At 42.5% G+C, this 576302-nt stretch overlaps 7 protein-coding genes across 12 annotated transcripts; 4 read left to right on the top strand and 3 right to left on the bottom strand.

Annotated features, from left to right (window-relative positions):
* The first annotated feature begins 12913 nt into the window (after positions 1–12913).
* RP9 (RP9 pre-mRNA splicing factor) lies at positions 12914–20899 on the top strand. Its single transcript, XM_074150777.1, has 6 exons — positions 12914–13210; positions 15756–15786; positions 16602–16731; positions 17038–17129; positions 18567–18628; positions 19748–20899. Exons 1-6 carry the CDS (start codon positions 13005–13007, stop codon positions 19965–19967), a joined length of 741 nt encoding a protein of 246 aa, XP_074006878.1. The 5' UTR covers positions 12914–13004; the 3' UTR covers positions 19968–20899.
* Positions 20900–24329: 3430 nt separating this feature from the next.
* LOC141466770 (uncharacterized) lies at positions 24330–31515 on the bottom strand. The gene is made up of 4 exons (XM_074150865.1): positions 31368–31515; positions 28744–30645; positions 25579–25704; positions 24330–24367 (listed from the first exon to the last, which is right to left on the bottom strand). Exons 1-4 carry the CDS (start codon positions 31513–31515, stop codon positions 24330–24332), a joined length of 2214 nt encoding a protein of 737 aa, XP_074006966.1.
* An 11505-nt stretch (positions 31516–43020) lies between these two features.
* Positions 43021–49397, top strand: KBTBD2 (kelch repeat and BTB domain containing 2). Its single transcript, XM_074150882.1, has 3 exons — positions 43021–43190; positions 46080–46245; positions 46676–49397. The coding sequence occupies exons 1-3, from the start codon at positions 43021–43023 to the stop codon at positions 48209–48211; spliced, it is 1872 nt and encodes a 623-aa protein (XP_074006983.1). The 3' UTR covers positions 48212–49397.
* Positions 49398–58929: 9532 nt separating this feature from the next.
* On the bottom strand, positions 58930–98013 carry AVL9 (AVL9 cell migration associated). Its single transcript, XM_074150674.1, has 16 exons — positions 97645–98013; positions 81969–82089; positions 79699–79784; positions 77875–77946; positions 77061–77150; positions 76631–76697; positions 75932–75972; positions 74784–74822; positions 70444–70513; positions 69272–69819; positions 66398–66532; positions 65382–65601; positions 63896–64013; positions 62833–62886; positions 60793–60881; positions 58930–59943 (listed from the first exon to the last, which is right to left on the bottom strand). Exons 1-16 carry the CDS (start codon positions 97708–97710, stop codon positions 59849–59851), a joined length of 1911 nt encoding a protein of 636 aa, XP_074006775.1. The 5' UTR covers positions 97711–98013; the 3' UTR covers positions 58930–59848.
* A 5501-nt stretch (positions 98014–103514) lies between these two features.
* On the top strand, positions 103515–107641 carry LSM5 (LSM5 homolog, U6 small nuclear RNA and mRNA degradation associated). Its single transcript, XM_074150649.1, has 5 exons — positions 103515–103569; positions 104063–104158; positions 104392–104419; positions 105073–105145; positions 106272–107641. The coding sequence occupies exons 1-5, from the start codon at positions 103524–103526 to the stop codon at positions 106302–106304; spliced, it is 276 nt and encodes a 91-aa protein (XP_074006750.1). The 5' UTR covers positions 103515–103523; the 3' UTR covers positions 106305–107641.
* A 91120-nt stretch (positions 107642–198761) lies between these two features.
* On the top strand, positions 198762–533401 carry PDE1C (phosphodiesterase 1C). Of its 6 annotated transcripts, XM_074150406.1 has the most exons (19): positions 198762–198846; positions 246977–247027; positions 252670–252841; positions 448982–449095; positions 449934–450116; positions 452180–452246; positions 457450–457566; positions 459499–459639; positions 469664–469764; positions 471233–471361; positions 477299–477400; positions 478407–478527; positions 481530–481611; positions 487097–487217; positions 488442–488617; positions 493461–493745; positions 497167–497241; positions 521784–521849; positions 533232–533401. In XM_074150406.1, the coding sequence occupies exons 1-19, from the start codon at positions 198762–198764 to the stop codon at positions 533399–533401; spliced, it is 2358 nt and encodes a 785-aa protein (XP_074006507.1). The 6 variants fall into 6 exon arrangements, with proteins under 6 accessions (XP_074006507.1, XP_074006508.1, XP_074006513.1 ...); XM_074150407.1 differs by lacking the exons at positions 521784–521849; positions 533232–533401 and adding an exon at positions 512898–516548; XM_074150412.1 differs by lacking the exons at positions 198762–198846; positions 246977–247027; positions 252670–252841; positions 521784–521849; positions 533232–533401 and adding exons at positions 317223–317360; positions 317950–318052; positions 342123–342149; positions 512898–516548 and having other exon boundaries at positions 493455–493607.
* Positions 533402–538269: 4868 nt separating this feature from the next.
* On the bottom strand, positions 538270–553163 carry PPP1R17 (protein phosphatase 1 regulatory subunit 17). Its single transcript, XM_074150954.1, has 4 exons — positions 553057–553163; positions 551231–551383; positions 549270–549431; positions 538270–541486 (listed from the first exon to the last, which is right to left on the bottom strand). Exons 1-4 carry the CDS (start codon positions 553133–553135, stop codon positions 541407–541409), a joined length of 474 nt encoding a protein of 157 aa, XP_074007055.1. The 5' UTR covers positions 553136–553163; the 3' UTR covers positions 538270–541406.
* Positions 553164–576302: the final 23139 nt, after the last annotated feature.

Here is a 576302-nt window from a genome sequence, read left to right as displayed (position 1 = left end):
CCTGTTTTGGTGGGCTGTTGCAGAACAGGTCACAGTCTTTGTTGCCTGCCTTCTACATCAGTTGTTGCAGCCAAGTTTTATCTGTCTATCCTGATGTCTAGGGTCCAGAACTAACATCCCATGCAAACTACGTGGGCTAAAGAAACACTCCACAAACATAAAGCCAATAATTAAAGCCTTAGCAAATGAAAGAAGAGTTAAGATTTGAGTTACAATAGTGCTAAGACATAGTCCAAATTAGCCAATTACTGCAGCTCCTTCAATAACGATATAATTAAAACTGCTGTACACAAACTTAATACTATCCATGCCTTTCTCTAGTATCATGCTCACCCTTCCACTGGGGTCAAAAGTCAATAACACCGGTCGTTAGAAAAAGCAAAGGTTGGTCACAGTAAGTTGTCAGCATCCCGAGTGCTTTGCGACGATTACAGTGCTAATATCTATGATTTCTTCTTCCTCTTTGCCAGGAGGAGAATGATGTTCTGCGTTTCTTCCTCCTCACTTCGGGTCTGCTGGGGGCATCTTTATATGTTTGCTGACAGCCTGTCAACATGTTCTTTTCTTGGCTCACAGTTCCGTGTTATATCTCAGTTTATTGCACGTTATAGGTTTTACCTATGTTGCAGACTTGTTCTTTGTTCTATTTGTTAACCCACAAAATCAATTGCCTCAACTTCTAAGTCTTCATTTTCTTTAGTGACCTGAGCTTGACAGCTTGTGGTTTGTATCTACAGTCCCAAGGACTCTGTTATTGCCCTGTGCTCGAATTTTCAAGGCCGCCACTCTTACCTTGTACTTGTATTTTGGGAGGCCCAAAACACTCTGGTTTTTTCCCCACATTCTTCAGGCTGTAGTTTCTAGATAATTTAACTAATGTTTTATTAACACAGCCTAACCACCTGTAGCCAACATCTACTTGTTTTGGCAATATCACTGGCACATTGTTAAAATTACTTTATAACTGGGAAGAACACCTCTCATTTCTTAGTTATTCAAGCATGACCAAAACGCACCGCACGCGGCTGGCAGGAAAATGCCCCATTAGAGAATGCTAAATTGTTTTTTTTTACACGCTTCACAAGTGACGTATAGGACCATAGGCCATGCACGAATCTGGCCAGATACAGACTGAACTGGGGAAAAATGTGTTTTCTATATCTATAATGATATATCGATCCTTCCATTTCTAAATCTATGTAACTATGGATGACATAGCAAAAGTAACTATGAGGGACTGTTTCTGGATGTCATTCATAACAAAACTAGCATCAGGGAACAAAAATATAGGGGCTCCTAGCCCACCGTTGGAAAACATGATCTTCGTGTGCTTGGCATGAGTTTCAACAGTCCAATACCAGAATTCTTTTCTCATTCCTCTTAGAGACACCCCCGGGTCAACTTGTGTAACTAACCCTTGTTTCATTGCTCTACCACTGTTATGCTGGTTCTTCTCTATCACCCTCTTGAGAGGGGCACGGAAAGAAGGTTTAGAAGGGTGAGTTTCCATTCATTTCTTTTCAGCTACCTAGAAAGAAGCTCTTGGTAACTTGACATATGGGAAGTACGTTAAGCTTAAAGACCTGCAAACTTTGGATAGTTTTGTGAAAAAAAAAAAACAAAAAACAAAACTACGGGTAAGTGGGAACAGCTGTTTTGCATGGAACTAACAGATCAGCTATTTTAACAAGAGAAAGTCATCTTCCTGTTTAATAGAGGTGGCAAGCACAACCAAGAATCTTTGCCTTAAACTTTTTAGATGGCATTTTTCATCACTTTATTTCCATAGTTTCTGTGACCCATTAATAAACACTGGAGCCTTTTTAGGCAACTGAACCAGTGTTCTGCTGGAAAGTTGGCAATTCAGAAAGGACATACCAAGGGCAGATGCTGGCACTGAAGCTGAATTTGTCTATTTTACTTGATACGTCGGGCATCGTTTAAATGGGAACTGTTTGATCAGTCACTATTTTATGGAGGCAAATTTCAGGAAAGGAATCTGCTTTTGCAAGGGAAAAGTTCTTGCAAATTGATCACTGATACAAGAATATAGCCAAAGCTCAGAAGGAGGAATTTCCTGCAGCTATGAAAAAAAAACCTGGCTACCAGGCAAAGAATCTAGGCTTGATCCCTACTAAGTCAGTAGCAAAACTCCTGCCAGCTTTGATGACGCTAAGACTATAACCCAAAGGGGTTAAGCAGCAGAATATATATAGATTTAATACACGAGGAACCTCCAATTTGGAATAATTATCATCCCTCTAATAAGGGGTTCAAATTGCAGCGATCATGACTCAACCTCTCATCTGTCAAAAACAGATAAATAGATAATTATGTATTTCATTGCATCTGGCTGTTTCTTATGAAACCAAAGTCCTGCCCACTCAGCTTAGGCACAAGCAATCCCATAAAGGATGGTATGTTTTGTAAGAAGCTGGGAGACCATCCAAGGCGTTCTCAACCAAAATCTCCCTTCCCTACTATTGTTATACCATGTGCTGTTAGCATCTGAGTGCTCCTACTGCTCACACGGTTTCCAAATGTGCTCAGTCCTTACTCGGGCAAAATCCCTTGAAGGCTACATGAAGCTTTGCCTCCGTAATGACGTATTTGGGGCCTTCTATTAACAGAAGAGAAACCGTGTCAGTGTATAACTGGAGATACAGTGCTATATCAATAGGGTGCTACAGAAATACATGCCCATCGGAGTCTCACTCTTGAAAAAACGCCAATGGCACTTAATGCAAAATGGCTGAGACTACATACAGTTTTTTGTATTTACAAAGAACAGAAAGCAAAGGGCAAAAACTTGTGAAAAATATAAGTTCTCAAGTGGTTTCATGTCTCTGAAGTCTTAAATGAGTTAAAATAATGAAGAAAGTTCAAAGACAGATTATTTTCCCTGAGTGGTGGCTTGAAGAGACAGTAAGCATTACACTTCTGATGGAATGGGTGACTTTACCACTATGAACTCCAAGTGATCAATACGGTACTATCTCCACAGAAGGATGGAAGGAGTTCATCCAGTTCATCAGCTACCAGAGGCTTGGAGGACAGAACTTACAACAAGGCAGACAATCTTTCCTGTTGTAAGTACCAGCTTATCCATCTTTGGGATTGTTCCAATAAAAAGACTAGAGCGCTTAAAATGGGATGTAGTCTTATGAATCATAGAATCATAGAATCATCCAGGTTGGAAGAGACCCTTGGGATCATCGAGTCCAACCATCTACCCTACACTACAAAGTTCTTCCCTATATCATATCCCCCAACACCACATCTAAACGGCTCTTAAACACATCCAGGGATGGTGACTCAACCCCCTCCCTGGGCAGCCTGTTCCAATGCCCGACCACTCTTTCTGTGAAAAATTCTTTCCTAATGTTCAGTCTAAACCTACCCTGCTGGAGCTTGAAGCCATTCCCTCTTGTTCTGTCATTAATTACCTGTGCGAAGAGACCAGCACCAACCTCTCTACAGTGTCCTTTCAAGTAGTTGTAGAGAGTGATGAGGTCTCCCCTCAGCCTCCTCTTCCTCAAACTGAACAGTCCCAGCTCCTTCAACCGCTCTTCATAGGATTTGTTTTCCAGGCCCTTCACCAGCTTCGTTGCCCTCCTCTGCACTCGCTCCAGCACCTCGATATCTCTCTTGGATTGAGGTGCCCAAAACTGGACACAATACTCCAGGTGTGGCCTCACCAGTGCTGAGTACAGGGGCACAATCACCTCCCGACTTGTGCTGGTCACGCTATTTCTAATACAAGCCAGGATGCCGTTGGCTTTCTTGGCCACCTGGGCACACTGCCGGCTCATATTCAGCTGCTTGTCAATTAGAACCCCCAGGTCTCTTTCTTCCAGGCAGCTTTCCAGCCACACTTCCCCAAGCCTGTAGCAATGCACGGGGTTGTTGTGGCCCAAGTGCAGAACCTGGCACTTGCCCTTGTTGAAACTCATGCCATTGATGTTGGCCCAATGATCCAATCTATCTAGGTCTCTCTGTAGAGCTTCCCTATCCTCCTGGGAATCAACACTCCTGCTTAGCTTGGTGTCATCTGCAAACTTGCTGATGATACACCCTATGTCCTTGTCAAGATCATCAATAAAGACATTAAACAGAAATGGTCCTAACATTGAGCCCTGAGGCACACCACTTGTGACCGGCCGCCAGCTGGATTTAAATCCATTGAGCACCAAAAGGGACTTCAAACTAAAGTTAGCGCTACAAAGATGATGAGGGGTCTGGAGCATCTCTCTTACAAGGAAAGGCTGAGGGACTTGGGTCTGTTTAGTCTGGAGAAGAGAAGGCTGAGGGGGGATCTGATCAACACCTATAAATACTTAAAGGGTGGGTGTCAGGAGGATGGGGCCAGTCTTTTTTCAGTGGTGCCCAGGGACAGGACAAGAGGAAACGGGCACAAACTTGAATATAAGAAGTTCCACCTAAACATGAGGAGGAACTTCTTCACTTTGAGGGTGGCAGAGCCATGGAAGAGGCTGCTCAGAGAGGTGGTGGAGTCTCCTTCTCTGGAGACATTCAAACCCGCCTGGACACGTTCCTGTGCAACCTGCTGTGGGTGGCCCTGCTTTGGCAGGGGGTTGGACTAGATGGTCTCCAGAGGTCCCTTCCAACCCCACATCATTCTGGGATTCTGGAATTCTGTAAAGCTGCAGTTCAAATAACTTTGCTCAACTGCTGTCCAACCCTAATTTGCAAAGACGCTTCCTTGCTCAGCTGTAAAGCTTTCCTGAAAGTGCACATTTTTGAATACCCTCAGCAGTAACCTAGTCTTTACAGAAACAATTAATTTAATGCTTAGTTCACACCTGTGCTTGGTTGGGATCCAAAACTTTGACGATGTTCCGCCCAGTTTTCCTAAAAGTCTTGCCCCTGTAGACATTTACAGTCTTGAACACTGACAGGATTGGGACTGTACAAGATGCAGCTGTGGCCATCATGTTCGTTCAGACATTTGCTCCCTCGCTCCCTTTATGTGATGATGTATGGCAGTAAACACCACATTAAAGAACACTTTAGGAACACTTCACTGCTGAGCTGTGCCATTGTAAACGTGAGATTAATCTGAGAAGCGGGAAGTAGGAGCACGATATTGTCATTAGCAATGGTGCTAATCGAGGGAAAACTGCCCCTGCTTAGAGCATTGATTTTGTATCTTATAGAAAGAAGTACAACTCCCAGTGTTGGGATGGGCACTGCTCTTAGTGTGCTCACAGCCAAGTTCAAGCACACTTGTCCTTCTGATCCCATGAATCTCAAATGCTTTTCTCTACTGCTTCCAAAGAGTGGAATACAAAGGGCAGGTGGCCCCTGTTTAACAGCCCCAACCATTAGGCTGATGGTTAGGGTATTTTTTCCCCATGACACCAGAATGACCATCACTGAATACCTAGACCAAGGAGGGAACCAAATCCAAGTTTCTAATTTTCTAATTGTTAAGCTAGTATACAAAAGAAATTGCCAGCACTTCCACTTTAAACAAAACTTGTCATTTCTCTACAGAAAAGGATGTCAGCACCTCTCTTCACAGCCGAGGCTCCCAAGAGGCTAGAAGCGCCACTGCTGGTCTGAGGTAGCCTTCCCTGAGGTCAGAAATGGTCCAGATATTATTCTGAGTGGTTCCTATGGGCTAGCTTCAGGCTGGCCGCACTGGATTTAGGCTGTGCTCTGTTCAGCCTGCTGCTTCTTCTGGATCCCATTAGGAGGTGCTTAACTTCCCATGGAGCCCAACGCGGGTACTGGATTCCTCTCCTGTGTGTAATATCTGACACATAATCAGAAACAGATCATGGCCCAAAGCTCTAGCCAGCCAAAAATGGAGAAAAACAGATTGGCTGACATTCCGCCAGGGTTACACTTTCCCAGGCATGCCGATGCTCATGGGATGACATAGATGTGAATTAATTTGGTCCCAGTGTTATCGCTCGTATTTGAAACATTCAGTTGTTTATAACAAAAATAAAGTTATAAAGGATATTATGGAACATACAGGTCTTTCAGATACTTCACATTGCCACAGCAATTCCAGTGTTTCTGCTTAGATGTTTTGGTGCAGCTGGAATTACAGTGCCATGACAGCTCCTACGGTAAGACCACACTTCCCCAAAAATTAACTTCTTGAATTGTCTGAAGCACTACATTCAAATAAAGGAAGAAAAAACACAAAGCAAACCAACCTCAAACAAATTCCTTGCTAAGTACAAGGAACCAGATCCTCAGCTAATCTAAAATCTTTGAATAAAACAGATTTAAGCAATTTACAGATACTGAGGATCTTTGCTCCAGAATAAATAGGATTGAAAGTAACCATTACACTTTTTCTACTCCCTCCTTCTTCACAATTAATTTTGTTTCCATCTTTCCTAAGAACTGACAGGAAAGTGATTGTCTCCTTGGGTAAGTGTGCAAGGAATCCAGGGGTTTTCTCAGCAAAGGAGTAAAAAGAAACTTTGGAGCTACCTACAGCTTTAAATAATCTTCTACTAAAAATGGGGGGGTAACAAAGTCTGACCTCACAGCTAGGTACTTCTGAGCTGTGTAATAAAGCGATATATTTCATTTCTAAGACAGATGGGGAAATGCACTAGAAAATTATTTGTATCGAGCCAAAGAAAGAACACATTTAAACCACTGGCTGAGCAGATTTAGGTACCTATTTAATTACGCCTTCTGTGTGCCCCATAAAATTACTGCTGTAAAGAATATTACTTACATGCCCTGATCTGTTCCGAAATTTGGGCCCGGATGTACAAGCCACTGGGATGCCAAGAACACAGCCAAGCTCTCATTGACTTATCAGTATGTGGGAAAGTAATGGAAGATCAGAGAGGGGGACTGTAAACACGCTCAAGTGACTCGTATGTGGGGTGCTGGAAAACACATCTATCACACTAATTGTTGTTTAGTCATAGGTGCTCAACAAGTAGAGCATCTGCACTTAGATAACATTGGCCTGGGATGGACTCAGGGGCACCTTATCCAACACGCCTGAGATTCCTGCCCGGCTGTTGAAGAGATCAAAGCACAGCGGAAAACTCTGCCTGCCGGAATCCTGGAAATACAGACCCAAACAGCAAATGGGAGCTCTCTCGCTCTCTCACTCCCTGGCTAACAAGGATTCTCTCGCTAATAAGGCCTCTCTTGCTCCGCGGTGCCTGTGTCCCCTGCTTGCCTGCCTCTGCCCAGGTGCTGCTTCAGAGATTCCCCAGGCTGCGAGGTATCAAGATTAAATTTGTTCTTTGCTTTTCATCGGTGGTTTTATAGTTGTTCCTGCATCCTGCCTGCATCAGCTAAGACAACGTTACCATAGTCTGTCCTTCTGCCTCCACTTGGAGCCCCACACTCCTGTTGAGACTATGTGCTTAGCTCTGGAATGTGTGCCAATTATTGTGTCAAGGCTGAAGTCATTGAATCTGAGGTCATCTAAACCAGGCCCTTACCTGCTCCAAACTGGCAGAACTCTTCTTACTTCAGCCAAGCTAGTCAAAGCTGTACGAAAGCAGGACTGGTAGGGTTTCTGGAGAATGCCTGTCTCTTTTGCTATTGCACACATCCCTCCCATAGAATACCATCCATGAACTGGAAACTCTCCATCTTAGAATTAATTAGGTTTTCTGTCAGCGTCCTAATGCACTGGAAAGCTGTTCCAGAGTCCGACTACTCTGCTGGTTTGAAAACGTGAGGAAAAAAGACACTTGCAAATAGCAAAATAACACTGTGATGAAAGGGGGGGCTAAAAAAGTCCATTATATCACTTGAGTTTAGTGCCAAAATAAAGTCTCTATTTAGCAGGCATCAGCCCAGCTGGTACTTAACTTTTAGTAACTATTGCCATTTCTCTAAACAGAGTGAAAAAAATGATACTGTGTCTCACTTGAGTTCCTTCAGACATTTTAAATGTAATTGCGACACCTCAAAATATTTCTCCTTCCTCACTTGTTGCGTGAAGAGGCATGACCATGTAAGGGACCGACTACCATTTGATGTGTTAGGACATGCTAGCAGCGTCCCAGCAGCAGATCTCTTAGCCTCCAGCAAACATCAAGTCATCTGCTTAACCTGCTCTACAGTGGGATTACCTTAAATCACATTACCTTCCCTTTGCCTCATGCTGCGTGTAGACAGACAGATATTTAACTCAGATTAGCAAATAAACTGAGTTTTGCACCTTGGCTGAACTGCCGCGATCTGCCGTTTCATGAGATGGCAGCAACTCCTCAGCCTCTTCGTCCCAGGTGAGGCCCAGAGAAAAGATAATAAAGCTCCCAAAAGGCCCATTACTAAGCAAAACTCACAAGGAAACTACAGACCCATGGGATGAATGAAAGAGGTTTTCTCACAATTTACGTGCCATCTCATGACATCTCAGCCAGATGGACATGTTGGAATTAGTTTATGAAGAGCAGAAGCTGGGTTTTTTTGAGAAGTATATCTGTGAGATTATGTGGCTTTGCTGCTGAGGGCTGTTTTGTGGTAGAAGGGTTGCTGCCTTCTTCCGAGTGCCAGCAAACCTACAAAATTTGATGTGTGAAATAAAAATCTTCATCAGTATTGCCTATTAGTGGCAGTACACAGAAAATCTAGATTATTTTGTTTAAGACTTAAAATAAGCACTGAATCCTTGCAAAAGACTGTGACAGAATTAACTGGACAAAACCAATTTCCTGGGATCTGAATTTCCAGTGGCAGCCACCTGGCTGAATGCAAGTGAGAAACGAGACACGTGATCTTTTGTCCCAAGTAAGTTACGTCTTACCAGGTAGAATCTAAAATAATATTAAAGTAGTGCTTGTTTAATAATATTATACTGGTAAATAAAGCCTAATATTGATATTTCCCTTCTAAAATAAGCTTTTTAATGACCGTTTTCATCTTACTGTACTTTATAAGCACAGGGTGCTGTAATCATAGAATCATAGAATCATAGAATCATCTGGGCTGGAAGGGACCTCCAAAGGTCATCTAGTCCGACCCCCCTCGCAGTCAGCAGGGACACCCCCAACTAGACCAGGTTGCCCAGGGCCTCGTCGAGCTTCACCTTGAATATCTCCAGGGAAGGGGCCTCAACCACCTCCCTTGGCAACCCGTTCCAGTGTTCCACCACCCTCATGGTAAAGAACTTTTTCCTAATATCCAATCTAAATCTCCCCTTCTCCAGCTTAAAACCATTACCCCTCGTTCTGTCACTGCAGGCCTTTGTAAACAGACCCTCCCCAGCCTTCCTGTAGGCCCCCCTCAGGTACTGGAAGGCCGCTATGAGGTCTCCCCGGAGCCTCCTCTTCTCCAGGCTGAACAACCCCAGCTCCCTCAGTCTGTCCTCACAGCAGAGGTGCTCCAGCCCCCTGATCATTTTGGTGGCCCTCCTCTGGACCCGCTCCATCAGGTCCATGTCCTTTCTATATTGAGGGCTCCAGACCTGCACACAGTACTCCAGGTGAGGTCTCACCAGCGCAGAGCAAAGTGGCAGAATCACCTCTCTGGATCTGCTGGCAACACTTCTCTTGATGCAGCCCAGGATGTGATTGGCCTTCTGGGCTGCGAGAGCACATTGCCTGCTCATGTCCAGCTTCTCGTCCATCAGCACCCCCAAGTCCCTTTCCTCAGGGCTGCTTTCTAACACCTCATCCCCCAGGCTGTATTTATACTGAGGACTGTTTCTTCCCAGGTGCATAACTCTGCACTTGCTCTTGTTGAACCTCATGAGGTTCATCTGGGCCCACCTCTCCAGCCTGTCCAGGTCCCTCTGGATGACATCCCAGATAATAGCAATGTAATAGTAATAGCAATGACCAGCCAACAGCATCCTTTGCCTTTGACGCGCGCTTTTGAAGCACTGAAGATGATCAGTTAAAATCACCTTCAATTACTGGACGTCTAAGATACATTTCTTTGCATTTCACTCAGCTCTTAAGCACTCCCATAAATCTCACATGCCCTTGAACTTCAGCGTGAGGCTGAAGTAGCGATTTATGCTTTGCCTTCCCAGCCCCAACCTGCCTCCATTCCTCATCCTGTAAAAGAGAGATCACAGCTGGGGTAGGAAACTGCAACACCCAGGGGCTGGTTCGGCTCCCTGGGGGTGTTCATACGCTGAAGAGGAGACAGTTGCCCTTTGCTGGGCCAGGCAGCTCTGGCCACAGAAGCACATCCCTAGCCCAGCCTTCCTGGGCCTCTGGCTAGACCCTGCCCCGTAACCAGTGTGTACCTCCTGTGGTCACCAACCCACCCACTAAAAAAAGAGAAAAAACCAACCCAAACTCAACTTGTGCCTTCTGGATGCTGCAAGACGTGGCTCTGACCTTCTCCTCCCTCCATCTGCATGCATTTCAGCCTCTGGCAAGCATGGCCAGATGGGGCCCCCCCTTGCACAAACTCTCCCCCATGCACCCTCTCCCATGGCCGCTCTCCCTGCTTCCAGATGTCCTTCAGCTGCATCCCCAACTGTCCCCAAGGCCTGGGTGAGGGGACAACCCCCTCAGCCTGCTGCTCCACCATGGGACACATGTTTCCCAAGGCCTCTTGGCTGGCCCACCGTCATATAGGTCCAGTCTTGATCAATGTATTCATCGACGACCTGGATGAGGGGACAGAGTGTACCCTCAGCAAGTTTGCTGATGACACAACACTGGGAGGGGTGGCTGACACACCAAAAGGCTGTGCCGCCATCCAGCGAGACCTGGACAGGCTGGAGAGCTGGGTGGAGAGAAACCTAATGAAGTTCAACAAGGGCAAATGTAGGGTCCTGCACCTGGGGAGGAATAATCCCATGCACTGGCACAGGTTAGGGCTTGACCTGCTTGAAAGCAGGTCAAGAAAGACAAGGAACTACTGGAGAGAGGCTAGCAGAGGGCTATGAAGGTAATCAAGGGACTGGATCATCTCTCTTATGAGGAAAGGCTGAAAGACCTGGGTCTGTTTAGCCTGGAGAAGAGAAGACTGAGGGGATCTCATCAATGCTTATAAATATCTAAAGGGCAGGTGTCAAGAGGCTGGGGCCAGACTCTTATCAGTGGTGTCCAGCAACAGGATGAGAGGCAACAGGCACAAAGTGGAACGCAGGAAATTCCATCTGAACATGAGAAAAAACTTCTTTCCTGTGAGGGTGGCAGAGCCCTGGAACAGGCTGTCCAGAGAAGTTGTAGAGTCTCCTTCTCTGGAGATACTCAAACTCCACCTGGATGCGTTCCTGTCCAGCCTGCTCTGGCAGGAGGGGTTGGACTAGATGATCTCCAGAGGTCCCTTCCAACACCTACCACTCTCTGATATTCCTTTGGACCCATCCATATTCCCCCTCAGCCCCCGTGTGTAAATGATTGTGGCACTCAGGTGTTTTTTCCCTAAAACATAGGTGTTGAGAGCACAATGCCCCACGGATGAGTTTTAAATCCCCAGGATGGGTGACAGGCACCCCTCCTAGTGTTACCAAGGGCAGGCCTCTGCTTTGTTTGTAATCGTATGCTAACCAAAATGAGTTAATTACTGAGCTTCTTACTGTGTGAGAAAATAGTTGGTCCCCAAGCTGATAGTGCTAAGGATGGGATAACATGGAGTTAATCACTTCAAGGTTCTCTCGTGTGTCAAAGTATGTACTCCTGTACCAAGTCAGAGCTGTAGCTACTTCAAAGGACATCCTCATAATTCTCAAGAAATTGGCAAATTTACAGTAAAATGTTACTGTCCTGAGAAGACTCAATACCTTAAAAGGGTAACGTGAGGAAGGGTATTCCCACCCAAACGGCCACCGAGGAGCTCACACGGCGCAGAAGTGTTGTGCAGACACTGCAAAATTGAATATGCATGTGCAAAAGGGCTGTTGGGTCACACTAACGACTATGTCAGCCCAGGTGGAGTTATGTATTAGGTAGGTGGAATAATGAGAATCTTTTGTGTATAAACAATGGGTGACTGTCCCCAGTAAGGCGTCCTAGATTTGTGGATTTCCACCCAGCGCCCAACGTCCACTGAAGCAGTATCACAGAATCAGCAAATGGTCAGTCGGAAGGGACCTCTAGAGACCATCCAGTCCAACTCCCCTGCTAAAGCAGGGCTGCCCAGAGCACATCACTCAGGGCTGCATCCAGGCGGGTCTTGAAGATCTCCAGAGAAGGGGACTCCACACCCTCCCTGGGCAGCCTCTTCCAGGGCTCTGCCACCCTCACCGGGAAGAAGTTCTTCCTCATATTTGAATGGAACTTCCCATGTTCCAGCTTGTGCCCGTTGCCCCTCGTCCTGTCACTGGGAACCACTGGAAAGAGTCCGGCTCCATCCTCCTTCAACCCACCGTTTAGATACTTGGAAGCATTAATAAGGTCTCCCCTCAGCCTTCTCTTCTCCAGGCTAAAGAGTCCCAGCTCTCTCAGCCTTTCCTCATCAGGGAGATGCTCCAATCCCTCCATCATCTTAGTTGCCCTACGCTGGACTCTCTCCAGTAGTTCCCTGTCTCTCTTGAACTGGGGAGCCCAGAACTGGACACAGTATTCCAGTGGTGGCCTCACCAGTGCAGAGCAGAGGGGGAGAATGACCTCCCTCCACCTACTGGCCACACTCTTCCCTACGCAGCCCAGGATCCCATTGGCCCTCTTGGCCACAAGGGCACATTGCTGGCTCATGGATAGTTTGCTATCCCACCAGGACCCCCAGATCCTTCTCCTCTGTGAGCCGCCTCTGGGTTCCAGAGCTTTAGTTTCAGGTAACACCAGGCCTCAGGCGGCGGTAGGCCTGAGGCCTGCTCCTCCCGCCCCTCGGGTCGCGGCCCAGGGCCGGAGGGGAGGCCCTGGCGGCGGGCGGAGGGGGCGCTACCCGCCCAGGCGGCGCCGCCGGCGGCGGAGGAAGTCGGCGCTGGGCCGGGAGGGGAAGTGAAGCCGAAATGCGGCGTGTGGAGGGCGGGGAGGGCAGAGGGGCGGAGGGGAGGGAAGGGAAAGACAAGAGGGGGCGTCGCCGCCGCCGCCGTCGCGGCCTGGCTGTCCGCCGGGGCTCGGCCCGCCGTGCCGATGTCCCACAGGGAGCGAAGGGGGCAGGAGGAGGAGAAAGGGGTGGAGGAGGAGGAGAAAGAAGGAGCGGCGAGGGGCAGCCGGGCGCGGCCCAAGAGCCACCCAGAGCCCGCGGCGAGCGGCAGCAGGACCCAGGACCGGCATGAGAGGAAACGGAAGAGGCAGGAGGCGCAGCAGCTGCGGAAGCTCCAGCACCTGGAGTCCTTGTAAGGAGGGGACGGGACGGGGACGGGGAGTCTGCCCGCCGGGGGCCGCCCCCGCTCTGCTCTGAGCCCACCCCGCCGGCATCGGGGCTCCTTTCCAGGGCAGGGTTGGAAAGGTGGCCCCTTGTTACGGATGAGCGGGTCTGTGCGGGCGGCCGGGAGGGGCGCTTCGCCCCCCGCCGAGGCCTCCGGGACAGAGCGGCCCCCGTCACCTTACGGCGGCTCCTTAGGGAAATACAGGCCTTTTCCAGGTTCCTGGAAGTCTGGGAGTTACAGCATAGTTGTTCGACTAGTTTTTGCTAGAGTGGATTTTAAAAAAAAAAATTGAGATAAAAAGGTTTGAGAGCTGCCTGACGGCTCCGTCGTAGCCTGCCGTGCTGTGAGAGGTTTATGCTGTTTCACAGAATCCCAGAATCACATGGGGTTGGAAGGGACCTCTGGAGATCATCTAGTCCAACCCCCTGCCAAAGCAGGTCCACCCAGAGCAGGCTGCACAGGAATGTGTCCAGGAGGGATTTGAATGTCTCCGGAGAAGGAGACTCCACCACCTCTCTGGGCAGCCTCTTCCAGGGCTCTGTCACCCTCACAGTGAAGAAGTTCCTCCTCATGTTTAGATGGAACTTCTTATATTCAAGTTTGTGCGCGTTCCCTCTTTTCCTGTCCCTGGGCACCACTGAAAAAAGACTGGCCCCATCCTCCTGACACCCACCCTTTAAGTATTTATAGGTGTTGATCAGATCCCCCCTCAGCCTTCTCTTCTCCAGACTAAACAGACCCAAGTCCCTCAGCCTTTCCTCATCAGAGAGATGTTCCAGGCCTCTCACCATCTTTATAGATTCATAGATTGGTCCAGGCCAGAAGGGACCTCCAAAGGTCATCTAGTCCGACCCCCCCCGCAGTCAGCAGGGACACCCCCAACTAGACCAGGTTGCCCAGGGCCTCGTCGAGCTTCACCTTGAATATCTCAAGGGAAGGGGCCTCAACCACCTCCCTTGGCAACCCGTTCCAGTGTTCCACCACCCTCATGGTAAAGAACTTTTTCCTAATATCCAATCTAAATCTCCCCTTCTCCAACTTAAAACCATTGCCCCTTGTTCTGTCACTGCAGGCCTTTGTAAACAGACCCTCCCCAGCCTTCCTGTAGGCCCCCCTCAGGTACTGGAAGGCCACTATGAGGTCTCCCCGGAGCCTCCTCTTCTCCAGGCTGAACAACCCCAGCTCCCTCAGCCTGTCCTCATAGCAGAGGTGCTCCAACCCCCTGATCATTTTGGTGGCCCTCCTCTGGACCCGCTCCATCAGGTCCATGTCCTTTCTATATTGAGGGCTCCAGACCTGCACACAGTACTCCAGGTGAGGTCTCACCAGAGCAAAGTGGCAGAATCACCTCTCTGGATCTGCTGGCAACACTTCTCTTGATGCAGCCCAGGATGTGATTGGCCTTCTGGGCTGCAAGTGCACATTGCCTGCTCATGTCCAGCTTCTCGTCCATCAGCACCCCCAAGTCCCTTTCCTCAGGGCTGCTTTCTAATACCTCATCTCCCAGGCTGTATTTATACTGAGGATTGTTTCTTCCCAGGTGCAGAACCCTGCACTTGCTCTTGTTGAACCTCATGAGGTTCATCTGGGCCCACCTCTCCAGCCTGTCCAGGTCCCTCTGAATGAGTATTTGTAGCCCTCTGCTGTACCCTCTCCAGCAGTTTCCTGTCCTTGAACTGGGGAGCCCAGAACTGGACGCAGTTTAATGGAATGGGGTTTAATGGGAAGGGTTTAACGGAATAAAAAGATTAGAAGGTTCACAAGAATGTGATTTTTTTTTTTTTTCCCTTTCCACGTGAAAGTACAAGTCTTTTTGTTATGAAATGCACTAAACAGCACTCATAAATTGATTGTCACAAAGACCATTTCATAATGTCTGGGCATTTACCCCCTGAGCACATGTGTGTTCTCAGCTGTTGGATTTCAATACATTTTATATCTCCTATTGATGCCAGAGAAATGCTGCAGGAAAGATGGTACTTTGGTCAGTGAGGTTCTGTCTTTAGGCTTAATACACAGAGAAGAAGATGAAGTTATTATTATGATGTACTAAATTTGGCTGGCAAAGCTGGGTGTAAGAAATGGTCTGAGTTGGTGTTTTCAGCAGAGTATGTCTATCATCCAGCAGTGCTGGAGTAAAGAAATCTGAATCGGTGAGATCCTGAGGAGGGGTGCTACAGAAATAGAGGATTGGGCATTTGTGGTAACTGAAGCTGAGCTGGAAGTACCACCCATCCCTGTAAAGCCGTAAGGTGAAAGTAATTGTTCCCCCCCCCAAGAATGTGAATCTGAAGGGTGGTTGCAAGAGACACATGTGGTGGTAAGACAAGCACTGTCTCTCAGCCTGCTTGCATCCAGGTATCTGTATTCTGCTATAGTTCTTGATAGAGTCAAATTTAAGGGAAAATGTGGTTTTAAATAGGTTTTAATTTTATGCCATTGAAATACCGTATTTTCTCAATTTATTTGTGTGTGCTAAGCTGCAGATAACAATATTTCTGTTGCTTTTCAGCTATGAGAAACCTCCCCCAGGGCTAATTAAGGTTGGTAATGTATCGCAGTAAATTTTTAGCACTATGAGGGATTTTCACACAACCTGTCTTTTAGGCATTTATCTTAAGTGTCTACGTTACCCTTATAAATTACAGAGAAGTGAGTGCTTCCAGAGGAAAACTCACAGCTCCTTAGTTTACAAGCCAGCCTCTTTGACTTGGCGAATCCAGAGTGAAATACCTGGAATGGGATAGGATGATACCAGTTCTTTCATCACCTCTGAGCACACAAACTTAATGCAGTATTTAATAGTGCAGATAACGGGGAGTCATTTATGGTGAAGCAGATTTTCAGTTTGCATGAATGAATTCAGGATTCTTTTCCATTGCTTACACTCAAATATTTGTGTAAAAATACTTTCCTTTCACAATGATCATTGCTTCTGCCATGATTTATATACCTAAACCATAATCTAGTGCTTTTAACCTAAAAAATGCTGCTCTGTGTTGTAAAAGTGGTTTGTAATTGTTGTGTCTTGTTAGCGGGAAAAGGAAGAAAGTCTCTGCTTGTCTGTTAAGTTTTCATTTATAATATTTAAGTACATTACTAAAATAAATGGAAAGGAATGGAATTAATATGGCAATAGAGTTCAGACTAGAAAATTCAAGGGCAAGGGAAAAAGAAAATTACTTAATGCCATTAAAAGGGTTAGGTGTTTTGGATCCTTTATATGTTACAAGAAAAAGAAATATTGCAGGAGAAACAGGCTCCATATCAAGTCAAGGCCTGCATGCTTGGAGTATTAATTTTTACAAAGTTAAAAAAAAAAAAAAAGTGATTCTATTGTCCTTATCTTTTTCCCTAGGAGAATGAAACAAAACCAGAAGACTGCATACCTGATGTACCAGGCAATGAAAGTGCACGAGAATTCCTGGCACATGCCCCGACAAAAGGGCTTTGGATGCCTTTGGGAAAAGAGGTCAAAGTCATGCAGTGTAAGGCTGAAAATTTTCCGGATATCGTTGGACTTTCACATAGCTATCCATTGACTCTGGGGGAGGGCAGAATGTCCGGTGGACAAGGTCCAGGTAGATTGGCATCGTATCGATATAAAAGCAACCAGTACCTTGAAGGCTGTAATAAAATGCAAAAAGATACATTTTATGGGCATTACATTTATCATCATAATACTTGTATCTATTGATTTGTTTCAACAAAATGAAAAGATTTTCCATAAATGGCTTTTTTTCTTCTGATCTGGCTCAGAGATGCAATTCACTGCTGCTTCTTTTTTTTTAAAGGTTGGAGGTGTAAACGTTACGGACACAGAACAGGAGATAAAGAATGCCCTTTCTTTATTAAAGGCAATCAGAAATTGGAACAATTTAGAGTAGTGAGTACAAACACTGTGGTATTATTGCTTGTATTTTCTAATGTTGATGATGCATAGTCTTGCACGTGAAGAGAAGCCTGTTAGATGATGCTTTATTAAGGACTTTTCCTCTGTCTCTAGTATAATATAGATGCCGAAAATCTCCTAATAAGGAAAAAGCTACAGATGTGGTTGGATGTTTGACTACTTTGCAGAAAATCTACTCTCCAAGAGGAATATTAGTAATTTTTACATTTAAATTGAAAATCTTCGAGAACCTGTTTCAACCATTACAGTCAGTTTTTGCCATTAAAATGTCAACATAACAGAAAGTGCTTAGTCAAGCTTGAGCTGCCCACGTTATAGCTGCTTTGAGCCTTCCGCTCTCACTGTGAGCAACCACATCATGAAGCCTGTTGTCTAGGTCTGTAATCCGGTCATTGTCTACAAGTCTGACCTCTTGCTACATGAGGCTATGTCTCAGTTCTGCGGATTCTGTCTGCATGACCTCTTTAATGTTTGCTGGTGCTCTGCATTGTTAAACTATATTTCAGGCTCTCATCGCTTTGTGTCTTACGTCCTCATTTCTAGCCTTGAAAAACGCAATCTGGACTTACTCTGTCCAATCAGAATGCTACTACAAAGAGTATTTTTAGCCCACTCCCATAACCAGATTGCCTCTGTCCTTCATTTTTCCTTCAGGCTTCTTCTCTGTTGCATCAAACTAACTCTTGCTGTTTGTCCGAGGCCCTTTGTGGTGCATTCCCAACATCTTTTATTCGCTACTGACACTTTTAATTCCTACCCCTGGTCAGCGTCTGATACCTCCTCTCTGTTGAACTTGTTTGCTGAATCTTCCAAAAGAAATGATCACCCCATCTTTTTGCTGCATTCTTGCACGGCATGAACTCACCTTAAATATCTTCAAAGTTTGTTTGCTGTCTTCCTTTACAACAGTCTTTTGCTGCAATGCCTGTTTAAATTAAAAATAACTGAGTTAAGAACCAATAATGGTACCGCCTAGCATGTTAGGCCAACTCCATTATCTGTCCTATATTCCTTACTCCTGTATTCCTGTTTATTTGCAGCTAAGTTTTCAAAATATGCTAGAAGGGCACAGCTCACTATTCTGAACAATATTCCTTCTACGTCTGGCTATTCCTGTAGTAAATGTGTGGGGTTGTCTTACAGAGAGGAGAGAGGTAGTATAGCTGAGGAGAACCCCCTACTTTGGTGATGTAACTAGATAAGCTTTTCCTAAAGTAAAATAAACAGTTCAGATTACCAGTGTTAAGTATGAGAGTATACTGGTGAATTAAGAGCTTGCTAAATGTATTTCATCTTTTGAAAAAAGCCTCTTGCATTGGCTTGCTTTGGTTTGTTTTTTAAAGAAATACAACAGTCAGTGATAAATACTTTTCTTTACCAAAACTGGATTTTCTGTTTTCCACTTTAAAGGCACATGAAGATCCAATGTATGATATCATAAGGGAAAATAAACGTCATGAAAAAGAAATGAGGTAAGTACGTTTCTGTAGTAAACTGTATTTTCAATTTGGTTTTCATTTTGATAGCATGATACTAATGTATAGGTGAGATTCAGATATAAACTACCCTTACCAACTCAAAACATGATTATAATGGCAATTTCTTCATGTTGGCAGATGCTAATGCATTTCTACTTTCTCCATAATCACTCAGTACTATGTTCTACCTCTTTAATTCTATTAGCTTCTATATTTTTTCCCAAAATTAAGTTTAAAGAGGAGTCATATTCATTTATGCTGTAATATTCAGGTACTTGAGTTTAGCTTTGGCCTAAAAAACAGCTTGATATGTTTTTTTTCCTTTCACTGACTTCACTGAGATGTTTTCTAAAATTTGGTACATCAAAGTGCCTTCAGCAGACACAAAGGAAAGCTAGTTCTAGGCACCTGCTGCTGTTCCTCATGTGAGGTAATTCAGTATATAAAGCAGCAGTTCTGTAATGCTTGCTTGAGCTGCAGGGCTGAGGTAACTGAGCAAAGCACAGGTAGCCCATGGAGTAGTACTGCTGCTGCAAGTGTCTTGGGTTTGTTTTGTTTTTTTTTAAAAAAAAAACAACACACAAATCCTTGGAGGAGATTCTGAAGACAACAATAAAATAAGCAAATAGTTTGTCCCCATTTGCTAGTAATCCATGAAAGTTCCAAGGAGAAGTGCCTGTCAGAAATACCTCTGCATCTAAAGCAGAGTCTCCTCTGTCAGCTCTACCAACACTGTCTCTGCATCAGCAGGGCGATGGATTTCAGAATATCGTAATCACAACATCCATCTGTGTGTGGATAAGCACAGAACTACTTACCGTGGTCTGGTGATAGCTGTTGCCTCATTATTTTGCACACGTAATTATTGGCCAATGTGACGTGGGATGAACAGTCCCTGGGAACAGACTGTCTGCTTGTCTCAAAGGAGGTTGCTTGTATCAGTCTGTGAAAACTGTAATGGGAGTGTACTTCAGCAAAAGAGGAAGTGTTCCTCTGCCCTTCGCGTGCAGCTCCCATTTCTCAAGCTAGGAAGGAAACAGGTTAAAGCTAGAATAAATTATTACAGGTAGAGGAGAGCTAGAAAGCATTCTCATTCACATTTTTTAAATTCAGGATACAGCATCTGAAGCAGCTCCTGGAGGACTCTACCTCAGATGATGATGATGACAGTGATGAGGATGATGAAAACAGCAGCAGCTCGACTTCCTCAGAATGTAGAGATAAACACAAGAAAAAAAAGAGAAAGAAGGAAAAGAAAAAAAAAGAAAAGAAGAAGAAAAAGAAGAGAAAGCATAAATCATCTAAATCTAATGAGAAGTCAGAATCTGACTGACAGCAGTCACCTGCTGCATGCTGATTGACCTCCTACTTGTGAACTGCAAGGAAAGATCCAAAGAATGAGGAAGAAACCGCCAGAAAGGGCTCCGTTGAACTCAGAACATAGAGATGGATACACACAGCATCCCGCACTGGCTGTCCTCGTCTGTCCCTCTGCGGTGCTGCAGCCAGAAGGAAGAGAGCTGCATTAAACAACACTCAGTTGGCCATATCTTTATTCTGTAAAACCTCTGCTAACGGTCATCCTCTTGGTCAACTCGGGCCTCTGTGTTGCCGCATGCGACTATGGGCAGAAAGCAGTGGCTACCAAGGTATCACCAACCCATCTGCAGAGTTCAGCAGCCCGTCTATTGAAGTGTCTTTTTCTCCATGAAGTTATTTTGTTTTATACAAAGCCTCACTGTACCGGGGCTGCAGTTTGCACCCAGCCAAGCACTGACAGCTCACTTACAGTGCTTATAATAAGCAGGTTGTACTGTTATATTTTTTTAATCTGCATCCTGCTTATGTGCTGAAGTTCATTGTACTTATCCGAGTACTGGCAGCTAGGGAAATAAAGAGCACTGCTGAAGGAGGGGGGAAAGTTAATCGAGGGGATTTCCTTTAAGACAAAATTGCAGTGTCGGCAAGACTTGGGGTTTTTGTGTAGCAAAATCTCAACATCATTGCTATTAATGTGCACAGTTCTGTAACACCTCAACTGTTCTCCAAACCATAGGGGTGAGAGCCAAGTGTAATGTTGTTGGATGTTCAACTGTACTGTAAAGAGGTAGTGGTTTTAGTTATTTAAAAAGGGTGTTTTCATGTTAGAAATGAAAAAGATTAATTTCTACATAAACCAGTATCAGTTGTTTTGATACGTTTGAGGTTTGTTTTGTTTTTTTTCCTTTTAAAAAGGCTTGGGGAAATAAATTCCAAACTTACTTTTTATGTTTACTAGAATTATTTTATATAGTAATATTTTATGAATCACCCTACAAGAATATAAATGTGTAAGGCTTTTAAAATGGTTCTCAATTATATGGATGTAAGCCACAGAACAGTAGTAAAGAACTTGTAAGCAGGAAGACGTGAAGGTTTTGTGTACTTAATTGACCTTACGGAGTGACCACATTTTTAAGTCTGCCATCTTGCAGACTTGACTAGAAAGATTGAGGTAGAGATGCTTACTCTAACACAGTTATAGCTTTCTAGAACCTCAAGGTCCAGTGGTACAACGCTGTGATTTGAGGGCCTAGATGATGTATATTGGTACTCTGCAAAAGGAGAAAGAAAAGTAGATTGGCTTTGAAAGGACTAGGAAGGACAAATATAGAACTTAGTCTCTGTGCTTAGAATGATACTGGAAGAAAACACCAAACAACATGATGAAGTTCTAACATTAGTAGAGTGAACATTAACGGTGAAATCAAGGAATGTAGAATGCATTTAAGATTATTTTGTTTTTCTCCTGAGACCTTTAGAAAAGAGGATAGGGGAAGTATACACTAAAATGTGTTTTCTCTGTCTTACATGTCTAAAAGTCATTTAGTAAAAATAAACCCTCGTGTCTTGCCAGTCATTCATAATATATTCTGGGGAAAAACCAGGTAGTCAAGGCCTCCTTGCAAAAAAGATTCTTTATTTTATTCCCAGAGCTTGACTGTGCAGTTGTGTTTTATCCTCCAGTATTATTTAGCAGATCTCCCTGTGATGGGATTTACTGGTGAGTCCTGACGATTCCCTGTATCAACATCATCAACAAATTCAAAGCTCCTGGCTCTTTCGCCAGAAAGAGATTTAACAGCTGAAATAGCATGAGGTTTATAATGGCCTGGTTCTCTGTACTGCCATGTTTGGTGCTGAGAACATCCTGGTGTTCATAGCGTTGCTGATTGTTGGACAGATGGTGGAAGCCACAGCTAGTACTCACCTGATGCGCTCCAAGGGCATTCTCACACAAGGCTGTCTAGAGCAGAGCTGACCTAAACATCTCCTCTCTTGCTGTAGCTTTGTTATTTAAGATACTTTTGAGGATTAGTTCAATAAAAACAAGCTCAGTTTTTGCTTATTCTGTCATCCCACTCCTTGTTAACGAGACCTTCCCATTTTACCTACCAGGGTTTACTATTTCAATAATCAAAAAATACTGTAAAAGACTGTTCTTTAACTTATATCAAACAATTTAAAAGTTTTGTATTGAGATACCAAATCACTGTTCTGTGCCAGATAAAGGTCTGTTTAACCCAGTATCTTTTCCTGCTCATGGTCGATAGTGGATGCCTACACACCAGAAAAGGGCAGATTCCAGTGGCATTATTTCTGCTATTTCACCAAAATGCTCTCTCAGCCTCCACTGCTTGTAGTGCAGGCGCTTGGAATTATCGGTTGTATGTTAGTATTCAGTAGCCTTGGATGTATTTTTTATTTTCCATCCAGTCACTTTTTGTAAACTTTGCAATTTTCTTCAGCAAGGAACTCTAGAGATTAATTAATAATTAGTGAAGAAACTTCATTTGCGTTCAGACTGCTCCCTCCTAGTTTCATTTCATACACCCTAGTTCCTCTAATGGAAGGCATGTGAACTCATTCCTATTCATTTTCCCCATATCATTACCAGTTTTATAGATTTCTATCATATCCCATACACAAAGATTTAGTAGTTCTCTACTGAAACTCATAGAAGTAAAGCCAATTTCAAAATTAAAGTTAGCAGTTTCAACAGAGTAAGATTTTGAGTAGTGCTGACTGGTAGCCAGTGCTGGAGTGCTAAGAAGCATGATTAATTTAATCATTTAGCATTTCAAACACTGCCAAAGCCGGCATTTAAGAGACTCTAGGTCTTTTAGAAATACGTACATTAGAGATAAATACCAACAGCCATTTATATTAATGGAAAATTATGCTGTGTAGAAGTAAATCCCAAAAGCAGGATAGAAAGCTACAGCACTGAAAGACTGATGAACCTTATTTTTTAAATCTTAACCATTGAACTATTTATGTTTTCATTCAAATCACTTTTTTTCCTAGCAGTCCTTGCCTTCTTTGTGGACATGTGTATTCCCACTCTTTAACAAGCAAGCGCTACTAAAAATAATAGAAAGATCAAGAATCAGTTGATTAGGGAAACCTCAGTATTCCTCACTGAGGGAAAACAGCACAACCTTAGTTACAGCTCAAGTGTTGTGCCTACCTAATACTAGTTTGAATGGAGTCACGGGAAATGCTGCTTTTATCCCTGTAGGTTACTCTAGGGCAGGCAGAATAAGAACATTGGGAGAGGAGGCAGGAGACAAGTCCTGTCTCTTCATTCCCCCCTGCCCTTTATTAAAGAAAAATTGGTTGGGATTTTTTTTTCCTGGTTTGTTCTTCCCTACCCCACCCCCCGCCAAGTTTCCCTACCTTTTTCACTCCCGCTATCACTTTATTTGGGAATCATCCAAGAATGGCAGTATCATGTTTATTTTCTCACATGGTGATACTGACTTTCATAGGCATGAAAAAGATCGTATATTTTTGATCTATCCACCTCATCTATTTCCATTATTCATAAGAGAGCTCAGCAGAGACCTGCTTTTATCATCATAGCTCTGTAGAGAGATTTCTCTGTAGTGGGTTGCCAAGGACACTATCAACTGTAATAGTAAAGTCATCGGTAAGAAGTCAGGGAACATGGCACACCACTGTTGTAAAAGACTTCTGTTTCATCTTTAAAGTCTATCTCCAGCTCAGGGCTTTCATAGAGGACCCAAAAAATCTCCACAGAAAAAGAAGGGGAGGAGGGGGAAGCATCCCATCAATCCAGTGCTTCGGTTTCAGTCCTCAGTCATGCATTCAGGATAATGACTGTGGAACTGCCTTGACATTTGGAGTCGGTACTTGACTCGATACAGCTTTAACTATGTTCCTTTACACTTTTGACAAAAACAAATCCAGCTGATGGAAGAAAGTCTTGTACCTACGTCCACGTCATAAAGACAAACTGACTACGAGATGAGATGGTGTTGACAGGCTTCACAACCCCGCAGAGCTTAAGAACAGGGCAGCAGTAAATGGTATGCCAGAGTGGTACTGAGGCACATACAGCCCCAGCCAGTTTCTTTTTTGCTTCCATGTATAGATGGAATACAAGAAGTCTCAAAGTGCAATTCTATTAAATTTATTATTTAAACAGTGGATATGCTAGTTGTAAAAAGGTGACTTTAGTGTTAAATACTTAATTCCATTTTAATAGTGTTCTCAGTCTTTACAGCACTACTTCTTACCCTTTAAGAGTGCACAGCAACTCACAAAATACACAAGAGAGTAACAGCTGTCTTTTGGAGTTATGCAAACCTCCGATACCGAGGCAGGAGGGGAAAAATAAATGTATTTGCAGTTATCGTCTCTTATAGAGGGACTTTCTCATTCCACACCCTAGAGGAAAAAAAAAAAGATTAAGATATGTATTGTCCTTCCAAATAATACATGCCAATATAATTCTGAAGAAGGACTAGACATCAATGATTGCCTTCTCCTATTGCAGGAGAGGACACCAGTGGTTGATATTAGAATTATGTACTCAGCTTCCCAGCAAGGATAAATTCTGCAGGAATGCTATTGGACTGCAGAATATCCCAGTACAAGAGATAGATAAGAGTTCCATATCAAACTCAGTCTATTTGCAGTGTGCTCTTGTAACCGCAGTGTTGAAAGTATCCAAGAAACACCGATTTCTGGGGCAAATATAAGTAGTAGTTTGGGATTGTGCAAATTTCCCGGATGCTTTTACTGAAAAGGATCAGCAATTAAAGGTTTAATACTGCTATTTAAATAATCTGACTTCTGGACTGATGCCAATTTTGACTAGTAAGATGTCTCAGTCTAAATTTGTTTCTGACCTTGCAAATACATGGAATTTTAATCCTCTGTTTTAGTATATGCAAACTAACTATATGAATATTGAAGGTAGCTTTACTATACCATATTGTTCTATTCCAGAAGGAACTCTGATCTTTGAGGTAGCTGCTTTTATGTACTGACCTTTTCAGTTTATAACCTTTTCAGACTCCCTCAGAAATGCACAAAAGCGTATTTGTTATTGCACCAACTCAATGAAATTTTCCCCTCCATTGTTTTTCCTATCTTCCTCCAAAGTAGCAAGAAGTTCCTACTCCATAAAGTTGAAGTTCCTAGGAATTATCTATATGCATTTGTGCTGTATCAAATTACAGGCTGAGACAGACCCATAGCTTAAAGAAAAGAATATAACGCGGAGTGACACAGGACCCAACATTTTAAAAAGTTAAAACAGTTTGAAGAACACCTAGACCAAAATAGTGGGGTTTGGTATTTGTGTTTGGTTTGCTTGGACGGGTTTTGTGGGTGGTTTTCACCTGCCCCCCTTTTCCCATAAATAAAGGGAAGGAACCTAACCTTGTCAAAGCTACAACAGTATTCATAGCAAGGTAAACGTTCAAAGTTTAGCTTGCGTTTTTCCTCATCTTGTCTGCATACATAGCCTGTGAAATAATAGCAAATGCTAGCCAATATCCTTGCAGTTCAAGCCGAGAACCATTAGTCCCTGAGACAGTAATGAAAAAATGCTTGTAAACAGTCATTTTTGTAGCTTGCCACTGCACACCAACCTTTGCGTACGCTGCTCTTGGGCACCTCCCACACCTCTACTTCTTCCACCTCACATCTCGTGTTCCTGCGTTTTGAAGGTGGCTTGCCTATTCTTTTCTTCTTCAGTTTAACCAAAGGTGGGCAGCCTAAATAGCAAGGTACAACTGGTGTTATTTCTCCAGGTCATAGCCGTAGCAAATTTAAGCTTGATTTCCCCCAACTGGCCTGTAGCGTTCTTTTTTCTCCCTTCCCTCTACATGTCCGTTTTAGTGGCAGATAAAACTGACACTACGTATGTCGAGCAGTCTTGTATGTCTACAGGATGGAATCACTGTCTAACCATAATGCTGGATGCACTGTATTTTGCTTGGAACTCAAAGATCTTTAAGCTTAGTCGCTTCCAACTCTAACCATTCTATGACTCTATAACTTGGATAGGTGTTAATGTGGCAAGAAGAAACCCAGTGAAAATCGGGTAATTGTGCTCCAGTTCACTTTACAAGTGTTCTAGACTGATTGACAGCTGTCCAAGTGACACAACTCACCCATTGTCCTAACAACTCTGAAGAAATGAGTTTAAAGTTATGTACCACAGGTACACAGTTCAAGAAGTCAAATTTAGCGTTATGGTATTACTGCTAAAGTAACATCCCTTGTTTAGCCAAAACCCCCTTACTTGCAGGGGACTTAAGATTAATTTGAAGAAACTAGTCCTAAAATAAGCAAAGTTTTAAAAAGGTTGTTGTTTTACTAACACTTCTGAGGCATCCATTGGCATGAACAGCATTCAGAAGCAGCCAGTTCCTGCTCCCTAATTCTGAATGTGATAGCTTCTTTAACTAGATAGGCAGGAAGAGACAGCAGGGAATAACAGAGGCTGAACACGCTCAGAATGCCGCACCATCTATGACTCAGAAGGGACGTGCTGAAAGCCAAAGATAACAAAATTATTTTAGAACTATCTTATTATTTTTATGAATTGTTGTAAGGAGCTAAGAACTGCACTGCTAAAGGAGAGTGTTTTCAGCTTTTATAGAGGAGGCTAGCATAAAAAAAAAACCCACAACATTTTGAAGAAGTCTTTGGATAGAGAGCCTCCAATGCAGGAGGCAAACCCCAAACCCCAACGTGCTCAAGCAGGAAAGCAATGCAGGGAGACCTCTAAAGAATAGTCTGCTAGGCTGTTGCTAGAGGAAACCTGATGTATATTATCACTGAACTAAAGCAAGTCACCAGTCTGTTTTGAAGGTAACTTCACATTCTGCTATTTGACAGACTGATCCTGTGATACTTGAAAGCGTGTGACCCAGGAGAGCAGTAATACTCAGACTACAGCAAGTTCTACAGTTGTTCCGACAGCACGTAGACTAAAACACACCCTTGAAGAGCATCTAGAAACAAGAATTGAACTTCAAGTGGACCTCAACTGTAAAGACAAACCATTCTGCTTCGGGAGGAAAGAAGATACAGAAACTATCTAACCTTTTACTCTGTTAGAATAACTTCGATTTGTTCATCTTCTCCTGAACCACATCAAGATGGTTTGCACCCAGACATCCTTTAGCAGCAGCGGGGCAACTATTGGTCCATGCTAGTTTCTCTCAACACTGGCCTATGCTGCTATCACACACAACTTCTTATACGTTCTACTCATCAAGACTAGGAGCTACCACTGCATGTGCACTCAGAAGAAACATTATCCAAGTTAATAGTACAGTTAAACTGTAGTATTAACCTAGTAGTATTATGGCAGTAGCAACTTTGTACAAATGGATTTGCTCGGCCACAAAGCATTTGATGCTTTGATTCCCATAGTACCTTTAATAAAAAAAGAGTAGCTATAATGCATCCTTATCACCTGTTTGAGTTCAAGAAGGATATAAATATACCCCAAGATGCACCAACTGACAGGCATTCCATCAATTCCAGAGCAGTGAGAATTAGTTGTATTATCTTCAAATCTTATTCAAATATTATAAGCTTGCTGTTTTGTATCATGGCCTTTTGAGTGTTCCTTAAGAACAAAAACCACATTGAGGAAATAAGTTGTACCTTGTTCTTTGCTCTTGGCTGAGGGTGAGAGGCTGGTAAATTTGGGTTTAGCACCACTTCTAATCCAATGCTCTTCAGGTGGTATCCCCATGTTCTCCCTTAACAGCCTTCCTAATAAATTTAAAAAAAGGCTTATTTAGGGTCCATATTCAGTTTTGCTAATGTTAATACACTGTTTGAACCACAAGTCAGAATGCAAAGCCAGCTACTGAATCTAATTGTAAGAGTCTATTAAAATAAAAATAGTTTTTTTGAGACCACACTTGACAAAGATTACAAACTGCTTTAAGTTTATGTATTTTATACAAAGAAAATAAAGTTTAAGAACACTAAGTTCCTGTTATTAGGAATAGATCACCCGGTTTTAGATGCCTTTCACATCTACAATATGAAAGGCATTTCACAATACAAAACTGTACTAAACAGCAACCACTTACTGAAGTGCCCACTGAACTAACCAGTTAGGAACCCTGACTGATAACTGCCCTTATCTCAGTTTAGATTATATCAATCTATCTTATGGGTAAATAAAAATGTTCCTTTTCAGATCAAATTTAATATAGTTTCACACTCATTTTAAGAAAATAAAACTTTTTTTGCTAACAGTAAGAGAGCAGCAGCTACGGTAAAATAAAAAGTTCGACTCCTCTTCTACAGAGAAGAGAAGGGTATGGCCACCAGATTGTAATAAACTTAATCCCATTTAATCCACCTAACATGGGTCTGTTATGTTGGAGTCAGAATGTTCGTATAAATTTAAGTGCCGAGTTTCCAAGATACTATTAAACAATGGTAAATGTGTAGTTCAAGTGACCTTAAGCTTTTCAAATGAAAAAATTGCCACTACTGTCAGAAAAGTGAGGTACATCAAACGTAACTCAAAGGAGAGTTTCTGCAAAACTCTGCTGGATGTGAAGATGCAGAATCCTCATGCAATAGGTAGAAAATTGCAGCAAACCCCCTCTGCCACAAAAAAAAAAAAAGTTAAAAATGTTCTGCAGTACTTCTGGCTCTAAACCAAGCCTGAAGCTACAACATTCTCCAATCTTCCCACTGGTTCAAACTACAATTGGCAATTAGGCCTTCTTTGTGTGTTCTATTAAGAATTACTTTGTCCTCAGCAATTAGCTTACCTCCCAAGAATTTCCACAACATCCGCTGGTGGTCAAGCCCTTCTCTTCTTGCCATAGGCCTCTTTCTTCCATAATACCCACAGTCACTGTGTACGACTTCATCTTGTTCTTTCTCCTTTGGCTTGTAAACTACACCAATGCTTTCGCCAAGTCCACTCCTAGCTATTTTTTCTTGAGCAGGCCAGCTAATTAATTGAGCCGGAATAGCATTTTTAGGTGGTTTCCAAAGCACCCTCTGGCCAACTGGGTAGAAATTTCCTCTACTAGATGTCAAGATTCCATATGGAGTGGCTTCTTGAAAGAAATATTCAATTTCATCCATACCATCATCCTCCTCTTCTCCATCTTCATCCTCTTCTTCCCGCACAGAGTATTCTTCGGAATCCTCAACTTCTGACAAACTCTTAGCTGCTTTTTTCTTGAGAGAAATGATTTTTTTCTGACTAGAAGATCTAGGAAGGGCTCCCAGCTTTCTACCTTTACTGGAAACCTCTTTAGTCTTCATCATTGAAGAGTTTTTGACATCTTGATCATTCAAACTGTTCATCTGCTCCCTTCCTACCACTTCATCTTCATTAAGGGACCCACCACTTTTGATTTTCTCTTTCTCTAAGGCCTCTGTACTTTTTTGGAAACTATACATGCTTTTCTGAAGCACATAGTCAGGGACAAAGTAAGACACTTGGGCATTGTCAATTGATGAGCCTTCCTCTCTAGAGGACATGTCATCAGAAGAAAGACTGAGTACACTCTGACATTTCCGTTGCGGCAAACAAACGTCGTAGTTGTAGTTTGCGTCCATACTAGCCAGCCAGCTGTTAGAGGGAATGTACTTCTCAATTGATTCGTCACACCAAATACTTTTATCTGTTTGACTTTCGTTGGTTGTGCTGTGGCTTAAATTCAGCTTTTTCTGCTGAAAACTCAAGTCACTCATTACCTCCATACTAGGTGGGAGTAACCCTCCTTGTTGAATAAAGCTGGGCTCTTCTTGAGAGGTTTTTGAGCCTGTAGATTTTCTAGAGCTGGATTTCTTAGCTACTATCACGTCCTGTCTTACGACTGGCTGATCTATGCCAACAGCTCTTGCCATCTCTGCAATTTGCACTGCCATGGTTTCCCCTGGGGGGGATTTTGCCTGTTGACTTGTATTTGCCTGCTTTTCTGCATCCATCTTCACTTCGTTATTTTGGCCCTCTTGTTCTTGCACAGTTTCAACACCCTGTTTTGAGGTGAGAACTGCTTTTCTCTCATCTAAGAAAGCTCCTGGCACCATTTTCTCCCCTTCAGGAGGGCCATATATCCTTCCTTCACATGAGCTAACAGAAAATAAGTCACGCTGTACTGTATTTTCTGGGACTGGTTTACCACTTGCTACATCATACAGAGGGATAGTTTCTTTAAAGGACTTCCACAGCTGAATAGCTGGAGAGCCATTTCCATATTCTATCCTCACTTCTTCCTTCTCAAAGGCATAGCTCCCAGTAGGAAGGTTTCTGTACTGTGTAGAGCTGGAAGGGCTCTTGTTATGAAACTCTCTGTCTACCACAATGGAAGATCCAGATGAATCCTGTTTCTTTGGAGCACTTTCAGTCTCTGTACCTACACCAGAAGAAACACAGGCCGCATTTCCTGCATCTGCACGGGTATCTTGATGCTTTTTTTGCTTGTTTTCAGGCTGCCTAGGATCAGTCTGTGTTTCTTTTGTCTCCATTTTTTTCCCAGAGGTACTGTAATGTCTAAATCTTGTCGCATGATAAAATATAGGGGAAGGTGTGGGAGCATTAAAATAAGGCCTTCTATTAATTCTTGCATGCACTGGATGCTGCGGAACAAAAAATCCAGGGTACTCATGGAGCGCAACAGAATAAAATGGAAAATATGGATTTCCACTTCGGAAGCCTAGACATCGGGGATTAAAAAAAGTTAATAACAAATATATCTTCTTTCTGAAATAAGTCATTCTGATTAACAATTGCTTGCATACCCAGGGACAGCTACAAGATCAGACACACAGGTAAGTACAACACTCCACCTGTCAATGTTTGGAAGCAAATCTGGTGCAGACACCCAGAGAGCGGTCCCTGTTACGGAACATCTGGACAGCTACACTTTAACCAGAGCTTGCCTTTATTCCTCGGAACACACACCAACTAGCTTCCTGTAATTTTTTTACTATTTTATTAACTACACTACAGTATTGTCTTTGAAAGACAGCTCCAGATAGAAATTAACATATGTATACCATTTACCAGACATATTTAACAATATTGTTTCTATGTGGATTATTAATTTTGTATTTATCCATACCTATGATGCATGCATGTATGGAACTCCTATGTACACACATACTAATCACTAGGCATGTTCTAGAGCTTTTTATCTGTAGGATAATCATTACTTAATATTTTGCTTAGTTTCCATTCTCCAGAAATGGATGCTTTCCAGCGCAAGGTACATATTTAACTGATACTTCATAAATCAGATCTTTGACAACCAGAACATTACATTAATTCTACCTTAAACTCCCAACAAGCTCATTAACACAGATATACATTTGCTTCCTCCACTCTAGCAGTAGTTTACTAAGCAAAGCTACCCCAGACAGCTCTCATTTCCCTTACCTGGAGCAGGTACACAGTACGGACTGTACGCATGACTGAGGTACCACGAATTTGGAAAAGGCTGTTGTGCTGTTGGCTGTGCATAAAAAAAGGGTCTTGTGTGGCTGGTGGAATACGATCCATTTTCTGAGTTTGAGGCAGTATTCATTTTTTATTTTTTTTTAAACACTGGAAGAGATAAGGTCAGGATTAACCACTTCAAAACCTGTATGACTTAATGATTTTTCTGTTCTGTCAGAATCCAGGAGACATTCCTCTCTCAGCCTAATGAAACCAGATTTTTCCAGAAGAAAACTACAGTCTTCCAACCAGAAAGCAGAAAACTGACGTTACTATCAAAGCCAAAGACTCTAGTTCTCCTTTGCTAAGGAAACTTTTATATGCAGCTCTCAGTCTCAGTATTACTCCAAGCCAATCTTATAACACATTTTAAAGCCACAGGACCAGTAACTTTAATGTAGTCTTCTATGCACACATTTATATAAGTAGTATTCCAGCCAATTATAAATTAGCCTTCAGTCAATTAGCCTTGAGCGAGAGACCTAAAAAAAAACTAATAGAAGGCTTCACACAATCAGAAGTTTGGTGCTCCATGAAGAAAACACTTCTTAATGCCAACACATATGTTGTATTTAAGATCACAATTAGAACTCTATTAATTCAAGATTTTTACTTTATAATATAGTTAAGAACAATAACAGCTAACGTAATACACCAAGTATTTCAGTGACACCATGCTTCCTATGCTTAAACTAAGTGACAAGTAACAAAAAAAAGCAAAATCCTTATGCATGCATTCAAATTCAAAGCCATATAAAATTCACAAGACAGACCTTCCTCCCACACTTCTGTATTTCCTCAGGTAACTAACACACTAAGTTCAGTTCATTCCAACCCGAGCAAGTAATACAGCCTTGCCACACGTAGCTTATAAGAATAAATGAAATCAGGGAACTCAGAAGATCTAGTGACAGAAAAAAGACAGCAAGCCAACTCTTTGGAGAGCTTAAACATTTCAAAGTTACAGGAAAAAAAAAAAAATTGAATTCAACACCTGTTACAAACTAACACACAGCTCAGCCTGGAGTTTCAGAAGCTTTGAGGAACACTGGAGCCCTCTTCAGTTTCCATCTAGAGCAGCCCAGCCAGCTCCTACAAGCACCAAAAAGCCTACCGACTCCCCTCCCTCTCCTTGGGCAAAGCTCCCAGGGTCACTTTGACCTTTGAGAGAGCGTAATGTAGGGAAGCGGAAAAAAAAAAAAATCCAACCACAAACAAAACAGAAGCCCTAACAAAAACTAAGCTATTCCTGCCCTATTAGAGCCCCTCAAAACTAAGGTCTATGCTGCTGCTCAAAGCCCAGCAAGAAACTAACAGAGACCTCAGCTCACCCTCTTTATGGCAGGCAGCTGCCACTTGTCCACTCCCCCTCCCACCTGAGGCTCATTTAACAGTGACACGGCTTTTCTCCGGCAATACGTGGGAGGCAGAATCAAAACAGGAGGCTAGGAACAGTAGGAAAAGCCTCCAGCTGGTGTGCAGGAAGCTAGCGCTCCCATTCTGCAGAGATTTAATCTGCCTCCCCAAGCGAGTCTAATATTTCCCTTTTGTAACATTGGAACTTAAATTAAAAAACGAACCAACCAAAAAAACCAAAGGGAAATACTACCAATCTTCTGCTTAAAACTACTGTTGAAGACACTTTTTGTAGGAAAAAAAAAAATCAGATAAGGCAATACCCAGTAAAGGGAGCAACGCTTTTACATCCTAACCCAGCCAAGGGGACTGACAAACAAATGCTCTCCCCACATGAGCAAGGGAAGCACTGGTTCCAGTGCAGGGTACTCCAGTGTGTGTAACAGCAATTTATAAAATGCGAGGTTCTAATTAGGCTCTGCCCCGGGTCCTTACAGGGGATGAGAATCTGGGTGGCCGCTTTGCGACTTCACATCTCTGAATGACAGCACTAGCTTTGATTGGGAGAGGTGGTGAGGTCATTCTCCCCCTCTGCTCTGCACTGGTGAGGCCACAACTGGAATACTGTGTCCAGTTCTGGGCTCCCCAGTTCAAGAGAGACAGGGAACTACTGGAGAGAGTCCAGCGTAGGGCAACTAAGATGATGGAGGGATTGGAGCATCTCCCTGATGAGGAAAGGCTGAGAGAGCTGGGACTCTTTAGCCTGGAGAAGAGAAGGCTGAGGGGAGACCTTATTAATGCTTCCAAGTATCTGAAGGATGGGTTGAAGGAGGATGGAGCCGGACTCTTTTCAGTGGTTCCCAGTGACAGGATGAGGGGCAATGGGCACAAGCTGGAACATGGGAAGCTCCATTCAAATCTGTGGAGAAACTTCTTTCCGGTGAGGGTGGCAGAGCCCTGGAAGAGGCTGCCCAGGGAGGGTGTGGAGTCCCCTTCTCTGGAGATCTTCAAGACCCGCCTGGATGCAGCCCTGAGTGACGTGCTCTGGGCAGCCCTGCTTTAGCAGGGGAGTTGGACTGGATGGTCCATTCCAACTCTGGCAATTCCCTGATTCCCTGATGTCCATGAGAGAAGGATGCACCATGAATGCACTATGCAAGTAGGTGAGCGACCAGAGAAAAACAAAGAAGTGTAGATGCTTACAGGTTGTTTATATTTCCAGGTTGGTGCCCTGGTTTGAGCAACACAGGACTGATTTCTCTTCTAACGCTTGGGAAAACTGCACTTTTAGAAGACTCTAGCATCTGAGTGTCTGAAAATATTTCCTTTATAGCCAGCAATGGCATGTGGGTTTCAAGGTCTCGATGTTTTCGAGCCTTGCCAGGTGTGGGGATGAGGAGGAGCGGGACCTGAGCACTTGACCCAGGCTGGCCAACAGGATTATTTCATACCATGAATGACACATTCAATATAAATTAAAAAGTTTGCTGAGGAGTTCTCTCTCTTCTGTGACGGCTGCGATCCCGAGAACTCCTTGCCCTGGTGCCGGAGCCCTAGGCCCTTCCTTTCCTCCCGAAGCCGCAGCGCTCGCAGTGTCCGACATTTGCTGTCCCTGTGGGGAGTGCACAGCTTCTGTTGGGGGAACGGGCTGAGTATAACCTTTGTCTATTTTATATTGGCATCGGGATCAATACGGGTTCTTTAGTATTATCTAGTCTTATTCTATTAAATGTGTTTACATTTCAACCCCTAGGTTTCTTTGTGTTCCCTGATTCCCCTTTCCGGGTGGGGAGGGGTCATTGGGTGAGAGAATAACTGTCTGAATGACAATAAATTGTTGTGGGTTCCTCAAACCATAACAGTCAAGAAACTCCTGATAATTTCTGGGTTTTTTCTTTCTATAATATTGAGATTAAACTTGTCCTTTGAACTAGGACACAAATTATAAAATGCCCAGGAGGGATTACTGATCTCGTTGCTCGCAGACATCCCACGCCAGAGCTTTTCCCTTGCGCCGACGGCAGCTCTTGCACTCCGTGCTCAGGTCGCCTGCTTGGTTTCTTTGGCATGTTTTAACTCCATTCATCTACATTAAGTTTTCACCTTTTTTTTTTTAAGTTAAATTCCCAGCCTTTCTCTTGGTGGATGGACCCAAAGGGAAATTAAAAAAAAAAAAAAAAAAAGAAACACTCCTTTGCTTTTAAAAAAAGTTGCCTTTTTATCAGGATTTTCCTTTCCTTCGGCCCAGGCTTCAGCCCTCGGGCTCCTCCCGCCTCCCCGTCCCGCTCCCCTGCAGACCGCAGGCCACGCAAGGCCTCAGGCGGCGTTTGCCGGCGCAGCAGCAAACCTCTCGCCCGCGGGGGTCCCTCGGTGGGCCGAAGGAGGCCTCGTGCCGCCGGGAGGGCCGCTGCCCGAGGCGGGGGCGCCGGTGGAAGGCCGGGCGGAGCCGCGCCCGCCCCGCGCCGTTGGCCCCACAGGCCGCCGTGCGCCGCTCCGCCCGGCAGGGGGCGCTGCCCGCGGCGCGCGGGCGTGGGCGGGTGGGGAAGAGGAGCGGGGGGCGGGGCCGAGGCGCGCGCGGGGCGGGGCCCTCCCGCCGTTCTGGGCATGCGCGGGGGCGGCGGCGCGTCCTAACGGCCGGGCGCGCGGCGGCGGCGCGGGAGAGGCGGAGGGAGAGAGGGAGGGGCCGGCGCGCCTGCGCGGGGAATGGTCGCCGCCCCCGCAGCTCGGGGGAGACCGGATCCTCCCGCCTCCCCGGCCCCCTCGCCGCTGGCTCGGGACGCTTAGGCAGGAGAGGAAGCGGCGGCCGGAGGTTTGTCTGGGGGCGCGGGGCGGGGGGGGGAACGGCGGCGGTGGTTCTCCTGCGCTCGCGTCTCCTTGGCCGTCCTCCGCTGGCGCGGCCGTTGGGCCGTTCCTCGTCTCCTCACGGCTGGCGGCCTGCGGGGCCGGAGCAGGGGTAGGCCGCCCCTCGCCGCGAGGGGCTCTGAGGCTCGGGCGGCGGCGAGGCCGGCGCGGGGCTGCGGGCAGCCCGCCGCTCCTCCTCCGGCCTGGGCGCGGCTCCCGCCCGTCCCCTCCGTGACCCGCCGCGGCTCCGGGCCCGCTGGGCACCGGCGGAGACCCGCGGCGGAGGCGCCCCGAGGAGGAAGGGCGAGGCGGCTGCCGGAGCCGGCTGCTGGCGCGGCGGAGCCCGGGAGAGCCGGGAGCGGAGGGAAGCGTGGCGGGCGCTCAGCCCTCCCCGGCCCCTCAGCGCGGCGGTACGCGCCGTGCCCCCTGCCCCAGGGCCGGCCAGGCGCCGCTTAGGGAAGCAGGAAAGGAATTAAAACAACCGAGGTAGGGGATGGCGCACCTGGGTGTCAGGAAGAGCAAAAATAACAACAACAACAAAAAAAAAAGCAGCTTATTTCCCTGTGTAGTACCGTGTCGCTGCGCCCTGCAAATCAGGAGGGGAGAGGAGAGGGGCCCTGCAGCGGGCTGGCAGGAGGGCTGGGCGGCTTGGGACTGGGATGTTTGCAACTTGGGTGGGTTTTCTTAGAGGTGCTTGAAGTAGCAGAGGCTGTGAAGTCGTCTGGGAGAACGGCGCCGTAGTGGCATTGCCGTTTCTTGTAGTTGCCCTCCTTTTCTTGCCGATGTGTCTAGTTGTGTGTGTGTGTATATATATATATTAGTAGTACCTACAGCGACCAAGGGTGGGCTTCAGTGTTTATATGTGAATTCGAAGAGCCAGTTCTTAGTGAGCTTTTATAGACGAAATCTATAGCTTTGAAGTTAGCTATCTACGTGCCTAAGATTTTTTTGAGTATTTACTATTATTTCTGCTACGAACAGGATAGATACCTGCTGCTTTTGAGATAACTTTAGGGATGATTTTAGAAATGGATTTGTGGTATAGTTAGCATCTGCAGTTTTAGAGGTTTTTTTGCAAAGCCGCAGCTTGGCTTTTTACGTTATTTCTCTGATCATAGTGGACCTGAAAGGCTGTGTGCTGTTGTGAGCTCACTTAGGGCCATGTCACGTGAATTTTGTTAAGATGATGTATTTATAGAAAATCATTAAAATACATAATCAACTTAGTTCAATTTTTCAAAAACATGCTAGGAGAAATAGGTATTTTTTTTAATATTTAATATACTCAGATGTGTAAATCGTGTAGTCTCACGATCTGGGTATAGGTGTCACACCTCTTTCCTAATTATTTTTGTGTGGAGTAAAAGGGTCCTGTTATACTCAGTGCTGTGTAAGTAGGGTCTTGCAGGAACAGACCAAAGCAGAAGAAAAGATGTTGCTCTTTATTTAGTATTTTTTGGACTGTTTTTTGGGCAGGTGGTTGTTGTGGTTTTCTTTGAGGCAGGCTTTTTGGTTTGGTCATGTGATTATGAAGCAGACTGAAACTGGTGCAAATCCTAGAAAGTCTCTTCCTTAATTTAGTGGCTGTTGCATTTTGAGAATAAGTTTTATATGCATGAATAAGCTATCCATTATAAGGCTGACTATTCAGGAACTAATGTATGGTTAATGAAGCTACAATAATTATTAATCTGATTTCTTAATGTAGAAATGCCTGAATTTATAGTTGAACATCATTATATCTCGTAGTGAATATTTAAGGGAGTGACGTATACTTGTGAACTGGAATTTAAGTTGTTAAATAAAATAGACCAGTTTCATTAACATACTAGAGTTCAGTGAAAAAAAAACACCCCACTTTTCTTTACATACATGATAAATGGCAGGATTTTACTGGAGACATGCATGGCCTGCTTTTTTTCAAAGGTTAATTTTCCAAAACAGGTCAAGTCTTTCCACAAAACAGGAATGCCCTTGGGGATGGAAACTACCCATGCTCAGCACAGAAGGCCAGTTGCCATGTGAAGTTGTTAGTTTATCTTGTGCTAATTTTTTTTTTTCTGAGCAGGTATTTCCTTTAGCGTATGACTTCCTTTAGGAGCAGAAAAACAGGATAGAAACTGGTAATGAGGAGTGTATTGTGACCAAACATGCTGTTAGCATGGAGTCTAGCACTTCTAGTCTATAACTTCTCTGTAGTTTCAAAAAGCTCACCTACCTTAAAGTTGTAACTCACCTCCCAAGCATGATATGTATGGAAAATAGTAGTAGTTTCCAAGTGAATAGTAATTTTCAAGATGATAATATTGTAGGAATGAATTGGTCCTTGTGTTTTTGTGAAATTTCATGTTGTTGCCTTATTAGAATCTCCCTGATGTCCTCGGGTTTCTGGACTGCAGTGCTATCAAAGACACCTTTGATGGCTTTAGAAGAGAGGAAAACTTCCAAGTCTGGAACTGCTTCATCAATTACCTATTTCTTTTTTGCTGCCAAGGATGCAAATTTGATACGTTACTTCAGAATCTAGAGCTTACTTAAGAATCTAGAGCTTCCAACTGCTTTTTCTTCTTTCTTTGCTGTCTTTGAAATCTGCTGGCAAAGTGTATTGATTTAAGTAATTGATTTTAATCGTTTGGGGGACTTATATTTCCCCCTGCCATTAGTTGGTAGAATCATTTTGAAACATGTTGATTTGTAACTCAGTGTATCCTTAATAGTAACTTAAGTATTAAAGGTACTTCCACTGCCAGCTGGGAGGGTTGTTGGCTCTGCACACGCAAATGCTTGTGCACTTTGGCTTCCGGTTGTTCAGTTCTTAATTTTGACGTTTTACTATGTTAAAAATAGGGAGTGATTCACTGCTTTTCATTTGTGATGTTTTCACTTGTGATGTGAATGAAGCTGCCCTTGGATGGAAATAGGAATTTGATTAAACAGTAGTACTTTGAGCTTTTTTTCAAAAAAAATTAGTTAAAACTAGATTAAATAAGTTGAATGTCCAGGGAAATAAGTTTTGTTGTTGTTGGTTTTTTTTTTTCTTGCAAACACTGGTTCATTGAAGTGTGAATTGTAGTTAATGAAGTTAGAATTCAAGAGAGATTTAGATAGCTGAAGATGCAGATCGGAACCTGTGACACTTTAAGTATTTCCCAGAATTTTATTGGAAGATAGGCATCTAATCTGGCAGACTTCTTAGTGGGATTTTCAGAATGAATTTATTTTTTTTCCTAGGATCAAAATATCTAAGTTAAAAAAAAAAAAAAAAAACAACAACCCACAAAACCAAACAAAAAAAGATTGCATGTCTATATATCTGTTTGCCCTTCTTATAATTTGGAAAAAATAAAGCAATTTTTTTTTTAATTAGTCTAGTTGAAGAATATTATAGCTATGTATCTTACTCCTTTCCCTACTAATTACATTGTAATTAGTCATTATTCCATGTTACACATTGAAGTACAGTGTTAACACTTCCGTGTGTGTAGCACAGTAGGTATCTGTTTATCAATCTTTGCCTGACCTCAGAAAATAAACAGATTCAAGGAAGGCAATTAATAGCCTATCCCATAACTTGTTAACATTTGATGACTAACTTTTGGAGTGGTCTCATTCAGATTTAAAAGTACATGAACAAGTCTTAAAAGCCACCTCATTAAAAATTACTTAAGTTAAAAGGAATAATTACTTAAAACCAAACCCTCTTATCAACCTGTTACTTAATGTTGCTCTCCAGCTTGATAAGGAGTCACTTTAAGTCACCTGGTAATTGGTGGAGTTGGCAATCCAGTGCTGCTGTGGCCTTCCAGCAGCTACCCACCAGTCCAGTTTCAGATAACTGGCTTCCAAGAAGTTACCCAGAATAAAACAATTGTTCCAGTGACATCGTTGAAAAGGAAAGTCTTCTTTATTCACGGAACTTGCATTGAAGGATTATTTTTATTCTATCAGTTTCCATTCAGGATATTAAGCCAACTTCAGCCATAGACTTTTTTAATCCATAAATCGGAAGTGCCCGCTGCTGGGTAGTTCCTAGAGCTACAGGAGAGTGTAGGCATCTCTGCAAGTTCATAGTTTTTCAGTTAGATCTCAGAGCTGTACGCCAACCAAGCACCGTGCAGCAAGAGAGGTGTTAGGTGGGACTGGGGATAACTGAGCCTCTTACAGTTCTCCTTTGGCAAGTATGTGGCTTTGGACAAGCCGATTCCTATTTCAGTGCCTCACTTTTTCAGCGTCTAAAGTGAGGAGAGTATCTCCTTTAAAATTGTCTGGAACTCCTCAGAGAGGTGTGAGAGAGGCAGGTAGTCTTGGATGACTTTCCAGGCATGAAATAATGTTCCTCCACCACTTGCCCTAATGTTTTGAACAGATTGACTTCTCGTGGACAAATGACAATAGAAATTATGGTAATTTTGGAGCAGAAATTGGCGGATCCTTGATGAATTGTTCTCCTAAAGAGTATTTAGTATGGTTCCACTAGAAGGAGATGGGATGTGACTTCGTGACAGACACAAAATGTTCAAATGCAAAGTTTTGTTCTTTAGAGAAAGGATCTCATTGGCTGCAAAACACAGTATGGATATGGAATCCTGTACGTAGCACGTTCCTACCACGTGCACCTCACTGGAGCGTATCCGGGAAATGAGATGGTTCCAGATCAGCTGTAAAACAAGGACTCCAGCTTTGTAAATTTACAGTTCGGAGGTGATTTGCATCACATAAATGTTCTGCGACAAGACCGCTGTCATCTCCTCAGTCTTTTCTGCTACTGAGGGTCATACTCAAATGTTTCAGCTATTTATAGGAATTAATTTCACGGTTTCAACTTGTCTTCTGTCGGACAGGTCTGCTTTTTCAGTTATTGACTGTCAGCTGCATGCTGGCAAAAATGTCTTTAATCTTACTAGCAGGTGTATCTCAATTTCTCCATAGCATCCATGACTGGTTCTGTTACCTAATGACTACAACAGTGCATATTAGTTTTCCTCTTTTTTTTCTACCGTTTCTGAAATTTTCCTGATTTATATTCTTTAAAATTACATCAGAATAGGAAGTTATTATATCAATGACTGCTTTTGCTAAAGCTCAGTACTACAGATGCTCTGCACAAACAGAGCTTAACCCACTGGCTTGTATTGTTCTTGAAACTTTACTCCTAAGCCAGGAAAAACCAATGCTGTAGAGACCGAGGATATCAGCAGAGCCAGGAGCTATTTATTTCTGTGGGCCTAACACACTTAGGAAGTCTCTGTGTCTCTGTAGCCATTTAAAGTTCAGTGCAAACCTTGTCAATGGATTGAGTTACATATTAAGCTATTATCAGATAACTGGGATACTGGTTGGTGATGAAGAGATAGGATGCACACTAATACGGTGAAAAGAAGCAGTGGCTTGAAGCAGGTCATTTCTTTAGGTGAGCAGTATCTTTGTATATCCTTGATATACTTGTGGTTTAGTGACTTCAGTGGTTAACTGCACCTGAAACTTGAAGGTCTGAAGTCAAGACTTATGCTAATATCTGATATTATAGCAGATAGTAGTCTCTCTGTTCCCCCCCCCCCGCCCCCAAATATTAACACCTTTTCTGTTTTTCCTTAATTAACTGCCTTCACCTGAACAAACAGTGGACATTGTTTGACTGTTTTGACTGTCTTCCAGTTAACCAGTGAAAACTAAGACTTTGAGATTCTTGTGTACATATATTTCTTCACTGAAAAAGATCAGTGACACTAAATTAGTAGTAATTAAAGTAGCATTAATTAAGCATATCTGTTTCAAGTGAGTGAATGTTAAAGGGCAGCTGTCTTTGAGTTGTATTACAGGCAGGGCTCTGCTGAAATAGCAGATCTTTGATGTGGCTGGCAGGTATTTCTACAGCCTTCAACTTACACTAAATCATGTACTTTTATATGGAATTTGAAGTACGTAATTTTGAGTGAGGTATTTCTGCATTCACCGTTCATCATGAACTATAATGATAGTGATGTCTTAGATATTAGATAAACATGTCCCTGGTTATTCCTTGCTTTTGGAATGCGAAAGAAGAGCGCAAGATTAAATAAGTCTGGAAGTATTTGATAGATGTGGTACGCTGGTGTCTGTGATGGTGATTTTACTGTCACAACGACCCCATTCTTAATTATGTTTCTGTGTTCACACGGAAGATAAGGTAGAACCTGACCCTGTTTTTAAGAGGAGTAGAAATGTCCCAATGAGAAAACAGACTTTGGTAGCCTGTGGTCACTGCTTTGTTACCACTCCGAGTGTTTTGACCCCTGTTATTCCAGCATCCCTTTGCTCCTATTATTTCCTTATTTTTGTTTTCTCCCCTCTGCAGCTTGTATGGAGATGACTCAGAAGGGAAAAAATGGGATGTGAAATGTTAATAGGTGTAGCCCTTCTGCACAGGGGCGATGAATCAAATCAGCATTGGGAATATAGGCTGTTAGGGTTTTATTTTTAATCCTTAGCTCTGGTTCTGCTTGTTCTCAAGTAGAATGTCAAAAAGGTGAAATAAAAGGGTTGATGGCGAAGCTGAAAGTTTAATTGGAAAATGATGGAATGTTGAAGAAATTGCATTTATATTTTTAGTGGCCTGGTATTGATAAGCTTTAAGTAGATGAAAATGGAGAAGCAGAAAAAGCAGCTGTTTTATATAGAAGTGAAAAAATGTGGCTATCATATCAATGGTTGAAGTAAATGCACAGGTGTACTCAGTGGGAAAACCGGGTAGTTCTTGAAAGAGGAACACGGTCTTCCTGAACATCATCTTAACTCTCCGGCCTCAGAAGCTGTGTTGACAAAATAAGTTATCATAATTCATGAGTCTTGATGAAAATTAAGGTACAGACTCTTCTGCTTTTCATTTCTCTTTTGATAATTCTGTTGTTCAAACTGTTCTTCAAAAAGACTTTTTTTGCAAGTAACAAGGTTCTAATTTAGAAATAAGCTTGTTACATGATTACTTTTAGGGGGTAACAATGAAAGGTTTTTGAAAAAGTGCTAATGTGTAATTAATTCTATTTTCCTGCTTTCAGTCACTCCAGTACAGCACCTGATCACGAGATGTTACCACGAAATCTACCTCAGACTTGGCTTCTGCTCATTCGTTTGCTGCATCACAGATCTCACCAGGAGCTCTGCAGACACTCCTGAAAGCCTCTGAACAGACTGTGGCATCAAGTCCAAGCATGATGACCTAACAGTAGGTCAAAGTCTGAAACATTGATTTAGCAGTCCAAGATAACGCTGCCTTTTTTTTTATCAGTATCGCTTCTGAAGACTGCAGACCTCGTGTGGTTTCTTCCCTGCTTACTTCAGAAACATTCAACTGACCTTTCTCTGGCAAAAAGATCTTGACTTTTCTCTCTGGTCCTGGAAATATTAATGGAATACAGTCATGTCTACCCAGGTAGAGAGGCAGATAAATACAGAGTATGCTGTATCTTTGCTGGAGCAGTTAAAATTCTTTTATGAACAGCAGTTGCTTACTGACATAGTGTTGATTGTTGAGGGCACGGAATTTCCCTGCCATAAGATGGTTCTTGCAACATGCAGTTCGTATTTCAGGTAAGTATCAGAGCAGGATCTGTTAATTCTGTTTTGAGCGTAATATTTCTTAATTGATTAACAATTAATGTGTTGCAGAGTGTCTTAAAGATCAGTGAAGTAAATAAAAAACCTAAATATCACTACTTGCCAACAGCAAAAGAGTAAAATAGGTTTCCCAGCACCTTGTGACTTACTCTGGATAGGTACTGTAGTTTTCACAGTAAGCGGGGAAAAAATAATAATCACACTTGTGATGATTCGTTTTCTTTAGGGTGTTAATCGAGTCTGACTAATTAGTAAATTTCTTATTCTTCACCCTTAATCTTTAACTATTTAATCTTTTTTTATTTCCCAAGGTAGGGTAACAAGGGATTATTGAGACTTGGCTATGGGAGTTCTGGGAGTTCCATTGTCATGTTTATCTGCCGTAGTTTCTTAGCAGAAGTCCCTGCTAAAAGCAGGGATTGCTGTGCAAGTTCCCAGCTTTTTCTGAATCATTTGGTTTTCTCTGCTCAGCAAAGAAGCCGAAACTCCTCTCACGCCTGAGAGTCCTGCTACAATGCAACAGCTTTTTTGTCTGGCTGGTTTTTAGTTTTGTTCCCTCCCCAAGATGCTGTTGCAATTTTTAATTCAGTAGCTCCTGCTTCCCAGGTGTCCTGTTTTCTGTCTTTTCAAAATTTTTTATTAATAAGATATGTTGACTGCTACTACTTTTTGCAAATACCTTCATAGTGAGTCCTAGAAGATGAGGCACCGTGAATTGTCGGCAGTGATTAATCACTTTTTTGTTGGCAACACAGTATAATTAATTTGCATGTCTGGAAGGAATTTTGAAGCTTGAAACCAGTCTTGGTGACATCCCTGCGTTTTGCACCTTGATGCATTGTGGAGGGATTATAACTTTTCTTTCCATTTAATCAAGGGAAGGTTTGCAAATTCTGTTTTCTTGTTGAGATAGGATCGCTATACAGAACACTCCTAAAATGTTTTCTGTATTTTGTCTGCTTTTTTGTATAGAATATAGAGAATAACTTCTATTGCAGGGAAGTATTCAAGGATTGATTTATTACTTTGACATAAGTTTTTGTAGCTGCTGTGTTTTGTGTTAATTTTTTCATCTCAGATGAGTCTGGTATAATTTTTAGCAACAAGTATTGTGGGGTCGCTAGATAATGATTATTGCCATTGGCCTTCTGCGGATGACATAGTTCCAACAGTCTATAAAATAACAGCCACTGGAAATGTGGCCAGATCTAATGTGGGTGGCTAATCATAAGGTTGGAAAGCTGTCACGAGTCCACGCGGTGTGCTGCATTGGGATACGCAGCCAGATCTCTTATTCCTATGTGTTTATTATTTATGGAATGAGGTTTTGGCACTGCTTAAAAGAAGTATCAAGCTTGTGGTTTTGTCATGTTCTGTTTTTCTTCTTTACTTGGTTTACAAAAAGATGCTCAGCTTCCTAAATTTAGCTTTATTATGAAAAATTGATAGCCCCAAAGGAAGCTGTGGGGAGAGAGGGAGGAACAGAAAAGCATCTGTCAGCGTGATCCAGCCATTGTGTCCGACTGCAGCCAGCTCACCTTCTGTCTCTGTGCTTGAACGCTGCTCTGCAGCAGCCCTGCTCCAGCACAGGCCGCTCGGCTGCGTGTCAGCGTGCGCTGGAGCCACATCCTCTGTCAGCTACCTCTTCCTTTGCGTGAAGAGGAGTCTCTGCTGGCACTCGTGCAGTCTTGCTTACCTGTAAAAAGCTGCACTGCAAGTTGATACGCACTTGGCGAGTCAGGGATCCTTCCTAAAACCCCAGTTGCCCTGAGTTAAGGAGCTTAGAAGAAGACAGAGGTAGGGATGGAGCAGGAGGAAAAGGTAGTGGGGTGCTGGTTTTGTAGCAGATCCTTCTTGGAGTGATTGACTTTGCTTAGAGTGTATATCCGCGTATCCCCTTCACCTCTCCAGCTGGAGGCGGGACTGCAGGGGGTACCCACTGTTCCTTCTGACTTCCCTCATATCTGGTTTCCTAAAAAGCCCCCCAAAAATATAAAGAGCCTTGAGCTGAATTTTCTGTGCAACCATAATGCCAAACCTGCATTGATATAAAGCTCTGAAAATCAGTGTCTCCCATTTTAAGAAAATTAGCAAGTACCTGAAGTGCTAGAACCTAGTTAGTTCTTAACTGTGTTGCAATTTAAAAATCAGAATGAGCAATAAATACATAAAGCATTATGGAAACAATAACCTTTTTTTAAATTGCCTTTCTACTGTTTCAGAAAGATGTAATGGAAATACTTATGTGGGTTTTTTTTATTTGTTTGTCTCCAGATCAAGTCTAATAGTTTTTTGTCATTGATTTTTTTCTTTTTGTCTACAAACTTGAGGTTCACTGCATCTTATTGTGAATAGTACGTAAGAAATACTTCATGAAGCACTAGTCCTTGCTCCGTTTTTTCTGAACTAACATTCTCCTCCTCCCAGAGGAGCGTGCTTTTTCATCTGACTTAGCTCAGTCCATTGTATAAATCTGCTGCTTTTGGTTTAGAATCTAAAATCTATCTGTAGGTGTTTCAACAGTATTTTCTAGAGGATGTTTCTTCCCTCTTATCACCTGATGTAGAAAGAGTTTTAAATTTTTGTCATTGAAACTCTAAAATTGCTAGAGTTCTCTGCCGATAAACACAAAAGAGTTTGCATAAATATAAAATATTTCTACCGAGGGCACTGACGGTACTTTTTGAATGTTCTGTACAAATGCTTTATCTTAAATACCGAATGGTAGCCTAAGGTAAATACTAAACACCTCTATTGTTCACCTTTTGGAGTGTAATCACTGAAGGCTTAGAGGCGATAAGTGACTTTAAGATTACCGTACTTACTGTTGGTCCTTGTCTTAATACGTGTATTTCTCTTCAGAGCCATGTTCATGAGTGGGCTCAGTGAAAGCAAACAGACACACGTGCACCTGAGGAACGTGGATGCAGCCACTTTACAAATCATCATAACTTACGCATACACGGGTAACCTGGCAATAAGTGACGGCACGGTAGAACAGCTTTATGAAACCGCCTGCTTCTTACAGGTAGGAATGGTTTATTTTGAGTATGAAATAACTGCTTCTAATCTCGGAACTGCTTTTTCTTGTTAAATAGTCTTCTCTGTTTAGTCATTTCAAAGTCCTCTTGCCCAGTTTGCTCGGTACAGACGGCAGTTTCTCGCCAGGTGTGTTTCACGTACCCATCCTTCCTTGCTTTATGGACCTTGCGGAGGGTGGAAGTAAAGCAGTGCGCTTGTAATATTTATACAGTTTGTTAGGCAGACATAATCATGTGATGTACTTGATCCGAATGAACCAGTTGAGTCAGTCACTGCTGTATTTTTGTGTATATATAGCCTTCCGGGCCTAAACTCTGGTGTTCAATGCTAAATGCAGGTAACTTTACCTGCTGCTGGTACACGAAGGAACAGATTGTATGCAGTAACACTTGGTGTGTTTCTTCTTTGCCTTTCAGGTAGATGATGTGTTACAACAGTGTAGAGAATACTTAATCAAAAAAATAAATGCAGAAAATTGTGTGCATCTATTAAGTTTTGCTGATCTCTTCAGCTGTGAAGAGTTAAAACAGAGTGCTAAAAGAATGGTAGAGCACAAGTTCACAGCTGTGTACCACCAGGAGGCTTTCATGCAACTGTCACATGATCTGCTGATAGATATTTTAAGCAGCGACAATTTAAACGTGGAGAAGGAAGAGACAGTCCGTGAAGCTGCTATGTTATGGCTGGAGTACAACACGGAGTCGCGATCGCAGTATTTGTCCTCTGTTCTTAGCCAAATCCGAATCGATGCACTTTCAGAAGTAACCCAGAGAGCCTGGTTTCAAGGCTTGCCACCTAATGACAAATCAGTGGTGGTGCAAGGATTGTACAAATCCATGCCCAAATTCTTCAAACCCAGGTTGGGTATGACAAAAGAGGAGATGATGATATTCATTGAAGCTGCTGCTGAAAACCCTGGTAGTCTTTATTCTTCTGTCTGTTATAGCCCACAGGCAGAAAAAGTTTACAAACTCTGCAACCCTCCTGCTGACTTGCATAAGGTTGGGACGCTCGTGACTCCCGATAATGACATCTATATAGCAGGGGGGCAAGTTCCTCTGAAAAACACAAAAACCAATCACAGTAAAAGCAGCAAACTCCAGGCTGCCTTCAGAACTGTGAATTGCTTTTACTGGTTTGATGCACAGCAAAACACCTGGTTTCCAAAGACGCCGATGCTCTTTGTTCGTATAAAGCCATCCCTGGTCTGCTGTGAAGGATACATCTATGCAATTGGAGGAGACAGCGTGGGTGGAGAGCTCAACAGGAGAACTGTGGAGAGATACGATACTGAGAAAGATGAGTGGACCATGGTAAGCCCCTTGCCATGTGCGTGGCAATGGAGCACAGCAGTAGCAGTTCACAACTGCATTTACGTAATGGCACACAACTTGATGTACTGCTATTTTCCCAGGTCAGATGCTTGGGTGGAAATGGCTATGCGACAGACAAGTAGATGTTTTGCTTCAGCTGCTGCTTTTGGTGATAAAATATTCTATATTGGAGGACTGCACATTGCCAGCAATTCCGGTATAAGACTCCCAAGCAGTACTGTAGATGGGTCTTCCGTAACTGTGGAAATCTATGATGTGAATAAAAATGAATGGAGAATGGCAGCCAACATCCCCGCCAAGCGGTATTCTGACCCCTGTGTTAGAGCTGTCGTCATCTCGAATTCTTTATGTGTCTTTATACGAGAAACCCACATGAACGAGAGAGCAAAGTATGCCACCTATCAATATGACCTGGAACTCGATCGCTGGTTTTTACGGCAGCACATATCGGAACGTGTGCTGTGGGACTTGGGGAAGGACTTCCGGTGCACTGTAGGAAAGCTGTATCCCTCTTGCCTTGAAGAGTCCCCGTGGAAACCTCCAACGTATCTCTTCTCACCAGATGGAGCTGATGAATTTGAGCTGGATGGGGAGATGGTTACTCTACCACCTGTATAGCTCCCGAATTAGACTGATTCTGTGCTCGGTTATCTTGAAATAAATAGTTGTGAAAGAACAGGTCTGGAAACAGAAATGTCAAATGAAACCTGTCTTTCATGAGTTGTGTTTTTATGCCCTACCTTAACACGTGCCGCCATTCAGTATGAATCAGTGAAACGAGCAGATAGGCTTCCATAATCTGAAATACTATTACCTGATAATTGAGAAACATATATGTATATCATGAGCTTACGCATCTGACTTGTCTAAAGAATTAACTTCTAGCTCTGTGAAGTCTCAGTTCAGGAAAATTAGCTGCAGAAAAAAGTAGTTACTGTTTCTAGGACGATGTCACAACTCTTTTGAAAGTATCTTCCAGTTATATTTGAACTACTTCTGGATATTCTACTTAAGCGCTAGTTATATAATTGTCAGTGTGGCCTAATTAAAGGACTTTGCTGCACTTAATACTAATATCTACGTTGGTATAGTAATGCCATTAAAAGAAAAAAGAAACAAATCCCATGGATCTACCTGCGGTAGGAAGGGTAGATCTTCCATTGTATGGTAACATGCAGGGCAAAACGACTGCAGGTTCAGTCAAGCTGTACTATTAGGTGCATGTATTCTATTTTCACTAACTTATACCTGTCTATTTAGGATACAGGTCTTCCAAGCAGCTGGTGTAGTTTACCAGGTGTGGACTTAAGTTGCTGGGCTTGCAATAGGAGTTGTCAGCCCTCATAGTGCGGGTCTGTGTGGAGCTTTGATCAGTAAATGTCTCCACATTCTGTATTACAGTAACATTGGCTCATGTATATTATCTTCCTGCTGCTGATGTATTTTTCCATTGTAAAACAAAGTTTTAGTGTGGATTAACCAGGTCTTTATTTTCTGTTAATTTAATAACAAGCATTACTGTAGTGTGATTGTGTATAGATACCCCTTAGCTATCAGGTTTTTTACTTTGGGGGGGCGGGGGGGGCGGGAGCAAACTTCAGGAATCTCCTGTGCTGCGTGTGCAGGAAAGCAGATGCCTAGTGCTGCTCTGGCATTAATCCCAGGAACCACTAGCAGTAGCGGGGTGCCGCCAATCTAACAGGAACACAGGTGCTTCATGACAAACCTTACTAGCATGTTCAGCTGCATCATGTTCTGGCACTGTATTTTGAATGACATTAATTTATTAAAAAAGTCTGAATCCAACTGAGCCCGAGTCTGCTTTCTGGTTGAAGCCGCTACAGTTACGGCACTCTTCCTTCCAGCAAGTAGAAGGCAACTTGAAATAGCGAAGCTGTGAAAATCCTGGAGACAGGTACATTGGTTGGCTGTGCTTACTGGTCAGTGAAAGCTGGAAACGAGATAGTCCAGGCAAATTTAGGGTTATATAGAACTTCAGCCACGGGACAAACCCTGTTCTAGTGGAAGTGAAGAACAGCGGGTGTTAAGGAGGTAATGCGGAATCTTTTCTGTAAGCTCAGAAGGTGGGGAACCTATTTTCAGTCTTTGACATCAAAAGCAAATTTACTTACTCCATCATCCAGACTCTTCCTTAATTCCATTTTATATTCCAGGATCATGGAATTAACAGAGTTGGAAGAGACCTCTAGAGATCATCTAGCCCAACTCCCCTGCTAAAGCAAGTACATACAATTACAGCCTTCAGCAGAGACATACCTCTGTGTTTCTGTGGCTCAGCCTCAAGTGGTTTTACAGAGTTTTCTCTTGTACAGTTATTAAAGATTTTGCCTGGAAAAGGGACCTGCCTGGTACATAACTGTTCCTAATGCTTTGGCAGTTTGTGCTGTGTAGGGATTTAAGGGATCTAGAATAAGGATGGCTCCAACGGAAAGAGGTAAGCTACTAATTTGTTTATGTCTGTGACATAACATGTTTGCATTTACCATTACATCAACTTTTTTTTTTTTTAAACACCTGCATTGTTTAGATAAGAGGGGAGCAGTTTAGATAAGAGGGGAGAATCCTACTGATAGGTCTGTTTATTGCTTTCCTGTAGCCTGGGACAGCAGGTGTGAGCCTGTTTGAGGGAGTCCACATTAAAAGAAAACCAGCGATACTATTTTATAATGCTATTTGGAAACTCGTCTACCTTCAACAGAGCTAAGAGTGACATCCTGGGAGCTCCAGCCATGGTGGGTGGTTCTCCTTCAGCCTGCTGGTACCAGGCTGCACGCGGCATTGGGAGAAGCCTCTGTTCTTCCAGCGCTGGTGAAGGAGCGCAGGGGGTTTGTCGTGTCACTGAGAACTTGCAACTCGAGTTTAAAGTCTTACCCGGTTTCTTAGCAAAGGAGGGAAAAAAAAAAAGTAAATTTGACTAGGAAATAGGTGAGTGAATTGCAGTGGGTGTAAGTCACTGTCACCTCTCAGAACCTGGAATAACTGCCCTTGGTTTTATCCAATTAGGAACATCTTTTAAAATACAGGAGGTGTACATCACTTCCTGCTAGTCTGCATTTTTTATGTATTATTTTTATATTGTTTCTAGATATCTGCATTTTTTTGTATTTTATATGGTCTAAGATGATGTAGTACCTTAAAATTAATTTACTATTAATAATACAGTACTCAAAGACAAAACCAGTCAAGTAGTGAAGAGCTTGAGCAGCTCTGTTCAAGACATCCTTAGTTGACACTCCTACAACTGTTTGCTACAGTTGGTATTCGACCCCATGGGAAACCACAGCTGGCAAGTGCTCGTCTCCAGTCTAAATTCTTTCCTTGCATCATTTGAGAAGGAATCTATGCAGGCAAAGCGTTGTCCTGGGCCTGGAGGTGGCCACTGGTGGTAGAACTGGGGACAGGCTTCTGGGGGAACAAAGACAACAACTGGAAAAAAATGCAGTTCTCGTTCCATAAACAGAGCAAATACGACAAAAGCCTTCCCGGGGTTCTACACCAGTACCTCCCTGCAGAGCGTCAGCCCGGAACCCGGCTGTTCAGCCCCTACTGGCCTTTAAAGTGCAGTTACGTACAAGTTTCAGTGAGTAATTTTGTGTGTCCTCAAGCTTTTTTTGCTTCTCTTTTTGGTAGAACTGCTTTAAGTTAGTCCTTCATAGTCCCAGTTCCCCCACCACGTAAAAACAAGTGATCTACCCTCTGCTAATTTTTAACGCCTCCGCTCACTTTTACAGTTGTTTAAATGCAATACCCGATTGCAAGGTTTTAATTTTTAATCATTGTTTATTTTTTAATTTTTAAATATTTATTCTAAGGGCAATAGTCAGCTCTAGGGCAGTGAACTGTGTCAGGCTTCACTGAGAACAGGATCAGGGGGATAGTTAATTTTGGGGGGAAATAATTTGATAAAATGCTAAAGATTTTTTTTTATTTTTTTTTTAAGATTTAAAGCACTGCCTGGCTCGAAGCACTGCTTTTCACAACATTCCTCCTTTCACTTCTCAGTGCTGCTGTTAAGATGTGCTATCACCTGCCCCACTGAGTCCAGCTGAGGAACACCTGTGGACAAACCTGTGGACCACAGACCTGCAGACTGTGGAGTTTATTGCCAGGCCACTGTTTCTCTTCCTCTGTTTCCCATTTGCAGCTGCCTTCAAATTGTTTTCTCTCCTGGGATCTGGAGTCCCACCTGAAAGGAGCTTTAATTTAGGCAGGCTCACCCTGAAAACCAGTTTCTTTCCGCTTCATGCTCAACCCGTTACCCAGAGAGAGTTCTGTGTAGTTCTACTCCACAACTGTTTAAAATATCTCCCTCCTACAAGGTTTATCCTCAGTAAATCCGGAAGGCAGAGCGCTTACTCACAGAGCTCACAGCCCGGAGGAGGAGTGCTGCCAGACCAAGTAAAAAGCAGGGCTCACTCCTGATGCCGGGAGGCAGGCTCGGAAATCTGCATCCTCACACGCGTTCCAGGATGGAAGAGGTTGGTAAAGAGCCTGGACCCGCGGGTGAGAGCAAGCCCTGGGTCAGTACTGAGGCACAGAAACTTTTGATAGGGAAGAAAGGCCTAAGGGAGAAGATGGAACACACAGGGAAGTGAAAGAAGAGCACTGAAAGTACCTCTCTGTGCTTTTCTCCCCGCTGGCTCTAAAAACACGTGGCTCTTCTGTGGCCTGGTTTGACTTGTGAAACTGGAAACTTTTGTTCCAGCAAAGAAAGGGTTTAAGCGTTGTACACCCCCCCCCTTACTGAAGTACTAACGTGTAACTGGTCACCTGGAGCACAGTGTGACTTCATCTCTTACAGCAGTAAGCTGTGTTGAGTACATACACACACTCTTAGGCACCTCTGTTACATTAACATGGTCACGGAGCGAGCAACAGGACAACGAAAGGTACTAAAAAGGTAGGGGTGTAATGTAGACCTTACTTATGTGCTACGCGTCAAGATAAGTCTTGATGCTGGGATTTAGACGGAGCAGGAGCTATGGCTTCACTAATGCAACTCTTCTCATCGTCGCTGCACTCAGAGATGGGAGACAGCCTGAGTTTGCCTCTTCAGTGTTTCCCATCCGTTTCATCCTGTAGGCAAGCGATGTTATTCCCCACGTTGGTTTTAAGGTAACAAAGTACGTCTACATCTGGCTTTAGATAAATGTTCCTCCTTCAGTCTAAACATCCTGCCTTGATCTCCTTCTGCTCACCTGATCTAGAAAGCGCTGCTACTTCTGTGGTGATCTAGATTAAGACAAGAAAAGAGGATTTTGTGGGATTTCTCTGCTACTATTGAGGCAAACAGTAACTATGCTTTCATCAGTAAATTCAGGAAGTTAATAAAAAAATCATCTTCTTTCCTATCAGTGGATTTTGGAGTGCGGTGTTACACAGGAGCTCTGTACGAGTGGGCAATGTTGAACCTATACTGAAGGACTCAACGGGACAGCGGGACTTCCACCTCTCATCACAACCAAGACAGAGCCAGCTGTGTACAGATGTTGTACACACACACAGTGTCAATTTATGGGGAATACAGTAATCCAAACAGGATTCACTGTTTAACGGACACGAAAAGAAGTGATCCGCTCCATCTTTTTTTATTTTTATGAACCCAAACACTTCTAATGTTTGATAAAGAACGGGGTCAAGACCAGACCCATCCCAGAACTCACGCTCTGTGCCTGCTTCAGTCAGTCTCTCCTCTACTGAAGCATTAAAGACTCAAACCACCTTGAAAAAACTTGTCACGCATCTTTAATGGGATTACAATAATGTAGTGATTCTGTCTTTAATGAATACTCTCCACATTGCCCTTTTCAACGGAAACTAAACACCTGCAAGTAAGTAGAATTACACTGCATGAACAACACGATGGAAATTTATCTTTAGGTGTGTTTGCACAACGACTCGCACACGGTAAGAAAAATTTTAACAAATTTTAGAGAATTGCAACTATTTTCTAGACATAAGCTTCATCTGATTCGCATCTGAATGTCATCCGAGGCAGTTGGTTTCCTCCTACTGCAAACAGCAATTTACCAGCTCATTCTCAGCTCGGTACAGTGACAGCTACAACAGAAGTTTTAAAGGTTTAAAATAGCTCACCCCAGTAGAGCGCTGGCCCTGCAGCAAATGGATTTATTCACCATCCTGATTTTGACTGGATGTCGCAATCCACAGGAACGATGGACTATTTTGAAGCCAAATCTAGATCAAAATGTTACAGTTGTACCTAAAGACCTAACTGATGTAAGAGAGGTCTAGGACCTGCCGGAGACTTCCATCAACTCACAATGATCAGTACCCAGCAGGGAATAAAGAGTCACTCTCGAGGAGCCTCTTGTCCTAAATTTGCAAAAGCAGCGTCCACAATCAGTTTAAATGGAAGACAAATTTCTGAAAGATTGTCAGTGTATTACAAGCAGCTACCGATATCAAAAGCAGAGGCCTGCAAGTGTGTTCTAGTGGGATAAATTCTTAAAATAATAGTTTTTTTGAGCAGACAGAGCTTTAAAAAGGCTGGATGTATTTATTTTTCAAGCAGCACAAGAAAAATCAAATACATTACTTTTGTGTTCAATTACCAAGCAACGGTTTCTATGTTGGAAAACTGCATTCACGTCTTCAGTTTTACAATTAAATATTGTCACATTAGTTTCCCTGCTCAGTAATAATTTCTATGGAACTCAGAATCTTGTTTAGGCAAAATACTGCAGTGAATTACAAAGGTGCTTAAAAGAGATGTACGAGGTCAAACAAGTGCAATGTACTAGAACACTCATCTAAAAATGATAATTACATGGTGATATTTGAGGAAACTGGTGTCAGATGGGCACAGGAATTCAGGTTATGGCATAAAAATGATGAAAACTGCTGAACATTTTAGTCATATGAAATATTAGGTCAACAATACCAAAGCGTTGTGGGGTTTGGAGGACTTGAATCTTCTCTCTGTGCTCAAGAGGCAGTTCCTCAAATGCCGGCACGTACAAGAAGCAGAGGTTGATGCCTTCGATGCCGGGAAGTTGAGGGGTGCGCTGTTGTGTTACCTGTAAGTCACTCCGTGCTGCACACTGACAGCCAGAAATACCTGTGCAACACCCGTCCCGCAACGACAGCTTCACAGCTGACTCCTGAGGGGCACTGCCACCCGTTCATTTAGGACTCAGTGCTTCTTGCAGCACAGAAACAGATGTCAAGGTCTTTCAAAATGGAAGTCGCCTGCCTAAATCTTTCTGAGCGTGTAATAACGCTTGCACTGGAAATTTTAAAACAGAGGAGAGGAAAATAACTTGTATTTGCAGTGATTTTCACAAAAGAGGTTACAACCATTAGAGTAAGAATAGGGTATGAGCTGAGATGGACCTCAGTGGCTGTGTGCCTGCCTACAGCCCAAAGGTAAGCTTAAGCAAATGGCAAAGAGCAAGCACACGTTGAGGACCACATCTCAGGAAGATCCCTTCATCTCCACCGGCTGCACAAGTCTTAATCACCATATGAGTTTAGATGACAGTCCAACTTGCTAGCAGGACGCCAGTTCTTAAAAAGATTGAAAATCAATGCAAGTTTCTTTTTCTATCATTTGTAAAGAAAGGAAAATAAATACTCTTAATGAGGGTGTATGTTTGGCTCCACAACAGAGACAGCTGGGACAGTGGGAGAAAGACTGCAGACGCGCATCCCTAGGAGCAAGACGTTGGGCAAAGGAGGCAGGAAACCTGCACGGGTGAGCAAGGAGCTTCTGGAAAAACTCGGATGGAAGAAGGAAGTTTGGGGAATGTGGAAAAAGGGACTGGCCACTGCCAGTGTTGTCAGAGTATGCAGGGGTGCAACGAGGAAGGCTAGGGCCCGCTTGGAATTAAACCTGGAGAGGGATGTCAAGGACAGTAAGAAGGGCTTCTTTAAGTACATCACCAGTAAAAGGAAAATTAGGGAAAATGTGGGCCTGCTGTTGAAAGACAGAAGATGGTGACGGAGGATGCAGAGAAGGCAGAGTTACTGAATGCCTTCTTTACTTCAGTCTTTACTGCTAAGGCCAGCCCTCAGGAACCCCAGACCTTGGAGGTAGGAGAGAGAGCCTGGAGCAAGGAAGACTCTTCCTCAAGCATGGAGGATTGACTTAGAGATCATTTAAGCAAACTTGACACCCACAGATCCATGGGCCCTGATGGGATGCGTCCGGTGCTGAGGGAACTGGCAGATGTCATCGTGAAGCTGCTCTCCATCATCTTTGAAAGGTCCTGGGGAACAGGTGAGGCGCCTGAGGACTGAAGGAAAGCCAATGTCACACCAGTCTTCAAAAAGGGCAAGAAAGAGGATCCAGGAATCTCCAGGCCAGTCTGCCTCACCTCCATCCCTGGAAAAGTGATGGAACCGCTCATCCTGAATGTCATCTCTAAGCATGTGGAAGAAAAGGTCATCGGGAGTGGTCAGCATGGATTCACCAAGGGGAAATCATGCTTGACCAATCTGGTAGCCTTCTACTACGGTGGAATGTCTGGGTGGTTGAAGGGAGAGCAGTGGACATATTGTCTACCTTGATTCAGCAAGGCTTTTGACACTGTCTCCCATAACATCGTCATAGGTAAGCTTAGGAAGTGTGGGTTTGATGAGTGGACAGTGAGGTGGATGGAGAACTGGCTGAGTGGCAGAGCTCAGAGGGCTGTGATCAGCAGCGCAGAGCCCAGTTGGAGGCCTGTAACTAGTGGTGTTCCCCAGGGGTCAGTACTGGGTCCAGTCTTGGTCAATATATTCATCAATGACCTGGATGAGGGGACAGAGTGTACCCTCAGCAAGTTTGCTGAAGACACAACACTGGGAGGGGTGGCTGACGCACCAGAAGGCTGTGCCACCATTCAGCGAGACCTGGACGGGCTGGAGAGTTGGGTGGAGAGAAACCTAATGAAGTTCAACAAGGGCAAGTGTAGGGTCCTGCACCTGGGGAGGAATAATACCATACACTGGTATAAGTTGGGGGCTGACCTGCTGGAGAACAGCTCTGCAAGAGAGAGACCTTGGAGTCCGGCCGGACTACAAGTTGACCATGAGGCAGCAATGTGCCCTTGTGGCCAAGAAGGCCAATGGTCTTCTGGGGTGCATTAAAAAGAGCATGGCCAGCAGGTCAAGGGAGGTCATCCTCCCCCTCTACTCTGCCCTGGTGAGGCCACATCTGGAACACTGTGTCCAGTTCTGGGCTCCCCAGTTCAAAGACAGAGAACTACTGGAAAGAGTCCAGATCAAGGGAATTGAGCACCTCTCTTATGAGGAAAGGCTGAGAGACCTGGCTCTGTTTAGCCTAGTGAAGAGAAGACTGAGAGGGGACCTCATCAATGTTTATAAATATCTAAAGAGCGAGTTTCAAAAGGATGGGGTCAGGCTCTTCTCAGTGGTGCCTGGTGACCTGCCAAGGGGCAACGGACACAAGCTGGAACATAGGAAGTTCCATCTGAATGTGTGGAAAAACTTCCTTACTTTGAGGGTGGCAGAGCCCTGGAAGAGGCTGCCCAGGGAGGTGGTGGAATCCCCTTCTCTGGAGACATTCCAAACCTGCCTGGACATGTTCCTGTGCAACCTGCCCTGGCAGGGGGGTTGATGATCTCCAGAGGTCCCTTCTGACCCCATAGCATTCTGTGGTTCTGTGAAAGATTTGTCTGATCTTCTTGCCCATAAGACAAATACTGTGAAGTATCATAACAGAGTCCCTGTCCTGAGGAGCAAGCAGCCATGCATCAGCTGAGCACAGCACCTCATTCTGCCTTTCCTCAGATCAATCTACCAAAAATAAAAATAAAATAATAAAAAAACCAGTCAGTTTTCTAATATCCCTGGGCCAGCAAGGGAGTCTGTGGGAGTAAAGGGGAATGCAGAGAGCTGACAAATTGGCTATACAAATTTGGGGCAGAAGAGAATTCTACAGGAGAAACTCAGGTGAGGAGGTGACAAAGAGAAGGATATTGGAAAGGGATCCTTGAAGGTCCTGCTTCTGTACCTTGTACATGTAAATACCAACAATCTGCCTGGCTCCTAGAACCCACCATCGTGAGCTTCTGAGCCTAAATTTACCTCGTGTGCCTTAAGTTAGTTTATAGGTGCTTAAATCCTTTAGGCACCTTTATTCAGTCTTCACTACAACATGAAGCCTGGTGACTTAAATCCCAGACAGCAGATAATATGTTCGCCATTTCACAAAAGCAAGTGATTATTTTCAATTATTTTCTTATCTGCATGCTGAATCAGAAAGGTCTAGACTCATCATGAATAAATACAGCCCTAGTCTTATTTCACCAGAGCTCTTCCTGCATATCGAGTATTACTTAGTCTTTGAAAAGATCTAAATGTCTATTACAGAGCGGTGACATGAAACAGGGAAGAGCATCAGGAATTTCAGGAGATACACAAATGCGCACAGAGACGGGGAGCAACAGTTCTGTAGGTATATTTTACTTGTATGTCAGAAGCAGTAGAGTAGTAGAGCTTTAGGGGCATTTTTTTCCCTTCTCCAACGAAACTACTCAAACCAGCTGGATACTCTCAGGTTTTCCCCACGGCTATTCTATCTAGTTTCTCCTGGAAAAAAAAAATAATGAAGGCTTTAAACCAGATCTTGTGTTTTCAAATTTCTGTTCAAAGCAAGAAAACTGAAAACTAAGTTGTTGGATGGTATGTGATACAGGTGTGGCTCTTCTATTAGCTTTTCAAATGCACCTAAAGAAATTAGAACATAATTTCTTAAAACAAATTACATTCAAACCTTCTTGTTCATCTCTTGTACAGTTTCTGTATTTTATTTGAGGAACAGAAGAAATAACCAGGACCTGAAATCTTGGCCCCAGAAAAGAACACGGCAAAATGCTGGCAGAGCGATGAGGTGATAAAGTAAGAGCCTTTTACTGCAGCAAGTTGGAACATTTGATAATGTTAACGTGGAAAATGTTAACAGCTCTTGTGTGGGGATGTTGGAAGGCACAGAGAGGCACACACCCCGCAAGAAATAGGAAATAATCTCTCTCAGAACCAGGAAAGGTAGAAGTGGAATATGCTGGCATACAAGAGACACTGCATGCACGTTACATACGGAATACAGCATTGTGCCACATCTTCTCATATAAACCAGTACATTTCTTCACACAAGGACACGAACCAAGCCGTTTCAGTTACTCTCTCAATTCTGTACGAAAGAAGTAGTTATCCAAACAGAACATTCCCTGAGTCGACACAGAAAATCAATATAGCTGATTTTCATTTGGAAGAGTCTTCATAACTTTACTGGAAAAATAAAAAATAATAAAAAAAAAAAATACGCAGAGTTTGCTACTGTGCCAGTTTTAAACATTTTTAGTACTTTGTATTTATAGGTATGTAAGTACACTGATGGTGTAATTACATCATAATAGAGCAAGACTTCACAAAAGTGATCCAATCCCAATTTGGGAGAATTGTTTTGCAATACTCTTCCTAAAGAGATGTCTCTCCAACCAGAATCCCATTCTCATCCCAGGGTCAAAACACAGCCAAAACATATGCAAAGTTATGAAGGCCTACTGCATAACATAACAAGAAAATACTGATTTCACAACTGTTGCACAGATTTGGAGACACGAAGAGAGCCAGAGACAGATTAACACAAACTGTACATGGCTAGCTAGGAGAAAGGAAAAAGAACCCTTAAGTCAGCCACAGTCTTACTCTGCACCCTCCCGATTGTAGTTTGCAGGTGAAAGTGAGAAAGTTCCACCTGGCCTGGAACCCTTTAAGGGTTTTCACCGTATACTTTTTGCAGAGATGCTCTCAGATCCAACCTGAAAGAGGAATCAGTATTTATACTCTGCTTACTTCTAACAAGAACCCACAAAAGTTTGGCTATTTGGATTGAAAAATATAGCTAGTTTACATAAATACTTTTAACATCCAAGAAAATGTACAAATCTAAAGTCAAACACGCTTGGCTTGCGACAAGCCCCGTTTGCTAATGTCTTTATAAAGGCTCAGTTTTAAGGAAAAGTAGTCATTTTAAATACAACCAATATACTGCAAATGCCGTCCCATTGCATGGAGACACTCACCATTCTTCTATACTTCTAGTGAAACTGAATGGTAACATTCCACACCTGCTTGCAAGCAACACAGAACTTGTTTTGGTCCTGGGTAGTTAAATCTCCACTCCTGTGTTGTGGAGTGCTCTTTTTACAGCTCACTGAAAGCATTGCACCTGAAATACTCAGCAGCATGGTACAAAACCGTCATTTAGTCCCCAAGGCTTTGGGTTGACTGCGTAAAAGTGGAAATCCATGACGACATAGCTGATTTTGCACTTGTGAGGGCTCCTCCAACTGATTGACCTGCATTACAAAACAAAAGCAAGCAGGGCAATAGTGTAATCATTACAAAGCTACTACAAAACATAATTTAACATAATAACAAAAACAAAAAAATCATCACACAATCAGTTGTCCAATTTGGGATTTAAAATCTGAGTCCAGAGTCTGTGTCGGACAATATTCAAAGAACACAGTAGCTCAGCATTGGCCTGCATTCTCCTTTGCTAGACTTGGGACCGCAAGGTGTTCCTTGCCAGAGCGTACAGTAGCAAAAAGAGTAGAAAGACTCCAGTGGAATAAAGGAGGGAGCTAAACAGTTTTTGGCAAAGCTACTGCAGAACAACCACAAGATTCTTCAATGGGTGAGCTCACATTATCTCACACTGCAAGGTGACAACATGATGTTGCCCCTGTCCAAGTGCAAGGAGTGCTTTTCCAGAAAATTACAGACTGTTACACGACCTGCAGAAACAGACACAAGGGCTTCCTCTGGTTTTAACCAGCGCTGGATAGTTTCAGCCAAAGTGATATCAAAATGAGAACAGCTCAGTGCAGGTGGTGGTGGTGGTGTGGTCTAAGCATGTCCAGATTACATGAAAGGTTTTACCTCCACATCTCTCCCCACGTTCATCTCCAGCCCACACTGGAAAAACAATTTACACTAATTTTTGTCTGGCTGCTTCTCTTTCCACTATCACACAACATACAGGGCCTCAATCAGGGGCTTTAACCCTCAAAATGTTGCTCTGTTTTGTAAGCATGTTATAAAGTACACTTGGATTAAACTGAAGTATAACTGAGATATAGGATGCTGCTTCAAAAAAAAAAGATATGGCTGAGATGCAAGCTGGTTTAAAATAAATTTCTTACCTACAGCTTTTCCTGTTTGTACAACACTGCGGCTAGTAGAGACCATCACATTTCCAATCTTTTTCCCACGTTCACTGTTTTGCACAGAGCTAAACAAGAGAGACGGTGAAGACTGTTAGTCGACAGACTTCTTACTACTTCTTGGTGTAAACAAAATACATAGTTAAAACACATATCAATACACACACAGATTTACATAGTATACATATATATAGTTTTTATACATATGCTCAAGCCCATAATTCCTGCATGCATCTTACCCACACAGATCAGTTAGTCGGGCTTCTCAGAGGAAGACAAGTCAGCAAGACGGGACTCAAAATGCCCAGTGGTTCATTCTTATACAACACACTTTACACCTTTCCTGAACGTTTACAAAAACGCATTTACATTCTAAAATACAAAGTCAGATTTGCAGTAGTTTTGAAAATTTTTAGCCCTAATATATAAGCTTTAAGCAAAATAGCAAGCCTTACTGATCAGTCGTTATTCTTTTTTCTAAGCAGAGTTTGCTTTGTATCTTGCTCCAAGATTAAATTTTTGATCAAATACAGTTTACACTCATGCTTTTGTTAAAGAAATGCAAAAAGATGAGAGGCACTACCATCATTTGGAAAGGAAAGCACAAAAGCAATCAGTTCTACTGCACAAATATAAACACCTGAAAATAATGTAATTTAGTTTTAAATTGTAACATTCAAGCCCACATTTCAGGCTTTGTCAACCCATTTATGTAAAACTCAACAACACACCATGCCACATTCTTTTCCCACTTTCATAATCTTCAGTGTAGATGCAAAAAGCAGAAAGAATAGGAATACACCAAGAACAAGTTTAGGCTCAGTTTGCAAAAGCAAGTCATTTTGATGAGCATCTGATAGTAAACTTTCATCTGGAGAACAAAGACACTGTTGTAAAAATATTTATTATTAGAGATGTGCTAAGAACAACTGGTCTTTTTACATTGATTTCAGGCTACTTAGAGGAGTTAATATCTTCCCATTCAAACACAAAAATAGGGCAAGAGTACAGACACCTCCACATCTTTCAAATTAAGTCTTTCTACAAAGACCATCCATTAATGATAAGAGCTGCTATCAGCATGCACCTTAATGAAGGCAATTACCTTGAGATAAATCTTGATTCATTTACAGTCTCAATCGCCACCACGGAAATTTAATCTGTCACTGATCAGCAAAAGCAACAAAAAGATTCAGCAGGCTGAAGTCCGAACCTTTTTATTCCTCAAGCTGTTCTTCTACGTTGGCGTGTGCTTTAGGTCTACTCAGCAGTGTACTGAAAATAACGGTCTACTCTCCTGACATTTTATGGTCAACATTGCCCAGTGAGAAAACAATCTATTTTGCTTGTTGCAGAAACAAGAGGAATCGGTTAACTGCAGCTCCAAGACTGAACTGTGGTTCCAGAGTTGACCAGCTACGGGAATAACGAGCACCACTGAGTTTTAGACTTGAACACTACAGGTAAGAGCTGAGATCAACTTAAAGTTCAGCTGAGTGTGGTGCAATAAGAGATTATGTAAAACTTACTTTAAACTTCTAAATTGAAGAAACCGAACCAGTACATGTATAGGTACTGTCTCAGTACATACACAGTGAACTTTGACAGTTTTAGAACAATGCTGTATTAAAAACCAGCTAATTTTCAAAAAAGCTGTTTTCGCCTATAATGAGACCTAAAGTCAACATACAGAAAAACACTGATGAAAATTTTAACAGCTTTAGGTTACAATTGTAAAAATAAACATTAAAAAGCCTTATAATTGCAATACAAAAAAATCAGGGCTCTTTTATGTCAAGTCCAACACAAAATAGTGTATTAGTACTGTTTTTCCCCCATTTCAGGCAAATGTTCCATCTTTAGATGTGGCGATGTTTTGCAAGAGAATGTTGAATATAGTTTCAAGTACATGGCCAATTTAAATCATTATTTTGTTTAGTTCATCATAGCAAGCTATATAGTTATTAATATTTGACCACTCAAAAAAAAAAAATACAAATCAAGGTACTATATACTTACTGTGACAATCTTAACTTCACATCTGATACAGAGTACTGTCCCTGGAACGGGTGGCTAGAAGAGAAGGGAAAACCCAAGAAAACATTAAGCATTTATTTTTTCACGATGAATCCATATCACACAATTATTATTTGTACTCCACGCTGTGGCTTACCAAAAAAAATAATCTTTTGTAGACATAATACTATATCACTTTACAGAAGTCTAGGTCCCAGTGACTATTCAATCTTAGATTTCTCACAAACTACTTGTAAGGTGCCTTCTGAGATATTAACAATCTTTTCACACTACGGCATAGGCACCTCTTTCAAGGAACACAGTACAAATGAACAAGAAAGAAGATCCCTTAGGCAGACCAAAAAAGCTTTGTAGGTCTAAAGAAAAACCTTCTTTGGACTACAGCAGCTGACAGAGCAAAAAAACCTCTGCCGTATATTAATAACCTGTACTAAACAGAACACATGCACAGCCAACAGTGTTACCAAGCCTGGAATCATCTAATTTTTGAGTGAAAACACGCATAAAAATCTAGTATAGAAGATGCAACACGAAACAGCAGGCTCCCCTCCACCCCTATCAATGGAATCATCTAATCTTTGAGTGAAAATACACACAAAACAATCTAAAGTGTAGAAGATGCAGCATAAAGCAGCAGGCTCCTCTCCATCCCTATCAATGACAATCCTGGACACAGCTATTCCCTGGATACCTGGAAGCAATTAATAAAAAGCAGAACCAGCTGTGGACAATTTCTGAGGAATGACAAACTTTCTACAGCTGGGGACAGCCAACAATCGACATGAACAAGCTTCACTTCTCCTGACTCTGGATATTTTCTTTATTAAACTATATCCCAGAATTCCAGTAAGGTATTGATGAACAGAAATACTCAGGTTCTGTACTTAGAGAACAGGGCCCCGAATTTTCACCCTCAGGGCTTTAGAGCAGGAACAAGGGGAATGCTGTAATTCTACAGAACGATGTGCCTGACTACACATACCAGGAGCTTTCCATGTTAAATGCTAAAAAAAAATACAATAGTTAAATAAAAATGGTTCCTTACCTAGAATTTACCTCTGCAAGAGCTGGATGCTTGTTACTATTCCATATTCTGTAGTTGTGGGTATTTTTCCAGGCTGCTACAAATGCTGTTCCAAAGTCTGACAAAGTCTTTTCATTGTCTGATAAATTAAGATAAAGATGAGAGTTTGCTGCAATTCACTAGAGATGTAATACAAGACAAACTACTTTTTTTTCTTGTAAAGAAAAATTAAATTTTTCCGGGCTCTTAGCAAATCAAAGACAATTAAAATTCTAGTACTAAGAACCAGGATAATAAAACATTTTTGAAGTGCTCCAAATATACAAAGCAAGGAGAAAAAAAACCCCAAAAGCTTAAAAAAATACTTTTCTTATTTTTAATCTGTTTATAAAGTTCTTAGTAAAAAGCTCAACAAAAAAAAAAAGTCATCCAAACACAGGCCTCAACTTATTCTCCAGGTGAAGACAGGGAAGAGGAGAGAACAGCCACAGAGCAATTAAGAACTAAAACATCATTCACATTGGTCTTGGTCAGTTACACCGGGCTCTGCTGTACTATGTTATTATTCAGTCACATTTAGTAAACCCCAAATCCACTCCAAAACTGCAGTATGAACTACTGTGGAATAAACTTATAAGAACAACATCCCCTTTAAAACACAGAAGAGTATAGGAAATTATTTTAGAGCCAGCCAGTGAAGTAGTATGAGTTTCCAGAAAACCCTGATGTTTCATATCAATTGAGTAATCACCTTAAAACATTAACGTTGTCAGATAAAGAACTTAACATCTTCCAGACTTTAAAGTTCTCAATCCCATGTTTTCTCACAAACACCACAGAACAAGATCTGAATTAGTTAATTGATGTGAGTAGACAATAATCAGTTAACAGGGTCAGTGCTGGGCAAACTAAACATTTTCCACAAATAATCCACTGACTTTTTTAGTTACATTCATGCACAAAAGGCTGGAACACAGAGAATTCCCTCTGAATTAAGACAAAAAATGTTGAGGTCCAGAAAACGCAAGCTTTAAAGCCTCTAGATGAGACTTTTCACCTATGCGAATCCCTACTTAAGGCCATGGCAAGAAGGGAAAAGAGGTGGAACAGCCTAGTAAAACTTCCTGAAGACAGCCACTTAACTTCATGTCTCCTTGAATCCAATCGGTTCCCCAAAATTAACTTCAGGTTGCAATAGAGTTTGCAAGACACCCAAGACTGTAAAAGTCTCAGCATATATGGGTTTTCAGGTACTTCTACTTATGAGGAAAGTTTAATTAAATCAGTGAGGAGGAGACAGTCAAAGGAGACAGTGTAAGGGTGTGAAGTAACAGTTAGTAATAAGCTTGTCGAGGAGTAACAAGAATGGACAAGGACAACCGAAAAAGCAGCCTAAAATGAAGCCTTAGGCAGAGGGAGATCCAATGACAGTCCACACAAACACAAAACACCAAACGCTTTTTACACCCACCCTCATCTCAGTCCCTAGACAAGGCATCTGTTCTACCTGGTTGCAGCACAGCAGCAAGCAGCGCATGAAGGTAAGCGCTGAACTGAGCCCTGATCCACTCATCTCCTCCTTCCCATCCAGTGCCATCAAGGAAAACATCATCTCTGTTCTCAGTTACATGCTTCACCAAGTAATCTGCAAATCTTAGGTCAGCAGTTGTTGGATTCAGGATCTTACGGAGTTCTGGATCGTGGATTTGTACTTGAGCATCTTCTATCTGTTTGAAACAATCCCAAGGGTAAATATCTAAATAAAACTGCTTATATATACTACTATATATTGCTACCTAAATCTAAACCCACAATCTCCTAAAATACCAAGAAGAAACAAATGGCCAAGGAAATAATGAATTAAATGTTCTCAAAGTCGGATATTACTTTAATATAACCAGAATCTGATCATCTTCCTGGCACACAGCAAAAGCTGCTTATTTGGCAGGATTTGGCAGGGGAAGTTGGGTGCTCACATGTATTTTCCTACAGGCTCTGATTATCAATTTATTAAGTTCGTTAACTACATGTAGGTTGTCAAACGTTGATTATACAGTTCTATCCATTTGCTAGAACTGACACAGTGCTTTCTTAGATGCTATTTTTTTAACCTCTTGACTAAATCAGAAGGAAGTCAATAGTAAAATGTGTTATTATCTAACTGTATCTGTTTCTCAGCTACAAGCACTTATTTTTGAAGACCTTATTACTAAGTAATGAAAAAAGCCCATGACACGAGAAGTAAAATTATACCAGCAACAAAATAAAAATGTAAGAAGTGCCCTGCAAATTCAAGTCTTGGATATAAGAATATACAGAAAAACTAATAAATGTTTTGCACGGCTTACCTAATCCTATCCTAACAAATAATACAAATTTAATAAGCTTCTGCATTATTTCATATGGAAGTAATTCAAAATTTAGGCATGAATGTGAAATTTTAAAGCTATATTTAGCATGCAACCTCTTCTTCCCCTCCATCCCTCTCTCTAGTTCAAGAAGCTCAAATGCAAAGACTCATACTTCCACAATCGCGTCGCTCAGATGTTTCTGCTGCCGGAACAGGATATTGGTGGCTCCTGCAACAAAGCCACGGACTGCTACATCTGACAGGAGATGGTGCTGCTGCAGTGCCATATATGGCAAACAAAGGTAGCCCTGAAGTAAGAGAGATATTTAGAAGATTAACGTTAGGCCAAAAAAAAAAACCCAAAATTGTCTATATTCAGAGTTTTTCCTAATAAAAGCCAGGACACTCAGCCCAGAACGAATCTTGGTTATTACAATTTCAGCCACGACTATCTATCGCTTTGCTACATTACATCTGCAAAGCAAAGCAACCAGATTCCACAGGAATTAAATTTTTCAAGAGGTTGTGTTGCCTTTCAGTCTCAGGACTGAAACTGAAATACAATGCAAAGGACAGGAATCAAACGTATTTATAAGGCAACAGAATAAGCAGTATAAAACAAGAGTGAGGTCTCAGGTCAGTTCAGAGGCAAGAAGTCAATGGAGATAAAGATTCATCTCTGCACTTGCATACCAGGATGTCTTCTGGTAGTCCTGAGGCAGGAAAACTAGACTGCTATTCATATTTTGTAGATGGAGATTTTCAGGGTCCAGAGATAACAATCAATTTTTGATAAGCATATGCATGCCTGCTTTAAGGGAGAGCAGGACAGAAAGCAATGCACTGTGCTTTTTACCCACTCCACGCTTATAAGTTAATCTAGTATACTACATTCCAATTTAAAAAAAACCCAAACTTTTTGGAAAAAAAGGCTTTGAGGTAAGTCCTTGAGAGATCAGTGAGAAGCAGCTGTAGGTATTGTAATTTTATTTCTAAAGATAGGATCAACATACCCCTGAAGTCTAATACTCAACTCTAATTCCAGCTGTTCAAAGCACAAAGCAATTTATTCACTAGCAGAAACCCAGAAGGGCTAATGGCCCACCGGGCAGAAACAAAGAGCACGTGCACTTCGTCACACAGTACATGGTAACTGGAAACACATGGAAGAAAGGAGCACCACCATTCCACTTTGTTATATTAGACACAGGGATGGCTTTCCAGATGACAAGCACTTATCAGCTGGAAACAAACAGCCTGTGTCAAAGGAACAACAGTGCTTTGAGAGGAATCACCAACCTAAAATGGAAAATTTTCAGAAAATAAGGCTTAAGAAGCTGGCAAAGGAAAGTTTAATTACTGTATACTCAGGTAGCGAAGTCTTGGAAATCTTTCACTATTTAAAGTACCAAGTGACAGTTCCCAAATTCACATTTGTCTTGTTAAGTGTAACAACTTTTACTTCCGTGAACATGTTCCATTCTTTTTGAAAGAGTGCAAAGGAAGTGAGTATTGGATCTTACAGAACTGGTACTAAAGAAAAAAGTATCACAACCTATTTTTTGTCATGCTCTGCTGTACCTGGATACAATATTATGCCATCTGGCAAAATCCCCTCCCATTCAAATTTGTCAGATTTATTAGTCTTTCCATGGCATGGCATAAACAACCCCGAGATGAGAGCTCCAAAAGAGACTTAAACTTTCCAGAAAGTGGTTAAACTATATCTTCAAATCGCATTTTTCTGATAACTTTGAGATGTAAAGCCTTTTCTGCTTTAATTACATTGGATGAACACAAATGAAAAGTGTCTTTGTGGAACAGAGGGTAAACATGTGGAAACTGTCAGCTTCCTTAAATTGTTTACTTTTCCATTTTATCAGGTTAATAGTAAACTAAGTTTGCACTGGTAGCCCCTTATCAATTATTCTTTTCTTGTTTTCAATCTAGTATTTTCAATAGAACTAGACTAAATACAATTTACAGGCTATTATTTTGATTAGACAGACCATAAGGACAAACACCAGACTGCAGATGTTTGTTGACACTTATTTTACTGACAAAAGGCTCTTTAAAAGGGATGCATTTTCCCTGTTTCTTTCATAGGAAACCAGCCCTAGTAAAAATACTGTTTGTTATCTGACAGTGCCCATCAAAGTCACTAGAGGAACTCTGGAATACCTGGAGTTCAGTCAGGCACCAGCACAAGCCTAAAACTCAGCAGCTCAGAACCAAGCACAGGGAAAGAGCCACAGACAACCAGGAAGAGTTATCATGTAAAGAAGAGTGAAATTATATAAAAATTATATATATATTTTTATATATAAAAATATATATATAAAAATATATATATAAAAATATATATATATAAAAATATATATATATAAAAATATATATATATAAAAATATATATATAAAAATATATATATAAAAATATATATATAAAAATATATATATAAAAATATATATATAAAAATATATATATAAAAATATATATGTATATATGTGTGTGTATATACATTATTTTGTGTGTGTATATATATGTACACAGACACATTTCGATACATATTTTGTGCATATATAAAAATACATATATATAAATTAAAAGAGGGAAACATAGGCTTAGGTGTCAGCTAAGATAGAGCTTTTGAAATCTTAGGTTAGATTAAACCCTTCTGAAGTACTCTGATCTTGCCCCATATAGGTTAGATCAACAATTCTTCAGAGTAAAAGAAAACAGTGGTTACTGATACGTACTATTTATTAACCACAGTGGGGTTACGGGTTACCATCGTGTAGAACTGCAAACAGTATGTAAGTACACATGTGCAAGAAGAGTGGAATGCACATGCGCGTGCGTACACCTCTCTCAGACGCACACTCACGCTTCCCACCTGCCCAGGGACACAGTCACTGGCCAGAGACCATACTTACACGTTCTGTAGTACCCTACTGTCCCTTTGGAGCTGGATAACCAAAGTTACTAGCCACTTCTGAAAAACAGATGTCTTTATGAGTTTAGCAGGTATCATGAACAACATGTTTACCTTTGTAAAAATAGCCAAGGGCATACCATACTGGTCCTCTTCCAACCCAGATACCAGTCCTGGAACAAGCACTGCGTGTCCCGTATTCGCCTGGGGCTGTACAGTGATTGGAAAGCTTTCTGAGCCCATGCCTTTGCTCGGAAGATTTTCACCTTGTTCTGATGCTGTATTTTCACGTTCTCCTCCTTTCAAATTAGACTCCTCCAAAATGCTAGGATCTAAGGTCTCCCAGTCACTTTCAGAGGACGCTGGAGAAGCGCGGGACGGAACCTTCAAGCGCTGCACAGTCCCGTTGGAGGACTGAGCTCCATTGCAAGTTGTCTCCAACTGGGAAAAAGGCACGTTTGCTTTTTGACCTTCCGCTGAACGGTTCCCTGCCATCTTCCTGCCTTCCTCTCCCATTCCCGAGTTTGTATGTGAAATAGCAGCAGCAGACACAGAAACACAGTCATCTAACCGTGGTGTATTTTCCTGCGAGCCAGCATCCTCTGATATGCTCTTTCTCGGTCTGTACTGGGAGCAGTCAGTAAGACCATGTTCAATCATACCTGGGAAGTGACAGCACGCGTGAATGTCAGCATCTCCGTAAATGGACTTTAAGTGACTTTTGTTAAAAAAAATGAACAAAGTGTGTGTACAGTGGAAATCACATATTTTAAAACACTTCTTGTGGGGGGGAGGTGGGTGGAAGGCGATGTTAAGCAAACAAAAAAACCCAAATAACCAATTCCACACTTTTCTAAAGAAACTTCCCGAACTTTTTTGCTTTGAGAAGACTGTTTAGAAGCTAAGAATTAGCAAGGTTAGGGGGTTTGGTTTTGTTTGTGCTCTTTTTTTTCTTTTTTTTGAAGAATGAACGTAGAAGGATGTTTTTTAAGGAACTTCACAGGAATGTGTGCCTTATTCATGGTCCCATCTACGTTACCCACAGGCAACACAGAAGATCCATTGGCTCTGATTAAGCATAAGAAATAACCCATAGAGTGCAAGTAGGAAGGATTAGGAGATGTGTACATAGTACATGGACACGCATACAAGTCACCCATTTTTCAGGCAACATACCAACATAACTCTGTTATAGTCACAGAAGTTGTTTTCCAAATGAAACCATGCAGCCGGTCTCAGTTATCACCAGAAAACATATAAAAAGAAGTCCAAACTTCTCTTCTTACCAGGAAAGAGTGACAGGACAGTCATCAGAGCTCCCACCAATCTATTTACTGGAGAAATATAAAACAGCACCTGGTGGCAGGAGGGAGGGGGGCAGGTGGAAGGCAGCGGGCAAGAGAGGAAAGGGGGAAATAGGGAGGAGAGAATGAGATAAATAAAATTACACTTAAGCATGACAAAGATAGACAAACACATGCAAACTATTCATGGCATTGCTTTTGATGTTATTTTAGAAAGTCTGCTTACCAACAAAAGCTCTTTCAACAGTTCAAAGTAAATATTTAAATATTTCTATTGTATCTTTATATTTTATAATACTTGTCATATATGTGTTTTATAAACACACACTTGTGTTTAATATATTAATATACACTTGCCAATCATTCAGATTTTTCTGTCAGTCATTCAGAATTTTTTCCCCAAACTAATCCAGTTACCGGATGACTGACAGAAAAAAGTTGTTCCTGGCATGCTGCATGCATTCTTGTTCATTTGTAGTACATTAAAATCTCTCTTATAAATCAAAGAGGCCAAATAATCTCCATTCCAGATTTCCGACAAAAACCTATGCAAAAAACATCTCTTCTAAGAAAATATATTAAGGATATGTAGATAAATTAAAAACAGGATAAATGCAACATGCATTTATTACAGGTATCTTCTTATGAATAAAAAAAAAAAAAGATTTTTTGGAAGCAGAAGACACGACTGATACAAACTTTGGTAAAGCACTTAAGGCATAACATGGAAAAACAGAATCTCCTTAATTAAATCAGAGATTTGGATTAGTAAATTAGTTTGGAATTCAAAAGAGGCGTGTCAAAGGCTAGCAATGAAAGAAGAAACACAAAGAAAACTGAATATTACTACTGGAGTTCCTCCGAGACAGGCCTTCAGGGGTGAGGAAAGGAAAAAAAAAACCACCAAAACCCACCACCCAACCCAAACCAAGAACAATCCCGTGAAAGTCAACTTGTTTAACAATGCTGTTTTTACGTCCTCAAGCAGCACAATACTAGTAAAAAGATACATGAGCATTACAAGGCATCAAGAATGCAAAGGAATACATAATGATCCGCCTTGACGGCTTTGCAGGCCAGTTTAATAGGTATATGATGAAATTAAAAGCGCAAGTTTGAGGACTGAGTCTTAATAAAAGACTTCTGCTGTAAGCTATGAAGACACTTCCGAAGTGAATGATGAATAACTACTAGTTATTTTTTACTACTAATTCCACTAGTATTTGCAAGTCTACAAGCTAGTGAATTGACGGAACCAAGAGAAAGACCTATGCAGCCCTTACACATACCAAACTATGTTTAATGGTACCCCAGCTAGAAACAAGACTATGTACATTATCTTGTACAATTTTCCTTTTTTCTGTATTGAAGATAGGTGAATTCAAATTGCAACAGCCACAGAAAAAGCATGGTGAGAAGAACAAGCAGCTCATCTGAGGAAAGTATTCCAGCTGACTGCAATGGGAATAAAAGTCTGCCTTCTTTTAAGGTGCTGTTCAACCATAATGTATGAAACACACATGATAAAATAGCAAGGAACTACAACGGAAACCCTAAAATACCCCTACAGATTTAGATTATCAGATACCATGTATTCCTAGCCAAACTTATTTCTAAGCCTACAGAAATAATAAAGTCTAAAGAAGTACCTTGTTTTCAAGAAATCTATTCCAGCCTAGGGTTTTGTCCGGGTATACTGCTTACTGTATTTGTTCCATCAAGTCCCTGTGCCATCTTTCCGACTATATGGATGCACACTTCTTTACCCCTCCCAACCCTGTTATATGGCCTACGACATTTACATCAGCAAACTGGGTGATCCTGGCAGCAGAAAGTCCAATGATCCCCATCTGGAAAGAGTCTTCCAGCCTAGTAACAGCTGAGAGGTGGAAAAAACCCCGTTTCTTTAGCCTCTGGAAAAGCATCAACCAAATTGCTGAGGATTAAAGGAAATCAGCCTGTGGCATTCAGGCAACTGGGACTACTAGTGGCTTCTTGCATATTATATTTAAGGTCTTTGAACATACAGATTCCCACAGTTATTCTGGAACCTCAACATCTGCCAGAAAACAGGCAGCATCAGAAAAGCAAACCTCTTCCTTTTGAAACTGCAAGTGTTGTCCTCCTTTTCGAGCTTAGCAAAAAACAAAACCAAAGCAACCTGCGGGTTTATTCAATAAGCATCCAGTTACTTCCAAAACAATTTCATATGTTTGAATCACACGAACATGCTTGGGAAACCCTCTTTCTCCCCTCTTCCTGTGCACGTACCTCTTGTGGTTTGAGCGGCCTCAGCAAAGAACTGTAACTCAGTATTTTGTTTATATACGCCTAAATGTTCAACTGACCTGAGGAAATGCTATTGGAAGTTTTAAACAGACCAGTAGAGATAATTTACAAAATCTTAATTTAAACAGACCAGTAGAGATAATTTACAAAATCTTAACTGGAAAATATTTTTTCCACTTATGGTTTAAAAAAAAATTAAAAATATCACTGTAGACTTTCAGAATATATTAAATTGTTTTGGGGAAAAAGCTTGCATATCTAGCCTTGATTACATACTTGATACACGTACTACAGGTACTCCTACAATGTCATAATCCTATTTCCTCAAATATACCTTTGGCATAGCCTTTACTATAGCAGTCTTTAGCATATGGCTCTTTAATGCAGAAACTACATTTAGTCTCATCAATAAATACTTAGAACTGTCAAGGTATATCTAACCTGCTGAATTTAGTGTCAAGCGCAAAAGCTTTGGTGAAGCTGCTACTTCTATTTTTAAAAGCCATATTTACTTCCTCACAAAAGAAACCTATGTCTTTAATATAGACTTTAAAAAACTAAAACCCCACAACTATTTTGATATCTTCTAGATTAAGTCCTACTGATTTGCCAGTTGCAGATAAGAGGAAATCCTAATATTCCTTCTCAGCACTCTGAAGAAGCTGAGTGTTAACACAGCAGGTTCGCTGAAGAAAAAGTGAGATTTGGGAAACTGAAACAAAACTTTAAATTAAAATTTTAAAATAGAAAGCAAACAAACAAAAAAAAAAAGATCCCTGCATAAACTTGTCTGGGTGCTGATACATAGTCATTGCACTGAAAGTGCTTGTTCCAGGATATTAATATATACAGAGAAGAAAACACATTTATTTACTATTTCATATCTGCTTGTACATTTTGCATATTCCACTGGAATTGCTAAGAGAGCACTGCTTCTGAGGTAGTGTCATGGTTTAACCCCAGATGGCAACTATGACCACACAGCCTTTCATTCACTCTCCTCCCCCCTGCAGCAGGATAGCAAGAAGACGGAGAGAAGGAAAAAAACCACCTCATGCGTTGAGATAGACAGTTTAACAGAACAGTAATGGAAGAAAAAATAATAACAACAGTAATACAATATATAAAATGAGTGATTCCTCACCACCCATTGATCGATTGCCCAGCCTGTTCCCAGCAGCAATCATAGATTCTAGCCAACCCCCGTCCCTATACTGAGCGTGACGTCTATGGATGGAATATTCCTTTGGCCGGCTTGTTCTGTCTACGCTCCCTCTCAGCTGAAGCTGAGGAAGTCCGTCACTTAATATAAGCATTAATTAGCAACAACTAAAACAGTATGTATTATCAACATTATTCTCATACTAAATTCAAAACAGAGCCGCTACTAGGAAAATTACCTCTGTCCCAGCTGAAACCAGGACAGGCAGTAAGATAGGCCAAAGAAAACACCGAGCCTAGAATTCCACAGTTTTTACCGATTTATAATCTGAGTTCAGCCTGACCTAACAGATACGGCTCTTTTCATTGACTTTTGCAGATGTCCGTGCAATTCAGGGCTGAAGGACACCTCCTAGCACTCGCTTCCTTCAGTATGCCTATTTAAAGCCCAAACCAGAAGTTCTACTTACTGAATCCCTTACTGCTCCTTTTTAGGCACCAGCATTTCCTACCGATTCCTTCACATGGGTACCTGTTTGCATTATGTATATCCTTTTCTGTCTTTTATAATATGTTACGTTTCTCCACTCACATTTAATCGTATTTCACTTGCACTGGCTGGGACAGCTACTAAGAAGGAAGAGTGTGGACAAAACAGAAGTGGAGGCAAATCCATACATCAACACGTACAGGTTACTTTTAGCATAATTTCCCAATTTGTATATGGATGCAAAGCTGTTGATATGACTCCAGATACTTTTATTTTACTTTAATTTCTTTTTCACTAGTATATGCTACGTAACTTTATGTGAAAAAAAATTTAACAATTGCATTTCTATTTCAATTACCTGCCTCAGCCTACAAAACTTTACCTTTTTCTCTAGAAGGATCAATTTAAAAAGGATCAAGACCTGAAAAAACACAAAAAACAAAAACATGGTGAGTTAACCAGTGCCATTTATCAAAAATATTGTGCAAGCATAATCTCTTATTCAAGATTTCATATTAATCACTGCATAACTGTCAAACGATCAAATCCAGTTGACCAGTGAAAACCAGTGTTCCAATACCCTTTCTCCACTTGAGCACTCATTTTAAAACAGCACTTGAAATGCACAAAGAAAAACCTTCACAAACAAGAATTGTGTAATTTGAATCATACAAAGCTTATCTGAAAGAACACGTTGTGTAATCCCAGAATTCTAAAAAACAGTAAACTGCATAAACATGAAAGAGCTCCTCCACAGAAATACAGAAAAGAATTCAGCAAAATACCAAGAATAGCATTCACCTCACTAATTTTAGGCATCTACAGATGAGGCATCTAGATCAGAAGGGGCTGTCCAGACTCAAAGAAAACCACAGATGCTTCTGGGGCATGAATGGCAGACATCTGAAGTTCAACAAAAAGGAATTCTGCCTCAAAAATCTACTGAGCAGTTGCAAATACACCAGGAAATCCAGATTCTCAGATTTGTTTCCTTGATGCCTCTCGGTTAATAAAAGATCCTAAATGCTGTTTGTACCTTAGGATGCATACTCAATTTCAATAGTCATTAGGAAAAAGGAGGAGAGGTGCAAGTCCCCTCAGGTTCCAAGAGGGCAGAAGCTGCCAAAATTACAAGATGCAGGGAAAAATGCTCCAAGTTGTGACTTTAGCCATATTCTTCTATCATATTCACCTGACAAGAAGCAGGAAATAGAAACAAGACCATAACTGAGATACCACTTGCACTTTCAGACTGGACTGATTGGGGTCAGGGATTGTCACACAAACCTAGAAATCTCCAGGGAATCCAGCAGACAGACAAAACTACTCAGTTTGGAACTTATTTTCACTGAAGTTATTTAGGCGGAAGGGGAAGGGAAATCAGGAGGCTGTAATCAGAAGTACTTAGGCAACAGTATTCTTACTTCTAGCTCAGGTATGCCTAGACATATTTATTTTTCAATTCCTCACGAAGTATTTTACTCCACAGAATAAGTGCTGTCCTTTATATACCCAGCAAAGAATGCTTACCTTGTGTCTAAAGTGAAGAACCAGATCCCGAGGAGACAGACCTGAGATACCAGAGAGCAATTATTACAGTGTAATAGCTGGTAAAGATACTAACTTACTTCTTGTCACTGTTTTTCAGGGAGAGGGGGACACCCGTCTGGGTGAACCTGGTTATTTCAATAGCAGAACTCGTATCAAATTCTTTCTTTTGAGCAGGAGCAAGAGTTAAATCTACAGTGGAGACAGCAATAACGTGAATAGTCACGCTCTGAGTTACTCCTGTTGGCTGCCACACTGCATTATGGAAACACTGAAGTAAATACGACACTGTGTATTCAGAAGACACAGTGAAGAGTCAAAACCAAATGGGAGATATCCCAAATAACAGGCAGATGAAAGCTTGAGCACCCCACACCATGAAATAGTTCCATCTGAAAATTAAGGTGGTACTGTTTCCCAAAAGCAGCCAAGCAGTTAACATGTCACGCTGTTAGGTCAAGTGGAAACACAGCTTTCAACCTACAACTAACTCCTATTATGAAAGGAACACTACATTTATTTGACATTTGTTTAAATCCATTAATAAAGAAATGCATAACAATACTGTGCGGGCACACAGACCTCTGGTGCTTAACCAATCACATGAACCAATTAGCTCAGGAAGAAAATGCATTGATTAGTGTAACTATCTCTGCTACTTGTACAAAAAAAGTCACTTACCAAGATAAACTTGTGACCCCTCTAGCAAAGTGCTGCCCAAGGAACTATTCATATGATCATAAAGTTCCTGTAAAAGTCAGAACAAAGGCAGAAAATGCCAGTGGCACATAGTCACATAAAACCCGGAATAAATAAAATTCACTTCTTCGAAGATCTCAATGTCTTATTCCAAAAAGAAAGTAAAATTTCACTAATGGAGTCAACAGAGATACAGGCTGGCAGTCACGCTCGTTCTTGTATTTCTCTACAAATCAGAAAGTTGACCCTCTGTCGGATCAGGGTAGTTCACTTAGTCTATGTTAAGTTTTTACAAGAGCTGAGTAACTGCATGACCTACACAAACTAAACAGTTGAGAACTAATTAAAAACACTAAAGTCTGTAGCCGTACACTGAAAGCTTTGTCCTGTGTGGCTATACCTTAAAAGTTACCTTTAGAATTGAAATTTGCGAGAAGTCTTTTTCTTCAAAATACGCATGTGTAATGAGCTGCAGCTTTGCCTGAAGTAACCCGTACAAAGGCTTGGAAGAAAAACAAACACAAAAGCAAGTGAAGTAAAGTTACTGAGTCACTCTCCCATTCCCATCTGGCAATACAGACACACTGTTACAGAGCTCATGGAGGGGCACTCCTTAGTTGCTAACTTCTGGGCTCATTTTAAATTAGAATTCTATTTTCTTTCTATACCGGCACTGAACATATTTCTGGAAAAGTACTTTTCTGCTTTAACACCGCTCGTGCAGCTCCAGTAATAGTTATTTCTTCAGCTTTAAGCACAGAAAGAATTTTTGTTCCCTGACTGGCAACCAGTAGCTTTTGCTAAATAAGTAGAAAGAAAAGATATTTTTTCAAAACAAGAGTAGGCTGTGTGTCTGACTATCTTAAAATCTCTTCATAGTTGTCAATAGCACTCTCTCCAGTTATTTTAACGGCCAAACCCCTCAATCCTACTATATAAAGTTAGTAGCACTTAAGAATAAAATAATCAAAAGTGCAAATAGATATCCCGGTCCCGGAGAACAGGCAGACACTTTTACAATCACTCCTGCACAGAGATACCAATTCAAGGCCGATCACTCAAATGCCACAGCCTTCCCATTCAATTTTACTTCAGTATTTTGTTGCCCTCTGCAATGATTTAAAGAGAGATGTTTGGAGCCAAAAGTTCCAAACAAGAATATGGGAAACAAATCATTTTTAATATGATATTTGAAAGTGTTTGGGGAGTTAAAGAAACATTCTTACCAGCTGACTGAGAACACAGACGCTTTTCTGTACCGTTTCTCGGGTGATGTCTGCTTGCCGTACTTTTAATGCCTAAGAAATAGAAGTATTACAGTATTTTTACCCACAGACAATTTCAAAAAGAATTTTCACGGGTCTAGCAGCCACATACCACTCCCCAGTTTAAACAAAATCCTAAAACTGCCTGCCTTCAATGATGGAATATCCAACCCATGTAACAGTATGCCCTTACCTAGTAAAAAAGGTCGTAACATTGATACGTCAGAGCTGTGTTCTCATCTCACTGCGCACAGCAAAGATTCAAACACAGCTGTGATGATAGGCAGAGGACTGTTTAAAAGACACTAGCATGAGAAAAAGGCAACTGCCCTGGAAAAGGCAATGGCATTTTAACTCATGCCAACGTAACAGGAGAGAAGCCACAACACATCACTTGTTCTTTTCAAACATTATCTGTGAAACTGGACCATGTTGAAAAGCCTTTGGCTAGAAATGGTTTGCTTTATACTTGAGGATTTTCTTTGAGCCACCCATAAAATAAAGGAGGTATCATCTGCAGAATCAACTACGTTGCAAGCCAGCTTGAATGGTCGCAGCACTTAAGAGCAGACCTAGAAGGGGTGGAGGCAGAATTACAGCCAAGTGATTCGCTGATGGTACAAAACAGCATGTGTGCAGACCGCAGCCCACACAGCGAAAAGGACACACGGAAAGAGTGCTAGAGCTGTCACATGAAACACATTGCTTTATATTCTACTTGCCCCAATGAGTTCATTTTAAACATCTATTTATCTTCTTAATTGGTTACTAAACAGCATAAACTGGAACGAAGAGCACAATAAAGCCAAATTATTGCATAGTTAAATAGAGCAAGATTCTAAATCACAGAAACCAGTGAAGGCTGGCTGCAAAGATAATGAGTGAACTAAACCAATATGGATTTAGTTCAAAAGAAATGGAATTAAAATCTGCATGTGTAAAATTTCTCCTATAGCATAAACAGGAACTTGAAATATAATCAAGGTATGATTAACACTAAAACAGAGTACATAACTTACATCTTCTGAATACAAGACTCATTTAAAACTCAAACCCACATTGCATTCCAGATTCTTGGCACCTCACTGAAAAAGGGAGTAATTTTTAAAGAAATTTGTAATAACTTCTCAATGGTAAGTGTCCAGATCATACTACTGTTACTACTTTTGAAAAGCAGTAACTACAACTAGCAGATTCTGGTGGATAAGTACATAATTTCCTCCGTGTGATCAGGTCCACCCCGTAGCTCTCATCAAATCTCCAGCTTTACCGCTGGAAGTTCAGTATCGCTAAGCAGCTACAATGGATGGGAAGATTCTGGTCCACTCTGCAAGCGTACTTTTGGCAAAGGAGGTAGGTCAAGAGAAACATCCCTACACTTGCATGGTCAGATCCCCCCAAATACTCTAAAATTCTTTGTGGTCACACACTGGAGAAATCTCAACTCTTTCCATCCAACACTTCCTGGAAACACAAGTTGGCCACCTGACATACTGTCAGCTTCACTTTGCTACTTGGTGCAGATACCTGCATCAGGTCTCAAGAACCAAAATAAATTTTTCAATTGCCTTGAACATTTCAGAAGATCACGATATGCCTGTGGACATAAAGGAAAGAAATAATTCTCAAGTTTTGTAGCTACCTACTGTGCACATTTTCACAGACTTCCAATGTAAGCTGATCACACAGTTTGACTGTTGGTGTAATGCAAGCCACTGAACTTTTGAGTCGTTAATGCATCATGCCTATTATTTCATTAATATAGTTCACAACTTGGAAAGTTACCTTGGCTTCAATCTGCCTATAGCAAGAGACGCCATATACTGTGGTTCGATCCCCACATCTTGGTGGCAAATGGAAAAATACAGTATCTACAAAAAAGAAAAGACTGTTTCGTAAGTCACTAACAAGAGTTCAGCATTTTTATTTTCAGCATCACTTACTTATAAAAGGTTTACTACTGAAACTACTGGCACACATTCCCTGAGAGTTTAAAAAAAAGAAAGAAAGAGCCATCTATAAAGCTATGCCTGCACGCAAATTAGTTTCCACATTGTGGAAGAAGCTCCAGCTGTGCTAATATGGATATTCTGACAACAACCTCATGTTTAGCCTGACCAGGCTCCTACAAGCCCACTGACAGGTGCTCAGAAGCAGCTGCTGACAGCAGAGAAGCACCACTGAAAGGTACAGGCATATGCTTTCCGAATCCAGCACAGAAGAGTGAAGATAAGGCACTGTGAGGCAAGGTGTACAGTTGGAGTGTGATGCCATTAAGAAGGTAAATGCGATGAAGATAGGGGAAGAAACCACCAAGGAGGACACACACAGTTGAAAGGTTACAGTAGCTGCTACCACTGCCAAGGCAGGTATCGATGCAGCAGCACTATGCTGAAAAAAAAAAAAGATTTGTGAATCCTAGTCTCACACAAAATAGTTACTGTGTCCGTGCAAGTGCCACATGAAAGAAAAAAATCTCTATAAAATATCACAAGAGAAAGGCTTTTATGGTTTGACATATATACACACATACACACTTGCCAATACTGCAAAAAAGTTGCTAAATCCTAAGTAAAGGAGAGGACATTACGACTGCCTTTCAAAACGTGAGTGAAACCTGTTTTGAAACCGACTATTAATTTTTTGTTTGCTTTATAGTAACAAAATGAACAGAAGAGACAACCTCATATGCATGGAAAGAGACACTGCTTATAACAAAGTTTATTCCCTTGAACAAGTTGAATTATATTATGGAGATCACCTAGGGTTTTAGAAAGCCTTTAAGATTGTTTCCTGTACCAAGTTATGCTCGTTGCAAAAATGCAATTATCAGTGGGAATTCATTTAAAACTCAAAGATATCTAATAAAGTTACAGTAAACATAACATAACTATTATCTTAAACATATTTGCCCATTTCAAGTTCATGTGTATTCTTGCCTACAAAACCCAAGGATACGCATCAGTTTTGTTACCAAGTCTTTCTTTTTTTTTTTCTTACAAAAAAAGACACATTGATAATCTTTTACTGCAGCAATGAATATGCTCAAAGTTAAGCATTAACTGGAACGGTACTGAGCCAAAAGGGAACAGGTAAGTGCAGCTGCCTAAGATTTTCCTGGCTACTGCTCATTATGTGTTTAACACCACAGAAATTGAACAAAGATCAAGATCCAGAGCTGCTGGTTAAGGGGATTATTTTTGTATGACTTCCTTTGCTTCCAAATGAGGTCTCTGGAACCTGGAGAATTAGGAAACTAAGTACATCAAGCTAAAAAAAAAAAAAAAAAAGTATTAAAAGCAGTATTAAAGAGTTTCTGTGATTTTGCTGTTTTAAGTGACTTCCTTGTTCACTGCTGTTCAGAAAACAGACCAAACAACTGCATATGCATATAAATATCATGGCAATGAACTGAACTGCTGTCAAATCAACAAAGAAATAAATGCAATATTACACACAAAAATAACTGCAGTGAACTTGCTGGTAACTATGTGGCAAAGGAATCATTCTGTCTTCATTCTTCTGACAAATACACTAAAGCTCCTGTTCCTGCCCTTTACATCTGCTGGTTTTCAAAATATGTCATTCCACAGACACTGAATGGCTTGTGGGTCATTCTAAGAATCTCTAAATTAGTGGAGGATAAAATAGAAAATCATAATGACTACATACATTACAAAAACTGAAATTTAGAACTTCATTTTTCCCTTACCTCAAAACTGGATGAGGTTTTACTCAAGAGTTTGTTCCCCCTTCAAAGAACTTCTGAGAAAGCCAGTAGCCTTGTTCTGCGCTAGCACTACACACAAACAACAGGTAACTCTTAAGCTTTTACTGACATTTGATTTCTTGATGTAGGAGGTACACCTATATGCTAGACTTTCACTTTGAACTCTGAAAGCAACGTACCATTTTGCCAATGTATTTTTCAACTTAAGCAAGAAGAACAGGAAATCTATTAGTGAAAAGAATTGTTGATCAACTGTTCAGGTATCAGGATTTTTCTTTTGGTTACAGTAGAAGCAGCACATACAACTTTCTCTCTCGTTTCTTACCTTCCTGATAGTTGTGAGCGCCATCTGGTAAGGCGAGAAATGGCAAGTATTTCCACTCCTCTGGTAAACTGTGGCTGTCATGTCCTTCTCCACGCTTTAGGGGAGGATAGGAAAATTCAACCTACATGAACAAACAAAAACAAAGAGGAGGCAAAGAGAGAATTCATTACTGTTACCAAACAAGCAAGCCTCTGTGACTCAGCCTAGCATCTTTTCTTTAGCAATGGTATGAAACAAAGCTTTTCTTCCTACTAGCATTCCTTGTCTTTTCCTCCAAAGCACCCACGGACTGACTTGCGTGTGGTCTAACCGACAGGCCCTGGGCAGACTTGGCTTCCACAGCGCTTCTATCCAGCCTAGTACCTTTTCCTCAAGAGAAATACAAAGCAGATGTTGATGCAGAACATATCACACAGCAGCTGGATACCTTCTCCTCTGTGTGCACATAGCCAGCAGCACATTGACCCCTGCTGACACTGCAGGTGCAGCATCGCTGGGGGACATACATCCTGAAATCAGATTTGGCTTCTCAGCCCCTCAAGTGCTCATGACTAGGCAACACTCTAACACACGCAAGCCTCTATTTTACCCTACTGGGTGTTGAATAATCCCAGAAACTACACTAACAGCAAAATACGGCTTTTAAACACTTTTATGCCCTTGACTGCAATAAGCGCTACACATTGGCCTAAGGTACCTCCTTCTCCTTTCCCCAAAAAATCCTGCCTTTCAATTTCACCTTTCGTTTACTGGGAAAAAGAGGTAAATGGTGAGTAACAGGGACTCGTACTGCACTACATAGCTACCACGGATCCTCATAATCAGCATCTTCACAGCACTATCTTTTCATATTCTTTTCCTATGGAGACCCCTCTGGGTTTCCAGCCACTTTCATCAACTCTTTTTTCCAGACGTGCATTTCTTAAATTCCTGAGCAAAACCTAAACACAAATTTATCAGTAAAAGAAACTCTTCAAAGATACTGCAACTTTTCTTGAAGGACATTTAGCTTTAAACTAGTGAGCTGTAAGATGTATACATGGAAAATAAAAAAGCATGACAAGGCAAGCACACAGAAAATCATACCGTTTGATGGATAATAAAATAAAATCACTGTGACAGAGCAGAATACTGAAGAAGAAATGGAAAATAAATCAAGAAAGGTGAAATTCTTCCCCTTAACACATGGTGTCATGCTTTTCTTGGAAAAAAAGCACAAAGGACAAGAAAACACAAGAAGTCAGCCTTGCTACTTGCTGCATTCATTTCAAATGTTCTTATTCCTTGCATTATAAAGGAGATCTTGAAAATATCGACGAAAAAAAATTGAGGTCTGGCAAATGACCAAAGTCCTGTGCTGAAGGTAAGTAACTCACAAAGAATAACTAAGTGAGGGGGTGGAAAGGGAGACACGTGATAGAAAGAGGATTAATTCTGGCAGTGGAAGCAGTTAGTTACCAAGAATCCATAGAGCCTTTTAAACAAAACATGCCGTTAAGCAAAACAGAAGAGCATCTGACTTCCAAAGGAGAGACAAATACTGGAATTGGCATCCATACAAGGAACTGAGAAACCGCCTGCCATTTAGCACACACATAAATCCCAAGAATTCCCTGCTATCCTTTTCAAATCACAGATTACAAAAAAATTAAAACGTTAGAACCTTCATGTAAATATCTGCAACACAGAAGAGGATCATACCATGCCATTTAATGCTGTCCAGATTCAAACTGGCTAGCTTAAAACTCTGTTTACAGAACTATTACTGGATTCTTGCAGGAGGTGTAACCTTAGCAATAAATAAAGCATGGTTCCCAAGTTTTAAAACACAGATTCTGTTAAGGAGCATCTACACTAACGTCCTGAATCAAGTATTTTATCACTGCTTGGCCAGTACAGAGGGTTCAATGCGCCCTCTGCAGCAGCTTCCTTCCATCGAATACAGAGAAAACCCTGCGTCCCTTAGATTTCAGTGAATACCTCCAAAGCACCATTCCTGACAGGGAAATATTATAAGTAAGGATCTAAGACATCATTACTTCCAAGCACATACAGAATTATATTTGCATTTTGCTTTTCAATCAAAGTAATGAACTAGACATATTTAAAGGAAAGAAGAGTAGAACAATTCAAGCTATAAGAAAAACACGTCTTCACTACGGAATCCTCCTTCTTCAAGTCCCGAATAAAGCTAAGAGACTTGAGTCCTGTGTTGTTTTTGACAGGGTGAAATTTGCTGAAGAACTACTTTGTTCTAGCTCACTATATGCTATCAACACCTCAGCTGCAATCAGATACACCCAGAAACAGGGATTTCTGCAGGTTCTGACTGTTCCAAATTCAACAAACTGAACAGGCATTAGTGACACTGATGATAATCTTGTTTTATATTAGGCTGCTTCTTTCAAAAATACGTGTTCTAATATGGCGATTTCTGTATACATGTGAGTATATACATGAGAGAAGGTCACAGTAACTCAGATAAAGCAGAATTAAGATTGCTTAAGTGGCCTTAAATCATCTACTTCGCATATATACTTTATGACAGACCTGATTTACATTACGACATACTATTCCCCCCCTCCCCAAGAGGATCCATGGAGGAATTACTCTGCTTTCTAGGGAGGAATAACATTTACGTAGTTTAATAGATCGCTGCTTGTAGAAGTACTGCCTCATATTGCAGAGGCTGACGGGGTGGGAGTAACAATGAAGCAGGAAAAAGAAAAAGGACAACCCAACAGCAAGGACAGCGTGCAATGCCCTGGAGAGCCTCCTCTCAGTCCTCCTTTGACTTAAGAGTTCCCAGGGATTTCATTTCAAAGAGTTAAGTCAAAAGTTTTTCACAAGTAGTCACTGCAGGTGGGATTCACATCAGCTGACTACATCTCAAAAAGCAAGATCTCCGAGCCAGTTTTCCTAAGCATTCTGCACTGTCAGAGAAAAGAGACACCTGCAGAGGATGATTCATCCAGCCTGGTTCTTTCCATCGCCTCCGAAGAGCGCTAGCTCAGACTTCTAAGTCCATCTTGCAGACGACTGAATTAATGCAGATGAAACTCACCCTAACCATTCTTCATTTTATAGACATCCTGCTCAATTTCTACAGCTCAATTTGCAGACTTGCATCAATTGCAGTTAGGAATCCTTTGCACAGAAAAAACATTATTTCGAAACCAAAGCAGTGTAAGAACAGTGAGTAGCCTTTAAAGAATAATAAAAAAAGCCAAAGTCCCACAGTTCTTGAAAAATCTTGAAAGCAAGCAGTGCACATGTACAAAAGTGATAAAAATGGGGTAGAGATAATCTCATTTCTATCACTTCCGATTATTTCAACAACTGGAGCCTCAGTAAAATTCTCCTCTCAGCCTGTGTGTTCAAACTGTACAGCACAGTGTTCCAGGTTAAGGCAACTTAAAAAAAAGTTATTTTTTTCTCATCTTCCACTTCAAACCCAAGACCAACCATGACAGGAGGATGGGACTACAGAGGAGACCTGTCTCACAGATCTTTTTCTCCCTCTTCACAGAATGAAGAAAGAGGAACTAATTTTTTATTTAAATACAATGGATTTTTATGTAAATCCACACTTACATGCATGTGCATGTACTTCAATTTCCTTGTTTGACATTAACCCACATATGCAGTACAAAAAATGCCTACAAATACGAGAAATAAAGTCTCTTAATAAACCTCAGTAGTCAACAGGAACAAAGACATACATGTAAGTTTTCAGAGCTGTCCGCTGGAACAGATTTTATAGTATTTTGTCTCCTCAAGTGAATCTTAAACTCCTCAACAAAATGAAATTCAAGTTCAAAGCTGAACTTCTCAGAGACTTCAGAATAAACTACATAAAACGTGAACTAGAATCTCCACTCACTTCTTATTCTTCCAAGTGTCAGGGATCTTCATTAGAGCTGGAAATACTGATTATGCCTGTCGAGGGGTTTTGACAGCAACGCTTCCTGCCTGCTCAGATTGTCTCGTTCTGTAAGTGCATAGCTCTTGAGGGATTTCAGAACTAAAAATCAATATAGAATATTTTTTGTGATTTATCGGAGAAACAAATAACCGTGCTCTTCGTTATACAAAGTATTTCAACTCTTGTGGATTACCAAGTTAAAATAAAATATAATTTAAAAAAACTGCCTAAAATGAAGTACAACTGAATTTCTGGAACTAACATTTTTATTTTTCTGCAATTCTGCTGTGTTAACTAACCTTTTATATGCAGTTTGTATTGAATCTCACAGTTTGGATGCAAAGCACTTACTGGTACACAGTCCCATCTTGTTTATGGAATGAAAAAAAAGTCCAAACAATGTTTTGGTTCCTTGTCTTTAAAGGGACTTCCTAGCCAGAATAAATTTACTAGACATTCATTAACTCACAGTAAGAAAAAATGAGTGAAGGCAAGGAAAAGCGTTTCAGTTCCTACATTCAGGAACTAAATTGTAGTTTTTCTTTAAAAAATGCATTGATATTATCTTCTACTAAATTAGAAGTTCACAGTCAGGAGAGACGTTAAAAAAAGGACACTAATAAAAGAGGAATTTCCAAAATATATGTGCATGTTCAGCTACACTATCACACTCCAATATTAAATGGGTAGTTGGCATTAATTTTTTGGTGAACTTGATACTCTGGTAAGGTTGTTTGCCTCATCTGTGAAAAGTGCTAAGTGTTAGCATTCACAGCAAGAGTAAGATCCTCAGTGAACACTAAAAAGTGATAATTTAAAATATGCTAGCAAGTCAGTATAAACTCCCCACCCTGCCCACTCTATCTACCCTCACACCTTTGAACTACTCCACTTACAAGGTAACCCCTCTTAGTCGGTACGCTCACAATATAAGCTCTGCTTTTTAACATGGGTATTTTGGAAAATTTCTCTTCAGACTAGACACAAAAACACTCTGAACCCAAGTAAGTTTTTCCATTGGTTCAATGCAGAGAGGACTTAATCTCTAAAAATAAAAAATAAATCTGAAATACTTGGAATTACTATTATGTTAAAGACAAGGATGCTTTCAGTAAGGATCTAATTTAAAGGAGCAAACCCATTCCGTTCTCTGAATAACTGCTTTGATGATTTCTCCCATTGTTTGCACTGCACCAATAGGTAGAATAATTGCTTCAAATGAAGAAAAGGAGATCAGCAAAAACCACACACTACATTCCTATTTAGAAATAACTTTCCCCTTCATAAATAATTTCAACACATTTCATTTCAAGAATACCAATTCTTCCTCTCGCATTTAAAAAAAGAGGAACAGAAAAGCAGAAGGATGTTGAGTATTGAGTATAAGGCCAAGCAGCTGTGACCAAAAAAACCCAACAGATTAGAATGACACCTAAAACCTGATCTCTCATTTCAAGTAAGTATTTGTTCTTTACGTGAAGTAGGGATTTTGAAAGACATTTTCTTGATGTATGAGTGCTAGCATAGCCAGATCCAGGGAAAACCAGCATCCCAATGATTTGATCTGAATCACCATAACAACTGCAGCACGCAGCCAGATGAAACTCTAAGAACACTGTTACTCTTTCAGCACTGAGAACAATTTACTATTTAAATCACAATTTAATCAGATTTAAATGTCAGACTTTCCCTGTTGTTCTATGACAGAACCAGCAGATCAGGATCTCCAAGTTGAAGAGCCCATCCATGTAACAATAATGCCTATGCAGTAATATGGTGACCTCTAACAACAGATTTTTAACTATGTTATATAGTTATATGTGTAATAACTATGCATAATACAGATGCACATTTATATAAATATCCATATGTAGAATAAATACGTATGAAACATATTTATATAAATCTACTTAAAAATACATTACATACACACGAAGTAAGAGCAAAGGAAATCCACGTTTTACAAAGAGGCAGGGCATAGTCTTTTCTATCCTTCCAGTTCCTGAAACTGGAACTTCCTCAAGTTCCCGTATCACTGAAGCTGTAGAGCACCCACCTACCCAAGTTCTAAGACAGCATTTGTGTTGCTACAGATGCACATTGTAACAAGTTTGCTTCAAAATAACTCAAGTTTGCTTCTAAAACTCTAACTACGTTAGTAAAGTTTTGACTCTTAAGCCCTTAAAAGATAAAATAACCTGAAACACTGAAAGCTTTTTATTTGTTTTCAAGGTCGTGCTAGACACTCTTTTCAATTACTTAACACTTTATTTTTATAGTCACATTGTTTAAGTCAGACATAAATCCTGTGCTTTGGAATTTTTGCTCCTATCAGTCTCCTCAAAGTAAACAGCAGCAAAACAAAACCCCACGCTCCTCCCAGAAAAGGAACGTAATATTACCACAATCCTCACCAGGGAACTCGGTGCCCTCAAGACAAGACTTTGTGGTCTTGCAGAAAGTAAGTTAGAATCCATACAGGATGAACTCTTAGGAAGACACAAGGTACCAGAGAGGGCAGCGTCCTTAATGAAACAAGAGAGGGTTCTACTCCTAACTGGTGTCTGCCCAACAAAGCAACTGGTATAGACTGGGGTCAGCAGCAGCCAGTTTTCTACCCACACGCCCTTTGGCTCTGAATGGGCACACACAGGGACCGGTGGCATTTCCTCTGCCCCAGGACAGCACCCAGACCTCATCTCATCACACACCAGACTCGGACACACATCCTCTCCCCAGCTCTGCTGCATGGTTCCCTGGTTCCCAACGGGAAGAAGCCCACACAGGCTGGCAGGAAGCTGTCAAACGGTACAGTGAATCCGCCTTTCCCTGGGAAAGTGGAGGACTGGGATTGTAGGCATGCTTTAAAGCACATCTACTCATCAATTTGGAAACAGCCATTGTGTGTAATTCATATAGCACATACTGCTGAACTGATGCAGTCCAAGCAAGCAACAACCTTGTCTAACGAGCCAACAAACACTCAGGTTCTTTACCACAGCACGACTGATGCTCCCAGCATAGCTCTTAGCAAACATGCTCCTTCCTTACAAATTTCAACGTTAGATTTACTCCTGGGCGGACAAATCCAGCTCACTAGGAAGCATGAGGCCGAGAAGCTACACAAAGGCAGTAGCACCATGAAGTGAAGAACATGCTCTGCTCCAGGTAACCCCCATGAAGCAGGCAGCCCCATGCCCTGTTCCCCCGGCGTGTCAGAGCGGGCGAGGAACTTGCTTTCACATCTTGTACCCACAACTTTCCAAGAGCACTTTTAGAAACAGCGTGCCTGCCTAGGTGTAGTAATTCAGCACCACATACAAGCTATGGGACGGATTACCAAAACTAGACGCACATCATAAAATAAGGCAATATTAGGACAGGGAACACAAAGTCGAGACTTGCAAGTTCCAATTTACTCCAACGTGAGTGACCTCTGTTCAGTGATTTTACAGCTTTGAGCCTCCCTCTATTATATATATATATATATGTAAATTATGTTGAGACCTTTACAAAAGTGTTGAGAACCCCAGTTACTATTTCAAAGCATTCTGAAATAGGTAGATGAAAGGTGTGACAAAGACACAGAAATACATATTTTACTAATTTAGCATTCATTCATTTATTTATTCAAGAGAAAGGTCAAGATTTCTGGTACAGAATGTTTAAATAACTGCTTGGATGTTATGACACATACAAAGAACAGACAGTTCATAACGCAAAGGTTAATGATGATGACTATGGGAAGTGTTACGTAACTGCAAATAGGTATTTAGGAACCTTCTCTCAATTCACACATCAGGGCAACTATGGAAAAAATATCCAGTATGGAATCCTTCAAAGAAATACTTTTGCTTCCTGTCCAGGACTTCAAGGAAGCATTATTCATCTGCAAGATTATCAAAAGCATAGCACTCTTTAAAGCTTGAAAGCTAAACAAAGAAACAAAACAAACAAAAATCCACCATACCTGCGAGTTTCTCTTGAACAATGAACACAAAATACTAAATAAGTGGATTTACACAGACATGCAAAGAGTGGAATCCATCGTGAATTCTACACACAAGATCAGAATCTGGAGTGTTTACAGAAGTGCAAGACAGCAATTACACTGTGTACTCAGCAACTCATTGTGTATTTAAAGCAATTAGCATTCTATGCTAATTTAGTAGCCTTGCTAATAAAAGCTAAAAGCTTCTTTCAAAATTTTAACCTGTTGAATATAAGCAAATCCATATATCTTAGACAAGAGGCTAATCTTTGATACTCAATGCATGCTATGATTAACTTCAAGAGATTTCACGCTCATAATGGTTCTGTAAAGTGCTTAAATAATATTACTATAAGCAGAAAACAAAACCAAAGGAATTGTGCTAATGTTTACAGGTTATCACCAACACAGCCAGGAGCAGGGCCCTTCGGCTTGATTCCAGCCTAGCTCCTCCTCAAGTTATTTTTTGTTTCTGTTTTTCCTTTAACAAGATCTTGTTTAATCACAAGGGAAGATTACCTACTGTGTAATACCTGCCTACAGCGCTCCCCCAAAACAAAGACCTAAGGACTTTAAAGACAACAAAGCATATGCTTCACTTAGATATGCTTGATACTCTTAACCATGTAAAAGAATCACAGCAACTACTGGGTTGGCAGAGATCAAGAAGAGGAAAAAGTAATTCTCCAGTAAGGCAGAGTCTTAGAAGAAAAACAGCAGAGACTGAGACAAGCTCAAACTGTTCCCCTGAATGGAAGAAAAGAAAGATGCCTCCCAAAAGCCTGCCCACGGAACCTACTGAAGAGAGCGACTTCACTATTTCCCTTTTGGAAACAAGCGCTACCACTGAGGGCACAGTAGACCTGGAAACGTAGGTAATTCTCAAAAGAGTTGATAAAAAGAGCAGACTGAACTCACTCCTTCCTCAGACCCCTCCTAATTCAGCAAAGTCAAGTCTAACTTGCCAAAAGTTCTGCTTGGAGACATTCCCCTTCAGCCCTCATATGCTCCCCAGGCATAAGTAAAAAAAGGCCACGAATTGCTCGGGCTACGTCATGTCCTGATTTCTGCAGATCACAACAAGCTTCACCTTCCTCAAGCAGTTGAAGCTCTCAAATGACAGGAGGAGCACATACACAGTTCTGGAAGGGAAGACGTCTTAAAGAGCATTCTTCCCTCTCAAAGGTCATCTTCAGGCTCTTCCAGAGAACTGAGGTCTCAGCTTAGCTCCTGATCTCAAACACAGTCCCCACAAATAAATACACATCCACACAGACAGGCAACTCAGACGCTACTTGGGAGAAAGGAAACATCACCTTTACATGAAAACGGTTAAATATTGTGAAGATCCTTAGGACAAACTTTGGGATTGCACAGGAATATGCCTTTATTTACAATAATCCACCCCGTGTCTGTGACACCGAGTCTGAAATGTCATTGTCCACTGGCGTAGAGAGAGGTGGGTCAAGATCAGCTGCCACTATTTTACAGAACAAGGACACCAAGCAAACAAAAGTGAGCAGTGATGTGAGCGGTCCAGGACACACACTGCACTTTCCCCACTACCCACCCTTTTTTTCTTCTCCACAACACAGTTGGAAACGCATACGCCTAAGTCAAAAGTGGTCTGGAAGACAGTCAAGCCCTCGAGAGGATACACGAGACAGTGGTCACCCACGGGACAAGGTCAGAGGTGACCTCCAGAACTGCTCAGGACAGCGAGTGCAGAAAAACTGGGCCTTGCCCCAGGTGAGGTGAGGTTATGTATGGGCTGGCACAGGGCCCGAGTTGACTCCCATGTAATAGTCTCAAAGCCTCGTAGCATCGCGAGGAGACGGGGACTCCTGTGCCGGGGCAGGCTGCACAGTAGTAAAGGGACCGTCCACTTCTTCCAACAACCAGCCAGGGGACTTACAGGGACTTGTGCGGAACTCTCTTACCTACAAGTTTCTCCAGCTTTCCTTCCTCTCCTTTTCAAATAAATCAGTTCTCATTTTAACTTTGTCTTCAAATGAATGATTTTTAGAGCACTGGGGATATTTTAAGCCTTCCTACACCCTCAGAGACTATCATCTCTCTGCCTCCCCATTTAAATAAAGCTTGCAGATAGAGAGCTCAAACGAGGATCGTGGCACACAAGAACTACACCTCATGACTCTCAGTGTTCCACCTTTACCATAAAGTGAAGGTGTCTGTGTATTTTTCAACACACAACTTGCATCTACTTTTCAAGCTCTGTTCAGGTTACATTTTTGCTAAAGGTCTCCGTAATAAAATAGATAAGGACTTTCCACACCATTTAATGCTTTCAAAAATTAAAATGTTGTAAGTCAAATTAAGTGCTTTATTACTCACTTGTAATGAGAGGAAGCATTTCATGATTATGAAAACAAACCCTTTCCCTTTATTTGCTCTAAAATCACTAGCCACTAACTACTACAGCTCCTAAAATCTACTGAGGAATTTGTTATCAGCCGCTCCAGAAGAAGGGCACGAACAGCCCCAAAATCTAAATCTTACCATCCTAGCAGGAGATCAACAGAACATAACAAGAGCCAGGAAGCTGGACTAGTAACCTGCTATGGTAACTAATGGGTCAACCAGCTACAGATACTCCAAAACAGATCACACCATTTCCACAGCAGGCTTCCCTTATTATCAATTTATGTCCCACTGCTTTCATGACTTGGGTCCTGTAGAACCCGAGCAGCATGTAGAAACTCCTACCACATCAAAACTGTGTGTTCTGCACTAATGAACAAGAGTATGAGCAACTGCATATGACAAAGGGCTATGTTTGTTGTTCCTTTCCCCTTAGGCCACTCCTCTTATCCATAGCAAACAGGTACAAAAAAGCAATTTCGGGGGGAATGCTAATTAAATGCTTGTCATGTCATTTTGGATGAGTGAAAATCATGATTGAATGGACATTAGCCATGAGCTCTGCCCATTTCAGGACACTTGCTATTTAATTACACACTGAGGATGGTTTCCATCACAAATCAGCAGAGAAACCCATCACGATGACTGCTTTGCACCAATTGCTGTTCCCTTCTTTAACAGACCTGTTGAGATGTCAAATACTAGCTGGACCTAGTTCCCAGCCAAGCTTCTCTTCCCGTTCTCTGAGCACTCTGCCGTAACTACCTCTTCTCCTTGGCAAAGAGATACAGCAACCAGCACTTTTTGAACATCTCATTGGTATCACAGTCCCAGTCAGTAACTAAGGGGCCCAAAGCAGCAGGCTGGCAATCTGCTCATGTAAGCAAACAGAAGCCTACAGCTTCTCCAAGAGCTTAATCCCTATTTGCTACAGAAAACTCCTTCCCAATGTGGTCAGGATTTTTAGTTGGAAAACGCAACGTGCTGCTTTCACACAGCACAAAGCCTTCCTAACAGCGATTCACCCAGCAAGAAGGCTCATGGTCCAACAGTGGGCCCCTGGAAGCAGCACATGGAACAACCATTGTGCTTATGCTGTCAGTCAAAAGGCACATGGAAATGGACCAATTCCCTGACTCTCCTTCTCTTTCATAAACAAACGCATATGGATTGGTTTTAAAGTCTATGCAAGAAAAAGAGGTTCCTATACATTTCCAAGCTGCACATAAAAGTCTTTGCTCTATACGTTAAACATTTCTTATACTGTAAGTTAATCAACAGGAGGAGCTGTACACTTCAGACCTGATGACCTAACCTGAGCAACACTTGTCCAAGAACACGTAAAAATCCAGCTGTGTCCCTTACCAACAGCAATCCCAGACAGAGAATCCAGTTTCAATCAGAGCTCAGTTTCAAGTTACACATCAGCTTCACCCCACATATATGTATTTCTGTCCCCTTCCATACAGCAGCTTCAGAGGGAAAGTCAGCCAATGAAAACACCTAGCATCAAGAAATTCATCAAAACGTCTAACTCTGTATGCACTTCTGAGCAAGACTATTTGAAAAAACAAGAGATGGAAACACAGAACCCCAAAGGAGTCTTCTCAGGTAAATTCCTGTTATGACAGGCAGGCTAGCTGTACGATGTCTAATCCATAAGCTCCCCAAATTCATTCTGAATTACTGCCATTTGAAAGCTGCTTTGGAACTTTTATTTTCTGCAATTAGTAGTTTCTCATACGCGACCTACTGTGTGTCTGCAGACGGCTCATATCCACTTGTTCTTGTGCCAACACTCTCTTTTAGATTAAATGGTTTTGTCCTCCTGACTTTTCATTTTCCAACAGCCTCCTTGAATACAATTGTCTGTAATGCAGTGGTTGTAATGCAGGGCTACAAAGATGAGGGGCCTGGAGCATCTCTCTTATGAGGAAAGGCTGAGGGACTTGGGTCTGTTTAGTCTGGAGAAGAGAAGACTGAGGGGGGATCTGATCAACACCTATAAATACTTAAAGGGTGGGTGTCAGGAGGACGGGGCCAGTCTTTTTTCAGTGGTGCCCAGCGACAGGACAAGAGGAAATGGGCATAAACTTGAATATAAGAAGTTCCACCTAAACATGAGGAGGAACTTCTTCACTTTGAGGGTGGCAGAGCCCTGGAAGAGGCTGCCCAGAGAGGTGGTGGAGTCTCCTTCTCTGGAGACGTTCAAAACCCGCCTGGACACGTTCCTGTGTGACCTGCTCTGGGTGGACCTGCTTTGGCAGGGGGGTTGGACTAGATGATCTCCAGAGGTCCCTTCCAACCCCATAGCATTCTGTGATTCTGTGGTTCAATGCATACTTCAAAGGCCATTACCAAACACGACAACCAAAAAGGTAAGTCCCAGATTGCCACTTTCAAGAGACAATTTTTTTCCACCCCCATACTAGTCTCCTTGTGCCCATCTTCTGCAGATGTCCAGTTGGCACACAGAACCTGTGAACCAACCACCTCAAAAACAACCCACCAAAACAAGGCTTACTTTCTGGTTGCCTCAGTTCCCCATTTCAGCTCACCACACAACAACCTCTGCTTTCCAGATGCAAAGAGGCATGAGAGGAAGAGAGGAGAATGCTCCCGTATTCCCAGAGATAGCTTACAATCTTCATATGAATACAGCCTCAAAATCCATTTTATTAGCCTTTGTTAACCTCTTCTACGTCCTCCTCAAATACAGACTGCCCAAGGACTATCTCATCCATTCCTGGAACTGACAGAGAGAATCCAAATCCATTTTTCTGAAAGGTGGATCAGAATTTTTATACATCATTAAACATATCCTTACACTATAGGACTACATTTGTTGCCACTCTCACCCCCAGTTCACACCACTTCTATGACTTATCTTTGATCATACATGGTTCCTTCTCTTTTCCAGAGGTCTCCTCTTGTTAATTCCTAAGCCTATACTGTTATTATTCATTCCTACTGCATGACTTCGTAATGCATCCCATTTCTATCATTGCTATATAATTCAGCTCTTGCATGACAGACATTCCAGTCTTCCTTTGTAACACTGCTCCCTCCAGTTTGTTCATCATAGTTAGATTTTCATGTGTAAACAGTGCCACTGCCACATACATGGGCCCAAATTTAGTCCTGGGAAACACCCCTTGCAAAAACCTTTCAGACCAGCAGTTCCATTTCTGACACAAATCGGTTGCTGCTTCTTCTCCTTCATACTGTTCCTCACTCAAGTACCAGCTCTTGTACTAATTCTCCAATATCTCCACCTTAAAAAGAAAGCCACTTGTTTTTTTTTTTTTCCTCTTTTTTTTTTTTTTTTGTAGTGTTGTGTGATTCGTTATCAAGTTCCAGGCAGATTCGAGCTACTCTGTTTCTTTTACAGAGAAAGTAAATCAATCACTTATTCTTACAAAAGATGCAGGCATGATCTATCTTTAGTGAATGCCCATAGGACTCAGTCTACTTAGCTTCATGTTCTTAATTAATTCTTTCCTTCACAAATTCTCTAGAGCCCCGCATACTACTCATGTCAAACTCATTAGGCTATAGCTGCGCGGCTCCCTGCCTCCAGTTCTTTTAGGAAACTATTTCTATAGTTCAGTAACAAATCTGCTAAGTCAGAGGTAAAACATACTTAAAATTAGATTTCTGGTTATATTTCCCTTAGGAAGGACACCTGCGTGTTTGTGGTTCTTCCAAACTGTCGTTCTGTTCCTGCAGTTCTCTCTGTGACACAGCTACCCCATCCCCTTCCCCAACCACCTTCTTCTCCAACTTCTCCAGTTCATTTCTTGACATACTTAAAGACGACTTTGGTTCAGAGGTATTCCAGCCCCATTTATAACACCACCTGAAAATGTACTTCTTCAAATATTTTACTGGCAGCAAGATAAAATTCACCACTACTAATTTATAGTTTTGTTGTGGATTTTTTTTTTTTGCTTTGCACCAATGCATAATGTTATAAGTAAAGAAATACAGGCCCCAAAAGAAGAGCAGAAACAACAAAAGCCACCTCTGCTTTTGTCTTTAATCTATGTCTTTTCCAAGAAGCCAACAAGGTGAGGGTAAAAACACACTCTTCTTCCTCTAGACACCAAACTAACGCTCATCTCCTAACCGTCTTTGACAAGAAAGTGACTGATAAATATTGCAAACCTTGCAGCCTAGATGATCTAATTACTTTATAGGAACTGATCCTGCAAACATCCCCACGTGAACAGCCCTTGGACACCGTGAGGAGAAAGGATGCATTACAAAACCATGCAGATCTTTCAGAAAAAGAGATGGAAAAGCACCCACAACGAGTTACTTTGCTTCAGCCTCTGTTGCTATGAGGAATTGTTTCACATGTTACCGTGCTGTGCTTGTTTTGTTTCCTGAAGCATAAACAAAGAGTAATTTAACTCTCCGGTACCCTGGATTAAACGCGTCCAGGTCAGACCAATTCCCGCGTAACAACGACCACCACATTCATCGCTGTTTCGGCAATTTTTGTAAAGACTAAGAACGCTCCGGCAGAAAAAGACTCATTGCAAGTCCAGCACTTTATCCGTCTGCCTTTGTCACAGAGAAGAGGTTGTGTATGCAGAGCCCCACTGAGCATCACCAGCTCCTGCTTCAAGGGTTAAAAAAAAAAACAAACCACCAAACCAAACCCAAACCAGCATATAAAACACCTATGAAATACACAACATAGAACTGTACCCCACGAAGCAGTCGAGCGTTTATGAAACAAGGGAAGAGATGGGCAGATGAAACTTCAATCAAGGGCGGACCTACACCCCGGGGCCACCAGGCCCGATGTGTACAACCCGTACCTGCGGGAGTCCGACGCTGGGCCGGCAGGAATAGAAGGCAGATTATAAAAACGATTGGTTTTTCTCTTAATCCTCTGCCTGCACGCACGAAGGACGCTCGACTGGCAGTAGGTGGGGGTGCCATACCAGCATTCGCCGTCTCCCCAGGAAAAGGGGGGGGGGGGGACGGCGCGGAGCTCTCCCCGCCGGCCCCGCTCCGCCTCGGCCCCCGGCGGGAGCGGCGGGGCCGGGCCGGGCACAGTCACGTAGGCAGCTCGGTAACCATTAACCGCCCGGCGAGGGCTGAGTCACGGCCCCGGCCGGGCAGCCTCCGCCCCGGCCCCAGGGAACGGCCGCCCCGGCCAATGGCTGCCCTAACGCGCTTCGCCCGCTTCGAACCGGCCCGTTGAGATAAAGCGACGCCCTCCCCCCTCCACCATCAGACGCGCCCCCTCCCGCAGGGGCTCCAGCCTTCCCCACGGGGCCGCGGGCCCCGGGCCGCCCCGCCGCAGGCTGAGGAGGGGAGAGGGGAGGCGGGAGGCGGGCGGGGACGCGCCCCCTCCCCCTCACCTGGCAGCCCTTCTTGTGGTGGAAGCCGACCACCACGATGTGCAGCACTGGGCCCCGCTTCTCCATGGAGCCCCAGGGATGGCCGCTCCGGAGGATACCACCGTGCGACCGGCCTCTCGCTCCGCCCTCCCGCCGCCGAGGGTCCGGCAGGGACGCGGCCGCCTGCGCTTCCGCAGCGCCTCCTTCCCTCCCTTCTCTCCCCAGCGCCGCCGGGGCGGGGTTTGGCTGCGGCCCGTCCCCTTCGGAGCTGCCCCCGGCCGCGGGCAGCCGAGTGCGGGAGGGCGGTGGCGATTCTGCCGTCCTGCGCCGCGGGGAAGCTCCCCGGGAAGGCTCGCTTCGTGGAAGGGACTCACAGAAAAATCGGCTTCGTTTTATCCTGTGGCCAGAAAAAAAAAAACAAAACACCCCACATCGCGGGCGGGCGAGTGGAGCGGCCCGGGCCGGGGCAGCCCCAGGCCTTCCCGCCCCGCCTCAGCACCCCTGCGGGCACCGCCGCCAGCCGTGACTCCTTCTTCGGGTCGCCGTCTTTTCTGAGGAAAATCTTCTCTCAAAGCCTCCCCCTGAAGCGCAGGTGACAGCACATCCTTGGGGCTGCCGCCTTCCAGCGCGAGGTGGTGCAGATTAATTAGTGGCAGCACGGAATGAAGCCTGGGACGGTTTCAGCCCTGCTGTGGCAGGTTGGCTGCTGAAGGTTAAAAATGAGAAAAATCGAGTTAAGGCTTTTTCCGTTAGCGCTGCTCTGCTGCTAAACTTAAATGACGATACCCTAGAAAGGCAGGTCAAAGACTTGTCCAAGAGCACAGGCCAATTTAGGGTGAGAGAAAAAATTTTTAAAAAATCCTGTATCTTACTGCACTCAGACTGGCTCCCTCTTAACCTTTGTTACGATTCAGTTCTGCTTATTTAAATCAACAGCATTTGCTGGAGACTGTACTCATTTAATAATTAAGATTCTCGGTGGAAATCGGGGGAAGAGATTCTTTTTGAAAGAAGTATAAAAGGATGGTGCTGAAAGAAAATCTCATCACTAATACAGTACCCAGAGGCTCAAATTATAAAAATACAGCATGTAATTATGTATTGTTTTTCAGCTCCAACAGAAGTGCCATTAGAGAAAAAATACACTGTAGGGAACACGGGCTAAGCTGCACGGAACGATCCAGCTCTGGCAAATTAATGATTTCTTATTAGTTTTAGTGTGTAACTTTAGTATCATTTCAAAAAAGAAAAAGGTATGAAATATTGGCTGTTATCTCTTGCGGCAATGAGATGTCCCCCAAAAGATGCATGGGAATGTTTATAGCTCACGCGCAGTTCATTGAGGAAGGCGCAGTCTGGCATCGCTCTTACTGCTATGGATTTTGCATTATAGAGGCATCTCAGCGATACTGGTGGATAATGGTGGCTTGTGGCTTCTCTGAATAGGTTATTAGATATTATTTTTTTTTCTGCTTGAAATTTTCTTTACTGCTAAGGCAATTAAAAGGTTGGACTGACAACATCAGCCTGTTCTAGGAAAACTAGCTGGTTGACATAATCTATGGTTTTTTTCATAGCTCACACTGCCTGTATTTATGAGAAATGAAGGTGAGAGCTGCTATGGAACAGAAGCTCTTGGGAAAGTCTCAGCTGGAATTTTCCTAAAGGAATTTTCTTTCTCAGTATGTAGCTAACAAATAGCAATGAAAACCCAGCTCTACAGTTCCTCCATCACTCAGAGGTAATATTTTACTTAAGAACCACCAGCTATTGTATCATTACTACAGTAGTGGTGATTTGGCAGTCATTCTGCATTTCGTAGCAATAACAAGGAGCTCTCAGCTTGGCTGATGTGCAGTGAGGCTTCCTGGGGTGGGTAAGCTTTACCCGGACAGAATGATAGTTTATGTCTGAAAGAATCATCAGAAGTGAGCAGCGCCTGCGGTAGCTCTGTTCCATTTGTTCCATATAGCCCAGCTTCCCAAAGAGCAAAGCTGTGAGTTTGCAGAGGCAAGCGTGTCACTAAAAAAATAATCACTCTGGGATTTCTCTTAAGAAAAGCATAAATTAAGTCCTGGCGTGGATCTGAGGTTCATAAATCATTTCTTCTGGATGGCAATCTCGTTATGTGCCTGGAGTAGATTTTTTTTTTTCGGAAGCTCTTGTCCTAAATTTTAGGAAAACCGAATTGTATGCATTAAGAATCGTAGCATTAAGGATCATAACACTGGGATTACGATCTCTCACTTGGAAGCTTCTGTAAAAGAAATAGGAAAGAGAAAAGACTACAAAAGTATTGATTGGACATAAATTTAGTGAAGGTCTCACAATATTAAAAACTGGAGAACATTTTAAAAAGATAAAAATCGCAGATGTGAATAAAAATTTAGTGAAGGTCTCACAATATTAAAAACTGGAGAACATTTTAAAAAGATAAAAATCGCAGATGTGAATATAAAAACATAGAAAAATACCCATTAGTTAAGTAAACAAACAACCCCAAAAGTAGCATGAAGAACAAAGTGATTATGTGAAATACAGAAAAAAGAGAACACTGCCGTGTGAAGGGCTGTCCGTGTTCAGTATGGTGAATGAAATTGCACAAGAATTTCATTAATGCAGTGATTAGAAGAAGTTTACCCTCCCTGACTACAGCCGTCTTCCACATAGGGCAAAAATTACTTGGTTGTAGTTATTTTGGGGTAAGAGCGGGCGGCCCTTCCCTTCAGCGGGTGGCGGGTAGCGAGCAGTGGGGCCTGGGTGCAAGATGGCAGCTGACACCACCCCCAGCCCACCTCAGCCCCTCTTGCTTAGCGTGGGTCCGGCCGCTGTGTCCAGCGATATTGGCTGACAAAGGAGAAATCCTGAGGGGCCACGGGTGCGGGTGGGACAGGGCGGCCTCCTGGCCCCCTCAGTCAGGCTCTGCCCCAGGTGGCAGGGCCTCCCGCGGCTGGGGAGCCATGGCCAGGTGGGTCATCAGTGCTGGCCCTGCCCATGGCAGCGGAGAGGTGCTGGGACGTCCTGGCCCAGGCAGTGACAGGGGAGGTGGCTCCTTGCTTCCTCCTCCCATCTTTACACTCATGCTTGATATCACCATTTTTTGTTGAAAAAGGAGACAAAGTATTTGTTTAAAGATAATGTGCATACAACTCAGAGCCGGAAACCTCCCTGCCTGCCTCCTGACCTCCCTCCTCCCCTTCTTTTTGTATTTATGTGGCTGAAGACTGCTCTAGTTGTGTTTCCCTTGGGAAGGATGCGTGGCTGTGGTTCTAATGATTGTCATTCCATTCCTGCAGCAGTTCTCCCTGTGACACAGCTATCCCCTCCCCTTCCCCAACCACCTTTCTCTCTAGTCTCTGCAGTTATTTAAAGAAGACTTTGTTTCATAGATCTTTCCCCACCCCCCAACCCTGAGGCAGGCGAGGGCAAAACTGTGCTCTTCTACAGACACCCAACTAGCACTCATCTCCTAATGGTCTTTGACAAGAAAGTGACTTGATAAATATTGCAAACCTTGCAACCTAGGTGATTAATTCCTTCACAGGAACTGATCCTGCGAACATCCCCTTGTGAACAGCCCTTGGATACCCTGAGGAGAAAGGATGCATCTCAAAACTGTGCAGATCTTTCAGAAAAAGAGATGAAAGAGCACCCACAATGAGTTACTGCACTTCACTTCAGCCTCTCTTGGTATGAGGAATTTTTTCTGTGCTACCGTGCTTGTTTCGTTTCCTGAAACATTAGTGAAGATTAATTTAACTCTCTGGTACCTTGTATGGAATGTGTTCACGTTAGACCAGTTCTTGGGTAGCAATGGCCATCACATACATGACGCTTCTGGCAATTTTGGTATAGACTAAGAATGCTCCACAGAAGGAGACTGGTCGGCCTTCTCCCGCTTTCAGAAGAGAGGCTTCCAGGAGTGTGCAAGGCCACTGCTGTTTCAGGGGTACCTCAACTACAGCATTCAGTTCTCCAGCAACTGAAACGTATTGGACCATTTCAAAAAAGCAGCTTTCCAGAAATGTAAAACAAACAAAAAAAAGGCTAGCGAGTAGCTCTCGCCATTGAGACACCGACCTGCAATCTCTGAGGCTCAGCTAATGAGAGAACAGAAAGGGGGAGGAAACTGAAGGGAGAAGAATGAAAACAAACACAATTTTGTGTTAAACATTCAATTTAACATTCACTAACGTATGGTAGAAGCTCCGGGTATAAAATTCACTTTTGGTCATTGTGGGATAAGAACAGAAGAGTAGTGAAGAAGATTATGAACATGCTCGCATGACTTGCAGCTGGGGTGTAGAAAACCACATATATCCTATTACCTTCTGTACTTGACAAGTAGAACATTTGTGTTTAGATAACACAGGCCTGAGATAGAGTATGGAACATACCTGAGATTCCTGCTTGGCTGTGGGACCGATCAGAGCACAGCCTGCATGAATCTCTGATGGAACAGGTGAAAAGAGCAGGGCTGGTGACCCTCTGGCATGGACCGAGCCCCGCAGTGTCTGCGTCCTCGCCTGTGTGCCTCTGCCCTCCTGGGTGCCGCTTCGGGGCGATCCCTCGGTTGGCAAGGTAACAGAAATAAATATACTTTTTTTGCATTTTGATAAGATAGGGATGAGTGTCCCCACAAACAGGTGATAAAATACGGCTATGAGTGTCTCCACAAACAGGGAAGTTAATTTAAATTGCAAGAGTAAGATAACTGAAGGAAACAGGAGAGTTAATTGAAACTGCAGGACTAAGATAACCAAAAAATAGGGAAATTAACTGAAAATGCAAAAATTACACAATTATAAAACCACAAAAGTTACACTTTTATGGAATAGGCAGATCGAGAAGTCTGTACCTTCCAAGTACCTCAGCCAACGGGGAAAGGAAGAGGGTTACATGTGGCCGGGGAATTAGGATAAAATGGAGGCTGCGTCCTCCGGCAAATGGAGAGACCCCACAGGGAATGCCCCAGTGGACTCCCCCTTTATGCGAATCAAGTCTTTGCAGGACTCCTCTGTCTCCTTTGTGAACATCCACCTCTGGCTACAGGATTTTTTGCAGCATTTCATCCGTGGTTTTGTGACTGTTCCTGTTGCTGTGCCAGCTCACACGGCCGCTGTAATGACCTGCCCAGCACTTCTACACCCTCTGCTTGAGGAGGACGCGCCAGCTCCACAGTCCCGTCCACTCCAGCGCTGCTTCTCCCCGCTCTGCTCACAGCGAAGCGTTCCCCTGGAGATCTCAGCCAGGGCAGGTTGTATTTTACTACAGGAATGAAAATTCCAAGCACTGGGAGTTACCTGGGAGCTCACCACATTCCAGAGCCAAGCTAGAAGCCCTGTGACGTTCCTCCTTCCAAAGGTACTTGCATTTCTGGAGGCGGCGCCGTCCCCCGAGGCAGGGGACAGTTTCTTCGGGCTTGATTCTTCTGGAGTCTCCCCCATCGCAAAACGGGCGCTGAGTCTATCAGTTGAAATACCACTTTTATTTAATGCTGTGGCGTTAGAGGCTGTAGCGATAGGACGCGGGGTAATGGCTTCAAACTGAAAGAGGAGAGATTTAGATTAGATACTAGGAATTTTTTCCTGTGAGGGTGGTGAGACACTGGAACAGGTTGCCCAGGGAAGCTGTGGCTGCCCCATCCCTGGAGTGGTTCAAGGCCAGGCTGGATGGGGCTTTGAGGAACCTGCTCTAGTGGAGGTGTCCCTGCCCAGGGCAGGGGGGGTGGAACTCGATGATCTTTAAGGCCCCTTCCAACCTGACCCCCCCATTAGCACATAAACCAGCTCCGGAGGCCGGAGGGGAGGGGCGGGGCGACGGCTCTGGCATCGGCTCGTCGGGGCTGCCGGGCCGGTTTCCGCGGGAGGCGGCAGCGATTGGTCAGGTCTGGGTCCAAGATGGCGGCTAACGTGACCACCAACCCCTCTCAGCTCCTGCCGCTCGGTAACCGCTGCCGCCGCCGCAGTGTTTCTGCGCTCCCCGGGGCCTGGGCCTGGGCAGCTGGTTCCTGTGACCGGCGGGCAGGGAGGGAGGAAGGGAAGGGAAGGAAAGAAAAGAAGGAGGGAGAGGCCGTTTGCGGGCAGTTGTGTGTGGCGGGAAGCTCGAATGGGGCGGGCGGGGTGTGAGGGCGGGCGTCCGCCTCACGCCAGGCGGATGTTTCCTCGGCCGGGCCGGGGGTCTGTGGGGGTGAGGCGGCGTGGGACGGGGCTTGTCTGCGCCCTCGCTTCTGCTGGGGGCGGAGTGCCGCTGAGTCCGGCGGTGTTGGCCCACAAGCGAGATATCCTGAGGGGCCGGGGGTGCGGGTGGGACCCAGCCCCCTCCCGGCCCCCTCAGTCATGGCGATGTGAGGCGTTTGGTTCGAAAAATGTATCTTCTGTAAAACAACCTCTTATACCTTTCGATTTTTTTTTATTTTTTTTTTAAATCTTATTTGCAGAACTTGTGGACAAATGCATAGGTTCGCGCATCCATATTGTGATGAAGAGCGATAAAGAAATTGTGGGAACGCTTCTAGGGTTTGATGACTTTGTCAGTATCCTTTGATGGAAACGTGCAAGACCGTCCACTTTACACCTCAGCTCCATCCATTTATTGCTTTTGAGAGGTTCGAGGTCATTGGGTAGAACCTTTTTGCATAGATCAGTTGTATTAATCTGACATTTTTATTTTACAGATAAGATCACAGTTCAGTATAAAGTGAGAATAACTTTAAATATTTTGACTTTAAAATTCTGAGCCTTATTTTCCTTGAAACTGGATTTTCAGATATGGTGTTAGAAGATGTTACAGAATTGTAAGTATTATTTCTGCCTCTTGTTGTTGTTTAATGTTTGGTTTCCTGAGGAAAAATACTGTGTAAGATCTGTAAGCAAAGTAGTCTTATCTTTTTGGAATATTTGCCAGATGAATAGTTTATATCTTGGATTTACACTATAGAGGGCAATCTGTTCAGGACAGCCATGCCATAGAGTAGCTGTTGTGTGACCTATACTTGTTATAAGATTCCTAATTTGTAGTCTGAATTTTGTATGGGTTGTGTGTTGAACTTTCCAGGAGTTTGTTTGCTTTTGCATTTCCTTCAGGTCTAGGCAAAGATTTAAAAAGTTATCAGGCTTAAGGATATATATTTACTACTTTGTCCTGCCATGTTGCTATTTAAAACCTGTTTTGAGTATTGGTGGTATTCAAGGAATTGCCAGGACTTAGAGGGTAAATCTGTATCGTTATGTACTGAGCAGAAAAGTACAATGGATCTTTTTAGTTGCCAGGTAGCTTTCTTTACCCAGCTGGTCAATTTATCAAGGTTATGCAGCAGTGTGGCTAATTTTTTTGTTAGTTGCAACAAATATCATCTTAACGCAGAGATTTATGTCAGTTCTGTAATCAAAACTGGAATCGTTGTCCCTGGTTATGTGTTCTTACTTATTTTTTCTAATGCTGCTTCAGTGAGATTACACCTGAGGGCAGAAGAATCACAAAGCTAGACCAGATTTTGCTAAATGGAAATAACATAACAATGGTAAGTCATCATTGTTAAAAGGCTGCATGCATTTATTTTCTGTACCTGTAAATCAATCAGTAATTGAGTTCAACTACTTCAAGCTGAGTTTTCCAGGCAGTTCCATTACATAAGGTACTTTGAAGTAGCTTCCAGGGCATTCCATTTTAGATGTGGTGTTGGGGGATATGGTGTAGGGGAGAACTTTGTAGAGTGGGATTCATAGTTGGACTTGATGATCCCGAGGGTCTTTTCCAACCTGAATGATTCTATGTGTATGTATGAATGATGCATTTCGAAGCCTTTTTCTGCGTTGGTTATCGCTCTGCATCCTTAGAGGACAGTGCGTGTTCTGACCAGTTAAACTGGTGGTACACTGGCCTTGAGGCAGAAGCCTGTGAGTCTTAGAGTGCAAATTTTCAGCAAGACATAAATATATTTCTGTATTAGATCTCTTGTCTCTTTTGGGGACACATCTTCCCATGTCACGAGGACTATGTGCAAAGCTTCTTGTCTTTAGAAGTGCTCAGCTAATTATTAAGAACATATCAGTGAAATGAATGGTTATCCTCCTCTTTTTTTCCCCTTTATTCATATTTGGTTTTTTGTATTTATTTCTTGGTTGTTCAATTCTTTACTTTCTTCACAGTAGAATGTTACACTGACTTATGACCTGCTGCCTGTAGAAAGGTTCAGGCTCTTTATTAGTTTTTGGGCTCTGCTTAGCAATAGAAGCTGGAAAGAGGAAACCAGCTTCCTAGTATAGTGACAGTCTGGGGAAGAATCAGCAGTTGGAGAAATTCTTCATGAAAGGAAGCATGTTCTTTGTCCTCTTGAAAATGATCTGTAGTGTTTCTAGACTGAATCATCTCCTTGAAGTGAATAACAGGGACAAAAAGCTAAAATATGTGTTACCTGGGAACTCCTTTGTATTTTGTTAAACATTCTTTGTATTTTGAAGATACTTTTTGGCATGCGATTCTCTGGCACTAACTGACTTCCTCTGTTGGGAGAATCTAAAAACTACTTTCGGGGTCTACTATGAAGCCTGCATCTACTAAAATGCTGTCAAACAAGAACTGTCACATATGGGTTTGCAAAATTCAAATCTATGGCACTAACACGAAATTGTCTTACTCTTTTATAGCTGGTTCCTGGAGGAGAAGGACCTGAAGTATAAAATGATACAGTTGTCATCTATGAAGACATTTTTTTTTTATATATATATATATGTGTGTGTATGTGTATATATATATAAAAAAAAAAATCTAAATAGAGCTTTTGGGGCTATGGGTGTGGGTGGGTTTTGGTGCCGATTGTTTTGTTTTCACACTCTTGCAGTTGACATTTGATAAAAGTCAAGGATTTCCTGTCCAGGAAAGGTGCACTGCTAATGATAATGCCGACTTTGTAAGTTGAAATAATGACTTTTTTTTGTAAAGATGCAGTAATCTGTTCTGAATAAAAGGCTTTCTTTTTGTTAGTGACTGTGTTCTGTTATGTAAGCACACAAGTTAGGTAGTTTTATAACTGGTTGATGGAATGGAAAAATAACAGTTATTTTTCAGTTGCTGTCAGTCTTCAGGTTTTTCTACATCAGTTACATTTGTTTATGGCCAAGTTTACGTAAAGCACAAGATGTGAGCCAAGAGATCGCTATTCTTTGGAGTACAGGCAGGTACTAAGCTGGATCGTTTGTTTAACCACTGCTTCAGGCTGTGTCACCAGAAACCATGTGGCAGAGTGCTGTAGAATTCTGAAAGCACTTCAAAGTGGATGCATGTTTGGTGCTCAGCAGCCTTTGATTATGCTGGCCTTGAGGATCATCTCTCTTGGACTTCTTTTGCGTGATAGATATACTTTCTTATAGTAAAGGCACTGTAGTGGTATTTGGCAAGCACGGACAGACAGACCAGACCTATTTCTTTTTCAGGGGGTAAAAAAAAGAAAACAAAAACCACCAAAAAGAAGGCTGGCATTAAAACTTCTCGTTCATGTCAGTAGTGAGTCTGCTTTCACCACTAAGTGGTGCTGTGGATACTTAATTAAACTGGGAGCTGCCCATGACTGCTTAAGTAGTTCAGAGCAGTCATTTTAGAGTAAACGTTCTTTTGGCTGCGTCTGTTCTCTTGTGATATAAAAACTTGACAGATATACTACTTCAGGAGAATTTCTGTAAAGTTGCTGGTTTTATTTTGTCACGATGGCCAAAAGATAACTGATTCTAAATCATGTCTGCTGCAGCTTTTGCCTCCCCAGTAAGCTACTCAATGGATTTCTATCTATAAATGTCTTCGGAGAAGAATTGCAAGTGCCTGCTGTTACTGTAGACAGGCAGGGTCGAGTATAGGCTCACAGGGACAGGACGTGCTTTGTCTTCCTGTCACCAGAAGAAGAAATCCTTAATTTTTTCCACATCCTTATTTTTTGCTGACCTGTATTTGTGTTAGCAAGATTTTAAACTGACCCAAGTATTGCTGTTGCAAATGTTTCCATGTTTGTCTAAGAATTCTGATGAAATAAAAAAAAAAAATAAATGAAAGCACTAAATGTTTTATTGCTTGCCCTGTAACTATATAGGCTTTCCCTGTCTAATATCTGTTCCTTTTTTTCAAGATTCACCATATTTTTTTTGTCTACCATATGAAATGGAAAGAGATTTGTGGGTTACTGTTGGCTTTTAATAAATATTTTATCCCTGGGGAATGTCCCAGCAATTAATTCATAGAGTTTGGAATTGAAGTGATGGATATTTTGTGTGCCTGTGTTCAAATATTGATGCTAACACATCGTCATACAGTTCATGTTCATAGCTTTATGGGTACTTAAAGATAGACGATAGTCTTATTTTTTTTTAATAATGCTTAATCTTTTCCTCTTTGGCAAGAAAAAGCAGCTCTGCCTGGTTTTGTAGTACTTGCGGCTTCTCACTATTATCAGCGTTTAAAAAGGGGAAAGTCTGTATCGAGTACACAGTTATGATGTTGATTTTTAAAATCCTAAGTTGCAGAACAGCCTCAGGAAGAACATGTGTGGCTGAGAGTCTGTGGTGCAGCATTACTAACATTTGCTAAAAAAAGTTTTGAAGAATGAAGCATTCGCTTCATGAAAGATATTTGAGGACAATTTCTGAGCTGGTTTGTGCTTAGTCAGAGCTTTTACCTACTGTAGAAGGGGATAAGGTCCCTGTGGAAGCATAACCAGCTGGGCTGACAGTTCCCCTGGCATTGACTTAACTCGGTGGTTTTTGCTGAATGCTCATCCCACTTTTTAAATGTCCCAATACTCATTGTTTTCAGGGTAGTCTTCAGTAGTTCATTACATGGTTTGACTTTCCCAGCGGCTGGTGTGTGACAGGGGATGTGATACATCCACTCAATACCATGCCCTTTAGCCCAGGCGCCTATGAGATTATTTCAGAAATGAGTCCCCTTGTCTGACTTGATTCTCTCTGGCGTACCATGTCTCCACAAGACTTGTCTTTCAAGGCCTAAAACAGCGTTACAGGCAGTGGCATGAGACACAGCATATGTTTCCAGCCATCTGGTGGTTGCTTCCACCCTGGAAGTATTCAAGCCCGGGCTGGATGGGGCTTTGAGCAACCTGGTCTGGTGGGAGGTGTCCCTGCCCAGGGCAGGGGAGTTGGAACTCGATGATCTGTAAGGTCCCTTCCAACCCAAACCATTCTATGATTCTACAGCGTTGGTGGAAAGGCGATATAGTCAATTTGCCAGGCCTCGCCATGCTCATGTTTCAGCCACTGTCCTCCATACCACAAAGGTTTTGACTCTTTGGCTTGCTTAATTTCAGCACATTTCACATTCATGGATGACCTGTGCAATAATGTCCATAGTCAAACCCATGCCATGGGCATGAGCCCATCTATATGGTGCATCTCTTCCCTGAAGCGTCATGGGCCCACCGAGCTATGAATAATTCACCCTTACGTTGTTAGTCCAAGTCTGCTTGGGACGCTTCCTAGCAGCCTGCTCCACCTGCTGGTGGTTCTGATGTTCCTCAGTGGCCTGACTCTGGGGTTTATGGGCATCTATGTGATGTACCTTCACAGACAGTTTCCCTAGCCAGTCAGCTCTATCTTGCCACGGTTCAGCAGCCCGAATGGGTTTACCTCCGTGCTGCCAGTTGCTCTGCTTCCGCTGTTTTAACCAGCCCCGTAAAGCATGTGCTGCCATCCATGAGTCAGTAGAGAGATAAAGCACTGGCCGCTTTTCTCACTTAGCAATATCTAAAGCCGATTGGATGGCTTTCACTTCTGCAGACCGACTTGACTCGCCCACTCCCTTGGCTGCTTCCATGACTCGTTGAGTAGGAGTCCACACTGCAGCTTTCCACCCGCCCTGGGTTCCTACAATATGAAGAAATCCATCAGCGAGCAGCAGGTATTGCTTCTCATTTTCGGATAACTGAAGAGGTGGGGCCTCCTTAGCCCACACCACCCTCTCCTCTGGGGACCCTCAAAGTCTGTGGCTTGCAGCCAATCTGTGATCACTTCCAGAATTCCTGGATGATTTGGGTTCCCCGTTTGAGCTCGCTGAGTAATTAGTGCTACCTGCTTACTCCACGTCACACCAGTTGTGTGATGTGTGGAAGGAGTCTTCCCTTTAAACATCCAGTTCAACACTGGCAACCGAGGTGCCCGGAGGAGCTGTGCTTCCGTACCGATTACCTCCAGAGCAGCTCCAACTCCTTCGTGTGCTGCTAATATCCCTTTCTTAGTGATTTTATAGCGATCCTCTGATCCTCTATATGCTGGACTCCAAAACCCCAGGGGTCGGCCTCAGGTCTCTCCAGGTGCCCTTTGCCAGAGACTCCAGGTAGGGCCGTTGTCCCCAGCTGCAGTGTAGAGCACATTTTTTACCTCTCGTCCTGTTCGGACTGGCCCAAGGGCTACCGCATAATCAGTCTCCTGTTTAATCTGCTCAAAGGCTGACTGCTGCTCAGGGCCCCACCTAAATCATTCTTCTTTCCAGTCACTTCATGGAGAGGGCTCACAATCTGACTGTAACCAGGAATATGCATTCTCCAGAAACCCACAACGCCTAAAAAGCCTTGTGTTTCCTTTGTGTTAGTAGGTGGGGGCAGAGCTGTTATTTTACTAATCATGTCCATTGGGATCTGGTAATGCCCATATTGCCCTTTAATTCCCAAAAAGCGGATCTCTCGTGCAGGTCCCTTGACCTTACCTTATTTGATGGCAAAACCGGTTTCCGGAAGGATTTGAATTACCCTCTCCCCTTTCTCAAAAACTTCAGCTGTATTACCCCACCCGATGATGCCATCAATGTATTGCGGGTGTTCTGGAGCGCCAGCCTTCCCCAGCGCAGCCTGGATCCGTCCATGCAAATGGTGGGGCTGTGTTCCCACCCCTGGGGCGGTTGATTCCATGTGCCCTGGATGCCTCTCCAGTTATTATTGTTAATTGTTAATACAGTTATTGTAATTGTATTAACAATTGTAATGTATGTAACTGTATTAACAATTGTTAATTGTTAATACAGTTATTATCTCCAATTATTGTCCGACAGGGTTGCTGTGTGAGCCCCCCTTGCCTCTGCCCCCTGGGCAGTGCTGGGGCCTGCACGGCAGACGAGTTTCTTGGGGTAAACAAGATATAGTTGTTTTGAGAACCAAGGACGTACCTCCTTTGATGTTATATCAGGTACACAGGTGGTAGATACCTTGCAGCAAGCGAACTTTGAGACATTCTGGTTTCTGTCAGTTCTCACGTCCAGTTTCTCACAGTCGGCACGGGATCAATGTCTGTTGCGGGGACTGGTGGGGTCTGTGCGGGTGCTACGGATGCCACCAGGGCCAGCGGGGTTGCTACCGGATGTTTCCCTCTAGAGCAGATCCAGACAATGGAGAAGAAGCAGCCCGCAAAACTTAACACCACCAGCACGATGTTTGAAATGTCCCAAAGATATTCCAAATGCTCAAAACCTGTTGATACTGACTTCAGGGGAACACACAAGCTGAGGTGTAATTTCACACAATGACCCGCAGAGCGCTCCTGCCGTCCCGAGATGAGTTCCACCGTGGCCATTCCATCACGCAAGTGATAAAAAACAGAAAAATTACAAAAGACCCAATAGCATAAAAAATACCACCGCACAAAATAACATGGCAATGGCTTTAACTCCACGGCTAGAAACGATAAATTGCCCTGAACCAAACGGCGATGAAGTCTCCCGCAGCTAAGGTTTCCCTAAGATTTAAGAGAACGCAACTTTGGAATAAGGATTTACAAATGGCTTACAGTGATCTGCTGGGCTGACCTTTTGCAAGAAACTGAGCTGTTTGGCTTTCAAATGCTGTTTATGTAAATTCACTTACCTATGAGTAATCTCCTTCCGCTGTGTGTAACAAAGAAATAAATTTGCATATGTAGACATGTGCATGCGCGTACGTAATCGCAGGCGCACAGCTGAGGATGCTGTTTGTGTTTGGTGACCCTAGAAACGTAGGGGGGACAGCAACGGGGAAAGAGGAGCCTAGTGTTGCTCTTACAGAAGGTTGATCATTCGCCTTAAAATATTGTTCTTGACAAATGCTTGTCTAATTTATTTTTTAAAATTTCTTGTAATTATTACTACTGTTGCAAAGATTGCTATGGAGCCTATTTTTTGGGTTGTAATTCAAGGCCCGTTATTGTGTGTCCCGTGTGCAGCGGATGTACACAAAAGCTTTTCTTTTTATAGCTACCTTTTAGATGTTTAAACACTATTTCTTTTCAGCAATGCCCTCTCCAGGTTAAGCAGCTGTTTTTCAATTTATACTTTGAAGTCAGACTTTTGTAGATCATCGAGCGCCCTCTTGGACTTCCTGTAGACTCCCACCAGTTATACCACACCCTTCTTGAAATGCGGTACATCACCTGGAGGGTTCAACAGCTAATCCACGCAATTACAGTGCTGCAAAAACAATGTGTGGATGTACATGTGATTTGTGACGAAGAATCACCGAGCCTTTTAATTAGTGAAAAATGATACATAAAATACAGGTGTAAGAGCTGGCATACTGGTCTTCAAGCTTTCAGTGCGGCTCCATGGGCTTTGGGTGACTAAAGAAAAACACGAGGCACGGGAGAGAACAGCTGCTGGATCTTAGTGAAAGATGGTAAATGATTTGGAGAGGGGTTTTCAAAGTCAGAAATTAGGAGTCAGATACCCAGTTCCAAATTGCCTGCAAAATCTTCCCTCGCTTGTGCAACTTTGTGTTTTATATTGCCAGGCGGCTTCTATTTCCAAGTTACACGTGTGTGATAGGCAATGTAATGGTCTCATAATAATAGGCATAATGCAAGTCATGGAAAATGTCAACATTTGAAATAGAGCCGTGATAAATTATTAACGACTTATACAACTGTCACTTACCATGCCTTCCATGTTACAGCTCTCTTAATAATTGATGCTCTTTCCTCAGACTTTAAGCTGTGGTATCTGATTTTTGTTTCAGGGTGTGTTCTGAAGTTGCTGGTGGCACTGCCTTAGCCCTCTGGCTAAAAAGAGTAGTGTTTTTTATTTTTAGTAATTTGTGGATTATCAGTATGAACAGCAGTCAAACAACATTCTTTTCAAATCAGAAGAGAAGAAAGTTCCACCAGTTGGTCTTGGCTCCCTAATACCGAAGGTCTTTCTCACATTTATTGATCCTTTTGTATTTTGTATTTTTGTATTTCCTTGTTCAGGGTCAGTTGAAGACTGGAGTGAACTGTCAGATATTTGCAAACTGCTTGTAACTACAGAAAAGAGACTTCTTGACTCCCTTGTGTCATAAGTAGATATTGAAGAAATTGTAGGCTGCTCATCTCTCGAGTCAGAGAGAAGAATTAGATAGGAATGTGTTACTGGAAAATAAAATAGAACTGGGCCCCTTGAGACAGAAATGCGTTGATGAAATCATGTAATATTATTAATCAAGACATAGCGACTCTTTTATCAGCTAACACACAGATCCTATGCTACAATAACGTTTGTTCCAGGCAATTGTAGTCAGCCTCTCGAAGCAATGGATCTGCATAGCGCTTTGAAGTGAGGTGAAACAGCAAAAGCTATTTGGTCTCTTTGTGGTTCTTTTTGTGACCTTCTAAATGAAAGGTCTGACTATGTGAGCCCTAGTTCTGTGCTGTAGAAAACTGATCTGCTTTTCAAGCTGGGATTGTTCTGAAGTAGAACAAAGTATGAGAGACATGGTCTTGTCTTTTTGGTTGCTATCACATGTAATTTAAATATACTGTATAACAGCCAAATCTTTTGTTTTGTAAAACCTTCTTTTAACTGCGTAAAGCATGAATTTGCCCCATGAAGAGTTTCTTGTGTCCATGCACATTGCCAGGGTTTTACTGCTGAGGGAAATCCTAGCAACTGTAAACAACTAGATAATTCATCAGAACCTCAAACACAAATGTATCTCAAATAATTCTTGTACCATGGCTAGTCTAATGCACTAACGCTTTATGCTAGGAGCTCTTCCATAATGATCTATTTCTCATTTTATGGGGTAAACAATGAAAGAATTTCTTGAAATACCTAAAAGGAAATGTTGGATTAGAAAAGAGGAGAGGTGGCATGGGTTTTGAACTGTCTATGCGATAAACAGATTGTATTCCACTTCACAGAGGAAAGGGCTATTTTGGTTACGATACCAAAATATTTCTCTTCCACATCTGTAAGCTACACTAACAGTGATTATTTCACACTTAAAAGCTTAAAAGATCCTGAGAAGCTAATTTCAACGCTTAATGAAGGCTGCTTGGCTAACATGGTATTATTCCATCTGGGCAGTCTAGATTAACTCATACCTTTCTCAGTGACAACTGTTGAGCTGAAATTTTTCTTTTCATATATCTTGGATATCAGAAATGATAGGACTAAGTAAATTGTCAGAGGTTTGAATTTACAAGTCTAGTGAAGCTTTTAAGTGCCAGGTTGATGTTTTAAGAGCAGAAGAAACCCTACTGAATTCAAGTGGGACCTCGTTTTGTGTAACAGCACATCTGTAGACTCAACACTAGCTTAGAAATGCTGTACCTACGTGATGCAAAGCAGTGAAATTATGCAAAGTTGCTCTTCTAATTTCTTTTACGAATAAATTTCAAATGAGCTATTTGTCCTAGCAGATTCTGTGACGGTTCATGTACTGTTCCCATCCCATATAGCGTAAAACCTGTCATAAATATCAGATTGTAAGTTCTGGCTCAATCAAAAGAGATTTGCTTACACCTCATCAAGAGGAAATTTCAACTTCTAGATGATCCGGTAAGTGCACCGATCTAATGATAATGAAAATCCATCTACAGCTTCTACAGTTTGTTGGACTGAAGCCAGAATGTACAGTATCTTACAGGCACAAGCTTAGTTGTAACCAGCTGTTTTTACCGTATTGTAAGTAACTTTTTTGTCTCATGTTTGGTTTCAAAGTTATTGTGAACACGCTAAGCTGTGTGTATGCCCTAATGCAATACCTTCAGGAATTTGAAATGAGTATTGCTAACAACACAAGAAACCAGATTACTTCTGGCATGGCACTATAATTTACCCCAAAGCCATGGTAGGAGAATTTTGCCAGGAAGGACCAGGAACAGGAAGCCATGGTACTGCCAAATCACCTGTTTTCTTCACAAGCAGGGACAGGATTTTTCAGTAAGACTTGGCTAAATGAAACGTATAAGCGGGGAAGAATCTATTATTGAACGCAATGGAACTAATATTAAACTGAAGTAAATTTTTCACATAAAAAGTCAGTGTGTTTATGCTTGAAGTTTCAGATTGCATCAAAGGGAAGGTAGCTGTCACATTAATCAACAAGCATTTTCTAAGATGTATACTGAAAGAGGATGTATTTTTTTTTCTCAAAGGTTAAATTAGCAGTTCATGCCAACGGCAGGGGCAGCTTTAAAAGTGAAGTCCTTCACTATTTCCTGCTGAAGTCATCAATACTGTTAAGCCTTATAAACAGCTGAAATTTACACCAAATTTAAAGCTAATAGTTTCCTCTTGCAAAGACCTAACAGCACCTTGGGGAAAAGTTGCTGCCCTTTGAGATTAAAAGAGAATCACTCCTACAGAGAATAGCTGTATGTAATATACGCTTCTCTGCCTTATATGCTGGCTGTAGAACCCATGCTAACCTCAAGAAAAGCAAAGAGAGCATCTCCCAAGAGCATCTCTCTGCTGAGGAAAGGCTGAGGGACTTGGGTCTGTTTAGTCTGGAGAAGAGAAGACTGAGGAGGGATCTGATCAACGCCTATAAATACTTAAAGGGTGGGTGTCAGGAGGATGGGGCCAGTCTTTTTTCAGTGGTGCCCAGGGACAGGACAAGGGGGAACGGGCACAAACCAGAACATAAGAAGCTCTACCTAAACATGAGGAGGAACTTCTTTCCTGTGAGGGTGGCAGAGCCCTGGAAGAGGCTGCCCAGAGAGGTGGTGGAGTCTCCTTCTCTGGAGACATTCAAATCCCTCCTGGACACGTTCCTGTGGGACCTGCTCTGGGTGGACCTGCTTTGTCAGGGGGTTGGACTAGATGATCTCCAGAGGTCCCTTCCAACCCCACAGCATTCTGTGATTCTGTGAAACAAGTTCAGTGAGTTTTCTTTTAAGACCAATATGATGTGAAAGAGTAATTTTACAAGAACAACACTTCTCGGCTATCCTAAAAATGTTTGCTGTCTCATGTTAAACATTTAGCTGAAAGTCAGCTGTTATTCTCTGACAAACTCTGCTTGTCCTCTGCACTTACACAGGGATCGAGGGTAAAAACTGGTTCTAGCAGAGCTGTGAAAGTAAAGCTCTTGGGGAAGAGCTGTTTTAACTTTATCTGTTCCTGTTCAACAAAGAAGAGTCAACATTCTACTTGCAACTGATTTTTATGGTGTTTTTCTCCATTTTTCTCTTTACTTTTCTGACCTGCTGGAGTCTCCCAAAGGATGGGATGGTGCCAAGAGCATTCAGGCACAGCATATCCACTTTAGTTCAAATAATTGCCATGTGTTTCTTAGGCTGCTGCCTATAAAAAGCATTTCACTATGGCAATAGTCCCAAGCGACAAAGTGGATGGGTCTATTGGTTTAATTAAACCTCTCTTGCATTGCTGCTTTCCCCACACCATCCCCCAGCCAGCTTGTATCAAAAATCAAGTAACAAGGCAATCTTCAAATGGAAATGTTAGTGGGTTTTAAGGCAAGGAGAACTGTTATTTAATCTGCACTCCAGTACGCCATGAAAGAGATTTGTGCCAAGAAATTGCTAAATCAAACTTAGTGCGATTGTTGTTTATTATGCTAATGATTAGGGGTGAACTAAGTGATGTACCATTTGTACATCATGGTTGTACAAGTGTAAAGAAGTGGCTGAATTTCTGTATTTCATACCGGAAATTTCTGAATTTCTGAATTTCATACCGGATACACATTCTTTGATGCATATATATATATATAGCTAATATTCACATACTTAAGTAGCAACTTGTTCTAGCTTGTGTGCACAGGGGTTCAAATGACTCGATGCTGGGTACTGTAAATCTTTGGAGACATTAGTGCTGAAATTCTGAACCTGCAGAAGAGAGCCACCACCTTGAAATATTTGTTTTCTTCAAAGGAAAGACATCTACTAATACCACCAGTGCTGTTTAATCAGAATGTTACATTCTGGCATTTTCTTTTAATATCATCGCATAATGTTAGGATGACATTTCAGTTTTTCACAGATATTTCACAGTTCACAAAGAATGGGAAGCTCAGGATACCAAAAGTACAAAAGCTTTCTTTTAAAATATGAACATCTATAAGAAAACAGTAGGAAAACATCTAATGACAAAACTCTCGTTACAATATATCTTTGCTCCTCTTTGGTTATTTATGCCCCTTCTGTCAGTTCTCCAAAATCCTCCAAGCATTTTAATTGTGTGTGTTGGTTTGTGTGTTCTCTGCCTAAAATGACATGCACAGAACACAGAGTTGGTTTGTCTTATTTGAGGCTCGTGTAGCTAAATGTATGAGGGAATACCTCAGATCTAAGAGCTGCAATATAGACAGTTTACTTTATTAACAAAGATTTATTATTTAACCTATGCAGCTGTGTTCTTAGGGATTATGAGTCTCTGATCTCAGGAGTGTAATATGCACCTACGTAACAGCTCACTGCCGTTTGTGTTAGAGGAAATGACGCTTCATTCTTCACGTTTGAGTTCACTGTTGCTTCTGAATTTAATACAACGGTGGAAAATACAGTAATAGCGTGCATATGGATGAGACGTTGCAGGACAACATATAGGCAGAATGTAAAAATCATGGTTTACAACCTGCTGTTTTAGAAACTAAGAGTCAGACTGAAGTATCAGAAGATGCCTTTTTAAAAATCCTGTTACCGAACCCCACTTATTTGCATAAGTGGCTAAAGACTTATTTTTTTTAAATACCCCAGAACTGCCTCAGCCTGTTTTACTTGTCTAAATGTTACTCCGGCTGAGAAAGTAAGAAGCGAGTGGTTCTGCATGGCATCACAGTGAAGGTATCCGGGCATAAGGGAAATGAGGAGTTGGTGTCTGGAGAGGGGAACAGGGGCTTGGAGTGTGGCCTGCGTGCTCCTGGAAAAGGACTTCTCAAACTACCTACACCTAAAACATTCTTGAGCTCAACTGGGTTTTACCACTTCTAATAAATTCCAACTTTGGAGATGGAATTAACTTTTCACTCTGAAACTTGTTTTACAATAGATGAGATAAGGCCTGCAGCTAGATAAAAATCAGGTATTTTAAAAAAAATCACTTTAATAGCAATAATTGTTCTAAATAAATATATTCAAACTGCTTGGCCCATGAGAGTATAAATGTTCCTTGTCTTCCAAATTGTTCAGACCTGACAAAGGAATCCTCTAAAATGTTGACCAAAGACTAGAAATCATGATTGAAATAGTTTTCAGTGTAAAAGAAAATTAAAGTTAATCCATGTAAAAAGATTCCATTTGCTGGAAAATTTAGAATAGTTCCTTGCAGAACCTGTGAGCGTTAAGAGGCCGCTAGGTGTGAGGTGGGAGTGCTGCAAAGATGCACAGTCCAGGGAAATGCTGCGGTCGAGAGGATTTGTTTCTGTTGAATAGCGTGGCTTTAGGTTGCTGCTGAGCTGGTAATGGAGGGGGGAAAAGATCAGCCTGAGGGTGGGCTGTGCTCTTTAGGAGAGAGAAAAGCTGCGGATGGAGCAAGAATGCAAAGGCCCGATCCACCCTGTGTGAGGGACCTGGCTTTGCTGCTTAAAAGCCCGTTTAGTCAAACGCAGCCACTATACTATATGTACTGTATATGTTTTAGTACTTCTCCAGAGAGCTGTAATTAAAACGATTGGGCTGCTGGTGGAGCAGAATGAGTGCATTTTCTTCTCTCCCCTCCCCCGCCTTAGTCTTCCTGCCCCATGCGTGTTCTTTGGTTGCTGGGCAATGATACTCCTCCTTTGTATCAGGGGCAGCCTTTGGTGTCCCGTGTCTGCTGGTCCTGCCTCCTCCACGGATGGAATGGCGTATCTCCTGACACGAGGCTTGTCACCTGGCCAAGGGACAGGGCAGCTTGCTTCTCTGCTCCTCTGCTGGCAAGAGTTTGTGCTGCCGGGCAGGGCGCAACCCTGGCAGCTGACCGGAGGGAGGCAGGTATCCCTAACACTAGCTCTTCCGTGGACTCACCTAGCCTCATTGCCTGCTAGGTTGGGACTGGAATTTAGATAAATGCCTGATAAGAAATAAGTAACGCTGCAGTCTTTCCCGCACTGGGGCAGGAGTTTTTATTGCTTATTCCTACAAATCTTGCCACAAAACTTGCATTAGCTTTGCGTCTTTAAGCCCTTTACCCCTTTAGATTCAGGAAAATCTGGTAAAAAGTTAAAAAATGATGAGGAAATCAGCGATCCTATAGGCCTTATTTTCCTTTAAGCTGAAGTAAAGCAACAGAAGATGGTTTCAGGCAGAGCTGGAAACAGAACTCGGGTCTCGTCTGAGCTGACACCCTCTCCCCCCCCCCTAATTTAATCCCCTTCACATTTCAGCAAAAATAATCGGCTCTCAGTCTTTAACTCTGTAATAGCTGCTCCTACCGTTCCATTGGCATCACGACTGTTGGGCAGCTTTTACCCGGTGATTCACCAAAACTGAGTATTTGTCACGTACCCCCCCTGAAAATCCGAGATGTCCCAACTCGGGAACAAATTGTATGTCATTCTTTGGGCTGTGTGTGCAGGGCCCATGTCGGTGTCTGTAGCTGACGGGACTGAATGGAAATGCTGTATTTGGAACTTGCTGGTGATGCTATGAGGAAAAAAACCATGCATAGGGTTATACAGTTAAAGATGAAATTATGATGCCCACGTGCAATTTGGCTTCGTGTTGGGCTGGCAAGTTTAATTCTCACATTTCTTAGGATTTTCTACCTGCATTTCATAATTCTACAATGCTGTACATCACGAATACTTTCACTCCTTCAATTGAAAGCATTATCTTTTTTATAATCAATATTTAAATAACACAAACTGTCCCTTACCACGTACCAAAACTGAGGAAAACGAGGAGACCTTTCTTCTATAAGAAAGGTTAATACTTTTTATTTCCAGTCCCTTCTTCTCAGGCTTATGGGAAGTCCTTCCTGATCAAGCAACGTCCCCAGAGAGCAAGGCAGTCTCCACCTGACGCGCTACTTTGTGCTGAAATCGTTTTCCCTGCAAGGACAATCAAGAAGAAAATGCAGGTAGTGACATGGAGGCAAAAAAAAAAAAGAAAAAAAAAAAAAAGAATGGAGCGAGTGCAGAGGGTTAGAATGAACAGGCTGCGCGTGCTGTTGCTTCTTGCTTTCCAATGCATTAGTGGCACTGCTTTCATCCAGAAAGGGAAGGTCGCCCCAGCAAAGGAAATTCCCATTCCCAGCGTACTGCGTCAGCGTTGCGTTGCTGTGCAGCATGTGAAGCTGTAGCAGCGTGACAGGAGAGCGAAGCAGCGGGCGGCTCTGAGGAACAGAACTGTTTGGGGAAGGGCCGGATTCTCCCCAGCCCGCAATTCCATGACTTCTGTTCTCTGTAGCGATGTGGCCGGTTGTTACTTCTGTGTCGCTGAAGGGTTTGTGAAGAAAGGGAGACAATACGCTCAGGGAAGCGTATCTGTATTCTACTGTCATTTAAAACATCTAGGGAAATACATCTCCCAGTCCCATCGTGTGAGGGTGCTTAAATGCCTTTACAACTTGCAGGGCGCTGGTGAGGTTTTATGTTATCTGTTCTACAGATATGAAATTAAAGTCAGCTTTGGCAATGCCCACCAGCTGAGAACCGCCTCTGAATTGCACAAAACCCGCGCTGGTGATGCTGTTATTGTTGTTGGTTGCATCTACGGCAAACTCTGCCGGTGTAAGCTATCAGTATACAGGTAGTTGAGGTTGGAAGGCGTGAATGTATCTTTCTCAAACCACCCGAGGCGCAGCCGGTGCCGTGAACTCCCTGGTGCCCGTCGTTTTCCCCCGCCGCAGCCGACACGCGGCGGGAGGGGCTGTCTCCCCGGGGCGGGAAGGATGCTCCCCGCCGCGCCGGGAGCCGAGCTTTTCTTCCGGGCGGGGAAGGTGGGGCGGGAGCGGCGCTCCAGCCGCGGCCCGGGGCAGAGGCGGGGCGCGGCGGGGCTCAGCCGTGCGGCACCGGGCGGCCATGGGCTCCGTCCCCTCCGCCCTGGCCCGGCGGCGGCGCCCCCCGGCGCGGGTGGGAGCCCAGCCGCCCCCCGCCGCCCCGCCCCGCGCCCCGCCGCTGTCCGCGGTGCTGAAGCCCCACGGCGTGGGGGAGGAGGAGGAGGAGGAGGAGAAGGCGGGAGGCCCGGCGGAGCCCCCCGCGCCCCGCCGCAGCCCCGGCGGCCGTGAGTGTCTGCGGGACGGGGGGTGGGGGGGGGTCGGGTAACGCGGAACCGGCGGGGCTCCCCGCAACCACCGCCGGCGCCCCGCGGCCACCCCCGCTTCCTTGGCGCGGGGTTTGCCCGGGAGCAGCCCCCAGGGCAAGGGCAGGGGCTTCCCGAGGGGATGCAGGGGGAAAGCCCACGCTGGGACACCTTCTTCCTGTTACAGGCAGGAGTCGCGGGGGCTTGTTCAGAAGCAGAGTGCCCTTTGCTCTTGCCGTGTGATGTGGGGCCGGATTAATTGTGGGAAAGTAGATTGCTGGAAATTGCATTAAACTTTCCAGTTTTCTTATGCAGTGTCCAGGTATAGCTTTAGGATGAGGAACGAGCTTGGTAAGTGTTAGGAGTTTCTTCCTGGGATGCTGGCTCTTTGAAGTTGCTCCCTCAGTGCCAAAACTTACTCAGCTAAGATTTCTGATCTTATTGTGTGTGCCTGTGCAAAACTTTTCCCATTGCGGGCCTTCAGTTTCAAACCAGCATGCCCTACTTTTCAGATGATTTGAAATGATCAGTGTGTTTTATTGAGTCAGGAGTAATAAAAGCATAAGTCTGGATACTGCATTGGGTAAAAAATCCTTAATTAAGGAAGGAAATGCCTTAAGGCAGAGATGTAATCTCATATGAAAACAAACTTACATATTCAGGGAAGTAAATATGTTATTTATGCAGCTTAACATCAGCTTTCTCTTGCTCGTATACCTCCAGTTACATTAGGTGGCAGGTGAGTCTAATTGTTTAATGAGGCTTACTTCATAGCTTGCTTTTGTTATATCTACATGTTAGACCACACACATTATAAATCAATGAATTAACAAAGCTTAAGTGTCCTAATCTGACTTAACGAAAAGTGTGGCTCCTCACTTGTAAATGCAGGATCTCTCATCAGAAGACTTGACCATGGTGACCTTTTCATTCATACCATCTCTCCTTTCTTCCTATTTTAATATATACTGTTTATGACATTATGTGAGTTGGAGCAACTGTTTTTATGTCCCATCAATTTTTTATAAGTTACTGACTCATCGGTCTTTTCACTTCAGGTCCTGTAGTGTCTTCAGTGCAATGCACTTGATATATGATTAGTCTTATAATGCCAACATCACAAATTCCTCAAAAATTCAGAATACTATGGTCAGATCCCGAAGTGGTGTCATCTCTTGAAACAGATGTAATGATAGTGGTTGATAGCAATAATGTGCCATTAGGATTTCTCTAGTTATGCTTTCTTACTCTTCACTTAACAGGAAGAAAGAATAGGTACACTGGAATATGCCATCTACTGGGTCTAAGTTCTCTTTGCATCTGGCCAAGATGCTATTCACCTGGAATTTGAGTTGAAGGAATTAATTTCACATTAAAATAGATTTTAGAGCACTCAGCACTTTTTTTTTTTTTTCCTCTGAGTGGTTCATAGGTTGCAGACTTCAAATACTTTAATAATCTTGCTAAAGTGCATGACTAGTGTTGCAGTCATTTCAGTTAAGTGTTATTGCTGCGCTGAGCAATGGTACGCTGCTCGTACTTCCAAATGAATATTTAAGTTCACAGGGTGTTTGGTGTGGTTTAGCTGCACATTCTAGATCTAAATATTTCTCAGGATTGTTATTATCACCAATGATACCACCCTTTTTTCTGTTGCAGCCATTTGAAGTATTTTTTAAGGTATTCTTCTTGCTTATGCCAGGAACGTATACAGGTGTTAGCTAAACAGCGTCAAATGTAATAGGAAATAGGCTTCCTCACTTATGTTGTAACCCACATGATTAAACTTAGGAATGATGCCTTACACTGGCTGCAAAATTAAACAACTAGACATGATAATGTGTTTTGAGATTGTTCCAGTTTCACTGATGGAGAACTATCAGGACACCAGGAACTATTTGACTTTACTGGGTTTTGCTTCCACCCAATTTAGAGGCTCAGTTTTAGCCCAGGCTTGAGTCATTTGTGGGGCAAAGGTACGGTACTCTTACAGGAGGTTCTGGAGACACCATTCCTCAAGGGACTTTCTTGGAGTTCCCTGAGGTCTGGGGAGCATGGGTACAGGGATGGTGAGAAATGAAATCTGCTATTTTTCTCCATTCCCATAACATATGTTTAAGAAAGGGCCTGACATGATTCATCCTGAATTGCCACAAGTATCAGCATGTTGCCTTTCCACTTACAAACATTTTAATTCACTTAAGAGAAAAATATATTTCAGCTACAGTTTGCAAAATGGCTTCCAATTGTTTTATTGATCTTATGGCCTAATATTTAAGTCACAGTAGAATAGTGCAATCATATGCATATGTCCTGGTTCCGGCAGGGATAGGGTTACTTCTCCCCAGGCTCTGGCAGGGACACAGGGGGTGGGAGGGAGTGAGGGGGGACACCAAGAGCAGCCTCCTGGTTCTTTGTTGCCATCCGAGGCTAAGCCATGACAGTCCTTTTTGGTGCCCAACGTGGGGCCTCCAAGGGTTGAAATAACGACAGATCCGACCAGAGCTTGTTAAAATGAATTTGTTGTGTGCATTTATTGTAGTAGTTGAATAGCCGCCGGTCACCATGTTGCTTTGTTTGTTCTTGTGGCTCTGCTATGTAAATTCCTATATGGTTTATGTACTCCCTGTGATGCCATTTACCACCTCTGGGAGAGGGATCAGGATTATCATTTTGCTGTCCCGTGTAATATCAGTTTAGGATATGATAGCATCACTGTTCAGACAGCTACAGGGGGGTGTTTATGTGGTAAGTTCCCCAGACAGAGTAGAAGGCCTGGTCTTACTTCCCATCCTCTTGAAGGAACTTCCAAGTCATTTCTGCAAGAAGTGAGTAATGGATGCTATGGCCAGGATTAGAGGGGCCCTGCCTCCAGCCAGGTGGGGGAAAGGGACAACCGGGTTTATTGGATGGTGTGGATTCAATGACCTGGCACACCAGACCCACAGGAGTATAAGGCTCTAGTGGACACAGGCGCACAGTGTACCCTAATACCATCAAGCTATAGAGGGGTAGAACGCATTTGTATTTCTGGAGTGACAGGGGAATCCAAAGAGTTGACTGTACTGGAAGCTGAAGTGAGCCTCACTGGGAATGAGTGGCAAAAGCATCCCATTGTGACTGGCCTAGATGCTCTGTGCATTCTTGGTATAGATTATCTCAGGAGAGGGTATTTTAAGGACCCGAAAGGGTACCGATAGGCTTTTGGCATAGCTGCCTTGGAGGTGGAGGAAGTTCAACAGTTGTCTACCTTGGCTGGTCTCTCAGAAGACCCTTCTGTTGAGGGCTGAAGAACAATGGGTGCCAATCGCTACCACAACAGTGCATTGGTAGCAATATCACACTCACTGAGACTCTCTGATCCCCATCCATCAGCTGATTCGTCAACTAGAGATTCAAGGAGTGATCAGCAAGACTCGGTCACCCTTTAACAGTCCCAGATGGCCAGTGCAAAAATCTACTGGAGAGTGGAGGCTAACTGTGGACTATCATGGCCTGGATGAAGTCACATCACTGTTGAGTGCTGCCGTGCCAGACATGTTAGAACTTCAATATGAACTGGAGTCCAAGGCAGCCAAGTGGTGTGCCACAATTGATATCACTAATGCATTCTTCTCAATCCCTCTGGCAGCAGAGTGCTTTCACTTGGAGGGGCGTCCCTCCTGGAATTGACTGTCCCAGGGGTGGAAACATAGCCCCACCATTGGCCGTGGACTGATCCAGACTGCACTGGAACAGAGTGAAGCTCCAGAACATCTGCAGTACATTGACAACATCATCGTATGGGGCAACACAGCAGAAGTTTTTGAGGAGAGGAAAAAAATAGTTTGAATCCTTCTGAAAGCTGGTTTTGCCATAAAACAAAGTAAGGCCAAGGGACCTGCACAGAAGATGCCGTTTTTAAGAATAAAAATGTGATCAACAAAAATGCAGCTATGTCTCCACCAACTAGTAAAAAGGAAGCACAAGCTTTCTTAGGCATTGGGGGTTTCTGGAGGATGCATATCCCAGATTACAGTCTGATTGTGAGACCTCTGTATCAAGTAACCAGGAAGAAGAATGATTTTAAATGGGGTCCTGAGTAATGACAAGCTTTTGAACAAATTAAACAGGAAGTAATCCATGCAGTAGCTCTGGGGCCAGTCCGGGCAGGACAAGATGTTAAAAATGTGCTTTACACCCCAGCTGGGGAGAACGGCCCCACCTGGAGCCTCTGGCAGAAAGCGCCAGGGGAGACACGTGGTCGACCCCTGGGGTTTTGGAGTCAGGAATACAGAGGATCCGAAGCCAACTCTACCCCAACAGAAAAAGAGATACTGGCAGCAGAAGGGTTCGAGCTGCTTTGGAAGTGGTTGGTACGGAAGCACAGCTCCTCTTGGCACCTCGGCTGCCGGTGCTGGGCTGGATGTTCAAAGAAAGGGTCCCTGCCACGCATCATGCAAGGGATGCTACATGGAGTAAGTGGATTGCACTGATCATGCAGAGAACTCGAGTGGGAAACCCCAGTTACCCAGGAATTCTAGAGGTGATTATGGACTGGCTGGAAGGAAAGGATTTTGGAATGTCACCAGAGGAGGAGGTGACACATGTGGAAGAGGCCCCACCATATAATAAACTACCAGAAAATGAGAAGAGATATGCCCTGTTCACTGATGGGTCCTGCCGGATTGTGGGAAAGCATTGAAAATGGAAGATTGCGGTGTGGAGTCCTACAAGACAAGTTGTAGAAGCCACTGAAGGACAGGGTGAGTCGAGCCTGTTTGCAGAGGTGAAAGCCATCCAGCTGGCTCTGGACATTGCTGAGCGAGAGAAATGGCCAGTACTTTATCTCTACACCGATCCACGGATGGTGGCAAATGCCCTGTGAGTGTGGTTACAGCAGTGGAAGCAGAGCAACCGGCAGCACAGAGGCAAACCCATCTGGGCTGTTGATCTGTGGCAAGATATTGCCGCCCAGGTAGAGAATCTGGTTGTGAAAGTATGTCATGTAGATGCCCATGTACCCAGGAGCCGGCCACTGAGGAACATCAGAACAACCAGCAGGTGGATTGGGCTGGTAAGACTGAAGTGGCTCAGGTGAATATGGACTGGCAACATAAGGGTGAATTATTCATAGCTCAATGGGCTCATGACTCCTCAGGCCATCAAGGAAGAGATGCCACATATAGAAGGGCCCGTGCCCAAGGGGTGGATTTGACCATGGACACTATTGCACAGGTCATCCATGAATGTGAGACATGTGCTGCAATCAAGCAAGCCAAGCGGTTAAAGCCTCTTAGGTGTGGAGGACGATGGCTAAAATATAAATATGGCAGATCGATTCTATCACACTCCCACAAACCTGCCAAGGCAAGCACCATGTGCTCACAATGGTGGAAGCAACCACTGGATGGCTGGAAACATACCCTGTGCCCCATGCCACCACCCAGAACACCACCCTGAGCCTTGAAAAACAAGTGCTGTGGTGACATGGCACCCCAGAGAGAATTGAGTCGGACAACAGGACTCATTTCCGAAACAGCCTCACTGACACCTGGACCAAAGAGCACGGTATTGAATGGGTCTATCACATCCCTTATCATGCACCAGCCTCTGGGAAGATAGAACAGTACAATGGACTGTTAAAAACTGCACTGAGAGCAATGGGTGGTGGGACTTTATAACATTGGGATACACATTTGGCAAAGGCCACCTGGCTAGTTAACACCAGGGGATCTACCAACTGAGCTGGCCCTGCCCAATCAAAACCTCCACGTACTGTGGAGGGAGATAAAGTCCCCGTAGTGCACATGAAGAATGTGTTGAGGAAGACCATCTGGGTCAGTCCTGCCTCGGGCAAAGGCAAACCCATCTGTGGGATTGCTCTTGCTCAAGGACCTGGGTGCACTCGGTGGGCGATGCGGAAGGATGGGGAAGTTCAATATGTACCTCATGGGGATCTGATTTTGGGTGACAATAGCCAATGAATCAACTTGTGTGGTGTTAATTGCTAAATGACCCTGCCACTGTACATCTCATTTCTGTAACTGCTATTGGTTGTACTGTAGTAAGAATCACCCAAACTAATGACAGATGGACTCTGATGGAAAACCGAGTGAAGTGCAGCAGTGAAGGGACCAGAACTGACCTCAGCAGCTGGCGTCCAGCAACTTCATTGAGATTGACATCTTCAACCCATGGACCGTGGGCATGAGCTGCACCGGATACATCAGCTGCAAGCCCCAGAAACACAGCATGTGACAGTCCAGCCCCACACACCATCTTGTGTGCCCTGAGAGACTGTTCTAACAGATGGAGCCCAAAGCCACAGATTAAATGAACTCAACAGACATTTTGGAGGGATGGTCCATAGACTAAGGACATTATATCTGTATGGATATATATGTACAGATATAGATATTTATATATGACAGGGGAAAGTGGTGGCAATTAATAAGAAACTGTAAGATCTGGGCATGGTGTAGATGGTATGGAATAAGGGGTGGATGATGTTCTGGTTCTGGGGGGGATAAGGTTAATTCTCCCCAGGATCTAGCAGGGACACAGTTATTCCATCCCATGGGAGCCATTCCCTCGGGGAGGGGGGGGGGGGAGGGGGGAGTTGGGGGGGGGTGGGGGAAGTCGCCATGGGGGAGCAGGCTGGGGTCGGCATAATCCTGGTTGTACATTCCTCTCTCAGTGTTATTGTTGTTGTTTTCTTGTTCCCTTTGCTGTTCTTTGCTGGACCTTTGTCCCAACCCATGAGTTTTGCCTTTTTAACTTATGAATTAACTCCTTAATTCCTCCTGTTTTCAAGCACAGGATTTTTTTACTGAAAAACTGATTCCCGTGTCATTATCAATGACTGCTTGGCCTCCAGCTTTGACCTGCTGATTTCACTGCTGTTTCTGTTAACTTGAACTCCAGTCAGGGGTTTCTCTGATACCTTCATAACCCTTTCCTGGCCCTCAATCAAGGACCTGAAAAGTCCACTTGAGGCAAGGGTGCTCTTTTGCAGGCTAGCATGCAAACAAACATCCTACACTGTCTCCTAGCAACCCAATCATCCTTTACAGAGCCCTCAGATGTTAAATTGCTCTTTCATGTCCAGCCACAAATGTTACACCTCCCGCCTCCTCCACAGAGAGAACCCCACACGTTATCTGCAATGAGTATGAAGGGTGAGGGGACTCGTGAGCTGCTTTCTTTCTCTGCCCAGGTGCCAAACAATCCCAGTCCTTACAGTCAGAGAGCGCAGTCCTTAGGGAGGTTCTGGTTAGTTACCTTTTGTTTCATGCGGTATGGGAATGCCTCAATGACAGACCTTTCTGCTAGATTGATGAAAAAGCCCATGTAGAAATATTAGTGGTTTTGGGAGTATGTTACCTGTGGTTAGTCTGTGGTTGAAATGCGATATATGTGGTCTGGATACGTTTTTGAATTTATATATTTTTTTTAATTCATAAAACATTTCATCTAATCTGTGGGACGCATTACTAAGCTTGAGTTGTGCATACACACGTTAGAACAATGGGCGTCACTTCAAAGGCCTAAAGGGCAGTTATAGTAAGGTAGGAAATAGTTTTAATGTCATCATGTTCATCCATTGGACTCTGTGACACTATTTGTTAGCCGTATCGTTATCTCTACTAGCTCAAGGAGTGATTTATGTCCAATTCCATTAAGAAAACAAGATGGGAAAGGAGAAATGAGTTGGAGGCGGCAGGACATTTTGACTTCTGGCGGATTTGAGCTGCAAGTGTGATCTTAAAAACAATTTCCTAACATTAGCAAAAATGCTTAGAGGTTTTAGTTTGACTTTCAGGGAAACAGCATTCTTGAGAACTTTGAAGCCCTTCCTCTGTTAACAGAAAACATTTTGCCAGACACCTGCCATTCTTTATATTCTATGGTCTTTCCATGGAATTTTATCGATTGTTTTCTATTTTTGTCTGTTTCTCTACTGTCTCCGTCCATGATTGTTTTCTAAGATCTCTGAATCTCATAATGAATGCAAATCTACAGAATGTGTCTGATTTGTGGTAACACGTGCATACAAAAGTAGTTAAAAAATACATCTATATTAATTAATTACTTATGGTGCCTCAGGGCTCCAGTGCTCACTGTTTATGGAAAAAGGAATAATTTAGAAGGCTAAATTTGTATTAAACAAGTGAGATATATGCCTCTAAATTGGGCTCTTGGGAACTGTTTCAGGGTAAGAGCATGCAGCCCTGATAAAACTTGCCAATTACTGGCTAGCAATGTGGTTACTGCTATGAAATATGAAAGATCAGAATCCAGTCCATCTTAACTAGCTCAAAATGAGTAAAACCAGTAAAATATTGATTTGATCTGAAGGTTTTTGCTAGATACGTGGCTGAGGCATTTCTGTGAAAAACTAAATGGCTGACATTATTTCAAGGTGGTGGTATCTGGCTCTCAGAGTAGTGAGGGCGTGTTGCCAAAATGCTAATAAGGGATTTTCAGAAAACATACCATTTAGTCAACGGCTGGTGTGCCCACAACCTTCTGGTCCAAAGCACACACCCCCGATATTTCAGCTAATGGAATAATTAACTCAGCAGTACAAGACTTTATTACCCTTTTGAGCATATAAGGTGCACACTGCCAGTAGTTTGTTAGATTAATAATTCATGTATAGCAACATATTTGACAAGCTTATAGAAGAGATAACAGCAGTTAGCAGGAAGCTTGTATTTTATCTTGATGGTAGAAAAGGTTGTGGTTAGAATCATGGTTTGAGAAAGCACGTAGTCTAAAAGGCAAAATTTGAATAGATTAGTTTTGTGCTTAAATATTAGACTCTCCCAGTTCTTCCTAGTGTCTCATTTAAAACTCTCCTGATACTTATAATCCATGTGAATATGGCTATTTTCCTAGTAGTAAAGACTGGGAATGAAAAGGAAATATTGAACACCTTCCAGCGGAGGAGACAGAAGTCATAGTCCGGGGGTTTTCAGGTCAGCACTGCTTCTCTTTGGACAAAAAATACTTGGATTGGGAACTTCTCTCCCTTTCTGAAGACCTCTGGATTGGTCCTCATGCTCTGAGGACCTTTGAGACAGACCTCATAATTTAGGAGTCGCAATGCACAAACCCCTCTAGGGTACAACTCTGAACAGCCTGGACAGCCCAAGGACTACACCCATCAGCAACTGGACAAGCCTGGGTGCTGTTGTTTCTTGTACCCCAGGCATGGGGATCTCACCTCTTTCAGGTATTGTTCAGAATCACAGAGTGGTTGATGTTGGAAGGGACCTCTGGAGGTCATCCTATCCAACCGCCCCTGATCCAGCAGGTCCATCTGGAGCTGGTTGCTCAGCACCATGTACAGATGGCTTTTGAATATCTCCAAGGAGAGAGACTCCACAACCTCTTCGGGCAACCTGTATCAGTGTTTGGTCATGCTCACAGTGAAAAAGTGTTTCCTGATGTTCAGAGGGAACCTCCTGTGTTTCAGTGTGTGCACATTGCCCCTTGTCCTTCCAGCACCACTGAAAAGGGGCTAGATCTGTCTCCTTTGCACCCTCCTTTCAAGTCTTTACATACACCGATGAGATCCCCCTCAGACTTCTCTTCTCCAGGCTGAACAGTCCCAGCTCTCTCAGCCTTTCCTCGGGTGACATGCTCCAGTCCCTTAATCATCTTTGTGGCCCTTTGCTAGACTCTCTCTGGCCATGTCTCTCATGTACTGGGGAGCTCAGGACTGGACACAGCACTCCAGCTGTGGCCTCAACAGTGCTGAAAAAAGGGGTAGGAGCATTCCCTCAACTTGCTGGCAACACTCCTCCCAGTGCAGCCTAGGATATTGTTGGTTTTCTTTGCAGCAACGGTACATTGCTGGCTCATGTTCAACTTGGTGTCCATCAGGTCCCCCCAGGTCCTTTTCTGCAAAGTCACTTCCCAACCAGGCAGTACCCAGGACATACTGGTGCATGGGGTTGCTCCTCTCCAGATGCAGCTATGGGCTATTAAATCACCTTGTGCTTAGTGGAAAGATCCACTTTGCTCCAAGTGGATTAAGGAGATAGTACTGGTGACCAGGAACATTTGGTAAGATGAATGCAACCAGCCTTCTTCTTGTACGTTTCTGAGCAATGTTTAGTCTCTATTTTAAGTTATCCCACATTTTCTGAGCACGCAAAACTGACAGGCAGATTTTCCCTGGTTGCTCCTGAAAGCTCATTGAAAAAGTATTCTCTGCTTAAACTTGTCTTGGATGCTGACCTGCCTGTGTGTTCTTTAGGAATGCCACTTTGTATGTTGATGGTGAAGTGAAAAGGAATAATGCTTCTTCTCACACTGAGCTTGAGCTGTATGGGCAAGCAAGGGCCTCGGGATTAGTAGGAGAGACATTTCATGTTATACTCCTGATATTAGTTCAGTATACAGTATCCAGTGCCTGTTATATAAAGTAGGGTTGCCTTCCTCATAGTTAAATGGGAATATTTGTTCCATCTTTTAAAACACTTTTTCTCCTCTGCAGGGAACCTTCAGTACCAAGGCCCTGAGGGCAGTAACAACGTTAATTACCCTGATCAGCCTCTCGTGGGGTCTCCACCCATCCTGCCCACAGTCCAGGAGCACCATTTAAGCTCAGCTCCGGGCTTCTACTTCCTCCCTAAGCAGTGCCCTGGGAGTGCTGATCTTCATTGCTCCAGACTCCAGCATGTTGGCAGTTTTTCTGGCTGTCTTGTCACTGTGGACTTCTAGGGCTGCTGTGGGACTGTATCTGACCTGGGCTACGCTTACTGGACATGATCCTGACTTAGTTTCCTGGGTTGGTATCGAGCCTGTGATGTCACAATGGGCTTGCCTGGTGATCTGGACTTGTGGCCACCTCTGTGGGTGCCCCACTGCCTGCCTTGGGAGGTCAGATAGGTGCTGCTGGCATGGAGATCTCCATCCCTTGAGAAGTAGCCAGCTCTTGCTGAGGCCTGGACTGGTAAGCAATTATTCAACCTGCTTCTAGAGCTGGGATAAAGCAGTGTAGATCAGCCGTGGTGTGTCAATGTGATGGCAGAAAGTTTTTCTCTCGGTGGGTTTTATTTCTATTGTTTGCTTGTTTTTTAGAGGGAGATGTTATTTGTTGTTTGTTTTTTTTTTTAATCATGTTTTGGAAAATAAGCAACTGACATTATCTGCCTGGACTTGTGCAAAGCATTTGACACTGTTTTGCATGACATCCTTGTCTCTAAATTGGAGAGACACAGATTTGGCAGATGGATGACTTGCTGTATAAAAAATTGGCTGGATGATTGCACTCAAAGGGTTGTGGTCAGTGGATTGATATCCAAGTGAAAACCAGTGACGAGTGGTGTTCCTCAGGGGTCAGTACTGGGACCAGTGCTGTTCAACATCTTTGGTGACATGGACTGTGGGATTGAGTGCACCCTCAGCAAGTTTGCCAACAACACCAAACTGTGTGGGATGGTTGACGTGCTGGAGGGAAGGGATGCCATCCAGAAGGACCTGGACAGGCTGGAGAGGTGGGCCCATGCAAACCTCATAAGGTTCAACAAGCCCAAGTTTGCATGTGGGTCTAGGCAATCCCAAGCACAAATACAGGCTGCATGGAGAATGGCTGGAGGGCAGCCCTGGGGAGAAGGACTTGGGAGTGCTTGTGGATGAGCTCAACATGAGCTGGCAATGTGTGCTGGCAGCCCAGAAAGCCAACCGCATCCTGGGCTGCATCAAGAGAAGTGTGGCCAGCAGGGTGAGAGAGGTGATTCTACCCCTCTACTCTGCTCTGATGAGACCCCACCTGGAGTAATGTGTCCAGCTCTGGGGCCCCCGACATAAGAAGGACATGGACCTGTTGGAACAAGTCCAGAGGAGGGCCACAAAGATGATCAGAGGGCTGGAGCACCTCTCCTATGGAGACAGGCTGAGAGAGATGGGGTTGTTCAGCCTGGAGAAGAGAAGGCTCCGGGGAGACCTTGTAGCAGCCTTCCAGTACTTAAAAGAGGACCTACAGGAGAGATGGGGAGGGACTCTTTATCAGGGAGTGTAGCGATAGGATGAGGGGTAATGGTTTTAAACTGAAAGAGGGTAGATTTAGATCAGAAATTATGAATAAATTCTTTACAGTGAGACACTAAAACAGGTTGCCCAGAGAAGCTGTGGCTGCCCCATCCCTGGAGGGGTTCAAGACCAGGCTGGATGGGGCTTTGAGCAACCTGCTCTAGTGGGAGGTGTCCCTGTCCAGGGCAGGGGGGTTGGAACAAGATGTTTTTTAAGGTCCCTTCCAACCCAAGCCATGCTATGATGCCAAGTTCTCTAGTTTAGCACAAAAATCTGAAAATAGTTGAATTACAAAACCTATTAAAAGTAATGGCATTACTTCACTTGGATAGGTAATAGGCCGGGAGATAAATACTGTTTAAGGGAAGTCCGTCTTTTGAGTCTTGAGAGGCTCAAGTTGGCTTTGTATGCAGTAGCAACTCCAGAATCAAGAGTGCTTAGCTAATTATCTTAGGCTAGACTGATTACAGTGGGTCCTGTGTTACCCAAATACAGCTGTGCCTGTCTGGGTGCAGGCTGGCAGTCGGCACAGTACCCTGTCTCAAACCATACGGGCTGCCTGGCTTAGGCCACAGGGCATAGATGTGCCCTCAGTGGGGATGACCAGATATTCCCAGAGGCGAGTGTTCCCAAGGCACAGCAGCAGTTTAGGATGTTCTTTCTGTGTTTCATGGCATCTTTTTCCTTGTCTCCAATTCTTGAGATACAGTTCTTGGAAACGGCTTGCTGTGAGGGCAGTGTGGTGTGGGGGGCAAGGAGAACTTCCATTGCTGTACGCCAAGCCATGCCACCTGGCACAGCAGGACCGTGCTGCAACTGTCACCTCACTTTGGTCCCAAAGTAGTGTTGTAATGAAGGCCTTTTTCTTTAGTCTTTATGAAAGCATAGATCCTGATTTTAAGAAATAACTAAATCTTGGAAGGCTTTCCAAGGAAAGTAAAAGTCATTATGCCTGTTTGATGGATGAAGAGATCAAAATATAGCACCTAGCTGGAAGGGAATGAGGTGCTATGCCTTAAGGAGCTACCATCCACAGCTGGACAGTAGTGGACATGCACGTCCTGGGCCTCAGGGCTGAAGCAACTTGGCCAAGGTTTGTGGCTGATGGGCACAGAAATTAGTTCTCCCTTGTTTTATTCCAGTGCTTCACCTACCAGCTCCTATAGCCCTTTATGGAATCTGGGATATCGTGGCAGATCTGCATAGAGATGACTTGGTGCCTCTGGTCTGCAGTGGAAATGCTCTTGAGGCTCTCGCTAAGCACTGAGCAGAAATAGACAGTGAGGGATGTCTGGTGGCTGCTTGTGAGCAATAATTCCAATGCCTTATTTGTGAAATAAGACACTTTTTTTCCTTGATGGTGAATTCGGGCTTGCAGAAACTATCCAGGCACTCCTGGTGACTATTGTCAGCATATGATGGTGTGGAATTACAGTCGAGCTGTAAGGGTGGCAGGTGCTTTAATTATGTATTTTGTGATTTTATTTACCTTTTTCCTGAGATCTACATTTAGCTGCTTGGTGAAGTCTGAAAAGACACAAACATCATGAGTCTGACCCAGCTCTCCATCGGCAAAGTTTGGAGGCATCGAAGTCTAATTAAATGTTCAAATTTATTTCTAGAATTTAAAAATGCAAAGGAAAGGAATAACAGAATCCCTGCCAACGTCACTGTGAGAGTTGTATAGACATTTTTTTGTTGGTAAGCCAAAACAACAAACATGAGTATTTCAATTTAGTAAATGTGCAAATAGCACTTTGCCTGTTATCTGTGCAGCTGAGTTCCATTCATGACTTGTTGATACTCAAATGCTTCCTCCCAAGGTCCAAGGATCACAAAGACCTGGCTGGCTGGATGCGTAGTGTATAGCTGTCCAAGTTTCAGCAGCTCCAAACTAACGTACGTTGAGTTCCTGTGATAGGAAATTTAGCTTTATTCTGACTGAGGCTTTGGAGAGCAGGCAGGACCACAGCCTGTGTGTCTAGTGTGAATATCAAAGTAGTATTTGCACCTCTGTATTTTTGTAAGCAGAAGTTTCGGTCTCCTTCCTGAGTAAATAAGGCCCATCTTATTTTATTTTGCTTCTGTGTTCTGTTTTCAAATTAATTTGTCAGGCAGGAAAAGCACAATGGATGCTTGGAAGGTAATCTGAGAAAATGATAGCTGTACAGCTCTGCTGACATTACCCCTCAGGGGGGGCCTTCCCACCACTGCAGGTGGTGGACTGAGCTGAAGGGACCCTTTGTGCTGATTTACTGGAGAGGTTCTTGCGCTGTGCCTCTTGCAAGTGGCTCAGGGAAACTTCTCCTTTGGCCTGCTGGGGAAGGGGAGGCAGGTGACGAGGCTGGCTGCTCTCAGCACTGCGTACCACCGCCTGTAGCTGTGGGGGCTTTCACTGTTGGGAGTGTTAGGGAGCGACAGGTCAAGGATGAAGATTTTCAAGGATGATGATGAGGGGCCTGGAGCAACTCTCTAAGATGTGTACTGAAAGAGGATGTATTTTTTTTTCTCGAAGGTTAAATTAGCAGTTCATGCCAACGGCAGGGGCAGCTTTAAAAGTGAAGTCCTTCACTATTTCCTGCTGAAGTCATCAATACTGTTAAGCCTTATAAACAGCTGAAATTTACACCAAATTTAAAGCTAATAGTTTCCTCTTGCAAAGACCTAATAGTACCCTGGGGAAAAGTTGCTGCCCTTTGAGATTAAAAGAGGATCACTCCTACAGAGAATAGCTGTATGTAATATACGCTTCTCTGCCTTATATGCTGGCTGTAGAACCCATGCTAACCTCAAGAAAAGCAAAGAGAGCATCTCCCAAGAGCATCTCTCTGCTGAGGAAAGGCTGAGGGACTTGGGTCTGTTTAGTCTGGAGAAGAGAAGACTGAGGAGGGATCTGATCAACGCCTATAAATACTTAAAGGGTGGGTGTCAGGAGGATGGGGCCAGTTTTTTTTCAGTCGTGCCCAGGGACAGGAGAAGAGGAGATGAGCACAAACTTGAACATAAGAAGTTCTACCTAAACATGAGGAGGAACTTCTTTCCTGTGAGGGTGGCAGAGCCCTGGAAGAGGTTGCCCAGAGAGGTGGTGGAGTCTCCTTCTCTGGAGACATTCCAAACCCACCTGGACACGTTCCTGTGGGACCTGCTCTGGGTGGACCTGCTTTGGCAGGGGGTTGGACTAGATGATCTCCAGAGGTCCCTTCCAACCCCATGTGATTCTGTGATTTTTTTCTTTCTGTATTGGATTCGCATGTTTCCTTAAAGTGTTCAAGTGGAATTTGTAAAACTGTATGAGGAAGGTTATGGGCACACTTTTGTGTCTGCGTTTTCTCATCCATTTCTGTTTCTTCCTCTAAATGATGGAGGTCTCTGGTCTGCCTGCCCTTGCCACTGCGAAGAGGAAACTGCTTTTTTGTAGTTACTGTCAACACTTGTGACTCACGTTTGCTTATCAAGGGTGGAATTACATGAAAGCCTGACGGTGGGATTTTTACAACATGAGGCATGACTAAAGATTATTGTTCTGAGCTATAATTAAACACTTATTGCAGTGGGTCTCGAAGGAAACTTGATAGTTATTATTAACTGTAAATGTGAATACAAATAGCTGCACCAAACTGCAGCTCTTACATCAGTGCTAATGCAACATAAAGCTGAATCCTCCCTCGGATTGCTTTACTCCTGGGCTTTTCCTAAATCCTGGATACAATTGCTTGCTTCAGCATATGTTGTTCTCCTGTGCCCTGCATATAATCACCCAGATCTTGGTTTCTGACATCCCTTTTAGGCTGTTTCAACTGCCTAGAGGAGAAGCAAAGCCGCTGGACATGCTCAGTTTGCATGGGCTAAGGCATCTGCCCTGTTTGGAAGGGTTTCTTTTTTTTTTTTTTTTTTGCTATGTGACCTCTACAGCCAGAGCAGCATCAGTGTGCGGTGTCTAATTTGGCATTCAGGGCTTTGTCAATGCTGTGCTTTCTCACGACGGCACTGGTGCGTTTCGAGTGCTGAAAATAAGCAATAGTGTAACACTAGTATAAATACGAAGGTACTGCGGTTCGGTGCACTGCGGAGTGACAGTGCACCTCAGAACAACAAATAATCATACAGAGCCCTACATGCGCATTGCATTGAACAACCAGATAAAGTTTTTGCCAAGAAAGGTTGGATAAGATGATCTTTGAGGTCTCTTCCAACCCGATTCTATGAAGTTTATCCATAGATATTCCTCTATTTAAGGCAGATTCATAGATTCATAGATTCATAGATTGGTCCAGGCCAGAAGGGACCTCCAAAGGTCATCTAGTCCGACCTCCCCGCAGTCAGCAGGGACACCCCCAACTAGACCAGGTTGCCCAGGGCCTCGTCGAGCTTTACCTTGAATATCTCAAGGGAAGGGGCCTCAACCACCTCCCTGGGCAACCCGTTCCAGTGTTCCACCACCCTAAATCTGTATTCTCCCTAGATCTGTATTTTGAAGACATTACGGTATACACAGTAGTGGTAGTAAGAGTTCTTTGATTGTGGTTTGCAGGTACGTAGTCTGTTATCACAACCAACTAAAATCTCTTGTTTTAATCTAACTTTATGGACTCTATTGGAAGTATGGCATTACAGCTATTGGCAAAAACTTCAGAACAAAAATGCCTTAAGGGAATTGAAAAATAAAGTTGTAGTTGCACCGAAAAATTTTTATGCTTATAACCAGTTTTCTGAGAAAATAATTTTTCCACCTTTGCAGTATTCCTAAAAGAAATACAGATAGAGATCAACTAGCATCCACAGGCTTAACTCCAGTCTCTAGAGAAAGTTTGTGTGTATCGGGAGGTAATTAATAAATGTCATTTCCATGCAAAAACAATTTCCCTGATAAGCCCTGCCCCTCCCTCTTCTGAGACTGTTTTGTGTGACATCTGCTGGTTGTGTCAGGTTCTGGGGTAGTTTTATGATGTCTGTGTCCAGTTATTTGTAGACTTTAGCATTCAAAGAAAACCAAAGTGTGTAAACAATAATTAGGCAAATAATTATTTTTTTTCAGAAGGCACAATAGGGCACTGGAGCTTTAGTGAAGTCAGGAAGGGTGCTTTTATTTTGGTAGGGCTGAACATAACCTTGAAGGAGGTATTTCTGTGTAGACTGGGGTTCCTGAAGAAAAAGAAATTGATTTTATGACTTCTTTTTTTTCTCTCCTATCCTGGCCCTTTTGGTTTTGGCGGATCCAAGCACATATAGCCTTCAAGTATTTGTCTTTCTATTTTTAGTGTCTCAGTGGCTGCCGCCTTCTCTCCCATCTGGAAGGTACCTGTTATATTGCTCTGAGGAGCACGTTGGATTCAGCAGCCATGGTTGAAGGTGCTACTGCCTGTAGCCCTTGTCTCCCTTCTGCTGGAGGTTGTCATCACAGCAACAGCAGCAAACAAATGCTGGCCCCTTGGCTCAACAGCTTGAAGCTGGCTCGCACAATCCAGTGTATTCCTGCTGTGAACTTGGGGTAGCTGAAAAAACATGGCACAGTTGCCTCTCTTGCTCCTGGTGTTAATATCCAGCAACACAAAAGAGCTGGAGGAGATGCATCTTGATCCTCTGCCAGAGCCCAGGCGACAGCCCTGAGCTGCAGGACACGTGTTGGGGTGAGATTCGAGCTGTATGGAAACCGGCAGGGATTTAACTAATAAATTCAGTGGGGTCAGTGTTTTGAGCCTGATGTCTTCAGAGTGTGAGATGGGTATCTATTGCCAGGGTCATGGACTGAGGACCAAGTTTCACTTCAGACCCTAAAAGATAGGCACTTGTTAAGGTTCCAGTGAAGTTAGAGGAAGATAATCTGCTCTCAAAACATTGAGTGTATCCAGCAAGCTCAGTACTATTTGTGTACCAAACAAGTGAATTTTGTAGCATACTAACTTGCGTGCATCACTTGGGTAGTGCTTTTTGAAAATATTTTCTTTCATGTTTGTGATGGATTTTTTTTTGGGCTGCGGTGGTGGGTAGAGCATGAATGTGAATTTGCAGTGTTCTGACTGAAGACTTGCCATTAAGCCTACAGGTATATTAATTGTGTATGATTCTTTGGCTGTAAGGGCCAAGGGAAAACAATTCAGAAATTAGCAACTTTATCAAATATTTACAAAGTGGTCTGTTAACAAGGAAAACATCCCTTCTAATTCTAGCAAATGAGGTTCAAAGGAAGTGGAAAACACCACCCACAGTAGTTGGCAAGTGTTTTTGTTCTGAAAGGCTAAGTCCATGTTAAAACCAGTTTATTTTTTGTTTTAAATACAAATAAGGAGGGAAGGAGAAGCACTAGCTTGTATCGTGTTGTAGATTATAACTGTATGTCCACATCTGTATTATGACATTAATTTGGAAAGATGTTATAGCAGAAGGGTGCTGTCAGCACTTCATCTAAACCATTTCAATATGTGGAAGTAGTCCACAGTTTTCACTGTATCTAGTGTAGGAGCACTCTGGGAATCTGTATATTTAAATGTGGATCCCGGGGTGAAATCTTGATTTCATTTACTTGAGTTTCTGGCTCCTGCACTTTTGGAAGTCCGATCAATGTAAGTGACAGCATCAGGCTCTGCCTGGGGTAGAGCAGTCAACTACTGTGATATGGCAGTCTGGACTCGGCTTCCCCTTTTCTAGTTAGAGCGGAGTGTGAAACGTCCTGTTGGATGTTAATCTTAGCACTTGAAAACCAAAAAAGAAAAAAAAATCCAAACAGCCCACCAAATGATTCCTGTAAATGCTCATGCTTTTTGCATGCGTCTTATTGCTGACTGAAAAATTGTCCTCTTCATAAAAAATGGTTTAGGGCATTGCAGGCATATGTACAATAGCAGGAACTCGGCAAGGAGCCATGCCTGTGCAGGGACCTGAGGTAAGGGGTAACATTGGGGCTGTCTTAAAACTTGCTGGGGCCCTGGGTACTGGTTGAGGGCCTGAGTAGATGGCCCTGGATCATGTGCTCAAGGAGAACTGAGCATGATGGACATGATGGAATCGCCATCCCTGGAGATATTTAAAAGATGGGTAGTCGTGGTGCTTAGTGACATGGTTTAGTGATGATTTTGTCAGTGTTAGGTTGATGGTTGGAGTCGATCTGAAAGGTCCCTTCCAACCTAGATAATTCTATGCTTCTATGATTTTGGAGTCCTCTGCACCTATACAGGCTCTCCAATGTGAGTACTGCACCTTCAAAATGGCACTGGCAGTTTTTTTGTCTGCACCCAATGTTTTGCCTTACTCTACCACTAACTGCATCATGCTATTTCTTGTATCTCTAGTGTTGAGGATCTAGACCCAGCTAAACTGCTGTCAGCCCTGCCGTAACTAGAGCAGGCCTTTGGGGGCCTTCCCAAAATGCAGGCAGGGATCTTTCTCACAGGGTATTGTGAGAATTGGGATTTCTGGCTGAATCCCAAACCTAAACACACAGCTATGCGTGCTGGGTAGGCGGGTGTTCTGAGTATGGAAACAAAAATTATTACGAGTCGCACTTTTTAACCTTTTCTGATGCCGTTAGCTTTTTGTCTTTGCTGTGGGTTAATCCTGGAAAGCAGCGAAGCACCACACAGCTTGCTTGCTCTCTTCCCCTGGTGCACCGTGGGGTAGGGGAAGAGAGAAGGATGACTATAAGTAAGAAAACTTGAGGGTAAGGTAAAAATTCTTTAATAAGCAAAGGACAAGTGGAAGAAGAGAGAAAGCAAGCAAAAGTGATACAAGGGCAATCACTCACCACCTCCCATGGGCAGACCAATACTGCACCAGTTTACAGAATCACAGAATGCTATGGGGTTGGAAGGGACCTCTGGAGATCATCTAGTCCAACCCCCCTGCCAAAGCAGGTCCACCCAGAGCAGGTTGCACAGGAACGTGTCCAGGCGGGTTTGGAATGTCTCCAGAGAAGGAGACTCCACCACCTCTCTGGGCAGCCTCTTCCAGGGCTCTGCCACCCTCACAGGAAAGAAGTTCCTCCTCATGTTTAGATGGAACTTCTTATATTCAGGTTTATGCCCATTTCTTCTTGTCCTGTCCCTGGGCACCACTGAAAAAAGACTGGCCCCATCCTCCTGACACCCACCCTTTAAGTATTTATAAGCGTTGATCAGATGCTCAGTTCCTGAGCAAAAGATGGCTAACCCCCCTAAAATCCCCTCCTCTCCCTTTTTTACTGCTGAGCATGATGTTACATGGGATAGCCTCTCTCTTCAGTCGGTTTGGGTCATCTGCCTGGTTGTGTTCCCTCCCGATCCCTTCACTGGGGGGCGGATGAGAACCAAAAAAGCCCCGATGCTGCGTAAGCACTGCTCAGCCACAGCTAAAACGCTAGTGTGTTATCATTAGCCTTGTCTTGGTAACTCATCTAAAACATAGCACCATCCAAACTGCTATGAAGAAAATTAACTCCATCCCAGCCAGACCCAACACAATGCTATAAAACTGATGGGATCAATTACTATTTTCTAATGAGGAATAAGAAATTCTTCACCATCAGGTGTAACCCTTCAACTAGATCACTTACAATCTCTGATGTTGTTTGAAGCTAGAATAATCACAGAATCACAGAATCACAGAATCACCTAGGTTGGAAGGGACCTTTTAAGATCATCTAGTCCAACCGATGAAAAAAAAAAAAAACAAAAAAACAAAAAAACAAAAAAACCAAAACAAACCACAACCACCACAAAAACCCAAAAATCACACAACACCCACAAACAAACCACACACACCACCACACCACCCAACACTAATCCATATTCCCAAGCACCATGTCAACTCCTCTCTTGAATACCTCCAGGGATGCTGCCTCAACCACCTCCCTGGGCAGCCCATTCCAATGCCTGACAACCCTTTCAGTAAAGAAATATTTCCTAATATCTAACCTGAACTTCCCCTGGCGTAACTTGAGGCCATTACCCCTTGTCCTATCATCTGTAACTTGGGAGAAGAGACCGACCCCCGCCTCTCTACACCCTCCTTTCAGGTAGTTGTAGAGAGCGATAAGGTCTCCCCTCAGTCTCCTCTTCCCCAGACTGAACAACCCCAGCTCCCTCAGCCTCTCCTCGTAAGACTTGTGCTCCAGACCCCTCACCAGCTTTGTTGCCCTTCTCTGGACCTGCTCCAGCCCCTCAATGTCTTTCCTGTGGTAGGGGGCCCAAAACTGGACACAGTACTCGAGGTGGGGTCTCACCAGTGCCGAGTACAGGGGGACGATCACCTCTCGGGTCCTACTCACTACACTGTTCTTGATACAGGCCAGGATGCTGTTGGCCTTTTTGGCCACCTGGGCACACTGCTGGCTCATGTTCAGTCGACCAACACCCCCAGGTCCTTTTCTGCCAGGCAGCTCTCCAGCCATTCTTCCCCAAGCCTGTAGTGCTGCCTGGGGTTGTTGTGACCCAAGTGCAGGACCCGGCACTTGGCCTTATTGAACCTCATTCCGTTGGTCTCAGCCCATCCATCCAGCCTGTCTAGGTCCCTCTGCAAAGCCTCTCTACCCTCCAGCAGATCAACACTGCCACCCAACTTGGTGTCGTCTGCAAACTTACTGAGGGTGCACTCGATCCCCTCGTCCAGATCATTGATAAAGACGTTGAAGAGAACCGGCCCCAGTACCGAGCCCTGTGGGACACCACTCGTGACCGGTCGCCAACTGGACTTCATTCCATTCACCACCACTCTCTGGGCCTGGCCCTCCAGCCAGTTTTTAACCCAGCGGAGAGTATACCCATCTAAGCCATGAGCATCCAGTTTCTCCAGCAGAATACTGTGGGACACTGTATCAAAGGCCTTGCTAAAGTCTAGGTAGATAACATCCACAGCCTTTCCTTCATCCACCAAGCGAGTCACTTTGTCATAGAAGGAGATCAGGTTTGTCAAGCAGGACCTGCCCCTCGTGAACCCGTGCTGGCTGGGCCTGATCACCTGGGCATCCTTCATGTGTTGCATAATGGCACTCAGGATGATCTGTTCCATCACCTTCCCAGGCACCGAGGTCAGGCTGACAGGCCTGTAGTTCCCTGGATCATCCTTCTGACCCTTCTTGTGGATGGGCGTCACATTTGCTAGGCGCCAGTCGGCTGGGACCTCCCCAGTTTGCCACGACTGTTGGTAGATGATGGAAAGTGGCTCTGCAAGCACTTCTGCCAGCTCCCTCAGAACCCTCGGGTGAATCCCATCTGGGCCCATAGACTTGTTTATGTCGAGGTTCTGGAGCAAGTCCCTCACCATCTCTCTTAGAATTATGGGGGCCTCATCCTGCTCCCCGCCCCTAACTGCTAGCTCAGGGGTCTGGGTCCTCGGGGGACACCCTACTCCACTGCTAAAGACCGAGGCAAAGAAGGCATTCAGTACCTCAGCCTTCTCCTCATCCTTTGTCACTATGTTACCTTCCATATCCAGGAGAGAGTGGAGGTTCTCCCGAGTCCTCCTCTTGCTGTTAATATATTTATAGAAATTCTTTTTATTGTTTTTAACATCCAGGGCCAGGTTAAGTTCTAGCTGAGCTTTGGCCTTTCTAATCTTTTCCCTGCATAACTTTACTACACCTTTGTAATCTTCCCAAGTAGCCTGTCCTCTTTTCCAAAGGACATAAACTTTCCTTTTTTCCCTGAGCTGTGACCTTAACTCTTTGTTCAGCCAGGCCGGTCTCTTCCCTCGACAGCTCGCTTTCCTGCGCACAAGGACGGCCTGCTCCTGTGCTTTTAAGACTTCCTCCTTGAAAAGTGTCCAGCCTTCCTGGACTCCTTTGCCCTTCAGGGCTGCCTCCCAAGGGACTCTGTCAAGCAGACTTTTGAAAAGACCAAAGTCTGCCCTCCGGAAGTCCATGATGGCAGTCCTGCTGGTTCCCCTTCTTGCTTCCCTGAGAATCAGAAACTCTATCATTTCATGATCACTGTACCCCAGACGGCCTCCAACTGTTACATCCCCCACAAGTTCCTCTCTGTTTACAAACAGAAGGTCAAGTAGTGCTCCTTCCCTAGTTGGCTCACTCACCAGCTGTGTCAGGAAGTTATCCCCGACACACTCCAGGAATCTCCTAGACTGTTCCCTCTCAGCTGTATGGAGTGCCCAGCTGATATCTGGTAGGTTGAAGTCACCCACCAGGACAAGTGCAAGTGATCTCGAGACACCTGCTAGCTGCTTATAGAACATTTCATCAACCTCTGCATCCTGGTTGGGTGGTCTGTAATAGACTCCCACCACAATATCAGCCTTGCTGGTCCTCCCCTTGATTCGTACCCACAGGCACTCAACTCTACTATTACCCTCATTTATCTCCACACATTCATATTCCTCCCTAACATACAGGGACACTCCTCCTCCTCTCCTTCCTTGCCTGTCCCTTCTGAAGAGCTTGTAGCCATCCATTGCAGCACTCCAGTCATTTGATTCATCCCACCACGTTTCCGTGATGGCAACTACATCATAGCTTTCATGCTGTACAATGGCTTCCAGCTCCTCCTGTTTGTTGCCCATACTACGTGCATTTGTGTAAATGCACTTTAGCTGGGCTAGTTTTCTTGCCATTTTTATGGGGGGGTGAGGCCCAACACCTCCCTGACCATGCTCAGACCCTTCTGTGGTAGCCAGCCTATCACTGTCCCTCATGTCATTACCACATGGGTTACAATCCTCCACCTCTGCTGAGGCAACAGGCCACAAGACCTTGCTAGCACTTTTACCCATCGGCACTGGTAATCTGCTCCCAGGCTCCTCTTTAGTAATCCTGGTTTCATCCCCACCCCCCTTCAACCCTAGTTTAAAGCCCTTTCAATGAGCCCTGCTAATTCTTGTCCTAGTATTCCTCTTTCCCTTTGGGTAAGGCTTGCCCTACCAGTTGCCACCAGGTCTAATGTCCTATAGATCATCCCATGATGAAAGAAACCAAAGTTCTGACGGTGACACCAGCCTTGGAGCCAAGAGTTAATCTGCTGGCTCTTCCTGTTTATACCCTCATCAATTCCTGCAAGTAATGGGATGGAGGAGAACACAATTTGTGCTCCTGATCCCTTAACCAGCTGTCCAAGGGCCCTAAAGTCTTTCTTCAGGGCCCTTGGACTACTGTTAGCTACCTGATCCCTGCCTACTTGAAATACCAATAATGGATAGTAATCCAAGGGGCAGACCAGGGCAGGGAGATTTTTCTTTATATCCTTAATCCTGGCCCCAGGGAGGCAACAGACTTCTCTGTGGGAAGGATCCGGTCTGCAAATGGGGCCTTCTGTTCCCCACAAAAGAGAGTCGCCCACCACAATTACCTTCCTCTTTTTTTTTGTTACTGAAGTCCGAAGGCGTGGGGGTGGCTGTCTGACTCTGGGTAGTTCACTGTCTAAATCCTTGTCCCTATCCTCATATGCCTGGCCCTCGACTTCCAGAGCACTGTACCTATTTTGTAAGTGCAACTGGGAGGGTGACGGGGGCTGGCAGGAGTTTTGCTTGCCCTTCCGAGGAGGGACCTGCCTCCATTCCTCATTGTCCCTTAGGTTCCTTTCTTCTGCCTGGTGACAAGCAGAAGGGAGATCATCCACATCCTGCAGAGCCTCTGCCCCACTCCTACGCCTCAGTGTACGGCTCCACCAATCTATTTCGCTTTCACAGTCTCTAATACTTCTAAGTCTATCCACCTCTTCCTTCAGTTCAACCATCTGCCTGAGTAGGTGGTTTATTTGATCACACCGCACACATGTGGTGTCTCTGGCTCCATTAGGAACACATGCCAGGCTGAGGCATTCACTGCAGCTGGAGACCTGCACAGACACGGTTTTTTGTGGGAGCTCCGTCTGAGTTTCCACATTCTTCCTTGTGGGGCATTTTGCACGTGTTGGGGCCATGTTCTTGTCTAGAGCCACGAGGGGATCGACAACTGATGGCTGCTCCCACCCGCTGTGCGCTCGTGCGCTAATATATTTGCCCTTGCTCTCACGCGCACCCGGCACGCGCTCTGACCCTGCTGCGGCTAGCTGCCGCTGCCGCTGTCCGCGTGGTCTGGGCGAAGCTCCCATTTGTAAATAATATTTACAAATGATTGCCCAAATTTGAACAAGCTTTTGGTACATCACAATTTCTACCTAACGGGGACGTGGCTAGCACGTTAGCTGGAGTACTGCTGTTATTTAGCCATTAAATTAAATATTAATACTCTTTTTTTATCTTGTTACCACAGAAACAGCAGCAGTGAGTTACAGTCTTCAAGGGGTTGAAATACACAGCTGTTTGTGATGTGTTTTTTTTTTTTTTAAAGTATTAGTAATCAATCGTTCCGGCAGGACTACCAGCAGGATTGCGTGCTCCAACCCGTCCACCTTGCTATGTAGGTTCTGGTTTGGGCAAGGGTCTTAAAGTGTTTAGCCTGACACCTCTGCCCTCTCAATGTATGAGTGCTGTTACGATCGAACAGTCATCATGTGATGATCTGGAGAAGGACAAACATTGACTGAAGCAACACTAACCTTGTTTATGTGTGCAAATAAGATTTACTTGGATAAAATCTTCTTGCACTCAAACTGGGGGGGGGGCAGTATCTAAAAAGTGGGAGTCACTTTTATGGCTGTCCAAATACATCTCCTAAAAACAAAATTGGTGATGTTTAGACTTGACATGTGGAAACAATCTGTAGCAATGTGGAAGAAATGTGTGTGTGATTTTATTTTTTTTATTTTTTATTTTTTTTTACTTCATCAGTTTCTTTTGTTTCACCGAGCCATGTTCAAAAATAAAACGTACCAAATGTCTAGTGTCAGTGACTCAAAGAAAACAGCCACTCTCTTCAAAAGAACGCCCAAGCAGCAAGCGGTGGTGAATTGCCTCGCTGCTGTTGGTGCCCCCAGGACTGGGAGCAGCGGGCACCTGTATGGAGGTTGCCAGGAGAGGACAGGTTAGGGCTGCCAGATGAATACAGCACACAGTATGCTGCCAAGCCCTGTCACAGAGGTGTCATAGAAAAAAGAAACGAAGTGTAAGATATATTTATTTATTTGTGATACCCAGCACTTTCTCTTCAGGCGAAAACCTCTCAGCGGGGGGGGGGGGGGGGCATTTCTTAGTGTCATTTCTTAAAGTAATTTCCCTAGAACCCTGTGGATAAATACAGCGTCTGCCAGTAGAAAACAACGCAAAATTTCAACAAAACAAGACTTCCCTGATCCCTTCAAGTTCCTGAGGGAGCACGTCTCCCCCCTTTCCTTGTGCTTTCACCGAGCTGTAGCCTTTTCTGTATCTCCACCTAGTGGCCACCCTGCTCAGCTCGGGACCTGAGTCGAACTTGGTCTCCACGTACGTGGTGCCCACGTTAGTTGTGTGCCCACGACCACCTGTCAGATCACAGGGAGTGGGATGTGGTGGAGAGAAATTACTGGTTTCTGTCCCACGGTGGCTTTTTAAGTCCTCTGGGAAAGGCCGAGGTGAGCCTGTGCTTATGCTGCAGCGTGGCAATGGGCTTCACAGATGCAGAGCACCACGGTGTTGGCCAGCTGTGTTACAGGGCGCCCCGCTTCTCTCTGCTGTGGCAGCTTACCAGAGCGTTCCAGGAATGCAATGTTTAAGATTTCTTACTATTATAAACGCTTGAGATGTTTTTAAGCCTGGAAATGGTTTCCTATCAATCAGGAGACTCGAGAAACAGAATCTCCTTCTCCTGTTTTTAATGGAAACTGAAAGCTCTAGACTGCATATTTATAAATGAATGTGGAAAACATAGTATGCGTGACTCCAGGGTCTGCTTCAGTTTAAGGCAGCTGCAAGTAGAACCTCTGGGAGATGTGAATGCCTGAAAATTGCTCCACAGCATCCTGACATAGAATCATAGAATAGTTAGAGTTGGAAGGGACCTTTAAGATCATCTAGTTCCAGCCCCCATCATGGGAAGGGATGCCTTCCACTAGACCAGGTTGCTCAGAGCCCCATCCAACCTGGCCTTGAACACTTGCAGCAGGAGTGGCTTGCAGTAGAGGGCTTGCCTCACCAGAAGGTTCTGCATATGGATGTGTCTGTATCTGCCTTGATGCAGTGCACTTGCTCAAGCAGATGCACTCTAGCTTCTGGGTAAGTGTTTCAGCACTCCTACTCCTGCCACCTCCTGTGGCTTTTCTTTTCCTGGAAAGTGGTGGTGATTTCTTGCTCCAGCTGGGGGGTGAGCAAATCCTTTGTTACAGCCACAACAGAGCATGATCCTTAGATGTGGTGAGCACCTAAAGCTCCTGATCAGCTGGGTGTCCTGGTCTGAGGTAAAACAGAACCAATTTTCCGTTCAGTAATTTTACTTTTTAGCTGGGCCTCTTCTAACTAACTAAACTCTGACATTAACAGCATATTGTTCAGCACCTGTTCACTCTCAGGGTGATAAGATCTGATTATACTGAGGAATGGTGTGCAGAGAGGCTCTTGCTTATACTTATTGCTATAACAACCAAGGTCAGGTAACTTTGTTGGAGGGTCGGAAGCAGAAAAGCGTAGAGGGGTCACACCTGTGGAGCAGGTGAGGAGCAGGAGAAGAGCAGACAGGAGAGGTGACCCAAGCCTGGCCAACCATTCCATCCCATCTGCATCACACTCAGTATAAAAACTGAGGGATCAAAGGGTCAACTCTCTTCCGTGGCTGACGTCCAAGGAGGACCTTGTCTGTTCATCTGCCTTTGATCCCGCTCCGAGCATTCCTGACTCCGGATCTCGAATCCAGCTCCTGTCCATCACTGAGTCCAGTCTGGGAGTGCCTGCTGGTGACGTGATCATCATCTTGGGAGCTTGATACGGTTCTGTATATACTGAATAATTTTTTCCTTTTTAAAAAAATATTTTGTTATTATTATTACTTATGACTTCATTATTTATTAATATTTTCATTGAAGTAGTTTAGTTCTTTTTCTGAACTCATAAATCTCTTTATCTCTTCCTCTCCTCTCTTTGGAGAGGGGGGAGGGAGGGGCCATCTCTCATTTTGATTGGCCAATCCAGCAACACTGGGTCAGGTCTTGACTTGAGCTGCGTTACGAACGCTCAGATATTTTTACTGGGGATATTGCAAGCAGGTATGCATCCTTATAGATATATACTCCAGAAAGCACTTTTAGATTGACACTGAAGTTAGCATCAGAGCAGAAAAAAGCAAAATGCCTATGAATAAATATTTATATAGAGGGCCCCCTATTTTCTAGGTTTTTGTATTGAATTGACTGTGTAAAGGGTTGGAGAGCCATTAGCAGGGTGTTTAGAGATTACTTTTCCTTCCTGTAGTGTCTGGCAGAAGGTGAGGGTGTGGCAGGACATTATATGCTCTGGTTATTTTCTCCTGCTGTATTGAATCTTTAAGGTCATTGCTAAATCTTGGCAGTATCCTTTGAGGCTCAGTTTTCTCCTCCAATCTTGCATACTTTACTGTTGTTGCTACTGTTTTGCATAGATGATTCTAAGATTAATTTTGTTGAAAATGTTACCTGAACTGCCTCTCTTGGCAGACTTTAATCATCAACACCGTTTCATGAGGACTTAAAATATTAAATACTGAATTCTATACTGTATATGACTAATCCAAAACATCAGAAAGAGTATTAGGCAGGTTGAAAAATAAACCTCAGGCCCTTACGTCAAGCAGCTAGGTATACAGAAGCTTGACTTATATGTTAAATGTGAAATAACACATGAAAAGCTGACAATTCTCTCTTATCCTGGCACATGGAAATAAACATAAATTGTAGAAGACCCTTGTTGTATGAGACCGATGTATTATTTTTTTTTTTTTTTTAGAGGGACTGAGTGTGGCAGGAAAGGCCACATCTCAGTCATGACCTGAAAAAACAAATAATGTTTATGGAACACAAAATGCCGGAGTTTTTTTTTTTTTTCTTCAGTCAACCACTTTCCTGCTCTTGTTGCTTGACAACAGGACTTCTGAGCCATTGATGTTGCTTCCCGGTCAAATAGCAGATCATTCCTTTCTCTTGCAGACCTGGTCGAGGCTGCACGTTGAGCAGGATTTTGCACACTTGACTTCTCCCTTGTGCTGCCCTGAGGTTGGGGGCATCTGTTGAATCACTAGACTCTTTCTGGCGCCCTGGAGGGAGGTGGTGGATGCAGATACTCAGCAGGGCTGTTGACGTGCCAAGTGGGTCCACCTGTTGTGGTACTAGTTTGGCAGAGGTGGGAGAAGAGAGGGCTGAGACCATCTACCCAACCTGACTCCCCAGTGTTTAACAAAATGGTTCAAGTCACCAGTTGTAATTGTCTGATGGCAGGGCAGCCTTCAGTACTGTTTTGTACATTAAAAGATGCAAGGGTGATTTTGGCCAATGTCTATCTGCTAGTCTAAGTTTTAAATTGAATGAAAGTGCCTCTGCTCTTTTTCTTATGATTTTTTTCTTTTTCCTCCCCATTGAGCTTTGCTATATTCTTTCTCTGCTCTCTTACTGGTAACAATGCTGAGTGATAAAATGCTTCTTGCCTTTGAATTCAGGTCTAATAACATTAATTTTCAAGCCAGATTGAACTCTTTTGTGGAAGATAGGAAAACGATAGGGAAATCATTAGTTTCTTTTTTCCCCCCTAATCTGGTATAACATGTCTTATGGCCTTTGATAACTGTAACCACAGCAACAAATAGTGATGGATATATTGCATTAGGGTCTCTCATCTCAGTAATCATATTCTTCTTCCAGATGCCTTACAGGTCACAAAGTAAGTTAACATTCAATGTCAATACATCAAGATCCTGCAGAAAGTTCCCTTCTCCCTTTCAGAGAGATGATCCAGGATGTTAGGGACCCCTGAGCTGTAGCTGACTTTTCCAATGTCCAATAGTTACTGAGCACGCTACTGTGTAGAAGTTAACGAAGTTGTCTGCCTGGATTAGCTGGAGAGGCTGTGCAGGAATCAGCAGGTGGAATTAAATTCAATATATACCAGCAGAAGAATGGGAAAGTGGCTTAAGGGGAGTGTACTGGAGCTTTGGTAATAGGTCATTCCCTGTTGTGGGGTGGAGTTTTTCTTAAGCCAAAAGTCTTTTAAAGTCAAAAAGGTCTACATTAGTTGTATTTGTTTGCTTCTGTTCTGCATTCCAAACTCTGGAATAGGAGCTAAACAGCATGGACTGGCATGTGGTGCTTTTGGAGAGCATTTATGGTCCAGGCACAGCTGTGAGTGTAACACTAATGTATCCTGTAATCAGAGGGACGTGAGATGTTGCAAGAGGTCTCTGGTGAGCGTAAAAGCAGTTGTGATTACAGGGGAAGTTACCACATCTGGCTCCCCTCCCCAACATCTTGTAGGAAAGACTGAAAACAGCAGCGGAAGTGATGTACTGGATGCAATGGAGAACAGCTGTACCTTATATGAAATACATATGTAATTGACCTTTATTTGAAGGGTTGTTAAATTACTTTTTGCCCCTCTGAAATGAGGAAGGTAAATATGTCCAGTTAAATTTCACATCTGCTGTTTACACATACAAGTTTAGAAAAGTGAATTTTTGCCCAGCCACAGGGTGTCCTGAGACCAGTATAAGAACAAGTGGGATAAATTGCTTCTGAGAAGTATCTGTTGCTTTCTAAAGAAGTTAAAAAGATGTGTCAACTTTGACACGTCTAAAATCAGAAGATCTCAGTCCTATGGGGAGGTGTTGTAGAGCATTTAAGAGGATGAAACAGAGTGGTTAAACTGATAGGTTGAGTTACCTCCTGAAATTGCATGTATGCCTGTTGTCCAATCTCTTGGGCACTTGAGAAAACAATACCCTTCTCAAAAGGTACTGAACAAAATACAGTTCTAAATGGTGATTTTCTTTTACTTTATTTAACAAATTTTCCTATCTACTACCCCTTTGTTACGAAAATGAATTTTTCTGAACAGTTCACAAATATGTCAATTCTAGAGTTAGGGAAATATATAAAAAGTAAACTGTGCTCACAGATGTATTAGAAGAACCCAAAAGCATTGCACTTGAATATGAAAACTGCATCTTGGACACAGCGTCTGAGTACACAACACCACAGATATGACTGAAGAGAAATAACCACGAGATTGGTTATTTATTTGAGAATTCATGTTTTGATGTTTGTTAATACTAGCTTGATACTCTTAGGAGGATATGGGGGGAGATAAATTTAATACTTTTGAAAGTCATTTGTGTGTGTTTCTGAAGTACTGAATCATCAGGGCTCAAAATACTTTAAAGTGTATTGAAGTCATGCAGTTATAAAACTGGACGAACTGGATTATTTCTGAGGAATGTATTGATGCTCACAACCACAGCTCAGGTCTCTCTGGATTCCATCTGGTGTCTTTGCAAAAGAGGTTGAGTCTACACTGCTGCTGTCTCTGTTTTAAGTAATCCCCCTTTAGGAGTCTGTTGCCTGGCTATGGTATTTTTGTCATACTTGGTTAAACTCCACTTGTCACTGACAAGCCTCGTCTGATCTGTGAAATGTCCTGCTCCCAACAAGGGTGGTGTCGTGGGCACAGGCTGGTCAGGACACAGAGGCCAATTAGAGGCTGCACAAGGGCAGCCGAGGAACCCATCTGAAATGTGGTTTTGTAGGTCCCTAGGTCAGCCTGGCTTTGGCCAGGCAGCTGCTCACTTGACAGAGAACTGTCTCTTGGCATGAATGTTTGTGTTTCCATACAGCTGCAGGCTGGTGGGTCTCTTCTGTGCCCATTTGGGGCTGGAAGACTCCGCTAGAGCCTGCTACCCCTGGTGTAGAGTTAGCAACACGGAAGGATCTCAGCTGCAGTGCTCCTAGGTGATACCTGTATTGTGCCACTGTCGTTCATTGGCGTTTTTTTTTTCTGAAGTCGCGTTCTCATTTTCTAGTAGTCATATTGATAGAAAGCAGCCTTAAACCAGTAAGAAGTGAGTACAAGCTCTAAGTATAGAAAACTTACGTGTCTTATTGACATGACTATGTCCACTGCAAGGGTCATGCCACGTATTTCTGGTGATGGGAAAGCTGGCGCTCTACTGATTTCCTTTCTCTACTGGAAAGTGGTATGTGAAACATCTAATTTGCAATATCCAATGCCATTAGACTCCGTATATAGCCATGTTGTAATCTTGGAAACAAACTTCTGTTTGTCCTCTCTCAATTACCTACATATTTCTTTAAAACCGCTCTTTTATGTACGTTCCCATTTTCTCTCACAAGCATGCATTTGACTTAGATTCTAAGCTGATATGAGTCTTTACAGCTGCATTTATTTTAAGCAAAGAATTGATTTACTAAAGCTGAGTTGGGCCTTTAATGTAGGAACACAGGAGTGGAGATTTCCAGCATCTGAGCACGGGAGGAGATGGCTGTTGTGACTTGGATTGAGGGGGAAGAAAGGACTGAACGGATTGGAGATGTCTCTGTGTGGATTTATTGTAAATTTGAAGCAGAAGGTGGAAAAGGCAGTGTGTGTTTATACCCTACTCAGGCTTTTCTCATGGTGCTTAAATCTGGGCTTCTGCAGTCACTTCTTTGGGCCCAAATCACATTAGAGAATTTATGGTACATGTACCATGGAGCCAGAGGTGAGTTTTTGTGGATGGGTGTGTCAGAAAGGGGAAGTAGGAATTCTGCTGGTGTGTTTGAAGAGCTGTTGGGAGGCATGTGCTGAGAGTGGACTGGATGGCGAGACTGCTGTAACTGATCCGTTTCCAAGAGAAGTTGAGGTGTTACTAATCTGCAGGGGTTTGTCTCTGCAACAAGCTTCTCAAGTGCGCGTGTGAAAGAGAACGATGGGGTACTCTTGTGCTGGTGCTACTGGAGGTAGAGATAGAGGAAGTACTACCTGAATATAGAAATTATTATCTTTGGAGCTCTACATCTCTAAGCAGGTTTTGTTCATGTTAGAAAATAAATAAAAGCCCAGCCTTGCTCCTCTGCCCTAGATAAGCCAATTCTCCATGACAGGGAAGCAGGGTGTGATGAGCAAAAGGGAAGATGGAACTTTCTTGGTAACTTGTGGACATTACCTGCAGCTTCCTTAATAGATATCATTTTCCCTGGGGAAGTAATTTGTGAATTACTGTAGTTCACTCAGGTCAGCACTTTGAATTTGCGAGTGACTGGAAGCTTGTGTTTCTGAGAAGGGGGCAAAATCCCTCCGAGAGCAGTTATCAAGCAATCGTACAGATGTGAAGCGTTTTTCTTAACTAGACTTCTTAGTGATGGCTGTGTGATTTGCAGTATATACTTTCTATCTCTTCTATTAAGAATACATAGTGAGTGTCTGGGGATATTTCTTCTCTTCCTGAAAATAATTGCATTAGAATTCATATTTCTACCATGCTCGATTATGAGTAGAAGTAACTAAATATGGTAAAAGTTAATTTTTCTAGTGAAAGCTCTCAGGAAGAAGATATCCCAAGCATGCTTTTTCTTGTTTGGAAAAGACCTCTAATCTCTTTAAATATGAGATTGTTCTCTTTACTGATGTAGTTCGTTTTGTTATGTTATAAACACAGAAGAATTGATACAGATCTCACGTCTAACTGCAGTGATGCTACAGTTGTTGCTCCTGTTCTCGTTCATGGCTTACACTGTACAGGCAGGTTGATTTCACTGGTTTGATGTGTCTGTGCCCTTGGCTGGTCCATGTTGCCCAGTGCAGGTGTGGTATCTGCTTGAACTGGAAGAAAATGTCGCATCTGGACTGTGGTGGTGGTGAGGGAAATTAAGTAGCAACTCTGAAGTGCCTATGCTGCTTCAAATGTTTAAAAAAAAAAAAAAAAAAAAAGAAAAAAGAAAAAAAGAAAGGAAGCAAAAGACAGAAAGTGAATCTATTAGCAGCCATGTGTGTTTTTTAGGGGCCTTCTATAGCTCATTAAAACCCTTGGCTGTTCCATGGTAGTGCTTTTCCCATTACATACTTCTAAAGATCGAGACGGTTTGATTTAACAAAATATTCATGCTATAGTTTTCCATTAGCACTGACAGAACTAGTTCTGCAGAATGCACACGAGCCAACTCTCTGACCCCCCCCCGGGCCCAATGAAATGCCCGGGCGAGGAGATCCCATCCCCTGCTGGGAAGGGGTCTGTGCCTCCTGCCTGCAGGGGGAACGCGCAGAGGCAGCGCTGGAGCTGATCCTGGCTGGCTGGTGTCTCGTCTCCCTCGGTGGCCCTGTGCCATGTCCGTGCCCCCACCCGCTGGGATGGTCACCCACTCCTCGTGGCGTTACGGGCCTTCGGGCAGGAGATGGCCCATCGGTAGCTTAGGGTCTATAAAATCAGGCTGCTTCTCTTCTGTTTGCTTGCTACTAGATGGATTCTTTTTTATTTGTTTTTTGGTCATGCATGCAAAATGCCTGTTGGTAGAAAACTGGATTTGGCAAAGTTGTAACTGGGGTCAAAGCATTTGATTTGGCTTGGTTCCTGAATTCAACATTTAATTGAACCAGCAGTCACACGTGGACCTGAGCAGGCATTCCTGAATTTGTCTAGCAGATGTAGGCAACTATTCATGCAGTACTGTGTGTGTCCTACATCTGCACGGGACAATCATTCAGAATTGTTACCTGGTAGTTTAATTTGTAGAAAATAATCTTGAGTTACAAAAACAAACAGAAGAGACTTTACCTTTGGAAGGATTAATAATTTTAAAGCAGTGGCTGGATTTTCTGCAGTAAATTGTCTTTGAAGCAAATAAGCTAAAATGGAAAAGCCACTACCCTTCTGGAGTAAGCTTACCCATTACTGAGAATTGTTTTGCATAATTATAGGAGTATAATTATATCTGTTATTTCCTGGAGTAAACAAGTTCTCAGTATGATTTAAAAAAAAAATAATCAAAAAGGGAATGTTAACGTTTATATCACTGCAGTCTAATAATGGATAATATCCAGGGTATTCCTTTGCTCTATGAAATGAGTTAATGCTTAGATTCAGTGTTCATTAAAGCAAGCTCCTAGTTGTTTGTTAGACCCCCTGCTTTTCTGGAATGTTTTAATTTCTAGGAGGGTGTCTCCATGTGGGAAAAACAAGCTCAGTCTCAGGTAGACCTGAGAATGGCAGCCTCTTTCAGACTTATTGTGTACAAACAGTTCATAGCAAATAAATATCAGAAATTTAGACTGAAAATGTGCATTGCTTTCCATTCTAATGAAATTTTGTGGTGTTTGACATTTTTTGTGATATTTTTCTTCTTCTCTGTTAGATCCTGCAGTACATCTCAGTGGCTTAAATGTTTCTGTGGCATCACTTCAGAATGATTTGATTGTGTATTTCTTTCCATTTCAGAAAAGTCTGCACAGAAATAAGTTGTACTGCAATATATCCCATGCAGCTTTGTAAACATGCAGCTTTATATATACACTCAGCTTCATGTATGCAACACTTAAAATTGTTGACATTGTTGGTGTGTTGCTTATTAGCCCAGTAACTCTGGGTGTAGTGGAAAAAATACTCTCTATTAAAATATTCTCTACTGCTGTTTTACTTCCAAGGCAACAGCTCATCCTGCAAAGATCACCTATCCAGAACTACCAGCTGGAGACTTTTGCATTTTGAATATACTTGATATTATTATCTCTTATTCCACGAAATGACGGTTCTTAGAGTAAAGGATTAGTTTTCAACCATGAGCATCCTCTGGTGAACGGAGTCATTGGGCTCCTTGTTCGACACGAACAGAACATTTTGTGTGAGACCTGACAGAAGTCTCCGCTCACCTCGCTGAGCACCTCGGAAATGTCAACCGGAGCGAGCTGTCCCTTTGGAAGGGGCAGGCTCTCCCCCTCCCCAGCGTGGGCAGGCACAGCAGCCCCGGCCACACTGCGGCATCCTCACCTGCGCCGCACGCAGCCGCCCCCGCTGCGTCGGGTTTTGCTCTTGGCCAAAAACCAAAAACCTCAAAACCACCCAGAATCCAAACATTTTGGTGCAGCTGCGGAGGGAACAGGAACGCTTCTGAGGTCCTCAGCACGGATATGCCCGAGTCTAAGGACCTGGCCTTTTAAGAGAGACTCTATTTGTCACAGGGTGGTTTCATGCTATAATCAAAGGTGATGATGGATCCATCATGGTGTGGATGATGCTACAGTTGCACATGTGGGAAATTAAGTCCTGGCACACACTGTTGTCAGTGGAGCAGCTCTCTAGGCTCCCTGCTAAATGTCACCAGCCTGCGCTGGAGCCATGTCACCACATTTGCACTGTCACTGTTACTTCTGTCAGGTTAACATGATCACAGAGGTGCATTTTTCTTGGCTTCACGTACCTTGTAGCTTTATCCTTCATTGCACTAACTAATTCTATACCCCTGAGTATCTCAACCTTTAGATGTTTTTCAAGCAAACTTCTTTGTTTAGAAAATGCGTATGTACCTTCCCTCGGATTATTTAATAAGAAACTGCTGGTGTGTACATAACCTACAAAATGGCATTTCTTGACACCATCATCCAAATAATTTTAGATTGCTCTTCACTTACTGAAATCTCTGCCTTTGTGGTTCATGAAACCAGTACAGGTAGCTGCATTTTTTTTATATACTTCTCTGCATGGCTCAGGCTGAGTTATTGCATAGCATCCTAGGAGCTAGCACAGTTTCTTGTTTGCTTGCTTTTAAAGGGAAATCAGTTCATATCCAGAGAAGAGCCTGTCATCTGGAGACATGATTTTTTTGGACATAACAAATTTTACTGTCTGGCTAATATCCAGTGGCTCACAGTCATCTTCAAAACAGCAAAAAGCTCAGTGTTTGTCTCCTGTAGAAGAGGATGATCTTTAAATCTTGGGCACAAACCCCACATAGATAAACAGTGATCTATTCTTTGAGAAATATTATTGAAAATTATACTAGGTAGTAATTTTGAATGAAATCTCCTTGCTGCAATAAGGGATTATTTATAGAATAATTGATGCAACCAGTTATACAGCAGAAAGTGCTAGTTGTGTTCAAGAGCAGTATTTGTAGAAACCTGAAAGTTGTCTTGAGGGGTCAAATTAGAAAAAGTGTAATTGACTTTAAATTACAGTGGCTGGATCCATGCTTGGTTGATAGCAGATCTAATACTTAAATGGGACACTGTTGTGACATCCTTAGATTTAATGTATTGCGGGGGGGGGAGAAGGAGAATGGAAAAGGAGCATCCGTATTCCCCTTGGAAGAAGCAGGGGGGGAAGTGGGGAAGAGGTGGAGACTCTTCCTGGGACAGTGCGAGGTGGATTGAGCTGGGGGTTTCTCACAGGCAGTCTGCAAGGCAGGATGATGAAAAGGAAGCTCAGAGATGAGTGGTCCTAGTACACCTCTTTCTTATCCAGTCCAAAAGGATCGTCTCATACCACATGCAATGTAAACTGGTATCATTTGCAGACTGTTGAAAACTGTCCCTAAACCTACTAAAGTCAGTGGGACCATGGATTGCAGGGAACACTACAGTTTAATGCTTAAATTAATGAAAAGAGAGTCAATAATGACTGGAAATACTCTTCAGAGGACGTCCTGGTCATGTTTCGTCAGGCAGCGGCAAGCGTATTCAAACGTTAACGTATCTACCGGAGCAGCGTGCGTGTGTGTGCGCCTGAGTTTTAGATTCCTGATTGTTGCCTTATGCTTTATAGTGCTATGGTCCTTGATGTGTTGGAAGAAACAGACTTCTGCCACAGGCTTTAGAGACCAAATCTCCAAGTGACCTGTAACTAAAGACTGTTACATATTATATATGTAACATATGTACAATAAAAACATATTACAAATGTTTTTGTAATATAAAGTATTTTAACCTACCTGACCGCTATAAAAAACTTATTTCACCATGATGAATAGCTGTAGTATGGAGCTCCTTGCTACAGTACACCACAATGCTTATGTATGTGTATGGATGATGGGGTCTTTTGTAGTTACAGAAGGAAATAAGTACCCGTGATGAACATAATCCCAGCACCTGGATAAACAAGCAAACAAAAACTGGGTGGACCATCAAGATGTGCATGGGGGAATCAAGAGGTGTCAAGGACAAAAATCATCTGGTCTGCTGTTAATATGGGTGCTTGTAACCTTCTCTGCTGTGATAAATGCAAGATAATTCCATAAGTAAAGTATGCTTATATGGTTATCAAGTACTATCTGAAGTGGGATATCTCAGTACCCTTCAGTAACTTCTTCAAACGTTTGTGCCATTGACTAAGACAATTGGCAGCAGTGTAATGGAAGAACCTAGGAAGAAATCTTCCATAGGCTTGTCTGTTTTGCTTTGGTATTATTTTTCTGTTGGTTTGCTTAATAACTTTTCTTTGATACATCTGTAACTGCTTAAGACAGGAGACTATTAGTAGACTTTGAGGAACTATTAAGCAACGAATATGAGCTAATCATTTTACAGTGTGCAGCCAGTAATTGTTCCAAGTGAAAGAAATCTATGTGACTCACCAGAAATCACTGTTTTGCTTCAAGTGTGAAGTTGCAGGTCCTTACTGTTGGCACGTTGTGTGCACTGCGTACATTAAAAGCCACTGCTGACTGTCTGCTGTGTCTTGTTACAGGAGTGTAATGGCATTGTGTCTGCTGCAGCAGGATGCCTTCCTCTTTCCCACTCTGTAGGCTCACATGCTGCCTCTTACTGGTAGTAGAAGCATCAATGGAAGAGAGAAACCTTGCACAGAAGTAACCTGTTCTCAGGAATTGTTTCACTGCGTTCAGCGGGGCAGCAGCCCTAGAAGAATGCGGGGTTTATGTTGAAGAGTACAGGGGTGGTAGGTTCTCACACTTCATTTGGCTTTGTTTGGGATGACAAACTACTTCTGTGTTATACAGATTTTTAGCACTCCTTGGTAAGTGGTGTGTGCCAGAATTACCAGGAGGTGGTTCTCATTATCTTCAATTGCACCCTTTACCACAGCAAGCGTGAGAACGCTGGTCAAAAGCCTCTGAATACAGACATTATTAGGAACGCACACCCCCCTCCTCTGTGTGTGTATATGTATATAGTCTAGTTTGTGCATTGAGATACGCTCTTGTGTGAGCGTATCTTTGTCGCTGATGAAATGACGTATCCATGAACTTTGTTTCTTTAAGCTGGTGTCTGTTGTTCCCACATAAAATTAAGTGTTCTTGTAAAACTTACTTTTCTGTTCTTAATGCTTTATTTTTTCTCTTCTTACTTGCATTGCAGTGTTTAGGAACAAACTAAGGAAACTTCTGTATGAAATTTACACTTCTGAGTTTCAAAAGGGAGACCACGTCTAATTTGTTTTAATCACAAGAAATAGTGTTTTTAACAGTTACTCTAAATACACAATAGATGGTAGCGCAGCAGAAAAAATGGAATGATATTACAGTACTGGTCACTCTATAAATGTGTTTTGACTACAGTAGCTAAGTTTTTTTGGCTAACTTTTGCCCTGCTATAGTTGTTTGTTTCTAGAGGTGCTGGGGAGAAAAAAAGTAATGTGAATGGGAAAACAGGAAGATGAGTGTAGACAGTGAAAATTTAGATACAGGTTAAAAAAGTGTTTATCCAAGTGCTTTGCATCAAAAACTGTTTAGAAACTTGCTTTATTTTTAAACATCTCCTAGTAGTTCTACAAATATAAAGATATCTCAAGAGAAAAAGTACAATGAGTAAGTGTTTTCTTCCACTGCTGTGTGAAAGAATAACCCATGACTAACTTTTCTCCAGGAATACAAGTAAAAACTGAGTAAATCGGGACTTCAACATTTTTTGTAGCAACACGGCGGAGCTGTGAGATGACAGTCCCACCCTACGCTTTTAGCACCTCACCCGCTCACAGCCTGCAGGCAGGCAGAGCCAGAGATGGCCAAAAACTCAAGATGGTCCACATAGTGAGACAACTGGGGCACAGATGGAATGAGGTTTTCTTTCCCATGTGCGTTACCTATTTTGACAAACACAAGCAGTTCACTCCTCCTTAATACTTTCTTTTAACACTGTCTGCTAACTAGACACTTGGCCATGTCAAGACAGCTACAACTGTGCTTTTTGGAGCAGTCAGGAAGCTACGTTTTCGGAATGGAAGATGCTGTCATTTCTGTGAAACCTTGTTGGGTGAAACATCATGACATGCCTCAAGCGTAAAAGTTATTGAAATTATTCTATCAGTTCCATCACAGGATTTTCTCAAGCCTGGGCTGAGAACCCCTCAAACTGGGCTACAGTCTGCTGTTTTCCCTTCTTGCTCTTCACACAGCAACGCTGACCACATATTGGGCTACGTTATCAAGTGTGTAGCCAGCAGGCTTGAAGGAAGTGTTTTACACACCTCTCTCCAGCACCTGTGAGGCCATATTTGTTGCAATGCATCCAGTTTTGGGCTCCTCAGTACCGGAAAACTATTGACATGCTGGAGTGAGTCCGGCCACTGCAATGACTGGGGCAGGGGAGCATGGGACATAAGAAGAGACTCTAAGAGCTGGGTTTACACAGTCCTAAGAGCAGAAAGCTCAAGTGGGATCTGACTGTTGCTTTCAACTACATAATGAAAGATTACAGAGAAGACAGAGCCGGGCTTGCCTTAGACCCACACGGCAATAGGGTGGGAGGCAACGGACAGAAGCTGCAATGTGGGAAATCCCAAATAGGTTGTAAAAAACTCTTTCACTGTAAGGGAGGTCAAACACTAGACCCGGGGCCTAGAGAAATGTGATGTCTCCATCCCTCTAAATGCTCAAAACTCATCTGGGCAAGTCCATGACCAACTTTATCTAAATAGGAAGTTGGATCTAACATCAAAATTGATTCAACTTTGAGCAAGCTGAAAAGGGATATTGAAACTGCTTAACCAAATGACCTCCAGAAGTCCTTTCCAACCTCAATTCATTCTCTTCTACAAGCATGTCATTGCCTGCTGTCATTATTGAAAACTGACAAGCCCACAATCTTTCATCTTGACACATTTCTGGAGTCTACGAGAACAATCCCAAGTTTGATGCTTCTGTTGCTGGTTGTAGGCAATGCTGTGGCAAATCCAGCTGTGACCATAACAGGGCTGTAGTAGCACCACCTTGTCTGGAAGCAGTAACAGCAGCACCTTTGTTGGTTCAGTCTCTTAGATGCTGCTCTGTTGAAGTCTCAATGCTATGGCATCCTAGTATTCTGGAGCGAAAGTGAATGTAAATTGACATGAAGTAATGTGGGTTTTTGTTTTTTCTGTGCAAAAGCCACTGTGAGGAAACTCCAGGTCGTAGCACTCAAAGTAGCTGTGTTGTCTTGAAGAATAACTTTCTTTATCCCTCATCTCATTTTTCCAATCAGCCAGTTGAATTGTGGTTGTATCTGGTCATGGGTGCCATTGACAATTAGGGAAACAGTGAGCATTGAAGCTGAGCCCTTTAGCCTCAGGTTTTGTGGAGGAGGAAAGGAAGAGGTTCTGAACAGGCATTAAAATAGCACAGAAGAGCCTTTGCTTGCAGTAGAAGGAATTGGATGCCACGCTTACTTCAAGCTGCAGCTCAGCAAGCACCACTGCAGAGTATGAGGTGGTTACCCCTGTGTACAACACTTTTCTTTTGTTCACTCTGAATGTATAAATAAAGAATATAAAACTCTTCTTAAAACTTTGGTTTGGGGTGCTACGGGGAAATATCTGATATGTAATAACCAAATTACATCAGTCTCCCTGGGGACCATTTACATTAATGAACCATCTGCTACTCTTTCCTCTGTGAAACATCTTGGACAGCATCATGGTCTTTCTGTTGTGCAGTCATAGTAGGATATTCAGGTGTCGGTGTAACAGGAGCATGTGTGACATGTTTTTGTTGTTACTTCTCCCTCTCCAGTGGCTGCCTCGTGTCTCAGGCAGATGGTCATTATAAATGTGACCAGAGATAAAAATAACCAAGAGGTCTCAGGTCTCCTTGGCAATATAGTAATTAACACAGGCTATTCAATAATGTGATTCATTCACAGAGGAGGCAAGTGTGGAGTTGTGAATGCTTTGCTTATGTGGCATTGCAGCACCCAGTCACGTATGGCAGGTTGCTGCTACTTGTATTGTCTTAAGCACCTCATTTTCTTATTTAAAAAAAATAAAAAAAAACCTTTCTTTCCTGTTTCTTACAAGATCTGAGGCATCTGATCATCTCCTCATATCAAGAGAGAAGTATCTACACTAGCTACGCTTAAAGAGGATTTTTCTAATGGATTTGTCTCTCTGCTGTTGTGCTATGCTGTCTTTAACACAGTTTCCCTTTCAGAGTAGGTGAAACAGAAGTGAAGGATTCTCTTACACGTGTTTAAAACAGCAGGGAAATGAATTCTGATTTCCATGTAGTTACTTTGGATTTACACTGTATTACCAAGGAGGGAACCAGCCCTAGTCTCACAGTAGTGCAGTCAGAGAGATTATTGGTTGTGTCAGCAAAATATTCTGTCTTTAAACACACCGCGAGACTGGCAAACTGGTAACAACGCTGCTGCTTCGCGGTGTGTCAGGTCTTGTGGATGCTGTGGTCTTTAGTCTTGTAAAGTAAAAGCCAAGTCTTTTACTAAATTCCTTCCTTGTCCCAGTGCGTGAATCTTCACAGCACAGCTTTTGTTTAGAAGTAGCTCATGGGCCAGGTAGTAACTGGCAGAGGTTTTGGATCACCTTGTCACTCGTGTCTCATATGCATGTGATTTCAAGGGAAAGCTATCATATGAGTGATTTAAACTACCATTTTGCTGTTTATCTTCCCCAATCCCAATTAATTCACTGTAGTTAGCTCCTCTTTTTGAAAATACTCAGTTGAATTCATACATGAATTCTTTCCCCCAATACCAGCTGTTCCACTGTTTTTCTTCCTATAGGTGCTCATAAACAGGCAAGACTTCCTGCTGTATTAAGTATCCATATTGTTGGCAAAAAGCAAAAATGTTGTCATTTGCTACTACCTGAATGTATTAGTCATTAATGAAGAAAGTCTGGTAAGTGTTTGCAGGACAGCTGGTCCTCTGAACAGTACTACTTGCTAGCGCCTATCCCTTTCCTCCCTCTTGAGATTGTGCAAAATGAAGAAGTATTTAAAAGGTTAAAGAAGATTCCTCAGCACTGAGAAGTGATAAACTGACATTGCAGGAAACTAAGAACAGAATGGGATAGAAACTGTAAAGATTCTCCATGCAGCCTGGCCAATGTCTAATCTCTTCCTCCTCCACTCCTTTCCCTTATTAGCTGGTAGGGTGTTTTTTTGAAATATTTGTGTACATAAAGCCTATTAGTAGACTCCTGATGTTCTGGAGAGATTTGTGCCTGCTCCACGGGCAGGACCTGGCTCCTGTCTGAGCTGGGGACAGTGTCACAGGACAGTGCGGGTGGAAGCTGCTGAGAGGAGGGATACCTGTGCTGGCATCTCACTGTGGGAGAGGAAAATGTGTCAGGGAAAGTCAGAAGAGGCAAATCAAGGCGTTTTTCTGAGAAGAGAGTACAGCTAAATTTGTGCAACGTGGATGAGGGCGGCTGGGCGTTTAAAAAGGTGTTCAGAAACCTCACAAAAACTATTCAGGCTTTCTTAGTTAACCCAGCTGGTCTTGGGGAGGAGTGAGGGGTCAACAGAGCTGAGCGTTCAGGCTCTTATGATTCCTCATCTGGATACAGACACCAACTCTGAACATCCCCTCCGCCCACATTTGCAAATTAATTAGTAATTCCAGTTTGATCTGTCTAAATTGATTTCTTTTAGTGGGCAGTGGTATTTTGGTGTGTTCCAGTTGAACAGCGGAAGAGATAATGGTAAAACTTGAAAGTGACCTTTTGCTAATGGTCCTCGAGAGTGTTGGAGAGGATTTGTTTGCTTAGACTGTGACTACTCCCTTGTGATCAGCTTCAGCCTGTTGACTTTAATTGGTCTATAGGTGTTATTCTCCTGGCTTTATTTAGTTGGGTGGAGGGGAGGGGTGAAGTTCGACAGGCTACTTCATATTGTTATGTGTTCTTGTTTTTCCCATGTATCAGGGTTTTCTGTGCTCTGCAGCGAACACTGGAGTTATAAGTATAAGAAATGCACGGACAGAGAACTGTGTTTGAAACCTGATTGGGTGGAGATTAAGAGGGAAAGGAAATATGGTTATCGCTTTGTCTATAAGTACTTTTTTCAAACTTGCTTATCTTACCTGCTGTGATCTTGGATCATATTCCAAATACCCACAGCATTCCTACCTCCCAGGAAAACATTGTTATCCCTGTTGTGCAGGCTATATTTAAGAGTAGACGCTACAGTTTGTACTACCCAAGCTTGAATTTTTGCTCTATTGAGAGTCGCAGAGCCCTTTCACTTGTGCCCATTCTATTTGGAATGCTCTCAAAAAGAACAGTAACACTTTCAGAAAGTCAATTACATGGTTCAAAGCAGAGAAGAATTGCACCCAGAAAGGTTGTCTGGCTAATCCAATGGTAATTTTAAAGAACGGAGAAGAGGAGAGGCTGGGCAGTGGATATTCTTCATCTGGGCATGAGTATGCAGTGTGGTATGGGGTATGGGGATTTGCCATGCTGGTGCGACAAATGTGATGAAACCCTAATTCCTTCTTCCACTGGCTCTGCTTTTAGCCTGTGTCCAGCTCAAATGGGGAGAAAAGAAATGGGGGGTTGGACTAGATGATCTCCAGAGGTCCCTTCCAACCCCATATTGTATCATTCTGTGAAAACCCAGAGCTCTTGACACCCATCTTTATATCCTAATACTCGAAGGTGGGAAGCCAAGCCTTTTGCTCGTGAAGGGTGGGTATACAGTGTTCATTCTGGAAAACTCTGCAGCTGGTACCCCCGAGTTTCATTCCCAGCAGTGCTTTAGACCCCTCCAGCTGGTCGCTCACTACCTTTTGTACTCATGGAGGTACTGTGCAGAGTGAGGCACTTCTGCTGGGAAGGGAATGTCAGCGCTGGGTTCAAGGAAAGGGAGCAGTGTGAACGTGGAGAATCTAACCTGTTCGCTCCTTTACAGAGAGGTGTAAGAGCTTCCAGTAATAGTCCTCTCATACTGTGATTTGATATTTCCCCTCCACCCCCTTCCTCCGTTGCCAAGGTTACAGTTTAATTCTGTTTAGCAAAAAAGCCCCATATGTAAACTTAACCTTGGGGACTTCTATCTTGATAATGGTGGCTCGTTTGTGTTCATTGTGTTCAGCTTCCACTGTAAGGGACAAGGTTGAACAATCTGAAGACAAAGGGAGAGAGGTCCTGCTTCACATTAAAATTTGCAGTCAGTCTGATTTGGATCTTTTAATTTATAAACTTTGTCAGTAAACTCGGCAGCCTTTAACATACCATGAAGCTGAAGACCACAGATTCACCCCACAGAATGCAGCAAGCATCTGTTCCTGCTAATGCCTGATGCTTTTTTGTGGGACATGAGGCAATCAAATACCTGCTTAGGTTATCATATGCTGTTGGACCCTGAAATAACTTTGATTTTATGCATTGAACAAACAATCATGTATCAAACTTCCTAAAAAGATGAAAATCTGCAGTAAATTAAGAAGCCAACGCTATGGACCTTTTTTCTGTTACAAAAACTTAGCAACAAAATGTACCACATCTATGCTACTCCTTTTCATAATGACCATTCTTGCTTGGTATTTGTTCTTGCAAGGTGTTGAGTGCTCTGGCTGAAATCCAGCAAGATTTAAGCATATAATTTAACTTTAAGGATGTAAGTAGTTCCACTTTATTGAAACCATTTGAGTGATTAAAAGTACGCAGGTGGATAAGTGCTTTGCTGGATGGAAGCCAGAATGAACAGCATCTTCCAAGATCAAATCCTTAATTATTAAGTTGATTTAGAGGAGTTCTTGTATCCAAGGCAACAATGACAATGAGATGGTCGAGTACTAAACTCTATACATCTAAGAGAAATGTAGTTAGTCAAATTCTGCTCAAATATGGGTGGACACGTCTTACAGTAGTTTGTTCTTCTCAAACAGGCAAAATCTGTCTCAGTATTTGCATATTCATGAATACAAATGGAGTAAATTAGCTACACTATGGATCCTGTATGTAAATGTTTATGGGCTGTTTTTGTTTGCTTATGAACTTAACTCAGAACCAGTCTTCATACTACCAGATGGTTAGCAGACAGGCTTTTTTTTTCATTGGATAGATGTTGCTGACCCTCATTATATTATTTGATAATATTTGAAATACATAATTCTTTTGTCTCTACTTCCTGGATTTCCTTTCAATTGGGGAAGAATATTTTCTAGTTGTTATGCTACAAGAGTTCATTTGCTTATGATATGCTAAACTATCAAGCAATCCAAGTCTTAAAATATGGGAAGAAAAGTAAAAGACTCTTCCCCTCATTGTTCTATTTACACTTAAAGAAGCTTTTGATTCTGAATCTTACGACTTTTTGAATATCTAAAACTAGGGTATTGCTAATGTTGTAGTTCAGACAAACCAGTTCAGATTGAATCAGTTCTTCAGTATTCTCATTCCAATAGCTGGTTGCTTCACAACAGCTGAAACAGCCTAGGCCTAGGTTGAGAAGAATCCATCTCAGGGTCTTTTATTGGGAAGGAAAGATGGGGGAAAAACTTGAAATTCACCATGGTCCTCTCTATTTTTGCATGGTCTTTCCATCTAAGAAGATGAAGAATAATCTTGTTTAGGGTAAATATGTTGCAAGAATTTACTGTATCTTCTGAGTTTTTTGTAGCATCAATTGTTAATTTATGTCAGTGATGGTCATCTGTAATCATACTGTGTTATCTGTGTTTATTTGCAGTTTACCTTGATACTGTTTTGTATCTTGTGTAACTACATATGCTGCAGAAATAACAGACTAGTAGTGAGGAGAGCAATCTGTTTCCAGTAAGACTGCCTTTTTGTGTCATTGCGAACTTCAGAGTACCCATATTGTGATGCCGCAGGGGAGTTCACAGTTTGAAATACCTGGGCATCAGTTAAAACAGTGCAGAGAATACCAGACTGTAGGCTTCTGGAAAGCTCCAGAATTCTTCATCAACTGAAGATCAGCATAAAGGTAAAGCTACTTCTTCATGTTTGTGGTCCTATGTCACCCTTAATTTCAGATTCATTTTTGGTTTAATAGAAGCTTTTCCCACAAACTTTCTACAAGCTGTCTTCATTTTTGTAGCATTTATTTTGTGAGTAAACCCTAGAGTCCTCATTCTCCCCTGCATTGCATATGGAGCAATAGTTTCTATCACTACAGAGAAAAGGCATTTAACCCACAATAGTATCGGCTCTGCCACAGACATGAATGGTGACGCTGTTCAGTGTCATGGACAAAGAGGGTAGTTTCCTACATCTTGCTCTTTGAATTGGTTCTGACTGTTTATTGCAAACTTTTGCAAGAATTGCCTCCCACTTTGAACTGCTGTGAACTTGATTGCTGTGACCCAGATTTCAGTAAGGAGAGGGGACCATTAGCAAAAATAAGGAGGAGTTGCATATAAAGTAGTTCTGCTTGAGGGCTAAGGCAAATGCAGTTGAATTATGTGAAGCTGGTGTGTTGTTCTTTAGCTAATGTCTTGATCTGGTCTGTGTTTAAAATGTTTTGTGAGATTAGCTGTCAGCTGGAAATATGCTAAAAACCAAAATAACCTCCCACGTCATTAATGAAGAGAGCTATGTTGGTAAAAGTTCTTAAATGGACACAGTCATATTGGAAAAGGGAGGGAGGAAAGATCCCTTTGGTATAATCTGGTCCATCTGGGGACCTGGCAAGAGAATTAGAGATTACACCCATATAAACTCCCTCTGCCAGTTTGCCAGTAGGCTCGACTGGTAAAGCTCAGATGGTTGTCAGTGTAGGCTCTTCCACCGAGTTATTCATTATCTGCTAGAAAACAGCATGTGATCTTTGACCAGTGTTTTGCAAGCTAGCAGCTTTAGGGGACCGTTCTGTCCGTAGTTGCGTGTCTCACATCACAGATCTGTCCGAGACACTGCTGATATCGCAGGGTGGCAGGACTTTCTCTTGAAGCACTGCACAATGGCCATGCTGCTGGTTCTCCTGGAAACCTTGCTGATTCCTGCTGCCGCCACTTAGCCAGCCAATGGCTAGAAACCAGGACCCAAAATAACAAGGCTGGTTTAGATAAGAAATTTAAAACCAGTCATTCCTTTTGTCTGACTCCTCTTATTTTTTTTTTTGCTTTTGGGGCTTATTATTCAAGCCTTTATTTGCACCAGAAATGGCTAGAAACTATGCTTTAAGAAAAAGGAAAAAAGAGCATGTGGGATTCTAGTAATGAATTTGTGAGAAGATGGAATAAAAAAATCCTTGAAACACTACCCCCCCACCTCCCAAACTCCACCCACCTACTTTCTGAGACTTTTGGAAAAAAATCATGACCAGGCCTGCGTCAGGCTCATCCATGTTGTAGTTAACAAGCTAGAAGACAGTGTGGGCTGTAACAGGGAGCCCTACTGTATTGTCCAGGGAAAACCCACTGGCAGATTGTAGGTGAGGTCTCTACTTGCTTGTCTTCATCCAGAACAAACCAAAAAAACCACGTGGCAAGTTTCAGCTGGTATTGACCCAGGAACAGCTAAGGATGTCACCTGTTTATGACCTTGAGGCGGAGCGTATAACCATTGAACCAGTTTACATCTCAGGCTCTTGGTTCCTTGAAGATCTGTGGATCCTTCTTGGATCCCTAAGGATCAGGCTGGCTGTTGCTGATGGAGGTTGAGGCCCAGGGTTGAGATCCTCAGGCTGTGGAGCTGTTTCCATTGTGCATCACTGGGAAGCTCCAGAAATGGAGACTGGTAACAGGAAAGGTGGTTGCTTAAAGAACATCTAAGGAAAACTGGATAGAGCATAAGCTGAAGTTAGTTTCCTGGTGGAAATATTGTATAAGCAGCCAATTTTCCCCCCTGTTTTTCAGGTTTTACACTGTTTTTCATTACTGATTAATAACTAAGCATGGTTTCAGGAGTAAGTTGTACCTACTACACTCAGGATCTTTGCATTTTTGTTGCTATTTTCTCCATACACTATTATTCAGTGCTTAAAAGTCCTTATAAATTGATAAAAATTAAATGTTGAAAAGAAAAAATACAACAATAATTTTAAAGCTTCAGAGTTTATTGGGAGAAGGGTGAGTAAAGCAAAACAATGTCCTCTGAATTTGGGTTGCTTTACATGAAAGTCAGGCAAAGTTGATTTAAAATGATAAGCATAGAAGCTTTAGCTAAGAAAAATATTAGAGGAAATAGATGCTTTGCATATATATATATATCATACTAGTCTGACCAATAATACCAAAATGGGTAAAAATTAATTGAGATATCAAGCTGGTGATCTAGAAAACAAGTCAAGGATAAGGAGTGTCAGACTCGCTTTTTTTCCCCCTCCTCCAACAGGCAAATGGATTGATGTAAATACCCATTGCTGAAGTCACCTGTGTTGATGCCAGTAAAAATGATATAAAAACCAAATGGTGATCCCAGAGACAATGAGTCTAGAGACCCACGTGCAAAATTTGCAGGAGCAACGTTGCCTTCTCGCACTGCAGTGTTTAGTAGTGACACACTCACTTTGCCTTGTGCTTTGCCTTCCCAGTGGTCTCCCGGCCACCACTGCGCCAACCTGCCTGCTGGGGTTCCAGGTTTGTTAGGAAAAGCTGCTTGTCTCTTCAGATGCTAAAGATCAGCTGCAAAGAGGTGTTAGTCTTGGACTGCTACAATTGAAGGAAGGATTTATCAGGAAGGAAAAGCTGCCAGCACTTAGGTAAAAATGGTCAGAACCGGTGGCTGCTGTGTGATACCAGAATGGTGGATAATGATACTTCCTGCTGAGGGTGTGTGCACAGAGCATAGATAAAGCATAGAACTAGATGTTAGCATTTCTCTGCTAGCAGGTACTTATTTTGACCAGGGAGCAGAAACCTACTGAAAATTTGAAATTTGGATGCTGGGGATCTATGATGTGTTGCTGAGAGACTAAGTAGCCTTTATCTTTGTTACCACCCTGAAGCAAAATGCTAATTACTGGCTGCCAAAAGGTGTTTCACAGGGGCTGATTTCTGTTTGCTCTGCCCACCAGCTCCAAGTAGGTAAGGACATGCTGTCACAGCCCCACTGGGTAGCAGTATGGCTTTTGTCAGCTTCTTAACCCAGTTGTGTGTCAATCTCCTCTTCCTCCCCTCCCCTTTTCTCTTCTCTCCTTTTCTCTTCTTCTTCTTTAAAAAAAAAAATTAAAAATAATCTGTGCAATTTCCCTCCCTTTCTTCTTTCCTTCCTATCAAAAGCAGCTGAACTGGTGCAGCTCAGAGGCTGGTAACCTTCACTGAGGGAACAAGGAGGGAGAGACATGGGGCAAAATGGCTGAGAAAAACCTCTTCACAGAGCCCTCCTTTTGGTACCCCAGTGATTTCTTTCCCAAGCAGAAGGAAGGGTAAGGACAAGGGTGTGCAGGATGAAGGATTGAAAGAGGCTCAGAAGATGGTATCACCCAGCAGGGCTCCTGGCACAGTGGAAACCAGTCAAAACCAGGGAGTGTGGGAAGAAAGGAGGCACTGTGGTCCCTCCCAGTGGAAGAGAATTGAGGAATGACAAGCCACTGGTATGCTGGAGGAAGGAGGGTTGGATGTCTGAGTGGGGGAGGCATACAGGGAGACTTTGCACTCACTCACTCTTCAGCAAAGCTCCTGACTGATTAATATTTTTGAAAGTTAAAAATATTAAGCTTGCAGATGAAGTAAGTGATGTGAAGTTACTGGTTTCAGTGAAGTTTCTGAATTTGGCCTTTGGTACTGAAAATGAAGATAGCAATGGAGGAGCTCTTAAAGATACTTCTAAATCACCTTTTCTACTCCTGGCATTTATATCTATATGAGGATAACTCTAGAGAACATTTATCTTGTTTTTGAAATGCGTCGGGCTGCAGGGATACAATACAAACAAATACATTCCAGGGGAAGATGATTCTAGATCTCCTCAGTAGGCTTTCTTTCCTCCTACTTCACAAATTATTCACTCTCCAGACACTACTGACATCGATACCAGTGTAAGGAAGCCTTTAGGTACTGAAATAGACAGTCATAGATCTTTATACAAAGAGGAGCCAAACTTGCATGCCATTTGTGGGAGGGAGTATTTCACAAAAATTACTTTTATTATTCTGGTATTGTGTTAGAAAATCATGTTGCTAAATGTATGAGAGAAATTATTATAATGGAAAGTGTCTTAACGTAGCTTAAATATCTGACAAGAGCATTTCAGAACTAAATAATTCATGCTCCCACTTGCTGCCAACTGTAACCTGCTACCTTTCTCATGATAACATGATGTCCCTGACATGCAAATTAAACATTAGCCAGTAATGGCATAGGAAATCAGAAAAAAAAAAAAAATCCATGGAAACGGAGTTGTGAGTTTGCATCACAGTCATGCAAAGCAAAGCCCATTCTGATGAGCTGAAAAGCTCTCAATGAATTTTGTCATGAAATTCTTATGCAGTGAAGATTTTCCCCCATAATAAAACTGCTGGGGAACCATGAAACCCTGAAAGTCAGGTTCTCTGAATTAATTCTGTGACGCTTTTTAGCTAGAGCTAGAGTCTTCCCAGAAAACTAGTGGGGTGGGCAAGCATTACTGGGTACAGCTCTGCAGGCAATAAAACGGTTGCAGTCACAAAAGAAACCCTGAGCTGCCTCACTCCAGGTATGTGTAATAGATAAACGTTGTGTTGCCCATAATATCACAGAATCTTCATGGCTGGAATCTTCATGGTTGGAAGGGACCTTTGAGATCATCAAGTCCAACCACAAACTCCCCCCCCCCCCAAAAAAAAAAAAAACAAAACCCCAAAACCCCCCCAAAAAAACAACACCAAGAAAAAAAACCACCCACAACCACATATCACACCCACCCACAAACAGACACAAACCAACAATCTCAGGCACTAGAGCATGCTCTGAAGTGCCACATCTACACATTTCTTAAATACCTCCAGGGATGGTGACTCCACCACCTCCCTGGGAAGGCTGTTCCAGTGCCTGACCACCCTCTCAGTAAAGTCGTTCTTCCTAATATCTAATCTAAACCTCCCCTGCCCCAACTTCAGACAATTTCCTCGGTCCTGTCATTCTTCCCTTGGGAGAAGAGGCCAACACCCACCTCTCTACACCCTCCTTTCAGGGAGTTGTAGAGGGCAATGAGGTCCCCCCTCAGCCTCCTCTTCTCCAAACTAAACATGCCCAGTTCCCTCAGCCTCTCCTCCTATGACTTGTTCTCCAGACCCCTCACCAGCTTGGTGGCTCTCCTCTGGACACGCTCCAGCAGCTCAATGTCCTTCCTGTAGTGAGGGGCCCAGAACTGAACACAGCACTCGAGGTGAGGCCTCACCAGTGCCCAGTAGAGAGGCACCATCACTGCCCTACTCCTGCTGGCCACGCTGTTCCTGATCCAGGCCAGGATGCCGTTGGCCTGCTTGGCCACCTGGGCACACTGCTGGCTCATGTTCAGCCGGCTGTCCACCAACACCCCCAGGTCCTTTTCTGCTGGGCAGCTTTCCAGCCACTCTGCCCCAAGCCTGTAGCGTTGCCTGGGTTGTTGTGACCAAAATGCAGGACCCGGCACTTGATCTTATTAAACCTCATCCCATTGACCTTGGCCCATTGATCCAACCTGTCCAGGTCCCTCTGTAGAGCTTTCCTATCCTTGAGCAGATCAACACTCCCACCTAGTTTGGTGTCATCTGCAAACTTACTGAGGGTGTGCTCAATCCCCTTATCCAGATCATCAATAAAGTTATTAAACAAGACTGGCCCCAAGACTGAGCCCTGCACATATGCAAAAATGTGCTTACTGTTTTGTGCACTGAGGACTAAGTAAGACTTCTGAAATAGTAACTGTGTAGTGGGATTAAGATGACTACAGAGGACAGAGGGAAGGACGCTATAAAGCTCTGCTAGATGAGTGTACATTATATAAAGCACACCAAGCCCCTGACAGCTTATTGTGCTTTGCTGCCTTACATCAGTGGTTAGTATTCCTGCTTGCCGATTCACCAAATCAAACAAGTCCCTACCTGTCCTCTTTGGTGGGAGGTGGGATCTTGACAGATGGCTCTCTTGAGAGCTACTTTCTCATAATGTTGTTGCTCTACTGCATATGGGATAATTGCCTTTTTTCAAGCATACGTTGGCTAACACAGGGCAGGCTTTACCAGCACACATTTATTCAGTAGAACAGTGAACTCCTCCTAGTTTTAAGTCATCCTGTCCTTATTTCTTGATAAAGTTGTCTCATGAACATCAGTTCTGTTTCAACAAGCCTATATTTAGAAACTTGATATGCCAGCAAAAGACTGTCTACAGCTTCCCCTATCCCCAAAATAAAATTTTAGAAGTTTTTTGCATGCAGACACACAATGCAGAAGTCTATGCAATGACCTGTGCTTAATTGGTGGCCATGGTAGGTCTATGCAGGCTGATGGTAAAGCTTTGGCAGTGATACAGCTCCATTGCCAGTGCTTATAGTTGGGATATCAGTTGAACGCAGAGAAGCCTGGACAAGGAATCGGGGCTTAAGTCCAGCTTTGACAATGTAAAGAGTTTGGACTGAAGCGTATCCAAGGCTGAACCTCTATCTTAGAGGTGGTCAAAACAATGAAAATGTTGCAGGTCTTACATATTACGGCCTGTTATTTGCTGCAGCAAGTGAAATGGTCACATTCTTCCACTCTGCACCCCCAACAACTATTCTTTTCTCTTTTGAGAATAGTGCATTTTGAATTTGAAAATCAAATTCCTTGTGCTCTGTTTCAAATCTGTTGCACAGCGTGAACTGGAGTCATTACAGCAGAAACTTGGGGTCAGCAAGGAATCTAATGGGTTTGTTTATCAGGTTTTGTAGGATAACGTGGATGAGCTGATAGTGCGTGTGCTCTACATCCCCTTTGATCAGAAAATAAATATGGTAGATCAAAGCTGCCTTCAACCGGTTAAGATCCAAATCTTTTCTAGGACATTAAATATCATAGAAAATGACATAGGACTGTGGCACAACGGACAAAGGTGTGAACAGTAGTAAGGAAGTTGGTATCAATAGGGCTGCAAGTTGGTTCTATATATGGCCATGTCTATATCCTTTGGTTACAACAGGGTGGCATCTTCCTTTAATGAACCTTATGCAATGTAGTGTTAACAATCTGAGATTTAAAACACCTAGGGTGCCACTGTATTCCCTTTTTAGTGCTTCCATAACAACTAAGGAAGCCTGGCATGCCTGTTCTCTCCTTCATACATACGTACAGCTGCTGGTAGGAATGATGAGTCTGAAGCAAAGGCAGAGAGTCACTATGTTTTCATCAGTTCAAGAGTCTTGTATAAAAGCTCTGCGGTCCTCATACTCGGCTTGTTTGTCAACTTCTGGACCACATTCTTCCCTAGGGTATTTTGACTAAATTTGTCTTTCTGTGCCTTTTATCATAGAGACATTTGTGCAGTTGAGAGAATTACTGGGTTGTTTGTACCTGACACTATTTCCACTATTTGTGGCGTGACAGATGCATGGAAGGTTAAGTTAGGAAGTCATTGCTTTATTCTTGTATCATCTGCAGTAAAGAGCAAGAGAAAGTGGTTATGTTCTGATCGATTGATTTATTTATTTTCTCTCAGGGAAAATATGAACCTGAGAAACGCTAAGATACTTCACTCCTACCAGTATATATTTTTATCTATCAATTAAAGATAATGTTCACTGTCACATTTATAGTGTGCATCAAATCACAAGAAAAGCAACAACCATTTTGAAGTAGTGAAATGTATATTTTCTGTGAGATTGGAAGTATTTTTCATTTTCTGATCTCTTCTGCTTCAGAAGTCTTAGCAATTCAGTTGTTTGGGCTGTTGCTAGGAAGTTTTTTTTTCCTCATGTGTGATTAATAGGTGTAGCTGTGAAAGTCAATTGCATAAAGCTAGGCACTGCACTTCAATATGCATTGTGTTGCAGAATTGATCTGTGAATCTCATGTCTCAGTTTTGTCAAGGTAATCGAACTGAAGTTCTGTAAATGTGCGTAGCTTTGCTGGGTCATGGTCTACAGTTTCTCATTTGTTTGTTGCAAGAAACAATTTAACCGAATCTTTGCACGAATTTCATACATTTCAAATATATGGCTTTGAAGAAGGGGCTTTTAAAACCTGTAGTTCTTTTTACAGCCCTTGCACTCACTGTGTGAATAAACTCTGACATAAATAAAATAGGAAATAAAAGATGTCCTTGTCTAAATACTTTCTTTAACTTCCACATCAGAATGCCACATATAGCAAACCAGAAGAATGATAAAAAATTCAACTCTTAAGGCAGGTTTCTATGCTTAATTATACTTTAAAAAAAAAGGTGGAAAATCATGTTAAAAGCATAGGAAGCTAACAAAATCAAGGAAGTAAAACTTGCCTGAAACCTTGATTTGTGCCTTACAACTTTGTGGGGGTGTGTTGGATGGACCTTGCCTGGCTTCCAGGTGCCCACACAGCTTCTCTCTCACTACCCCTCCCCAGCAGGACAGGGGGGGAAAATAAGATTAAAAAAACCTCATGGCTTGAAATAAAAGCAATTTAATGAAAAATAGAAATGGCTGTGCACAGAAGCAAAGTGCAAAAAGAAAAAAAATAGTCTACTTCCGACAAGTGGGAGATGTCCAGCCATGCTGTGGGAAGTAGGACTTCAGTGCGTGTAACAGTTGCTTTGAAAGACAAACACCATAATAATGAATGCCCCCTCCTCCTCCTTTCTCTTAGCTGTTATTGCTGACCATGAAGTCGCATGGGATGGAGTATCCCTTGGGTCAGTTTAGGTCAGCTGTCCTGGCTGTGTCCCCTCCCAACTGCTTGCCCATCCCCAGCCATACTGGCCTTTGCAGGGTGTTGGAGAGAACAGCCTTGATGCTGCGCGAGCGCTGATGAGTGAGAGCCAAGTGAGTGGGTTTAGCGACACCGTTCTAGCTAGAAATAAGAAGCACAGCACTATATGGGCTGCTGTGGGGGAAGTGAACTCCAGCCTAGTCAGACCCAGTACGGCACGGGGGGACAGTGCAAAGCTATAGCTTAGTTTTACCTTGAAATGGTTTTTGTTGTAACTACTTTGGTGAAATAACACAGTGGAGAGGAAGCAGATGTGTTTCTGGTATCACTGCAGGTAGCTAAGGTCAGCTCTTGTTATTGCCTCAGCCAGAGTTTGTGTGGATTAACTCCAGGTAAGGAAAACTCTAGAGCTTCATGTCTATATTAAAATATTTTTTAGTATTTATATTGTGTTAGCTTAGGTGATTTGGGAGCTGTCGGATACATAAAAAGAAGGGTTAAGGGAGGTGATTCTGCCCCTCTATTCTGCTCTGGTGAGACCCCACATGGAGTACTGCATCCAGCTCTGGAACCCTCAGCACAAGGATGTGGACCTGCTGGAGCAGGTCCAGAGGAGGGCCACAAAGATCAGAGGGCTGGAGCACCTCTCCTATGAAGGCAGGTTAAGACAGTTGGGGTTGTTCAGCCTGGAGAAGAGAAGGCTCCAGGGAGACCTTATTGTGGCCTTTCAGTACTTAAGGGGGGCTTTTAAAGAAAGACTGAGAGGCTTTTTACCAAGGTCTGTAGTGACAAGACAAGGGGTAATGGTTTTAAACTGGGAAGATTTAGATTGGACATAAGGAAGAAATTCTATACTGTGGGGGTGGTGAGACACTGGAACAGCAGGTTATCCAGGGAAGTTGTGGATGCTCCATCCCTGAAAGTGTTCAAGGCCAAGTTGGATGGGGCTTTGAGCAATCTGGTCTGGTGAAAGATGTCTCTATCCATGGCAGGGGGGTTGGACTAAGTGATCTCTAAAGGTCTCTTTCAACCCAAACCATTCTGTGATTGTGTGATTTTCAGAAATGATGTTCCTAGCAGCTTCTGAAATTAGTATAGTCTTACCATTTTTGAGAGATAAAGGGGATAAGGAGTTGCATTTAAGTTGGCATTTGTAACAAACAGTGGCCACTACTGCTTCAGGGTCCTCCCCTGCAGCCCTGCTCACCCATGTGTGCCAGACCAGCTCTGGACTCCACAGGCTGTCAAAACTGCCTAGCCAACTGCCCTGTTTTGAGTAGCCACAAATCTTTTTCATATTATGATTCCACAGCAAAATCCAGCACAAACATGCTGTAGATATAGGCAGCTTCTGCAAAACCTTAAAATAAAAGTAGCATTTAGAATAGGAAAGACTAGTTGAACCAGTTGTATTTGCTGATGGTGTTTTTTCAATAGTCAGCTTTTAAGAGGGGGAATATCTTTCAGTCTTCCCCCCCGCCCCGATCTCTCCCTCTTTTTCTCTTCTCCTTCAAAAACTACTTTGACATGCTTCAGTGTGATAAAAGCTGGACACAGATCCATCTTTGGAAGAGTGGTGGGAGGTAGTGTGGGCTGGGGTCGGGTCAATTTATTGTTCAAACTTTTAAGTGGAACTGGAGGAAATTGCAAAATTAAGGTTTCAAAGAGAGGTGAGCAATACATTATTTCCTTTCCTTTTCAGATTACCATTTCAGCTGCAGGGTATAAAAACATGTTGAAAACAAATGAAAATAGAGTAACTTAGTTTTTAATGATTTCAGATAACCCTTTCTCTGTATGTGAAAGTAAAATAAAATGCCAATGACTCTTGTGTGTTTAAAAAAAAAAAGAATCTTTTAACCTTTTGTTCAACATTCTGTTATTTGTTCGTTGTAGTTTCCCAAGGCTATTATGTATTAACAATATCTGTATTGTGCAAGTGCTTGCGAATCCTGTTGTTATGCCACACATTTGTGGGACTGGAAGGCCAGCTCAGGTTGCAGTGAGATGTATTTTCCATGTGTTCAAGTGATTCTAGAGATGGGGTTTGAAGAATGGTGGGGGAATGGAGCTGTGAAGTGTTTGAACTGTGAGGCTGTGAATTAAGTGACAATGAACGTTTAGAACATCAGAACCTCTTTAGGGTTACATGGGTTAAAGTAGTATCAGGTATTTACTTTCAGACAACTTATATAACGGGTTTTGTCGAGCTCAATGCTCATAATCTTGTAATGAGAGCAACTTATGGAGGAGGAAGAAGATGCTATGGACCCTTTGGCTTACAAACCTTGGCATGTAAACTTAGAGATTAGAACTACTGACAGGAACAAGTTTAAGTGTGTATTTGTTGACTGGAGACTTTGGGAAAAAATACTGGAAGTTTTCTGGAGAGTAGAGAAGCTGAGACCCTTATTTAAAGAAAACAAACAAACAAAAAACCTCCCTCCAACTTGTAGATATTTGGGGTAGATATTAAACAGGCAGCATAGATAAGTGTTCAAGTCATGGAAAAGTTAATGGGAACTGGATGCTTCGCTCTGTTTTTTTTACCTCTTCTTCAAAATTACTTCTTTGGACCCTACCAACTTATTATCTATCAAAATAAGTTGCATTTGGATGAGTAGGTCTCAAAAATCCTGAAGCACTTCTGAAAATCTTATTTCTCGCCCTCACCCCCACCCCCCAAGATTTTTCTTTGGCGGGGGGATGGGACGGGGGATGAGACCATTACAGCCTGCAGCTGAATTATAAATATAATTTCTTTTCCAGCTTTGAAATACTGTGCACTTCTGGTGGAAGAAGCAGTCAGCAAAATAGATGGCAAAGTGAATTTGAAGCTTTGAGTATTTAATGATTACACTGTCTAGGTTATTTGGCTGGCTGGTTTTAGAACTCAGCATTCCAGCAGAACGTAGTTTTGGGATTGAAGAATAAATTAATGAAAGCATTATAGGAAAGTCTACTGTTGCTATAAACTTCTGCTCACAAGCTGAATGGTGATTTCAATGTAACACACTACTACTTCCACTGGCGTTTGTGGGAGCAGGATCAAGGACAGCCAATCCATAACCTCTTGAAATAGACTCCTATGGTCATATGTGATAGATCAATGGAAAAATGACCATCCTTCTGACATCTAACCAATGGTTCCTGCTTTAGTTTGCCTCCCTGTTCTATATGCTGGTAGACCTACTGGTAAAGTAGATGAGGGACAGAATCCTGGCTGACTACTCTTCTTCCTGAGATTTTCTAGCAGCTGTTTTTAATATGGATGTTGTGGTTTGGGCCAGGTTGGCCAATGACAAGACAACCGATTCTCTCCCCCACCTCTCACTCCAAGGAGAGGAAGAAGAGAGATAAAGAGAGTTTTGAGTTTAGGGAAAAAACTAAATTAATTTAATGAAATATTAATAACAAAATAAAAAGCAAACAATGAAATAGATACAATATATAAAAATAGATATACAAAACTGTATCAAGCTCCCAGGGAGATGTCACTGTCAGGCACCAGGGAAGTCTCAGACTGGACTCAGTGACAAATGGGAACTGGATTCGGGAATGCTTTGATGGGGGTCAAAGGTAGACAAAACTTACAGGGTCCTCCTTATTGAAGACGAGGAGCCAACCTGACCCCTTTGATCTCTCAGCTTTTATACTGAGTGTGGCAGATGGGATGGAATACCCTATTGGTCAGTTTGGGTCACCTGTCCTGTCCACTCCTACCCACAGGTGTGACCTCTGCACAGGGCAAACAACCAATTCAGCTGACCCTGGCTGCCACAGCAACAAGTATAAGCAAGAGCCTCTCTCACTGAAGAGAAAATTGGCTCTGTTCCACCCTAAGCCTGGGCAACGGATCACTTCCTTGTTGTGACAAAGCACAACTGTAGGAGGTGGTCAGCTCTGGCACAGAGGTGGGAAGGACCTGTGGAAGCAGGAATACTTTGTGGCCAGAAAGAAACCTCAGCTCTTTAGGTCATTTTTGATGGGCATCTTAAACCATGTGTAGACACTGGAAAGCAGGAGTATACACAATTTATGAACATGACAATTATGTTCTCTACTGGCTAAGCTGCAGAATGGACAGCTTGGACTAACCTGCTGCTGGGCTAAGCATGTGCTCACCAGCCCAGTGCAGGTATGTGGTGAGTCTCTGCTGGCCATGCCATTGTCAGTGAGACAGGGAAGTGCTGCCCACTGTTGTCTATTGGAGTGGGCTGATCCTTGATCTTACCAGGTGTCTATGTTCTGACCTTCTGCTTTTCCCTGAGAATTCTATACATCTTGGTGATGCTCTTTCTGAGTCTTTGAGTGACTGTCTCTGACTACACAATTTTTGTCTTTGATGGTTTTTTTTCATTTGCTTATCATACTAACTTTAGTTTGTGCTCCATTTACAAGAAGTTTTTCTGAGTAGAGTCAAGCCAAGGTCACAGCCAAGCCTCAGGTCAACATTCAGATGAACCTCAAAGGACTGGGCTCCGAGTTTCTCCTTTTTTGATGGTTTGATCTCTTTTGATCATCGATGCCATTGCTTTGTTCATATTAGGGTCTGGCATTGAGCTGAGCCTTCACTTACACCTTTTCTTAGTGGGCTGCAGCAGGGTTTGAAGTCTTAATGGCAGTGCTCAAATCAAAATCCAGTACCGCAGTGTATGCAAACACCAGCCTAGTTAATTCCCCAAGTGGCTGCCATTCATCTGGTATGTCACTGTCAATCCACCACTGCTGAGGTTAAGAGGTCATTGCCACATAAGGAAAAAAATCCAGGTGCATCAGGAAAAAAGCGCTTAGTCATTAGCATGATGGAGAATTTTTCAACCCATGTTTCTTGTGTGTTGTTTACCATTTTATATCTGATTAACCCTCTGTATTTGCTGTGAGCTTACTGAGTGTCCAGCTATGTGAAACTACCATTTAATTCCTAAAATTATTTCTTTACTGTGCTTTCCTTAGTAGACCCTTTATATCGGGTTCTCGCACCGGGAGCACTACTGAACTTTTGACAAGCTTTCATCTCTGCAGAAACATTGTCGGTAGGAATTGTCTTTTATTCCTTTAGTAAAGGTCTACTGTGACCTTAAAATATTTTCCCCTCTTCTTCTTTGTAGGTAATGGACTAATGAAGTATATTTGGACTCCTGTCCTGGATGTGTCTTTTTCTATTGGCAAAGAGCTCTGTTTTTAATTTGTGTGCGTGTGTGCAATGATTAATGCATGTGGCAAACACTTATCTACCAAGGTTTGGGTGAGCGTCTTCTCCTATCCGCAGCCACCATTCTGGAAGAAGTTTGGCAAGATCTATACAATTTACATCATAACTGCAATATCAGGATGAAATACAAATATCTCTTAAAATTACAGTTCTGGTGTAGCTGGATGTCAGGGCTGTGCCAATGTGCTTCCCCAATGTAATTAATGATTGATTCCCTGGGCAGGTCAGGAACTCCCCAGCTGGTCTCTGCATAGATGAGATGGATTGATTTGTGACAGTGAACTGACTTGAGATGAGGTGATTGACTGAACTTCTAACTTCAAACCCCAGAGCTCTTGCAAGACATTTGAAGGGTCTGTGTTTTCTTCCTGAACATTGCTGCCTGCCCAGAGGTGATGCACTGGGGGTTTGGGGAGCTGAGTAGCTCTGCTTTGTCACTGCAGGGAGCAGCGCTGACTGGCCTGGATCAGGCACTGCCTCACGTTCATCTGCCAGCTCCCACTGCCTTGTCAGTTCAGCCACCTCGTGCACGGGGGTGCTGGTGGACACCCCATTCCGAGCAATCATGGTTTATTTACTTTGATCATCAACATTTTCCAGACCGTATTCTGCGCATACCTTTTCCACCACTAGTGAAGTCCATGTCTCAGAGCAGCCCACGTATCCTGCCCACTACAATACTCTTTCCCAGCCTCATCTTTCAAAGCCTGACCTCTGGCTCCTGCCTTGGCCTGAAGGTGGTGGCCTTTCTCTGCTACCCTGTTCATTCCATATGGGTTGCCCATCTGTGCATGTGCTGCTTTGCAGAGTGGCTCAAAAAAAAAATCCCTCTTTCCCTTTCCTTTAGTTTCATGCTTTTGTGCTGCCATGAAAATATGCCTGGCCTGTGTAAACTTTTTCTTAAGTCTGGCTCAGGTCAGACATCTGTATGTCTAATGGTCCAAGAATAACTTTGTGTGTTGCATTTGAGATGCCAAACACCAGCCTTTTGCAGCAGAAGCACATTGTTGAATCTGTTGTTGCTGATTCTGTTCCTTAAACACCTTATTCTTAAATTTTCACTCCTCACTTCGTTTATCCAGTGTTGCCTTTTGCCCCACATTCTTCTCTTGCTGACTTTAACAGTCAGCAAGAGTCATTTAACAGTCATACCTGTACTTCTTCTGAAAGCCCCTGTGGTAGTTGCCTAAGCATCTTAAGGGTCTGCTTTAGAGGGTTTTGGTTTAGTACTCAACTGCATCATAAATGCCTTTTCTCTTTCTCTCAGTGTATTTTCTCCTCAGAAGATGTACTTGGGGTGGGGTGGGGTGAGGGAAGGGTGTGTGGATACGTCTTTTACCATGGACAAACACTTTGAAAGCAGGACTATACACAATTCATGAATATGGGGCAATTTAGGTAATGTGCTCACCACCTCAATGAAGGCACACAGCCTCTGCTGGCCAGGTAGTCCTTAGTGAGGCAAGGAAGTGCTGCCTGCTGTTGTTTGATCTTGCCAGGTATCCCTCTTCTTGACCCTCTTCTCTGAGTTTTATACCTTTTCTTGCCAGTGGGTTTTTTGGGGGTGGTGTCTTTTTTTTTTTTTTTTTTTTTTGAGTCCTGGACCAGCTCCACAATTTCTTTGTTTTTACTCTCCTTATCTTCCTGGCTTTAGTTTGTGCTCTCTCCTTGCAGTGCAGCAAAACTCTTTTTTTGGATTGTTTTTCATTTTGGTTTTTTTCCAGTAAAGCTGAGCCAAGGCCATGCCACTGGATTTCACACAGCTGGGCATTAGGTCAGTCAGCTGAGCCTCACAACTGGAATGGGGGTTGCAAGGCTTCGCTGCTGCCCCCAGTACTTAATTAAGTGACCTCCACTGCGAGTTACCACGGGTGTGATAACACAGGCCTACTTCTTAGACCACAGTAAATTGATCACTTGTTATCATGGGAATTTATCTTTAAATCACAGGAGCATTCCAGAGAACGGGAAATTGGAGGACTCTTAATTGGCAAAAAATTTGGATTCAAAAGTTGGACTGCAAAAGCTGCAGCGAAGCAGTAGTGCCTGGGCTTTGGAAAGCCTGGACTATGCTAACACCATAGTTAGCAGCCTGCCTGTAGCTCTTTGTCTGTGAGATGATGTCTATGTATATTTATGTCCAACAGATACCATATATACACTTTCTGACTGGCAGACATTTCCTTCTACCTTAAGCTTGTAGTCTGTGTAATGTGTATATAAATATTTTGCCTGTTGAATCAAATGGTTTTAGGCAGAATCTTCTAGGTGTTTATAGAAGTAAAAAATACCCTTCCCCTCCCAACACAACTATGGCCCCTTTTGCTCCCATCAAATGTTAAGCAAACTCATAAATCTTGTTTAAATGTTTTTATAGTACTGGACTAGATTTTTTTAGTTGCTGCTTGAAGATCTTTCTGCTAGGAATAGCTATACTGTTAAAACCAGTTCTGTCTGTCAGTGAAATGTATAGAGGTGTTGGAGAGCCACTCAGATGGCCTGTATAATGTCCATACTCTGTATGTGTGGGTATTGTAGGTGTAGGTCTGATTTAGTGTGGCTGTTAGCCAAGGACATCTTTGTAAGGAAAAAAATTAATCATTCACATTCCTGAAAAGATAGGAGATGTCTTCTTGAAGGCTCCTTACAGACGAACTGTGCTAGTCTATTATCAAATGCTTTGATTTCTCACCTCTCTCCCTTCTCACACTTTGTGTGGAGTCAGTGACTGAGCATCCCTAAATGGAACCGTCAGAACCAACTTGCCATTCACCTCTCTCTCCTTCAGTGACTCAAAGACTGGTTTACTTTTTTAAGCCTTCTTGTTTGTGATTGCAGTAGCAATCATTCGATGCTCCCCGTTTCAGAGCTCTCCGAGCTGAACAAGTTGACTTGGCAACCAGGAAGTGCTTCGGGAGGTGGGAGTGGAAGGCGCTGGCTGGCAGGGCGTTAGTAAGGAGAAACGTTCACGCTGCTACCGCTCTGCGTAGAGAGCTGCCTGCTCCTTGCTGCACAATGGAGAACACCCCTGAAATCCGGAGCTCTGTCAGTGTTCCCCCAGTTCTGCAAGTTGGGTGAAACAAGGGCAAATATATCACAACGTTTGCCAGATGAATACCTTGGTCAGCTTACTCTACCGTGTACTCCTTTGCCCCAAGGAGCTGCTGGGTGGCAGGAGAGGGAAATGTGGCTTTTCAGCTGCACCGACCGGGTTCAAGGGCATGGGAAGAAAATGCAGTAAATTTGGAACACAAGCCCTGAGGGTTAATCACTACCACCTAAGCTGTAAGGAAAATTGCCATTTTACCATCAGCAGTATAGGATTTATGACACACGGGTGAGCAGATCTGGGTGCTGCTCTTCACGAAGCATATTCCCTAGCCTGTATGTGTGGGTTATCTGTGCACTGCTCTACACAAAAAGATGCTGATGTGATGCCAGGCTGTTGAATTTCCTGCAGGGAGGGACTATCCATCCTGCACCTGCAGCTTAGCACCTCAGCCTTTCTTTACTCTTGTGCTCTCATGCATCAGGAGGAATTAGATCTGTGATCCCTTGGCCAGTTGCAGATGGTGCCTGGAGTCATGAAGGGGGAGAGAGGGGCTGTCCCAGGGCCACCTTGCTTGGCAGGGCCCAGAGCTTACAATGATGCTGCTGGGAGGCACTTGTCACCAAAACCCACATTCCACAGCCTCTCCTTCATCATGGCATCTGATGTACCTAGGAGCTCCATAGAGCCCAACAGGAGGGTGTTGGAAAGAAACTTGAGAGATCTGAATTTACTGCTCGTGGCAAAGTATTCGGGTGTACTGGGTGAGAAAGCAGTTTTGTTAAGAGCCTTGACTGGGGAAAACACTGCTAATTGTATTCTGTCATATTTATGACTAGTTGAAGGAAATACACTGTTCTTTATGGGAGATTTTACTTTCTGCTTTGAACAGGATTGTACAGCAAAACGTACAGAATAATTGTTTACTATGAAAAGCATCAGTGAGACGAGGATGTGCATTAAATAAGTGTTTTATCATGAATCACTGCAAAGATTTGTCAAGCTACATGTAATGTGCAGATACAGAAATACAAGACTCGATCCCACTAACTTTCAGGATTTTTCTATTTTTTTGAAGATTTTTTCAAGTAAATTGGTCAGAACAATTTTTTGTCTAATATTCAAAACGCCTGCTTTTGAATGAGTTTGTGGTCTCTCAGCTCAGATTTCTTAGTCACATTTCTGATCAAAAAATCCGTCCTGAATTCAAGACTGGAACATATTACTAATCTAATAGAAGGCTGAAATATCTACTTGATACATTCTGGTGCTTCATATTATAACAATTCTTAGAGTAATTAGATTCAGTGTTTCTTTTTCCAAAAACATGTTTTTGAGACTAAGAGAGTATTGTAGCAAGTCCCAAAGCATATGGCTTTTGTGAATGCATGAGAAAAACTGAATAAACCCAAGTTTTCTATCTTAATGCTGGTTCATCCATTACCAGAAATCTCTTATCTTTACACATGCTTTTGTGTGTGCTTGGGTCCCGAAGAGGTTCAAAACTTATGCTGCTGGGATCTGCGGGTTTTGTGTGTGTTTATTAGTTTTGGCTTTTAATAGTTTGTTTACTGTTATGAAATGGTTTCTTTATTGGCTTGTTATGGTTTCCCTAAACAGCTGGCCTAGAATTTTTACACATGAAAAATAAGGCACCAAGTTTGTTCTCTGGAAATTGCAAAAGCTCACTTGAACTTTACAAATAGTGTTTTGTATTTCTATCTCTCTGCCTATACGATTTTTTAGTCTCTTGCAAGAGCAGCAGAGCTTATGGGAAAAGCTGGGGTGGATTGAATGTCTTTGCAGTATGATGCCCTGTGGTAGCTCTCAGCCTAATGGGCTCAGGCCCTGGCCTTTCTCTTAACCCATCCGATGGCATGACAAATGTGGTAATTACTGTGAAAAGAAAGTACAGCTGTGGCATTAGTAGAATCACCTGGACTGCGAGGAAAATGGATGTACGGCATCTGTATGACAGACCATTAAAAAGGAGTCTAGCATTCCTTCCTCTTCTTCCTGCCTTGAAGATCTCAAACACTCTCCTTTCACATTATTATCTTTACAGTGTATGTGCTTGCACAAGACTCTGTTTCTATGCCAGGGAGCAGAGAGGGCTAGCTGCTCCCATGGTTGCCCTTGGCACAGGCTGTGTGCTCACCCATGGTGTGCTGTCCTGCTGGGTCTCAATCAGGTGGGCAGAGCCGGGGGCTGGTAATGAGCGAGGAGATGAACTTACTCCAGGGTCTGGTGGGGGGCAGCAGATGATGCAGCTGGAGAGAAGGCTGCAGCAGAGGTTCCAGGTCTGTCTGGGAGGCAGGGCTGGAGATGAGCTGGAATCTCCACACAAGGTGTCCGTTCAGAGGGTGAGCTACCTAGCGTGTAGGGCTGAGGCTCATCCAAGAGGCAGGACCAGAGCCAGGCCACCTACAACAAAGCTCAAGCTGGGGCCCTGGGCAGAAGGTGTAGGGGAAGGTCCCAGGTGAGGCTGGTCAGGGCTGTTAACAGCCCTTTTAAGGTCTTAACAGCCTTTTTAGTGTCCCCAGGGTCATGGCGCTCTGTAACTTCATTAGGCCTCCATACCCTCATGAACTCTGGGAGCAGGCAGTCCTTTGAGCCTGCTGAAGCTGAAATCATTGCAGCTTCCAATGACTTGTCCCCTGAGGAAGACAGGCCTTGCTAGTGTTTACGATGATAGATGGAAAACGCATTTATCAACTGATTACTAAATTTTGGCCTTGTTAGAGGCATTTGAGTTGATTAGTTATTCCTGACAAGCAATGTTAACTCTTCTGTAGTAATGTAATGAGGTACATAGCAAGGTATCATGGACCTCAGACTAAGGGGTCCTCTGAGCTGAAATGCCAGGAGGAGCCTGGCTTCAGGTGCAAGGCTGTGTCTTGGGTGTTTCTGGGACTTTCTTTGAGAGGACTGTACAGGTCTGGGTGGATTCTCCTCCAGGAGCTTTTATAGAGGGAAGATACTCCAAAGCTACAATGTGAATGCAACACAGGTTTAGGTAAGGATGCACTTGGATCAGCTGATCTGATCTTCCAGCCTTCTACTGCTGAAAGGAGACGGTCCTGCCTCCCTCTTGCACTATCTCAGATTCTCCCTGCATCCTTCTAGCTTCCTCTCGGTACAAAGCAACTTTAATTTTACATTGGGGTATCCATATTAAGTAAAGTAGATCCATGTGTTCAAGTCTGATATTGGCAACATCACGGACAAATTTTCAGCACCTTCCCTGAGCTCTGGTGATCATCTGGCTCATCCCTACACAGGTCTTTGCTGTGAAAGTGAAATGAATTTGCTGCAGCAAGGGAGAGGATGGGGAAGGGTAGAGAACCCCTCCCTGAGGTTGCCAGTGGCTGACCTGGCTGCTTCTGAAAGGCAATTGTGCTTGCGTACCGTCACTCCATTGGATTGTCCTCTTCCACCTTCACTTTCATGAAGACAGAGGTCAGTCAGTCATTGTCAGCCTTTTTCTACAGATTCTTTTAACTTCCTGAAATAATTACTGTGAAGAGCTGATTCTTCATACAAAAGAATATTTTTATGACTGTTCATAGATGGAAGGGAATATTAGTGCTATATGGAAGTGAATGCAGCAGTGTACAGTTCTTAAAAAATGACATTAGTAAATACACATGAAAGCAAAATAAATCCTTGTATGCATGTCCAAATGTTAACAATTCACAATTGAATATTTAGTCTTCCCTCCTTTGCTGGACTTGGTGACCCATTGTACATTGTCCTCTTGGAATGACTGCAGATGTGTACTGAAGAAATAAATATGAAAGAAAGGTTCCATTTTGAACTGAGAGGTTATAAACAAGTGTTTGCTTGGCCCAAATCGCCTGCTTTGCCAAAGGTGTGCAAAGGCTCCATAAATCTAAAGGAACCTAATTCCTTCCTGCGTTACTTTTCATAGTCCGCTGGCTCTGTGTGAGTACTTGGCGTCTGCTGTCAGGCAGGGACTATCGAAAGAGATTGCTCAAGATCCTGTCTTCTAATCAGCAATAATATGTGCCAAGTACTTATATAAACATAACAACATAAAAATGGCTCTCCCTACCTAATCACCAAGGCTAATTGCCTCATGTATCACCTCTCTGAAATGTGTACTTAGTTACTATGAATTCTGCTTTTCTTAAGACATGCGTTTGTTTGTGGATACTTGCTGTAAACATAGGTACAATTAAACTAAGATAACAGTTTCCTAACAGTAATGGAAAAAAAATCTCTCTGCTGCTTTGTGTTCTGTGTTAAACCCATACCCAGAGCAGGGGGTCAGGAAGAATTTTCCCTTGGGTGAGATTAGTGAGGACCATCGCTGTGCTGTGCTTGTTTACTTGCCTGTTCATTTTTCACCTTGCCTTGAAATGTGGAGAGGGGTCTGCTTGCTTAATCTTCTGGGAATTTTCACCTTTCAAATCTCCTCCTGGGGCAGGGACCTAAAGTATTGCTGCTGCATTGGGTGTCCTGCCTGTGATCTCTGTCACTGTTCTTCTCTGGCGCATCACACATTGAAATCCTGTGGCTTAATTTGGGGTGTGAGATTGCATAGTGACCTGGGGTGTGCAGAGTTAGAGAGGCAAGTGTCTCATGAATTAAATGTGGGGTTTTTTTTTTCTTTTTTTTTTTTTTTTTTGCTGCCTTCGATTGTGAGGTTGTGGATCTGATGATCCTTACCAGTCCTCATTATGTGATCTGGGCACCCTTAGCACTGAAAGTGATCCTACGGGTGGAATAATGGTAAAGCATCATTTTCATAAAGAATGACTTGTGATGGGGTGAGGAAGCAGTGCTCCTGTCTCACTGCTCCCTCCACAGGCCAGGATTTCTATTTCTTTGCCCATCCACTGCTTTGATTCCCTTTGTCTCTCCTGCTGAAGTCTTTCAGGTTATCGGGATGAAGCATGTGTGCAGATATCTGATGGCTTGGTTCCATGTGGGTAAATGCTTCCCTTCTGTGAAGGGTGTTGTAGCGACAGTCTCACGGGAGCAGTTCTCTTCAGCCACACCTCGGTGTCTCTACGGTACTGGTAATAATGGGGGACCTTTTCTAGTTTTTCTGCCACTGCTATGCCCTAATGCAAAGAGGCCAAAGGTATTTGGTGGTTTAGGTGGTTCTCGGGCAACACCTGTTTTGCTCTTGGCCTTTCTGAGTGGGCTGGGAACGAGGTGCCCATAGGAAGCAGGTTTATGGAGGCAGCTGTCCACTTGACTTGACATTGCCAGACTTTGGATGGGCAAGCTACCCGGGGACAGCCCTTGCTACATAGGCACGGACCACCCCAAACTCCTACCTGGTCACCAGGGCAGCAATCTGAAGGAGCCAGCAGGGTGGTGCTTACTATTTCCAACCTGCAAGTGGATCAATTACATGGATGTCTCCTGGTACTTAACCATTTAGGTCAGGATTCAGTTCCTCTGAGGTCACAGACCCAATGTTTAGGCAAAAGCATAAATTAGTCAGCTAGGTTCCCCCTGTACTCGTACTGAAATTCACTGTAGCATGACCCCATCTCTGGGGGTGCCTGCCTACATAGCTTAGGCTGGAGGCCTGCTTTTCAAATGGTTGGAATTTAAATGAAATTAATTGCTTTCTAGGTTTCCCACTTTTTGCAAAGGTAGTTTGCTAACAGTTCACGGTCTCAGGATGAAAGCCGCCAGTTGTAGTACGGACATTTAGCCCAGATTAATAGGAAGTAAAGGGCAGATGGCTGCCAAATGGAGTGATGCTATGTGTTAGCTCTCCTATACTTCAGATAGTATATGACGTATCTGAACTAGTTTTGCTACTTCTGACTTTTTAGGAAGATATGGCTTTATAGAATTAAGAAAAAAATTCTAGCTGGCAATTCTCAGTATGCTCACTTTTCATATAATTTTAAAAAATCAGATTAAATAAATAAGATCAATGGAAATCTCATAAGCATTACAGATTTAGACAACAATGCAGTTCTAACAATGAAAAATATGCTTGTTGAATCTGTGACCTTTGATTAAAAACAAAATATTAGCTTACACTGCATATAATTCAAAGGAAGCTTCTTCTCACTAGCTTAAGTATGCTGATGATTGAAGTATTAATTATGGGAACCTATTTTTTGATGATTCAGCAGTTTGATCAGAACAATAAAATTGATTAGTTTTGAAATGCAAATCTGCTACATACATAGTGGTGGTGGGTCTGGTACCTGTCACTCCTTCCCTGTGGCATGGCCTCAATCCTGCCGTTAACTCTGTAGGGACAGGACACTTAGATTTGGCATTTAAAGCAGATAGTGTGGAAACCCCTTCTCCTCCTCCCTTCCCTTTCAAAGTAGTATTTGCTGATTTAATTCTTTTGGGGAGAAGGCAGCTTTGCACTGTCCTTCTCAAGAGAAGAACAATCACCGAAGTATTGCACATGGTACAAAAAGGTGTGTGTGTGTGTGTTCGCATGGTGTGTGTGGGTGTGTGTTCTGTGTACATTTCAAACCACTGTTCTGCGGCTTCATTTCCACTGACTCAAGTGTAGCTGTATCAACAAGGAAAACAGCCAGTTCTGCAAACAGGGTACAGGCTACGTTCATTTAGCATCAAGGACACTTTGATCTGGCCAAAAACGCTTGGGTCCAGCAACTGTGTGGCTGTAGCAGGCAGTCTGGTTTTGGATACTTGCTAAGGGAACTTGAAGTTGTTGCTTGTTTTACTTATTCCTGTTGGTATGGTTGAAGAAGCAGCAGCTGGCTCGGGGAGGGGATGGTTTGAAGCATGCACAGGGCCTTAGGTTGTCATTTTTTACCTAGGTGCTTTTTAACTTATTTAGATTATTTGAAGAATGTAGCTCTAATGAGGACTCAAGCACTTTAATTTAAATTGTGGTCTGGAAAGGATAAAGTGTAAAATCTAGCCAGAAGTAACACATACAATATACATAAAAGCAGGTATATACACAACATATATAAAAACAGGGAAAAGCAATGCTCTTGGCTCCTTCGGGAGGGTAAGTAGTGAATCTACCATTATTGTGTGGAACAACAGTACAGTAAAAGCCAAATAGTGATATGAGGGAGCTGGTGTTCAGGACACTGGCTGATAAGAAGCTGTTAAGCAACGCAGCTCAGTTTCCCCTCCAGGCTGGAGGGGAAGGAGCAGATCTTGATCTTAAGAGCTCGGGCAGCTTTGCTGAATCAGGTGAAGTTGCACTGGTTTGCCCCATTGAAAGATCTACTTCCTCACTCTGTCTATTGTAGCGTGCCCTCAACATTTTCACATGGTAGATAAAGCACGTCTGTTGATTACTTTAGCACAACGAAGTATCTTTAACTTTGCAGAAGAGGGAGGAGAGAAGAAAAGAGAAGTCCAAAGAGGGGAACAACTCTCTAGTGGTATAATGAGCGAGTTGGAAAGCAAAATAATGGCTTTTCTGATTTGACTGGCCGCAGCCCAAATAATCAGGGAGAATGATGCCTGCCAGGGAATCAAATGGATGCAATGATTTGGATGCACACGCTAGCTGGTCACTGCTGTCCCTTGCTTTTCAAGAGGGGTAGTGGGAAGGAACAAAGACAAATCCATCAACAAATTATGGTGCAAGTACCATGAGGATCAGAAGTCTCTCTCTGACCAAATGGAAAAGAAAATCTTTCAGTATTGCTTTAATTGTGGGATAGTCCTGGGAATGCTGTGGGAAGCAGAAGTCTGTCGTCATCACATATATATGGCAAAATCGTGTAGTGTTAATTCTTTTGCAACCTGTTTTTAACATGGTTACCCCAAGCTTTATTTTGTTGTATAATGCTATAATTTTTATTGGTTTTGATTTTGGTTGAATTGTTTTCAAGAATGGCTGTTGTAAGATGGAGAATCTTATTATCCTGGAGAATCATACTTCAGTAGTGTGCAAAATGAGACCAAAAAATCAAGTCAAACAAGAAAGGCAAACTGAAATCTGATCAGCAGCAATGTTTAGACAGGAGTGGAATTAGAGCACTAAAAATGTTTTGATGTTGAAATTCTATTATTTATTTTAAAAAACCTAACAAATAAGGAGAAAGACCTCATTTAAAAAGCGGAACTACACCCAGAGGCAGGGATGCTTTTGGCTTTCACGGAGCTAGGGACTACAAGTTAGCGTGTGAAGGAAATACGTGGGGGATAAGTGCATTTACAGGGGATCTTTCACGCTCTTCTTTCCCGCTACAGCCTCTTTCCCATCATTTAACTTTGCAAATGTCCAGACCGGATGCTCCTTTGCCACTTAGTCTTACCCGATTACGAGTTGTACTGGAAAGGTATATGACACAGTAGTTTGTTAATATTGCATTTTTCCTGAACACATCACAAAAGGTGGACCTCGCTGTTGTTAGCGATTGTGTCAACTTGGAAGAGGATCATGATTTGCCATGATTCTTGATGGTTGGACTAGACGATCTTAAAGCTCCCTTCCAACCTAGACAATTCTATGTTACTGTTTGCAGGCAATCTGGAGAAAGTACAAGCTATCGCCAGGGATCCTGCTGCTCAACTTCAGCTTCTCTCACTAAGCTACCTCTTCCAGATCTTAGATGCCTCAGATCTCTTGGTCCTCCAAGGAAAGAAACAGTTTATCCAAAGAGCAATTCAGATTTTAGGGGCTCTACCTCACCTCTGGAATTGCCTGCTCACTGCAAGGGGAGCCTCAGGGTTCCTCACTTAGGCACCTCAGCTAGGTGCCTAAAATTAGATGGTGTAGATTCCTCCTGTGTTTCTAAAGAAAACAACACATTTCCTCTGAGTTGCAGAGGTGCTTGAAATAGTTAAGATGAAGCACAAGCTCAAAATAATATTACTTTTTTTTTCCTTTCCTATGCCTGGAATTTATTGGATGCATTTGGATATTCATCCATGGTGTGAAGCCACTTTAAATAAAACAAAATGAGTGTATATTGGGAAGGAGAAAATAGCATAAACCAAGATAATACTCCAGCACACTGGTGACTCCTCCTTTTGTCGGTTTTTGGTAAGGGGCAAAATGGTAAAGCTTGAAGCAAGCAGAAAGCATCAGAGCAACATTGTGTTAAAAAGTCATATTGCCTGTCACGCCTAAAAATAAGTTAAATGTAGTGGATATTCCTGACAGTGACAATGTCTGATAAAATCATCACAACCTGCAGATGGAGTACTTCTAGGAAAAGTAAAACAAAGAAGCTTTCAGGGAAGAATGCCATCTCTCCATAAACAGCCTGCAGTACATAACTGCATTGTTGCTTGTGAGAAATATACCAAGCACCTCAGGGGATTTCAGCTTAATTTCCTCTCTGAAGCTGGAAGAACATTTATTAAGAGATTTATCCATTCTTGGTGCATCATTGCCCAGTCCTGGAAAGGGCTGAGCTCTTCTTTGGGATGTTAAATGTTTTCAGGTGACACCAACACCAGAGATGAGAGAGCCCTCTAAAACTGCTCTGAAAAATATCTACTTGTAAAATTGATTCAGTTGAAGTTTGTGGAAATAAGGTGTTCCAAACAATATTTGCAAAGGCAGGACCTGCCCGGTGCTTCTGTGGCCCACTCTCACCAGAACCCACAGTTTCAGGGGTTCCTTGCCACTAGAAATCCTGAATGCTGGGGACCCCTCTGCCTCTCCCATAACCGCTCCTCACCTTTGGATTCATAGCCAAGCGGCTTCAGAATCGATACTCTTATCAAAGTCAGTATTAGGGTAAAGAGCAACCATATAGCTAGAAAAAGAAAGGTTTAAAGCCAACAGAAGCAACAAAAGCAAAAAGTCTTTGTGCTATGTTTAGTTAAGGTGTGAACTTTCCTGCCAAAGGATGCTGAGGGTGCTGAAGGTTTAAGCTGTTTGAACAGAAAACTTTTGACTGTTTATGAACATACAGAAAACACAGCTGGCTCAGGAGGTACCTGAGCTGGAGGTGGCTGGGTATCTAGTATCATCTATTTTTGGGCAGTGATGGAGATATGATACAGAGCTGGATATAGGACAGTGGCCTCTGAGGACCTTTAGTCTGACCCAGGAAGGCTGCATTTTTATTTTTAATAGTCAAAGTCAAGTTGTCAGTTGGTTCAGGGTACCTGGGACACTTCTGAAAAGATTAAAAATTCAGAGATCCTTAGTCTGCTAACTTCAGTGACAGGTACTACAAAAGCATATGGATGTCTGAGGTCTAAATCCATCACTGGACGGGTGGAACTTTGTTGTGTTAGGAACCAGGGAAATAGGAGCACAGGCATGGAAAACCAGGAGAATAGAGCTCCGGCCCTGCTCCTGCCCTTGACTTCCACGGGGCTCGGATTTTACTTAATGTTTTTATTTTCCCTTTCTCACACTACAAGAGCCAGGGGACACAGGGCTGAAATAACAAGTCTTATGCCTTTAAGCTGATACATAGAAGTATTTTTCCATGCAATTGATTTTCAAAGTTTATGCTTGGGAAAGTATTTGGTGTAAACTGCAATTAAAAATCTTTCAGTCTTGCTGAGACAAATTTACATAAATAATACGCTTTTTTATACTGCAGGACAGAAACAGACTGCCTAGGGATGGGAAGGACAGTGTTGCATATTTGTTTGTTATAGGTGGCTATTTTCTCATAACTTCCTCTAGCATGTATGTTGGAGGATGGCAGATTGGATGGACCATTGGTTTAATTTGATATGGTCTTTGGTTAAAAGAGACTTCCTGAAAACATGCAAACTCTTCTACACGTTGAAAAGTAAAGGGAAGATATTAAAGTAACTGCTGTTTTATGTGTTGACAAATTAAATGTTACCATGGATACCCTGCTCTGTTTACAGCAATAATAATAAATATTTTCAATTCACACTGTGCTTTTCATCTCAAAGGATCCCCAGGTGGTTTACAAATGACATACATGGATTGCTCTACACGGCACTGAACTGCAGCCACAAGAACTGCCTAACCACCAGTATTGGTACTGCCAGGCAGTGGAAGGTAGAAAATGTACTGTACCCTGAGTGAATCTGTAGGGATTGTTTGGGAAAGCAGAATGTAAATGGCAGAGCTGAAATCTGGCCAAGAGCCGAACAGCAAAATGCAAAGAATCAGATAGGATCAGGTATCACGTTACTGATAGGATTTGGTAATTCTTTGAGCTACTGGATTAAATTTTTACTAGACCTGGGAAGAAACTGTTTCCTCCTTGGAAAACTTGCAGGTCAAAAGATTTCCCTTTTCACCCCAAGGTGAGTACCTCTGCAGTTTGGAAGAGAGAGAGCATCCCGCTGCAAACAGCCAGTTTCGGGGCCCCTCCGGGGATGCGGGAGATCCAGCGCATAGCCTTATTTGATCAGTTCACCCTGATGGGTGACTACTGTCTTTGCCCTTCCCATGGGAATTGTTCACTTTGACCTAAATAAGCTTATCAAATTATTACAATTATTTGAAATTAGTATTAGTTGGGGCTTGAACAAGGTCTCATTCAAAGTAACTCAGCTGTGCATAGCTGCTGAATGGGTGTGTCCTTTTCTTCCTGGCAATCTGGCTGGAGCCCCAGTGAAGGACATCAGGGATGAACAACATGGCAGTAGCTTGGTGACCTGAGAAGAGAAATGCTAATAAAGCTCTTCTGCTTCCTACACGAGTATGTGGTCCAAGCCAGGGAGCAAGTGAGGCTGTGTCTGCTGGTCTTTTTATGGAAGAAAGTTTCTTCTGGAACTAAGAAACTTGACTGAAACTTCATGATCATCACTGGTGTCTTCCCACAATTTTTATTCATGAATCCGTGCTTAAGGAAAAAATTGGTGTCATCAAATAAATAAATTTTAAAAAAACCCAAACCCTGACAGTTCCAATATTTACCTTTCCTTTAGAGAACATTTAATTCTGTGCTTTCTAGATATTGCGTGAGTAATTCTCTATGCCTTTGCTTTCTTAGGCAGAGCCTTAGTGCTTATCTAGGTGTGTGACCTATATAACCAGTGACGGAGAAAATGATCCCTTCGAAACACTTTATACTCAGACTCTTTTTCGACATTGTTCAGGAGATGCAGCTACATGATGGAGTCTGGTGAACCGCTTGAGAATTCTTCTTTGTGGTGGCTGCCTTTATAGCAGCAGCTCTTTAAAATTACTGAGCTCTGCCTACCCTTCTGAAGTCAAAAATAATTGCAGGTGCAAGTGATGGAAACGTTATCTCTAGCTACTAGTTATTGTTTCACGCTTTAGTCTTGAAAGGCCAATAAACCTGGAAGACCAGGCCCTCCTTCCTGTAAAAAACCTCCTCGCTGCTAATGGCCTTTTTCTTAATGAACCTGCCTTGCATTACTGAGCAGCCAAATCATTAAAAAAATTGTTAACAAAAAAGGTCTGTTTGGCTGAGGCTCTTTGCTGGGCTAGAACTAGGTGGAATTTAAATTAACTGCAGGAGTTCCATGGTGACTCTCCTCAATCCTTTGAAGAGAGGGTATTTTAAAAGTGCAATATTTCTACCTGACTTAAGCTTTTGTTGAGAAACCAAGGTAGGGTTGAGGTTTGTACCTTAAACACAGACTAGATTTGCTGATATTTTGTAAACATTTTGGTGTGCGTTGGGCTAGCTTTTAGCAAATGGTGTCTCAGCTATTATTTTGATGGCAGTCTTCCTGAAACGCAGTGTTTCCATGTGGTTTCCACCCAGAACAATGTAAAAGCTGATGAATTTACCTGGAATTTACTTTCATACTTGGGAATCTGAAAAATTGGAGCACTTTAGTAGCATGTTTCTATATTAATACATACAGCAGAAAAAAGGATTGCACAGATTTATGTGAACTGGAATCATTAAGATATTGACAGTGTTTTCTTGGATACCTATTTATAAAACCTTGGCTTGCTGCTAGCCTTCTGTGAAAACTTTGCCAGCCTTGACTCTAAATTTTGTCTGTTCCTAGGATAGGGATGATTTGCCTTTTTTTCAGCGGATTGCTGCAAGCACTCTTAATCACATTTTTTTTAAACATCATTGGGTAAAAAAACTGCAGAGAGGAGTTTACAAACCACGTGATGAACCACCAGGAGGAGGAAGAGCTCGGAAGACTTTTTTTGTGTGTGCATGTACGTTTTGCTCAGTTTATCACCATCACGGCTAAATTACTTTTGTTTTCCCACAGTCACTTACGCTCTTACTTACTGATAATCTCTTGCGTTCGGCTGCCAGTTATGTTTCCAGAGACTTGCCGTTGGTATAAGTAGTAGGTGACTGATGGTGTACTGTAATCTTGGGTTGATTCATTGTAGCTGGAATGATTAAAACGCGCTGCTTGTATTTGAAGGGCTGAAATCCGAGCACAATTTGCTGCACGTCAGAAATCCCCATGAGCAAGGGGAGCCACAGAAGCAAGGGCTGCAGGATAGAAGGGAATACAAGGACCATCAGTGGGTAGATCACAGCAAAATCTAACCTTTCATCATTTGTTAATTGTGTGCTGAACTCCTACACAGAGATTTGACAGGCACAGCTGGCTTATTGGCTGGGTAGCCTCGCACTAATTGAGTGCTGGTTTAGATACTGGAGCCCCTAAGCAGTTGTTAAACTCTGAGTAGGCACGTCAGTGACAAGCCAGCGAGAGCGTCTGGGGGAGGAGAAAGCTGCTGGGTGCATGCCTCTCTGATTCGGCCCCCCGCGCCGGGAGATGTGTGAAGTTGGGTGTGTGTGTGCTGCCACCGGCAGATATTCAAGGGCAGCTAAGAGTGAACTCGAGCTCTGCTTCCAGCGGGGAGAGAAAGGCTGCTGCTGAAAGTACAAGCTGGCAGGATCATGACAGAGCCAAGCAACAGAAAGGAAGGATTTAAAAAATGCCGGAGTGCTACTTTCAGCATCGATGGCTATAGCTTTACAATTGGTGAGGCTGATTTAATTCCTCTTCTTTCCTTCATTGTCTCTATCCTCCTTCTTTCCTTTCCTACTCTTTCCAGGGAAAAGACAGCTGTTGACAACTGCCTTCTGTCAATAGATGCCTTTAAAATGTAGAGATGCCCTGCAGCTCTTATTTGGGTTTGTTTTCCATTCTGCTTTCTGTATTTCCTTCTGCCCAAGAAACTTGCCTTGGATACGCAGCCGCTCTAAATCCTTTTGCTGGGTTTTGGCAGGAGTTCACCAAAATGTTTGCAGAACTTTTGTTTTGGAGCCTTATCTCAGGAAAGCCCGGGCTTCAGGATTGCAGGTTTCCAATTTGCGAGCTGCATTTCCCTCTGATGAGCCCAGGACATAACCCTTGGGAGCCTTGGCTTTGTTTCCAGTATTTCTTTGTTCACTGAGCATTTCCAAACTCTGTGACCTTTTGCCGCTTCTCAGATTGCGTAAAGATGTATGTAACAGTCCTTGTTGCCTCTCAAACACAAAAAGCAAAATTGCTGGAGCAGGGAAAGATGCGAGGAGAGATTAGGAATTTTAGGATTGGTGTTTGTAGCTGTTTGAAGAGTACTGTTTATTGTTTGTGTTTGCTGACTTGGGGAAAAGGGAGGCTTCTCAAAGCGACAGGTGTCTGTGTGTTTTTTCCAAGAGGTTTGCTGTGCAAAAGTTAAAATCTGACGATTCCCTGAGCAGACTGCTCTGCTAAAACTGCCCATCTCACTCAGCTACGATATATAAATCCCTATAGGTGTTAGAAACAAAGCAAGCTTACACCTGTCTTCATTTTTTATTTGAAATCCAAGTTAAAATGCACAGATAATTTACATGTAATAATCAATCGATACAAATTCTCCTTGAATGCTTTAAGATGATAGAGATTCTACTTCCTTGCAGTTAAGAAATCAGGAAAGTTTTTTCTGATTTGTACTAGGGTAATTGGTTCACAATTTCACCAAATAATGATGGATACAAGCCTTTTATTGGTGTGGGAGGAGGTAACCTGTTTATCTGTTCCTCTTCTTTGTGGAAAACTTGTTTTGCAGTCATCAACACCGTGCAAACATTAAACTTGATGAAAAAAAACCCTGAAGATGGAAGTGTATGTTTCATTAAAATACCTTCATGTGGCCATCTGTTAATGTGCGTACAGCGTTTTAAAGGTGAAGCTGCCAGGAAAAGGCTACTTTTCAAATCTCCTTCTCTAATGGGAAAGCGGTAGTCACTCTGCAGGTTAAGTTGCAACAGGCTCCCTCTTAAACTCCCTGTCATAATCTCTCCCCCTCTCAGCATCATTACTAATAGTGTTATTTCATCAGTTTGTGTCAGTTCGGAGGAGAAACATTTCCTTTTTGACCCTAGGCAGGAGAGAATACTATCTGAAGACACAGAACACTTATGACTGTGCCTAATTATTCTGTTTGTTTATGAACAAACCAAGAGGATTGCTGTTTGTTGTCCTGCTGTCTTTATCGCTACTCGTGCTCACACAACAACTAGACCAAATTTTACATCAAATGACTCAGGTTTAGAATTGCAGCTTCTTCAGCTGCTTAGGACAGTTGTTGCATGGGAGTTCCTGTGCTATTTTCTTCTGTGTTTGGTGCACACAGCCAGCGTATTGATTCTGGGAACTGTGCATTATATAAGATTTATTTTTATATCTGGGAAAATGTGCATTGGATTGACTCACATAACCGTGAAAACTTTGTAAACATGCTATCCATTATTACCAGCACTGGCAGACAGACCTGAATGATTCATGTATTTGTTAATCTTTATAATGAAGAAAATGAATGTATCCATAAGATCCCACAGCAAACTTTAGAGTGTCAGGGATGGGCTTAAACTTATTTTTTCCATCAGATGAGACTTCTGTGTAGGTATCTAGTTCCAGGTATGGCACATTTTTGAGAATGCATCTGCTGCATCTGCTATTGAAGTGTCAGCTGGGAGAGAAGGCTGGTACTCTTGAGGAACACAGTAATATCAATATAGAAACTCGAAAGAGTTTCCATTTGTGTGCAATAATGATAATATTATTATTATTTTGCACTGATTCACTACCATTCTAACTGCTAAGAAAGGATAATCTTCACAGTGTTTTAAAAAATGCTCACTTACAATGTGACTCACTGAAAATTTTCATGAAAGACCTGGACCTAATGTCAAACATGAAAGTATGTGGGCAGGGAAGAAGGCTGGTGCAAGAAGAGCTCCTTGCTGATGGCTTGCGGTTAGATAGCCTTGTGTCTCTGGAGATGGTCAGTGCAACCTAGAGCAGCTTCCCGACTGCTTTAATTTTCAACTTGGTTGCTTACTGTGCTGGACATGGGACAGGAGAGCTGTGGGAATTTGGCACTTCCAAAGGACTTCATAGATCTCTGCAGAAGAATCTGGTTTGCCATACCAGAAAGACAAATGTATGCCAAGACTTGATAGCTTTCTTCTGTACAAAGACACAAGGTAGTTGCAAATCCCTTTGCTCCAGACACCACCCTGAGACAAGAGACCCTGAGGAGGACAGAGGTGTGCTGTCCTCTGCCCACTGAGGACTAATGTGCCGTTTTGGATATTGTACTTTTACAGCTTTTTTGCACCGGGGGCACGATGGACTATAGTGGACTATAGCCATTTAGTGGGACCATTCAAGAGAGGAATCATGCAATTTAGTTCGCTCTAGGAAGTTTGATGTATCTAAGATGAAGGCTTCAAGATCTTTGTTTGTTGTAGTCTACGTCAGCAAATTTCAGAGTCCATGAAGTTTTTGTATATACAAGTTACTGTATTTGAGCTCTTGTTTAACTTTGGCAAAATCTTCTTCCACTAAAAGTAAACCATAACAGAATGGCAGCTGAGTTTAAAGGAAAAGAAATTAAGAGTTAAGGCCTATTTTCTGTGTGTCCTGTGCCTCGTCTCATCACTTCTGTGCAAATGAAATGCCATTAAATCAGAATGCTAGTGTGTTATTTACTGACTTTGCTGCTGTAATTGACTAAAGGTGCAAGACAGAGAAACATCCACTGTCTTTAAACCTGGGAAAATGGTAAACACAAACATTAACAAGAGGATATTTTCTTTCTGCATTTATCACCTCCCTATGACTAAGAGCTAACTTCATTAAAGCTCCCACTCTCTGCTTTTCATATCCAGAAGCACCTGGCAACACTGTTTTGTCCTGTCCAATGTATCTTATAAATTTATTTTTATAGGTTGGAATGAATTGAAGTGATGGGGAGTTCTGCTGTAACTCAGGTGTTATTGAAGGGGAAGGATGTGGCACTGAAACACAGTCCAGCTCACAGCAGTTGTTTCTAAACCTTGCAGGAAAGTTTCTTTAGGAGGATGCTGTCTCCATTTTGCGTGCAAAAGCTCTTCCCTCCAAGTATTACAGAAGATCTGAGTTTTACTCAGTGGTGCTTTTGGTCCCTATTTTGAAATAATTCTTTAAAAATGTGGTTTTATTAATGTTGCTGGAGTACCTCATGTTACAATTCACTGCTTGAAACCCATTTCAACGTCACAGGTAGAATAGCCAAAGTAGTTCTTGCTGGTCCCTCTGACAGTTCACTTCAGAAACGCCTTCTGTGTTTTGGTCAGAGAAAATGCTGCTTAAGGAGGTGCGTGCGCTGTGCCAGTCTGAGCTGGAGTGGGGGAGATTGGAAGCAAACTAAATAATGAACTGGGTTTTATTAGGATAAAGAAAAATACCTTCAGCTCTGTGTCGCGTGCTTAACTTCTAAAGAAAATGCTGCTGTGGATTTTCTGCTACTCTGTCTTGAAATGTTGTCCATTAGAAGTGCAATAGACAGGAATGGTTTTTTTAAATTATTCTAGAAAGAAACCAGAGAAATAAGAGCAGCTGCATTTTTTGTGGTGTATTTTAGCCAGAGAACTGTGTACACTGTAGCAATTAGAATAACTGTTTTGATGTTGTGTATTGATTTTCAGCCTTATTAGAGTTTGTCATTCATCGGAGGGCAACAGCATCTTTTTAATCCACAAGAGGCGGGTTTCAGCAGAAGACACCCATAGATCTATATGCAGTGCATTTTCATGGAGATTTACATTTAATTCTGCCCTTAGTTGCTTATAATAAAAAAAAAAATGTCATTCTGACTGAAAGCACACTGTAATTATAAGGTGCTGACAGATCTCTTGCTAATTCTGCATGTGCGTCACTCGCAGCCTTCCTTCAAAGGAGGTTTCGGAGAAAGGTCTGTGGGGCCAGTCCGCTTTCGCGGAAGGGAGAAGATACCTCTGCCTGGGCAAGAACGATGTCCCTCGCAAAAAGGTGAAGGGAGAATGCCCAAGCACCACTCCTGCTGTGGATTATAGCATCTCCTTGTCTTTGTACCTAAGGTCTGTGTCATTTTCTTTGTTATGACATCATGCAAAAGATTAAAAAAACTACAATACAACCCCTAAACCTTTACCTTTCTTTCCCCCCTTCTCTCTCTCTCTCCTGACAGACCTTACTATGAGAATATCCTCTCAATACGAGCTAGTAGGAAGCACTGATGATTTCTGTGTAAACAGTGGAAAATTTTGTCATCCGAAATCTAGGAACTGGGAAATATAAATTTACTCATATAATACAAAGGATGTGACATTTTAAATGTAATTTAAGGAAGTCTAATATAGTTATAATAGACTATAAGGAATAAAACCCTCTTCTAACATAGTCCTACCCCCAACAAATTCACATAAATAAAGCTGTCAGCAAAAGATTCTGAAATAAAACTCTGAAGTTACAAGAGCTTTTTCTGCTCCCTCCATTACGAAGTTGTGTTTTAGTTTCAAACCAACCCGGTCACTGTCTGCTCTGCCTAAAAAATCCACCTGAAAGGAGTCTGCATAGTTGGCATGCCTATGGGTGAGATACCCCGCTGTGTGGGGTGGATGGTCTCTGCCACCGTGATGGGCAATAGGAATTCCTTTGGATAGAATAGGAAGCTGTTGGTACCTAAGCTTCGATACTTCTATAAAGGGGTGGAGATGGTGATTTTGGTGGCATCTCTGGGGTCTCAGTATTGTGCTGACATCTTTGATGCTGCAGGGGTGGACCGCTGGAAGCGAAGTAAACGATCTCTGAAAAGACTGTGCTAGTTCTTGTGTGGCAAAAAAGCCTGGCAATGTTTTCATGGAGCTCTGCCCACTTGTTTCTGTGGATGGTCTGCTTTATCGCTGCTACCTGCTGTTCACAGCTGTGCTCCGCTGCCTCTCTCTTGGCACCCAGAAACACAGCGAGTGTTTGGGGCTGTCACCTCCTCTGTCAGAGCTGTTCTGAGCAAGAGGTTGCCATGCAGGGTTGCACATCAGGTTGATCAGCAGCTCGCAAAGGATTGGATTCAGATTACAGGTGTCTGTAGCAGTGTCGCAGCAAAAGTGCTGTTTTCTTCCCTCCTCTTGACAGGGAAGCTGCGAACAGTAAAACCTTTGCAGCATGTTTTGATGTGAGTGAAAGGGTATCCCTGTTCTCTGCAGCTCCCAGTTCCACACATGGGAAAATAACCTCCAGTGCCCTGGGTGAGGAGAGATGTTAATAGATAAAACCATTATCATCACTGTCAGGAAGTGTTCTTTTAATTACTTCACATGATTTTTTAAATTATTTTTTTTTAAGGTTGGCGAATTACGTATGTCCAGGTCTTGGTGACCTCTGAATCTAGCTTCACGACTAATGTCACCAAACGGTATAAACCCCTCAACGTGTTGGGAATAAGATTCACTAATGGGAAGTAGCTAAGAAAACTGGGCTTGTGTGGCAAGGGAGCCCCCAGCACAAGGTGCAAGTAGGGCAGAAGGTGGAGACACCTAGCTGGAGACTGGGACTCTTGTTCCCTTTGTGCCAGATCCCACACCCACTGTGTTGTTTATCCCCCTGCTCATCTCCTGTGAGGGAAGGAAATGCAGTCAGTCCTCTTCTAGAGACAACAAATGACGGCTGCTCCCTACCAGGAGGGGCCCCATCTCATTACGGCAAGAAATAGCATCGTCCCTGCTTCTGTCTTCTCTCTGGTCTTTGGCCAACTACTTCTGCTCCCGGTGCCTTCTGAATTGATGCGGGAAGATTAATTACAAATTTCAGATTTTCTAGAATGCCCAAAGTTCAAAAGAATTAAACAGGCATGAACTCTTTTGTCCTGTTTGAGCTCATTTTTAGGCAGGTAGCCAGGCCTGCTCCTGAGCAGGCAGGCTGTGACCCAGAGCAGCCTCCCCTCATTCGCAGCCCCAGCTGGTTCCCTCTCCCATGTCAAAAGCCAGAGGTCTGCATCCTCCTCCTCGTACAGCAGTAAGGACCAGAGTCTAGGAGCTTTCAAACCTAATTGCCTTTTGGGTTTTGCATTTCTGATGCAGATCTTCTATTTTAAACCCTTGTGATGTACTAATTGGCCTGTTTTCCTGATGCAGCGTAAATGCAAGCTCATTTTTCCAAATTCTGTAGCTCTGCACGAGTAAGAAAGCAAAAGGTTCCTGGACGTATCCTGCACTTACTTGTATGCTAGTGCAAATCAAGTCAAGAGGCAGGATCCTGTCCAGCGGTAAATCTGCATCACTCCACTGCAGTTGGGAGACCTGCAGTAATTTAACTGGGCAAACGACCTGTCCTGGACAGCCTTTTCCAGTTAAAGTGAACGCTTCCAGGTGAGGTCGTAGGTTAGAGAAGAAGCTGCCCTGTCTACAAGGAAGGTAAATCATGCAGCTTTTCCATGGCTTGCTTCCAAGACTCCATCAAGATTATGCTGACACGATTTTCCCCCCTGCTTCTCTCTGCCTGGTGTCAGAGGTTGTATCCAATGGTCCCGCTGAAACGCGATTCCAGATTTCTAATAGCTACAGGCTCGAAATTTTCAGGCCTGGGAACTTAACCCTCATGACTACATCGATAGCCTCACACTACAGCTGTGTGCGAAGCTGGAAGCGTGATGGGGGGAAAGTGGTAGTAATTACTGAACAGATGCACTTAATGAGGTCTCTGCTGGCTTCCCAGCCGGCGAGCCGAGCTGTGCACTGGGACAATGTGACAGCAGTCACTCGGGTCGTTGTGTGACATCACATCCTCCTGCTTGTTGTCATAGCAGCTGCAATCAGGCCCCTGAAAATTTCCCTCAGGAAGGCTGCAAGCATCATCTCTCCCCATTAAATAGCAGCACATGGTGCTTGGTCTCTTGCTGCTGCTGCTGCGTGATGCTATGTCTTATTTTTGTTGATTTAGTGCCCTTTCCAACTCCTCCCCCCGCACTCTTCTCACAGTGATGCAGAGCGATGGGACATGTCAAATGGTGTGTTATTGAGAAAGGGGAGAGGGCAGACAACTTGCTCAGACAGTACCACTTAACTCGGTTTCAGCTCCAAGTGCCTCTTCTACGTTCAGTAGATTTACAGCCAATTTATACTCATCAGAAGCGAGGATAAGGAACACTGTTTGGTTTCAGGTTGCATATCCTTTCTCTTTTACTATTCAAATTTTACTAGTTTCTTCCCCAGGTACGTGTGTAGCTGAGGTCCTTGCAGTTCCCCCGTGTGCCATGCCAAGTGCTTTTCATGGACTCATTTTTTCATATTCTTTTTCTTTTCTTTCCATTTCCGCATCTTGTACTCCTGAACTGCGGTAATGGATCTAGTCCCCCAGATTTATACTAGTGTTTTCCTCTTTATGCTTTATCCTTTTCCCTCTTTTATTTTGTGCTTCGTGAATGCCAGTATGATTTAGTTTGAATCAAGTCAACTGAAAACTAAGCTTTCTTGCTCTACTCCCACCACACAGATAAGTACATACAGAAAATTCCCAGGGCAATGGCATTCCAATAGCAATATTTCCATTTTGCAATAGCAAATTCCAATAGCAATTCCTATTGCTAGTTCAAGTAAAGCAAATTATTAAACCACTTTGGAAATAGACTTGAAGTAAAAATTATAAATATGTTACCTTTCTCAGAAACTAATTTTGGCAAAATATTCTTCTGCTTAGAGTACTGAGTTCGAGTTTGGGGTTTTTTATGATCCCTATAGATAGAGATGAATGATTTACAGATGCCTTTAAGAAAACCTAAAAGGAGATTTTCATTCAGGCCGTGATTCTGCTGTTGGATGTGCACATGAAACTTTACTTAAGTTGCAAGATTTTTCGAACAAGCGGTCCTCAGTCGCAGGCTGAGGAGCTCTGTTGCGCAGTGATAGAAGTGTGCTCCGTGATTATCTGAGACCAACTGGTATCTTCATCAAATACCGAGTGGATACAATTGCAATTACAACACTCTAGGGAGTGAGCAAAGAAAGAAAATGCATGGGAAAAAAGGACTCCCTGAAATCTATAGTTGCTACCGTCAGCTGTGCTCCAAGTGCAAAGAGTTGTTTCCCTCTCCCATTAAAACTGGCGTTGTGCAGGACAGGATGTTTGATACGCTGCCGAGCGCGATGTGAACAGCAGAATGCTAAGCCCATTTAGCGTATATTGATTTCCTCCCCCACTGTCACAGCTGGGATTATTACTGGGCATGTATACTGTTAATAACCAACATTTCCCTTGAAATGTACTCTGAAAATGGGACCTTGAGGATGTTCAGACTTCTTTACTTGCCCTTATTTGGTGGCACCGTACCACATTTTATTATTCTACAGGAGGGAGATGGTATTTCTCCCAACTGCTGGCCTTTGATTTAAAGACGATCTATGTTCTTTCCGCCTTGAGCATTATAATAATTCAGAATTACAGATCTTGCAGGCCAAATTATGTTCTTACTCTTATGCAAACCTAGTAACTCAAAACATAATTTGGCCTGCAGTGTGTATTATTTTTCTTAAAACTGCCATATGAGCAAATATAAGAAAACTCTGACAAAGTTGTGGGTTTTTTTTTCCTCACCAAAATCTGGAATATTAAAATAGAACTTGATAATCAAAACTGATTTCAATCTGAGTCACAGGGAGGGTGATCTATCTTGTATAGTCCATGTACTGTATATATGGTTTATATTTAAAAAAGTGTTGAATGTGTAACTGTTACGGAGCACAAGGGACTGTGGTGGGTTCTACTGCTGCTCCTAGGAAAGTAAAAAATTTTTCAGCATTAATTTACAGAATCTCATTTCGAGGCTCCTCAAATAACAAAAGCAGTGGGATTTTCCAAAGCCCCAGCTGTTGGCTAACTCTGCTGTAACAGGAATCAACGGGTAACTTTAGAAAGTCCAGAACGGGACACCCTGTACTACTTTTGAAAATTCCTTTGCAGATAAAGAGTTAATTTCTTTCTGGTAACTTCAACACTTAAATAGCATTCTGTCAGGAAATACCTAAGACCTAATGACCGCTGCTAACCGTGGCTTTTAGCTGATTGTTTGCTTTTCATAATTTATGTAGCATATATAGATCAACTGATAATCAGCATCTTGCTTCACTTCAAAGGAATGAATTCTGAGTGTTCACAAGCATAATTCAGGGTAGATTTGAGCTGAAGGTGCTTAATTACACTTGGGTGCATGTTTCTTCTGCAAAAATGACTGATTTTTGCACACTGTGAATTTTTGCTTGTGAGAGAGGTGGGTATTAAGGTCGTCGTTTCACCTCTTCTCCCTGTTAAACGTAGATAGAAATGATTACATGGAAACCTCCTGCCTCCCAGCGCAAAGCCCCGGCATGCCGAGGTGTGTTGGTGCTGGAGCCTGGCGTACTTGAACCAGGATCACCCCAGCGCTTGGTTTGAAGGGGGGGTGCCGCGGCTCCTCTCTGACTGCAGTTGGCAACCCACTTTGCTGCAGAGCGCAGGCACTGACTGCTGGTAACTGATTCCTCTGGCTGTAAAGTTGAGTCCTTTCCTCTCGGCTGGCCCTGCTGCAGAAGCAACCTCTGGGAGAGCCACGGGACAGAGACAAACGGCTGGAGGGACCCTTAGAAGCCATGGCTGTTTAAAATGCCCCCTGGGAGTCATGCCAGCAGCATCGGGAAATCAAGGGATCCTGGCTGTTACTGTGTCGTACGTGAGTTTCACCGGGACAGGCTGAAGCTGTGACTTGAATATGGCTCCAGCTCAGCTGGTGTTAGATCCTGTAACTAAGCAAATGCCTCAACTACCAGTCCAGTCTGCTAATGTTCCCCGGCTTTCCTCCATTCCTGAAGTACCAACAGGTTATTATTATTACAGTTGCTAGGTGGCTTCATGATATTATTCCTGTCTCCATGGCTAATGGAGAAAGGAACTTCCCAAAAGGAGGATGTAGCCAGGGGGGGTCGATCTCTTCTCCCAAGTCCCTGGCCATGGGACAAGAGGAAATGGCCTCAAGTTGTGCCAGGGGAGGTTCAGGTTGGATATTGGGAAAAATGTTTTCACGGAAAGGGTTACTAAGCCTTGGACTGGGCTGCCCAGGGCAGTGGTTGAGGCCCCATCCCTGGAGGTATTTAAAAGACGGGTTGACATAGTGCTTAGAGACGTGGTTTAGTGATGTGGGGGGTTCTTTTGTATGGTTTTCTTTTGTTTTTTTTTTAATCAGAGTTAGGTTGATGGTTGGATGAGATGATCTTAAAGGTCCCTTCCAACCTAGAGGATTCTATGATTCTATGATTCTAATGCTTAAGGCGTAGTTGTTCCCTGAGCCAGGGGAAGCGTAAGTAGTGGGAACGGCAGTTACAGCACTGCTGGTAACTTGGATTCACTTGCTCCTGGAAGATGCTCCCGTCAGCTTGACAACATGATCAAAGTAAATTTTCCTTCATGGGAGAATATGTTTATTCTTTAGTGATGCTGGCTGCCTTATGTTCCAGTCTAATGCTTCCTATTAATTAGAATTCATTGTGCCATTTAAATGAGGTGGCGTTTTTGAAGTGAAATTCTGCACGACGACTTGTCATTTACTCTCGGATTGTGTTTGCCTCTTTGCCCTCTGAAGCAGCAACAATAATTTGAGCCTTCTGTTTTATTAACTGTCATTTACAGTAACACTTTACGTGTGTAATTATTTTCTTCTAGCTCTGTACTGATACTTAAATGAAACCTCTGGGATGTGTTCCCAGCTGGTTGTGTGTTTACGTGTTGTATTCAGTCGCTTGTAGTTGGTCTCTCTTATGTTGTTTGTGGCAAGTTTTGTGTCCTTTTGGGGAGTTTTTAGCTGTGATTATTTCAGTGTTTATTAAGCACGAATCTGTTCAGATGCTTTGGATAGGCCTTCTCAGAGAATGCCTGTACCGTGTTGGTGAAATGGGTGTTACGCTGGAAGGAGCAGGGGGAAGATTTTAGACTAGGGGTTGCACATCTTTCCCCAGTCTCCACAGTCTCTACTCCTTGGCAGTCGCCGCCCAAGCCCTGCCTCCTGCTGGCTCTGCTGCTAACCAAGAGGGGATGGGCTTTTTCTGGCATCCAGAGTTTTTCAAAGGAACCTGGAGGAAGGAAGAATGGAAGACAGGACATGCTTTGGGTGCCAAAATCTATCTCGATGGCTTTGCGAAGACTAATTTGTGTTTCTAAAGAAAATTATGTGGTACCTTATGGACCTTGAACTCCTAAATCCAAATGATGCAAGTTGGAAAATGCATTGGGAATTTGTGAAAAGAAAGGAGCATATATCCTAATACTTTTGTAATTGTGAAATAGGCTTCTAGCCAAGCTTGCTACTCCAGAATGAAGCATAGGGAAAACTTTGGACACAGAAAAATGGGTCTTACACTGCACAATTATTTTTTAATTTCATTCAAAATATTCCTTTTCAATTTTAAGATTAGCTTGATATATTTAGTGGATTTATCACATCCAGTAAACTGCCCATGCAGACAGCACATGCCGTGTTTGTCGTCACCACTACCAAATATTTATCTGTTCTCGTTTGCAATAAGCTGATTGTTGAAGTCACTGAGCAGCAGTCAAAGGACTAAGACATTTGTGACAGCTATATGAAGTCCTATTTAGTACCTTTGGACACTCAAAAAGGAACAAAACCCAGAATCCTTCGAATTGGGGTGTCATTGCCATCAAATAATATCTGATAGCTAAAAAGAAATATTTTTTTTAAATATTTTGAATTTTCTTTTGTCTTGTATCACCTTTCAGTCTGTCAAAGGTCTGTACTTGTATACATACTTTTGTATTTGTTAAACCGCTATAAACTGCAGGAAGGGCTAGAATTGGAAAATGAAGGCATCTCTGATGAACAAAACAGCAGCAGTTCCAAAACTTGTTGAAGAAAAACAGCAATGAGGAGCAGGAACAGTTAAAGAAGATAGGATCAAAGACTTGCTTTATACTTCATTGTGTCTGGAAAGCCACATGCCACAATACTTACAAGTGAAGTGTCTAACTTCTCCTTGGAATTCAGTGATCTAAAGCGAGCAACAATTTCTGGTTTTATTTTCTCTTTTTTCTCCAATCTTCTGTTGATACAATTCATGCCATTGTAATGCATTCTTTGATCACTGAAATTTTGGGACATGGATGAACAAAGCAGTTAAGTGCAAAATAGATTGGATTTACAGTTGCAGAAGGTGCAGATACTCATAGAGTGGTTTGGGTTGCAAGGGACCTTTAAAGGTTGTCTAGTCCAGCCCCCTGCAATGAGCAGGGACATCTGCAACTAGTTCAGGTTGCTCAGAGCCCCATCCAACCTGACCTTGAATGTTTCCAGGGATGGGGCATCCACAACTTCCCTGGATAACCTGTTCCAGTGTCTCATCACCCTCACAGTACGGAATTTCTTCCTTATGTCCAATCTAAATCTCCCCTCTTTCAGTTTAAAACCATTACCCCTTGTCCTATTGCAACAGGCCCTACTGAAAAGCTTGTTCCCATCTTTCTCATAAGCCCCCTTCAAGTACTGGAAAGCCACAATAAGGTCTCCTCAGAGCCTTCTCTTCTCCAGGCTGAACAGCCCCAACTGTCTCAGCCTGTCCTCATAGGAGAGGTGCTCCAGCTCTATGATTGATCACCTTTGTGGCCCTTCTCTGGACCCACTCCAACAGGTCCGTGTCTTCCCTCTGCTGAGGACTCCAAAGCTGGACACAGGACTCCAGGTGGGATCTCACCAGAGCACAGTAGAGGGGCAGAATCACCTCCCTCAACCTGCCGAAGCGTAAGGATAAAGTAGTCAGGATGAGGCATGCAGTTGGATTTCCCCAGTAAAGGCTTTGTTTAAAAAACCCACCAGCCTCCCCCCAAAAAACAGCCTGAAAGAGAAAAGTTAGAGATGATACTGTTAAATATTTTTAAAAAGATTGTATGTGAGAAGATTCTGTAGAGAAGCATAACAGAACCAAAGAAAATCAGTGAAGGCAGTAAGTAAATGAGAAGTATTTTGAGCTCAGTCATGCATTTCTATGTGCTTAGTCCCATTGCTATAAATTAGAGCACTTACTACTGTAAGAGCTGCCAAATTAGACTTATTCGTAATGATAACTTTTAAAATATAGAAGATACTTTGCTTCAGGAGCCCAGTCATATAGCTCTTAAGTGCTATGCTCAATGCGTTTATGAAGTAGTGTTTTTGTGGGTTTGAAAGTGCTGTGTTCCCAGTACCTTTCCGTAATACGGGCAGATGCTTCCAGAGACGTACCCCCATATTTGTCATGCCTCTTGCCTCTTCCTGGCATACACCAGAGAAAATAAGAGAGTGGTCCTCTCAGAACTACTCAGTAAAATACAGTCAAACTCCTTCCTCTGCGGTGAGCTACCACTGTAAGACCTTTTAAAGGAGCATGGTTTAAATCTTTCCCTGCTGTATCCACAGCACGGTGTGTATTGAGGCAGGAGGTCTCCCTGAGGGTATGGATACTTTCTCCTGTGCATTTGCAGGGCGAGCAGACAGCTCCTGATGCACAGAGACCACAGCTGGTTTGTCCTGATGAGCAGATGACCACCTCCTGGCTTCTAAGCACAAAGCCCTAAATTATACCCCATTTTCAGGAAAATTGAGAGCTTTCTGTGTTGAACAGACTTGGCATTCACCGTGGCCTCTTTGCCCTTGGAGCAGCTGAAGTAGCAATGTGTTTAGAAAAAGACAAGGGATTTCTTTTTCCATACAGAGTCAGGGATGAGCCTTAACAACCAAGGTGTCTGTTGGGAGATGTGGGAGATGTGTAGTGTGTATTATTGCCCGGTTCAGTCTGTCTGTATGCAATGAAGCCACTTTTCACAGTTATTACTGGTTGGAAAAAAAAAAGAAAGTATTTTCTCTTGGCTTCTGTTTCCATTTGAACAGCTCTATGTAACTTTTGAACTAAGATTGACATTATATATTAGAGAGTGTTTTGCTCAGGGCCTTCACCAGGGGTATAGATTCAAGCACAGTGTGATAAATGGTCTGACGCAGGCCTTGGATCTTTCCTCCTTTTATTAAGGTTGACAGCAACTGGATAAGAAGCTTGGTGAATCTTTTAGAGATATTAATTTTAAATTTATATAGTATTAAGACAAAGCTGCCCTTCAAATTGGGAAGATAGCTTTAGGGGAAGAGTATATTTTATACTGGTCACTGCTTTTATGGGTATTGGTAGTTTATGTGAAGTAATAATGATAATGCTGGCAAATATTCCTGGTGGCATTTTCCATGTCAGAAGTGCTTAATGGTTTGGCTGTACTTGCCTCAGAGTAGAGATTTAAAAAAAAAAAAGAGTTAAGGAAGAAGTTGTTTTATTTTAAAAAGCACAGCATCTTTGTGTGAGTGAATCCCTTTTGCACCATGGCTGGAGACCAGTTGTGGCAAAGGCAACCCTGAGAAGAGCCGTCTGCAGGCGCTCCCCAGCAGATTGCCAGTGACAGGGGGACTAGGAAGCAGCACTTGGTTTCTGCATGCACCAGAAGTGCTATTTATTGACCTGAATTTCAATTGCTTGAAACAGTTATATCAGGTGGGATCATGGCCGCAGTCCACCTCTGCTGCGAGCTGGTGGAAAGCAGACAAGCTGAAAAGGAGAGAGACACATGATGGTCCCCATAACATCTGCACTGGCGACTTCAGAAGTGGAGTAATGTTATTGTATGGTTGACTCGCTATGTTGCGAGTCTATAATCATAGAATCATTCAGATTGGAAAAGACCCTTGGGATCATTGAGTCCAACCATTAACCCCACTCTACAAAGTTCTCCCCTACACCATATCCCCCAACACCACATCTAAATGACTCTTAAACACATTCAGGGATGGTGACTCAGCCACCTCCCTGGGCAGCCTGTTCCAGTGTCTGACCACTCTTTCTGTGAAGAATTGTTTCCTAATGTCCAGTCTAAACCTACCCTGTTGCAGCTTGAAGCCATTCCCTCTTGTTCTATTGCTATTTGCTTGTGAGAAGAGACCAGCACCAACCTCTCTACAATGTCCTTTCAAGTAGTTGTAGAGAGTGATGAGGTCTCCCCTCAGCCTCCTCTTCCTCAAACTAAACAGTCCCAGCTCCTTCAACCACTCTTCATATGATTTGTTTTCCAGGCCCTTCACCAGCTTCTTTGCCCTCCTCTGCACTCGCTCCAGCACCTCGACATCTCTCTTGGATTGAGGTGCCCAAAACTGGACACAATACTCCAGGTGTGGCCTCACAGTGCTGAGTACAGGGGCACAATCCCCTCCCTACTTCTGCTGGTCACACTATTTCTAATACAAGCCAGGATGCCATTGGCTTTCTTGGCCACCTGGGCACACTGCTGGCTCATATTCAGCCGCTTGTCAATTAGAACCCCCAGGTCCTTTTCTGCCGGGCAGCTCCAGCCACACTTCCCCCAGCCTGTACCGATGCATGGGGTTATTGTGGCCCAAGTGCAGGACCTGGCACTTGGTCTTGTTGAAGTTCATACCATTAACATTGGCCCATCGATCCAATAACGAGAAGTTTATTTACCGGGATTATCTCCCTTAACTTTTTGCACAGGCCGTTGTCTGTCAGAAACCCTTCCTGTCTGTCCCACCTGGCAGGCGGGCCAGAGCAGCGTTAGGTTTTGCTGATGAAAGATGGGACTTGATTTCAGAGTTGGAGGAAACCAGTCCTGCCCTGCTCTTGTCCTGCTTTCCCAAGCACAGGGTCTTTTGATACCCTGGGTTTAAGGTTATGCAGTGCAGGGTGTTTTACTGCTGCAGGGCGGTATTTCTTACCTGGCCACTCCACTCGATATAGGTCAAAATGTCCTTTATATGTTGGGGAGGGGGATAAGGAGTGTGCATGCACTGCTGCCAAAGGACATGGGGAATCTTGTGGCATCTGACCAACATCTGCAAATCGACCGTGAACAAAGGATGCCAGAAACTCACAGCATTTCCAGTGGTGAACCACTTTTGCAATATTTCTGGACCCATTCTGCACAGGGTTGTAACTGAAAGAAAAATTTAAATATTTATTTTCACCCTGTAACTCACAGGCAATGTGTGCTTTAGGTTAGCCTTACTTTGAGCAAGAACTGGACCTCATGAGCTTTGGAGGTGGGTCCAACCAAAGTTCTTCAGTGATTCTATATGCGAATGAAAAGTTTCTCCAGATTAAGATCAGGCAAAAAATAAAATCATACTTTAAAAATTATTTTTTCTTTCATTTTCTACTTCCTTTCTTATTTTCTGCACATTGTGAATGCATTTTATTCTCCTGTTGAAAAAATGGCAAAAAGTTCTGCTTATTTCAGTTGTGGCAAGGCTTGGATTTGCACAGACAGACGTGCATTTACATTGCATTTAGAGGGAAAAGCAGGGCATAACCTTCTTTAGTTTGAAGCTTCTCTTACAGAGTTTTTTGAAAGTATCGTGAGCAATGGGCAAAGTTTGTGCAGTATCTCTGTTCCCTACAAATAGCAGGCAGGCTGTGACAAAAGATAAGTGACAATAGCTGTGTGGCACCAGGGCAGCCCGAGTGGTCCTGCTGTTCTCATCCAGCCCCTCCTGTTCCTGAGACAGTGCAGAGAAGAGGGAGAAGGGACACTTCTCTGATGATGAAAACTGTTTTGCTGAAGAGTTAAGGGGAGGCATTATGGTGAAATCTTTTTTTAAAAAGAGGATGTAATGCTCCTCTCGCATGCAGGATGGGCAACCAGGGATGAATCTTTCTTAGCCTGCTGTCCATGCAAACCTGCCAGGGTTGGTAGATGAAGAACCAGTGAAGTGTGGGGCATTTCCAGGCAGAACTACTACTGATGTACTTGTGCTATGAATCCACGCTGCTGCGTGGCACATGCAATGCTCATCTCTCCTGTGATTAAAAGAGCTAGCAGGTCTGTCTGCCTCTGCTTGTCTTTCTGTCAGCGTGCAGCTGAACTGCTGATGTTTTGGGGAAAGAAAGGAATTTCCAAGGCCTCATTTTAAGTACACATACGTGTATTTGGGTGAATTCATGGAAGAAGAGGGAGGTAAGGGAACTATGCAGCAATAGTACACAAATTTAGCAGAGGTATAGATGACCAAAGGTATAAGGCTGTGAGGACTCATGACTTGAGGAAGCTTCAAATAGAGGAGAGGGTTACTTAAACGGTGCCTTTTCATACTTAGCTGTCCTCCTTGCTACGCTCATTTGGCCCATTGGCTTTTTGGATTTCACAGGGAAACACTAGAAGTGACATGCAGGGAAAGAGCAATGGGGCAAATTACACATTTGTAAGAAGATGTAAGTCTCCTCCAAGGGAAAGGTGGAACAAGGTGTGGGCTTTCTGGCATACACTTCTTCAAGCGCTATCTAGCTGTGCTCTGGGTCACCTCTGCGCTTGGATGATGCCTGAGGTCCCTGCTTGGCAGGGGAGGGAAGGAAAGCAGGCATCAGAGGGACTTCCTCAGGAGTCCCACTCACAGCCAGAAGGCTAAACCCGGATCCCCCTGGGGCTGCAGACTGAAATAAAAGGGGAAAGGAAATGGTGTCTAATTGGTCCCTATTGAAAACAATGGGATTGTTGCCTTGTAAAACCAAATATTTTGTGAATGAAGCTTCCAGAGACTGCACGTTTTGGAGTTCCTTTAAAATGAACTCTCCTAGGAGCCCGTAACCAATCCAGAGCCCACAGCATGTTTCTGTTCTCTGCCAAGCACGACCTGTCCATTTCTGACAGAAACCTGAGTGGACAGAGTGATGATCCCAGGGGTGCACGCATCTTAAAAATTAAAATGGGATGCTAGAAAGGAAAAGATGCAAAACACAGAAAATAGTGAGTTCGTCTCCTAAGAAAGAAAAATCGGAAATGCTATCGGAAATTTCCTATCCTAGTCAGGTTTTGCTTTGTTTGATATAAACTCAGCTGAAATCAGAGGCAATGGGTCAACTTCTCTATTTGGCTTTTGGAATAGACCCAGTGAGAGAAAATGTGGGCAGAGGCTACTGCTAGGAAATGCTGGTTTAACCTGGAGTTAACTATCGCAGCCACGCTTCCCAGGACCTGCAACTCTGTTATATGTGGTCCAACCTAATGACTGTCACTTTTTCAATGCGAAAGATAGCACTAATTGATAGGAATAGTAGCTCAGCATTTATCCACTGTGTTCATTGTAGCACAGAACGATTTTAGTGACTCCAACTTTAAGGCTAAAGGAATAAAAAATTTTCAGCTGTCAGCCATTTTCCTGCTTGTGTAGCATCTTTGTTAGTAAAAAGACTAGCCTGAAATGTTTGGCTTTATGGACTGCCACGAGAAAGCAGTCCAGTCCGTTGAGTAGTGCAATCTCTGCATAGGTTGAGGATGAAAGATGACATATGTCCCAAAATTATGTCCTAACCACCTAACAGATCTAGAAGGATCACAAAAGCCCTCTATGCTCCGAGCTTCTAGGGAAGCCCATCTGCTCAGTGCAGCTTGCAGATGTGTCAAAAGGTGACAGTACAAAGAATCAAAGAGGGATTTGGAAGGGATCTCTGGAGGTCACCCTGTCCAATATCCCTGCTCAAGCAGGGCTACCAAAAGCCAGTTGCTCAGGACTGTGTTCAGATGGATTTTAAATATCTTGGAGGGAGGCTCCACAACCTCCCTGAGCAACCTGTGCCACTTCTTGGTCATCTTCACAGTGAAAAAGTGTTTCCTGATGTTCAGAGGGAACCTCCTGTGTTTCAGTGTGTGCACATTGCCTCTGGTCTTGTCACTGGGCACCACTGAAAAGAGCCTGGCTCTGTTCTCTTTGTACCCTCCCTCCAGATATTTCTACACATGGATGAGATCCCCCTGAGCCTTCTCTTCTCGAGGCTGCACAGTCTCAGCTCTCTGAGCCTTTCCTTGTTATATGAAGTGTTCCAGTCCTTTAATAATCCTTGTTGGCCTTTGTTGAACCCTCTCCAGTTTGCCCATGTCTCTCTTGTACTGGGAAGCCCAGAACTAGACCCAGAACTCCAGGTGTGGCCTCCCCAGCGCTGCACAGAGGGGAAGGATGACCTACCTCGACCTGTTGGCAACACTCCTCATGAAGCTCAAGATACTGCTGGCTGCCTTCGCTGCGAAGGCAAGTTGCTGGCTCATGTTCAAGCACAGCTGGCCTCCTCTCACCCATCAGTGAGGCCAGGTCTTGCACATGGGCATGATGCTGCCGTGACATCTCCCCTCCTTTATGAACCTCTGTGCCCGGGAGCGGCCGGGACCAGGAAGCGCAGGAGAGAAATTGTGGCAGTGCACAGTGTGTACGAGCCCATCTCTCTCCAAGTATCCCAGCTGGAAAATTTGTTATTACACTGTGCTTCAGTGCTGTAGCTCCTCTCCAGCCATGAAACCTACCACGGCATTGGGCTGTGCGTTGGAAAACGGGGTCGCTGGACAAAAGATGTGCATGGTTGGGATAGAATTGCTTTGAGGAAATCAGTCTAATACTGTGTGATCTTTATGGTCCCTTCCAACTCTAAAAAATTCAGTGAAATTCAGTGAAATTCAGTGACCTCTTCTGTTCTGTCTTGTGGCACATGTTGGGCAGTATCAGTACAGGACGTTATTACAGGGCTGTTGAAAACAACCCGTGGCAACGAGGAGTAAAAGGCAAGTGGAAAGTACAGTGGTTCAGGTTTTTTTTGTTGTTGTTGGGTTTTTTGGTTTTGTTTTTGTTGTTTTTTTTTTTCCTTTGAATGTTCCTGTTACAGTAGCCTAAGATACCTTTGCTATGGATACAAAAGCTCTAGCTCCCTCAGTTCTTCAGGAACAACTTGTTTACAGCCTGACTGCACTAAAACCCTAAAGAGGTGTGCTGTTGTTGATGGCTATCAGAAAAGTACCTCTCTGTCTTCATAACAGATGACATTTGCTAAAGCTCCAAATGATCTGGGAGCTGAGGCTCTGCTTTCACGTATGACAAGCACTTAAGGACTTACATCTCAGTGATCTTTAAGAGTAGGACTTGCGGTCCCAAAGCATTACCTGCTTTTAAATCTCAGTACTGATATAGAGTAATGGCTGCATCAATCTTCTATTTCCAGGTGACAGAAGTGCCTGGTCAGCTGAGCAAGGATGCCATTGTATCACTGTCGATTTAAGTACCTGTTAATAAAGGGCTCTGGAGCATTTCCCCCATGCTAGAGAATCATTTGATTTGCTGCATTGCACAATTTTATGACCAAGCTGTTGTATCGGAGCTGGCAGGTACGTGTGGCTGAGACATTTGTTGCTCCGTGATGGTTATGGGTTCAGTTATTTTTAAAGCCAGTTCCTTTGGTGAACAGGAAAACACAAACCTCACCCATATTGGAGGCTGAGCTTCTGGTCTGGCACTCCGTTAGCTGTGCACAACCCAGTCATTTTCTTTTTGATATATTTTTTTTTGTAATATTGCTGTATTTCACCCCTGTGTGGAGCAGCAGCATACGTTCTTTTTTCGGTATTCAGCAAGGGAATAAAGGTGCTTGTGAGAAATTCACAGGAGGCTTCATTTACTAGTATTACAAAATTCAAATCCAAAGGGTCACACCCACAAGAGCTAATTGTCAAACTGTGCTCTACCAATGGAAAAAAAATGTGTTTCTATGGTAACTTTCTAATGAGTCTGCCTGAAAACCTTTCCAAGAAGAACTTTTTTCCACCAGATTAGATATTTGTGGGGTCAAGCAGCTCCTATGCTGTAGGTATAACCTCACATGATATTACTGGTGATTTTTACACAGCCCAGTTATTTTCAAGGACAGAACCTCAAGCACAATTTGTACAAGCAGCACATGAAACGAGGTCAGGGCAGGATTTCACTTAATTTAAGGCATCCCTGTCTGAGGTAATCATGTTGGCTTCCTTTATAATCAATGCAGAGAAATAGATTCTTGCAAGGTGTTGCTCATCTGACCTATTTTAGACATCGTCTGGGCTGAATCATGCCCTAAAAGATCCATTTTCTTCCTATTGACTATAAAGGGAGTCTGGATGTCTATATCGCACTTGTAAATATCTAGATCTGAAGAGATGCCCCCCACTCCCTAGATGCTTTTGCAATCTAGAGGTCTAGAAAATATGCTTTTAGGAAAAAAAAGATAAAATGAGTGATGATATAATCTGGAAAAGATCAAATGAAGGACATACATGTAACAGTCTTCAAACACATAAGTCTTTTGAAAAGAAGGGAAAAGTGGTTGAAATGGACAAAAGGCGTGGGTAAAACACTTCCAATAATGATAGCGAGGCACTGACATTTCACTAAGTACTGATTACCTACATTTTTTGTGGAAGCACTGGACAATTTGTTTCGCTTCAGCACTCTACAAGTTCCAGCCTTCTACTTTAACCAAAAGGTACTTACTGACAGACTTTTTTCCTGTTGTCAAGACAACACCTGGTTGTATATCCTCCCTTTGTTTCTCAAGGATGTATTAAAAAATGCCCCAAGCAAACAGTTTTTTCCTTCTTTTCTCTTTTTTTTTCTTCTTTGTAAAGGGACTTTTTTTAGCAAGGTTTTTTATAGTTTTGAGTGGGGTGGGGGGGTTGCAAAAGATTTTGTTGCCTAGAAGTGTCATACAGTGTTTGAATGGAAATAAAATCTGAAGAAGAGAGTGAAAATACCAGAAAAGCAATAAAAATTGCATAGTTAATATCTACAAACTAAGTGCTTCACAGGACATCAAAGGGAGATTTCACATGGTTCAAAACAACCAGTAACGGTGCTTTAAAATAAACCTACAAAAGTTAAAAGCTTCTGTCTCATTCCTCTAGTTCACCTGTTGTTGTAACAGGAATATTTGTCAGTGGGGTGATCTGAAATGTGATAGTGGATGTTCTTCCTATGTGTATTGCTTTTTTCCCCCCTCTACTGGTATAAGTCAGTCAGTCAGAACACAGTTTACTGAGCAGTTCAAGGTGTTTCAAGCCACTGGCACCATTAAAAGAAGTAGTTCTGCCCATCTCCCTCCAACGAGCTGCGTCCACGTTGCCTTCAGTCACTGCAGATGGTGCTGCATCTCGGCAGAGCATCCGGGCTAGGAACTGACCCTGGATAAAATCAGTGTTTTGTCTTTTATTCCAGTGTCAGGAAGATCTTTCTGTGGGTTTGGAAATAAATGGAAAATGAAAAGATAGACTCATAGAATCATAAAATGGTTACAGTTGGAAGGGACCTTAAAGATTACATAGTTCCAAGCCCCCTGCCCTGGGCAGGGACACCTCCCACCAGACCAGGTTGATCAAAGCCCCGTCCAACCTGGCCTTGAACCCCTCCAGGGATGGGGCATCCACAGCTTCTCTGGGCAACCTGTTCCAGTGTCTCACCACCCTCACAGCAAAGAACTTCTTCTTAATATCTAGTCTAAATCTACCTTCTTTCAGTTTAAAAACATTCCCCCTTGTCCTATGGCTCCACTCTATGATAAAGAGTCCCTCCCCATCTCTTCTGTAGACCCCTTCAGGTACTGGAAGGCTTCTGTCTGGTCTCCCTGGAGCCTTCCCTTCTCCAGGCTGACCAACTCCAACTCTCTCAGCCTGTCTTCATAGGAGAGGTGTTCCAGCCCTCTGATCATTTTTGTAGCCCTCCTCTGGACCCGTTCCAACAAGTCCATGTCCTTTTTATGTTGGGGGGACTTCTTATGTTGCCTAGGATTGCTTCTTTCGGTCACAAGGCTAACAAAGCGTTGGTGAAAGCAGGAATCCAGATCTGTGATGCTTGTTTGTTTTGACTGATTTGTGAAACTTCCTGGGTCAATAGTTGGCATCTTTTAGCAACTATGCAAAGGGTGAAGTTTAAATATCATTCTTCCTATCACAAACCATCATTTAGCGAGCAAATGGTGCTATAACAAGAAAGTACATTTTGATCTTGCTTTGTTTCCATCTGCAAACGAAAGACATTTGTCATTCTTTAATGATTTTAGAGTGTGATGGGGAGCCTGGACTCGAATCCTCTGAAATCATTAAAAATAATCCAACTAATTTGTGTGGGCTTGATGTCTCTTTTTTTCCCATGCATTCATGGATGAAACGGTTAGCATGTAGATGCATTGCAATGCCCACCTGCTATTTGCAGATCAAGCCGTTTGTTATTGGACTCGCTTAAAGGAAATTAAGCAATTGGATGACAAACATGGATACTATTACTCTGCTGTGTATGGAGCTACTTCAACTTGTAGTTTCCAGCCTTGCAAATAACAGCTGATTTTCTTCTAGGAAGAAAAGGAAAAAGGACTTTCCTGGTTACAAAAATGTAAGTTATACATTGTATAAGAACTTCTGTTTTTCACAGCTGAGTTCAGACATTTTGTCTCTAAAGCTTTGTTTTCTCCTATCCTTTCCCAAATGGAGGCAGGTATGTTCGAAACTGTGAAAATGTCATTGTCCTCTATTATTTTTCTGTTTGACCCAGGGTTCAGTTGCACAACTTGGTCATGATGATGACGTGCATAACAAATTTCTGCCCATTTCTGCAATACTGAAGTTTGCCCAGAGGTTAATGTCTCTGAGTTCTGGTTTGCCAGCTCCAAACATACTGTGAGGCAGTATACGTTTTACTCAATGTGACATAGGGTTTTTTTCTTAAAACATGTAAGCCCTTAAACTCCTTTTTCTATTCAGGAGTGTTCAGAGCCCAAGTCTGAGGGCAGAAGAGGGCGAGTGCAAAATCCAGGAGCATGCGTTCTGAAATATTTTGAAATTTAAACTACTATTTGAGACTTCCTGGCCTTTACCCTTTCAGGGTGCTTTTCTTGCCTCACAGCACTGAGTGAGTTTTATATTCTCCAAAACTTCACAGCTAAATGCGTCAGCACTTAGAACATTAGACAAAGCAAAGCTTTACAGCCTGGATCCTCCTTGCAGAGGAAACAAAGTGGGAGGGAGGGAAACCACTGAAATTGCCACCACACTCTAAAACCTCAGAAAGGTGAATGTGTGGGAAGTTTGAAACTGCTTCCTCAAATTTCTTGTTCTTCACCAGTGAATGTGGAGATGGTAGTGAAATTTTAGGAAAAATGGATTTGTGCAGCGGATTTGCTTCTGGGACTGCAGCACAGCTTGCTGCACTGCAAACAGGAACGCTTTATGTGCCAAAAGCTATTAAATGTGATGTGTGCTAGAACGCTGGCTATGGATGCTACAGATTAGCGGCAGGTTAGGAGTTTTGGAAAGGACTAGAGGATTCGTACAGGCACCTCCCTCAGTGGGTGGCCGGTGGACTTACCCAGTGAATGTCTGTAAAGTTGCACACACACTTATTCACGCTAGCTCTGAAGTGGATGGACCCCAGCCGGCTTCAGGCTGGAAGGTATCTTCTAGTTATGTTATCACCCTGTTGAACCCAAAATTAATAAAGCCTTTGAAAGCTTGCTAGTTTTATAAATGTAATCCTTTATAAATGTAATTTATAATCCTTTCTTACAGCAGGATTTTTTTTAACTTTGATTAAATGGTGGTGTTTTGAAAGGGACAAAAGCACTCTAAGAACTAGTACTGTGGGGTTTTTAGCTACTTTGATTCTAAGCTAAACCTGTTCAATGTGTATGTCAGCATCCATTTACGTGCACAGACCAATCTCAAACCAGGTTGTAGCGTGCTTCACTGAGGTTCATGATTGCTAATGACTTTGCTTGTACAGATGTAATCATCTGGGACTAGCTCACGTGACTTTTTATATGGAAGGAACAGACTGATTATATTTAGAAATCTGAGACTCTAGATTTTCTTGTGATATTACATTACACTGTCACGTCAAATTTCAGCAAGAGGGGAATTGTGTGGTTTTCATCTAAACCAAATAGCTACAAAATAGACAATGATTGCCCAATAAGGTTGTTTCACTTGATTCTTTCACAAGAAGTCAAAAGAAAGAAAAAAAGATTTGCTTCTGTTGTGCAGATTATAAATTTTTTGGCCTTCCTTATTCAGCTCTGCTGAAACTTCTGCATCTTAAGGTGCCTTTCAAAATGTACTTATTAAAGCTGAGCACATTAGAAACTATTTGAGACTGAAAGGACACTGCAAGTTCACATATTCAGATAATGATCAGTTATATCTGCAGTTCTAGTCTGGGAGACTGAATCCTGCTGTGGCTGATTATATCTGCAGCTGAAAAGAAGCCTTGATATGGGCAGTTTGTAATTGCTCTTTGAAAGTTTCTAAGGATGTCAAATTTTAGACTTTAGATTTCCTTCTGAATTATTGTGCCTACATCTTGGCCTGTATCCAGGGGTACTGCTTATGCCACAAATAGGTTTCTTCAGAAAAGCCTCAAGAGATTAAAAGTCAAGCCTTCCTTTACAGACCTGAAAAACGGTTGTTATTCTTATCCTCGCCTTCGCTGTTTTCTTGGGAAGAACATGACCTTAGAAAACACACAGTGGAGCTCCTCACCAGAGGAGGGTTAGGTAAGTGGGAAAGGCCTGCCACTTTCTGGGCTCTGCTGTGAGTACAGCGAGGCTGTCACTGAAGTTAGTGGTTTTTATTTTTTTTTCCGGCCCAGGCTGGAAGAGACCTCAAAAGATCATCTGGTCAAATGTTTTGTGAGAAAGGGAGCCTAAATAAGATTATCTAGCAACTCATCCAGTCCCATCTTGAAAACCTCCAGTGATGGGAACTCTACTTAGAGTCCCTGGGGAGCTTGTTCCAGTGATCTATTTTTCTTGCTGTAAAAAATTTCTTCTATTGAGACGAAACCTCTACTGGTGCAACTTGTATCCATTGCCTGCTGTCTGCCCCATGTGGCTCCCCGAGAAGACAGAGCCTCCATCCCGTTTTGTAGCTGACTTTCAAGCACTGGAATACTTTTCTCCAGGGAGAAAAGACCTAACTCCTTCAGTATTTCCACATATAGCAGGTTCTCCAGCCCTTTGATCATCTTCATGGCCCTCCTTTGGAGCCTCTCCAGTCTGTCTTCATCTTTTTTGAATTGTGGGGACAAGAGCTGGACACGGTACTCCAGGTGCCACCTGATTAGTGCTGAGTAGAATCGGATGATTGTGTCCCTATCTCTGCCAGTAATAGCCCCGCAGATGCAGCTCAGGGACAGATTTGCCTTTGTTGCTGCAGCAGTGTACTGCTGGCTCATCTTCAGCCTGTTGTCCACCAGGACTACCAGGTCCTTTTTAGCAAGGCTGCTCCCCAGCCACACAGATCCTGGTCTGTACTGGGCTCTTTGGTTATGGTGTCCCATGTTCAGGACTTCGCACGTGCCTTTGTTAAACTTCATACAGTTCTGCTAGCCCACTTTTCTAGCCTGTCCAGGTCTCTCTGTAAGATGGCTCTTCCTTCTAACATGTCCACCTCACTACCCAATTTAGTGTCATCAGCAAACTTGGTTACGGTGCTTGCAGTCCCATCATGCAGGTAATTTATGAAGATGTTGAACAGCATGGGGCCTGGCATCAATGTCTGGGGGACCTCACTTGTGACAGGCTGCCAGCCTGAGCAAAAACCATTGATCACCACCCTCTGCATATGGCCTGTGAGCCAATTTTCTACCCTTTTCGCAGACCACCCATCCAGTCTGTGTATTGCCAGTTTGGCCAGGAGAAGGCCGTGGTGAACAGTGCCAAACGCTTTGCTGAAGTACAGGTAAACACCACCCACTTGTCTCACCATGTAACACAAAATGTTAGTTAATCAGGTTAGTTTGGTATGATTTGCCTTTGGCAAACCTGTACTGGCTTTTCCTCATGGCCTGCTTAATTTGATTTGTAATAGTTTCTAGGAGGACTTTCCCAGGGAGTGAATGAAGACCAATGGGCCTGTAGTTTCCTGAGTCCTCTTTTGGGCCCTTCTTGTAGATGGGTATGACATTTGCCCTCTTCCAGTCATCCCTGGATATTCATGATTTTCCAAACGTTACAGATGGTGGCCTTGCAACGTCGTCAGCGACTTCTGTTACCATCCTGGGACGGACTCCCTCTGGGCCCATAGATGTATGTGGGTTAAGCCCTTGCAAGAGGCTGCAGAGCAGCCCTTACTCCACTACTGGTGGGTCTACCTAAGTGGTGGTGTAGCTGCTTGATCCCGTGACCTGGGGTCTACCTACACTGGTAAAGACAGAGGCAAAGAAGGTATTGAGATCCTCTGCCTTGTCAGCTTTGTTAGTAACTATTTTCCCTCCTTGCTTAGCAACGGGCCTCTGTCTTCCTTGTGCTTCTGCCTTTGCTCACATACCTGAAGACCTCTTTGGGCCCATCTCTGACTGGCAAGACAGAAGAGGAGATCCCTTGGGCACCCATCCCTTTCATTTGTGCCCCCACGGCTCTGAAGTCCTGCCTGATCTTTTCCAGGTTTTGTTCTATTGTCATGGTGTCCACATGGAAAAGGAGCAGGAGATAGTAATCTGGGCTTTTAATCACTTGTGGCAGCCCCCCTGTGACATCTCAGAGCAGCCCTGGGAGTACGCAGCAAGGGGCCCTAGTATTTCTTCTTGCCAAGTCTCAAATAATACTCCAATTCTTGTACCCGCTCCCAAATCCAGCACAGCCTGCTGACTTCTTCGCACAGCTCCTCCACATGCTGCTGAGGGACCCCACCGGAGCCGCCTGGGGCCGGTGGAGGCTGGGGAGGCGCGGTGCGGCCTGCGCAGCCACAGCCCGGGCAGCACCTTCCCGGCTCGCAGCCCTGTCAGGGCGGTCGGCCCCGGGCCAGGCCGCACCGGAGCCCGGCTCTCGCCTCTCTGCCGCCCCCAAAGCGCTGCCCGACGAGCCCTCCTCGCTCTCTGGAGGCTGCTGGGCGGGCTTGTAGGGCGACCAGCTGGCAAGGGCCGCCGTCGGGACTGCAGCCTCAGGGGCCGGTTGCTGGCGGCTTCCCGCCCGTGACCGACCGCCGGGGAGCGCCGGCCCCCCTCGGCTCTCGGCCGCTCCTCGGTGAGCACAGCCGCTCGGCGGCCGGGCCCTCCGCAGCCCCGGAGAGCCCGAAGGTGCCGGGCGTGCGGACACTCCCTCAGACGCGCCCCCCCCTGCCCTGCGGCGGCCATCGGCACAGGTTGGGGAAGGTCAGGCCGCGGGGCTGAAGGGGGAACGCAGTCTCCGGGCCGCCCCCGCCCGCCCTGTGCGGCGCCGGCGGCGGCGCTGTGCTGTGTGGGCAGCGGGCGCGGGAGCGGCGGGGCGGGCTGCCGCCACGCGGCGGGAACGGGGCAGGTGGCCTCAGGCGTTTTTCCAGAGGGAACACGGTTCTCCTCGGCCTGCTTCTCTGCTCAGTGGCAACGTTTATTTCCCCTGGTTTTTTGTTTTTTGTTTTTTTTTCTTCTCCTTTGCTTGTTTTTTCCTCTGTTGTAAGCGAAACGTTCTGGATTGCTCCAGGTGTTGCCAGGCGGCAGCTGGGATGAAGAAGAGGGGTAAAAGGCACCCCAGAAGCCATGGAGGGAGCCGAGCCCTGTGCCGGAGCCGCTGTCGCCCAGGGCCCGAGGCTGCTGCTGGGGCGGTTTCACCAAGCGAGGGAATGTTGGGGTTTTGCCAGTTGATTCACGTCCTTTTAAATGTCTTCCTGGTACAAAAGCCCCGTGAATCCTTGTGAGGGTGCCAGGTGTTGTCTCCCAGTAGGAAAAGCAGCAATTTCTTTCCCTGTCGTTATTACCGCAGCCAATGGACAGCTATGCGAGTGGAACAAAATCCAGGAATTGCATTTTAAAAACTGTGTCCCAGAATGCAAAAAAACGTGTTGTTTGTATTTAGTTCTTGCTGGAGACATATGCTGTGACAGTCAATGTGAAGAAACCCTTTGATTTGGAGAAAGGGCATTATGAAACAGTATTCAAAGGGCTACGCTATGTATTTCATACAGGGCTTGTGCAGTCTTCTGCAATGTCTCTGGTGGCCTTCCCTGGAATCTACTATGCTGTTACCAACCATGAACTCCGGGGAGTCCGCAAGCATTTTGAAATCCACCTCAGGAATGTAGGAGTCAAGGCATGAAATGCCCAGATGTGAATATTCCTGAACTTTAAGAGGAGTTAAGGTCTGGATGCCCACAATGTGACACCATCCTTCTCCTTAATGAGCTGACAACCCAGACCTGAACACCCCTGGTACCTGTGGAGCTGTGGGTGCATGTTTCAGTGGGGGATCATCATGAGTTTGTGGTATTGCAGGAGGTACTGTTGAATCTGGATGCATCTAGAATATATTTTTCATTATATGTTCAGATAAGCAAACAAAAACTTACCAGGTGGCAGTTACCCACTGTATTCGCTACAATGTCCGTGGCATTTTAATAACTGGGACTGTTTAGTTTGAGGAAGAGGAGGCTGAGGGGAGGCCTCATCACTTTCTACAACTACTTGAAAGGACATTGCAGAGAGGTTGGTGCCGGTCTCTTCTCACAAGCAAATAGCGATAGAACAAGAGGGAATGGCTTCCAATTGCAACAGGGTAGGTTTAGACTAGACATTAGGGAGAAGTTCTTCACAGAAAGAGTGATCAGACACTGGAAGAGGCTGCCCAGGGAGGTGGTTGAGTCACCATCCTTGGATGAGTTTAAGAGTCGTTTAGATGTGGTGTTGGGGGATATGGTGTAGGGAAAAACTTTGTAGAGTAGGGTAGATGGTTGGACTCAATGATCCCAAGGGTCTTTTCCAACCTGAATGATTCTATGATTCTATTCTATGATTTTTGACGCAATACTGCAAACCTTATAAAGCCATATACTTTTTTTTTTTTTCAATGAACCAGTCTGAGAATCTGTAGACCACAGGATTATTGCCCTACAAATAAGGTATTAATACAGTGGCAAAGCAGTCTTCCTTTCTGGTTTCCTCCTACCACAGTAACGCTGTTTCATAATGTGTGTACTGGAATGAAAATGCTAATAAATGGAATATTTGCTAACTGCAGATATTTTTACAGTGCTGATCCCTCTAATATTAAGGCAGATAATGATAGTCATCTGTGTACTTCTGTGAGTCTGTGCTATGCTTAGTTTGTTAATGGATTGGAGAGTAATTTCTGATTATGATTCATGCATTATTAGGAAGGGGAAAAGTGGATGTGGAGATGACAGGAGAGACTGGGAGCTTGAGTTTATAAATAATCGTAGCATCTGACAGTTGATCCAGTCTCAGTGAAAACTCTTTGTAAACAGTGCTAAGCACTGGATCTTGGTGAATGGTCAGAGGAAGGTGGGAGAAGGCTTTATTCAGATCTTCCCTCCAGTTGACTTGAGTGGATGCAAACCGTCTTGTAAAGAAACATTTCTGAATCTTCCTACAGACTTTGAAGGTTTTTGCCTTTTTATTTATACTAATGTGGAGTCTTTAAAATGTTTTTCCCCTGGAAAAGTATATTGATCTATGTGTTTTTTACTTATTGAAGAGTGTTAATATTAACTATTACATAAAGAAGCTCTATTATATCAGAACCACTACACAAATATTGTTACAGAACTGTATGTAAGTGGTGGTATAATTGAACTATGATTACGCAGACATCACAATGGGTTATTTTTATCAAAAGAAATGGTACTGACTTGGAGTTGGTAACACACAAGCTCATTTTATGAAGCATAAATGATATAAATATGCCCCATGTATAAATAAATATGCCCCATCCCTAGAAGTGTTCAAGGCCAGGCTGGATGGGGCTTTGAGCAACCTGCTGTTAGTGGGAGGTGTCCCTGTCCATGGCAGGGGGGTTGGAACTCAATGATCTTTAAGGTCCCTTCCAACTCTAACCATTCTGTGATTCTATGATTCTATGATAAAAGCATGGGTAAAACAGATGTCTTAAAGGTGGTGGTAGAATTCAGTCAGAGCCTTAGATGCGAGGTGTAAATCAAACAACCAAGCAGATAGCTTCCTTGTGAAGTGGTAGTTGTCTGGGATTAACTTAAGGACTAATGCAATTGCCTACGTATGGCCTGATTGTACATTTTCCTTAAAGATATTTTTAAATAGGCATCTGAGCTTTCAACTTAATTTGTTAAGTCCCTGTTTCCTCTGAGAAATACTGTTTTAATTGTAAAACTAAAAGGTGCCCAAGCTGAAAGAGCCTTAGCTTTCAAACAAAAATCAGTACCTTCCATGGGAAACATCCACATGTTTAAAAATATTTTTGTAGAGCCCTTGACACATCTTCCTCAAAACCCCTCTGTTTTTTCTAAACAGCCCTATTGGCAGTGTAATTTCTCCAACTGCCAAAATACCCTTTTGAAATCCAATTGCTAAACTGCTGTGCAACTTTGAAAAAGCATCTTTAATTTACATTCTGTCAAATTCCACCAAAATGGGAAAAACTGCTGTTTTTCCTCTGTTCACATTCTTAATTAGAATAGCATAGTTCAGCCAGCCAGTGGAGGGCTGGATCTGCTGGACGTGACTTGTGGATCTGGACTCCAGCAGGCTAGTGAGCAGAGAAAGCCCCCTTAACATGTCTCTCAGAGTCCACCCTTCATGCCTTGATATCATTAAACAAATGAAACAGTGAAGTTCATGGTCAGGTCTTTTGAATTTAAATTGCAGAACAGCATTGTTCAAGGAATGTAGGTTTTCTCGTCCACATCATATTCTGGACTTCACGGCATCCATGAGGCAGACAAAGCTCTATCTCGTATTATAGTTCTATGGCCCCCGTCCTCCCTACCAGCTGAAGCTCTGACAGAAGAGAGTGGGTGTCAGCGTACAAAATGACAAGAATAGTGTCTCCCTTACTCTTTCAGTACTCAAAATCGTAGAATCATAGAATGGTTAGAGTTGGAAGGGACCTTAAAGATCACCTGGTTCCAACCCCCCTGCCCTGGGGGCACCTCCCACCAGACCAGATTGCTCCAAGCCCCATCCAACCTGGCCTTGAACCCCTCCAGGGATGGGGCAGCCACAGCTTCTCTGGGCAACCTGTTCCAGTGCTTCACCACCCTCACAGGAAAGAATTTCCTCCTAATATCTAAATACTAAATCTTACAGGAAAAAAGAGACTTGCCAGGGTTTTAGATAACATCTTCCCACAAAGTGAGGTAGGCAAATAACAAGTCACAAATGAGCTCTGAAAGTTTTACCCTGTGGCTGAAGCGTGTTTTGTGTCCCGTATAAACACGGCCAATGGGTGTGTTTAACAGAGGAGCTGCACAGCTTGGTTTCAGCGGGACAAGGGGATGTGACAGCGATAGCAGCAACGGGCTATTTTCCCAGTTGTAGAGAGAGTTGTAGAAGAGTTGTAGTTTGCCTGGCTGTGCTTTGGGCACGGATCCAAATGTTTTAGGTCCGAGAATGACCAACCTTTCCACCACACCGGTGTAACCTCCGCTCACTTGTTTTTCAAAGCCTGTGTTATATCCGTGGTCTGCTGGCACCGTCCATGCCAACCTAGGGCTCTGGTTGCACTTGGGCTTTCCTCCGGGCTGCAGCTGCCAAAATCACCCCCCTTATGCCCCAGGAAAAGGGTTTGTGTCCATCCGGATCAAATCCCTGGTCCTCCTCACTGCGTGGCCTCATGGACGTTAGCTCTGACTCAGTGAGGGAATGGCTAATAGAGGTGGTCTCTGGGCTGTAGGGTTGGTTTCTGCCTTGGCCCGAGAGAAGAGTAAGAGCACCAAATATGTCCTTGGGAGCCGAGTGGCAGAGGACGCATCAGGCACGTCCAGCAGCTGTGCCCAGTGCGTGGCCACCAAAGGCAGGGACCGCCCCCTGGGCACAGGGCCTGCCTTGGGGCCAGCATCCCAAAGGCCGTCCTCCGAAGGATGCTGGGCGGAGGGGCGGCAGGCGGGGCTGTGCAGGGGGGACCCTGTCACCCCCATGTCACAGTGCCACCACCTGGCAACGCAGCAGTCACAATGCCCCAAGCAAGATAAAGGGGGCATCCTCCTGTGTCCTGCTGCCATAGCTGGCCTGGGGGCAGCCCAAAGACATCTGAGAGGAAGTCCTTGAGGAGCTGGTGGAATTACTTGGAGGGGACTTAGGGAGGAAGACTGGGAGCTGGATGAGGCTGCTGGAGGTTCCTGAGGTTGCTGGAGGTGCTGCAACGCCAGCTCCTAGCAGGGCCACATTCAAAGCCCATCTGATGGATGGGAATCCTGCTTTATCCTTTGGGGACCAGACCCAAGGTCCTCAGGAGATGAGAAGAACCATCAACCCCTGGAGGTGCCTGGATACCTGGAGGCTATCAGGTTTTTTCAGCTGGATAGCAGTGAAAAGAGCAAGGGAGTGCCTTCTGGAGGAGCACTGCAGAGCTCGCCATCTTCATCCCCTCAGAGCCAGGGGCAGCAGCCGTAAGAAATGGGATGCAGAGATGTTGCAAGAGGTCCTAGTGCTTTGGAGCACCCACTGGTGTCCTGACAGGCACGGGAAGGATTCTTGCCCCCAGGGTCGATTAGGAGGGGGGCGTGTGGCCATTCTCAGAAGCCCCTGAGATGGCTCCAGGTTGAGGGAGAATAGGGCTTGGGTATCACCTGGGAGGCATGACCAGCCTGTGGGGTGAGGAGGCAGGTCTTGCTCACATGCTCAGGGAACAGCCGATCGCCAGCACTGGGGTCAGGAAGGAATTTTCCCTCGGGGCAGATTGGCACTGCTCCCCGGGGTTTTTTTGCCTTCCTCTGCAGCATTGAGCATGACCACCTGTCAGGGCTCCTCTGGTCTGTTCTCCCAAGATGAGATCCAGAAGGCCAACCACCTCACGGGTGTGAATGGCTGTGGTGGATCTTCTTGCTCTTCTCCAGGGATACCCACACACCAACACACGCAGCATAGGGAATAAACAGGAAGAACTAGAGATCTGTGTGCGGTCGCAGGGCCATGACCTCATTGCAATTACAGAGACATGGTGGGATAGCCCCCATGACTGGAATGCTGTCATGGATGGCTACATACTTTTTAAGAAAGGCCAGCAGGGCATGGTGGTGGAGTTGCTCTCTGTGTGAGAGAGCAATTGGAATGTATCAAGCTCTGCCTAGGGATGGATGAAGAATGTATTGAGAGCTTATGGGTAAGAATTAAGGAGCAGGCTAATATGGGAAACACCAGATCAGGAAGAGGAAGTCGATGAGGCCTTCTACAGCCAGCTGGAAATAGCCTCATGATCACAGGCCCTGGTTCTCACAGGGGACTTCAACTTCCCTAACATTTGCTGGAAAGACAACACAGCCAGGCATGCACAGTCCCAGAGATTTCTGCACAGCATCGATGATGACTTCTTGACACAGGTGGTGGATGGACCAACGAGGAGAGGTGCTCTGCTGGACCTTGTGCAGAAAGTCTGGTTGGGGATGTGAAGGTCAGGGGTAGCCTTGGCTGCAGTGACCATGAGATGGTGGAGTTCAGGATCCTGCATGGAAGAAGCAGGCCAAAAAGTAGAATTACAATCCTGAACTTCAGGAGAGCTGACTTCGGCCTCTTCAAAGACCAACATCAAGGAATTCCATGGGATAAGGCTCTAGAAGGAAGTGGGGTGCAAGAGAGCTTGTTAATATTTAAACACCACTCAAGATCTGTCATCCCTAGGAGCAAGAAGTTGGGCAAAGGAGGCAGGAAACCTGCACGGGTGAGCAAGGAGCTTCTGGAAAAACTCGGATGGAAGAAGGAAGTTTGGGGAATGTGGAAAAAGGGACTGGCCACTGCCAGTGTTGTCAGAGTATGCAGGGGTGCAACGAGGAAGGCTAGGGCCCGCTTGGAATTAAACCTGGAGAGGGATGTCAAGGACAGTAAGAAGGGCTTCTTTAAGTACATCACCAGTAAAAGGAAAATTAGGGAAAATGTGGGCCTGCTGTTGAAAGACAGAAGATGGTGACGGAGGATGCAGAGAAGGCAGAGTTACTGAATGCCTTCTTTACTTCAGTCTTTACTGCTAAGGCCAGCCCTCAGGAACCCCAGACCCTGGAGGTAGGAGAGAGAGCCTGGAGCAAGGAAGACTCTTCCTCAAGCATGGAGGATTGACTTAGAGATCATTTAAACAAACTTGACACCCACAGATCCATGGGCCCTGATGGGATGCGTCCGGTGCTGAGGGAACTGGCAGATGTCATCGTGAAGCTGCTCTCCATCCTCTTTGAAAGGTCCTGGGGAACAGGCGAAGTGCCTGAGGACTGGAGGAAAGCCAATGTCACACCAGTCTTCAAAAAGGGCAAGAAAGAGGATCCAGGAATCTCCAGGCCAGTCTGCCTCACCTCCATCCCTGGAAAAGTGATGGAACCGCTCATCCTGAATGTCATCTCTAAGCACGTGGAAGAAAAGAAGGTCATCAGGAGTGGTCAGCATGGATTCACCAAGGCTACCAACCTGGTAGCCTTCTACTACGGTGGAATGTCTGGGTGGTTGAAGGGAGAGCAGTGGACATTGTCTACCTTGATTCAGCAAGGCTTTTGACACTGTCTCCCATAACATCGTCATAGGTAAGCCTAGGAAGTGTGGGTTTGATGAGTGGACAGTGAGGTGGATGGAGAACTGGCTGAGTGGCAGAGCTCAGAGGGCTGTGATCAGCAGTGCAGAGCCCAGTTGGAGGCCTGTAACTAGTGGTGTTCCCCAGGGGTCAGTACTGGGTCCAGTCTTGGTCAATATATTCATCAATGACCTGGATGAGGGGACAGAGTGTACCCTCAGCAAGTTTGCTGAAGACACAACACTGGGAGGGGTGGCTGACACACCAGAAGGCTGTGCCACCATTCAGCGAGACCTGGACGGGCTGGAGAGTTGGGTGGAGAGAAACCTAATGAAGTTCAACAAGGGCAAGTGTAGGGTCCTGCACCCGGGGAGGAATAATACCATACAGCGGCATAGGCTGATGTGTTCTTCAGTTTAGCTTGCGAAAACATCCCTTGCAGTGTGGCAGAGCAGAGGTACAGAAAGTAGCAGTGGGAGCACAGGCCAAGCAGTGGAGCAATGGCCGCACTTCCAGTCAAGTGCTACAAGTTGAGGGGAGCATGATGAGCAATGGAGGAGCGGGTGAAGAAGCTCAAAATCAGAGAATTGCTGGTGGGCAAGGGTATACCAGTCAGGATACTGTCTTGCTACCACTTCTGATACCACTTTTACATATCTGGTCACTATACTATTGTTTAGATGATGTATTTTCTCATGGAAGTGAGCTAAAAGTCATGGTAGCCCACATGGGCAGAATCCTGTTCTAAAAATCGCATGGTTTATGGCTTCCATCTATCTGTCTTAGATTCAGTGACAGAAATATATGAACTAGACCAAGCTTTCCAGATGTATATTTACCCTCAGGAGAAAGATGTGAGTGGGTTTGCTACAAGGGCCGGTCTGTCAGAGGTACTAGAAGTAAGAAATCTCAGCTAAATGTAGAAAATCAGCCTGGAGATTTCCAGGCTAAAAAAAAAAAAAGTCATACTCCAGAACCCAAAAGTTAAGGCAGCTTCATCATCTTGCAGTGGGTAAGTTTTATCTATCTATAGGGTTTCTTTTCCCTCACCTCCTGATTGACAACTTTTCTGGTAGCCATTTCCAGGCTCTTAGCAAGCAATTATGGCTCCATCACATGTTGTTGGTCACTGGTTGTGCCAGAGCCATGTCTATCTGTGTATGGCCAGGGAGGCAAAGGGGCTGTGCTCTTTGTACTCCTCTGAAGACTGGCATGGCAGAGGATGGGAAGGAGAGGAGGCTGGAGTTTGTGTGACCAGAGCCATTTGTTCTGTGAACTTGGAGAGCTGGGGAATATTCAGTCTACAGAATATAAATTAATAGCTTGAATAATTTACACAAGATTGCGCCTCAGTTTTGAGGTTAGGAGTATGTTCAGCATGGACCTTCATGCATGGAAGGTGATTTTGGTCCAGGCAGTTGCTGGTGTTTGCTCCAATTTTCTTTCATCTCCAAAGCCCAGCATCGGGTTCCCTCTAGCCTTCAGGTGCCAACAGGATGAGAGTTTGCAAGTTCAATGCTTGCATCTCTGCCTCAAAATACAATTTGGCTGGTGCTCAATAGAGTATTGAATGGATCTGCTTCTTTTCACATAGATATTTTGCTCCTGTTTGTCTGTTACATTTCCCCTGGTTACACCTTGTCCTTCTGAAAGCATTTCTGTGGCTGTCGATGAGATGCAGAAGCTTGGAGATCTATACATGGAGTCAGAGTCCCTTCAGAGAGACGCAGCAACGATCTTCAGTTGTCTGAGGGCACAAAGTGTTTTCTGCTGCAGAAGCAGCTTTCCCATCAATCACAGATGCAAACAACCTACAGCGTAAGGATCCTTTCATAGGAAAAATGAATCATCAGTTGTGTACGGTGTTCCTCTCCTGGTTAATGAAGAAGGACAATGTTTGGTGTACAATGTCATTGCCAGGCAAGCAGCAGCAACAAAAATCCGTTAGGAGTTATTTCAGGACATGCTGGATTGCGTTTGCCTCTTGGTTATTGCTTGTAAGTGAAGATTACGGACTGCCTTCCAGAAGCATTTTGAAACATAGCTCTTGTTTTGAATGTGTTCTGTGGTCTTCGGGGTATATGCAAGAGATGCATATTGTGCCTTTTCCATCCGTGTAATTGATTTATTACTTAATTGTAGTAACTAATTACAAGCTTAAGTCCAGAGAGATAGTCAAGTCATCCAGTATTTTTGATCGGCAAAAGGTTGATGCATATTCTTGTAACTTTGTGACCCTACTGGTTTATTTTACAGTGTGTTTATACTGCCTGTAGTGTTGATGTTTACAGCATGAGCACTTCAAATCATACTACGTTGCCAGCATTTCCTGCATGGTACTGGGATTCAACACACTGGAAAACTTTTTGGGTGGTTGACTCTGGAGGGGCCTGAATAATCTCTGGCTCAGTAACGTGTGCACTGGCTGCACAGTTCCTTGCCGTTTACACAGTGGTGGATAAAAACTCTCAGAAGCAGAATTTGCCTCATTATGAGGCATTATTCTCATGGTCTGAGACTTTTCTGATCTCCTTATTGGACTCAAAATCCCCTTGGTTTTCTTGTGAGGAACCTTAAGTTCTGAATGGGTCAGAAAGCCACCCAGAAAGCTTTCCTTTGGTACTGTTGTGCTTCAGATCCCTGTGTGGGATTGATCTTGTGTAGGATTTTTGTTAATGACTGTGACAGATGAAAAAAGGAAAGTGCTGATAATAGCTGCTGATGGCACAAAGCGTTGCCAGTACAGGGGGAGGTCTCGCAGCATCTCACAGTAAGGTCCGCGTGACCTGGAGGATGGGGGTAACAACAAGTAGTACGGAGTGAAAGATCACGCAGATAAGGCGTTAATAACAAAAACTTATGCTACGATCTGAGGGTCTGTTAGTTGGATGAGGGGGATGTCACAGCACACAACTAATGTGTGACCAGGCAAGAATAAGGCCTCTTAATGTTTGCATACAGTACCCGTGAGAAAATGAATTGACACTGAAGAGGTTCAGTAAAGATGGGGAGGGGATATGAAGATGCCTGCTCTGTAAGGCAAAACTAGATGATCATGGTGTGTTTAGTACACAAAATGATGGTGGAAGGGAGAAATTCAGTCTTTCTGTACCCAAGTCAGAGGAGGATTAAACACCAGAAAAAAAGAAATACTTCAGCTTAAAGAGATTGGTGGTGCAAGAATAGATGGATATAAATTGACACAAATTAAATGATAGGTCATAACCGACACTGCAATCGAGTTCTGGCAAAGTCTCGTAATATTAGATGGGTAAGCATAAAAAACCAAGCTACTTTAAAGATCAAGTGTAATAACTTTATAAAATGTCTAATGGCATTGCAGTCTTTGGGAATAAAAACTGCTGGAGTTCTCTGAGATGATCTTACTTTGATTTGCCTGTAAAAAGAAAACAGACACAGTTGTCTCAGCAGTTACACTACTTTCTTTTATTCTCCTGAGTTTTAAGGGAAAAGATTACCAGGAGATGATATGTTAGGGCAATCCAGAGATTTTTTTTTTACAGGAATGCTATTCAAAATATGTGGCATTGAAGGGGAAAAGAAAGAAAAGATAAACAAAATTCCTTAATTCCTTTTTTTAATTCAGATTGTATGTTCAATGGAAATTTATCTACATATCTGTGTTCTCACCTTATCTAAAGTACTTTTCTTAACACTGTCAAATTTACTAGCAGTATGAAATAAATAGTTAAGCTCATCTGCCCTTTGGCTGATTAAAAAAAAAAAGAAGTGTTCTTGAAAGAATGTGTTTACTGGTGGGTAAAAAATACCTGACTTTCTTTTTTCAGCCTCTCAGCTGCTTAATGGGAAAAAAAAGATGATGAGCTATTGTCTGTCAGTCTTGATGAGTCAATACTACAAAATGGTATATTTTTCTTTGCATTGTACTAGAAGTTTGACAAAGGATCTTTGAAAGCTAAATTGGCTGAGGGGGCGTACTGGTGAAATCAATACCTTCTGTAGAAAAAGGTGGCAAGCTGTAGGAAATAGTTTAACAAGGCCATTAAAAAATGAAATCTGCCCATGAAGTGGGTACGCTGTGAACTTGCACAGGAGTGATCCATGTTAATCAAAGAACCGATCATGCTTAGGAAGATATTTTTATAATTGCAGTGAGGGCCTCTTGAGATTTCCAGGCAGTTTTGATACAACATAATACTTTTGAAATGGAAGAAATTTGGCTAGGCTTGGTATTTTGTTGTCTACTTGGACAAGAGAGCACTGACAGCACGTGAATGTTTTGCTCTTGGGGGTGATGCAGACCAATGTCTCCTGCTTGTCACGGCTGTCTTTCTGAAGGAAGAGAAGTTACTTACAAGTTACCTGCATGTTTCTATACCCTTCACCAAGATTTATTTGCTTCCAGGTTAGAATGGAAAATAACTTCAAATGTGCATGGTTTAGTATTGAAAAAATAAAAATTAAAATTGGTGGGATGGAAACTGAAGAAGGTCCCACGCACTTAGGATATTGAAGTAAATATCTGCATGCTGCTAGCTTTATCTAATCAGAGACAAAAATCAGCCTAGACTTCAGTGTACAAGCGTAGAGTGCACCTGGAGAATAAACATATCTGAAAAGACAGCAGTACAGGAAATCTTTGGAAATACCAGAAATCATCTTTGTTGTGTGTTGTGACTTGCTCTCTCAGGGATTCAGCTTCTTTCTCCAGCTTCATTAATTCATACCTGCTTTCTCCCAAAAGCTTATTACTACTAATTAACTTAAATAAACACACGGTGGAGAAGATTTCAGGCCATCTGGAGAAAAAGTATTTTCTCATTTACATATGTCACATACATAGGTTAATTCTTTGTATCTCCAAAAACTCCTGCAAGACAACTGTGGGATATATTTGCAGAATTTCCACAGTAAAAACTGCATCAAGTAAAATCTTCTAAGATTTTCACACAGAGCAAATGCAGAAATGCTCTTTGCCTCTGAATCCCTTTTGATTGCAGGGCTAAACCAACCTGAGATCTTGCCTACTCACACGCCTCATTGGTCCCAAGGAACTCCCAGCCAGCAGTTAGTTGCTTAGTGGTACCAGGAATCTTGCTAGTAATGCGTGTTCAGTATCCCCAGTGCTTTCTGTCCTACTCATTGCTTTGCTGTTCTACCTGTGTCTTTGCTCCTCGTGGCTGTATGCCAGATGGAAGGGCGTTACTCTGTAGATGACACCATCTGATGTCTGGAAAGTGCTGACAACCGAAAACAAGCCTGTTGTCGTGGTTTTGGCTGGATTGGCTCTCTTCAAAGAGAGGAGAGGAAGAGATAAGAGATTTATGGGTTTAGAAAAGAACTAAACTACTTCAATGAAAATATTAATAAATAATGAAATAATAAATAAGAAAATTAAAATAAAAGTATACAGTATATATAAAACTGTATCAAGCTCCGAGGATGACGATCACAGGGAAAGTCCCAGACTACACTTGGTGACGGACAGGAGCTGGATTCCAGATCTGGAGTCAGGAATGCTCGGATTGGGATCCAAGGCAGATGAACAGACAGGGTCCTCCTCAGACATTGGCCATTAAAGAAAGAGAGTTGACTCTTTGATCCCTCAGCTTTTATACTGAGCGTGATGCAGATGGGATGGAGTCCCCTGTTGGTCAGGCTTGGGTCACCTCTCCTGCTCGCTCCTCCCTGCAGGTGTGACCCCTCTATGCTTCTCTGCTTCCGACCCTCCAACAAAGTTACCTGACCTTGGTTGTTATAGCAATAAGTATAAGCAAGACCCTCTCTGCACACCATCCCTTGGTATAATCAGGTCTTATCACCCTGAGAGTGAACAGTTTCTGAGCAATATCCTGTTAATTTCAGAGTTTCATTAGTTAGAAGAGGCCCAGCTAAAAAGTAAAATTACTGAACAGAAAATTGGTTCTGTTTTACCCCAAACCAGGACATTCCACCCCTTATTCCATACCATTTACATCATGCTCAGATTACTGTCACTTCTTATCCATCAAATCTATATATACACACAGCCCCTTATTTATGATTTATCTTTATACACAAAAGCTCATTAAGTTCCTAATTGCAGGTTTGCATCCTAGCAGACTCTTGGGGCAGAAAAGATTATATTAAATTCATTGTGGTCCATATCCACAGGTAGCATGTCCATGGGAAGAGTTTGCTGGACATCACTTGATGAAGCTAGCTCAGGTTTCATCACCACTATTTTATCCTGAAAAACACTTATTGAATAATGTTAGTATTATTTAACAATTAACATCATACAGCTCAGAACTGAGTATTTTCACCAAGGGATAAATTTCCTTGAGGCACACATTGAATTTCTCCATTCTCCAGCGTCACCCACCAAGTACATCCAGGTCCTTGGGCAAGAACAGTCCAATGAATGGGTTTGCCTTTGCCTGAAGTAGGAAAACCCAAACAGTTTTCCCCAACATATTCCTTTCATGCTCCACAGGGACTTTATCCCCTTCTACAGTATGTAAAAGTTCTGATTGAGCAGGACCAGCTCGATTGATGGATCCCCTGGTGTTAACTAACCAGGTAGCTTGTGCTAGATGCTTGTCCCAATTTTTAAAGGTTCCACCCCCCCATTGCTTTCAGGGTGGTTTTCAATAGTCCATTGTATTGCTCAATTTCCCCAGAAGCTTGTGCATGATATGATATACCCACTCGATGCCATGTTCTTTTGCCCAGTTACTTAAAAGGTTGTTTTTGAAATGAGTCCCATTGTCTGACTCAATTTTTTCTGGAGTACCATGTAGCAACAAGACTTGCTTTTCAAGGCCCAGGATGGTGTTCCAGGCAGTGGCATGGGTTATGGCAGAGGTTTCCAACCATCCGGTGCTTCCTTCCACCATTGTAAGCACGTAACGCTTACCCTGGCGTGTTTGAGGGAGTGTGATGTAGTCTATTTGCCAAGCCTCTCCGTACTTGTATTTCAACCATCGTCTCCCGTACTGCAAAGGTTTTAGCCTTTTAGCTTGCTTGATTTCGGCGCATGTTTCACAATTGTGGATAACCTGCACAATAGTGTCCATGGTTAAATCCACCCCTCGGTCATGGGCCCATTTGTACGTTGCATCCCTTCCTTGATGACCTGAAGTGTCATGGGCCCACCCAAATAAAAATAGTTTGCCTTTATGTTCCCAGTCCAAATCCATCTGGAAAATCTTAGCAGCCCTATCCACTTGCTGATTGTTTTGATGTTCCTCAGTGGCCCGACTCATGGGTACATGGGCATCTACACAGTGTACCTTTATGACTAGTTTCCCCAGCCAGTCAGCAATATTTTGCCACAATTCAGCAGCCCAAATGGGTTTATCTTTGCGCTGGCACTCTCTCTGCTTCCATTGTTTTAACCATCCCCACAGAGCGTTTGCCACCATCCATGAGTCAGTACAGAGATAGAGCATTGGCCACTTTTCTTGTTCAGCAATGTCTAGGGCCAGCTGGATAGCTTTTACCTCTGCAAATTGATTTGATTCACCTTCTCCTTCAGTCACTTCTGCAACTCATTGTGTAGGACTCCATATAGCAGCTTTTGACCTTCAGTGTTTTCCTACAATACGACAAGACCCGTCCGTGATCAGTGCATACTGTTTCTCATTATCTGAGAGTTCATTGTATGGTGGGGCCTCCTCAGTACGTGTTACCACCTCCTCTGGTGGCGTTCTGAAGTCTCTGCCTTTGGGCCAGTTTATGATCACTTCTACAATTCCTGGATGATTTGGGTTTCCTATTCGAGCTCGCTGTGTGATTAAGGCAACCCACTTACTCCAGGTAGCATCGGTGGCATGATGAGTAGAAGGAGCTTTACCCTTGAACATCCAGCCCAGCACTGGTAATCGGGGTGCCAGGAGGAGCTGTACTTCAGTACCAATTACCTCTGAAGCAGCTCTAACTCCTTCATATGCTGCCAAGATTTCTTTCTCAGTTGGGGTATAGTTGGCTTCAGATCCTCTGTATCCCTGACTCCAAAATCCTAGGGGTTGACCTTGAGTCTCCCCTGGTCCTTTCTGCCATAGGCTCCAGGTAGGGCCATTATCTCCGGCTGCAGTCTAGAGCACATTTTTAATGTCCTGTTGTTCGGACTGGTCCAAGTGCTACTGCACGCACAATCTCTTGTTTAATTTGCTCAAAGGCTTGTCGTTGCTCAGGACCCCACGTAAACTCATTTTTCTTTCAAGTCATTTCATGGAGAGGTTTCACAATCTGACTAGAACCTGGAGTGTGCATTCTCCAGAAACCCACAACGCCTAAGAAGGCTTGTGTTTCCTTTGTGTTAGTCGGTGGGGACGTAGCTGTTATTTTGTTAATCACATCCATTGGGGTCTGTCGATGCCCATCTTGCCATTTAATTCCTAAGAACCAGATGTCTCCTGTAAGTCTCTTGACCTTACCTCTTTTTATGGCAAAACCTGCTTTCAGAAGAATCCTTATTATTTTCTTACCTTTCTTGAAAACTTCTTCAGCTGTATTACCCCACATGATGATGTCATCAATGTATTGCAGGTGTTCTGGAGCTCCAGCCTTCCCCAGTGCAGCCTGGATCTGTCCATGCAAATGGTGGGGCTGTGTTTCCAGCCCTGGGGCAGTCAGTCCCAGGTATACTGGACACCCCTCCAGCTGAAAGCAAACTGTGGCCTGCACTCTGCTGCCAAAGGAATCGAGAAAAAGGCATTAGCAATGCCAGTTGTAGCACAGCACTTGGCTGCCTTGGACTCCAGTTCATACTGAAGTTCTAGCATGTCTGGCACAGCAGCACTCGGTGGGGGTGTGACACTTCATTCAGGCCGTGATAGTTTGCTGTTAATCTCTAGTCTCCGTCAGACTTTCGCACTGGCCATATCGGACTGATGGCTCCTTGGGTCCCCAGCTGAAAAATCAGGTTCTGGATGGGAATCAGGGAGTCTCGGTTGGTGCGATCCTGTCGCTGACGCACAGTGGCAGTAGCAATTGGCACCTGCTGTTCTTTAACCCTCAGCAGTCCCACCACAGAAGGGTCATCTGAAAGGCCAGGTAAGGCAGACAGCTGTGTGATGTCCTCGGTCTCTACAGCTGCTCTACCGAAAGCCCACTGAGACTATTTCGGGTCTTTAAAATACCCTCTCTTGGCAAAGTCTATGCCGAGGATGCACGGAGTATCTGGGCCAGTGATGATGGAGTTCTTCTCCCATTTATTCCCAGTTAAGCTTACTTCAAGCTCCCGTACAGTCAGTTCTTGAGACCCACCTGTCACTCCAGAAGTAGTGACAGATTCTGTCCCTTTATGATTCGATGGCAATAGGGTACACTGTGCACCAGTGTCCACCAGGGCTTCAGCGTGGCCAGCAGGAGCAGGGCAGTGATGGTGCCTCTGTCCTGGGCACTGGTGAGGCCTCACCTCGAGTGCTGTGTTCAGTTCTGGGCCCCTCACCACAGGAAGGACATTGAGCTGCTGGAGAGTGTCCAGGGGAGAGCCACCAAGCTGGTGAGGGGTCTGGAGAACAAGTCATAGGAGGAGAGGCTGAGGGAACTGGGCATGTTTAGTTTGGAGAAGAGGAGGCTGAGGGGGGACCTCGTTGCCCTCTACAACTCCCTGAAAGGAGGGTGTAGAGAGGTGGGTGTTGGCCTCTTCTCCCAAGGGAATAATGACAGGAGCAGAGGGAATGGTCTGAAGTTGGGGCAGGGGAGGTTTAGATTAGATATTAGGAAGAATTACTTTACTGAGAGGGTGGTCAGGCACTGGAACAGCCTGCCCAGGGAGGTGGTGGAGTCGCCATCCCTGGAGGTATTTAAGAAACGTGTAGACATGGCACTTGAGGGCATGCTCTAGTGCCCGAGATTGTTGGTTTGTGTCTGTTTGTGGGTGGGTGTGGTGTGTGGTTGTGGGTGTTTGTTTTGTGTGGTTTTTGTTTTGGGTTTGTTTCTGGTGTTTGGTTTGGTTTTTTTGTTTGTGTTTTTTTTTTTTTTGTTTTTTGTTTGGGGTTTTTTTTTTTTGTGTGTGGTTGGACTCGATGATCTCAAAGGTCCCTTCCAACAAAAAAGATTCTGTGATTCATACTTTTGTGGCTCTGATGTGCCATTGAATCCACACAGTCCAATAAACTCGGTTGTCCCTCTCCTCCTCCTTGCTGGAGGCAGGGCACCTCTAGCATCTATAATTAGCAGATGAGTTTCTACCTTTTCTACCTGGACTGGAGAACCAGCCCCTGCGGACTGGCGCAGCAGTCCTCCTGGAATAATTCTTTCTTCTATCTGCTTTACCTTGCAACTCACTGACTCGTGCCTGTAAGGCTGAGGTAGGTCTTTTATCCCACTTACTTATGTCTTTGCCGTAGTCACAGAGCCACAGGATATCTCGTAGTGTGTTCTGTCTCCTCTGAGTCGGTCTCATAGGAGGGCACCTTCTCCTAATGGCTGCAACATGGGTCCATGGAGGGGAAGATGTGTTCTGTCTCTTCTGAGTCGGTCTCATAGGAGGGCATCTTCTCCTAATGGCTGCAACATGGGTCCATGGAGGGGAAGAATAGGATCTTTCCTCCATCCTAGACAGTTTATCAAAGAGTTCTCATTTTTCTCAATCATTTTCTCAGTCAATTTTTCCACAGCTGCTGCAGTTAGGGGATGAGAGAGACTCTTCATACTGTCGCATTCTGTTAGCCACTTCATTTACAGTCAGTGAGTCATCATCACATCCTCCCCAGATCAATACTGACAAAGTGTGGGAATACACTGATGGTGCACTCTACTCAAACTCCATGGGCACCGGTACAAATTGCCCCAGTGACCAGAAGGAAAAAGAGGAGGTCAGCTCAGTGCTCTGAGCTGGTATTGGAAAATGCTTATTTTTGAGGGGGTTAACAGCACCTGTTGTGTTGGACGCTGTGAATCTGGGAGCTGGGCTGCCCAAGCACAGATGCTGACTGGAGTGCTCGTGTTGCTACATCCAGCTGGAGGGTAGCACAAAGATGAGACCTTGTGTCCACCTGAAGCCCCTGGTGACCAGGGAGTGTTGTCTGCCACCAGAGTGGAGGAAATAGTCTAAAGCAGATAATAGTGCGGTTAAAAGGCCCTTAGCAGCCTCTTTCCTCATTGATCTAATAGTTCACTTGACCCAACTTAGACATCAGTGCATGTTATGAGTTTGCCCAAGGTCTGCTGCAATATGGAGAGATACCTAGGGCCCCAGAGAGGACCAGTCTGGGAGGCGATCTCTCAGCCTACCCTGTCCAAGCCATCATCCCTCAGTTAAAGACAAAGCCTGGCTGCTTGACCATTACATGTTGGCTATAGCAGTGTTTTCTGACATGGTTTTTGATCTCACTGTGTCCAACTCTTTTGAGCTGTGCTCCATGGAGGATGCTGCTGCTCTTCTTCACCATGCCATCCCCTCAAGCGGAGTCAGATTTGACTCTGAAACTATGAACTGCTCTGAACCTGCCTAACTCTGTGCAGTCACTCCAGTGTCCCTACACGCAATGTCCTGGGAGAGCTTATTTAGTTGGGGCTTGTGCTGCAGGTACCTGTGATGGACTTAAGCCAAGGAAGATTGTCTTGTAGAACCTGGGAGACCTCAGGGCCCCCGCTCCCGCAAACCTAGCGAGTTCCCCAGGCTGATAGAGAAGCACCAGTGTTTTAAGGGCACCATCTACTGGCTAATGGGAGCAACATGAGGCAATGATTTGTTCAAGAAGTCCCTCTGTTCACTACAATGAGTGCTGGAGCCACTTTAATCAACAGGTAAAGACGGGAGAGGCAGTAGGCAAAGCTGAAGTGACACTGAATATGGGTCTTAAATAAAGCCAAACTTAAACTGACAACCTTAACACTTGTCAGAAGAATTAAATTTCATAGTTTAATATTGTGGGAACCTCAGAGAGTCATTTATGCTCTTGCCTAACTGCATACCGGCTGGGTCACAGAAATGTTGAGAGCTCTGCCAATATGAATCTGAGGCAGAAAAAAGCAGGATTTGTACAGGGTAGTTTTTATCCTAGGTGATAGCTATACACAGTTCCAAATGTCAGAGGATTCCTTTGCACAGATCCTTAAATTTCATTTAATTTGCTATTAAATGATCCTCTGGTCTTCCAAAATTGCCGGTACATTTCCTTATCTAGATGGAATAATCTTACTTTTTTCTTACTGTACTCATTAATGCAAATGGAAAAAAAAGTTGTTTTATTTAGGACTTGGAAAGCAGTCCAATATAAAATGGAATTTGTAAAGGTGACTGTGATCACATACTGCTATGTACTATTAGTGGTTCATGCTTGAATGTTGGGCAATTATATGACTCAGTTATTATGTAGGACAAGACAATGTTTGCAGGTGCCTGTGGTATGCCCCGCTGACTCTGAAATCCAGACACGCAAAGTAATATTTGGTGGCATTAAAAAAGTATTACATATGTATATCTGTGTGTTTATACCTATACATATATATCCAACTGCTGTTACTGTGAACAATCTTCTATCCTTTATATAAATGAGAATTGCTGTTATCAGTAATCTTAATGTAACATTTAAATTGAATGCTTTTTATTTCTCTGTATTTTCTCCTTTCAGTTGCAAACGAGGCAGGTGACAAAAACGCACGACCACTTTCACGATTTGCCCGTAAGTAGCCTTTTTTATTTTAACTGGCTGATTTCTATATCTACTGTTGAAATAAACACATTTAATAAGTTATTTTATCTCGCATTATGTCCACCCTGTTATTACAGTTCATCTACCGTACTAAACTGAGGAACTGTAGTACTTAGCTGAAAAAGTCACTTACAGAAATTCAGTTTTATTGAATTGAGCTGATGCAAATTTAAAAGAATGGAAGGCTTTGTGACCTTACTATTGTTTCAAGCATAAAAAGTTATAACAATATAAGTGTCACAAAGCCAGCTGAAGTTTACTGCAGTGGCTACAAAGAGGTTTGGGTCAAGTCGTTGAAATAACATACGAAAAATGTAATCAAACCTTACCAATAGCTCCTCCATCACCTTTTGCATCTCAGAGGAAGGTTAGGAAGTAAAGGTGTGGTTTGGGGGTTGAAATAAGTGTCCCAAGTTTGAACAAAACAAAGGGATGCATCTGGTAATGTAGCACCAGCTAAACATGACTTTCACCGTATGGATTATTAAAACCACACACAACAAAATATGTAGAATGAGGAGGAAGATAGGAAATTCTTTCCATAATGCATGCAGTTTCATGATGATTTGTGATCACTTAGCAGGGAAAAGTCCCCTTCTCATCATTAAAAGGCGGCCTTTGCCATCATCATGGGTGGTGCAGATCAAAACAACAGAAGAATTTGCGTCTGTGGTGCAGTGTTTCACACAGTCACAGGATGGCACTCTGAGCATGCCATGCCTCGGAGAGGTAGCTAGGGTGCATAATGGAGACGGACATCTGTGGCTATGAAATCTGTTGCATGTAGTCACATACAAGGTGATTGAGCAGATTGGGCAGGACTGAGAGAAAATTGTACTGGCATTCCTTATTCCTGATTTAGGGTTTCTTTTCCTTCATGTTGCAGACAATAAAGTTTAAAAAGGGGCTCTATTCATCAGTCGTGGCCGGTTCAACCCTGAAAATGCATATGGCAAAGGAACTCAGAGAGGAGAGAAATGTGAATGTAAATGCAGACATTTTCAAGTTCTTTATCACTCCGCTTTTTGTTCATTGTGGTTACTGAATACTAGGTACAGAGTTGGAAGATTCAGTCCACGTATTAGTTATTCCTGGATATTTGGGTTACGAGGACTTCATGCTGCAGTATTACCTGACAAGCATAATGTCATGACATTTGGAACTGAGCTGGCATTTCAGTTCTGATTCTGACATTCACAAGAACTTGCTTTTCGGTGAATGTCTACAGGGTGCAGGTCTGAGACCCAGGAACAACCAGGTTCTGTTCCTGCTTTAATCTTCGCTCTCAGCCAGGCAGCCAAGCCTTGTTTCTAGAGGGAGAAGTGACATGGGAGAGAACTGACTGGCGAATGGCTGACTGGCATTAGATGGAAGAGAATGGACTAGCAGATGGCTATCCACTGAATGAAAGCACAGGATACCCCCTTATCAGGTCTCATCGTATGGCCCAGTGCTGCATGGGATTAAGCATGGAGGTGGGATCAAGGCCACAGGCTATTTGACAGTAGCAGAAAAGCAGTGCAGAGAGGAACACTTAGATAAGCCTGCTTGGGAAGTAAGTCACAGAGGCATAATATGGGGATGAAGGGAGATAATTCCAAGTGTAAACCAGACCTTCACTGTCAGGAGTTAAACTTAGTGATCTAGGAGTCAGGTTGAGCTAGCTTCTTGTAGGGTATCATTCATGATGACCGTGTGGTCATGCGCAGTACAAGGCGACAACTCTATGGGAAAGAGAAGGAAAATTAGAACGGGAACTGTGTTATGAAGGGAGAGGAACATCTAAGGCATGTGCTATGCTAACGTGAGTTAAACAGATGATGCCCAAATTTATTCTGAGAGTACTGTAACCTACTGTACCATACCATGTTTCATTGCACAAACAGCGGAGTGCAAATCAAACATTCAAAATCATTCTGACTGAATGGCAGAAAAAGCCACGGCATTTGAGGACAAGGATTCAAGCCATAACTGATGTCACAGAGGATTATAATAGTTATCCTTGTGTCTGAGTTGCAAACCAGAGACTGGGTACCTTCCTGGGTCGTGCCTTTCGCATTCACTGAAATGATTAATTCAAAGGCAATTATTAACTCCACAACAGAGAGCAAGATTTCCATTGCTCTGTAACAGCTGCCTAGTTGAGGTCAACAGTGAAACCTTCAGAGCTTTCAGTGGGGTCGCAGTGGGGCTGTCATTGAACACTTAACAAACCATATCCATTTTGGCTGACCTAATTTACCTGATCTAACTTCCCGTGCACACAACCAAATGCAAAATAACCTACAGAAACCCATATGAGCCTTGTCCATCCTGGCTGTTGTCCGCAGCTCTCTGGAGCATGTAGCTGTTGCCCTTTTAGTTCAGGAACAACAAAGAGGGAAAGGCTGCTGGTGTTAAGTGAGGCAACGGGAAATGATAGCTGTGTGGTTATCGGTGATCCAGTTAGCTAGACTTGCAGGGTAACAATATTTTTAGGCTATATTAAGGTATTTGAACACCCACATGTGGATTCTTTAAGCAGAGTACTGTTTTTTAAATTATAATACCTAAATCTATTTTGCTTTTGCCTCTAGCTCAGCTGTAATAGTCTTTGACAGGGTACAATAAAATGAGGGAGAAGCATTTTTGTAAATGTTTACACTTATTCACAAGGATTTGAAATGAAAATTGAGTGTTATTCATTCCAGTGTAGGGCTACCCAATCTCCTGTACTCTCAAGTGTCAAATTCCAGTCAATTTAGGAGACTTTGAATTTAAGAGGTTACTACTCTATTTAGCAAAAGTTAATGTGCCTGGTATCTCACTATGTCATTTTTCTACCCATCCCGCTATGCCACCGGTTTTTGAGCAATTGTGGCTGTGGGAATTTAAGTTCTTCAAGCTCTCAGCATTTCAGGCAGCTGAAAGCTCCTAGCTGGCATCTGTACAGGCAGGCCCTTTAAATAAAAAATCATTTGCCAAATGCCCTTCACCTGAGCATAGCTGTGGGCAAGCTGAACGCTGATTAGGAGAGATGGACATCTCATTGCTCCAGTGAAGCTGGTTAATTCACATGCATTGGCTGGTTTGATACAGTTGATCTTCAGAAGAGTAAAGTAGATCTAGGTCTGCAGTCTATATCCTATCTTAGGGGAAAGCTGTATGGGATGGATGTCCACGCTGGAGGGAGAGGTATAGGTGTATGTGTAGAGAACATAGGGAAAAACCCCTATATATACACTGAGATAAGTACTTGATTTTTTGCATTATTTTTGTTTGAAGGAAAAGAAAGAACAAAAGAAAGGTTTGATTTGAGTGATTATGTGGTTTTCAGTGGCAGTTATTTAACCTGTCACTGTTGGCTTTCAGTGGCAGTGCAAACAACAAGCTACTTGTAAGTGCAGAAAAAGTCAAATAAGTCTTTTTCCTGGACAGTGGAGTTGTCCTGAGCCTGACAAGCTGGAGGGCTTGTGGAATAAAAGAAAGACTAGAGCTGAGGAAATAAGGTGAAAATGGTGGTTTTTGCAAGCTCAGCAGATTCCTTGGAGTAATTGCAGGGGGAAACCTCAGAATTATAAAAGTCGCTTCAGAGAGCCTCTTTTCCACAAAATATGATTTTAATAGCACACAGCAGCTTTTTCTGCAAGTGCTGATGTCCTGCTCTCCTGTCTTAGTTGTGCAGCCTGGATGGCAACTTATTTTTCTTTGTTGACTATATCTTAACAGAGACCTAAACTTCTGGTTCCAACTGTGCTGAGTATGTCACACTTTTACAAAAGAAATAATCCTCTCGACATACTATAGGGAGTCACAATATTTTTGGCTCTGTCAGAGGTGGCCTGTATGATCAGATAATTTTAAACTCTTACATCCTTTATATATCCCCCTACAGAATGGGAAAAAAAATTCTTACCTATTCAAGTAAACTTAAGAAATTTTGGAAAATTTGCATGGTGGTCTAATGAACACAAACACTGGTATTGCCATAAAATTGCAAGTCCTTGAATGATAAAGGTGTATGGATGTTATGTTTGTTTCTGCAGCTGTTGTGTAGACATTACTTTGGACTAGTTAGTGTGAGGAGTAATTTTTCTAGCTATTGTAGCACAGAGCCCAGCACAGGATGACAAAGCTACTTGTAAATGTGAGTAAATACGGTCCTTGCATGTTAAATAGCTGCTGACAATTAAGAGCAGAGAAGCCTATGAGCGTGGAACTTTCCTGAGCTGAGAGATACTCTGAAAATTACTTTGGAATAGGGAAGATAGACAAGGATTCTTGCTGATCTGTCTTTTCACCGTTTAGGCTGTGTGAAAACAAGACATTGAAGACAACCAGCAAAATAAGGCTGCCATCACCTCTCTGTAGCAGCAGATATTGCTGATTCTAAGAGATATGTTCCCAAGAGACACGAGATAACAGCTCTGCTGTTTGGTTTCTCCTTATGTACTTAGCGTGTACTGCAACAAAAAGTCAACTTTAATCCATATGTGTTAGGTCCATTATTTGTTTATTAATTGTCTCTTCTGGACAATAAACTCTGAATGCTGGGAAAATATTTGAAAATTTTACCTGTACAGTCTCTTATAAAAATAAGTTGCTGACTTTAGAAATATCCCATTTGTCAGAATATTTTTTTTTTCATTTTGCATATTGATAAAAAGCCCATGGAGAATCACTACCAGCAGAATTAGTACATTTTACTGCTTTGGAATCCAGTAAGACTAATGCTTGATGCACCTGTGTTGTGGGAAGTCTCTTAACTGAAATAATTAGTATTTCAGTACTTAACTGCTCTTTTTTTTTTTTGGATCTGCTAACTCACTCATGTGTATTCTATAATAATTGAAAGTTAGAATGTGACACAGGTGTTCGCTATGGGAGTGTCACCGGGATTTTCAGAAGTGCCTAATTTATTCAGAAGATATTTGAAAATATGAAATGGATACTTAAACTTTATGAAGTGTAAGCCACGTATTCTTTTCTCCAAAGGCAAGGGGGAGATCTAACTGCAGGATGCTAATTGTATTTTGTCAGTGGAACTAGACTTACAGATGAGGATGGGTTCTCTGAATGACAAGCAAGAGGTGTGGTGACACTTCTAAATAAATGTAAAAAGATCATCCATATAAATATTTTGGTATTTGAATGTCTACTGAGAAAACTTGAAGTTTCCACAGAAAAGACGTTTTCTGATAATAGTCCTTCAGTGATATCTTTATAATTTAAACACTATTAACATTAAGGAAGTCAGTGATTAATATTGCATTGATTTGGTACTTTGTTTTTTGCTTGGTTATTTGGCTTAAAACACTGCCACAGCAATACATGCTAAGCTATAATCTAAGTATAATGAGGAGAGGATGTTTTTTACTGACATGTGAAAACTCCATGTTCTGTAATCGAGCCTTTTTATGAGAAGCATTACAGTCTTGGATTTGGAATGATCATTAACATTACATTAGTGCTTCTTTCCACTTTGAGTTTTATTTCAGGTTTTCAGGCTTAATCCCAAAGTGTGGTGATGCAAAGGTATAGGGATAAGAGACCATCTTTGTTTTCCAGACTGCTAGAGAGACTGGACAATAAGCCTATGAATTTATTTTCCTTCTTGCTCTCTGTTTTTGCAGGGTCTAAATCACAAAACTGCTTGTGGAACACCATTATCGGTGGGCTGACTGGCAACCTCAAGGAAAGGCCAAAGCCGACCATCATCAGTGACCCTAGACCTCCTGAGGAAATCCTAGCAGATGAACTACCACCAGTGGACAGTCCTGAGGCGTTGGTGAAAACATCTTTCAGGTCTGACAGATACGAGTTTACTTTGTTTATCCTTGAGAGGGTATCTTCTTAAGATTAAGTCTGCGGTGTGGGTTCAGTGGGAGAAATCAATGCTGGAAGATTCTGCAATGCGGCATATCTTTGCACTGAACAGGAGTGAAAAAAGAGGTCCATAAATAATACTGACTGGACTCGTCTTTCGCTTCTCAGACCTCATTAGCCTTCTTAAAAGATTATGGACTAAACAGATATAAATACTGTATCTAGCCAAAATGGTTAACAAAGACAGCTCATTATATGAAGATGTCTTTGAAGGTTGGTATTATTTCATTTGAAAGTGGTTTAGTGATGAAGACATACACTTTAGGTCAGAGGATGTGCTTTATTGATGCAAGTGAGAGCTAAAACTCTCTCTGTTGATGTAATGTCTTGAGAATTGTCTAGCATTAATTTTATCAAGGAGAAGGATTCTGGCCAGTGGCTTGCAAGCCAGCGATTGCTGCTGTTGTAAAGTGCATGCTATATCTATTGCTGGGTTTTCCTCTCTTTTATTTAATCGTGGATGTACAGCTATCGGATGTTTCTTACAGGCATGTTTTCTGAAAATAATTTTCTCAAAATGAGGTAAAATAGAGAAGCTAGGTGTGTGCAGTGGATCTTTGACCAAAATGTGATAATTGGCGTGCCCAGCACATGCAAAGCAAATAGTAGATTTTTCCAAGTGTTTTTTGAACTTTTTTGTTGTTGTTGTTGTTGAAAAAACATGCTCTACTTTTCTCCTATATTAAATGCACACGTGTGCAAGCGTAAAAAGGTTTTTGCTTTGGGTAAATTTCTCTGACTGAAATGATTTTGATTATAACTCAGTCTGACAAACTTATTTCGGTCTTCATATAATCATTATTTAGAAGGTACTTATTTAAGTCATTATATTAGATAGTAATTTCAGATATCTTGTTTATACTGCTTGACATATAAAAAGATGTTACCATTAAGCGAGTTTATGTCAGTCTATATAAAGAAATCCTTTAGTTCCATAGCCCATTTTCATTCTTTAATATTTATATCGAAATGATTCAGGACAACTGTTTCAGAACCTGGATTCTCCTTTTATGATGACCTGTGGTATTTAATGGCTTTTAAACACTTTGTATCGCTGATATTTAAAATCTATAATTTCAAGAGATCTCACTCTTTCTCAGCTTTTACTTTTCATAGCAAATTCTGGGTAGCAGCAATCCTTACATTGCCATTGTAAAGATAATTTCAACCATTTTATATGACAAAATAATGTTACAGCGTTTCGAATGGCATGATTTGATTATGTGAGTAGGGGTGACTTGAAAGAAGTGAGCTTGTATATAGCATAATAAGGACTGATGAGTTGGAAAATGCGATCTGGCAAAATAGTTTCACTAATGCAGTTTAAACGGCTTTATAAACATTACAGAACCCTTGTATTTCATCAGTATAGAAATTACTGTACAATGTGGCATTTTGAAGGGCTTTTATAGATGGAAATACAAACAAATTGTTGTTATAAAGTAAATTGTAACTGTCTAGTTTTATAAAGGAAGGAAGCCCCATGCGTGTTTAAGAACTAGGGAGGGGAGTGGAAGATAAGAGAGAACATTGCAATTACTGTTTGAAGACATGAGAAAATAACACTGTGGTGTTTGGGATCCTGTTGATGTTATGGTGCAAACTGGGGCTTAGGAGGCAAGAACATGTTTTGTACGGTGGGTTGCATGTGTGTAGTGATCTTCAAATGCTTCCTTGACAAAGTTTGACTGGCGTGTCTTGAGTGCCAGTGAATGCCTGGCAAACACGGATTTTCCTTGTTTCTTGTTTACTAGACACCAGTGGAAGAACTTCCCACCCTGTTGCCTTTTGGGGAATGAAATGTGCTTTACAGGTCATCCAGTCCAGTGTGTCTTAATTAGGAATCTGCTGGCTGAATCTCAGGTTGGGTGTGGGGCAATGTTGGGCATGTGTGATTTTACAGAGAGAAGAACGAGGTCTTGTTTTTGAACGTGACTGCTAACAGACTGTAAAATGCAGCGACTCCCTTACTACTTGATTCACCACTGTTAGAGCAGTGTATGGCAATACTATCCCTTTCATGCATAGTTAAAAAGAAAATGTCTCTCTAGTGTCAAATGAGTCACACTTCCTTGTGATTGCATATCTTTTTATGTGAATACGTGTAAGCGGCATGAAATCCCAGTTGCCACCTCTTGTATTAGATCTTGTTTTCTACTATGCAGTACTTATTGTTCTGTAGCTTGGAAAATTAGGAAGAGATCTATATTTGATTTTGTTCAACATCTAGATATGAGCTTGAAACACATTTAAACATAAAAGGAGGAATGTGATTATTTCAGTCATTTCACTCGTACTTTTCCTGCAGTAATAATCCATCTCTAAAATGTAAAGCAAAACCCAAACAAAACCAAGCCCCCCTCTACACCCCAAATAAGCATAGTGCATGCTCTCTCCATAATTAAAAAGTATTCTGATAGTCTTGATTTTCTTATGCAATTATTTTACTATCTCTTTTCTGAAGATACCAAGAACAAGTAAAGATTGGTCAAAAAAAGGTTGAATACATTTCTAAAGAGAGAATTGAAAGAGTTTGTAATATCTTGTTTGCAGTATTGCACTGAGTGAGCCGTTCTAAGTAATTTTATGTCTTGACTAGTTATACTACTGCAGTACTTGAAGTATAGATTTAAAAAATTCATTCTCACTGGCATTTAGTCTATTTGTCTAGTAAAGGCAGGGGAGTCCCCAGTTTGAATTACATTTAAAAATACAGTGGAATATGGAGAATGGCAGATTATATTTTTTTTCCTTGTCAAAAGGGGATAATTAGACACATAGAAGCAATTAGCTTTATGCAACACTTTATGCAACTTTATGCAACCCACACTTTATACAACAAATCTGATATATCCACTGTCTGCCTTTGCACAAATATGCAAGTTCACAGTTACAGGAGCTGTGATTGCTTTCTTTTTGAGTAGCTGTGCATGGATCAGCATCCATGTATGTAGTCGTTGGCAGTGACTGTGGGTTGATGCCCAGGAATGTTAGGTGGTGGGTGTATGGTCTTGTCAGGGCTGTGCGATCTGGATAGAGGCTGGAGATGTCAGTGGTTGCTGACACTGAAGTCTATAACTCAGAAACTCTGTTCCTAGATCTACTTTTTGATCTGCTACGTCCCTAAAATGAACACTGGTAAGAAATAACAGTGGTATTTAATGAGCTCTTAAGGAGACTGTGTAATAACTTTACAGTAATATAACTGTGTAGTAACTTTATGTTCTGTGTGCAGCTCACCGTCAGCGCGGCCCAAGCAGGCATTGTGATTGTGCTGGACTGGCACCCACCAGGGGGAGCAGAGAAACAAGAGATAGGTTTGGGTGCCATTCTCCAAATACCACCTAGGAGTTTGTGGAAGTGTTTTATGTTGGAGAATACAAAAGAAACTGTTGCATTTGTCCCCAGACTGTCATCTGGAGTAAATCAAGTCACCAGGGTGGCATTGCTCCACCTGAAAACTTGATGTGTCCAAGTGTCATGATTTTGCCTAGACTTGTTTGGTTTTGATGTACGGGAGAGATAGGATGTTATATTGAGTCTGGAGGCCTACAACACTGGGGTATATGACACTGGGGTGGTGGTGCTTATGGGATGTAATGGCTGTGCTGGATCTTGTGGCAGGAGAGATCGCGTGATACAAGGTGACTGAGGCATCCGGGGAAGAATGGAGATGCTCATCTGAAACAAAATGTTCACTGCAACCTATCAACCTGGTCCAGGGCATGCGTGACAGCTAAAGTTGGTCTGGAATCGTGGAGTAGTCCAGCTGGCTCTGTCTAGTACATGGGAGCTTGGGGTGGGATTGTTTCCAAAGTGATAAATCAGGGTAGCAGGCAGCTGAACAGTCAGTCAGCAGATGAGGCAATGACCCTCCATCCTGTACCAGACGAGCCTTACTGGATACCTATGGAGCTATGCTGAACTAGGAAGTGATATATATTGTCTGTTACCAAGGCCATATGTCCTGGGAACCAGAAAGGCAGATTCAGTTGCTTCAAGGTCAGAGTGTTTTTAAGCTCAAAGCTTGTATGGGTTCTTAATTTTTGTCACCTTTCAAAATATTTCCAGCTTTTAGCTTGAGGCTGGTAACACTCCTGCTTACCTTAATGCCTGCTTTTCCTACATCAGCTGCAAAGTTTCTTTATCTTTCCAAGGACTTTGCTTTCCTTATCTGCTTCTGTTCTGCTTTGGGAGTCTTAAATCACACTGGCAGCTAATCTTGTACTTCTGTTTCGGTTGTGGGTGATGTAAACTCTTGCTTATGCCAGCTACTGGCCACTTGGTCTACAGGAGAGGTGATCCTGCAGTGCTCCAAATGCAAAAACTTCAGTCACAGCACCACCTGCTTGGAGTCAGCCTGCAAGCCTCAACCGTGTGAGTCAAGGTGGCACCATTGGGAATAAGGGGTATGAGCCTTCCTTCCCCCTGCCTTGCCTGAGTCATAGCAAGAGCCCATCTCCGGTCACATGTTGGAGAGGGGCCTGCAGGACTCCTCCTTTGCCACCTCTCACATTTTATCATAGAATCATAGAATGGTTAGAGTTGGAAGGGACCTTAAAGATCATCAAATTCCAACCCCCTGCAATGGGCAGGGACACCTCCACCAGACCAGGTTGCTCAAAGCCCCATCCAGCCTGGCCTTGAACCCCTCCAGGGATGGGGCAGCCACAGCTTCTCTGGGCAACCTGTTCCAGTGTCTCACTACCCTGAGAGTAAAGAATTTCTTTCTAGTATCTAATCTAAATCTCCCCTCTTTCAGTTTAAAACCATTACCTCTCGTCCTCTAACTCCACTAAAGAGTCCCTCCCCATCTCTCCTGTAGCCCCTTCAGGTACTGGAAGGCCACTCTAAGATCTCCCCGGAGCCTTCCCTTCTCCAGGCTGAACAACCCCAACTGTCTCAGCCTGTCTTCATAGGAGCGGTGCTCCAGCCCTCTGAGCATTTTTGTGGCCCTCAGCTGGATGCGTTCCAACAGGTCCACATCTTCCCTCTGCTGAGGACTCCAGAGCTGGACACAGTACTCCAGGTGAGGTCTCACGAGCACAGAGTACAGGGGGAGAGTCACAGAATCACAGAATCACCTAGGTTGGAAGGGACCCTTTAAGATCATCTAGTCCAACCAATGAAAAAAAAAAAAAACCAAAACCAAAAAAAAAAACCACACACACACAACACACCACACGCAACCCACACACACACCACCACACCACCCAACACTAATCCATTTCCCTGAGCACCATGTCAGCTCCTCTCTTGAATACCTCCAGGGATGGTGCCTCAACCACCTCCCTGGGCAGCCCATTCCAATGCCTGATAACCCTTTCAGTAAAGAAATATTTCCTAATATCTAACCTGAACTTCCCCTGGCGTAACTTGAGGCCATTACCCCTTGTCCTATCATCTGTAACTTGGGAGAAGAGACCGACCCCCGCCTCTCTACAGCCTCCTTTCAGGTAGTTGTAGAGAGCGATAAGGTCTCCCCTCAGTCTCCTCTTCCCCAGACTGAACAACCCCAGCTCCCTCAGCCTCTCCTCGTAAGACTTGTGCTCCAGACCCCTCACCAGCTTTGTTGCCCTTCTCTGGACCTGCTCCAGCCCCTCAATGTCTTTCCTCTGGTAGGGGGCCCAAAACTGGACACAGTACTCGAGGTGGGGTCTCACCAGTGCCGAGTACAGGGGGACCATCACCTCTCGGGTCCTACTCACCACCCTGTTCTTGATACAGGCCAGGATGCTGTTGGCCTTTTTGGCCACCTGGGCACACTGCTGGCTCATGTTCAGCCGACAGTCGACCAACACCCCCAGGTCCTTTTCTGCCAGGCAGCTCTCCAGCCACTCTGCCCCAAGCCTGTAGCGCTGCCTGGGGTTGTTGTGACCCAAGTGCAGGACCCAGCACTTGGCCTTATTGAACCTCATCCCGTTGATCTCAGCCCATCCAGCCAGCCTGGCCAGATCCCTCTGCAAAGCCTCTCTACCCTCCAGCAGAGAGTCACCTCCCTTGGCCTGCTGGCCACGCTTCTCCTGATGCAGCCCAGGATGCGGTTGGCTTTCTGGGCTGCCAGCACACATTGCCTGCTCATGTTGAGCTTCTCATCTGCCAACACTCCCAAGTCCTTCTCCTCAGGGCTGCTCTCCAGCCATTCTCCACCCAACCTGTATTTGTGCCTGGGATTGCCATGTCCCAGGTGCGGGACCTTGCACTTGGTCTGGTTGAACTTCATGAGGTTCACATGGGCCCACCTCTCCAGCCTGTCCAGGTCCCTCTGGATGCCATCCCTTCCCTCCAGTGTGTTGACCGCCCCACACAGCTTGGTGTCGTCAGCAAACTTGCTGAGGGTGCACTCAATCCCACTGTCCATGTCTCCGACAAAGATGTTGAACAGCACTGGTCCCAGTACCGACCCCTGAGGAACACCACTCGTCACTGGCTTCCACTTGGACATTGAGCCGTTGACCGCAACCCTTTCAGTGTGGCCATCCAGCCAGTTCTTATCCACCGAGTGGTTTTGACATTCTCTGGGCAGCACCAAAGCTCGGCTATAGCCGAGCTGGTAGGTGAGGTCTGAAAAATCAGAGGAAGGCGATGCTGTGAAGGAGAGCTGTGACCATGACTGCAGAAGAACAGGAGTTGAGGGCTGGTCATGCTGTAGAGTAAAGCCCACCCTTCCTCCCTCCGGGGTCTCAGTATTTGTTTATTCCCTTTTCTGTTTGGATTTTCTTCTTGTTTTTAAAAAACACCCACAAAAATGAGAGATGAGTCTCACTTGCCCTAACTTGTTCTTTGTTTTGCTGTTTTTTTTTTTTAAAAAGACTGCCAAGGCTGGAAGTGTGAAAGACAATTTCTCAATGGGTTTTATACCCATCTACAGCAGATCCGTGTCTCACTAAACAATAAAAATAAAGCAATCTCTCTGAAAACCATCCTTCTCAACATCTTTCTCAATCCAGACTTCTTATAAGGCACTTTACTTGCATTAAAATTAAATTCATTAAACTAATTTAATACACTTTACTTGCATTAAACTTAAACAGTTCTATAAAAACCTGTTGCATATTCCTGTTACTTATTGATACACATTGAATAAGAAGTGAAAAGTGCTCTGTTCATAAAGGAAATGGCTCCGACATAATTTGTTTCTCTTTTCCCTTCTTTTAATTGTGTCTCCCTTCTAGGTGCACGTTACGCCTTGTGAGAGCTATGCACTCCTTTCTTGGTAGATTGAGATTTGTGAGTCAGAGGGGGAAATGATCAGAGGAGAAAGATTTATACCAGTTACCGTTCAAAGGCTGCCTTCTCTCTCTCCTCGCGTGTATCCACATGGGTCCAACAGGCAGGTGTTTTTTCAGGCAGTTGAAAGAGAAATGGAGTTCTCTCTCTTTTTTTTTTATTTTAAATATATATGTATCACAGTCTTCTTGTTCTTCGTAGGATAGATGTATTATTGATGACAAGCAAAGCTGGCAATTCTGTCCCTGTAAATATCACACACATCAAAAGACCCAAGTTGAGAAATTCAAATGGACTGTGGGTGTCCTAACAGAGCTGTTCCTCTGAGAGGCGGGGGACAATTCCACTTCCAAAATGGGAACGAGAGTTTGAGCTGAAGCTCTGTGGATAAATGAAGCCCTGGTAGTAAAGAAGTCCTGCTTTGGGGACTGACCCCTGCCTGTCCTTGACCACACTTCTCTGCCTGACTTGTGTCGCCTCAATCCTGTGCCATAGTAACTCTGAGCATTTGTTTTGCAGCTGTGCAAGGCTTCCAGTTTTGGCTTTGTAAGCCAAAACTTCCAGCCCTTGACGTGGGCTATGCAAACCCCACCAAAAAACCAGGGCAGATGTATTTTTAAATGCAGACGTGGTGTGCCTCTACAACCACACGAGTCTCAAACACCTGTGAGGCACTCATGAGGGTATACGAGGCTGTTCCAGGGGCTGAGATTAATGGCTTGGATTACTGAAGTTTCCAGCCCCATCTCCCTTGCAGATTTACGGAAGAAACTATGTATGGGCAGGGAGCTGTATATAGGAAAATACATGAATTTAAGTATAGCCTTTATCCTGATGAGGACGTGTTTAATAATGTGCTATTTAGTCATCTCCACTGTGAGAAATTAACAGCCTCTACATACTAATATCAGACTGGGATGCCTTGCAATTACCGTTGACATAATTTTTAGCCTGGTTTCCTATGGAAAACTGGCTATCCTTTTCCTAAGGAAATCGCCGGATGTCTCTCAATCAGCTTTCCCATTAACTTCTTAAACATAGCTGAGCTTGATCAGTAGCTTAACAGCACGGTAGATGTCTCAAAGGTACTTAGTTCCTACCTATTTTGTAGAAACTGAAGGAATGGGCAGGAGAGAGAAAAGCTGACTTCCCAGAGTTGCTGTCTGGCTGACCAGGGCTTACATACTCTCTAGCTAGTCAGGGCATGTGAGCCGGGTGCCACGTGTCACTACGCCAACAGGCAGGGCAAGATTTGGAGGAGAAGCCCGAGGAGAGCGGAGCAGCAGGAGGCACAGCAGGTCCCAGAGTGGGTGCTGTGGGGAAGGTGGGAAAGGTGTAAAGCACAAATGCGTAAGCAACCAGTCATAGCTTGTGCTGCAGCTTTCAGTACTGTAATTGATGCTAATGAAAGGTATTATTGTCACCGCTGTTACGCTATAAATCATGCCTCATCACCCTGCTGGAGTGGACCACGGATCTTATTCTGGTAGGTTAAGGGGACTAGATGCCATGACGCCCTCCCCTCCTGCCATGCAGTTACACCCAGCATGGGCTTTCCGTGCACCTGCAGAGGTCCAGGGTTTCCTGATGTGGACTGACTCTCATGGAGCGTCACCTAATGGGGAGGAACAGCTGGGCTTTCAGGTGACATAGCACTGGAAAGGGGCTGGTTGCCACCTGGTCTATTCCTCCAGCCTGTGGCCTGCGCTTGAAGGGCACTTAGGAGGAGGGGATGGGATGTGGGCTCTCAAGAGATTTCTTGTCCTGACAGTTTGTGAGTGTCCTGTGGGCCATGAGTTGCTCATCCTGTTATTAAATTAAGGCTGTCATGGTATATATTCCATTACCAATGAGAAAATGGGACAGGGGCTTTCTTACTCTTGGCAGTCAGAGAGAGCGTGATGAGCTGAGATAAAAGTCTTTGACTAATCAATTGCTGAAGCTTTATCTTGAGTTCTTCTATTTGTGTAAGCAAGAAACATTAAAAAGGTGCTCAAAGGAAATTCCTATACAGTTTCATCTGCTTTTAAATGGCTGGCTGATGGCAATGAAATTAAGTGGTATGTTATACTGTGATGTTTTCCTAAAGGATGTGGTAAAACATCCTCCAGACCCAATCCAATCGGGGCAGATTTGGTTTGGTTTTGAGACCATAAAACCTGCAAGTAAGAGTTCAGGAATATTTTGAAGTGAATAGCAATGATAGCAATCATGAAATTACCTGAAATAATCTTAGGGCTGATGGATAAGAGCTTAATCTTCACTAATGTCCTGCATTTCTTCTTAATGTGAACAACTTTGAAGGAGGAGAAAAAAGGGATACTTAGCTCCAGTTAATTGTGTATGACAATCAGATCTGGAGAGAAAACTATTCTGTCTTGAGAAAATACTAAACATTTATGCACTGAAATACAAATTTGAGATTTTTTTTTTTTTTTAAATGAAACCCAAGGGAGAATCTACACTAAACATTTACCTGGGACACAGTTGAAATCCCCATACCTGTTGCAAATGTCACCCATTGGATGGACGGAATTGTTTCCCAGAGGAATGCTGTGAATACCAGGCTATGGCTTGCTCGGAGTCACCTGTTTGCACACCCTGCACTGGATCTCTCTTCTAACTCTGTGGTTTCTGATGAAGGTTTTGTCTGGTTTGCCTCCCCATGCAAAACGATTTTGGTAACTGCCATATTTTGCTGGAAATTCTTTTCCCAGGATTTCACAGCCCAGCCTACCAGTGGCTTTGCAGATACATAGCAACATCTAGGTAAGTAAAGCTGCTGTGAACTGTCAACACCCCTTACCCACGTAACTCACAAATGGCTGTTCTTTATCTCCTTTTTGCACGTTAAGCTGCTTGCTGGCAATTTCTAGGAACTATTTTATGTAATTGAAAGGTCTCATTTGGAAATTATCACACTATCCATCTGAGTAGTCGGCACTTGCTGATGTCAGAACCATGGTGTCTGTAGTTTGCAGATTGGGACATTTATTTTTAGTTCCAGTAATTTTTGGATCTGAATCTACTGAAGCGTTCAGAGCAAGACTGCTAAAACTATCGTGTGTTACTTGGTTCCCATCTGAATTTATAAATTGATCTAAACTTTATAAATTGACTCAGGTTGTTTTGAAACCAGGCCTATCGTCTAAATTTGCTGTTAGTGCTGCTCTTATTCTGGCAAAACGCAATCTTGTATCTTCTTTTGGTGGAAAAGTCTTCATTCTGGGGTGTGGAAATTGACCCAGGAATATGGGCTTTGGGTCCCCATTTGTGGCCAGTGATTCCTGCTGATATATATGTACTTTTGATCTGTCTCCTCTTTCATATGAACACTTACAGTTCCTTGTCAGAGCAAATTTTCTCATGGCTCTGCTGAAAAGGGCCAGACCTGAAGTTCTGTTTCTTTTAAATAACAGCTACTGAAGAGCGTTTATTGTAAAAAGGAAAACTATCAGAAGCTTATTTTCCCTCTTTCTCAATGATGTGCACGAGCATCATTTAGATCAGTGTGAGCATCTATAGCTGCAGTTTCTAAGATGAAGATAACATTTCTGTTCCCAGGACTTCAACCTCAAGATTGATTTTTGTTGTATACTTATCACGAATAGTATCTACTTCTGAATCAAAAAGATGCTTGTTATCCTACCGGCTTCTTGTAGCAGTTATAATTAGGTCTGCCCTAATTCTGAACAGTGTTATTCATAATAAAGTAACATTCAGATCTATTCCGAAGATGAGATGTTGAGAAAACTGGATTCTTCTTATGGCACTGTATCTCCTTTTGAGGGCTTCTCCACTCCTAAATTGTTTTGAAGTTGCTCATAATATAATTATCTGCAATGTCAGCAGTACTTGAGTAAAAGAATAACAGTGTAGTACTGTAAATACAGCAGGGCAAATTTAGTGTAAATTGACATAAAACTGAATTTTACTGAGCTATACTGATTTACTGCTGCTGTGTGGCTTGATAATTCAAAACAGTGCTTATACACTGAAATTTGCCTATTTGTTGATTAATGGTATAAATCTGATAAACTTGGCAGAGTGTTTTTGCTGAATCATGAGCGATGCTGGCGAATAATACGTTAATTGAAGGGACCTGGGATAGATGCAGCAAATTACCTTCTGAGGACTGGCTTTCACAAAAACTCCATGAAGCTTGCAGACTTTGAACCACTCTAGCCTTAAACTGCTTACCTTTTTTTCTCCACTGCTTTAATGCTGATTCTAATACAGCTAAGGCACTTTCTGGGCATCTAAGGATGGTGTTGGCAAACCATAACCTGAAATGTAGGTTTTCTTTGTTTTGCTTGGGCTTTACATATTTGCTCATTACAATTTTTTCTGAGCCAGTGCACTTACTTAGCATTTTTTTTGCTTTATAATTCATATTATAATATATAATACAAATAATTGTGTTATCCTGACATATCAGCTCTTGTGCTAGTAAAACTGCTGTAATTTCTTACAAAAATTACTCATTGGTATCAAAATGTAGGTTCCTTAGTTTTGTGCTGTGGCAGAATATCAGCCCCATTACTCTGTTTTTTTTTTTACACTAATTTCATTTTTTTCTGATGTGAAGTGAGGCTAAACACAGATTTATCGTATTCTATATGTCATTCTTTTTGAAGCTGTTGTACAATAATTAATGAAAAGTTTATAATAGCACAAATTTTATATTTTATAAAGATCAATATTTTATTTTATTTTATTTTATTTTATTTTATTTTATTTTATTTTATTTTATTTTATTTATTTCCCCATCATGGCTGTGTTATGGCTTATACAACTATGATTTATGTTGTTTAAGAGTAATGACCTGGATGATGGGGCACAGTGCACCATCAGCAAGTTTGTAGATGGGGAAAAAACCCCCAAACAAACCAGGGGGAGTGGTTGGTGGACCAGGTGAGTATGCTACTATCCAGTAAGATCTCCACAGGCTGGATAATTGGGCTGACAGGAACCTCTTGCAGTTCATCAAGGGGAAGTACCAGGTCCTGCACTGTGGCAGAGAACACCACCATGCACCAGTACGTGCTGGAGGCTGACTGACTGGAAAGCAGCTTTGCTGAGAAGAACCTGGTTGTCCCAGTGGACGAGAACTTAGACCATGAGCCAGCAATGTGACCTTGTAGCAAAAGAAGACCAACAGCATCCTGGTTGGCATTAGGAAGAGTGTCACCAGCAGGTTTAGCTTCCCCTCTGCTCAGCACTGGTGAGGCCACATGTGGAGTTCTGGGTCCAGTTCTGAGTTCCTCAGTACAAGAGAGACAGGGGCATGCTGGAAAGAGTCCAGCAGAGGATCCAGCAGAGGACCATGAAGACTCTTCTCAGTTGTGCCTGGTGACAGGGCAAGAGGCAGAGGACGAAAACTGAAATACAGGAAATACCATTTAAACATTAAAAAAAAGCTGTTTGTTTGGGATTTTGTTTGGTTTTTTGGTTTTGTTTGTTTGTTTTATTGTGAGGGTGGTCGGACACTGGCACAGGCTGTCCGGAGAGGTTGTGGAGTTTCAGCCCTTGGAGATATTCAAAACATGACCAGACAGAGTCCTGGGCAACCTGCTGTAGCGGGCACTGCTTTGAGCAAGGAGGTTGGACTAGATGATCTCCAGAATCCCCCTCCAGCCTCAGCGTTTCTGTGGTTCTGTGGTGGGAATGGTGAAGCTGAGTTATCACCCTGTCAGTAAGATCTTACTGTCTGACCTGCATTGCGGGTCTGTTATCTGCATTGCAGATTTTTGTTGCATCGTCTGCAGACAGCTGCTGTGTGGAACTCCCTCTGATGTCAGTATGGAGCAGAGGTCTGCGGTGCCGATTCATGACTGGGATTTTTCTCTGGAGAGTTCCCCCATCTGGGTTTGAGGCAAATTAGAATGGCATTTTAACTTTTTTTCCTATGTAAACTGAGTATTTTGTGAATTGAGTCTTCCGTAAAGAAGTTTATTAAAATGCAAGCTTCATCTCCCAGTCATCAAAAGAAAATGGCACCGAGTTTACGGCTCATATAGATGATAGGAAAGAAGAAACTCATGTAACAAGATACTAATACGGATCCTCAAATGTAATTTAAATTTGTATGAATAAGTTTCCTCCAAGGGAGGGGAATTGCAAATGACAGAGGCAACTTCCATGAAGAACTGGTGAAAACTTTTTCATCAGTTCATCATGAGTTGGGTAATGGTCTTAGTGAGATTATTTGTAGCCTTAGAAATCATTACTTCATTTCCAGGGTCAGGCTAAGGCTTTGATCTGTCTCAAATCAAAGCCTGGTAACAGAGATTACTGCTTGTTCCTTCTGCAGAAGCCTTTCTGGGGGTCCCGCTGAGCTTTCTCTAGGTCTTGAAAAATATTGCTTAAATATTTATCTTCACGGAGATGCTAGAGTAAGGTGTCATCTACTTTTAACCAGTACTCTCTATTAATGTTGATTTCAATAGCGAACTTGGCCTGAAATACTACATGGGAAATTTTCTAATGTATTTCCTCCAGCACAGAGATAAGACAAAGTGATAGAAAAGCAAATAAGCATATTCTTTCATTAACCTTTTAGTTGCTGAATTTGTGTGTCTATTGATTCTATGTGCAAAACATTGTTATACTCTTTTTTTTTTTATTCTTTTTTTTTTTTTAACTTTGTCGAAAGTAAAGTCATCTTAATGACACTCATCTCTTCCCAGACACTGTATCAGGAATTACCTGTTAAATACTTTCAGTAGCCAGTTTCTAAAATTCTCTTTTTGTTTTGTTTTGTTGCCCTCAGATGTGAGATCGGATTCTCTGTCAGTTTTATCCTTGCAATTTTCTTAGAGTACCTGACTTTAGCAGAGCTGTGCCAGTATATTCCTAAGGCAGCTGAGATGTTGGAAGCTGAATGACATTGGCTAATTGAATACAATTCAGATGGAGAGGAAGGTAATGGATCAGCTGTTCTTTTCTCTTCTGAGTGTCTTCATAATTCTGTGGGAATTTCAGGGAATCTGGTGATGGAAACAAATCAACAAAAGTTAACTTCACTCAAAACTTCAGACAGGTAGCATGAACAATGACTGTCTGCTTCTTTTTGAAACAAGATTTATTTTCTGGGGAGAGAGTGGAAGAAACAGGCTTGCTGTGTGACCGCATTGAGATAAACACTGGCTTTCATGAACTCCGAGACAAAATGCTGGCTTTTAAGGGCCAAGTATGTGCAGTTTTCCAAGCAGTACCCATGGCCGTTGCTCTGGCTAGAAAACTGCACCCGTGTTCACACTGTTTGACATTCCCAGTACAGAAAGGCCGAGTGCTGCAAGGGATGCTTGTGATTCCACAGCTCCTGACTACAGTCTGCCGGATTTGGTGAGCATTTCTGCCATACCTGACTTCTCTGTAACCATGTGAACCCCAGGGCCAGCTGGTTCACATCCAAGGATCTAGCTCCTGGGCCAGTTTTATGTTGTGTGTGTGGGTGTTTTGTTGGTGGGTTTTGTTGTGAGTTTTGTTTTGTTTTTTTTTTTTTTTCATTTGATTCTGGTAGAGCGACACCAGCATCCCTTGGTGGGACTGGGCTGTGGGCCAGATGAGCTGGCAGGAAGTTTGGAATAGCTCCAGGTCTGGGACGGGCTGCCCAGTCCAGAAGGAGAGGGTTGACATCCTCCTCTGTCTGCACCAAACTCACGTTACCCTGTAGCCTTCCTAGCCTGGCACCAGCCCGTTCTTGTAGCCACCGTCAATGGTGGCTCCAAAGTTGTTGGAGTGTGCAGGTGTGTGAAACCACAGCCATCTGGCTTGTCCTCAACATAGTGAAACTAACAGTTGCTTTCTGACAGAAAGCCATCCTTAGCTGGGCTGGGAATGTCCACAGGATCCCTGTTGTGTAGCACCTACTGGAGGATGGTCTCCATTTGTGTGGCACTTATCTTCCTGGGATGACTGCCATAAGCATCTCATTTCTGCTAGTTTCACTGATCAGGTCCACGATTTCTGCATGTTTTAGGACCTGTATCTGGCCCAAACTTGTAAGCATTCATGTCCCAGGTGTTAGTTTAGTCTTGTGAAGCCCAATGACAATTACCTGATCATAAACATCCTTTTTTGGTATCTGTGTTGAGCTAACAACATGACTGGTTATTGTGTGGCATTTTTGCATCTAGTTTTCTGGGTCACACCGGCTATAGCACCGTGTGGGCCTGGCCATGGTTTTGGACCATGCCTCTTCTCCAGGTGTACATTGACCAGTGACGCTTCATGTGGCTTGACTGCAGAAGATGGATTCAAACTACATACGAGTGCAGCCTGGAAAGTGCATCAAAAGCCTAATATTTTCAAAGCATTACTGCTTGTTGAGCAAAGGCTAGTGCCTTGCTGCAGCGTGGAGACACGGCCACCAGCCTGCAAAGTAGCTTTGACAAGATAGTCTCAATATAACCAATAGAGAGGTTAGAGGAGATCTCTGAGTTCATTTTAAATACATTTCCTGAAATTTCCTTTTCTCAGCTTTACTCTTCTTGGTCATATAGTCTTAAAATAAAACTCTTCTTTAAGAAAAAATAAAAAATTCTGGCTCTATAGTTTCCAGGCAGCATGGACTATAAAATGAAATAGCCCAACTGTGTATTTAGAAGCATGCAAGTAAATGTCTTGTAGCTAAACTTACTATAAAGGTACAGCTAATTGAAAGTAGTGTGTTAACACTGGGAATAATGCTGTACTTGTTTCCCATTTCACAACTCCAGATAAATGAAATTGCAATGCAGATCATTATTATTTTGTTGTATTTCTGAGGAAGAAATTAAATATTGGAAATTTCTTAGATGATTTTGGAACTTTTTTTTCTATAGTCGGTGTTCTTTCAACTTTAAAAAAATTTCATCAGAATTTTTTGACGCCTTTCAAAAAATAATAATGTAGGAGATTAACAACATTAGATAAAAACCTGCCAATTAAATCAGTCGCGCTGTTAAAACGCAATATGAAAACACACACTGCAAAGCAGCATGAAAAAAGTACATAGAAAAATAGTAATGCATAATTTTTAGAATAATACTCTTTGTGGTTTTTACACCCCTGTTTAGAGGTTTGTCATAATCCTTACTGAACAGCAATATAAGCGACCAGCTTTGCAAAGGACATTCCTTACAACAGTCTTCTTGGGATACCTGGTTTGTGACAGCAAAAATGGGAATGTTGTGGCAAGGAAAATGAGGAATGAGAGGGATGGATAGTATTCTGCGTGCGTGCATGTGTAGGCAGGAAGAGCCTGAGGCCATTTCATGAATGTCAGACCAGGATCCTGCTTGGAGTTGCTGGTGGTCCTCCAGGAGAACTCGCCCACGGACTGTCTGCCCTCTTCAAGCGCTCTCGGTGAGAAGCCTGAAAAAGGTGGCATGTCTTGGAAAAGCAGGAAAAGCTGTGATACCAAGTACCTGCTTTTTTCACTCTGATAGAGGAAGAGGAGTTGTAGTCTGTCACAGACTTGAGCCTGCTTTCCTCTCTGGTGTCAGCAAGTGGAAATTTCGCTCCTTCCAGGGCAATGTCATAAGTTGACACTTATGAACACACTGCAGCGACTCAGCCAGGTGGAAAGCCTGAAAACGTACTGAGGGACAAAACTTAGCTGCTAGAATAAGCATTAGAAACTGGCAGTGAAATTTGTCATGATAGGTCCAGTGAGGAGCCAGATCAGGTATGTTGTACTCAACTCTGAGGAGATGCAAAAACCCACAGCTGAATATTAAGCTAAAAGAGGGAAAAAAAAAAAAAAAAAAAAAAGCAGCGTAGTTTGGAGGAAAGCACATATTTTCACTCTCATATAGAATACATGAACTTGGTTTCAAATGTTTTGGTTGTTGTCACTACAAGTGTGGTATGAGTGTGTTCATGCTGCTACAGGAGGATCACAATGAAAACTGCAGACCGTGTCAGAGTAGTACCCATGGTAGGAGGCAATGCATTCACAGAATCACAAAATCACAGAATCTTCATGGTTGGAAGGGACCTCCGAGATCACTGAGTCCAACCATACACACACAAAAAAAACCCTGCAATCTCAGGCACTAGAGCATGCTCTGAAGTGCCACATCTACACATTTCTTAAATACCTCCAGGGATGGTGACTCCACCACCTCCCTGGGAAGGCTGTTCCAGTGCCTGACCACCCTCTCAGTAAAGTTATTCTTCCTGATATTTAATCTAAACCTCCCCTGCCCCAACTTCAGACCATTTCCTCTGCTCCTGTCATTCTTCCCTTGGGAGAAGAGGCCAACACCCACCTCTCTACACCCTCCTTTCAGGGAGTTGTAGAGGGCAATGAGGTCTCCCCTCAGCCTCCTCTTCTCCAAACTAAACATGCCCAGTTGCCTCAGCCTCTCCTCCTATGACTTGTTCTCCAGACCCCTCACCAGCTTGGTGGCTCTCCTCTGGACACGCTCCAGCAGCTCAATGTCCTTCCTGTAGTGAGGGGCCCAGAACTGAACACAGCCCTCGAGGTGAGGCCTCACCAGTGCCCAGTACAGAGGCACCATCACTGCCCTACTCCTGCTGGCCACGCTGTTCCTGATACAGGCCACGATGCTGTTGGCCTTCTTGGCCACCTGGGCACACTGCTGGCTCATGTTCAGCCGTCTGTCCACCAACACACCCAGGTCCTTTTCTGCTGGGCAGCTTTCCAGCCACTCTGTCCCAAGCTTGTAGCGTTGCCTGGGGTTGTTGTGACTGAAATGCAGGACCTGGCACTTGGCCTTATTGAACCTCATCCCATTGGCCTTGGCCCATTGATCCAACTTGTCCAGGTCCCTCTGTAGAGCCTTCCGACCCTCAAGCAGATCAACACTCCCACCTAGTTTGGTGTCACCTGCAAACTTACTGAGGGTGCGCTCAATCCCCTCATCCAGATCATCAATAAAGATATTAAACAAGACTGGCCCCAAAACTGAGCCCTGAGGGACACCACTGGTGACCGGCCACCGACAAGATTTCACCCCATTGATCGCAACTCATTCCCATGTCTCTCAGTTGACTTGCAGAGTCTTGCTCCTCACTGAGGAAGGTGGGCTGCCACGCTGCTCTGAGCATGGAGGGGGCTGATTTTGACACTGAAGGTCATGCCCAGCTCCTCTTTCATGTGCCACATGTCTGTGACTAGCTGATGAGTGTAGCTGCACATTAGGTATATGCAACTGGAGATAAAAGGACTGTTTTGCTGTGGCTCTACAAAAGCTGTGGACAAGAGGACCCAATGACAGAGGAGTGATAACTCTGATAAGCCAGATCTCTACGCATTGTCTAAATTTAGTGTTTATCAGAACAGTGGGTGACTGGAAGTGCTGTCAAATGAGAGATAAAACCCTAAAAACATGCCCTGTGACCATCCTTTTATCATTAGTTGCAAGTAACCATGGGGATGGGGATCTAAGAGGTCTGGTTTTGTTGTCCTGTTGTTCAGTTCAAGACTGACATCAGTGAGAGTCTTTAGTACTTTAACTGAGAGTCAAATGGATTCCAAGCCTGTAGATGAAAAAAAATTCAGGGACAGAGAGTCTGACCTGGTCTGTCCACAAAAATAACAGTGATTTAGAGATCAGATTATTAACTTAGTGCTTGCCTCTAATTGAATTTGGTAACAGATGTGTGCAGTGTTGCCTTTCTAGCTCACCTGCATGGAGGAAGATGTTATCATGCCCATTCAGGCACTCCTGCAGCAGCAGGAAAACATGAATACCATGTTTATCATTGTCTTCCTTCACTTCCTATAGACGAACATTCGAAGTAAGGCAGAGAGGCATCTTTCCATGCTCTCATTCTCTGTATTTCTGTTTCTTCAGCTTCTTTCCATTGTCCTTTAATTTTGTGTAGAAGTGATGGCTTGCCCACGACACCTGACTGATGGATGTTGTCTCATTTGGCCCTTGTCAGCACAGGAGCAGCCTTGCTGAGATTCCTTTACTCGCCACATTAGGCTATCAACTAGCATTTGGTGATCATTTATGATTTATGCACTTGCAGATTTGCAGTTGTCATTCTTCCCATTTGCCCTAGTTGTCTTTTTTTGAAGCTTATAGCACAGGACACAGCCCTTGCTATATTTTAAGTAATCCTTTCTGAACCCTTCCCAAAATTTGTCATGGATATTATTCAAGAAAGCAAAGAAAGGGTCAGTGGACAACACTGAGACAGAAAGAATTAAGTCCTGTCAGTTTATATTTAATGGATGGCATTTTTTTTTTTTATTTGGAATGAAATAGCCAAACCTTTTCTTATTTCAATTCTTGGAAAAGTTTTGCTGTCGCCCAAACAATCTGAATTTATTGTTCCCAGGCAAGAGAGGAGCCCTGTTGGTTGGAGAATTGTGTGGGTGGTGTAACACATCCAGCCTCCAGCTCATATTCCCGTTATTCAGACGCCAGAATCTGTGATCAGTTGTGAAACACAAATACAGGCAACTTGTTGAAGACATTTTTGTGGCGCTTGCAAGATAACCCCCCTGTGTATTACTCTACTATATTTTGCTGCTCAGCTGATTCACCCTTGTGGAGAGTGAAGTCAGATGTGTAAAAAGTTAATTATTTGGCGTGTGCTTGACTTACTACACCGACTTCTTATGATGTCTGAGTAAAATTCAGAGTGTTTGTCCTCATCTTCAGTGATCTGGACTTGGATGTAGTTCAAGCTGCAAATGAAGACTGTGGCCAACAGCCTTCTGAACAGTGAAGCTTTTTCTACAAGTGTACGGAAAATGGAAATAATTTTAACTTTCATGATTTTTTTTTTGCATTTTAATGGAATTATACAATTCTGAACAAAAAATCTGTGTACAGTCATAACTCAGTTGAAATCTAAGAGTGAATCCTAGGTGAACAATAACAAGGGGAAGTTCATGCAAACATTTGGACCAGTTAGCACAACTAATTTTTATTTTTTATTTTTACAAACTTCAGGAAATCTTGGCCTCATCAAGGTGTCTTTCAAGGTTTTCAGTTCCTGCAACAGAAAGTTTCCGTAGTCATCCGGAGACCTTTCAAGCACGGGATGCTTGGCTGAGCGATATTAATTGAGGAGTGAGGAGTTTTCAGAGTCTGCTATTAATAGACACGTATGAATAAGGTGATCCAGGAGAATTTAATATTAGATGGGGGGTGGGGAGGAAAGAGATGCAGGAGGGGAAAATATTCTGATTTAGATAAATGGTTCTCATTCCACCTACCAACATGCATGGTATGCGGATTAAATATTCAGAACGAGTAACTGTGAGATAATGGACAAAACACAACATCCACCTGCTGCGTCGTTTCTACCTCTTCATGAACAGTAGGTGATGCAGCTGCTTTGCCATGCTGGGTGTGTTTAGCAACAGAAATGGGGAGATGGCAACAGAGACCTGTGATGAGGCTGTGGTAGGTTCCCATTTTTAACAAAGGCTGCCAAATGTCAATGTATAATTTGTGATCGTTTCAATAAAAGCTGCTTTTAGATTGAATACAGAGGGGAAACAGGAATCTCACAGGTGGCAGGTTTATGCCTAAAATCCTCTGCTTTTAAGAATATAAGTAAAATTTGAGAACAAATAATTCCTAAACCACATTTTACTCTGTCCACTTTAAGTTAGGAATAAGTAGATGTGTATCAGGTTAATAAAAGATAAATCGGATCCTGTTACCTGATTTTACTGAATGGTAAAATGAACCTACTGTGTAGCATTTACCATGGTTCTCCTAGAGACAGTATAGCTCTCCCTTCTATCATCCGTGTCAAGATGTTGCTTTTTTTTTTTTTTTAAATTTTTCCTGATGGCAATTTTGTTGCCAAATTGACAGTTTAAGAAAATTTCTCCTCTAAGGAAATTACCTGCAGTTTGCCAAGAGCAGGACTGAGGTGGGTGTGGGAAAGCATCTTAATTGCTGTTCATTGCTGATTTTGTTTGGTGTCAGAGATCTTTGCTCTGCTGGAGGTCTCAGTGTGACAATTAGAGCAGTCAAAAATTCCCTCCTTCTTTTGAGGTTCTCTTCATGTTGATGCAGCTCCCCAAACCTTTTCCAGAGACAGATGGCCACATAATTTGCTGGAAAAACAATAAGGTAACCTTCATGGTGCTTTCTGCATTGCTTGTCTTCTCGTAGCTCCAAAAAGGGATTTGATTGTGGGGAAAAGAAAGCAGACTAGAAGCAGAGAGTATGTGTAATTTTTGGATTGCTTATTTCAATACCACAGTTGTGTAACAGGACAGGACGGCATGTCAAAGCCAGAGCAAATAACATGTTAGTACTCAAACTTGTCTTTACTTCCTGTACAAATAAACCAATAGTTTATAATGCAGTAACACAGCTAATGTTGATGAATGATAAAGCCTTGTATCATGGCAGCAGCAGTGTTTTGGGATTACCATATTCCCCAGTGGATATTATCAAGTGCTGCAAAAGGAAAAAACAACACAGAGAAGATGTAGGATGTGGCTGATGTGCAGTTATCCCAGTGTGCTGCAGAGCAGGGGCAGACTCCAACTTCTGTGTCCAGAGGGACCGTTTATTAAGGAGAAAATGTATGATTTCGTTTTTAGTATGCATATCCTTCATGTGTCTCAGATGACATGGCTTTGCACACTCACAGCAGTGTAATTCCTCTGGGAATGTCCACCTGAGAAGAAGCGATGTGTGTTTCCAGAGCTCTGAGGTGTCCCAGGCGTTGTGGAGCGGTAGGGCTGCAAGACAGCAGGAGCATTTCTTTCTTCCAACATGGTGCAGAGGCTGCATGCAGTCATTCAGAAACATATAACCAAATTATAGATCTTTGTGGGTAGTGAGGCATCTGTCCCAAGCAGTATGAAAAATCTACCGCTTGTCCTTTTAGGCAATAGTGGGGCAGGAGGAACAGACCTCCATAACGTACCTGTTCTGTGGGTTTTCCTTGTGGGCAATGAAAGCACGAACCTTGGCATCTTTTAAATCAATATTTTCTACTTCTGTGATTTCTTTTCCCCATTCGCTCTGAATTTTCAGTCATGTTAAAGCATCTTTTTAACTTCCCTGGCAATGTAAAGGGTTTTACATGGGCACATACAGCATTGTACCCGCCTTGGGACTATTGTGCTTGGTGAAAGACCTGTGGTGTAAACGAGCATCAGACTGTCGGATTTACAGGTGAGGGGTGTTTTGGAGTTGCACGTACTACTGGACTGCTGTAAAACCTTGAGATGTTTTAAAACTGAAAAAAAAAAGTTTTTAAAATCTGAAATCAGATGTTTGATTTGAGCAGGCCCATGTTTAGAGATGGAAATACTGAGTACAGTGTAAAACAGTTGGAACATGAAGGATCTCACCCAACTGGCTTATCAGTGATAGAGATGTAAGGATAAAAATACACCAAGTTGCAAATTAACCTATTAGCACTTGGTTGTATGTGTGAAGTAGACAAATAACTGCTCTACCCATGCTGATTCACATTTCTCTATTATTCATGTACAAAAACACGCTCCTGAGTGTGTAAAAATGGTCAGCTTGTCAAGCCATATCACAGGATAATCTTTGTATTAATCACAGAGCAATAACTTGAAATAACATTCTGTGTAGGTGAAAGCTGCGTTAGAATCTAATATTTCTATTGTCATCTTCCCCTCTGGAAGTAAACTAAAAATACAACGTGTGTTACGGTGAAGCTTACACCCAGTTGAGTGAGTAGGTGTATACTTGTTTTCTCACATTGCGATATGTCTCTTCGGCTATGAAATAAATAACTGATCATTTGAAATGAACTCATGTATATGTATTATATAACCTGAGGCACACAGTTACAGGACACTGAGTTCCATGCTGGTGGATAGCAATATAATGATAGTATACAGCAGTTTTTTCCAATAGCTGAGCTGACTGTGACTAGATAACTTGCTTCCAACAATTATCATAGAATCATAGAATCATAGAATCGTCCAGGTTGGAAGAGACCCTTGGGATCATCGAGTCCAACCATCTACCCTACACTACAAAGTTCTTCCCTATATCATATCCCCCAACACCACATCTAAACGGCTCTTAAACACATCCAGGGATGGTGACTCAACCACCTCCCTGGGCAGCCTGTTCCAATGCCCGACCACTCTTTCTGTGAAAAATTCTTTCCTAATGTTCAGTCTAAACCTACCCTGCTGGAGCTTGAAGCCATTCCCTCTCGTTCTGTCATTAATTACCTGTGTGAAGAGACCAGCACCAACCTCTCTACAGTGTCCTTTCAAGTAGTTGTAGAGAGTGATGAGGTCTCCCCTCAGCCTCCTCTTCCTCATACTAAACAGTCCCAGCTCCTTCAACTGCTCTTCATAGGATTTGTTTTCCAGGCCCTTCCCCAGCTTCGTTGCCCTCCTCTGCACTCGCTCCAGCACCTCGATATCTCTCTGGTATTGAGGTGCCCAAAACTGGACACAATACTCCAGGTGTGGCCTCACCAGTGCTGAGTACAGGGGCACAATCACCTCCCTACTTCTGCTGGGATTATAATCTGAGATTCAGAAGAAAAAAAGCCATCAGTATGGTGTGAAGTATTTTCAACACTAATTTGAGTGTGTGTGTTTTTTCTTTGGAGGCAGGGCTACAAACCATAGAAAAACGTGCAAGCAAACTTGAAGAGCAGTTGGCATTTACTACCTTCTGATAACTTGTGGGAAAATAAAGAAACACACACCACCACCACCCTGCCCCAACAAAGCCAAAACACACCCTTAAGGGCCATACGCTTGTGTTTGTCAAGTATGTACAAGTGGAGAAGGACTGTTAAGTAATTGGCTCAAAAGAAGAGTCATCTCAGCTGCAGATTGGAAAATGGTTAATAAAAGTGGCAGTTCTTACTCTTGAAAAGAGCACTGTCCAGTTTCAGAAGGCAAATCCTCTTCCCTTCTCTCCCTTCTCACACAGTAAATTCACTGTTTCACTTAAATCTTAGTCCCGTGTTTGTTTGTGCTTGGATAGAGGATGTAGCATCTGTCTTGGATGCACCAAATGGGACCGATGTTTTCCCCACCTTGTTAGCCTTTGCACAGGCATTGTCTCATGAATGCCAGGTTCTGTATGTCGCAGGTGCCTATGGGATTCGTGTGTGTACCTGCAGGCTGACCAGCTGATGTTGACAATGAGGCAGTATTCAAAGAAAGCTGCAATGAAAATCGCTCTGGCAAGATAAGTTGCTTCAAATGAACATGCGTATATGAACAAGTGAGTGAATATTGATAAGCAATAAAGATAATTAAGAAAATGTATAACAAAGGTGTCTCTACATATAGAATTTCTTGCATGTGATGCATGTTAGGGAGCTATACATCAGGTAATTTTAGCAGAGCTTCAGCTAAAGCAGGTTATTCTTATTTTTTTTGAACACGAAGATTTATTTTTGTTAATACATCTGCCGAGGTTTTGATTAATTTTAGAAGTTATGATCTCTAAATTGCATAGTTTTTCAAGCTAAAGAGAACAAACTTAATGAATGACTATTTACCTTCAGCAACCTGGTAATGCTTTCTACATCAGATTTTATGGTATCCATTTTAATTATGGAACAGCTGTGATGTAGGCTGCATAACATCTTGACTTAAAAACAGTTTTACATAAACAGGACAACTTATGGAATACTTTAGGAATACTGATGCTGATACGCTGATACGCAGAGCATCTCAATGATGTTTTGCTCACTGAAGGGGACACACAAGAGCGTGCTGTGAAATACCACTCACAAAGATATTTCCAAGTGTACTAAGGCAAAGTAGTACTGTGCTCTGTGAGCAGCCTCAAGTATTGGTGGGTCTAGTCAGAGGGACAAAGATGTGCCATGTGCCTAAAAGCGATGAAATCTTTCCCCAGGTAGTTATAAACAGTGGGCATGTTTGGTTAGTTGGTGTAAATGGTGCATATTGGCAAACATGACTGCAGTGTGGCTCTTCCTTCCATTGTGAGGAGGAGGAGGGAGCAGCGTGGGGCTCAGCACTGTGTGTGGGGCAGGGGTGTAAGCAGGGGGTGAGCTGGCAGTGGGACCCCTGCCTGCACGCTCCACCACACTCCACCCCAGAGTCTAACCCTGGTCCGAGGTATCCAGGTGCAAGTGGGTGGGAGCAGCACGGAGGGAAAGCCCTTACCACTCTGTTGCCCTGAGTTCCTGATGCACCACTACCTCGGCAGCCTTGGCTGCTTGCTTGGAACTCCTCTGCAAACCCCATATCTCCCCCACGTCCTCTCCCACATGGGAAATCTTCCTGTCCTTCTCTCCCAGAAGGCGGAAGAGGAGCAAGTTATGGGAACTAATATAGACTTGCCCAGTGAGCCATCATCGCATGCATCTTCGCACCTCCCCTTTTGGCACCCCCTTGCAGAAGAGCCCCTCGCCTGCTGCAGAGCCCCTCTTCTGCCCCCTCCCACACCTTCCAGCTCATAACTCCTGTCTTCTTTTCCAGCCCCAGCTCCTGGCACAAATTTCCAATGCTCATCTCTAAGTACCAGCTGTACTTACCAAAAATTTCATTCAGAAAAGAGCCCAGCAGCTTAAAAAAGAGAACAATGCTGAGAAAGATGGACCCATTGCAGACTTTCTCAGGCCCTTTATTTATCCTATGATTAAGGTTGGGGTGATAGAAGTGTCAAACTCTGCAGAGGAACATTGCTGCCGCAGAAGAAGGTGCTTCAGAGGTAGGAGGCAGCTGGAGCCTGCGTAGGCAGCATTTGGAGAAGGCCAAGGGAAAAGGTGCTGGAGGAAGGAGGATCTGTTTCTGCACATGGGGACCTCTCTGGGGTTTTGTTTGTTTTCACAGGGTCACGTACTCTTTTGTTTCCAGAATGGGGTCTTCATGCTTTTAGCGGGTTAGGACACCAGTGGTACTTTGGCTTACATTTCACCTCTTGGTTTTTTTTTCTTTCATACTGTCTGCACGAAGAAAGTGCAGGCTGGATTTAAACTAGGGCTGTTGTTTTCACCTGGAGATTGGTGAAACTATCCTTGAAGAGAGAGCAAAAGGAATTTTGATGATGATTTCTGATGATGACGATTTTGATGATGAGCCACTTGTAGGGTGTGCAGATGAGGTATTTGATAGACTTGAGCAGGTTCAGGAACCAGATGAAGGACGTGTCTGGGAGGCTGCAGGGGAAGAAAATATCCATCATTAATGCCACAGCCATGGAGAAGGTTGATGGTTGGACTTGATGGTCTGAAAGGTCCCTCCCAACCTAGAGAATTCTAATTTGTTGCAACTTTTACAATAGCAGCGATGTGTCAAGATTAGAAGAATTGTCACCATGCACCGGGCTCCAGGGTCTGATAGTACAGGAGAAAAAAGTTTGCCTGGAAATCAAAAGATCCCCACTCTCCAGTGCAGGAATCCATTTTCCTTTTGGCTGTCGTGGGAAGTGCAAAACCAGGAACTGGCCTGGCAGTAAACTGATTTTTGGCTTGATTTCTTCCCCCTTACACTGAGCACCTTATTTCAGAGGGCCTATTCGTGAAACCAGCAGAACTGCTTGCAGAGGAGAATGCTGTTCTGTTCAGTAGAGGGGGCAGAACCGTTCCTTCTGAGGCTCCTTGAGCTATCGCTTCATTTGTAAAGAAGCACAGCAACCTTCATTCCCATCTGCTATTTTCTTTGTGGGATTTATTTCTTAAAAGTTCATCCAAAGGATGTGCTGTGAAAACCAGATTAACACGGATATGCAAACGAAGGTCCCTGGTATTTGGTAATTTACTGAGAGTGTGTGATTGCCTGGTCACCAGCTGTTAGAGTGAATCCTGGCCCAGAACAGGCAACGGGGAAATTCATCACGAGATTAAATAAGAAAAAAGCAAATAAAAACATGGATAACTCTCTAACATAATATTTAGCTTCCTGACATCCTCAGGAACCTATTTCTTGTAGTACTACAATTCCTCACTTTCTCTGGCTGAAGAAATGTTGTCATTATAATTTAAAAAAATGCTGAAAGGATATATCCATTAAATAAACTTTACACAGAATATCTTCATATATAATGTATTTTACTCAGGAATATCAAAGGTACCTTCTTAAAACAGCATAGCTGTAGATTACTTAATTTATTCCTAAATACAGCTAAGTAAGCTTTCTTGTCTCTTAACTTTTCTTTCTTTTGTAACGAAACTATAGCTTGCCTTATTGCTTCCCGCCCTGGTGACCATGATTTGGCAGTGGAGGGACTGTTGTGAAAAGGGCACCCAGGTACCGTGATAGCGAGCCTCATGTAAACACCTCAGGACATGAGACAGGAATGCCATGCCTGACTCTGATGTTTGCTCCACCTGACCCAGCGCCTCAGGATAGAACAAGAGGGAATGGCTTCAAGTTGCAACAGGGTAGGTTTAGAGTGGGCATTAGGAAACAATTCTTCACAGAAAGAGTGGTCGGGCACTGGAATAGGCTGCCCAGGGAGGCGGTTGAGTCACCATCCCTGGATGTGTTTAAGAGCCGTTTAGATGTGGTGTTGGGGGATATGGTGTAGGGGAGAACTTTGTAGAGTGGGGTTGATGGTTGAACTCGATGATCCCAAGGGTCTTTTCCAACCTGAACGATTCCATGATTCTATGATCCGTGTGAAGCTGGGACACTGCGTCCCTTTCCAGTGGGTAAGCCCTACAGTGCCTGTGATCCAAGGTCCCATATTTCTAGAACAGGAATAAACTTCCTGCACTTGAGATATATCTGTTTGATGTAAACAGTTACCAGTGGGAAAATGTAGTGAGACTATCTTAGATCCGCAGTAACCCTAACACTAACCCATGATACAGTCAGCATGTGGCAGAGCTGAAGTTAGTCCCTCACCTGATAATAGACGTGTATAAGCTTATGAAAAGTCCAGCTTCAAAATACCATGCATTAAAAAAGAGTATGCATTAAGTGTAAGGAAGAGGAAGATAGCAGGAGAGTCTTATACTGGAGAAAGGTTGAACATCAAGGTTTCTGCAGGGAAAGAGGATGAAAACCAGAGTCTGGTTTACATTTCCTTTGTACCTGAAGGAATGGTAAGGTTAGCATGGTCTGGTTGTATTACACCGGTCTGCTTTGCCTCCTTGCTGGAAGCATCTATCCGGGGATACTGTAGGACTGATGCTGTATACAGGAAACAGGCCTGTTTTCACAATTTTAATGCATTTACCAACCGCTATGGTTACTGGGGGCAAGGGACTGGTGCAGCACTAACACCCAGGCCCCCATGGCAAATCATCTGCTACCCCATCTGTCTGCCCACCACTTAGTGACACATTACAGTCCTGGGGCCTTGTGGCTGCATTGCAGGCTTCAAAGCTTATTAACTTGGCAATTGATGGAAAATGGTTTGCTGACTGGCAGCACCTGCCTGGTGTATTCTGGACTGGGATTTGGAGTTTATTACCAAAGGAGTCTACCTGAGGGTTAGGCAACTGTGTCGGCACCTAGATATCCAGATTAACTAGCTTCGTTCTTAGCTGAGATCAGTTACACAATCTATTGGAAATTTGTAGTACCATTGATAATATCATCTCTCATTTCAAAAAGTGACACAAGTCTTACAAGGAGGGATGTGTGATGATGGGAATTGGGGGGGAAGAGAGAGAGAGGAAAAAGTGCTCAGGCTCAAGATACTGGTAGGTAGGACATTGAGGTGAGTGGTTCAGTTTCAAGCTCCTGTTCTGCCTGCCTTTCACACTGCGTGTGAGCACCAGGTTACTCTGATTTAAGGGCCTGTTGCAGAAAAAATATTGTCATCTTCTGAGTTATCTCTAAATTTCATTTCCAGCTGTTACTTCCAGGAATGTAAACAGGAGAGACCAACAGTCTGCAAATTCTTGTGTGCTGTAGTGGCTTTGTCCTGCGTCCTTTTTTGTTCCTGCTTAGAATCAGTATGCAAGGGATTATTTTCTTCCCCAAATGTTTAAATTCTTCTATATAGTATCTATTATATTATACATAGTGTAATATCATCCTAGTGTTACAGAATGTTTTTTTCCCCTCTGTCTCCTTGCTGTGTAACAGATTAGAAGACATTTAGGACTGCCAAATCATATCTCATATGAGTATAAAGTGACACAGACCTGAAAGCATCTCAAATCTTATGAGAAAATTATTGCTTCAAGAAGTTTATCAAATACAAGAGGATTACTGGTACAATACATTTGTGAGAAAGCGACTTTTTGATAAAGAGAGAAATTGAATCTTACCAAGGTGTCAGTTATGAACTCATTGGTAAAGTGGTGAGAACAATCTGTGCTTTGCTTTATGCTAGTGGGAAGTGCAGTTTGTCTTACTTGACAGATAAGGAAACTGAGGAAAAATGATAAAATTCATTGACATGAATGCAGTGTTATTTTACTACCACTTGTGAAATTGTCCATCTGCGCCTGTTTCCGTAAAGATGCCCGTATGATTAAAAAAGGCCATATGGGGACTTCATGTCAGAGCTAGGATTAAAGTTCAGGATGAAGACTGAACAGGGTTTTTGGGGTGAACAACCTGCCCTTAGATGCAGACTTTATCAGTCTTAAGCTATTTGCAAATCTGTTTTTGAATCTCATAAAACTGTTTGGGCAAATATGTATGAGAAAAAGCAAGAAGGAAGCAAGCATTTCATAATTGTCGATATCATCTGATTCTTCCCCATTTCCTTACCCAGCTCCATCCTCTCACCTCTCTAATTTCCTTCTGTGTGTCCAGATTTGCCAAACCAGCCTGGCAGATGTAACAGTCTGCAGTAAGAGGAGGGAGAATGGGTTTTTGTGCTGGTGGTTGGGGCACATTCCTGGGATGGAACCAACTGGCTTTTGGGCCCTCCTCCAATGGTTATTCAAGTATTTCTCACAAATCAGAATGACCGCAATGGGAGAGGCTGAGAGAAAAGATATTTGGAATGTCAACTACAGTGGTAGCCACTGAAGGCATGAGTGCACTTTTGAGGTGCTAGGCTTTCTTCAGATTCCTTTGTGGAGTGAGGAAGTGCAAATAGAAAACAAGTCTTCCACATCAAATGAAATAAGCAGCTGCCCCCCCCATTAACAAGTTTGAAAGGCAAGGAGAGATCATAGGGAATAGCACCCTTTCCTTCCTTGTTCTGCAATCTGCACGTTCATTTCAATTACAAATTCCTCCAATTTGTTTTCCAACTGAGCAAAACTTTTATAACCTCAGACAGGTGATTTTGATCTTCTGTGGAAAAAAAAAATCCACTGAAATGGCAAGACCATCTACTTCATCTGCTAAGAATGCTTTCTCCTCGAAAGTCACCTTCTTCTCCTCCAGGTTTTTGCCTTTTACTTCTTCCTGACAGTAGATGCAGAGTGTTTCATGTACTCTTGAAAAATGCAGGCGTCACCCACTTTTTTTCCCTGTTAATATCATTGCAGTTAGAGAATATATGCTTCTCAGTTTTTTCCAAATTTTAACACTCCAACACAGCAAAAGGATGAAATATGAGTACTCCTGATTTGAACTCAAACTTGGAAAGAAACAAACAAAATCCCCTCTGTGATCATAGAGGTCCTTTTGCCAGCCCTGGTTTAGATGAGGCAGAGGTAACTTGCAGCAATATCTGATTACTGCAGGAAATACAGGTCATCTTATTTAATGATCTGGAGCTGGAGATGTATTGCAGCTTCCATCTGTCACTTGTGATTAGTGCAGAGCACTGAACTGGGCTGGAAATGAAGTTAAAGAATGACAGGATCATGACGAGCCAGGCTGGGGGGAAGGACATCGGGGGTGAGGGAGGTATTGGGAGCAGCTACCGCCCACCATGGTCGCTGTGAATGCGGCAGGATGGTTTTGGCACCGCTTCCTCGGCAGGCTGGGTTGGAGTTATGTTGAAGTGTGGCACTAAAAACCAACCTTCAACTCCTGGAAACAAAATGTGGGTATAAATGGGGTGCACTCTCTCACGTGCTGCAGCTCACATGGACTCCCTGGCCTCAGAACCCCAGAAGGCTGTTTTCAAGAGTTTGGTTGCATTTCTTAAAACAAGACTGGTTAGCGCAGGTTTGATATACCATTAATGTTGTTTTCCCTCATTCTGGTTTCTAAAGTAGTCTGTTTATACTGGGAATTTACACTCCTGCTTAGTTTTCTATTTGCAAGATTAGATTCCAGAAGCTGTCTCTTTGGAAAATGGAAGTTGATTATAATCCAGGAATTCCAGTAGCAGCTGTGCTGGTTCCTGAAGCTCTTACTGACCACTGAGGTCTGGATGCTTAAAGATATTTAGGTTCCTATTTGCCCCTTGAAACATCTCAATCTTCTACCTCCATACACTGACATGCTCAAGTCTCATTTTCCAGCAGCTGTGCATTAATTGAGGGAGCTGAAGAGCAGCAGGACAGCACTGGAGGTCATTTCATTCCAGGAACATTGCTGTACTGGAACAGAAATCGGAAATTCGTGGCACTGCAGTGAAACCTCCCCATACTGGTCATCACTGAAAGTCAGCATTCACCCACTGTGCCACACTAGGGTTAGATGCATTTTCAGTGTTTTTTGGCTTAGCTGTGTTTTTTGTGTCTGTCCAGAACTTGTACCATAAAGGCTTGATGCCAGGGACCAGTGCTTTTTTATAGTAACAGTGCAATTTTTAGTAGGAATTAAAAAAAGATGCTCAACGGCCAGCGATGACATTTACTTTAGCTTGATTCTTGCAGAATTTTGGCAACTCCTGCATCTCTTCAGACCTTATAGGTGTTGAGCAGGCATCAGCAGAAAGAGCCTTTCCTCGTCACGCTGAGTAGCAAAAGCAACTGAAAAGAAACAGACAGCAAAGGGCTACAAAGATGATGAGGGGACTAGAACATCTCTCTTAGGAGGAAAGGCTGAGGGACGTGGGTCTTTTTAGTCTGGAGAAGAGAAGGCTGAGGGGGGATCTGATCAATGCTTATAAATACTTAAAGTACTTAAAGGGTGGGTGTCAGGAGGATGGGACCAGTCTTTTTTCAGTGGTGCCCAGGGACAGGACAAGAGGGAACGGGCACAAACCTGAACATAAGAAGTTCCATCTAAACATGAGGAGGAACTTCTTTCCTGTGAAGGTGGCAGAGCCCTGGAAGAGGCTGCCCAGGGAGGTGGTGGAGTCTCCTTCTCTGGAGACATCCAAACCCCACCTGGACATGTTCCTGTGCAACCTGCTCTGGGTGGACCTGCTCTGGCAGGGGGTTGGACTAGATGATCTCCAGAGGTCCCTTCCAACCCCATAGCATTCTGTGATTCTGTGTAATTTTGAAACTTTTAAAATATTGTTGCCCTTACGTTGCATTCTGGTTTAATGCTTTGTATTCCTCTTACGTTATTTCTTTTGCTTACACAGAATAATTAGTTGCTATTTGTAAATTCCCACTTTGTGCCACAGCCAGTCACCTCTCTGAAGGATAAGCCTGGAGAATACCTAATGTCAGCAAGGTCCAAGACAAAGGCTAGGGGCAGAGCTCTTGAGAGAGACACACTCCGTGACAAACACACATGACCTTAAAGCATCGGGCAGTGGCACTGAAACTCTAACTCATTCTGTACATCTTTCTGACACCTGTGTTGGGCTGTACCAGAGGTGAAATCTTTACATGCAACCCTTTTTTTCCCAATAAGTAACGAAACTGTATCTCAATGCATCTTGTATAACATAATTATTATGTCCACAAGCACTACAAATAAGTGTAGCCTCAAAAAATTTACAAAAGGGAAAAGTCTGGGCTCAGGTCTGAGTCTCTTAAATATTTTTGTTTCTGCTGTCTTCAATCTAAAATGTTTTGCTAAGGCAGTTCTGCTAAAAGTAAAATATTTGTCTATAACTGATTTGTAGCAAGCTGCAGCCCATTTTTTATAGGTACATATACTGTCTTCTATGGTTTCTCATAACTTTTTTTCAGTTCCATAATAACATATTTCCTCATGTTCCATTCCCTGAATGCTGGCTGATGCGCTATGCTGGCTAACCATTTTAGTAAATGGGATACACTATTATTCATTTAAAAATTAATTTTGGTTTTTATAGCATTGTTTTGAAGTGTCTTTAGAGTGATTTTTAAGTGATTTTAAAAATTTGCACAGCATTGATTTTCTGAGTTCCCAACAAAAGCTTTAAAAATATGTTTCTGTGTAGACAGGGCTTCAGTACCGTCACATAGGAAATATCAGGTCAAACCACCGTACCGTGGTCATGGTCACGGACCTGCCAGCGTAATCGGCTCCCCCAGATCTAACCCAGTCCCAGGGAGTCATAGGTGCTTCTGTGGTCAGATCACCTTTCGGTTACAAGCAGCCCCGGAAAGGGTGAAGAATAAGACAGTAGTGAGCTAGTCAAACTCCATTCACTTCTGGGTATTGAGTTATGGCTGTGATGCTTAGGTGTGCAGGATAAGAACCTAACAGATCACTATGACTCCTCTAAGACCTGTTCATAAAGTGCCATTTATATTTCGTTGTCCTTTGGTCTTCTTCTCCTGTGCACCCGGGAACTCTGCCACACAAGCAGTCCCACTAAGTTCATCACAAGGGGCTGTTCTCTTGTAAGCTCCTCAAAGGCAGAGCTTGCCTTAGCTTGGCAGAGGTCATGGAGGACTACGGATGGAGGAGTATTTATGTCACTCAGACTGCGCAGGAAGCAAGCCTATGTGGAGAAGGTGGAGAAGCTGCAGCAGGCGTTGACCCAGCTGCAGGTGGCCTGCGAGAAGAGGGAGCAGATGGAGAGGTGGATGCGCACGCGCCTGGAGCGGGAGCTGGACTTGCTGCGGATGCAGCAGGTGAGGATGGGGTGGTCTGTGTGGGACCCCAGCATGGGGCCTTAAGCTTTGCTTTTGAAGAGAGACGGTCGCTTGCAGTCCTGCCAGGTGACACCTTGCTTTTAGGTTCAGGTCATTGGACTTTCCATCTAAGCCTTTCCCTTGGATGGGGTTGTGGATAGCCCATCATTGGTAGTGTTCAAGGTCAGGTTGGACAGGGCTTTGAGCCACCTGATCTAGTGGAAGATGTCCCTGCCCATGACAGGGCGTTTGGACTTAGATGATCTTTGAAGGTCCCTTCCAATCCAAATCTATGATTCTAACTCTATGATTCTACAACTATCTGAGTGAGCAACCTGATGATGGCAAGAGCTGTATACTGGGCTACCCTCTCACAAGTTTGTGAGCAGATTGCTTGACATTAACGACAGCAGAAGGTTAAAAAAAGCTACACAAGCTGGAAAAGACAGCTGCAAACCCCCCCTGCTGTTACAGATACCTGCAGAAATACTGTCTTCCTTCTTGCTTCTTCCATCCTGGAGAATAATCATCAAGGCAGCTGGACTCAAGTCCTTCTGACCGCTGTCTGGTTACTAGTGGCATAATTCTGTAGAGCACAGGGGAGATAAGTCAACTGCTATAAGCAAATCTGACAGAGGAATGCTAGGAGCAGGCGATGAAAAAGCTCTTAGTAAACTACTAGACTTGACACTGATGCAGCACAAGAGACAAAGGAAAACGTGTTACTGAATTTGTGGTTTGGGATTTGGGCTGTGTTTTTAAAGGTGCATTAGTTTGCACTGATTGACAACTGAATTCCTTTTTGAAATGCACGTGGCAGGCAAATGAAGGCAAAATTAAAGGCAGTCAGCATTTCTGTTGTGAATTGGAGCCCAGTTAATAAAAACTAGCTCTGTTGTGTATCTCAAGGTGATGGATGGAACCGGCCATTTGACAAACAGGGATATTGCCCAACTCAGGTGGATGAGGAAAGCTCTCCAGCTCATAGACTAGTAAGTGCTTTGCTGAGACCTCTCTTAGATTAGGCTTGGAGATGCAGATTCACACAACTCAATTAACCACTAACTGTGGGCTCTTCAAATCCTCCTTTTTAAAAAAAAAAAAATAATGAAAAAAGAATCCAAACCTTCAGCAAAGCAGATTGACTGCAGTTTGTACAGTGCTTTGTGCATGATTTGTTGTGTTTCCTTTGCAACAAACAGAAGAATAGTCATCTTTCAGCAGTTTTCTTATTTCCCCCTTTTGATAACTAAGTAACATAGATTACAGTTCCCCTTACCATCGCCCCAAAAATCTGGGAAGGAATAAAAACCAATATCCTCCTGAAGTTCAAATAAAGCAGGTTCCATCATACAATATTCATCAAGACAGTGAGTTATTGCTCCCTGTAGAAATCATGGGAGAAAATGTTCATCTGCTTCTTTCTATGGACATTTGAGGTCAGCCACAAAGCATGACTTGATGTGTGTCAAAAAACCTGACAGGTTTCTAATGCAGTGAAAAGGTACATGGAGTTACAGTGTTGACAGGAGATGTTGCCAGCCTCAAGCATGTTTTGCTGAAGTACTTGGACGGTGAGGCATTTGGGGTGGGTGCTGCCTGCGAGCAACCATGATTGTGTTGGAGGAAAATAGCGTAAGTGTTTGAAAGTGTGAGATCTGCCCTCCTCTGTACCAGTGAGCCATGCACAAAAAGGAATACCCTACTTTGTAGGGCCATGTTATCTTAAAGTGTCTAAGATTCCTTCTGTATTGAAAAGCCACAATAAGGTCTCCCCAGAGCCTTCTCTTCTCCAGGCTGAACAACCCCAACTCTCTCAGCCTGTCCTCATAGAAGAGGTGCTCCAGCCCTCTGATCATTTTTTTAGCCCTCCTCTGGACCCTCTCCAACAGGTGCATGTCTTTCCTGTGCTGAGGGCTCTAGAACTGGATGCAGTGCTCCAGGTGGGGTCTCACCGGAGCAGAGTAGCGGGGCAGAATCACCTCCCTCGACCTGCTGGCTGTGCTTCTTTTTGATGTAGTCCAGGATACGGTTGGCTTTCTGGGCTGCCAGTGCACATTGCAGCTCATGTCCAGCTTTTCAACCATGAGTACTCCCAAGTCCTTCTCACCAGGGCTGCTCTCAATCCCATCATCCCCCAACCTGTGTTGGTACTAGGGGTTGCCCCGACCCAGGTGAAGGACCCCGCACTTGGACTTGTTGAACTTCATGAGGTTCACAGTTCCACTTTTGAGCTTGTCCTGGTCCCTCTGGATGACATCCCATCCCTCAGGCGTGTCAGCTGTACTGCTCAGCTTGGTGTGCCCCACAAACTTGCTGATCCCACTGTCTATGTCATTGGTGAAGATATATAACAGTACTGGTGTAATGCATACTCCTGAAGGACACCACTTGTCACTGATCTTCATCTGGACATTGAGCCGTTGACGTACCCTCTGGATGCAACCATCCAACCAACTCCTTATCCACCGAACAGTCCACCCATCAAATTCATGTCTCTCCAATTTGGAGAGAAGGATGTTGTGGGGGACCGTGTCAAAGGCCTTACAGAAGTCCAGATAGATGACATTTTCACTGCAATTCTGTTCTACAAGAGCATCTGCATGCCCCAAAGAAACATGAATGCAGTTGGTGAAAGAATATACATCAAAGGCATTTACATTTTAACACATTTTATTTTACAGGCTTATTTAGGTGACTGAGGGTTATCTATCAGTTATTGGAATGCATTTTATTTCTGCTTTACATATTCTAAACCACTCTCTAATTTTGACTCGCTTAAGCTTTTGAGAACTCGCCCAAGTTTTCCATGAGATCAATAGAAATTAAGTATCTTTTCAGTATGAAAGGTAGTTTTCCTTGAATTTCTGAATTTTCTGCTAAGAAACTGGATGCATTGTAATAGAATCCTCTGAAAATTAGTCCAAAGTCACATTCAAGATCATGGAACTTGTGCTTCCAACTTCTGAAATACCATTTGCTCTCTGAAGTAAAGCTGGTGTGGAATCCCTTTTCATTCCTTGTGGGGATGGCTTTACTTTCCTCTTCTACTACAAAAATAATATTATGCCCATATATTGTTTGACAGAATGATAAACTAAAACCAAGAAGCCCTGTCTCAAACTGCATCCTAGTTTTAGCAACAAACCATAACACTAAAAATTATTAATCCAAATTTGTGAACTTGGACAGCTTTTTTCCTAAGCCTGTAGCATTCTACAAGGTGGGAGCTGAGCCCTTCTCACAGAAAAGCCATTTTGTGTAGTATTCTAGTCATTAAGGAGACTCACCAGTAGAGTAATTCATCACTTCATTGAAAAAATTCCTAACCTTTGTTGCCAGAATCCTTTTCTGTTAGCTGTCACTTCAAATTTGGCAAATAGTAAGCATTGTGAAAATAGCCATTTTGTAGTCAGCTGAAAGAAACTCTGGATTTGGGGCTAGCTCAGTTAAAATACTGAGCTTTTATTCTGGATTTTCTTTTCTTTTCTTTTTTTTTTTTTTCTTGTAAGAAAATTCCAAATTTTCACATTTTTAACACCTGATAGGCCTGACACTTGAAATGCAAAATTAATACCTTATACAGTTATCTGTAAACATACATGCATGCAGTACCACACTCCCAGCTCAATGAGGTAAGAAGGGAACAGAATGGTGAAGTAGTCTTAAAACATCAGAGAAGAAGCCTTTGTTGTAAACACTTGTAAAGAGGGTGCAGAAAGCTCTTTTCTCTGACACCACTTAAGTCTTGTCCAGATACAGAGTGACAGAAGAGACATTTTGTGCGTGTTCCTGGCTGGCTGATAAAAGCCCTTGGAAAACAATTTCTCTTTATAGATAAAATGGTCCAAAATTATGGATGACCTAACCCTGTGGAAGGAATTAGGACAAGTTATTGCAGTGCTGGTTCCTGGGGCTGTGTGGAACAGGACAGGCTTATGCAGGATAGCGTTTGAACCAGTCTCTTTAAGGGAAGGGAAGACTTTTGGGAAGTGGGAAGGGAAGACTTTTGACTGCATGGGATTGTTGATCAACATCGACGCGTTCTTGTCCAACTGGTTTCTGTTAATAGGAGTACAGGTAGAGCTTGTAGTGTTTTCTGCCCTAAGCTGCCTTCCCTGCCCCTTGAAGGGCAGGAGAAGGTGGGTAATTACATGTCTTTGTTTAAAAAGAGAGGGGAAGAACTGGGAGGGCCTGGAGACAAGGCTTCATGCACAATGGTATGGGATCTGTCTGTCTGCCAAGGCCAACGCAGTCCTCCAATGTGCTCAGCAGAGCCAAGTATTTATCAATATTTGTTTTCCAAGATCAATTCTATTTTTGCATATAAAATAAATGAAGGTTTTAGCTGCATAATAGGCAGCATATTTCATTCAGTTTAATTACTAAATGTGGACCAGATCCTCAACGAATAGAAATTGGCATAGTTGCATTTGAGTATGTGGCCAGATTTTCAGCTTTATTTCTTCCAGTGGACCTTCTAGTACACAATGAATTTCTGTTTTGCTTTATTTGAGGAAACTGTCTTTCAGCATTTAAAAAGACAAATCTTTAAGGCCTGCAACTTTTAATTCATGTTCAGGTTATAAATATGTGGAGTCATACTTTCTTATTTAAAAAAAATGGAGTGACAGGAGAATAAAATTACATCAATTAATTCAGAAGTACTGCAAGGGGAGAAATGATCTCTAGTGGTTATCTGCGACAGACAACTCAGCCTCAAAGAACATTATGTGTCAGCAGGCAGATACAGATGGAGACAAGACGGTGCAGAGGTCTAAAGGTACCTATACTGTTAGAGTGTTAGTGTCTTAGAGGAATGAAAACATAAATCTGTTCAGCTAATTGGAGTATTGATGCTTGGCAAGACTCAAAACGAAAGGTTTTAAACTAAGGAGTACACTTTGCTCCTTTTTCTGCAATGCTCCTCTGATTTTACTGAGACCAGCACTTTGCAGGCCAGCAAACATTTAGAAATCTACTCCTGTCAAATCCTGCAATATTTTTGTAAACTGGTTTTATTTTTTGCATTTCTAATATTGTTAGTTCCAGATAGTTTTAGCAGTAGACATTTACTCTTTTATTTTTTCTTCTTATTTTGCAGTCTGACAATAGCTACTCTTTTTTTTTTTTTTTTCTGAAAAATTGTCAACCAAACTTTTCTTTGGGGGAGGCGAATATCTGTTCAAGACCAAATGGCAGTATAGAATTGCATTATTGCACTGAATATTACAGTAAAGTATATTATTGTGCACAGGATAAGTAAAAGAAAAAAACTTCTCTATTTATTCTTTGTTCTGCTGTGCCTCTGCAAAGAAGCCTGAGGCCACCTGACCAAAGTAAAGCTTCCCTGCTGAATTTAATGGGAACAGGATCCTGCTCCATTTTCATGCCTTTCTATGTCTATTGCTTGAGTCACCCAAAATTTGTGCAATTTTGTTAGTATGTTGACTTACAAAACCACACAGAAATTACATTTCTTTGGTTTTCCCACTGAAATCCATCTCACTTTCTCAACTGACTTCACTGAAATCAGAAACGGAACCGCGTTTGCATTGCGATGTGGCATGAGGGAGAACAAGAGTGCACTTTACACAATTGTGTTGGCGAGAGAAGAAATGGCTGGATGGGAACCCAGGATTGTAAATTCAAGAGGAGAGGGAGAAAGGCTACAGAGAGGAACCATCTCAGCCTAGAAAAACAGCTTGAAGGAGCCTGGCACATGCTTAAATGTAAAACTTATGAAAAATAAGTCACTGTAGCAAGTGAGGTGCTTTCTCTTTCCCTCCCAACTTTCTGAAACACAGGATAATTGTTAAATAGACCAAGGCCACATCCGCTCAGTAACGTCACACAATTATCAGTGTTTTTAGGAATGAAGAAATACCCTGGTAACTCAGTGACCCATCACAGGTAAAAAAAAAAAATCCTTTAAAAAGATTATTAGTTAAGCTACATGAATTTGATTCATCTATGTGAATTCGAGGCCTTGAGCAGGCGATGCACAGATAAATCTCAAAGTCTGGATATGATGCTGGTAGGCGAGTGCCACCCCAAGAGCAATGTGCTCCAGAAGCACCTCACTAAACTGAGTGTGTGGGCAAAAAAGTGGCAGGCGAGCTTCCGTGGGAGCAACCGTAAAGTTGTGCATGCAGGGAAGAACAGTCTAAACCATATTTCTGTAACACTGAGTGTGACACTGATGGTTACAACTCAGGAGAAGGAGCTTGGAGTTGTTGACAGGTGTCTGCAATCATCAGCTTAACGTGCCGAGGCAGCCAAAAAAAGCCAGGAAAATAATGGGCATCGTCAGGAAGGGTACTGGGGACAAGACCAGAGTGCATCATTTTGCCACTGTTTAAAACTTTGGCAGACTCATATCTTGAGCCCTTTGTGCAGTTCTGGTCCCTGTAGCCCAAGAAAGGTGTAGCCGAGTTAAATATATTTGTCTGTGTTTATATATACAATAAAAATGATCTATGGGCTGGAGCATCGGCTCTGCAAAGGCAGATCAAAAGGCAAAGACTCTTAAGTCTGGAAAGCAGAAAGCTGTGGATGGATATGAGCAAAGTTGTGTTAAAGAAACAGTGTGAATGCAGAGCTGATAGTCATCAAATTCAGCAATACCAGAGTGAGAAGTGCTCACTGAAACTAGTGGGAGATCAATTTAAAATAGACAGAGTATTTTTGACCACGGTAGGGAATAAACTTCACAAATTTATTTCTACAGGAGGTGGTGGAGACAGGTAATATAAGCGGGTACAAAAGGGGTTAGACAAATTCTTGGACAACAAGTCTGTAAAGAGGAATGAAAGGAAACAGGCAGAGCTGCAGGCTCCACATCCCTAACACAACTGTGTGGATGCTGGGAATTACAAGGAAAGTGACCTGTAGGAAATATCCGGATTCATGTGCGGTCCCTAAATGCCATCTCTTATTGCTGCTAGTAGATATCAGTGTTTTGTCGGAGATGGACCATTTGTCTGACCTAGAATGGCATTTCTTGCGTTCACAAGATTTCTCCCATTTCTTCAAAGAAACCCTCAGTATTTTCATGTTTGCTAAACAGCTGAAAACAATCTTCTAAACACCTATTTTTTTCTGTAAATAAGTATCCTCTAAAGCTAAGGAGAAGCCTGAAAAATACAAATGAAAGTAGATTTAGATGCCTCGTCTTGTTTTGCTTCCTAAGTGTGAATGCCTGAGGGCCATTCCGTGCAGACTTCCCAAAGGTCCGTGACTCACCCAGAGCCTGGCCCACGCAGATTGTGTTGGACTGAAATGCTGCTGACTCTCTGACGAGTTATAAAGTGTCCCGAGTTTCACACATTGCGAGTGGATGCTCTGACTGCTGAGTTGTTGGAAAAAAAGGCAGGGAGACCAGGGTGATGATACTGCTACCCCTGTTAAAACCTGTTTTACCATGCAAAAGCTCACGGGGAGCACAGTCCGCGTGTGTGCCCAGGATCGGGATGATTGTAACTGAACTTTTTGGCAGGCTTATCAGTCATTCAAAACCCTTAACTTATCGCTGAGTGGAATTGTTAACATTTGTCTTGCTGGAGAAGGAAACAAGACTAGTCTCTCCCAATGTTTAATATTGTGAATAAAGCTACAGGCTCAGAGATTTGGATTCAGATTAATCTCCAGTTATGTTTTGCTCCCTCTCAAGGGAGGCAACTGTGTAGCTCAAGGGAAAATTCAGCCCAGCTCAAGATCTTCCACTGCTGACTATCCATCCGGCACAGGATGATTGAGTCCTACCTTTGGCACTGCAGTGCCTGAAGTCAGTTGGGTTAACCTCTTTTTCCAGGTTCTTTTTGTTGGAAAAAGTCACTGAACTTTTTCACTGAAAGTGCTTGAACTGCAGTCAGTCTTTAGATGCGATAGCTGGACGTGCTAAGGGGTCATTTAAGATGAATCTTGTTTCAGGCTCCTTGTTTGATGTGTGGTAGAGCAGGGAACTATGTCCTCTAGCATTTATTTATTTTGCCAGAAATTCTCCACTTTATGATTCCTGTTGATTTGTTGGTGTGATAATCTGGCACATACTCGTAGCTGCAATGTCCTGGGGGTGCACATTCTCCCTTCAATGCATACATACAACTCTTCTTCACAATATAAAATGTTAGAGAGAGATAAAAGCTATATTTTTCTGTATTTCTTCTATATTTTTGAGACCTGATGCACACTGTTACTTATATTGTACATATAAAAGGTTCCATAGCTGAAATGCTGGATGGAGAACATTTATGAGTTCCCTTCAAATGAGCTGGCAACAGTATTCAGGAAGAAGAAATGAATTTTCTATAGCTACAGATTTTAATGGAAACTCACACAGATAGGACCTCTCTTTTTTATTTTAAGAGTACAAACAATGATACCATTTTGACAGTAGCAAAAAATGATGAAGATGGGAACTTCTAGATCATCTTAGTTCTGCTGGGCCTGCAGGGGTGCAGAGAACCCTGAAATTCTTCAAGGGTCCACAAACCTTATCATAAGGGAAATCCTTTACTTGGTGTGTGATATTAATCTCACATATGGTGGCAATACAAGGCTGTTCTGTATCTTATGTTTCAGTATCTCTGTGCAATGACTGTGTGTCTTTTAACACAGAAAATCCTTTCCCATCACATTACATTCATCAGAAACTTCCCAGACAATGATTCTTCACCTTCATTAAGGTCCATTGTTTGTCTTCATATTGCCCTCTGTGGTCGCTGTAGATGGTATGAGCCTTTGGTTGATGAGGACCATGCGGTACCTGCAAGTACCAAAGCCCTGGAGGCTTCTGGACAGAATTGTGCTCAGTTGTTCTGGGATAAACAGCTCTCTTCTAAATACTGTGTTTCTGCCACCCCAGCAACAATGCTGGTCAGTCATGCAAAGCATAAGGTGGTTTTTTTATGTAATGTGCACCTCTTCCAGAAAAAATCAAACTGCAGTGAGAGTTGGAAGGCAGCGACAAAATGCAGGCATCTAGACAGAGACATTATTTCCTACGAACAACCATTGCCCGAGCTTATGCCTGTTTCTTGCGAAGCACAGCAACACGTGGTTGTAACGGGTGATAATGGTGGAATAAATTTGTTCTGCACCCACTGTTCTTGGCATGTGTCTGCCTCCATCTCCGCCTTGCAGCCCTTTGCTCGTCTGGAAGTAGGGAGGGGAAAACTTGCAGAGAGTCTAGGCTTCTCTTTCCCACCCTTCTCAGTTCCCTGTCTGCTCCCCGGGGACGTGCCGGGGAGATTGCTGCTGTGCCACCGCCTGCAAACCCTCACCGGAGACCGTGCTAGCAGGGTCAGGGACATGACAGGGGCTGCTCTGCCTTCAGGAGCTGCCACCCCTGGGGACGGACTGCTCCCTGCCTCATCAGCAAGAGCAGACCAGTCCTTACCCACAGGTTGCAAAGTCCCCTTGAGCCCTTCCCAGGCTTTAGGTAACAGCGTACGCAGTGGCACTGTGATACTTCTTCTAGAAAAGCGTGAGAGGACAATATTATTGCTCTTTGCAGGTCTTTGTCCATTTGCCAGAACTAGTGGGAGCTTTGCATATAATATTAACTTTTCCTCCCTTAGAAAAAAAAAAAAAGAAAATACTACAAATTTACAGAGGAAGAGATAGGGACTTGCTAATTTATTTGTTTTCCATTTTATCTCTAAATTTTTCAGTTCTTTTGGTTCCTGACCAAGTTGACACTGTTCCAGATTTGCCTGTGTGCTGCGAGGGATTCAGTTTGCTTCATTGCTCTGCTCTTGCCCCACGCCACACTCCGAGATTGGGCTACTTATTCCCCAAAACAGTATGTCAATGCCTGTCAGTGTAACAGTGGAGTTGAGAGTTCTATAGTCCTGACCCTCCAAACACTTGAAATACTTGAATTGATGAACACAGGCATGGTTAAAGATATGGATGAACGTTGTTATCAGGATTAGGGGCTATATCGGAAATAAATATATTGATTAATTCCATGAGTTGTAATTTCGCCCTTGTTCAAATCTTGCTGTCATTTTGCTTTATATAATGGCAATGTGTTTTCACCTGGAATTGTAACTGATGTTTGAGGTTTATAAATTTTGCAACTTTCTTGCTTGAAGCAAAGGTTAGAAATTCTTTAAGGACAACTCTGAATTTCAACTACTGCGCCTGATTTCTTTATGTTTCCCCTTAGAATTAAATCGGCATAGAGAAATCTCTGCTGTGTGTCCACCCGCTGAGTTTAGGAAAGTCCTGACATTTAGTCCGTCTATTAGGCCACGTGGTAACTGTAAAAATTCATGGAATAGGGGCCTGCTAGTATGGTTACCAGTGTGAATGCTGGCCTTTGGCTTGCTGTGGACTTCAAATGACTCTTTGTGGATAAAAAATCATTAATTTTGACTTCAATTCTGCAGCTGGCCTTTTAAGGTTACTACACTTGACTTGAGGGGAGTAGTTTTTGAAATAAAAAAGGTATCCTCTAGGAACACACATCTGATGTGACCTTGAAATCTGGAGACCTGCTGATTGCTTTCATATCCAATTGCTTTCAACAATGTGCTGCTTCACAGGACTGATTTTCGACCAAAAGCACATAACAATACTCTTCTTGAAAGTACTGTGGTCAGATGAGACAACATGGAATTATTTGTGGTAACTGAAGAGGAATGCTTAAAAACCACCTGTGTATGTCTTCCTGTTTGGTGCAAGACGGTAAATGACAACTAGCAGCAGGTCTGATCATTTTTTTCTGAAGGAACTACCAGTATTTGTGACACATTTCTGGTATCTTAAAAAGTAAAATTAATATCCTTAATGTCATTTTTCATTCTTTAGAAAATTTTGTGTGCATCACCTGTCCTAAACTCTAAAGGCATCTAATTAATCTAATTTGTAGTAGGTTTTCTTCTTGCTGAGCTTTCAGTTGGGTGATTTTAATTTCCTGCATTAAAACTTGCGTGCATAGTTCACTCTACTGCTGTTTTTTCATTAACCTGTTTAAAGTATGTGTCTATTGTAGGTGCTTTGCTGATGGGCATACAAACACAAGATGGTGAGTTTGAGTGTCTCATCCTACCAGATGTAGAAGTGTGTGAGTATCTTGAATTGCTTGACTACCACCACTTAAGTACATGAGTAGGTGAGTTAGAGTATGGACAGAGAGTTTTCTCAGCCAGAAGTCTTTGCAAGGAATATTGCATTTGTCAGTGTACATAGAAGATCACGTTGTGAGATTGTAGTTGCATACTGCAGAAGTGAGAACAAAAGCCAAATGCTCATGTCAGAAATGCTTGGTAGATCCATGTTGTTATGATTGAAAGCTCTATAGTTAATTTTGTTTGAATCACAGAATCAAAGAATGCTATGGGGTTGGAAAGGACCTCTGGAGATCATCTAGTCCAACCCCCTGCCAAAGCACGTCCACCCAGAGCAGGTTGCACAGGAACGTGTCCAGGTGGGTTTTGAATGTCTCCAGGGAAGGAGACTCCAATTCATACTAGTAGCAAGCAAGTCATACCCTTAGGGGATTGTACAGCTCTGTCCCTTGGAGAGGGCTTTGTGGCCCTCTCAGCTGGGATTTTGTAGCCCCCTTTCAAGGTATCACTAGAGTGATGACCAGCTACTCTTCTGCACTGGTAGTTTTGCTAGCAGGGGTTTGGAACCACCCCTTGAAATGGACTTCAAGTCATTCCTTCTTCAATTAAAGATAAAATAAATTTATATTTTAAGATTCCACTCCACGTCTCCAAGTGTTTACTTCTTGAGCTGATCTTACAGCTAGTTTTATTTTTCCTGTATTAACAATTTATTAATCCCTTACTAGTCTGTAATCTGCACACATCACTTTTATGTTGTTCCTGGTTGTTGGTGGGTTATTTTAATTAACCCTTATTTAAAGCATGCATATATATTGCAGATGCGCCACAGATGATCGAGGTTTTATTATGTTACCTCATTTTATTTCATATACTTTGGGTATAGATATGATTCTGTCGGCATTCTGCATGTCTGTGATTCAAAAGTAAAATCCTGGATGGGAAGATTATTAGAGTCAGGAAGCCTTAAGTATTATTTAATACTGTGGTGACATGGGTGATACTTTAAAAACATTCCTATTTTATTTGGTTCAGAATAAGAATTATTTAATATTTAATTTTTTTTTTACTGTGCTTTTTCAAGTTCCTGGGAAAAGAGATGTTTTGTAATTTAATAATATAATTTAATTTTATATTGCTAGGGAGAAAATACTCAAGAGAAGCTGGCACCAAGAGAACAGTACAGGCTAGGCATTCTGTTAAAGGTGCAGGCATGTGACTTCTTCCAGCAGAATCCCAGAGTCTGGTCTTCCTGACATGATGGGGATTCATTCCTTTTTTGGAAGAGAAATGCTTCATGCTTCTAAGGAGACACCCTACATCCAGCAACATTGGGCTCAAATAGACAGCTATTCAGGTTAAAACATGATCAGTATGTATTCGACCAGTTTTACCCAGCATGGCTGCTGCTGAGAGCGACTCTGAATCAAGTTCCCATGGAGTACTGCAAGTTTTGTATATTCTACTTCAGATAGACTTCAGGGAGCTGGAAGCTTGTTTACAGATACATGCGGACAGGCTTGCTTTTCCTTTGAGCTCCTAAGTATTATTTTCAGGTTTTTAAGTATATAATTAGAGAATATCATCCTGTTAAAATAAAACTTCCTAGAGTATTACGAGATTTGCCCAGAAAGCCAACCACATCCTGGGCTGCATCAAAAGCAGTGTGGCCAGCAGGTTGAGGGAGGTGATTCTACCCCTCTACTCTGCTCTGGTGAGACCCCACCTGGAGCACTGTGTCCAGCCCTGGTACCTGTTGGAGGCAGGTCCAGAGGAGGGCCATAGAAATGATCAGAGGGCTGGAGCATCTCTCCTATAAGGACAGGATGAGAGAGTTGGGGTTCTTCAGCCTGGAGAAGGCTCTGGGGAGACCTTATTGCAGCCTTTCAGTACTTAAAGGAGGCTTATAATAAAGATGGGGACAAATTTTTTAGCAGGGCCTGTTGTGATAGGACGTGGAGTAATGGTTTTAAACTAAAAGAGGGTAGATTTAGACTAGATATAAGGAATACGTTCTTTTATGATGAAGGTGATGAGACGCTGGAAAATGTTGCCCAGAGAGGCAGTAGATGCCCTGTCCGTGGAAACATTCAAGGTCAGGTTGGATGGGGCTCTGAGCAACCTGATCTAGTTGAAGATGTCACCTGCAGTGTGGGTTGGACTAGACAACCTTTAAAAGTCCCTTCCAACCCAACCCATTTCATAAAAGAGAATTGGGAGAGCCGAGGAGGGTTAAATTTGGGAGAAAAGCACTTCCGATCTGCTTCTGTATGGTTCATTTGAAAAGTCAGTTTGTGCACTGCAGTTTCTCAGCTCTAGCTTGGAATGCGTTAAAAATACCGTGCAAGAACTACTCAGCGTTGATGCTGTAAACAAGACCTTAATGGACTAAGATGTGACTTGTAGGAGTCTTAGGTTATATTCTAACCAGTGCAGCAAGTAAATGGGCCTCATGCCTTGTTGGTCACACCATTATTTTCATCCCCAAGAGACTTTGCTTTATTGACACTGAATTTTCACACCTGCCAGCAGCATGCCCATTTGAAAAAAAAAACAGCAAACAACAATAGACCCTAAGTACTTCAGAGGTAAAATTTAAGTATCTCGCAGGTATAAGGGAGTCCATTATACTAGTATGGGAGGTCTATATGGTTTTGTCTTCAAAACGTGCCTCTGGAGGGTTGTCCTAGGGAGAGGCAGGGCACATCTGCCCTCTTTCACAAGGAATAGGACTTCTGCAAGGTATTGCCTCTGAACTTTAGGAGCATCATTGGTGACTTCCCCACTCCCTTTCCTGTTGAGGCAAGAGGACCAGCAAAGATTTTCCCTGATGCAAGTCAGCTGCTGAGGCTGTTAGGTATGCGAGTCAGGTGAATCCCCATGTTGTAATCAAAGTTTTCTGTCACAGCAATGGTGGAATTGACCCAGTAGAGAAGTGAGAGCTGCTGTTTGAGCAAGCAGCTGTGCCTTTTCCTGGCCATGTGCTGAAGTTCTTCAGTAGATGAAAGTCAATAGGCCTTTTGAGTTCATGTTTAAATGAGGTTGGTTTTATTTCTCTCCAATACAGATAAGAAGAATGGAATCCCTCCAAGAGTTGTCTGTGTCCTAAGATAATCAATCTTAGCTGAAAAGTAGGATTAAAACTAATACACAAAAAAATGCAAAGAGTAAACTGAAGATTAAGTTAAATAATTTTGTTTGCCTCCTTTTGTGTTAACATAATTGTGTAATTAAAATCAGAGAGACTTAACAGTTTACAAAACTGGGCCCCTTCTTACAATTTCGAGCCCGTTAACATACAGACAAAACTCCTATTTGTTTGGCCCAACGGGAGAAAAATAACCAGCCCAGTCCTACTACAAATGCTCACTTTGGTAGCAATCTTATGCTGGCATATGAAAATGCAGTCAAATATATACTGAGAAATTACACCTGCAAATTTTATTGTTTAAGACTTAACTGAAATGTAGTACATTAAATGTCTTGAACCAGTCATTGGAATACTTACAAATAAAAAAAGTATTCGTTCTCCTATGTTTCTGCAGGAACTGGGAGGGTTTTTTGGTGTGAGGTGTGGCACGTCCTACCATTTATTATTGTGGGTTCACAAAGTGCTTTGCGCTTCCCTTCTTCCCTTCCCTTCTTCCCTTCCTCTCCTTAAGCCATAACTTTTGATCTCAGACACTAATCTCAGAATAAATCAGAACAGCAGATCATCAATTCTATATAATTATTTGTACCCAATTCATTCTCTGCGAGCTTATGTAACCTATTTCCAATTGAAAGCCTTTCCAAAAGAAAAAGCCTTCCCCTTTCTCTGTTCCTCTTAGCACACTTGCAAGATGAAATGTGGCAGCAAAATGTTGTTTCTCGGCTCTGATTAAAAGCATGAGTCACAATTCATCAGGTCGCGTGGGTTAGAATTGCTCAGACTCCTTTGCTGCATCCATTTCAGGACACATTCTAACGGAGTGTGAAGCTGCTAGAATGAAGTCAGAGCTGGTGATAAAAGGGGATTTCCTCCTCTTTCTGGCCAAACTTCTAGACAAGAAATTACTTCTAGGAGCCTTTGGACGGCTATAAATCAATGCCATGAAGGAGTCACTGTGGAAGGGGCTGCTTTGAAGTGAGTGACGACAACAACTGCAACCAGCTGCATGTCTGAGCCACTTCATGGGTTTGCAGCACATTCATTGGGCTTTGAGCAGATTAGGGCAGTTTAATTGTGAATTAAGGTTCTAAATACTGCACAGAATTTGTTCAGCACTCACATATAGACTTCATACAGCACGAAATTATGCTGAATCTAATATCTGCCAAGATCCACAAGGAGATGCATTACAGACAGCCAAATCTAAGGACTCTTTTATTGGCACAACAGGCCCCAAATCATGCTTATATACTCAGGAGTGGCAGTTCCCTTATGGCAGCATGTTTATCACTTACCATTAAAATGCAGCTTTCGCAGAGTCTGGGAGTAATATGCTCTGAATACCCTGTTCACAACACACATTTAGCTAAAAAATATCAGCACAAAGTCCATTTGAGGAAAATACAGGAGAATAATACTGCTTCAGACCAGCACTGAAGACAGAATTGCCTCACAGTAGAGGGAACAATAATGAAAATGGGATGTCACATGAAAAAGAAATGCCATTTCCAACTTTTCCTTCTTCCTGATATCAGTATCATGTGTGTCTGAGTGAATGTGTGGAAATTAAAGCAAATTGTTACTGTGAGACTCTATTTCCAGGCCTCGTACCGCTATAGATGTTATCTGCTCTGGTTGCTAGGCTGAGCAGTCTAATAGGAAAAGAGATGAAAACCCCTTTCGAGTCTATAGGGAAAGGCCTCAGTGTGCAGTGCAGAGTCTGTATGGTGCAGTACAGAAATGGGTATAATCACATAGCTAAAAGTTTTCTCAAATTTTTTGGCACGTAAAAGAGTTGCTTAGGGCTCTCTGTGCACTCTTCGTACTGGCTCTTTTTAAACTTTTAGTACCTGCCTTTTTTACCACGACATTCTTGTGTATAGTCTCACGCTTGTGCTCCAACACACACACAGCTATAACTTTAGCTTCTGTGCAGATGGTCCCAATTGACATATAGAAAAATAATAATTCAAGACTGGATAAACATTTAAAGCCATGGGAATCCAAAAGCAATAACGTTTAGTGCTCAGGACTGAGTTATTACGGTGGCAGATGCTTCATATATATAAATAAAATATTTACTGACAAGTGAACTGATTGCTGCTGAGCATCTTTTAAAAATCAAGGTAGCAGGTGAGAAGAAAACACATTAAGGCATGAATGAAGTTAGTAGATACTTCTTCGGTCTGCGCAGGTCATAGGAAGATGGAGTTAGATGGATTTATGACACTCCATTACATTTATCTGAAGGAAGGGCATACAACCCACTGCTCTGGCAAAGAGATCTGTTACAAAAGGTCAACAGCTTCTTGATTTCAAACTGATTTAATTGTGGTTTTCTTTATTATTATTATGCCTCTCCAGGGTATTTTTTTTTATGCTGTGGCATGTACAACACACTGTCTAAATTTCTCTCAGGTATGACCTAGATAAGTAATTTCACAGGGCACTTGTGGAAAGTTCCAAAAACATTTCATATCAGAGATGTAGGGATTGTACTTGAGAGCCCTTCAAAACATGGGCTGCCATTTCCCCCCTTTGTTTAAGTTTGCCCCTTCCTGCTGCATTGCAGACATAACTCTTTGTCAATATGTGAAAGTTATTATTTTCATCATATATTATCGTTTTCATTCACCACATTATTTTCCTGTGGTGGACCACTGTGATGGAGCTGAAGCTGAGACATCTGGAGAGGACATTCAAAGCTGCTGTTCTGGAGGTTCTTGCATGGGATTTGGCTGAGAGGTTTCTATGTATTTTCTGCTGCTCTGGACATGCAGGTGAAGAGTGATACACACACTGAAAGTGAACAAAAATGGTCGAGCCCAGGCTTGTGAGGGAGGAGTCTGGGCAGTACCCTTTGCCAAATTAAAACTGTACCAACAAACCATGAGAGAGAGATGAGTGGTGGTCATTTCCTTGGAGACAGTTTGCTCCCTCATCCTTCCCAGACACCAGTTAAATGCCACGTGTGGGAACTGTTATGGCCATCATTTCACTCACCTCCTGCACTGATGTCTTCTGTCTTCAGCACTTCAGTTTATTCTTAAATCCATCCACTGGTGGCCAAGGTTGCGGTGACGCGCAGTGGAAACGGGGAAACAGGTTGGATGCAAGTGTGACCAAGATGTTGCTGAAGTCTGATCAGTGAATCTAATTTAAATGAGACTTGCAGGAATTAGCTTGAGTGAGGATTTTAGGAATATCACTCATTCTTCCAATGCAGGATTTATCTTGGAGTATCACTTAGCAGATTTTTAGCTATTGATAACTTTTGGTGTCACCAGTGAAGTGCCACAAGGCAGCGGTGAATGCTAAGGATGAAGTGTAGCTTGAAAACTCTTTGTGATCTTCTAGCAGTGCTTTGGAAAATCAGTTCGAAAAACAGTGCTTGGAGATGCAGGAGGAACGCTATGATTTTTAGCTAAAATGCTGCACACTTTAAAGCATCCTTTGAAAGCGCAGTGGTGTAAGGATTTGATCTTTGAGTCAGTGGGTTTCTTTTCAGAATGCAGACTGCGGGACTGAGAGGGTGGTAAACAAAAGGCTAAAGGGAGACTGTTCTTTCCTGTGATTGCAGTTTGCAGTGTTTAGGTTTTCGTATGTATGCAGGTACTTTGCAATATTGATGTTGGCTGGTCTGTTTTAGGACACTTTTCTGTACAACATGATAATGAAAAGAGGGACCAGCAGTACCAAGCCCTGTGTAATCTCTCTGAATACGGAATCACGGAATTGTCAGAGTTGGAAGGGACCTCTAGAGACCATCCAGTCCAACTCCCCTGCTAAAGCAGGGTTGCCCAGAGCACATCACTCAGGGCTGCATCCAGGCAGGTCTTGAAGATCTCCAAAGAAGGGGACTCCACACCCTCCCTGGGCAGCCTCTTCCAGGGCTCTGCCACCCTCACCGGAAAGAAGTTTCTCCTCAGATTTGAATGGAACTTCCCATGTTCCAGCTTGTGCCCGTTGCCCCTCGTCCTGTCACTGGGAACCACTGAAAAGAGTCCGGCTCCATCCTCCTTCAACCCACCCCTTAGATACTTGGAAGCATTGATAAGGTCTCCCCTCAGCCTTCTCTTCTCCAGGCTAAAGAGTCCCAGCTCTCTCAGCCTTTCCTCATCAGGGAGATGCTCCAATCCCTCCATCATCTTTGTTGCCCTACGCTGGACTCTCTCCAGTAGTTCCCTGTCTCTCTTGAACTGGGGAGCCCAGAACTGGATGCAGTATTCCAGTTGTGGCCTCACCAGTGCAGAGCAGAGGGGGAGAATGACCTCCCACCACCTACTGGCCACACTCTTCCTTAGGCAGCCCAGGATCCCATTGGCCCTCTTGGCCACAAGGGCACATTGCTGGCTCATGGAAAGTTTGCTATCCCACCAGGACCCCCAGATCCTTCTCCTCAGTAGTGCTTTCCAGCAGGTCCACCCCTAACCTATACTGGTGCCTGGGGCTCTTCCTCCCCAGGTGCAGGACCCTACACTTGCCCTTGTTGAACCTCATGAGGTTCTTCCTTGCCCAGCTCTCCAGCCTGTCCAGGTCACGCTAGATGGCGACACAGCCCTCTGGAGTGTCAGCCACCCCTCCCAGTTTGGTATCATCAGTGAACTTGCTGGCAAATACATGGTGGCAATGATGATCAAATCCCTTAGCACATTCCACCTGAATGGGCACGTGCCTGTGAAACCTTCTGGTCAAAGGAGCCACCATCCTCTGCTCTTCCAGCAGAGAAGGAGGATTTAGTTTTGCAGCAACAGGAGGGAGGTATGAGCTGCTCTGTGCATCCTGAGGTGTGGATGCCAGTCACCTGCCTAGGGAAGGAGGGCCGCCTGCAACCTTCCTTGTGACAAACCATTTTGCAATACCGTTTCTCTGGTGTCGTGAACCTCTTTATTTGGAAAGTCTCTGGAGGCTGCACAGCTCCATCCATATATATATGTTTTCTTGCTCTGACATTTTTCTGTAATTTTTGTGTTTATTATAAACATTACTTTAAGCATGGCTTTAAGCACGGTAAGAATCAATTGTGGCAGAAAGGCTAATTGCAGCTACAGAGGATGGGGAGAATGTCATTGCAGTGAAGTGCCTAAACCTACCAGCAGGCTCGCAAAAATCTTATTTTTGTCATAGGGAAAAGGTACTTAAGGTTTTGAGGGCAGGCCTTTCCTCTTTCTAGCAGAAGACAACTTCTGAGAAGGAAGGAAGCCCCAGAGCCCTGAAGCTGTTCAAGGGAGCTCAGCCGTTGGAGGTTAGAAAAGAGTGGTCTTTCCTACCTCTCCTCCTCCCAGAGGAAACCCCTGCCACCTTTTTTCTTTCCTGTCTGGACAGTGGGCCACCCTGAGCTGGTTGTCCTCCCCTGTGGGTGTCAGCCCAAGACCTCTCTGTACAGAAGCAGGGACATCTGCAGGGCACAGGAATCGGCACAGGTCTCTGGGTCTAGCCTGCTGCATTGTGTATAACCCTGCAATAAACTGGAGAACCTTCATCTTCAAATAAGTGAGGTGGGATATTTCATTTGGGCTGCACCAGCTGGAAGGCTTTTCCAGAGGCTCAGTGCTCTGGTGGTTAGAAATCTTCCAGCTTCCAAGTTGTATTCAGGGCCAGTTTATTTCCATTTGCTCTTGCGAGGAGACTGTTCCTTTAAAGGTTCGGTGTTTTTTTTTTCTCTTGATGTTTACCTCTGGTAACTACAGGGAAGGATTACAATCCCTTTCAGCCTTCCTTTTACTCTGTTGAAGTAGCTGATCCATGAGGAAGGACAAGCAGGCCAGCTGTGACATTGGAAAATCCTGTGATTTACCGCACTTCCTCCCCTTGCTTTGAGTCACATCCCAGCTCACACTGGAATTGTCTGTTCCAGTGCCCATGTTTTCAAAACATTGAAAGGGAGACCTTTGGAAGCTCCAAATATGTTAGATCTACCCCATTTGTGTGATCACAGGAAGAAGGAGACCAGGTTAATCAGCCATGATCCAATCTGATAAAGAGATGTTGCTTTTTATTTTGCTTCCCTTTTCTTTAATTATTCCTTCCTCCGAGCTCTGATGCCTGGCACACTGCTGAGATCAGACTAATGAGCTTCTACTTTGTGAATCACTTCAGCAAAAGGTCTCTGTATGTTGTAGATCCCTGCTACCAAGCAGACATTTCTCTGATGGTGATGGACTCCTTGGTTTCAGAGCAGTACGGTTCTGCATTTTGCTTCCACTTTCTGCTTACACTCATGTCCAATGCACGTTATTCATGGAAAAATACGGGAAATATTAATTTAACTGGGGGTTCTGGGGTGGAAGGGGATGTCCATAAGGTCCCAAAGCTAACATCTGTCATTTGGGCTGCAGTCTGCCAGTTGGTTGGTTCAAAAGCCCTGACTTGGCTATGTCTGCCGGCAAAGGCAAGTAGAGCGATGGGAGGTGGCCACCTATCTCCCCCAGGAGACAGTGGATGAGGAGAGGGGAAGGAATAGCACTTGGGCTCCCTGGCATCAAAAGTAGTGGTAGTCCTTGAAAGCAAATGGGAGTCTTCCTTCTGTACAGTAGCTGGGCAGATTTTAATCCAAAAAAAAAAAAAAAGAGGGAAAAAGTGGAGGTCTGGTTTATAAATGGCTTCCATATTCTTTTAAGCCAATAAAATTCAATGGTATATACACAGATATTCCATGATAGTCATAGATTTGTTTCCTAACTGCAGAAGGGATAATCTATGATGCACAATAATTTCTGTCTTCATGCTTTGTTATTTATATATAATGAATATAGGATCAAATGTAGCACTTCCATGGTACAGGGGGCAGCATTTGCCTGTGTAATAAAATGTACTTTGTGTATGAGAGAGAGACAAGCTATAAACCTCCCACCTCTCAAACATAAAAGTGGCGATTAAAAAACCGTTTGAGACTTTGTTCTTGTTTTGAATAAACAGTATTTATTTAATCTCTTTGCCCCTGAAGATGCAGAGGATGACCTGGAGCAGGAAACTGCAAAAAAGTTGTATAGAAGCTTCAGATCCTCAAAATGGTCTACTTTGACCTCATTGGATGTTTGCTGGTGAAAAAGGAAAAGACCAGAAAGCCAGTTCTTGTTTAATCCTCTAAATAGATACTTCTGTTAAGTAATTAATTGCTTAGACTACTCATATCTTACCTGCTTTTGCCAAGAGTTTTCATAGCTGAGTTTTCAAGCTCTCCTTGTTTCTTTTTCACAAAGCATTTTATTAAGCTCCTCTTCCCTTAACCATCACTCCTCTCTCACACCTCCTTCCTAAACTGTCATGTGTAGTAATATAGGTTTTAAGGCTTTCTAGTGCTGTGGAGGTCATTAAAGAAAAATAGACTTTTAAAAATGCCCTTCAAGAATGACAGTGCTTTTGTCAAAGTTGCAGTGCTCTGAGTGAGCGCCGTAGGGATTTGTATGGAGCTATTACGCTACTGTGGTTTAAGTAATAGCTTTAAGCGTCATCAGCATGGAAATTTTCCCATTTTGGTAAGCTTCTCAACTTGAAGGAGGTTTCGGCAAGTTTCTTAAATCTGTCTTCACAGAAACTGAGCAACTCTGGGTCAAAAAGGACAGACAGCAAAGGAGATAGGCACTTGTCTTAGTGGCAGCATTAGTTGATAGTATTTGACAGAAAAATTCTTACCAGTCACCAGAGCTTTTAATCAAAATGGTCAGCTTGATTCACTTGATTCAAGAAAAGTTTTAATGAACAACTTCATGAGTTGCATTTTATTTTGTGCTGATGATTTTACTGTCACCTTTTTGTTTGTTTGTTTATTTCCTTAGGTGAAAATTTGCCTTCCCCTAGAACTCCTGCTTGAAATTCTCCATAGTATGCCTACTCCTGGTGGAAGTCTGAGACCAAATACATTGGTAGGATGCAGGGAATGCAGCAGTAGTCTGAATATATTATCTTTATATCTATATATATCTCTCTATATCTCTCTAGTTCACTGTTTCTGAAACTTTTTGAAAGTGCAACATCCCCTGGGTCAAGCTGCATTTGTGCTCCTTCCAGATGGAGAATCTAAAACTACCTGTTAATTACTGGATGCAGCAGAAATCACAGTTCCCCAACCCTGAGGGAACTGGGTGATTGCTTGTGATTAAAGGCAGTTAGTGGTCCCTTAGATTGCTACTCCTTGGCTAGCTTTAACTCTTGCAGCCTTGTCTTCCAGCCTTCACTTACGGTGGTATTAATGGCTCCACAGTTATGGCAGGAGTGAGTTACCATTAAGCCCAAAAATCTAATCTTAGGCAGAAAAAACCAGAGATTAGTTTTCACTTGCAAACTACAGTTTGAGAAGTACTTGATCTAGTTTAATAAAACTAGAAAGTGGAATTGCAACAAAAATCCAAACCCAAAGTACCTCATTTATAGCAGTGTAACTCCACACACGAACAGGTAACGTTGCTTGTTCACACTGGAATAATGAGTGGTTGAATTATAACTCTTTAGAGCCGGCTCACTAGGCTTAGGACCTTACAGTGTTCTTGACTAAATAGGACAGAGGCATCTATGCTTTGGTGGCAGTTTCTTGCTATCAAAAATGCTTAGCGTTTAGGTGAATATTAATGCTTTTTCAGCAGCCAAAAGCTGAATCAGGTACAAGTAATTCTGTTCACTACCATCTATTTTGTAGTGAAGTGTGACAGAGTTAATTATGCTATTAGATGAATTGTCTGATTTATTCACTTTCTTGAGTCTCATGATTTTTTTATTAACTCTTCATACACAGCACAACGGTTACCTTCCTTGTAGTTCAACCTTCTGAAGCTCAGGACAGAGTACTGTAATTCTGATTTTTCTCAAAAATGCATACAAGTCAGCTGCAATGTCTAAATATTTTCCAACCAAACTCTTATAGTTCAACATGAAGAATTAATAGTATAAATGCAATTCAGTGATACAGCTGATCCCCTTCCCCTCCTCTTAAACCCATCCCAAAAAACCAAAATTGTTCTTAACTGAAAATGAGCAGGAAACTTTTTTTCCTGCTAGGATAAAGACTGAGCAAAATCTGCCCAGCTTATTTTGGCATTAGCAGAACTAGCAGAAATGTCAGTGTTTTACAAACTGTTTGAGTATAGTATTAGCATAATATTTTGGAATATGGTACTGGCAGACTCATCACAGTGTTTGCTATAACTGAAGTTCAGAGATCCAGACTCAGACACGCGATAACGAAAGCCAAGGCAAATACTCTGCTGCAATTTTGGTTGGAGCCAGTAGTGGTAAGAGAATAAAATATATTCTGGATTATTTATGCATGAACGGACATATGAATACATTGTTGTCGTACTAATTATAGAACTTGCTATAATGCTTGAAGCTTTCTTTCTGTCAAATCGGATTAATCGAGGGGAGAAAATGCATGTTCACACAGGCAATGTGTAGGAATAGCAGTAGGTGACGTTTCAGCATGCTCCCAGCGCCCCACGCCGCCCTTTCAGGATGCGGTAGCTCAGCTGGTTTTGCTGCAGTCCAGCAAAAGCTTCAGCAATCTGACTCTTTGAAATTATTGCTCCAGTTCACTCGTGCTTGCTGAAGTGTCATTTCCATCAGACTTGGAGGCGTTTTCAAATGTGTCTCAGTGAGCATTTTAAATGTTACCGCTATCCCCACGCAGCTCCGGGGAAGTCTGCAAGGAGGACTCTGGACTTTCCCACTCTTTTTCTAGTCTTTGCTTAAAAAATAAAAGAAAGTAACAGCAGGTGCCTTTAAGGAAAGTTGTTGTTGGGGAGTTTTATCTGAGGGCAGAGCCCAGTTTACAGCCACGTGGTTATGACAGAGGTGGCAGAGGTTATGACAGAGGTACAGTGGTACCCATGTATGAAGTACCTGTACCATCGCCCTGAGAAAGGCAGACCTACTTCTGCATGCCCTGGTATTTTGTCTGTTTTGCGGAGATGCCTGCCCTCCCGGAGGCTCATTGCAGACACTACCCTCCTCAGCTACCTTTTAGCACCTCTCTGCTGCGTCTCGGCAGCACCTTCCTGCATCAGCAGTCCTGCAGAACAGTGCACTTGGTAAGGAAGGAGAATTACCTGTAATTAAGATCCTTCCTGCACAGGACTCAGTCAAGAGGCTTTTATCGTGAATGCAAGTATGGTCCTGGACTGAGGAAGGAGAGGTAAATAGGGTGAAGCCTCCCGTTGCCCAAATCTATGTGCTGTGATAAAGGAGGAGGCCGGTGTAGGGCTTGTTGGGACTACCTGGGGTCTCCATGTTGCTCTTCATCCTTTGCTGAAAGGAGCACGCAAAAGCTGTGCGGGGCAGGTGTCCCGGCTCCTCTCCCAAAGGCAAGTGGAGGAGGCAAGAAAGCTGCTTCCAGGGCTCAGGGAGGAGTCCTCCTGCCCTGGACCTTGTGCCAGGTAACAGGGCAGCAGAGGGAAATCCAGTCTCTGCCTTGGGCTAGAACTTGTTTGAAGGCAACCGTTGTGTCCTGGATCCCTCTTGCATCTCCCAAGGACACAGCGCTGCCTGTGCTCCCAGCACAGCCTTCACCTGCCAGAGGCTGGGACACGGGTGTCTCCAACAGGCAGCTGGGCTTTGCCTCACCTGAGCTCTCCTTTGAGGGAGGTGGCTTACTGCTGCCTCTGTCAAATGATGGTCATAATAGTCAAGCACTTTAAATGGAGTGAACCAGAAGGTGCCATTCCTGCCTTCTGGAGCTGGACTTCGCCCCGCGCCCGTGACTCATTGCCTCTGTGCAGCAACGCAACTGCGAGAGCTCAAACAGTGCTGTTTGCTCAGCCTGTGAACTCCTTTTGGAAGCTACTCTTGCTCACCATGAAGTAAGCCATCAGTTTAAGGACAAGGCAAGCAAGATGATACGTGCTGATGGCAAATACTGATGGGACAAGTCGTAACATTCTATAGCCACTGTCCTGGTGTTTGCCTTCTTGCTGACACCTATTACAAAATGAGACCGACAGGACTTAAACAAGCAAAGGAATCCCAAACTTGAGCTCAGACATGGTGATACCAGTGCCCTGCATTCCTATTCCTTCCTGTTACTCCCTCTGTACCTTAAAATCAGATGGGCGGAAAGAAAGACATCATGTGCTGTAACTACTTTACTCGCCACTGAAAGGCAGTGACACGGGCAACACGCTGCCTGTTCAGCGACGGGCATCAGTGTGACAGCAAGCAGTACAGGCAGTGAAGAATAAGGCTGTATTCCATGCTCACTGCAGGAGCAGCGTAAGCAGACAGGATGCCCCAAGCTGGTACGGGTGTCTTCGCTCCTCTTGGAAAACTGCTCACTGTGGATGCTCGCCAAGGTTCTTTGTGTCATTCAAAAGAGGTTCAAGCAAACATACTGGGTTGTCCTTTGTAACGCACAAGAGGAAAGAGGACCATCTGGGGAATTATTCATGCTTTTACCCCTCATAACTTGTCTCTTTTCCTTGAACGTGTCCTGAGTTAACTCAGCTGCTTGCTGGCTATATTTGAGGATTTCACTCAGTTGCAGAGAACTGAGGACGGTTAACAATTGCAGCAGTGTTATACCTGGGTAACTCCTTAAGAACTACTCCTAGGAAAGGATTTAAACTAGTTGGAGCTGATGGCTGATAAAATTTAGCACCTGGCAATGGGAAGGGTAACATTCATTAAACAACCAGCTTTCTGAAAATCAACATCAAGTACTCTGCTCTGGTGAGCCCTCACCTGGAGTACTGTGTGCAGGTCTGGAGCCCTCAATATAGAAAGGACATGGACCTGATGGAGCGGGTCCAGAGGAGGGCCACCAAAATGATCAGGGGGCTGGAGCACCTCTCTTATGAGGACAGACTGAGGGAGCTGGGGTTGTTCAGCTTGGAGAAAAGGAGGCTCCGGGGAGACCTCATAGCGGCCTTCCAGTACCTGAGGGGGGCCTACAGGAAGGCTGGGGAGGGTCTGTTTACAAAGGCCTGCAGTGACAGGACGAGGGGCAATGGCTTTAAGTTGGAGAAGGGGAGATTTAGATTGGATATTAGGAAAAAATTCTTTACCATGAGGGTGGTGGAACACTGGAACAGGTTGCCCAGGGAGGTGGTTGAGGCCCCTTCCCTGGAGATATTCAAGGTGAAGCTCGACGAGGCCCTGGGCAACCTGGTCTAGTTGGGGGTGTCCCTGCTGACTGCGGGGAGGTCGGACTAGATGACCTTTGGAGGTCCCTTCTGGCCTGGACCAATCTATGAATCTATGAATCTATAAGTACTTCACAGACCCTCCCTGGACCTGGCGCTGCAGGCATAGAATCATAGAATCACAGAATAGTTAGAGTTGGAAGGGACCTTAAAGATCATCGAGTTCCAACCCCCCTGCCATGGGCAGGGACACCTCCCACTAGAGCAGGTTGCTCCAAGCCCCATCCAGCCTGGCACTGTAGTTGGATACCATTGCAAGGATGAGGTGACCTTCTCCAGAGCACAGGCGACAACAGACTAGCTGAGGTGCTAAGTGTCTGAGGTGCAACGCACCCAGCTAGCAGGTAGGATCTTCGTGGTGCTTCAGCTTCCGGGAATTCCTCATTGCCTCTAATTAATTTTTGGAGTTTCTGCTGTTGTGGGAGGAAAAAAAAAGAGTTATTGTACTGTAAAATTTTGTTAAAGAAAGAAGGAAACTTTGTTTTTAGGAAGTCCCAAAGGACTTTTTGTCTAGTCTTCTATATGAGGCAAAGCCAAATGGAGAGGTAACGGGAACCGAAGGGGAGACACTCTTGCTAATAGCTTCTTTTATTTTGTTGCTGCAGTGGTGCTGCTGTGTGGGATCTCATTAGGGACCTCTCTCCTACCCCAGCTCCAACTTGTGTCACAGCACTAAAGCAAGCGGGGCAGGAGGCCACCTTGTGTCATGACTATCTCGTCAGTGCCATCTCTGCCTGCACTGAGCAGATAAACCAGTGTCTTTGTCTCAACTTCCTTCAGCTAAGTGTCATAACTGTAAAAATGTTTGCCTTTGGCAGGAGCAGCATCCTCGGACACATTCCCGATTCCTCTGTGGCTGCCTTTAGACTTTGCATTTACTGCCACAGCCTCCGATGCTGGTGTCGCTCTTGCCAATGCTTTTTCCTCTCCCAGTTCATGTTTTATGTATCACCTTGTTTCCTGCAAATGCTGCAAACCCTATCTCTTGCCCATAATTCCTATAAAAATCATTACCCTGACATCATATTGGTCCAGCTCTCAGTTTCCTCAGCGGTTGAGTGCAATGGCATTTCTGTTTGCATTCTCCTGATTTGGCTCCTGCCTCAACTTCCCGGTTTTATTTGTTTTTACAATTAGCTATCAGAATGCACTGTCCTTGTGAGTCCACAGCTTATGATCTCAAAGACTCTTGGAGGTCAAAATACAGTGAAACAAAAGGCCATGCACCATTCAAGGCTGGGAGGATATCTAAGTTCTCCTGTATCACCTTTTTAACAGGATCCACTCAATATTAGTTTAGTTCTTCAAATCTGTGGGTGTATCCTAGCCTGGCACAGAATCTCATCGTTTTCTTTTTTCTTCTCTCCACCTTGCTATCTTTGCCTGCCCGATATATCTTCCCCGCATGACTGTCTTCAGGACACTAGTTAATGATTTTTCTGATATTTCTGCAGTCCATAGTAACTTTCCTTTAATTCTTAGTCTCTTCCCTCTCTATTTGCTTTCATATATCAGCAGAAAATATTTTTTTTTGCTTTCCTTCATAACTTTTTATCTTCTGTCATTATGTATGTATTCTTTCTGGCACTATCGGGTAATTTAAAGGTATCATTTGCATAGTAAATAATAACATGGTGAAGGTGAAAGGTACCTGGGTTCTGCTAATCTCAACTGGTTGATTATTGCTGAGGAAAAGAATGAGTCACTGCTTAAATGGATAACATATGGCTGAGGTACAGACATCCAGGGTACACCAGCATCAGACTGTTGTTGACTTATATTTTACTCGTAAACTTGAGCTGATACATTTATTGTTTCAAGGGAAAATGTTATTTAAAAAATGTATGGGTTGTGACGTGTCGGTAATACATTTCTGTTCCAACGATGATTTCTGGTAAAAATGAAACTTCATGGAAAATACTCCTGACTAAACCCGAACGGGAAAAATGCAATTCTGTGCATCCGGCAATAGACTTGAAAGAGGTATACAGGAAAAAATGAAGTGTAAGTAGGGATTTTTTTCCTGCCAGTTGCTTTATCTAACTGTGGTAGGCCACGTGTCCATGGGATTGAATACCTGCCTCTGGATTTCGCGTGAGGGTTTTTTTTTTAAAATATCTAAAACCCGTAGGAGCTAAGATTGAGGGAGCTTTGCCTCCTACAGCAAAACAGAAATCTCAGCATCTCTGTATTGATTTGTGTGAATAATAAAAGCTACAAAGGGTTTCCTTAAACGGGATGGGGTGCCTTATGGAAGTCTAGTATCAAATGCGTATTGTTTGCATGTTGGCCAAATGATACAGAAATAACGAAGGACAATAATGCCTTGCTCTTACAGTCTCCTCCTCCTCACCAGTGGAACGTGCCATCCTCCCTGTAGGCAGGTGGCAACGCTGTGCTGGTTCTCAGGTGGAGACACTGAGATGAAGAGTAGGGAAATGATTACCTGTCACCTGTGAAACGTGGCTGAGCTTCTGGGTCTTCCTGGGGAATCGGTAAGGCTGGGTCATCTCACTGAGAAGGTCGAAAGTGCCACAAAGTTGGTGAAACTCTAATAATGTAAGCTTTAATTCAGGATAGCCTGTTCTCTTTCTATCAATACAGTGTAGCTTTTGATGGAGCAGTGTCTAATTTCACTGGAATTATAATGAACCCTGGCACTTTTTCTAATTTGGAAGAAAAGTTTAAAGATTTGTGGTTTTACCTCAAAGCTTTTTTTAACTCTATCACCCGTCGCTGGTGAAAAGTGCCTTTTGCATTAATGGATGCAAGTCTTCTAGTTTTCCTGTGTATGAAAAACACTCTTGACTATGCAGGAACGAGAGAGTGAATTGGTAAATCGTTGCACAAACTCATCAGCGCAGGTTCAGAGCCTGAGCCTAGTTACATGCCCTCTTGCACACAACAGATCCCAAAGCAGAAATCCCACTGATTTTGCATAGATGTATACATCTGCAATTTTATTTTTTTTACCCATGGGGTAGGATAATCTCCGTGCAGAGAGGATGGTCTGGTTTTACTTTGCCTGGCTGGGTTTTGAAGTAGTCAAGTTACATGACTGAAAATTGATTGAAGTCCTTTAAACAGGGGCTTACTGAATTAGGCTAATTAATGCATTCTTCATTTTAAACGAGGTACTCGGGTTGTCAGTGTGTGGACTGGCACAACTGGAGCTGGAAGTCATCACCAGTGAGCGTATTTTGACTGGAGCCCGTCTTCCCTCACACGACAAACTCCTCTGTTGCAGGCTCTGCTTCTCAAGAGGCAACCTTTGCAATATGTGACAGGACACGTTAGGGCGAGGACAACGTTTTGACAGTTATTTTTCCTCTGCTTTAGTGTCTTCAGCTGAAAGCACCACATCAATAACCTTACCTAAAGAGATGCACGCAGGGGGTCTTGACAGAGTTTGGGAGGTGGTTGATCGGGTAGATGCGATGAAGGAAATCCCTGTCCTGCCTCCTGCCCAGGGCAGGAACCCTGCAGGTGTAGAGAGGGATGCCTTGTCTCTTGGTCCCTGCTGGGGTCGGTCTGGGGGTGCTTCAGGGGACCCGGAGGCAGGCATCCTGTTGCAGAACTAGGTTTTAACCTCCCCTGTGCAAACCTCTTGCGCTTGATCCATAGGTCCTGTTCCAAGCCTCATGCATTATGAATAATGTGAAGTCTTTTAATGGATTGTTTGTGGTTCTTATTCAAAGGCGTCGATATATCTGTGACTAACATGTTGGGCTTGGTCTGTCTTCAGTTTATGGACCTCCCCCACTGTGTTTTGGGATGCTTTAGGCAACGGTGCTTTACTGATTTATTTATTTTGAAAGTGGGTTTTGCCCCAGTTGAAGCCTTACAGCCCGTGCTGCGTGTCTGTCTCTCAGGGAGGCAGGCTGGCAGCAATGAAGCAGATGGCTGTTTGCCAGGAGTGAGTCGCTCACTTTCTGTAATTTACCCTTCCCCCCCCCCCCTTTTTTTTTTTTAAATGGTTTGGCTTGGTTGGATTTTTCATCAGAGTCAGCCTTTCTCCCTCCCGTGCCTGTGTTTGTGTGTGTGTGTGCTGGGGAGAGGGAGTCGGAGAGCGAAGCCGTGCCTGGGCTATGCTGACAGACGACTTTTTCCTCAGTTGTCAGGTTTTGAGCCTGTCGGCAGCACCGCTGGTAAGTGGGGGAAAAAAAAAAAAAGATAAAATAAATCACGCCAGGGCTGGGGGGAGCGAGGCCGGCGGGACCGTGGGCTGCCACTTGCCTGGGGACGGTGGCCGGGCAACCTCATGGGCAGCGTGTGGCCCTGGGACCCGCGCAGCCGCCCCACTGCCCATGCAGCAGCTCAGTTGTCAGCAAGGAATTTTCCTCCCCTCCTCCCTGGATAAAGATCCCTCAGCCGGTATTACTGATTGTATCCTTGGCTTATTGTATAAAAAAGACAAAAAAAAAGGGGGGGGGGGGGTTGAGGGGGAAAAAAAATAATAAAAAATCCATGTGGCTTTCAATGTGGAGAGGAGCCTCTAATCCCCTGGGTCAGCCTGAGGATGGTGGGGTGCTGGGGCAGCTGCCCCCCGCGCATACCTGGGGGCTGGAGGGCTGCCCGGGCAGCCCCGCTGGCAGGGAGGGAGGGAGGCAGGGAGGGAGGAGAAGTGGCTGCCAAAAATGTTGGCCGCTCCCGGGCAGCGTTAAAGGTGGAGCGTGAGCGTGTGTTGGGGGGCAGCATCCGTCCTCCCCGAGCTTTAACCAAAGCTGTAACCTGCAGCTATGGAGTCACCGACTAAGGAAATCGAAGAATTTGAGAGCAACTCTCTGAAATACCTACAGCCAGAGCAAATAGAGAAAATCTGGCTTCGTCTCCGAGGCTTGTAAGTAGTACTTTTTTTCCATATCCTTCTCCCGTTTCCTCCCATTGTCAAAATTATTGTAGCACTTTTTTGCTTTCTTGCTGGTACCTTCACAATCTCCCAGGAGTTTCCACACCTGTTCTCCATAAATACAGTGACTTAATCTTTGCAGAAGATCCATTTGCTCCGTTAAATTGAACTGCTTGTTACATTGAACAAACATTTTCCAGGGGGAATGTAGAAATGTCATTAATGAGGCATTGTAAGATATAAGCAGTTAGTGAGATGCTAATGACTTTAGCTACTATACTGGAAAAGTTTTGTTATAGCCTGAATGGTACTTAATTGGATCCTGTGTTTTCAGTAATCTCACCCTTAGATGCAACGTACAGAAGACTTTTTTTTTGCTCTGTAAACATACACCATTTCTGGCACTGATGTGGTTAATAAGGACAAAACAGGCAAGAAGGCACAATTGGAAAACATTTCTAACAGCAGCAAATTCTTCTTTCACAGATTGGATTGTACTTATTAATTTAGACATTAAGCCTGACTTGCCATGAAATGATGGGATGCTGCCTCTTGAGTAGGAAAAAAGTAACTGTGCTTAAAGAAGAACTTGGCACTGCAGAAAAGTAAAAGTTTATAGGGTGTAGAGTTTGCGTAGCTTATTTAGAGTCAATGTCTGGCATCTTTTTCAGATTCTCAGTATGTAAAATACTGTCTGCCAGCAATAAGATCCATTACTGGCAGCAAAGCATTTATTTGCCCATTGTTTTTTGGCCAAGGCTAAGAGGAGCATTACCATGTTAAGCTGCATCCCCCCCGTGTTCAGAACTGTTGTTTGGTTTTTTTTTTTCTTCAGCCTCACATGTTAGAGTTATTAAAATTTCAGCTCTCAAGGGAAAGGGGAAAGGGAAGGGGGCAAGGAGGCTAGGAAATAACAAAAGCAAGAAAACATAAGAAGGGTAGACTAATAACTGAAAACATTGGGTCCAAGTTAAACTTGAGTTGCTCTTTGAGTGTTTTTTTTTTTGTGTGAGCAGTGATGCCATATTTGTAAAGCATATCCAAAACTTCTGTAGTGTTTCAAGCAGTTTAAGAGACGTACATGAATATGTATTTCTTTCAAGGCATCACTCCAGGAAGCCTGTTTTGTGAAGGAACTTAATCAAAGTAGAAGACAGCTGTCTTGTAAGCCTTCCAAACAGAACAGCCACACAAAACAAACCCTCTTCGAGTCTATGACATGCTGTAGTATTAGGAGTCCTTGAATTTCTGTATAATATGGTGTTTAGGAGCATGCTGATTCGGATTCCACCTGAAGTTCGTAGATAATTCTTCAGCAGCAATTGTAGTTCAGCGTCTGTCCTGCTGCAAGGCAGCGTCCGCATTTTATGCATCAAGTTCTGTTTTCTTCCATCTTTTGGAAATGTGGCAAAACTGTAAGATTTATTCTAGATATGTAATAACTAAACCTCAGGCTGTTTTTCAGTATAGCCCTCTCTGTTGGCAGCAGGTGTAACAAACACATCCTTTCTCCTTCGGAGTTTCAGGATTTCTTTGCCTAAAGTGGAGATAGGTTTGGGTTTTCTTGTAGAATTCTTGATCACAAGGTGAAAACTGAAATGTGTTCTGCTCTAATTAAAGAATGTAGAACACTTTCAATTCCCAGACATTACATGGAGGCTTTTAGCACAGGCATACACACTTAGACAAACTGGTTGCAGACTGAGGTTTGGCATCGTGTTTCATGGTTTTTCTTGTCCATTTTTATGCATGCCGGTTTGTGTAAGAACAATTAGATGTGCACAGCCATCTTAATTAACTCTTAAAGAAGATGCTTCAGGCTGGAGAGATCAAACACGACTTGAAGACGTCTCTCGCCCCTGCCTCTGGTGCACTGACAGAGGTATCACACAGGGATTAGTTGTAAATCACAACAGTGCTACCAGAGCAGTATTATACAGGTAGGGAGAAAGAGGGCACTGCTGGCTGAAACCACCCCCAGAGTTACAGTCTGCAGCAGGCAGATACCCAGTATGTCACTGACACCCTTCTTAAACCAGAAGGGCTGTGATGATTTAAACAGTCTCAGGTGCTCAGCATTGGGTTGGACATCTCCTTGGTAGGACTCCACCTGCGGCAACTCTGGTGCCTTCTTCCCCGTTTTCCCACCCCCAATGCCAGCTGGTGTGTTTACTCACAGCGACTCAGTGGGCAAACCAACATCCATCACCTCTTGCAATACCTGGCTTTTCCAGGGGGCGGGGAAAGGGGATCTTTTAATTTTCACCTCATCTCAGCCTACTTGGTTTGAAAGGAATGGAAACCCAAAGGCTGCAAAGGGGTGGTTGAGCTGAGGCTCTTTTCAGACTCCCCTAATGTAGTGTGTTTTCTGCTTAAGCAAGTCTGTGGAGGGCTTTTTTTGCCGTGTGCCCGGTACAGTTCTGTCGCACAGGATGGTTGCCCTTTGGAGGTCTGGGCATGAGGTGTGCATTTTCAAGGTCTTTTGGACAGCGTGCGAAGGGCAGGTTTTCGTGAGGCTGAAGCCAGGTGCCTGTTGCAACATCAGTGGCGTGTTGCTGTAGGAGCCAGACATGATGCTGGATTTGCCCCTGGAGTGGAGTGGAAGGATTTCTTTCTCCTTTTCCTTATGTATCTTTCTAAGACATGGCTTCTTGGTCAGGACAGTCCGCTTGCTTTGTAAGGATAGCAGTATGAGGCGATGGTCCTTAGGCCACCTACAGGTTCCTTTTGCTTTTATTGTTAAAGAATGAGCTAAAATACTAATGAAATAACATTACTGAAATGTTTTTACTTGACATATACGTATTCATGCCTTAATGATTCTATGCAGCAATTTATAGGAGAATCAAGTCAGTGGACCCATAACGTTTTCTCAGGTCTAAAGGAACGGGATAAATTGTCTCACTGGGCAGTAAGTTATCTGTGGCAAAATATTTGGATGTCTCAAACTGAGGTTCTATGAAATAAATGTTTTTGTCTTTTATACATGACCTATTAGATACTAATTTAGGTTTAATCACAGCTTAGAAAATAATATTTTAGTGGTTTAATATTAATAAACTTTCAGAAGAGGTTTCTGAATAAGCTGTTTGCTGGGAAGGTACCATTAGACATATATGAAACTCTCTGGGGAAAATCTTGAAAGTTGACGACTGACAATTTTGCCCTTTTTTCTTATGTTGTGCCCAAATGTCAGGGACAGGTTTACTCTGGATTTCCCTTGTAGGACCTCACTCCAGCAAAACAGCTGCATATGCCAGATGCGCAGCCATCAGGGTCCTGTCTTCTCTGGGAAAGAACGCACTGGTGTTCCCTGCAGCAGGAACCTCCCAGAAACAGACCCGCTTCCGAGTTTCGTCGTCACCATAAATGAATTGGACTGGAGCAGCTTCACATCCCTTCAGGGATATCACAAACAGGGCTTTCCCTCTTGGCTGTCGGAGGGCTGCCTGCCTCCCAGGGATGCCTCTGGGAGCAAGTGGTGCCTCCCCACCACTCCATGCCTCCCTGTCCCCACAAGCACATGTGCACTCTCAGAACCTGGCTGCTGATGGGCCACCCCTGCACACCCCTGGTGTATACACACACTCCTGCTTATCGTGTGTTTAATTCAGGAGCAGATCTCCTCGGTTCCTTGGCTGCTGCTGTCCTGCAGGGATGTCCATTTGTGTCCTCACATGGGGCCTGCCTTTGGAATGTTGCCTCTTACTCCCAGCAGTGCTCACCCGTGAAGGCTGACAAGCTCAGCCTTCAAGAAGCTGTTTCTTAAGGATGTGTTGATTGTTTGCGTATGGCTCTCAATAGCTGCTGCTGCCAGAAAAAGGGCCTTGAGTCTCTTGCTCTGTTCCGTCTTCCTTGCTCCATGGATCCTGTCCAGAAGGCAGTCTTTTATTCAGACTTGCCTTACACAGCTCCAGGCTCGGACACTGTATACGCAGGAGTTACATATGAGCGTCCTCCACTTCCCTACCATTGGTAATAACTCACTCTGCTAAGCTTAGGACCTTCTGCTCTGCCAAACACAACAATTAAGATTAGGTGGGACCCATCACAGGGCAGCGTTAGCAGCAGAGTTTGGAGACCTGATTCCAAAATATTACTGCAAGGCTTTTCAAGCTGACGGTTTCTCTAAGGAGGCATGACCACTAGTGCCTGTGTTGGAGTGTTCTTGTTTTAGCACTTGGACCCCTACCTGTGGGACTGACGCCTCATCTGCTAATTAGGACTCTTCAAGCTCCATGAAGTGGCTTCAGTTCCCTCCCCACTTTTCAAGAACAGAGAAATAACTGAAGCCCTTTTCGGCGCTAGGACTGGGTGTCATGTCTGACGGCACTGAAGAATGGGGAGGCATATATCCAAAGAGCTTTGCTAATTTCAGTAGAGATGTGCTAGTTCACAGCAGCTGAAGACCCAGCTTGGGGATCTTTTTGTTTTGATTTTCGTTGCTTTTATACAGAAAAATAAAACCTTGGTTTCTAGCTGCAGTAGTACCACCATCACTGGCACCTGCTGCTGCCCCTGCAATGCTTTAAGCATTACAGAAGGAGAGAAGAGAAAATGGACTTTAACCTTCTTCCCAGTAGCTGGGATTATAATATTAAATTGCTAAATACATAATAAATCCCTTCATTTGTAGTGTAGTACTTCCTCATGCTGCTGAAGTTGACATTACAAACAGCAGCAAACTCTGAACTGTGACTCAAACGGGATGCTTGATTTTGAACTCATTTTTTGGACTCTCCTTCTCAACCCTGTCAATGTAGAATTGGTCTAAGAAATCTGATGGGGAAAGAAGATAGAAACACGTGTAAATCAGTGTCTTTGAAAACTTCATGGTTTTGCTGTAGATCTGGAACAATATTTCAGCATTTAGGGCATATCCTCAGCTTCCTCTGCAAAGCACCGTGCATCCTATTGACTGTGAAGAGGTCACAGTGCAAACATTTGTGTAAGATCCAGCTTTGTCCTTGAAGGAAATGGTGAAGTAGCAACTGATATCAATGGGAAAACATGGAGCCTTGATGACTGAAGATGATCTAGCAAGTGCTAAGAGTGCCACCGCTCAGTTACCCGTTTCCCTGTCTTATCTGTATGCGGTCTAGGGTATTTTTAGGTTTCCTTCATTGAAAAATGTCACATACAGAACAACTGGTTCTGCCAGTGACAGTACCCTGATTTGCTTCGTTTTCATTTATGTGGCCATCATAAACAGTGAAACAGAGAGCTCCCTTCAATTCCAGAGGTACGCTCTACACAGTGGGCTTGGTCCCCAAATATTTTAGCTGGCAGCAGATAGTAGAGGTTAAAAAAGCCCCTCAGAAAGCACCACTTTGTTAGGAAATGTGTAAATTTGTCAGTTTTTAAGTGGAAAATATGAATATGCTAATTCATTTCTGGAGGTGAGAGAGGCACTCAGGCTGTCTTTGGTTTTGGTTCTCCTGAACGTCCTGAGGGTCTAGGTTTAAACTGAAGCCCTGTTCATCCTGGGAGCAGAACTGAGCTACCTTCAACCATATTTAAATACAGCTGCTGCCACCCTGTTTCTTGTTTGGCTTTCCTAATGAGCATAGGCAGGGATTATTTGTCAGAGAACCATGTCAGGAAACCTCTCTGTAGGCCTCTTAGATCTGAATTTTACTTTTCCTGAGGTTGTCATGATTCTTAGAAGGATTAAGCAGGTTTTACTGGCTGTTGAGTGGGTGCTGGGTACGTGCTGCAGGCAGCAGTGCTCCAGCCTGGCCTAGAGATTCTGTGAGCTACTCTGTGGGTATGAATGACTCAACTAGTTCTAAGGTTTGTCAGGGTCTGGTTGATCCATTATATTATTCTCCCCATAGTGTTAAGACGGGCTGAATTTTACCATTAGACTAACCCGCAACAGCTTGTTTTATACTGCCTGCAGTGTGGTCCTTGAAGGAGCAAGGGGAACAGGAGAAGTGCTGCCAGCCTCTAATCTCATGCCTGACAAATGGACAGAGGAGAGAATATATTCTAATAAATAGCAGAACAGCAAATTCAGAAAAAGTTAATTAAAAAATACAGGGTTTGGAGGTGTAGTAATTCAGTAAACTGATACATTTTGCCACAGTCTTTCCCTTACTTTGTTCCACCCAGTGACTTTTATTTGAATCCTCAATCAATAGATGAATCCTGTAGGTAACAAATGAAAGAAGACTTCATGTTCAATACTAAAATGTTGACTAAGAAATAATATACATTCTCTAGTTTTTGCCATAATAATAAAAAAGCTTTTATTCTTCTGGAGGTAGTACAAATGAATCATACCTGCAGCCCAAAAAGCAATTTTGATTTCAGCAGTCATAAAAAGAAGACCACAGTCAGTTGTAGAAGAAGGGGGTTCCCTTTGTAATATTAAATTCAGTGCTTTTCAAATATCACTGCTATAAAGCTTTCAATCCTGCATAGGAAACAAGGATATGAAAAAAGTTATTTTGGGGAAGATGAATTTAAACCTTGGGTAAAAGGGAAATTAAGAGTCTCTTTCTGGAATTCTTTCTTAAAACCATCCTAGTGGGATAGAAGTCCATACAGAAAGAAATAAAACCCGACGGAAGACAGCACTGAAAAATCCTCTGTGTGTGCGCGCGCGTTTTAAAGGCTGTGAGGCCAGCTCATCTCCTAATCTGCCAGCTTTTGGGGGATTCAAACACTATATTAAACCCAACTCAGTCCTTGAAAGGATTTTTATTTAGTATGTTTCTTTTCCTTCCTGCAATTCATGTGACATTTTCCTTTTCCATTCTCTCTTGCCTTGTTGCATCAGAAAATCCCTTCAGCCCACTTCAAAATACTAGAAATGGTCCGACTCTGATCCTGACTGGTAGAATGTGGGACGACTGAGGTTCACTTATTAGGGCTGACCCATTAAAACACTATAGCAGCTGTGAGGCATACCCCTACAGATGCAAATTGCTCTGAAAACACTGGGGGACTGGATGAAGTGGAGGTTTTCTAGAAGGGCTTGTTTGGGTTCATAAGGCTGTTTTTGATCTCCTGAACTCTGCTGTAAATACTGGAGCGGAGGACCTCATTGCTGCTGTCACATCTGCAGGGGTGAAATTAGAATCTGGTTCCTGATCTTTGGAGCATTTTTTTTTTTGGTTTCTTTGAAAAGATAGGTTTTCCAAGTAATTAATGACTTGAGAAAAGTTGCTTAGCCCCGTGACTGTGCAAAATTTTCTCCTACAGTGTTAATTTGAATTGTAGCTGAGCAACAGTCCTTCCTCCAGCAGACTCAGAACTGCTCCAGGCCTCTGCAAAATTTGTATGCAGTGGTCTCGGATATTTGAAAAGCAGATTAATTTTGAAGGTGTGATTATAAATACAAAGAAACCAGGATTAAAATCTTGCAACAGATTAAGAGTGCAGCTCAAACTCTGGTGAAACGGGTTGTAATAAACTCAGCTGGTTGACTTCAGTGGAATCAGGATTACTCTAAAGAAGTGGTAATGTCCACGTTAAGGATTTTTTAATTTTTCTGGCCAAGAAACGAGGAGTGAAGAGCTATCAGAGAGCCACAGCTCTGCATGGCTGTCAGAAGGAGGTTTGAAAAGCTGCCTCTCTGCCAAGGAGTCCAGTTCATGTCACAGCAGTCTGCCTTGCCTTCGTTGGGAGGACCTCCACGCCTAGCAATTGGTGATGCTGGGTGGAGAAGTACATGTGAGCTCAGGCATGCAGTAGGAGAGGATTGTCATAATCTTTCTTGGAGAGAGATATGTAGGAGACAGTTTAGTTATTAAAATGCATATAGACATGTATGATAAATTCCATGCTTTTCTTCCCTATCTGTCAAGCTGTGGAGTAATTTTGTTATTAATGTGGCACTTCGAATGGCTATTGGTAGCTCTGTGTCATCACTTCAGGAGTGATTTCTTACACTGCTAGGGACAGATACTCTTCATGCACAAAACTCCTAGCCAAGACAGAAAGTTGCACAATATCCATCTGTAGTATGAATCCTGGCTTGGCGCAAATCTCTTTTCACCACTAAGATTAGCACAAATTAAACATAAGATCTGTGCAATTTTGAAAAGCTAAGACTGTACCGAGCCCTCGAGCTACAGCTGTGGCAGGCAGGGAGTCCCTGCAGAGCACATGGCACAAGCTACCGCGAGCATCCAAGGGCAAAGGAGCAGAAGTAGAGCATAAACCCCCTTGCCAGGCAGAGCAGTTCAGATGGTTGCTGTAAATGATGCCCAGATCACACTTCCTCCCATGCCTCCTGTGGAGCAGCTGGTTTTCTGGGATTCTCTAGCAGTAAGCAGTTACTGGAGTCTGCTAAGCAGAGAGTCTGAATACACAATTTAAATATGCTCCTATACACATATTGACGCAGCAGAGACAGCTACAGTCAGGTGGGAGAACTCTTTTTTCAGACATGCTTGAGAAGTGGAAGGAGGGGAAACTGTGGGGGTTGAGACTGGGAGGGGAGAACTGGGAGATCATCTACAAAAGAGCATACCGACTCATAGAAAGGATGGAGAGGAGAACCAGAGAGAGGATGTTAGTTTGTTGTTGTTTTTTTTTTTTAGAAAAAAGGTGGTAGTGGGGAAAGAGATAGTCCTGTGAGTTCTTCAGCTTCCTACCAGTAAACAGTCGTTAGATTTACTTACAGATTAAAATAGCTTGTAGCACAACATATATGCAAGTCATTTAGGAGTTTTAATTTTGCTGGAAATCACAGGGAGAAGGTCTGCCTTTAAAGGTATTTGAAAATGCTGCTCAATCTGTAGCACAGTATTCTTCTGCCTTGCCCAGAGTCTAAAGGGAGACCTTGCAGGAGAGCCTGGATGCTGCAAGAACACCTCTGGCTGTAAATGCTGCTGTGTTGCCTTCTGAGCATGTCTCTGTTCGGGTGAATCTGGGTCTCTTCTTCAGGAGGTCATGGCTTCATTTTTTTTAGAGGACAGGGGAACTTTCTTTGGTATCTTGACCACGTTCTTGTAATACCAGTCAAAATTCTCACTCCCTGTGTTCCTGTTAGCGTTGTCTGGGCAGTCATCTTTCCTCGCCCCGCTTTGCACTAGTGTTCCAGGTGCAGAGAGAGCCTACGGATTTGGGTGCAGCTTGACTGGATGTGTAGATAAAGTCATTCATGTCGTACAGAGAATGTCTTTAAAGTGCTTTGCAGAGAAAGGATTTTGTATAAATGCTCAGCGATCTCTAGAAGACATGTTTCTAATTAGCTTGACTGCGGTGAAGATACCTTCTTGCAAATGGAAAAGACTGAAATTCTCAAGTTATGCAAATTTGCTCAATAACTTGGAGAAAATTACCATAATGGTCCCTTCTAGTCTCACAATCTATAAAACATCAGATTGCATTTCGAATTACCTATTTACCTTATGGGGGAAGATCTGCTCCTCTTCTGGGCCAGAGGCAGGGAACTTGGCTCCTCCCTTACAGCAGCCAAACTCTTCAGAACTGGAATCGGTCACAACCACGGCACCCGCTGTGTGGCAAGGACAGGACTTGCTTATTTAAATACATCTTTATATCTGAGGCTTCTGAAGACACCACCCCCGCTCATGGTTGCTGTGGCATCTAGATGGTTGTGAGACAGCTGGTGACAGCATGGAGTAGGGCCTTAAGGAACAGAAATCTCACACAGCCTCCTCCATTCTCTGTGTGCACATCAACGCCTGTTCCCATCCGCCCACCCGCCTGTCCCGGTTCCCTCACCCAAAGCTTCCCCTGTGTGGTGAGGAATTCCCACACGGAGACCACGGGGCAGTGTTTCCGAGCTGCAGACGTTGGTGGATGCTGCCTCTCTCCCTGTCCTCCTTCCTCTCTTCCTTCCCTCCCTCTGTCCTCGTGCCTAATTTTGTGGAGCCAGCTGTGTGCCGTTACACCCCTGTCATTCATGCCTGGGGCAGGGAGAAGAAGGAAAGATGGGCAACCTTCTTTACTCTGCAGAAAGTAATGTTGTAATGATACAGAGATGGTGTTGACAGTCTAATGGAGGTGCTGAGCCCCGATGCAACCAGCAATTTTGAGAATAGGGCCCTCCATGAAACCACTTGTCCTCTGCAAACAGGCTTGCACTGGCTATCTCAGAGGCCCATCATTGTTCAGGTGACTTCCCTCTGTAATGTCTCTGCTCCTGGAGAAAAAAGAGTGCTGGGAAGCCCAGAAAAAAAGCGTTGGCTCTTCATGAGCTCCCCAGTTCAACAAGGACAGGCAACTGCTGGAGAGGGTACAGCAGAGGGCTACAAAGGTGATGAGGGGCCTGGAGCATCTCTCTGATGAGGAAAGGCTGAGGGACTTGGGTCTGTTTAGTCTGGAGAAGAGAAGACTGAGAGAGGATCTGATCAACACCTATAAATACTTAAAGGGTGGGTGTCAGGAGAATGGGGCCGGTCTTTTTTCAGTGGTGCCCAGGGACAGGACAAGAGGAAATGGGCACAAACTCAAATGTAAGAAGTTCCACCTAAACATGAGGAGGAACTTCTTTCCTGTGAGGGTGGCAGAGCCCTGGAAGAGGCTGCCCAGAGAGGTGGTGGGGTCTCCTTCTCTGGAGACATTCAAACCCTGCCTGGACACGTTCCTGTGCAACCTGCTCTGGGTGGACCTGCTTTGGCAGGGGGTTTGGACTAGATGATCTCCAGAGGTCCCTTCCAACCCCATAGCATTCTGTGATTCTGTGGGAAGTTGAAATGTTGCTTTTTCCTAAGAGTGAATAATAACCGGTATATTAATGAGGAAGCACTGTCAGGACAATAGCAGTCCTGACTCGCTACCCAAAGTAATGTCACTAAAAGGCTGGCATAATTTTAAAACACTGCCAGTGTGCTGAAGGAGGAGGTGGTTGGGAGGTGGGGATGGGAAGCGAACCTTCTTTTGGAAAGGGAACACTGCATCTTTGTGCAGCAGTTTTTTTGCCCCGTGTTTAGGCTTGTTCAACAGTAATCCGAGTGTTTCAGCCTGTAACCTAGAGTCAGGAGAGGGCCTGGCACAAAAACATGAGATTTAACATTCTGCGTCACACCAGCTGTCCACTAGCAGACAGAGGGGTTCGGGGGGAGGAAGGTTGGAGGGGGAAACAATAACAAGCAGCAGTCTGATAGATTTACTAGAGCTTAGGGCAAGATGCAGATTTGTTTAGTGACTTCACGCACGTGGCTTGTCTGGTTTGATGTAATTCCAGTCCATGTTTCCTGTCTTGATATTTAATCCAGGGTATGAAGGATGATTCCCCCTCTCCTCATCATCGTGCATGCTGTAACTAATCACAGAGCCACCCTGCATGAAGCAAACTGGACAGCTGCCTGTTCAGCTCCTGCAGAATCTGAATATGTTCATTTTGCATGGTAGCAGTGATTAAAATAAGTTTTAATCTGTACGTGCTTGTTTCTTCCAGGGTTTAACAACTTTTTGCCAGTGGGGGAATGGAATTCCCACTAAAGAGTATTACGTGCTTCCAACATATATGATACATCAATATTGTCCATGTGTGTGCTCTGCAAAATTCTGCTTTGCCTTATTCCAAGAGGAACTGTTCCTTTGTACACTCCTTGTTGATACGACTCATTTTCACAAGCTATTTTCTTAGGAAAAGGGACAGGATACAAGTAAAGAATGCACAGGAAAGATTGCGTATGTGCTCCCTTTTTTGAGACATTGTACTAGCAAGGAAGCGGCATCCCGCTTGGAGGGGTCAGTGCTGCCGTGTGAACACAATGTGAAGCACATCTACGCTCGGAGCAGCAGGGAGGTATTCTTCCCTCCCGCACCCTCCGATCCCATTGTGCACGAAGCGCCACAATCTCTTCCAGTGGGAGAGGTTACAGAATAGGCATGCTGAAGTACCACCCATCCTGTACTTTGCAGGTCATCACCTTTACTAATTTCAGAGCCAAATGTTCCATAAGTCATCTGGAGTGGCCAGCGAGAAAGCAACACTTGGTCAGGCTGTATGTATTTTTCAAATAATGAATATAGGGAGGCCATACAGTATGGCGATTTGACAATCCTTTTTTAATTTTTATTTTAAAAAAACCCCAACATGAATACTGAGAACTGCTCCATATTCTTTTCAGAGCTCAGGACTTCATTTTCCTGAAATATACTTTGCTGTAACTGGATTTTTATGAGCACACACTTTTCTTGAGAATGTGATGTGTGAAGCACAAGAGAATTTGCTTGTTCAGTACTAAGAAAAAGCAGAATGAGCAGTAGATCATATTTTTTTCAGTGTTACATTTTCAGAAACAGACCCATTTTACTTTTTACTTCATATTTTTCTTCAGCTAAATCCACACCAAATGCAATGGCAGGTGCTTTTTTGTTTTGTTTTTGTTTTTGTTTGCTTAAGGTTTTGTTTGGTTTTTGTTTTACATGAGGAGCGATGGAAAGCTGAGTAAATATAGGGAAAGAACATCAAGATTTCAGTAATTGTACTGGCTCTGTACAAAATCCACATGAATGAAATATTTTTAGAAGTTTTTAGAACAACATTTGCTACTTCTTTTGTAGTTAAGGTGGCAACACATTAAAATCCCAGTCCAGTTTATTGCCCGGTACAGGGCAGTTCCAGTACTGAATTGGAGTTTATCCTTCTGATTTGGCCTTACTCTGAACCTCATTTGGTGACAAAGCTGGAGCACTCAGCTGTTCCCATGGGGTTCCCAGGGCTCCCTGCAGATCCTGGTACCTCAGACTGCCTTGCTCAAAATCTTCGTATACATACAATGTTCAATGCAGACTAATTAAGTAAACTTTTCCTTTGCTGCTTTTTCTCCTCATTTGGTATACATACTGTGTTGTGGAAAGATACACAGCAGTTTCCTTGCCTCTTCTGATAGCAGATGCTGTTTGCTGAAGTTTGAGCAAGCCACGATTGCCCTTTGTTGAAACGAAGCTAAACAAAATCATGACAATTGATCATGGATCATCTTTATGTCATCTGAAAATAAAATAACCTTCAACTAATACATTTCTTATGCTAATGCTTGAATAATAACATTAAAGTTGTATGGGGTCCTACCCAACCCTCTTGCCCAAGGTCAATAGGTGGCTCCATTTACACTAGCCTTGGGAGATGAGTTCAAGCCATCAGTCGAGTTTGTAGTGCCGAGTAGGTCAAGTCAGCTGTATCCTCGTTATCTGCAGGAGCAAATCTCAAGTGACTCTCCTCTTACCACTGCCCTTTCTCCCTTCCTCCTTCCCCCTCCTCATACTTGAATCCCTGCTTTGCTAGGGAACTGGTGCCCAGCACTCTGGCTGTGTGAACAGCAAAGGAGTTTGGACTCGAGTGCAATTTAAGGTCATCAGCTCTCATGGGAGCATATAGTATAATAGCATCATTAATATTGGTCCGCTCAGGTCCGTAACACCCACCCGTAACACCTCCAGGCTCTGTCCACTCCTTACTCAATGGGCAGAGAAGGGATTGCAGCTACCTTGAGCTGTACCGCAGAAGACATTCCTCACCGCCTGGGCTATCGCAGAGACTTTTCTGTAAGGAGAATTTAAACATATTGCCTCTCCAGCTCTGCTTCACATGGACTCTCTAAGCGCGTTAAAGCCCCCGCAATGACCAAGCGGGAAACTAGTTTTTAAGCCAAAGGTAAGAACCCTGTTGTGGCAAAAGGGGACAGCAAAGCAGAGGCAACACAAGAGACATCAATTGATCATTTTTATGTCCTAATCATTGAAATCCATTCTGGAGTTGAAGCTGTAAGTTTCTTTATTGCCCAGTTGTTTAGAAAACTCAGTTGCTAGACTGCTAAAATCCAACAGTCAGCCAGATCAGCTAAAACTTATCAAAATAGCATTTCCCTTGGGCAAAATCAATGAGGATATTTTCTCATCTTGAATTATTTACATGTATTTTCTACTGATTGTGAGTTAGGTGTAAGCTTCATTTCCACTTTGGAGCAGTACTTCTTGTTTCCAAGATGTGTTTTCCCCTACTTTTTCAGCTGAAATCTGTTGTGCCTCTCAACTGTCCTGTCTCTGTTTCTACTGAAATCATCGTACCTGTTTCAAGTTGTGAACATTTCTTGTCTTTGTATGCCTGCCCCGCACATGCCGATGCTCCAGAGCACACAGCCTCTTCTAATCTACTTAAAATGAGACAAGTGACTTTCTCATCCTCTCGTGATTTCACTATGTCCCCATGTAGTTCTGGGTCCAATTTAAAATGACTCGTCTTGTTTTTTTAAAAATCCCACATAAACCCTCCATCAAATTTCAAGTACCAGCTGAAATCTTTTCTTCTTTCCTCACCCACCTCTTACCATTTTTTCTTCTCTGCTGTCACTAGTCTCTGTGATTGTGTTGCTTTTAACTTAGCACAGTATTCTGGTAAACAGCCCATGTGAAAGAAAAATAATTTATTTTGTTTTAATTATTGACTAGGGAGAGAGTAAGGCAAGTAAGCTGGTCTTCCTGTTTCAATTAAGGAATTAAAAACCCAGCAGGAATTGATGGCATCATACCCTTTGAAGTCTGGCGATCTCAATATATTTCTGAGTTCTGGTAAGGCTCCCATGGGATCCTGAGCTTTGACAGATGCTGGTCCATCGTCTGTGCTGTGAGATTGGGGTTTTGTGAATTGATTTATACATGGTTATTAATATAGGCTTTGGTAACGTAATGTAAATGCATCACTAATCCTGTGATGATGACGATTAATTGGTAATGCACTGCATGATTCAGAATATTGAGCTGCTGGGAGAGAAGATTTTGAATTTATTTGAGTGATTCCATCAGCCAGAAAATCTAGCTTGATGAGAACCCCCCAGCCTTCTCTTTTCTTCCTGGGAGCTTGATGCGCCGGGGGGACGCCAGTATGAACTGCTGCCACTGTGATACGGCCAGAGAGGGCACCTGGGCTTGGGAACTGGGAAATGCTCTTAATTCTCCTGCTGAGACATGGCCATTGAAGGGATATCTTGGGATTCTGGACCGGTGAGCTGGAAGGATTTGGGGACAAAAGCAGTAAACATGAATTATGGTCATCTCTTACAGAAAAAGGAAGGGAAGAGATAGATATTCAGTAAAACCACAGATTCACTGATGGGTAGCAAAAGAGCAGGAAGAATCTTCCACATTTGACCTGTAGACAGACTTGTTTGTCTTTTGCCAAACTTCATCGCTTATCTCACTGTTGGTTTGCTAAACTACAAAACAATCTTTTAGTAGTGTTATCTTAACACCTATTCTAATGTCAGAAGCCCAGCTCTGGCAGGAAAGGGAAAGGAAAGGGAAGGAAAGGGAAGGAAAGGGAAGGAAAGGAAAGGAAAGGAAAGGAAAGGAAAGGAAAGGAAAGGAAAGGAAAGGAAAGGAAAGGAAAGGAAAGGAAAGGAAAGGAAAGGAAAGGAAAGGAAAGGAAAGGAAAGGAAAGGAAAGGGAAGGGAAGGGAAGGGAAGGGAAGGGAAGGGAAGGGAAGGGAAGGGAAGGGAAGGGAAGGGAAGGGAAGGAAAGGAAAGGAAAGGAAAGGAAAGGAAAGGAAAGGAAAGGAAAGGAAAGGAAAGGAAAGGAAAGGAAAGGAAAGGAAAGGAAAGGAAAGGAAAGGAAAGGAAAGGAAAGGAAAGGAAAGGAAAGGAAAGGAAAGGAAAGGGAAAGGAAAGGAAAGGAAAGGAAAGGAAAGGAAAGGGGAAAGGAAAGGGGAAAGGAAAGGGGAAAGGAAAGGACCTGTGAGAATGTGCATGTTAAGGATTAGATGTTTCATCACCAATCATCATCCATCCATTTCATCATCATCATCATCCAATGGGATGAGGTTCAACAAGGCCAAGTGCCAGGTCCTGCCCTTGGGTCACACCAACCCCCTGCAGCGCTCCAGGCTTGGGGCAGAGTGGCTGGAGCTGCCTGGCAGAAAAGGACCTGGGGGTGTTGGTGGACTGTGGGCTGAACAGGAGCCAGCAGTGTGCCCAGGTGGCCAAGAAGGCCACCAGCATCCTGGCCTGTGTCAGGAACAGCGTGGAGAGTAGGACTTGGGAGGTGGTGGTCCCCCTGGCACCTGGTGATGGTCACCTGGGCACTGGTGAGGCCCCACCTCGAGGGCTGTGTCCAGTTTTGGGCCCATTCCCACAAAAAAGCCATTGAGGGGCTGGAGCGGGTCCAGAGAAGGGCAACAGAGCTGGTGAGGGGTCTGGAGAACAAGTCTTGTGAGGAGAGGCTGAGGGATCTGGGGATGTTCAGCCTGGAGAAGAGGAGGCTGAGGGGAGACCTTCTCGCTCTCTCCAACTCCCTGAAAGGAGGGTGTAGCCAGGGGGGTCGGTCTCTTCTCCCAAGTCCCAGGCGATGGGACAAGAGGAAATGGCCTCAAGTTGCACCAGGGGAGGTTCAGGTTGGATATTAGGAGAAATGTTTCCACGGAAAGGGTTCTTAAGCCTTGGAATGGGCTGCCCAGGGCAGTGGTTGAGGCCCCATCCCTGGAGGTATTTAAAAGCCGGGTTGACGTAGTGCTTAGAGACATGGTTTAGTGATGTGTTTTTTTTTTTTTTTTGTATGGTTTTCTTTTGTTTTTTTTTTAATCAGAGTTAGGTTGATGGTTGGACGAGATGATCTTAAAGGTCCCTTCCAACCTCTGATGCTATGATTCTATGGTCACAGTAAAGTGGCTTTTTCTTTCTGCGCTTCTGAATGAGCTGGTGAGAGGAGCTCAGCAGGGAGGCAGGGATGAATCGCCCCAGCTTGCACGAGCTACCGAGGTGGTGGGACTCCAGTACTGAAGGACAGACATTGTTGGGTGCTTTTGTTAACGGATGATTAAGCTCCCACTCACATCTTCAACATGCTAATTATAAAGCTTCTAAATATAGAAGAGGAAAAGTCTCTCATTCTCCTCAAGCCTATGAATAACTCATTTTAAATATTTGCTTGTGACAACTGTTTTCTTTAATAATTGTGGTTCCCCTGAAGAAGCAGCATTTGTAAGATGTTCCTCTTCAGGCAGGAGTTCCCCATCTCTGCAGGTAGCTCTGATCATGCTTACCGATGTTGGTGACAAAAATAAGGGTACAGCAGGCAAGCTGTGGCAGGGCTGCATCAGCTGGAAGAGCCAATGTCCTGGTAGTTTCTTTTGCCTCTCTGCCTCCACCCCAGAGATGGCAGCATGAGAACCAGTGTCTTTGCTTAAAGCTGCCCTTGTGGGCAGTTTAGGCCAAAAGGCTGACAAGCAGCTGATGCCCAGGGGTGCATTGGCATCCACTGGCCGTGCTGCGAGGATGCTGGCCCACAGCAGGGCACTGTGCACAAGGTGGCTGGGGGGCAATATCTTCTTAAAACGCTGCAACAGGATCACTTTAGTTAGTCTCTTGGTGCCCTAAAAAGTCACTGGCCTTTTTCTCCTGAAGAAGCACGGAACCAGACGGGAAGCAGACGCTGCATTAGATTCAGGCTTGTGTGTTGTCAGCTGGTGGTACGAAGGGGAGAGCACAGGCCACTGAATTTTAAGGACTTCAGAAGATTTCTTGTGCTTGTTAAACTCCTTTGACCAATGGTGTGTGCCCTCTCAACCCATTGTAACGGCCAAGCAAAACACAGTATGTTAGATTAAGCCACTGTGAGCACTGATTCTGAGCTTCAGCTGCAACACTGGGTCACTTGGCCACCTCAGCAGGCTTAGGTCATGCTCGTGGCACTTGGCATTCCTGAGCTGGGAAGCACTGACAGTGTCATCTGCACTCACCTGTGTGTACCTCGGGTCGTTAACCACACATCCCTCAGCTGGTGGCCTAAGGCTGATTGATCACTGTACTGAAGTTACGAGCCTGCAGAGACCTTACCAAGGGCAGATGTAACACTTGGTCTCCAGCAGCGGTGCGTGAGCAGAAGGTGATGCTCATTAACTTTCAGATTTTAGTATACATTTCCAGGGATGAAGTTAGGCAAAGATCCTCCGGCAGCACCCACAGTTTTACTGCAGATACTGAAAAGATGCCATTAATACCAAACCCTGTGGAATAACACTGTGCTAACCAAGCCACTATTATGAGTAAAAATCTTAAGTGGTTTAGGTAATTCTTCAGAGGCTGTGTAGGAGTGTAAGAGCAATTCATATAGCTAGTTGATATTCTGAGTTGTATGATTATGGGGCAAAAACAGAGCAGTTGGCAGAGCTACTTAATTCCCCCAACCCCTCTGCCCTCACTCCTCTCCATACCTACTCATTATCTCACTTACCTCCCTCAGAACAATAAGGCCTGAGAATGTCATTACCAAATTCAGACACAGGTTTTGTGTGTTTCTATTAAATTCTCTTCATCTCTGGGTTTCTAGATGCACAGGAAGGGTGGGAGCGTTTTGCAACTCAAAAGTAGTGTTATTTGGGTTCCAGTTATGCCCCACTGCCATAAATCGATGTGGAAAACTCCATATAGCTAAAGCTGCAACCTGAAGAGCAAAAAAACTAATGGAAAAGAGTCTGAAGGGGAAATACAGAAAGCAAGCGATTTGCCTGAGGGTGCACCAGAACTGAATGGCAGAGGTAGAAACGCAACCCTGGGAACAGGTACTCAGCCTTGAAGCATTGACAGACGTTGAAGTACAGAGAGAAATTTTGTGCATCTGTTTATTACAATGGGAACTGAGTGCCTTATAGCTGTAGGTAGCTGTACCTTGTTGCTGCTTAAATACTTAAAAAGTCTGTCCTAATTTTACATTGGGCCAGTATATTGTGGTGTTCCTCTGACCACATGAAGGATTCATTCACCCTCAGAAGAGCAGATATTGAAACAGTGGGCTCAACTCTCTTGTTGACTTCACTTCATCGGGGTCAGAAATTTCATCCTACCCCCCACTTAGGTATTTTGTAACAATCAAAACTAAACAATTTTAAAAACACTTTCTGGGTTTATTTTCATTAGGCTCCAGCAGCCTCCTTGTACTAGGACTGACTCACTTCGTACTACACTCATGCAGGTCTAATTACATTAAGTTGAGTGAAGTTATTTCTAGTTTACACGAGTAATTTAGGGCCTACCTAGTGTGAGTCACCTGCTAATTCTCTTCAGCATGAAAAAAAATATCTACGTTGTTCTAATTTATTTTTTAAGTGTAAGCTAAATGTAGACCTATGAGTAATATATTCCATAGCAGGTAACAGGAGTTGAATGGATGTGGCAGTTCTGGCACGGCACGTGTGCGGTGGGAAAAGACACTGAGCTTGCACAGGTTTGGTAACAGCAGGAAGCCTCTCGCAGGTGTGAGCACATGACTGCCCACAAGTGTGGGAAGCTGTAACACCACCTCCTTTCGGTCTCTCATTCTTTTCCTCCGGGGAAAGAGGGATAGCTTGGGCTTGTTCAGAAAGTCATGTATCTCTTGAGCTTGACTGGAAGATATGTCTGTTTCCAGGTTTATCCCAGAGCATCTGCTGAAAGCAGTTTCACTGAATTTCACTGAATTTTTAGAGTTGGAAGGGACCATAAAGATCATCTAGTCCAACTCCCCTGCCGAAACAGGATTGTCCAGAGCATGTCAGAGCATGTTACTCAGGACTGCATCCAGGCGGGTCTTGGAAATCTCCAAAGAAGGGGACTCCACACCCTCCCTGGGCAGCCTCTTCCAGGGCTCTGCCACCCTCACCAGAAAGAAGTTTCTCCTCATATTTGAGTGGAACCTCCTATGTTCCAGCTTGTGCCCGTTGCCCCTCGTCCTCTCACTGGCAACCACTGAGAAGAGTCTGGCTCCCTCCTCCTTCAACCCACCCTTTAGATACTTGGAAGCATTGATAAGGTCTCCCCTCAGCCTTCTCTTCTCCAGGCTAAAGAGCCCCAGCTCTCTCAGCCTTTCTTCATATGGGAGATGCTCCAATCCTTGAATCATCCTCATTGCCCTTTGCTGGACTCTTTCCAGTAGTTCCCTATCCCTCTTGAACTGGGGAGCCCAGAACTGGACGCAGTATTCCAGTTGTGGCCTCACCAGTGCAGAGTAGAGGGGGAGAATGACTTCCCTCCACCTACTGGCCACACTCTTCCCTATGCAGCCCAGGATTCCGTTGGCCTTCCTGGCCACAAGAGCACACTGCTTGCTCATTGTCATTTTGCTGTCTACCAGGACCCCCAGATCTTTCTCTTCAGAACTTGACTCCAGCAGGTCCACCCCTAACCTGTATTGGTGCCTGACATTCTTCTTCCCCAGGTGCAGGACCCTACACTTTTCCCTGTTGAACCTCATGAGGTTCTTCCTTGCCCAGCTCTCCAGCCTGTCCAGTCTCGCTGGATGGCAGCACGGCCCTCCGGGGTGTCAGCCACCCCTCCCAGTTTCGTATCATCAGCAAACTTGCTGAGGATACACTCGGTCCCCTCGTCCAGGTTGCTGATGAACAGGACTAGTTCCTCTTTGCATAGACTCCTCCTGGGGAGATAAACCAGGATAGCTTTTATAAACACATCTTTTATAAAGTAAACAACCGCCCAAGCAAGCAAGCAAACCCAAATCCCCATCCCCCAGCTTCCTCTTGATAATTCACACATAGCTGCTGAATGCAGCCAACCACTGATGCTGGCTGTGGTATTGAGAGGCACCTTCTTATTTCCTTGTTTACAATGATCTCATTTAATGGAGGGCAGATGTAAGTGGTGGTTTGTAAGCATAAGGCAGGTAGATGTCAACATTGTCTTGTGTGTCCAAAAGCAAGCTGAAGGCTATACTTGAAAATAGCTCTATGTTCTCAGTGCTATCTTCTCATAATGTTGGTGAGTAGCATTGTTAGACCTTGTTTGTGGAATGCTGGAATTTCAGGCATACAGGAATTTTTTTTTCTGGATATTATAAGTTGCTAGTGGTGTTCCTTTTAAAGCAAGCGTATGCAGTAGTGATACTGAATCTGGAATCAAGGGTTCCTTCAGTTACATTCTCTTCAGCTGTAACATGCAAATTCAGCGCTGCTAAATGTAGTCACTAACTTGGTACACGTAAACCTTGACTGTAATTGGACTGCAGGTGTGGAAACAATAAACAACAATAATATATACATTTGTTTATGTTTTTTAAAACTCCTATGACTAGGCAAATGTTTTTTTCCTAGTTCTGTCATCTGTGATAGCACATGTTATTTTAATGTAGTAAAATATTCTTGAGTAAAAGGAGCATTAAAGGTGTAACTGATCTGAAAAGTTAGGTTATTACTCAAATGCAAAGAGCACCCTAAGGGTGGGTCACTTTAAAATATACAAGGACTTTTTAGCTAATCAGGAGTTAATGAATGGAGTCTTTGCTCAAATGTGAAGCCTAGATGAAAGAGAAACACTTTATAAAATGATATGAAAGTCACTAACATTACTAATAGAGGGGAAAAACAATTCTGACAGTGCTGGAATGCACTATAAGATACTTTCAGGGGAAACAATTAACTTGTAAATAATTTCATTTGAAAATTTAAGAAGTTATATAACAGAAACAAGAATTTAAACACATTTGTATTTATTGGGAATAAGATATTTTAATTAACCTGGATTGGAATACCTACTCAGGTGGAGTTTTTTTCAGCATTTTCTTTTTGCAAGAAAATTTAGTGAAGTTCTGTTTTTGTCAGAATACAAACTTCTGAATCTAAACTCTTAAAAATTAAATTTCTACTTTTCACCCTTCTGAAATTAAAATGAAAAGTTGTCTTAGAATCAAATATGTCCAAGTGGGCTTCTGCTTTTATATGTCAGCATCCTGAATGCCAGTAAGCTAGAATCTTAATGTTGCTATGAATGTTTGCTCTTTTACTCCTTTGCATCTGTTCAAGTTTAAATAAGTAATTCGTCACACAGTAAAGTGTAAGTGAAATATTTTAAAATCCTTTTAAAGTAAATATCTAGGATTTTTAGAATTCTAACATGGTCAGAATACAGAAGCAGGTATAAGCATGAGTATGATTTCTCAAGGTAATATTAGATGAAACATCTGAGAGCCAAGAGACATTATTCATACTTCATATTACGTAGAAAATAGCACTACATTCCTTTTTGCCATGTTTCTTCTTATTTTTAAGAACCAACACCCCTTGTTTGGGTTTTCTGGGCCTGCCTTAGCCACAGTTTTCCATGTGCGTAGTATGAGAGATGAAACAGCAGAACTTGATGCTTATAGCAATACACTCATGCTAACAATATCACCCACGCATTGAAAAGGTGGGGACTGTCTGTTAGTTCATGGCTAAATGACAGGGTGTTGATCTTGCACTCTGCATCACAGTCCACACTGAGACTTGTTCCCTGTACTGCTTGTGAAGCTTAGAGATCATTAGTTTTGCTTCAAAACTAAAGCAGAGTTTTATATACGAAACTGGGAGGGGTGGCTGACACCCCGGAGGGCCGTGCTGCCATCCAGCGAGACCTGGACAGGCTGGAGAGCTGGGCAAGGAAGAACCTCATGAGGTTCAACAGGGAAAAGTGTAGGGTCCTGCACCTGGGGAAGAAGAATGTCAGGCACCAATACAGGTTAGGGGTGGACCTGCTGGAGTCAAGTTCTGAAGAGAAAGATCTGGGGGTCCTGGTAGACAGCAAAATGACAATGAGCAAGCAGTGTGCTCTTGTGGCCAGGAAGGCCAACGGAATCCTGGGCTGCATAGGGAAGAGTGTGGCCAGTAGGTGGAGGGAAGTCATTCTCCCCCTCTACTCTGCACTGGTGAGGCCACAACTGGAATACTGCGTCCAGTTCTGGGCTCCCCAGTTCAAGAGGGATAGGGAACTACTGGAAAGAGTCCAGCAAAGGGCAATGAGGATGATTCAAGGATTGGAGCATCTCCCATATGAAGAAAGGCTGAGAGAGCTGGGGCTCTTTAGCCTGGAGAAGAGAAGGCTGAGGGGAGACCTTATCAATGCTTCCAAGTATCTAAAGGGTGGGTTGAAGGAGGAGGGAGCCAGACTCTTCTCAGTGGTTGCCAGTGAGAGGACGAGGGGCAACGGGCACAAGCTGGAACATAGGAGGTTCCACTCAAATATGAGGAGAAACTTCTTTCTGGTGAGGGTGGCAGAGCCCTGGAAGAGGCTGCCCAGGGAGGGTGTGGAGTCCCCTTCTCTGGAGATCTTCAAGACCCGCCTGGATGCAGTCCTGAGTAACATGCTCTGACATGCTCTGGGCAATCCTGCTTCGGCAGGGGAGTTGGACTAGATGATCTTTATGGTCCCTTCCAACTCTAAAAATTCAGTAAAATTCAGTGAAATATATAAAACAAAAATTAGAAATAAAAGCAGAGCTGAGCTCAAGTGGAAATCAATGCCCTGTTTTGCCAGGGGCTGCGCAAAGCCGTTGGAAAAGGCTGTTGTGGGATCAAGAGCTCGCAGGCAGCATGCGGTGCCATGACACCTGTGTAGTCCCACAGGTAACCACGCAGCAGGGGCCACAACTGCTGCCTTACCCTGAGTGCTGGCAGTGTGGGCCACTGCCTGCTGTAGAAGACAAAACCCACCGTGCTAAGAAGAGTAAGAGGCTTAGGGCTTTTGCTGCAGTGATGCGGGTGTAAGCACTGGGGAGCAGAAGAGGTGCTGTCAGTGTGCTTAGCTGTTCTAGCCATTCCTAGTCCTGGGCTCAGGCCAGTTAGGTCCCAATATACGTGCAAGGAAGTGAAGATCTGTGGTGTGGTCTCTGGGGTTTGGTGGAGTAGAGGACTTGCTAGGACCTAGACTTTCTTCTTAGAGCAAGGCTGCTGTAAAACCCCTGGGTCGCTACAGCCAATGTGGCTGGATGCATCACATCACCACAACTCCACCTGAGTCTGCTCTCCGCAGATAAGGCCATACTTATACGCTGGAAGGAGACCTAAAAACTACTTTACTAGTGAGTAGAAGTAAGTTTCTGCCACTTGGACTTTCTGTTAAGTCATTTAGAGTAGTAACTCATTCTTTCCAGCTGCAGCAACCCTGTCTGACAAGAGAGGGCAAGATGCACACACAGGCAAACACACACTTTTTTCTATTGAAATTAGTGGCAACCACCGCTGAGGTTAGCAGAAGGGAATGGCTAGGTCAGGTTTGGGGCAACCTCATGGCAGAAGTGACTTCACTTAATTGTTCCTGATTTCTGACCCTTTCCTTTGCCTCTTCTCACCAGGGGAGCCTTCTTATCTCAGTTGTGTTTTGTTCTTTTCCTGCAGGAGGAAATACAAGAAAACATCACAGAGGTAAGAGTAAATCGCAGAGGACTGGAAGGTATTTGTGAGTCGTCCGTCTCTTTTTTGTTAGGGGTTTTGAAGGAGAATTTTTATGTTACCAGATTAGTTTTGTTCCCAGGCTAATGCCATTCTACTGATTGTTTCCTCTTTTGAAGGTCCATCTTGTGCTGCTGCTGCTCTGAATCCCCTCTGGTGTTGGTGGTAGTTTGCCCTGAGCAAGGGTAGAAATATTTATCCTTGAAGTCAAACCCTAATAAATGTCACTCTGTTCCTTCTGCAAGATCTGCTGGTTCTAACTCCTATCACTTACTCATGCTGTAATAACACAATGGATTGTGGGCTTGTAGTGTTGCTAATGATCTGTGCCTTTGCAGGAGACTGAAGGAAAACTGGGATGCTGTTGATTAACAGGCCCTATTACAGCTGCCTGATGCTGGTATCTTACCGCCTCCTGGCAGGGGGGAGGCCCAATGGCCGTCTCTGACAGATCCATTTTTCTTTCTTTGGAGCCCTGGTGCTTGGTTGCTTCAGAGCACCCACTTTGCAGCACAAAGTTTTTTGTTGCTGGGCTGACTCCCCCTCCCTGCATGTGGAGTCATAATCGGTGACAATCTGGCGGTGCGCTGAGCAACTTTAGTTCGTGTTGACTTTAACTGGATTTGAGACTCCTCAGAGTGTTTCCTAAAGACTGAACTCTGCAGGTTTGCTGAATGTGCCCTTTAATGTTGTGTGATGACGGAGGGAGCTGGCAGATAAGCCACTGCGATGATGTGAGGGGCTAAGACATCGCAGCCACCCCTCCTGTTTGTTGTCACCCTGTGCCGAAGACGATCGCTCCAGTGCAGCATTGGCAGGACAGGCTGTGTGTGCGCTTGTGTGTCACAGCCACACGAGGCTGAAGTGTGGTGGCTTGAGTCATGGGTGAGGTGGGTTTGAGCCGTGACAAACTAGTGGAAAATACTGATTTGGAGATTTCTGTGCTGAACTGCGCAGGCGGGCATGGTGCAGTGTGAGACACAGGAACACGGAGAAGGTAAATATGCTCGCAGTTGTTTCCCTAACTGTGGAGCTGTCACTGCAGTTCTGTTTGCAGTTCTACTGTTCTTCCAATTTCTCTTGCTGCTGCCATGACTGTTAATGAATTGTGAACATGGCTCCGGCCAGAGGTCTTGAGTTGCTGCAAAAGGATTTTTTCTGGGGCTGAGATGGTTTCCAGAATGAATGATTGCTCTGTGTGTGTCCATGCACTGCTCCCATTGTCTTAAGTGCTATGTCTTATTTCATTGTGTTTTCTCTGCGTACATAACCATGGCATCAGAGAGGTTTGTGTTCAGCAGCTCGTCTCTGTGGGAGAGTTTCTGTAAGCCTCGGTAGAGAGATGAAGGATGTTCAAAGCTCCTACGAGCCCAATACTCACTTGTATCAATGGCATACAGAGAATTGACTGTGTCGGTCTGTTTAAACATTAACCACTACAGGGTTAAGGCTTGTGCCCCATGGGACTTTGAACTTTCTTTTTTTCTCTGGCTGTTACCTGTGCCTGCTGCCTGACTGATGGTGTATGGCAGCTGGGCAGACGGGCTTCGTGGCCCTCTCATGTCTAACAACTGGTGCGAGCTCTCTGGAGGCAGGAGGCCACCCCGGGGACTGTCACACAGCACACACTGAGCAGATACCCCCCATAACCTCACCCAGCGGGTGCTGGCTGCCGGCTGGAGGACACAGCGGGGGACCAGTGCTTTGCCAGCACCTAGGGCAAATTAGCTGCCTAGTAAGCTTATGACTTGAATTTGCTGCCTGCTGTGTAATTAAGGTATGATGCTAAATGGGAAATTGCGCATACTGCCACCTGATGCAGAAGTGTAACACCCAGCAAAAGGAAGCGGTAGGTCAGCAATTAATTTAAAGGCTCTTTTTAAGTAGTGGAGTTGGTAATTCCAGCAATGCCCATAAACTGATTACTTGGCTCAGGTCTCCACCTGTTTCCCACATTCATTATTTGTGAAGTTTTCTTTTTCCCTTTGTTATATTTTTTTTTTTTTCAAAACTATCTTGGCAGTTGACTCTGGAGGGTGACTGGCAGCTGAACTGAAACGATCTTTTACTTGCTTTTGCACCTTCTTTTTGTTTCTCTTTAGGGGTTTCCTAAATATTCCTTATATTCCTAAGAATACCTGGGTGACGGTGAGGAGCGCTTAGCTATCTAGCAGAAACACGGCTGTCCTCTGTGCCTTGCAGTGTAAAGAAACATTTTCCTCTGAATGCAGACCTGTTGGGAAGGAAGATGGGATACATGCGGGAAAACTTGAGGAGAAACAGTTGCAGTAAAATCTGAGCCACTCTAAAGTGGAAATGACAGACACTGACTCTTGAATTGATCATCCTGTTAACTGTGTTGACTCCAATGCTTTTGTAACAGTAACATATTGATATGATTTTCCTCGTAAACTTGAAAGTTTCACAGCTGTCTAGACAACACTAATTTCATTAGTCCCAACTTACTAATTGCACCTGAGCCACTGAAGTGTGATGTAGATTAATCACAACAATACCAGAGAAGCAGGATGTTTAATCAGAATTGGGTCATCTATCATTCTCTTGTGAAATTCCCCTTGGGTAGGTGAATAGTGGATAGCTTGTTAAATAGAGACTAGAGAGACAGTCAGCACGAGGGAGAACTAGACCGAAAGCCAAAGCTCTCTTGAACTTTCAGGTCTTGGGTTGGTTTTGCTTTCCCTGGAGCACTTGAGACCTGAATAATGTTTGATTTGACTCTTGAGACTCCCAGTTACCCTGAAGACAGCTGGCTGTGGGCTGCCTGTGTTTTTCCGGGAGATACTTGGCACCTTCAGCTCCCTAGGAGATTAAAAGGGAAAATAAGACTTTCAAGTAGCCCTTGGCAGTCCCCTCCTAGATTAGGTTCCTCTGCTTGGGTGACATTTGGCTAGTGCAGTCAGTTCTGCACATCCAAGGACTCACTAAAGTCCTACTTCTCAAAATTTGTTAGATAAATAATCTGTGTTAGTTTACATGGCATACATTTTCATCCGTTATGATCCACAGCTATGCATTTTACTGCACCAGTAACACAGAATTGCATGTGGTGGTGTTTTAGTTTAGCTGCATGTTGGTTAATTGTATAGTTTAATTTTCTATTAAGATACAGATGCTTCTTTTACAGTGAACTCTTTTTAGATAAAAGTCAAGTAAAAAGATATTTTATCCGTCCTTCATGGATGGTTGTTTTTTTTTTTTTTCCCTAAGTATCTCTTAATGCTATACATGAAGTACAAAGTAGAAAAGGAAATGTAACCAAAGTGCCTTTGAATTATGGCTGTGACCCTGAAAGAAGCATCCTAACGGGCCCTGCAAAATACTAATGTGATTTCTTTAAAAAAGATTGTACTCTAATTAAAAAAGGTTGGCATCTGATACAAACCACATGGCCGGAACATCAAGCCATCCCTAATTTTCATAAGGGTTTTGTTGTTTCCACTTCAGACGATCAGGCAGGAAACTCATAAGCAGGGATCTTTTCTATCCCTTTCCCACACTTTCCTGTTCTTTCTCATCTATATCTGTGCTTCTCAATTCCAGTTTGCTCTAGCATTTAGTTAATATACTCTTGGAGGAAAATGTGAATGTGAACATGCTCTTCCTTAAAAAAAAAAAAAAAGTGTGTGATGTTAAAAAAGTGTGTATGTTAGTGTGTAGCACAAGAGGTAAACGGTGCACAAATGGTGTTACATACAAAACAAGTGGAAAAGTGTATCCCCCCGCCCCCCCAGCTTTAGTTCATAGTCATCTTTAAGGTTACTCATGCTGATACTTCGTTAGATTTAAATAAGCCACTGTCTCTTTTGTATTATATCAAAATGCAGGTAAAGTCTCATTCTAGGTAGTCTTTAAGTTAGGCGTTTGCTTGGGACTAGGTCCTGTGAGGAAAACTCTGTGCTGGGGGTTAATCTCGTCCTTTAACACTGTTAGGACACACTAAAGAGATTTTCATTGGAATGAAGCATCAGTGCTCTCTCAAAACTGACCGTCTGAGTAAGGGCGTTGTATATGGTGGTAGCTGTCACTGCCATTGATAGAATAATGTAGACTGAAGGGGACCTTCGGAGGTCATCTCTTCCAGCTCTCAGTACTTGAGAACATCACTGTGGCTCTGATTAACTGTTGGCATTCATCAACTTACTTAGTTTTTAGTTCTGATGCCATTTCATTTCTGCTGCTTATCTGTTGACCTTGCAAGGTTATCTTAATTACAAATAATAAAAATACCCCTAATTCCTTAAGCTGTGCAAGTAATTATAATACTGCTTAGCTCAAGTTTTTTTAATATATATATATATATAGTATTTGAGCAACTCCAGCAGTATAAGATGTGTTAAAGGTTAATACGCTAATCAGTAGCATGCACAGACAATGTATGACTTGATGTGCCAAAATTCTTTGTAAAGCATGGTCGTTCGGATGCTGAGATCTCCTTGACTCCTTGTAACCTCAGCAGGGCTTCTTGAAACTCTGCACTTCAGGGAAACTGATGTTAAATTTTCAGTTCAGGGCTGCTGGGCATTGTGCAAAAAGAGATCTGCTGATTTCTATAGTATCACTTCTGCATTTCATTGATTCATCACATTTGCATTGTGCAAAAGGAGATCTGACATTTCTCTAGTATCACAAGTGGAGTTGGTTCTGTTAAATTTAATGAACACTTAATTTCAGTAAAAAAGGTATTGATTTGCTGAGTGCTCTGTATTCATTGCACTGCAGAATCATAGGTGCTTTGGAAAAAAATTGAATGTGGTCATGTAATTAAAGTGTATAATCAATCTATATGTGAAGGGGGCAAATTAGAGTAACATTGGAAACCTTAATTTGGTATTTCCTAGCTTTCTGGGTGCTTTACTTTGCAACATGAGTGATCTTCTAATGTGGTTTTAGTGCCATCAGATACTGGCAGCATTACACAGCTCTGAAAAAGAGGCTGTGGTTCCAGTTGAAGCTAAGTGGAGTTTGTGCTTTAATTCATGCGGAAGTTTATATTACTTGGCTATGTGTAGGGAAACTTCATGTTGAGAGGAGGAAACCCACCTTCTACAAAATCCCAGCTTTTGTTCTCCTAACGCTTTCTAAAAGAGGAAAACAGTGGAAATGACAGAGGCTTTTACATACCCTCCGGCTTTCTGTCCGTCTCCTATTTCCCTCGGTTTAAAAGAGCTGGAATATGCAATGAGATTGGACCCTGTACAGACACATGCTGCTTTTTTTTTTTTCTCACTGCTTTTGAACTCTTGCTCGGTTTTTCTACCCCGAAAGGAGGCAGTCATGTTTTAGTATGATGACTCTGGTAGATGAAGGTATGAATTTTGGATTCCTGACATGAGTAATGGGACTTATCTTTATCCAGTGCAGGAGGAAGTTCAAAATAATTATGGAACATGATTAAATAGTGACCAAATCTTTCTTACTGATATATATATTCCTAAAAGTAATTTTACTAAAATTAATTTTATTCCTTATATTATATAGTGCTGAATAATTATCAATAAATACAAGTCATCAGTGACTATTAAAATATTGAATATTATTGAGCATATTTTTTAAGCTGACTTAGAATACCTAAAAAATTACTGATTGTGCAGAATTTGTTCTAGCAATAACACATCTTGCTTGATAAGGAATGGACTCTGCCAGATTTGAAAATGTAAAAGAAGTAGCTTACGCTACTCAAATACTATGATTGCAAGTGACCTCATCTATCGAAAGAAAGTTACGTTCAGGTTTTTCCTAATCGTGTTCATTTTTAGGTGAAATTCAGCCATAAACTTGAGTATCATTTCAGCAGAACTGACAAGACTCCTGCTTTTGCATTGGTCCTCTATAAATGCTTGCTTTTTCAAAATTCTTACTGCTGGACAGGTTGTCTGGTTCAAGTCTCGGGGAGAGGGCAGAGCAGAAGTAGTCTTGTGCCTTCTACTACTTGTCTAGGCTTTGTTATGGAAAGTTTTCGACAAAAAAGCTGCTGGAGAATAGTTTTTTTCACTAGCTACGCACCCAGGAGATTAACGCTCTAAAAACGGGTAATATAGGTTAGGTGCACTATAGCCTTATGATATATTGGCATTTCTGTTTCCATTGTTTGGAACCAAACAAAATAGTACATGTATGAATCTGGAAAGCTGCACGGAGAAGAATAAATCTCCTGACACCTTCCTGTTGGGTTAGTTTGGCTGCTTTTAGTGATATCTAGTGCTCTTCTCACTGACTTATTTTTTGCTGAAGTGGCTTGCTTTTTCCTTTGGGGTTTTGCGGTGTTCATTCCTTTACATGTGTGGAATATAATTCTGGTTGTGGGTGCACAGGTACCAGTAAGTGTTCATTTCCATTTTAGTTGATCTGAGATACTTTGCTGAGAAATGTTTAGAGAATTAGATTACAATTTGATGAGAGGATGAAACAGGGAGTTCTTCTCCCATGATTTACACATAATTTGTATAACAAGGATAATAAAACAATGTAGAATTCAGTTAAGCCTTATATTATTGCTTATTAGACATGATCTTCCCGTAAAATACTATTGATTTTTTAAAGTCTTTTTTGTTGTTTTGCTCCTGAGAAGGGAATTGCTCAGGTTTGATAAGTGTAACTCAGTGAAACTTCCTTAGTTAAAATGACGTTAACTTTGAGGGTCATGTTGGTAGCCTAGGAGGGAGGAAGCTAAGACGGCTTCTATTCATGCAGTCCCTCTATGGATAATGAGACTGTTCATTTCCCAAGTCTGGATGAAAACAGTTTGACACTAGTAAGGGGCCTTCTTTTGTTGAAGCTTAATGTAACTGTTGGCAAAGTCAGAGGCTACTCTATAGAGCTTCTCTTTTTGTCCTTTTCTTCTTATTTGTACTGCAATTTCTTGATAATCTCTCCATGTTCACAGAAGATCTAGATAAGTATCTGAAAAAAATTCTGGTTTTATTTCCTGAAAGTGTTAACACATCTGTCTCCAGTCCTTCCTTCCCCAGCTGCCATTTCCCATTCCCTTGTTCCTCCTCATCCTTCTTTCCTAACTGTTTGTGAATTTTTGTAATCCACAGCATAAAGACGACAGGTGTTAGTCTTGACTCTCTGTATTCCACTGGTCTTCCACTAACACACTACACACAGAAGCACAGAGTCTTGTCTGTTGAGAAGCTTTCCTTCCAAGGGAAGACTCAGGAAACAAGTGGGAAACACTAAGATTTGGGGTCCTACTGCTCCTTGCTGCTCCTAGGCTGTATCACGCCATTCTTCAGTTGAGCATCCAGAAGTTCCTGGGGAATAAAATGCCAAAAGACAGAAGAAAACAAAACAATGTAAATGGGTTTGTGGTTTTTTTTTTTTGTTTTTTTTTTTTTTTTACTGGAATGCTAAATAGTATCTGGTCAAACCAATAATCCCAACAGCTGCTAATGAGTTGACACATCTGAACTGGTATTTCAGGTAGCAGATAGGTAGTCCATTGATTTTTCCTATCAATCCTATTTATAACGTATGAGCTGTAGCAAATTCTAAGCAATTTTCAGTACACTGGGTAATTACAAAAAGCTGGTCATTTAAATTACCCTAAGATGCAGCATTTCCATGACTAATTCAGAACTCCTATGTCTTAGCTGTGTCTCCAATTCAATTTGAATCGATAATGAGTTGTTTTAATTCCTCTTTGATTTAGCGGTCAGGCCAAAGGACAACATTTTTTTAGGGGAGTAAGGAGGAGAGAGGGAGAAAGAAAGAAAAAAAAAAATTGTTAGTGACTGACATTATTTTGGCAGTTAATGTGGGAATGAGCTTTCACTTGGGGACCTACTCAGGGAGAGGGCAGTAGAATTGAAGTCCAGCCTTCCAGCCTTCAACATCTCTCACTTCCTCAATATGTGTCTCCCTTGCAAATGATGAAGAGGGAATCCTAAGGCATTTTGTTAAAAATATATCAAATGCAAGGGATGAGGCATCCTTGCTGAGATACTTTGCCCCAGGAGAGAATCAGTTATCTCCTGGCAATGTGACTTTTTCTCATGAGAAATTTCTCACTTTTAATGTGGATTACACTGGAGCCACTAACAAGTCTTATAAAATCTGGGAAAGCTATAAACCCTCTTTCCTCATTGCCACGTCAGAGAGTCTCTCTGTTTGATTTCTACTGATTAAGCTCTGTGTTTGTTCTAGCACATTCTCAATAGACTATTCAAATAACATGAATAAATTTTTTCCCACAACAAATGCATTTTGCTTGCCCTGCTTCACTGAATTTCACTGAATTTTTTTTTAGAGTTGGAAGGGACCATATAGATCATCTAGTCCAACTCCCCTGCTGAAGCAGGATTGCTGTTGTCCTGCTGATTTTGAGACGAGAACTTCTGGATGGCATTTAGCTTTAATGAGATGACAGGGGAGAAGTCCTCCATATCTTTATGCCATATCTACATGGACGCTGCACACTCTCTCTGGGCCAAAGGATATATCGCACGTTAAGGTGAAAACATGGAGTGTCCCATGAAAATATTGGCAGTCCCTTGCTGATTGCCATGCCACCTCCACAGGCACAGGGGAGCACGGCTAGTAATGTATTTTGACAGACTGGCTTCCACGTGTTGACACTGAAAAAGGAAAAGAAGCCCTAAGTATAAAAAAAAGGACTTGGCCTTCCTTTTTGTGTGCATTAGTTTAAAAAGGAATCACACATTAATATAGTTAATACACATTTCAATGAACACTACCACAGAGAAGATTAAGAGGCAATTTACTGTAGTTTTTGGCTGGTGTATCTCCTTCCCTGAATCCCATCCACCTACTGATGAGTCGGAAGAGACGCTGACCCTGTTACAGAATTTTATGTGTACTTTTGCAGGGTTGGAATTAATGTTATGCTCCAGTGGATGGTGATGTTAGACTGTCATCATGCAGAAGAACAATTGTTCTGCTGCTGGGGCGGAAGTTCTTGAGTAGAAATATCCAGTTGTTACGTACTTACCTGCACATACTGTGCTTCACAAGGGCTTCATAAAATATCTGAGGTATTTGTATTGTGGATTTGTTGTTTGACCATACTCAGAGACACTAATATGCCTGATTGCACAGATGGATGAGCGGGTACATGCACGATAGATACGTTAGATGTGTCCAGCTTAGTAAGACAGGTCCGAAGCTCTGAAGGGTACAGTTTGGTAGTATCATTTCCAAAGACGTGTTTGTTGTGGGTTTTCTATGTTGTACTGTTTTTGTTTTTTTTTTTCCTCAGCCAGATTTTGGGAACAATTACAGTAGCTTTGTTTTCTCACAAGATGTAGGGGTGGGACTTTGGACATCTGGTCAGAAAACCTTTTCTTAAATCTGTGCTTTTTTTTCAGCTGCTTATTCCTAATCTTCATTCTGATTCGTAGAGTACTTAAACTTGTCTTCCCCTCTCACTTAGCTACAGCTGTACCTTCAGAGAAAAGAAATAACAATTGTCTGAACATAACAGTTAAATCACGCTTTCTTTCTGAGGTTATTACTCTTAACATGTACAAGTATCTAATTTCTGTGCTTCTGTGCAACACATTCAGATTTAGTGGTGCATGTAATTAAGGTTCATAGCTTTGCAACCTTTCTTGACTAATATTTACATAGAGCCTGTTTTCAGCTTATGTTTAATTATTGTTTTGATTAGGATGAGCTATTTTTAAAAGGAGGGGGAAATCCTCTTAAGTTTGTTGACAGAAACAATGCTTTATGCAGTACAGAAAGTGTTCTCTGGACTTGCTGATCAGTGATACACAGTTATTGTAGGCTTGTAGACCATTGTCTTCATCAGGTTGCTTTTCAGAGCCTGGGATGTTAATAGTAATGAAAGGATAGGATGTAAGTGGTCCTTCCTTGTTCCTACTGGGAAAATTCACAGCAGATAGCACTTTTTTTTTTTTTTTTGGCCAAAAAAAGGAGTAAAATTTCAAAAAATTGAGAGATGCTGACATTTCAAGTTGACCAGTTCTGTACATGGAATCCATTTATTCTGATTTCTTTGTCTGCTAAAAGATGGTTTTAAATTCTAGGTTGTTTTTTTTTTCTATTCCTATCCAAACAGATACTACCATAACTGAGTTCCATGTGAGCTGATAATTTCCCTGTTGGAGGCATTTTTCAGCTACCTAATAACATTTCAACAAATTCCAGCAGTACTTAGTGATTATTGACCAAGGACAACTTTTTCAGTTTTGTCTTGCAGTCAAGACAGGAATACTTACCCACTACCTGCTGCAGGATCTGGTGGGATCCATGCCCCAGAAGAGCGATGGTCATGTGGCTTACATCTCATGGTTTTGTGAAATAAGTTATTGGCATCAGAACACCTGGTTAAGCCCCTGTCCAAAATGAAACAACATGTTGTTTCTCATGAGAATGCTCAAGGAACAAACAGGCACAGAGGCTCAGGTGCTGTCCAGCCATGGCTGAACCTTGTGCACGTAGGTCGTGATTAAAGCATAGCCATGAAATTAAAATCTGGACTATGAATGCTGTGTTGCACATGGATAAATAACTGAGTTTGATCCCCTAGGCAGCCAGTCCATCACCTTTTGCCAGCAATAGATTTGCTTAGAAGAGAAGACCAAGACTGTCGTAAAAATATGTTGTACATGCTCTGAAAAGCTATCGGCTTGTTGCTGCTTTTTGTTTAGACTGGCTAAACCATAAGAATAGTTGTACTTCAGCTTTCCTACAGATTTCAGGTGTGATATTTTTTAATATTCTTTTTCTTCCCCTTGCAATCCTGTGACTCTTTTCAGATTGTAATGACAAACGCTCCTTCTGGGAGTTTCTGCCCTAATAAACAATGGCAACAACAACTTGCTCTATTTCGTGTTTATAGCTTCAATTTTAATGACTCACGAGGCACCAAGAACTTGAGCACTGATCTGTTCATTGACAGAGCTTAAAGACACCAAGGCCTGAAGTGACTAGTAGGTATCATTAATCAGCAGCCTTGTTGCTATGATGTCAAGCAATGCTGCTTTTTGATGGCCGTTTTAAAGAAAACTCTAAAAGCTGTACCCGATGAATTCATCTCCAATCCTGTCCTAAAGCTTGCCAAGGTGAGGGGCTGGAAGGCTGACAAGCACCACAGCTTCCAGAAGTGAGAGTTTTACCCCCAGAGCCTGAAGGGCTCTGCCCTCAGTGTGCACAGCAGTTGCCTAGAGGAGGACAGTGCTGGAGACCATTCAACACCACGGACCAGAAAGATTGTCACAGCTATCTCACACTGCACCCCTGGAAGCGGTGAATATCAGTGCGGAGTCACAAGGATACGTGGAATAGATGCGTCTGTCCTGTTTTTAAAGTGAGATGTTGGAGACCCCAACAGTTCAGCAGAGCATTTGTTTGAGGAAAATCCTAAATACCTGAAGGTTTTTACTCTTTTTGGGACCAAACCTGAAGAAGTCCAGTGATGGCAGAAACAGCCTCTCCCCAATCTCTTGGAACTTTCCGAATGACCATTCCAAATGCATGTGATTTAGTTCAGTTTCATTTCACCCCAGTTCTCAGCTGGATGGTCTGAATACTGGGAGTGCAGCATCCCAGTTATTCTGTCTATGGGACCCTATGGGCAGGCCAATGTTATGCTTTTTGCCAGTGTCCTTGAGAAACAGTGAGAGACCAGTGACAATCAACATCAACTCTCACCGTTTTTATCTCTTGAAAGCAATGTTCAGCCTTTACTTATCAGCATAGCCTTGACACTGTGCTCCCATCTGAATTCAGAACTAAAATATCTTGGAAGGAAAATATCATTAGAGCCGAATTTTCCTCATCATTACTTGTCCAGTAACCTTCACTTGGGAGGAATTTAAAGAATAGATGTAAAGGTGTTTCTGAATTGCAGCTTTATTATCCTTTAATGCTTCAATTAATACTAACACATTAATAAGAGTTGTGCAGTGGTTAGACATGGAGATGGAGCTGCTGTCTTAGGTGGTTTGGGGCCAATTCAGAACAGTTTAAAAAAAATAATGACAGAAGGTGGTACAGAATCTCGCAGATGTTTGAAACCTGCAGGGAGTTTGTCACATCACTAGCAAAAGCACTTTCCTCTGCCATGTGCAGCTGGAAAGCTGTGAGTTGCTCTTATTAATCCAGTGATAGAAATATGGATTGCTCTGAGAAACCTTGCACACTGTCTACAGACCTGCACACAGAGAAGTTGTGGCTGCAAAAGCTGTAGATGGAAGAAATGGTGACAAATTTCTTCAGTTCCTTCATCTGAAATGAGGTGTTAGAAGCTGAGGGAGAAGCAGAAGCAGGAATAACATAAGCTAAATGATATGAAATTGTCTTGTGCTCTAGCATAACACTTCAATAGGGCTGTGATTAACATCTGGGTTGCCATATACTGAGTGTGGCTGAGGGACTTGCTTGGTGAATCTACAGGTTAAGTTCTATGGGCTGAAGAAAATGGGGGGAAATTGGCTTTTTTTTTTGATGCAGACTTTGTGGTGTCTGCATATATGTAACTGCCCATTCTTAATTTGGAAAACTGTTTTGTTATAATAAGAGCAGACTTCGCAGCATTCACCTGCTTATTCTGCCAGCTGTTTGCTGACAGGATGTAATTAGGAGAGCATGTTTCTTCAAAGCATCATATGCACAGGGATTCAGTGAAAGTTTTCAATCGGAATTAGGAATGTGCTACCCAGGCTTCAGGTTTTATGAGCGTATGATGTGTTTGTCTCTGTGGAAGGATCTTGGCTTGAGGAACAGACATTGAACATTAAGGAAGCATGAAATCAACAGGAAACAGAAAAACGTAATATTTTTGCTTTGAACTAAAATTATTAATGTTTAGAAGTTACATGCGTTTTCAGTGGATTAATAAAAGACATCCATATTTTGTTCAGAAATACACGGAGGAGTCTTTCATTTGCTGCTGGATTTGTATCAAGGGGAAACAGAAAGACACCAAATGAAGTTAGTTTAACTATACTGTTAGGCATTTCTCTTTGTAAGAAAGAAGCCTGACAATCATTTTGAAGAAGGCAGCACTTAAACAGCCATAACTATGTAATACAGCTTTGAATAAACCTGTATGTCTGTTCAGCAGCATTTCCTGATCCGAGGAATATTTCCCTTGAATAACTATAGGTTATTTATGTTCTTCTGAAATTGAGTTGGAGCTCAGCTCACTGAAAAGTGGAAAGCTTGTTATTTGGTCAGAAGAACAGGTATCACAGTTATTAGGTGTTAGCTGTCTCTCAGATCTGGAGAAGGACTTGTAAGTCTGGAAGCACGTCTTCTAGCTCTGTCAGTCGAACTCCTGCAGATTTAATCTCAAACAGAGGATTAATTGCTGACACATAGACATCCTATGTTGTCTCACAAAACCATGTGGCCTCTGACTTCAAAAGGGCATGGGTCTTCTGTATGTCTTGTGTGCCAACCCACTGCAGATGCTTTGAATGCTGAGAAAACTTCAAATCTCCTGACATAGGTTTGTTTAGGTGATTGGTCAACACCCTTGTCACTGTGTAAATTCAGGCTGAAATGCAGTTGCAAACTGGGTTTTGCTGAATAACCAAACAGCTTCTAGATGCTACATAGACATCTTAGGTCACTATCAGGGCAAAGGTATTATTTAAAAGTTTAGTAGTATCAAAATCATACATCTACATACATACTACATATTACATACATCTACTACAGAAGTAGTAGTAATAGGAAATGTGATGTGTGTGTGAATACATGTTGGTAGGCAAAGAAGGGAAGGAGGAAATGAGTGGGCAGTACTGGGAAAGCAAGGGTGGATTCAAGGCTGTTCAGCTTTGTTGCATGAGATGAAAACCAGCCCAGCTTGCAGTCAAGGCTGCTAAGTGGTTTATAGGAAATCAGTTGGATGATTTAGGTGGTTTTCCCAAACATACCCATATCGCACAAGCAGTACCAAGCTATGATGCCTAGTCTAGATGAGAAAAAGATGGGTTTAATGCATTAAATAGCTTATCTTAGTGGGTGTGTTTAAAAATCTTTAAGAGGACTCACCAATGTAAGGAGAAACGTGGAATTCTCTTGGCTAACACGTGGAGACTCAGTGTGCTCTGCTCCAATGTTTTAAAACTTGTTAGCCAATATATATATTTTCATCCTGTTATTTCAAAACCACTTTGTCCCAACTTGTATATAATTACTGTCTGTTTTCAACGCCCTTCCAAGCTACTGTGAGGAGACACTGGCAAAAATTTTCTGGGAAAGACAAGAATACTTCTTAGGCAACTATAATGATGACCACCACCTTCTCACAAAGTGAGACCCAGCAAATTAGTGAATGTTGATTAGACACTATTCCAGCTAGGAGTGATTAACTTTTAAAAGCTGATGTTTTTGAAACGGAGCTTTTAGGAGGAGAACTGTACAGCAGATAATTGCTTAGGTCTAAATCCAGCTCTGTGACTGTGTCAATGCGCAGAAATCACGTGGCATTTTCCTCACACACCAGGAGTGTGCACGGTGAGAAAGCTTCCGGGAGATAGTCTTCTCAGAAATGTTCTCATTACACATTTACAGTCATCGGTGAAACTAATGGTTGTGACTGAAGATGCCATAAAGCTGTTTTGTCTTTTGCCCCTTGAATCAGTGAACTGTCTTCCTTCACACTGACTGTTTCTAAGCCACACTAAAGCACGCTTTGTAGACAGTACGCAACCTCTTTCGTAGCATGTGGGTACGGCTTGGTGACTACTCAGAACCTATAACTGATTAAAACCATCCTCAGTGAGAAATGGAAGAAACACATGCAAAGACTGTGTCCTACGCACCATTTTTCCCCTCCCCGTGAGTGACTTATTCTTGCATGGGGCTGCAGCACCTCATTCTGTCACTTACTAAGAACAGCGTTGACGTATTATTTTTTGCAGTACAGAGAGATAAAATAATCTCATTGTGGTAAGTTAGCTTGAATTGTCACTTCACGTTGCCATTCCTGAGACGTTTGTTCAGCGTCTGTTTACTGCCTGGGTCTTATCAACACTTCCCAAGCTGTACTGTTTGGAAACTTTAGGCTTGAAACTTTGCCAGTACTGCTGACTAGTTCCAGTAATGCTTTTTGTTACCTGCTTTTTGACTTAACACATCCCACAGGCCATGTGGAGAGTCGTATAAGGATTCAGTTGTTTGATGCTGGTGTTCTATCCAAAGGATGCTGCCCTAATAAAAGGGGAAAACCAACCTAGGCAGCTGGGTATATTATCAAATAGAGCAACCGCATAGGTCTTCAAAGGCTCAGACAGCTCATCAACTTAAACTTACAGCATCCTGAATGGAAGTATGTGCTCGTTTTAAAATTGCACTGGTTCTGCTTTTCAAACAGGAATGTTGTCATACGGTGTGAATCATCGCAGAGAATAATAAGCTCCAGACCTTGCAGAAGGGAAGTTATGTTTGTCCTTTCTGGACAAATACGTTTGCAAGGAAGTATTGCAGTTTGGGTAGCGTGACCTTGCCTAGAAGACGTATTTCTCCTTCGCTTTGTGTGATATGTTTAACATTCCAGTCCTCCTGTTTGTTAGTTTGGGATAATCAGCAGCAGCTTTGCAGATCTGCAGGAGCTTTTTCAAATGGAAGTTGGTTCACTTTTAGTGTTAGTTCAGAGTACCTCTAAACCTGAGCTTAAACAGTTTATTAAATTTGATAAGTCACTTTTTACCACTATTTTTTATTTCTTTTTAATCATGAAAATGATTTGATCTTTCCTCATCTTATATTTTTTTTTAAAATATAAATTTTTAAATCCCCTGTATCTACTGCTGATCTAGTAAGATGTCTTAAAAAGCAGTCTACCGGATGTTTTCCACTTACTTGCCTGTTACATTATAAACTAATGTTATGTAACAGAAATAAGTTGGAGGGAAAATATTTTGTTGTTTGGCACTCCTCAGATTATGAAACAATGTTTACTTCACCTAAAATTCTGGATCAATTCCAGGCATGAATAAAACTTTGAAAGGTATTATTTATGGAAAGAAATAGTGGATTTCCTTCATGTTTTTAAAGAAGGATTTTTAAAATGTTAAGGGTCATCAGTCAAGCCATCACTGAAACTTCACGAGGGTCTTGAAAGACTTTGTTAATTTTTTCCCCTGTAGAAATGCCCAAGGACATCTAACACTCAGCATTCGACTGGTTAAGAGTTACACCCTGTCTCTTGAAAAAGCACAAAATATGCTGTACTAGCCTTTATAAAAGCATTCAGAGTTCAGACTCTTTTTCAGACCCTACAGAAAGGTGCTGTGATAAATGCTGGAGAGTTGATGGACTTACTTTATTTCAGGAGCTTGTTATGGGAAACAGTGATCACGTCTGAGTGAGTCCACAGTCTCATAATTCACATATGGTCAGTCACTATGTGCGGGTGTGGAGTGTAGCGGGACAGGTTGAAGGCAGGATGGCAAAACTTTTCCTTAGGTTTTTGACAAGAGCCTGTTTATGTACCTTTGCAGAGAAAGAAATAAATAGACAGGGTGCAACTCTGGATCTTAAAAAAAAATTCCACTTATTTCAGTTTGAGCAAGATTTCCTGTTTAGGCTTTTGAGCTGATTGCTAAATGCCTAATTCACAGAACCACAGAACTGTAGGGGTTGGAAGGGACCTTCAGAGATCATCTAGTCCAACCTCGCTGCTAAAGGAGCTTCACCACAGAGTCTAGAGCAGGCTGGACAGGAACACATCCAGGCGGGTTTTGAATGTCTCCAGAGAAGGGGACTCCACCACCTCCCTGGGCAGCCTCTTCCAGGGCTCTGTCACCCTCAAAGTAAGGAAGTTTTTCCACACATTCAGATGGAACTTCCTGTGTTCCAGCTTGTGTCCGTTGCCCCTTGTCAGGTCACCAGGCACCACTGAGAAGAGCCTGACCCCATCCTTTTCAAACTTGCTCTTTAGATATTTATAAGCATTGATGAGGTCCCCTCTCAGTCTTCTCTTCACTAGGCTAAACAGACCCAGGTCTCTCAGCCTTTCCTCATAAAAGAGGGGCTCCATTCCCTTGATCATCTTTGTAGCCCTCTGCTGCACTCTTTCCAGTAGTTCTCTGTCCTTGAACTGGGGGGCCCAGAACTGGACACAGTGCTCCAGATGGGGCCTCCCCAGGGCAGAGCAGAGGGGGAGGATGACCTTCCTCCACCTGCTGGCTATGCTCATTTTAATGCACCCCAGGAGACCATTGGCCTTCTTGTCCACAAGGGCACATTGCTACCTCATGGTCAACTTGTTGTCCAGCAGGACTCCAAGGTCTCTCTCTACAGGTCTGCTTTCCAGCCTGTTAGGTCCTGGTCCGATTGGTCCAGGAGGGGTTCGCACCTCTCACACAGCCCCTAACCTGTACCAGTGCATTGGATATTCCTCCCCAGGTGCAGGACCCTACACTTACCCTCCTTGAAGTTAACCCTTAACAACAGCAGCAAGTCAGCAGGTTTACCTGAAGAGTTTTGCTGAAGTAGTAGTCTGGAAATTGCTACAGGTCTGTTAGCTGCCTCTCTGCACATTTGCAAGTATTCTGTTCTCTTTTATCCTGTAAACTATCTTGAATGCAAAAATAAGTAGCTAAATAGGTGCAAAGAGTGGAATCCCCTAAAAATACCACCTCTATTCTTGATTCTTATATCAAAAGCTACTTATAACAAGCCCTACTGCATTATCAGTGGCAAGTGGTAAAGAGGTGATACAGTTTTGTGATTACTGTGTTCCAAGATGATGGATAGAAACAGCAAGTGTGCATGTAGTGCTTGTGGCGAGGTAATTCCATATCACATATGTGAGACCTTGATTCCCCCACAGCATTGAGCAACGCTGTCTCTTACTGTCTTCGGCTTAACCAGTTGGGACTCTCAGCTTTGGTCCATTATAATTTTTGCTGGAGTTAATCTGCATTAATATTATTTAACTGTGGTTGCTCCTGTCGTGTTACAAAAGTGAACAGATACCACACTGTGCAGCACTTTGCAGTGCCTTTGGCAGGAAGGAATGGATCTGGTGTACTGCATGTTAACAGATCTTCTTCCAAAAGTTAGCAAATCAAGGAGAGGCAGACTGCCCATGCTCTTTGGAATTAACATTCCTATATTGCTTCTAGACATTTATAGTGCAGGAGATTTATAGCATTTTTTGAGTTTCAAGTGCATTCCATTCTAGGGTAGCATAGACTCTTCCCTACTCCTGAATTCTTGCAAATGACTTTGTAGTAAGTCTGTGGTATGTGTGAACACGTTTATGGTTTTACTGTACTCTACCACCATTCAGAACAGCCTTGCAGCAGAAACAACGCATAATGTTGTTTTCAGAATTTTCCTCCCACTTCAGCTACAGCCTGACTCTAGTTTATTGCCTCTGACTAGACTGATTGATCCTTGAAAATTTCTCTTAAATGACAAAGAACTGTTCTCACAGAAACACAGAATCTTCTTGGTTGGAAGGGACCTTTGAGATCATCGAGTCCAACCAACAAAAAACAAAACAAAACAAAACCAACAACACAACACCAAACACCAAAACCAAACCAAAACCAAAACAAACACCCACAACCACACACCACACCCACCCACAAACAGACACAACCCAACAATCTCGGGCACAGAGCATGCCCTGAAGTGCCATGTCTACACGTCTCTTAAATACCTCCAGGGATGGCGACTCCACCACCTCCCTGGGCAGGCTGTTCCAGTGCCTGACCACCCTCTCAGTAAAGTCATTCTTCCTAATATCTGATCTAAACTTCCCCTGCTGCAACTTCAGACCATTTCCTCTGGTCCTGTCATTCTTCCCTTGGGAGAAGAGGCCAACACCCACCTCTCTACACCCTCCTTTCAGGGAGTTGTAGAGGGCAATGAGGTCCCCCCTCAGCCTCCTCTTCTCCAAACTAAACATGCCCAGTTCCCTCAGCCTCTCCTCCTATGACTTGTTCTCTAGACCCCTCACCAGCTTGGTGGCTCTCCTCTGGACACGCTCCAGCAGCTCCATGTCCTTCCTGTAGTGAGGGGCCCAGAACTGAGCACAGCCCTCGAGGTGAGGCCTCACCAGTGCCCAGTAGAGAGGCACCATCACTGCCCTGCTCCTGCTGGCCATGCTGTTCCTGATCCAGGCCAGGATGCCGTTGGCCTGCTTGGCCACCTGGGCACACTGCTGGCTCATGTTAAGCCGGCTGTCCACCAGCACCCCCAGGTCTTTTTCTGCTGGGCAGCTTTCCAGCCACTCTGCCCTAAGCCTGTAGCGTTGCCTGGGGTTGTTGTGACCGAAATGCAGGACCTGGCACTTGACCTTATTAAACCTCATCCCATTGGCCTTGGCCCATTGATCCAACCTGTCCAGGTCCCTCTGTAGAGCCTTCCGACCCTCAAGCAGATCAACACTCCCACCTAGTTTGGTGTCATTTGCAAACTTACTGAGGATACACTCAATCCCCTTATCCAGATCATCAATAAAGTTATTAAACAAGACTGGCCCCAAAACTGAGCCCTGAGGGACACCACTGGTGACCAGCCACCAACAAGATTTCACCCCATTAATTACAACTCTCTGGGCATGGCCATCCAGCCAGGTTTTTACCCAGTGAAGAGTTCCAGAATCATATCGGTTAAAATGGAGCTTCTGTCAGAGAAAAAAAAAAAAAAAGTCTGATTTGGGACAGCCCTGTGAAGGGATAGAGGAAAAATAGAAACAGTGGAGTCGCTTTTGCAAGGACTTTCTCAAATCACTACCCAGGAAATTCTTATTAATGATGGCTCTAGGCTTTCCCAGATACCTAGTATCAAGGATACATTGCAGTGGTGCCTGGACAGGCTTTTGCCACATACTGATACCAATAAATGAGGTGAAGTAGCCTTTTTGGATTGGCATTAGAGCTGTATAAGTAGTTCATAGGTTAAGGGCCTCTTAATTGGTGCCTTGCCTTTTGTCCCCTTTTGTGTGGGGATGCTGACTCTGGACAGAATTCCTGGAAAGGACAAGCTTTGCTTAGTGTGAAAAGTTAGTCAGAAAGCAAATGGATGATGGGACATAATCTTTAAAAGACTGAAGAGCACTTCTGGGAGAAGCTGGGCCTCTGGCCCTGTGAATATTGCATTTCATGGTAAGTCTCTGTGATATAAAAAGTAGCTGTCAGAAGAGGATTCCACAGCCCGGTGGCAAAAATAATAAGGCTTCTGCGTAAGGAAAGATTAGAAAGATGGAGATAATTTTATTTAAAGAAGAGATAAATCAGAGTTGGATAGTTTGGTGTTCTAGAAACAGCTACTGAGTTAGAGTGGCATTAGCTCTGTCCTGTATTAAAACAACCAGAGGAGAGGAAAGTAATTATGAGGAATTCTTTCCATTTGATAACTGTCTCCTATCAAGCTGTGTGTTTGTAAGGCAAAAAGTTCATTAGGATTCAGTGGTGCTTGCTGCTTCTCCAAAGAATGAGAATATTTGCTGCTAATTTATACGTAAGAAGTCTTTTCAGAAGGCCATAAAGTCCGTCCATACCGATGAGCTCTGCACTTCGCTTTGTGAGCAGTTTGTACCACAGCTTGTAGATATGCTCCTCTCTGAAGGGCCAGATGTGCCAAGTAAGAGTCACAGCTAAGTGGTTCAGCAGTCAGATCTGCGTCTGACAGAGCTATAAGAAAGCCACATTAGTAGAGAAGTGAATGAGGAACAGCAAGGTTATATTGTACCAATGTTAATTTTACATTAAGGTATCTGGAACTGCAGCGTGAGAATTCAACCCTAGGTATTGTTAAAACTTTTTAAGATGATGGAGACTCCATTAATATTCTGCACAATTTTTCCAGAGTATATTTCTTTTCTTTTTTTTTTTTAAATCTGTTAGAGTAAAAGACAATTTTATATTTTTTTTACCTTTTCAATATACAGGATGATTAGAGAAAATGAACTCCTCTTCAATAACTGTGTAATCGTTCATTGTCATTTGGATATGAATTTGATTCAGCTGAGTGATTTATAAAGAATATGTGTGTGAATTCCAAAGTGAAATGTATTACTGCAGACTGATCTGAAAAATACTCTAATTTTTTTTTTTAATCGGAGAAAGGGAGAAAAAGTGATGAGAAAAAGACTGGCAGCTTGTTGAAAATCACAAGTGATCCTACACTATTTTCATTTAATTGTAGTGCCTGAAACCTTTTTTCATTAAAACTATTTAGAAAGAAAGTAGCAGTCTCAAAAAGTTGAATGCCTTGTGTATCTCATTAGCTAATACTGGATGACAGAAGGATGAAATGAAAAGAGAACAAACCGAGACCAAGGGGAGAAGAGGTTTTAGGCAAGAAGAAAAGGAAAAGTGCATGTGTTTGAATGTTTAACTGATTTTTCTGATGGGCGGTAGGTTTCTGAGCATTTGGATTGTATTGCAAAATATTCTGAAATTTCAAAGCTAGTCAACTCGTTCCAGAAAATGGCCGTGGAAATCACTTGTTACGTTTCTGATAGGCTTTGGCTTTGACTCAGACTGAGTTCCTCTCATTCGGGCTCGCTGGCACCTTAATGCTTGCGTAGCCCTGACGCTTTAAGAGGGGCTCAGCCCCATGCAGAGTAGGGCATCGTGCCTCTACAGCAGAATGGCACAACCTGGCCCTTGCCTTTTACTAAAACACGCGTTGACTTCTGCTTGTAGAAGCAGAACAATCAGGTTGTGTTGGCTTTGAAAGGAGGCTTATGAAGAGGAATTTTGCATAACGGGTGGATGATGGATATACAGATGGTCTATTAATTTCCTGCTATGGGATGTCTCAAATTAAATATTTACTTGACAAATAGTCCCAATATGTTGAGGAGAGGTGACTGCTAAGCTAGAAGTCAAGTCTTTAAGTGATACTTAATTTTACTTATCTAGACTGACTACCATATGTAATTGCAATACTAATGGCCCGTGCAGCAGCAGGCAAAATCTGGAGGGAGGGGTAGTATATTTTAATAGATAAAAATGTGACAGAAGATTAAGAAGCCTTTAGACAAACAAGCCTGCCTCCGGGTGTGTATCTCTACACTGCCTCTTCCTCCATCTATCACACCTGCAAAAACATTACTTCTACTCTACTCTGCAATCTGGAGTAATAAGGCAATAAAGGGGTAGAGCAGTTATTTTTGGCATGGAAATAGTTACTGGTTAATCTCTCCAGCTCGTGTTATTTACGTTGCAAATGTCACTCCTTATTTGTGTCACCCACTTGAGTCTGTCACGTCCTTTTGTGCTGACGGTTCTGAGATCAAGTTTGACATGCAGCATGCGATAGCAGATGGGCAGCTGAACGAGCAGGCTGGGAAAACATCTCAGCCTTCTTTGAGGGACACAGATTCTTTATCTCCAAACATTGTTTGCTTTTTTGATGGTTGCCCACATATTCTAGGGGACCCATCTAAATTAAGCTGGGTAGGGAAAGATTGTGCACGTTTGAGAGGAAAATCCCAGCCCTTTACTCGATCAGCTCATAACTCCACGAGAAGCTCATTTGTCACCTATGAACTGTACCCGTTCCACTGTGCTCGTCTCCTTTTGAAAATTGGAGATGGGTTGTTGCTAATTAAACTCAATATTTGCTTGTTGGGAGTGACCTATTGGGAACTATGTGGGGCACAGACCTGTATGAGCAATTTTCATTCTTCCACTCTTGAGAACTTGTCAGGCTAAGTTTGATTTTTATTTTTTTTTCTCAAATGCTGAAATTTTTTAATAAGTTAACTTTTAAATGTTTCGAAATAAAAAAGTTTAAAAGGTCAGTTTTCATGTATGTAATACACAAGATGATTTTTCTTAACTCCCACACACTTTGTGGGGACAAAAATAAAAGCATGTTGGGTAGAGAAAGGAAAAGGAAATAAGTAAGTTTTCCTCTCTTAAGTCAGTTTTACAAGACATGCATGTGACCCATTTTAGGCTTGAGTGAAGCATTTATGCTCACCATCCAGATTGTGTGTGCTCTGTTGTGCTAAAGGCTCTTTCAAAATAGTGTTCTAAAGCCCTGCCCAGCTTGTCCAGCAATGCCAATGGGAGAGTGGCTGAGGAAAAGGGAGAGAACAGAGTAGTAGAACCAGCTGCATGTGTGTGGCTTTCGGGCCACTGGGTGAGCCTGCCATGTCTACAGGGGTTGCAGTTTCACGTTAGTGCTCAGCGAGGTGAAACCTGGAGACACTCATTGTTCTTCAGAATTTTACATCTTGACTGGAGGTAAATTGATTTGTGTGGGCTAAAGAATAGTGGTTTACGGCATAAATATCCATTAGGGGAGTTTTATACATGAGGACATCTGCTATCAAGTACCTTTGAAGAGGGATTTTGAGTATTTGGACATTGGTCTACATTAGGATGGCAGTCCTTATTTTCCTTTGTCACAACTGGAGAGAAGCAATTCTGGTGCAATGCAAAACTAAAGTGAGTGAAGACTTCTTTTATACCAAGAAGAAATTGTAGTTTATAATGAGCTGTAAAGGGAAAGTTAAGTCTTCTCATGCAACAAAATGGTTCTTATATGCTTAGGATCAACTAGGACATAAAAGGTGATGCTTAGACTAGATCTTTTTATCAAAAGACCTAGCATTGCTTTGGTAATTAGAATCACTGTGAATTAATATCACACGGATCTGCATAACATTTTATTTTTTCATATTTATAGAAAAACTCTTAGTGCTGCTATCTTGCATTTGACTTTCCCTCTCTTTAGATGCTTGACTAGTCAAGTGGCCAAACAAGCACTTGACTTGGAAACAACCATTTACATTGCAGTTTGGGAGATTTATTTTCAAAGGTTAACTCCTTTTTTAAAAAAAATAAAAATAATAAAATTATTTATGCTCCATGGAGAATTTGGTTTGAAATAGAGTAATAAAAACATAGAGTATGCATTTAAAAACTGTTCTCTTCCCATGGATGCGCCAATTAGCTCTTGCACTTAGCTATGTTAAGTGTTTAAGCTACTCCTTAGGGCCAGTATAGAGGAGAGTAAGGACAGATCAAAGCTACTGATGACATCATATCCACAGTCCTATGTATCTCATGTGAAGTTTGCACATTTTGAGAATTGCCACCAATACACTTTTAAGTTGCCGCCATTATTTTAAAGGTGGTTTATAGACATGTCCTTTAGTCCTACAACTTCTGTTGAGATTTCAGTCTTTTACACTTAATATTCTTCCTTTGTTATCAGTAGCAATGTAAGGCTGAATTTTGTGTTTTAGTCTAGTTTTCAATAGAAAACTGGATTTGGGGCTAAATATATTTTCACCAAAATGCCAGTTTGCTATGGAAATCAAAAAAAACCAAACAAAACAGCAAACAAGCAACAAAACAAAAGAACAACTGCCCAAAGATTTAGGCAAAAATGTTCTTTTGAGTTGATAGGCAAGATTTCCAGATTTGGATCATTTTTCAGTATTACTAGAGCTGCTCTTTGTTGTTTTTAATTTAGAAGTGCCTAGGGGTCTCAATTAAAATCAGGGATGTGTGGTGCCAGAACTGCGACAATGTGTACTGTTCCTTTCCTGATGAGTTTATGATGCAGTCTCATCCTGCAGAACCAGCTTTCCAGCTTTTCTCCTCTCTCTTTTTACAGCGTTATACCTCATTAAAAAAAGTCATTTTTTAAAGCCTGTATACCATACATGTTGAACGTACTTGTCCTCGGTGGCACTTAAAAAAAACCCCAAATGAACAAACTTCAAAAGGTTTTATTTAGAATACAACACTTAATTTCTGTGAATTCCCTTTACTCCTACTTCTACCTTACTCTTACTTCCTCTTTGAAAGCAGAGACTTCCACAAGTGTTACTTGATAAGCAACCCAGCTATAATAAAGTTGCAGTGCCATCAGTTCATTGCATTTATCAAAAGACCAATTGCTTAATGTACTTGAATTGGAACTTGCTGCAGGCATAGCAAGGGAGCAACTGACTCTGTGATGAATGGCCCTTACAGTTAAAATTGAATAGACTGCTCTGGAAAGGTGTGTTGGCATTTGCTTTTCTCTTTAAGTGCAAAATTGTTTCATTTAAAAAGAAAAAATGAAGAGGCTAATACCAGTTGGCTTTGCTTCGCATAATATTGTCTTATCCTTGCTATAAATATTTGACAATATCAGATTCACAAAAATCTGACAAAAATCTCATAGACTCCTCAAAGCTCGCTTGTGAAAATACTCAGCTTTGAGGTTCTGAATTGAGGCTGATATTAAAAGATGCTAAATGAGCTTCTTCATTTTCAATATTACTGCAATATACCTTCTTGTCTCTACCCACTCTCTTTACCTTCTCTGTGCATCATCCCTATAGTTGCAAGGTGTACTGGAAAATTAATATAGTTTATTATCAGGCTTTTCTTCACAGATAAATACCGTGTTTGTTTTCTGGGGGGAAGGATGGTCAGGGGAATAAGGTATAGAGCTAAGAGTGCAACATCTGGGTTTTATGGCTCTGTCCTCAAATCTGGTTTTGGTTCATGGAAAGACCCTAAAGATCAATATTAACAGAACCCTAATATTTTTCACTTAAATATTTGTATATATAAAACCAAATTTCCTTTAATTATTGTTTTTTATTGATTTGAGCAATAGAGGACTTACTGATGTGAGTACCATGTTTTAAGGCCCTACAGTTGAAAAACATTGATGACAGCACCTTTCACCTAGGAGCGTCAAAGAACACTATAAACCCCTTCTGACTGAGCCCCAGAATTCTCATTATGGGACACTGTTGGTGGAGTGTCATCGTGAAGGCGGGAGGACTGCTCCATGGGAGAGCCACATGACCTTATTGCATTCATGTAATGAGTTAGTAAGAGACTCAAGAATGCACAAGTCCTGATTCCTGATTATTGTCGGCAAGTCTAACTATTAAGCACATGCTGTCAGCCCAACTTCATGGAGTTTATAGGAACAACCATAAAAACAGAGCAAAACTTATTTTTATGAACTGACAGGCTCATATTGCCTACTCTGTGTGAATTCACATTGCTGCTTGTGGAATTTGTCCACAGAAAATCAGAGGGCTTACTAGTAGTAAAATTAATGAAGGCTCCACTCACAGAAAACTGGGGAATACTTTTTTCTATCTTCAATAAAATGAAAATGCATTACTTTTGCATTTTCTAATGCATTTGAAAAACAAAACAAAACCTTACAATCTTTCCTATCCACCTGCATTCTTATCGATAAAACTTCACTATTGCTTGTTGTCTAACAAGAAGTAATAAAATCAGTAATATTATTAATCATTGCAATTAGTTATGTATTACTTTGTTTAGGACTGAAGTGCCTTACCCATGCACAGAAACTGATTTCAGTTTTTTTATATTAAAACTGTATAAACTGCTAATCCAGCAAAAGTCCTGATACAGCTTCTGCTGGGGTTTTCTTATGGTCCTCAATCTAACATGTCCAAATGTACCATCTTTTGTTCTCTATTGAAAAAAAAAAAAACAAACCAAAACGTACGGGTTGACATAGTGCTTAGTGACATGGTTTAGTGATGGTTTTTATCAGAGTTAGGTTGATGGTTGGATGAGATGATCTGAAAGGTCCCTTCCAACCCAGACAATTCTATGATTCTGTGTTGCTACAAAATGAGGTGATATGCTTTTTTATGTCTGTCTTCATTCTCAAATAGTAAAATTTTGTGGGGATTTTTTGTTTTGTCATCTTTTTTCTTCTTGATAGTTTTGTATTCAAACAGGCACATTCTTGATAGTACTTAATATAAAGGAGACCATGTTGACCCTCATGAGGTTTGAGAATGCTTTCTGCCTCCTAACTCTGGATATGCACTGCAGCTGAGTCCTGTTTCATGAGATAAGACTTACGCCAACCTCCCCTGGTGCCTGGGTTTCCATGCAAAGGGCACTCTGGCGTGGAGCAGAAGGTATTTCCGAGCAGCTGTGGTGTGCATCAGTCAGGCGGTATGTGAGAATTCATAACTCTTCTAGTCTGAGGTTCTCCTGTGGATTAGACCCCCATCGTCTCCGTTATTTCTTCATGTCCTGCTCTTGACTTTTGGGGCGTGGGCTGTTGCACACATTAGCAAAACCAAGACCAAAAAGAAGCAAAAAAGGTCCTGAAAGAGGTCAGTAGTAGCATCATCATTCATTTCACTCCTTCAAACATTAGTTGTCACCTGCACCACAATAAAAGCATGTCTTCAGAGCTAGGAACATTTCTGTAACTTTTCAGTCATTTGGTTTAACTTCTATTTATGAATAATGTTTGGTATGTTTGCATTTATATGGAGGCAAATTTCTCCTTTCTGATGCTGGGGAAGTAACTCCTGTAAGATTTATAGTGAGTATGTGTGATGAATACCTTGTTCACTGCAGCTCAGACCCCGTCTTTTTAATAACTGCTGATAAGCAGTGTATGATGCGTTTAGAATCACTGGTGTTATGTGGAATCATTCTTGAAGTATATATGCATAACACATTGCAAGGTAAATGTTTACAGACTGTATAATACATAAAGTTGATATTACTATTGATTATAAATTCATGCGTCTTGTAGGAACTTCCAAAATAATTGGGTTTGTCCCAAAGCCCTAGCACCCTCAGTGATGAGGTTGTAGGAGAAATCTCTGAGAATCACAAAGATTTTAGCACCTACTTGTGAACAAAACCAAAAAAAACCCAACAAAATGCAAGTGTTAAAAAGCTTAAAACCTAAAGCAAGGGTTTGGAAAAGAAGTTGGAATTTTAATGGTAAAAAGCAGTGGCTGGTGCAATAAAGCACACTCGTGATTTTTGAAGGGTTGAAGGGCTTCCAGGCAGTTGGTCTCATTTGGATCCTGGCCACATAGAAGTGATTTTGTATGGATGGGCTTTAGGCATGGTCAGCATAGAAGTCCCTGGCTGCAGGTTTAGAAAAGTCTCTATGTTAGAGAGGGGTAAGAGAGAGACTTTCTGCTCCCTTGTGTCTCACATTCCCATGGGAGGGTCTCGGAGCCGCTACCTGATGGGAATGTTATGTCCTGGAGAGCTGCCAGAGGGGCAGCTTCCTTCATGATTCCTCTTTCCTCCTCCTGTGTCTCTCAAGCTGGCTGGCTGGTGTTGTTGGTTTTCTCTGTGCCCGTACAGAGAATTGTGTCCCCTCTGGAAAAAGGACAGTGTGAGTTTCTACCCTTCATCACCCTTGATGAAGTGTGCAGGACAGTCCTTTAAGGATGCAGTGTGAGCTTGGTTGCTGCTCATTTCCCTGCGGGATTACAGGAGTGAAGGTATAAAAACTACACCTTGTTTTTGTTTTTGATACAGCTGGCTGACAAATTCAAATTTCCACCTCTATTAATGAAAGCCTTCCCTCCCCCACACCCTGGCCAGCAGGCTTGGAGGTGAACAGAAAGGAAAGCAGATACTAAGAACAGCTACAAACAGCCCTCATGGTTTATTTAAGAGCCCCATCCTGAAGGAGTGACACAGTAACCTTGGCTGTGACCTTCCTCATTGCTGCTGGCTGTTACACAGAGCATTTCTAGAATTAATCTGGTGCTCTGACTCAGCGATGCTGACATGGTAGACCTGCTTTAATCAGTAGAGGAAATTTGCAGTCGCTTGCAAGCTGGTGTGTAGGCTTTTCCTTTTTTAACAATGCCCTCTGAAATGTATCTCTTCTTAGCTCCTTCCCTAGTAGAAGAAGGAAGCTCAAGGGTTTTTCCCTGCTAGGACCACTCAGCAGACCCTAAATACAGGGGAGCTTAATACTATTAATTATACCCAGTGGTAGCGGTGTCATTTAAATAAAAGAAACTGCTCTGCATTTAGTAGTTACCTGCTTAAGCGCTGCAGGACTGGGGTAGGTGAGCATGGAGGTACACCTAGGTTCTCCTTAGTTTAGTCCTCAAGGATTACTGCCCCGTTCACTCGCGTGACAGCAGTATGCAGAACTGTCTATGCAAATATCGGTAACCACAGCACGTTTGCACATCATCTGCGTCTTGACTGCAGAGTAGCTATGAGCTGAATATGCCATCATTTTTTTTAGGTTCATTTGGTAGATGTGGTTTGCCTGGGCAACACCGAGAGAAAAGTGGAATGCCACTTGGCATTCCCATAAAGTCCTGCTTTTAGGTGTTCAGTCCTGAGACAGAGTATATGTCTTCTCACCCTCCAGCACAGACCCTGTCTTGAAGAAGAAGAAGAATCAGGAGTGAAAAAATGAATGGTTGTTTTCTAAGGCGTGTGAAGGGCTGTTAGGAAACCATCAAAACAAACTCCTCCATGTGAACTGAACCAGATTTAAGTTGGCAGAAACCAAATGACAATCCATAATTTACTCAGCTCCCTCACCCATCCGTTCCTCCGCACTTACAAAAACCTTAATCAAAATATTTGAAGGTAGTTGACAGTGCTGAAAGTGAGTAGCTTGAGTCAAACAAGAAGAAATTGATGTAATGTTCCAGATCCTTTGCTTATAAAAATGGACAAAATATCTCAGTAAACGCCAGAGGAGTTTCGCTATTTTATATTGGCTGCGAATTTAGTCTCAGACATTTCACATTTTACTAATTACGCATTAGGCACTGCCTTATGGCTATTCCAGCTTTTTGATGGAAACAGGTTTTAGAGTTGTGGTTTGAGAGTGCAAAACACTGCAGATAGAAATGCCACTGTAAACTCAGTCACTGATTGCTGGGAAAAGGGAATTCACTAATATTAGGAACAGCTGTGTAACACCAGAGACTTGAAATATTGGAAGGAGTCGCCTCTACCAGAGGAGTTTACATTTAGTGGCTGAACTGTATGTTCTGGTAAGATGCATGAAGAACCCTCCTGGCCACATCTCTAACTTAGGAACCCAACCAGGACCCAGGTCTGAGCACTGCCTTTTTTTTCACCCAGTAAATATCAATATGACTCACGTCTGCTAGTTTTAATCAAGTCAATTGGAAAAATAACAATTAAACTGTAACTATTCAACTAGATTATCTGATTGACACAGGCTATGTTGGTAAACTTTTTAATCCATAGTTGTTTGGGCAGCTGCTTGGCTTTTTTCTACCTTGTGCCATTTGTTTCTTATTTTACTGTTACACTTTTATTCTAGTTTTCCATTTCAGATGGCAAAAGTTGAGTCATAGGGACACGTTTATGATTTATTTCATGGATATAGAACTGATGCTAACACAACAATCATCAGATATAGTGATATGACTTTGATAAATATCTGTTATACCTTTTCAGGTAAGGTAAAATCAAGCATGCTCACTGACAAAAGTATTGCCTTTTAATTTCCCCCTCAAAACAGGTAATCATTAAAATTAGGCGACAGAAAAATCTCACAAGATCCTTAAAACAATATATATCAAATAAAGAAGAAAAAAATCAGTTCCTTTTTCCTTAAAAATGTTCAGCAGAAAACCATGAAGTTTCTCATGGATCCTCTCCTACTGCTTCTGCTGGGAAATGCCTTCAGTTACGGATATCAAAATAGAGATGCAGCCTGTGCTACTAGGTATGCTCTGATAATGGGATGTGACTGAGATAAGAGGTAATATCTAGTGAATGACAAAAGACCACAACATGGACAAAGCAGGCAGGCAGCTTTTTCCTCATATGAAGCTGTTCTTTTTATATCCCTTCTATCTTTCCACTGACAAAACATAAATATGCATGCACAGAACTAATGCAGGCTCAGTCTACCCGAGCTGGGGGTGAGGAGCACTGCCATCTGTGGGTACACGGTTCATGGGCAGAACAATTTTCTCTCTCAAGGGATTCTTTGTCACAGCGAAGCAATGGAGCTTTCAGCTTGTCATGGCAAGGGAGACGAGCATCCCTCTAGCCAGAAATGGTCAACATGCAGGGAATGTCATTTGTCTGGTCCCAAATACTGTAGGAGCGAATAGTTCTTTTCTTTTATAAAACCCATCTCTTACAAAGAGATGATTTGAAACATTTGTCCTGCTCCTGAATGCAGCTGCAAAAAGCCGCGTGCTGAGCAGAGGGAGTTCTTTCATTGAGTAAGAGCAAGGGAAAGCTAGTTGGGTGGATGGGGATGGATGACCTCGGAGACAGCTAGAGCTCCTCCAGCTCCTCCTGCCCCCAGTGGGTGAGGGAGGGTCCATACATTTAAAAAAAAAAAAAAAAAAAAAAAGGGTTAAACTCCAGAATATCTCAGCAAATTCTAGAAAATATATTTCAATTTCATAGAGAGATTTAAAGCAACCATGGAAAAGGTCTGGAGGAAGCCGAATGTGTTGATTTTGGTTCTCATAGGCTTTGGGAAGATATCTGGCAGCACAGGGAAAACAAAGTAACATCCTGAAGATAAGAAAGCTGGTCAGGAGACCCCAGGCCTCTCTCACTTTCATTCCAGCACCCCACGCACCGACTCTGCACGTGCCAATAGGTGCACGGTATAAAATATAAATAGACATATGGCACTGCAGAGCTGGCACGGAGCAGGAGTGCCATTCAGAGCAGATGTCACTGGGAGGTTAGGACCACAGCCCACCATTCTGTCCTTGGGACTGGCCTTTTATGCCCAGAATCCTCCCATCGTGACTGATGGCAGCGTGTCCTTCTGACATATGGGCGTAAATGCGTGCAGCTTGGAAACCTAGCTGAGCACCAGCCTCGTTTGTTCAAGAGCAGCCCTGCTGAGTGGGGGTGGGGGTGAAAAGTCACTCTGGCCCGAGGGTCTTTTTTGCCTACAGTTTACGTAAAAGGTTGTTATTTCTGTGCATCTTCTCCCCCCAGTCTCTAGTATTGCGCAAAGCACTCGAGGTAGTTGGCTGTCATTGGGGTGGCTCAGCCATGGATACTAGAAGTTGTTGCAGTCGGGGAAATAACTACAACAGAGCTTGTAACCAGCAGTAGCACTGTGAATGTGCTAGGCATTTCCCAGTGCGGGTCCTGCCCTGGAGACCCAAGGAGAGGAGGGAAAGGGACCGCATCGGACCAGAGTGGTGGCAGGCTCATGTCACCGGTGGTACACAATTTTCTGTCCATAATTTAATCCTTTATCTTTCTCACTTTTGCTTTCAGACAAGAATGCATATTCATTATTCATGCCATGAATTAACAATACTGATAAGCGGAGGGCTTAATAGATAGTGCTTTCTGGAGTTGTAAAAATAATGCTCCCTGAGGAAAAAAGATAATAGTTTTGAAGATGAACTTAGTCCTCCTGCATTCTGAATCATCATGCAAAGCAATATATGGTGTTGTTCTAAACTTGCTTGTGTGTCTATATTGTTTTGGGAAAAATAGGATGTTGAAGAGCCTGTGAATATGCTTAGCATGTATTCTGCATTACATATTCAAATGGCATATTTCTATTGTAGCAGGATTGAATCTATGCTATTTCCTCCTTTCTTTTCTCTTAACTCCTGGAACGTGATGTAGCAAAAGAAACAAGATTTTTTTGGACAAATTGTTTGTAAATGGTACAGTACAGTATATCCTGCAAATTAACATGTGTTTACTTTAGGTGGGTTGTTTATATAATGCTTTGTCAACACTGTGTCACATTCTTCTGTGCTGTATTCAGACTAGATGATTTTAGACTAGTCTCTTAGCATATTTCACTTCAGCAAATATTGCTCTTAACTTTATTTCTTATTATTTTCTGAGCAACAAATATGCTCTGGGAGGATTCACTGCAGCACAGAACTCCAACAGATCAACAGTGCTTTCACTGAGTTACATTTATTATATTTCTCAACCCTCCCTTTCTCCTAATAAAACTGGATTTTGACTATAGATCTGTTTCTCCACCTTTACAGGCTGTGTTGCTGTTGCTCACCTCTTCTTAACTATCCCTACCAAATAGTTCAGTCTAACAGCGGCTGCAAAAGATTAAAGTGTTCCTACTGAATAAATGTGCAGCTGTGGACATTTCATGCCCAGAAGAGTCCTAAGGCTTCCTATTTAGATAAATAGCATTCTGTAAGTAATCACTGCTACTCTTTGCCAACACCCAGTTCTGGGAGGTAACAAACAGCACTTTGATGCTACTGGGATGAGCCTTCATGGTGCCATATGCAAGCCAATTATCTCAGTGTCATTAAGCACAGAACTAGTGTTTCCCACATGCTCAGATCATGCAATTAGTGTACTTATGTGAAATGGGATTGCAACGCAGCAAAGAAGAGTCAGAGGGTAGACATAGCTTGCCCAGCCAACTTTCAGTTTGCCAGGAAAAAGCAGCTATGCTGATGTGGCTACCACAACCAGAAGCACAAGCTCTTAACTCTGTGTTGATCTATGTGTCCTAGAATCTTAGAAATAATTAGGTTGACAGGGACGTCTGCAAAGTATGTATTCCAAGCTCTGGCTGTATCTCCTGCTCCCCCAAATTTGATGTCATCCGGATGTGCAGAAAGGATGCGTTGCATCTAATAATCCAAGTCACTGATAATGATCTGCAGTAACATCACCACAACCACACTCTTGGTTACTTGGGTCTAGCCATGTCTATGCAGCACTCAGAGTGAGCTAATTTCTCCTACCTTTTGAATGAATTTATAGCCTGTTTTGGAGGAAATGTCTTATTGCAGCTGGACTGTGACCAATACCCAAATTTAAAGGTAGTTCGGGTAGAACTGCAGCAGCACAAACACAGCCAGAGGGAGTTGAGGGTTGATTCACAGCATCTAGAAAAACATGGTGCTTTCCTGAGACATGCTGGTATTTTTCTGAGCAATCCCCATTTGCATTCTTCCTCTTCTGAGTTGCTTTTTCTTCATCTCTCCTGGTTTTAAGGAGACCAAGTTGTATTTATAGGGGGAGGGAGAGGATCTAGGGGAAGTCTGGGGATTTCTGGCTGCTGTCAATCTTACAGGAGAGGACTCCAGGTCAGGTGAAAGCTGTAGCTGAAGGACTCTGAGGTGCAGGAAGAGGAAAATGGAAATAGTGGTGTGGGATGCAGTCTGTGAAATACAATATCCATCGGTGGACCCTAAGTCTCACCTGAGGGAACCCAATAAACTCAGACCTATGATCACAGAGTTTTGTGCTGAAAAGGGTTTCTGACAGAAAAAGTTGCTGAACGTGTTTTGATCTTTGCTTGTCTCCATGTTCAGAGTGTGGTTATTGAGGAACTTTTCCTGTCATTCACTTAAAAGTTGCAGCAAAATTTAGCCTGAGATGAAATAAAAATCTGAAGCTATTTTGAACTGTTTGTTGAATTATGAAGGACAGGCAGTCTTCCTGGTCTGTGTCTAAAATCGGTGTGGGAGAGAAGAGCTCTTACAGAGGATGCTTTGAAGAGCTACATTAAGTTTCTCCTCCTGCTTCGATTTGCCCTCTGGAGGAACCTTTTCCTTCCCGCTGATTATGGATGATTATGCTCATTATGCCACAGCTAGCCTTTGTGAGTCCACCCCAGCCTTCCTGACGGACAATTACTGTAGCTCTGTTATCAGACTGGCTCAGTTGCAGCACGAGAAGGCGTGGGTTCCTTGTTCCTTCAGTGGATCCCCTCTTTGTCAGGCCACGTTGATTTTTGCTTTTCTCTGAGCTGTTGGCTTCTTAGTTAAATGTTTGATAATTGAAGGCTGTTGTGTATAAATGAGCAGTTGTATTATGATTATTTATTGCGTAAAGCCCCATTTATTCCCATGTTCCCAAAGAACATCTTAATTTCCTGTTACGCATCCTTCTGCATCTGTTGCTCATTATAGTGTTTTCCAGTCAGGCGCTTCAGTTCTTGGAAACATGTGCCCTGAGCACGTCCATCTCTTTGTGCATGAGGAAGGTGCACAAAAGAAATCCTCTGGGGTTTTGAAGATGTAGTACATCAAGTTGGGTGTTTCCATGAGCATTTCTAACACCAAGTAACTGCTGACCTTTCTGACCATCTGTTTCAACAATAGCTGTTGGACACAACAGCCTTTTAATGGGGCCCATACAAGTGTCCTCTCTGCGATGTTTGAAAGTAACCTTTTCTGAAAGGGGTGGTATATTTAAAGTTGCTTGACAGATTTTTTCAGAGGCTTACTCATGCAAGTAACTTCAGTGTTGCCAATAAATGTAGCTGAGACAGCTTTGGGCTGTGGAGCTACTACTACTCTTAACAACTGCAAGTAAAAATGAGGTTTTCCTAGAAGCTGAAGCTTATGTGAGTGCTCCCATAGTGTTTCTTGAGAGGTTAGGTGCAGCTCTATAACAATGAAAGGTGTTATTCCCGCCTCCTCTACCCCCCCTCCCCCCCTTATATTGTTCATTCTCTCCCTTTATGTATTTCTAGGGAATAGTTATTATTTAAGTATTTCTGCTCTTGTAATTGCACCTGACTAGGAAAATAGCACTCAGTGCTTGTTCACTTCTTGTAAGGATTGGACTCGGGCTCATTGCAGAAATACTCCTCTGCTTTAACAGAGATGTCAAACCAGTATTTCTCTCACCATTACACATTGAGAAGCTTTTGAAGGCTAGTCTTGTCAAGCTGTGAGAGCGATTTTAAAACTAACAGGAGTGTAAATTATATAAAACATTTCTCATTTGTCCTGTCCGTGAAAAGCCAGCATGTGTTCATACGTGCTGCAGACCTGTTTTCAAATCTCTTCTTCCATCACCTAGGCACTATAATTATTATTTCCCTCTGAGCATAATCTTTTGAATAACTTAGCATAAATAAGAATATTTAAGTCTGAATGATAGGCTTTCATGTCTTTAGTAAATCATTTGGTCATTATGTGCTACACATACAGGGGAGACTACTGAATGTCACAGAGTCTAACCTGACAACAGGTACAAAGCAGAAGTAAACAAAATATTGATAAAGGAATATGTCTTTCTAATAAGATTATGTGAATTATGGCAAGCTCTTCTTCACATTAATTCCACATCCCCGCCCCTCCTTATTACATTGAAATCAGCTCTCTCATCTTCTGCTACTGACGCATTTGCAGTCCTTTCTTTCTGGTTAAAGTTGTGTGAATAATTAGGTTATTTTTGTTTTGCTTTTTTAATTCTGTTGTTGAAGAGAAGTATTTTTGGGGAAAATGATTTGTGGTGCCAAATGAAACATTTTGCATAACTTGAAAACAAACATTTTGCTTCTGGACCTGTTTTACTCTCCCAAAAATACAGTGATTTTTTTTTAATGGACGTGACAATGTTTTGCTTTAGAAATAACATGGGTTTGACTTTTCAGAAATTTTTGCTTATATTTTTGCATGTTTCAAATTGACTGGAATGTCACAGCAGTTTTCTTGCTCTGGAGCAGCAATTTTTAAGTGAATTAATTCTCTGTTCAAAGGGGCTTCCCTGCTCCTCTAATAATTAACCCGCACATTTCTTATAAAGCCTTCTCCTCACCTGTTTCACCTACTCAGTTGCTTTCTTCACAATGTTTCCCTACAAGGAGCTACTCGTGGTCCATCCTTCTATTTTTCGTAGCCATGAAGATGAAAAGCCCGATAGATGTGGAAAGTCTCCTCTTTCTCACCTACGTGCTGAGGAGAGTGGTGTGGCTGTGGTGCACGGCTCCACACACTGCACCATCCCTAGTTGCAGGCTGTCCTAGGGTGGGCAGTCGTCCCTAGAGGGCCTTCAGCTCCATCCTGGACCAGCCTGTGCTTCACTGCACCTAACTTTTTGTCTGGTGGTGTTCTGTAAGGAGAGCTTCTGTCCTCTGGGGCCTGGGCTGAGATCCTTGGACCCATTTCACCAGAAAGTGGATAAGGAATGCATGTGAAGGATGCAGTGAAGCACCCGCTCCTCCTAGCAAACTAAGACCTGTTTCTGCAAGCTGTTAAGAGACAATTCCCACTGCGGTCATTACATGTGTTGCACCTGGGTTTTCTATCATGTCCCTAATACTTTTCCGTACTGAGGCATGCAATTCTCCAAAGTGTTTTTCTGCTTTTAATATTTTCCTGTCTTTCATTTAGCTTCCTTCTATTTATGTTACTAGGCAGTCTTTCTAACTAGACCCATTTTAATATATTTAACTGAAAAAGCAAATTTATAGGTCTTTCTAATGTTATGGCAACCTGTCATTTCAGCTGTTAGTTGGGTATCAATTTAGCAACCTCTTTCTTTTTTATTAACCAAGCCACATTCTAACTGCTTCCATCACTTTAGTCATAAATCTTATTGTTTGGAACTAAATAGAAAAATTTCTTTCTTTCTCATCTTGTGTTAGCTCTCTAATAGTTTCTGGGCATTTATTACTTATTCTGTTTTCTAATTTAATTACTTTGCTTTTCAATTTTCCATGATGTGCTCCCTCTTTTTAATTTGGCTGAGTAAATTATACAGTGCTCTGTGAGGACAATCTGTAATAAGAGCTTATGATCAGGAAAGAGACTCTCTGAAATGACATCATAGATTTTTCTTATTTGTTCCCTATTGGTGTTTTCCTTATCAAAACCATTCCATGTATACATTGAAAGATGTTCTGTAAAATCAAACTGTGTTGCTTTGGCCTTCTACTCTGTCTTCCTATAGCCAGAATAAGCTGGTGTAAAGACTTAGCTGTTGAGATTTTAGGCAAGCAAATATAGAACCATAGAATCATAGAATTGTCTGGGTTGGAGGGGACCTTTCAGATGATCCACTCCAACCATCAACCTAACTGATAAAAACCATCACTAAACCATGTCTCTAAGCACTATGTCAACCCGGCTTTTAAATACCTCCAGGGATGGGGCCTCAACCACTGCCCTGGGCAGCCCAGTCCAAGGTTTAAGAACCCTTTCCGTGGAAACATTTCTCCTAATATCCAATCTGAACCTCCCCTGGCGCAACTTGAGGCCATTTCCTCTTGTCCCATGGCCTGGGACTTGGGAGAAGAGACTGACCCCCCCTGGCTACACCCTCCTTTCAGGGAGTTGGAGAGAGCGAGAAGGTCTCCCCTCAGCCTCCTCTTCTCCAGGCTGAACACCCCCAGCTCCCTCAGCCTCTCCTCACAAGACTTGTTCTCCAGACCCCTCACCAGCTCCATTGCCCTTCTCTGGACCTGCTCCAGCCCCTCAATGTCTTTTTTTGGGGAATGGGCCCAAAACTGGACACAGCCCTCGAGGTGGGGCCTCACCAGTGCCCAGTACAGGGGGACCACCACCTCCCAAGTCCTACTCACCATGCTGTTCCTGAGACAGGCCAGGATGCTGGTGGCCTTCTTGGCCACCTGGGCACACTGCTGGCTCCTGTTCAGCCCACAGTCCACCAACACCCCCAGGTCCTTTTCTGCCAGGCAGCTCCAGCCACTCTGCCCCAAGCCTGGAGCGCTGCAGGGGGTTGCTGTGACCCAAGGGCAGGACCTGACACTTGGCCTTGTTGAACCTCATCCCATTGGCCTCGGCCCATCCATCCAGCCTGGCCAGATCCCTCTGCAAAGCCTTTCTACCCTCCAGCAGGTCGACACTCCCACCCAACTTGGTGTCATCTGCGAACTGACTGAGGGTGCACTCAATCCTCTCATCCAGATCTGCATGTCCCACTCCAAGTCTTTCCAACATCTTCTCAAGTAAAAGACATCTGAAGGGTAAGAGTGGAGGAGAAGATGGATTAACCTCAGTTAATCCATTGTTTAATTTGGTAAAGATCTGATGTAAATATAAAAGTAAAAAACACCATTGTGTATATTTCTGGCAGAGTATGCTGAATTCCTGCCACAAAATATCTGTTAACTTTGCATATCTCCATAAGGAGGTATCTCAGCTTTGCTATTCCCTCTGTGACTGTCATTTGTAATGTTAAATTATTGTACTGTCTAACAATGTTTGTGGAATCTCTTCTTCGGGAAAGATCAGAAGCGGAATCATGACACTTCTATTGAAGTCCTCTCCCTCAAATACCACGCTAAAAAAGGAACAGACTTTCTTTAGATAGGTGAGCAGTGTGGGAGAGCTGAGAGAAATGTTAACCATGCATGTGCTGGAATGGGGACCAGTGCAGGGCACCCACTAAAGACTTGCCATGCTCTATTGGTGCTCCCGTGACTTTTGGAGGCACCTATAACTCCACCAAATCTCACTTGGCTCCTCAGAGATTCATACCTGTATCTCAGGAATAAGCAGAGTGATCCCTTCGTTTAGGGGCGTGTTGTGCTGCTAAACTGTCTGCAAGGTATGACGGTTCCATCTGTTCACTGTAATTTGTATCACTGGGAGCTCTCTGGATTCTAGGAGTTGTGTTAGTGGTGTGATAAAACCCAGGAGATGACTAGAACTGGAAGTGGGAAGTCAAATGTTTGTTGCAGGACTTCCGAAATCTCTGCAGAGGCTTGGGATATGGAGGTGGGGCCGGATGGACAACCACATAATCATCCTGGGGGTTGCAGAAGCTCTGCTTGGTTGGCTTCAAAAAGCATGCCTCCACTCACCTTTCTTTTGTGGTATCCTCCTGCCTTTTCTCTTCTCAGCACTGATAAGGCTGAGTTAGGTTTAAGGCCATTTTGTTTCAGCTTATCCATTATATACAAATGAACTGACAAACCCACTACTTTTGAACCATAATTTACCGAATAATTCTAAAAATGTGCAAATGGATTTGCATCTCTTCTGATTAACTTCTTATTCTTCTTAGCTTCGAGAATATATTGATATAAAAAGAGAAGGAAGTCTACACACGACTTTTTATGATACGTCTGCCATTTATAATTTGACAGTTAATCCATTATACCCCTTAACTGTATTTAAAATGTTCCGTATTTTGTACAATGTGAAGCTTGGTGTCTAGATCAAGTGATGTCCATTTTATAGAGTAACTGAACTGACTTATTAACATCAAATTAGGTATTGGTCTTATTCTATCTTGCCTCTTTTTTTAATTTCACTGAAGGAAAGAATACTAGGCTAGAGGCGAACAGGAAAGAGAATAAGTCAAAACAGCAGGCAAAACAGGAACATAGAAATGGAGAGGAACAGGAATGGAGCTGAGAAGGTCTGCATGAGGCAGTCATGGTTTGCAGAGACATTTCCTATCCTTTCTCCAGATGTTTATGGACAAGTACATGGCCCATTTTTCCGAGTCCTTTGAGCGTTTATATCATAACGTGTAGTTCCTCCAGGGCTATTGAGGTCTGTGCTCCACTGACTTCTCCAGGATTGTGCTTTTTTGGGGTCTCACTTCTGTAACACCAGTGTTGAATGACTGCTCTCCTGAGCTCAACAGTGCTTTTTTCCCTTTCCCTGTATTTATCCCATTGTAATTAGCACCCATCAAGCTTAGAAATAGATGGCTAGTTTTGAGTACAGCTCCATTTGATAAGAAAAAGTGCTTTCTGCCTGCAAGTTCTGTCCAAAACAACTGAACGTGGGGATGTACACAGAGAGTAAATTATACCAAGAGCTTCCGTCATTGCAGAATTTTATTAGGAGTGTTGCTGGAAACTGGAGTTACCTTAGAGTTTGTTAAATTCTTTGTACTTCCTTGAAGTGTTTCTGCATTTAAATTACTCACCCAAAAGTAAAAAATAACAACAAAAAAAAACCCCTAAAATCATTCTCTTGATCAGATAGATGGCTTAGTCATGTGTTTGTCTAATATCCCAGGTATATTCTCTGTCAGCCCTTTCTGAATTGTGAGAGTCCCTCAGGGTACATGCATTTGCCCGAAAGGAGCATGCATTTTCCTTAGGAACATTATTCTATTATTTTAGAAATCAAAGACATAGCATAAAGACATTATTTTCTGAAACGAATCCTGGCAGTTGGTTGTGCTGTTAACTCGACAAGACTATTTTGTGAAAGTATCAATTTGTATAATTAATGGGGTGAATATTTAAATGTATTTGTTTTCTCTCTGTATTTCCATTGCAATGGCAGTGAAGGCATCAATAAATTTGTTTGCTGTAACAGAAAATATTATTCAGCCCTTTATGCCATCCATTATTTAGCAGCCATCATTAAAAAAATCCTGTAGTCATTAATAATCTTGAAAGGGCTTGTTACGCTGAAATACACAGCATTAGAATATGCGTTACAGTTACCTTGAAGTCCCAGGCACTAATATCAATCACTCGTTATCCTGTCGTTACTCACAATGGCATAATTTTGTATGTTGATTTGTCACTCCTGCCAGAGAGTGGGTGCATGTGGAAAAATATTTTAATTGCATTTCCAGTATATGGCAGAATTGAAATGACAACTGATCAGATGAAGAAAGGAGGAACCTTTGTCTCTGCTGCAATTAAAAACAGCTTTTGTTTGTATTATATATAAAGAAAGCTTAGTCTTGGAGAGGCTCCACGTATTCAAAGGGCTTTTGAATGACAGTGTTTCTACCTCAGTCCCAGGAACTCAAAGAAAAGCAAATGAATAAACTACGTGATTTAGAAACGTTTTGCTGAAGGCTGACCCCAAACATTCAAGACTCTCTTTAGGGGACTGTAGCTGCATCCCAGTGCTTAGGCCCTGCTTTTCCTGTCACCTCACCATTAGCTCTATAAACGATGAGCCTCAATGCTGCAAAGATCCAAATGTGCCCGTGGTTTTGCTCACCTGCAAGACCTAACATTTGCTTGTTGGGAATCCCAAGTTCAGTGAGGGAGAAGGAGCATCACCCTTCTCTTCTGATCCCTCCAGCACTGGTGCTGTGTGTTCACATCTACCAACTGCAGCATCTGTGGCCCCTTTCTTATAAGCTTTTGCCACTTTTGGCAAATGTTAAAGCCACATAAAATAGTTTTTCAGTTGTTCCTGGTCTGGCTTATCATAGATTTGATTCCAAAGATTTAGCCTGATTCTATTAATTCAAAGCAGGATGAACTCCATCGATTCGTAATGCAAAATTATCATTATATCAGGGTAAGGATATTTGTACAGTATTATACCATTGCACAATTATACCATTTACTGACCTAGCCCATGCACAGTGTTTGCTTTCCCTTGCCATTTGAAGACTGAGAGAGAGAACAGCTGGAAGAGATTTTCTTTGTTGTCTGGCCCACAGTTTCTCCTGTTCCAGGAGAAGCCCTCCAGGGCCAGGAGAGGTTCATGAACTTCAGGAACTGGCCATGTAGGTTGAACATAGGCTGTGGGTTCATAGGTTGGAGAGCAAAGTGAAAAGGCAGAACAAGGAAAGAATGTTTGAAATGGGAAATTATTGCTACCAGGGAGATACCAAAATGAATTTAGTCTGCAGCAGAGGCTGGGTATTTTCCATCTCAGAATACTCAGAGAAGTGAAATTCTGACTCTGTTTTCAGAAAGCTGAAATTCCGAATTCAGTGACAGATTTAAGATTGGGTTGCTGTATTGGGGCAGAATTCTGCAATTGGGTCATTTATAGTGTACAGTATATCTATATTTGAAAAAGGGGTAAAAATGGCCTACAGAAATAAATACTTAGTTTTGGAAATGTACAGGTTTCAGAATGACTTTTGAAAGAAAGAATAGTTGAAGACACAGAGGTAAATGGCAGAAAGGGATGGAATTCAGTATGCATTTGTTAGTGGTGAACTTGATCAGACTACGTGACAATTTTCTTGGCTACATAAGTAATATTTTAGAAAAATGAGGAATGGAGTTTTAATCTACTTAGACTCTGTGAAATCATGGTGATGTGTGAGAAATGATTTTTTTAACCTGGAGGAGATGGGGACAAAAATTAGAAAGGAAAGGTGGCTGATGGAGAGGCAACAACAGGATGTGAGGAAAGTTGAGTTACAGAGTTTTGTTACAGGAGTTCCTCACATTCTTGGGGCTGATATAATTAGTGAATTTGGCAGACAGAATGGAAGAACGAAAAAAAATAGTAACTACAAACATTCAGAAAGTCCTATCAGTGCAGAGGCATGTAGGACAATATAGGAGAAACAATGACGGAGGGATGGAGTAACTACAGTGGGATGAAATTTAGCAATTTAAGTGCAAAGTTGAATATATGTATGTTTAATAACAAGAAAATATTTCATAATTTTTATAATGTGGCAGTGACAAAAAAAGAGGAAGTCTTAGGCCTATTGTTCGTTCAGATTAAATGACTAGTAGTGAAAAAGGGCAATTGCCATCCTAGGAAGTGTCAGGCAGGACATTTTGGAGGCAAGATTTTGAAGAAGTCCCCATGTAGATTCCTACACTATTCATATTCAAGAAATTTTGAACAAAGACAGAAAAGAACAGGTACAGGTGGGGACTAGAAGATCTGGGCTCACTATCCAAAAATGAAATCTTGGAGTGAATGTGATTGCTGCCAGGAAACACATCAGAGAAGTAAATGCAAGAGAAAGAGAAGAGCCATTTTAGTTCATGAACAATGTTGCTGAAATAAAAGGTTTTAGCTGGCCAGGAATAAGCTCTGACTGGAGAAGAGATGGTGTTAACCATCACAGCAAGGAAGTTCAGGAGGTGATTTCTCAGAAGGTAATGGAGGGCCAGACACACAAGTAGTTTTCAGATGGGCTTTACATGTTTGAGAGAGATGATCTGGAATCTGATCTGATACTTGAGAAATGATACGATTGCTTTTGCCAGTAGCTGACTGTTTTCAGCTCGGTTATTTCTTTCTGTTCTGTGTCTACACTGATATATCTGATTTAGAAAGTGGTTAAGTGGGAAGCACTCTCACATACATTGATGCTACTTCACTGCTGTAAAAATATTTTTACAACCTAATGATGATTTCATAATTCCCCAGTGGCGGGATGAAGTGGAGACAAAGTGATTTTGTGTGCTGTCATCTCCTCTTGTTGGGAATACAATGGTAATGACTAACAAGAAGGAGAATGTGTTTGACATTCTTTATTATGGCCACAACATTTTCACTGATGGGAGGTAAACAAATGATTACACCTGCTGGAATCTATGTGGGCAGAGATTATTTCGAAATCATGTCTGTTTTATCCATTTGTGGTGTGAGCACCCTTGGGTATATCATACAGGCTTTTACCCTCTGAAGTGGATGCTTCAAGCATACTTTTCCATCTCTAGGGAGAAGTGCCAGTTTAATCTTAATGTTTTTGAACAAGAGCATTATACTATAAAATCCAAATTCTTTGCTATAGTGGCTATCATCTTGCAATTTAAAACTTCAAAAGACAATGAAATAGGGCTATTTTGATAAACATATCTCTGAGGCATCACAGTCAGAAATTGAGTCATTTGAGAGAACGTCAACAGAAGAACGCCAGCACTAGCCAATTTCCAGCTAAATACCATTTGAATTGATGCTGTGATTTCAGCTAGACAAAGTTTCTGTTTCCATGAAAAAACTCACAATTTTTACTGTGTTCCATGCTTAGGCATCTATCTGTACAGCCAGATTACAAATTCTCTGACATGCTTAACAGATAACTGTGTGTTCTTTGACCGTAGGTGGGTTTGCATAATCCGATGATGAGTACAGTGGAGTTAAGCCTACATATCAAGAGGAGAATGTATCCCTTGCTGCATCATATTAAAAATACAATGAATGAGAGCAAATTGTGTGCTCTCTATAGGTCTTTTTCTAATGCACCTTTTTGTTGTGAAATTGGCCTCACTTGGTAACATGCCCCCTTTCTGTTTCATGTTGCTGGTAATGCAATGGAACCAAGCAGGTTCTTGCACACGTGCTACCATCTCTCTGAGGTTACAGATTGTGCTTTCACAGTGGCTGGTGAAATAAATAACAGTCACTTGAGGCATTGTATTTCCTTTCAAAAATACTTTGACTAGGGAACATTAAAACCTAGTTTTTCAAAATTGGAATACTTCATTCAGTAATCCCTGTGTAATCTCTCTATCTGGAGGCCACAGGATTGCTCCGAGTGTGAGGGCAGGCAGCTTTGTTCTTACAGTGAAGTGGAAGAATGCAGGTTCTCTTAAAAACCCTTACTATTCACAGGAGAGTGCAGCACCCCTCCTAGTGTTCTCATTAGGTTTTTTTATTGTGAGGCAAGATTTTTTTGTTGAATAGTCATTTCTGTTGAAGTCGCCAAGTTCCTTGCAGTTTCTTGGGTGGTTATTAAACCTCTGAGACAAATTGACCTTTATGATTCAACGGATAGATGAAAGGAAAGAGGAGGAAGGTAAAATGTGTTCACCTGAAAGGAAAAGGTTTTGTTTGTTTTTCTTCCTCAAGAAACATTTTGTTACAATTAATGATTTCATTCTGAGAAATTTGAAAGGAAATTTTCCCCTCATTATTTCCCCCTCCCCATTTTTTTGACTGCAAGTATAATTTGACACAATGTATGGAAGATCAAGAAGAATGAGCTCAAGCTGGTGAAGAAAAAGCCCATTAGACAACAGAGGGTGGAGCATCTGTCATGTAAGAGGAGAAGAGTTTAAGTGTAAGGGTTGAAGATTAAGACAAGATGCAACTGAAGGCTATCGGGGATGTAAAAACAAGAGAGAGTAAAACATTTAAGCTAAATGAGAGCTGACATAAGTACAAATAAGAATAAGGAAACCATGAGCTGATTTAGGCTGGAATTTAGAGAATGGTTTGTTACTTCCAAAAGACTGAATGTCAGAAGCAGATTTTCCAATTGTAGCAATAGAGATGAAATGAAAAGTAAGATAAATTTTAAGATGAACTTGATAAATTTCTCTGCAGAATTATAAGATGAAGTTGCCTATGGTAGCAGAGGAGTAAGCTATATGATTGCACATTTTTTGCTAGTCCTATTTTTCAATAAACAATTTTGGTTTGAATGGCCATTTTGGAAAAACAATCTATCTGAAAATTTTACATAATTCTAGTGGGCATTGTCACAGATGAAACGGTGCTGAGTGAGTAGGTAAGTCAGTGACAAAGTGCCTGTCGGGTTGGGATGTGAAGATTGGAAAGCTTAAATGCATGGTGTAAGGTAAGGAATGTGGGGAATTTAAATCTTTGGGCTAAATAGATGATACTTGGCACACTTGGTTATGGGATGCTTAAGAGAAACTGGAATACAGGAATTTATTATCTGAGCAGCAAATGGATGATGTGTGGGGAGAAGCTGCTTTCCCCATGGTTGAAGGTGGTTGGTTAGTCAGGAAACATGAGACTGCATTACTACATTGTGATAGATAATAATTTGCTGATAAGGTGGGACCCTCTATGGTGGGACTAGAGGACACTGGAAAAATGGAGTTATTTACTGTAGAAGATGGTGGGCCAGAAGGAGAAGATGACCAGTGTTCACTGGAAGAAGTTGTTCTGCTTTGGGATTTCCCTGAGGGATGCTGGGTGTATCCAAGAGCTGAGATATAGGACATGCATGTGGGGGAAATAAGTAAGGACTAGTGACTGGAGGGATGAGCACTGTACAGGGAGAGACATATCCTGTCTTGGGTGAAGAGGCTTTGCAGAGCTTTGTTATCCAAGATATAATCATTCTAGATGGATGTATCCTGGTGACAGATAGTGTCTGCACATATTGCAGGTATAGGTGTCAGACACTGTCACTCTTTGTTTACCATCAGTAAATGAACTTTATTTGCTGAGTTATTTTTTGTTGTTGTCAATTATCATGAGAAAGAATAGCTGAATTTCACCTTGCATGTTGTTTAGTTACGACTAATGTTATACTTGAGTTCTTCTCTAGACCTTTAATTTCATGAACAACACTTCTCTTTCCTTTATTCTGAAGTGTGAAAGGGAATCATAAACCCTCTGATCACTCCCCAGCATATAAAATGCAAGTGAAACTTTGTGATCTCTTCAGTGCATTGCTTTGATCTCATCCGTGGACCCATTCGCGCTTGACTTGCCAAAAAGAGATTCTTTTGCTATTTAGCTTTCTCCAAGGATTATTTTTAACTTTATTTTCTGCAATGCCTTTACTTGCACTGTTTTTGCAAAGTGACTTTTACTCTCCAAAGGAGATGTGCTGTTGCCAGTTTTCACAATTTTTTTCATCGGTTTCTTTTTCTATATTTAAGAAAGAAACAAAAAATTTTTAGTCCTCATAGATATAGATATAGATATAGAAGACTTGATTATCTGGGGATCTCAGTAGTCAAAAGGCAATTAAATATACTACACATTTTATTTTCTGCTTTTTAGTCTTCTGAACATATTTTGGTCATGCACATGCCTATTTTTTCAGTAGGAGGGAGCCGAGTGGTCCTTATTTTCAAATATATTGGGTAATCAATACTTGAATCAGTTCAGAAAGCACCATCTGTGCACATAGAGCAGTTATACAAGTAAATCTTATCTTCACATGTTGTGAGACCATAAGTGAAACACTAAGGAAAGTAAACCTCTAAATCTCATTATTCAGTACATTTATACAGATTGGGGCAATTTGTCCTGACAAGAAATAAAAAAAAAATTCTTGTCAGGGTTCTGGAAAGCAGTCAGAGTTGACAGATGGTGTACCTAGCTTCAGATGTGGATATAGACAAAGGGAATTCACTTTATTGCAGGGAGGGGGAAGCAAATGGGATTAAAGAACTGCCCAGAAACAAGATTTGTTTTCCGTGAAATGGAGTGATTAATTTTCTTTAATATATTTTTTTATTTGTGTGCTCTTCTGCTCATGCAGAAGCAGAAAATCAAAAGGCCCTGAGACAGACAGTTCTGCCTTGCTGTCTTGGCTCAGTTAAAACCAGAAACTCTGAAGAAAACCTCTCCAGTCCAGAGCTGTAGCACTCGTGGGTGCCAGCTATCCCTATTTGGACCATTTTCCTCCTTCTTAGTCCCCCTCTCAACTTTCCATTCCACACTTTTTCTGCTCCAGTGTTGCTTATTGTTAGCCAATCTTAAAAACAGTTTTAATTGACTATTTTTTTAAACGCATGATGCTGCTCACTAATGAGGGATTGTGATAATAAAGGGAAATGGTATAACTTGTGGAAATGAATCAAGGTACCTGACCCAGATAACGTTGATGAAATATTAGCTGGTCACTCTGATGTTAATGACATTGCAAGATGACTCCTGGGGTCTCTAACATCTTCACGTTTGTCAAAATATTTTAGTTGCTATTCATCTGCATTGCTATACTTTCTAATTTCTTTTTATTAATGAAATGTTAAATAGAAATCTGTATTTCTCACATTAGCTTTTGTCTCTATGGAGATTTCTTTTGAATGTCACTCAGAAAAACAGCAACAGCATTGAAGTTTAATGAGAATGAATACGCAAAAAAACGCTCATTACTTTTGTGATACTTAGTAACACAGATGTCTACTCTTTATCACATTTATTTATATAATTACGTTGAGTACTTGAGATTTCAGGCTTCTGTCACAGCTTCATTCGTAAGAGCAAAAAGATTTGATACTTGTAGGTCTTAATACCCATGATGTAACTGTAGAGTGGAAACTACAATTTACCTCTGTTCTAACAAAAGAGCACTTGACCTATGTACTGGAATTAAATGAGCAGAAGATTTATCCGTACAGGGAATTTGTGTGACAAATACTTGAAGATTTGACTTCCCCCGCTAGGTACCTGTCTAGGAAAAGCTTTTCTGAAACAAGATCCTCTTCAGATCTGAAGACATACATGCCTTATGTAATTATGTATTTCTTGCAGGGATGAAAGAGAGAATGGAAATTGTTTCCATTGCATATTTTCATTACACCATGCATTCCCTGTTGGGTATATAATAAATGAGGCTTTGAGAGACACTCGGTGTTTTTATCTCCTGCTGTACTCCACAGAAACAGCAGTAATTTCTGTTGAATATAGGTCCACTTCATTTTGGTCCTCTGAAGAGGACTCCCAATCTTCAGAAGTATGTGGTAATGAAATTATATGTTTTAATAGAACAGATTTGAGAAATAAAGGCATCTCTTGGCATTTCTGTTCTACTGTCTTCATCCTTACCTCCCTGCCCCCTTTTCTTTTTTCTTTTTTCTTTTTTTTTTTTTTTTTTGTGCTGAATGTGATGTAGTGTTTATTTCCTTGCATTGTAACTGCCACTGTTTGTTTTCTATACTGTAATAACATTGTGGAATATCAAGGTTGGAGAAGAGGAAGAGAGGTTCTCTTTGGCCACTAAAAACACCCTTGGCATTCCTCTTGGGAAAATTCACTTTACTTGTTATGGTTTCATTTCATGATTTTTTCCATAAGAATTTTGATATTTTCTTCAAGTTTTCTAGATAGTCTGTCCCATCATTCTTTCTTACCATTCTGCCCAACTCTTCCTCTCAAAATTGTACTATAACGGTGTATTTGCTTCACTCTCTGCTCGCTTTGTTCATTTATTTTTATTAATGAATTTCTACAGATCCTTACACTGTGTTCATTTCTAAACTGCAGTTTTATAACCTGGAGTCTTCTTGAGATAGCATGTATGGATCACTGTACGGGTGGGGAACTTCCTTTGCTTTTCTTCAGCTGACTGATTCTTCCTGTTTCCTTGCCACTGTGACTGGGAGATAATTCAGGATACAAACTGGTAAGACTCAGGAGTAAAAGAAAATAAACAGTGAAAAACAGGGCAAGAGATACCCAACAATACTTGTGCTTCTTGATAAAATTCCATGTTTCAACCCATGTGTTTGAATGTTTACTCTGCCGTAATGCTCTGAAAAAAAATCTGTAATTGAAATTAAAATGGAAGATCTGAGAAAGGACTTTTAAAATCACATGGCTGTCTTTCTGCTTATTTGATTTCCATTACTGTGATATCCAGGCACTCTGCAGTCTTGGCTTTATTGCATATTCCAGAGAAGTAGGTTTTATTGCTAGGAGGTAGGTGTTTTCATTCCTGTTTTACACATAGTTCCTGAAATATAAAGCAATTTAGGAGGCAGAAGCTGCAAAAAATGTTAAAATGACCTTAAAATTCTAGCCTACAGTGACAGAACTGTAGAAAAAATGTGTCAGAACAAGGATTCAATCTCAGGTTTTATGTGCTTGGGTTAAAGTCTAAGGTGTTGGATTATCTTCTTTGTTGTGATGAAATAGCACTGTTGTATTTTTGCTGTTACTTAGATAAACTGTATTAAGAAGAAGGCAGGATACAAGAGTAACATGGTAAGAATAATGGGTAGACTCAATGTGAAACAGAAAAAAAAATAAATCTAGTGCATAATTTCCAGTCAGTGTTTCTGTAGGCCAGGTTGTTAAAACAATATGAAATTACTTTTCACTCACAAAAACTTGATCTTAAAGTTATGTGAATTTGATCTGAGTTGACTTTGTTGAATGATGTGCTGGAAAGGACACTGAAGCCTTGACCTGAGAATTTTGGCACTTCCTTCAGGTGTTGAACCTGAAAACACCATGTTTGCTGTCCTCACAACCCCCTGTGCATTTTCTTTAAATGCAAAACTAAGGGGAAAAGGGTGGAAAGTTAGCACTTGTTTATTTGTTTTTTTAACTAGGTTATGCTTTGTATAATCGTTCAGGTCAAAATTTAAATGGTTCATGTGGTTTGCCTGATCTCTGCTTTGTGTCACTGATGTTTCATCTGATCTTGATCTTGTTCCCATAAAAGAAGCTGCTTACTCCTTGTGCTCCTGACTCTGGCCATCTTTACCAATTGTACTGGAAATTACTTCTGGGGGAACAGGAGAGAGGGTCTGCTTGTGCTTCTGTTGTATTTTGCTATTTTATTACTATATATAGTAATAACTACTTATAGAGTTTCCTTTATAGTCAATATAATTACGTTTATTCAAGCTTTAGAGAGATTAGAGATTCAGAGATATCTCCTCCATTTAAAATAAGGAAAGCCTCTAGAATCAGACTTCCATTTTTGAGTGGGTCCATTGCACCTTTCAGTAAAATTCAAGGCTGACCCACCACAGAAGTCTTAGCAATGGTATATACGCAGCATATTTACTGTTGTACCAGCATATTTACTGTTGAACATAGCACAGATACTTTTGAAAGAATGAGCTACGTTTTCCACAAAATGGAACAATTCTGATGAAAAATACAGAGAGAGGAAAATATTTCAGCAATTCAAAAATACACACAATAAGAGAGTTTTTTCTTTTTTCGCTAAATAAATTTTTAAGTTGAGTTTATGCTGCCTCTTGCTTGTCCGTACAAGGTCATGTCAAGATGAAGAGATGTGTAACAAATTGAGCATAAATGCAGAGATGAGTATTCATCTAGTCTTCAGCCTGTGACAAGACACATAATTTTGGAAGAAACTGTGATTCCTAAATAAAATAGGAATGGGATTTTAGGTACACTATCTTCCAAATTTCTGAATTACAAAACTTTGTACGCGAATGGTTTCAGGGGCTAAGTTGGAAGTGTTGGCTAGAATAAGTAAACGGCCAGGAAAGTTGAAATGAAGCAAACAAAGCTTGTCTGGTTGTAATAACAGTGAGAAGAACTTAGGAAAGTTGTCAAAACCCAGCTTGTGCAATTTTGTTTACTAACATAATTAATAAAATAGTGAAAAGATAAATTTTGAGGAAGAAGATGGGCTCATCTTAGTGATGAATCTGTGAAGAGTGAATTAAAAATACTATTTTATATTGTGTTCACCTACATGTCTGACTTCTGTTGTGATGAAGATCTGTAAGTCTAGATGGAAAGTTTGGGAGTGAAATACAGCTTATTCATCTGAAAACAGGCATCCTCTCTAGTCTGTTTTCTGAAGGTTGATGGTTCTAGTGGTTGGATTAGGTGGGAAGAATGCTGTCTTGGTCAAAATGAGCTGGCCTTCCTTACATTGCTGTGTAACAGGTGGATACAGATATCCACAGGATTTACGGGAATCACCTCCCTCCCCTTTTCCTCCCCTTATTTATGTCAGTCAGGGGCCTTAAAATGCCACTCAGCTGATGGACTGTAGGGAGAGGTCACACTGCTGGTCTCCTGCTGTCTTTGGTCAAATGCATTAAAAGGTAGGACCTAGCCATGGAGTTGAGAGCACCATGCTCTGTGTGTGGACGTTTGGTCTATTTTTCATCTGAGTTGCTCCAGGGCAGGCCGCGGTGGAGGCAGACAGGAAGACAGAACACTGCCAAAATGTTGGCTATGGGGGCCCCAGTGTCCTCCCAAGCCTACATTGCTGCTGCGACAAGACCAGGCAGAAGCAAGCAGCATGTGCTGGTAGGGTGGTGGAAATAAAGCAGAGGACTATAGTTCTTAGGAGATACTTTATTAAATGACTTCAACCCTTTTTCTCCTGGTTCTTGAATGGCTAGAGTGTGATTTGTGCCCGTTTGTTCATTATTTATAATAATTAGTTGAGTGGTTTGTATGAGGATACCAGTCTGTGGATTTGCTTCTGAATGACTCACCAGAATTACTGCTTGGAGAGGTCTTTACAGCTAATAATATGTCATTTATTCTGGCTTACCCAGGGTATGATGTTGTTTTTTATTCCTGGACTGGAGGACTTCTACATCTTTCCAAGAGATGCTCTTCCCTTCTCAGCACCTCATAATCAAATACTCGTGTACATACAATCACGTCAGTGCTTCTCCCTTTATTCTGTCCCCCGTTCTTTTTTTTTTTCTGTAATATCCTACCGAACAAGCTCTTTTTTCCTCATAGACATGCATCAGAACTGAAAGGAGTTCAGAAATGTTCTCTTTCAACAACAGTTCATGATTTTTTTTTAAAAAATGATTTGGTTTTGCAGTGCTTGCCTTGTGCTAGTAAGTTATTACCAAACAGAATTTCATGCAAGGAATAAATGGTACTTCATGGGTAGCTCCTCTGGGAGTGGGGGATGGGAGACTATTTTGATCCATTTATCAAATAGCTTGTAGCTTTTATTTCAAGGCAAAGACAAATTACTGATAAAAGAAAGCACATTCTCACCTAGAGATCTATTTAGCAAATAAAAATGGAGAAAAAAAAAAAGTTCTACAGGCTTGATGCTTTTGCCCCCTTCTTGTTATCAAGGATTATTTTCCCTTTAGCAAGGAATTATTAGATAGATAAACAGATTCTCTTGCTGTTTGAGAAGATCTGTGAAAGTCTATTCCTTTATTCTTATGTTCACAGGAATATTTCTGTAGATTTTTCTGAGAAACTTCCTTTCTGTTTCTTTTGTCATAGAAATAGAAGGAAATAGCACTTTTAACATCTTCCTCAGATACTAATTGTCTGTTTCTTTCCTCAAATTAGTTTTATGTACTTCATTGACATCTGCAAAAGTATTCCTGATTTACACAATTATGAGTAAGAAGTGAATTAGAGCCTAGGGAAATAGATTTTTGAAGCTGTGGAGAGTTGTGATACAGCAATTAAATTTGGACATTTAAAATTTTCATTTAAATATTGACTTTTATATTATTCATTGTCTTGGCTACTTCACAAGTCACTCAATTTCCATGTCTTCCTCCCACCCCCATGTTGGTAGTCATAGAAATGTTCCCAATATGTCCACTTACCTTATAGAAACATTGTCAAGATTAATTTTTCTAGAGCAATTATATTAATTAATTTCTAAGTCCTTTTTGAAAAAGATTTACTATGCCCCCTTCCATTTATTTCATTTTCCTAGGGGTTGACATTGGAAATAGAGTGTGAGAAACGGGTTAACAGTTGAGCAAAAGGGACTATTTTTTTTTCATCACTGTAATATATATCCATTTCTACTAGTCCACTGTTCATAGGTTATCATTGCATGACTTCTCCTCCAGAAGAAACTGGCTGTCCATGGCTTGGGTGGGGGGACTCTCCACTGGGTTAAAACCTGGCTGAAGGCCGGCCCCAGAGGCTGGTGGTGAATGGAGTTAAATCCAGCTGGCGGCCAGTCACGAGTGGTGTCCCCCAGGGCTTGGTGTTGGGGCCGGTTCTCTTTAACATCTTTATCAACGATCTGGCGAGGGGATGGAGTGCACCCTCAGTCAGTTCACAGATGACACCAAGTTGGGTGGGAGTGTTGATCTGCTGGAGGGTAGAAAGGCTTTGCAGAGGGATCTGGCCAGGCTGGATGGATGGGCCGAGGCCAATGGGATGAGGTTCAACAAGGCCAAGTGCCAGGTCCTGCACTTGGGTCACAGCAACCCCCTGCAGCGCTCCAGGCTTGGGGCAGAGTGGCTGGAGCTGCCTGGCAGAAAAGGACCTGGGGGTGTTGGTCGACTGTGGGCTGAACAGGAGCCAGCAGTGTGCCCAGGTGGCCAAGAAGGCCACCAGCATCCTGACCTGTGTCAGGAACAGCATGGTGAGTAGGACTTGGGAGGTGGTGGTCCCCCTGGCACCTGGTGATGGTCACCTGGGCACTGGTGAGGCCCCACCTCGAGGGCTGTGTCCAGTTTTGGGCCCATTCCCACAAAAAAGCCATTGAGGGGCTGGAGCAGGTCCAGAGAAGGGCAACGGAGCTGGTGAGGGGTCTGGAGAACAAGTCTTGTGAGGAGAGGCTGAGGGAGCTGGGGGTGTTCAGCCTGGAGAAGAGGAGGCTGAGGGGAGACCTTCTCGCTCTCTCCAACTCCCTGAAAGGAGGGTGTAGCCAGGGGGGATCGGTCTCTTCTCCCAAGTCCCAGGCGATGGGACAAGAGGAAATGGCCTCAAGTTGCATCAGGGGAGGTTCAGATTGGATATTAGGAGAAATGTTTCCATGGAAAGGGTTCTTAAGCCTTGGACTGGGCTGCCCAGGGCAGTGGTTGAGGCCCCATCCCTGGAGGTATTTAAAAGCCGGGTTGACATAGTGCTTAGAGACATGGTTTAGTGATGGTTTTTATCAGTTAGGTTGATGGTTGGAGTGGATCATCTGAAATGTCCCTTCCAACCCAGACAATTCTATGATTCTATGATTCTCACTGTGCACTTCCATTGAGCATTCCTGGAGATTTCTCTTTCGGCTGTCCTTCACAGCCTGTGCTCTGCAATCCCAGAGATTGCTCTAGTATCTTGATGGATGGACCTGTGGATTACAATTAGATTTTACTTAGTGATTTTGTTTCACTAAATGTATAAATAAAAAAGCATGAGCAATTGCTTTGCTATAAGCTCAAAGGCAAAATATGCGATGGTATAGCCGACTGCTCATTAGCTGATGTATACGCTTCATGCAGTGCCAGCCATGATGCTATTAAACGAGCTTTGAAAATGGAAGTGTCTTTTGTTTCCACTAGTCCCTGCAAGCTGCAATTAATCACAGGCTGTTCTGAAAATGCTAAAAGCTTTGCTCTTGCAGTTTTGCTTTTGCACTTCCCACTTCTCCCTCCTTCCCCGGCTCCCAGCAGCTCCACAGGGAATGAGGTCTGCTGAGAAGTGAAGTGAGTCATTTCTCTCAGCAAGTGAAATATGCCTCCCATTTCTCCCGGTCTTCTGTTGAAGGATTTATTTTCTATTTCAGCAGGCATCTGCTGAACTTGAGAGCCTTTGGTTTCCAGCTGATGCAGGGGTCTGGAAGGGCTCACCACAGTGTAAGCTCGAGTATGGCAGGGCTCTGAAAAGAGATCTGGAAGGAGGCTGCTGAAGTTAAAATGATAACATTTCCTTTTTTTACAAGCAGGGCAAACTGCAAATCCAAAACCTGCCTTTGGCTGCAGCTTTAATCTAGTAAATGTCACCCAAAGCAGCATTTCCTATTTTGCATGAGGCTCAGGTGAAAGAAACAACTCTTTTCATGCCAACTTTCATGCCAGCAGAGGAAGGCTCTTCCTCAGTCTCAGGGGTCCCCGCTAGCTGGCAGATCAGGACAGGGAGTAGCCAAGGGAAGTGGCACAAGTCTAAAGAGCTGCTGGTCTCACCCTTCCTGCCCACGGGTGGTGGGAACAGCAGGCTCATGTCTTTGGGGCCAGAGAGTCCAAGAGGTCTCAGCTCCTGATGCTTTTAGGGAAAAAAGTAAATCTAGGCAGAGTGTAAAACCAGTGTAGAAACACTATTAGCCCTTCCCTGCTCGGTTTTGTTCTGTAGTGGTGTGTGAGAGTCTTGAATTTGTGTGAGAGAGGAGTCAATTGGTGGTGAGGAAGAGGGATTTGGGCAGGGTGGTGGTTTATGCAGTGTATGGCCAGTGAGCTGCAGTGGTGTGAAATAGAGGAGAAATGGCTGAAAAATGTATGATTTTGATAACTGTGTTGACTGTTAGAGATACTTGAAGCAGTAGATTTCTTTCTGTCAGAGGACATTTGCATGGTGTTACGCACTAGCCATGCCTTTCCTCCACCAGTGTTACCTGCAGATCTAAGTGATACAGGGAGTTCAAGAAGGAAACCTTGAAGTTTCCAGCACAGTGCCAAACCTGCCATCTTTTTATTGGTGTGGTCAATGATCCGTGTGTTTTACTAACAACAGTTCTAGGAGGACAGGCACACTATATAGCCAGCTCTGTGAAAACAGTGGGAGATGTAGATCCCAGTGCGGAAATTGCACTAGCTCTGCATCTAGTTATATAAAGGGAGAGATTTTTGAGCTCCAATCAGTTGCTTATCAAACACAGTTACACCTCTCTCAATCAGTTCTTGTGTATATTCATAATTAATTCTTATTCACTACTGAGGATCTTTTTAGGTTGGTTTGTTCTGATTTCCTTTTGAGAAGGATCAAAGTCGCAGAATGTGTTGTATTTCTGAAAATAAGAGGGGCATGAAGCTATTTCCAAATGTCCAAAACTCAGAGGCTGCTCTTCCTCTCTGGCTGCTTTTTTGAAGATTTTTAGATTGGCCTGTTGTTCCCTCTGCTCTGCCAGGTTTGTCCATCACGTATCATCGCCTAAGTTGCCAGTCAACAGAATACATGCTGACTTGTCCGTGGACTGGACCATACACTGACTGGAGCTACAGGTATCTGGAGGGGTTAAACTCTCAATAACTGACCAGCTTTATTCTATACAGCTCACAAAGTTCAAGGCAAGGAACCCTTGGGTTACTAATACCAGTGTTTTACATCTCATTGCAGTCATCTTTGTGTAACAAATCTTTTTTTAAGTGAAGATAGAGTCTTGGTGTCAAACAGAGTCAGTGTCCAATATCACAGTGGAGGGAATTCGTTCTTCCAAGAGCTAATGAACTTGGCATTAGTGATGACGGCTTTTGTGTTACAATGGTCTTGTCTCTGAGGACTACAGTTTGAGCCACATATATCCTACTGTTCACTTGATAAGAAATTTACGTCCAGTAATTCTTGAGGAAGCATCCAAGTGCATAGTAAGAGTTAGGTATTTTATGGTATATTATGAATTGCACAAGTAAGGGTTTACACTTAATGGTTGCTGGTGCTGTCACAGGCTAGATCAGCACTCAACTTCTGCTCAAGCACTTTTTTATTAAAGACGCCCAACCAAACAAAACCAACACAAACCTCACACGCAGCAAGAAGTTAGTAAGGTCACCCTGAGAGAGCTAATTCCTTAGTAATGCTAATAAAGTCTGGTCTATCTGCAGCTGAGGGGATGAGGACCTGGATCCCCCATCTGTATTTCCAAGATGATTAAAATCACCTTTGTACAGCATTTTTTTCTGTCATGTTCCCTGTTTAGGGACGTGCAGATGTTTCTTTTAAAATACAAGAACCTCAAAGTTTTTTGCTTGTTTTTCATTAAGATATTTCCTAATGAAAGAGTCTTTGCTAAAAAGTCTCTGGGGAACGTGAAAAGATTTATTCTTGGGTTTGTTTTTAATCCTGGGACGTGCTCCTTGACCCAGGAAAGTCACTTGTATACCTTCCACTCTGTTGAAGACTGACTCACCAGCACTGTCTTGTTGAGATCACTGGCTACATCATGTTTCCATGCTGATGCACCCTCTGGGATCAGGGTCAGCAGAGACCAAAGAGCCTTGGAAGGTGGAAGGATTAATTCTAAATGGTCTCTAAATTTGAAAGGCATGGATTTGATGGATGGACCACTTGGTGGATAAGGAACTGGCTGGATGGCCGCATTCAAAGGGTTGTGGTCAATGGCTCAATGTCCAAGTGGAAGGCAGTGACGAGTGGTGTTCCTCAGGGGTCAGTACTGGGACCAGTGCTGTTCAACATCTTCGTCAGAGACATGGACAGTGGGATTGAGTGCACCCTCAGTAAGTTTGCTGATGACAACAAGCTGTGTGGCGTGGTCAATGCGCTGGAGGTAAGGGATGCCATCCAGATGAACCTAGACAGGCTGGAGAGGTGGGCCCATGTGAACCTCATGAAGTTCAACCAGGCCAATTGCAGAGTCCTGCACCTGGGTTATGGAAATCCCAGGCACAAATACAGGCTGAATGGAGAATAGCTGGAGAGCAGCCCTGAGGAGAAGGACTTGGGGGTGCTGGTGGATGAGAAGCTCATCATGAGCCGGCCATGTACACTTGCAGCCCAGAAAGCCAACCGCATCCTGGGCTGCATCAAAAGAAGTATGGCCAGCAGGCCAAGGGAGGTGATTCTGCCCCTCTACTCCACTCTGATGAGACCCCACCTGGAGTACTGTGTCCAGCTCTGGAGTCCTCAACACATGAAGGATATGGACCTGTTGGAACAGGTGCAGCAGAGGGCCACGAAGATGCTCAGAGGGCTGGAGCACGTCCCCTATGAAGACAGGCTGAGAGAGTTGGGGTTGTTCAGCCTGGGGAAGACAAGGCCCTGGGGAGACCTTACAGCAGCCTTCCAATACCTAAAAGGGGTCTACAGGAGAGATGGGGAGAGACCCTTTATTAGGGAGTGGAGCAATAGGACAAGGGGGAATGGTTTTAAACTGAAAGACAGGAGATTTAGACTAGATAATAGGAGGGAATTCTTTGCTGTAAGGGTGGTGAGGCACTGGAACAGGTTGCCCAGAGAAGCTGAGGATGCCCCATCCCTGGAAATGTTCAAGGCCAGGCTGGATGAGGCTTTGACCAACCTGGTCTAGTGTGGCAGATGTCCCTGCCCATGGCAGAGGGCTTGTAACTCAATGATCTTTAAGGTCCCTTCCAACTCTAACCATTCTATGATTCATAAACCAAGGGAATTGCAACAGGAAGCAATTGGGGGCCAGTTAATGGTAAAATGCTCTACTGAATGATCAAAAGAACTAAGCTATTGGTGTGACACGAAACACATCTGACAGCAGTGTATATGGAGAATATTTTTCCCACCTTTACTTTTTTTTTTTAATTAATTGCTGATTTTTGTCTAGCACTTCAGTACTGAATGGGAAATATGAAAACAGGTGTCTCTAAGGGAGATATGTCTATGGAATTTAGAGAAAGAAATTTTAGGTTAAATCTGTGCTCACACTTGCCTTAATCCAGTGATTTCAGTGGTGTCCTTCTGTTCTCTGATGATTTGTGGAATAAACAGTGTTTCATACTGCGGATAACTCCAGCTCAAAGCTGGGACATGCTGGTTTTAATAAAATGCATCTAATCCTCAGAGCTATTTAACATCTGGAAAGCAAGTTGTTAAAAACATAAAGCACATCTAATCCTGTGAGCTGCTCAGAGCCTGAAAGAGGAGCTTTTTCTTTATGGAGTGCTTTAAAGCCACAGCTTAGGACATGAACTGCTGAGACATTTAGTCTGGTGTGCTATTCAGGCTGTCAGAGTTGTCTACCAGGTGCTGGATGAAGAATTATGACAGAGTTGCCTGTCACGTTCTCCATCTAATATACGCAGAACTAATATATATTTAGAGATGGAGTGTGACAACGAGGGCAAGAATATACAAGCATTCTTTTTAAGAACACACCAATATAAAATGGAAGAATATATGAATATGTACAATGAAGATTTTCCCTGTATGTGCATTATTTTCCTGGCTAATGAAAAGGACCTTGATCTTCCCAGCCATATATTAGTATAGGTACGTTCAAGAAAACTGACCCATTAGTTAGCTGGTATGATATTTTTTATTCTTACTCTAGCAAAGAGCTAAAAATATAAAGCCCTTTGATTTGGCTTTATTAAGCAGTATGAACTAATAGATTGTTGGGTTTTTTACTTCCTCAACGCTAAGTAGAAGTGAAATAACATTTTGTTATATCGCTAACCTGTACTGGTACGTATGTTGTTGTATTGGGCTGGTATTTGTCTGAAATGTAGGTATGAGAAAGAGAATGACATGAAATATTTGTTTTTTAAAAGCTGTATTAGTGAAACCAAAATGTTTTCATGAACCCAAACGCCTTCAGGCTACTTACAGTCAAACTGGCAAGCTCAAATATTTAAGTCCTATCCCTACCTTCTGCAAAGTGTCAGTGGTTTTGCAGTATCGCCTCATTAAATCTTTACGACAGAAGCTGCTGTACTCAGACTTCTGAGTATGTTCACACAGAACCCTCTGGTGTGATTTTAATGCAATACAGAGATATTTGAACCATTTCTCACCAGGCTTGAAATCCAAAAAAAACCTGAACTTGTGCAGGTTTTCCAGTACGTTTTAGAAGATGGGCTCTCTGACACAGTGGTTAAAGGGACACTGATGTCAGGACTAGACTGTGCAGGCATCACCCTATGTCACTATAACCACAGCAGAAGTGCCAGCATGGCTGGTCTGAGTTTTATTGTCTACCCAGTGGCAGAGAGCCGAGAATAGCTTGACAAGTAATGAAGAGAGTCACTTGTAGAGGTGGCTTCTCAGTCCTGTTTTAGCTACACAAAATGCTCCATGGGCTTAAAATTTTTCTCCATTGTTTGCAGAGGGAGTGTTAAAGTAACCAGGCTCACAATTCAGGAGACGGTAACATCCCTAAAGTTAGGTAGGAGGAATATGGCCCATAGGGACAGTGAAGTGGCATCAGCCACATCAAATACAACAGGCTTAACTTATTTAGGAGTTAGGGCCCACTGGATAATTACAAATACTTGCTCTTTCCCATTCTCTTTCCATCTTCTACTTTCCAATGAGAATTTTTCCTTACTTCTTTGAGACCTTGAAGCTATCATGTTTTCATCTCCGCTGGCAGTGATATTGATGGGATTAGAAAGTACATTAATGGTTGTTTCATTAGGCAGTGCAAATAAGATATTAAATAATGTGCTCTATTAAAACTAGTTATTAGCAAAAGCTTGCTGTAGTTACTAATTTAATCAAATCTGTTAGGAGTTCGTGTTCTTGTTTGTGTAAACAGTCTCAGACAGTCTGGTCAGAAAGTCAATTAATGAGCATTTGCTCCATTAAAGAGAGCCTTTCTTCATTTTTAAAAATCAAAATCAATTTGTATCAGATTGGGTTTTGAAATGTGGTAGTGACAATGGAGTTCTTTCCGAATGGGAAACTAGAAGAGAGAATATCCAGAGCTTGACATCATTTTTGCCATTGATTTGCTAGGTGACCTTAGGCAAGTTGCTTTTCTCTGGGAAGTGTCTCTAAAAACAGTGCTGTCAAATCTATGGTTGTCTCAAAGATTTACGTACCATATGTCCTATCAAATAGAGAATGTAGTTTATCTGTCAAGCCTGGAAAGTCAACCTTGGTTCTGAAATTCAAACACGATCTGAGTTGTTGCTGGTAGTTAAGTTTCTGTGGGATAATTTAAACCCTTATTCGCACCACTGCAACAACACCATTGGGAAGACTTGTATACAGGTAACAGAGAGAAGGACTGTGTGTCTTCTCTCTGACTTTTTTGACTCTAGAAATTACAGGAAAACTGTAACTTTGCGTGTATGTGAAAAGCCATGGGTTTCATAGAATCATAGGATGGTTAGAGTTGGAAGGGACCTTAAACATCATCTGGTTCCAACCCCCTGCCCTGGGCAGGGACACCTCCCACCAGACCAGGTTGCTCAAAGCCCTGTCCAACCTGGCCTTGAACCCCTCCAGGGATGGGGCAGCCACAGCTTCTCTGGGCAACCTGTTCCAGTGCCTCACCACCCTCATAGTGAAAAATATCTTCCTAAACTTCATTCTGCCCTGACCAAAGTCAATGTAATCGTTGCTATTGCTGTTACTGTTATTCATATCCTAGGTCTGTGGTGACAGACACTATCATGGAGATGGTTCAGAGGGAAGATGATTTTTATGCAGATTTTTATGTGCTTCAGCACTGAAGCACATCTTCAATTTACCTGCTCGTTAGCTTTGTCAGTGGTGATAAGATTCTAAGACTATAAGAGTCTTATCTGAGAGTGTTTTAAGCTTAGTATTTGGAAATCCATTATGAGTTTGAAGGCTGTGTGAAGTTTTGTGTGGTGCTCAAGACCACAAGCTTGAAACATGTCAGTGGGCAACAAAGTACACAGCAAAGTGTATAATCTCTGGAGTTGATAATCTCTCTGGAAAGGTGCAGTTTTCCAGATACACTGAAACCAAGATGCTTGAAATTTCCTGTGTCTTTATAAAATAAGGGACCCCTTATTACTTAGAATTGTAGTTAAAGCTTTTTTATCCAAAATTAAATGTATGGTAACTTCACCATGGGTAAACATTAGTTGTCAATTGTATGTAGGAGCTAATTATTAATGCTATTGTGAGGTTAAGAAATCAAGAAGCCATAAACTTGATGGAATCCAAAAAACAGGATTATGTATTTATCTCAGTAATGAAAACATCCACAGTTGTGGTCCAACCCCCTGATCAAGTAGGGCCATCTAAAGCAGGCTGCCCAGGATTATGTCCATACGGCTTTTGAATATCTTCATGGATGGAGATTTTTCAAATGATTTTACAAGTACCAGTGAAATTACAGCATGAAAGATGTGAGAACTACTTGTGTTAGCTGTGAAACATCCAGCTGCAGCCAAAGATGATGTCCACAGCACAGATTATTATGTCCATCCCTCTGTTGCTGCAAAAGGGCGTTCAGAAGTAGAAATTTCTGTAATACTGTTCAATGGACCCTTTTGCTCTTTGCTTCTTAGTGAACATTTGAAAATGGACACCAAAGTAGAGGAGTGATACAACTGCTCATGGCAGTGGATAACATGTTATTACATTGAAAATAGAAGGCACAGACATAGCCATAAGAAGGTGAATGCTGAATATAACAGCATAGCTTATGCTGATGTCTACAACATGATGAGCAAAATCTCCTTTTATAGCAATTTAGCTGTAAAGTTCACAAAACACTCCACACAGGGGAAGCTTCTCTATTAAACACTTGAAGAAGCTTTATAACCATGTCCAGACACCTCGGGGTGTGTTCAACATACTGTGTATCATCTCTTACTCCTAAGTGGAGCAGAAATAACTTCATGGCAGTCAGTGAAATGGCACAAATAAAGCTTGTGACGGGAACAAGAGAACCAGGCCTGTTTTAGTGTGATGTTATGGATCTCATTAAGAACAGTTCTTCAGTAATGTTGGTGTCAAAAGTTGTTACCCTTTCCAATATTTCATGTCGGAGGCAAGGGAATTTAACCGTGAATCCCAAAGCTTTCATGCTGAAGGATACTTCCAGGTTGAGAATAATATTTCTGGTCATGTTTTTAGTACAGACCTAGTTTAAGCTTCTCCACTTGAAAGTAACCTAGGACTTTGTGTCATAAAACAGTCTTGTGATTATTTATTATAATCACTGGAGAAGCTGACAGTGTTCTGGTTTGTGGAAAAACTTTATCAACTATGGATTGTGTCTGAGATCCAGAAATGGCCTTTTCTTTGTCACAGAAAGTTCTGACCTGCTTCTGTGCCTGGGGAAAACAAAAACAAAAAACAAAAAACAAAAAACCCAAAAAGTATTCTACTTCTCTCTCCCTTTTATTTGTCAAAAAAAAAAAAAATGCTGGAGTGATGTGAAGACCCATAAATTCTTCTGAGGGGTCATCCCTGGCCATCACATATACAGAATTGCGATCATCTAGGGATTTTGACCACAAAGAATATAAGACAGACAAATAAAAGGAGGCTTCATACTCGGTCTCACCAGCATGTGTCAGAATCAGTATTTCACTACATCTTCACTTCACCGTTCTCCAAGGAATTATGTAGGCTGGAGTTCTCAAAAACTCTTTTAGAAGGGAAGTGAGAAAAGAAAGATGTTGCATGGATGAGAGTTTTTCTCTGTTCTAAGACAAAAAAAGTCTAGGATAATACATACAAGAGTACTACTGAAAGTCTTTTTGTAGAGCCAAGCACTGAGAAGTTAGGAATGCCAGCTACATTTTTCTATGCCATTTTATTTTTTGCTGTCTTGTATGTGTCCATTATCATTTTCGATTGTATGCTGACAAGAACTTAAAATCTTTTTTTCATAGTCCTCCCTCATTCTGGGTGGTACAGCTGAATTTGAAAGGAAAAAATTCAGTTTTTCTATCATTTCCTTTTTGTGACTAGGATAAAATTATGAGTTGATATAAAACTGTATCCTAAGCATAAGAAAGAAAATAAATTCCTCTGATATTTAGGCCTAATTTCCACTTATTATTAGAAGATTTATATTAAATTAGCATAGAAAGAAGCTACTGTATACTGGAAGAACAGGAAGAATTAATGAGATTTTTGGCTTTGTTTTGGCTAAATTTCTTTATCCTATCCTTAGCCTGACATCTTTCATCTGAATATCTGCAACCATCTGTAGATTTTATGATGAGACTTCTACCTTATCCGGATTTCAGCTGGGTCTAGAGAAAAATGTTCTCACTTGTTCAATTAGTCTTACCATGCGCTATGAATCGGCAATTCAATGAGTGATACTATGGGAGCAAGGACGACAAATTTACTTCCAGAGACCGTGTCTGGCACACTAGCTGCCTACAAGTCAGTTTAATTCTTTCTGCTCATATTGTACGTGTTCTATGTATAAACATAAACTGCCAATTTCCAGGGCTCCCTGCGTGGTAACTTTGGCTAGATCTGAACTCAAACCTAACAAAACCAAGAAGGGCGTAATGGCTCTCACATCATGATTTTTGACATATAAGTCGGGAATTTCCTTCTTGTCTCCTTGAAGGAATAACTAACCTTGCTTCCTCTGGCAAATGCTGATATACTGCATGCCTGCAGTGAAATATTGCTCTCAATTACCCAGCCCAAAGGTATCTGGAAATTGGACCAGATAAAGTGATAAGCAGAATCAAATTGAAATGCATTTTCTTTGGGTGCTGTAAACATGTTCCTTCAGCAGTTGTATTGATGAGAATTCCGCAATGCAAAAACATTGCCTCTGCTACAGCAGTGATTAAATTGAGTAACTTTTTTTGGCCCTGTTGAAGAGTAATATTTCTTCCTGTAGAAGTGATCAGCCTTGGATTTTGTGCCACATATCTTCAGAGGGCTTAAGGGGATCTCCCAATTAGAAGGTTCAGCACCCTGTCCTTTCAAAGCCCAAGCACTTTATTGATTAAAGCCTCCAAAATATGGAGGCGCTCAAAATCCTAATCCCTTTCTGACAATGAGATTATCTTTTGTTTTATATACTGGGAATTTTAAAAATGTGGGCAACTTGCTTAGAATGAAATAAAGCTTTTGTATTGAAGTTTTTAGGGAGTCCTGGAAAATTGGAAATAAAGAAGCAACCCCACAGTTGGCTCCAGTGGATTAATTCCAAAAGTAAAGTTTTGGGCATGTTTAGTTTGGAGAAGAGGAGGCTGAGGGGAGACCTCATTGCCCTCTACAACTGCCTGAAAGGAGGGTGTAGAGAGGTGGGTGTTGGCCTCTTCTCCCAAGGGAAGAATGACAGGACCAGAGGAAATGGTCTGAAGTTGCAGCAGGGGAGGTTTAGATTAGATATTAGGAAGAATTACTTTACTGAGAGGGTGGTCAGGCACTGGAACAGCCTGCCCAGGGAGGTGGTGGAGTCGCCATCCCTGGAGGTATTTAAGAAACGTGTAGACATGGCACTTCAGGGCATGCTCTAGTGCCCGAGATTGTGGGGGTCTTTTTTGTGTGTATGGTTGGACTCGGTGATCTCAGAGGTCCTTTCCAACCATGAAGATTCTGTGATTCTGTGACTCTGTTTTGAAATAAGATGTACACATCCCTTCTCGTCTTCTTCAGTCAACACTGGTTTGTTGTTTGCTTTTCCCCCACCCCTTCCCCACACTTACAGGTGCTGTGGGAGGGCTGTAGAGGAGGATGAATGAGAATCCCAAAAGGGACCAATTATTTCAGTGTTGAAAAAACATACTAATCTGTTTTCCTGAGAAACCAGGAATTACACGGTAACTCTTTAAGCCTCTCATTACATCCATTAGTCAGCTGATGAGTCAGTCCCACCATGCAAATTTTTTAATTCAAAAGAAAATTCCAGGAACATTTAATATATTTAGGGAGTTTGCAAAGGCCCTAGCGCCATTTCCTTGGGCTGCCATCAAACATTTGGCCAGAAGCTAACAGCGAAGCCCCGGGGGGATTCTTTCCTCTGCACATATTCTGCCATGGCAGAATAAATCCCTCTCCTGGCTGGCGCACTAAACTGAGGGAGACACAGAACCTGGATTTTTACAGTGGACCTGCGATAGCAATATAGGCATAACAAAATTAGTACATATGACTTTATAAGAGCCAAGACTTGGGTTTACTGAATTTCCCTGTGGGGTGTGGAGGAGACCAGTTAAAGTGTGTACTTCCACAGGTGTTACATCTTACTGTTGTTGTAGGAGAGAAGACAATATGATGAAAGTGTTGAGTGGCTTCCAGTGGCGATGTTTTGTGAATATTAATCAGGAATGGGTGACAGGACAGTGGGAGTTTTGTATGAGGAGAGGCCATAACAATACCACAGTGCAAACCGTTGTTTCAAGTAAAAATTCTTTTTTTTTAATTTTCAAATCACAGGCATGTGCCACATTCTTACTTGTCCTCTGAAGAGGGTAACTTCCCAAGGTACTCCAAAACCACCTGAAATGGCTTGGTGTGCATCACTGACAGTGAAGGAATAAAAGCAAGCGAAGAAGTGATTTTGGTTTCAAACTGGATTTCCTGTTTCAAACTGGATTTCCTGTTTCAAAGAGGTTGAGGAGCAAGAGTGTGCTGGGAAGAGCGGGGCAGAGATCTTGCATGTAATTTTTTCATTGTATTGAAGCATTTATGGAATGAGAGACACCACTTATTTCCTAGGACTTATAAAATAGTTAGAGTTTATGTGTGCGTATTGTAAGCAAACAGTTTACAGTAGTTTTCCCTGGGTGGTGATGTCCTTAAGGCAACCGCGTGGTAGGAAAAGCAGGCAGGAGTTTATCTCTCCCAGTTTTTATTCTGATTCAGCCGCATCAATCCTCAGAGGACCATGACAATTGTGGGGATTAAGAGCTGCTTTCCACTGATCCACAGTCACATTAGATTTCTGTGCCCACGGGGGTACTTTTCCCATTGCTCTGCTGACATACTTTATTCTCAGTGCTTCAGTGTGTGTTCAGCTTCATGTGAAAGCTTCTGGCAAAGATTTCTGAACAACCTATTGCTTCTCCTGACAGGGACAGAGGGAAATCTTAACTCTGTTCCTTCTTCCCACTTTGGATAGACACATACTCATTTTAGTTAGAAATTTCTTTTCAGTAGCGCAGCCAATTGCATTTAGGTGGATAAAATGATGTTTTGTCTGCCAAAAATAACGTGTGGGCTTTTATTTTCTCTTGTGCTCTGGAAAATAAAATATTTCCATTATTAGATCAAGTTCCGAGTTACCGCCAATTCCTACAAATGCTGACAGGCACCCAATCTAGAGCATCGTGTGACTGAACCTTGTCTCCACCAGAAACAAATTCTCATTCCCATCATTGGACCAGCCTCTAGCGGTTTTATGTAGACAATTTTCTGATGCTGTAGGCCAACCCAAACAGTAAACGCAAACTCACAGTCTGTAGCCTGTTTGGGTAAAAACTAGACTGAGAGCAACCCTGTTGTATTGTCTCTTGGCCTAAAAACAGCTTCTTGTTCTGAACTGTCATCAGTGATGAGAGGCAGATTTACTAGTCCCTTCCAACCCCGTTTGACAAAATTAGTAACCAAGCAACTTCAAGTGCTTTCTTGATCTAAAGAATAATGAGTATGTAGTAAGTAAAAATCCTTTTCACCAAATTGTTTTGATTGAGTATTTACACAAATATGTCACGCTTAGGAAAAAAAAAGTTCATTAATACAACCATAATGATGTGCTCATTTACATTAAGCAATCAAGACTTGCTCTAATGGATCATACTTGGTTGATTGCTTGTTGTTTTTTTTTAAAACTGTCTTGCTTTCCATGAAATCATTGTGATTATTTTTAAAACAATGCAAATAGGCCTTTTAGATGTGGTATTTGAATACTTATTCTGTTGATCTGAATTATTAAAAGCATCCTTTCTCTCAAGCATAATTTTTAATTATCTTCAGCGGTGGTGTATCTTTAGTAAGTGCTTTAGCTGAGAAATACAATTATCCCGTACAATAGTTGCAATGAAGTTTTGGTTGTTAGTGATGCCTTGTTGAAACTGGCCAACTGTTACATTGCATCTGCAGGCTGCTTTGTCTTAAAATCCAAAAGGATCATTTGTGCTAGGCTAAAATGTGCAGAGATAAACCGGTAAACTGAGCCAACAGGGTTTTTTTGGGACTGAAGGCTAGAGTGCTCAGCCAGACGTGTGTCTGGTTAGGGTAGGCTGAAAGTCATACTCTGCACTGGTGAGGCCACAACTGGAATACTGCGTCCAGTTCTGGGCTTCCCAGTTCAACAGAGACAGGGAACTACTGGAGAGAGTCCAGTGAAGGGCAACAAAGATGATGGAGGGATTGGAGCATCTCCCTGATGAGGAAAGGCTGAGAGAGCTGGGACTCTTTAGCCTGGAGAAGAGAAGGCTGAGGGGAGACCTTATTAATGCTTCCAAGTATCTCAAGGGTGGGTTGAAGGAGGATGGAGCCGGACTCTTTTCAGTGGTTCCCAGTGACAGGACGAGGGGCAATGGGCACAAGCTGGGACATGGGAAGTTCCATTCAAATCTGAGGAGAAACTTCTTTCTGGTGAGGGTGGCAGAGCCCTGGAAGAGGCTGCCCAGGGAGGGTGTGGAGTCCCCTTCTCTGGAGATCTTCAAGACTGGCCTGGATGCAGCCCTGAGTGATGTGCTCTGGGCAACCCTGCTTCGGCAGGGGAGTTGGACTGGATGGTCTCTAGAGGTCCCTTCCAACTCTGACAATTCTGTGATTCCGTGATAGGTCTGGAAAAGGTAGACAGCAGAGGTGAGATGTTTCACTCAGGGCTACCATTTGACTCGGAGTTTATATGCTTAGTTGTCTAATTGCAGTGGAGTTGGGCTAGTCTGACCATAAAATGCCCTTGACATGAGCCTGCACAGAAGTTCTGATGTGATTATATAGAAGTTTGGATGTTATGAGATTGGAGACAGATCACCTCAAAATGCTGCTTGTTTTAGCAACTTGTTTTAGCAGTGTGGGAAATTTATTCTCAGAGATGTGGTACATGGTGACTGATTAGTTTATTGAAAGAACTTGGCCTAATCAATACAGTGTGAGGTTTCCCCCAAGCATCCCACCTTGTGCTTCCCTGTCTATCATCACACACCCATTGTCAAGCGTTTAGAGCTCTCAGTCCTACCCCTGCTCCCTGTCAGCTGAAACGGCTCCTTGCGTGGCCTCGTGCCTTCACTTCACGTCTTCCGGTGACTTCTTCTTGTGGGTTTTCTGGAGAGGTGAAAAGGAACGTGCTCAGCAGGGTGGTGACTCCTCTTCCCAGGCTCATCGGTATTTGCTCTGTTGCCTGTGGTGGGCGTGAATCAAATCTTGTAAAGTTTATGCATCAAGAGGCTTATGGCGTCATTGTGTAAGCTTCCAGGTGAAATGCCTAAATTCCTCACATGAAATGCAATAATCTAAGGTGATATTACTTACATTTTCTTCTTGTCCTGATTTACAAATCACTTGATTTTTCTTCAGATTTTAAGATTCAGCTGTTTTAACAGTGATTTAGGTTTAATTGTCTTTTTGGTGTACCTGCAGTACACTTTGATTCTGGAGTGTTAAGCTATTGAAGTCCTCCTAGGTGGGATCAAACGCAGTCTGTGGAGATGCCCAAACGTGCACATGGGTGCATGCACGCACATAAACACACACATACATACTCTCTAACACTTCTGGAAACATGAGGCAAGATGTCATTTACTGGTACGTTTCTGTAAAACTTGTTCTATGCAAATAAAAACTTACATGAATAACTAGTTTGTAATTTTTTACTGCTAGCTGTAGCACAGCTGTGTGATTCTCTGTTGTACACCAACAGGCTACCATCAAGAAGCGCTCAGTTCCTGCACAGTTGTGATAAAAAAGGATAATCCTACATTGAAAGAATAATTCAGGCTGGAAGGGACTTCCAGGGTCAGTCCGTCACCCGCCTCCTGCGTGCAGGGCTAGCTGCAGAGTTAGGACACCTTGCTTAGGGTCCCGTGCTGCTGGCTTTCACAAGTCTCCAAAAAGAGACATTCCACAGCTGATCCAGGGCTTAAGCATTCTCACTGGAAACAGTTTTCCCTTTGGTAGGAATGAGAACAGTGCATATAAACTGGTCATGAATAAATTTAGATAGGAAATAGATAACTTCAGTGATGTTCTGGAACAGTGCTCTGATAGGGTTTGTGGGAGGTGAAAGCGTCCCCTTGAGCCCAAGATGCATATTTGTCTGATTGTAAAAGTGATGATATGATATAACTGTCTCCAATAGCAAAGGACTTGACTCAGTGACCCATTTCAGATTTTGAAACCTTGATACTTTTTCTAGTGATGGGTGTTGAATTTGCTGCTTGCACTTGAAATGGTCACCTTCGTGCCGCTTCCCTATATTTCTATAGAATTGTAAACGTCATACATTTCGTATTGTGCTCTCCTCTGGTTATATTTCTGTAGGGAACAGGAACAGTCTTTCTCCTTGAATTAATGAAACTAAGTCTCTCCTGAGAAATTCAAGAACAAACTGGGCACCGTAATAGAGCTTATTATCTAATTTACCAGAGGAGTAATATTATTCACAGTTACTCATTTTGTCCTTTCTCTGGGTAGAGGACACCTCACACTCTAGATCTGTTAGTGCAGTAGTTTTTTCTGGCAATCAATTTGCAGGCACATATATATAATGAAGTCAATATTTTACCTCAATCATTATTTATTTTCTATAGTTATCAAATGATCTTTCTTTTCTCCTGCCTTGCACCATTGTATGAATGATATAGTCGCCAAAGTCGCTACTGAAATCCCCCTGTGTTTTTTTTCTGGGTGCTGGTTTAAGGTGGAATCCTAAAAAGGCATTTGGATCACGAAAGCATTTTCACCTGTCCTCGAGTGGTGACGAGACCAGGTGGGCTGTGGGGGAGTGGACCAAAGCCCCATGCCCATTGTGTGAAACTTGAGGAATTGCGCGAATTTATGGCGATGTTTCCCTGGGTGAGAGGGACAGAGTGGGAAGGGGCTGTTCTTCAAAGAGAAGACAGTGAATTACTGCTTTAGGTCCCAAGTAATATGTAGCTATTTAATGACCTAGTAAGAATGACTAACTGTAGTACAAAGCAGAAATTTCTGTTCTCTCCATTATGATCAAGGATGCATTATATTTTAAATAGAGTTGTTAGAGGGAAAGGGTTATTTGCTCATGTTGTAGGAAATGTGAAATTGCATCTAATGAGCTTGTTTGCAATTTTAAGTAATGTATATTGCCATTAAAATCAATGATTTTAAATATTAAACATCGTAATTACATTTTGCAGGCATTTCATTTAAACTTAGTGTGGTGGAATAATTTTTCTTACAGAGTGTCAAATTGCCTTCAATTCACTTTCTAAATAGTTTATTGAGTTTTAGGAGACATATATGCCAGAGTAAAGTTATGAGCTGTTTAGAATATGGATATACTACTACAAAATATTCCTCAGAAATGAGTTTAGAAATTATGTGCTATGTAGTCAATATGCTTTTTACTGCATCTTTAAAAGAGTAGTGTAGTTCAGAATACCAGAAGAGCTGCTTTGATTGGTTATGTAAGAAGTTGGTGAGCAAGACAGATGAAATGTCTTGAAAATTAGAAGATGAATCTAGGCTTGCTAAGCAAGTTGTCCATGCACTGAGGATTGAGCTCTTCTCAGGGAATTTAAAAATTTGTAGTAGGTTGCTAATACTTTGGAAAATTAAGTCACTTAAATCAAGCATTTCAGAGCCTTCATTAGACACTTCCTGAAAATATTCTTGTCTTTATCGGCTCTTACAAAGCCCTTCCACAAAAGTATCTAAGTGCTTTCCAGCAGCTTCTTAAATGACATCACTAACATTTTTTAAATTTGCTGTAATAGTTACAGCAGAACTTTAATGCCCTCTATTCTATTTCACGTAATATAAAAGCAACAGTGCATCAACACCGTAGCAGTGGTTAAATTGGAGCCAGGAATAACGTGGGGTTTTTTGTATGGACTTAAAGCAGCTGTAAACCTGCGAAGTCTTCTGCGAAGAAGTGCAATCAACCAAGTTGCTCATCAGGAGAGCTTCATGACAGCTTGGTCTGACCTGGCAGGGTAGGAAAACATATTATTTTTTCTGAATCTTCGACTATGGAAATATGCTAGAGAAAGTAAAGGAAAGATTACTTTGAAGAAATATTGGTTTGGTCAGTTTACTATGGAAAATACTTCTTGAATTCCTTCTGTTTCGCTCTTGTCTTTTCTGTTCAAGGAAACAAGAAATCTTTTTTTCTCAGTTACTGATAATGAAATATATCTTGAAGTGGGGTTACCTTCAACCTATGCAAAATAGGTCTTTTCCAACTCAAAATTATCAGTCTTTCTATATGTAATAGAAAAGAAAATTTATACTGCCTGGAAAAACTCAAATGTTAGTTCAAAGAAGGTTAATTATTAGCTGTGGGTGTGTTGCTGTTTTAACTTGCAGGCTTTGTCAGCAGAGGGGAGGTGGGAAACAGAGTGCAATTGTAAATATCTCATGTCAAGGAGTGCCCGCTGAGTGATGGCTCAGTTTACTCCTGTCTGTAACCCCCGCTTCTCTTTAGTGACAATTTACCATAACCTTGGGCTTCAGATGTTACAAAGGCATAAAAGGCACGGGAACAATTGCCTGTCATTGTCGTCTTTGTCTGTCCCAGTGTCTGTACTATACTCTTAGCCCTAAGGATTTAAGCAAAAACTGGCTGCTGAAGGGAACTTCCATAGCTTTTAGACTCATTCCAATATAAATAGAAGTGTTTGACACTTGGAGATTTTTCTGCCAAGTGTTCATATTTCATGGCTAAACTATTCAGAATTTTTTACTTTTCACGGGGAATTTATTCCAGTTTTGACCAACTCTACTATTTGCCTTCTCAAATCATAAAAACATGGTGTTAAAATGGCTGAAAGAAAGGGATCTGCTCACGGGATGAAAGAACAAGTGTTGTGTTAGTAACAATGCTGGGAAGATGCAGTGATAAAGGCCTCATGTTTGGGAGCGCAACACAATGAAATACCCATTGCTTGTGGAACAGTATGAAGAACACAGTTTCTTAAAACCCATGGAAGGTAACTGAGTAAAAATGCCAACAGAAAGAGCAGATGTAAAGAACATGTAATGCAGCCAGCTTAGGAAGCTTCTATCCCTTTTTGCTAGTGTCATTCCTGAGTCAATCAAATGCCCCTTTGCCACCAAGGGATGTCTATAAGGTTGCAGCAGGTTACTGCTGTTGCCTTTTCAGTAGCGAACAGGTATGGTGATGAATGTTACACCCAATAAAGACTGGTTTCCTGTGGCTTTGTGGCCTGTTATTAGACAGTTAATGGCAACCAAAAACATGCAGGCTTTTTTATGTCTTTGGAGCATTCACAGTGTCACCCCTACTTAGAACCCCTGAGGTCTAATAAAGGTTGTGCTAGTACTGACACCTCTCTGTCTCTTTCTCTATACAGCTACTACTCAAAACTAATGTAATAAGATTCCAACCTGGTTGAAATTGTCTAGTTGTTTGAAAAGTTACTTGGGGATGTTCACATATCACCTGTGTATGAGCATCTGTGTTTTAAAAGGAAAAGGGTAGTATCTTTAATAGACCATGTGGAGAAAAGGCAGAACATTTGAGAACTGAGTCTTTTTTGAGGTTAATAGCATACTGTGTTTTTTTCCCTTCGGCTCTTTTAGGTGATCCAACAAAATATGCTTCCTCTCGCTATGAGCTTTGTGTTTTGTAGCCTTAAAGCCTCATGGGTGCAGTGGCAGTGATTACACTCAGAGTGCTGCAGAAAAATGAATAAATAACATAAAACTATTTTCCAGGATAAAAAGAAGTAAAACTGGTGAGTGTCCTTCCCTCTGCTTACAGAGGCCTTCCTGGCATCTAATCTCTGCTAACTGGTATGTGAGGTGTCCCCTGTGTGGCTAAGAAGAAATACACCCCATCAGTAGGTACGTTTCTTTGCTCTGCCTTTCCAAGCTGGCATTATCCTTGCTTAGCTTCTTCCTTGATCTTTCTCGTGCTGATTCTTTCTACACACAATTTGTATCATTTTTATGATTAAAGCTCATAGCTATCTAGAATGACAGTTTCTGTCAACACTGCCCTTCACATTCCTTGACTGTGCATTAGTAAGTTAGGAACGTGTTTAAAATTAGACGCACTCTCTGCTCACACGTAGCTGATTATCTTTGTCTATTGCGTTCATCCTCCTTGATGGCTCTAGCAGTAACTTAATGCTTTTGTCCATACTGACTTCTACAGATCTCGTAAGATTTATTTTATAATAAATTTTTCAATGTGAATCATGCCCTAAAGTATGAACAATGTTTGGTCTGAGCTCTTACTCTTCTGAGAGGAAAGTCAGAGCGTCAAATTTCAGAAGAAATTGGCATCACCAAGTGGAAAATGTCAACCTTGGGAGGGGACCAGAGAGTCCTGCTACCTGTCCTTCACAGAAGTGCCCTGCCTTTTGCTTGTGTTAGGTGTCATTGGCAGAATCATTTCTGCTTGCTGATGTTAATGTCTCTATGTCAATGCGTATGTTCTTAGATCATATGACAGCCTGTCTGATTGCGAAAGAAACTTGTGCTTGTGATGTTGGAATAGAAAGCCGGATGGATCCAAGGGACGTTCTTCCCAAACCCTAACCATTTAAAGACTGTGCTCTCAGTCATACATGGACTCTCTTTAGCATTGTGTTTACACTGCAGTTCAGAAAATTACAGTTGTCTTGTATGTCTCTCTGCTTACACTGGTAATCTAGAGCATAGGCAGCGTAGGCACTGGTAATCTCTAGGCAGAGAAGTGGGCCATTTGTTAGTATGTGCAGAATACATTCTCATTCTTTTCCTTCTCTGGTGTTATTGGAAAGCCTAATTTGTCTAGCTACATCTTTTACACCCAGCCGTAAGCGGTTAGGATAGATTCACTCCTTGCGAACGCATGCCCTTTAGTATGCTGTTGTGGTTGCAGGCTTAATTAGTAAGGCTCAAAAGCTTTGCCTACATAAAAGATAATGGAGAATGTTACTGACAAAATCAGCCATTGCTAAATGTCCTTGACAAATGTGATAGTTTTGTTTCTAAAATATTTATTTTGCCTAAGGGCTTTCTACTTCTTCTATCCTCTTGCATTGCCATGGACAATTTGAAGGAAAAGGCAGCAATGGCAAACAGGAATCAATCTGACTCCAGCTATATCTCCATTTGAACCTGACCTTTTTTGGCTTGTTTTACAAAATTAATTCCAACTTCTACCCTAGTCAGTACTAGTAGCAGAAGTCGGAGAGTAGGGGTCAGGCTTGTTACGGCTTTCATGCTATGTTAATGGGATGGGCTCAAATACACTATCTATATTTTTCTGAAGTTGGAGAAAAGCTCTTTGCCTTCCCCGGTGGCAGAATTAGGCCGAGTCTGAGCATGGCAAATAGTTTTTACCTTTACGGGGAAGCCAAAACAAAGATTCAAACTGTCATACAAGTGATGTCACCCAGATTTGCCTGGCACTCCGAGCACTCTGACAGCATGCTTTTGCATCTTTTGCCAGTTCCAAAACTTTGTTTTCTCCTTTCAGAAAGAAAATTAAGAAATCATAATTTTTATTATACAAAGCAATTAGCCATTTAGTTGAAGTCTCAAGTATTTTAATGAACCATAACACTTTCTAATGTAACTGCATGATTGATTATTTTTTCACATAATTGTTCCTTCTTCAGACTCCTTATAAAATGTTAATAGCATGATTGAAAAAAGTTCAGTGAACAAGGTAGAGTTGGGAATTTTTCTGAAGGCACACGAAAGGGGTTTTTTTGCAGTTTGTTGACACATTGAAATATGATGAAGCTATCGAATCAAAATAGTGCCGATTCCTTCACTATTTGCACACAACAAATTGTAACACAGACGGAGAGGCCTGTGGTCCCTCCAGGCGTGCATTAGGTAGATAGGGTAGTACATGCTCCAGAATCATGTCACTTATCCAGGGTAAATGGTCAAATGTCTTGCTTCTAGCTATCAGATCAGTGCTTTACCTGTCATGGTAATAAGCCCATTTTTATGTATGTTTTTAAGGAAATGCACATGAGTCTTACTGAAGTTACAACTTCTACATTGTCATTTGCAGAATAAGAGTTTGAAATCAAAATACTGTCTGGAAAGGAGAAATATGAAAATGGTTAGGAGTAAGAGCTATAATCACAATATGGTAAGTGTCTTTTAGACTTAAATAGCATGAACCAAGCTGTAACAACTTTTAATGATTATTGGATAGATACATGATGCCCTACATTAGTAATTTTAAAATAATTTTCGTATAAGGGACATGTTACCAAATTCATGACAATAAAGTTCAATTACCAATCTATAAAGTGCTCTGATACTGCTGTACTGCAGTGTAAGAATATTGATTTTACTTTTTTTTAGTATATTTATTATTTTAAAGCAATAAGTAAGATTTGTTTTCAAGTCTAAGAGAAGGAAGTGGACTATTTCGTAACAGCCTGAACTGGTCCTACAAGTGTTTATGCTTATGCTCAGCTTTACTCATGAGCAGTACTGTGCAGCTGTGTTAAGCAGAAGGTTTCAAGATCAGACCCTAATTTAAGAAGAAGAATGAGCTGGCTAATTAACAGGGGAAAGATGAGATACAGCATTATGTTTAACTGAACCACATATGGGCACTGTATTAAGAGCAACCTGTGGTTTTACATTCAAGATACCATTTACTTGTTTTTTCTTATCACATTAAATTTAAGCCCTGATCCTGGGACATACTGAAAGAGCCTACGCGTACTGAGGTCAGGGGGAACTAATGAAGCAAAAAAACTTGTAAATCAGTCCTCTAGTCATATTTTTTAATTATTATTTCCCTCTTACTTTAAGAATAGTTCAAATCTGCTTCTTTTTTATTATTTATCAAAGAATATTTTTAAAGGACTTCTGTGTCTTAACCATTTAGTGTTTCCACTGATTACATTTGCTTTACTGAATTTCTCACTAGTTCTCCTGTGCTCCCAATCTGTTTCCAGAAGCTTTCAGTATCCCACCCTCTGCTCATGAAACCTCACTGACACATAGTTATGGTTCCTTCATTTCCTCTTTTACAACCTTAAAGAGGACAGGATGCTGTGGTAATGAGTAGGGATATTTCAGAAGAACATATAAGTCTCTTGTTAACTGAGAGATTACAGTGAGGAGCAGCATGAGCTATTGGATAGGTGAATAATTACTAACTTGGAGACTAAAGGAGTTGAAAGAAATGTGGATAAAATGGAATTTCCCCGGGGGTGTTTATTCCTGGAACTGAATCTGAGACAGAGAAAGTCTACAATGCTGCAGATATCAGCTAAAATTGCTTATTGTGTAAGGTGACCCCCACGTGTTTTGTGGAAATGGTCTCTGTTATCTGAAGGACCTATAGGCCAAGTTTACGTAATGTTAATCATTGCACTTAATGAAGTGCATTCACAACAGGGCTTTGTTAGTTTTGTTAGTGGCTGTTAGACTGTATTACTTGTCCCTGAAAATTAACCAGAAAGATTCTTGTTTCTCCTCGTTCTCGTGTGGAGTCACTGGGAAAAAAGTTGATCCTTTCATTGTCTATTTGAGAGGGCACAAAGTTTGCCACATCTTCTCTCAAATCCCTCCCAGATTTCAGAAACTTGGCAAGAATAAATAGGATCTATTGTTTTCTTTTAGATTTTTCACACAGTTTAAAGTCAACATGAGAGCAAAAAGGTCTCATATTTAAATGCAATTTAAATCAGAGTTATTGTGCACAACATTTTTTTAGTAGGCTCGTTCATGGAGCCAGAACATTACAGTGCATTCTGTGAAGTTGTCTGTTATCATTTGATTTGAAACACAATGCTTACAGACTCATAAGTCTGATTCATTTACTTTTATATTGACATTAATTTGTTTTAAGGAGAAGAAAGCCATCTGCAGTCATAATTTTGGTCAAAGGTTGCAGAAGTATCCTGAATTGCTTAAGAAAAAAAAAAAGAATGCATATCTTCAGAAGGACTATCATTTATGTCTAGAGGAAGAGAATTACCTGTAATAGTAACATGAGGAATGTATATGTTGTTTTTAATGCATTGACCTTTAGCAGGAGTGACTGAACTCTCATAGTTTACAGAAGACCTAAAAAACCTAACATAAAAATTTGAAGGAAATAATGAAAGATCTGCAGATTTGGTTGAAATTGGTGGAACATCTGTCCTGAGGTAAAATACAGCAGCTCAAAGTCACTGGAGAGAATCCCAATTTGATCGTCAGCTGTGCTTGGGCTCGGGGAATGAGCAGAGAAAGGAGCACACACAGTTGCTGCTGTGGCAAAGTGAGTGACACCGTAAGGGTGAGTCACCACATTTCTCCTCGTTCAGGAACCAGGAGATTAGGTTTGTGGAGAGCTTATCTGGTGACATCAGGCTGCTATCCCTCCTATGAATTGCTAGGATAGGTGTACAGGAGAACATAAGACACACATCTTGCAGTTTTCTTCATCAAAGCTATGATTCATATCGCTTATGTGGATAAATGGGGCAGGGTTTGATGGATGTGATGCAGTACCTACCTGCAGGCTGTTAATCTTTGGGACACACCGATTCTCATGCGTGAGCATCTCTGAAATACAGTCATCCCCACTACAAGATTTCTGAATGTGGAATGCTTGGGTCTTTGCCTCTTGTTGGGGCTCCGGCCCAAGTCAAGGCTCTTCAGCTGGCAAGCAGATTCGTCTCCCATGAGTGTAATCAAATGGCAAAAGATGGTAAAGTAATTAGAAGCTGTGTGTGAGAGTGCAGTTAATTCCTGCAACTTAGGCTGTTTTATTCATCTGTATGACACTTCGGAGGTTGTTTTGAAAGACGTAGGAGACACATTACAGCTGTTTAAAGATCTAGAACTACATCTTTCCTTCCTTGTTATTTGTATATATCCAATATATTTTTATATGAGGGTGTGCAGAGGGAAAGCAGGTGGGTTATATCATCTGGGGCTGTTCTGCAGAAAGTAAAGGTAAATTTTTAAGAAGATACCGCTAACTGCTCTCATGCTTAGTCAGAAAGAGTTACAGTGCTGATATGCCTTCAGAAATTTATATACAGAGAAAGATTAATCCTTTCAACTGTCTATAAATATAGCCTTCGGTCTTCCTTTTTATTCTGTTAAATCCAGTATTACCTGAACAATAGCTTCCAATTAAACTTACTGTTCTTCAGTCCCAGTAATGTTCTCCCCTGAGGGAATGTGTTTTAGTGTGCTTGCCTGCCTATTGACTTTCTTACCACTTCATTTTATTCTGAAAAATAAGGAAACTCAGTGCTCAATTTAATTAAAAAAAAAAAAAAAGATTAAATGCTGTCAGAAAGAGATATATCATTTTTATTCAAACCTAGATAGATAATATTCACCCTGTTCTTTCAGATTTGCTGCCAACAAATATAGCATTTCTGTTAAAAATATATATTTCCTTAAAACAATTTCATGAAATTGTACATTTTAAAGTATGAAATGGGGCAGGAGGCTGTCTTTTTCAGTCCTCTTGTGTCTTCGAGCCATATAAAAGTGGTTTTTCAGGCTGCAGAGATGTTTAATGTCAAGATTATTTACATTGCTGACTTATAACTGGAGCACCTAAAAGTCCTTAAAGCATGAAAATGCTTGATCAACTATTGTCAGTGTTTTAAAGTGTGTTGTTCATTATTTCATGCAGTTCTAGCTCAACAGTGCGGAGCACAAGTTCTTATGTTTCAAGGATACAAAAGAAGAATAAAAAGCATCTTTATATAAATGGATTAATGTATGGAAATGTAAAATATAAAATTAAAAAGAAGGCAACAGTACCCCACACTGGAAGAATGAATACACGTGGCTCTACATTTATAAATGCATAAACATTGCTTTGAAGACTGTTTTTTCTCTTTTAAGCTTTTCTTCCCCAAAGTTACCAGTCACCAAGTACAGGAAGAGTAAGCTTTACTGTTCATGGAAAAAAAGAGCAAGAGCATTAAAGCCAATTCATCGTGGTCCTATATGGTTAAAAATGTGACATTTTTTTCACTCACTGAAAAGAAGAGATGGTCATTTTTTTAGTGCCTCTGTTAAATACCAACCCAAAAAGGGCTTGAGCTATTGGACTATGCCAGTGTGGTATTTTTAGATGTGGCTAGGTTATTTTTAGGAATTTTAATAGCTCCTTCTGCTCTGCAAAATTAATCTCAAGGCACTTTTACAGAACATCTATTAGAAAATATCCCAATAAGTCAGTTTAAAGTGCCTATAGCTGAAGCAGTTTTTGTTTTTTCTCATGATGTAGCCAGCAAATTTCATCACACCAGCAAGTTGGGCACCACAGTGCCTGGTTGCCAGAAGCCTGGCTTCTAGCTGGAAACCAGCGCATGGAGGTAAGTTCATGGGATGGCATTAATCTTGAGGTTTTTTTAGAGGGTAAGTGCGTAAAACGTCCAAAGGACTCAGCACTCTACTTTTTTTTAAAAAACCCACAGTTCTGCTTCCTATTTACATCGTGGGCTAGCAGTTAGAGCACTGGCATAGACAATGCCAAGATTTTGGCTGCCAGGCCCTCTGCCTTAAAAGGGGGGTTACATCAAGTTGCCAGGAGAATGCCCTGACCTCCAGTTCCCATTCTCATGGAGGTGGCAGGGTTGGGAGGTCTCCAACTCAAAGCAAGCAAGAAGAAATCCTAGTGGTTAGTGCTGAAAGGAGGATTTCTGGGTGCCAAGTCCCAGCTTCACACTTGGTTTATACATTTTACTCACCTCTTTAGGAAAATGGTAATCTTTTGCAGCAAGGCTGGACAAAGCTGTACTTTTGCAGCTGTGTCAACCAACAGATAGTTCTGGACTTCATTTTTTTAACCTGTAATCTAAAGTTGCCAGTCAAAATATCCCATCTAGTTTCAGGGATACTTAAAAACAGAAATTTGAGGATGTAAACGTGAACTGGCTCTTCTGGGGAATGAATTCATCCACCACAGATAAAGCATCATATTTCATTGGCTTAGAAGTGGGATGGAGAGTGAGTAAAAAAATCTTGACTGTGGCATCCCTTGCCTGGCAGGGAACTGATCTTAAACCTGTCATCACTGTCTACGTTCTCAGGGAGGATTAGGCTTCCAGGTTTGGAAACATGGGGTCAAAGGGATGTTGAGTTAATAAAAACTTGAATTCAGTATGCGAATTCTCTTGGGGCATTTGATCCTGCAAAATACTGCAGCTTCCCTTAAATTCACGTGTACTAAAGGTTGTCTTGAATCAACACCAGATCAATACCAGAACCTGTCTTTTGTCTAACTTCTATCCATCTTAAAAAACTAATATTACAAGGTATCATTACAGGAAAGGAGAGGGAAAGGGACAACACCAAGGCATTTTAGCTATAATTGATTCTCAAGTCAAACTATGCTCATGAGCACAGCAAGCTCTGGGCAAAGTGTGTGCCTGTTCTGTTGATAGACTCGGTGTATGCAGAGCCCATCTGATTCAGATAGATCTTAAGCAAGGAGGATTGATGTGAATTTATATAGCTGAACTTCATAGTGTCATTCATCACAGCACTGTAAAGAAGGACAGGAAAAAATCCGGGAAAAGATGCTTACTCTCAAAGAATCAGTCAGATTTTTCTCAGCTCTTCCCACTAAAAAAAAGCAAAAAGAAGAAACAGTTTTCAGTGGATGTGTTTTAAGAATATTGTTTTTACATGTGGACTCTGGAAGCAGAGAAAAATGATGCTGTGTATTTCTATGACTGAAATAATTTTTATCCCATGAAAATAATAGTTCAAATCTGCCTCTGCACTGTCAGATTCTGGAAAACGGTTGAAAGCTGTGGGGTGCCTCTTTGTGCTTTTTTTCCTTCACAAATTATGCTTTGCAATCTAAAGATGGGAAGTGATTGCCCTGAAGTGGTCAGGCAGTTGGACTAGATGATTATTGTAGGTCCCTACCAACTGAACTATTCTATTCTATTCTATTCTATTCTATTCTATTCTATTCTATTCTATTCTATTCTAAAAAAACCCACATGACCAGGCTGGATGGGGCTTTCAGCAACCTGGTCTACTGGGAGGTGTCTGCCCAGGGCAGGGGTGCTGGAACTGGATGGTCTTTAAGGTCCCTTCCAACTCTAACCATTCTGTGATTCTATGATGGAAGCCCATGTAAACAGCAGAAATGAGGTAGTCTAATTTGTGTTAAGTAAAATGGGATATACTTATCCTTACTATGAATATTCATTAAGGAATTAATATTGCCTGCAGCCTTATACTGAAGCTAATAGAACTGATGATCTTAAAGGTCTTTGCAAACCTAAATGGTTCTGTGATTCTCTGTACCCATTGTACTAGTCTCTCTCCAAACAGGAGACACATTCAGTTGAGTCACTCCCTCTTCTCATCACACATGGACACTATAGATGTGGCTGTCTGCTTTTAGGACATTTGGACACCATATTCAATGAGTTCCAGACCTCTGAGATGGGTCAAACATCTATTTAATCTCTGTTTTGTTCTTAATTGGATGGGTTTAATTAAATTGTGCAAATTTGGGGAAGGCAACTTCATTTAAACCTCACCTTTTGTGAGATTGCTTGATTGAGGCAATATAGTTTACTTAGTTGTGCCCAGTGTTGTATAAACACTGTGTGGAAATTCAGTTTAAACTCTTTGATCCAGATAAATAAATATAGAGGGTTTAAGAAATAACCTTACCTCACGTATCTGACATTCAGAAATGGCTGTTTTCGTAAATATTTATGTATATGCTTTTACCTTTAATAAACCATAGTGCTGTTGCATCACTGAAAATACCTCAGATTGGTTGATTATTGATACACCTTTTCAAACCTTTAGAGCAGTTGTACGAATTTAAGCCTTATAGGCTCTGTGTAACCAGGCTTACTCTTCAACCTTTACTTTCCTCTAGTCAAGAAAATAGTATGTGTATAAAGGCAAAAATGGGAGACGTGTTGCAGGAGACATCGTACTTTCAGTACTTTTTTCTATCCAGGGAGCTGTTTTGGTTGATGAGTGTTTTCTGTAAAATACATATACTCCACTCTACTACCTCATTCCTCCTTTATTTACGGGTGAATAAGATCTGTGGTTTCTGTGGTGCAATGCGAAGGAGGACTCCTGAAAGATCAAGCCTGTTGTCAGAATGAGCTGGGGGACACCTGCAAACAGGAGAAGTGACAAGTTCTCCAAACGTGCTGTCCCCAGAGCAGTGATCTCAGCAGCGCTGAGTTGGAGGACGCACCTTATGCAGCCCTCTAGTGATCGTTTCTAGCCTCCAGAAGTCAGGGTGTTCTGGTGTTTTGAAAAAGCTGTATGTAACCTCATTAAGGGTAGGATTGCCATCTGTCTTTCAGATCAGTGGAAAAGTAGAATTATCTAGTGACCCTCAGAGTTTGGAGAACACCTGGGTGCTGCCTTCATTAGAAGCGCTACAGTGCTAATGAGCATGCTGTATCAGTCTGTGAAGGCATTTTAACATGGAAAGTAGGTATAAAATAAGCCAGGGCTTCCCAATGGTAGCCAGCTAAATTGCGGCACTATGTTTCATAGTGCACAAGGTGAGGAAAAAGGTGCAGGTCAGATGATTTGAGTTAGCTGACCCTGGCTATTTTCCTTAAACGTGTTCACTGTACGTGGCAGTAAGATTCTAGATTAAGTTAAATCAACAATGCAGCCAGGCTACTGAATTCTCACTAGAAAATATTGTATTGTGAATTGTTACTAAATTAGTTGTACTTATATCTGATGTGTCCGATAACTAGAACACTCTGCTGTCTCTCCCATTTTTGGCTTCTTTAAATGCCCCTTCCAACTATGTGGCTTTCCAGCGCCGCCGCCACCCCCCCAATACTATAGATAACTTCGCACCTTCGAAACAATTGGGTTGGTTGTGCATACGATACCTACTTGACAACTGCAGGGAATTCTTTCTTGGCCTGGACAAAAAACTTTCAGGTTTGAAACTGAACATTTTCCTTTTAGATTGACTGTAGCACGTACAATCTTTCCTCTTCAGATGGTTTAACCAAGGAAAAATAAAACCAACACGTTGGTAGATGGAAATGCTGCCTACCCTGTTCTTGCTGGGATATCAGCCTACAGTATATCGTTTTAAGGCAGCAAAATAACATCAAGGCACTTTGCAGCATATAGAAATAGATCTATAAATATGAACAATGGATGAATACTATATCTAGAAATTTCCAAACTGTGCAAACTTCCCTATGTCTAGATTTAAGTGTATAGTGATGTTTCCCCTTCTCATTGTTCATTTGGTGATTATTGAACAAAGAGAGTGTGAGAGATTACTACACTTCTTTTTTAAAGATGATGGGAAAATATATCAACTCTTTTTATTGCCAAAATAATTGTAAAATCAATCACATTATGCATTACTGTTATCTCTGCAGCTTTTATATTCGTAACACAGAGCAACACTACAAAGTTAATAAAACAAACATTCATCAATGCATGCTTTCATTCTTATGACAGTTTATTTCCTGGAAATGAGAAGGGGAAAACAAACAACCCACAAGCCAAGAAAAGCTGGAAAAAAGATCACCCACTCATTCATAGACTCAAAGAACCATAGAATGGCTTGGGTTGGAAGGGTCCTTAAAGGTCATCGAGTTCCAATCCCCCTGCCATGGGCAGGGACACCTCCCACCAGACCAAGTTGCTCAAATCCCCATCCAGCCTGGCCTTGAACCCCTCCAGGGATGGGGCATCCAAAACTTCTCTGGGCAACCCCTTCCAGTATCTCACCACTCTCACAATAAAGAATTTCTTCCTAGTATCTAATCTAAATCTCCCCTCTTTCAGGTTAAAACCATTACCCCTCGTCTATGGCTCCGCTCCCTGATAAAGAGTCCCTCCCCATCTCTCCTGTAGCCCCTTCAGGTACTGGAAGGCCACAATAAGGTTTCCCCAGAGCCTTCTCTTCTCCAGGCTGAACAGCCCCAACTCTCTCAGCCTGTCTTCACAGGAGAGGTGCTCCAGTCTTCTGATCACTTTCGTGGCCCTCCTTTGGACTCATTCTAACAGGTCCATGTCCTTCCTGGGCTGAGGGCTCTAGAGCTGGACACAGTGCTCCAGGTGAGGTCTCACCAGAGCAGAGTAGAGGGGCAGAATCACCTCCCTCGGCCTGCTAGCCACACTTGTTTTGATGTAGCCCAGGATGCGGTTGGCTTTCTGGGCTGCCAGCGTGCACTGTCAGCTCAGCCCTATCCAGAAGCTTCCTATTCCACAGCCCTACCAGAAGCTTCTTGTCTTAATGCCCTTTTTTTTTTTTCCTTCCTCATGGCCAATACTTTCCTGTTTAAACTGGTGTTTTCTCAGTTCTGTGCATTGCTCTGTCCTGCTATTCCTAAGTGTCTGGATGTTTGGATGCGGAATTTGGAGAAGTGAAACTTCCGCCTTGCCAAGTGCCAAAGGAGGAAGACAACGACTCAAAATACCAAACCAGAAAAATATTTCGTGGCCATAGGTCACAGATTCAGGTGGCTGGCAGTGACAGTGGTAGAGAGTTGAGTCCAGCTAGTTGCTCATGCCCACCTTTGCCCTCTCTTTGTAGACTACCGTCAGGGCTTTTTTGGCCTGTAGGCTCAAGTACCGTTGCATTGAGGCACCACTGACCCAAGTCCCACAGCCAGTCCCCAAGCTATGTTGTAGCTCTCTGCTTCGGCACAAGAACACTCAGCATTTGGAAGAAATGTTTCGCCCTGTCCTGAGGCATTTTGGCCTATGAGCAGAAATGTGCTGGCACTCTGAAACAGTGACAGGACCATGAAGCTCCCATGGGATGGTGGGTGCACTTCGGTTTTCATGTTTCTTTCCGTCAGAGGCCCCCTGGCCTCATATTTGTCTCATTCTTCTTAAGCATATGCTGTAGGAGCCAAACAGCGTATGGACTATCGGACGTCTGATCATTTCTGCTGCACTGAGGGTACAAAGCAGAAGATGCGATGGGAGAGGAAGTGAAGGCTGAGAAGAAAAATAACAAGTCCCAGTCTAGATGCATTGCCTCGAAGCTATCGATTCAGGTGGCAATAACTAATGGAAGAGACCAGCAGGGGGCTCACCTGTCCTCAAGCTGAAGAAAACGCACTTGGAAGGAAACAATTGGAGAAAAGAGGCATTTGTACTTCTTTAGGCAGTGCAGTGTTTTAAAATTCCATCTTTACATCAAGATGTAAAGCTTTTTGCTCAGTGCTTTGCCAGATTGTTCCCTATCTCCTCCTAGATTTACCATACAGAATATGTATCTTCATTTTCTTTCCCTTCTGAAGTGTTCTTTTGGCTACATCGAACTTCATATCTGAAATAATTTTGTGTTGTCTCAGCTCCCAGCAGAGGCAGCTTCCGTGCAGCTCCCATCTCTGCCTGTTTTTGTCTGTGGCATTCCCTGGATCAATACCTCTGACTCCTATTTAAAATACCCGTGCTTCTTCCCAGAATTGGTGCATTTCAAAAATGACCTCTCACACTGCTTTTACCAACCCACCTTTGAGGAAGCAGATGCTGTGCTATGAGGGCTCTGCAGAGTCCATGTACAGCTGAACCCATCTGGCCCTGGAGAATGCCAACCTTTATTGTTTACTCAGGGCAGTTAGCAAGCAGACTTTCTGGGGATATCACTGTCAAACATTTCCCCTCTTTCTTCATTTTCTTTGTTACCGATGCATTCAAACTCTATACAATCGGTGCCACAAGATGTAAGTGAGGTTCAAAACAAATTCCCTGCCCACTGATGCATAGACAGGAAAGAAGCCCTGATGAAAAAAAAAAAAACAGTATTGCAGTAGGGTGCACAGTGGCAAAAAAATACAAAAGAAAAGCATTGCAGAATGTAATTTCACAAAGGTTTTGTTTGGAATTTGAAACGCTACCTTACCATGCTTCGTGCTGCTCCCTACTGGACTACAAACAATCAACTTAAATATTTATTAGCAGCTGGTGATTCTCTTAGCCTGTAGCCACTAGGCTGAGATGAGATTCGTAATCTCCCTGTGCTAGTATCTTTGCAGGAGCCTCTATTTTGTGGTTTTCAGTGCCATTGTATGCCTGGCAAGAAAGAAGGGAGTTTTTTTTCACTAAAGATGATCAGTTTACACTACTTTAACATGGTGAAATAAAGACTAGGTTTGCATCCCTGTGTTTTTTGGAAGCTAAAATCCTAGTTTTTCTGAGGAAAACTCAACACTTTCGCCCTTGAAAATTTTTGGTTTATGTTCAGGGGAAAATTAACCTAACTGTAAAATATATAAAAAATCCTAAATGTAAATATAAAAAATATAAAAAAAAATCCTAACTGAAATCCGTAGGCCAATGAGACAACACTGACAGCGAGCCTGGATTGCTAGCAAGTTGTGTTGCAAGTGCCACAAATGCTTACACATCAGTGTCAGCTGATGCCCTATACAAATTCAACAGTCCCACAAGGGCCTTTTGTAAATTGAAGTAAAATGTTGTAGCTGGACTTTTCTGTGTGTAAGAACCAGTTATGAAAGAGCTCATCCGAAGGGGTGCCAGAGCAAGTGGAGAAAACTCTTTGCAGAGTGCTTTGGTAAGTAAAGAAACTGATATTTGTGCCTAACTTGTAATTTCATCAATTAATTCTGGGCTTCAACACATAGTTTTGTTGTCCCTTTTCAAATTGTTCTGGGAACAGTATAAGTAAGGTTTTAGCCTCTTCTTTCCCAAAAACACTTAAGAGGGGCCACTTTAGCCCTCTTTCTTTGAATCTGATGTAAAGTTTTTCTCAGGTGCTCACTTTTCACACATCCCTGATGCTGACAACAGTGTAAGGCTAAATATTTACAACGAGCTTTTTCTTGACTAGTTATCATGTAAAACTTTAATAGTTTTTTATTTTACACAAATTATTCAATACTGCAAAGCGCAGAGAAATATTACGAGTTCATTTAAATTTGCTAAAGTGTGTTGCTTTGTTTTTATTCATTTTCCCCCCTTTTTTCTCAAGAGTTATTTAATGTAAATGATTCTGCAGATAGCTGTCTTTTTATGTCTACATAGGGAAGAAATTATAGGAGCTTGTATTGTTCATTTAGTGTTGGTTGAAGTTGAGGAATACCATATGAAATTGAATATGTTTGGTGTACTTTCAGAGCATCAGTTATGAATAGACCTGTGTAAATCCCGAGTCAAAACAACACAGTGTTCAAAATTGGATTTTTTTCCCCCCACTTCAATTTTAATCCTTGAATGTGAATTTTGTAGGCAGTTCTTCTGGCAGCAGAACTTTTGTTGGCATTGTGTGAGTTTTTCCAGCCTTTCTGCTTGTCAGTGGTGATTTTAGAGGCAGCTTTTCAAAGCAAATTTCCAAATCTGGGGGGAAGTTATCTACTGTTCCTTCTTTTTCTTTTTTTTTTAAATGGTTTAATCTGGCATACGTGTTCACCTGGGTAGTCTGGTTTTACTCAGTTGCAGAGAGGGATGGAGGGACTGACCATGCTCTCACTGATCCTTTTCATGTTGCAAGTGTGGTACTCGGGAAGCCTGGTTTCTTCCGTGTCAGAGCTGAGGCTCTCTTTAGATTCTTTGTTGTCTAATCATAGTAGAGAGATTACGCTGCTGTGATTTCCTTGATGGAGGTTCAGTCATGTATCTGGGGTATTTATTGTCATGCAATGTGTGCAAAATGTTTTAGAAAACTTTTTGACATTGTTTGAAACTGATGGATAGTTCCGTTGGTCTCTAGAGGTGGACAGACAGTTTGAATCAGCCTAATTTTCTTGAGAAACAATGTTTAAAAGATATCGTTTAGGCTAAAACTAATAATGTCTTTTTGCTTTATTGTTATTCTTCCCTCAGAAGTCCTTTGATTATTCTGTAAATTCACCAGTCAGAATTTACCAGTCAAAATTGCTGTCTCAAGGGGAAATCAAACAAGAATGTTTATTTTGGGCCCTCTTAGATCCGGTTGATTTTATGGAATAATATTACTCTTCTGTTAAGGTTAAGGATTTTTGAGGGATGAGTGAAGTCTGCTGGAAACATCAGGATTTTCATACCCCAAACCTACAGAGCCTTCCTGTTCTGGTCAGAGACCAGCATCTTCTCCTGACAGTATCACTGTAGTCTAGAATCCAGCTCATGTTAACTCATGGTTACAAAAATGCCTTGTAGGCTGAAAGCCAGGTGATAATGATCTGTATTTCCCCCACTTGCCATTCAAGGTTCAAAATACATTTTTCAGTTCTTAAAACTTAAGTTTTAACTTTTCTTAAGTTCCTTTATTGACATCTTAGAATCATTCTTCACTATCAGTGATTTATATCAGTGTCACTGCATTTAACCAGTGTTTGACTAAACTATTTTATCCTCACTGAGGTAAGTTTTGGTTTAATTATGGTGTCTTGCATTCTGGTTTGCCACAAACGTAGATGAGATATTTCAGTGTTCACATTAAATTGGAGGATTTTATTGTGTAAAACAGACAGACTCTACATAGCTTAAGCTCTAGCTTTATCTATATGTTTTACAGTGGCACAGAAAGTGTAAACATCATTCTAGATGCTCATTCAAACCTTACTGAAAAACCACAGGAGGATGGATCCTGTTCAGATCTGCCATTGCCACCTCTGACTTGAGGTGTTTAGGAGTTGGTGTGCTTAGCATGTGGTGTGGCAGGGGAGGTTGGAATGATGACCACTGGTAGCATAAACTGGACAAGACTGGGAAAGAGCAGGCTGGATATGCCTTCAAAAGTTCTGGTCTATTAGATCAAGATTAAAATTGTCTTAGATAATTCAGTAATTTGCACAAATTTCTTATTCACTGTAATGCTGAGCATGATTGTTTTGAAAGAACTGGCTGTCCTGATACACTTCCCTTCCCTTTCACAGAACCACAGAATGATATGGAGTTGGTCCAAGGAGTTGGACCTCTGGAGATCATCTAGTCCAACCCCCCTGCCAAAGCAGGTCCACCCAGAGCAGGTTGCACAGGAACATGTCTGGGTGGGTTTTGAATGTCTCCAGAGAAGGAGACTCCACCACCTCTCTGGGCAGCCTCTTCCAGGGCTCTGCCACCCTCACAGGAAAGAAGTTCCTCCTCATGTTTAGATGGAACTTCTTATATTCAAGTTTGTGCCTGTTACCTCTTCTCCTGTCCCTGGGCACCACTGAAAAAAGACTGGCCCCATCCTCTTTACACCCACCCTATAAGTATTTATAAGCATTGATCAGATCCCCCCTTAGTCTTCTCCTCTCCTAAAAGAGGACTAAAAAAGAAGACTAAAAAGACCCAAGTCCCTCAGCCTTTCCTTGTAAGAGAGATGTTCTAGTCCCCTAATCATCTTCATAGCCCCTTCCCTTTCCTCTGATGCTACCACAGCGTTGCCATTTCACACAGTATTTGTGAAGCTTTTCCCCTCCATTACTGGACAGAAGGTCCTCAGAAGCTTTTTAGCTAGAGTGCACCTCTCAAAGTCCATGTTGTGGCCATCTAAATGCTGTATCATCTAAGGAAGTGCAAAATATAACGGCTTTGGGCAGCTTCAGTATCTGTCCCATTTTGCTTTATTGATGTTGTTGTGCAATCTTATTGACATAATAGTCAGACCAGCTACCCCCAGGGTGTTCAGCTTCTTGGGCTGGAAGATAAGAATGGAGAACAGAACAACTCCCCTGTAATCCAGGAGGAAGTAGTTAATGATTTGCTTATGCACCTGGACACCCATAAGTCTATGGGGCCGGATGGCATTCACCCAAAAGTTCTCAGGGAGCTGGCAGGAGAGCTCACCAAGCCTCTCTCCATTATTTATCAACAATCCTGGTCAACAGGAGAGGTACCAGATGACTGGAGGGTGGCCAATGTGACGCCCATCTACAAGAAGGGCCGGAAGGAGGATCCCGGAAACTACAGGCCTGTCAGCCTGACCTCGGTACCGGGAAAGATCATGGAGAGGATCATCCTGAGTGAGCTCTCACGGCAAGTGCAGGGCAGCCAAGGGATCAGGGCCAGCCAGCATGGGTTTATGAAAGGGAGGTCCTGCCTGACCAACTTGATCTCTTTCTATGACCATGTGACCCGCTTTCTCGATGAGGGGAAGGCTGTGGATGTTGTCTACCTGGACTTTGGTAAGGCCTTCGACACCGTCCCTCACGGCATTCTCCTGGAGAAACTGGAGAATCATGGCATAGACAAGTGTACCCTCCGCTGGATAAAAGACTGGCTGGATGGCCGTGCCCAGCGAGTTGTGATTAATGGAGCAAAATCTGGTTGGTGGCCGGTCATCAGTGGTGTCCCTCAGGGCTCAGTTTTGGGGCCAGTCTTGTTCAATATCTTCATTGATGATCTAGACAAGGGGATTGAATGCACCCTCAGTGAGTTTGCGGATGACACCAAGCTAGGTGGGAGTGTTGATCTGCTTGAGGGTCGGGAGGCTTTACAGAGGGATCTGGACAGGTTGGATCAATGGGCCAAGGCCAATGGGATGAGGTTTAATAAGGCCTAGTGCCAGGTCCTGCATTTCGGTCACAACAACCCCAAGCAACGCTACAGGCTTGGGGCAGAGTGGCTGGAAAGCTGCCCGGCAGAAAAGGACCTGGGAGTGTTAGTGGACAGCCGGCTTAACATGAGCCAGCAGTGTGCCCAGGTGGCCAAGCAGGCCAATGGCATCCTGGCTTGTATCAGGAATAGCGTGGCCAGCAGGAGCAGGGAAGTCATCGTGCCTCTGTACTCGGCACTGGTGAGGCCTCACCTCGAGGGCTGTGCTCAGTTTTGGGTCCCTCACTACAGGAAAGACATTGAAGTGCTGGAGCGTGTCCAGAGGAGAGCCACCAAGCTGGTGAGGGGTCTGGAGAACAAGTACTATGAGGAGAGGCTGAGGGAACTGGGCATGTTTAGTTTGGAGAAGAGGAGGCTGAGGGGGGACCTCGTTGCCCTCTACAACTACCTGAAAGGAAACTGTAGAGAGGCGGGGGTTGGCCTCTTCTCCCAAGGGAATAATGACAGGACCAGAGGAAATGGTATGAAGCTGCGGCAGGGGAGGTTTAGATTGGATATTAGGAAGAATTACTTTACTGAAAGAGTGGTCAAGCACTGGAACGGCCTGCCCAGGGAGGTGGTGGAGTCACCATCCCTGGAGGTATTTAAGAAACGTGTAGACATGGGTCTTCAGGGCATGCTCTAGTGCCTGGGATTGTTGGTTGTGGTGGGGTGTTGTGTGTGAGATTATGGGTGTGGGGTTTAGTTGGTGGGTGCTTTTTTTTTTTTTTTTTTTTTTAATGTGGTTGGACTCGATGATCTCAAAGGTCCCTTCCAACCACTAAGATTCTGTGATTCTGTGATTCTGTAATGCAGAAATAGGCCTCAGGGAGATCAAGCAGAGCAAATCACTGAGATGCCGCTAGTGAAATTTCAACTAGTCATGGTGGAGCCAAAACTGAGGGTGAGGGAAGAAAACAGGAAGGAAAAGGAAGCATAGGCAGAAACAAGACAGTATTGGTGCCAAGACTTCAAACTAATCCATATTTATTGTGCCTGTTTAGCAATATTTGAGGAATGAAAATTTACCAAACAAAATATAAAAACATTTATCTGCAAAAGAATCATTTGGGAGCTAATACTTCTTTCAGCCAGAGCCTGAGGCAGGAAGATATTTGGGTATTGCAGTAGTGAGTACAGCTGAAGTGTTCAGTGCCTCTACAGCAGGAAACCAAAGCTAATTGGTCTGCATATATCTGCAACCCGATGACACTCCTTCATGGCATGTGGAATCCAACAGTGCATGCAGGGAAATGAGATGGGAGACACACGCCTTTGTAAACACAATAATAATATGCATAAGGAGTTTATTTTAATAGATGATCTTTACAAATTTCCTGTTGCTCTTTGTTGCGTCTTTTTCTCATTATCACTATTCAAAGACATTTTTAGTGCTGCTTCTCTTTCTAACCTTGGGTTATTTCAAACAGATGGTTTTGAAGTGCTTTGTTTGTGTTCCATTGAGCGTGTACAGGAAATCTCAGGCAATTTTTTTTTCTTCTTACGTGAACAGGCATGAATGAAACGTTTCCTACAATTTACCATTTTTTTCAGCTGCACACCCTTTCTTTTCACAATTTTTAGGGCACACTTTGCATTGCTTCATTTCTACCTACTAATCTATTTCATAGAACAATGAACAAGCCACCAATTTCAAAAGTTTCTTTTCCCCAAAGAGGTCATTTCCCAATCATGGTCTCCAAATTTGGGTAATTGCACTTTTGACCCATCAGGTCACTGAGTATGTATTTCATGAAATCTTGATGTTTTTCCGTAACATTTGCAATTAGTAATTTGTACGAGCTGGAGCAGCCATTGTCACTCCTCTTTTATAGAGAGGTGAGTTATTGCAATTAAAACAAGGGTATAAAATTCCACCAAGCAAAAGTACATGTTATATTCTTGGGATGCTTGCATAGTCTTTTCGAGTTCATCTTTAAATAGGACATGTCATCTTGGAGAAATGAGTATGGCTCCGAAATTTGCTTTCACCTGAACTCACTTTAACCATCAGTGCTAGAGTGGCCAGATTGTGGTTTTGGGATAAGTCCAGTTCCTGTGGATATTAGCAAACATACAGGTTTGACAGGCTACTAGTGGTTAGCCATAGTACACCTGGATCTATTAGCCAGGCTGGTAATTAAAGTAGACAAGGAAGCAGTCTGTAGTGCCAAGTCCAAACTAGGAATTTGTCAGTTAAGACCACTGTATGGACAACTATTCAGAATCATTTACATTCAAAAAAAAACGTGACTGGGACCCTATCTGAACTATTTTTTTTTTGTTACAGTCTGTGGCTTGGCAACCTCCAGCTTTCCTTTTGTAATGGTCTTTTCTTGCCATTTCTCTCCAAAGACTATGATTCCCCTGATAGTGCCCAGATTGTTAAAAATTCCTGGCATGGCAAATATCTAACTCAACACCTTCATCATGTGCAGCTAGAAGTTGGCAACAGCGTTGGTTTTCCAGCCTTTAGCAAAAGGCAAGGGAATGTTTACTGCTGACTTTGGGAATACTTCCCTCAACATAAAGATAATTAAGGGTACCAAGAATGGGCTTGCTTTGTAGAAGTATAGACTGGCCAACTTGCAGCCATCAAGGGGGAAATGATCTTTTTTCTGATTTTTAGACCAGCAAATCAGCTGTGTAAATGTCAATCAATTAGCTCTGTAGTATTCCTGGTAAGTATGTTGTCCTGGATGGAAATCAGAGGCAGAAAAGTGAGGTTCCACATCTTAAACATGTCTAAAAAGCCTCAGTGCCTGGGTATCAAAAATCTACCAAGGAAGGGTATAAACCTTTAAATATAAAGGAAACGGTTGAAGTCTTTAACCAGAAATCTGAGTATTTGCCATTTATGCCCGTTTAGAATAAAACATGCTTTATCAATGAGTTACGTCTGATCACAGCAAAAATGAAAGTTAGCAGCTGTGTAAAATGTATTGTTCATGAGAAAATGCTTTATAAATCCAGATTTATGTATAGCACAAAATTTTTGGCTAATAGCAACTGGCCTGCCTCTAGTGGGGTCAGTGATGATGACTTCAAGAGCATGCAGCTCTCTTAGGGATCTAGAGGAACCCAGGCATCCGTTAGAGTAGGCAGAAGTTTGCCAAATGCAGCAAAGAACGTTGAGGTCATATGAGAATTTGTCATTGATCTGTGCCTGTCTCTTGCAATAGCTGATGGGATATAAGTGAGATGTAGTCTTCATCTGGGTCATGGGAAGTGCTGATGGCTGAAGGTGGTCTGAAAGGAAGCAGCCTGGAAACCACTTCTGCCTTTGCTTACTGGGTGCTTCTGAAGACCAGACAGGGACATATTCCTGCCTGAACTTCACACTGCATGTGGACTCTGATCTGCACTTGCCTAACTGCCCTGTCGGTTCCTAAAAGCTGCCCTGGAACATAATTGATATTAGGAACTGGAAAGAATGACATTATTGCAGACTTTCTGCCCATGGATATTTTAATGGTAACAGATGGGGGGAAACTAAGGTTACAATGAAATATTTTGAAGTTCTCTATTGAACTTCTCCCTGATCTCTGCAGTGAGCCTTAAGTAAGGAGCCAGTGTGGAGTGCTGACATTCAGATCTGCACAAAGCAATCTGCTAGCATCATTTGGAAGAGTGACCTTGTTCAAGGACCCAGGAATGTGATTTGTGGTTTTGAAGAAAAAGATTCCATCTGTATAAAACAAAGGGGAATGCGTCATTGGATGCATCGACACTAAACTGACAGTATGTGCTAGTTGCTTCAAATGCAAATTGAGATGGTTCATTTCAGGTACCTATTTTTAAAGATGCAAATTAAAAATTGTTAGATTTGTGGCTTACATCTTATAACTGATGTTGTTTTTATAAAATGCACTGATGATTTGGAAAGACTTAATTCTGGGAGACTTCATTTGCTGTCTTGGGTCTCATTTTCAGCAAATTCAGTGATCCTGCAGTTTCCCCCAAAAACTAATTCATGCTAGCATCCCAAAAAGTAGTCATCTGCCAAAAGAAAAGCTTATGTTTGAAAATACCAGTTAGAAGACAGCTAGTTGTGTAAACAGAATATAGCAGCCTTTCTTTCTCTCCCACATCTGAAATTTACCCTAGTTCAGCTCTCAATTTATTCAGTGGGAAGAGTCATCTCACCTTATCTTAGCTCTCTGAAACCACAATGACTGCCTGAGTTCATCTTTTAGATCATTTTGTTCAAGTCAGGGAAGGAAGGTACATCAAAAAGGCAGTACACACTTTTCTGAGAAAATATATGACAGGCAGATTTTGAAGGTGATTCACCCAGCTATCCATCTCCAGTGACTTCCATGAGCATCTGTGCCTGATTTCTACAAAAATTTATCCTAGGTCAGATGGTTGACTTGAATGAAAGAAAGACCCATGAGCAGGACTTTTAATGGCTTTATCACCAAAGACTCTGACATCACATTAAGACTTTTTACTGATTATATTTTCTGACTCAGTTCCGGAAGTTTAGAACCCAAGAATGGGGAGGATGTTTGCACATAAGAAGTGACTACACCCTTTGGAAGTTTTCAGTAGCAGGCGATGGAGACAAGGGTAATTCAAAGGACTTGGTGCTGAGGAATTGCTTAGGCTGCTGTTCTATTGAAGAACCCCCAGTAAACCAAAGTTTGCTAATGTCTGGGCACAGGACTTCCCTTCCTGTAGTAGGCATGAAGGAATTTATAACTGTGAAGTGAAAATATAAACTATCTGTGATTTCACTTCTAGTTGGCTAATGTGGCCAAAAGCTTATTTCACTGAATTTCACTGAATTTTTTTTTAGAGTTGGAAGGGACCATTTAGATCATCTAGTCCAACTCCCCTGCCGAAGCAGGATTGCTTAGAGAATGCTACTCAGGACTGCATCCAGGCGGGTCTTGAAAATCTCCAAAGAAGGGGACTCCACAACCTCCCTGGGCAGCCTCTTCCAGGGCTCTGTCACCCTCACCGTGAAGAAATTCTTTCTCATATTCGAGTGGAACCTCCTATGTTCCAACTTGTGCCCGTTGCCCCTTGTCCTGTCACTGGGAACCACTGAAAAGAGTCTGGCTCCCTCCTCCTTCAACCCACCCTTGAGATACTTGTAGGCATTAATAAGGTCTCCCCTCAGCCTTCTCTTCTCCAGACTAAAGAGTCCCAGCTCTCTTAGCCTTTCTTCATAAGGGAGATGCTCCAATCCCTTAATCGTCTTTGTTGCCCTTCGCTGGACTCTTTCCAGTAGTTCCCTATCCCTCTTGAATTGGGGAGCCCAGAACTGGATGCAATACTCCAGTTGTGGCCTCACCAGTGCAGAGTAGAGGGGGAGAATGACTTCCCTCGACCTACTAGCCACACTCTTCCCTATGCAGCCCAGGATTCCATTGGCCTTCCTGGCCACAAGAGCACATTGCTTGCTCATTATCATTTTGCTGTCTACCAGGACTCCCAGATCTTTCTCTTCGGAGCTTGGTTCCAGCAGGTCCACCCCTAACCTGTATTGGTGCCTGACATTCTTCTTGCCCAGGTGTAGCACCCTACACTTTTCCCTGTTGAACCTCATGAGGTTCTTCCTTGCCCAGCTCTCCAGCCTGTCCAGGTCTCGCTGGACAGCAGCACGGCCCTCCGGGGTGTCAGCCACCCCACCCAACTTGGTATCATCAGCAAACTTGCTGAGGATACACTCTGTCCCCTCATCCAGGTCACTGATGAATATGTTGAACAGGACTGGACCAAGTATTGACCCCTGGGGGACACCACTGGTTACAGGCCTCCAGCTTGAGCCTGTTCCATTAACCATTACCCTTTGGGTCCTGTCACATAGCCAGTTCTCAATCCACCTCACTGTCCCCTCATCCAGCCCACACTTCCTTAGTTTTCCAATGAGGATGTTATGGGAGACAGTGTCAAAAGCCTTGCTGAAGTCAAGGTAGATGACATCTGCTGCCCTCCCCTCATCCAGCCAACCAGTTATGGCATCATAGAAAGCTATCAGATTGGTCAAGCATGATTTACCCTTGGTAAACCCATGTTGCCCACTTCCAATAACCCCCTGCTCTTCAACTTGTTTGGAGATGACATCTAGAATGAGTCTCTCCATTACCTTCATAGGGACGGAGGTGAGACTAACTGGTCTGTAGTTCCCAGGGTCCTCCTTCTTGCCCTTTTTGAAGACTGGTGTGATGTTGGCCTTCCTCCAGTCTTCTGGCACATCTCCTGTTCTCCATGACTTTTCAAATATGATAGAGAGTGGCCCAGCGATAACTTCTGCTAGCTCTCTCAGCACTTGTGGGTGTATCCCATCTGGGCCCATGGACTTATGAATGTCCAGTTTGGCCAAGTGGTCCCGAACCTGGTCCTCTTCTACTGAAGAAAAAACTTCCTCTCTCCATACCCTCCCCCTGGCCTCCAAGGCCAGAGGTTCATGAGGGGCAGCCTTAGCAGTGAAGACTGAAGAAGGCATTCAGCAACTCTGCCTTCTCCGTGTCTTCCACCACTAGGGTGCCCATCTCATTCCTCAGTGGGCCCACATTATCCCTAATCTTCCTTTTTCTGTTTACATACTGGAAAAAACCCTTTTTGTTGTTCTTAACTGTAGTGGCCAAGATGAGTTCAGCTTGAGCCTTGGCTCTTCTAATTTTCCCCCTGCATATCTTCACTGCTTCCTGGTATTTCTCCTTGCCTACCAGGCCCTTTTTCCAAAGATCATAAACCTTCTTTTTGTTCCTGAGCTCCAGCCAAAGCTCTCTATTTAGCCAGGCTGGTCTTCTTCCCTTCCTGCTTGATTTTTGGGACTCGGGTATGGCTCTTTCCTGCGCTTTTAAGAGTGCCTCCTTGAAGTGCGACCAGCCTTCCTGGGCACCTTTGCCCCTCAGGACCGCCTCCCAAGGGACGCCCCCAACCATGCTCCTGAAGAGGCCAAAGTCCGCCCTTCGGAAGTCCAACGTGGCAGTTTTGCTGGCCCCTTGCCTTGCTTCAGCAAGAATTGAAAATTTTATCATTTCATGATCACTCTGTCCAAGACGACCTCCAACGTTTACATCCTCCACAAGACCTTCTGAATTAACTATCAGCAGGTCCAGTATGGCACTTTCCCTAGTCGGTTCCCTCACCAGCTGTGTTAGGAAGTTGTCTTCCATGCACTCCAAGAATCTCCAGGACTGTTGCCTCTCTGCTGTGTTGTATTTCCAGCAGATATCTGGGAAGTTGAAGTCCCCCATGAGTACAAGGGAGAGTGATTGTGAGGCCTCTGCCAGCTGCTTATAGAATATTTCATCAGTCTTTATATCCTGGTTTGGGGGTCTATAACAAACTCCCACCACAAAGTCTGCCTTATTGGTCTTCCCCTTGATTCTTATCCATAGGCACTCAACACTGTCTTCATGTGTATTGCCAAGTTCTAGGCATACAATACTACTCTTAACATAAAGGGCCACCCCACCACCTCTCTTTCCTTTCCTGTCCCTTCTGAAGAGTTGATAGCCATCAATCACAGCATTCCAGTTATGCGAGTCCTCCCACCATGTTTCTGTTTATTTGACTTAAGGTGGCACCATCCTGCCAAGGCCACTGGACTTACCATTGTTGCATTTTCATGTTTTTAAATACTACAAAATTAATTGATTGCTTCAATTTTTAATATTTTTTTTAATTCAAAGAAAGAAAGATATTTCAGGAAACATGTGGAAGGCAAAATAGTTACTTGGGAAATTGCTTGTAATTTCTTCTGATGAAAAATGCCAGTGTAGCAATGCTCTGGGTTTCAGTGATTGCTTCTTGCAAACACGTGTCTTTTCTTCCACTGGATGTTGTCACTTGCATTTTTCAACACAAAAGCAGTGACAGAAGATCCAGCCTAATACAAATCTATTGGACTGCCAGTTACTCTACTTTGAGTTGTGTTTTGAGGATTACTGCTGGAGCTGACTTTTTAGGTTGTGTCTTTTCATCAGTGGTTCATAAATGCTATATATGCAGAGCCTTAGGGTAAGATGTGGCAGACTGTGGAATGAATCATGCCTGCTGACTGTCGTGAAAAGGCATGGTGAGCTCTTGGATTACTTTCTGTGCGGGCTATACCACTCTCACCAATCCACTATTTGAATGGAGCATCAAAGGGTCTGCTATACAAACTGTGGAGGCATCTGTCCACCCAGCTGACTGAAGCTACTGTACATGTGCATTATGCCGCCTATACTGTGTGAAGTCTGCTCTGGATACTTTTGGGCAGTGTTAAATATCCTGTGCATTTGCTTTGCAGTTTCTTTTCACCCTAGCAGGCAGTCGGATACTGTCATGGGGCATCTGACAGACCTTCTGTGCGCTCGCTGCCTGGCTGGTCTGCACGTGCTCTCTAACTCTGATCTGTCCCCGGAATATCAGATTTATTCAGGTTGTACATTATAGCGAGATAGCAGCTGCACACATATTTCTGTGTAGCAATTCTTTAATAGAAATACAGTTCACTGCACAGTGAACATCTATTTCTCAAACTTATTAATGAATTTCCTACCATTAATTAAGGTGATTTCCAGAGAAAGGCAAGGAATGTACTGTAGATTAGAAGGCAGGGTTTTGTCTTTCAGTTCAGCAGATGTTTGTCTTTCCAGCCTGTAGGAGCGACCCTTGGTCTTTTTCTGTGTGTAAACCAAAGCTGACATCTATGCAATCAGGTCTACTTCTGATTATTATAGTTCTGTTAATTTCTAAAGCTTGTCGTTGATTTATTTATTTCGATTTCTTTTAAAAAGCAATTTGAGCTGGCTATCGCTAGAATGTTATCACAAATGAGTTGTCTTTGAAATCATCCTCTTGAGTTTTAATTACATAAGGGTAATTTGACTAACAAAAGCCACATAAACACAGACTGATAGCAGAAGGTGCCTCTTATTCGTGCCCCCAGAGTCAGTTACAAGGATTTGCTGAAGCTGAAAGTGTTTCTCCCTAGTGTTTAATTGCGATGACGTTCTTTTTGTCTGAAAAAAACTCATGAAGGATCTAGTTGTGACTGGGATCAATCTCATTGTGTGACAGTTTTTGCTCATGAACCTCTGTGATGAACAGGACCATGAATAGTGTCCTATACTGAAGTTAATGCTGACAATATTTTGGGGAATTTTTTGTATATCTAAGCATTAATCATGGCAAGATTATTAGGAATGTCTTCTTACACAGTTGTAGCAGTTTGCATTCTTATCCAATATGCAATTACGACACCTTTTACGAGTATTGCCCACTTCCACTGAAAGTTGGTGACATTTGAGACTGAAGGAAAAGCCTGAGCAGCATGAAGTTACTTCACAAGAATGGGGAGAGACCGTGAGACTAAACCTGTTTTCTTACAGAATGTGTTATAGGTTCCTTTATGTTTACAGGGAGACCCCAAACGGTTTGCTCATGGAGTGCAGTGTCAGAAAAGTGTCAGAATTACACCGACTGCAATGAGATTTTGTCTGTTTAAGGAAACTTTGACTTAAATACTAAAAGTTGATTCCAAAGCTTTCAAAACTTGAGGAATAGAAAGAACAGATTCTCTCCTGGGTCATGAAACCATGTTTCAGGATATGAAACATGATGTTTTGTTGCTGCATACACTCATTTTTGTCAGGTATCCATAAAATTCGGTTCTCTGTGGAAAACTTTCTTGTACCATATGTTTTGGTACATCAGTAAAATCTGGTACATCAGTAAAACTCTCACAAAAGAGTTGCAAAGGGACATTCTCATGTATAGCTGTATCTGTAGAACGATTTAGTGTTATGAAAAGGTTTTGTCTATTTGTGTGTATGAACTACGATCATCTGCGGAAGGAAGTAAGAATGACACATCTTTTTCTGGAGTTATTGCAGCACGAAGCCAGTAACTCATTTTAGCTAGCTGTGTCACTGTTAGCGAGGGTGGCAGAAGTTCTAATGTTGCTCAAATTTCTTAAAGTTTTTCAGAACGTTTTCGTATTTTGCAGAAAGATAAATCAAAAGCCTTTTTTGGCGTGGTGGGGACCACATTTACCTTCTCCTCAGATGGGAGAGAGGGAGTTTTGAATAATTTCTTCCAACCCATATCTGTAGCAAACTTTTGAACTCACAACCCAGGCAAACAGTCCACTCATGAGGATTTTCTGGTCTAGGGACCTTTCTCCCACACAGTCCCTTTACAGAATCACAGAATCACAGAATGATATGGGGTTGGAAGGGACCTCTGGAGATCATCTAGTCCAACCCACCTGCCAAAGCAGGTCCACCCAGAGCAGGTTGCACAGAAACGTGTCCAGGCAGGTTTTGAATATCTCCAGAGACGGAGACTCCACCACCTCTCTGGGCAGCCTCTTCCAGTGCTCTGCCACCCTCAAAGTAAAGCTTTTCCTCACGTTGAGATGGAATTCCTTGTGTTCCCATTTGTGCACATTGCCCCTTGTCCTGTGCTGGACAACACTGAGGAGTCCAGCCCCATCCTCTTGACACCTGCCCTTTAGATATTTATAAGCATTGATAACGGTCCCCTCTCAATCTTCTCTTCTCCAGGCTAAACAGACCCAGGTCTCTCAGCCTTTCCTCATAAAAGAGGTGCTCCATGCCCTTGATCATCTTTGTAGCCCTCTGCTGGACTCCTTCCAGCAGTTCCCTGTCCTTCTTGAACTGGGGGGCCCAGAACTGGACACAGTGCTCCAGATGGGGCCTCCCCAGGGCAGAGCAGAGGGAGAGGATGACCTCCCTCAACCTGCTGGCCATGCTCTTTTTAATACACCCCAGGAGACCATTGGCCTTCTTGGCCACAAGGGCACATTCCATCCTTGGTAATTTCTAATATATTAGAATTTTTTTTCATGTGTATTCCAAATAGTTTTTTCCTCAGCTGACCCAATGGTATGAGAATGATTCTCGGAGGTAAAGATTGAGTTCTACTGTTGAAAACATGTAGTGAGTCATAAAGCTTTGCAAATAAATGCAGAGACTAGCCACATAGCTTTGCAGACTTTACACCAGTTGAAGGAACTTGTCCCAAATATTCAGACAATACGTGGGCTTTGCATGTTAATTGAAGCTGACTGGTATCCAGACTGTGGTAGTGTTAATCTTCTCCGCAGTGATATGTAATACGATTTTTTTAAAAAATCAACAGCATAAAAGCAAGCCCTCTAGCTAAGGAGATAAATATTTGTACACAGATATGGTTTTATTTATAACAGAGAGGAGAATGCTTGAAGCAATTACTCAGAAATTTTACATTTCAAGAACCACAGAAAACAGCTTCACTTTTTCCTGTTATTCAGTTTGGATCTAGAGTGGCTTTGGGTCTTAGAGCTGTGTAAATTCCATGGACGGGATTCAGTTGCCCAGTTTCTAGTCATGTGCCTTCTATCTCCCTGAATTTTATGCTAGCTAGTACTTAAGGGAAACATTAAAAAGAGTGGGAGAAGGGCTGTGAAGCAGCGTACACTTTGGATAATCTCTCTCCTTCACTGGGGACCCAACCAGCCTGCTTTACTCTTGTGGTTTCGGCCAAATTTACCAAAATCAGACTGACAGATGGCCCTCCCCCTGCCCCCCAAAAAGAGAGGAGAGGAAGAGATAAGGAGATTTAGAAGTTTAGAATGAACTAAACTACTTTAATGAAGAAATTTAATATTAAAATAAAAAAAAAAAAAAAAGAAGAAAATAATGAAAATAGATACAATATATACAAAACCGTATCAAGCTCCCAGGATGACAATCACATCACCGGCAGGCACTGGGGAAGTCCCAGACTGGACTCAGCAACAGCTGGGAACTAGGTTCCGGCTCTGGAGTCAGGAACACATGGATCAGGATCAGAGGCAGATGAACAGACAGAGATTTTGAGACGCCTCTTTGGACGCTGGCCATTGAAGAAAAAGGGTTGACCCTTTGATCTCTCAGCTTTTATACTGAGCATGGGCCAGATGGAATGGAATACCCCTGTTGGTCGGGTTTGGGGTCACCACTCCTGTCCGCTCCTCCCCACAGGTGGGACCCGTCTATGCTTTTTCCGTTTCTGATCCTCCAACAGGGCAAATAACGAAATTGGCTGCCCTTGGTTGTTATAGCAATAAGTATAAGCAAGGGCCTCTCTGCACACCATCCCTTGGCATGAAGTACAAACATTGGTCTTATCACTCTGGGAATGAGCAATTTTCTCCACAATATGCCATTAATTTCAGAGGGTTAGAAGAGGCCGAGCTAGGATGTAACGTTACAGAACAGAAAGTTAGTTGTGTTTTACTTTGAACTGGGACATTTACACAAATGTATTGCTCTGCTGGGTGCAGTGGGATTATTTGCAGACACTCTCAGGGGTTTTTACAGTTTTTTCCTTGGCAGGGCAGTGTGGGAGGCCGTATTCTGGCAGTGGTCTAGCCCCTTTTCCAAGATTTTACACCTACTCGCGCTCCCTGTGAGGTCAGAGGAAGTTAAAATGCATTGCATTTCTCTGTACTAGGCTTTTCCTTCGGGCAGTTAAGGGATTATTCTGAGAAGTAAAACATGTAATAACTTCGTAGAACAAAGGTTCTCAAACTTTTCATATAATATTTGGCACATATTCACAGAGAATTTGCAGATGGGAGGAATAGTTTCCCTTGGAAATCTCATTAAGAAAGGCATTTAGCTGTATCTTAATATAATTAAACAACTAGATTTAGAACTAATATTGTGTGACCAACCAGTTCTTTGTAACTGATGTGCTGATGACTGTAATCTGAGAAACTTTTGGCTGACCTACAGCCCTGCTTGCTTGTAGCATCCGCCATGGTCTTAAGACAGCTTAATACTAGAAATGGGTAACACCTCACTTCTGGCCTGGGATCTCCTTAACGCACAGGAATTGGCTGCTTCCCCTACAACTAGCTCCGTGGGCTTCAGTGGAACTACATCTGGTAGATCTGTGAAAATTTTTAGTTCTGGACTTGAAAGGAAAAGGAGGGAAAACAAAGAAATAATCAAAATTTAGGTCTTGATCAGTCTATAATGAACTTTTTAAAACAGAACCAAACAAAACATGCTTTGGTTGAAAATAGCATTTATTCATACAAAACAGACAGATATAATAAAAGCTAAGTAAATGATGAACTGGGTTCCTTAAATTGGGTCTGATAATTGTATCGGTAGGTTTCTTTTAGTCAGTAGCCTGACAGACTCAGTATTGTCCTGTGAAATGGTACGTGTGACTGAACCCTGCACACTTGCTGCAATGACTAGTCTATGGGGTAAAGATAGGAAGTCAGCATCTTGCCCTCAGCTTCCATTGCTTTAATACAAGCTCCTAAAAATAAAACACATTAAAAGTTTGTGGTAATTATTTTGTTTCAGTCAAAATGGTTTTGTGAATTTGGTTGCATTCTGAAATTACTTCATCCACCCTGAAACAGAATTTTTCAGCTAATAAATTTGACCAGATACCCTTCAGTGGGACAGCCTGGCCTTAACTTTACAATTGCATTTAGGACTATTTAAAAAAGCATAGAAATACATGGAATGCAATAAAGACAAACTATCATCGGGCTCTTATTTAGTAAAGGTAACTGGCAGCAGCTGCTATGACTCAATGAATCAGAAATAGTTATAGATAATGGATGGTAAGACAAAGACTATGTAATTTTTTTTTTCACGTGAGAGCGGCTGATCGTGTGACAAGGCTTTATTATAACAACTGTTCTTCTGTTTTTCCAAATGATTGATGCACATAGTGCTCTGCATAGTCTTCTTCAATGATGAATGTTGGTGCCATGAAGCAACCGTTACTCACTGTGCTATTATTGAACATGAATTTTGAATGACTTGTGGAATAGAGCAGCCGGGTGTTTAAATCAATGAAATAAAAGTCAGGAAGAGCCAAAGATAATGTTCCTCCTTCAATATAAGCTCCTGTGGCTTGTGGACAAATAATGTTTCTGGTAATTAGTTAAGGGGTCACATCTCTGGACTTCTCATAACGGAATGAAGGAAGGATGAGGCATATGAATCAATGCTTACGGTTTGGATGTGAAAGTTGTTTTATTTTTTTCTCTTTCTCCCCTCCTGCATTGGCAAGAAAAGCTGGGAATGGGTAGGAGGGATCAATGGTTTGGCTCTAGGGAGGAGGTGAATTAATATTCCACATGTGCTGCCCGAGGCTGGAATCAACCTGAAAGGTGGGAGAGCACCTTTCCTAGCTCTGCTCATCAAACGCAATGTGTTGCTGTTGACATCTGGGGGTGCACTTATACAGGAGAGAGGTATGGGAACACCGACCCATGTTTCTTCTTCCATGGGGCTGAGATTGCTTCATGGATTCATCGAGCTGGGGTCCAGGATTGGAGGGAAACATGCTGGCATAGTTGAATGGCTTACAGGGATGAGTTCTGTTCATGGGATGAGTACTGTATTTGTATGCCGCTGATCTTCCCATCTCCATTCTCACATCAGGAATGGAGTATGGAACAATACTTTTGTTTTTAAACTGCCGACAAGCAGATGAGTTGATCCTCCTGGAGAAGTTCCACCTCTTCCTCAAGATTCTTTGTAGAGCTAAATATGTAGCTGTGTGTCAGCAGTACCACAGTGAGTAAGGGTGGCGTTTGTGTGACCTAGCCAGAGGAAAAATCAATATTTTTTATGATTTTTGCGCTCCACAGCCTCACTATTTTCCTCTTTCTTTCCTATTTTGTTTTTCTAATTTGCCATGGAAAGTAGAGTGAAAGGGAGGAAAAGACAAAAGAAAATTGCACAAATGTATTTGACACAGGAGGCATTTTCTGCACAAATTTTTGTTTTCAGAAAATCTGTTATCCCTCCAATAATAATCATAACCTGGTAAAGAAACTTCCATGAGTTCTGTTTAATATAGATGGGGTAGTCTAAGGGTGACCTCTTCATTTAATGAAAATCACAGCATTTCCTAACCTTGTATAGTATTTCTGCAATAGTATTTCTAAATATACTCCGATATAATTTTGAATAAGTGTATAAATGTCTGACATTTGTCAACAGATGCTACTCAAGAAGTTACCTCCTTTCTTATGGCTGGAATGAAGTTGCCCTCTCTTAGCTCCTGTGTTAAATTGCAATTGATTTCTATTTTTGACTTCTTTCAGTACAAGTAGGAGACAGTCATAACTCGCTGACTTATTTGAGCCTAAGTAGAATATGATGTTTACCTGGCATCATCGTGACTGACTTTGAAAAGTGATTTTTGTTGATTTCTTATATTCAATGTAAAGAACCTTGTAGACTTCCAAAAGTTTTCACCTGCCAATCGTGTATGCTAGGTCTCATGCTGGATCCAGTTTTGAACTGATGCTTACTCTCAAACCTATTTCTCTTTGTACTAATCAGATTTCTGTTTTCCTTTTTTCTAGGTTACGGTCTTTGGTAAAGCAGTTAGAAAGGGGGGAAGCTTCAGTTGTAGACCTAAAGAAGAATTTGGAATATGCTGCAACTGTTCTTGAGTCAGTATACATTGACGAAACCAGGTGAGTTAACTACAGACATCAGCAGTCTCTTATATCTAGTACCAATGACATAAAATTGTAATTTACACATCAGTTTGGAAATTTGTTTTAGCCAAGATTTATTACTCACAGACAATTTGTTTTTAATCATTAAAGTATCATAGTCTGTGTAGAGCAGACCTTCCGTCCTCGGTCTGAAAGCTGCTTTAAGTTTCCTGGGGCCGGGGAAGTTATCAAAAGCAGCCATAAATTTAATGTATATTCTCTTGGAGAGATGTTTTCATGACTGTCCCCCACTTTTTCTGAAAGTTTCTAAATTCCTACTCCTCTATTCTTTTTGAATAGTGTTAAATCAAGTCTTTGAAATGAAAAAAATTTTGCTCCGGGTCGTGATAGAGGTAGATTGGTAAGACTTTGCAGACGAGTTTCCTGCTCTGTTATATGTCATTCCTCAGTGCTAAATGCACTTGTAGAGGTGACCAGAATGGGAAAGGAGAGGACTGTATGATACTAACTGGGAGTTAGACATGGCTCTAAATGAGCTCTGAAGGGCAAAAAGGTCAGGAATATTGACGAGCTGAAGATGAGAAGTCAGTGGAAGATTACATAGTTGTACTTCAGAAGGCTGATACTGCTTGTTTGTTGGCCTGGTAGTGAGTTTCACAATCTAACATTTAGCTAAACAGAAGAATAAACAATCTATTGAAGACCTGTATAATTGTGTTCGATTGGGGCTGACAAACCAAAGACGTTTAACAACTGCTTTAACTAGAATATATGTGAGGTTCTGTTTTTGTTAATAATGTTGCAGTGCTCTCTAAGGGACTCTGTTTATCCATCTTTCCCCCTCCCCCCTGAGGCGTTTACTGGACACCGAAGATGAACTCAGTGACATCCAGTCCGACTCTGTGCCCTCGGAGGTCCGGGACTGGTTGGCTTCTACCTTCACGCGGCAAATGGGGATGATGCTCAAAAGGACGGAGGAAAAGCCCCGGTTCAGGAGTATTGTCCATGCAGTACAAGCTGGGATATTTGTGGAAAGGTAAAGGGACATGTAATTACTTTGTTCTAGTAGCTGCCCACATACCGCATATTGCTCCTGTAGTACTGAATGAAGAATACTTTAATATGCTTCTAAAGATGTTTCCCCACGGATCTGGATAGCACCTTGAAACCTGGGATGAAGTAATAGATTGCAACCTGAAACAGCACATACTGTTCTGTTCTTACATTAATACAGATGTAATAGCACAGTTGGAATAATTTTGACAGAGAATATGCACCTCTGCCCTAGGTCAGGAGTGACAGTTTTTAAAATTTGCTCAGCCCAGACCAAGCCTTCTGTTGCCTCTGTATTCCTCTGTAGTCTATTATTTCTTATGAAGAACTGCTAAGTTCTTCTTAACTGCTAGAAGAAAAAGCTGTATCATAGAATTACTGGAATGAACTATAGACCAAGACTGATGTGAAAATTTTGGAGCTCAGGGAGGATTTCAAAAAACCCATTGAGTCCTCTCAGTCTTCTCTGTTGTGATTTGCATCAGAACCTACTGCTAAAATGGATTTCTCTCTCTGAACCCTTTAAAACATTTAGTCATCTCAGTTTGGACTCATTTCCAATCTTACCTTTTCTTATGGAGTAACCACTCTTTGCTGACATTCTTCCTTCAAGCTAGAAGGAGAGCTGGCACATGTGAAACTGTTAGCAGACTTTAGGCAGCTTGAAAGACAGCAGGTCCCAGCTCTCTACAGCAAAACTCAAGTCTGGAATGGAAGAGCAGAGCGCCTTTCACTGTTCATCAGAGTCGCAGTGACAGCCTACCAGCCCTCTGTGCAGGAGGTTGGATGTATCAGTGAACCACAAGCCACACAGACACACAGAAGCCTCCTCCAGCATGTCTATAGCCGAATTTTTTATCTGTGTACCAAAGTTGCTGAACGTGTTTTAAGAGGGCAGCAAACTGTGATAGGACTAAACCTGTCATTTCTCCTTGGAACAGGTTTTTCCAGGTTTGACGGGCTATTTGTGAATTAAACCTCACTCTCAGTGAGGGACTTGCTCAGCAAGGAAGTAAATGAGCTGCAGGAGGCTGTTTTCCAAATGATCTGAATCACTGTGCCCCAAAAGAGGAAGTGTTCAGATATAATATGGCACCAGAGGAGGGCTGTGGCTCTCCTGAGCTAAAGGAGAGGGACTCTGCCATAATTGTCACTTAACAGAAGGCTATGAGGCTCCTGACTGGAGGGAGGAGGGGGTAAGAAATTCTGTAATTTAGGGAATGAGTGAATTTAATTCTCCAAAGGGACTGATTTTTTTCAGGTCTGAGAAAAAGGGAAGTGAAGGAAGACTTCACATGGGATCATTTCAGAGGGGAGAAAAGAGCTTTCCATCATCTCTTTTTAGTCCCACATTGCTAAAGTGCAAAAAAGGGTGACCTACAGAAAGGCATTTTAGTGTTTCTGCATTCACCAAGCCTTTTAAACACAGCATGGCCTGAAAACAAGTTTAAAATCCAGTACGTACTTCAGTGCTTTGTTTAGTATGGTTGCAAATGTTGATTGTTGCCTTACTCTGACTCTGTCTCCCTCAAACACACACACACAGCAAACACCCAAATGATTTTATACCAATTTTAAAAAAATGCAGACAAAAATAACAGCTGTGCTAACTCATTGCAGACAACAAATGATTTGTGAAGTAAATTCAGAATTAGCTTGCACGTGGACCAGCAAGGACTAAGGGAACTGAAAGAGCAGCATGGTCATCTGCAGTAGAAAATAGGGAACATCTTGTTTATTTGAGTATAGCCTTTGGCTCTGGTGAAGACCTGATATTGGCAGATTCTTTGTGATGTCCTGCCAGGTAACCAAGCTATGAGATACTGGAGAGTGTATAATCTCAGGTTAGTCTATACAATAGAATGGTATAAAGAATATTGTGCAATTTAGGAACAAGAAGGAAGAAAAAAAAAAACAAATTGCACTCAGCGTTTCCTGGGCTAAATAAGGTCTCCTGTAATGGTCTGTTGTTTTATGGGTTTTGTGTGTTTGGGGTTTTTTGTTTAATTCTATTTATGTGTTGCCTTGTCTATTTTATCTTGGTAGAATGTACAGACGGACTTCAAATATGGTCGGTCTGAGCTACCCACCAGCTGTAATTGGAGTGCTAAAGGTAATCCCAATAAAAAGGTGTTGGGGGGTTCTGTATAAAGCATCAAGATAACACTGTGATACTTGACTTGCTAAGGGGGTCTTAGTACTTGCCCTTTCCTTCTCTCTGAGATTTAGTTTAGTTCACATACATTTATCTTTTACTGGTCGAAGGGAATATCCTTTCAATAAAGGAAAGAATAGAGTTCAAGTCTGTGGCTATTTCCAGGTTATGAAGGTTACAGCTCTGTTCTAGATTATGGTGACTAAACTTAGGACTTAGTAACATGATGGAATCAATCAAAACCTCCCACAGGGAAGAAAAAAAAACACTGATCAAGAGGGGTAGAGAAGGAAAAGGATCAGTTGCTGTGAGAAAAGGGAATTTCTTGCATTGCTCAGCTCCAGGTCTTCAACGTGACAATCACTCTAGGAATAATGACCCTTTTATGAGTTTTGAGGTTTCAGAGGAAAACTGATTAGTCATACGCAGTCAGAAAATAATAAGGTTGAATCCATGGAACAATTGCAAGATTCTTGACTACGGCAGGAATTATCAAGACTACAAAAACAAGTTATCAACCAACTGCCTACACAGCAGTTTTGAAGATTACTTGTTGCATGTGGTTACACCATGACATGCAACCGTGAAAAATAGTGACACAGTGGGACAATACACAGGGACATTATGTATAAAGCTCATGAAGTAATCCTTCTGCTCTACTCCACACTGAAAAGACCTACAGTTAAATTAGTGAATCCTTTTTGGTTTGGATAGTACAACTCATTGAAAGATGTGGAGGAATTGCAGAAGGTCCATAGGATGCAAGAAGAATGATTAAACATGCCTTTAATGGACAGAATCAAAGCATCCATCCACACCTTTTTCCCACGGCAGGTTGACAATTGTCAACTTCATTCCTGCAAATGGGATCTAAAGTCTTTGTTCTTTTAGAACTACACCCCATAGCCAGCTTATGAGGGAACATGTCCATAATGGTACCTCTTCTCCTGACATTCTCAGCAGTAACAAGACAATCCAAGGTGCAACAACTACTCTCAGCTGACTTAAACCTTACAGAATCCCTCTCCTCTTTCTATGTTTGTAGATGACTAAGGGTCATAAAGAGAACTGATCCTGCTAGAGTAAGTTAAAATGCGTCAGTAACAACAAAGGCATTGACTAATTTTGCTCAGGGTGAAATACCACCCATTTGGCCACTGTGCACTCTAGAATGTATTTTTTTCCAAAACCATTTTGAGAACGTGTCTTTGCCTGGATGGCTTTGGGGTTCGTAGTGGATGTGGTGGAAATGGGAGTTACTTATTTTGAAGAAGTCTTCTGTCTTTGAAATAATACTTCATCTTAAATTTCTCAGTCCCATCTCCTTACTGGAAAATGGTTCATTTTGTTGCCTGCTTCAGTCCAGTAAAGCCAAGTAAATAAACCTTACAGCTAGCTGACTGCTTGGTGTGCCCTGCAAACTGAGCTGATGGTTTAAGCGTGGAAAAGGGTGTAGGAGTGTACCACACACATCTCTTCAGCTGTTCTGGATTGCCATAATCAACATTGCCTTCAGAGTCATGGTAAGAAGGACAAGGATTGAGGTGATGTGGAGTCCAAACTAACTTATTTTTGAACCATGTGCTCTCCTTTTTGTTGCCACGGCCAACAGGACATCTGCACTGGGTAACCCAAAGCTGTGGAATCAGCTTGGCAAAATGAGGTTGGTTTTTGTAAAGCAATGAAATACTGCAGCTTCTGCAAAAAATGCAGGTGGAGTGGTAGCAGTGCAAGTCCTAGTGTATAATCTCTTCTCACTTTTTCAGTGACTGAGAAGTTAGGCAATTTTTTTAACTGATTGCACAGCATCTCTCTCTATGCCTATATATTGGATACTGATTTGTCTACTGCAGTAGCCTGTTGCCTTTTTGCATCACATGGGCGTGATCATGTAAGACCTGTTGCCACAAAAGGGGCAACTAGCCTTGTCTCTCATTTGAACGGTGGCCATACATAGCATTCATACAGACATGCTTGAATAAGTATGTTAATTTACCCAGTAAGCTCTGGTGATCCACTGTTCAGCAGTGTAGAGCTAGAGACAGAATTTCACATTAACTAGCTGATGAAGTGGTACCCACTTTAGAAGTGAGTTTTTCAGCCTTTTCTGATGCCTGTGTTGTCACAGCAATATTTTCTGGGCTAGCTAATATACAGATAATGAACATAGAACCTGTAGTCACTTACAGTGTCTGCAGTATAGCCTTCTGCTTGTCTGTGGCTACAAAAATATCAGGCCGTCCAGTAATGTTGAGCAGAATTACATCTATCCCTGAATCTCCTTGTTGGCTTATAAAACAAATCAAGTCTCTGAGGTTCTTCTCTCTGAGAAGGAGCATTTAGGAAGAACTGGTATTTCACTTCATCTCTAGGTTCCCCCAAGCAGTGGAGCAATGGCCAAATAATAAGGACACAGGACTGAGAAGTAAGTCTCTTTGGATCTATTTGCAGTTAACACCACATTGGTTATGTGGCATTAGAACAGTTTATGACACTTCAGATGAGGCTACAGGGCCAGTGACCTAGAGACTTGTGTAGCACAGAAAGTTTCCCATCCCTCACTTCTGCTGCTCTCCTTTGGGAGAAGAGACAGTTTTTCTCCTACATCACAAGACATCTGTGAAGTTCTGCCTACCTTTAGATCTCTCCCCAATACAGGGATCACTTCTGTGTTAATTTTTTTTTTAAGGTCATAAAATCCACTAATTTTCGAAGCACAACTGGTGTTGCTGCAAGCCTCTAAGCCATCTGTGATACTTTCATGCTTCTCTTAAGGGGATTTTTGTCCCTAGTTTTTCAGGGTAAAGTGCTGCTGCCATTATTGTCAATAGCAAAACTTCTGTTGACTTGACAAGAGCAAGGAGGGATTTCTCTCTCAGTTTATTTAGACTTTCTAAATAGCTCTACTGTGAAACTTACTGTCTATGTGGTTAACCATTATTTTGTGCAAAAGAACAATTCTGATGTACTATTCTGCAATTTCACAATTTGATAGAATTTATCTGCTGCAAGATTAACTACAGGAAAAATATATAAAGGGACAAACCCCTTTTATTTCTACAGTATAAGATTGCCTTACAGTGAATTAAATTTCACCATAGTTGAGACATTATTTTCAATGCCAAAGGATCCAGAAGTAAATTATTATATACGTGCAAGTGTTAAATTAATTTGCTTCATTGAATGAGATAAGTGATTACACACAAAAAAACCAGTAAAAAAACAGGAAAATACTTAAAATTGACAGAGTGAATGCTTTGGGTATTACTTTTCTTACCCATTTTCTAAGTTTGTTCAAGGGCTTCAAAACATATTTTCTTGGTGGAACTTTATCCTCTCTTCGTTGTTTTTCCTCTTCAACACCTACTGAAAGTGTCAAAAAGCTGCAATTTATGATTGCTTTTCTGTGACTTGGGCCACAAGTCGTGTCTGGAAAAGCTTGACCTTCAGTGTGTGGGCTCCACACAGCTTGTAAAATCAAAGGCTCGTCAAGCAATTTACTGGAACAGGTGAAAGCAGAGCTGAATTTTCAGCATCCTTGATATTCACTCACTAATTACCCTCTCTGTTGTCTATACTTCCACAAGAGGCATACTCTGCTCTGAATCATCAACACTGTGCAAGTAGCAGGGTTGTCAGCATCAGCCCACGCTGGAGAGAGCCAATACCAAAATATCGGTACTGTATACCAAATACTGACCAAAATGCTGATCTTGTTTAGAAGATAAGAAGGCCTGTAGCTTTGCTGATGTATGGGTGACTGACCACAAAGTTCACTGTCCGTTGCGTTTTACTTGAAGTCCTTATGTGGGACATGACCATAACAACAAATGGCAAGGGTGGACTGGGTTTTAAGTATTGCTAAAAAAGATGGCATTTTTTTGGATGGACTCTAATCCTTAACAGTACCCAACATTACATCTAGCCAACACCCTTTTCTTGCACTGAGAGCCACTGTGCTGGTGAAAATGTAGTCATCTCTCTTGGTGAAAAGTGCCACAAGGAAATGGGAGGTAACCTGCAACAGAGCTGGAAGTGGAAGGGAACTTCAATATACAGACATCAGTCTTTAATATATGGTTTAAGGAGAGTCATTTGGATAAATCCCTGTGGGAAGTGCATCAAAATTCTCAACAGGCAAGAGAGATTGAGAGCTGGTCCTGTGCCAGATGCAGCTGTGTGATTGATCGGTATATCATTCTTCTAGCTATAACTCCTTCTGCACCTTTCCTCTTTGTTGCTAGGAGGAGGAGAGAAAGGTTCAGAGGATTTCAGGAACATCCAATTCTGAGATCAAGGAGCTTTATCTTGCTAGATAAGGATTGCTGTCAACTCCCATGGCCTTCCCTAGAGTTGAGATTTGAACTCAACCTTCTGCAAGAAGGTTTATACCTTATACTTCAGCTTTATGAGCTTGGAAGTGAACTTTCCCTCCCTGATTTCTTTACTGACCACTCTGCAGCATTAATATATCATTTACAGCTGATAGGAACATTTTCCAACTGGAATTAGATATTTACTTTTCTCTTATAAAGGTTGTTTTTTTATATCATTGTTAGCACTTAATGTAACTTAATGAACTTCTGCTCTGTAGTTTTCTGAAAGCCCCAGTGGACTCACTTATCTGTAAAAAAAAAAAATAAGGAAAATGAGGGTCATATTGTCTTCAGGCAATTTAAGCTGCAGTAATCACAATTGAAGGCTAATACCAAAATCAGAAGGAACTAAGGTGCTCTTTGGGTCTAGCAAGATAGTTCTTCTAGTTAGCTATTATTTTGGTTGATTGAACAGTAAGTGGTAAATATATGACCACAGGTGCCTGTATTTTTTTTTAATGCAAAAAACCTTACTCTGTTTTAAGCAGGAGTGAAGCATTGGAGGATTTTGTTCACAATCAAAAGTTGTAAGAACTCCATAGGGACAGGAAAAACAAACAGCATATGTGTTCATAATGGAAGCTTTTTAAATACAAGTAATACAATACTGACGAGTAAATTAGACTCTGCATTGGTGAAATGGAATTGAAGAAGTTAAAAAAAAAAAGCTATAGACTTACAATCACCACTGTAATTCTCTATTTTTAGATGTAAAGTGATAGAAATTGAACTGTCATTGCAAAAGGGATGACTATATTAACTGCTTTTTCTACCCACTCTTGCAGAATGTAGACAAGTGGTCCTTTGATGTTTTTGCATTAAACGATGCCAGTGGGGATCATGCACTGAAATTCATTTTCTATGAACTTCTCACACGTTATGATCTGATCAACCGTTTCAAGGTCAGTAGTAAGAAGATGGGTCTCTTCTTCTATCTCAGATCTTGTTCAACTGCCCTCTCATCCTGCTTTGTTCCAATCCAAATGCAATTTTAGCACTACTTGAAGGTTTTGCGGATGCTGCACTTTCCCCAGTAAGCAAGACCAAATGTTATTTAAGTAGTACTTTTAATTGTAATGGGACACTGTGAAGTAGGCAGGGTTCCAAACAGGCTTCCCCATGACATCCATGGGAAATGCTACATTTGATCCTGTGGGAATGATGGTGTCATTCTCCTGAGATTCGTAGGACTCTCAAGCATGCAGGCAAAAAAGGAGAGCTTGAAGTAAAATTCAAATTCAGCAAAAGAAGCATGGCCAGCAGGTGGAGGGAGGTGATTCTGCCCCTCTTCTCTGCTCTGGTAAGACCCCACCTGGAGTACTGCGTCCAGTTCTGGAGCCCTCAGCAGAGGAAAGACATGGACCTGTTGGAGCGGGTCCAGCAGAGGGCCATGAAAATGATCAGAGGGCTGGAGCACCTCTCCTATGAAGACAGGCTGAGACAGTTGGCATTATTCAGCCTGGAGAAGGGGAGACCTTATTGTAGCCTTTCAGTACTTAAAAGGGGCTTATAAGAAAGATTGGGACAAATTTCTTAGCGGCATCTGCTACAGTAGAGCAAGGCTAATGGTTTTAAACTGAAAGAGGGTAGATTTAGACTAGATATAAGGAAGAATTTTTTTTCGATGAGTGTTAAAACACTGGAACACATTGCCCAGAGAGGTGGTACATACCCCATCCCTGTAAACATTCAGGGTCAGATTGGATGGGCCTCTGAGCATCCTGATCTAGTTGAAGATGTCCCTGCTAGTTGCAGGGGTCATTCAACCAGATGACCTTTAAAAGTCCTTTCCAACCCAAACTATCCTATGATTGTTACAGAGGTTTGCAGATACAAATGCGATGTATCTTCTCCTCCAGCTTTTAACAGGCTTAAATTTGGATGGCAGAAACTTTGCTCTCTGATCTTGACCATTGTCCACACATAAATAATCTTCTGTCCCTTTCTCCAATAACACTTCCACTCCCCGAGGGTTCCCACTCACTTTGGCTGGAAAGGGTTTACAGATCTCTGGCTCCTGTACTTCTTCAGGAACTGCCCGTGCCTGATGAGAAATGTTTGAAGAACGTTACTGGTCTGAACTGCATCCTCCCCTGATACGTACCCACAAGGAGAATAACAGTGCTCCTCTAACTATGGAAATACGAGCCTTTAGGGTATTTGCTGTTTGAGCAGATGAAACTGGAGAATCCATGTCGCCAGTTGCATATGTTGCAGCCAACACCAGCTGTGTAGTCTCCTCTCTAGAAACCCCCTGAATTGATTTTTCTCAAGTGTGTGCAGGTCTACTCTTGGAGTCGGAAAAGCATGGCAACCCGTAAGATGGGCAGGCTGGATTTTGCTGTGAAAAGCCAGAGGTCTGATAAATGATACTTCTCTTAGTAGAGGGTCTCAGACTTGCTATATGATATGTTTCATTAGAAAATCTTGAGTGTGAATAGTAAAGCACAGATACATTCCAGTGGGTTGTGAGGATAACAGAGAGACACTTGTGGTCCAGTTAGAAATATTTCTCCTGGAGAAATATTCAATCAAGTGCTCTCTGTTACTTTTCATACTGCATGTGTCTTCCAGATGACATTTTGTAGTATATTTACTTGTGTGTATTTGCGTGCGGGAATGATTCATCCATAATGTAATTAGGGATGTGGAAACCAGTTTGAGGAAGTAACCTGGATTCACTCTCTCTCAAGTGCCTGTTTCAGATGTTTTAGCATGCTGTTTATTTGTGAGGTACAAACTGCTCTTTGGGACTGCTTATCAAAATGCTCCCCTCCAAATGCTAGCCATTAAAGGTGTTTATTTTGTTACTGATTCTGTGCTGCTTTCCTCAGATCCCCATTTCTGCCCTGGTGTCCTTTGTGGAAGCTCTGGAGGTTGGCTACAGCAAACACAAAAATCCTTATCACAACCTAATGCACGCGGCAGATGTGACACAGACGGTCCATTACCTCCTTTTCAAGACAGGCATAGCGGTAAGTACAGGAATTGGCATCCTGAATACCTAATGAGATTACAGCAGTTTTGGCTCATTAAGGAGATTATGATTATCCATAGTAGAAACTGTTTGCACTGTAGACAAATTTCATTTATGTGGCTGTACTAATGAAAGTAGAGATTTAGGACTATTTAGAAATAGAAGGTAGGTGAAGGTATGGATAGCTCTTTTCACAGTGATCTAAAAGAGGATGAATGAGAAACCCAAGCTTACTTTTTAACTCTGCCACAGATCTCCTGGGTGGTTCTGCCAAGTCACTTCTGTTGGATTTGATTTCACCTAATGTGAAAAAACAAATTGTCTAAATTTTCTTCTTACTTAGGGGAGTAAGGCAGTACCTCCAAAGGACAATTCATTCCACTTATCTGAAGATGACAAGAGCCATGCTCTGGAGATGCTCATCTCCATCCAGTCTGTACAGCAAAACCAGCTGAACTGGCTTACACAGAAGCCTACAGACAGCTAAAGTCTGACAGCAGTGACAGGAATGGATAGAAGGCTTAAACAAAAGTACTGAGCTCACAATGTATTTCCACAGTGTCTGTCAAGACAAACAACAGAAATAGGTTTGAAGATGCACTAGAGAAATTGAGGGCAGGCAGATTCCAGAGTGGTGAGCACTGATTGCAGTTATTGTTGAGCTGGCGGCTCAGAAAGTTGTTTGAGGCTCTTGCTGCAGCTTCTGCCTTCTTGAACGCTCCCCGATGGTTCCAAGCTGCATAACTGAGAGCTGTTGAAGAAACGAATGAGGGAAACCCATGGTTGCATGTGACTTAGCCCAACTTAATGCCATGAGTACCTCAGATGAGCTATACGAAATCAGGATAAAAGTTGGCAGTCAACATCACGTGTGGCAATACTTGTGTCTCCCATCGTATGTTGATGATACCTTTTTCTGTGCAGCTCGGTGAGAAACATGGAGCGACGCTGCCACGAGCGTGTAGTGTGTGATGGAGCATAGGACAGAGAGGTGCAAGCTAACAAGGTGAAGCACAGCTCCTGCTGTGTCTTTTAGGCCAGTTTCAACAACTGTAGAGCTGCTTAGGCTTGGGAACAACCTTCTGTGCATATGGTCTGCCTTTCTGCAGCCCCTTAACTGCCACAGTAAGGTTGCTTTCAGTTCTGAGGCCAGACCTGTGTGCTCTTTCTTCCCTGAGGAGTAACATGCTGCCGTGCCTCCTGGAAACATGTCCCAAGTCTCCTGGGTGAATGTAGACTGCACCTGTGAGATGCAGTGGTTCCTAAAGACATATTTGGAAGGAGTCAGGCCCTGTATGTCTCCAGACCTGATCCAGATGCCTGATTCTGATTGATATTCTGTCAGTTGCTCCAGATGTGTCTGAAGTAAAGAGGAGTTAGGTCAAATTTACAACTAATACAGATGGATACTCAAAATCTCCAGTGAGATCCTCAACTGGTCCCTGCTGCTTTTAGGGCCATTAGTTAATGAAAATGCACGGAAGGCTGTAGTCAGTAGGAATCCTACAATGTTGAGTAGTGGGAATGGCATTCTGATGGTGAGCAAATGCATCCCCATTTTCTCCTCAAACCACTGAAGAAGGGTGGTTTTCACTTGGGGCTGTTCTGCTCCAAGTGACTGGATGGAAAGAGCTGCCCAAGCGCGGCAGCCCCCCCACCCTGTCTGTGTTCCGAACCGCCTCGTTCCGTCTCTGCTTCTGTGTCTGTTAGCAATTTAGCAGCAACTCATTCACCTGTGAATGACTGAGTGCTATTTCATTCTGTCCCATGCTGCCATGTGGCTGAATGGGGTCTCGTATTCTGTCTCTGAGTACAATAAAGTCAGGCAAGTGTTAAAAAAGAGACAACTGGAAGGACATGAAAATACATGAGTAAGCAATGGAATAGTTTGGATTTTTTTGCTCTGTGAGGGACAGAGATGATGTAGCACATAAAAAGAAAAGGAAAAAAAACCAAACCAAACCAAAACAAGACAAAATAACCTGAAAACCAAACCAAAAAAACCCCAATGATTTTAATTTTATACGAAGTCTCTGAGGTGCACCAGGACCGTGAGTTGAGTGTGTTCCCTGGTTTGCTGCAAGCCCTGGGCTCCAGGAACCTGTGCTGGCTACCCACCCATCTGCTCCATGGCTTCGGGGCAAGGCAAGTAGTGCTGTTGATTAGAAAGCAAGGTGTAAAAAGAGAGTTGACACCATGGCCCACTCCCTGCTGACTCTGGGGTTACAGACCTTCAAGCCAGAGGAGCTCAGGAGCTCACAGAGGTATTTTTTTCTGTAGAAGAAGTTGTCACAGCAAAGTTCCCCTTCCATGTTTTATTCCTACCCTTACGATGAAGCCTTTTTCTCACACGTCTCATGAACTAGAGATGCGATGCTATTTCCATGCAGATTGGCAAAGGATATGCTGTTGAATGCTCTCACACTTCTTTGATCAATAAGACCCAGGAAGCAGGTAGGAGAGATGAGCCCGTGGCTTGCATCCTACCAAAGAGAGTAGGGATGCAGGTTGGGGGAAATCAAGCTTTCTAATTTTTTTTTTAATGCAAGGCTTCTGATGTTCCAGATACCAAAACGAGCAGTAGTGAAGTGCGTGTGGGAGCTAAAGAGGATCATTTTCTCTGTGATATTGGGCCAAGAAAGCAATTTCAGTGTTCTGGCAGATCAGCAGTGAGCCCCAGCTCTGAGCCTTCTCATCTCACAGCTGCAGAGCAGCAGTTCTTTCAGCCTGCCCCTCGTGTGCCCTGTGCCCTGGCCCCTCACCACCTCGAAGGCGGTGGGCTGGACCTGGACCACGTGTGTCAGTGTCTTTCCTGCCCTGGGGAGACCGTATTGGGACACAGGAGTCCGCATGCAGTCTCAAAAGTACCCAATAAGTGAGGAGAGGCTTTTTGGGTTTTGAATTGTTTTTTCTTGGAGTTTTATTGGGGTTTTTAATTGGGTTTTATTGGTTTCTTATTGTTGTTTTTTTAATTGTTCAAAGTCCAGTCTTGCCAAAATTTATTCCTGATGCTTCTCAAAGGAAGAGCTGTCTATTCCATCTTGAAATTTCTAGGGGTGGGGCATCTACCTTCTTTGATGATCTGTTGCCATTGTCAAAACGGTGCCAGGGCGAGTATCACCTGGCACCCACCTTTATCTCCATCTTCACCCACCCATTCGTTAGCTGAGGACAGCCACCCCTCAATGGTTTTCTCATCCTCAGACTGAAACAATGCCAGCTCCAGGCCCCAATAGCCTGAGAGGTGCTCCAGGGGAGTCCAACAGGCTGCAGTGGTCTCTTGTGGTCGCAGCGGTGTCTGGAGGTCTCCGATTGTCTCCAGTGGTGAGACCTACAGACACCAGCAGAGACCAGAATGGTCAGAGGACAGATTGTCTCTAGGACATCTCCTTGGCCTGAGATGACAGGCAAGTTACTTTACTTTTATTGGAAAATGTTCTGATATGACCGTGCTTGTGAATACTTAGCCTGTGGCAACTCTGACTCTCTGGAGGAGATTAACTCAAGGGTGTGTCTGCCTCTATAGGCTTGGTATAGCTTGATAGACTATAGAGATATAACTCTCCTTCCTTTTTCATCAGATTGCATTATTTCTTCTTTTCTTGGGTACAATTTTAGGTTAACTATCTTTTAAAGACTTGGATAATTTTTCTTGAGCCAAGTTACTTAAAACAATCACTCGGGACAATTACTGTTTGAGTGAATTAAGTCTGGTTCTTTGTGATCTTCTTCCTGAATACCTAACTGGCTTTGTATCGTAGGGATAAAGGAGAAGAAGATATTGCAGACATACCAGGGGGATCTCTGAGTTTCTAATCCCACTGGTAACGTAGGGAGTGAGAGCTGACTTTGCCTCTTCACCATATGTCAATAATAATATTTAGAAAGCCTGTGTATTCAGTGCTATGCTTTTGTATGGTTACACAGCAACTTGTAGACATTTGAAAGTAGTGCAGCTTCTTCTCCTACCTCATTTCTTCTTTGAGATTGTAAAGTGTATTTTCTGAAAGGTAAAGAAGGGGAAACTATTTCAGTTGACTTGCTTTTCCTCTGCTGTTACATAGTGTGCTTCTCTGCTATAAAGGTCTTAGCTCAGATTAACCACAGATCGCTCTGAAAGTATGTCATGTAAAACATGAACAGGCTTTTGTGCATTATTAGCATCATTAAGCATAGTCCAGTGGTACCTCAGTGGAAACACCTCTTGCAAACGGTTTCTGGGGACTCTTTAGCCAGGGCTGCTCTGCAGCATGCAGGCTGCAGCACCATAATGTGTTGTGTAGACGCCGGAGACAATTGCAGAAACAAAGTGCTAAAGCTGGTCAGAGCAGAACGTAACAGCTGTGTGTATCCCCGGCTCCAATCTGACTGAGAAGCAAAACCAAGAAATGGATAAATATCTCTCTTCAATTCTCTCTGTACTGTTTTTCTGCCTTATCTCAACCTGGCAACAAATGCGCAAGCGGTCATCCTCTAGTCTGTGTGTCTTTTGAGATTTTTCTCTCGTGCATATCCCGTGTCCAGAAAATTATCTGTGTCCACACGCCTTCCAAAGCTCCCTGCTATTGTGGTGCCTGAGGTTTGAAGTGACAAATAAGCACCCTTCAGTCTCAAAATAGTTTATTGTTAGCGTCTCTGGAGTGTTTTTCCTCTCTTTATCAGAGGAAAAGATATTCTGAAACATGTGCAGAGGTCAGAGAATGTGCATATTCCAGGTTTACTTTGATAAAAGGGGAACTGGAACTCATGTGCTTGTGAGCATGTGCACCTGCTGGCACTGGAGTCAGTGACTCATTGGCCTGAGCTGGGCCCTTTGCTTTCTTACTGCTGCTGTAACAAGCCATGCACAAAGTGTCCCGCGCAGACCGTTATGATGGAGTTGCACTCCAGAGGAGGCAGTGAAGTGTCTGCTCTTTCCAGCGATAATCTCAAGCACTAACTGTATCCACAGCCAAATGATATGTGGCAATTTGTTTAGGATCTAATTTAGCACAGGATGAAACCACTCTTCTGCTACCAGGAACAATGGGCTCCCAACACTGTGCGCGAGTAGTGACATTTCAGCTTTGCTTCCCTTGTTACAATTTTTGTTTTATCTTTGGGCTTTGGTTTGGTTTTTTTGTTTGTTTGGTTTTGTTGTGTTTTTTTTCCTTTGTTTCCACCCCTCCTCGCCTGCAGAATCCAACCCATCTCAATGTGCATAGATTGATGCAGATTGAAAATGAGCTCTAGAGGTCATCACTTCTAACCCCCTGCTCACAGCTGGGCTAGTTTCTAATATGCATAGTATGTTCACACATGGTAAAGAAATGTAGGGGACATTTTCCTGTTTCCAGAATTTGCTCTCATCAATAATTATCCTTACTCTACTGTACATAGTTGTTCAGTTCATCACATTCACATATTTATGCAAGAAACTTGGACAGGCTGGAATGCAAGACTTCAGTTTCAGAAGACATGTTGGGGCCATTGGTTGAACTTTTTACTGGGATGAAGACAAAGACTTGCAAAAAAATCATACAATAGGATTTTTCTTGTTTAACTAGTTATTTGCAACATGGAAAAAAGTACTTTTTTCATATTTAAATCGTCTATATAGTGGTAATTTCTTCTAGTCTCAAAGGAAAGAAACAAATGTCCGGTTTATCTTTACATGGTTCACTTGCCTGTGTCATTCTCCTGTTATTTACAATCTCTCAGCAGTTTTATTCCAGGCTTCTGTTTTCTTCTGTTTTCTTTTCAGTTAATGAAATCTTCTTTCCCTCTAGCCATATTCAGTGCCTGAAATCTCTTTAGTTTTCCTGTTGCTTTCTTCCCCAGGATTATGGGCTAAAAACTGGCTGGAGGCCGGGCCCAGAGAGCGGTGGTGAATGCAGTTAAATCCAGTTGGTGGCCGGTCACTAGTGGTGTCCCCCAGAGCTCGGTACTGGGGCTGGTTCTCTTTAATATTTTTATCAATGATCTGGACGAGGGGATCAAGTGCACTCTCAGTAAATTTGTAGATGAAACCAAGTTAGTTGGGGATGTTGACCTGCTGGAGGGTAGAAGGACTTTGCAGTGGGATCTGGACAGGCTGGATGGATGGGCCGAGGCCAATGGGATGAGGTTCAACAAGACCAAGTGCCGGGTCCTGCCCTTGGGTCACACCAACCCCCTGCAGCGCTCCAGGCTTGGGGCAGAGTGGCTGGAGCTGCCTGGCAGAAAAGGACCAGGGGGTGTTGGTGGACTGTGGGCTGAACAGGAGCCAGCAGTGTGCCCAGGTGGCCAAGAAGGCCACCAGCATCCTGGCCTGTCTCAGGAACAGCGTGGTGAGTAGGACTCGGGAGGTGATGGTCCCCCTGCACGGGGCACTGGTGAGGCCCCACCTCGAGGGCTGTGTCCAGTTTTGGGCCCCTTCCCACAAAAAAGCCATTGAGGGGCTGGAGCAGGTCCAGAGAAGGGCAACAGAGCTGGTGAGGGGTCTGGAGAACAAGTCTTGTGAGGAGAGGCTGAGGGAGCTGGGGGTGTTCAGCCTGGAGAAAAGGAGGCTGAGGGGAGACCTTCTCGCTCTCTCCAACTCCCTGAAAGGAGGGTGTAGCCAAGGGGGTTCGGTCTCTTCTCCCAAGTCCCAGGCGATGGACAAGAGGAAATGGCCTCAAGTTGCGCCAGGGGAGGTTCAGATTGGATATTAGGAAATGGAATTAGCACTGGAATGAGCTGCCCAGGGCAGTGGTTGAGGCCCCATCCCTGGAGGTGTTTAAAAGCCAGGTTGACATAGTGCTTAGAGACATGGTTTAGTGATGGTTTTGATCAGACTTAGGTTGATGGTTGGACTAGATGATCTGAAAGGTCCCCTCCAACCTGGACAATTCTATGATTCTATGCCTTGGGTTGAATTTCTTATACTTCACTGTTTGAACTAGAAAATTTTGGGTTCTTTCAGAGATATAGTGTTGAAACAGAATTTGGAATTACGTTTATCTCTTAGAGGACTGGTATAGAAGTGTGATGTGTAGGAACAGCTTCCAAGAGCTGACACTCTTTTCGCTCATTTCATTCTTCCCTTTATTTAATTCTTTTGTTCAGCTGTGATCATTACTTTATTCAGTATTATTTTCTGATTCATTATTATAATTATTAGGAATTACCATATGATTTCTTTGTGAATCCAGACAATGAGTTTCAAATAGTAGAACCTAAGTGTTCTTTCTGTGATACTGTCAAGAATTATAGGAGAATATTTCCTGTAGCAGACCTGTAAAACTGCAGAACTTCAGGACTTCTGTCACATCTGTTTGTACTAAAGGGAACTGAGATCCTCCTCTTCTGTAGACTGTTGTGATTAATAAGCAGATCATCATGAGCTCTGAAAATGGTAGCTACTTTGGAATAAAAGACCATAAACTCTGGGGAAGGAAGCAGGCGAATTATTCCTGTCTTTGCTTTGTAGCATTTTCTTGGAAATGGATCCATTTGTTTTGTTAGATTTGGAAACTGCTCTTTCCTCTTCCTTTTTCTTTCTGTATGCATCGATCCTTTTGTTTACATGCCAATGACTTGCCTTAGTAGCTAATTCTTCATATTTATTGTATGTTTGTGAAAGACAACCATGCCTCATTACCCTTTTTTTGTTTCCACTCTGGAAGTCAATACTTCTTCTTTCATGCCTTCTTCCCGCACCATCGCCCAACCCCTTATAATCACAGAAAGTTTGAAGGTTTTGTTCTGGATTGTTTTTGTCAAGCCTTTAGAAATGAAAAACATTCACATTTCCTCTCTCTTTTCATCCTGTGACAGTGTCATGCTGATTTCTCAATAGTTCTTGATGCCTTTGTTCTTTAAAACTAGCTCTCTGTTCCCAAGATGAAGTCCATCACAGACTAGTGAAAGGTGATATCACTGCTTTGATGGGGAATGCATCTATTCTCTGCACGCTCTTTACCATCTTGTTTGCTTTTCCTTGCAAGGTTGTAGCAGAAAGAAGGGACTAAAAGGTTCCAATTACTTACCTGCTATTTCCCTCCTGTTACTCACAAGCCCAATTTGACTTTGTGCTACTTACACTGATTTATTTATCACCCACAGTTCACAACTGTAATCCCAGTCTTTATCCTGAGTGGTCTTTCTCAAATGCTATTATGATGTTTAATACCTTTCCTCAGGTGTATTGCATCCTATTTGAAAATCTACGTTATCCTGAACTTGTTCAACAAGTGACGCTTTGATACAGCATGCAAGTTAGAACTTTTCCTGTCTGTGTCTTAAGAGATGAGATAGGAGGCCCCGGGCACAGTGCTCATTGCCTTAGTGCTGTTTTAAGACTTGGGTCCCCAGATGCTGTTGGAGTGGGACTTGTCAGATGAGGCCCAGAAGGTCTGAAGTGGCTGCATTCACTAGCTGGTGTGTCCCCTAGTAGTTCCGTGTGCATCCTGTAGGTTTGTGTGCATCCAACAGGATGTCTGCCTGTTCCTGAGCGCTTGTGCCTGATTTTTTTCTGTCATTTGCATTCTCTTCTTTTGGGAAAGGGCAGAGCATGGTTGAGGAACTGAAGTCGAGACATAGATGTGTAGCCTGGAAAGCCCAGTTCCTTTTTACCCCCATTGCAGTTGCCAGTTGCTGTTGCTTGAAAACTGAAATCATGTTCTTCATCAGCTATAAAGCATTCCTTCTTCACAAGTCACACCTGGAAACAGAAACATCACAGCTTTCTCAGCACCAGTGCTGTCCGTTCCTGTCCTGGACCAATTGTGTAGAAATGAGAAAATAGTTTTGTTTCTGTGTCTGCTCATTTCTTGATCTCTGCACCCTCCTCTCTCTCTTTCAAAAAAAAACCAAAACAGAAAAACCCCAAAAAAAACTCAAGAGCTACCTTGATTACAGTCAGTGGCATTGTGTGAAATATCTCTGGCCAATATTTTTGAACTGCATCTTTAATGTAAGGAGATCCTTAATCCTAAGACTTGCTTCACTTTTCGTTGGTTATGCCAAGACAGCTGTGAAAGGCAGGAGGGGAGCTGGGCAGGTTGCTGTGTGCAGAGGCTCACGTTTATCTGTGTTCCCCAGCATGTGGTTACCAGACCAGTGGTGGCCCCTGAACTGTAGCAGATGTCTAGAATAGGTTTATGAAACCACACTGCCATTACTGGGCTTTGAATTAAAAGGCAGTTCGTACATGAACGTCTGTCAAAAGGTTTGCAGGTTGACAGCGAGCTGTTACAAAAATATTTGGCAACCACTGTGGTAAAGGTTTTCTCTAATATAATACATTTAAGCATTTCATACAAATATTTACAACATCTACAGCCTTTGTCTCATGCACTTGATGTTAATAGCACTCCTTGTGTGCTACCAGTGGAAAGCCAGACATAAAATGATTGATTGACTCAGAGGAAAATTATTAAAAGGATCTGAGTCATTTAGAAATCTAAGTCAAAAGTGACTTAAGCATTGAAAAATAAGGCTTTGACTAGGCAATTAGGAAAAAAGAAACCTCAGGGCTTTCTCAAATGTTTCTATAAATGAGAAATAACAAGAGGTTGTGTTCCCTCTTCTCCTCATGATTCACTGATAGACAAAGACTTTTAGTTACTAGAATATAGTGACATTCTTTCTGTATTTGAGACTCTGCTACCCAGGTCAACTGAGCTGAAAATACATACCCTGGTGGTATGTGCATACCTGCACATGTATCATCAAGTTCCACTTGAAGAACCTTGATTTTCTTGAGGTTTCCCTTTCTCTCTTCCTCATACATTGCTTTTTAAGAAGGGCACATTTTTCCCCTTGCTCTGCCTTAAGCCTTATTAGCTCCTGAAACCAGTCTGCTGAAGTTCAGTTTATTTAGATGAAGCTCCAGGAAAAATGCTGGTCGGCTTTTGAGTATGAACCAGAGAAGTTTGTTTTAGAACAGCTGGCGGGCTGCAGGGGAAAGGCAATGATGTGCAGCGTTGACTGTCAGCAGCGGATAACTTGCCTTAAAAGACAAAAGCCTTAATGCCTGGGAAAATGACAGCTTGCCTAATTGCTCTGTAATCTCTTTTCAGCACTGGCTGACAGAGCTGGAGATCTTCGCTATGATCTTCGCAGCTGCTATCCATGACTATGAACACACTGGAACCACCAACAACTTTCACATCCAGACCCGGTGAGGCCACTGTAAATCATGACGAAGGCTTGGGAAATGGAGTGGGAAACCTTTGGAGAATAACAGCACAGCCACCTAGAAAAGTGCAGGAGTTTTTACTTTCAAGTGTTACAAGAGGAAAGTTCACTTCCTTAGGTTGCATTTAATTTTCTCTTGCTTGACCATTTACAATGGAATGCATGTATTCTAGCTTCCTGAGCATTGTTCCATATTAATAATCAGGAAAAAGGAAAGTCCCAAAATACTTCTGTGTGAAGTTGCCAAAGACAAATTGCTGTACAGAGTGATGTATTTTCATGCAGGTATGGTTCTGGAGGAGATACTATAACTCAACAGTTTTTTCTCCTTGTTGAATTTGAAGAATCAAACATTAGCTTCATAAATCAAGAACTCAACAATATCTGTATTCATAAGTGAACACCAACACTACACATACTGTTTTTACTTTAGTGGAAAACCACACCTGCAGCAAGGGGATCTGTTTACCATTACCCTTTCAGGGATATAATTTTTTAAAGCTTTGTAAATTACTAGACTAATTAGCTGATTACAAACTAGATTGGAGTGGCATATTTTTTGAACTCAGAATCTTCTATAAGGCTTTTGGGGTGGTGGAAGAGAGAAGATGAAGATGGCAGCAAAATGATGGCAGTCTCTAGTTGCAGTGATAATTGGGCATCTGATGTCTGTGTATTACTTTGACAAGGGGAGTGTACTTGTAGCAATGACAGATGTCCAGATGTCCTCGACTGACACTGCACACTTGGGCATTTCTAAGATGCTTGCATCTTACCCTAAATTAGATGTCTGGAGTATGTTAGCTGAATCATGTGTGTATCAGATATATAAAGGTTGCTAGGATAAATCACACATATGCTCATGGGACCATAGGTGTCTCTGTTCTGGGCCAAGCCCCACTCCGCTTCTTACAGCTTCATGCATGCAAGAATTATGGATCTGCTGTAGTTCCCAAATACTTATAGAAGAATTCAAGGAAAGACAGTTGTAATTTAATTTCTGTAACACTAACCATCAGAGGGTGTAAAATGCCAGGAGAGAAAAATACACGCTGTTCTCTGGGAAGCGGAACTGAGTGGGGACTGTAACAAGTCATGCTCACCCTCTGCTGCCCTTAACTTCCAGCAAGAACTTTCTCTTCAGCCCAGTTTAGCCATTCATCAGTCACAGATCTATTATGTATCTCTCACAGCTCTCAGCATTTTTTTTAAGGATGTAGCACAGAGACTAGGTGAGTCTTAGCTGATGAAATACATTTAGCAGTGAATTTTGATCTTTAGTTTTCTTTTACTGAATAACAGCAATGAACAAAGCATTACAAGTGCTCTTAAAAGGCTTGTGTCTGTGCCATACAAATAATCTCTGTAGCTGATCAAAGGAAAACTTCTGAATGTGGGACTCTAGGCAGGGAAGAAACGTAACCTCTCATATGTTTTCTTTTAAACGCTAGGTCAGACTCAGCCATTCTATATAACGACCGGTCTGTGCTTGAGAATCACCATGTTAGTGCAGCGTATCGTCTTTTGCAAGATGATGAAGAGATGAATATTTTGTCTAATCTCTCAAAGGACGACTGGAGGTAAAAACGAACATGGTGGCTGACTAGGAACACTGCAGCATCACCATAGACTGTTATTACCTTGTCTGAATGGCAATATGCATTATTGTATATGGCATATTAGTATTTCTATTGCTACAAAGAACTTTAAAAGAGCTTTAAAAGGTGTTAGTCTGGCTTATTTCTGCTTTCAGTTTTCACGTCTGGTAATAAGACTAGACTTTGTGACATAATATACAGTTTGACTTCCATCTAATTACTAAGTCTCACAGAGACAGCCGTTGTACATATCTGTTTGTGATTGAGCGTGGAGCTAGCCTGCTGTTTGTTCATCCTAAAGCATAAACATAACCTTTATCTACTTTGACACTCCCGGCTTGGAAATTATAAATGTGACTTAATGCAAAAAATAATCCAGTCCAAGGAGCATAAATCAGTGTACTATATATGCCAAGGTGATGTAAGAAGCTGTAATTTAAAATAAGCCTCATGCAACACATGATTTATGTGCCAAAAGCAGCCCATGATTTGCTTTCTAAGCAGACAGTTCAACTGATGAGGGCTTTCTGTTTTTATGGGGTTTTTTGAACTCCAAGGGCTGGATTTTAAAAATAGCCCACTGTGCTAGACAGGAAGAATCCTGCTCTGTGGTCTTTCTCATGGGAGGGGAAGCAACTTGTGGGATCTTACGTGACACACGGTGCCACAGTGCTGAGCAGTCAGTTCATCTTATTTTAACATAAACATGGGGAAATGAGCCCTTCTCTCCAGGGCCTGGCTTCTAGCAAGCTGGTCAGTGAAGGCCCTGCTTGCTGATCTGTTTAGCCTGAATTTCCTATTTATTTCAACTTGTGGACAGTGATGTGATCCTATAGCTGAACACCAGAAATAAAACTCAGGAACTTAAGTGGCTGATTTCGATCGATGTGAGTGTTGGGGAGGAGTGGCTTGAGAAATTCTATCCCCCAATATAGAAAATCGTCTCATGGTAGGCAGGAAGCAGGAACTGAAAAAAAATCTGCATTGAGGTGTAAAACATCTAATTTATTTTTTTGTAGCTACAGTTGGTAATGCCTTGTCAAATATTGGCAGCAAATTACTGCTTCCTTTTCTGTTGGCTGGACAAACGCAAGGAACTGACTGACTAGAGACAGCGGCCTTAGAGCCACATCTACAAGGAAGAGTGGAGCAGCTACTTGAGTGTGCTTCATTGCATAGATACTGTCTTTAGTAAAATGGTCTGCTTTGGAGCTTTCAACTGGTTTTGCTTGAATCAAAGCTACCTTCAGATATCTCTCATTGATTCTGTAGTGTCAACATGTGTGTTCTGTTGAGGCTATGTGCTTAGACCCAAAGTTTCAAAGATTAACCCATCTCTTTAAGAAATACTGTAGCTGCCTGAGCTAAAAACATTGAGTGGTTTGTATTGAGTGGTTTGGATTGCTTATTTGTTGTGTCTCGAGTAGGGCTTTATTATTTTGTAGCTGCCGATCAAGCAGCAGCTGCAGAATAAAGGCCATTATCTGGATGTGCTCTAGTACCAAAACATTGTGATTTTTGTGTGCTTTTGCTTTTGACTGCCAGTTTGAAATCCCATAGGCAAACATTTGGGAAGCACTGGATATCAGGTGACTTCAGCAGGGTCACTTCAACCCAGACTTTCCCAGACTACTGCTCAAAACCAGGGCCCTCCATATTTATTGAAGGACGCTTTGGTAAACCATTGAAGTGTGTCCAAATTTAACTTGATTTTTGTAGACATACCTGATAAATGTCTCTCAGCAAAAGGCCTCTGTGATGGTTTTTTGAAAGAAAATTCTTAAGTGCCTTTTTGAGTTGAGCTCTCACTCCTTTTTTTACATTAGTGGTAAGAGATAATCTAATAGTCAGTGGATTTTGTAATCCTAGATGCCTGTGTGGATTTTATCACTTTTGTGGTATTCAGTCATCTAGTTAGGGAATGTATTTTCAGGAAAGAAATGTAGAAAATTAGAGCTGCTGTTGGAAAATAAATGGGTGCAGGTTTTGTCAGGAAAGCAGATGAGACTGAAAGAGATCTTTTGGGCTACAGTCAAGGAGAAAAGAGTTGAATGCTTACTGGTACTTAAACTACTTTTTTTACTCCTCCATTTAAAAAACCCCAAAACTCTGTTGCTTATTAAATATTTGAAAATAAGTTGAGTTGCCTCATTTCATGAATCCCATTTGTGCAAATCACCAACAGGTAGATGAAGAAACTATAACAAAACCAGATCACAGTGAATTAAGAAAATAAACTGCAAAGTGAACAGATGCTTCCTAAGATACTGTTATAGATGTCTTTTCTGGCACTGTATTTCATTATTAGTAAGTTCCATGCAGTTTGTTGAAACAGGGTATGTTTGGTGCAACCCTGTCAACCACAGGATTAAAAAAGGCATCTGGAAAATGTTTTGCTCCTTAATTCTGTATTGGAGTACAGCTTTGGGAAGCGACCTTTAATGCAATAGTGACTTTGTCAGTAAAGCTCCTTGGGGTTTCATCCCTCGAGTAATTCTGAGCCCTCCTTGTCAATCCGTGCTACTCCCTTCCAGATTGTGCTGAGAAACCATGAAAGTTTTTTGACTGAGGGCAACTTTGGTCAGAACCTTCTTTTGTACATAATCACACCCTTTTCTTGTAAAAGTTTGTTTCTATGCATTCAGGATGGGCACATGCATATTATGAGTGTTACACCTTTAGTAAGAATCAGCCATTGAAAATGCTGCCCGAGTGTAGCGTTTCTCCAGTTTGTTTCCATGAGAAATTTATTCTAAAGAGGAAATGAGGATATTTGCCAGATGGATCAATGCAAGGCTTGGAAGTATTTAGATGTAAAGTCAGCCAGGGTCTCTCTCGGCAATCAGTAATAAAGATGCCATAAAATTGTGCTTGCATGTGGGACTGTGCCAGATACCATGTTTACACCTGAGTCATCTGCAGGACATTGGTTAGAAAACAAAAATCAAAGCCGTGACTTTGGACATGAGTTATTATTCAGCATGTGATAGTAATAAACCAGGAAATTCACTTCAGGTTTCCTTCTTCTCCAATTTTCCTGACCCTGTTCTCTGACAAGCTGCTCTCTCCACCTAATTATTCCTTTCCCTAATTCTGCAGGTGTTATTAAAAGGCATGGGCACAAATTGTCTTTGAATTTATTTTCAAATTGGGTAACTTCTAACTTTTTCTCAGGGGTAAATTAAAGGTATGAGAATCTGATGTTTGCCTGGTTCCTGGCCTCTGGCCTTAGGGAAATGTGTATTTTACCATGAGAGAAAACATCTGGAAGTGTAATGAGAAATATTAAAATCCCTAATTAGTCAGCCAAGCAGCACAGCCAGGTCTATAAAAAAAGACCTTGAGTCCATAAGGGATCTTCAGTTGACGGGACCTGGCTGGGTGGTCATATTTAAAGAGTTGCAGTCAATGGCTTGATGTCCAAGTGGAAACCAGTGACTAGTGGTGTTCTGCAGGGGACAGTATTGGGACTGGCACTGTTTAACATCTTGGCAACATGGCTTGTGGGACTGAGTGCACCCTCAGCAAGTTTGCTGATGACAACAAGCTCTGTGGAGCAGTCAGTACACTGGAGGGAAGGGATGCCATCCAGAGGGACCTGGATAGGTTTGAGAGATGGGCCCGTGTGAACCACATGAAGTTCAACCAGGCCAAGTGCAAGGTCCTGCACCTGTGTCACGAAAATCCCAAGCACAAATACAGGTTGGGTGGAGAATGGCTGGAGAGCAGCCCTGAGGAGAAGGACTTGGGGGTGTTGGTGGATGAGAAGCTCAACATGAGCCGGCAATGTGCACTGGCAGCCCAGAAAGCCAACCGCATCCTGGGCTGCATCAAAAGAAGTGTGGCCATTATTAGCATCGTTAAATATAGTCCAGTGGTACCTCAGTGGAAACACCTCTTGCAAACGGTTTCTGGGGACTCTTTAGCCAGGGCTGCTCTGCAGCATGCAGGCTGCAGCACCATAATGTGTTGTGTAGACGCCGGAGACAATTGCAGAAACAAAGTGCTAAAGCTGGTCAGAGCAGAACGTAACAGCTGTGTGTATCCCCGGCTCCAATCTGACTGAGAAGCAAAACCAAGAAATGGATAAATATCTCTCTTCAATTCTCTCTGTACTGTTTTTCTGCCTTATCTCAACCTGGCAACAAATGCGCAAGCGGTCATCCTCTAGTCTGTGTGTCTTTTGAGATTTTTCTCTCGTGCATATCCCGTGTCCAGAAAATTATCTGTGTCCACACGCCTTCCAAAGCTCCCTGCTATTGTGGTGCCTGAGGTTTGAAGTGACAAATAAGCACCCTTCAGTCTCAAAATAGTTTATTGTTAGCGTCTCTGGAGTGTTTTTCCTCTCTTTATCAGAGGAAAAGACATTGTGAAACATCTGCAGAGGTCAGAGAATGTGCATATTCCAGGTTTACTTTGATAAAAGGGGAACTGGAACTCATGTGCTTGTGAGCACGTGCACCTGCTGGCACTGGAGTCAGTGACTCATTGGCCTGAGCTGGGCCCTTTGTGCATAGCTTGTTACAGCAGCAGTAAGAAAGCAAAGTGTCCCGCGCAGACCGTTATGATGGAGTTGCACTCCAGAGGAGGCAGTGAAGTGTCTGCTCTTTCCAGCGATAATCTCAAGCACTAATTACTCCCATAGTATATTCATACCCTTTTATTATAAAAGTTTTTTCCATGCATTTAGGTTGTCCTCTCCTGCCTCTCTTTCTCTTGCTTGTATTGATGGAGAGGTTTCTGTCACTGGGAATGGACCAGACCAGGGAACTGACCAGGACTGGTGAAAAAAAAGATTCAAAATAATTTATAATATGTTTGTATATCAGCCACCATATCATCATCTTGAATGCTGTTGGCCATGCAACTGATTGTACATAAGGGTGTGGTGGAGGATGTGGGTGTACTGGGGAAGAGCAAACCCAGCTGATGCCATCTTAGCATGTGTGCAGAACTCTTGGTGGGGGGGACTCATTATGTGCCACCCATGGGACAGGGTAAGCACAGCAGTCTTAGGTCTCTACACAGTGATGGCCTGGGGCTGGAACTTCAGCACAGCCAGCAGAGACAAAAGAGATGCGCTCAAAATAGACCATGTCCTTCATGAAACATTCATGAAAAGAAGAATGGTAACTTTTCTTTTTAAATGAAACCTGACCCATTTCTGAATCTCACAAATCCTGAGCTGGTATGCTAACCTTGGGTTGTTCTTCCTCTGGTAACCTGTGGAGAGCTGAACTGAGAGGAAGAGAAAATAAATTTGTATTATGTGCTAGGTCAGAATGTTCTGATAGTTTAAAATCTCTAGAACATTTGTTTTGTTTCAAAGGAATTTCAACTGGATCCTAAACAAGTTTGCTTAACAAAAATTCTTACAGGAATAGTTTGAATGTGTATTAGGGAAGTAATGCAGGTTCTCAAATGTCTTGACTATATATATGCATCATATATACTATGAGATTTTAAATTTCCACTAAATTTTCAACAAAGGTATTGGCCAGTTTTAGTCAATTGGATAGAGATTCAGGTTCAAAAGTTCACTTGATTCATGCTGAGGCTTCAAACAGTCTTTTTACTTCCTTCTAAGAATGGCCTATAAAAGAAATCAATTTAAAAGATTTGTGCTTAATTGAAAAAGGAGTACTAATACTAATGCACTCTTCAAAAAACATCTAGGATTTCTCTTAGCAAGGATTAGCCACCTGACTTAATTTCCAACTCTGCCACTCCTGTGTTTGTGTAGAAAATCATTCATTCTCTTTCCCGTCCCTGTGAGAGGGATAATGGAAAGAGTTACATACAAAGAGAGAAGTACTGTCAATAATTTGCAGATAGACAACAAAAGAAACTGGAGTGTGTCTGATGCTGGGTTTTGTGTTTCTCTTTCCTTGCTCCTCTCATTGTGATGTCACCACAAAGGGAATTCAGAGCTCTCGTGATTGAAATGGTGTTGGCCACTGATATGTCCTGTCACTTCCAGCAAATCAAAGCCATGAAGAATGCTTTGCAGCAGCCAGAAGGGTGAGTCACTTCACAACACTGTGCAGCGAGGGGCTGCATTTTAGCTGGTGCTTTACCATTGTATTTGACTTCAAAAGCTCCTCTCCAGAGGTCCTCACTCTTTTTGATGTCCGCATCAATTCTCTTTCTGCTATTGAATTTTGAATGAATTCACTTAGTGTACTGGCACCCCCCTATAGACACATCTCTATTCTGTGCTGGTGGACCGAAGCTTGCAAAGGTCACCATGTTGGGATAAGCCTCCCTGGACATTTCCCTTTGCATATCAGGGTAACATCAAGGACACAATCCAGCTGAATGACCTCTACAGCTTCAGTATGACTCAAGGTTATAAGATCTGAAAAGCACAACTTGGGAATTGCCCATCTGCAGATGGTATCAGCTGCCTCCTCTGCAAGGGGCCTGCTCCATAACCAGAGGACAGATGAAAACAACTTGAGATCCACGGAGGGAAGGACTAGAAGATAACAGATGGAGCAGTGTAGGGAGGGCCTTTTCTTCTTCCCAGTACGTCACTGGGAGCTGTAATATTTTGTCCACAGCTCTCCCCCATAAAATTCCTCTTATACCGCAGAAAGCTTTGAGTGATGGTCATTATTTCACCCAGGACACAGGTCTTTCCAGAGCCACCCAGAATTATACCTGTATCAGACCAGTGTGGCTATCCACTTGCTCCTCTCAGAAGCTGCAACTCTTCCAGCTGAAATGGGGAACACAGTAGCTCTTCAAGCCTGCTTGTGCAGACATGCAAGCTTGGAAAGGAGCTCAGCAAGGCTGAGCAAAGTTTCATTTTGCACTTCTTAACATCTCACTTATAACAAGAATGGTGTGTGTTGGACAAATTAGACAATCTTTCATAGTTGTCTGATTTTATCAACACAGAAATCATCCCATTAATATCCTGGCCAAAGATTCTAATGACCTCATTTCCCTGCTTAGGTGAGATTTTTGTCATTCTCCACTGCAAAAGCAGACAATTAATTTTTTTGATCCTTTGGATTTTCAGAATTGACAAGCCGAAAGCCTTATCACTGTTGTTGCATACAGCAGATATCAGTCATCCAGCCAAGGCCTGGGATCTCCATCATCGCTGGACCATGTCTCTGCTAGAGGAGTTCTTCAGACAGGTAAAACTAGGGAAGTTCCTCTGCATTTCTGCAGCCCAGAGGGAGTGTCTAGGAGTGGGCACGGAAGTAGGAAAATATGAACACACATCTTTTCCTTCTCTGATTTTCTCAAGAGCCTCTTAAGTGATAAGAAGCTTTCTCATCTGGCACCAGTAGCACTGGCTATTATGCTCCTTGGGAAGATAGTGCCTGTACATATAGACATTATCTACAGAGTAGAAATTCTAATTTGGGAAGCTAATACATGTTTCAAATTAGCAAAATATAGAATATGTGACGTTCTACTTAGGTGTAGAACCATAGAAAACAGATTTAAGTAAATGTACTTTGTAGAACTGTACTTATGTTGTTGGGGTAGATGAGAAAAATGCATTACCTTTACTTTAGATGAAGTGAACTCATCTAGTTTATAGCTCACAGTGGACCACCTGTTGACAGACCCACAAATCTAGACAAATCATTAAGCTCTATATGATAGCTATAAGCTCCCAAAGTGACTAATTAAAAGCATTTAAAGAGCTGCCATAAAAAAAATTTAAAAGTAAACAGAGCAGTTAAGAGTGTTTAGGATATTTTTCACCAATATGAATTACTAAACTAAGCAGAAAACTAAGTGCTTCATTTCCCTCCAACGTTCAATAACTTAATGTCATATAGTAAATCTGAATGCAAGAGAGAAAAATATATGACAATTTAAAAAAAGTTCTAAGTATTTTTTTTAAATGGCATCCATTTTTAAGGGTGCTGTGGGAATCCTTTCTTAATAAGGACATTGTAAGAATTTGCTTTGAAATGAATTCTTTAATTTGTTTTTCAAACCAAGAATGGCTTTACTAGTCAGAAGCAAGTCAATCATATCTGCAGCCGTCTCTGTGTTGCCATACAGGTGGCTCATGCAAGTAGAATTATTTTCATATATATTTTAAGGAAAACCCTGCATGTTTATGTTTTTCTAGCCCAGAATTGTACTAGATTAAAAATGTTAAAGATGTTAAAACACACCACTGCTGAGTCCCCTAAAGACTGGTGAGGGAATTAAGATTAGCTAGATATGAAACCACAAAAAGCTCAAGTTTTGATCTGTTTTATGCGTGTAATGAAGACAAATTCATTATTTTATATTTTCATAAGAATAATTTCAGCTTAGCCAACAAATTCTACTTTAATTTTGAATGACAAATGCCTCCACTTTAAGATAAAGCTTTACATAAAGCTTGCGTTCTAGTTCCAAATTCAGATGCAGTATTAATTCCCTCTTCAAGAAAACCCTTAAGCTTATCACGAAGCATAGACTTGCATTTGTTGAAGTTATTTAGTACTAGATCAATAAATACATCCCTGCCTGACAGCAAAAAAACAACACACTCTTCTCCCAAGCTACTACTACTAACCAGAGGGGACCATATTGATAAGAAACTGGGCTCACCTCAGGTTAGGTATTTATTTCCTTACACTCGTCACCTGCAGACCCTCTCCTGTCCTTTCTGTTACGTGCTCTGCAGAGACATAAAGCCTGACTCAACCTATATCAGTAAGGTCCCCAGTCCTATTCGTTTCCAGTTATTTTGAGATGTGACACAAGTCTTTCTACACCAAGTAACCATGCTGTCGGTGTGAATGATGCTTCTGAGTACAATACGTTCAGCAGCTATGGTGAGCATCTCTTAAAGCAGACGTCTTGCGTGAATTCGTTTGTTTCACTAATCCACTTTAGCTAGCTATAAGGGAGCTGCCCAAACAGCTTAGAAGTTGTCAACTATCTTTCCGAGCAGACAGAAAGGCAGTTGGGGGGTCCTTCCTAAAAAGAATTAGGCACTGTTTTTTTTAAGAGGCATAAGGAGTGAGAGGAATGATGCTTAGGTAAGAGCTGGCATTGAGAGATGTTTTTCCTGAGACATGCAGCAGACACAGTAAAGGAGCGTTACTTGGAAATATTTCTGTATTTGGTTTCTGTTTTACCCTGATATTTGTATATCAGACTTCTAACATAAAGCAGAATTGTTCTGCAACAGAAGAATGCTATTGCTTGTTGTTCCACCCAAAACTCTAACAAGACTTGTGCCCCCATTTCATGTATGTTATATTAACAAATAGAGGACAAATTCAGCTTTTCTTATGCTACAGAAGTTTTTCTGTGATTGGTTTGCTGGCTATTTTAGCTTCCATTTGATTAGTCAGAACACCGGCAAGAAGTTCAGCATGGTTAAAGTGAGCTGCTGATTTAAGGAATTGATCCTATAGTATAGTTAACAGGCTACTTAAATTTAAATACTCAGTGGGGAGTATTGCAACTATGTCATCCTGTATATCTTCTCAGCATAAAGCAATATGTTATAGTGTGACTAAACCAAGTTAAAGGGCTTTTTGAGAATATGCAACTTGAAAGACTGGAAAAAAAAAGAGGTTATAACACTTATCTTCTGCACTATCTTGTAATTTTAGAAAGGACTTTCAGTTCTGAGGGCTGGAAAGCGTGTTTGGCCTTCTGTACTTAAGCACTTATGTAAAGTGTTGACAATGTTGGTATTTCCATTGGAAGAAAAAAGTAATCTGCATCTAGCCAGCCATGACCTCTGATGTCCTTATCTGAAAGACTGAAATGACATGCAAAGAAGTGCAAGCTCTGCAGTCCTGACACTGATGTTTTCTCTTGAGTTTGGTCTGAGAGCTGAGTTCTGCTGAGTTCTCTGGAGAACTGCCATGAGAAGTGGTCTTGTGCTAAAGTGGGTTTTTAATTGGTGAGTAGAAGTACCAAGCAGGCAGGGAAAGCTCTGAGGAAAGATTCACTGGAATCAAGATGCTTAGTTCATCAACTTCTGCTTGGCCTACAGCTTTTCCAGCCAGACTAAAATTCTTCACAATTTGTATTAAAAAAAAATAAAAAAATATCAAAACTTAATTAAAGAAAGTAAAAAGGAGAAGCTTTTACACTTGTGACCTAAGATATCAAAGTGCAATGTGTCCTGTCTTTTTCTAATTAATTTTCAATTTTGTTTCTCCAGGGTGACAAAGAAGCAGAACTAGGGCTTCCCTTCTCTCCACTGTGTGATCGCAAATCTACTATGGTTGCTCAGTCTCAAATAGGTATGTCCCTTTCGGTGCACACAAAGTAGCATCTTATAAGCAAAATTTACTCCTCTCTGTAGGTCTAAGATCATGGGGTTCTCTCATGATTTGGAGCTATGTTAAAGAGAGAAAATAAAGCACAATGGCATTACTTTACCCAGATCAACAATTCAAAGCTGAGGAGCCATTAAATCTAAGGTGATGGTTCCATGCAGTAACCAAGATAACTCTGATGTGCCTGCAGAGATGTCTACAGTGCCTGGTTATGACACTACTCCATGGTTTTCTGAGCTGTGAAGATGAGGCACACATGGCAATGTATTGTGATATGAGTATCATTGGTGGATATGAAAATGTAATGTCAGTCCCTTGGATGACCTGGGCAAAACCTACTGTGTGTCTTTCCATTTATTCTTTCCACCCTTTCCCTCCCAGTCGTTCAAGCCAACGAATATTTTTCACTGAAGCCAAGCAAACAGCAAGCCTTTTCTGCTCTACTCAATCAGAAACAATGATCTTTTTACAGACTCACCAACAGTGCTTTCTCCACCTCTTCTCCGGTTATTGAGTGAAAAAATAGAAGAATGAGGCAACAAGCCTGGTATTCAGTGAGAAAACTGAAGAAAGGCTAAGTGAAGTAAAACTGTTCAGGAGGCTGGGGGCAAAAAAGGACAATGGAAAAGATGGATTTTGGGTTGCATTTTTTTATACCTAGGAAGCAAGTAAAGCAGACAGAATGTGATCTAACCTCGATTGGAGAATAGGGTGCCAAATGGAATAACAAAAGAAAGATAACATGGACCCGAAAAATGAGGGAACTGAGTCCAGAAACGGAAAGAGAGAGAATGTATTAAAGGAAAACAAACAAAAAATTTGAAGTATGAAATTTCTCTCAAAGAATAAGACAAAGATATCCCTGAACCTAGGAAAGTTCAGATTCATATCTGTGGCTAAGAGCCATTTCTGTTTAATATTATTTCATTGTTCCTGTTAGGCAAGCGATTCTCCAAAGGACCCCATCCCAGATTTTTCTGGCTTTGGAAGTTTAGACAGTTCAGCCAAGAGTCTGAACTTGAAAAGCCCTATGCAAGCCTGGCCTGATTGCCAGACTTGTAGCGTTTACTCCTCTGCAGCAATAATCCAGAAGAGTGGGAAGGTGTGTAGGGCACAGTGCAACTGCTGAGCGCATTTGTGTTCTGCCAGCAGCTCGGTGGAAGGAAGCAGCAGCAAACTTGAAGTGCTGCAGTCTCAGCTGAAACCCATGTTGAGGACTTCTGGGCAGACTACATCTACTACTGTGCTATGGGAGAAGATAACTCTCTCACTCTCTGGCTGGTGTGGAAGGAAGCACGTGTAGAGACCTTCTCCTTCACATCCCTTATATCAGCTTTCAGATATGTCCCTCACTCCTTACAGGGAAGGGGAGTTGTGCTTCCATGGGGTGCCTCTACGCAGGGTTGTGTGTGCTTGGTTATCTGTTTTCCTTATCCTCCTCTTTTGTCCTCCTTTGCCTAGGAAGGCCAGGAGAGTCAAGAGACTTCTGCACTGATGCCCCTTCTGTCAAGCCACTGCAAAATTAATGGTGAATTAAACCATCACCAACACAATTCCACCTCATAAAAGAGGCACTCATCAGTATGCAAAGGCAACCTTATTTAGTCATATACTATTTGTCATTATATTTGATTTGTGCAGTTTAGTAATCCATTGACATTAATAGGCTACTCTCTGTAAGTCTTGCCTTCTAACATTATAAATTTTTCATTTCTCTGTCTGCTGCACATATTGGCAGAGTCTTTCTGTAACATCTACTTTGTTAAATCAAAACCTCTCATTTTTTTTGGCTATCTGTTGAGGTAATGCTGCCAAAGTTGTAGGCTACATTCTCATACAAATAATCTATTCCCATTCATTTATTTACCTGATTAATAGCCTTAACTATTCCATGGAATAGCAAGTACTACGTTTCTTTGCAAAAGTAAGTTCTTACTGAATTCCAAGTTATGCTATTATCTGCAGCAAGCAGCCATCAGTTCCCACAAATAAAAAACTTCTGTCCTTTGTGAAATAAAATTGTGCTCTTGATTCTGTCAGGGACAGAGCCTAGAAATCCTGTTCTGGTGGCTCGACTTGTTTGTAGTTGCTGGCTTGCTGCTCTAAGGTCACTGCAGATGCAACAACAGTGGGCAAACATTTCACAAATGCAGACTGAAGGTTTTGCAGTACGGACTTTTTCCATGGAAATTAAGTAATCTAACAGCAAAAACTTAGAATAATAGAATGGCTTAGGTTGGAAGAGACCTTAAAGATTATCAAATTTCAACCCCCTGCCCTGGGCAGGGACACCTCCCACCAGACCAGGTTGCTCCAAACCCTATCCAGCCTGGCCTTGAACCCCTCCAGGGATGGGGCAGCCACAGCTTCCCAGGGCAACCTGGGCCAGGCTCTCACCACCCTCATAGTGAAAAATTTCTTCCTGAGATCTATTCTAAATCTCTCCTCTTCCAGTTTGAAGCCATTACCCCTCATCCTATCACTACATGCCCTTGCAAAAAGTCCCTCTCCAGCTTTCTTACAGGCACCCTTCAGGTACCAGAAAGCTGCTATAAGGTCTAACTTCCTCAAAAGAAAGAATGTCTATCCTGTTGCTTCAGTTTGTGAAGAAATTCTTCAGGGTTTAAATTTATAATTAAAAAAACCTGAATATCAAATAATGAACTTACGTTTTAAAACCTATTAATATTAATGTTAATGACCAACTTATCATCCTTTTTCTTCTTCAAGAGAATGAGTGCAGTAAATATTTCTGTACCATAGTGAAGTACAGAAATCAGGAGATTCATGTCCAGAAGTCAGGCTGCGTATCAGAGTGGGAAGATGAACAAATTGCAAAGAAAACCAGGCCAGGATTTATATTTCCCAACAATATCAGGAGTTAAAGCTCCTCTGTCTGCCTCAGACTATAAGAAACTAGTTTGACTGGAGATCAGCCTTTGTTGTCATTGTCCTCTTTTGCAGCTGATAAATGTAGCAGCATCTTTTTATTTTTGTCCTTTGGCCAGCAAGAAAGAAAATTACAGCTTCAGAAAACATTGGATAGAGGCTGATGAATCTGTGCTGATGATTGTTTTTTTCTTTTTTTTTCTTTTTTTTGGGGGGGTGGTGGGCTTTAGGGAAACTGCCCTCTAGGCAGTGTTTGCTGTGGTGATGTTCTTAGGCGGAATGAATGAGCTCTAGGCATGTGCCTGGAATCCATCCTCAGTATACAGTGTTAATTGGTAAAATCATCTTAGTCACTGGGATACAGAAATATTTACCACAGTCATTCTATTGAGAAGAAAAAGGATGATAAGATGGTGATTAGCATTAATAGGTTCTAAAACCCAGGTTCATTATTTGATATTCAGGGTTTTTAATTAGCAAACTAAATCACTGTATTTAAATCCCAGTGTCTTTAGGTAAGAAGCGCAAGAACATGTTGGGGAGGAGGCACATGGGAATATGGCATAAGTTACATAATTACTAGTAAAGTCCTAAATTTTTTTTCTACAAACAGATTATGTTTGTCAACTTTATTATAATCCCCATTTTTAGGTAACACAGTTGAATAACTTATTCATGTTATAGGGAATAGAGGAAAAAATACCACTTATCAAAGAAAAGTTCTCCTAGGTCTTTGGGTTTGTTCAGCTGTGGTCCCGTGTGTCACCACTGCCTGTTGATGAGATGCAAGACTTGTCCTGGGGAAAACTTGTTTCTTAGACACTTACAATTGGACCTCGTGTTTATGTGCAAAAGTTGAGTATCTCAGGAAGCGGATCCCACCACCCTGCTGCTGAAGTTAGTGACGCAGTCATGCGTCGGATACCAGAGATTTGCATGTCTCAGGGCTGTTAGTGGTGATGAAGCAAATGGCAGCAGTATTACTTGCCAAGCAGAAGTGACAAGGTATACCATGGCTTGTGCTTTGTGGTCATTAAGAGGTAAAAAAAAATTAATTGAAGGGGAATAGAAGAGATATATAGACAGGCAGACACACACACATATATAAATCAAATTCTCATCATCCTCAGGATTCCTGTGGCAGACTTAACACTGTTCTCAGCCAATACAATTTCCAGTGTTTTAAAAAATTGTATGAAGTTTGCCGAGATTATCTGGGTTGTGATCTAGCACACAATTTCCTGTCATGGCTTTATACTGCATACATTTCTGTTTAACTCCCTGGGAGGAAGGGAGTTCTTTTTTCCCTAAATTTGAATAACTAAGACTGTCTCAGTCTTATGAAGGCACATGATTCAGATGGTCAGATGGGACTGAATGGATATTTTCTCCAGATTTACAGAATGTTAGTATGAAATTCTGACAACTTGCAAGTAACATTTTTAATTTGGCTAGGCATGAAAATACACTTAATTGCCCATTCTTTTAGAAATTTAGCAAAAATCAAGGGAGGGAAATGGGACTAGAAGGATGCTTAACTGCTTTGCACTCAAGATGTGCGTCATAGCATCTGTCAATTCAGGTGCCTGGCCTTCTCCTTTTATTGTTCTGCTATCACCTAGAATCGCTAGGGTCTGTTGTAGAAACGTATCATGATCCAGTCAAATTATAATATTATGAATGTATAATTAATCATTGGTAATTACCAAATCTTTAAAAATTGTAACAGTAGGGAAAGACCTGAATCCCGATGTGCCTGAGGAGGGATTAAGGACATTATTGCTTTCTTGGCTACCTGCAGCACTAAGAAATTTGCCAAGTGCTAAAATGAACATTAGAAATAGCACTTGCCCCAGGTGAGAATTTAGGGGAAGGTATAAGGTACGGTAAAATCCTCACTCTCCCTTTTTTTCTGTGCAACTTGGATTTTCCTTAATCTCATGAGTTTATGCCCACAGGGCCCTTCAGTCTGCCCTTCCCAACATTCAGATCAGAGCTGTGTTTATCTCTGCCAAACTGTATACTGAAGTAGAAATTATTTGGCCCTTTATTTTTTTTCCTTTCCTTATCTTAAAAAATGGGAGGAAAGCATCTAAATCTATTTTATCAACAAGAACGAGGTGCCTGAGCACCGAGGAGAGAATATTCACAGCAACCCACAGATATGCAGTAAGGGAGGTTTGCATGTAACTCCACATCAGCAAAGCTTACCAGTATTATTACTGTTACATTAATTTTCTGCTTTTAGAGAGTTCATCTTTGAAATTGAGTTTTATCCAAATTCGCTAAGAATTTGGCTTAAATATTACGCTCTGGTATAAAACAAGTTCTGATGCATCTATTTATGTTCTGATTTGCCAGTTTCTCTCCACTGTTTAAGTAGGTATCTTTTATTGCATGCTATATCCAGGCTCTTGGGTCAGAGATTAATGTATAACTCTGTCTTCCTTTTCTAGTATTTGCCTACCCCTCTTTGAAGGTATAAATTTTTTAATCTCTCTTTTGCAGTGTGGTTGTCTGCAATCACTACCTGCTTGGCTCTGCTTGTGTTTCTGCTCAGGTTTCATTGATTTCATCGTGGAACCCACTTTTACTGTGCTGACCGACATGACTGAGAAGATTGTGACTCCACTCATCGATGAAGCTTCCCGCTCTGGCATGTCTGGGTTCAGGCGTTCCAGGTGAATAACCACACGCACTCTCCCTTCACTCCGCACGTGCTGCCCTTTTGCCCAACTCCCGCGATTTCCCCTCCACAGTATATGTCTTCCATGTGGCTTGAAGCACCATATCCACATTGCCAACACTGCAGCTCACCTTGTGATGTGGCTTCGTTGCAGAAACTCCAGCCCAAGGGAGGGCAAAGAGGGAGGCTGGCATGAACCTGAGCCGTGCCTCCAAAGGCAGTGAGCAGAAAAGGTTGTAGCCATGCAACCAGGTGAACTTCAGTGCTCTCTCAGTCACTAATGTCAAAGAGAAGGTAGAGGCAGTCATTGGGAGGCACTGATTCCTACAGGTCTAGAAGTATAAACGGGACTGAAAAGAGGACTGGGCAGTATAAGCACACTTTAGTGACAGTATTAAGGGTTACGCAAATGTTTGAAGCACCACTAGAATTCACCTGGAGTGTAAGGACTCTTGGCCCATTCAACCTGGTCTGCTGTTGTAGAGAAATTACTCTTCTAGTAGTTTCAGGGAAAGGGCATGTCTTGGGATTCAAATACCAGTTGCTAGTGCTCCCTAGAATAGGGCTACCAAGTCAGTATTCCCTTTCCCAGGTGACTTCTTTACTCTTGGGCTGTTACACAAAGACCAAGCACTAATATCTTTCTTTGTCAGTCATCTTGCTGACTTCAGTAAAAAGTGCACAATGAAGTGTCCATTCTTGAAAGGCAACTGTAGGGTCTGTAACTGAAATGAGTGCCTGATTTCAGCGTCAGCTGAAGTCACAAAGCCCCGGACAGAGGTTGGCCTCCTGTCCTATGCCTAGTGTCCTATGCCTAGTGGCTCTCATTGATGAATTTTAGGAGGTTCCTCCTTTAATATATTTGTTTTGTAGAATTGTCTGACTCTCCAATGAATATTTAGGGAGTGGAGATGCAAAACAAAGGTAATGGCAAAATTTGAGTGATTCTATTTCTTAGGGACTACGGATACCAAAAAATAAGCAGGGAAAAGCTGCCCTTTATTTCTGATACTGTCTCAGGTTGTGCTGTTTGCTTTAACATTGGTTGCCCTGGGATAGGAGGGAGGGAGGGAGGGGAGGATGAGGGATTCAAGCTTAGTTTTGGTTATCCTAGTTGACTCTGTTAAGTTATTTAGACTTATAGTCATTATTTCTTCTTAGCTGTATTTGGGTATATGCGATACTGATTTCTTCTGTGTTTTGTGATCTTGTGTCGCAGTCTGAATAGCATTAGTCCCTCCGAAGTTAAAAGATCAAGTGTCAAGAGCACTGGGTCCGAAGGAAGTGCCTCACTCAACTGCTCCATACTCACTGTGGACTTCAAATGTTTTAAAGCCACCTGGACTGAGGTGGTGCAGCAGAACCGGGAGAAATGGAAAGCGCAAGCCACCAAAGGTAACAGCCAAGCTTCTTAGTGAAAGAATAAAAATTCTTTGACCTCTACTTCAAGCTCTTCTTCAATCAAATAATTCTCCAAGTAAGCACTGTTAGTTTGAAAGAATCTGCTTCTCAAGGTCAACAACCCACCCTGAGTTCAGAAAGATAGGAATATTGTTACTCATATGTGCCTTGTACTCTTCTCACGTGGTGTAAGTGCATGTAATGAAGAGAATGTGGATAGTGGGAGGAAAAAACCTAATTGTAAGGCAGGTCTCCTAAAATCATGAATCAGGCTCAGGATGGATGCAAAAATAGCTGGGATGTATTTGTAGAGATAAGTTATTGATTGTGCAATATTAAGATTGAAAGAGGTTTGGATGATAGTTCAGGGGAGGACAGGATATTCCGGATTCACAAGCTGGTTAATATTTTTAGTGTTAACTTGGATAATGAATTGGAAACTATGCTGCAAATGCTCGTGATGTTGTGAATCTGGGAGGTACTGCAAATATTTCAGAAGAATATGAGGGCTGATTTGGTTGCAAGTTGACCAGGGTTCAATATTGTCATGGTATTGGAAAAAAAAAAAACAAACAACAAAACCAAAACCCAGACCAAAACAAAAAGACCCCAGACCTTGCTTCTAAGCCCCCTCTGGCATCCTTCTTGTCTATCCAGCAGTAACAAGGCCCCCGCAGCAGTGCTGTGTCCAGTTTTGATCACTGCAGTTCAGGAAACATATGGGTCAGTTGCAGACAATGTGCTGTACAGCAATGCAAATGATAATAACTGTTGTTCATAACTGAGAAGGGTTACACCTGAAAGCATTTGTCTGAAGACTACTGCAGCTGCAAAATAAGGGAACCATTTTTTTATTCAAATACCCACGGCTTAACAGAGGAGAAAAAATTGGCAGGTGATTATAACCTGATAATAGGTTAGACATTGGCAAATCTCTGCTGTTGGAGATCTTTCAGAGCTAATGAGAGTCGTCTACTGAGAACGACTTAGGTGTAACTGCTCTTTGCCTCCATGGGCTGGATGATTGCCCAAGGTCTCCTTGAGCCCTGAGGTGATTTAGAACAGCGTTTGAACCAAAAAAGGAGGAATGTATCACTGATTAATTTTTTTTCCTTTCTTAAACTGTTTTTGATACAATTTCTTCTCTGAGCTGAATGCTTGTTACTCAAAGCCTTATTTAATGGAGTTGTTTCATATAAATAGAAGGAGTTTGATTTTAATGTATTACATGGCCTTGGATTCAGGGCTGATGGAATATTTGGGGCAGTTTGCCCAAGCAGATTGTTCCTCTCCAACTGAAAGGTCTGTGCAAGAACGAACGCATTATTATTCAAATTAAATTTTCCTTTGTGATTAAAACTTGCTATTCAGGAAAAGCCTTTCTAGGTATTCCATGAAAATGAAAACAAAAACATAATTAAAAATCTGCTTATTTGCCAGGGGCTTTTTTAGCTTTTTTTTTTTTTTTAATTGGTATTTACTATTTCACAGTTCTTCGTGGACCAAACAAATTAAAGCTAACTCAACAAGCAAAACATTTAACATGGTCAGTGTCTCATGGTACAGGAGGGTTGAGTGAATGAAGCCAATACAATTAACTACTTTTAAGGATTTAATTTCAACATGTACCATACATACTTACTTGTCTACTAAGTATCTACTAGATAAAAATCTTATATTCAAGAGACACCTGTGGGGAAATAAATAAAACATATCTTACGTTTCACCTAAAGCAAACGTGTAGAGTAGATTGTAATAGATTCTGGATATTTAACTTTTAAATGTGCTTTATGCCCACTTGCAGTGACTGCTTTGCATAAAGAATTCTTTCTAAATGTGCACATGTAAATGTCAAGTTATGATTCAAGGGGATGTGGACACATTGCTTAGCTAATGCTGCTACTGGTAATATGTATTGATGCAGTATTTCATATCCATTCTTTACAGAGTATCCTGATGATAAGTGTTTGGTTATTAATACTTAAGCTGGAGAGGAACATGTTTTATTTTTAATTCTCTCATGAAAAAATCCTTCTAGCAGCTCCTGAGGGTTGTCTATGGAAGAGTTAGTTGATCACATGAAAGCAGAGAGCTCACCACTCTGCATTATTAGACACGGGAGCCCTTGAGTAGGTCATTTTATCTTTCTGACAACCTTTGGCCCTGAATTTGGTAGCCCTTGATTTACTTTACGTTTTTGCCAAACTTCATCGCCAATAACTTGGATCAGGGCCCCGGATTATGGGTTAAAGATTCAGAAAGCCGTCTCAGCTTCTGTTCATCTGAATTCATTGACTTTCACACAATTTCTGTGTTTCTGGGTGCATTTAGCAGCCCAAGCACGCATAATTTTTTATCCTGAAAGATTTGTATAGACTCAGCATACCTTTGCATGGGCTGGGCACTAAGGAACTGTTCTTGGACTCCAGAGCCCTCACATCAAAGCCTTTGCTTGCTGCTGACTTGCCGCAGGTCTCTGCGCCTCCCTCCATCTGCCTGCCCTGTTTCAGCCATATGCAGCCGGGGCTGCCACGCAGCAGGAGTCTGCATTGCCGACTCCCTTCAAACCGGTCTCTTGCCATGCATCAAGATGCTCTGCCAATAAAAATAAGAATTATTAAGAGAAGACAGATAAAGCATTTAACTCTTGATTGACAACAAATAGCAACCGGGGACCACAAGGGAAGGAAACCTGTCTATTATTGTTTTCACTATTATTATTATTAAATTATTTGTAGAATACTGTATTCCCTTTGGTAGTGGAATTGTCCCTAGAAGCCTCAGTGAGCTGTTCTATCCTGAGTGTGATATTTATAGAAAATTTCTTGGACAGTGTGGGCAAAGTTAGTGGGTTTATTACTGATGGCTTTTTCCTTAAAGGATCATCATTAAATAGCTACAAATTAAAAAACTGAATAAACAAACACCCTGATGTGCAAAGCACCATTTAGATAAAGTATTTTCCGGCATTAATTTTGACAAAAGGCACTCATCCAATGGTGCTGTAGCAAGCCTCAGTCTCCTGAGCTGAATTTCTCTCCTGTGGTTCAGATGCAAAATGCAGCATTTTTTTTCAGGTCCCCAAATGAGAGGAAGCATTCTGTATACCATGAGACTCCAGGGAAAACACCAACATGCATAGCTGAGCTATCTATGGAAGCTACCATAGATTTCAGGAATGATTAATAAAGTGAGGGGGGGTCATATCTAATTTAATTATAGTTTCATGTAAGTCGTAATTTATTAATTTAAAAAATAATTAACTTTAGTTTGCTGCTGACAAGGAAATACAGATTGACATTTCTTATAAGGATGGCTTTCCCCCTTTCTGTCTTGTATGCCATTGTTATATTTTTCTCCAAACTGGTTCTGATTCATTCATAAGAAGTATTTGACAAGACACTTAGAAATTCTTTTGTAATTTCTGCTCACTGGCCAGGGCTCTGCTCCTGTAAGGAGCAAAACATCTTCTTTATAGATGTCAAGAACAGTTCCATAGGACCAAGGTACACTTTATTCAGTGTTTTGTAGGATTTTGTAGAACCTGTTCCTCTACTCATCAACTTACACAGTCTCTCAGAAAACAGGATCTGTGATTCCTATCACAATTAAAGTGCAGTTGGTTACCCGTGATGGGATAATGAGCGGGCCGGGATATTGCCAATCCAGAAATCTTGAATACAGGCATGGGACAGTCACTCTGAATGCTTAGATTCAGTATGGATATATATGCTCTGAAGCTACATAAGTTCACAGGTTCCAAATTGAGTGTGTGCTGAGATTCTCGGATGCTTTTGCAGATTAAGTCTCTACTGATCATGGAAAAAGGGGAAAAAATTATGGAGTCTCTGCCCAGAGCCTGTGCACACCCAGCCCTTTTTATTAGCTCAAGGCTTGCAGTGAGGGTCTGTGGTTTTGTCCTGCTTTCCAGTCTGACGTAGGAAGCCACACACAGCCTTTCCAGCCTAGTCTGTGGGTGTGTGCTGTACCCGACCTGGGTTAGAAATGTAGTGGTCTCAATATTTGGACCCAAAGTGATTTACAGCCTGTGTTATAAATAAGTGTTGCACCAGGACCTAAGGTCTGGATAAGAACAAGAGCAGTATCTTGAATGGGGGAAATTTGCTTCTCTATGAATTTTTTTTTTTTTTTCTGAATGACTATTTTGAAATGCTGCTGTTGTTCAACACTGACTTTTGAATTTATACCTTTTGAATTTATGAAAGTCTTATTTGACTGTAAGACTTTCTGGGATAGAAGGGCAAGTACTAGTGGCAATACATTAGGCTGCCAAGAGAGGACAGAGCCATAAGAATAACGGTAAGTGGAAGGGAAGAGATTAGGAAGCTGGCATTGGAAGCAACCTGGAACAAGAAGAGGGAAAAGCAGATATCAAAGAACCAAAACTTTTTATGTGCTTAGTTATATGGTACAGTATGAGATAAACCAAATGGCATTTGACTGGTTGTTGTGTGTCAAAAATGAAACTAACCTTGACACACCTAAAACCTTCAATAGCTAATATCTCTTTTTTATTTGCCTTTTAAGAATTTTGAGGAACTGCATTTTCAGAGTTGATCCTTATGTAGTAAAAAAGGACGTGCACATAATATACATTTAGGCCAACATGGAGTGTTTTTTCCAGAATGCTTTCTTAAATGTGCTCCTGTGCTTTTCTTCCCTTGTCAAGTCAATTCCTACATTTATCTAAGTAAAAGCTGTTTGCATGTAAAAAGCTGAAGTAGATTTAGATGTGTGAGTTGTATCATTCTTGTCAAATTGACTGATAATCGTGACTTTTTTCCTCGTTTTGCTTCTCTCTTTGCTGAAGATGCAGAAGAAAAAGCTAAGAAAGAAGCAGAAGAAAATGCTCATCAGGGAACAGATGAAAAGGATGAGAAGAAGCCAGCTGAAGATGCCACAGCAGCAAAGACGGAGAACAGCAAAGAACCAAATCCTGGGGAAAACAGAAGCGCAGATTCCAGTAAGAATCATGTAAATGGGACTCAGCAAACTGGGGTGAACAAACATGAAGCCTCTCAAGGGAAAAATGTACTTAGGACAGATAAGGCAATGGACTCTCATTACGCAGTGGGAGAAGAGAAACAGCATGTCCAGAATGGTGAGTTCTCTCCTTCCACTGAAACATAGATCCAGCCCTAAAACAAGTCTCTCACCTCAGTGATAGGGGAACCTGATGCCCTGGGCCCAGAGCCTCTTCCTGGACATTGGCATAGTCACCTGCATATGGGAATTGGAGACTGTAACCAAGTAGTGTTCTTCCATAGAAGATAGGGTTCATCGTACGTGTTTGGGCACTTTTGGAGGAAAGGAAAAAATTACTTTTCTCATGGAAATGAAGCAGCCTGTTATGATACACAGACTGAAAAGCTGAAACAAATATTCTTGTTTCAATGAACAACTTCATTGCTTGGGTAACTGGCAGAGGAGAAGCCAAAGTTGGCTTATAAATTCTTTTTAAGGCCAATTAAAGGTACCTTTTAACTGAGTCTCAGATATGAATATGTTTAGGGACAGATGATTTTTCCCCCTCCTCTGTCTTTAAGAGTTATTTTATTTATGCTTCCTTTGCTCATTTTTTTTGTTAGGGCAGTCACTAGCCTTTTTTGGAGATTTTTTTTTTGTCAGAAATTTTATTCCAGTGTTTTAACTTGCTATAGAACTGAGTTAAAATAAGAATCCCATTTTGCACCCAAAAAAAGTGGAAACAATATTGGAAAATTGCATTAAACATTAAAAAAAAAAAAAAATTAGACCGATGATAACTGATCTGTTGTCTCTTGGCCATTTCACTGTCCTTCCCTCCCCAGCTCCTGCTCCCCAAAGCTGTTATCAAAAAATGGCAGTGCACCCACATGTGACTTGTCACAAACGTGGCTAGTATCAGCCAGTTGAAAACCAGCAAAAGACTCAGAAGCATCCTCTTAGAAAAAGCCTGAGTGAGCATACAGGCCTTGAAAGTCCCAGGCTCAGGCAGTGAGTTTAGTTTGCAGCAGAGGCAGAAATCCTGTTTAAAACATCCTTTATATGATTTTCATGTATTTCACTTGGCTGCTGGCCTTTCCCAGTGATCCCTTCATCATTAGATTTTTTTTAGATTGGAATCTGAGGGGATCTGAGCTGTCATGCTCTGTGATGCATGGAATTCTTCTTCAGACAGTGTTGCACAGGTGAATAGGAATGGGCCCCCCAAGAAGACAAAAAGGTTGGGGACATATGAAATCCCAGCGAGAACGCATCAGACTTTTCTTCTGAAATCATTTGTTTTTCAGTCTTCTAATAGTATAGGGGCTAAATCTGCTCTAGTGATTTTGACAGTGCCTTTTTCTGTAATGTCTCTCTGCTGCAAGTGTCAAAAACGCTTTGAAAGTAATTGTAATGATTTCTGAAAATTAGTCTATTCCTCAGGAAAAGAAATTCTGCTCCTTAATTTATGGGAAAAGGCCTTTATGAGGTACAATCATGGCAGAGTCTTTGGAGACTGATGAAATCCTAACATTCATATCTCTGGGTTCACCATAGCTTCCTTTATGCCTGTATGTTAATATCTCATCATAAGGAATTTGCCTTATTATTTCTCTGCGTTTGTAATCCCTTTCAAAAAGATCATTATGATCATCATTCTACTCTGCTGCTGGCAGTATGGCAGAGTAGATATTACAATACTCAAAAGTCCCCTATTCATAATAAGTTCTATTCAATGAAAATTCAGAAATTGTGTTGTCAGATGAGTTTAAAGTCTCTCTCAGTCACTTGCTGCCCGTGTGCTTTCTCAGAGAGATCAAACTGTGCAATAACGTATGTGTGGATGTTCGTCATCTTTTCCCGCACACACTTAGTGTCAAGCAACTTCTTTATGCAATGTTCAAATAAAGCATTATCAGCTTATCATACCATCAGCCACCACCATGGTGGAGGAAATTCGAGAAGACTTTTTACTTTTCTAGAAACATTTTCATTTAATTTCCTGAAGACAGTGTACTTTTAGAGGCCACCTTTGTCAAGCAGACACCTCAACCCTGCTTGGAGCTGCTTATACCTCTGTTCAAGGAGTCCAAACCAGTGGCAGTGTGATCAGCTGAGGAGGTTGCTAATTGTCCTGTACCATCTTGCTTTTATTTTTCTCTCACTGACACAGCTTAGGAACTAAAATATGAAAAGCTTTGGCTCTGAATGGGAACTGAACAGGACATGTTTTTTCCATCTTGTTTAATATTTTAAGATTTGAAAACCATTCCTTGTTTATACTGTGATGAAACTTAGTTGGAGAGAGAGATCAATCCTCTGTCATCCAAGAATAACAAATATTCTAGTGTTTAGGGCACAATATGGAAGAGGGAGCTTTTGCTTCTCTACAGTCTCTCATATTTTGAGCTGTTCCAAAAATAAGTACCCACTGGCAATGACTATTTTGAAGGCAGATCAGATCCTCTTTAACACTTAATATCTATAATCTTGATCCAGAGGCTCTGAAGTTGTTATAGTAACAAAAATAGTAATACAAATGGAATAAGCATTACTTTAACATACCTCACATTTACAAAATTCTGAAGTGAGACTTTTACAGCTTTTTGTGTTGAGGTGTGGGTCACAAATTCATTGCTACTCTTCCAGGGGAAAAGGACAAGCTGCCTGCTCCCATCTGGGCAGGCTGGTGTTGCTTCTCTGGACATCTAAAAGAAGGACTTCTTCTTTGCTGCTGTTTGGACACTGCAGCTGAAAGAGCCCTGTTCTGCTAGAGCTCTCCCCATAAGTTATTTTTTATTTGATCTTTCACTTGGCATTCTCTTTCAATGAAGGGATGGTGTGGCAAGGTCTGGTGTGCTCTGCTGTATGACTGAGAGAGGACAGAAAATGAGAGTGTCTCTGGTTAGCCTTCCTGGCTTCTTAAATACGCCCCAGCTTAAGTTGCCATTTTCATTCTGCATCAACCATTGCTCTGGCAAAGGCCTTGCTTTCCTGCTTTGCTATAGAATCTCTCAGGCTAGGTCTGAGATCAGTGCTAGGATAATTGTTTGCTTCCTGGTACCATGGTCAAAAGACCAAGCCAAATGAATCTGTGGATAAAGGAAACCGGTAAGAGAAAGTTAGACAAAATTATACGACTGTTTGGGATATCTAAGGTGGTTCTTTAATGCGGAGACCTATGATGAAGTCTTGTGGGGTCCTAGTCCTTTAAAAGTGTGTTTCAGAGTCCTGATTTTGAAATGAAGGTTGTGCTCAGGTTTTTAATGGCCTACATACAACCAGAGGGAATATGAGTTTGCATGTGCACTTAAAAAAGTGTTAACAATTAGAATAAATTTAAAAGTAGATAGAAAGGCTTGATTTTCTGTAGGAGTGGATAAATTTTGTCTAGTGCTTTATTCTATAAGAATGTGTTAATCCAGTTCCTTGTGAATTCGGACCTTTTCTCCTAAGGAACATCTCATTTGGATGTTGCAATTTGATTGAGTTACAGGCATTAATAAATTGCAGTCTGCATAAAAATGTTTATAATGTTTCTTTTTGCTTCTTTGTAGGTGAATTAAAAGAAGACAATAAGTTGGACAAAAAAGATCAATCTTGTGTGGGGGATGAATCAAAGAAAACAGATGGTAAGGACATTTTATTACATTTGTCACCCATTTTTATATGCAATCTATTGCTTCCTAAACATCCACAGTTTATTCGAAAACCAAAAAATTGTGTAGTAACCAGAAACAGACTTAACAGAAAGAGTCTTTAGACTTGACAAAAGTCATTGGGGCATTCTGGGGGAAAATCATCCCTTTCACATAATGCCTAGCACTACCCAGTTGTTCTGTTCTTAAGCCTTATCCATCGATTTTTGTGCAGTGCATGGAAGAAAAATCCTGGATTATTAGAGTTGCTTAATAGGAAATGCGGATTTGTGAGGTTCTGTCGTTCTGTGACTTTCTTTGGGCCATATTCTATTCTCTCTCTGTTAGGACAGGCTGCGTGGGAGATGCAAAAAACAGAGTTAAGGAAAAATGTGCACGAGGTGTCCCTGTTTTTGATGATTGCATGTTTTACTATGCCAATACAAACACAAAGCTCTATTGACTTAATTGTCTGAGGGGGAATTTGCCAAGCGCTGTCGACCCACATGAGTGCATCAGCATAGAGGTCCTATTAAGGATGCTATATAAAAGGGATGTTGCTGAAACTGAAGCAATCCCAAGCCACAGAATGGTTCCTTGGACATCTGGGAATAATTTCAATTGGGTCTGAGCCTAGTGTAGAAGTCAACAGACGTTTTAGCAGCCCCAACAAAGTGGAAAAAACAGCTGTAAGGTCTATGGCATGTTTACTCTTTTGCATCTCCTCAGCTGTGTACCACAGGACTCTGAGGTAGCACCTGAACACATGTTGCTCAAAAAACATTGCTAAAGTATTAGGTAGCAAAATAAACAGAAACAAATGTTAGAGCTAACATTTTCTTTGTGTATGTCTCAGTGAAATTCACTGAAACACAACTAATCCTGAATGTAAATAATTTGGTACTTTGGTTTGATGGTCAAGAAAGACAACATCAAAGTACTGCAGTTTAGAATGATAGTATGTTTTCTTTTATTGCTTCCTTTTGAGAAATCACTTAAAATTCCTTTTGTTCTAGCAAACTGATAAATAAGAAGAAAATGTGATACCTCAAGTAAAAATGTAGAAAAATTCTTCTAGAAGCATGTATTTATTTCAGACACATAAATATGTATGTTTTTAAAGAGGCCCCTTAGCAACAATTGTTTAGGAAGATTATTTTATTAAGAGGTCATATAATTTACACACTTGAGTTAAGTATCTGGCTTGAAAGCAGTCTTGAACAAGTACCACTCACAGCTCTTTCTGCAGTCATGCAGAAATTAAGCACAAATACTCAAACAACATGTGACTCTTCAGATGTTTGTGAATATGTGCCGTGCTGTATGTAACTATCAAGACCGCAGAAGAATTAATGGGCAGAATGACTACTCTTCCTACTATGGTGGGTGATGTCTGACCAGTGGCTGTGCTGGAAGGCTGCAGCCCTGACAGGACCGGGGGGGACGCAGAAACACTGGAGCTTCTTTAGGACTTAGGAGCATCAGCCCAGCCGAGAGGGAAGACCCAGGAATCCCTGACTTTGAGGACCAGGTTATATTTGAAGACCTGCACTCTCAAGGTCTCAGAAAGATTAGGGGCACCTATTTAGTTGGGCTGGAGGACCAAGAAGCAAATGTTTCATGCTGACTTGAAGGGTGAGGGTGCGAATTTAGTTCCTTGCAATTTGCTACTCTTTGTGTGGTGTAGTTGTTTAATGTCTGTTTGCTCTCCTGTCAGAAAATGTTCTGCTCATCCCCTTAGGGAAAGATCAATACTATGGGACCAGCTGATTACAGTGAATAAGCAACTGTAACTACGCAGGGACAATTTGTAGGCTGGATGTTTTTCATTCAGACACTGTAAAGACAGATTATAGCTAACAATCTTATTGATAGAAGTCGGGAGAAAAATTGTGAATGATGTGCCCTAGAAAGGAAAGTGCTAGGGTGGCACTTCTGTTTTGACAAACACTGCGCAACCTCTTCTGTCTGTTACTCACTCCACAGCAAATCTCCTTACCAGCCATGTGAGGGATGTAGAGAAAGGAACATTATCCATGGATAATACATAGCTGTTTGCAGGCTACTGAAATGTTCACCCAAACATATGCTTTCTCACGTGCCATGGCGTTTCACATTCTGGAAAAACAGATTAAGCAGGGGAGTTACAGAGATTGAAGTTACATCTATAATGCACTCACCATGTGTAGTTTGCTGGTGGGTGAAACTCAGCCTGGACTTTTTCCAGGGTCAAGGGTACTTGGGTTTTACAGACTCTGTTCAGTACGTAGCTGGGGTGTATTTGTATTAAACAAGTGCACATTCGTGTAGATTTACCATGAGGGCTTCAGCTTTCTCACTACCACTCATTAGCATCAGCTAGAGCCCTGCACCCAATTGAGGTCAGTCTGCCACCGTGTCCCACTGCGCAGGCATCCTGCACGTGGAGAAGAAAGCTGCAGAGTATATGTTGCATAAATCTTTGCAGGAACTACATCCAAGTTGCTTTTTGACCATATACAAAAGAAGTTATTGTAATATCTGGTTATAGGATTACATACATTCCAAAATATTTCCAATACATTTGTCCTAATACATGGGGAACCAAGCGGCCAGGGACACATAGAATAACTGTCTCATGTGGACATGAAGACATTGAAGCTGCATATCTACACTAGAGTCACAGGTGTGAAACGTAGCTTGTCTGTCAGAGTTACCTTGAAGCTACCCAAAAATAGTTAAGTGAGCATGCCTCGAGAAACAGGCATCAGTCTCACTGAGATGGCAAGGAACTACATCTGCATCTATCCAGGGCTTCATATGACTGAGTCTATCCGTACCAAAGCCAACTACTTTAAAGCTAGCTTGAGGATGGCTATTTAAGCTGCAGTCATACCTTAGATTTCTGTCTTAACCTCTTCAAAATCCTCTGCAAATCATAAGAACGTAGGCTAGTCTCCTTCTCATGTTAATCTAATCTTCATATTATTGGCTTTTTTCTGTGGGAGATACTACTTGTTTCTCAGTACTGTGCTTTTTTTCAGTTCCAAGGAAAGCGATACGGGGCTGCCAGTTCCCACATAAAGACGCAGCCCCTATCAGAGACATCATCAGCACAAGTAGTTCATCAAATGTTTCCTGTGGGATAGAACATTATCAAACCACTTTGGAAAACCTGATTTTCCCCACGTGAAATAGTTGCTTTTCAACACTTTAAATGGAAAATTGTAAGCAGTCTCATGGAAATAATTTTAAACTACATTCACAAATGTTCTTTTTTGCAATTTTATGTTCACAAAACCGACAACAAATGAGAAAATTATTGTTCCCCATTTCAGACTAGATATGAGAAGGAAATTTTTCATGATGAGGGTGGTTAAACACTGCAACAGGTTACCCAGAGAAGTTGCACATGCCCCATCCCTGGAAATATTCAAGGTCAGGTTGGATGGGCTCTGAGCAACCTGATCTAGTCCCTGCTCACTGCAGAGGGTTGGACCAGATAGCCTTTAGAGTTCTCTTCCAACCCAAATTATTCTATGATTCTATGATTACCACTTTCACAAGTTATCTCTGCCACCTCCTCATTCTTTTTCTACTGCAAAAAGATTTTGCAGTGTTAATACAAAGTTTTCAGTGCAACTCTTTGTTCTGGCGACCAAAGCACAGTTTATTCAAATATTCTTTTTCAGATAGCAATTACAGTCAATTAACACGTTCTTATTTGTATTTGTCCTGGGAGCTTATTATGCCATGGGTAAGGTTTGCAGGTTTTTAGCACAGAAATATGCAGGATATTTTTATCTTGTAGAGCTAGTACCTACAAGGAAAGCCTCATGCGCCCTGGGTATGTGCCATGAGCAATACTCCCACCCCGTGGTCAAATTGTACCCTGCGTTTTGACAGGTCACGGTTCCAATAATACATTCCTCTATGCCGTGCAACAGAATAGAATATAGTTAATAAAATATATTTGGTAGAATATGCTTAATAGAATATAATGTAATATAATGTAATATAATACAATATGTAGCCTTTTAAATATACAGACTCTATGAAGAGTTCATAACAGGCTTACCAGAAATAGAGAGTTTAGCTTGCTTTGTTTTGATTTTGTCAAACTTAACACTAGTTAAAAGCCTTTTCTATATGTTCTATACATTGCCTGTGCCAACATGTAAAGTTGCCTTTTGTTCTTAATTTTTCTTGACAATCATTCCTTCATCAGCAACTGGAAGACTCCCTGATTATAAAGGTAAAGTACAGGGGATTGATTTCTTTCTGTTCCAGTTACCCTCAAAAAATCAAGTGGCAGAGTAGCTGGCACAGAATGTTGTTATCTGAGAATGCCTTTGGTATAGGAATATGGTGATGTGAAGGAGTCATGATCATGGCTCCAGAATTATCCCAGACAGAGTTGAATTAACAAGAATCTTCCCTCTTTCATTTAAGGAGAATGCAGCATTTTGCAAAGCTGTTCAACCATTTAAGAATTGTCTGTCTTTGCAGCCTTCTGCAGATGCAGTTTTCATGTGTGCCAATCTAGCCAAGACCACTGCATAGCAATGAACACTAAGCAGACTTCTGACAAAATCCCGCTCATGCAATCTGCATAAAGCCAATGTTGTTTTGAAAGAGGTTACTCAAGCCTATAAGTGAACAGCATTTGTCTGTATCTTCTTGAGAGAGGTAAAAAGGTAAATTTGAGATTCTATAAATAATGGTACCATTTCACAGAATCACAGAATGATATGGGGTTGGAAGGGACGTCTGGAGATCATCTAGTCCAATCCCCTGCCAGAGCAGGTCCACCCAGAGCAGGTTGCACAGGAACGTGTCCAGGCAGGTTTTGAATGTCTCCAGAGAAGGAGACTCCACCACCTCTCTGGGCAGCCTCTTCCAGGGCTCTGCCACCCTCAAAGGAAAGAAGTTCCTCCTCATGTTCAGATGGAACTTCCTATGTTCAAGTTTGTGCCTGTTACCTCTTGTCCTGTCACTGGGCACCACTGAAAAAAGACTGGCCCCATCCTCCTGACACCCACCCAAGTATTTATAAGCATTGATCAGATCCCCCCTCAGTCTTATCTTCTCCAGACTAAAAAGTCCCTCAGCCTTTCCTTGTAAGAGAGAGGCCCCTCATCATCTTTGTAGCCCTCTGCTGTACCCTCTCCAGCAGTTCCCCGCCCTTCTTGAACTGGGGAGCCCAGAACTGGACCCAGTGCTCCAGATGGGGCCTCACCAGGGCAGAGCAGAGGGGCAGGATGACCTCCCTCGACCTGCTTGCCACACTCTTCCTGATGCCCCCCAGGATGCCATTGGCCTTCTTGGCCACAAGGGCACATTGCTGGCTCATGGGCATCCTGTTGTCCACCAGGATTCCCAGGTCTCTCTCTGCAGAGCTGCTCTCCAGCAGGTCAGCCCCAACCTCTACTGGTGCAGGGGGTTATTCCTCCCCAGGTGCAGGACCCTACACTTGCCTTTGTTGAATTTCATCAAGTTCCTCTCTGCCCAACTCTCCAGCCTGTCCAGGTCTTGCTGAATGGTGGCACAGCTTTCTAGTGTGTCAGCCACCCCTCCCAGTGTTGTGTCACCAGCAAACTTGCTGAGGGTACATTCCATCCCTTTATCCAGGTCATTGATGAATATATTGAAGAGGACTGGACCCAGTACTGACGTCTGGAGAACACCACTTGTTATGGACCTCCAACTAGATTCTGTGCCACTAATCACGACCCTCTGAGCTCTGTCTTTCAGCCAGTTTTCAATCCACTTCACTGTCCATTCATCCAATCCACACTTCCTAAGCTTACCTATGAGGATGCTGTGGGAATCGGTGTCGAAAGCCTTGCTGATGTCAAGGTAGACAACATCCACTGCCCTCCTTTCATCTATCCAACCAGTCATGCCGTCGTAGAAGGCTATCAGGTTAGTCAGACATGATTTCCCCTTGGTGAATCTGTGTTGACTACTTCTGATAGCTTTCTTTTCCTCCAGATGTTTTGAGATGATGCCCAGAACGAGCCATTCCACCATCTCTCCAGGGATGGAGGTGAGGCTGACTGGCCTGTAGTTTCCCAGGTCTTCCTTCTTGCCCTTTTTGAAGACTGGAGTGACATTGGCTTTCCTCCAGTCCTCAGATACCTTGCCTGTTCTCCAGGACCTTTCAAAGATGATGGAGAGCGGCCCAGCAATGGCTTCTGCCAGGTCCCTCAGCTCTCGCGGGCGCATCCCATCAGGACCCATGGACTTGTGGATATCCAGTTTACTTAATTGATCTCTAACTTGATCCTCCTCAACCAAAGGGAAGCCTTCCTTCATCCAGACTTTCTCTGTTACCTCCAAAGTCTGACAATCCTGAGGGCTGGCCAGTGCAGTAAAGACTGAAGCAAAGAAGGCATTCAGCAACTCTGCCTTCTCTGCATCCTCTGTCACCATGGCACCCATCTCATTCAACAGTGGTCCCACATTTTTTTCTAGTTTTCCTTTTGCCTCTGATTTACTTGAAGAAATCCTTCCTGTTGACCTTGACATCACTTGCCAGGTTTTCCAAGGAGGCCTTGGCTTTCCTTATTTCATTCCTGCATACTCTGATGGCATTCTTGTCAATTTGCCAAATGGTCAGTCCCTTCTTCCACACACTGTAAACTTCCTTCTTCAACTTGAGCCTTTTCAGAAGCTCCCTGCTCAACCACGCAGCTCTCCTGCTTCCCTTGCCTGATTCTTGCTCTTAGGGATGCATCGACCCTGAACTTGGTGAAAGTGGCATTTGAATATCACCAGCTCTCTTGACCTCCCCTACCTTCCAGAGCCCTAAGCCATGGGATTTCTCCAAGCAGTTTCTTGAAGAGGTCAAAGTTAGCCCTCCTGAAGTCCAAGTTTGCAATCTTTCTTGTTGTTTTGTGCATACTATCCACAATCCTGAACTCTGTCTTTTCATGATCACTGCAGCCAAGGCTGCCCCCAACCTTAATGTCCTCCACCAGTCCCTCTTTGTTTGTCAGAACTAGGTACACCTCTCCTTGTTGGCTTCTCCACCTGGAGGAAGTCCTCTACCTGGGCACACCTCCCACGGGGGTGCTCACCGCTGCCATCCCACACCGGCATAAGAGCAGGGCACACCCCAAAGGCCCACTTCTTGGGGGCAGCGTGTTCCCATGAGAGCTCCATCTGGGAAGCTGCATCGGAACTGGTGGATCCTGAGTTTCAAAAAGCCCTCGAAAAGAGTCCCTTGCTGGCCCTTTTTGCCACGATTCCCTTCCCCAGTGCAGACTTACCTCCACTGGAGCCGGACTCCTCGGTGAGCAATAGGTTGATTTCTCCATTACTGTCAGGAGCAAAAAGTGCATTTCGGTTTGTAAGGCAAACACATCGGAATCCTCCTTGCTGCTTGATAGTGCTCTTGATATGTGTCAGAATCCAGCAGCAGTGGCAAATTGGAATTACAATAGTCTAAGACTACTTCTAAAGACAATTTCCTTCCTTTTCTTGCTTCTTTTTATGGCCTATTATTTCAAATGCATTAGATGTTATCGCCCCAAGTTAGAAATCAGAAAATGTTGTACTTCTACCTTCTGGAAAAGCTTGCTTGAAAGCATGAAGGCATTTTTGCTATCCAAACAGACGTATTTCACCATAATTTATCTCTGCTGAACTATTGCTCCATAGTAGTGCAATATAGGATAACTGGCGGGAGGAGAGCTTCTCTGCTTTTTAAAATCCTTTTTGTGCTCTTTTGAAAAAAAAAATAAGCATGTCTAATTTAGCAAGTGGCACCTGAGGCGAGCTGGGATTTGCATAGAAGGATGTACTCTGAAGAAGGTTTTATGCAGTTTTAATATCAAATAGAAGATGAACATGATGTGATGTGGTCTTTGAAGCTAAATGCAAAATACATTGTTAGCATCCTGACCTCGTGAACGTTACATCACCATGGCATGCACGCTCATCGAGAATATGGGGAATATGTAGAAAGGTACCTTGTATAATTATGCAGATGATTTTGCGACTTGTCACTTTTGTGAGTGTGTATATGTAAATCTTACGGAAAGCACCTGGTTTTCCTTTGATACTCTCATATATCACTTTTTTAGCCTGCTTTCCATCGTTCAGGCCATACCACATAGTTAGAAAGTCCTTAGGATGCTTGATTGCTTTTTGCTTCTACTTTTCATGAGGTCATAGATATGTGTGACAACTTTAAAAATTGGGACGAACATGTGGCTTGATTTCAAGTTTAAGTGAACATTTGGAATATTCATTCCAGATGCATGGTGAAAAAATAAATTACTGTAGGTACTTAAGTGGATTTTTTGAGTAGTTAACTTTATGGAGAACATTTTTCCACATTACCTTTGGTCCTTTAAATATAGTTCTGCTCAGAGATAGCATATGGCTGCATTGCTCCTCAGGGGTAACATCCATGGTCCTAGAGGAATGGAGGAATGTGTAATTTACACAGCAGTTCCAAAATTTCTCCTTAATTTTGCACCATCAGCCACCAGTCAGGGAGTGGAGCTCTTACCTTGCTTCGGTTACAGTCCTTCTTGCTCCATTTAAGATAATTTGCCTGTGCAATGTTGTATAGAAATTCTCTGATTCAGCAAGAGGGAAGTCCTCCTTGCTTTCCAACTCCATGAATTTATGTTCAATCCAGGGACAATCAGGTTTCTCTTCCCCCATGCAACACAGCCCTGAAAGAGAAACAAGATCATGTCCAATGAGAATGACTGAAGGGGAGGAAGAATATGAAATGGCTCCTCAGAAGAGGTTGGTGTCCTTTAGCTTTCATCTTTTCATCTTATACCTTCCCCATGGAACAACTAGCTTCCAATTTAAGCATACCAGTTATAGGTATCTTACCAGATAGGGGCTCTGACAAGGTAGTGTAAGTAGAAGCATTAAGGAGGAAGAAATCCAACAGTCAACTGTATGGCAATCCAACTGTGAAGACTGCACTCTACAAACTGCCAACTGGGTGCTTGGTGGGTACCTTCATGCCCTTTGCTTTGTGTGTTGGACCTGCTGCCTGGTCTCTCCCTGAGGACAGAGGCAAAGGGACATCAGTCTTCTACGGCTGCTCAGTCTGCAGTTCTGTGCCTTTCAGTCCAGAGAAGCTGGACAAAGAGAAGAGAGAGTCAATTTACAAATTAGTTTTCAGAAACTCATACCCTAATAGTAATCTTTACTACTTATTACTATTAATCGCTCCATCACTAGGCAATTCATTCTTTTCTCTGCTTCTAAGCTGTTGCTTTGCTGTTCTTAATGTCAAAACCTGGGACTTGGAGGCAGTAATAAATGTGGAAGAAGACAATCAGCAAATGATATTAGTTGAAAAGTGCAATTTTGAATCAGGCTAAAGTATTTTGGAATTTGTCTAATTCAAAAGAAGTGTTTGTCAAAAACCCAAGAGGCACTGAAAAAAATACAAATGAGAGTTTTTGCTTTGAAGTAATGTTTCACATTTTTAGCCAGCTTTAAGTAAATAGTAAAAATAGAAGTTTTGTTTGAGTTAAATGAAAAGCTCAGCTTGATCATTCATTTCCTCTCCACCTGCTCCCAGCAAAAAAACCTAGTCCCCAACTATCATTTTTGCTATGAGAGAAAGCAATTATTTGTGTCTGACCCAGAGTTAAGTGTTAACCTAATTTTTCAGTTTAGTCACTCAATCAAAGAAGCAATTATTTACCCAGTGCTGATTACAAAATTCTGATTCATGTATTTGGCTGAAAACTTTGTTGGCTTCGATTGTCCTTCTGCCTATGGCAGCTCATCCCTTCTGTGCTTTGAAAAGCACCAGCGTTTTCGTTTCCATCCATGATGGAATACCTCTTTATGAAAACCATGATCTCGCTTTTACCCCAAATATGTTCAGAGCTTTGATTATCAAATATAAAATGATTGATTATAAAATATAAAATAAGCTTTCACACTTATTCCTGTAGGTTGCTTTGCATAATAAGCATCTAATTTTTTCTGTATGTGCTTTATTAAGGAAACTCAAATGTTATTTGATGTAACCAAGGTTTTGCCTATCTATTCATTTTGGTTTTCTCTGCTGCTATGTATTTCCATAATGTGCTGGTAAGCAAACAACGTATATTAAAATAAAGCTAATCTCTTTCTTCCATCACTGATGTGATCTCAGGTCAAGTGTAATACAAGCTGTCAAGCAAACATAAAACTCAACATCAATGTGAACAGAACTAAAAATTGTTTGACGTCATGAATAATTTAGGGATAATTATGTGCCAAAGCTCAAAAATGAGAATATCTTCTATGCTAATGTCATTTCTCCTCCTAGCAAAATGAATGTTAAGCACTTGGGTCATCTGCTAAATTAGAATGATGGTATTTAAATTCAGTTACAAAACAAGTATTCAAAACCTTTTCTCAATAGTATTTATTCTTTGTTTTCCCTTGCTTTAAACAGGGCGCAGGCACCTTTGAGTAACATTCTGTTTTCTTTGGCAAAAATAATCACTTTAAAATTTTTCATCCATTAAAAATGCAGATAATGGAGATAAATTAACACATATTTCTTCTTTATTTCACTGATCTTCTGAACTTTGTTTCTTAGGCCCCATTCATCTCTGTTGCAACAGAAGCAAGAGAATAGCATAAATATGCAGAATTCATTTCTTCATGGTCTTAATTTTCTTTGAAAAGGCTTTACAAATGGCTTTAATAGGAGACAGGATCCTTCAGTGCTGATGATCCAGTCCAGAACTGAGCACTGAGATTTTTGACATCATTTTATTCTGAGTGCTAGGAGTAGCATTAACAGTGCTTTTCAAATGGGGACAGGTTACAACTGAGAACACTTGAGCACTCAGGGGAGATAAGGAATATCCAGGCTTTCAGGAGTAAGCTTACAAAATTAAAGAGTCACTCCTGCAAGATGCTGAGTGACAAAAGGAATTAAAAGTTGCAGATTTAGTGATATGCCCCACCAGCTGCAAATACTTCCATCATTTGCAATAGGAAGGATAACTACCTTTTTGCGTTATGGGTTGTCTGAGACACATTTACTCAGACTATTATTTCCCCGCATTATACACTGCATCAGTAGTAATCATTTATGATATCAATTGCCATACAACAATTTGTCATTTCTGTTGTCATTTTACCCAATGCCTGGATCGAGCAGGGTGCTGAGGGAGAGCAGGGTTTGGGGTAGTCTTATCCTGAAAAGCCTAGGCTTTTAATATGTGAGAGTAGAGGCTATTTTCAAACACCATGTCAACTTTCCTAGGAACACTTGAACAATCATGCTGAGTCAGACCAGAAGTCCCTTTAGCTCGCCATCACCTACCTGGCAACATTCATAGCAGAGATCTTAATGAACGAAGAGCAAAACCAGAGCAATGCCTCCCCCCTACACCTTTCTGTCTTCCAGAGAGCTAAGGCAGAGGTCAAATCTCTCACTTGAATAGCTTCTGATGGATTTTTCTTCCATTACTTTGTCTAATTATCTTTAGAGCCCTGGTACTCTTTTGTGTACTGGGCACTGAGACAACACAATTCAAAATTTACTTTGGTGCTATGTGAAAAAAATCACATCTTTTTATTGGTTTCAAATTTACTGCTTGATGATTTCATTTGATAACCCCCTTCTTGGACTGTGAGAAAGAGTCAGGAGTTGTTCCCTATTCACATTCTTAGTGCCACTGATAATTTCATTCACCTTTTGTTAGATTCTCCCTGTCACTCTCCCTTTTCAGGCTAAAGAGTCATAGGATGCATAAATTTTGTGTATTCAATTTCCCTTCAAGTGCAACCTTTTTGGTAACTGCTGTTTATGTTAGCAAGTAATGCTGACAGTCGGTGTTATACACGTGGTTCTTGGGATGTGACAAGAGAATCTGATTTTAACAGAAGTGAGAAAACCTGTAGGATTCGATTTCCCCCCTAAATTTTCAAGAACAAAATATACAAAATTCAAAAATGTTCATTTTAATATAATTGTATGCTGATTTTTTTTGGTTGATTTTTTTATGATGTTACATTGTAAAAGCATGAAAAGGCATCACCACGGGGAGCTCAGTAAGGGATGTGCTGAATGAATATGGTTAACTGAGGCTCTCTTCTTTTGCTTTTTCTGTGTATTAAAACTCTAACTCAAAAATATCTTGGGGTAATAGTACCTCAAGGGCCATGTTATTTGCTGATGTGGTGGAGATTTCCCATCCTGTAGAACTGCTCATGCAGTATGCTAAGAGGGTGAGATTTGTTTATGCTAAGCACTACTTTTTCGCAAGTGAACTGCAAGGTTACCACAGTCTGCTTATAAAGAAAATCCAAGTGTGTAATCCTGGGTAATTGTGGAGTCATCTTGCACTTCTTTCATAAATAAATATGGTTATAATGCTGAAGGAATGCATATTTGAGCAGAGGAAACAGGAACCATGGAATAACCTCACAAACACTTTCACCAGCAGGGACTGTCAAGCAAGTTGAGTAGTTTGTGAAATAAACCCTTCCCACAAAATCCTTGTTCCGCATCACACTGTCCTGCAGTCTGAATTCAGCATTTATTTTTTAGAGAGAGAAAGGCAGACTTCTCTTTGAAATGCAGTTTGAAAACCATAGGGCTTGGTCTTGCCCTGACAGCCTGGCCTGGCACCAGGGGCGGTGGGGAGGTGTCCTGAGCCCTCTCCGGGCAGCGCTGTGCGTTCGGTGGCTGGGAAGGATGGGATGGAGGGAATGGACGGGCGTTGAGGGCCAGAGCTGACCACCTCCGGAAGTGGTGCTGGGAGAGGTCAGCTCTCCACTTCCAGCTGGTACAACCAGCATCATGCCTGTGATTTGCGCTCAGCGAGGAGCCTGAGTCATTACAGAACAGATGTAGGTTTTGAGTCAGTCTGAACTCTCACCTCAGTCTAAATGCCTCTGGGGCTCTCCAGTTCTCCAACTGGGTAGCAGACTCTGAAAGTTTGCATTAGACAGGCATAATAAATGCCAACTGTTAAAACGGGTAGTTCTTGTTAGGCTTTGGACTCCAAAGCATTTGTTTTATCACAAAAAGAGAGGCAAATGTGTGAGATTAATCACTGATTGTGCAAAACTGACAGCCAGCTTCCTTGCTGTATGGATACGGTCGTACGCCAAGTAATTCTGTGTGAAGGAACAGACGAACTGCAGAGTACTTTCACTTCAGTACATCAGACTGTACAGTAACATAGTAAATATATACATGCATAGTCCAGCAGGCACAAGTTAAAAATGCCTTAGTATAAACTAGAAGCTGATAGCAGAAATGGACTTAATCTCCTCGCAGTGGCTGCTGGTATCACATGAAGAGCTGTAGAAGTCACTGGTATTTGTGTTAGTGATCAAGGGGAGTGTGAATACTCAAATTTGACAAACACTATAAACTCGTCAGCGACACTGAAGGACTGAGATGTGCATTCACATGAGGCTATTCCAGATAATGAAATTCAATATATGCCAAGTGAACTACTTAGTCTTCCTGTGTACCGAGCACTGCATATTCATTCTTTTTCCACTTTCAATTACCTCTGTTGATAAGTACTAATATTTGCACTGGATCTATTGTGCTGAAATGAGAAAGAGGCTGAATCACATTCAAGGTTAAGGTAGTTATAGGGAAGCTATATTGTATCCAAAGGAGATTCAGCTAGGCAACCAAGACATCTGCTCCACTGAGTAGAAAAACAATTTAAAGCAAATGCTGTACAGGAATGTTCTCACTGGAGCAGATGATATGGCTAACAGAAGCAAAAAGCAATATATGACTCAGTTCTCCACAGGGAACTTCTAGAGTCTGGAAAAAACATTGCCTTTTCCCTCGTTTCATTAATGGGGATGGGAGGGGTTCAAAATCTAGTGCATGTGGATGTCATAGGAAGGGGAGGGCATGTTGGGTAGTGCTTCAAGCTCTATTTCATATTCCTGGAGTGATTTAAGAGATTCAGAAATAGTTACTGCTCAAAGATGTCATTTAGTCCACCTGTCCACTCACTTTTCCTTCTGGGTCAGTCTTTTCTCTTTAAAATGTAGGTAAGGGTACATATCACACAATTGTTATGAACCTGTTGATGACAGTAAATGAGACAACCTTTTAGATGGGAAACATCAAGGAAGTGTAGTACTACTGTTATGGCTGTTACTATTGCTGGCTGTAAATTATGCTGTCGGTAGTCCTGGGAATGTGACAACTCAGTCAAAATAAATCCAGTGAAATGCTGAAAGTCTAATTCTTTACAATGAAAGTCTTAGAATTGCATCAGGGAGCAAGATATTGCAGCAACTTACAGGGGACCATCCTGAAAGGAGAAGTCCCTCGGCTCACCACACAGGAGAAGAAAATTATACCAACACACTATCAGACCTGTGCAGCCACTGATATACATTCACCAGACATAATGCAATCCAGCAGCAAAGCCTTAGATCTTTGGTTTCCCAGTCCTTTTTTTCATTTGCCCAAAAAAAAAAAAGGCAATATATTATTGATGGCAAAAGAAACTGGTTTTCTCAAAGGACCCAAAGAGATTCTGATGTAATCACATCTTCTGAGGCATGCCCAGCCGTATAGATAAATTCATCTCTCCTTGGGCTGCATCTGCTCAGTTGAGAGACCTTTTCAAATACACTTTCAAACTCTGCCCACATAAGCACCAGAATAACAGTGGCTAAGCAGAGTGCCGGGTGGATTCAAATAACTGGTCGGGATGCCCAATATAGAGCAAAATATTCACGTTCCTCTTTGAAGCCTTTCCAGAGGATTTCTTGAGGAGGGTATGAAGCGAGTTGGATAGAGTATCCTCTTGCATTAGAACTGTCCTCTTTCACTAGAAATAAAGAAAAAGGTTTCTTGTCTACATTTCTTCTTCACGGAAGATTCATTTGTGGTATAACTACACAGAACACAGTTGTGTTTGTACATTCAGGATAATGTTAGTCAAATAGAGCCTAATTTTGAAGCCAATGGATTATAAATATTTGACAGAGGAGTCAAGCAGATTGTAAAATGCACATATCTTGTTAGATCTCGGGCATCTATCCATTTCTAAGGCTATGCTTTTAATTGCAAGCTCTTTGGGAGAAACTGGATTTTAAAAGGTAGTGTGCTCTTTGGTGTTTGGAGCATTTTCTTTTCTTTGCCTCAAATGACATGTACAACGTTGTTGCTTTTGTTGCTTTCATGAGCAGAAAGGTGCTGAAGGATCTAGTGGGTAAGGGTGATCAGGGAGCCCTACATAGCAAAGAATCCTAATGGGATCTCTTGATCTAAGCATGCTGGATTCTGTTACATGATCCCATTGATGCCAAAGGTTGAATTCCCAGTGGATGGGTCAGAGAGCAATGGATTTCACTTTGTGTAGGACAGAATGATATTTCCAGTTGAGCCAATAAGAAGTATTGCTGTCGTGTTCCTCACCTTGTAACCTTCCAAGAGTTAAGCAAAGTGGCACTGCTTGGACGAAATGAGGCTGTCTAAACTGATACCCTTCTGTTTTTTTCCCAGGTTATTTGCTCCTTGGACAAAGGGGAGATAGGCACCATTTGATGCTTTTCTTTTTTTTTTTTTTTTTTTTTTTTTTCCAGATACAGAAGAGTAAAAATATATTAAAAAGAGACTGCAGATTTCTTTCAAAGGGGAGAAGGACAGCATTTGATGCTTTTCTTTTTCTTTTTCTTTTTTCCAGATACGGAAGAGTAAAAATATATTAAAAAGAGACTGCAAATTTCTTTCATCATTTTAGCTGAGCTTCTTCATTCCTGTTCTCCTTCCGCAAAGACCAGTTTCTGGGGAAGGCATTAAACAACTTTCAAAACACTCCTCCTCCCACTGACTACTTCACAGCTAATGATTCTGGGTTCTAGGGTGGGGCCTTGGTTTTTGGGTCAGTTTTATTTTTGTTTGTTTGTTTGTTTGTGTATGTGTGCATTATTTGTTGGCTTGGGAAGTTATTTTTTTTAAAAAAAAAAAAGTGATGATTTCTTCATGCAAACAGTACTGTTTTTCTGGACAGGTCAAGCAAATAGATGAGACATCTTCAAAAACTGGTATTGCCCTTTGCTATGCCTCAGCTTGTGAAACCAACATTAGGATGATGCAAAAGAGTATAACAAAAAAAAGGAAAACTTCACTTTTACTCCTTTTCTTCTCCCCAAGAGCCTTTTCCAATTGCTGGTAGACAGAATTTGACATCAGTTTTACCCTCGATGTAGAAGATTTTATTAATAAGAATGGTGAATTTGTAGAGTCATTTGACCATTTGTTAGGATTCGATGTCTTTCCCATATGATGCAATGATAGTAAAATGTTTCTGTTTCTAAACAACAGCTAGACTCACTCAACCCTTGATTTTGTTCTGGTTTCACGGTTAGTAATAGGAAAGGAATAATCAGTGAAAGCGGTATTCCCTTGGGACAAATTTTGCTGTAAGACTTTGAGAGCATGCGCTAATGTGCTGCTTGACAAGCCTGCCTTACCTTGAGATTACAGGTAATGAGCTGTTTCCCACATTTGTTCATGGGCTACTAGTAAGCACTCTTTGTCTGACCTGAAGACCTAAGAGAAGAAGAGCAGCAGGGAACCACATGGATCAATTCTTACTTTCATCTCAGTGTGGTCTTTCTTTCATCACTGACTGAATGGACAGGCCAAAGAAAAGGAAAAGTGTTGCTGGAGAAGTATGGACAGACAAAACCAAAATGAAAAAGTGCGTCCTAAATACACTGCTGGTGTTGGTGGATAAAACTGTCTTATCCAATGGAAAGTAGCCATCATTTTGGCCCATTTTAAAGAAGAAATGTTAAAAAACTAACTCGCTCAGGCCTTGATTCAGGAAGGTATCTTTGCATGAGAAACATCAAACACGTATGTAAGTGCTTTTCTGGCTTGAGATCTTGGTAGGGATTCAGTTAATTGTAAGTAATTTTGCCTGTCAATGTGGAAATCAAGACACGTATATTCACATACAGCTGTTTTTTGTCTAACTCCTTTTTGTTCAGGAGGAGGTCTTGCTGTGTTAGTCATATGTATTGTACAAGGAATCAGGCTGCTGTCACCGCTCTTTGCTATGTAGAGAACATGTAAAACATTGGCTTAGGAAGGTAAATCTTTGGTGTTTCCTTTTCATGTTCAGAAGCACAGGACTTTACCACCAGCCTATATTAGAGCTTGAGTCTCTGTTCCTGCTTAAACTGTGCATGCACAGGGACGAGCTTCCCATGACACTAGCAAATATCACAGCAATGAGCTCAGCCTAAACCCACATTTAAACATGAATACCTTCTCACTCAGGAGTGTTTGTACCTGGGATTTTGATTATTGAGGCTTGAGACATTTTGAGTTCTTTTTTCTGGACACCAGAGTTTGAGTTTGTTCAAAGCCAAAGATTTAGATTAGGTTCATGCTGTGAAAAGGTTGCACTTCAATCACATGTTTTCAGAAGGAAGAAGTACAAAAATGATTCTTGCAATTCTGAGAACTCACAGTTGGCTTCACTGAACCAGCTCATTTAAATAAAATAAATATAAGAGCATGTAATGTTCCCATTTGTGAGCTCCTGGTTCAATGGTAGCTCTGGGATAGATTTTCTGAGGAAAGTGGGGTGCTGGGAGGACGGTGGCCCTGCAGCCAGTGTTGAGCTCACTCCGTGTCGTGTGACAGGCAGAGGGCTGTGTCACCACGTAGCACTTTCCCACCTTCCCTTTCCCCTTCTCCGTCAGCATTCAGCCCTGATAAGAGCATGACTTCCAGCCCTGACCAGGCTCTTTGAAGGCACATCAATGAAATATCAATAATGCAGAACTAAATGCCACAACAGTGACTCAGTCCCTGCTTAGTCGTTCTTCTCCCTGAAGTCGGGGGGACATACCCTCACTGAGTGTTTGGTCAGAGCTGCAGGATGATTTAGTCAATATTTTTTAAGTTATCCTTACCTAATGTACAGTAACTAAAGATGCCTTAGATTAAGCACAGTAGAACAATAATAATAATTAAAAATACCTAAATCTTTTTCTTCATCTGCTTCTGATATGTATTTTCTTTCTTTCTTTCTGGGAGTGACTACTTTCAGACAGCGAAGCCAGACTGCTTAATTCACAGCTGGTCAGTTCTTGTTTCTTATGCACTGGCACAAAAGTGTGAAATCAAACTGGAAAATGTTTTTCCTCGATTGTTAGGGTGATTCACCACCAGCAGGAGCTAATCAGGGAAGCGGTGGATTTGCCATCTCTTGGGGACTGCAGATGAGAGCTGCCATTCTAGAAGAGGTGCCATAGTCAAAGTTACTGGTCTCAGCACATAGGTATGCAGCAAAATGTTTTCCAACATACAGACAGTCAGTTAGCTCTAACAATCTCCTGCTTTTGAAATAATAAGCTAGAGTGGATCATTAGCATTTTTTAGAAATTTTTGTTGTCATGTAAAAAAAGTCCCCATGAAATCTTATAGCTTGGAAATGTATGAAGTGAAAGCGAAATCTAGAAATTGGAATCCTACAAAGAGACTAGGCCAGATGAAAGCATCCTTTGTGGGGTCCCCTCCCAGGATCACACCTACATTCCCTTGCTCCACCCCCCCACCTCCCTGGAACACTCTGCAGCATTGTGCTAGTGCATTGTGAGCCAAGGAACAGTATGTTTAGACACCTCCCAGTTAAACTAGAGATCAGCCACTGTGCAATTGTGTAAAAAAATAATAAAAAATTAAAAAAAAAATTTACAGAACTGTTTTCTCTTATTTTATTCCATGAAAGGAAAAAAGCAAACAAACAAAAAGTGGAAAAGGATTAGATGTTCATCAGCTAATGGCCTATGTTTTTAAAGAGTGAGAAAGGATTTCTGCTGTTACATCCTTAGCTAACTTTCCCCAGATGTGTGAAAATTATGTTTTCAGATGCCTTCCTTCTCTATCAGTAAGACTAGACAAGTAATGAATAACCCAGAAATTCTGCAAATATAGGGCCCATACCATTGGCCTCGTGGTGAAATTCTACAGAATCATTTGGGAGCACCCACCAATAGGCAGAAAGGGTCCGTCTGGTGCCAGAGTGCTTCTTCGGGAGGGCGGCACAGGATGGGAAGCTGTGTGATAACGAAGGCACTCTTCCTCTTCTGCACAGGGGCTGCTGGTGCTCTCAGAAAGCTCTGCCTTCTGCTTCCCAGAAGCTGTTGTGTAACTTGAGAGGGAGAATCCCTCTTCAAACTTCACCCCCCTCAGACAGGGAGGGATACCATTGCAAGTATCCCTACCAGTGGTTTTTCCTTTATCTGGGACTGGTGTTCAGGGAATTAGCAGACCTTTGACTCACAGTGACATAGTGCTTGAGCTTCTGGACACACTATAATTTAAAAAAAAATTTAAAAAAAAAGCAAGCAATATCTTTTTATCCTGTCCATTATTTAAATGGCTCAAAGGGTGACAGTTCTCTGGGCTGCGCTCAGTCAGTGCTTTAAATCGTGTGTTTCTGTGACAATATGCAAGAAGTGTTCACACCTATGAAAGAAGGGATTTAGTTTTTCTAAATTAATTTTTTTAAACGTAAAAACCTGTGATGCACCCTCTCAAAATGCTTAAATCAACCAGCTTTCCTTACAAACTACACAATTTTTTTTTTAAAGTTATATGGTCAGATTTCTATGTTTAATTATAAAAAGATAATGGATGTCACTAATGTTTTCCATGTTTGGAAATAGATGCCAGAAGCCAACTTTTTTTCCTCTTTTTTTCTTTTATTTTCTGATGATAAAATAGATTAAAAAAAAGAAATTTTGCAATTTTAGGCTACAAACATATTTCAGAGTAGGCAGTCTGATCTGGGCAGACTGATGCTTCGCTAAAGGTGCAGCCTTTTGTATAGCTCCAGCTGGTGTAAACACACTATGTATTAATACAATAGAACATTTAGCATCAGAATAAATCTGGAATTTGGGAGCCTGGTTCCTGATGGGTGAATGAGAGGGGCACATTCTTTTTTCTCTATGTTTCTTTTTTCAAGCATAAATTTTAGGGTTGAAGAGAAACTTTTCAAAATGTAGTTGGTTATGCTGGAGAAGAATAGTATATGGTGGTGTTTTTGCAAACTGCCCTTTGAAAATGCAAATGTTTGCATATGTACTTGCAGCATCTTACAAGATCAGTCTGGAAGCAAAAATACTTCAAACTTGGTAGCTGATAGTGCTGTACTGCTTTGAAATCAGAAGATCCTTGAGCTCACCTAGCTAAAAAAAGGAAACACTTCCACTGTTAGTCCTTGCCGATTCCACAGTGGGCCCCAAACATGGCTTTTCATTAAAAAGCACAATAATCTATCCAAATTAGAAATGATGAAACCTGACAAGGACAGTACTTTTTTTTCCCTTCAACTAGAATAAACTAGTCTATCTCCAAGAACTCATGAGGTGGTCTTAAATATTTCTTATTGGCTCCTTTTTCCTCACATTTCATTTTATAATAATGAAAGTCATCATCCGCTGATGATCTATACCATATGTTAGCCATTTATACTCAGCAAATGGCAACATAATCAAGTCCTTTTCTCTTACTCATTCTTTTTTAATCACACAGAATCACAGAATGGTAGGGGTTGGAAGGGACCTTCAGAGATCATCAAGTCTAACCCCCCTGCCAAAGCAGGTTCACCTCAGCAGGCTAGACAGGAACGCATCCTGGGGGGCTTCGAATATCTCCAGAGGAGACTCCACAGCCTCTCTGGGCAGCCTGTTCCAGTGCTCTGTCACCCTAATCCGTCACCTCACCCAATAATTAAAAGCAACAGAGTGATCCTGTGCTCTCGCATGTGTTGCCCTGGTGCTGATGTCAGAGCTGCGCTGGCGCGGTGTCTGAGCAGCACCCAAAAGTGGGAACACGCCGGCTGGGGATGAGAAGGAGCCCTGGTGCACTGATTCGGTGCGAGTTGCTCCGGGGAGTGGGCATCAGTGCTGGCCAGGTAGAAAGGAGGGAAAAAAACACACGCTTTCACATTTTAAGGCATAAATTCAAGTCCCTTCAAAGTGTGTTTTCCCCACAGCATGATCAGGTCTTCTCCAGTCTCGGTTTAGTGTCAGGTGTGCAGCCTAATGGGGTGTTCCCCCTGCTTCCACAGGCAGACAAGTTTTGCAATCCCAGACAACATATTTTCCCTGTCTGACTGCTGTGATCAAAGTAGGAGCAGGGCAGGTGGCCACTGCCAATGGCATTATTTTCTGCAGAAATCAAACGCTGGCCGTGCATTCCCATTGGCTGAGACTGCATTCCCATTGCTGCAACATCCCTTTTGATCCCCAGTGATCACAGAGTACCTGTACCCAAGCAGGACCAGGACACATGCCTGTCTTGGAGGCATCTGCTCTCCCCGCTCTGGTGACTTGACCACCAGGGAGAAGAAAGTGGAGCTGCTTCCAGGCAAGCTGACTGAGGACCTGAAGCTCAGTTTTGGCGAATTTATTTACCCTCATACCTAAGTGCAGGACAGCACTCACTCATGAGCCTCACAGCACACTGTTGGCATTTTGTACTCCTCTTCCAAATGCGTGTATATTGACTGCTGTGTACTCGTAATGCCCTGTTTTTAGAAGCTATCCAGTGGTAGGAGGAATATGCGTAATCCCATTGTCTCTGCTGGTGGTTGAAGAGGTGCATCTGTCAAACAAAATTACTTATGGCCATTGGGGTTTTCTAGTGATAAAACCTAGCAGTAGAATGACAGAGTGAGCATTTTCCTTTTCTTCTTGCTTGGATGATATTTTTATACACTTTTATATGCAATTTTTTAAAATATTTGCTATTTTTATTGTAGGGTTCTGGTTGGGTTTTTACCAGATCTTCTGGTTGTCTACAGGCCCAGATTCTCACAGGAATATTTCCCTTCCCTTTTCTCCTCCCCTTTCTTCCCTGATAGACAAAAGCCATTGTATTTGCAACATCAGCTTGGAGCAAAATAACACCTAGGGCCTGATCACTCTTTTAGTTGCACTGAAATCAAAGGAGGTTGCATGCAAAGTCCTACTGGTCCCACCGCAGCGTCTGGGACCAAAGATGAAATAACCAAAACCTGTACAACTAATTACGCGCAGGGCAGTCTGTGTGAAGCCAATGCATCAGGGTGGTGCTGTCTTCCTTTGCAGTGGTAGGAGCTGCTTCCACCACAACGTGTTTAAATATGACTGTATCTCTCGCTTCCTTCTGATGATGCTACTTCTCGTAGGCATTTCAAAGTCATACCTTAGCACACTGACTGCCTTCAGCAGGGAGGAAGGGTGGATGTTGTGGCTTATCTGTGACAGTAGATTTCACTGCTCTTTTGCTTAACCCTACAGTGACAGGTCCTCAATAGAGTTAAGAAAAGTTAAAACTATTGGTTGGAAGGATAAGGGGAAATTAACCAAATTCAAGGATCCCGGTGTTCTAAAATAATCTTTTCTCAGCTGGCATTCTGCAGGGATTTCTATGTATGAAGTTGAACATGAACTTTAGAGTGTGTTTATATTAGCAGAACTGATAGTGGAGATGTCTTTCTTGAACTGAACTAAAATAAACAACGGACACCTGTTCTCTAACATTTTTGAAGGAAGAAAGAGGCAGGTTGTTATGCTATTTTGCACCAGGGGACAGAAAATAAGTTAAAATCCATATTGAAAGCAAAACTCAATGCAAGTTTACTCCTGGGACTGGGTGGGTAGGATAATGAAAAAAGCCTTTGGTTTGTTAAGACTCATAAGGGGAAAAAAATGCAAAACAAAAATGAATGATGCCATGTAATGCCAAGTATTCTCAACTGTTCTGAGAATAATTTTCAACAATATGTATTTACTGTTAGTTCCTTATTTGAAAGAAGAGGCTTGTGGTCTCTAGATGTATAAAACATTTTCAGCATTCCAGTTTTTCTGTAACTGAGTCCATGTATGTTCATCCTATTACCAAATAAAAACAATGAGTTCTCTGCTCCATTTGAATTAAAGTTGTAGAAAGGTTCATTTTGTTTTGGTGCTTCCTACATCCACTCCAGGCATGGCACTTCCCATTTGCTTTCCAGTGTCCAGCTCCCTGTAGAGTACTAGAGATAATCAACTTTTTATTTTTAATTGTGGTGGGAATATTGCTTAGACAGCAGTCATTGCACACTGCTGGCCCCTGTGAGGAGGTAGTGACATTACCTAATTTCTAAAGACAGGTAAATTGAGGTGGAGAATGCAAATAGCTTATTTAAGGACCCTGAAATAAATCTCTACCTCTTTGGGGATTAGACATGTCAACCTCACCTTTTCCCTTTCCTCTTTTGACTGAAACCACAGCCCATAGCAGCATCTAAACCAACAACAGCACACCACACTCATGCCCACTGGAACACTTGATCATGTCATTTCTTTTTTTCATGTGCCACTTGGAAGATGAGTATTGATCCCACAGGGCTGGTGTCCTGTGCTCCAGTATTGCTTATAGACCTCCTCTCACAGCATTTCAGCTACATCTCTACATAGCACCTTCTACAAAGTGTCTTATTCCACAGGTCGGCACAGGCGGTGTCTGTGCAGTAGCCATCGCACCACACAAGTAATGACCAGAACTTTCCCGTACCGCTGCTGCTTTTCTATTTGATATTTTCTTTAAAAAAGGAAAAACTCATGACAAAGAGTGGCAGAGACCAAGCCATTCTCTCTAAGGAGGATGTAAAGTTCATAGATGTTCAATACAAGCGTGAAAGGCTTTGGGCATTCCCTTTTGCCTGAAATTCCAGTTTTAATTCACTCCTTCCCTCTCTGGGTTGTTCACTGGTATTGATTTCCTAAAGAACATGTGATGTGCTCGCCGCTGTGCCTGTTTGTATTCTTAGACCTTGCTGGCTTGGTTTGGGACTGCACATACCGCCAGTCCAGTGCAAGCAGAGATGAAGCCAAGCTGCAAATTTCTGATAGATATTGAGGGTGTTGATGTAGTCACCTGTGTTCATCAAATAAAAAATACTGACTGCCACATAGGCAAGAAGGGAGAAAAGATGGTTTGGAAAAGGCATCTCATGATTTGTGTTACTTACCTCCACTTGCAAATACAGTATCAGAGACTGTTCTCTGGTGTGTGGAGCCAGTGACACAAGCCTCCGGAGGTGTTATCAAATGGTCGTTCCCAAGGTGATGCCAGCCGCTCCCTGAACTGCAGCAGAAGCAAGGTAAGTACTGTGTAACTGCCCTCAGAGCCGTGCCGGGCAATGAACCTGGCAATTGCCAGTTCTATGAGGACACAGAGGTGGCTGAAGGGAAGGCTGTCTGAGAGCTGGCAACTGTTCATAGCTCCAAAACTTAAGACCATGACACTTCCAGAAACGATGACTTGTGTATCTCCGCCCAAATCTGGTAAGTGATAAAAAGAAGTAAGATATGTTTGATATTGACTCCTTTAGTGGAAGGCTCCCCAGAAGCGAGGCTGCTTTCCTAGTGAGCCTAACCTAAAACCATGGATAAGACAATGGCCGAAAGAAGACAACAAACACTTTGTAGTGGTGGCAGCACCGCAAAAAGTGTTTTCATGGCTGGTGAGACTACTGTTCATCCATCTCTGCTGAAACTACTCTTTCTTTTTAAAGGTCCAGCGCGACGTTCAGCTGACTTCCCAGGCTCAGATTCCTCGGCAAACCACCTCACGTTGCCAGGTCAGTTGGTACCGCCTCACTCGAATTTGCTTGTATGTGCAGCTTTAGAAATAGGCGCTCACGGTGGCTATTGTTTGGGAGATGAACATAAACAGATGACTTCTTTTCCAAGTATGGCATGACTTTTTTCACATCACATTAAAATAGTTAAACCCACTCAGTGGGGTTGAACAAATGAACTGGTTGTTTTAATGGTCTTTACTGCATTTCCGTTTGGGTTTTTTGGGGGGTTTTTTTGTTGGTTTTTTTTTATGCTTTGTGGCTTGCGGTGCAGGGTCCACAGACTATTTTAATTCGATCAGCAAATTAATTTAGGCCTTTATCACATGGACATAGATGCTGAAGGGAAAAAAATAAGGCTGTTCTGTGGACCCAAGCATAGCTTTTTCTGTGTCCTTCCCATCTACCAAATCCTGCTGTCTGTATTTCACCACAATAACCATCTTCTTAATCCCTTCATCTTCTGGCAGTCCCACACAACTGTCAGAAGAAAGGGAGGCTTATATGAAGCAGTTACACAAAATAATGGCTTAGTGTGAACAAGACACTATCTTGCATGTGCATATGCAAGGGCATTCATATATGTATAATTCACAGTAGGTGAAAGAAAGAGTAACTCTGCGGGAAGACAATAAGAAATCACAATTTAAAAATCCACCCGAACCTCAAGGAAAGTACTGAAAAAGTTTTACTACAGGTATTTTCATCAGTGGCTGCTGTACCAGCAGACAAGGTGCGGTGTGGTGCTATATGTAGATGCCAATGTGCAGTAGCATGTTTCCGTGCTGTTTCAGTTCCCCAAGCTGTTCATGGCTTGATGCTCTTTTGCAGCTGCCACCTTAGCCAGATTGTTTCCCCAGGCGCAGCTGCAGCCACCGCTTGGGCAAAAGTGAGGAACAGAAACATCAGAGAGTTCAAAACACTCTTTTCCCTTAGTAAAACAATGTGCTCCATGGCACAATGTCCTGCTTGAGAGCAAGAATGGATAATCACTGAAAGTAAAATTTAAACCTCTGAGCAACATGCTCACATGAGGGTTCCCAGGTAAGTAACCCAAGACGGTTTTTAGGTAGAAAGCACAGAACATGATATATCACAAATACATCCCCATGACCTCTGAAGTTTCTCATCATTGGCGGTGACAATAAGTATCAGCTGTATATATTACCTGTTTCCCATAGGGTCCCAGAAGTTGTTAAAGTCTTATATTTATATTCATAAGGGAGTCTACTACTTTGGATGTTTTCACCCAGGATTTTCTTGCAGGTGGCATTTTGAGGTCTTGCTCTTTGGAGAGATTTTGGAGAGGTCTTTATTTTTTAAGAAAAAAAATATGTTTTATTTTAACAAAAAATTGTGGAATGAAACATTCGTGTCAAACTACAGCTATAACTCTCAGATAGTGTAAACAGTTGTAATTTTAAAACTAGCTCACTTTTTATACATTTTAGCATGTTTGCATTGGTCCCTTGTTCATTTTTAAAAGCAATGCTTATGTGTTTTTTTCATCCATTTCTCCAACACTATAACACTTTTAACCCATTGATCCATTAATGAGTACCTGCAAACCACAAACCCACCATCCCTTTTTATATGTGATACTTGTTCTGAGCCTGCAGACCACCATTATAATAAGGAAGAAGGAAAATAAATGCAGACAAGAGGGTTTTGGCATAAGCCACCAGGTATAGTCCCTTCATTATTGCTGACTTGCTAAGTGACCTTGCTCAAATCCTTCTTGTGTGCCCCAGTTTCCTCATCTGTTTGGGAATGATAATATTTACTCCTCTTTGAAACTATCGAATCTAGGGATCTGTTAAATGTTATGATTAGAAAACCAGCAGTAAGGAGGATCCACCTTCAAGAGAGTGGAGCAATCAACCGAATAGCATCCCTTTGTGCAAACAGACGCTGTGGATTTGTTGCCAGTCCAGCCTTACTTCCAGTAGTGATACTCACTGTGACCATCTCACGTTGAGTTATAGGAAGGTACCTTCTGTCTGGCACTTAAGGAAATGAAGAGCTGTGTTTTGACTCTCTCTTTGTTAGACATGTCCAATCTCAGTGTATGTTTCAGCATCAATTGGTTTAGGGACCCAGTGGGTTTTCTCTATCTGGCTGTTTAACACTGGCGCCCATGCCCTGTGACCATGGCTCACACAGCATAGTGGTCACTCTGGTACGGTTTGCAAGTCAGCCCTTCCCATGGAGCTATTTACAGTATGTGATGGGGAGCAGATAATAGCGCAATATTTTCCATGTGTATAGTCCAGTGACGTGTTTTATTTACAACCATTATGGTGGTGTTTCTTTATTGTCCCGGTTTGAAGTAAAACTGAACCAATTGTCTCTTCTGTAACTTTACATCCCAGCTCGGCCTCCTCTAACTCTCTGAAATTAACGGCATATTGTGGAGAAAACTGCTCATTCTCAGAATGATAAGACCAATGTTTGTGCTCCATGCCAAGGGATGGTGTGTAGGGAGGCCCTTGCTTATACTTATTGCTATAACAACCAAGGGCAGCCCATTTCGTTATTTGCCCCCTTAGGGGGTCAGAAACGGAAAAAACGTAGAGGGGTCACATCAGTGGGGAGGAGTGGACAGGAGAGGTGACCCAAACCTGACCAACTGGGGTGTTCCATCCCATCTGCCCCATGCTCAGTATAAAAGCTGAGGGATCAAAGGGTCAGCCCCTTCCTGCGATGGCCGACGTCCAGAGAGGACTCTGTCTGTTCATCTGCCTTTGATCCCAATCTGTGTGTTCCTGACTCCAGAGCTGGAATCCAGTTCCCATCCACCGCTGAGTCCAGTCTGGGACTTCACCAGTGCCTGCCGGTGACGTGACTGTCATCCTGGGAGCTTGATACGGTTTTGTATATATTGTATCTATTTCATTATTTTCTTCTTTATTTTTATTTTAATATTAATTCTTCATTAAAGTAGTTTAGTTCATTCTAAACTTCTGAATCTCCTTATCTCTTTCTGTCCTCTCTCTCTCTTTTGGGGGCGGGGTGGGGGGAAAGAGCCATATGTTGGTCTGGTTTTGGTAAATTCGGCCGAAACCATGACATTTATACTCTATATAGACCCTGTTTCAGGGCAGTTGCTTGTGCTGGAAGCAGCCACTAATTAATGTGTAGTTAAGACACACTCTGCTGGAAACATACACACACATTATTTTCTAATTGAGAAAATGTTATTGTCTTCCTGTTTTTTTCTGCAAATCACATGCGGCTTCTGGAATAAAAAGGGGCAGCTTTATTGCGGGGGGTTCAGTCTCATTTCAGAAGGAGCCAGGCTGATGAGAACAGGCACGTGTGCGCATGATCCCCTCTGCCTCTGAGCCAGCAGGCTGGTCAGTCCTCCTCATCACCAACTTTTGAATTTGTGCCTTGTCAACTTAAAGTGCGCGACAGGTCACAAAGCTGGGGAGTTTTTATGAGGTTATGTGGCCGCGTGCAGGAGAAGAACACTGGCAGTGCTCCCACCTCCTTCCCGCTGGTGAAGCCAAAGTCCCCCAGCAGCTCAGCTGCATGTCACAGCGCTGCAGGGAGCCCAGCAGCCACGGGCACATCTGCTGCCTCCTGGAACAGCTCCTTTTTCTCAGTGCAGAGAGGAGGAACCAACCATTTCTCCAAGGAGCCTGCACTTTGTATGGTAATGAAGCACAGTGGGGGCGATGAAGTACTCAGAAGTGTTGTTTACAATCACTGACAACATTTTTCTTTCTGTGGCTTGGAAACATTTGGAAATCTACTTCTGTCAGGGTCCTGGGGATGTTCGTAGGCCTCAGTGGCTGGGAACGGCCCCCCCCCGGTACCCTCACCCGCACCGTCTCCTGCCAGGGGCCCAGGGGACGTGTCTCAGCTCAGCCTGGGCCGAGGGATGTTGTAGGTGTCCCCATCTCTGCCCCTGTCTCCTGGATGGGCCTGGTACCTGCACTGCAGAGAGCTGCTCTCCTGGATGGACCCCTCAGGCACGGGTCAGAGCTGGTCATGCAGAACTCCAGGCATACAGTGGCATAACTATTCTGTTCTGCTCCCTGCACTCACAGTGACTTGAGGAACAATGAGACTATTTGCCTGAAATGCCAGGGGTTTTTCAGCTCCAAAAAACATTTCAAGGACACATAACACAAAGATTACAAGTGGAAACAGGATTTTACTTTATGCTATTTGATGTTATTTTATGTTATTTTTCTGAATCTATTTCAGAGCCAATGCTACAATGCGCATGTGTAGCCAGGAGGAGGCTGATGTGTTCTTCAGTTTAGCTTGAAAAAACATCCCTTGCAGTGTGGCAAAGCAGAGCTACAAAAAGTAGCAGTGGGAGCACAGGCCAAGCAGTCCCAGTTTCCTGAAGAGTGAGAACATGAAGACTGGGCATCAGGACCAACCACCACACAAGAGAAGGGAAAGATGAAGAAGATGAAGATGAAGACAAAGACAGTGACGAAGAAGATGGTGACGAAGAAGATGATGACAACAAAGATGATGCTAGAGATGAAGACGTTGAGTAATAATAATACAAAAAAGGTGACAATGAAGAAGACGATGACAACAAAGAAGATGAAGAAGGCAAAGGCAAAGAAGAAGACAATGACAAAGAACAAAAAGATGACAATGACAAACAGGACAAAGATGATGATGAGAATGAAATAAGAATAATAATAATAAGACGAAGAACATGATGAGGAAGAAGAAGAAAAGAAGAAAAAGAAGATGAAGAAGATTACAACAATGAAGAAGGAGAATATGAAGATGATGATGACAACGACGACAACAACAGAAGAAGAAGACAACAACAATGATGAAGAAGAAAAAGGAGAAGGAGGAGAAGGAGAAGAAGAAGAAGAAGTAGTAGCAGCAGTTGTAGTTGTAGTAGTGGTGTGTGGTACCACAGGGTATTTTGAATGAAAAGTGTGACACGTAGCAGTGACAAGCATACTTTTTGCCTTCAAGATGTGCTCTGCCTCTGTGCTTCTTGGCCAGTGATGCATGAAAAGCCCTCCCATGCCTGCCCTATGCTTGTATTGCATGCAGAGAAAGCTGACAAGTGGCAGCTCCTGGTGGTGCAGCAAGCCTGGAGCCCTTCCAAGCACAGGCTGTTTTGCACAAGCAAGAACCTCTGGAGAAATGGAGCCACAGGAAGAGCAGAGCTCGCTCCTGCTCCAAACTTGCAATGGGCAAGAGAGACTGAGAAAGCCAGGGCACGAGTGGTGCAAGAGTAGTTGTACCAGATGCACAAGTGGTTGCACCTCAGAAGTGCAAAAGCAGCAGGCGAGAACCAACCTGAAAGGGCCCAGAGGAGCCCTGACCACAGCCTGTGCTCAATGCTACAGAGGACAAGCAGCAAGCCTCGGGGGCCACCCTGAGGCCCACGCTGAGAGTCTAGAAAGCTTCCTCCACCTGGATGCAGGGCACAAGGGCCACCTTAGTGGAGCAGGAGCAGCAGCCACCTGGCCAAAATGGCACAAAGGAGCCCTGGCAAGGGGCCCTGGTCAATGTTGCAGAGGAAAGCAAAAAAACCATGGTGACACTTGCTAGCCCACCATGGGGGAAAAAAAACCTTCCTCCCCCCAGCTGCAGGGGGACCATCTTTGTGGTGCATGAACAGCAGGCAGTAATTACATTTATGGCAGCCGTAGCCTGGAGGAAAGCCAAAGTGTAACCAGAGCCACAGGCTGGGATGGACCGTGCTGACAATGCCATGGAAATAACACAGGCTTTGAAAAACAAGTGAGCGGAGGTTACACCGGTGTGGTGGAAAGGTTGGTCATTCTTGGACCTAGAATATTTGGATCCGTGCCCAAAGCACAGCCAGGCAAACTACAACTCTTCCAAACTGGGAAAAAAGCCCGTTGCTGCTATCGCTGTCACATCCCCTTGTCCTGCTGAAACCAAGCTGTGCAGCTCCTCTGTTAAACACACCCATGTTTATACGGGGGACAAAATGTTCTTCAGCCACAGGGTAAAACTTCCACAGCTCATATGTGATTTTAACCTTTCTGAGTGTCATTTGCCTACCTCAATTTGTGGGAAGATGTTCAGGTCTTATCTAAAATCCTGGAAAATCTCCTTTTCCTTTAGGATTTAGTATTTTGAGTACTGAAAGAGTAAGGCAGGTACTATTCTTGTCATTTTGTACATTGGTGCCAAAATTGTTATGTACCTTCAGACTATGTAAATAAGGGTATTTATACCACAGACACTCACTTGGTTGTGCTGATGCCAGAGGTGAAAGACAGGAGTTTGGTTCCCTCTGCAGGAACTTTGCAGAGACGTGCATGATTTCCTCACCATTCCATACTGATGCACCAAGGGACATTTGCTACTGCAGTCAGGGGAGGTTTGGACCTGACATGAGGAAACATTTCTTTACTGAGAAGGTGGCCAAACCCTGGAACAGGCTTCCTGGAGAGGTGATCAATGCCCAAAGCCTGTCAGTGCTTAAGAGGCATTTGGACGATGCCCTTAATACCATGCTTTAACTTTTGGTCAGCCCTGAATTGGTCAGGGAGTTGGACCAGAGGTTCATTGTAGGTTCATTCCACGTGAACTGTTCTATTCTAACATTCCTGGTCATACCCACAAACACAGCTTGCTACAAGCTGTGGTACATCTTCATATTCCTGAAAGTTGGATCTTGTGCAACGTTACGGACCAGAGCCTTCAAGAGTTCGGGTTGTCACATAGGTCTAGGTTTAATGTAGGAGCTGGCTAGGCATAGAGGAGGGCATAATATGCTTTCAGTGGATTAAAAAGCATACCTGGGCAGAAAAAAAATCTTAATTAGTTACTAAACCCTCAGCTTATGTCATGGTGACTGGCCAAGAAGTAGCTCTCTTTGGATTCTCTCCTTGAGGTGTCTCATTGGAGAGAACAGTGAATTTTGTATAGACATGCAGATTTTTCTTAACACTGAGAAACTGATTCTCCCCAAGTTTAGAACATTTCTTCAGTGAAATATTCATTTGAGAACGTTTCTCTAATGAAACACAGTCTTGGTTCTCCTGTGCTTTCATCCTGCAGATTTTCCTGATAATTACAGCAGAAAACTTCGTTTGTTGGCAAAGGCAACAAAAGGGAGAAAGAAGAATCCCTTCTCCTTCTCCTAGGATTTTCTTTATCCTGCCTACATAGTAGTTGAAGCGAAAAGTTGTGGTAGCTCTGCAGGCAGCTGAGGGGCGAGGAGAGATGGCAGAAGGTCTGTTTTTAGGATGTCCCCACAGGCCACTAACCACAGCTGGTTCTGCTAGGAAACACATTAATGCCTTGTCCATGGCATGTCAGGGACCCTTAGTGCTTGCATAAGCATCTGGAGAGGGCTAAGAAGTACTTCTGTCTGACCAAGCAGTGTCCCAGACACTGTTTCCACCCTGGTACCTCTGCAAAGCCACAGCATCCCCTCATAGAATCATAGAATCATAGTATCATTCAGGTTGGAAAAGACCCTTGGGATCACCGAGTCCAACCATCAACCCCACTCTACAAAGTTCTCCCCTACACCATATCCCCCAATACCACATCTAAATGACTCTTAAACACATCCAGGGATGGTGACTCAGCCACCTCCCTAGGCAGGCAAAGACGTGAGGCAAGGACAGCTGGGAGAGACAGCAATGTCTCACTCTTCATTCCCATCCACACTCACCTGCATTGTCTTGCAGTGCTGAGGCCAAACCAGCCTCCTCCAGCACCAGTGCTGCCTCGTGAGCCACACATTTCACTGCTGGACAAAGATGGTGGGGGGCCATGGCTGGGTCCTTTTCCAGAAGCAGTGGCAGCAGCATGGCAAGGGACTGCCACCAGCTCAGGGGCAGATGTGAAAGCTGAGCAGCTTGTATGGGGTTTCCCCCTTTCATTCAGCTTCCTGTTTTTCTCCCCACTGCCTTTTCCTTCCCCTCTGAGTGCCAACAGTGACCACTCAAATCCCATTTTCAGATGTGGCTGCTCAGCTAACTGTGTTCTTACTTTTTATCAGAGGCAAATTTTTTCCCAACAATTGTTCAGGAGGAAAAACCATGCTATTAACTCAGTGATGCTAGCGATGACATTAAAGAAAATTGTATTTCAATGACTTTTTTGAAGGGACGTTACCTTTTAAGTGAATGGAAATGTTTATATCAATTTGCTTTAAGATGCTTGAAAAGGAAAGGAAAGGATATTGGTGTTTTACCTTATCTTGTTCTGTTTTCTGATCGGAGTGGAATTACTATGTAATAAGAAGACTGTTTGTTGCTATAGTAGTTTGAAATACTCAGGATGACTATATATTATTTTCGTCAGTAGGTATCATAAGCAATAATTTCCTTCTTATTGCATTGGGGCAAAAACTATTGCAAATCAGTTTATTTCTAGGGAAGTCAGTGGAACCAGGAAAATCCCAGCTAAATTTTTGACTACAGTGTACAATAATTCTTGTGGACTGTGGTGATGCATCTTCTGGCTTCAAAGGTCACATGAAATGTCTATCATGCTTGATTCATTGAGGGCAGGCTCCTCAGTAAATGTTTTTCTCCTGTTCAGATTATCCAGGAGATTGAACCATTTGGCATTGTCTGGACTGTTAGTTCAAGTGATCACCCACAAAATAATTGGGTTTTGATGGGCTGTCTTGTTGACCTCACCTAGTGGATGCATGGCATATCTTAGGATCAGTTTGAAGGGCAGAACTTGTGGCAGCATTTGGTACTCCTGTGGTTTCTTGACTCATAGATGAATGGTTTAATCTGTGGCAAATCCAGCACGTTTCTTCACCTGCTCATCTGTATATGTGTCTCCACTTCCAAACCAATCTCTCATACATTAGCTATGTCTGCTTATCGGATCATCCATCACTGCTAATACAAAACAATAGCTTCTGGTGTAGTGCCTCAAGCCATTGATCTAATTGGAGTTGTGCAGAGTGTAGTAGGCTGATTTTGTGTTATGCCGGGGCGGGGAGGAGGGGGAGGGGAAGCAGGGCAAGAGTGATGGGGAAATGAACAATTCCTGTTCCTTCATATAAGCATTGTACAAGTCGTGTTGTTCTCTGAAACCTGTTAGTTGGTCTGCTGTAAATGTGTTTGCAGATATCCTCAAATCCTGCCCCGCTTTGACACAGTATCAGTTAAACCTAAGGTGCATCAGACCCAACCTACAGGGTTTTACTAAAAACTTAGAAGCAGATGACAAGCTTTGCACTCCCTTCTCCTTAGAACTCTTTGAAAATACAGACATCAGTTAAAGGAACGTGTTCCTCAGGAAGGGGATAGAGTGGTATGAAGTTGGCAGCCCTTAATTGTGGTGCTGCAAGCAGAACCTGAGGACTAGTGCTGGGTGAGATCTTCCCTGCAGTATACACTCATTTTTCATTCTTAGGTGTCTAAAGTGGCAAGTCTGGCATTCATTCTTTCAGCTGTAATGGCCATTATATCTTAAGCAAATCAAGGCATAATGTTGACGTAGGGCAGGTATTTATACCAGGCAGCTAGAGGGAGTCCTGACCTCTCTCAAGAATTAAAAGAAGAGTTGCATCAAAGAAAGGATAAGAAGAAATACTGGGTGGATCCCACCCTAGCCAAATCTGAGATTTGCATGGCTGCTGTTCTGTAAGATGCTTGGGTTGCACATCCCACTGACCGGAGCAAACAGAGCAGCTAATGCACTCATCCTCAATCAGTGACTTAAACACACACAGTCTCTCTGCATGATGCTGCTTGCGTAACTATTCTAATCTATACTGGCACTGTCCAAATACCTGTTCTCTGCTTTCATTGCCTTGATGATAGCCACGATCTTAAAAAATAATTCTTTATTGTCCCTAAATTAAAAACAAAGGAATTTCATGCCTTAGCAACATCAAGGTTAGAAACTTGTAATACTTACATGACTCCATGCATGAAGCTCCTGAGAATCATAACCTATTGAAGCCCACAAAAACTCTGTGAGGTAAGTATTCAAATTTTTATTCCCATTTTACATGTGGAGAAACTGTGGTGAATGTTATAGTCCAGGTCACACAAGCAGTCTTTGAGAAATCTGGGGATAGAACTCTAGAGTCCTGAGAGAGCATCTTCTCCCAATCTCTTTAAGTCACTAAAACCTGAAGAAACTAAATGTCATAGATCCCCTTTATTAACTCCTGTATAAGGATGATAAACAGCACTGTCAGTGTTCTGGACAAACCCCTTAAACCTATTAGCCAAGTCATCTCTGCTGGCAACAACTCCAGTAAAATTCCAGTTAACAATAAACATTCCCCCACGCTGAGCAATGAAAAATCCAATAACAGTTTGGCTGAATCCATGCTGAGTACAGAAAATGGAATTAATCTGAAAAGTGAATGTACCTCAAAGAACTCACCTGGATATTTTTCAAGCTTTTAATGAATGTCAATCTAGTCTAGTTGAGAACGGGAAAGATTATGACTATGCAGAAATCTAGATGTGTATTTCAGAAGTTTATGTAATCCATAGTTTTTTTTCTTTCCCAAGACATTTTAGAGTATAATTAATCACTCAAGGAGTTTAACAAGATAATAGTGTGACTGTTCTGGCATTTGAAGTTAGCTAGCTCGCACAGGAGAATCTTGACAATGACTTTTCTTTTAAAGTGCTTATCATATTAATTATCGACTTATTACTTGGTTATTTTGCAAATAATAACTAAGCATAAGACATACATTTTGGTCATAGTCCTGTTTAATTTTTTATTCTACCTATGTAAAGATGTAAGAAAGCAAGACATAAATTCAGGCAGAGTCAAGAAGTTGAGAATAGTCAGATTCATATGTAGCCCACTTGTGACTTTCACACTGGCCTTTAGTTTACTAGAAAAATCATACGAAATCCCTTAGATCCACCTATTCCTGAATTCTGGGAAATGTGATCTCAATCTGAATTTATTGTCTTAAAATGGCCTTGTTCAATGATATTTTGAAAACAGTGAAGTGTTTAGCTATCTACATGTAGATAGGTAAGTATAAAGTTGCTTCTTCATTTAGACTTTTGACACTTTCATTTTCTGTCTAAACTGTTGTTTCCTAGTGCTGAGAACTTTCCTTGGGATTCACCTGTATTGGTGTAGTCTTCTGGGATGTCCAAATAATGGCATTATTTAAAGATCAAGTATTCCAAAGTGCTTAATTGCCCAATATTCAATTTTTGAGAGACCTATGTTTCATTCTAGAGTTTTACATCCATATTGATTTTCACATCTTTTTTCCTGAAACTTCATTATCCCAAAAGAGTCTTGGCTCTCAGGCTGAGAAACCCTCCTTTGCACAGACAGGCTGTGCTGACAGGGAGGGACACAGCTTCTGAGAAATTAATTTCTTGTCTACCAGCAAATGAATGCTAGGCATGGTAACCATCGTTGTTCTTCCTTTGTCACCACCAGCCATCAAACCTCAGCTGCATCACCTCAGGAGGCCCACTCACAGCTCAGGAAACTCTTTCTCAGCCTTCCACAAGAAATCAGAGGAACATCCGGTGAGATGTAAGCTGCTTGACCAGAGGGGAAGGATGAAGAAGATACAAAATATTTCCCAGAACTGGAATAGGAAATAGCAGAAGAGATAAAGAGGCATCTTCTGGAATAACACTCCTCACCTGGGGATGGAGGACTTTGTGTAACCACTGCACAAGCCATACTGCATTGTACAGAAGCTGCAATTCTAGATAAAAGCAAGTGTATGATTTAGCTAAACAATACAGTGGACATTTTGTTAGAAATGTTCTCAATAGCCTTCTTATTATCGCAGCATATGCCCACTTACTACTAAAATATTGGGCTGTTATCTTTAAAGAAGTAATTGCATATCACTATCTCCTGTCAAATTAAGAAAGCCAGTGCTTTCCTAGATTGTTGGACTCCTTATGGTGTTCTCAATGTGACCTTCTGCCTACCACAGGTAAGACAACAACTCCCATTTCACACAGCATATGAAAGATTTTTCTTGCCTAGCTGTACTGAGAATAAATGTCCTCCTGTCATAGCGTGATAGGTGTTCAGGAGGCTGGAGTACAAAGAGTCTTCTCATTTCACTCATTGGAAAAAAAAGGCATAGCACAGCATTAAAGTTGTGCTTTCACAAACTCTGCTGAATGTTAAATAACACTGATTGTCTTTTGTGGCATTAATTTAGTTGAGTTTGATCCTATGTGTTCTTTTAGTGCACAGTGTCCCGTGAGCCTGAGTCTCACTGCTGAACACATCCCCCCCCAAAAAAGTTCCTTTTGTCCCCAGATTTTACAGTGTGAGAAACAGTGGTGAGTAACTCTCTGCCCTCTTTCTCCAGGCCCCTGATGATTTATGTACCACCTCAGCTCTCCCTTTCCAGACCAGTGAACTCTGTCCTTTTTGTACTCTCCTCACAAGCAAACCTACTCTACTTTTTATCTTCCTTGCTGCTCTTTTCTATATCTTTTTTTTTTTTAAACCTCTTTTTGAAAGAAGAGGATGAACACTGCATGCAGTACTCAAGATGCAAGTATACCATAAATTTATAAAATAATGTAATGACACTTTCTGTTTTATCTCCTATGCCTTTCTGAATAGTTTTTAAGGATGTACTTTCCTTTTTTAATCTCCTTGGGCACCGAGTAGTAGTTTCTGTAGAATTGCCTATAATATATCCTGGTTAATTTATAGCCCAAACACACAGAGGAAGTTGAGGAGTTGGGGTGGCCTCTCCCTATATGCATTGTTCTGTACTTACCAGTACTGAATTGGTGGTTTTGCCAATTATACTGAAGTAAGCTGCTTCTTCTTCTTCTTCTTCTTCTTCTTCTTCTTCTTCTTCTTCCAATCTTACGTCCTTCATTTCTGTTCCCTGCTTGCTTTCTTCTTCCATCTACACCTTTTCCAAATCACATCTTCTGGATAAGCACGTTGAATAGCAGAGAGGACAATCCTCCTTTACTGTGAATGCCATTTCATCCTACTCTATTTTTTTTTAATTTCCCACATTGTTAACCAGTTATTTTCACATCTTAAGATCATGTGTTATGATCTTCTTTCAATCCATGACAGCTCAGTAGCTTTGACAGCAGGACCTTGTCAAAACGGAGAACTGCAAATCATTACTGGCTCCTCCAAGGAAGTCTCAAATATTTGTGAGGCAAAATCTCTTCTACAGAAACTAGCCTGACCCTTCTCTGTTATTCTATTTCTTTTTATATTTTCTAAAAGTTCACTTACTGTGAAGTTGCATTCTGTTACACGCTACAGGTTTGTAACTATGTCCAACATCAAAACCGCGCCAGCTGGTGTATGTAGCACTGCTGTGTGATGGTGACATTAAAACCATGGCTGGTTGTTGCGTGCAAAGACTGGGGCATTTTTCTAGTGTTACGCCTGTCCCCAGGTCCCTTAGAGAGGATCACTGCAGTGGTGGGTGCACTCGTCCTGAGGTCTCACACCTTTCCACAGTGTTTTGCTAGACTCCTCCACTGCCCGAGTACTCTGATGTCACCTTGTTTCAGTTATTTTCATTTACCCTGCGCTTCATGTTTGTAGCATTAACCTTAACCACCATCAGAACTTGTGACTCCAGCAGCTGGGCTGGGTCGCTGCCTAAACCAATGCAAAGAGGAATGCGCTTTAAAGCCTCCTGCTTACAAAAAGTGATTTATCTCTAGGAATTCCTTGAGAAATGTATTTTCCTTGTAGAATACCCTGAAAGATTTTACACAAAGAGGCTGTATAGAAATGCAAAATTATACTATCCTTCCAAACACATTTGCTGTGTCATTTCCTTCCTTGTAGGACACCTCTGGTTAACACTTTACCTAACACAGTCCTACCTGACTGTTCTCTGGACAAGTGGACAGCAGCGGGTCACTTGCAGAAGTTAAAAGGGGAACCTCTTTTTTTTGCCTTTCATTATTACTGACAGTTTATTTGGGTTATTGTTTTTGTTTCACTAGCATCTCAAAAACGGAGGGATTTTTGTCTTTGTTCTTGCTTGTGTTTGGTCCACACTCTCCTGTGCCGTAAAGCTAACATAAGTTGCCATATTGAATTTACTGCTGTGTAGTCAAGGCACAGGGGATGAAATGCCCTGCCTGAGGTGTCATGGGGAGTTTATATGGCTCCTACAAATTTAATGTAGTTCTGATCAGGTTCCTCTTTGCTCTCACTTTTCTCCAGACAAGTCCATCCTGTGCCAAGTTTCTGTCTGAGTCCCTCCTAGAAAGTGTCTGTTCACCCAAATGGTTTCAAGGGGTTTTATTTTTTATTTTTCCTGAATCTGGGGAAGGTGAAGGGTGCTGGCAGATACTCATTGGTATTGGAAAGGTATCTCAGGATGTCTCTTCCCTTTTCCAAAGCCTCAGGCTTTGACCTAAATGAAATACTGCAAAGTGTGGGGGGATAGGATATTTACAAGGGGAGATGCTCCTTGTAAATATTTGGTGCTTCACAAAAATAATTTCTAAGCAAAACTAGTTGTGCTGGTGTCATCCGGACGGATGTGCAGAGCTGTCCAGTGGGTTGGATGGGCTCATCCTCTCAGTCCAACCCTGACATCTAGTGTACACCAAAGGGAAATTTTCCAAGTGTGAAGTTCAAAAATGAAATCTGTGTTATTTGGGCAAGGTCTGGCTTTGCAATGCTCTCAACCGTTTTCCACACTTATGATTTCTAAGATAACCACTTGCTGCCAGCATAGAAATAAATCTGAGTGATCTGTCCTTCTTGGAAAGTCTTATGAACTCACACTTACGATGTCATTTAGACTTGTTATGACTCATTGTAACTATCAATGCTTGCAAATTTAGCCTTTTTTCTGTTTGTCCGTTCGTGAACTGCATCTTTGGTCTAATCACGGGACCACTTTGCTACAGCGAGAAAATTTGGTGCTCTGTTTTTTGAGAGGGAGTTGTTTGTTTACTTTTTAAAAAAGGATTAAAGTCTAATTTAAAAATCTGAATGTTAAAAATCCATAGTGAGTGAGGCATAGAAAGACGCGAGTCATTCCTTATATTTTATGTATTTGTGTGTCTACACAAACAGGGATTGGAAAGGAAGATTGGCTCTAATGTCCTCAAGGGCAGCCAGAGCAGAGATGGAGGAGAAAGGGAGGAGGAGAGAAGAGGAGTTGTGGCTCAGCAGCTTAAATAGGCCTTTCCAATACTTTAGATCATGAGGTAGACAGTTGGGTTCATAAAGCAAATTGGGTTCTTGACTGGTCGCATCCCCACCTCCTTCCTCTTTCTTGTTGAGGTCTGTTGTTCACTTCTGTTGCTCAGGTATCTGGCCAGCACAAGTCCTTCTGGCCAACCCCTCACTATCCTTTTGCATGTACTCCTCCCTTTACCCCAAACTTCTCCTGATCTCTCACAGATCTGCTAAGCGTCACCAAGCAGCTGCCTTGGTATGGATCCTGGGTTATAATCACAGAATCGCTGAGGCTGGATGGGACCTCTGGAGTTGGCCACTCCAAATAGGGTCACTGCAGCAGGTTGCTCAAGGCTGTGTCCAGCCTGGTTTTGAAAGTGTCCTAGGATGGAGAGTCCACAACCTCTCTGGGCTGTCTGTGCCAGTGTTCAGTAGTAAAAATATGTTTCCTTACTTGTAAGTGGTATTTCATGTGTTTCATTTTGTGCTCAATGCCTCTTGTCCTGTCAGTGGGTACCACTGGGAAAAGCCTGGGTCCTTATGCTTTACTCCCTCCCATCAGACATTTATATACATTGATAGATCCCTCAAAGCTTTCTCTTCTCCAGGCTAAACAGAATATAGAAAACCAAATCTGGGATAGGTATAACTTTGTCTCAGACCCTAAGACCACCTGGTGGCCTAAAACCTACTTCGAAGGTTGGAAAAGATGTGACAAATTGGAAAAATCCAAACCTTACGGCAATGTGTATCATGATTATAAATACACAGTTTGCATTTTACAGGATCATTGCATCTGTAAGAATAAGCACAAATGGCCCATCAAAAGCAGTTCTTTTATTTCTGGAATGTGTTTTCTGCTGCTTGCTCGTATATCCAGTCCGTGTCTTTTCAGGATTCTTCAGGATGTTGGGTATAAAGATGGATTAAGCTTCTCATCACAGCTCCTGGGTCCAACAGACTGACGTATTCCTCCTGCAGGACCAGGAGCCAGTATCATAGAGCACAAACTGGCTTTTAATGTTCACTCTTTCTATTTGTAGAATTACATTTCCAGAATACTGGTATTTCTGTTTGCATCACCTCACTCTAAGAGGCTCATGGCTTTTGGGGGGATGTAAGGAACAGAATAATATGTGTTTATGAATGTGTACTAATACAAGTGAGAAGCCAAAATTTCTAATGTGTTTCACTGATGTGCACTTTCAATTTTTGTTGTAGATGCAATTGCTGGGCAATCTCTCCGCATACAAGAATACTGTAAGATCATGCATACAAAATGTAATCTCAGATATCTAAACACACCTATTAATTTAAGTGGTCAAAGCATTATACAATTATCAATTTATTAACCAGTAAGATAAAATTTCAACCAGACAAAATTTCAGCATAAGTATTGCTAAACTCAATGCATGCGAATGCTGCCTTATCTGTGAATATAGTGTGAGTTAGTGAAAGCATCATGAATGTTGCTTTGGATTTCTTTCTGCTGCTGTTTAGCTGGGCAAATCACTTAACCTATGGACCTCATGTTTAGCTCTACAAAAATGCTCATAATATCCCCTTCAGATGGGTGATGGGCTTAGTTGAAAGTTGTTAAAGCACAAGGCCATTATATCTTGTTGTCGCAAGTCTAACGTAAATGAAGACCTGTCCCTTCATTTCTAAGTAGAGGTTAATTGAGGATTCGCTCCAAAGATATTAGCCATTGGCAAACTCCCAACTGCAGTCAGTCTTTTATCCACTGACTGAAGCCCTTCATTCTCCCCAAGGCCTCGGACTGGTTGTCCTGCCCAGTGCAAACCTCTGGGGTGAGATGCAGTTCCAGATAAATATCTGAATGCAAGCCAGCTCCTAAGGCCCTGAAGCAGTCAATGCCTATGTGCAGACAATGGAAGGGACTTCAGTCTGGAGCGTCCCACTCCTAACAGTGCTATGGAAAGGCTTAACCTGTTTCTGTGCTTTCCCTTTCCTTCTGTTTTGGCTGCAATGGCCATGGGGGACCTTCAGGGACACATTGCTGCCCCAGGACACACCAACTCCAGCCATTTGCCCAGGAGAGCAATTTGCAGTTTTAGCCTTGTCTGGTCTTAAAGGGGGAGTTCAGGGCCTGACTGACAGTAAATAAATGCCATAAACCACATTCACACCACTGTGCAGCCCACACACCATTCTGCAACACCTAAAGGCTTTGTTTTGGGGGAAAGGGCAGCGTTTATCTGATTTGAAAAAAACCATATCTTACTCCCAAATAAAGTATCATTTAACACTTTCACTGAGTGCAATGAGGCAGGTGAAAGCTTTGAGAAACGATTCATTGCACTGCTTCCCAGGAACATTGCAAAAACTCCTATTTACTTAATTGATCAAGTGAAAAATTACTTTTTAGTCGCTCATGTTGCTCCTGGGTGGAAAAACAGTAAATGCTGAATTACCAGGCTATGAATATGCAATTTTAAATGAACTGCAGCAAATGATGTATGTTGTGGCATTTTTATGGCTGGGCTTCAAGTTGATCTATACAGGGATGGTAAATTAGGCTTCTGTGCTGTCAGAGATGTCACTGGGATCCTCTTTGGCGAAGAACGTATAGTGCTAGGCTTAAGGGTGTTGTTTTTTTTTTTTATTAAACTGGATCAGCTTTCCCCAGGCTTGGAAACAAATCCTCTTCAGAGCAGTGAAGTCAGTCACATCCTGTTTGTGCTTCTGCCTTGTGTTGTTAAGCGCCTTCTAAACATGTACATTTTCATGGCTAATCCATTCCTGATGGTCATTTGAACCTTTTCAGGGCTCTGCAGTCTCACTCTTGCTGTATTGTGCACTGAAAATATTCACCAACTTCACTGGTAAAGCTAGACTTGACTCACATATATTTCTTGTCACATTTCTTGCTGTGACGTACTTTACTGTGTACCTTACATGAATGTTGTTATATGAACTACTGATTAATTATATTTTAAATATTATCTCGTCTCACTGGTAGGTTAACAAGATTTTTAAAAGTACACCTGCTAGGTATCAGGCATCCCATTAATAATATAGCTGGCCTCTTGTACACTTTAATACACTATTATTTATTATAAGCTTTTTGATTACATCTTGAAGCTGAATATCTGCAAATCAGCTGCATTCTCATGAAAGATGCTGGGTCAGTCACTGTGGCAAATGAAGTCCAAACTAGTGTGCTCCTCAGCTACCTGCCTAAGGATGTTAAAAAGATAACTAAATTCAGTCTGCCAGGCTAGATAATCTTTAACCTCTCTGCTGAGGTCCCTAAGGGTCCAGCCGGCAGTGCTGCTCTGTCTAGTGCACAGAGCTATTAAGGTAAGCACAAAACTACCCAGTTCTGCCTATTTTGTATAATATTCTATAGGTACCCATCTGTGTTTATACAAATGCTGAAGGCTGTAGCTGACTGTGAAAACAATTCTTGACTGAATCAATGAGGTAAACTATTAAAGAAAAAAAAAGCATGGTGCTGTTCCATCGTGCAGTATGTGTATGCCCCGGAGCAATGCTATTCCTTTTACTTAATTTTTACTCTTCTGCTGTGATTTTTAATCTTTACAGCCCCTCCTAACTGACAACCTAGGGCTCCATTTAAAAAGCAGATCTAAAAAGAAAAAATATGGAGTAAAAAGATCAACTATCCAACTAGTTTATCTTTCACCAACCTAGGAATAAAACCTTTGAAAGGGAAAAAACAATAAATCCATAAATCCATTGTCTACCCTGGTGTAACAGGCAGGCAATGCATTTCCCATGTTTCTCTTCTTAGAGCTCTGCCCTCTGTCCTCTCTGATGTGTGTGTTGATAGCCCTTAGCTGTAAGTTTTGGTACTGCAGTAAATCTACCTTTTTTCTCCTCACAAATACAGGTCCTGAGCAGATAAGGCAGAGGAAGTGTTTGCTTTGCATTTCAGGGACTCTAGAGTGGAATCCTGACCCCCACTCTCTGTCTGTCCCACTTGAGAATTTGCACTGTGGTCAGTCTTATTCCAGCAGAGGAAAGCTGCACAAATGAGGTGAATTGTCAGGAGAAAAATGCAATCTGAATCATTAGTTGATGTGTTACAGCCTTGTGCTACCAACTGCTCTGGTATCTAGTGCCAGGTACAGCGGATTGGTGGTGTTCTTTGTGTTACCCCTTCTCACCATGCCTCACAAAGCTAGAGCTGATCTGAGTTGGATTCCTCATGACAAAGATCCTGGAAAGCTGCTTTCAGTCAACCAAGAGAATCCTTCCAACTCCACATGTAAGAGAAATTCCTGTCATCATCTCCTATGATGTTGCTGGGATTTATGAGATTCGGATAGGCACTTGAGAATTTAAATTCAAGTGCACGCTTGAAAAAATTATTTATAAAAATGAAAGGACTGTTTTTATTATGTGCTGCCACTTTGAATGACCCAGAATTATTTACACTGCATTACTGGAAATATCACTGTAATCTTAACTGGGGATTGTGTCTCCATCCTTTTCTTCATCTTCCATAATCACCGTTTGCTTTTCTTCTGTAAGCAGCTTAGTGCCTTAAAAACAGAAGGACACATCAAAAAAAAAAAAGGGAGGGGGGAGGAGAAAAGAGAGAGACAGAGAAAAGGAGTTAATTTAAAATATTACTTCTTTAGAAAATGCCAGGATAAGAAGAATCTTTCAGTCCTCTCTAATTTCTTGATCCTAACGTATTTTTCCAACACCATGGGAGTTACTCCTCATTTATTTTTGGCACATCAGTCTCCTGATACTTAGTGAACTAGAACTGGATCACTGCATTTTTACCTAAATTTATCAGGCACTCTTAATCCAGCATATTACTGCTGCCTGTGAAAAGAGACACTGAAGTTTTATCTGGAAACCTGTTTGTTGAAAGGGTTTGGAAAGCTAAAAATGGGAAAGAGCTTGCATGATGAAATACTGTGATTAACCTTTGTTTATGTGAACACGTGTACATATGCTTGTTTTCTATATGTATACAGCAATATTACTTAGAATTTGCAAATGCAGATGCCAAAAGAGACAAAAGATAGAATACCCACATATCAATAAATTGCAAAGGCAACCGGATTAAGATCAGTGTTAAAACACCCGGGTATGTTTCTGAAGGCTTTGAGCCAGTATATGAGTTACTAAGGTTTGGGATCTTAACAAGCTTTGAAGCCTAGCCATCCTAGAAAAAAAAATAAAGCTGTATCCCTATCCCAAAAGCCCCGAAGAAAAATATGGCATGATATTGAAGGGAATTTGATTTCACAGTTTGAGCACACTGTGGGGATTCCAGGGACCTTTTAATCAGCTGTAGGTATGCTGTGTGAAGTATCTTTCCATGTGTAAGTGTTGCCCTCTTCCAAACTCTAGAGAGGTTGTGGATCATAGCTTCCACAAATATCTGCCCCTCTCCCCTTCTCTCTGTCTCTCCCTCATACTTAAAACAGCAAGTCCACCCCTTATGGATCTTGAGTCTTTTATGTGATAACAAGATATGACAATTACTGTAACTGCTCTCTTTAATAGAAATTAAGGGAATTGGGTGAAGAGATGATAATGTGTTAGAGAGAAAATGTTGTTGATCCCTATTTTAACAGACTGGGTTGGTTTTGCCTGTCCCCAGTAAAAAGCAAGCGACCTGTAAGATATACTTTATACCCACACTCATTGGTGCGGAGGTTAAAATAGTCTAAAAACAGGATGAGGGTTACCATTGTGTGGAGATCAATGAGATCTCTCCCTAATTTGGTCTCCTGCTGTTTGCTCTCAGTCTGCGCAAACCAGCTGAGCTGTACAGTCAAACCAACCTGTTTTGCTTCTTTCTGCATCGAAAGCCCTCTTACAGAGAAGGCTTTCAGTCTTACGAGCTCTGAAAATAGAGCAATACCACACAGGAGGATTTTCTTTGACTTTGGAGTATTTTCAAGAGGTGATGAATTAATGAAAATATTAACCTACACTGTCCTTCATTTAAGTTAGTTCCTGCCTCATTTATATGCAGGTCTTGTGAACTAGCTGGTTTCAGCGGCACCATGGGGTAAACTGAAAGGCATGAATAGATGTTATTTTGAAACACAAAGGACTTAATTTGTTCAAGCAGCAATTGAGTAAGTACAATTGTTAACTGCAAAGAATTATGTCATTTTATGGAGATGGATGTAAATGTTCTCCACCCAGACTTCTATTCATATAGACAACTTAGGCAAATACAGACTTTTTTTTTTTCCTGTTGTCTTTGGGATTTGAAGGGGGGTTTAGGGGAAGGTGGGGGTTTTTATTGTTGCTATTTTTTCTTTATGGAACACTTGAGGAACAGGAAAAACATAACTAAAATTTACTTAAAGTGTGAAGCTACAATGGATCATTTGATGAAAGCTAACCTATCTTTTGGGTAAACTCAGGAATAAGAAATCAGGAATATAAGCTAAATAAAGCTGCACTGTGCTTTATAATCATATCCCTCAGTTGAATTATGAAGTGATGAAGGAAAAGTATGTTTATATAATTCTGATGGCTTGGTTACAGCATATAAACTAGCCTTTTTAGAGCAGATGCTAGAGGCAGCTGGAAGGTAGCAGCCAAGCTGAGGTCCTCAGCTCTTAGCTGGACCCTTATCAGTAGTGTGCCAGACGCTTACCACAATCTATGGCAAGATGATGTATCACTTTGGTGACTGATGAACTCCAAGGTTTCCAGCAGAATTCAGGATTCAAAGTTCGGAGGAGGACATAGCCTAGAGCTGCAGGTGATTAACTTTCCAGACTATGGACCACGAGCAACTTCAAGGACAACTGTGTGCCTTTAAAATCAGCCTTTTAATGCAAAACAGTGGAAAATGGGATGTCTTAGCTAGAATTATGCCTATAAAACAGGGAAAGGATTCTTTTCTTTGATATAATGCCACTGATGGCTTGTGGGGAATGTGTGCTTTACTGAATGAGGTTTGGAACTTCTGGGTTTAAAGGAGTGAGCAGGACTAGGAATTGGGGAACATTTGGAAGTCAGTCCTTCTCTGTTTACTGTTTAAGTAAATCACTCAGCCTCCCTGCCTCTGTTTTCCCAGCTGTGTGTATTATGAAACGCAGCTCACCCTGCAGATCTATTTTAAGGATTGGTAGGTGGTTCTGTTAACGTCTGGCAAGAGATCTGACTAAAGAAAACAGCAGAGAAATACTATGTAGCCATATTTTTCCAGTATAAATTGCAACTACTTGCAGTGTTTGGCTAGAGGCTAGGACCTCAAAGGCTCACAGAGACATGACAGCTTCTGTTAAGAAGTTTAAACAGGCAGAAGCAGAACTTCACTGAATTTCACTGAATTTCACTGAATTTTTAGAGTTGCAAGGGACCATAAAGATCATCTAGTCCAACTCCCCTGCCGAAGCAGGATTGCCCAGAGCATGTCAGAGCATGTTACGCAGGACTGCATCCAGGCGGGTCTTGAAAATCTCCAAAGAAGGGGACTCCACACCCTCCCTGGGCAGCCTGTTCCAGGGCTCTGCCACCCTCACCATAAAGAAGTTTCTTCTCATATTTGAGTGGAACCTCCTATGTTCCAGCTCGTGCCTGTTGCCCCTCGTCCTCTCACTGGGAACCACTGAAAAGAGTCTGGCTCCCTCCTCCTTCAACCCACCCTTGAGATACTTGTAGGCATTAATAAGGTCTCCCCTCAGCCTTCTCTTCTCCAGGCTAAAGAGCCCCAGCTCTCTCAGCCTTTCTTCATAAGGGAGATGCTCCAATCCTTGAATCATCCTCGTTGCCCTTCGCTGGACTCTTTCCAGTAGTTCCCTATCCCTCTTGAATTGGGGAGCCCAGAACTGGACGCAGTATTCCAGTTGTGGCCTCACCAGTGCAGAGTAGAGGGGGAGAATGACTTCCCTCGACCTACTAGCCACACTCTTCCCTATGCAGCCCAGGATTCCATTGGCCTTCCTGGCCACAAGAGCACACTGCTTGCTCATTGTCATTTTTCTGTCTACCAGGACCCCCAGATCTTTCTCTTCAGAACTTGACTCCAGCAGGTCCACCCCTAACCTGTATTGGTGCCTGACATTCTTCTTCCCCAGGTGCAGGACCCTACACTTTTCCCTGTTGAACCTCATGAGGTTCTTCCTTGCCCAGCTCTCCAGCCTGTCCAGGTCTCGCTGGATGGCAGCATGGCCCTCCAGGGTGTCAGCCACCCCTCCCAGTTTGGTATCATCAGCAAACTTGCTGAGGATACACTCGGTCCCCTCGTCCAGGTTGCTGATGAAGTTGGCTTAAATCAACCATTTGCCAGGTGCCACCTAGACCTAAGTCACTCCTCCTGGGTTGTAAATCAGAAAGCCACCAAGATGTCACCGTGACTGCCTACGGACAACTCCTGCAGCTGGGTTGGAAGAGTGTTGGACTGCTCCAGTCACATCCCTTGCACTGGAAAAGGGCAAGAGGTGACATTAAACTGCTCTCCTTCTCCTGCGTCGCTCAGAGACTTTTCGCTGGGGGGTTGACATCGTACTAAAGGAGCTGTCTTAACTAGTTTTCTAGGGCATGAAGGAGAATGAGGGTTTGAAACTGTGGTTTTACTAGTTATCTCTGATCTGATTAAGAAACCGTAAGCAGCCACGTCAGGAACTGTGTTCCCATATTTACACGTGTATTTACATCCTTGCTCTAACCCACAGGCCTGAAGAGCTCTCAGAAACACTTCAGTTAATTGAATATATTGCTAAGTGGGGATGGCAATAGAGTGGCCCACAGCTGAGTACAGGCTTTGGATCAGATTAAAATAATTTACTGTCATGTGAGAGGGAAAAAAAAAAAAAACCACAACACATTAGAATTGTGATTATATTTTGTCTCCTGATCTAATCCCTTCAGAAAGCCAAGGTGTTGGCTGACTGAAGGAGAGCTGGCCACTGGAGGGGATCTCTGCTTATGGCTCATTTGTATGCACATGGCACAATGTTAATTGTGCAACTTCAGGAGTTTGCAGTCTGAATACATGTAGAAGTCAGACCCTTGTAGGGGAGGGTTTTGTGATGCTGAAGCCTAGACATCCAAGCTGGCTAAGGACTCATGTCCTTAGTCTCCTTCTGCAGACAGCAAGTAGCCACAGGTTCCTGCAGACAGTAATGTTCAGATCCTAATTTAGCAGCCCCCTTGGCTGTTTGCAAGGTGTAAAACTGATTATACTTCTCAGCTGGCTCACGTGTGGTGCTCAGTAGCTACATTAATTTTCATCACTTTGTATGGTTTGTTTGACTTGCTTTTATTTGCATTAGAAAACATCTCTGGTCACTCAAGAAGGAGAGGGACTGTCCTAGCGTGCTCATAACCAGCTGGTAAAAACGGAGAGAGATAACACAGCTGCCATTTTTATCTACATTTACAACAAAACTATTTGTGTGGACAGCTGCTTAAAAAGATAATCTAGTAATTAAGCTCTGTTACTACAAACAATTAAGCAGAGCTTTTTGAATTGGCGTCTGGAAGTGGCTTTTGGGAGGGATCTGAAGGGCAAATGTTAGAAACGGGGCAATCCTCATTAGCAGATTGCAAAGGATAGAGGTGGCACTGAGTGTGCTGCTTACTGCAGCGATGCCAACAACAGGGAAACGGGGACAGAAAGGCCTGTCTATATTTATTTAGCGCATGTAGCCCTGCTGAGTCTTCTCAGGTCTCCGAGGCTGTAATTCAGGTTCTATATTGCACAGCCGTTGTGCAAGAGCTCCGTTTGTTTGTGCTCTGTCTGTGACCTGATGGGATAACCCTGAAAGTAAACAAGTAGTAAGTACTGGACCAGCCCTCAGCCACAATAAGTCACTTTCATACCAAGTCACGGAGCCGCTGCTGGCGAATTTCAACCAGCAGAACACTGTATGTTGGTATGTGTCTTGAAGAGAAAATATGCATCCTTAGTGTAGGGAGGGAACGAAATTCAGGCATTCAAACACATAGGCTGCTTTGCCCCTGACACAGGCACAAGTCTGGCCACGGGTGGTCAACTGTTGGGAAATGGACCTAGAATACAGGATCTGGAAAAGCTGTCCGGAGGGAGAGGCAGCATCTAGCCGGCTGCTCTGAATCCATGCTGAGTGCTGGAAGGTGGCTTCACCAGTAGGCAAGAAAGTGTCATTGGAGGTATAATTGCAAACAACTGAAAAATGCATTAGTTTCTATCATTCCGCAACAGTTTGAACCTTTTCACACAACTGAAGATCACTGCACTTTTCTTTTTGGTGCTCTTCCCTTTTCAGTTTTTTGATTACCCAATCATTTGGGATTTATATCGTGTTTCTGTTACTGTATTAGCTTCTTTTCACTTTGAAAATTATTGGAAGTTAAAGAGGAAGTCTTCATGGGAGGCAGGAGGTAATCACCCTTACAATGATTCTTATTTCTCTCGAGTGCCTACTTGAGCTAGTTAAAGCTATAGCGGAAACCTGAAGTCCTAAGTGAATAGATGGTAAGCCAACAAGAGTGTTGTTTAGACAGGCCGAGGAAACAATTCACCCTTGCTGCATCCTCTTAGCTAGCAAATACATTTAAACCAAAGAAGACTCAAGCCTCTCATTTTCGGTGTCACGTTTCGTCTTTGATTTCTATCAAACATGTTTCCCTTTCGGATTCTCCTTCTCTGCATATACCCTGAAGTGCAAAGGACACGCAGCTTCTTCAGTGGTGCTACAAATGGCCAAAGGCAACTTTTCTTGTTTTTGAACTGACCAAAATAATTTCTCATCTCTCCTCCAAGGTCCATGGGAAGGATAGGCTTCAAGTACAATACATAGGACTAATATTTATTAAAGACTTATTATTTATTATATTTGATAAATTTTGCCTCTGCTTCTGTTTCTGAATTGATCCCCAAAAGACTATGATTTTTTCCCACCTAATTTATTTGTCATGTGAAATTTGGGGTAATTTACTGGGTAATTTCCTCCAGCAATAATATAAGCAGTTAATTGTCGGTGCTCTATAGTAAGCATTTCGAAGTGGACCATTTGCAGTTGGGTTCAGAAACTGTATGATAGGTTTCGTTTTCCCCAGAAAATGATTGGACCAGGTTTCCAGTGACTCATTCGCAGCAGATCTGATGCTGCAGGCCACTGGGATGCTTGAGTTCAATGCACAAATAAAAAATGTATTTTCCTTAGGCAGATCAATATGCAAGGCACTAGTATTTACCGTACTTGCTGCCATGATCCTGCAAACATAGTCGTATTCCTCCCTGCTTTTGGGACCCTCATACTGATTAAATGAAAAAAATTCTTACACATGCTTTAGTCAGTTATGAAGGCTCAGATTCACAAACAAAGGAGATGTCCACAAATAAAAGTGCATATTTGATGAAGTCATTTGCACACCTTGTAATTATTAGGTGTACAGGAAATTCCATTCAAAGTGTACCTGAAACTCAGGTGCTTGATATACTGAGCTGTTGCTCAGGGCCAAATTATCCGTCTCAGAACCTCTTCATTCAGTGTGCCTCACTGCTCAGTAGTCCCACCCACGGCAAAACTAGTCCATACAAGAGGTTCCTAACAGAACAGTCTTTTCCAGTTTTGGCACTAGTTTTGGATCTGGTATTTGTTTGTTTGTTTTTTTGTCCATTCATTTGTTCATTAGTTCATTCATTTTTTGCTCCGTCCTGTGATCTGGAAAGGGCTAGTGCATAGCATAGAAACTTGCACTAGTTCCTGCATCCCTAGCTAGCACTAGTAATTAACATTTACAGAAATATTGATGAATTGAGGCTCTTCTGTGATAGAGGAATATGGGAAACAACAAACAAAGGGACTTAGGACAAATCTGACTTCATACGTTTACCGAGCAAATTAGCTGCTGCACTGCGTATAATGCCAGAAGCACAGAACTGTCTTTAAAGTGCTGTTAATGAGAAGTTCATCACAGCTTGGTTTCTTTGGTGCATTGTTAGGGACCATGGAGTTAAGTGGAAGTTAAGCAGGACAACTTTGCTCCAGGTTGTTTGAGGCAGTGTGAGCTATGTTAGTGCTGGTGACCTAAAAATTTGCATGTGCTCAATTTGCAAAGCAGGGCAGCAGTTGGCCTAGTAGGATCAGGTTTGCGAGAGGTAATCAAGTGACTTAATGTCTTCTCCTACTCCCCTTCCCTTCTGTCCCAAAAACAGTAGGGAATATGGTAAAGACTTTCCATGAGCCACCACTGCTATTATATACTGTGACTAAATAGGTCCAGTTCAGCAGGAACTGCTAAGTACACTGGGCAGAACAACCTCCTTCCAGCCTCCTCCCAAGCGTACTTCAGATGGTAGCCATGTTTTGCTTCCTCTTTGGAGCACCTTTACCTAAGTAATTTTCTTACCTATTATCAAGGGTGGGATGTGTATGGCAGGTGTATCTTTTCTCCTGGGCTTTTTCTGCTCCAGTTCAGCCACCTGTGAACCTGGACTCACTCTCTCTCTCTGTGGTTTCTCTGTGATACCATATGTTTTCAGCAGATTATCAGAAAAGTCTGAAAGTATGCCTGCAGACAAGAAAAAAAAATAAAATAAAATGCCACAGCCTTGTTCGCATCAAAGAAATTTGCACCTGTGTAACTTTCCCAGTGGCTACTCTGAAGAAAGGCTGCATGAGTGGATGATCTGTTCTGGATGGTGTACGTACTTTTCAGGTTTTGGTACACATTTCTTCCAAGTCAATTATATCCCATACAGGCTATAGACAAGCAATGCTATCAGGTGATCTGTTTTCTGGTTGTACTTAAAGGACTAAACTGCAGCCCTTCAGAAATCATGGTAAAGATCAGCGCAGTCTTCTATTCCGGAAGCTCAGACATTTTATCAAAGTAGTTTAATCATACAGATGTTCAAGCCTCTGCTTGGAGGCAGTGTGACCACACAGAAGTGGCTTATTTTAAGTAGCGAAGCTCTGTTTTCTTTATGATATGGCTACTGTGGGCACAAAATGCACCTGTCAAGCCACTCTTACCTAAGAGAGAATTTCTGAGGGGCAGATGAATGTGAAAGCTGAACAGTCAAACATGCCGAGTTCAATATCTGGATTACAAATAATGGCAAATCCCACCTGCTTCTTTTTACTTATTTTTACTTATTGTTGTTGGTACCCAGGAGGCCATGCAAGTAGTCACCAACTAACTCCTCTGTGTATGCATGGCATGGGAAGAACTCAATGCTGTGGATACAGGAGCACAGCTCTCTCTCTGGAGAGCACAAGGAGTGCTTGTTAGCAGAGAGAAGTGACAAGCATTTTTTCCTGCTGCTGGTGTTGGAAGATCGTCAGGTTTCAGTAGCAGTCTCCTTCTCATTCTTCCCTTCCTCAGGTTGGTGGCATTTGGCTCTTGAACTTCAGAGGTCTGTAGATGAGCAGCAGCAGGGAGCATACTACAGGCAGCCCCTTTGTTGCTGTGGTGGTTTCTGGCTTCCCAAAACACCCGCCTTTTGCCATGATCTGCATAAACACAAGAGCCCTAGGATTTCCAGGAGAAGCAACCTGCAGCTGGCTTGTGTGCCTCTCTGGTGTCCTCCCAGCCTTATCCCCATGCAGCCTCCCCCTGAGCACTGGCTACAAGCTTCACAAGACAGTGTAGGGTCTGAACTGGATCCTTTTTGATTTTGGACCAGATCAAATTGGGACATAGAATCATAGAAGCATCATAGCATCATAGAATCATAGAATTGTCCAGGTTGGAAGGGACCTTTCAGATCATCTCGTCCAACCATCAACCTCACTCTGATAAAAACCATCACTAAACCATGTCTCCAAGCACTACGTCTACCCATCTTTTAAATACCTCCAGGGATGGTGCCTCAACCACTTCCCTGGGCAGCCCAGTCCAAGGCTTAATAACCCTTTCAGTGTAAAAAACTTGGTGTCATCTGCGAACTTACTGAGGGTGCACTTAATCCCCTAGCCCAGATCATTGATAAAGATATTATAGAGGACTGGCCCCAACACTGAGCCCTGGGGCATCTAGCATGGCTCAGCAGCTAGAGATAAATACCATTATTTATCATGTAAAGGCACTAAGACTAGGAGCCCCAAGAGAGCAAGTTTTTCAGGAGCACACACCGGCCCACCTTGGTATTCCCAGACCCTGTGAAAAAAATCCCTACATCTAATAGGGAATGCCTTTGAGAAAGTCAACCTCCTTGTTAGCCTGCCTTCCCACGTGCACATGGCAAGGAGCTGCATTCTTGCACACGTCCAAGGGGATATAAGTGAACAAGGGGTCTCCGGACCTTTCCTCAGATTCAGTTCACTCAGCTGAATTGGGATTTTGAAGTCAAGAGCTGTATTGCTCACCTGTCAGGGGTGGTGGGGTGTGTAAAGCTGGTGTATCTTTTCTCCTTGGCTTTTTTTGCTCCTGTTCAGTGTTTTGAGAAGCCTGGATGGTTTTACCTTTTCTTTGTTTCTTTTTGAGGTCACAGCTCTTAATCAGCTGCTCTGAAAGATCCTCTGCAGTGGGGGGAAACAAATGAAAAAAAAGAATAGAAATTGAAACTGAGGAGAAATAATAAACCAGATGGTAAAAAGAAAAGCTTTAATAACATTGCCTTCATCCAAATAGATTAAAATGCTTGTGGAGAAGCATCTCTTAAATAGTCAGTACAAGAGGCCTCTGTGCCATACTACGTGGGAGTCAAGTGACTTAGGTGGTCCTTCTGTGTTGTGGGCGGTAGACATAAAGCACAGGCAGAGAGTTGTGGGCAGCTGTGTGTTACATGGCAGAGGGAAGGCTGTACCATCGAGTGCAGAGGTCCTATGGCCATCCCTGTTTCGTCCAGCACTAGCTGTGTGGGCTGTCTTCAAGAGTTACAAGGGCACTTTTGTGAAGGAAAGATTTATGTGTGTGGGGTCAGCCTGAGGCACTGGTAAATTGAGCCAGTATATTGTTCCCTTCAAGAGTTGGCTTTATTTCCAGAGCCACTGAGCAGTCAGTATTCACTTTTGATTTATGTAACATTACCCTGGATTTTTGGTCTTCTCTTAAAACAAGCCTTGACTCAGATGGCCAGCACAGTTTTTCTGCAGGGAACTGCATTTCTGGATGCTCATACAAGCTGAAAATATTGAATCCAGCCTGTCATTAGTATCATCACACAAACCAATGCTTTGATTTCTTAAAAGTTGCTTGTTTGGCTTCAGCAGGGTCCCCTACCCCCACCCTGCATAGTCCTAATGAGCTCATTTAACTTCCCGCTGCCTCAGTTTCCCAACTGTAGAATGGGACACATTTTTTACTGATTTAAATAAGTAATTTTATGGAACATTTATGTTTGGTATGCCAGTAGTTGTAAAAGTGATGCCTGTGGCTAGAAACGCTGTGTGGTAGAGACAGAACTAGGATACCTTCCTTGCAGGCCAGATAAACAAAGTTTATAAAATTATGCTTGCCTGCAGTGAGACAGTTTTTTTGATGAGCAAGTGAAGTTGCATTTGTGTTTTGTTATTGTCATCACAAGAGTAACAACGAGCAAAGAGATTTTTATTTCTGCGTTGCTAAATCTTTACGACAATTTTGCAAGGCGGGAGTGAAGTAATATCGTTTGAAGCAGAGGCAAAGACCATGAATATGCAAAAAGCACATCTATCAAGTATGAAATCTGGTATTTAGGAGTGTGGTGGAACAAAGATGCCTCTGGTACTCTCAGTGCAAAAGTTATCTATGAATAAGTTCAAGAGAGGAAACAGATTGGCGACAAAGGAGCAAAAATATTTTGAAAGCCACCCCAGTGGAGCCAAAGGGGGTGTTTCAAACCTTTTACTGAAATTGCATATGGAAAAAGAATGCAGAGAAGGCTCAGCTATATCCTAGCTTTCCGTTTATTATGGTATAAATGAAGAAACTGCTCTACATTTTCTACCAGGGAAAAGAACAATGACATTTTCCTTCCTCCTCTTTAATTTACTTTGCTCTAGAGCTTCAGCTGATATTTATATGCAGGAAGAACACTCTTTGCCTTCCCATCTGGCATCAGAAGTGTCAGCAGAAGGTGTAATCTATCAGGTTTCACGAGAGCTCAGTTGTGTTGCTGGAGGGGAAAAACGGGTACTGGGCAGGACCTAATGATGTGAAGACAACACCTCTCTAATTACTGCACCCAATGACATCATCTAATAACACTTACCTAAATGGTTACAGTGTGAATCTCGCTTGTCTGGTCTGTCTTCTGGGATATCAAGTGGCTGAACACATTCTGTTGACATAATGGAAATGGGCTCTTCTCTCCCTTTGAAGATTCTACATTAAAAAAAAAAAAAAAAGTAGCAGCGTGACATAAAACAGACATATCGGTGTTATGTATCCACTTGCTACCCAGATCATGAGAAGTTTTTGTCTTCCAGCTGCTCTCTGCCATGCAGTCTGCTGGCCTGATTTGCTCACACGTGCTAAAAGAGATGCATTTATTCACTGCCTTGGTTACATATGCACTATCCCATTTTTCCACTTAACTTGCTGTAAGAAAACCACACTACCATGGGAAATACGTTGGCTCTACCAAATACAGACTTTGATCAGAAAGTGCTATCACATACACAAAGTAAATGCTAGGAAAATAGGATGTTTTTTTTCTGGTTTTCTTCTCCATTTTTTCTCAACTGTAAACTAGAGATCATATTTGATGTTTATGATACAATCTAATGCTAATTATGAATGCTGTTAGTCTTACAAGATCAGCACCTCTAAAACGGCTTGGATACCTCTGAAGACCTAGGTGTGAGTGCTGCTTCTGAAAGATGGCCAGTGCCCACAGACTCCAAAGCCGCCATGGCATACTCATCACCCTTGTAAGAGCATGGGAACCCATTTCACCAACCTTTTTAAGCACCCATGCTCTGTAGGTCTCACCGGATTGCTCTTTTGGCTTTACTCACAACTGCAGGGGGTCCTGGAGCCCATCCTCCTCCCTGAGCTCCCCCAGCATCCCCCAAGCTGAGATGCCATCACAGGAAGAAGGAAATTAGACTTTTTTTTTGCTGCTGATCATTTCTGTGGTTGCTTAGCAGAAACCCATCAGAATGGCAGAGCAATGTTAAAGGAAAAAGCCTTCAACCTGAAGGTGCGGTTTGCCTGATCTCATATCTCAAATAGATATTTCCCTTCAGCCAGCAACAGCTGTGGTAGTTTCTTACTCACAAACTCGGTTCTCCATTTTTGGGAAATAAAACACGACTGTGACTTCCTTGCAGGGAGGAGGAAGGCAACAAAGAAGGAACAGGAGACAACATGAATAGTGGAAGAAAGACAGGAGGAATTGGGAAAAAATGGAGGGAGGGAGACGGAGAAGAAAAGGTAAATAAAAGAGAAAGGTGAAAGAAAAGATGTTTGGAGAAAAACAGTGAATAGGAGGATAGGAAAACAGAAGACTGCTGTGGGAGTTTGTTTTTATCTTGCTGAAGGTAAAAAAGCTACATATATTATTTCTCTGTAAATTGCAGTGGTTGGTTGTCAATAATAAACAGAACATTAGGGGAGTTAACCTCATTTTTATGACTAAACTTGTGTCTATATAAAAAAGCAATTAATCCTCAAGCAAAATCCAGTCACATAAATATTTGCCAAACAAAATGTGAAAGGCCACACTCATATACTAGCTAATTCTTCAGGGGATGGAAAAACATGTCCTAAACTCCAGTGACTTCAGAGTAAGCAGAGCAACACTGGTGGGCAGTAATTAAAGGTCATGAACATTGACTCATAATGTATGTATGGGATTAACCTCCATGCCCTTCAGTGTTCAAAATTCACAAAAGTTTGTAAAATTCTACAAATTCTTAAATACCTTACTGAATCAGGCCTTGATAAGGGGATTGGCCTCCGTCTGTTCACTGCAGAACCATCCTAGTCCAGCCTCATATCCGTACTAAAGGATTTTACTGTCTGGAGAATTCATTTGCATTTACAGTAAAAATAATCTTCCACTTGGGAAGACCCTGCATAAAGAAATCTTTGAATGCACCTTAGCATGACATGGTTGCTCTGGTTGCCCACTGTACAAATAAGCTACAGCTATGGCTTGAAATGAGGCAGTCATAATTTTATTTAAAACAAAATCTTATTATCTGGCCATATGAAGGGTCACACTGCATTTTGTGATTTGTGGGAGGTTATTTTTCTCAGTGCCACTTAAGTTTATGGGATTTGATTAGGGCATGCAGGCTAAATATTATGATCATAGGGAAAAATGTTCTTTTCTGAAGGGTACTCTGTTTAGAAAGTTTCCAGAAAAATCAGGAATACTGTTTCAGGCACTGTGGACTTTTTTTTTGAACCGGTTTTGAGGCAAAACAGTTGAGGATAGATAGTAAAATTTAAATGTAAAATTGGTAGTAAATTATACTGACTGGAAATTCCTTATAAAATATGATTAACTTTGGTTTGATTTCACTAAGTTTTTCATTGAGTTATTTCACCTAGCAAATATTAAGCTTTATAAAGAGACTTAATATAGCATTGATATATGCAGATTATGAAAGACTTAATTATTTTTTCTTAATACAAAAGTTTGAAAAAGAGTATTCTAAAATAAATCTCTTAGATCTATCTTCACATTTTCATAGTCACAGATGCCAAGCCCTTGGCATCTTCAGTGCTTTATAATATGGCTTTACAGCCTAATTTATGACACCCTCACCCTTTTTTTTAAAAAAAAAAAGTTTGCCCTGCAGCCAGCATTGCCTTGCTTAAAAAGTGTCTGCACACTGCACATTGTGAGAGTCTGTGTGACAAAAGAATAAAAAAAAAAAAGAAAGATTACCATAAAGTATCATGAGTTTTGTTATCTCAGCTGTATAAACATTGCATCTGATGTGTGAACCTGTGGGTAGTGTTGCGTGCTGTCGCTGCGCATTACACACAGAGCTCTTGTTCAAAGGAGAGGTGATATATGTGAGCGTTGTAATGGTGCTTTCCCAAACCACTAAAAACAGATTTCCCCATTTTGCGTAGGAAGGAAGACTGCTATGAGCGCTTATGAAGTCATTAATATGCCTCTACAAATGGAAGCATGTTCTCGGATTTTTGTGTGTTAAGTGCAACTCTTTTCCTAGTAACCTTCCTGCTAGCATGGTTTGCGCTACTGCTGTCAGTCATCTTGGTAGGTAATGCTCTTTATTGATGTGATGGAGTGAGTTTTTGGTTTTTTTCTTGCACTCTTGACATAATTTATATTATATCTCTTGACATAATGAGCCACATTCATCCTTTGTGGAACTGTAATGGTTACAGTGCAGCCCTAAATCACACTCATCAGGAGACACTTCCTGAAAGGGATATAGATTTTTCCATATGAATTAGGATTCGATAGTCATTTATGCTGAGACTTTGGTTGGACCACCCTCCCTGCAGAGATATATGCCTAAATGAGACACCTGGACTCCCCTCGTCAAAAGACAGAGCTGACAGAGACACCTTAAATGGTTCCCTAAAGGTTGAGACATGTTCTAGATTTACCTGCAGTAGTTTTGCATTTGCTCCTTGTAAAAGCATTTCGCATTCAACAGGATTGGCTCTACTTCCAGACAGAGAAGAGCAAGGAATGATAAGGCAGACTGAAAACTGCGGGTATGAATAAAAGCTGCTTCAGCCTCATGTTCAGGATTAGCCCTCATGCTCAGTCACTGTCATATAACAGCAGAACTCCTTTGTAGGAGATGGCCATACAGATGACAAATACCTGAACTTTTCTCTTTCTAGATATCACCTTTGGCACTGATGGGTTTCTAGGTAGCTTAAAACAGACTAAAACTTTTTTTCATAATTCTCAGTTGCTGTATATGCTTGATTAAAATGCCCAAGTAAAGCTATCCAGGGAAAGCAGATGTACAGCTTCTACTACTCACTAACATAATCTTAAAACACACACACATTCAGGCAAATAATAGGATTCTATCTTTGCTTAAATTGTGGGGCTTCATCAAGAAGTCCACCAAGTGCAACCAGTTCTATGTTTCCATTAGATAAAAATATTTTGCCTAGAGATGGACAAATAAACCAGTTTTGTTTTACTATTTTAACTTGCAGTTGGTTTGACATAGATATTTGTCTCAAATAATCAGGCTAGAGCTTGGAGAATATTCTGCAAAGCTACTCTCGTGTATTTCTACCAGAATGACGTGAATCTGATCATGTGACATTTAAACTTTGTTGTTTCAACAGTGCTGTTCAACATCTTTGTTGGAGACATGGACAGTGGGATAGAGTACATCCTCAGCAAGTTTGCTGATGACACCAAGTTGTGTGGTGCGGTCAACACGCAGGAGGGAAGGGATGCCATCCAGAGGGACCTGGGCAGGCTGGAGAGGTGGGCTCATGCAAACCTCATGAAGTTCAACCAGGCCAAGTGCAAGGTCCTGCACCTGGGATGTGGCAATCCCAGGCACAAATACAGGTTGGGGGGGAGAATGGCTGGAGAGCAGCCCTGAGGAGAAGGGCTTGGGGGTGTTGGTGGATGAGAAGCTCAATATGAGCCGGCAATGTGTGCTGGCAGCCCAGAAAGCCAACCACATCCTGGGCTGCATCAAAAGAAGCATGGCCAGCAGGGCGAGGAAGGTGATTCTACCCCTCTACTCTGTGCTTGTGAGACCCCACCTGGAGTACTGCGTCCAGCTCGAGTCCTCAACACAGGAAGGACATGGACCTGTTGGAATGAATCCAGAGGAGGGCCACGAAAATTATCAGAGGACTGGAGTACATCTCCTATGAAGACAGGCTGAGAGAGTTGGGGTTGTTCAGCCTGGAGAAGAGAAGGCTTCAGGGAGACCTTATAGTGGCCTTCCAGTACAGGAGAGATGGGGAGGGAATCCTTATAAGAGAGTGTAATGATAGGACGAGAGGTAACAGTTTTAAATTGGAAGAGGGGAGATTTAGATTAGATATTAGGAGGAAATTCTTTGCTGTGAGGGTGGTGAGACCCTGGCCCAGGTTGCCCAGAGAAGTTGTGGATGCCCCATCGCTGGATCCCAAGGCCAGGCTGGATGGGGCTTTGAGCAACCTGGTCTGGTGGGAGGTGTCTCTGCCCATGGCAGGGAGGTCAGAACCCAATGATCTTTAAGGTCCCTTCCAACTCTAACCATTCTATGATTCTATGAAACTAACTTGAAATGAAATCTCATGAGAAAAACCTTGTAAGATAGAAATCTAAAGCTTTGAGAACAAAACTAAAGAGCTGGACTTTTTTCATTTGATCCTGAATTAGGCACTAAAATGGCTTTGGGTAGGGGAAAATAACATCTCCATCTCTTGTCTTCTCCTAGGATTTGGATGGTTGTAGGTGCTATACAGCTACATGGAAATTAGTGTATCCAGCCTCAAGGCACAACACAGTTCTCAAATGAGTTGTCAGTAGGCAATCATTCTTATCTGTAAGATGGAGAAATGAATTTCTGATGTGCATTTCTTATCAAAGTCTACAGGGGGCATCAATGTCAATAGTCCTCACCATTGTGCATTAAGGGCATGAGTTCTTACACATGCATGTAGTTCCCTTGTATGTTGAATATTTAGAATTTGTGAACTGGCCCTTTGTAAGATCTGCACAAACTGGGCTTCTGAGAACTTCAATAGACCGTGTGGTGCTTTCCATGTGGATCTTTCTTTCTTTTTGTATTTCCCTCTTTCTTATTTTATTGGGGGGTTTTTTGGTGTTTTTTTTTTTTTATTCAAAGGAATGTTCTGCTTCCACAACTGACAAAATCCCCAAGAAAAAAACATGCATTAGTTTGCAGGACATACATAATCATTAAAGAAATGCTTGGCCTGTTGACGTGTTTGCTACATAAACAGAAATATTCTTGACAGCATCCTCGCAGGGTGGCAGCAGGCAATCTGAATTTATTGAGCGTTTATTTTGGTAGGTTGATAATAATGTTGCCACAGAAGCCCATATGACACTATGTACCTATCTTCTCCTGGACCCAGACCACTTCTTAAGAACATATTTTTACTGTGAGCTGAGAGAAGGAGTGCCCAAGAGCAGAAACAGAGGCAACACGGCCCTGGGGTGGGATAGCATGCACATGTGCATGTCCATGTTCTTGTAGGCAGGGCCTGCCCTTGCTGCCACTGATGCACTCAAAAGTTGGGAATGGGAACAACTGGGACTATCTCACAGAGTGCTGCCCCAGGCAGACACAAGGCAGAGGCTGGGCTGTAACAGCTACAGTCGCAGCCCTGCCCAAAGAGCTGTTCTGGCATCAGGGTTTGCTCTTGAACACTGGTGCATCCCTTCCCACCAGACACACACTTATGGTCTCCTGACAGGTTTTGATTATTAAATTATTTTAAATTGCTTTGCGCCTCTCTTGTAATGAGCACATGAGCAAAGAGGCACAAGCTCCCAGCATCCCCACCTGCTTCTCTTTTCCCTCTCTAAACCTATGTGGAAGGCAAAGACAGACCTGTCCTTCCTCGTGTCACATGTCCTCCGCCAGGTTCTATAGTGTGAGTAGGACCCTTATTTGCACCAAGTCATTTACAAACGTGTAAAGAAGAAATCAGATATCATCATCTGGAAGTAGTCATCTTGCACCCACCTTCCGAACACAGAGCTCACCTGAAACAGCTCAGGGGCCAAGGGGAATGGTATGGTACCACGCCTGGCTGCATTTGGCTCCTTCCACCTGCACTCAGCAGGCAGCCTTGGCTCCTTTACCAGAAAATATGGACGTTCACACATACCCTGGTCCTATCCTAGCCTTGTTACAGCTGCTTCCTGGGCAAATCTTGTGAATAAAGCAAGGCAACCCGCCTACTGCAGTCAGAGTAGAAAATAGATGCCCTAAAAGTAGAAAGTCTGAGTGTTCCTGCTTTGCTTTCCAAACTTTTACGAGTTTTACTATATGTTTAATGTTACTCTATTGGAGTGACGTCTTCCAGGGCACCAAAGATAGCCTCATGCTACTGCACAGAGTTTCTTCTTCAGTTATTTGGGCACTAGGCTGCTCTTTCCAGGAATTCTTGTCAGATTAGTCTGATTTTTATTTTTTTAATGCATATTTAAAACTTCTTAGGGAACACTTAGCTATTTGAAAGCCCAATCCAGCTGCCTTCCTCCACCCAAAACTTTTGCTGCTAATAATTGCATGGATGCAGAAATCCCACAGAAATGTCTAGAGACAGGTTTCTCTCACAGACGGTGTGCTTCTGGGCACTGGTTCAAAACCCTGGTTGGGATGTGGCCTGACACCCACTACCTCCCATACGCTTGTAAAAAAAAAAAAAATACCAACAGTCAAACTTTGATTGATGGGGCGGGGGGGAAGTAAGATACATTTGCACAGTTTTGGTCACAAAGATTTTTTGTCTTTGGAGATAATAAATACAAAGCCTTCCTAAATTATTTCCTTGAGGTACAAACTAACCCTTGCACGTGCCAACCCTTTGTAGTGAGATAAGAAGTCCTGATACCAGTTCCCACTCTGCTGGCTTGTATTATTTGCTTGTGAACTGTCCCACCGTCCCGCAGTTAACGTTAGTTAAAGTATTCGTTGCTAAAGGACTCTCCTCCCCACGACCCCAGCCCGTGCATTCCAGCCTCAGTGCAGTCGCATCCCAGCTTTCCCCACATGGAAAAGCCCTCTCCCAGCCCTCTCCCCACCGAGTGGGGACCCTGGGTTTCCCTGCTAGTCCCCACGGGTGACGTGGGCAACTTGTCTTGGTGGTGGCTGCTAAAGGAGGGGGAAAAAAAAAAAAAAGAAGAAAAAGAAAAGAGCTAAGCAATAAGCCACCCAGGCAAGAGGGAGGCGTGTGGATGAAGTACTTACAGAGGGGAGCGAGGTGATGGCAGGGTACAATTTGGTGCTGGAGCAGGACCGTTCCTTGCTGGGGCTGCTGCCGCCACCTTACCTAGGGAGCAGCAGGTCCGTTGAGATGGCAGCACTGCACTCAGGCGTCCTCCGCGGGGCTGGGGAAGAGCATCACCTGCTCCCTTGCCCTGCCGGCCGGGTTCAACCCTGTTTCCTTCCTCTTCAGCAGGTTTCTGAGGCTGAAGGAGAGGGAACAGAACAGGGGACACCAGCAGCGCCTCAAGGCGAAGGCATCTTTCCTGCTAGATGACCAAGAGCCGCAGAGGCTGCTGCTCTCAGAGAAGCAGGGGAGGATGTGAAATCTTCAGCAAAAAGAGCCAAAAGGCAAGCTGCAGCCGCCGTGTGAAGAGGCACAGGGAAAACGGCAAGGGGAGGGAGCGAGGCTGATGCCAGCTGGGACCCAGGGGAGAGGTGAGGATAAAAATGGAACGAGGAGGCAGGGCATGTGTCGACGAGCAGCACCATAAGCACTAAAAGTGATGGACACCGTCTCCAGCACTGAAATTCAGCGATGACTGCAGTGTTTGTGTGTGTATCTGGCCACAACTAGTTATACGAGCGTGGTATTTATGGGGCCAGGCAGGGAGTCTTCTCTGGCTGCCAGTTGTTTGCCAGTAGAGACCGATCTCTCCTATTTTAGCCCATGCCTTTGGATGGAGCTGTTATTTCAACTGAGGGAAAAATATACAAACATGCCTGATGTTTGAGAACCTCTGGGAGAAACATTCAGTGGCGGGATTATGAACTTCCCCTCTCTTAGTATTCATTTGCAACAAAAACACCTTTGTCTATGCCCTTTTATTAAAACATCTTTAAAAACTGTGACTGCTCACACTTGCAGTTATCTCCTCTTTCTCTTTTTCCCCACTCAGCAACTGCAATTCAACAGCACCAGCATGCACTGCATACTTTAAATTAGTTGAGGTTTCTTTCACAAATAGTATAAGGTACAGGAGGCTCAAGGGGACAAAGTGCTATTTCCCAGTGCTGCAAACTGCACAGCACCCTTGGACCCTCTACATTTTGGGCGAAATTCTGCTAAGTGTAAAAGTCATGTGTGTTCAGGTGTCTCGGTGACCCATTTCTAAAAGCAAGCTTATAAGTGCTTAAATTGCTCCTGAAAAAATGGAGTATAAGCTCCTAAGTAAAGTACATTTAGAATTTTTTGGCAAGATTAAGATTTCTAACTGAAAAGGAAAAAAAAAAAAAAGAAACCAAAAAAACCCCTAAACTCCTCCAAACCATACAACCCTCGAACTGCTCATAAAAAATTGTTTTTATGAGTTGTCCATTTCCATGTAACTTCAATTTTAATTTCAACATTGTCAAGACCTCTCTGTTGCAATGAGTTTTAAATACCCCCCCCCTATTTTCAAACTGAAATGCCTTTTGCTTAGAAACACAAGTTATTTAGAATCACAGAATGGTTAGAGTTGGGAGGTACCTTAAAGATCATTGAGTTCCAACCCGCCTGCCATGGGCAGGGACACCTCCCACCAGACCAGGTTGCTCAAAGCCCCACCCAGCCTGGCCTTGAACCCCTCCAGGGATGGGGCATCCGCATCTTCTCTGGGCGACCTGGGCCAGGGTCTCACCACCCTCACAGTAAAGAATTTCTTTCTAATATCTAATCTAAATCTCCCCTCTTTCAGTTTAAAACCATTACCCCTCATCCTATGGCTCCGCTCCCTGATAAAGAGTCCCTCCCCATCTCTCCTGTAGCCCCCTTCAAATAATGGAAGGCTGCTATGAGGTCTCCCCGGAGCCTTCTCTTCTCCAGGCTGAACAACCCCAGCTCTCTCAGCCTGTCCTCACAGCAGAGGTGCTCCAGTCCTCTGAGCATTTTTGTGGCCCTCTGCTGGACCCATTCCAATAGGTCCATGTCCCATTTCATATTTTCCTGTGAACTCAGAAGAATCAGAATGAGATCACTGAAAAATGGGCTCACAGAACAAAATGCTCAAATCAGAAATATATTTTGAAACTCAGCTCAAGGTTGCCTTTTTATGTTTTCATTGTCCTGATTGAAAAAGTCAGTCAGTCATTTATAGCACTGGAAAAATTCCCCAAGGATGAGAAAATTCCTGTTCTAGCCACCGGATACCAAGGGTGCCTTGGGAATATTATAGGACAGCTTTAACCATGAGGAAAGTGGCCTATCGCACTCAGCAAGATCACACATCCAACACGGCAGGTACCACATGATGCCATGAAGCGTTCTACTGCAGCAGCAGATTTATCCCAGTCTTTCCAGAAGGCTGTCACTTTACCAGTGTGATGGGGGATTTACTCCCAAATCTGATCTTTTATATGTCTACCATTGCTGTCCTGCTTGTAAGAGGCTTGGGACTCCTTCCAGTTTTCTAATCCTTCCTGCTCAGATATTTCACAAACACAGCCTGGAAAATAGTCTGAGTCCATAATAAATCTGCCCTTTTACCCTCTTCCCTTGTACGAGAGTATTCCCAGCAGCACTTGAGGAACTACTCGTGTAATTAAAGATAAGCACATGTCTAAAAGTTTCCAGGCTAGTGCTTTAGAAGACAGGCGATGCAGCTTTGACAGATGGGAAAGGAGGAAACAATCTAATGGAAACCAGATAAATACACAAACACACACACACACATATATATACACGTGCATATATTACCTACCTATGCATGTTATTTTTATATTTGTTTCTGGCTTGGTTTGTAATTCAAGGGTCAAATTTTCAAATATCCAAAGGGCAGTGAGAACTTGGCCTTCCTTTGATATTTTTTTCCTGTTAGAACTTTCTTTTTGTATACGGAAAAGTTGGCTTACTCAAACTTTTCAGCACAGCATGAGAGCAGTATTTCTTGAAAGATGCATGATGCCCTTGATGTTATACTTGCTGGTCAATAGTAGGTCTACAGTTGATTTCGCAGTGCAAGCACAGCTGGCTTCTCGACACTGCAGTAACTGGTGAATATTATTTCCCAGTTGTAATTTTGCTCACAGTGAACTCACTTTGAATCTGTTTAAATTCAAGGCCAAAATCAGATCTCACTCACAGCAGGCAGTGCCAGTCTAGTATCAATCAGTTAAAACACTGGATTTACAGAAGGGGAGGCCAGAAAAAGCTGTGTTCCTTACAGATTACTGGTACCATGCTCATTCTGGCATAAGTGAGCCTGCAGTTTGGGCCAGATCATATGTGATAAATGAAACAAGACTGGTGTGAGGGGTTTATTGAGGAAGTCCTGGTAGAACAAGACTATTATTATGCCTAAATTCGTAATACATGGGGGGATTGTTTGTTTGTCTATATAGAAGTCTTGCATTGAATAAAAATCCCACTTTTGGGATGGGAGGAGAATTACTCCAGGTAGTTCCCCCAGCTTGGCTGAGAGCTGAGGCTAGCAAACCTCAGACTCCATGGGGCATTTAAAACACCTGTGCTTTCTTGTCTGCTCTGTACCATCGTTAAAGTAGTTCTACTCTGATGGATTTCTATGCCGGTCCTCTTTAAAAGCCAGTCTTTTTAATAAACATTATGGTCTAGAAAAAGTGCCTCAAAGGAGGATGCCTACAAGGCATGGTTGTGGAGCAAGGCTCATGCTGCCTGCAGCGGAAAGGATGAGTCCGCTGAGAAGGAGGTGAGACTGTGCTGCGTGGAACAGAAACTCTGGAGAACATCAGGTGAGTCATATCACAGTACGTTCCCATGCAAAACCTTCTCTCTAAAGAGGTGAGGGTGAGCACAGTTGTCCATATGAGGAGGCCTGTTGTCCTAAAGGCAACGTAGTTGTCATCTCTGCATATTCCATATCTACTGCAGAGGACCATAAAAAGCATTAAAAACTAATATACAATCAAAGGTATATATGGAGATATTTCACTGTGATTCTGTGGGGGTTTTGCATTCAACTGCTTAATTACAGCTTGTTCAGATTTGACTTTAAACCCTTAGCACTATTTTCAGATGAAATAAGAAGTACTGATAAGGTGGAAGTGAAGGGTGATTTCATTTTAACATCTTGGGCATCTGAAAACTGTTAATTATCTAGCCTCAAGTGGCTTCTCTATGCAGTAACATGTGGTTATATCTAAGATAATACTCCCTCTAGATATGCAAACACAGGGCTCACACTATTCTGATGTGCTTAAGCTTGGCTTCAGCCTGGGCTGCTTATTTCTGTGTAAAAGTGTACTGCCCAGTGCAGAAAGTTTGGTCCAGGTTTATGGCAACCCCTAAAATGCTGCATGCTTGTGCACGCCCAAAGTAAATTTATACATGGAGAATTAAGGAATTGTATCTTGTAAGGACGAATTTATTGATTTAGTCACTTTATAAATGTTGTCATAGGTTACTTTGCAGCCAGATCGATAGATCAATGTGCAGTGTTGGTTTTTTATCAAAAAGATTGCTTGATGTACAGTCTTTGGTGGTTTCCCTTTAAGTTGTGGAGGTTAAAAGTGCAATAGATTGAAACCTACACTCAGTACACCCAACTTTTCAGACAAACAAATATAAACATTTACATTTTCCCTGGTATATAATAGAATATGCATATAAGGAGCATAAGTTGCATTTATCGTGGACCCAAACATAGAGATAGCTCCCATTTTTTAAACAGAAGCTTACTTGAGGAAAATCATTGCCACACCCTGGAAGACAGCACGTTTGTCCCAGTTCCAAGAGGGAAACCATCTGTGTTTGTTGTACTGCTGAGTGAAGCCTTCAAGGCTGGAGCAGTCTCTAAGGCCCAGAGGAGTCTGGGATTTGTATCTACCATGACAGATGGCTCTCATGCAAATGTTTTTCCTGCTGCCCCTGCAAAGGTTAGGGGGATTACGAAGGAGACATAAAAGGCTGGAAGAGAATAACCCCATTTAGAGTGGTGAAGGGAGTGCCTACGTCAAGAGTCAGTGTCATGTCTAGGCTCCTTGTGCAAAGCCAAGGGAAAAAAGTATCACACTAAGTTGACATGAAAATTATTGTAGATGAACCTTTGCTTTTACATTTAGACAGATAATTTAACATTTTTTGATGTATCTAGTCTATAACCAAGTCTTTCTGCTTGCTCCAGGAGGAGTAAGCTAGGAGAAAACAAGGAAAGAAGAATATGTGGCTTTAAATAAAGGAGAAAATTTTTCAAGTTTTGTGCTCCTACAGACTCCGTGCCACAGATTTCATCAATCCTTATGTCAGAGGGCTTTGAGGGGTTACATTTAGGGAAAGACAGATGCAAAAATCCAGCAAATGGCAGATGGTAGTGGAAAACTATATTCCAGGGAGACTTGGGACAAAGCAGTAGCAAATGACCTCTGGCCCATGTAACTTGTTCTTCTCCTTAAATGCATTGCTCCTATGCAGCATGGAACAAGGTGGGATGAAAGCTGCCCTTTCTCCCAGAGAAGTTTCTCTCCTTCCCTTCCCAGGGGCATTAGATCTGTCGTGGTTCTCCTTTTCCTGTAGTACCCAATACCATTCTTGACCCTACCCTCTGTCTTGCTCTAGTTAATTAGGTGCAGAATCAGTGTCTTCCCTGTGCATTGACACACAGGGTATTTCTGTTAAAACACTACAAACTCGACAAGTACAGCATTTCTAACTATGTATCCAAGCATTATTTTTTAAATATTACCCCAGCCCTTCTGCACTTATAGCTTAAAATATTAAATATCTTCTAAAGCACAGCTTTGTTTGTTCTCCTCTCTAATTCCCTCCATGTTGGCTGCTTTGTTTTACTAAAACCTGAGAAGAATACAACTTCTCTGATGGGAAGTTACAGGCAAGGGTTGTGAGAAACGCCAGGGCCGACAACCTGTGCTTATCTCCCAGACTGAAGACAGAGAGGCAACTCATTAGCAAGCTCAGGCTGTCCCTGGGCCTGTCCGTGCCCCACAGCAGGATGGCAGAGAGACTGTAGACATCTGAGATGATGTCCGTGAACTTCCCTGACAAAGGATATTTCAGCACATGTTATCCAGTAAACACTTCATTGAAAGAGGAATAAATCGGTTTTCTGACTGAAACCAGACCACAAGTCTTTCAACCCAGGGCATGAAAAAAAAAAGCAAGGAACGGAGCAACCTGCATGGGAGGGTTTTCAAAGAAATTCAAGGAAGGTGAATACTGCCTCCTCCCAACTTCCCTGGGAATTTCCAGTTTGCTTGAATTTTGAAAAAAATCTTTGCATTATAGCAGCACCACAAGCTCTTTGCTAGTCACTGCTCTACTGTGCAATAGAGAGGATTGCTGTGCTGACGAACTTCCAGTTTGTGGCTGGCTCAGGTCTCAAGGGGGAACCTGGGCAGAAATGCTGACTTGTCCAGGATTGCTCAGTCAGTGGCAAGCTACAAGCTGTATCTCTCGCATTTCTCAGCACCTCCCCTCTGCAGGAAGAGATAAGAACATATCTTTCCCTATCTCGAGGTTGTTTTTTTTCTTTTGACTTTATAAAGGAAAAAAAAAAAATCTATTTTTCAGTAGAGTCCTGAAAAATTCAGTAGATAAGAACCTGTAATAGATTAATTGATGCTGGCTAGAGAAGGTAGAGGATGAGTGTGGAAAGAAGCAGTCTTCTACATGCCATATCTTTGCCACATCATTCTGGGTGCCATTGACTAAGGTCTCAAGTAAGTCCTTACCTGACCAACTGGCTGGCCCAGTCAGAGCCCTGATGGCCGTCATGTGATGATGGCAGGCTGAGGACTGCAATTTTCTTATCAGGATATGTTCCTGAAGAAAGCAGCTGTTTTTGTGGGTTTTTTGAATGTCTAGAGAATATATATATATATATGTTGTGAATATTATAATTTGTGATTCTGTTTTGGTGGTTTGGGTTTGGTTTTTTTTTGAGAAAACATTTTTACTTGCACAATTAAGGAGCTATAGTAAAGATGCTAGAGACCCATATTGTGTTGATCAATAAAGCAAATCGAAACATCTCCTAGTTCACTTCTCTGAACACCTCTCTTCTTAACAGCTTGCTCAGAAGATCCCAACAAAGAATTTCTGTGCTGTGCTGCTGAGAGAAGGTGTCAGAGCGAGAGCATTCTGGTTTCCTGCAGCACACAAGGATATTTTGCAGGCATCTGACAGCTGCCTGGTTTGTGGCCCTGTCTACTGAAGAACATAGCTGTGCTAAGGGCTGAGAGGAAACAAGGGGATGTTGCATTCCATGGTGGATCCTGAGCAATCCCAAATTGCCCAGAGGATAGCAGCGGTGCTGCTAGTGGCAGCAGTCATGCAGGGCTTTCACCATTGTCTTCATCCCATGTAGTTCAACTTTCAGATTGCCAATCCAGCCCATAAAGCAAAATGAAGGGAAGGAGGAAGAAAATGTACTAATGGTCCTTGTTTGGTTTCTATTGCTAAGGAGATTACTGCCTGCTATCGAAACAGGATGGTGTCCTCTGCCTGGAACCATCTCTTCCATTACAGGTGATGGTACAAAGGAGGAGAGATGGCACAAAAGAGAGAAAAGAACCAAAAACCTGCCGGCTCCAGCCCCTGTCCCTGCCGCTAGATGGAATTTGCAGAAGTAGCTCTGTTTCCATTGAAGCCAAATCTAGAATTCCCCTTAATTTCAGTGCCTGCATTTCAAGCTTGCAATTCTAATACCAAAAAGGTGTTGTTGCGTGAAGAGGCAAAATAGTTTTGGCAGAAAATAAACCCCCTTGCGTTCTAACACTCCTCACCGAGGTGGGAGGCTAGGGGCAGCTGGGTTTAAATTCTGAGTGATGCCCAATTCACCACTATCAGTCCAGTCACGTTTAATATATTTTAAACTATCACGATTCTGGATGCACTAATAGTGGACTGCACCTTCAGTCTAGTCGTGCTCACGAACTAGCACGGCTGCACTTTAGTGTCTGGTCGCGTTCAGTGAGAAACCCAAACGGCTAGCTACTTAAGCAGTGCAGTTTATTTAAGTAACAGATATAAAGGTTCTTATGGTTTACTGGTGATAAGTACAGTCTGCAAAGCACGTGCAAGTAAAAGAAAAAATGTTAATGGTACAAAGCGCGCAACAAAATTCCAAACAATACAGCCTGGCTCTAAATGTCACAGGTAACCCTCTGGAGAGGTTTCTAAGTTCCCCGAGGAAGCACTCGGCACAGTCTAAGTCTTACCCACAGGCGTCCCTATGGGGGGGGAAGAAAGGCTCAGCCCCTCGACTGGTCCCGGGAGTCAGAGGCAGTCCGTGATGGGGTCCTCCCTGACTTGTTTACGATGGTGTCTTCCCTAGCATCCCCCCTTTCTCAGGCTATTTTTATATTATTTTTTACCTTCAAGGTGGAGTTTGAGTGACTTTAGTCATAAATACCTTTATTAGGCTTGGTGTAAAATTCTCTCGCCTCGCATTTAAAGGTAGAGTTTACGAAAAATTCAGGGCGCAGACTCAAGGAGGAGTGGTCGCACCTCGGAGGCAGGTAGCCTTCGGGCTGGAGGTGTGTTTTGGTATTATAATGACATTATAATGAGCAAAGTTGGCACAAAGGACAGCATTTCATCAAAATTTGACAGACTGTTGGCTCAGGGTGGCAAGCATGCCGCTTATCACTTCCATAGGATCACCTTGTTCCCATTCTGCTGTGTAATCACAGAGCTTGGCCGTGGAATCTTCACTCCACTCCATCCTCCGTGTTGCTTTTGCAAGCAATATTGTTCAGGGAGTCAGAGATGTAGCGGATTCCTCGCACACCAGCTGCTGCTGTGTTCCACCCTGGAAACGTTTCGATTTTATACCTTTCCTTAATGTGTGAACAATGCCATATATCTTTAATAAAAATTATATTTTAGGAATTATTCCACATAGTTGTTAGCATTTTATCCGTTCTTCCTACAGTATCAGTAGACTTGATCCCAGCTGAAGGTTTTGCAGCAAGCTGCTGAACACTGAGCTCAGCATGGGTACATGACATTACATTCATTACAAACATATAAGCTTTGCTTCATGTGGGATTTGTGCAAATACTTGCATAGATTCCTTATCTGCAGAAGCTTGCTCCTAGCAAGTTGTTCAGCTCATTAGTAGGGCAGAAGGAAGATTATGCTTCCATAATTTCCAGTTAAATTATTACAGAGTGCACAAAATCCTAATTTTACTGCAGTCCAAGGCAAAACTCCCACTGGTTTAATGGGGCCAAAATGGCACAAAGTTAATTTCCCAACGCAACATAAAATCTGGAAAGTCTCCCAGAAGAGTGAGTCTGGACCTCAGAAGATGAAAGAAAGACATTGCCTCAGAAAGGCAAAATTTTTACCTTACTAAAAAGATGTTTCTAATGAGGCAGCCATTAGAATAAAGGAGCATTGCCATGATACACAGAAAATGTGTTTGATTAATCAACTAATAGGACACAAATTTCCACTATGCATGTAGTTTTGACATCACCAGAATGAACTGGGCAACTTTTCTTCCTCTGAGGGCAATCATGCACATATTCACTTTCACCAGGACTACTTACACCCACAAGGCATTGGGGAAATGTTTGGTTTTTAAGTAATATCATAGTGAAAAGAGACTGCTTGGGTTATGTGAAGAGAACAATGCCAGGGAATGTCATAGAGAGGAATGTTTGTGAAGCTGATACTCAGTGGTCAGTATCTATTTCAGTTACATTAATAAAGACTGATTAAATTCAAGCAGCATCCAACCATCAAGTGCCTCTTTGCCTGTAGTTTAATTAAATGCCCATTCTTTGGTAGGTTTCCTACTTATCAGTGATGAAACATCAGAACAATAATTGCTCAGGAAATTTTGCAGAGGCAGGTGAGAGCTGCCTCTCTTTTGTAAGGGTCCAGTGAGACCACAGAGGACTTATGTTTGTTCAGCAGGGCCAGGACATTATTAACAAACATGACAGAAAAGGCGGACAGATCTTCCAGCAAGTAGGTTTTGAAAACAAGTTGGACTGAACCCTCTTTTTATTACATAAACTCTCATCCACCAAAGGTATGACGCATGTTTAAACCAAACACCATGAGTTTCCAGCTGCAATCCCTGAGGACCTTTGTGGAAGAGTAATAGCAGGGTGCCCACTTTCTGTAGCCACTGTCACAGATGCACCTATACACCTGGTGGGAGTGGAAGGAAACCAAACAGAGACACTATGAAAGCAGCAGTGTGGGTCCCTGCTGAAGGCGCTCCAGTGATAGTAAATCCAGCTTTCCACTTAAGCCTCTTGATGCACTTACAACCCAAAATAAAAGCTGCAGATGCGCACCTGTAAAGCCAGGAGTGAGGAGAAGAGCCTCCTTTCTTCCCTGCTCTCTCTGCTCCCCTCCAATTCTCCCTCCTCAGGACTGGGATTTTTATGGCCTCACTGCCAGAACAGCAAAGAGAGGAGATGGTGCTGGTAGGAAGATGTGGCGAGGGAAGGGTGAGCACAGTCCAGTCCATGTTCCAGTGCATTTATAATTATTTATGTGAAGCGGAACAGCTCCATCCACCCAGACCCTGTGACATGCCATGATCCTGTTCCTAAAATATACTCAGGCTTGGTTCAGGATCATCAGAACCTGTTTCACTCGCCTTTGCTTTTTGCCTATATGAGCCCCAGGGAAGATTGCACCTCTCTCCTTCCCCCCCCCCCCCAATTTTACTTTATTTTTTAAGTTATTACTTTTAATTATCCACAGACCTCAGAGCCAGGCTGGACATCAGCTTTCAAGCAGCAGAACCTGTTCCCTCCCCCTCAGCCAGCACAGGCATTGATCCACTGGGTACAGGGAAAACCATTCCTTAACCAACATAGGGAGATCTGGGAAATAAACCCCATGAGGCAAGTTGTCTGCTGTGGATCCTCTGTGCATCCAACATTTGCATTTTGTTGCCTCCTGAGGGACGGCACAGGGGTAGCTGCCAGGAGCTCTGTGCATAGCTGGGCACAGGACTGCACAAAACACACCGGAAAATAACTTCCTGTTTTAACTTAGCGATGTTGACTTCTGCTAACAGTAGTTAGTAGTAGTAAAAAGTCATCAAACAGATTTTAGTTGCAAAAGTCAAGGGCCTGTCTGTGCTTCTCCAGGGAGCACATCTATTGACTAAAAAGTCAAAGCTAACAGGGACACTCTAAGAGCAGAAATGAATACTGACGCCTTTGGAAAATTTTGAAAATCCATTCCTCCCCTTTCTAAAGTCTGTTTTATTCACACACACACACAAAAGTTGCAGTAGTCTTGCATGGTAATTCAGCACTGGAAAGGTACTGGCCATCCCTTATTTTATATAAAATGACTTAATTTTAGCCAGAAGGGGAATGGAGGATTATTTTTGCTAATTAGGTCTGAAAATGATTTACTTTAGATAAGTCACTTTCTCTTTTGGGAATCTACGGACAGCATGAAAGTGGTGTTACATCATGCTTCTTGGGCCTCTACCAGATTCAGAAGGGCCCAGATAAGAAAATTCATCTGGCTGCATCGTGTCATGGCTCGCCTGGTTATGGGCATCTCTCATTTATACCTCAGCAAGGTATAAATAACAATGTCATGATTGAAAACATCAGGGCTTCCTCTGTCTCATAAAACTGGGAAGAGGGAATAGTTTTGTGTAGCTATAGATTTCCAGCTGCTTAATTAGTGTTTACAATATCTCTCCTATGCATATAGCCGTATGCATTTCATTCCTTACTTGCTTGTTTAATTTAATCAATTGTTACACACCTGCTTTCACTTACATTACTGTTTTCACCAGTATTATCTGTGGCATAACAAATATGAAGCAACGATAAAAGTAATTAATCTTTATCCTTGAAATGTTTCTCTTGGAGTGGTGTAATTAAGAACCCAAACTATAAAAATAATAAGATACCAAGTTTATGCCTTGAACCACCGATAGACACATAACCTTCTTTTGAACAGTAAGACTTGAACATAGATGCACAGAAAGGAGAAGTAAGAAAACTTCTAGAACACTTCATAGGAGATTGGAACAAACCCTTTCCTTATGCTGAAAGGTGATGCTCTGTTACTAAATGGTGGGAAGAGACAGCTTCAGAGAATATCAAAGTGGTATCTCCTAAGCCATACCAAAGAGAGGCAGATAGGTCCCTCTTCATTTTACAACAGACCTTATGCCCAAGCACAGATAATACTGTATGCCACTTACTTTCCTAATAAGATACAGAGTGACACATCCAGCTAAATTCCTAGACCTCCTGCAAAAATACCACATAATGTGTTTTGGGTTTTTTGGTGTTTGGGTTTTGTTTTGTTTTTTCTCCATTTGATGCTTCCTGAGCTCTTGCTGGTGCCAAGCAGGACATCTAGAAGTCAATCAGAGCCAAGGTGCTGGCCTCAACCACCATCTGCCTTCTGCAGCACTGGGCTGTAGTGCAGCTCTCCCACAAACCCCCCCAGAGGGGAGGGTGAGCTCATCCCAGGCCATCCTTAAAAACCAGCTTATAGTCTCTCCTTTCCCCTCTGGAAAGCATAACCCCTAAGAAATATTAATAAGCAATGTTAGCCAGAGTTTCCCATACTTGCTGTTACCTGATAAACTAAACTGGCGGCATGGGATTACTGCCTGAGCAGCACTGTGCTTCTGCGTAGCCTCTGAGTCTCTCCAGCTGTCATAGGCTTTTTGGTGTTGCTACCTGTCTCCCTCGGAGACCCTTATCCTCTTTCCTTGCATGATCTAAAGAGGGTAATTAATGTATTCCCCCAAAGGGCTTCAATTCCTGGGACAGCAGTTTCACCCTGTTGGATTACCCCTTCCCCCTATGGACCCAGAGAGCAACAATTTAATGCAAAAGAAGAAAGTTGTAGAGAACCCAAATTAAGGTGAGGATTTAAAGAAGTTATTATTTTATTTTTCCTTCAAATTTGCCTTCCTTCCTTCTTTTTTTCAATGTCTGGAAATCCCCAGTGAGTCTGACATAAGTCCTTAACTCGTCTAGTTTCTGCAGAACGGAACATTGCCAGATGACAGCTCGCGCTTCACTGGTGATGTTCTGTCATCTACCAGTGCTAACTATGTATCAGTGTCTGTCTCTACAGCCTTTTTAATAGGTACTTTATTATTTTGACACATTTTCTTCCCTCTTGTTAATCTTGGGATTAGCAGTGACATGTCTAAATTCATGCTTAACTGTGTTAACATTATCCCTCTTGTATTTAATTTGCTGCGATCTCACACTGTAGCTGCCGAGCAGGCGGCCAACACATCCTCTTGCTTAAATATTGCCATTGAGACTCTCTGAGGTTCTCATTGTGGGATCTAAAGCTTTACCTGGCAGGTTGGCTACAATACAGAGCACAAAAAAAGACTGAATCTGAGAGGATATGATATAAAAATCAGTGGACCTCCCTTGGCAGAAGTAAAGAATAAGAGTAAAGGAAAAGTAAAATCATAAACTAAGGGGAAAACAGTAACACAAAAAGTGCCTGCACAGTCATACAGCACAGGGGGAAGATAATTTATCCATCTGCCAGTCCTAGCCAGGATCCACAAACTCGTTCTGACCTTGCTCTGCTGATGTCCATCCCTGGCTTTTTTTCACCATGGATAGGTGTCTACTGTCCAGGAGCTGCATCAGGTGGGCAAGCAGAGTCTGCAACCTTCCCTGCATTCCTTGTGGATTCCCAGGAAAGACAGAATACTCTCTCCCAATAGCCATTCTGGTACATAAGCACAGCCCGTAGCACAGGGACCCAGGCTTCCCACTATACCTCTTTGCAGCCACCCATGCATCTGACTGCATTCCTCTTGCTGCTTTTCTCCTCAGTCCTCTCTGTTTCTCAGAGTATTTCTTTTTTCCTCCTGTCTTCATTCTAGTCCCATATCTCTTGTCAACCCCCTGTCTCCTCCTTCTTCCAGGGTTTTTTTGTTTGTTGGGTTTTTTTGTTTGTTGGGTTTTTTTGTTTGTTGGGTTTTTTTGTTTGTTTACACTTGGATAAGGAGAAGAGACTGTACATTGTCCATAACACCTCCAGTGACAATAGAAGAATACTTGTAATTGAATAAGGACTTGGATTTGGCAAGGGTTAAACTCTTCTCTCAGAAAAGAGAACAGAACTTGAAGCAGAGCAGTTGTTTGCAGGCTATCATGATTCTGCTCAAAACTCATAAGGACTCTTGGTTCTTTTCTAGGAGATTTAAGGTAGAAGAGGGCAACTGCTTCAGCCTCAGCTCTTTCCAGTGAGATTGGAGAATAACAGCAGAAATGAATAGTTGTAATAAAGCTGGCTTTGTAAATTGGACTGTAGGAGAAAATCCCCTCGATTTTCCAACACCTTCAGAAAGAAGTGTACAGAGTTGAAAAAACAGAAACCTTTTGCTGGTATCCAGCTAGATTTGGGTGGAAAAGATCAAGAGGATGGAGCAACTGCCTGGAGAGAGAAGGCTAAAGGGACTGGGACTCTTCAGTTTACACATAGTAGAATCTTCAGGGTTATAGAATCAAGAAAGTGGCGGAGAAGATGAATGCAGACCACTTTTTCATCAAATCCTGCAGTTCTAGAGCTAGACACATTACATCAAAAGTAGATCACCTTAAAACTGATAAAACAGGGTAGTTTGCATGGCAAGTAGTGAGTTTCTGAACTGTTTCCATAGGTAATAGCAGAAGTTCATGGTAGGAGAGTATAAAAAGCCTTAGATGTGTTAATAGAGAAGGCAGGCTAGTACCTCTGAGTGGTACTCAGAGGATGTTGGATTTAGATGGCCTCAAGAGGTCCTTCTCAACCTATCTTACTGTGACTCCATAATATTAAGAGATGTTAACAGAAACATACACTCTAATGTCCCTTATACAACTGTTGTGGCTGCTGGGGACATATGAGGAAACCAGCCTCCAAAAAAGTAGCCAAGGTCTCCCTGAAAAACATTTCCCAGTTTTCCTGTCAAAGATATAGCCCTGTCACAGGTGGTCTGGCCTGTAGCCCATTTCTTATGTTCTTAACCATTGGGTGCTATGTCAAGAACTTGGGTAGCCTTCAACTAACCATTCCTCTGTGCTTTGTCTTAATCTGACTGTGGTCCTTAACTCCTTTGCTTGTCTGTGACCCTGAAATGCTCTTAAGTGTCCTTAGGAAGAGCAACAAGTAAATTCATTTCCCTAGGTTTTCTATGTGAGGGTTAAATTAGCTTAATTATTTCATTGAAGGAACTCTGTATTGGACCTTTGGGCTACCTCTAAATAGACACACGTGTAACAGAAGTTACTGTTTCATCCCTCCTTTGTCTAGTTTCAGGTCTCACGCTTCATTATACCTGCCCCAACTGTTCCTCTTTCTCTATTTTTCTCTCTGTCAGCCCCTTGTTTTCAGATTCCCCTGTCCCATCCACAGCTACAACATTTCCCCATGTTGCTCACAAGCCTCTTTACTCACCTCTTGCCTGGGTGCCAATCAGCCCAGCTGCTGGGTGGTTTGGCAGCAATTTCTTGCCAGTGCCCATCCCTGAGGATGGGCTCGCTAGGCAACAGCTGGATGCAACCTGCTGACACCAGGAGGCTATTGGATCAGCTCCCAGAATGAGATTTCTTTGGCACCAGCTGCTCCAAATTTCCCTAGATGTGTCACTCCAGCTCCCCTCCACCCCCAGCCCCCCTCCCCCCCCCCCATTCCTCCGTGGGTTAGTTC

Source organism: Numenius arquata, chromosome 7, assembly GCF_964106895.1.
Source record: "Numenius arquata chromosome 7, bNumArq3.hap1.1, whole genome shotgun sequence".
Classification (NCBI taxonomy): domain Eukaryota; kingdom Metazoa; phylum Chordata; class Aves; order Charadriiformes; family Scolopacidae; genus Numenius; species Numenius arquata.
Note: the sequence above shows the minus strand (reverse complement) of the source record. Positions and strands in the feature narration are given on the sequence as shown.

What these genes read in the sequence shown, in the direction of transcription:
- RP9 (XM_074150777.1), top strand. Translation starts at nt 13,005, where the DNA reads ATGTCCCACAGGGAGCGAAGGGGGCAGGAGGAGGAGAAAGGGGTGGAG. An exon ending in CTCCAGCACCTGGAGTCCTT is followed by an intron (nt 13,211 to 15,755) that starts GTAAGGAGGGGA and finishes GTTGCTTTTCAG; the next exon opens with CTATGAGAAACCTCCCCCAG. An exon ending in AGAGGTCAAAGTCATGCAGT is followed by an intron (nt 16,732 to 17,037) that starts GTAAGGCTGAAA and finishes TTTTTTTTAAAG; the next exon opens with GTTGGAGGTGTAAACGTTAC.
- AVL9 (XM_074150674.1), bottom strand. Translation starts at nt 97,710, where the DNA reads ATGGAGAAGCGGGGCCCAGTGCTGCACATCGTGGTGGTCGGCTTCCAC. An exon ending in CGCAAATTTCAATTCTAAAG is followed by an intron (nt 76,698 to 77,060) that starts GTAACTTTTAAG and finishes TGACTTTTACAG; the next exon opens with GAACTTTATGATCATATGAA. An exon ending in ACAAACAGGAAAAGCTGTAG is followed by an intron (nt 59,944 to 60,792) that starts GTAAGAAATTTA and finishes TTTGTAATGCAG; the next exon opens with GTCAATCAGTTGGAGGAGCC.
- LOC141466770 (XM_074150865.1), bottom strand. Translation starts at nt 31,515, where the DNA reads ATGAATACTGCCTCAAACTCAGAAAATGGATCGTATTCCACCAGCCAC. An exon ending in GTACTGTGTACCTGCTCCAG is followed by an intron (nt 30,646 to 31,367) that starts GTAAGGGAAATG and finishes CCCGATGTCTAG; the next exon opens with GCTTCCGAAGTGGAAATCCA. An exon ending in GTTGTGGAAATTCTTGGGAG is followed by an intron (nt 25,705 to 28,743) that starts GTAAGCTAATTG and finishes CTTGCTATTTAG; the next exon opens with GCTGCCCACCTTTGGTTAAA.
- PDE1C (XM_074150406.1), top strand. Translation starts at nt 198,762, where the DNA reads ATGACAGAGCCAAGCAACAGAAAGGAAGGATTTAAAAAATGCCGGAGT. An exon ending in CTGTAATTGGAGTGCTAAAG is followed by an intron (nt 452,247 to 457,449) that starts GTAATCCCAATA and finishes CCACTCTTGCAG; the next exon opens with AATGTAGACAAGTGGTCCTT. An exon ending in TCTGGGTTCAGGCGTTCCAG is followed by an intron (nt 487,218 to 488,441) that starts GTGAATAACCAC and finishes CTTGTGTCGCAG; the next exon opens with TCTGAATAGCATTAGTCCCT.
- PPP1R17 (XM_074150954.1), bottom strand. Translation starts at nt 553,135, where the DNA reads ATGTCAACAGAATGTGTTCAGCCACTTGATATCCCAGAAGACAGACCA. An exon ending in TTCACACTGTAACCATTTAG is followed by an intron (nt 551,384 to 553,056) that starts GTAAGTGTTATT and finishes CCCCCACTGCAG; the next exon opens with AGGATCTTTCAGAGCAGCTG. An exon ending in CATCCCACCCTTGATAATAG is followed by an intron (nt 541,487 to 549,269) that starts GTAAGAAAATTA and finishes TCTGTTTTTAAG; the next exon opens with GCACTAAGCTGCTTACAGAA.
- LSM5 (XM_074150649.1), top strand. Translation starts at nt 103,524, where the DNA reads ATGGCGGCTAACGTGACCACCAACCCCTCTCAGCTCCTGCCGCTCG. An exon ending in TTAGAAGATGTTACAGAATT is followed by an intron (nt 104,420 to 105,072) that starts GTAAGTATTATT and finishes ATGCTGCTTCAG; the next exon opens with TGAGATTACACCTGAGGGCA. An exon ending in ATGGAAATAACATAACAATG is followed by an intron (nt 105,146 to 106,271) that starts GTAAGTCATCAT and finishes ACTCTTTTATAG; the next exon opens with CTGGTTCCTGGAGGAGAAGG.
- KBTBD2 (XM_074150882.1), top strand. Translation starts at nt 43,021, where the DNA reads ATGTCTACCCAGGTAGAGAGGCAGATAAATACAGAGTATGCTGTATCT. An exon ending in ACATGCAGTTCGTATTTCAG is followed by an intron (nt 43,191 to 46,079) that starts GTAAGTATCAGA and finishes ATTTCTCTTCAG; the next exon opens with AGCCATGTTCATGAGTGGGC. An exon ending in AAACCGCCTGCTTCTTACAG is followed by an intron (nt 46,246 to 46,675) that starts GTAGGAATGGTT and finishes TTTGCCTTTCAG; the next exon opens with GTAGATGATGTGTTACAACA.